Source organism: Lissotriton helveticus, chromosome 5_1 (genome assembly GCF_964261635.1).
Source record: "Lissotriton helveticus chromosome 5_1, aLisHel1.1, whole genome shotgun sequence".
Classification (NCBI taxonomy): domain Eukaryota; kingdom Metazoa; phylum Chordata; class Amphibia; order Caudata; family Salamandridae; genus Lissotriton; species Lissotriton helveticus.
The window spans coordinates 1875498933-1876075648 of record NC_136065.1 but is presented as its reverse complement, the minus strand read 5'-3'; the positions used below and the strand labels follow the sequence as shown (position 1 = coordinate 1876075648).

Here is a 576716-nt window from a genome sequence, read left to right as displayed (position 1 = left end):
GTCCCTCTGCTATGACGAGTAGCTTGCAGCGTTACAAGCATGTGCTTACACAACTCGAGGTACTTGCAAATACATACAGTTCAACCGTTTATTCGATGTCTGTGACATTCCGGTGCTTCCCCACCCCACCCCTGCCCGTACTCTGCTGACAATGCCATTCCACCCCTCTCCCCCCACCCGCACTCCACTCTGTGCATTGTTGTTTTTTTAACATTCCGCCCCCCCTCTCCTCCCGCTCGCACTACGCTGTCCCTGCATTGTGGTTTTTGGGTGAGTGTCCTTTAAGTGTTTGTGTTTTTTTTTTTACATTTATTTATTTAAACCGTGTTCTACAGCAGCGCAAATGCAGTGCAGCTTGGCTGAAAATAAAAACAGCTTTCAGCCAAGCTGCACTGCATCCGCGCTGCTATACAGCATGGCTGAAATAACATTGACAAAGGCAAAAGATCTTGCACAGGCAGGATCTTTCGGCTTCGCCAATGCTTGTTCTGCTCGTGTTTGACTGACGAGGACCATATGCTGCTAAAAGCCCTGCATGGTCCTTTGATCTGAATTGAATAACAACGTTGCCATGCGCACCGGGTCAGTGAAGGGCATTGGCTGGCAGTATACGAGTGGATACTCCTTTTATCATCATTCACTCTTTCATTTGAAATGTATTCTTTGCCCTCCACTGAACTTGATATGCTGTATTCAAGTTGGTTATTTAAATGGGAATTACCCATCGGTGTTCTAAGGTAGAACGTGCACGTCAGCTGCCATAACACCTAATGTGCCGCCACTCCAGCTGTGACTCATAGAACACGTCACTGTCAAGACGGCAATAGACAACAGAGGCGGCAATTCAAATGAGACCGTTACCTAATATCCTCGCCTGTTCTGTTTCTTTTCCAACCAAAACCCAATCAGGTTGCAAATGGCACTTTGACCTTTTAAATGCGACCTCTCGGAGCTCGTGCCTTCATCAGTTTACATTTGCATTATTATGTAAAGCAGTCATTGTGCCGCAGAAGTGTGCCGCTTCTGCTGTCGGCTAATGCCTACACATCGGCTATCGACCCTGCCATGCAGTGCGCTTCAATTTTAAATGAGCTGAAATGGCATTCATTTTCGAAAGTGATGAGAAGGATTTATTTATCAAGAATTCTTGAGCAGAAATTCACATTTTTTTTACTTTGTTTGCTGTAGGTCATGAGATCCAATTCAAACAAGTCTTTGTGAACCACCTTCACTTTTTTATTATTATATTATTACTTTTATATTAGTGACCCGCACATATTATAAAAATCTCAAGGTACATGCGTCTTTAAAATGTTGTAAATGACACTGACACTCATTGACACAGACTCGCTGACTCAGACTCTACCGCCCTCACTCTACCGCCCTCACTCTACCGCCCTTACTCTACAACTCTACTGCCCTCACTCTACCACTCTACCGCCCTCACTCTACCACTCTACCGCCCTCGCTCTACCGCCCTCACTCTACCGCCCTCACTCTACCGCCCTCACTCTACCGCCCTTACTCTACAACACTACTGCCCTCACTCTACCACTCTCCGCCCTCACTCTACCACTCTACCGCCCTCACTCTACCGCCCTCACTCTACCGCCCTCACTCGACCGCCCTCACTCGACCGCCCTCACTCGACCACCCTCACTCGACCACCCTCACTCGACCACCCTCACTCGACCACCCTCACTCGACCACTCTCTCGCCCTCAGTCTACCGCCCTCACTCTATCGCCCTCACTCTATCGCCCTCACTCTATCGCCCTCACTCTATCGCCCTCAGTCTATCGCCCTCCCTCACTCTATCGCCCTCCCTATCGCCCTCCCTCTATCTATCGCACTCACTCTATCGCCGTCATTCTATCTGTCAATCGCTCTCTCTATCTGTCCATCGCCCTCACTTTATCTATCGCCCTCGCACTATCTATCTTTTGCCCTCACACTATCTATCTTTTGCCCTCACACTATCTATCTTTTGCCCTCACACTATCTATCTTTTGCCCTCACACGATCTATCTTTCACCCTCACACTATCTATCTTTGCCCTCACACTATCTATCACCCTCACTCTATCGCACTACCACAGCATCACTCAAGGGCACCAAAGCATCACTCAGGGGCACCACAACATCACTATGCGCTACCACAGCATCACTGAACGCCACAGCATTACTCGGTGCCACCACAGCATCAATCTGTGCAACCATTCAACAACAACTGGTTCAAATATGTTCTCTCAATGTTTCAAGCTTTATTACAAATGTCACAAAAAGATGTTAAATATTTCACTTCTTTTCTTGGATTTTCGTCACAATAAAATACACTGAACATAATCTTCACAAAAGTTATTTACAAAAATAAGCTATTGCCATTATAAATTACAATAACTTTTATTTAAGTATTAATTATTTTAAAAAATGTAAAAGCCATTGTTATTTGTAATATCAATACATCTAAATCACGTAAATACAAAACAGGTTGCATTACAAATGTTATAGGTGCCACATTTGCAAAAGTTAAAAGTATTGGCATTGTAAATGTCAAAGCTATTAATTTCGCTATTTTCAAAACCAACACACGAGACCAATAGCTCAAACTTTCCTAATGCGAGACCTATTGCATTGCAAATGCTTGTTAATTGTTGGGATTAAGTTTAGGTTCTGGGGAAATCTGAGGTTTACAGTAGCAGATGTATGTTTATGTTTTTCGGGTACTGGGTTTGTTTTCAGACCCTGAAGTTGTGTTTGAGTGCGGACATGAGCCTGCTTTGAGTCATGGGTCAAGAGTAACCACTGGTGGCAGTTTTGGGAGATATTTATGGACTCTGGTGTTATTTTTAGAAACCTAGCTTATTTTAATGATCGGTGTTTATTTTGTGGCCCTGATGTTATTTTTAATCACTAAGGATATTTTTAGGATCTGAAAATATGTTAAGGTCTGGGATAATTCTTGGAGTCCCGATATTACTTTTGTAAAACAAGGTTACTTTTATGTTCTGAGATTCTTTTGAGAGTTCTGCTTATTTTTAGATTCTCATGTTACTCCTGGGTGTTGAGGTGATTTTGAGGAACTGGGTCATTTTTGGGTTGTCGAGGTAATGTTAAGCTGGGTCTATTTTTGGCTCATACAACGTTCGATGCCCTGCAGATTGGATACTCTGATCTTATATTTGGCATTTGAGTTATTCTTAGGTTCTGGGGTTCGTGTTGGGTGCTAAGGTTATTTTTCTGCTTTGAGGATAGTTTTGAGTGTGCAGAGTATTTACAGACTGAGTTTGTTTGATCAGGAAATCTTTCTGTGCTGAGGAAGTTTTGAATCTTTTTTTTTGAGTGACATGGTTATTTTTAGAATTTTGGGCTACTTTGGGTTGCTGAAGTTATTTTCAAACTTAAAGGGCATTTTGAGTGCTGGGGTTATTTTTAGTTATGAAGGATATTTTGAGAGTTCTAGTTATTTTGGGGTTTTAGGTTCTCTGGTCATTTTTGAGTGATAACATTATTTTTAGTCCCAAAGTACATTTTTGAATGCTTGGATTATTTTGAGTGTTGGGGTTATTTTTAGCGCCGAAGGGCATTTGAGTGCTTGGCTATTTTTTGAGTGCTGAGGTTATTTGTTAGTCATGAAGGATATTTTGAGGGTTTTAGTTATTTTGAAGTTTTAAGCTCTAAGGTGATTTTGAGGGCTGGGGTTATTTTTAGTCCTAAAGAACATTTTTGGATGCCTGGATTATTTTGAGTGCGTTTATTTTTAGCTTGAAATTACATTTTGAGTACTGAGATTAGTTTATAGTTTTTGGCTCTCGGATTCTTTTCGAGTGCTGGGGTTATCTTTAGTTCCAAATGATATTTTTGTAGATTTATATTATTTTGGAGTACAAGGCTCTAAGGTTAATTTTAGGGCTCGCGCCCTGCGTTGCACGGCGCAGCTCTTTCTGCCTGACATTCTGTCAAGTGACAACCCCGTCCTCCCCCCTCACCCCACTTCTACCAAGCCTGGCTATGTTCAGCTATTGAATGAAGGGTGCCGGGGTGGTCCGGGAGCCTCCTCCACGTATTATAAGCAAACACCTCTCATTTTCGCTGGCATGACTGTACAGGTCCCTCTTCAATGTGGTGAGCGGCTAATGCTGGCTGATGTAACCGCTTATCCAAGAGGGAGGGGGTCTGTTCACCCAGCGCATATTTTGAATGCCTCTCACAGTTGTCATATTTCATATTTTTCCCTTAATCCTTGCAGAGCAAAATCTTCTCTTCCCTTTCCAGACTTGCATTATGTGCCTATTTAAAAACATTACCTTTGCAGCAATATATTAAACGATGCGAGACCTATAGCATTGTAAATGCTTGTTTGTTTTAGTTGAGGTGGCCCTATCCAGTAGTATTGTAGAGGCAACACTAGGAGTTTAATCCCCATAAAAGCAGAACGAAAGCGATGAGAGAAAATAACTTTTTCTCTCTAGATGCTGTGGTGATTCCTTTTATTCATTAGTTTACACCTAGCACCCAACGTGTTCCACCCTTGCGGACTTCTTCAGGGCGAGAATGCGGTCAACAAAACACAAGGATATTAGCCAAGGTAAGTAGATGATGCCTTTAATGAATTACTAATTCAAGATCTGAATAAGAATGCTCAGTATCAACCGTAAGGAATGTTGTTAAAAACGACATGTACACGGTTCACACTAATTAAAGTTGAGAACCAGAGCGCATTCTGTGTCGTGCTAGACCCCAGGCCTTTAAAGCGGCCAACGAGGAAACTCCTATCGCGTCCGTTTTCGAAGTACTTTCCTTTATTCTTATTCAGGTCTTTAATTTTTTTAATATCGGTCCTATATAATACTTTATCCCTCTTGTAGTCCAGTTTATATAGCAATAAAACTGGATGTAAGAAAGGTTGGATGGGAATTTAATGAAATTGAGTGTTCAGACATTCTTTGATAAATTCAGAGTCACGAGAAACCATAGATTTAAATTCTGAGTTTATCTACATTCATCAAACTGATTTGACACGTAAAAGGATAGCTAAAATGTATCCTGGTTCCGCTGATCATCGTCCATTGTGTTTTGCTCATATGGTATGAAATTGTGGCACCATTCCATAATTTTGGAATGTTGTAGTGACACTCCTGATGGAATTAATGGGTTGGAAGATAGAGCATGATTACCTAATCTGCATGCTTGCTCACATGCACATAGCTAGATCCACTAGATACACATAAAAAAGGTGATTGGCGTGGCAAGACAAATACAGACATGGAATCCACAGACTTGCCCAAGGTGTTTATGCTTGGCTGACCAAAATGAAACAGTGAATGAGATCAGAAATAGCAGACGTTGCGAGGCAGTTACGGCTACAAGTAAGAGGATTGATTCTAATGGAATGGGACTCTATATTATTAGCAATAGAAGCTAAAACAGACTGGCATCATCAGTGTCTAATGGATTTATATTTAAGGTGCTTGCACCCACAGCAGGTTCATGTAAGGGGCTTTAATTGGCGTTCCTGGTGCCAATATGCCATAGGATGAAGATAATGCACTGTTTAACATACAGGTAATGTAAAGGGAACAAACTGGAATGTTCTGTGATTAATGTACTGGTTATTATTGATCGATGTAGCTCGAGTTACTACGGCCTGATTTGTAATTATGCATGCATTGGTTTTCTTATCTTATAACCCTGGTGATACAGTGACTTTTTAAGTCAGCAGAGATTGCCCTTTTATGTATGATGGAAGTCTCACTTTTGGGAGAAAATTATGAAAAGTTAAAATCTTCAAGAGATATTAAAAAAAATGGCCGACCATTTTTTAACCGTAAACAAAGGATGAACTATTACAAAAATATCCTATGCACATGCAAAGAAGTGAGTGGTGTAGTAGCAGTGTGCAACTGCTGGGCCCCAGCCCAAAAAACAATTTGTAGCTTTTAAACAAAAGCCACTGTGAGGTAGGAAGGTGTAGGAGAGGAGTGAATGTGAGAGAGAGCGAGTGAACCGGGGAAGATCAGGATTTGTTTAAAAATATTTATTTCTCGGAGATCTCTCATGAAGCGACAAAAGAAAAATTGATGACTAGCGTTTCTATTAAAAAAAGTTGTGTAGAACTGTTTTGACAGAGGAGAGTGATGCCTTCCTATTGTGATGAATTTGAAAGAAAATCTAACTTCAAAACTGGAAGAATGCAATGCTTCCTTTCAGAAACGATGTAAAGCATTAATGCTGCAAGGGTAGGACAAACACAAGAATAGGGAGGATTGCAGAACAATGACATACATTCACCACAGTAGAAAGATCTGGGACTAAATCCATCACTAAAGAACGATGATGGATTCAACCCAGATCTGTGACTGGGGTTGAGTGCTTGAAAAGTTTAAGCGCTCCATCCATCATCTCTATGTGTTTGATTTGTTTGTTCTAAGTTGGCAGGGTATGCCCAGACGTGGGTCCCTTGCTCACTATGCCACTGGAGTCAAGCTAGCCTGGCTGATGAGGGCTGTTAACCCGAAACTGGTCCCAGGATGCTTGTTTCCGGTCCAGGAAAGACATGGCTTGGCAGTTCGAGCTGGACTGTTCCCATGAGGCACAAGATCAAAACTGATTTACAAATAGCTGTGTCTGAACTGGGGTGGTGAAGCGAGCTAAAGAACAGTGATGGATTCAACCCAGATTTGTGACTGGGGGTTAGTACTTGAAAAGTTTCAGCACTCCATCCATCATCTACTTGATTGCCCTGTTCAGAATAAAACCTAATTTTTTTTTATATGAGCTCTGATTCTGCGTAGTTCTTCACCCATGCCAATTACTACAACTTTCTTTGGCGAGGAGCGGGAGCAAGAGCTACCAGGATGATCCCATGCCGGCTGATTGGCATCTACGTTGTCTAACTGCAAGTTTAATTTTATTATAGTGCTGCTGTGGGATTCCTTGAAACTTTGTTTAGTCAGCGGAGCCAGCACAGAAGCGTGTTGCTTGTTCCAGAGAAAGCCCTGCACTTGCTAACAGTACATTAGCTTTCACGCACCTTCTTCGTGCACTCTAGTGACGTCCGTGTGTGAGCACCCAGTTTAGGGAAAAAAAGGCTTGGCATTTTCAATCAAAGCACCAGTATTTTGTGCACTGAAACACGTGTTCCAATAAAGTCAGCGCGTTGCCATCCATTTTAAGTGTGTCATGTCGTTGTTGGCACTAGATCATACAGACACAGCTCTCGCACACAGAGACATCAGCGAGTGTAGATTGGCAGCCATCTTGCATGTACTGTTTTTGAAAAATGAAACCGTATGCAGTAAAAAGGGTAATGCGTCCTTTCGCATATTCAATTAAGGATTTTTCAAGCGCCACTGTGCCCATCAGTCTCCTTTATGATACGTAAGAAATGTCACACACCATGTAATTGTCTCAAAGATAGGCATATATACACACTGTTTAGCTTGCATGGGCATACACAGTGATACTTTATTACAACTTCAGGAAATTGAGGTGTATCATCTGGTTCCATTTAACAGGGATACACACACTAGTTTGATTGCAGTTTTCATCACGAAAAAGTGATACACACTCTTGAAGCATCAAGGGTATTTTGTTTATAATTGTGTACTATTCAGCAGTGAAAAACGCACTAGTGTTATGGTTTACGGTTGAAAAAGTTATGAAAACACAGTGATGCGCACACTTCGTTATACGTGATTTGCTGTGGATCATTGTGAAAAGGAACTAGCGTGTTTATATTGTCACTGTTATTGCATGCAGCCATATTGATTGTCCAGAGCTGTTATTATATTTCAAACAAATTTATCTTCTACTTTCATGGTGTTTTGGTTTAGCCATGCAGTCTGTTAACCCACCTCTTCCATTTTTAGTGTCTGGGTGAGTCACCTGTATGTTGGAGGAACTGGTTTGATGCATTTGAAACAGATCTTGGAGCAATCTGTGCATCACGTTTCCGTCCAGAGAGAAAGAAATGCCTTCTTTTACACTCTTTAGGGTTTGAGGGCTACACAATACTAAACCATCTTCTGAAAATTGAAGTTACAGAAGAGGAACCAGTAGATGAGCACACTGAAACCATCAAAAAGCTTGAAAGGCGGTTTGATGTACAACCAAGCATTGTTGTGGTGTTACACAAATTCCTGATGAGGAAACAGCTGAGAGGAGAAGGGGTGGATATGTATGTATGTATCATCACTCAGGAGACTAGTAGCGGATTGCAATTTCGAGAACATTACAAATCAGCTGGTACCTGATCAAATCATTTGCTAACAAAGTCATTCAGCAAAAACATGTATCGCTAGCGATCTGTCCCTCGAAGAAATTTTGCAGATCGCAAAGAGTATTGAGACATCACAAATTTCTGTAAAATATCTTGAGGAGAAAAAACTGACATGGGAAATGTGCATCTGAAAAGCAGAAACATCGCAAAAGATTATGCAGTGAGTAAAGACTCTGGTTCTGTTTGGATTGCAGGGGCCTTAGTTCAGTCTACATGACTAATGAACACCCTATTCTTAGAGTTGATGAGCTCGTTGACCAGTTAAGGGCAGCCAAGTTCTCTCTATACATTTAACTTGACATCAGGGGACAGTCAGATTATTGTCACCGAGAGGTCAGTGTCTTTCACCACAGAAGGGTACTTCCAATTCAGAGTGATGCCATTTGAGTTAAAGAATGTCCCTACCACCTTCCAGAGGTTAGTGAATTGGGTCCTAGCTTGGCTGACAAAACTTCAGTGCAGCGTACCTAGATGCCATTGCTACTTTCATCCAAAGCTGGGATGACCACCTGTACCATCTTCATGAAGTGCTTTAGGCCGCGCGACAGGCAGGCCTGACTATCATCAAGGTGAGTATGTGCCAGACGGGGCAGAGATCAGATGTGTATCTGGGCCTTCAAGTTGGTGAAGACCATGTACAACCTCTCCAGCTAAAGATGCAGACCATCCTAGCTTGTGAGCCTCCCAAGACCCAGACCCAGGTGAGATCCTTCTTAGGCCTCAATGGATACTATCAGATATTTGCATAGGTGTATGGCACCATTGTTGTCCCTTTGACTGAACTGACTTCCATGAAGCAGCCAAAGAAGGTGATCTGGAGAGAGATGTGCAAAAATGTCTTTGACACCCTGAAGGAAGTCATGTGTTCCACACAGGTACTTTAGATACTGGACTTCAGTAAATTGCAGGTAGATGCATCAGAGCATGGTATTGGGGCTGTTCTGTTACCGCTAAAAAACGAGTGCTTGGACTAACCTGTAGCCTTCATCAGCATGTGGATGTTACCCACGGAACAAAGTTGGAGTAGAATTGAGATGGAAACACTTGCAGTGCTCTGGGCACTGAAGAAACTGAGAGCATACCTTCTTTGGGACTCGTTACTAGTTCAAACAGACCACAGACCCCTCGGATGGCTAATGTAAATGTGGAATTAGAATCCTAATCTGTTGAGGGGGTGCAGACTTTATGGTGGAATATCGTCCTAGGACTTACCATGCATATGCTGATGGTATTTCCAGTTTTTTTCTGGCTTAGCGATGAGAACTCCCATGGGGTTAGTAGCTCCTTCCCCTGTAGCTGGGGACCCATGTTGGAAATAACCATCTTTTGTGTGGTATACTCCCAGATTAGTTCCCTTTACTGTAGCACTCTATGCACTATACCCCTGCTAACCAGTGTTAAACCGCCTGTGCTCCGTCTTTCAACATGATAAAATTGGCATACCCCTTAGTTGACATTTATTTACCTATAAATTCCTAGTATATGTAACAGAATGTACCGTGGGCCTCTAGTTAAATGTCACCAATGGGCTGCAGCACCCATTGTGCCACCTACCACAGCGACAAGGTAAACATGACTGCGGGCCTGCCATGTGTAGCACAACTTTGCAGGTTTAAACTTCAAATGTGACGTCAAAATAACCCCTTTTTGACAGGCTTCAACTCCCCTTGTAAAGGCACCCCAAAGTGAGCTTTACTGCCTATTGCACGGTGCCTGGTATTTAAAAGTAGGGCATGTAAAAGTATAATGTTCAACATGTCCTTATAGTGGAAACCCCATACAAGCTATTTTCACAGTTGCAGGATTGGCAGCTAGGAAACAGCTACAGTTTTTGGATGTATTGAAATATTTATTACAAGCCCAATTCACAAGTGAGGTCAAATTTGTAATAACTATTTTAGAAAGATGACTTTTAGAAAGTTACCTTTGCCCTGCATGAAATCCCTGAAAGCTAGAGCTTCATGTTGCTGCTTTTCTCCCATTCAGTAATTAGCACTTGATTAAGTATGATTGAGGTGTGAGCATGCTTCCTGCTCCCAGTAGCCAACAATAAGCTTAACGGAAGTGGTAAAAATGGCCTTACAGAATATGTAGGGTGTGGCTGTAAAGATTGATTTTGACATCCTGAAATCCTGCTTGTTAGATTTGCAGGGATTTTTCATACGACACCGGGTGCTTTTCAAGGAGCCTTTCCGTGTCACAGGCAAATGTTAGATGACACTTGGGCACGGCCCTTATTTTGCCCCCAAGCCAGATTGGCCCCAATCACAGTGGGCATCTTTTTGACTTCACGGTACCAAAACTGACAGGTCTGCTGGTTTACACATTGCATCTGGGGCGCACGTCAAAGGAGGAAAATAAGATGTTAGCACAATTCGTTTTGCTGGTTGCAGAATGTTAGACCTGTCAGCCCTTTGGGTGGCCCCTCCTATTATTTATTTATTTTGTCCCCTTTTGGCCGCCTAACTCTTGTTTGTTTTTGTGTCCACTATACTTTTTGGTGTTGTCCTTAGGGCTTTGGGTGCCTCATCAACTCCATATATCCTGAGGCACAGGTGCTCCTTTAAAATGGAGAATAGGGAAACCCAAAATGGAGGCTTCTAACTGTCAACATTTTACCTCAGGTTCCTGAGCCATAGGACTACAATGGGGAAGTTCTAGATTCTTCCAGTTAGTTCTAGCAACCAGAGCTCAGTCTATAAAAGGTCAGAACCAGGGCGGCCATTTTAGAATGACCAGGGAGCTTGAGTTGAACTTGGTGAGGAGTGAGGCGATAGCGTGGGGAGGAAGGCGCACTGAGTGAGAGTAGACCATCACTTGGGCCGGCTGCCCCTCTTTAATGACGTGACCCCCTACCTTTTGACCTAACCCTGCCGTCGCTGGATTACCACTAGCTCCCTAAACCTTGATAGTGTCCCTAATAAATCGTCCCTGAGCCACCTCTAGAGAAGTTGTAGACAGCTGGACTGGGGAACACGAAAGCGGGAGCAACTGATCCTGTGAAGACACCAATAACAGTGGTGTTATCTGTTAATTCCCAAACTCTGCTTGTAGCATACTATCCAGCAGTGCGGCAAGTCCCTAAGAAATCTACTCGGAGCCCAGATCCCTGAGAGAAACCTGCCACGGGAAGAAGAACTCACCGTAAGGGCTCTGGAGTGCCGTGAGAGAGGCGCCCACTGTCGCTAACCGTGACCCTGTCCTTCGCGGGAGAGTCCCTGTCGAGTCCATGTCAAGCCCCTTCAGCTGCAGGAACTTTGATTACAAGATCGCTATGACGACGGAAGAGGTGGGGAGAGGCTAAAGGAGGCCGGCTGTGGGCGGAGTCCTTCGTGCGTGTGGAGACGGCGAGGAGAGACCTCCGGAAGAGCTGACTGACGCCCTGAAGACCGGCGAAGCGAAAGCGGCAAGGTTTAACTACGGTCAGTAAGGCGTGCAGCTCCGCTGGTAGCGGAGACTTCTCCGGTCAACGGATCGGACACAAGCTGTAAGCGGACCAATAGAACTACCAGGAAAAAGTAAGCTGGGACCTCTTGTCTGGCGGGAGGAGAAGAACGATATTGGGGCCTTAAGCGGGGGCAGCGATATTGGCCATGAAGTAGCACCCCGGCTTTGGGACATCTCCCATATGATACACTACGCCATGGACATTAACCCATAAGAACGTGACTCACTAATTTCAGTACCTTCCCTGCTTGGGCAAAGTCGTCTGAGGGAGAGAGGTTTCTGAATGGAGGGTTAATTTACCGCTAATGAAAGCCAGGGGAACAGGGCTATTCCTGGAATAAGAAAGCATTGATTGTGGGGTTGTTTCTTTTATGCAGATCTATCAGAGCCTGAGAGTGTCACTAAGAAACCTGTTAATCCACTGGGGTTTTAGAGCAAGCTTTATGGCTTTTTGAAATGATTTAATATCCTGCCTGTCTCTATTCAGATATCCAGCTGTTTGAACCAAGTTACAAGTGGGCCTTTAGTGGAACTGTTGCTGAAAACCTCTATCTTCCTGCTTGTATTATCATTGAGACCTCAAGGGTAACGTACAGCCTTGCCTCACTGTAAGGAAGTTTTATACCTGCTGTTTACCCTATCTAAAACTGTGGAATATACACTGCCAGCTTAGGGTGCAGGAGTGATTATTGAGCTCCTTTCATTTGGGGGAGAAAGGTATTTTCTAAACTGGTGTAGTGTTATTTTTAGTGGATGGGCGCTGAGTTACTATGCGAAGTGTGATGCAAGCCTAACACAATGTGCCTTGGAGAATAGTCCTTCCTACTCTGTGCCAGGCTACCCTATGTGGACTGGTAATCCAGGTCCAACATATTGGTGTTCAGCGGTGGGATCAGAGCTTGTGCTTGCGTCCACTCAGCAGTAGCCTAGTGTGCACCACGTACCTACACGTGGAGTTTTCTCCTGGCAGACTCCCTAAATAGAAGTTTTGTTTTTCCAAATTCTTTTTTGGTGGTGGGTGGAGGTAGCCCTTAATTAACGCCCCTTTCTTGAATTCTTCAAAGTGACTGTCTGAGACCCCGTTGGCAAAATGGAATTTGAATTGGAGGAGTTGGAGACCTACACTGCTGCCCAACTCGGGGAATTTTGCCAGAGAAAGGGGGTGTTCTTCAAGCGTGGTGCGATAAAGGGGGAACTCCAAACCAGCTTGAGAGCATGGGTGGCAGCCCATCCAGATGGGAAGGAGGAGGAGGAAGAGGGGGATCGGGACACTGTCATTGGAGTGGATGTACTGTACCAAACCGAAGGGGGGAACCTACTAACAGGTCCTAGGACACTTTCGAGGGAGGGCAGTAGTGTCTCTGTAAGGAGCTTGACCGAAGCCGAATTAGCTGACCGGAGAGAGGAAAGGCAGTTGAAGTGGGAGCTAGCTAGGTTGGAGAAGGAGGAAAAGAGGATGGCTCATGAATTAAGTTTAAAGGAGTTAGACCTCAAGGCCCTGCAAATGGGGACTCCTAGTACTCCTGTTGGTGGCAGCATACCCAAAGAAATCATCAGGGAACCCAGACCCTATTTTCCAAAAGACGTAGTCGCCAGTTACAGTGTAGGGGAAGATATTGCGAAATGGTTGGTTGCCTATGAGGTCTCGCTAAGAGCCCATGGGATATCAGAGAGTCACTGGGGGGGTGGCCTGTACAAATATATGCCTCCAGTAGGGAGGGATGCACTTCTAGCCCTAGAGCAGGAGGAACAGACTAACTACCCCACCATGAAAGTGGCGCTGATCAGGAAGTTTGGGCTGACTCCTGAGAAATACAGACAGAAATTCAGGAACAGCCACAAACTGGCTACACAGAACTGGGTGGATTTCCTAGACTATGCCAAGAAGGCCCTAGAGGGTTGGGTGCAAGGCAGCGAGGTGGGGGACTACGAGGGGTTGTATGATCTAATCTTAAAGGAGCACCTACTCGAGAAATGTTTTCCAGAGCTGCGACAACACCTGGTGGACAGCAAGCTGACCAGTCCCAGGAAGCTTGCTGAGGAGGCGGACATCTGGGCTAGTACCAGGGTGTCCTCAAAGGGGACGGGAGGGGATTCCCAAAGGACTGGCCAGGGCGCTCCCCAGAAGCAAGAGGGGGGAGACAAAAAGAGGGAGTTCTCAAAAGGCCCCCAAAACAGTTTCCAAGGAAAGGGATCAGGTTTCACTCCTAGGGCCAACCCACAGAAAAACCCTCATCCGGACCATAGTCAGCAGCCAAGGGTTGTCCGCTGTTATGAATGTGGTGGGATTGGGCACTATAAAGGAAATGCCAAATGCCCAAAGAGACCACCCCCTCCCACTGGAGGAAAAACCCCGGGAGTAGCTAGTGTAGTGCTCGGGAGGAGTTGCCCTTAGATAAGGGAGGGGAGTGGGCGGGAGTCACCTTAGTGTCCCTGGGAGACGGTTCCCAAGATCCAGGTGCCCCCAAATACTACTAAGTATGGGCAATGGGTCACCATCAATGGCCAAAGAGGGGAAGCTCTGAGGGATACAGGTGCCAGTATGACTATGGTAAGGAGTAAATGTAAATGTAAGTGTCTTGTAAAGCGCACTGCTGCCCTGAGGCTTCGTGGCACTGTAGACCGCTGGGGAACCCATCCTGGCTATCCCTGTGAAATGGTCCCTACTGGGTATCTCCAAGGTGAAACCAGGCATCCCCAGCGAATGTGGGGGGCCGTTGTAGAGATGAGGCAAGCTAATGCCCAGAGTTGCCGAGTGTGATCCCTGGTTAGAGTAGGCACCGAGGCGAGAATTATCGAGTCTGCTGACCCTGGTCCACGACCCTGCCGCGTCGGGAATTGAACCCTGGTCCCGGGCTGTTCTCTGCTTCCGGGTCTGCCGCCTCTAACCAGTGAACCACACCACTCCACTCCAAGGAGTCATCTGGTGTCCCCAGAGCAGGTGATCCCAAATGTACTCCACCCCGCCGCGATGGCTGACGGCCTACTAGGTCACTACCTTGTGGCTGAGGTTCCCTTTGAGTGGGAAGGGGTCGCAGGTTCTCTTCGAGTTGCTGTAAGCCCTGCCGTGCCGGTCGATTGTCTGCTGGGGAATGATATGGAGCACAATGCTTGGAAGGAGATGGAATACCGGACTCATTCGGAGATGCTGGGTACACCTGATTGGGCTTGTGCAAGCACACGGTCCACGACTACCCGGAGAGGGAGTTCACCCGGGCTGGAGCCTGGAACAAAGGCACAGCCAGCTGCCAAGAAGGGAAAGATCCGGGGACAGGAGACTCCTGCCTTGGCATCCACGCCCCGTGAGATGGATGGTCCACCTGTGGTGGTGGACCCGGAGTCCACGGAGGGGGATGTTGTCTCCCTGGAGAACCTACCTATCCCTGCCGAATGGCACGTGGAGGGGGGGCCTACCAGGGAAGAGTTTTGTCAGGGCCAGAAGGAGTGCCCTACCCTTGAGGGTCTAAGGCGACAGGCCGAAGCCCAGGCAGCAGGTAACATTGCAGGGAACTACCACATTTACTGGGAGGATGGTCTACTCTACAGTGAACCCAAGGCACCAGTGCATGGTTCGTCACGGGCCTTGGTCGTTCCTCAACGCTACCGAGCCTTTCTCTTAGAATTGGCTCATGAGATACCCTTGGCAGGACACCTGGGTCTGGACAAGACCTTTGCCCGGCTCGTCCCCCATTTTTACTGGCCTCAAATGAGGGTGGCGTCCGACACTTATTGTAGGACGTGTGTGTCTTGCCAAGCCAGTGGGAAAACAGGGGTTAAGCTAAAAGCTCCCCTGGAACTACTACCTGTCGTTAGCACCCCCTTTGAAAGGGTAGGCATCGACATTGTTGGGCCATTGGATCCATCCACTTCAGCTGGTCACAGGTTTATCCTGGTTCTGGTGGATCACGCCACTCGGTACCCAGAGGCAATTCCTTTGAGGACCGTTACTGCACCTGCAGTGGCTAGGGCCCTGATGGGGATTTTTACCCGAGTGGGTTTCCCCAAGGAAGTTGTGTCCGACAGGGGGACCAACTTCATGTCAGCCTACATGCGGGCTATGTGGAAGGAGTGTGGGGTTACCTACCGGTTCTCCACTCCTTACCACCCCAGACCAATGGTCTGGTGGAAAGGTTCAATAAAACCTTGAAGGGCATGATCAGAAGTCTGCCTGAGAGCCAGCGGAGGAAATGGGACTTCCTCCTACCCTGTCTGTTGTTCTCATACAGGGAAGTGCCACAGAAGGGAGTGGGCTTCAGTCCCTTCGAACTTCTGTATGGGCACCCTGTTCGCGGACCTCTCAGCCTGGTGAAAGACAGATGGGAAAAGACTCCCGGGAAAAGACTCCCAGGAAGCTTCCCCAGGATTTGGTGAGCTACATGCTGGCCTTCCGAAGCCAAATGGCTAAGTTGTGGAAGCAAGCTTCTGACAACTTGGAAGCCAGCCAGGCAGTTATGAAGGAGTGGTATGACCACAATGCTCACCCTGTGGAGTAGGAGCCTGGCCAGAAAGTGTGGGTGATGGAGCCTGGAGAGCTTAGTGCCCTCCAGGATCGCTGGACAGGTTCCTTTGAGGTAATTGAGAAGAAGGGCAAGGCCACTTACTTAGTGGACCTTAAGACCCCCAGGCAGCCCCATCGGGTGCTTCATGCCAACCGCCTCAAACCCCACCATGAGAGGCCCGAGGTCATCTTGATGATGGTGACTGATGGAGCAGAGGAGGAAGAAAGTGAGCCTCTCCCTGATCTATTTTCGTCTCAAGAAAAGGATGTGTCTGTGGAGGGAGTGATTCTCTCGCCATCCCTAACTCCTGAACAGCGGAGGGACTGCCGCCAAGTCCTGGAGCAGTATTCCTCGCTGTTCTCCCTTATTCCGGGAAGGACCCACCTGTGCACCCATGACGTGGACACAGGAGACAGCCCACCTGTGAAGTCTAAGACCTACCGGCTGTCAGATAAGGTGAAGGCCAGTATACATAGTGAAGTCACTAAGATGCTGGAGCTAGGAGTGATTGAACCTTCAAGTAGCCCCTGGGCCAGTCCGGTGGTTCTGGTACCAAAAGCTGCCCCACCGGGCACCACTCCAGAACTCTTGTTCTGTGTGGATTACCGGGGACTGAATTACGCGACTAAGACAGATGCTCATCCCATCCCTAGGGCGGATGAGCTCATTGACCGGCTGGGAGCTGCTCAATATCTGAGTACTTTTGACCTCACATCAGGGTACTGGCAGATCTCCCTTACAGATGGAGCAAAGCAAAGGTCAGCCTTCACCACGCCTGAAGGCCACTACCAGTTCTGTGTGATGCCCTTTGGGCTCAAGAATGCTAGTGCCACTTTTCAGTGGCTGGTGAACAAGGTCCTCTCCGGGATGGAGGCCTTCTCTGCTGCTTATCTAGACGACATTGCCGTCTTCAGCAGCAGCTGGGAGGACCACTTGTGTCACTTACAGGCTGTTCTCCAAGCCCTGAAACAGGCTGACTTGACAATCAAGGCCAGCAAATGCCAGATTGGGCAGGGGTGAGTAGTGTACCTAGGCCACTTGGTGGGCAGGGGAACGGTGCAGCCCCTCCAGGCTAAGATTGAGGCTATCATGGCCTGGCAGCCTCCCAAGACCCAAACCGAGGTCCGAGCATTCTTGGGCCTCACAGGATGTTACCGTCGCTTTGTGAAGGGGTATGGCACAATTGTGGCACCCCTAACTGAACTCACATCCAAGAAGCAACCTCGACGTGTAGTCTGGACTGAGGCGTGTCAACGAGCCTTTGACACCTTGAAGCAAGCAATGTGTGCAGCGCCGGTCCTAAGGGCCCCTGATTTTTCCAAGGAATTAATTGTCCAGACGGATGCATCAGAGCATGGCATTGGGGCAGTGTTATCGCAGCTCAATGAGGAGGGTCTGGACCAACCTGTTGTCTTTTTGTCCAGGAGACTGCTTCCCCGGGAACAGAGGTGGAGTGCGATAGAGCGGGAGGCCTTTGCGGTGGTATGGGCTCAAAAGAAGCTGCGGCCATACCTGTTTGGCTCGCACTTCCCGGTACAGACCGACCACCGGCCCCTTCGTTGGCTGATGCAAATGAAGGGAGAGAATCCCAAGTTGTTGAGATGGTCCATCTCCCTACAGGGAATGGACTTCCGGGTGGAACATCGGCCTGGAGTGGACCATGCCAATGCAGACGGTCTCTCTAGGTATTTCCGCCTTAGTGATGAGAACTCCCAAGGGGTTGGGTAGCTCTCCCCACTTTCAGCCTGGGGGGGACGCGTGTTAGACCTGTCAGCCCTTTGGGTGGCCCCTCCTATTATTTATTTATTTTGTCCCCTTTTGGCCTCCTAACCCTTGTTTGTTTTTGTGTCCACTATACTTTTTGGTGTTGTCCTTAGGGCTTTGGGTGCCTCATCAACTCCATATATCTTGAGGCACAGGTGCTCCTTTAAAATGGAGAATAGGGAAATCCAAAATGGAGGCTTCTAACTGTCAACATTTTACCTCAGGTTCCTGAGCCATGGGACTACAATGGGGAAGTTCTAGAACCTTCCAGTTAGTTCTAGCAACCAAAGCCCAGTCTATAAAAGGTCAGAACCAGGGCGGCCATTTTAGAATGACCAGGGAGCTTGAGTTGAACTTGGTGAGGAGTGAGGCGATAGCGTGGGAAAGAAGGCGCACTGAGTGAGGGTAGACCATCCCTTGGGCCGGCTGCCCCTCTTTAATGACGTGACCCCCTACCTTTTGACCTAACCCTGCCATCGCTGAATTACCACTAGCTCGCTAAACCTTGCTAGTGTCCCTGATAAATCGTCACTGAGCCACCTCTAGAGAAGTTGTAGACAGCTGGACTGGGGAGCACGAAAGCGGGAGCAACTGATCCTGTGAAGACACCAATAACAGTGGCGTTATCTGTTAATTCCCAAACTCCGCTTGTAGCATACTATCCAGCAGTGCGGCAAGTCCCTAAGACATCTACTCGGAGCCCAGATCCCTGAGAAAACCCTGCCACGGGAAGAAGAACTCACCGTAAGGGCTCTGGAGTGCCGTGAGAGAGGCGCCCACTGTCGCTAACCGTGACCCTGTCCTTCGCGGGATAGTTCCTTTCAAGCCCCTTCAGCTGCAGGAACTTTGCTGACAAGATCGCTATGAAGATGGAAGAGGCGGGGAGAGGCTAAAGGAGGCCACCTGTGGGCGGAGTCCTTCGTGCGTGTGGAGACGGTGAGGAGAGACCTCCGGAAGAGCTGACTGACGCCCTGAAGACCGGCGAAGCGAAAGCGGCAAGGTTTAACTCGGGTCAGTAAGGCGTGCAGCTCCGCTGGTAGCGGAGACTTCTCCGGTCCCCGGATCGGACACAAGCTGTAAGCGGACCAATAGAACTACCAGAAAAAAGTAAGCTGGGGCCTCTAGTCTGGCGGGAGGAGAAGAACGATATTGGGGCCTTAAGCGGGGGCAGCGATATAGGCCATGAAGTAGCACCCCGGCTTTGGGACACCTCCCATATGATAAACTACGCCATGGACATTAACCCATAAGAACGTGACTCACTGATTTCAGTAGCTTCCCTGCTTGGGCAAAGTCGTCTGAGGGAGAGAGGTTTCTGAATGGAGGGTTAATTTACCGCTAATGAAAGCCAGTGGAACAGGGCTATTCCTCGAATAAGAAAGCATTGATTGTGGGGTTGTTTCTTTTATGCAGATCTATCAGAGCCTGAGAGTGTCACTAAGAAACCTGTTAATCCACTGGGGTTTTAGAGCAAGCTTTATGGCTTTTTGAAATGATTTAATATCCTGCCTGTCTCTATTCAGATATCCAGCTGTTTGAACCAAGTTACAAGTGGGCCTTTAGTGGAACTGTTGCTGAAAACCTGTATCTTCCTGCTTGTATTATCATTGAGACCTCAAGGGTAACGTACAGCCTTGCCTCACTGTAAGGAAGTTTTATACCTGCTGTTTACCTTATCTAAAACTGTGGAATATACACTGTCTGCTTAGGGTGCAGGGGTTATTATTGAGCTCCTTTCATGTGGGGGAGAAAGTTATTATTAATGCCATGTGAAATTTTGCATAAACCAATAATCGAATGTGGAGAAATGTAATGTACTGAATTTAAACACTGCTAAAAGACAAAGACATACTAAAGATTTCTTTTATAAAGCAAACCGTATTTTTCTAAACTGGTGTAGTGTTATTTTTAGTGGATGGGCGCTGAGTTACTATGCGAAGTGTGATGCAAGCTTAACAGAGAGGGAGAGGGGTTGGCCTAACGGCTACGGCGCTCGACCTCGGACCTGGGGATCTGGGTTCGAGTCTCGGTAACAACGCCAAAAACCCCCCTGTGATTCTGGGCAAATCACTTAATCTCCCCGTGCCTAAAAACAAAAAAAAATGTAACGTAACTGGTGCTATGTAAAGCGCTCTGATAACTGATTCGGTTCGGTTCTAGTTCGCGCTATATAAAACTGCAAAAAAAAAAACAAAAACAAAAAAAAACACAATGTGCCTTGGAGAATAGTCCTTCCTACTCTGTGCCAGGCTACCCTATGTGGACTGGTAATCCAGGTCCAACACAGAACATTTTGCTTTGTTTTACGGGATGTATGTCTCTGAGGTTGTTGTGGGTACAGGACCTGTCTCAAACTGGTTTTTAGTGTTAGATAGTGGAGAACACGATGATTATAGTACATTCCCTACACACACCCACCCAGCTCTCAGAACCCTAGTCGAGTGTGGCTGACCAACTTGAAAAGGCCCAAAGTGGGAAGGGAAGGGTTAGCCCCGGGAACCTTTACCTCATTACGGCATCCCAAAGGGTCATACCTACCCACTAGCTCGTGCCAGGCAAAAATGTGGTATCTTCATGCATCCACTTCAGAACACTCTTGGACCTGATAAAGAACAAGAGGACTGAGCCTGCTGTCTGTAACCTGACAAGAGCGGTGGAAGCACTGGACCTGCTCTCTCTCTCTCTTGTACCAGGACAAAGAAGTGCACTTCAAGTGTCATAAAGCTGGCATCCTGTTCAAGCTACAGGGTTACAACAAGCTACAAGAGACCTTCCTGCAGCTGATCAGTGTCAAATGAGCCTCAAGTGGACTCTGCTTGACACCCAGTGAGTCTCTAAGTGCTTCACCTGACGTCCTGGAGTGGGAAGGGGGAAGCTTTAGAAGTATACTCATGCGGTGGGTTAGGACTTAAAGGAATAAAGTCAGAAGGTAAAATTGTTGACCAGGATGAACCTTGTTGGTGTAGCTGACAAGCGCTCCATTGTGGTCAGTCAAGTTGTGCATACCGGTTCTACCGCAACCATTGACTATCATTGGCAATTTGTGCTGCTTGGTACTGTGTCTACTTTAAAGTGAACAAGCATTGGCATAGCCACTGGGTCTCGCTTTTTGGACCTTATAAGTGTTTAGCCGTGCAACAGTTGATGTTGTTGCACCTAGGATATTGTGCTGCATAACTAAATACTTGTAAGGTTCCAAAAGCGAGACCTATTGGCTATGCCAATGCTTGTTTTTGTATATCAGAGGTTGGGGAGTAAAAGGGCAACTGGAGTATGTAAAAGATTGGGGCAGCATTAAGTTGGCATCAGACTATTCATATGGTGTAGGCTTGCCCGGTAATTACTGAGTTCTGGAAGGAGGTTTTAAAATGTATATCAGAAGTCACTACCTCCATCCTACCTCAGGACCCACTGCGCTGCTTCTCAACACAAGGGTGGTAATCAAGCGGATGAGGCAAAGAGCTGGATTTCAGAACTTGGCTATGGTACTGGCCAAATGCTGTATAGTCATGTCATGGAAGGCAGCTGCAGTTTCACCCATTCACATGCGCCATAAAGAAGCGGTCAGATGGGCATCGACTGAGATGGTGGTATGAGCAGACACCAGGGTCAGGGATGGGAGGTGTCACCCAATGGAGCAAAGCAGCAGATGTCTGAAGGCAAAAGATGAAGCGCTGCCTCCGGCAACTACTGAACAGATGGCAAAAACATCCAAGCAGGCGCTCTCTATAATGCACTCCTCTTGAAACAACTGTGAGTAATACATCCAAATGTTTCACTGCAGTGTAGGCATAAGACGTTGCCCAATAATTCAAATCAGCTCTGAGAAGTAAATCTATGCAAAAGAAACCGCCACAAAGCAACTTCATACAGTGTATTGCTAATATAAACCAGATATGCGGAATATACAATGATCTTAGACATATAAATGACAAACATCAGATGATGGCTTTTAAGCCATCGCATTGGTTCAGAATCCTAAGAGAAGGGAAGTGAAAAAGGTTTACGCTCAGAAAACAAAAAACATTGATTATTTTCACTCAACATTTAGTACTATTTTAGAGTAGCTGGAAGATTTAAGAAAGTATGTTAGGGTTGAAGGTTCCAGTGGCCTACCTTATACACATTTTTTGTATTTTCTGGTTATGTAGAGCAGGCCGGCAAATAATCCAACGAGACGACATGAGGCTAAAATAAGTAACATGTAGATCACCAGGGGACAAACTGCCACTGGAGGCCAGCTGCACGCAGGACATTATCCAAGAAGCAATGACTGTGGTGCACTCCACCCAGAGGCAAGAGCGCCCACATCTCACATTCTAAGATTGCTACAAAACAGTCCTATACAGGAAGTAGCAGGCAATGTTAAGAATACAAAGAGCATGCACAGCAACAGCCATTCAAACTTTTTTTTAGTATTATAATAGTATGTGACATAACACAAAATGTCAATTGTCTTCTACCTCAAAATACTGCATGCTGGGGAATTATTTTATTTATTAAGTTTCTTTTGGTATTAAAGCTACTACTATGCTAATCCATAGATTACATTTTAGGGGTTGGTATTGCATATTTAGACATCAATGTATACTCACAGCTAATTAAACAAGCATGTATGCCTAAATAGTTGGGATGGTGTCTTTCTCCAAACATACGCGCTACAATACTTCAAAGCTGGGCAATGTGCATGCCAATCCATTTGATGATGGAACTGATAAAAGCATTCAGCTGCACACGTAACATAACACTGCACCAAACGTAACTCCTCAAGCAGAAAACAGATGTTTGTTCGTTACAACATCCTGTGTGTGAAAGTACGCAAACACAACAGTGCTAGCAGGCCGTACTAACGGCAATAGAGAGTGATAAGAATATCTATCTCTTGGCCTATCATATAAATGTTTCTTTTTTTTTTTTTTAAAGATTTTTATTTGTCAGAACCAGTAAAGACAGGAGTCAAAATACAATAATACCGCACAGTAAACAAACACATTGAAATATGATACATTCTCACATTTTTGGAGAGGTAAAGAAAGGGAGAGAAAAAAAAAAGAAAAGACAGCTCCCCATGACAGCAGAGATTGCTCGTAAGAGAAGGCAGATTTAAGTATGTGTTTCTAAAGTACACTGGATTGGTAGAGGGTGGCACATGGTCAATTCAATTAAGGTTTGAAAGCTGCAATTCAGAGGCAAAAGCTATTTCACATGATTATGTACTGCTCTGCTTGGGAAGGTCTTTAAGCAAGCACGTCTCTGCGTTGGGGAACATTGGCTCTCACACATTTTGACACGGTGGCAATTCAGCTGTAGGAGGAAATAACTATTGCAGAGTACCCTTACAGAGTCGGAAAACTCAGCATGAAGCTGTTGGATAGATCGCATGTCCTTACGCCACCAATGAACCCCAGGACTGCTTCCATTGTAATACAGCAATGCTTAAATAACATTTGGTCTAAAGGTGGTGCAATGATAAATGATATGCTAATGATAGACTACAATCATAGGACAGTCTTTGAATCAGATGAAAAGTAAACAGGAGTACACTGTTACTAATTTAGTCCTTCTACTGTTTCAAATACTGGGGCTGTAAGTGATGCTATGAATACTGTCACCTACACAATGCAGGATAAGGACAGAGTTTGGTGGTGCTCTCTCATCTCCAGGTCAATGTCTCACCATGCCTCCATAGTGCTTGGCATTTGGAACCTTCTACCATACATGCTTCACTGTTCCATGTGCAATGGAAAACGAACAGTTTCTCAAATAATCCAATGCTTGCTCAGAGCCTTTTTGAAGTGAAAATCCCCTTTGTGCTGTCGACATGACTCTGCACATTTTTAAGTTTTGAAAATGGATGCGGATGACCTTGTGCTTTTCAGTCTCACTCGAGTTGGGCTGCAACGACTGTTAAATAAACTACATAGTTATACTGTTATGAACAACCTAGAGGTTAATTGAAAGAAAACTCAAGTAGTCATATTCTGCAGAAAACACTACGTAGGTGGTGGTTGGACGTCTAACAACTCTGGACTTGTAGTAGGAAAATCCTACAAATACCTTGGGGTTAATTTCGACTCCAGGGGCACCCTTGCCAAACATCGCAGCGACATCTCAATGAAAGCCATGGCTCTCCAAGTGAATCTTTCAAAACTTTCAAAAAAAAGTTGACGGGCCCGAGCCTAACTCCAATGTTGGAAGTCATGAAAGTCAAAATTGGCCCCACGTTGTCATATGGTATTGAAATTTCTCAGGGTTAACTGAGTGCAACATTAAATCAACAAGTGACTAGGATCTATAAAAGAGTTTTTCACATGCCAAAATCAGCTTCTGCTGCACAGATACGATTTGAATTGGGCCTTTTAAATTTCAACATGGTGAGCGCAGGTGCTTATTTAAATCTGTGCCATAACTTAAGGCAGGCCCAAGCTGGGTCCCTTGAGTCACTGTTGTGGTCAGACATTAGCCTTAATAACCCAGGTGGGTCTTATAGTCAGTTGTTCTATGTATGCGTACAGCAACTATCAGCAAGCGATCTCTGGAATCTTAACCCTAGTAACACTGTTTTTAAAATATGTATCAAGAAGCACATCCGTATGTGGTCGCATAATACCAACAAAGCTCTTTTCGCCAAACGTAAGCACGCATGGGCAGTAATCAACTCTTACCAGCTGGCTTCTCTACTATTATATGTATCCTGCACATATCCCCTGTACTTAAAATTGTGGTTTATGGCACTTAGATTGGGGGAATGGCATTTTTTGAAACATTTACCTCTATGGCGTCGTACGTCAGATGAGCTACATTGTAGGGGCTGTGGGGACTTGGTGGACTCCCTGGAGCATGTTGTATACTTCTGCCCTGCATTGTTGTCCCGGCGCAGATTAAAACTGAGGCCTGAGTGGAATAGATTGGGACTCCGGTCCTGCAGGCAGGCAATTATTGCAGCATTCAACCCAGAGAACACTGCTTTAAACATATGCCTCACAATCTTTATTCACAGTGCATACCGCACATTCAACCAGCAAACTGCAGGTCCGGTAACAATCTTGAGGAAGTGCATAGGTGACTGAAATAATAGCACACCCATGAAGCTCTATCTTAGTATAACCCGTGTTTACTTCCCCTGCAACACTTTGGAACGCGATCCCGATGACTTGAAACTGAATATCGACAGCTGTCAGCTGTTTATTGAACCGTTCTCATTTTGTGGGTCTCTCTGCAACTCAGTGTGTTACTTGCAGTTTTTAGCAGCAACATTCATTTTCTTATTTAACATTATTAATTATTTTTAATGATATTCTGCTGCTATTTGGTTTTAAAATACTAGGGGCAGATGTATCAACATCGAGATTTGCGAATCTCAAGTAGCGATTTTTTAGAAATCGCTATTTGAGATTTGCAAATTGGTATGTATGTAGAAAATCACATTTTTTTTGCGATTTCTTAAAATTCCTTAATTGCGATTAGCAAATTGCGAATCGCAATTAAGGAATAATTTCCCATTCAGCCAGGAGGCCCATAGGAATGAATGAGAAGTTATTCTCAATTTGCGATTCGCAATTTGAGAATCGTAAATTGAGAATAATTTCAAGGGTGCAAGGGTGTCATAAGGACACCCTGATGCACCCCTGAAATTCACATGTGTGGGCATATGGCGCACATACATGCCCTAAGGGCATGTATGTACGCCACATGGCACCTTCACAAATGCAAAAAAGTGCTTTTGTGAAAGAAATCGCAAATTACCGCCAACTTCAAGTTGGTGGTAATTTGCGATTTCTTAATGAGAAATCGCACAACTTGGGTGCTTCATATATTGCATTTAAGGAATCACAAAATTTGCGATTCCTTAAATGCAATCGCAAAATAAGGAATCGCAAACTTGTGATTCCTTATTCTGCACTCAAATTTGCTACATACATACCATTTAGCGAAAATGAGTTCGCAAACGCCGAAATTCTTTGAATTTCAGTGTTTGCGAACCCATTTGAGCTTCATACGTATGGCCCGTAGCCTTATTACATTTTGGTCATTTTAATTTTTTTGTTTTGTATATGTATGGTATGCATGTCTTGCTTTTATGATTATATTTTTAATCAAATAAAGGATCAAAACATTGAAGTGTTCAAAATGGGGTTTCATGTCAATGGAATGTATAGTGTGCAGGCTGAACCTCTGCTTGTCTCATGGTGGGTTAACTTGTTGAGGGACTAGTATTATAGGCAGGGCTCACTGGTGTGAAATACTGGCCTTTATTCACCAGCTTACTATTGGTAACCTTTTATCTCATCCGTCAACCCACCTTACAATTTTCGCATTCAACATCTATTTATCTTATATCTGTTGTTATTACATGTGCCCCCACACTACATCTTACATAATATCTTCCTTCTGTAGTAGAGGTAAGGATAAGGTAGGGATCAAGAGGTTTGTAGAAGAGATGAATATGTGTGACATGTTTATCCATAGAACATTATCTCACAGGAGCATCATTTGTACCGGGTTAGTCACAACTCCTCCATGGAGCCAATATTTTCCTCCTAAAAAGCATCAACATCAAATCACATTAACATCCACTTAAAAGTTAAAAAAAGTCAGTCACTAACGTGTTTTTAAAGTATAGAACGCTGTTATATGTTGCATTCTAGTCATAATAAACCAATGTTTTTGTTTGAAATCTGTTGGAACATGGCTGCTACAATACAAATCCAATGTTATATAATATAAAAATGCTTCTTTGATAATCAATCAATCAATCATAGTATTTGTATAGCGCGCTACTCACCCGGAGGGGTCTCAAGGCGCTGGGGGGGGGGGGGGTCTGCTACTGCTCGAAGAGCCAGGTCTTGAGTTGCTTCCTGAAGGAAAGGTGGTCCTCGGTCAGTCGGAGGTGGGTGGGGAGGGAGTTCCAAGTCTTGGCTGGCAGGTAGGAGAAGGATCTTCCACCGGTGGTGGCTCTGCGGATGCATGGGACGGCGGCGAGGGCGAGGCTGGTGGAGCGTAGCTGGCGGGTGGGAGTGTAGAAGGTCAGGCGGTTGTTGAGGTACCTGGGGCCCAGGTCGTGGAGAGCCTTGTGCGCGTGGGTGAGGAGTCTGAACGTGATCCTCTTGCTGACGGGAAGCCAGTGCAGGTCTCTCAGGTGTACGGAGATGTGGCTGTGTCGGGGGATGTCCAGGATGAGTCGTGCGGAGGCATTCTGGATTCGTTGGAGCCTTTTCTGAAGTTTGGCTGTGGTTCCGGCGTAGAGGGTGTTCCCGTAGTCCAGACGGCTGGTGACGAGTGCCTGGGTGACCGTCTTCCTGGTTTCGGTAGGGATCCAACGCAAGATCTTTCGAAGCATGCGCAGGGTGTTGAAACATGACGACGAGACGGCGTTGACTTGTCTGGTCATCGAGAGGGAGGAGTCCAAGATGAAGCCCAGGTTGCGTGCGTGGTCCGTTGGCTTGGGAGCGGTGCCCAGGGCAGGGGGCCACCAGGCGGAGGGTGATGATCCCAGGATGAGGAGTTCAGTTTCAGGCGGCTGATCTTCATCCATTCGGCGACGTCTTTCATCCCTTCATGTAGGTTGGTTCTGGCGGTGCCTGGGTCGTTAGTGAGGGAGAGGATCAGCTGGGTGTCGTCGGCGTAGGTGATGATGTTGAGGTTGTGTTGGCGTGCGATGGCTGCGAGGGGGCTCATGTAGACATTGAAGAGGGTGGGGCTGAGTGATGATCCTTGTGGTACGCTGCAGATGACTTCGGTGGCCTTGGATCTGAACGGGGGCAGGCGGACCCTCTGGGTTCTTCCGGTGAGGAACGAGATGATCCATTCCAGTGCCTTCTCTTGGATTCCGATGTTGTCGAGACGCTGCACCAGGGTGCGGTGGCAGACCGTGTCGAAGGCTGCGGAGAGGTCCAGGAGGATGAGGGCCGCTGTTTCCCCGTTGTCGAGCAGGGATCTGATGTCATCTGTGGCTGCGATGAGGGCGGTCTCGGTGCTGTGGTTGGCACGGAAGCCAGACTGCGAGTGGCCGAGGGATCCGTTCGTCTCGAGGAAGGCGGCCAGTTGACTGTTGACGGTCTTCTCGATGACTTTGGCCGGGGAGGAGCGAGATGGGGCGGTAGTTCTTCAGGTCGGTGGGGTCCGCCGTTGGTTTCTTCAGGAGGGCGCTGAGTTCCGCGTGTTTCCAGCTCTCCGGGAAGGTAGCGGTGTTGAAGGAGGTGTTGATGATGTCCCGGAGTTGGGGTGCGATGATGGAGTCAGCTTTGTTAAAGACGTGGTGGGGGCAGGGGTCGGTTGGCGATCCGGAGTGGATGGTGTTCATCACGCGGGTGGTGTCCTCGGTGCTGACCGGAGTCCAGGTGCGGAGGGTGGTGGTGGGGGGCGTTGGTTCGGTGGTTGGGTGCGTAGTCTGTGCGTTGAAGCTGTTGTGAATGTCGGTGATCTTGCTGTGGAAGAACGAGGCGAGGGAGTCGCAGAGGTCTTGCGAGGGGGGGATGTCGTTGTTTCCGGCGTTGGGGTTGGAGAGCTCTTTGACGATGTTGAAGAGTTCCTTGCTGTTGTGGGCGTTGTTGTCCAGTCGGTCCTTGAATGCTGTCTTCTTGGTGGTGCGGATCAGCTGGTGGTGTTTGCGGGTGGCGTGCTTGAGGGCAGTCATGTTGTCTGTGGTCTGGTTGTTGCTCCAGGCATTCTCGAGGGTGCGGCAGTTCTTCTTGCAGTTCTTGAGTTCCTCGGTGAACCAGAAGGCTTTCTTGCTGCCGGGTCTGCTGGGGGGGGGTCTTCAGTGGAGCGAGGTAGTCTGCGCAGATGGTGATCCACTGTGTGAGGTTGCGGGCTGCTTCGTTGGGATCCGTTGTGCTGGCGGGGGGTTCTGGCTGAGGCAGGTGGTGAGCTGGGCGTTGGTGATCTTGTTCCAGTTCCTGCGCGGAGCTTGTTGCGGGTGGTGGTGGGTAGTGGTTCTTCTGAAGCTGAAGTGAATGCCGCTGTGGTCAGTCCAGTGGAGTCCGGTGGAGTGGCTGAAAGAGATGTGCTTGCTGGAGGAGAAGACGGGATCAAGCGTGTGGCCGGCGTAGTGGGTGGGGGTGTTCACCAGTTGCTTGAGTCCGAGGTTGTTGAGGTTGTCCAGCAGGGTCGTGGTGTTGGTGTCGTTGTTGTTCTCCAAGTGGAAGTTGAAGTCCCCTAGGAGGATGTAGTCAGCGGAGGGGAGGGGGTGCGGGCTGATGAAGTCTGCGATGTCTTCGCTGAATCGTGTGCGTGGTCCCGGGAGTCTGTAGATGAGGGTTCCTCTGAGGGTCGTCTTGGGGTTGGTGTGTATCTGGAAGTGGAGGTGTTCAGCGGCGGTGATGGTGTCGTCGGAGTTGGTCATGATGCGGATGGTGTTCTTGTGTACGATGGCGATGCCTCCTCCGATCTGGTTGACGCGGTCCCTCCTGATGATATTGTATCCGCCCGGGATGGCGATGGCGATGTCGGGGGCCGAGGAGGCGTTCATCCAGGTTTCCGTGAGGAAGGCGACGTCTGGTGATGTTGTGTCGAGGAGGTTCCAGAGTTCCACGGCGTGTCTGTGGACGGAGCGGGTGTTGAGCAGGATGCACTTGAGGTGGGTCTTGCTGGGGCTCGGCTTGGCGGGTGCGGTGCAGGTTCGGAGGCAGGTGAAGCAGCAGGCTTTGCAGGTGAAGGGTCCGTGGGTGCGTTTCGGGGTGGCTCGGTAGCAGGCAGGGTTCCGGCCGGTATTGAGTGCGTTGAGAGTGGCGGCGTCGTAGGCCCTTCGTGTGGTTTGCATCTGCGAGGGCCAGGGGTCCTGGCGCTGGGCGCGGTCCAGGCGTGGACGGGCGCAGACGGGCTTGCCTTTGGCGCGCCTTCGGTGCACAAACGGCGTGCCCGCTGCGCGTACGCGTGGGCGTCATAAGTAAGAGCCGGGAGGGAGGAGCAGCTGGGTGGCGGGAGCGGGGCGGCGAATGGGCAGGAGGGGGGCGGGCAGCGGGGGGTAAGAGGTCAGAGGGCGGATCAGCGGCGGCTGGGTCGTCCTGTGGAAAAACAGCGGCAAAAACGTGGCAGAAGCAGCGGAAATACGAGGCAGGAGCAGTGGTGTGTGGGGGCGACCTCGCCTGGTTACATGAGAACACTTACTAAGTAAACTATGAAAAGAGGCAGCCCTCTCCCCTGTGAACAAGATACTGTGGGCTGGACACAGCAAATAAAGCTTGTATCAGTAGTAGCAAGGCCACAGATGCGCAGTAAGGCCCAATTTAGTCCGTCTCTTCCTAATTTCAGTTTGTTGCATTCGATAAACGTTACTTTTCAACAAACAGTATGTACAACTGGTAATTGTTGGCCTTTTCATTTCTGATCAGCATATTTCCGCAGCCGTATTCAGAAACCCATTTAGAAAAAATATTCTTGTATTCTTCAAAGTGATTTGCGTGAAATCTGCCGCTTTTCTGTGCGAAAAGTTAAAGAACAGAAAAAGCCTGATATGGTGCCTCATTCTGAATCCATTCCGAAGTGAGACTTTTGTATTCAACATTTCAAGTAAATGCATAATGCACAAACAATACAATGGCGCTTGCAACAGCCCACCAAGACAGACACTATTCTAGGGTTAAATATTAACATACAAGCAGTAGCCCGAGGAACCGCGCACACCCCCGGACTACTGTAAAGTGCTCAGTACTTCTCTGCTTGGCCAGAGTATCTGACTGAGGTGAAGAAATGTCTCAATTGAAACAAAAAACCACACTACTGCAACTTTGGCGTCTAAAGGCTTCTGGGAACAGCCATCTGAGTGTTTCCAACGGTGATAAAAAGAGAGTAACAAAAACCCTCTACACTTCGCCTACACTGACAAGGGGGACAACAAACCAATGAAAAACGTTGTCTTGCGTCAGCCCTAGTGATGCCACTGGTAAGCACCCAGGACCCCCTGACCAATCACAACACTGCAATGCAGCATTGTGATTGGTCTGAGCGTCTTGGTCCGACGCTCAGCCAGGGAATGGGGGCCTGGGCAAGTTCTCCACGCAGGTTGTAATGCAGCCTGCATGGAGAACAGGGAAAGTGTGCATGACTGTTTTGGGAGGCCCGAGAGGGTCTGCCAGACTGTCATGTGCACTTAGGAGTTGGCAAACCACTCCTCTCCTCCCTGCTCCGGGAGCAGAGCAGCAACGCCCGCCTGGCCACCAAGCAGCACAGAAACATAAAATGATAATAGCTCAAAGTTATCATCATTTTATGTTTCCTTTCCTTTGCACTGCTTAAAAGCAGTGGGACGACGCTCCTCCACCATAGTGGAGGAGCCGCGCCTGATGAAATCTGATGAATGATTCTGTTATCCTTGAATCTTACAATCTAAGCGCGCATCAAAGAATGGTAAGCGAAAGTGACTTCATATTAGTTTATTCCTCAGTACAAGAATTGTTAGTAGCTTCTTTCACCCCTTACGACAAGTAGAGTAATACATTGTTAATTCGTGATTTTATCACAATATCCAATCATCCATTACAGTTTAAAGGCTGTGTCATAAAGGGACACAAGATAGTATTCACAATAAGGAAAATCTCTTGTGAAATCTAACTGGAAATTATATATGTATTATATATGTATTCCATTGTTTACTTAAGGAACAATCTATGTTATTTCATCTAAAAGACTGTTTAAATCCACTTGAAACATCACTCATCTGTGAACAGGCTATTTTGTATGACTAATGTAATACAATGAATTCAAATGATCTTTGCAAATTGAACGTTTGATGAAAACATGAATTGCAATAATGAAATTTGGCTCACACATAGTAAGAATAACAAAAGATTGCTGTTCACTTATGAAAAGCTGCACTTACAAAGTGATAGAGAGATGACTGAATTTCACCACTACAAGGAGTGGTTACCACACTCCATTGGCCAAATACTAACAAGTTACTGTGTGCAAACTTTGACAAATTTGCCAAGTCAAGTATATTTCTTGTTAAATCAGAACTTAGTATAAGTGTCAGTAATTACTTAGCAAGCTCTTAGTGATTAGGTATTTACAGAATTTCAACTCTGCAAGACTGTGGCAGCTGTATTACGCTCCAATACAAAGCTATAAATGATACTAAACTTGCTTTATTAGAATGCTTGCCGCCACAGCAAATCATGCATCAGAAGTAGCACTCAATGCAAACAAATGAATAGTTATTACAAACAACATATCCACCTTCTTTTATTAAACGCTTAGAGACAATACTTTGTTTCACACACAATAAAAATAGTTCTGTAGTAGGGGATCTCTGTGTATAGTCATAATCTAGTGAATAGTCCCGCCCATGTGCGTGGACCCCGGAGCAATCAAAAATAATCTCTTACAGTGTCGAAAAATGCAGAAATGCACAGACACTTAAGAGAGAATTTAAAGACAGATAATGCAGCCTAAAAAGGCTACACTGTCCAGTACTTCAACTAGAAATTCCACCATAAAATCCACAAAAACAGCGAAGCCTGTACAGATTTCCCTTGCTTCAACAGCAAAATCCCTCAAGAATGATAGAGAGAAGGACCTGGACAGACAACCCCTATAGGCTGCCATTATGTGGCTCATAACAGGATACTGTGCCTTTAAGAGAACTTTCCAGAACTTCACAGTATCCCAGAATGCACTGCAGGTCCCAATTACTTTCAGTTCTTTTTTCCGGCTCCTGCAAGCAGGACCCTGGAGCATTGAGCTCTCCCTTTTTAGGGTTGTTTAGTGTTTTTTCATTGAAATTTCGTTTTTGAGTACTTTTAAAGTACTTTGTGACTTTTCTTCTTGGTGTTTGCACTCTTTTTTTGTCGAATATGCCTTCCTTATTCAACAAATGCCCTGAGTGCTCCAGGAAGATGGCTAAGTCAGACCCTCATGAGGTGTGTATCCTCTGTCTGCCTTCTTCCCATGTTCCAGAGAAGTGTGAGATCTGTAAAGGCTTCTCTGGTAGGACCCTGAAAGACAGGAGGAAGATCAGACTTCAGGGCCTCGAGGAAAGGAGGCTGAAGGCTCAAGGTGGGTCTGCTGGGGCTTCATCTGCCCATGCTGAGGCCTCTGGGGGCTCCCCAGGGGCAGGAAGTCCAGCAAACGTCCTATTTCTCCGTCTGGATCGGTGGCTCCGACCATGACGTCGAGAGGAAGGTCCACGGCCAGTTCCCAGTCTCCCCAGGGCTCTGGGTCGAGAAAACGTCGCCCGTCGACGTCGAGGAGCTTACACTGGCCGCCGTCGAACCCAGTGACTGTTTCTTCGTCGTCGCCGTCGAGTGGACAGCGTCGACGGGCCAGGCGTCGGCGCTCGCCGTCGAGGCGACACCGCCGTTCGCCATCAAGGACGAGGACATCGTCGTCGTCGAGGGGATCCTCGTCGTCGAGGCCGCCGTCGAAGCGGAAGAGATCGCCGTCGAGGCAGAAGGGGTCTCCGGTGAAGAAGAAGTCGGCGGCGATCGAGGTCGACGTCGAGACAGTCGAAGAGGTCGCCGTCGAGGCGGTCGACGCCGAGGCACAAGCGATCGTCGTCGAGGTTTCGAGGATCGTCTATCTGGTCAGGATCGACGTCGAGGCATAGAAGCCGGTCGACGCCGAGGCATGTAAAACGGTCGACGCTGAAGGGACGCTCGACGTCTGGACACCGTTCTTCGAGGTCACGGGGGCGTGAGGGCAGACCGAAGACTGTGGGGGGCTCCCCTCAGTCAGGAAAGGATGGTGGGTCACCGGGATTGGTGTACTCGGAGGTGTATACCCCGAAGAAGTCTGTTACACCTCCTCCTCCTTTGCCCAGAGGTCCTCTTCCGAGGGCTCCGACTCCTCCGCTGTTGCCTCCTCTACCTCCCCTTCCATCGGGACCACGGGCCCCTGCGCCTGTCGCTCCTCCTCCTCCGGTTCCACCGAGATCGGTGTCATTACCCAAGTTTCCGACGCCTCCTAAGAAGACTCCTAAGTCTAAGGACCCTCCTAAGCCTAGGGCGTCAGTCCCGGGGAAGCCGGCTGAACGTCCCAGACCCAGGAGGTCGAGGTCTCGTTCACGGAAGAGAGACGAATCTAGGAGTAGACACAGGTCCTCCACTAGATCCAGGCATCGCCATAGGAGGCACAGGTCCAGGTCCCGTTCCACCTCTAGGACCCGTTCATATTCACCTACGTTGTCGGACTCACCGGAGACGCGGGTGTCTCCGATCGATGACATTGGCACGTTCCAGGAGGTTCTCCTGAGGGGGGCTGCGAAGCTGGGGATCACGGTGACGGCTCCTACACCTACGACGTCCGTGATCTTTGAGACCTTACACAAGAGGCATCTATCTCGCCCTCTACTACCTTTGGTGCCAGGGCTGGTTAAGCCTGCGGAACAGCTCTTCCTTACGCCAGCGGTGGTGAAAGCCGCTCCCTCCAGGCTTCTAAAGAAGTACAGGGCTCCCGACTCGGACCCGGCCTTCCTCCGGATGGATCCAGTGCCAGATTCGGTGATTGTGACGGCGGCTAGGAAACTACACGCTACCTCCCCATCCTCCACGGTGCCTCCGGATAAGGAGAGCCGCTGGATTGATTCGGCTGGAAGGAAGGCGTGTGGGACGTCTTCCACGACAATGAAGGCCTCCAGTGACTCGGCGCTGCTGGGGCGGTACGACCGTGCACTGTGGGATTCCATGGAACAGTTTGCGGAACTTGTCCCGCGTGACAGGAAAGAGGACTTCATGGAGATTGTTCAGGAAGGGATGCTGGTCTCGAACCAGGCCATCAGCGCTGCGGCGGACATTTCCCTGTTGGCTGCACATGGATACTGCCACGGTATCTATCAGCGACACCATGCTTGGCTCCGGCTTACGTCGCTCAAGCCTGAGGCGCAGCAGCGAGTGGCTAATCTGCCGTTTTCCGGAGAGACTTTGTTCGGGAAACGTGCAGATGATGAAATGGCCAGGATGAAGGCCGAGGCTGAAACCCTGACGGCTGTGGGCTTGGAGAAGCCCAAGGACAAGAAACCCTACCGCCAATTCCAACGACGGTTCGGGTCGCAGGGTAGAGGAAGAGGACAGTCTTCTGGGCAGCAGCAGCAGCACCAGCAGCAACAGCAGCAGTACAGGAGACCCTTCCAAAAACGTCAGAGGGGTAGAGGTGGACAGCAGTCCTCTACCGCGAACAAGGGCCCGGCCGGGTCTCGACCCTGAGCGGTTACTTCCCCTTCATCCGTTACCCGCTCCGGTGGGGGGAAGCGTTCAATTTTTTCTGGCAGAGTGGAGAAAAATTACTCAGGACAAGTGGGTGCTGAATATTGTTTGCAATGGATACAGTCTTCGGTTCACCAGCCCGCCGCCATCGATTCCTCCGGTCAGCTCGCAGTATCAGCTGCGCGAGCTCCAGGCGGAGGCCGATATCCTGTTAAGGAAAAGGGCGATAGAAGACGTGCCTCTGTCTCAAAGAGGAAGAGGTCTGTACTCCCCGTTCTTTCTCGTCCGCAAGAAGGACAAGAACGAGTTCAGGCCCATTCTGGACTTGCGGCAGGCAAACAAGTGGATTCGCAGAGAAAAATTTTGCATGCTGTCGTTGCATCAGATTTATCCTCAGCTGCAACAGGGGGACTGGCTTTGCGCCATAGACCTACAGGATGCATACTTCCATGTGTCCATTGCACACAAACACAGGAAGTTCCTGCGATTTCAAGTCCGCGCCAATCACTATCAATACACGGTACTTCCGTTCGGGCTGAAATCTGCGCCCAGGACGTTTTCGAAGTGCATGGCAGTGGTAGCGGCACACCTGAGGAAGAACAAGGTGTTTGTCTACCCGTACCTGGACGATTGGTTGATCAAGGCCTCCTCCTTCTCGGAAGCTCAAGCACATTTCCAGAAGACGTGCGTTCTCTTGAACAAGCTGGGGTTGCACATCAACATGTCCAAGTCTGTCCCGACTCCGGTCCAGTGCATCCAGTACTTGGGAGCCTCCATCAATACGCTGTCGGCAAGCGTGTCTCCTTCGGAGGAACGACGATTATCACTCCTTCGAAAGGCTCAGGCTCTCATGTCCGCTCCATCTACGACAGTGAGGACGGTGTCTTCTCTACTGGGATCGATGGCCTCCTGTATCTTCCTGACGCCACATGCGCGGCTGCACATGAGACCGCTGCAGGAGTGCTTGGAAGATCAGTGGGACCAGAGGAGAGGATCTTGGAACGACAAGATACGACTGTCTCTACACGCTCTTCAGTCTCTGAAGTGGTGGTGTTCAGCGGAGAATCTCCTGAGAGGGGTTCCCTTCCACAAGGACATTCCCACTCAGGTTATCGTGACGGATGCTTCTCTCCAGGGATGGGGAGCGCATTCCGGAGACCTGCAGATTCAAGGGACGTGGTCCCCGACGGAGTCCACGTACCACATCAATTTCCTGGAACTCAGAGCTGTTCACTTGGCACTGAAGGCCTTTCATCCGTCCTTTCAGACCAACTCTCTGCTTGTACAGACGGACAATACGACCACGATGTATTACCTCAACAAGCAGGGGGGCTCGAGATCACGCACCTTGTCACAGGAGGCGCAGGCGATCTGGCACTGGCTTCTGGCTCGAGGACTGACGATAACGGCCACCCATCTGCCAGGTGTGCAGAATGTTCAGGCAGACGCACTGAGCAGACTGCTTCAGGAAAACCACGAATGGGTCATAAACGATGGAGTACTAGGAGAAGTCTTCGCAAGGTGGGGAACTCCAGACGTAGATCTGTTCGCCACTGCCGAAAACAGCAAATGCCGAGACTTCGCCTCCAGGTACTACCAGCCGGCGACGCTGGGGAACGCGTTATGGATCAACTGGTCGAACAGCTTTCTGTACGCTTTTCCACCCATTCCCCTGATTCCGATGGTTCTCATCAAGCTGTCCCAGTCCAGGGCGAGGATGATTCTGATTGCCCCGGAATGGCCCAGACAGTGGTGGTTCACGGACCTGCTTCACCGGTCTCTCCTTCCTCACATGAAGCTGCCGTGCAGGCCGGACCTTCTCACGAAGTTCGGGGGGCGGATGTTGCACCCCAACCTCTCGTCTTTGAGTTTGGCGGCATGGCTCCTGAAATAGTGCAATATGGCCATTTGAATCTCCCAGAGGATTGTATGGACATACTGAAGGAGTCTAAGCGACCTTCCACTAGGACTTCGTATGCTTATAAGTGGAAGAGGTTTTGCATCTGGTACAAGTCTAAGAACTATGACCCTACGACATGCAAGGAGGATGTCATCCTTCCATATTTGCTACATCTGGCGCAGTCTGGCCTTAATGTTCATTCCATTAAGGTTCATCTGGCTGCTTTGACTGCCTACAGGAAATGCCCTTCACAGACTTCCTTCTTCCAGATCCCTGTGATCAAAGATTTTCTGGAAGGCTTGAAGAAAGTGTTCCCTCCTGTCAGGCTTCCTTCGCCTTCGTGGGACTTGAATGTGGTGCTGTCCAGATTGATGAAGGAGCCTTTTGAACCCATTCATAAGGCTTCGTTGCAGCACCTGTCCTGGAAGGCGGCGTTCCTTGTGGCCATTACATCGGCCCGCAGGGTGAGTGAAATTCAGGCGTTGTGTTGCCAAGAACCTTATACTGTATTTCATGCTGCTAAGGTTGTTATGCGTACTCACCCTAAGTTTCTTCCCAAGGTTATTTCTGATTTTCATATCAACCAGACTATAACTTTACCTACGTTCTTTCAGAATCCTTCATCTCCAGCGGAAAGGTCTTTTCATTCCCTGGATGTGAGGAGGGTGCTGAAGTTTTATCTTGATAAGACCAAAGATATTCGTAGGTCAGACCAATTGTTCATCAATTATGGATCAGTCAGGACAGGTCTTGCTACCTCTAAACAGTCCATCTCGAGGTGGATTGTGTCCTGCATACAATTGTGTTACTACAAAGCTAATAAGACCTTAGGGGGCAAACCTAAGGCTCTTTCCACCAGGGGCAAAGCTGCCACGACAGCTATGCTTCGTAATGGCAGAGATCTGCAAGGCGGCCACTTGGAAGTCGGTCCATACCTTTGCTAAGCATTACTGCCTGGACACTGTTGCCAGGGCAGACGCTCAGGTTGGGCAGGCTTCGCTGCGGAATCTGTTCGCACAATAGTGGCGTAATTTTTATTCTCCACCGCCGTTTGGTGTGGGGATGGGCTTGCCATTCTATTCACTAGATTATGACTATACACAGAGATCCCCTACTACAGAAGGAGTAGTTTCTGTCCTGTAAATCCAGTTCTGTAGTAGGGGTATCTCTGTTATAGTCATAAGCGCCCGCCCTCCTCCCCGGTGGAGAGAGATGTTTACGTACGGAATGCTACAGGTCTGGCGTGTTACGCCTTCAAAAAGAACTGAAAGTAATTGGGACCTGCAGTGCATTCTGGGATACTGTGAAGTTCTGGAAAGTTCTCTTAAAGGCACAGTATCCTGTTATGAGCCACATAATGGCAGCCTATGGGGCTTGTCTGTCCAGGTCCTTCTCTCTATCATTCTTGAGGGATTTTGCTGTTGAAGCAAGGGAAATCTGTACAGGCTTTGCTGTTTTTGTGGATTTTATGGTGGAATTTCTAGTTGAAGTACTGGACAGTGTAGCCTTTTTAGGCTGCATTATCTGTCTTTAAATTCTCTCTTAAGTGTCTGTGCATTTCTGCATTTTTCGACACTGTAAGAGATTATTTTTGATTGCTCCGGGGTCCACGCACATGGGCGGGACTATTCACTAGATTATGACTATAACAGAGATACCCCTACTACAGAACTGGAGTTACAGGACAGAAACTACTCCTTACATATGTTAAAGTGCCAGGTAAAGGATTATTACAAATATTTAGACATACATTAAGTTGAATTTCGCATGCAGTACGCTAGATATTTTCAAAATTGTTTTTTTCAGGATTGGCTCCTATTGTAAAAGTGGGTGGGATAGCACTAATAATAATGTTGATGTTGGAGAAGTGAATTAAACTCAGACCGAAGATTTGCCCAGTGTGAACAGTTTATTGAAGAAATGGGTTGATGTTCACCCAACAACAATGAGAGCACTCAAAACTTGTAAGTAATTGAGCATATCTGACCTTAGAGTTGTTATCTTCTGGAACATATGAAGGATGTGAGGGCCCTTTCTTGGGCCACTGAAAAATTATACCACGAACAAACAATGGTCTGAAGAACTGAGTGTCAGTTTAAATTCAAATAGCTTTAATTTTTAGCTCCAGGAGCCTCTCCATTTCACTACATTACATATGCATTAAAATATTTGATTAATTTATAGGTTTATGAATGATTTGACTTTCTAAAGTAATGCCTTGCATACAAGATGGGGGCAAATGATTGTCTACCTTGCCGATTGTCACAAAAGATGGGCATACGTGGTGTAGGTTGCCCGAAGGAGTAGGGTGCATGCTAAAGTTTGAATTTGACTAAAGAAAAAATGCACTTAAAAAACGCAAAGTGATGTTATAGTTAGATGATAAAATTAGATAAAAACTAACATTTAAAAACCATAAAAGACATGAAAATCACCAGGAAGTTACATATTACATAACTCATGACCTATTAAATGACACCATTGATGATATCACTGATTGTAGGACGTGGGTTGCTTGTTGAGGCGAGTGAAACCCTACCCAACACAATTCCCGTCAGAGTGAAACACAAGCAAACCCCAATTTAACCTGTGCCTAACCTTCTGGTAGCGTGGCACAAAAGCAGTCAGGCTGAATTTAGAGGCAATATGTAAAGGATTTATGCATCATACAAATAGCAATCAAGTAAAAACACAATACAAGAAGAATCCCACACCGAAATAGAAAAATAAAAATCTAAAAATTGAGACCAAAACTACAAATTATCCAATCATTAGAACTGAAGATATAAAACTTTAAAGATTTAGATAAAGGTATTGCCAAAAGGCACCTAGTGCCAGCTGTGGATATCTGGTTGAGCTGGATCGGGACACAGACGCAAGTACAGGTCAGCCGCGATTGAATGCAGGCCAAGAGGAGGACCTAGATAAGCCTGCTGTGGATTTTATCTTATATCCTTGGTGAGCAATCTGCGCAGCTTTGCTTTGCAAAGCTCCACGTGATCTGGTGTCAGTTCCGGTGAAGCTGCATGGTGAGGATTTGCGGGGCTTTGCGTTGATTTCCATGAAGCTGGCAGCCGTGTGCAACGCTATGTGGGGCTTTGTGTCGCTTGGCATTGATTCCGATGAGGCTGGCAATTGTGCGACGAGACTTTGTGGGGCTTTGCGTGGCTCAGTGTCAGTTGCTATGAAGCTTGCAACTCTGTGGCGAGGATTTCCGGGGCTTCGTGGCGGACTTGATGGAACCTTAAGTTAGGCCAGGAAGAGCTCTCTGTGATGCTGGCCTAGGGCCTAGGAAGGCACCACCTGGGAATCAGGAACCAGGGACTGCTGGTGACATTTGAAAGCAGTGAGGCGTAAAAGTTGGGCATGACTTTTAAGCCGCAAGCAAAGCGAGCAAGCGAAGCTAACAAAAGTGGGTACAGGTTGGATCCTCCTCCCAAGAGAAAATTGGAAAAAGATAGGCAAATGGTGAATTTTAAAGCAAAGGTATTATGTTATTAAGTGGCTGAAGATTTGCTTTCAATGTAGGAATTGCTCCCTGCCAAGTAATAAAACCTTACTACTGAACAAAAGCCACAGTTTACATTATCAATATCGATTCAATGGCAAAACATACTGCTGGCACGGAAAAGCTATTAATTTAACAGTATGACGTAGGGCTCACACCCACTTTAAACACTTATGTGACCATAGGCGCTTCAGTGAGGGGATTGAGGGACGGCAACTGGTGTGCATCACACGCACATTGTTGCTGACATTATCTAAGACCTGCGAGACAGTTGGCACTGCTTGACAAACACAGTGAGTGACCAGGCGAAGCCTTTTGCAAGTATTTGAGGCACTTCCCTCACCTGGCCTGTAATGTGATGTCGCGCGGGGGGGGATTAAATATATTATAAAACGTACATCACCGCCGGTCCGGGTCCGCACCGCCTCTGCTCCTCAACCCCTTGGCGCCTTCACGTCGTCGAATGGCACTGGCAGCCCCTTGCAGCCAATCCTGGCGCTGCAGGGGCACAGGTTACTCTACGCCCACAGCACGCCCATTAGGAGACTGAAGGGCTCCTAATGGGCATGCGCAAAAAAGCACGAACACAAGTGCGCATGCGTGGGCACGGGTAAAAAATTCACCCTCCGTCCCCACTCATGCGCACTCGTGTTGCTGCCTGCCTGGTGACAATCATGTCAATCAACATGACGCCTCCCGACGTCATGCTGACTGCATGCATTGTCAGTTCTCCCTCGGTGTCTCCTGCGGGCGGCTGCGGGCGGCGGCTGCGGGCGGGGGGGCTAAGGCCCCTATGGACGCACCGCGCCTGTCAGGAACTGACTTCAGCAGGGGCCAGTAGGGCTGCGCAGTGTTGCTTTGTGAGGCTCTGCATTGTCATGTTCCCGTAACCCGATCTAACTCAATGGAGGAAATTCGGAACCCCGTAACAATTTCACCTCATTGAATTTTTCAAACCTTAAAGATCACGATTTGTGCCCGAAATGCATCGGAGCACCGTTTCGAAAAGATTATATTGTTAAAAACAATGGATAGGGAGGAGCTACGCAAGCAACCAAGATGGCCGCATAAGCTCCCGGCTCCATCGACCTCCGTCGCTGGCGGACTTATCCTGAACTTCATCCTGACCTCCCGCCAGACTCCCGTGTGTCTGAATCGTTGCTGAGCCCAGGGGGACAATCCCGGAGTTTTTATCGCCTTTATTGACGAAGTTACACCGTCTTTTATTTCTGGGCCTCCTCCAGTGTGTAAGCCGGGGCCTCGAGTACTGACCCAGCCGGGTTTCAGTTGAACAACATCAGCCGCGGGTGCCCGGCAGAGTCTGGTCTCATCGGAGTGGAACATATTCTCTATCCTGGTGGTGGTCTTTGGTCCCTGCGAATACTGGACAAACGGCGATGAGACGTGGTTGCCGCGGTGGGTGGGGGGCCAGGTCCCGGGACCCTGCTGCAGCCCTCGGGGTCCGTGGATGGGGCCCCCGCTCTCGGCAGTGGTGTAAAGGTTGCCAAGCCTGTGAGTCGCCAATCGCCTCCGTCCACTCCGCGCCTGTTGGTTCCCCCGGAGTAGCCGGCCTCCGGGGTTGAAGATCTGATTTGTTATCGTTCACGCGGAGATGGATCGGACGGTGTGTGGACCGACCCTGGGGACCGTAATGGCCGCCATCGGGGCTCTTCGCCTGCAAATGGAGGCTGCTCTCCACAATTTGATTGAGCGCCTTGAGACTGTTTGTTTGAGACCGGACTCCAGCCTTGTGTCAGACCTGCAACATACAATTACCCCAGCGAAGCTTGATTTACCTCAAGAGGAGAACCCCAAATATGTTCTGGAACTGGTGCCAATTGTACCCGCACGATTACAGCGGTACGTTACTGGAGCCCCTGAACACCTAGCAAGATCGGCGAAGTCATCGCCCGCACAGGACTCACTTCTTCCTTCTCTTCTGGAGACCTCCACTAATATGTTTTGGATTGACTTTCGTGTATCCGATAGACTTCGAGACTTAACCTTTTGGACTCTTTCAGGCTATATTGATCTCCTTTTTCAACAACGCTTTGACTCTTTTGCTACTATATTGGTTCTACTGGATGGGGTTTGTGCAATGGATCGTAAGGGCCAGGGCTGAATTTGACTTGAATTCGGTACAGTGACTTTCTTTTGGCTCTGCTGGGTTGTATCTGTGGGAGTGCGGGCCCGATGGAATTCTTATTGTCTGGGTTTGGTGTGACTGCTACGATTGACAAGGGATTTGCTGCCTCTGTGGTATCGGGGGTTGGGCGGGACGGTCTTTTCTCTGTCGGTGGCTCCCCTATTGGTCTGCTTATTCGTCTGTTATAACTTGCTTAATACCACGGTAGGGGATGTCCGCTTTTGGCGGGGGGAGGGGAGTCCGGGAGTCCATATTGTCTTGTAATACATCTCCTCCTCCATCTTTTCCCTTCCTTGAGGTGTAGTGTAGGGGGCGACAGGCACGCTGCTAGTGGGGTTAGGTCGTAGCCATTTGCAGGTGTGTAGGGTGGGGGGTTGAGGTTTTTTTTTTTTCCTTTATTTTGTTCTATGACCTTTCTATTCCCTTTTCCCTTCTTCACAAGAGATGTGGCATTTTCTCCTGATCTTTTTGTTCCTCATATCCGGGTGTCGCGTGTCCAATCTGCGTATCCTGTATTCCTGGTGGGCGGGTTCTGATAAGGTTTGCTTATGGTTATCTGTATCGTATTGTTTTGCCTCAGCCCTCAGCTGGTATTGATATTTTTCAGATGCTTATAATTGTAATGTATTTCCTCAATTCCTTCGCCCGTTCACCTCTATAATATGTCCCACCAAATGACACCCGTTATGTACATTTTTACTCTTGTGTTATAATCAATAAAAATATATATATAAAAAAAAAACAATGGATAATGAAATTAAATAAACACGAAAGTTAACATTTGATGAACACCAAATAAATACACTAAAAAATTTCAGTGGAGTCTGTCTTTCGACGAACCCCAGTGGAGTGCCCACAGCAGGGATGTGTACAGAATTCATGAACGCACTCATCCTAAGGCTCTGCATTGTCTGGCATTGGTTGCAGTGAAGCTGTGCAGCAAGGCTTTGAGATGCTTGGCATCGATTCCAATGAGGCTGGCAGCAAGACTTTGTGTGACTTTGTGTCACTTGTCATTGGTGCCATTGAAGCTAACCGATGTGTGGCGAAGCTTTGCGGGGCTTTGTGCCACTTCACATCGAATTTGATGGAACAAGCCAGGTGGAGTTCTCTGTGATGCCAGCTAAGAGCCAATGACCAGGGAAGGCACCACTTGGGGATCAGGAAATCACTTCAGCAGTGGTGAGCAGGGCTCAGGTAGATCCAGTTGCAGGACCAGTGCAGCAGGTCAGCTGGACAGTTGCAGGGAGGCCTCTAGAGCTTGTTATGTCCCTGTAGATCTAACAGGAGGTCAGTCAGCTGAACCTTGGAGTCTCTTCAACCTGGGATGAAGGGTGCAGGTCTAGACTTCCTTCTCAGCAAGCAGGACAGGTCTTAAGCAGCAGGGCAGAAGGGTGTCCCTCTTATGTAGTTTTAACAGGTCCAGGAGTATACGGACGAGTTGGATCTGAAGATCCACTACTTTTACCTGGTGCCCATTTTAAAGTAGGAGAAGCTTCTAGAGTCCTCCCCCTACAGAGGTATCTGGAATTTCCTTCCTCCTGCCCTGGCCCTAGCTTGTCTGGCGACACAAAAGAGTCTTTTGAAACCCTTTGCAAGTGTACTGAGGTATGGTAGAGGACAGATACCACCCCCACATCTTGATAGAGATGGCCCATCCTGACACACCTATTCTCTCTTTGTCTTACTGTCTGGAAGCAACAGACAAAGAGCAACTGCCAACTACAACTAGTCATGTGGCATAGCATACAGGCACCAAATGTTTGGGACAAGAAAATGGCAACTTTTTAAACATGGCTTTTTCAGAATTGTGACTTAAAATCCATCTTTACCATTAAAGAGGGTTTTAAATTACAATTCTTTAGTTACCAAACTTGATATTTCTACCTACCCCCAATTGAAAGTTATCACTTTCTGTGAGACGACTCGGACCCCCCTACCCAGAGAACGCCCTCACACACCTGTATCACCCTCCTTTCCGCCGGGATTGCATCCCCGCGAACGCTTCCCCATGTCAGCAACGGGAGAAGGCGCCACAACCGTGACCAACGGAATCCCGCCCTACTCTCTCTTGCAGGAGCCAACCAGAGACCTGCGACCAGAGGAAGTACAACCCTCTGACCCCGGAAGTCCCACCCCCATGGCAGCGTCGGAACAGGGAAAAGCCTAGACCTAGAAGCAGAACGCCGTTGGAGTCTCGTGGCAGGACACTCGAACTGGAGCCGTGGAGGGAGAAGAGGCGACCGAAGAAGACGTGTGGACGGAGGATTGGTAGAGACCTGAGGGGGTGGCTGAAGAGCGGCCGTGACTCACCGAAGAGTCACGGCAGACCGTGTGAGTACCCGTAATCCCCCTCAGAACTCACTAGGTGCTCGCGTTAGATCCTGTGTAAATATCTCCCTTCTAGGCACGAACGTAGTTCTAAGCGCACTGTAGAACAATTGTATAGCACCCTCACTGTGTGGACATCCCCCCCCCTCACGCCCGTATCTGACACACTCTCGTTCTCTCCCTCCCTCTCGATACCTCCCTTCCTCACGGTCATTCCTTTCTCTCCCTCACGACCCGGGTGACAGTGGTGGTGTTATCCCGGGAATTCCCGGCGGGACTAACAGGTCTCTTGTTCTCTTATTTGCCCTCCGAGGTTTCTCCCCGACGCCGGACCCACCAGAAGACCCTGCAGAAAGGAACTGGACCCAAGCCCGACGCAGAACCCGAACCCTCTTGAAAGACTTTGTTCTTCCGTCCCCCCCCTCTTGTTTCTTTGCCTTGTCTCCAATAAACACCGGCATAGCCCACTACATCCGGCCTCCTTGCCTGCTTTTCCGGCCTGCGGTACGCCCACCATCACATCTGGTGTCAGAAGTGGGATCCGCTGGAAGCATGGAGGCCGTGGTGAGAAAAATGGCGGAATCGCAGGAACAGTTCGGTAAACTGATGGAGCAATTTTTGAAAACCGCGGAAGATGACAGGGGACAGCTTCACGATGTCCTTAAAGGCCAGGGGGTCGTCCATGAACAAGCGATGGGTAAACTGACCGATGCCCTGGGACAACCAAGGCCCATGACCTCACTCCCTTCCGTAGTCCTACAGAAGTATGTCCCGGGAGAAGACGCGGACTACTTCTTCACCAACTTCGAGAGGTTGGCCCAGGCCGCCAACTGGTCGGTGGACCGATGGGGCCAATACCTCGGACCTCTTCTCACCGGCGACCTACAGGCCGCCTACCAACAGGCCAATGTGCAGGGAAACACACCGTATGCGGACATAAAAAAATGCATACTAGAACGTCTTGGCATAGACGACGACACCTATAGGGTAAAATTGAGACAAGCAAGAGAGAGACCCCAAGAGAACCCAAGGGCCCTCTCTTTCCGTATTAAGGATCTCGCAAACAGATGGCTCAAACCCGAGGCTGCCACGAAAGAAGACATCCTCGAGAAAATATATCTCGAACAGTTCTTGAATTCCCTATACCCGGCAACCCAACGATGGGTAAGGCAACATTCCCACCTCACACTGGAAACGGCTATAGAAATCGCCTGTGCCTTTAGTAGAGCCCAAGAGCACCAACGGGGCAAGGAGGAAACTACACAGACCCCACAACGCAACGGCTCCTCGTCCTCCACGATCCCCGTTGGCCCGAAGAGCAGAACCTCCTCCTGTTTTGCCTGCACCGGTCCTGTTCCGGCCCCCCAACCCCGGACCCCAGTGTTATTCCTGTGGGGGTTTCGGACACATCGCCCGCGTATGTCCCCAGAAGGAAGAGCCGATGGAGATCAGCCTCGTGAGGAACTATGTGTGCGCCACTCCAGGGGCCTCGCCTCCCCCTTTCACTGCCCTGTGTCTATTAATGGACAACGGGTCTTGGCCCTTGCTGATACCGGGTGCCGTCAGAGCGTGCTCCGACCTCAGGACTTAGAACGCCCGCTTGGTACACCTACGGGTATCGTAGCCATACACTGTGTCCATGGAGACACCAAACGATACCCCACTACCCAGGTGCGGGTTCAACATCAGAAGGATCCGGGAACCAGCCTCACCGTGGGTCTTGTGCCGGCTCTTCCGGAGCAAGCCATATTGGGGAGCGACTACCCCGGGCTACCTTCGCTCCTCCAGGACACCACTGACTCCCTGACACAGTGGTGGAAAGAAGCCCCTTATTCAAAGGGTGAGGCATTCCCGGACACCGAACTGAAACCACCCAAGAGCCAGAAGAGAAGAGAAAAAAACACTATACGACTGCCTACCCCGCTCTCCCGGAAGACCACCCCTGGCAGACAGATCGGGAATTCAGGGCGGCCCAACAAGAGGATCCCCTCCTACAGGAAGCTTGGGGCAGGGCCCTAGAGAACGAGGATCCCTTACAAGTAGGTCCCTACTTCTTCAAAAAGAACGGGTTACTATACCGAAAAGGGGGGGCACAACAAAACCCACAGCTAATAGTCCCCGCTCCTTTCCAGGATAAAGTCCTCTTCTTGGCCCACAGTCACCTATTAGGGGACCATTTCGGCGATGAGAAGACTAGTCAGACGGTTCTCGAGAAGTTCTAATTGCCAGGAGTGTACCAGAGAATTAAAACCTACTGCCGCGAATGCACGGTCTGTCAAAAGAATAGCCGTTATCGACCCCCTAGGGTACCCTTGCAACCCCTTCCCATCATTGACGTCCCGTTTAGTAGAATAGGGATGGACATCATAGGACCTCTCTTGCCCTCACGGAGTGGGTGCCGCTATGCGCTGGTCATAGTCGATTATGCCACTCGCTTCCCCGAAGCCATCCCTTTACGCCAACCCACAGCCCAAAACATCGCCAAAGCCCTTATTTCTAATTTTTCCAGGGTGGGGTTTCCCCGGGAAATCCTGACCGATCAGGGCACGCCTTTTGTTTCTGCTCTCATGAAGAACGTTTGTTCCCAATTGGGGATCAAACAAATCAGAACCTCCGCCTATCATCCTCAAACCGACGGTTTGGTAGAGCGGTATAATGCCACAATCAAGCAAACACTAAAAAAACTTTTGGGCTTAGAAGTCAAGCGTTGGGAAGACATGCTATCACTGGCCCTTTTCGCCATTCGGTGTAAGACACAGAGTAGCCTGGGTTATTCCCCATACGAATTATTGTATGGTCCCCCCCCGTACCTTGCTTGACATGGCTCAGGAAGCCTGGGAAGCGGAACCAGATCGCACCCGTCCTCTCCCCGAATACCTAAAAAACCTGAAGACCCACCTGTCGGTGATCAGGGAAATAGTCAGGCAGAACCTAGAGAGCGCCCAAACCTCCCAGAAGAGGCAGTATGACAAGGGCACCAAAAACCGGATATATGACGTTACAACGCGGACTTTTACCACGCAGACCATTACCACGCATTTTTTACAACGCAGGACCCTTTACCACGCATACCATTACAACGCTGGTATTTACAACGCAGGTACTATTACAACGCATACCATTACAACGTAAGTATAGGTAAGTAAATAATATGGTAAAATAATTATTAATAATATGTTTTTAAATTAATAAATTATTTTAATATTTAATATTTTAATTATTTATGTTAATATTTAATTATTAATTTTTAAATATATATGTTAAAAATACCCCTGTACCCCAAAACCCAAACCCAGCCCTAAAACCTAAAAATACCCCTGAACCCCAAAACCCAAACCCAGCCCTGAACCCTAAAAATACCCCTGTACCCCAAAAACTGAAAACTGACCCTGAACCCTAAAAATACCCCTGCACCCCAAAAACTGAAAACTGACCCTGAACCCTAAAAATACCCCTGTACCCCAAAAACTGAAAACTGACCCTGAACCCTAAAAATACCCCTGTACCCCAAAAACTGAAAACTGACCCTGAACCCTAAAAATACCCCTGTACCCCAAAAACTGAAAACTGACCCTGAACCCTAAAAATACCCCTTTACCCAAAAACTGAAAACTGACCCTGAACCCTAAAAATACCCCTGTACCCAAAAACAGAAAACTTACCCTGAACCCTAAAAATACCCCTTTACCCAAAAACTGAAAACTGACCCTGAACCCTAAAAATACCCCTTTACCCAAAAACTGAAAACTGACCCTGAACCCTAAAAATACCCCTTTACCCAAAAACTGAAAACTGACCCTGAACCCTAAAAATACCCATTTACCCAAAACCCAAACCTAAAATATTTTAAATAAAATTATATACTTACCAATACTTACGTTGTAATGGTATGCGTTGTAAAAGTACCTGCGTTGTAAATACCAGCGTTGTAATGGTATGCGTGGTAAAGGGTCCTGCGTTGTAAAAGTTGCGTGGTAATGGTAGGTCGTGGTAAAAGTTGCGTGGTAAAGGTTGTATACCCCAAAAACCGTGTCTTCGCTATAGGCGAATTTGGTCCTCCTCATGATGCCCTCCTCAGACCAGAAGCTCCTAGGTCAATGGCAAGGCCCCTACACTATCCGACAGCAGGGGACACCGGTTACCTACCTCCCAGAAGAGGCAGTATGACAAGGGCACCAAAAACCGGATATATGACGTTACAACGCGGACTTTTACCACGCAGACCATTACCACGCATTTTTTACAACGCAGGACCCTTTACCACGCATACCATTACAACGCTGGTATTTACAACGCAGGTACTATTACAACGCATACCATTACAACGTAAGTATAGGTAAGTAAATAATATGGTAAAATAATTATTAATAATATGTTTTTAAATTAATACATTATTTTAATATTTAATATTTTAATTATTTATGTTAATATTTAATTATTAATTTTTAAATATATATGTTAAAAATACCCCTGTACCCCAAAACCCAAACCCAGCCCTAAAACCTAAAAATACCCCTGAACCCCAAAACCCAAACCCAGCCCTGAACCCTAAAAATACCCCTGTACCCCAAAAACTGAAAACTGACCCTGAACCCTAAAAATACCCCTGCACCCCAAAAACTGAAAACTGACCCTGAACCCTAAAAATACCCCTGTACCCCAAAAACTGAAAACTGACCCTGAACCCTAAAAATACCCCTGTACCCCAAAAACTGAAAACTGACCCTGAACCCTAAAAATACCCCTGTACCCCAAAAACTGAAAACTGACCCTGAACCCTAAAAATACCACTGTACCCAAAAACTGAAAACTGACCCTGAACCCTAAAAATACCCCTGTACCCCAAAAACTGAAAACTGACCCTGAACCCTAAAAATACCCCTTTACCCAAAAACTGAAAACTGACCCTGAACCCTAAAAATACCCCTGTACCCAAAAACAGAAAACTTACCCTGAACCCTAAAAATACCCCTTTACCCAAAAACTGAAAACTGACCCTGAACCCTAAAAATACCCCTTTACCCAAAAACTGAAAACTGACCCTGAACCCTAAAAATACCCCTTTACCCAAAAACTGAAAACTGACCCTGAACCCTAAAAATACCCATTTACCCAAAACCCAAACCTAAAATATTTTAAATAAAATTATATACTTACCAATACTTACGTTGTAATGGTATGCGTTGTAAAAGTACCTGCGTTGTAAATACCAGCGTTGTAATGGTATGCGTGGTAAAGGGTCCTGCGTTGTAAAAGTTGCGTGGTAATGGTAGGTCGTGGTAAAAGTTGCGTGGTAAAGGTTGTATACCCCAAAAACCGTGTCTTCGCTATAGGCGAATTTGGTCCTCCTCATGATGCCCTCCTCAGACCAGAAGCTCCTAGGTCAATGGCAAGGCCCCTACACTATCCGACAGCAGGGGACACCGGTTACCTACGAGGTGGAGTTGGACCCCACCCGGGGTACGTCCCAGATTTATCATGTGAACCTCCTAAAGAAATGGGAAGGACCCCGTCCGGTGTTATCCGGGACTGGCCTCCCACCTCCTTTCCCTTTTGACCCCTGTCTTGATCCCGATTTGAACACAGCACAAGCCTTTGAACTCTGGGAAGCCCTAGTACCTGTAAAAGGGGTCTTCTCCTCCACTCCGGGCAGAACTTCCATCACTGAGCACGTGATACAAACCGAACCAGGGAAAGTTGTCTGTTTACATCCCTATAGGGTCCCTGAGGCTCGTAGGATTGTCATAAGACAGGAAATAGAGGAGATGCAAAGAATGGGGATCATAGAGCCCTCAGTCAGCGATTGGAACTCCCCTATCGTCCTTGTCCCGAAACCTGACGGGTCTGTCAGGTTCTGCATTGACTTCCGAGAAGTCAATAAGGTATCCCGCTTTGACACCTATCCCTTGCCCCGGGTCGATGAGACGATCGAGAGGATTGGAAAAGCAAAATACATATCCACCCTTGATCTCTGTAAAGGGTATTGGCAGATACCCCTCAGAGAAGAGGACAAAAAGAAAACCGCCTTTTCCACTCCTGAGGGGTTGTACCAATTTATAGTCATGCCCTTTGGGCTTCATGGTGCCCCGGCTACCTTTCAGCGTGCCATGAACCACGTCCTACAGCCCCACTCCCAATACGCTGGAGCCTATTTAGACAACATTGTCATCTTCAGTGATAGCTGGGCGCAACACTTGGTCCATCTATACAACGTTGTCTCTACCCTTGGCTCCTTTGGTTTTGCTATCAACCCCGCCAAAACCACCCTAGCGGCAAAAACAGTTCAATACCTGGGCTATCTCCTAGGGGATGGCCTAATAAGACCCCAAGAAAGTAAGACAGTGGCCATCCGATCCCTGCCCTTCCCACAAACCAAGAAAGACCTTCGAGCCTTTCTAGGGCTTCTGGGATACTATCGGCGGTTCGTACCCAATTTTTCACAGAGAGCAGCACCCCTCACCGATATACTGAAGAAAACAGTCAAAGCTGAGGAGATTCTGAAAAACCCTACACCCATATTATGGCAAGCTTTCACAGACCTAAAACATGCCCTGACCTCCAGTCCGGTCCTGGTGAGCCCTGATTACTCGCTTCCCTTCATTTTGCAGACTGATGCTTCCGACCAAGGGTTAGGGGCAGTGTTATCACAGACAGATGTTCTAGGGCATGAGAAACCCGTTCTCTATTTGAGCCACAAACTATTCCCCAGAGAAAAGAACTATGCTGTGGTGGAAAAAGAAGCCCTGGCCATAAAGTGGGCTGTTGAAAGCCTACGGTACTACCTGGAAGGCAGAGACTTTGTCCTCTATACCGATCACGCTCCCTTGGAGTGGGTGGCACGGAACAAAGGGCAGAACGACCGTGTCCTCCGCTGGTTCCTGTCCCTGCAGCCCTTCCACTTCAAGACATTGCACCGAAAAGGGTCGGACCAAGGCAATGCTGATTATCTTTCCCGCTACCCCCTTACTCCGACCCCTCCAACACGTACAAGAAAGACAGCTAGGGGAAGGGGATGTGAGATGACGACTCGGACCCCCCTACCCAGAGAACGCCCTCACACACCTGTATCACCCTCCTTTCCGCCGGGATTGCATCCCCGCGAACGCTTCCCCATGTCAGCAACGGGAGAAGGCGCCACAACCGTGACCAACGGAATCCCGCCCTCCTCTATCTTGCAGGAGCCAACCAGAGACCTGCGACCAGAGGAAGTACAACCCTCTGACCCCGGAAGTCCCACCCCCGTGGCAGCGTCGGAACAGGGAAAAGCCGAGACCTGGAAGCAGAACGCCGTTGGAGTATCGTGGCAGGACACTCGAACTGGAGCCGTGGAGGGAGAAGAGGCGACCGAAGAAGACGTGTGGACGGAGGATTGGTGGAGACCTGAGGAGGTGGCTGAAGAGCGGCCGTGACTCACCGGAGAGTCACGCCGGACCGCGTGAGTACCCGTAATCCCCCTCAGAGCTCGCTAGGTGCTCGTGTTAGATCCTGTGTAAATATCTCCCTTCTAGGCACGAACGTAGTTATAAGCGCACTGTAGAACAATTGTATAGCACCCTCACTGTGTGGACATCCCCCCCCTCACGCCCGTATCTGACACACTCTCGTTCTCTCCCTCCCTCTCGATACCTCCCCTCCTCATGGTCATTCCTTTCTCTCCCTCACGACCCGGGTGACAGTGGTGGTGTTATCCCGGGAATTCCCGGCGGGACTAACAGGTCTCTTGTTCTCTTATTTGCCCTCCGAGGTTTCTCCCCGACGCCAGACCCGCCAGAAGACCCTGCAGAAAGGAACTGGACCCAAGCCTGACGCAGAACCCGGACCCTCTTGAAAGACTTTGTTCTTCCGTCCCCCCCCTCTTGTTTCTTTGCCTTGTCTCTAATAAACACCGGCATAGCCCACTACATCCGGCCTCCTTGCCTGCTTTTCCGGCCTGCGGTACGCCCACCATCACACTTACTAAATATAATAAGAGAGAGTTAGACCTTCCAATAGTGAAATACGAGTTTGAGAGTTTTTCACCACCAGGGCATGTAAATGTTAAAAGTACATGGCCAACTTTTTAAATACACATGCACCATGCCCTATGAGCTGTTTAGGGCCTATTCTATGGGTGATTTAAAAAATAAATTGAATTTGCCAGGTTGAAATGTCAGTTTAAAACTGCACACGCAGACTGCAATGGCAGACCAAATACCTGTTTAAAAAGCTCTACTTAAATGGGTAGCACATTCAGTGCTGCAGGCCCACTATTAGCAGTTTATTTACAGGCCCTGGGTACATGTGGTACCACTTTACAAGGGACTTACAAGTAAATTTTAGGTGTTGATTCAGTGGAAGCCAATGTTACCATGACTTGGTGAGCACTTTAGCATTTGTTAGCAGTGGTAAAGTGTGCAGAGTTCTAAGGCCAGCAAAATGAAGTCAGGAAAAACAGGAGGATTGAAGGCAAAAAGGTTGGGGGAATACCACACCAAGGATGCTAGGTTCAACACTGCTGTGCCTCATATGAGGAGCTCTAACCAGGTGCACCCCCAACCTCAAACTGGGAGGTTTATGACAAAATGTTATGTAAAAATGATAAAACCATCTCACAATAAAAATAGATTATTTTCATTGATTATTGTTTGTGCGACATAGAGCTCCCGCCATGTTCTGTGGCTGAGCTCTCGCTTCCTGAGGCGATGCAAGCACCCAACTCACAGCAGACTCATGGACAGAAGCACGGACGCCTGCGAACGCTGGGGAGAAATTATGGTTTGATGGTTTGTGGCAACCGCTGAAGTTGAAGGTGTTGCCAGGAGCCGGGAGTAATTGCTCCTCGGGACGAGTGTTGCTGGGGATACGCTCTGGCACAAGATCAACGGGTTCACTGGGTGCGTCTTAGCCCCTGCTAGGGGGCCGTATTGACTGTCTCCTTTTTCTCCTTTGTGGCTCCTATGCTCTGTGCGCTCTGACATTGTTAATAACAAGCAATATTTGCCAAAGAGGGCCGCAAATAACGTAAATAATGGGAGGTGCAGCGGAACCTCCTCACAGTCAAGACCAAGAGGGGGGGGAGAAGGGAAAAATAAAATAAAATAACTGAGACAGATACGAGGATTAGGCTCTACAGGGGGACTGGAGAGCGCTACAAGTCTATTCCAACTGGTTCAAATATAGCCAACAGAGAGAAGCAGAGGAGCAATGGGGCAGAAAACTCAGAAATAGAGGGGCTAGACAGCTCAGAGGGTGAGCTTTAGGCTCCCCTTTGAGAGGAGGAAGTGAGGTTGGTTGTGGAAACCGTCCTACTGTGGATGCGGCTTGCGGCCGACTCGTGCTTACTCCCGTGGTCCACTTTACTAAATTGCTACTATAAGCAGCAACGTGCACTCAATGTAGCGCATATCAAGAGATTCTTTAGTAGCAAATAAGCACACTGCAAGGAAGAAGAAATCTAATTCTAAACAAAACATCGAAGGAATTGGATCTCACTCCTGCAAACATTCAACCCCTTCTTCATCTCCAGATAGAGCTGGTCACAGAACATTGCGGACCAGCAGAACAAAAATTGATCATGTAAAGGACATAAACAAGGACAGCTCACCTCCTCTGGATGTGACACTCAAATTAGGAGCTGATCCCAGTAGTGTGTGTAAAGGGCAGTCGAATCTCGGCCTTCAGGTCAAACTACCGGGTATGTCTCAGGAGACAGGAAAAACAACATACCCAAGACTTCTCTATGAGAGGGCCGAGGGGGGTGCCTAAAACCAATCTCCTAGTGTCAGCCACCACACAATCGACAGCTCATTGGAGACGGCTCCTATGTCATGACAATAGAATCAGAGTTACCTCACAACAATATAACGGCGGTCGCGTTAGAATCAACTACTCAGAGGGAAAAGCGATAGAGATACCTGCCCATTTTTTTACCATTCGCTACTATCGAAACCACGTTAAATCATATAGTACTTGAGCTAAGCGAAATCAAGATTTCTCAAGAATTGGCACACCAGAAAACCAATGAACCGTTTGGGCCAGCTCAATAAAAACTTTCATCTGCTTTCAACTCGTCTGACACAGGCTGAATGGAAGGTATCATCGTTAAAAATAAAACATAACCACCATGGAAGCAATCTGATCACATTCCAAACAGAACTTGAAGATCTTCAGTTAAAATTGGACGATATTGAAAACCTGCTCGACGTACTAATTTAAGGTTCATCGGCGTACCCGAACACCAGTAAGTATGCAAATTGCTGTTTCAATTCATAAATGAACTGATACGGAAAGAGCAAAAGATATAGGGGATTTGACCATCAACAGGGCACATTGAGTACCAGCAACTCGTTCAGAAAATTCCAAATTTCCAAGAACAATTTTGGGGACTGCAGAATTAAACAGCAAATTTCGCCACAAGCATTCCAAAAACAATTGTTCACCTCTCCAGAGAATTTTACTTTTAGAATCTACTCAGACATATCTATTTTAGCAGCACAAAGACGCAAATAATTTTTGGAATGATTGATGAATTCATACGCTATAATGCCCCACCTGGGATAATTCAGCAATCTAAGCTAAAAGTTCGGTGTAAAGGGAGATTCTATATATTTCAGTCTGTATTTGAGGCCAAAGTCCTTCTTCTCTCAATTAAGGAGGGAGGAGTCGTTAAATAGCATCTAGACTAACAAGAGATGTAGGATAAATCTAGAATGCTGAAGATAAGGAATTAAAATGTCATTCCATGTATGCTCATTCATTTTAGTTTGGCTTAGCGATGATAGCCTGCCTTCTACCTTTTTTTCTTGTCATTGCTGCCATCTCCTCCCAGGGGGAAAAAGCTCTTAGTACCATGTCAAAGTACAATTGTACGGGTAAGGGGGGGAAACTGGGGGTATGGGTCAGGGGCACAGGGGGGCAAGGTTCCATGGCGGGCACAGGCCCGACTCGAAGGGAGAGCGAAGAGAGGGGAGCCCTTCTGGGTGGGGGGAGAGAAAAAATAATAATCACAGAACTAGTTAAGGACATTTTCAGAACTTTAGGATTGGATACAATGGAAACCAACGATGAAGATAGAATAAGACACAATAGTTGATAAAAGTTGAAAAATAATAACTGGCTGGAATGGCTGAGCAACAGGTGCTACATATTGTCTCATGCAATTAAATGGGGGTAATAACTCAACTATACTAAGAGCCATACTTCAATGGTTAATGGCAAATCAACCTCATGTGATTTTACTTCAAGAGATGCACTTTAAAAAGAATATACCTCTGTCCAAATTGCCCAAGTTTATAAAGCTGGTCTTCTTGGCCTCAGCTGATGCTGCTGTTAGGGGGGTCGCAATCTTAACCACCTGTTATTAACAAGGGAAAGCCATTCAGGTCATGAGTGATCCCCTAGCTAGATAGGTGATGGGAAATCCGAAATTGGGGATTAAGTTTTCCATTTAATTAGTTATTCTGGCCCTATACATGATGAGTCTGTAGCTCTGGGAAAAATGGCTGATCTATTAATCCCATCACAAGGAGCTATAAACATAGGAGGGGATTTTAATTGTATTAAAAATTTTGGATTCGATTCCGCTCGAAGGAATAAATCCTAAAATACACCATTAACTGGCAGGTACCTGAACGGCATGATTCGAGACTTTGCATTAGTAGTTCCATAAAGGGCCAAGCACCCCGTTAGCAAGGAATTCACTTGCTTTTCACATCAGTGTGAAAAAGGGAAGTTATGGATTATACCCAATCCCTTTTCTGACAATTTGGTTCCAGCAATAGAGATTAATACAAATGTCGATGTGAGGGAGGGGCCCAGGTGGACGTTGGATAAACCGTTATTAACTGATGAATTCGGGATAAAAAAAATGCAGATGTTACTTGCTGAGTTTGCCCTTAGAAATGTGGGGTAAGCTATACACCATACAGTATGGGATTCCAGTAAGGCTTTTATCAGAGGAGAGGCAATTTCAAGCAAAGCAAGACCCATTAAAGAGAAAAAAGAGCTAGTAGGCATTTACAGCAAGAACTCGACTAGGAAAGCTGAATTAATTTTACATTCTATTTGGAAATAATGGTATCTAACTTAAAGAAGACCTAACAAAATGTTAGACATTTTTATGAACACCAGGAAATAATAAATCAAAATGCGTGCTTTCAAAAATGGTACGAGAAAAGCGAGCATGCAGGCAAACTGTTGACATGGTCTGTAAAAATAAATCTCAACAATACCATGATCAAGTCTTTCTTTGATGACGAGAGAGCCTAAGATAGCCATCAGACAAACAAGATTAATAAGGTCTTTCTAACGCACTATAAAAAACTATATTCGGCTCCGGCACCCACATCGCTAGAAGAAATCGATACATTTCTTAATACAATCACGTTATTAAATCTAATTTTTTCTCTAAAAGCCCAGCTCTTTGCACCAATTGATGAGATAGAGATTCATACGGCCGTAAAAAATACACCCAGTGGCAAAGCGTGTGCCATCGATTGATTACCCATCGAATTATATATGTTTTTTGCCACAGCTAACCAATGTCTTTATTTAATGCAATTTTGGAAGGTTGCCATATTTCCCAAAAATTTGCCGAAGCAGTCGTAGTTAGTTTAAAAAAAAAGGAGAAGACACCTGATATACCCTGATCCTACCGCCCCATCAGTCTATTACATAATTACTGCAAACACTTTACTAAAATTTTGGCAACAAAAATTACTTTAGTCATTCAAAGTTTGGTTCAATAGGATCAATGTTGCTTTTTAGCAGAGAGATTTCTCACTAATAATATTTTTTTTTAACTCAGGTGATTGAAGAGAGATTTCTCACTAATAACACAAATTTTTAAACTCAGGCGATTGACTTTTTCTCGGACAATAACACCATAGCGGCAATCATTATGATTGACGCAGAAAAAGCCTTTGATTTGGTGAACTGGAAAATTCTCTTTTCTATACTAAGGAAATGTGATTTTCCCTTAGATCTAGTGGATATGCTAAAGAAACTATACAACAAAGCTGAGGCGAAAATAGTAATCAATTCACAAATTGCTGGTGTAGTCGAGATCCAGAGAGGTAGCTTGCATGGTTGCCCGATGTCCTCGGTTTTATTTTCTTTGTACATTGAGCCATTAGTGAATCTGATACGGCAACACCCCTTAATTAAACCACCTGTAACAGGGGCACCCAAATTGAAGCTATTTGCAGATGATTTAATTCTCTACATAGAAGCCGACATGGCAAATATTAAGCAAACATTTTATACAATGGAAACATTCTCCAATATGGGCAATATAAAATCAATGATAGCAAATCGGAGATATTATTCTTCAAATTGCCATGATCAGGTTCTATACCAGGCCCAGGTGAAAAAGGGCAATCCTGTTCGGTACTTAGGCATGTATGTATTGGTACTCTTTTATAGCGCATGTCTGTCACCCAACGGGTATCCTGGCGCTTTGACTGGGTCATCTGGGTCTCACATGACTATACCCAGCAACTTTGCACTCAATTACACCACAACTCTTAATAAAGTCAGCAAGATTTTAAATAGCTGGCATAATCTACCTCTGACTATAATTGGAAGAGTTGCACTGATAAAAATGATGGTACTTCCATTATTTATCTTCATCTTTTTAAATATTCATATTAAGATTCCACATAACTATTCTTTTGCAATAATACGGAAATTTATCTGGGCAGGGAAGAAACCACGGACTAAACTAACAACACTGACTGCAGCTGAGCTCGGAAGCAGGTGGTTTAGGTCTTCCTCACATCCAAAAATATTTCCAAGCCGCCTCCTTGGATTGGTGTTGACGCGCAGCTTCAACACACGACTACAGACGAAATTTTTATCTTCAACAAATGCTATTGGAAATAAATACAGATTAGAAATTGTTCATTAAAATCCCCTGGTTACCTGAACGCTACAGATACAAGACTCCCGCACTGTTCTTGATAGAGTTAATCAACTGAAGAAAGAATATCAATTAATGCCCTCACATCCAGAAACTAAATGAAGGCACTACAGGGATTTGGGAGTTTCTATGGATTTGCCGACAATAAAAAGTTGTGCAAGGCTAAGAATTTATCAAATAAAAGATCTAGTAATACAAGGAGTGATGAAGTCTTGGAATCAAATTAAAGAACATAGAACAGAAGAAGTCTTGGTCCTGGCATTCTCCTATCTCCAGATCTCGAGTCTAGTGAAAAATCAACGGCTCCCCAATGGTCCACTTTCTGAAGCCATAACTCATGCATTTTATGTTAAGCAAATGTCGGGAATTGGGTACTGGTACCATATCTTGCAGCAACAAAACTATGATCAAATCATGCTGAGAGCTCTTCTATAAATACAGGAGACCACAGGGTGTCATATAGAGGCAGCTCAATGGAAGGATTATTATAGATGATCCAATACGGTTACTCGTGATCTAATTTTAAACAAATGGCATTGATACCAAGTGGCAATTATATTACACGCCCGATAAATTGCAGACAATGTTCACAGAAATGTCATCAGGTTGTATTAGATGTAATCATGTAAGAAGGGACTGGCTTTTTATTTGCGTCTCCTGCCCCATTGGCAGATTATTTAACTAGGATCTTTCAGTCTGTCAGTAGGCAACTTAATTATAGTCTAGATCCCCATCCTATGGCTATCTTATTCGGGATCTCTAATCCAACTTTACCTGTGCGTCAAAAACAATTTGTTTTTAATGCTTCTTTAATAGCCAGGTCCCTTATTTTACAAAATTGGAAATCACTAGATCCACCAATTTCCGCACAATGGGTAGCCAAAATGAGAAGTACGAAAGAAAGAGAAGAACTCTATTACCTTAGGTTAGGGCCTATTCAGAAATTTGTACAAATCTGGGGAAAAAACAGACTTAGATCATTAGCAGTAGCTACAAGAACTTTAATGTATTACATATGTCATCACAATCTGTCTATTTTATGTATTTGTATTCAGATATCTTTTCTAAAACATTTAAGAACTATATTGCACATTACTATTTATTGTACTGGAATTATGAATTTTCGAGTTATTGCTTTTTTCTATGGGTCTGTGATAGATTGAATAAATAAAGTTAAAGAAATAGATTATTTTTGAACGCTTGTGCTTCACTTTAGTAAATTAGATTATACACCACACTGACATCTGTCAACAGTAATACTTTTTAAATACAAGCTTGTCCCCAAATTCAGTGCCCCCACTACACAGCCATAAGATGTCACTCTTTCATGCTCACTGTATATATGGCCAATATTGTTGTTTTATGTGGATCACCATTAAACTCTATTAAACCATACTCAAGTTAAGTTTTTATGAAGCACACACCCTGAACTAAATGCCTTCAAAGTGGCATCAGATTTGATACTCAATCAAAATAAGCAACAGTGAAGTAAAATGACTGTGTAGCATCACACAGTTTGAACAAATGGCGAAGTTCAGACTTGAACCCAGGTTTTCTGGCTGTACATTATGCAATTTGGCCATTGGATGAATTTGGCCATATTTATTTTCACTGCCATGGCATAAATACAAGTATCACATGTTAATTCAATCTATATAGATATGAAAAAAGAAAGAGTGTTTTCTTTAAAAGAGAAGAACAAACAAACGTATTACATCATCTGTAGACCACTTGACATCGGAAATAAGAGCCAAAGAACTGAGCTTCTGGGAAACCAACGATCCAACCACTTGGCAGCCCTAAATTGCCTCAAACACGAACTTAACTACATAGTCAGCAAACGTGCACACCTTTGGGTCCAGACCCAAAAAGGTGACAAGCTATTCTACTTAAACAAAGCGGGAAAAAGCATTGGCTGCCTACTTTATGTTTAAACGCAACTCCTCCATTGCCCAAACACTCAAGAACAGGCACAATGAACTGCAAACTTCAACTGATTCTTATGGTATTCCAAAGTTTTTAGACTAAATTATGCACACTTACAGTTAAGCCACCCCTGGACACCTGTTCAAAATTCTTGGAATCCCTGGCAATTAAGCAAATCTCCAACTCTTCTCCCATATCATTGACAGAGCCTCCAAATTGCTTTCTCCCCCACAGCAACTAATGCCCTGGAAGTGGAGAAGGCTTTCGACAAAGTCTCATGGCCATTCCTCGAAGCCGTTCTCTCGAGACATGCCCTAAGGGATGACTTTATTTGGATGACCATGGCTTTATACTCCACTCGCTCAGCCAGAATCAGGAATAATGGAGCTCTGACCCAACTTTTTATGCTAAAACAAAGTACCTGATAAGGCTGTCCCCTGTCACCACTCCTGTTCCTACCTGCAATTGAGCCTTCACTCCTACTGTTAAATGAATCACTGTACATCCCAGGCATTTCCTTCAAGAACATACTATATAAAACAGCTGTATACGTGAAGACATTTTGATCTTTACAAAATCACTTGACATTGCAATTACTGCGATCCTATACAGTATTGATCAGTTCTCCCACTTCTCTGGTTATTACCTGAACAGGGCCAAAATGGAGTTCCTTCCTTTGAATGTCCACTGCCGCTCTTCAATTGTTGGCTCCTCCAACTTCCAATACAATTCTGCCATCAAATACCTTGGGTTATGGTTTTGAAGGAATCTCGCTGAATCTGTCTCCATTAATGAAAATGAAACCCTAGATGAAATCAAGGACTTGCTCTCAACATGGTGACCAAAGCATATATCCTGGTGAGGTAGACTCCACACCATCAAGATGATGGTCTCACCTCTGATCAACATTTTGTACAGCATGTTTCCTGCCCGACTCTCCCCTGACTCCTTTCTCAAGAATGATAGGGCTGTTTCAAAATTCCTATGGGAGAACAAAAGACCTAGAATTAGTCTTACAAAGTTGAGAACACCCACGAATGTTAGCGGTTGCAACTTCACTAAATGGTCTGCGTATCAAACTGCTACCCTTGCGGCCTAAGGTTCACGATTGTGTGACACTGACATGTTAATAAAAGCGGTATGGCTTAACGTGAAATCCTCCATCTGCCACCCCTTCTCTATCATGTCCACATTAATGATGACGAACTATCCTTATTGCCCATCCTGCACAATTTTCAAAGACATCATAGCTGCATTCTTTCCTTAGACAGGATCCTGACAACCAATATCTGTAGGTCAACTCTTACATCTCAATTGTATAATAAGAAATTATCAAACTACAGAAACCTCAGATATTCTCCAGAGTAGAGAACAGGAGGCAATGGGGTGAGCTGGCCTCCAATCACATATCCCAAGCACTATAAAAGTTACCCAACTAAATGTCCATTTATTCCTCTATGAGGGATCGTCCACTTCAAGTCTATCTTTGGACACACAAAAATTGATTGGTGACAGGATGTCCACACACACCACCAGGTGTCATGCTTCATTATAGGACTCCCCTCACTCCTAAAAAACCAAGTTTGATGAAGAGCAGGCCTACACTTTATAGTAAACTAGGCACTTCTAACTATTGAATCTGTGATATGAATCCATGAAAACCAATGTGATGCATCAAAATGACCTTTCAATTTGAGAGAGATATCACTTTGTATTAAAAACCAGTGTGGAGACTAGTAGAATCAATACCCCGCCCCCACATAGATGGTCAACTTGTTTCTGCCTCACATACCATGTGTTTGTCTGTCTCTTTCAGCCTATTGTTGCCTATTCTGACCAATGCCACGGATTCTTGTGAGCCAAGAGGCAGAAACATGTTGACGGATTAGGGATGAGGGTATTGGTTCCCCTAGTCTCCATACTGGTTTTTAATGCCAAGTGGTATCTCTCTCAAATCAAAAGGTAGTTTTGATGTATCAAATTGTTTTTTATATATTCGCATCACGTGTTAAATAGTTAGAAGTGCCTCCTTTACTTTAAAGTGCAGACCCGCTCTTCATCAAAGAGGGTTTACGAAGAGCGAGGGGGGTCCTGTGATAAAGCATGACACTTGGTCATGTGTGAGGACATCCCGTCACACTTTTTTGTGTGTCCATAGATATGCTTGAGGTGGATGATCATTCATAAAGGAATAAATGAAAATGTACTCTGGTGGCTTTTCTAGTGTTTAACATTCCCAACTCCTCAACAATATGTAAGATTTGGGCATCCAAGGGTATTTCAGCAATATCGGATCTCTACACTAACACAGAACCGCTTGCATTTGCCTCCCTACAGCACAGGCATGACCTCTCCAAAATGGACTTCTACTGCTTTCTTCAAATTAAGGCCAAGATATTCAAGCTTGGACCAATCCATAAATCTTCCGTAATACAGAAACTCTCTCTGATACCTAGAATGGTCATGCTGTGTCTAAATTCTCCAAAATACTTACTGCTGCTAAAACCCTGCATCGCCCACCTTTAGCACTGAAAGGGCGTTCTACTTCTTCGCTATAGAGACCATTCTTTTCCAAGTAATTGCACATGGATGAAAATAGGATCACACTACCTTTGACATAAATTGATACCTTCCCTGACCCAGACCAAATTCTTTGCTACACACTTCAAGTAGTTGTCCTCGGCAGAACTATTCCGCCTCAAGCTCAAAGACACAAACACATGCTGGGCATGTGACTCGTCACCCAGCAAACAAAGAACATATGTTCTTACACATCTATTGGTGAGCTATTTCCCTCCAACTACAAAACATATTAAAAACACCCATCCCTCTATTGTTACTGCTTATTCTACTAGGACCACCTTTTGCAGATTCCCCAGTCGATCTCTCTGACAAAGAGCTTTCCCTCTTTGACCTTCTACTTACTATCAAATTAGTATTGATTATTTGAAAATCTAGAGACAATATGTCATACCACACCTGGTGGGCCTGTGTCACCTTCCTAAGCCCCATTGGGCACAGGGGAGCAGTACATACACAAACACGCTCCTTTGTGTGAAAAAGACTGCTTTATTGAGACAGGTGCACATCACAAAATAACCTAGGCCTTTGCCTTACAAAACTAAACATCACTATAAATGTATTAACCTACTTTCAATTACCCCCCACCTCTAACATTCTCACCCATTAACATAATTTCCTTGCAACTGTTTCATTCCTACTCTGTATTTAAATGTTGACCTTTAAACCCCTGTAACCTTTAACCTACTTCTATTAACATCTAACAATCTAAGTATCCTACCTCTTAACATAAAATTATAACCTGTTTCTCTTGCTCATCCTTCTAGCATACGTCTCCCCAGTTCCCTGGCCGAAGGTACATAACCCCAAAACAGCTTTTCCATGAAGGCAATTCCCACCAGTTTCCCTGTTATCTGAGATAACCCCATCTCTATCAATGCCAGGATAAATTGCACAACATCTTCTTCCCTTGCCCAAACTTCCAACCTCCGCTTAGGCCATCGGCTAGAAACTCCTGCTAAGTCTGCATGTACAATTACCTAGTGGAGTTTGCCGGAGACCCTACTACCAACTGCGGCTTCCTTTCTTGTCTATGGTCCACATGTCCTCTGGTACAGGTGTCTTGGCCTCGTCCACCTCCGTGACCATCCCATGGAACCTCTCCCACTGTGAATGAGACAAAGCATCCGTGATGTCATTGCCCACCCCTGGCACATGCCTGGCCTTAGATGTTATATAATTTTTCAAGGGGGCGTGGCCACGATCCGGATGGGAGCAGACGTGTGAGCAAAGTGCTCCGCGCCGACCCGTATATTATCCTGATCAGGGGCAGTGTACGAAGCCCCCAAAGCCCCCAAAGCCCTGGGACGACGGAGTAGAGGGCTAGGAGGACCCCGCAACCAGGACAGTGAGACTGGAGGAGGAGCGGACAGGGGTTCTGCCGAGCAACGATCGAGCTGTGTAGCAGACCCAAGATGGCGATCGGGGCTCTGCGACCTAACTGGCAGTGAGGGCAGCTCGACCCGTGAGGGCTCTCAGGGTCAACCGGCGGAGAAGTGCAACCCCCACAAAAGTTCGAGACGGGCGTCGCTGCGGGAGTTGGGGGCTACCGAACCTTCAAGCGCCTGGTGCATTGACAACTCCAGAGGCAGTGCAGCTGCAAAGATCACGCGGCGGCGGAGAGCCACATCTGTGAGCGTGATTGGAGGACAGTGCAGCTGCTACAGTAACCAGGACACCTGCGGGAGGCTTGTGGAGATGGGCTGTGCCGGGGTGCGACCTGGAGCGGGTGTGCGTGGCAGCAGGCGGCCCCCTTCCTCCCTTTTTTCTACCCGAGGCCGGAATTAGCAGTGCAACGGAGACACAGGAGAGCGCAGAGGCGAACAGCCTGGGGCTGTTGGAGGTGGTGCGCAGAACTGGAGGCACCATGAGTACCCTGACTGGTTAGCTGCACTGCGGTGGCCCCGAAGAGGGAGGGGACAGCGGGCACTGGAAGGCCTGCTCGGAGCTGAGAGTAAATTCTTGCAGAGGTGATCGCGGCTGGAGCTGCTTGTGAGGGGGCCTGCCCACAGCATAACGTAGTGGACAAGAGTCTGCAGGATACAGGGTGCAGCTGCTTTGAAAGCGGGTGGCAGAGCCTGCAGAGACTGCACGGGTTTAGGAGCACTGGGGCTGCAGGCACACTTAAAGATGGTGGAGGACAACGGTTGGAGAGCACAGAAGCTGCGCGGTACCCCTGGAAGAGGGTAAACTGAATGGCACCAGCACTACAGCAGGAACGATGGGATGAGGAGACTGCCTGCAAAGAAGGCTAATTGAGGGGTGTAGGAGCAACTGTGGATAGTACAGCTATAGCGGGGCCGCCGGTGGCTGAAGGAACCTGGTGAACGCGAGGAGCCGGATGGGCCTCTTAAAGAGTTTCCCCCTCCTACTTGAGGATCAGGCAGCCGGCGCTAGTGAGCGTGGAGAGTTGCAGAAAGGAGGACACTAGACCAGTTGGCTAGGCCTGGCAGGGTGAAGAGCGAACAAGCGGCTGGGCGGAGACTTGTGTGGAGCCACTGATGGGTGACGCCGGAAAGAGATAGACAGGGCAGGAAAACAGGAGAAGACACAGGCTGGCGTAGGTAGCAGGTGGAGCATTCAGGCAAAGTACACTGATAATTGACTGCACCCAGGCTCAGCAAGAGCAGGCATTGGGATGGAAATGAGGCCTGCTCTTTTCGACCCGTGAGGCGGGAGGACCGTGGTCATCGACGCCGGAGGGGATGCAGCAGCTGACGTAGGCTGGCCTGGAGTGGGTCCAACTGTAGGAAGCGAGACTTTGCTTCCTGGCTGGAGAGAGGTCCGACTGGAAGGCTGAGACTGTGGAATGGCGGGGCCTGGCTGAACTGGGAGGAATACCACACCTGAGGTGTGGCGACACAGTGGGAACACGCGGAGAGGCTGACACTCATAGATGACCACCACGAGGCTTTGTGGAATTTGAACCCCAAGGGACCATGGGGAAACCCAGAGGGAAGCAGGCAGGAGCACCTGTGGAGCAGGAAGAAGACACGGCCACTGGGGAGGCGCAAGGGAGCCAAGAGGGGATGCTCCAGCAACAGGTCGATCAAATACTACAAACCATAACGGACATTAGGGAGGCCCTGCAGCTGGACATTGTGCATGTGACGCAGGGCCTAGGACTGCTCCAAGCGGGCCACGCCAAATTGGCTGAAAGGGTAAAACAAACGGAGACTGCCATAGAAGTCTTGGAACCGGCGCAAAAGTCGATGGCGGCACAGATGACTGATTTTCAAAATAGTTTGCAGACCCTGGAGTGGCGAACAGAGGATGCCGAAGGGAGGAATCGAAGAAACAAAATTCGGGTGGTGGGACTACCTGAAGGAGTGGAAGGACCCAGCATGGTGGACTATCTGGAGGAGTGGCTCAAACGGACAGTTGCGCCGGAAGGACTGTCGTCTTTCTTCACTCTAGAGAGGGCCCATAGACTTCCAGCAAGGCCATTGGCCCCTGGGAGACTGCCCAGGCAGGTGGTGGCCAGGCTGCTTCCTTACAAGGATAGGGATCTTCTGCTGAACAAGGCAAGGACAGCGGGCCTATACACAGTGGACAACAGTAAGGTGACATTGTTCCTGGATTACACGCTTGAGGTCCAGCGCCGCAGGATATTGTTTGTGGCAGTCAAGAGGGCACTTCGGGAAGAGGGTATTCAATACTCTCTGATGTTTCCGGCGCGCTTGAAGATTACTGTGGATGGCAAGATGTCCTTTCATGACAGCCCAGAAGAGGCCTGGGACTGGCTGGAGATGTATAAAGCGGGTATTGGTGAAGCAGGGAGTGGCGTGAGAGCAGGAGCAGAGGGACCTCGACCGCGCAGGCTGAGGTGCAATCGGCGATGTCAACCAGCGGCCCAGAAGCCAACAGAGACATAGACGGAGAAGGAGTGAGTGGCTGCCTTGCAGGCCATCACGGCTATCTCTCAGGTGGAGGGGGTGCATCTCCGGCGAGGACGGAATCAGAAGGGGGGTCTTTGGAAGAGGACAATCAACAGTCGGATGCCGGAAGTTTGAAACTGCCTCATGTGACAGCCGGGACAGCGGATGAGATTGTGGATGGGTGATGTAGACGCTGGCTGGACATGGGAAGAGCACTAAACGAGGGAAGGGGGACTAGTTGGGGGACGGATGGTGAACTCGGATGGCTGGGACTTGATTAATGAAGTCCGGGGAATTTGCAGGGGCTGTGGAAAGCATTCAGAAGAGATCTCGCGAAGATGAGGTCCTGGAGAGGGCTGGTTTAACATTACGGGGGTTGAGCGCAGGTTGGAGGCCTACTAGGTGTCCTACTCTCTGAGGCTAAGGGCTTACCTCCCTTCTTGAGGGAGTAGTTGAGTAGTAGTTTGGATGGGTTCTAATGTTGTAGTGCCTGTTCTGGGGGGAGGGAGTTGGGGATGGATCGAAGGGGGTTGGGGTGAGTTAGGGACACCGGTGTGCTCTTAGATGGGGGGTGTGCAAAGGGGAGGGATTGCCTGATAAATGGGGACGATACACGATTTGAAGTTTATTACCTGGAATGTAAGGGGGCTTTCCACAATGCAGAGGCGCCACAAGGTGCATGCATACCTAGTGCGAAGGGGGGTACAGGTGGTGCTCCTCCAAGAAACACATATTAATTGGTCTGAGGGAGCAGCATTGAAGAAGAGGTGGAGGGGGCAGCTATTTTACACAACTTACTCAGCCTTTGCCAGGGGCGCCTTGATATGGGTTAGAGCTGGTGTCCCTTTTCAGCCGACGCAGCAATTGATTGACACAGAGGGAAGATTTGTAGCGGTGATGAGGTGGCTAAATGGAGTGGAGATGGCCCTGTGCAGTGTGTATGCTCCTAATGTTGACCAGCCCTCCTTTTTTGAGAGTTTATCGGGGAGCTTGGCTCCGTACCTAACTGGTGCGACAATAATGGGGGGAGATTTCAACTCAATAACAGATGTGAAAAGAGACAGATTTCACCCTCCGCTCTCTGGTGCCCCAGTACACAGGGTCTCCAAGGCGAAAAGAGCATGGCAAACTAATTGGGGGCTGGTTGACACGTGGCGCGCCCAGCATATGGAGGAGAGGGATTATTCATATTATTCTGGCATCCACGACTTGCATGTGCTATTAGACGCAATATTATTTACCCCTGATGTCCACTCCAAGGTGACAGGAAGCGAGTACTTAGTGAGAACGATATCAGACCACAACCCGCTACTAGTGCGGATACGATGGAGCAGGGAGAGGACAATCATACCGACCTGGTGGCTCCGGCTGGAGGCGCTGGACGATCCGGCCTTTAGCGAGGAGCTGGGGGTGGGCATAGACCAATACTTTGAGAAGAATGAGGGGACAGCGACGTTAGTGGCAATTGAGTGGGATGCGTTTAAGGTCGTGGTCAGGGGTATCTGTATTAGCAAGGCTGTGGGAGTAAGGAAAACGTTATTGGTGGACCTGGAGAAAGCGGAAAGCTGACTGCGGGAGGTAGAGAGGTACCTATCTGGGAGGCCCGGGGTGCAGCACGAGGTACCGGAGGCTAGAGAGGCAGTAGCAGCACAGGTGGAGAGACTGCGCTCCTTTGATTATAAGAATTATAGAATGAGGATGCACGCAGAGGGGGACAAATCGAGTGCCCTGTTGGCGTGGTTGGCTAACCCGATACCTAGGGGAGTGCCGATATTGGGCCTGATGGCTCCCACAGGGGAGATGGTGAACACGCAAACAGGGATTAACAGCTTGTTTCTAGAATATTACACTGAGCTTCACAGTCACCAATTGACTACAGATGCCAATGGCATAGGGAAATATCTCGAGTAGGTGGCCTTGCCAAGCTTGAGCAAGGAGCAGGGAGACTTGCTGGGCAATGAGATTATGGTAGGAGAGATCAGGAGCGCGATCAAGCACATGGCCCGTAACAAGATGCCTGGGGTGGATGGCCTTCCCATAGAATTCTATTCCAAATATGGGGACTGTCTAGCTCCACGTTAACAGGTGGTTTGTCAAGAGGCGCATGAAGCAGGGAGACTGCCTGAGACAACTAGGGAGGCTATTATTATCCCCCTCCTGAAACCTGGAAGGGAAGCTACAGATATGAAGGCATATCGCCCACTCTCAATGTTGACAACCGACTACAAAATCCTGAGCAGGATCCTGGCATCCCGCCTACTCCCATACATGGCGCAGTTAGTGCATCGGGATCAATCGGGTTTTATACCTAAGCGAAACACGGCTATTAATGTGAGACGATTACTGCAAATTTTGGAGGGTTGCCAGGATCCGGCATCGACTGCCTTGATTCTTTCAGTGGACATAGAGAAGGCGTTTGATAGTTTGGAATGGCCGTATCTCTTCCAGGTAACGCGCAAGCTGGGATTAGGGGATGCGTTTGTGAGAGGGACCCAAATACTATATATGTCAGCGACGGCCCGGGTAAGAACGGGGGGAACCGTGTCACCACCCAGCTCTGTGGGACGAGGGACGTGTCAGGGCTGTTCACTGTCTCCGCTCCTGTTTGCACTGGCGATCGAACCACTGGCGATGCGAGCTAGGTCAGGGAGGCACTATACTGGGTTGGAGTTGCGCGGAGAACTGCACTACATATCACTATGTGCAGATGATCTGCTGATGTTTTTGGCCGCCCCTGGAGAGGTATTCACGGGAGCGACTGAGCTATTGCGAATGTTTGGTGAAGTTTCGGGGTTGTGTGGGAACTGGGAGAAGACTTGCTTGTTCCCTGTGTGTCAAGCCATGGAAACTCCTGCGAGACTGGAGGGAATAAGATGGGAGCCCTACTGCCTGCCATATCTGGGGACTAACATCTACCATGAGCAGGGGGATTTATAGGAGGGCAATGTGCACAGAGCAGTGTGAGGGGTCAAAGGGAACATGGCATTTTGGAGCACTTTGTCACTCTCGGTGGAAGGCAGAGTACCGCTACTGAAAATGGTAGCACTGCCTAGGCTATTATATTATTTTAGGACACTGACGATTTGGATCCCAGGCTCGGTATTTAAGATGCTTAGTTCCATGATAGGGGGATTTCTATGGGGGTCTGGCAGGCGGCGGGTGGCACTGACCACGATGATGAGGCCTAGAGCAGTGGGAGGATGGGCGGTTCCTGGACTTCGAAGTGTATTATTTAGCAGCCCAGCTACAGTGGCTCACGCAGGCAGTGGCTAGGGAGTTTAGGGGACCGGATGGACCGGTGGCCTCTGCAGCATGTTCTGTCATTTGTTGTCCTTGGTCAGCGGTTGCGAGTCGGATCATTGACGAATGAGGAGAAAACACTAAGAGCATGTTGGAATAGATAGAAGCGTAGGGGTGGCATCACTCGCCCGTACGCACCTGAGATTCCCCTGGGCATGTGTACGGCCTTCCCGCATGGAGGAGACTGGTCCATGCTGGCAGCGTGGGAAGATCCGGGGTTGCATATGGTCGGGGATCTGTATGGGGAGGGGGCCCTCTTGCCTTTTCAGGCACTACAAGCAAGGTATGGTTTACCTAGGGGTGATTTTTTGCTGCATGCCGCTTTGTTATCTGCGATTCAGAAACATTGGGGGGAAGGGCTATTGGAACCTCAGACATCCTCGACATGTCAATATGTCGTAATGGCAGCGGGGACGGTAAAGGCAGTAACATGCCTGTGTAGGCGAATGGTGGAAGAGGGATTGCAGCCATTGAGTCAGTTGCGAGAAAGATGGGAGGTGGACCTGGGTAAGGATATTCCTGAAATGACCTGGACCAAAATAGTGGAAAGGCATGCGGAACTCCAGATTTCAACTCATCCATTTCTACATTCTACACAGGGCGTATTTAAATCCAGAGCAGATAACTAAATATTACCAAGTGGACGAGGCATGTTGTCCCAGGTGTCAGACAAATGCAGCAGACTTCCAACACATGATGTGGAGCTGCCCGCAGCTTGGAACGTACTGGGAGGAGGTGGTTGGGGTCCTGTGTGGAGTGATGGATAGGCAGATAGAGCCCGACATGGGAGTATGCATGCTGCACTGGTTCCCGCACACAGCGCGAACTAAGATCACGAGCAAGTTCATTGATCTGGGGCTACTATTAGCTAAACGAGAACTAACAAGGCAGTGGAAATCCAAGAAGGGGCCTAGCGTGGCGCGATGGAGGGTGGAGTTCGCGAACTGGGCGGCTAATGAGAGTATGGTTAGGTTCCAACAGGCCAGGAGAGCGAACAACGAAAAAGCGATGGAAACCGCACAGGCATGGGAAGCTTCGGTGACTCTGCTGAAGCTCCCAGAGCCGGACTCAGATACTGACTCCATGGAGGCTCCTCAGGAAAATGTCGGGGAGCACAGAACATAGATAGGCTTGAGCTGACTAAGGGGAAAAAGGAGCAGGTGTGGAGACAGTGTCACTAGGAGAACAGCCCGAATAGAAACGGAGACCTGCTCTCCCTAGCACAATGATGGTGACTGATTATCCTTGCTTAAATTACTTGGAGCACACCGGTGGAAGGGGTTAGTGTGAAGGGGGAAAGGGGAGGGATAAGAGTATGTGAGGGGCACCAAGTTTGGGAACGACTATGTTGTGGGGAGGTATTGAATGCATATATTGATGCTGATATTGATAGGAGGAGAGGAGGATTGGAAGTTTGCTGTAGTATTGCTTAGGATGAGAGTACTAACTTATTAGCGATTATTCATGCAATGTAACAAGTAATGTGCCCCCTTTGAAAATGTGCCTTATAAGTGGGGGTTTGCGTGTGTTGAAAATCAATAAAATACTTTACGGAAAAAAAAAAAATTCTCATGCAGCCCATCACGAATACAGCAGCTTAAGCACCCTTTAAGTCCCTTGCTGACTGTTTGTTCACCACATGTACCACCGCCATGTTGTCTACTCTAAAAAGAACCCATCTATGTGCCAATTCCTGCCCCCATAGTGTAACTGCTACTACTAGAGGGAAAAATTCTAGGAAGGCAGAGCTCCTGCCCCCATGTTTCCAGTTCCTCTGCCAGTCTTCTGCATACCACCGTCCCTCCAGTGCAACCCGAAACTGATGCTGCCTGCGTCATCAGAATATATTTGCAGGACGGCCTGAGACAGGCAGTAGTCCCACGCCCGGATTGACTCCAGGGACCACCTCAGCCCTCTGTGGCAGATGAAGGGCTGAACGTCCTGCCAAGGAGATAAAAGGATTTAGAGACGCTGTTCCCCAAGAGACAGCCCCAGGCCTGTTAGGGGAAGGGATCCGCGTTCCAGGGGGCTCTGCACCAATCCGTGCAGTGAGCCCACCTCAGCAGGCCAATGTGCAGGCCTTAGTTCCTGGCCTCCTCACTTATGTCTGCTACCACGTGGCCGGTGATGCCAATGGTAGCTGCAGCGGCAGCAATTCCAGACCCCTGGGGGGGGGGGGAACAGCAGTAGCCGGGCAGCAAGTTTGGAAGCCTCTCCCTGTGCCGGTCCCAGATCCCAGGTGCCCCCCAGGCCAGCCAGTGTGCCTCCGTTAATTCCAGAGGTGCAGTGCAGCAGGTCCAGTCAATGCCCAGACCGCATCCCGCCTCCCGACTGGACCCTGGCCCTGGCAGAGTATGAGCAAGCGGAGCAGTGACCGCATCTCTCTGTCTCAGGGTGGAGCAGGTGGGGGGTCTCCCTTCAAGGCCTCTGCAGTCTGCACCAACTTGTGCAGCAGAACCGCCCCAATGGCATAGAGCTGTGGTTCCCAAACTGTGCGCCGCGGCGCCCTGGTGCGCCGTTATCAGGACCCAGGGGCGCCGCGCACGATCTGGGAAAGGAAGTGTGAAAATGTGTCACTTTCGCCTCCGTGATGAATAGGTTGCTCTGCTCCTAGTCTCTGCCTTTCTGAAGCAGAGCATCACGGCGGGGGGGGGGGAGGGGGGAGGGGGGGTTTGGGGTGCACAAGCAGCGCACACAGGACTCGGCTACAGACATAGCTGTGAGGCCCGCCTGCTAATGAAGGAAGATCCAGGCACTTCTTACTCAAAGGCAAAAGATGATGCCCATAATCCCGCATTTTGGCGCCTGGCAGTACTAACCATTACAAAGGCAATCAAATCTTTCAACTGCTGATGAGCTGTGAAAGAGATGCTGGTCAGTGGCAGAAAGGAAGGTGTTGCAGCACAGGAGGGGGGTCATGCTCCTTGTGGAGTCATGAGCACCTTCGGTTATTTAGATGCAAATAGCATTGAAAGAGTAAATTAAACACATTTTTTAATTTTTTTCCCCTCAATTTTTATATAGAGCAAACCCAACCCAAAAATATTGAAGTGCTTTACGGGAGCACCAATGACATTTCATAAGGACATGTTCCTTTTTTAGATACGGAGAGATTAAGTGATTTGCCCAGGATCACAGGATGTTGAGCCAAAACCAGAATCAAACCTGATTCCTCAGTTCCAAAGTGGGTAGCTCTGACCTCAAGTTCCATCTTCTCCCCTCCTCTACCCATGCTCAGGACCTGTCCAGGGAGTACACTCTTAAAATCTATGTCATACATCTGTGGTTCCCAAAGTGTGCACCGCGGTACCCTGGTGCGCCATGAAGGGAAGCCAGGGGCGTCGCGCCGCTGTGCAGGATGTGGGTCTGAAAAAAATATATAATTATCTTAAAATTTAGTGAAACTGCGAGCTGCCAGTTTTGGAGCTGGGGAACCGGGTTCGACCCTCGACGTCAGCTCACAATCCTGTGTCATTCTGGGCAAATCACTTAATCTCCCAGCGCCTACAAAAACAGAATACATGAATGTATCCTTGTGTAATGTGACTGGTGCTCTTCGGGTCGGGTGCAGGGTCAGGGGTCTGGTGGAGAGCGTTGGGTGGGTGGGTGCGGGGTCAGGGGCCTGGTGGAGAACGTTGGGTGGGTGGGTGCAGGGTCCTGGTGGAGAGCGTTGGGTGGGTGGGTGCAGGGTTAGGAGCCTGGTGGAGAGCGTAGGGTGGGTGCAGGGTCAGGGGTCGGGTGGAGAGCGCTGGGTGGGTGGGTGCGGGGTCAGGGGCCTGGTGGAGAGCGTTGGGTGGGTGGGTGCAGGGTGGAGGGCCTGGTGGAGAGCGTTAGGTGGGTGCAGGTTCAGGGGCCTGGTGGAGAGCATTGGGTGCGTGCAGGGAGAGAGGCCTGTTGGAGAGCGTTGGGTGGGCGCCTTATGCCCCGATGCAGCCGCACTCTGCCAGCTTCTGTCTTTGCCTCACTCATCGTTGAGGGGTCGTCACTCGTGACTGCTGCATGTTGGAGAGTGTGAGGGGAGAAGGGTACAAGGCAGAGGGGAGAAAGGGTGCAAGGCAGAGGGGAGAAAGGGTGCAAGGCAGAGGGGAGAAAGGGTGCAAGGCGAGGGGAGAAGGGTGCAAGGCAGAGGGGAGAAGGGTGCAAGGCAGAGGGGAGAAGGGTGCAAAGGCAGGAGGAGAAGGGTGCAAGGCATAGGGGAGAAGGGTGCAAGGCAGAGGAGAGAAGGGTGCAAGGTAGAAAAGGGTGCAAGGCTGAGGTGAAGCAGGGTACAAGGGGAAGGGGGAGAAGGGTGCAAGGTGGAGGGGGAGAAGGGTGTAAGGCAGAGGGGGAAAGGGTGCAAGGGGGATGGTGATGAAGATAAAAATGTGCCCCCCTCCCGGAAAACATTTCTGCGGATACCCATGATCAGAGCCCACCTCACGTAAACTTCTTGTAACACCACAGAGCTCCTTGAGCCTTTCTCTAGCCTGGTTACTTTTAGTGGGAGTGCTTTATACTACTCTATATATGCATTGAGATGTACTTTATAAGATCTTTGTGATTGCAAATAAAGTTTTATGACAGTGATGGCTACTCTCTGAATCCTTCATCACGTCTAGGCTTGATTCTTCATGTAGACCAGTGGTTCCCAAAGGGTGCGCCGCGGCACCCCGGTGTGCGGGTAAAAAAAATGTGGGGAGCCACGGCCAACTGCCAATTAGGTCAAGGGAGCCACGGGTCAAAAAAGTTTGGGAACCACTGGCATAGAGGGTGAGCCGCCTACCTCGTCCACAACCCACTTTAGTTGCACTATACCTTGTCACGGCCCCAGCATCTAGAAGCCAGGGGTTCGGGCTGATTATCATTTTCAGGCCTCAGCCCAGGTAGAATACCAGAGAAAGCGCCGGGAGCGCCCCCTACACACTAACTCATCAGGTGGCAGGCACGCCTCAGGAGGGCACTGCACTGATCTGTGCAGCGAAGCTGCCTCCCACTTCAAGGTGAGTAGATCGCAGCCTCTGGGCCACACCATGACTCAGTCACTTGAGAGGCGGCTAATCCCATTAAAGGACTCAGTGTCACAGGCCTCGGTGTCACTCGCTATGGCCTTAGCAGCTATGTGCAAGCGGGTCTGAGGTCGCGTCCACGGAGCACGGCAAAAACACCAGTCTGGTAGAAGGCACGCCCCAGGGGCACTGCACCGATTCATGCAGGGAGGCAGCCCCTACACCAGGACAACTAGATTGCGACCTTCGTGTCGCACCCCGGCTCCGTCTCCTGCAAGGCAGCGGATCCCATTTGCAGCCCCAGTGCATCTGATGCCGCTGGAGAGCAGCAGAAACAGGAGAGCTGCAGGCCCCCTGACTGCCCCCCACAAGCGTGCAGGGCAGGCAAGACCGTGGCTCAGATGCCCCTTTGTCAGGATGGCATGCAGACCGTGTCGGTCCACCGGTGAGGCACCCGTCCTGGTCAGTCAAGGCCCCCGACCAGACCAGCGCCCTGAGTCCGCCGCTGCACCCAGCCAGAAATGGGTGTCAGGCAGCAGCAGCCGATGTTAATGCTGTCCAGATAGCTCCATCTGGTCGGAGCTCCGTTAGTGAGCAACCACCATGTTGGCCGCCTTGGCCACACCCTCACTTCCTCAGTTATAAAATAATTGACTGAAGCTCCCTCTCGCCAAGACAAGTGTTGTATGAAGTGAAATTGACCCTTCTTCTTCTTAGGTACCACCCCGATGGGGGAGATGATAAGATATGGCATTGCCATGATGATGTTTTACAGAAATGTATTTCTATTAATGCTTATTCTGACGAAATGCTAACCAGTTTCAGTGTGATTACTGTTCACTGTTACTACAATTCTTTTCTGCTGTTGACTCTTATTATAAATAAAGAGCATCCCAAAAGATTAGCAGAGGATGCACTTCAGCTGACACCAAGGGTTCCTGCATGCTGAGACTTTGCCACGCAGCGCTCGGACATCTCGTAAGGGGTGTCCTCTTTGTGACCAAGACGGGTCATACATTCTCTCCCACCAGGTAATTGGGTTGGATCGTAGGGTTTGTAGAGTAGGAGTGTCTCTGATTACTGCCTTGTATATGTGCCTGCATTTGTACACTGTTTTAGCACCATTATAGAACTGTTTCTACTATTTACTGTTTTGGTGCTTGTAATCACTTTCATCTGGTTGTGTCTACTGATCCCAGTATATGTATTCTATACAAGAATAACGTTGGCTCAATAAATATATTGAAAACGTCCGACTGTGTATTCTGTATATTTCTCTGAGCACAAGTAAGCATGGGTGACTGAGCGAAAGGTGCTGATCTGTCTTGACGATCCCTGAGGGGTCAGGGTTGTCATTTTCAGTAGGCACCAGAAACCATCCGCTCCCTCGTAAGGTTAGGGGGGCTTATGTTGGCACTGTGAGCTATCTGGCCTCTAGGCCAACATAACCTGCGTGGGTGCCCGTAATCAGTCTAGGCACCTCACCCAAAGTTTATGTTGTCTAACAAAGGTGCAGGTCCTATGAATTAGTGGGAACTAGACAACATTACTGCTATGGGCCTCACCAATTGCCGCTTGCAGGACCCTCCCAGCCACAAATTGCGGAGCATGACACAGCATGGCGCTCCGCCCCCGCCCTCCTCTCTTCACATCAGAAGCCGCTCCCCTGGCTCTCAAAACGTCCCCTGCTATGTACCTGTTCGTCTTGCTTGGCCGCCCACGGCCGTGGCGGTGAGCACACCCACACAGCGGCAGCCACACTGCTCGCCAATTGATGCACCTGATGCACTGACACCTGTAATGTCGTGACAAGTGACGACACCGTCACGTCGCGACGCACGGGTCATGTGACCCTTAAATAATAAAAGTACGGGGTGTGCTCACGTCGGCCAGTTGGCGACGGAGACGACACCCGAGAGTCAACCACCACATATGCCTCCTGTGGTTATTTGATAGTAGGACCCCAGCCCCTCAAAACCTAATAGAGCCCTACGAGTGTTGGCGCTGCCCAGTGTGCCCGACACAACATTTGGCGACGAGGGTGGGCGTGCCCTCGTGACCCGGTGAGGAGGCCGCGAGCGTATCCTGGTGCTCGCGGCACTCGTGCCCCGTTGGCTGGTTCCGTCTTGGCCTGGTGCCCGTCGCCGTGCAGGGATCGATCTGGACCTGGAGAGGCCCGGCGTGGCCGCGAGGTGAGGCTACCGCAGCGAGGTGCCCCGAGGTGCGGTCTGACACGTGTGCGGTCCCCGCGGCTGTACGCGGCTGAGTAGCTGTGCCCCGTGTGGTGCTTCGGCGGCAGGCGCGGCCCGCCCGCTCCCAATAGACACGTGCCCGCTCTGCTAGGCCGGAAGACGCCCGGTGTGCGGGCCTGCCATGTGAGGGGGGAAGAGGAGGTGCCTGGGAGGAGACCAAAAGTAGGCCGTGTGTCAGGCCCTGCCCCCAGCAAGCCCCAAGGTGGCGATGAGGAGCTCTGTGAGAGGCAGCAATCAGGCTTAGATCAAGGCCCAAAGTGCAGAGCCTGGACAAGAGCCCAGGGCGTCACCAGTCTGGTGGAGGTCTCCTGCCCTAAACAAAATATACAACAAAAGAAAAAGGGGAATACAAAAGGATTCACATTGCAGGCATTTGCAATACTGGCGTGCAGGACCAGAATCCACCCAGTCAATTTGAGGACCAGCCCTTACTCCTCAGACGCCGATTAGGAGCCGCAATCAAAGTAGAACACCCGTCCCAGCCAGGGGCTCAGGTTTGGAAGGACCCCACACAGCGATAGCGTTCAGTGAGGACATAGTTGCCCGTGCGTGCATCAAAACCATGTCGCAAATACCTCCGATAGAGCCCTTCATAGTGGAAGGATCGCCATCCTCCCTTGCGCCCAAATGGAAAGACTGGGTGGAGCGCCTACAAATTTTCTTTGAAGCCACCAAGGTGCACATAGATCAAAAAAGAGCAATGCCGTTACACCTCGGAGGGAAGGACATACACAAGATTGCCAAAACAATCGTGGAAGCAACGCCGAAGAACCATCATACCCTAATAAATGCGCTCAATGGTCATTTCAAGCCGATGGCCAACCAGGACTATTACAGATTTATATTTCGACAGGCGCGACAACTTCCAGAGGAATCTTTGGACACGTACCATGCACGACTAAAAAATCTGGCCTCAACTTACGGGTTTCAGGACGAGATGGAAGAGATAAGGGGCCAGGTGATCCAGGGGTGTGCCTCCGCCAAACTTCGGGAACGTATCCTCGAGGAGTCGGGAAAACCCCAAGCTGAAATCTTGACCCTGGGGCGCACCAAGGAGCTTTCCAAAGCTCGTGCAGCCCACATGGAGGCGGCCCTCCAAGTCCCTGTGAAGGCGGAACCGGTTAACGCTTTAACCACTAAACCCGTGACGAAGTGGAACGAGAAAGGACCCCGCAATGCTGAGGCGGCGACGGCCACAATGTGTGGATACTGTGGTGGACCGCCACACCAGCCAGCGGACTGTCCTGCAAAAGGGAAAAGATGCTCGGGATGTGGACAATTTAATCACTTCGAGAAAGTGTGCAGGGCTAAGAAATACAGCAAGCCACAACAGAGGGTCAATGCGATGCCCGAGGGTGACAAAACATCAAGTGACATGGACGATGATGAAGAGGAAGAGTGCGTAGTGCACAAGGTGCACATGATTGGCACTGCTACCCGCAAAGTGCGACGCCTGCCCCAATGCAACATCCGGGTGGGGGATCAAGAGGCCATGGCGGTAGTAGACACCGGAGCCACCATCAACATTATGGCTGCCGCCCTCCATAGAACTTTGCGACCTGCACCCCCGCTGCTGCCATCAGCAATCATAGTGTTTGCGTATGGTCAGGACACCCCTCTGAAGATTCTGGGGCGCTTCAAAACATCAGTGACTCACGGAGAACGGATCGTCCACACCAACATATATGTCACCGAAGACGGCCAAGGCATGCTCCTAGGGTGTCGTGCTGCCAAAGACCTGGGGGTAATAAAATTTACCTTCAGCGGGCATCAGGCGTCCATACATTTACTGGAGGAAGTCTCTGAAGTATTCGAGGGCATTGGAAGGTTCAAGGGAAAAGAAGTCCACCTGCATGTGGACCCCACGGTTCAACCCATTGCTCTGCGGCATCGAAGAATAGCGTTCCACTTAAGGCCACAGGTCGAGCAGGAACTGAAGAAACTGGAGGCCGCTGGGATCATCGAGAAGGTCACCGGTCCCACGCCTTGGGTAACCCCCATTGTAGTCACCCGGAAGCCTAAGCAGCCTGGCGTGGTACATCTGTGTCGACATGCGCCTACCCAATGCCGCAATCAAACGCGAGCGCCATATTACCCCAACAATTGACGACCTCATCGGAGAGATGCCGGGAGCCTGCTGGTTCTCCAAACTCGACTTACGATCTGGATACCACCAACTGGTCCTTGATGTGGCATCACGAAACATAACCACATTTTCAACTCCTGTGGGTCTACGACGTTACACTCGGCTGAGTTTCGGGGTATCCAGCGCTGTGGAGGTGTTCCAGAATGTCATACAAGAGTTAATTATGGACATCCCTGGGGTCATTAATGTAAGCGACAACATCATGGTCCACGCCAAATCGCTGCCTGAACACAACGCCCGTCTCATGCAAGTACTGCGAAGGCTGCGAGATGCTGGTCTCACGTTGCATAGAGAGAAATGCGAGTTCTTAAAGAAGAAGCTCCAGTTTTTCGGCTACACCTTCTCCGCGGAGGGAGTTAACCCGGATCCCGAAAAGGTGCGGGACATCAAAAATGCTGTCGCCCCTGCCAGTGTGAAGGAAGTTCGTAGCTTCCTAGGTATGATCAACTACTGCGGTAGGTTCATCAGAGACCTTACCACCCTCACACTGCCGTTACGAGAGCTGACCAAGGACTTTGTCCCATGTAAGTGGGGTCCGACTCAAGAGAAGGCATTCAAGGACATACAAAAACGCCCTTTCAGAAGTGACCACATTGACTTTCTTCGACCCGAAGAGAATTACCCAAATTGCCGTTGATGCAGGCCCAATGGGACTGTCGCGACTCAACCTAGGTTACCACTAACCTGATCAGCCGGATACAGTGAGAGCGATGAACGATGCTAATTCTCCTCTACCCCGAATATGGAACCGCCTGCGAGTATTAGTAAACTCAACAGACCGCACCACAACCCGGGGAAGGGGAAAAAAGGGACAAACGAAACAATAAAGTTGCAGCAGCTTGAATGATCAGCGGAGAGCTGGTGGGGAGTTGTGTGGACCTCACTCCTACATAGCCCGTGAATCCTGCAGAAGAGAGACAACACGTCATACATGCATTGCACACCCTATAGTAGATATCAATATATATGTGTGTATGATTTTACACTTACATATTAAGCTGCCACAAGTATTCCTAGAAAAAAGGCACAAAATGCAAAAATAAAGTAAAGAAAGGAAAATAGCACTGCAAGATCACTTAAGTCAGTGATAATTATGTTCAGCAACAAGAGAATGTTGGTTTAGTCATAGAAACACAATTCTTGGAACTTATCTGAAACTTTGGCCTTCTGGTTATTGTAGTCCTTGGCTGTAAACCCAAAAGCAATCCGAGCCTCTCAACAGCTCTGTAATCCAAGGATACCCAAAACACCTCTGTATTCCTTAAAAAAGGTTGTTCCACATAAGCCTCTGGTTTCTTGAAAACACACTGTGCGTGTTGATGGAAGTGTATATATACCTTGCGCTTTCATGAGCAGCACCACAGAAGTTTTCCTACTGCTTTCGAGTATAGGATGGTCCAGTAGCGCTTACGCTAAAAAAAAGAAACAAAATCGCTTTGGCAGAGGAAGCGCATCCATGCGCTTCCTAATTCAATATCAGCTAAACAAAAATAAAGCCTTCAGCGCGACTCGGTGCTGATGAAACGAAGCACGAGTATGCCAGAAATAGCAACACCGCTCTCCGTGTGACTTTTACATGTTCTCAAGGGAAAGAGGCACTCCTTGGGGTATCCAATGCGCTCTCGGACAAAAGGTTACTGGGATGCAAAGTATTCTTTCCGAATGCAGCAAACCCGCTGAAGGGCATTTCAGCGGCTGGGAAGCATCCTTGGAAGTATTGGGCTCTGGGGGAATCATGAACTCTGATGTCAGGTGACAAGCACCTGATGTCTGACAAGGCGGGGTTTAAAAAGGAAAGGAAGAAAGGACAGGAGAATATGGAAACGCCTACTCCTTAGGACTTCTGGGAGAAGTAGTGCAAGACAAACATTTCCCATTCATACTGTCTATAGCCTGCTGCGTGTAACTTGAAATGTGACAGAACCCCCTCTCCATGACCGACGTCCCGGCGGTCCACCAGGCTTACCAGGACAACGGGTATGGAAACACCGTAGCAGGCCCAGGCAACTCAGGTTGCCACGAGGCTCCCATGAATGTTCCACGGACCATACCCTTTCCATTCGATGAGGTAATGCACCCTCCCCCGAATGTATTTGGAATCCAGTATGTTTTGTACTTCGTATTCCTCCTCCCCACAATGTCCACAGGACCAGGCTTCACAGACACCCTTGTCCCCGGGGGACATGGCTTAAGTAGCGACACATGAAAGACAGGATGGATATGCCATGTAGAAGGGAGAATAAGTTTCATGGCTACGGGGTTTATTATACTATGCATGGAATAGGGCCCTACAAACTTGGGTTGGAGCCTAGTGTTCCCCTTGAACTTCAGATATCATGTACTGAGCCATACCTTGTCTCCTACTTGATAGGATGGTTCAGATGTTCTCTTCTTATCTGTGTGGGGCTTATCTCGGGCTCTGGCTGTTTCTAGATGTGTTCTAGCCTCATGTAACACTACCTTTAGATGTGCATGATGCTCTTGAATTGTAGGGTGTGTTGAAGTGACTGGTTGCTCAAAGGGCATCATATTAGGATGGTATCAGTGGAGACGGAAGAAAGGAGAACATCATAATGAGGAATGATCAGCATTATTGTATGCAAACTCGGCAGTCCATAAGAGATTTCTCCACTCGTCATCGTGTTGTAGGGAGAAGCATCTGAGATATTGCTCCAAGGTCTGGTTCAGCCTCTCTGTTTTGCCATCTGTCTGCGGGTGGTAACTTGTTGACAATCTGGCATCGATTTGCATGACAGTACATAGAGCCTTCCAAAACTTAGATGTAAATTGAGATCCCCTGTCTGTAATTAGGACTGAAGGGAGACCGTGCAATCGTACAATTTGCTGCAGAAAGGTGTTTGCTAATTCTCCAGAAGTAGGTAATTTGGTTAAGGCAATGAAATGTCCCATCTTTGTTAAATGATCTATAACTACAAGAATAGTATTACACCCCAGACTAGGGGGCATTTCCACTATGAAGTCCATAGAGACCGTATGCCATGGGGCCGGAGGTACAGGTATCGTTCTTAATAATCCACTAGGTAGCTGATGTCGTGCCTTGGCTTGCTCAGAGACCGAACACTCCATGACATACTGTTCGGTGTCTTTTCTCAAGTTTTCCCACCAAAAAATATCTGGAGAGCTTCTGCAGGGTTTTGTGTATTCCTAGATGCCCGCCCAAGGGAGCATCATGGGTCCATCTCAAGACCTGTAGTTGTAAGGATCCATGTGGGACATATAACTTCTTGTCATGAAACAAGAGGTTGTTTACTTTGGATCGATGGAGTGGTTCCTTGTCTACCCACACTTGCTCATCCAGAGTAGAATATTGCCTTTTAGCCTCATCTAGGAATGTTTCTGACGCCGTCACAGCCATGATATTAGGTTGAAAGGAAGCCTTCTGAAGTATGATGGGGGTTCTTCTGGTGTTTCCCTGTTGGTTTCTGGAGTTGGCACCGGTCTGGATAGGGCATCAGCCTTACCGTTCTGCGGTCCTGGTCGATATTTGATGATGAAATCAAAGTCTGCAAAGAACAATGACCAGCGAAGCTGACGAGGTGTCAGGGCTCTTGCGCTCTTTAGAAACAGCAAGTTCCGATGGTCCGTGAATATCTCCACCGTATGTCGGGCCCCCATTAAATGGTGCCTCCATTCCTCGAATGCTCTTTTTATTGCCAACAACTCCTTGTCAGTGATGCTATAGTTTGTCTCACAAGTAGACAATTTCTTAGAGAAGAAAGCAATGGGATGGAGCTGTCCTGTCTCTGGATGTCTCTGTGAAAGTATACCTCCTATAGCGTAGTAGGAAGCATCCGTTTCCAAAACGAAGGGTTGACTGGGATCAGGTTGTCGCAAGATCAGGGCACAAGTGAAGCACGTTTTCAGCGTTTGGAAGGCCTGTTCTGCGGCCTCGGTCCATTTGAATGGGGTTTCTTTGCGAAGAAGGTGTGTCATGGGTTGAATAATTTTAGAGAACTCCTTGATGAACTGGCTGTAAAAGTTGGAAAAGCCAAGGAAACTTTGTAAAATCTTCACACTAGAGGGCGATTTGCATCGCACCATGGCATCCGTTTTCTTTTTGTCCATACAGAGACCACCAGGTCCGATGATTTATTCCAGGAACTCCACCTCTGTAGCATGAAAAAGAAATTTTTCCAACTTTGCGTAAAGAGCATGCTGCTGTAGACGTTCTCGTACTGCTGCCACATGCTGTACATGCTCCAACATAACTGAGTATATCAAAATATCGTCAATGTAGACAATACAGGAGACGTCCAGCAATCCCCTCAATACTTCGTCCATGAAGTATTGGAATGCTTGGGGGCGTTACACAGGCCAAAGGGCATAACCTGGTATTCGTACAACCCAAATTTGGTGCGAAACGCCATCTTCCATTCATCCCCCTGCCGCACTCGCACCAGATGGTATGCTCCCAGAAGGTCCGGTTTGGTGAAGATGGTGGCTCCCTTTAATTGATCCAGCAACACAGGGATCAAGGGTAAAGGATATCGATTCTTTTTAGTCACTCTGTTGATTGCCCTATAATCGATGCACGCCCGTAGACATCCTTCACGCTTCAGTATAAAAAAAGCGGAGAAGATGCTTGAGACGTAGAAGGGCGAATAAAACCAGAGGTCAATAATTCTTTGAGATATGTTTGCAAATAAATGGTTTTGGCCTCCGTGAGAGCGTATATCCGACTACAGGGTATGCAGGCACCAGGCTCCAAGTCTATCACACAATCATATTCCCGATGGGGAGGCAGTTTGCTAGCTTCCTGTTCGTTAAACACATCCATGTACTCTGTGTATTCTTTAGGTAATGAGGAGATAAGGCATACGCTCTGAGTACTGCAGCCAGATGCTAATAAAGCAACAGGGTTGTCCTTTTGTGAGTTCTGTTAATGTCTTTCTCGTGTACAATGTTCTGCACAGAATGAGGAATTCAGATTGATAGTGCGGGCTGCCCACCGTACTTGGGGAACATGAAGCGTAAGCCATGGCATGCCAAGGATGAGTTTGAAATTCAGGGCGTCAATGAGTTCGAATTGTATAGTCTCGAAATGTGTTAATCCAACTTGCATGGGTATTCGGTGTGTGTGGTAACACACTGGCCCTGATGTCAAGGCAGTGCCATCTACTGCCTTGACTGGTTCTGGCCTTAATTTCCTGATACAAGGAATGCCTAACTCATGGGCGTAACTCTGATCTATGAAATTTCCTGTAGCCCCAGAATCCAAGAGAGCGTGCACTAGTATGGGTTCTGCTCCCGCTATCTCTAAGGTGACGCACACCTTCATATGGGCTACTGAGGTTTGCACCTTATTGGTCAAAGAAGGAAAGACCTCTTCATCTCTTTGTCTCAAACAAGGGGTCTCGATCTTGTCTGAGCACATTAGTTTTCCGCCATCTCTTCTCGGTATTCTACCACAGGCACCTTTTTTATTCCTTGGTTGTCTTTATACATTGTCTTTGATTTCGATTTGCAGTATTTGATATACTGTCCAGGCTTCTCACAATACATACACAGCCGTTGATTACGTCGTCAGTTCCTTTCTTCTGCGCTAAGCGGACCCCGTATACCACTAACTTGGATGGGTTCTGTACCATCGGATGACTGAGGACGCTCTTCTGTTGCAGCTCTTGGTCTAGCTAACAGGAACCGGGTGTCAAGACGTTGTTGATCACCCTTTCTCTCCTGAAGGCGATGATCTAACTGCACGGTCAGGTCGATAAGTTCGCCATAGGTAGCTGGCATGTGTACTACTTGGGCTAACACGTCTTTTAGTTCCCCTCTTAACCCTTGATAAAACAGAGAAGTTCTTTTGTCAGTGGGCCACTCAGTTTCTATGACTAGCCTATTGAATGTGGTGATGTATGTTAAGAGGTCCTGTGAACCTTGCTTGAGTGTTATGAGTTCACTGTCTAAGGAAAGTTGATGTGCCTTCCTGTCAAACAGCTTGCGCATTTCCTCACAGAAATCAGAGAAGTTAAGCAATATGGGGTCATTCCTTTCTATTAACGGGAAAGACCAGCTAGCCGCATTCCCTCCCAGATAAGACATGACAAAAGCAGTTTTGGACTGATCATCCGGAAAAACAGCAGGTTTGCACATACAGTGCAGCTTACACTGCTCCATAAATATACCGAATTTCTTGGGATCCCCAAAAAACCTCTCGGGGTGCCAGTGGCAGCTGGAGGGGTTGTATTACTTGGATGGTGGAAGAAACAGATCCCCCTGCTTGAGCTTGTGCCGAGTCCTTGGATACAGGAGGTGGAAGGGTCCAATTTCTTATGTATGAGGCCCCCCATGTACCTGTAGGGCTACCACGAGACAGGCCTGCTACTTCTCTCCTGATAGTGCCCATCTCGTTCCGTAATTCTGAGCTTTCTCCTCGAAAGGCATCTACCTCCATTCGTAAAGCTGTCAGGGTTTCCAACACTGAAGTAAGAACAGTGTAAGTGTCCATCGCTCAGACTGTAGTAATCCGTGGGCTTGTCACTCTGTCGCGACTCAACCTGGGTTACCACTAACCTGATCAGCCGGATACAGTGGGAGCGATGAACGATGCTAATTCTCCTCCACCCCGAATATGGAACCGCCTGCGAGTATTAGTAAACTCAACAGACTGCACCAAAACCTGGGGAACGGGAAAAAAGGGACAAACGAAACAATAAAGTTGCAGCAGCTTGAATGATCAGCGGAGAGCTGGTGGGGAGTTGTGTGGACCTCACTCCTACATAGCTCGTGAATCCTGCAGAAGAGAGACAACACGTCATACATGCATTGCACACCCTCTAGTAGATATCAATATATATGTGTGTATGATTTTACACTTCCAACTTCTCACACATTAAGCTGCCACAAGTATTCCTAGAAAAAAGTCACAAAATGCAAAAATAAAGTAAAGAAAGGAAAATAGCACTGCAAGTTCACTTAAGTCAGTGATAATTATGTTCAGCAACAAGAGAATGTTGGTTTAGCCATAGAAACACAATTCTTAGACCTTATCTGAAACCAGATGGCCTTCTGGTTATTGTGGTCCTGGACTGTATGAACCCAAAAGCAATCCGAGCCTCTCAACAGCTCTGTAATCCCAGGATAACCAAAACACCTCTGTATTCCTTAAAAAAGGTTGCTCCACATATGCCTCTGGTTTCTTGAAAATACACCGTGCGTGTTGATGGAAGTATATATATATATCGCGCTTTCATGCGCGGCACCACAGAAGTTTTCCTACTGCTTCCGAGTATAGGATGGTCCAGTAGCGCTTCCGCTAAAAAAAAAGAAACAAAATTGCTTTGGTAGAGGAAGCGCACCCATGCGCTTCCTAATTCAATGTCAGCTAAACAAAAATAAAGCATTCAGCGCGACTCGGCGCTGATGAGACGAGGCACACGTATGCCGGAAATAGCAACACCGCTCTCCGTGTGACTTTAAGATGTTCTCAAGGGAAAGAGGCACTCCTTGGGGTAGCGCGGCAATTCGCTCTCAGACAAAAGTTTACTGGGATGCAAAGTATTCTTTCCGAATGCAGCAAACCCGCTGAAGGAGATTTTGGCAGCTGGGAAGCATCCTTGGAAGTATTGGGCTCTGGGGGAATCATGAACTCCGATGTCAGGTGACAAGCACCTGATGTATGACAAGGCGGGGTTTAAGAAGGAAAGGAGGAAAGGACAGGAGAATATGGAAACGCCTACTCCTCAGGACTTCTGGGAGATGTAGTGCAAGACAAACATTCCCCATTTATACTGTCTATAGCCTGCTGCATGTAACGTGAAATGTGACAGGGACTAGGAGCTGTACTCTTGCAGAGACGATGTCAGGAGGAAGACTGGGCCCCTGTGGCATTTACAAGCAGATCCCTCATAGAGACTGAGCAGCGGTATTCTCAAATAGAGAAAGAGACCATTGCCATCCATTGGGGGTGTCGCCACTTCCACTTATACGTCTATGGAAAACTGTTTGTGGTCACGACAGATCACCAAGCTTCTGGTGGCCTGATTTGCAGGGACATCCACAAAACCTCCGCCAAGAATCGAAAAGTGGATGCTACAACTTCAAGACTACAATTGTCGAGTGGAGTACCAACCAGGATCCCGCAAACCAGTAGATTACTGATCACGACATCCCCGAGCAGCCACTGACAAAGAGATGGAGGACGCCGCTGACACTGAAGAATACGTCAAATGCATCACAGCCCGGTCTTGTCCAATTCCCCTGTCCATGCAGGATCTATCCAAAGCCACTGCCAGAGATGAGTGCCTCCAAAGGGCCAAGCGAATCTTGCAACATGGAAACTGGCACAAGGCCAAAGAAGAATGGAACATTTTGACAATTCCTGCTCAAAGGATCATGGAAAGTCTATACCATGTGAAGGATGAACTCACTGAAGACCCTACCGGTTGTTTGTTAAGAGGGCATTGTCTGGTCATCCCTACGGCGCTAACAGATCGATGTGTACAACTGGCCCAACAAAACAAAATCACGACTCCGCACCAAGGTGTGGTTTCCCCTCATGGACGAACTGGTGGAGAGTGCGGTTCGATCGTGTCCTGCATGTCAAGTCACTGGAGATCTGCCTCAGACTGCCCCTGTTATAACAGAACCTAGACCGCAATCACCGTGGTCTTGTGTGAGCATGGACTTTGGCAGCCTACCCTATGGCCGACACACATTGGTGGCAATTGATGACTATTCCAAATATCTGGAGGTGGAAATTGTGACGTCTCCCAACGCTTCTGAAGTAATACCTAAAATAAAGAAAATCATGGCCACCCATGGCTTGATACAAGAGTTACGCACAGACAATGGGCCTCCATTTCAAGGACAAGAGCTAGCTGCCTACCTCACAGCTCTGGGTATACGACACCACCGAATCACGCCCCGTTGGCCTCAAGCCAACGGTGAGGCGGAACGGTTTATGAAGACCCTCAACAAAGTCATTCGAATTGCCCATGACAAGAGCCAATCTATCGAGCTGGCCATCTTCACATTCCTTCGGAGCTACCGGCAAACACCTCACACCACCACTGGGGTGGCCCCTGCTCACTTGCTGATGGGTCGCGTAGTCACCGATTCCATACCCCATCATCCCCGATGGCAGCCGGAGGACCCTGATGACCCTCGGATTGATGCTCGACGGAGAAAGGCTCATGCACACGTAAGCCACCGACGGAATGCGCAGGAGAGCCGGATTAAAGAAGGGGACTTAGTCTTGTTGCGAAATCGCTGTCATGCTGGTAAATTCCAACTCCCCTATGAGAAATCGCCCTGGACTGTGGTGAATATTAAAGGAACCAGAATCATTGCTGCTAGAAGACGGGAGACTGTAACCCGCAACGTGTCTCACTTCAAAATGTTTCACCTGGAACTGCTGACATCCTCTGCCGCCACATCAGGAACTGAGGATGGTGGCCGTGAGTCCATGGAACCTGCTCCTGCAGAAGAGGCCTATGGTAATGGTGACCTGGAGGACTCCTGGGTTGGTGACACTGGGGGTGCGGAGGTGCCGGCTCTTCAGATCTGCCGGATGATCGCCGGTGCGACGTAGCTTCGGACCACCACATATGCCCCCGTGGTTATTTGATAGTAGGCCCCAGCCCCTCAAAACCTCATAGAGCCCTACGAGTGTCGGCGCTGCCCAGTGCGCCCGACACAACAACACCCACGCGCCTGGAATGAGCAGGTCCATGCATCCTGCCTCCGCAGGCAGGTGCATGGCATCCTGCACTCGTCCGTCCATTGCTATACTGGAAAAAAAACTTCTCTAAATTAAATCGCAACCGTGTCACCTTCCCAAAAAGATGACACAGTGCGCAAAATGGTTAGCTTTATGATTGGGCTTCAAGCCCAAACGACTATAACCCAAAAGGAGTCCAAATGCAGCCTGGGCTGCACCAGTGGCCCATACACACTGTGGGGGCACACCTCCCTGCAGTCGATTGCCCATCAAAGCCCCACTGTAATGTCCTGTACGCTCTAGCTCTGAGGCACGCCCTCTACTCTCCAATTAAACGTATTGCAACAGTGCTGAAAAGTGCAGGTTTTCTCCCTTTCAAATTAAAGAAGTTCATGCACTCAGTACCGGAGAGCACCTGTCCACTTAAAGCATTGGTGATTCCAAGTTATTACCGAGTGCTTGGTGTCCACTGCACCTCCATACAATGGAGACAAATCCTGACAGATATTAGGGAAAAGATTTTCACCCAAATTGGTCATCACCATATCGGGGAGCAATCAGGAAGATTTTTTTTATTTTCTTCATGGGCATTTACCATAATTCTATTCATTACTCAAATACTTGAGGAGGTTAAAATTAGTAGATTGCTGTCAGGAAATTCTGACACACAAGTCTAAAAGACACAAGTTGAGCTTTCTGAGACAATCACGTGGCCAGTAACAAAGTCCGTGGAATTAATATTTTTTCTGTTTACAATTTAAAACGTGGTTCATTGTACTTCTGTCGAGTCTTAGGAGATCGAACTGAACAACTCTTAAAACCTTCGGTCCCCCAAAACTCTGAAAAGACTGAATTCACGGGACAAAAACAACATCACCGTAGTAACGCTAGAGGGCAGAGGGAGGAGACACTTTCTATCTCCACTCCATAAACGGGTTTCAGATTTATAATCGAAACAGAAAGTAAACGAGTTCAGCCGAGAGAGAGGCACAACAGGAAGTGCAAAGACCAACAGTGAGCCCATCAGAGAAGGCTGGCGGGCGGCGCACGGAAGGCACAAATCTAAGATTTCACAGTACGTAGCTGGGGGCAGAAGGGGTGGTTTCTTAGTTCACGTGGGAACTATTAACTCTGAAAAGAATATTAAGTGATGTCACACCTCTAGATACTTTAAACTTTGTTCTTGATTTAATTCCCCTCGCCTATTGTTCTTGTTAAGTGTCAGGAAAATAGCGCACACTGCGACACTTGTATTGAGGCGCTGTGTGTAATACGGGAATGGTTAGGGGTACATGGATATGTTGTTTTAGGGCAGCGTCTTGAGATTTTGTTTCGAATTGTATACTTTTTTCAAACAAGGCTTAGCATAGGTTTGCTCAGCGAAGTTTTTCCGATAGGTAAAAAACCAAACATGGGAAACGGAAACAAAATTGAGTGATAGTCGGGGGGTCATGAAATTTTCTTTTACGGCTCGATCATTTCACTCTTTTCAGTTTTGAATTGATGACGAGAAAGACACCATTATAAATATATGACGTACAGTTATTATGGATTTATTATGGATACTGTATATGTACTTTTATGAAATTTTGTTTCGAATAAAGTATTTTCTAAGGAAATATATGTCTGCAAACAAGATTTATCAACTATTTACTGCTTGCTGGCTTGGGAGAACTGACGTGCATTTATAATGTGTGTGTGGCTGTCACATTTATCGTCGATAAAACCTACGCCCACTCATGACTTTAAGGCCGTTAAATTAAGGGAGTACAATGACCTTTGTCCTAATGCGGGGAGTATATGTGGTCTTTCCATGTGTAGGTGTCATCTTGTTTTTTTCATTCTTGCTTTTCACAAGTCTTTATCCTAACCTTCACGTTCTCTGCTGTCTTACATCTGTTCCTTATATGGTTAGCTTTCATCTAGATTTCATCTAGATTGTGGGTCAGAACCCCACGGTGCTAACTTACCTTCTAAAGTTGGCCTTTGGGTTAGGATCCAGCATGGTCAAATATCTTGAATTGTGCTAATAATTCTTTAAAAAAAAAATAACTTCTCAAGCTTATAATGTCTTATGGTTCTTATGCTTTGAATAGGATGGGTACTGAATTCATGTAAGAGTTATCTGACGACCCCTGCAGTTTTCAGGTATTGCCAGCTGCTCCATGAACTGATGTTGCCAATCTAATATGGACAGTCCACAGGTGTTGCCCAGACTGTCCTCTGCTTTATGTACCACTGTTCCATGGCACGCTGGCCCCTAGGCTTTGCGTCACTGCCCAATGCAGCAAAGATTCCAGTATTACCTCGTTTTATGTCACTGATTTGATTTTCTTTAGAAGAACTAAAGGCTAAGGCTGAGACCAAAACCACTGGTTGTCAGGTTATACTTTCATTTGTGCAATTTTGAAGTTAATTACTGACTGACTGACTGATGATATTTCTAAAGCGCACTACTGCCGAGGCGTCTTGTCGCTGAGAGAAGTAGCTGAACCAGGTGCTAAACAGTGAATCATTGAGTGAAAAGCCATGTTTTGATTTCCTTCCTGAAAATCCTTCGGTTAGAGATCAGTCTAATGTGTAGCGGCATTGAATTCCACAGTTTTGAAGCAAAGTTGGAGAAAGCCTTGCCTCCCCAACGTATTCTTTGTAACTTGGAGATATTGACCAGACCCTGAGAGGCAGACCTCAGGGGTCGGGTTGGCTGGTACCGGGAGAATAGGGATTGAAGATCGTATGCCCCTTCTCCAGACAGTGCCTTGTGAACCAAGCATAATGCTTTGAAGTCCACCCGCTGTCGTACTGGCAACCAATGTAGTTGCCTGGTTGCGTGAGAAGTAGGAGGTGTTTAGGCAATTTGAGAAGTACTCTCGCTGCTGCATTTTGAACTGCTAATGCATTTAACCAATAAGCTGACTTATCAGCCTTGTATGCAGGACCGGGTGTGATATTTGTGTCTTGAAGAGCAATTTTTCACACAATAATAGCAGTTTGGCATTGGCACAAGATTGAGAGTGTTCTGTAGCGAACCGAGCAGAATCCAGCGTCCAGCCAAATTGTACAGAACTGTGAAGGATTACTGACGGACTGGTCATGAGCAGCCAAAGTGACTTTAGTTAGCCTTGTGCAGCCGAACCCTACCACAGGGATGGTTTGACAACATACGCCAGTGCCTGAAGTAGGACATACTTGTGGTAAAAAAAAACCCACAAATGAATACATTTTAGAAGAGTCAAAATCATGTGGTGTAATCTATATAGTTCCTAATCTGTGAGCCTGTGCGTTAGGCAGGGATGCTTGTTTACATGTCCCTGACCATGTGGACGTTTTTCTCAAACCCATTGCAGAGAGCACCACAGCCTACTTGAGGGATACGATGGAAACCATTAAGTTGGTGGATAATCTACCTTTTGGCCCCAATTAGCAAATTCTGGTGACCATTTACATAACATTGTTGTACACTAGCATCCCCCAGAGGGCTGCCCTTGAAATCATCAGGACAGCCCTGGACGGCCGACCTAGACCGTTCCAAGTCTACTGAATTCATAGTCGATCTACTAGAGATCGCCATGACCAAGAACTTTTTCTTTTTTCAGGGGGATTACTATCGACAGACAAACTGGGTGACTACAAGGGCAAGTTTTGCACCAGATCTGGCCATCATCGATATGTATAACTATGAGCACACTCACGTTCTGAGCGACTTGAATCCATATAAATATCATATAGAAATTTGGAGATGCTATATAGACGATGTGGTGATGCTTTGGAGAGGTAATGAGTAACAACTTACTGAGTTCCATCTTTGGCTCAAAGGCAGATCTAATGACCTCCAATTTTTACTTAAATTCAACAACAAAGAGATGCATTTCCTGGATATCTTGATCAGGGCAGATGAGGGCAGGCTCCACACCACATTGTATAGAAAATCTAGTGAACGAAATATCCTCTTGTGTGACTCCAGCCACCATACCCGGAATCTTCGAGACAATTTACCCTTTGGCCAGTTCCTTAGGCTACGAAGGAACTGCACCAAGAAGCATGACTTTTTTGAAGAGTCTACTGACCTGATGATCCTCCTGACTGAGAGGGGCTACCAGGTGAGCCTACTTAAAAAAGCCCGCAAACGGGCATGGTTTTGTCGCAGGGAGTTCATCTTAGAGCCCAAACAAAAGGTGACCCCTGAGCAGTAACAAATGATTAGTGTCACAACATATTGCACCAGAAGCAATGAAGTCAGAAAGATCATCAACCGTCATTGGCATCTTGTGGGTGATGAGGTAGGAATCAACGAACCTCCGATGCATGCGTCCAGGAAAGGCAAAAGCTTAAGGGACCATGTGGTAAAATCTTTACTTCCCACACAAACCAGGGACAATCATCTGTCATTTTGGAATATACCAACGGTTAAGAATTACCGCCGGTTAAGGGGCATTTTAAGTGTGGCCAGTGCAAGGCATGCACTATGACCAATGAGATTAAACATTTCCCACACAATGACTACACCCATACATTGCATGATCACATCAATTGAAACACTATAAGGGTAATATATGCAATATCATGTCCCTGTGACTTCCTATACACTGGGCAGACTACACAAAAAGTGAAGGTCTGCATACTGCAGCATTGCAGCAGAATACGATGCAAGGTTCAGGGTGCACTCCTTGTTGAACACTTCACCACGTTCGGACCCCCAACAGAGAGTCTGAAGTGGTGGGTTTTTGAGAAAGTAAAAACGAATCCATGGGTTGGCAACTTCACCAACACCCTTAGTGTTAGAGAATGCAAATGGATACATACCTTTGATACTGTCCTAAGAGGACTGAATGAGTATGAGGAAATTGCCAGGCAGGTAGCTACTTTAAATAATTGCTGAGGTTTTGCCTATTGCACCCTATCCGGCATATTCCATTAACCAGTGTGTATTTCCAATCTAACTTTACCATGTTTGTACCCCTTTTCCTGTGTATAGTTTTTCTAACCTCTCATTCACTGTATCATACACTGTATTTGGGTTATGGCTACAATAGCTGTCCCATTCTTGTCTTATATGTAAATGCGATAATCGTGTCATACCCTGTGTACAGTTTTTAACATCACTTTCATGTGTCATACACTGTATTTGTTGTTGGCTACTACTGCTGTGTCATTTCTGTTATGTATGAAAATGATATAATTTCACCTTGTTATTATATGTTTAATGTATATAGCAACACGCTTACGTTGCATTTGTGATCATGTATCTATATGTCTTGTGCCGCTGGTTCAATTATTTGAACTGGCAATATGTTATGTTATGCTAGTTTATATTTATAGAGCGGCAAATCACCAAGAGGTCTCTAAGCGCTTGCAGCATAGACCAAGAACGCGGGAATCCCTTATTCCTGCTGGACCCAGCACAAATTAGGGTGAACTTATCCAAATGCCTCTGTGAACAAAATGGTCTTGAGTTTCCTCCTGAACGGTAGTAAGGTGGCTTCCCTGCACATACCATCCGGTAGCTTGTTCCAAAGCTGGGGAATCACAACTGAGAAAGCCCGGTCCCCCCCCCCCCCCCCCCCCCTCTCCAAAGTAGCTCTATTAAAGCGCGGGCAGGCCAACAAGCTAGACTCAGATGACCGGAGACTCCGTCCTGGCAAATAAGGCTTCAAACGGTCTTTGATGTAAATGGGCGCCACTCAATACTGTGCTTTATGTGCGATGCACAGGCCCTTGAACCTGACCCTCTGCTTGATAGGGAGCCAGTGTAGCTGTTGTAGCAGGGGGGTGGCATGTGCTCTTCTTGGCAGGTAGAAAATCAACCTTGCTGCATCATTTAGAAACACCTGAAGTTTCCCCAGAAGTTTGTCAGGAAGCCCTGTGTATACTGAGTTACTGTAATCCAAACGTGACAAGATTAGAGCCATAACGACTGGTGGAGAATGACAACAGGGTCTCAAGCTTCCGGAGTTGCCGCATCAGGCCCGCACAGCTCCCCACTACAGCAGACACCTGATTGTTTAGAGTTAAATTGGTGTCCAGCTTGATACCTAAGCTCTTTACGGCTGGCACCAGTGTTGGGGTGGTGCCAAGCTCTTTGTGGCCAGAAGAGGCTGGACCAGAAAGAAGCACCTGTTGTAAGAGCAAGCAACTCTGTCTTATCAGGGTTTACCTTAAGTGAACTAGAAGTCATCCAGTTCATAGTGAACCGGAGGATATTCTGAACATTGAACTGTGCCTGAGGGGAATTATCAACTCATACAATTAACTGGGCGTCACCAGCATATTTAAACACCTGTGAATCTAATTTTGCCAGTGCTTCTACCAACGGCTGAAGATAGATATTGGAGAGCAGGGGGGACAACGCAGAGCCCTGTGGAACCCCCCCCATAGCAGTACAACATGCCTGGACGTACATTCTCCTAATTCGACCTTTTGAGACCTATCCTCCAGGAAGGAGGTAATCCCTTGGAGGACCGCCTCGGTGACTCACAGCCGCCGGACACGGGCCAAGAGCCGCGCGTGGTTCACTGTGTCAAACGCGGCTGAGAGATCTAATAGGATCAATGCTGAGGGATTCTTCTTATGAGCTGCGAGCCTCAATTCATCCAGCACTGAGAGCATCACCAACTCAGTACTGTTGTGGGCCCTAAATCTGGCTTGCCGTGCATGTAACAGCTGATGTTCTTCCAAGAAGGATGAAAGAACTCTAAGCACATGTTGCTCGAGAACTTTAGCCAGAAAAGGAAGTCAGGAAATAGGTCGGAAGTTCTTCAGATTATTGATGTCCGCCCCTGCTTTCTTCAGCAGTGGAATTGTCATGGCTTATTTAAATTTGTGTGGTACCTTCCCTGTTGCCAAAGACAGATTTAATAAGGACAACACCTCTGGCCCTAATGCTGGAATGACCATTTTAAACACCCTAGGAGGGCAGGGATCTTCTGGTGACCCAGATTTTACTTTGGCCACAGTATGGGCTAGACCATTTGAGTCCAGTGCAGGAAAGACTGTGGGGGTCCACCCTGAAAGTCAGGTGGGTCTGCCACTGATAGAGGACAGGGAATTATGCGAGTATTGCCTATATCTGTAATGAGGTCTTTGACCTTAGCTAGAAAGAAGTCCTGTACCTTTTCACAGTCAACCTGATTAGCGACCGTCCTGTGTTCTTTCATGTGACTCAATTCCCTGAGTACGTTAAAGGTCTCTTTCTGAATGTCTGCGGCCTCCCAAATCTTCAATTCATAGTACGCAGATTTAGTTTCAATGATTGATGCTTTGTAGAGGGCTAGTTTTTCTTTATACGTGTCCTGGGCTTTTAGATTTATTTATATTTATATATTCAAAGTTTTATATAGCGCGAACAAGATCCTTACAGATATCAGAGCGCTTCACAAAGACAGGGTAGGGGCAGTAGGAATGAACAGAGATAATGGAAGCAGTATAATAGTCACTGACATGGTAGGATAATAATAACATATATAATACATATCAATATACAAACAGGTAAACAAGTAATATAAGACGGCACCAGTCATTGATCCCACTACAGAGGTGTTCAGGTACACCTTGGGTGTGTGGATGGCTTATACCAGTGTCTTAGTGTAGAGAGAACACTGAGTGGGGGCATCGGGAGAGTGAATCATTAAACCAAAGTGTATCGTATATTGGTCGGTATTAAGAGAGTAGCGTAATAGTGACCCCCATCAAGTAGAAGTATAGTGCCAAAGGACAAGGTGAACAGTGATACAGAGCAATGCAGAGTCTCTGATCCAGCACCTATAAGGTTCAGGAGATCTTGGCCAGAAGGATGGTTTTCACCTCTTTCTTGAAGAGTGCAGTGGAGGAGATAAGCCTGGTTTCAGGAGGGAGCGCATTCCAGATCCTGGGTGCCATTCCTGAGAAGGAGCGCTTGTATGTTTTCTCTTTCCGGAATCTACGAGGTTTCAGGAGTAGATTTTTTGTACTTCTATTGGATCTCGAACCTCCTGATATAGACAACTTTTGAGCGAGGTAGTTGGGTGCATTGTGGTGCACGGCCGCGTGTGTCATAACTGCAATTTTTAGCTGTATTCTGGCTTCAAAAGGCAGCCATTTTAGAGACTTTAAGTCTGGGGATATATGCGAGTGTTTTCTTGAGCCAGTAATGAGTCTCGCGGCAGCGTTCAGGGAGGCTCTTAAGGGTGCTGTTGTGGATAGCGGGAGTCCGCTGAGGGCCACAATTCCGTAGTCTATTCGAGGGATGACTAAAGCTTGTACAGCAGTTTGGAAGTCTTCGGCAGGGAGGAAAGGTTTAATTTTCCTCAGTGTGTTGATTTGGAAATTAGCTCCTTTTGTGGCTTTGCTAACGTGCTGCTGCATGTTGAGCTTGGCGTCGAGTGTGATGCCTAGGGATTTCGCCGAATCCACGATGGTAGGTTGGACATTGAGTGCTGTTCGGTTATTGAGCCAGGTTTGGGTGGTGGAAATTTTCGCCGGGGGTGAGATGAGTAGGAACTCAGTTTTCAGAGCATTTAGTTTGAGGTGATTATCGGCCAGCCAAGATTGAGTGTTAATAAGTGTGGAATTCAGATGTTTGATATCTTCCGGGGATTGTAGCTTTAGGTAAAGTTGTGTGTCGTCGGCGTACATATGGAATTGGACATTGGAAGCTTGGAGCAAGGTGGCGAGCGGTTCCATGACGAGGTTGAACAGTGTGGGGGAGAGGGAGGATCCTTGTGGGACACCTAGATCTGCAGGCACAGGTGTAGATAGCACATTGTCGATCTTGAACTTCTGAGACCGGTTGTGAAGGAAGGACGAAAACCATTTGAGAACAGTTCCCGATAGACCCATTCTAGTGCTTAGCAGCTCCAGCAAGTTATCATGTTTGACCGTGTCAAATGCTGAAGAGAGGTCAAGAAGGATGAGGATTGCGATCAAGAATTTGGAAGGCGTCATCAATTATGTGTGTCATAGCTGTTTCCGTGCTATGTTTCGCTCGGAAGCCTGATTGATGAGGGTTGAGGAGGTCAAATTGATCAATGTGGTTTGTTAGTTGAAGTTGGACACATTTCTCCAGCAGTTTGGCCAGGGTGGGGATGTTGGTGATGGGTCGGTAATTGTTTAGGTCAGACGGATCAGCTGTAGGTTTCTTGAGTATAGGCGTGACTTGCCCCACCTTGAGGGAGTCTGGAATTAGGCCTTGTTGTAGGGAGCTGTTGATGATTTTGGTCCAGAGAGGGAGGAGCAAGGGGATGAAGTCTTTTACAGCATTAGCAGGTAGAGGGTCTGTGAGGTGATTAGAGGGTTTCAAGGTGCAGAGCAGTTTGTGTATTGCTTCTTCCGAGTAGGTATCGAAGTACAGCCAGGATGCCTTGTTTTTAGGTTGATTGTTAGACATTCTGGTGTGGATGGGGAATCGGCTTACATCCATGATGAGGTCATTTCTTATGTTGTCAGACTTTAGCTTAAAGAAAGCAGAGAAGGCTTCACAGTGTGGGGTGTCGCTTGTTGTGCTGTTTGATTGTAAGGGTTGTGTCTTTGTTTGGGACTTGATTAGTTCGAACAGCTTTCTTGGCCTGTTTTTTGCTTGGTCCAATTGGCGGCTAAAGAAGTCCGACTTTGTGCGCTTTATTTTCCTGAAGTAGGCATTTCTCTTGTTCTTAAGCCTTTTGAGGTGCAGTGCTGAAGGGTCCGATCTCCAGGTGCGCTCTGCCATTCGCATAGTACGCCTGTCGTTATTGAGTCTATCGTCATACCAGGGGTTAGAAATTTTGGTGGAGACTCTCTTCAGTTGCAGTGGGGCGACTTCATTGACTATTGTATTCATAGAGTCAAGGTAGTGGTCGGTCAGTGATTGAACATCCGAGGCACCTGAAGGGGGAAGGAGGAGATTGCCGATGTGGGGAGGCAGGGTAGAGGGGTTAAGATTCTTCATGTCCCTTTTCCATGTTTTGGATTTGATTGGTTGAGCCGGGTTAGGTTTAACTTTTTCATTGATAAAGAAGGTGATAATGTGGTGATCTGACCAGTCGCAGGGTTGGATCGCCTCCAGTTGTGTAGAGTTCTCTTTGGCAATGATGAGATCGAGTATCGAGCCTTTGTCGTGTGTTGGTCTATCGCATATTTGGGTGAGGTCAAGCGCATTAAGGAAAGTTTTGAGACTATTCACCACTGTGTCTTTCTGATCGTTCCAGTGGAGATTGAAGTCACCCAGGTAGACTTGGGTGGTCTGCCGACCGGCATTGGAAGTGATCATGTCCATGAGTTGTTGGGTGAATATGAGATTGTCACCAGGCGGGTGATAGATGAGATGTAAAGCACAAACTTGTTTGCCCTCGCTGGTGATGTCGAGGCAGAGGAGTTCACAGGAGGAAAGGGAGGGGGAGTTGACTTTAGTAACGGAGAGGTTGCTCCTAAAAATGCATGCAATTCCCCCGCCCGTCTTGCCAGGGGACCTGTCCAGCCTAATGATGTGATAATTGGGGGGGACTAGTATGTCCATAATCGGGGTAGAGGCTTCAGTAAGCCACGTTTCCGTTAGAATGGCTTGGTCCAGATCCATAGCTGAGACGAGATCAGCGATGTTGGAGGAGTGTCTCTGGGCCGATCTGCAATTGAGTAGGATGCATTTGAGTTTGGGAGAGAGAAGGGTGGTCGAGCTTTCTAGAGTGAGTGGAACTTTTCTGAGGTTGTTAGGGACGGAACCTCTGTTGTTGAGTGTTGGGAGCCTCAGAGGGTTTGTAAGAATTGTGGGTATGGGGATGTGTGTGTTGGATATGTGTTTTACCGGACCTGGACCATAAGAGCGTAGGAGAGAGCATAGGTCGCGGTCCGACAGTGGGTTGAGGACACGACGGGGCGGTGGGAGTTATTGCGAACGGGGATAGTCGGCCAGCGCGGGTGTCGTTGGAGGCGAGGGTATGTAGGGAGGGTGCGTCGTTTGTAGGGTAGAGGGATGGTGGGAGGTAGACTGGGCTGTGAGGAGAGAAGGTCTTTGATTGCGTGGACATCTTTTTTGATTTGTAGAATATCCTCTTTGACTTGTTGGAGGGTGGATAAAGTCAGGTCAGGAGGTGGATTGGGGATGGGGTTGGTGGTGAGAGCCATTGGTGACTGGTTGAGTAGTGAGCTGGAAAGCGGGCAGGGTATCGAGGGGGGGGATATACTAGCGTTGTTGGAAGGTTCTGCGGTGCTAATGAGTGGGATGGCATTCAAAGTGTGGGCGTGTTTGTGGGCGAGGGGTGTGGGTGAAGTAGGCGGTGAAGGCGGTGGGTGGGAGGCATAGGTAGTGCCGTCAGTGGGAGACGGTGCTGGTGAGTAGAAGAGTGAGTGAAGGCTGAAGACAGTGGGGGAGACAGGAGGGTAGTGAGGGCTGAGAATAGGAGGTGGGAGAGAGGGGGATGCTAAGGTAGGGGAGGCGGTATGTTCTGTATGTTTTGTTGGGAGGGTGAGAGTGTTGTGGGTGGGAGTGGGGAGGGAGCTGGGGAGGGAGAGGTGTCCGCCGTGGGGGAGATGGGAGGGGGGGTGGATAAACTCCGAATGGTGGTGTGATCAGGTGGTGGCGTGTTGTGGGTGAGAGTTGTTATGTCAGGTGTGAGAGTGTCGTGGGTGAGAGTGGGGAGGGAGCTGGGGAGGGAGGGGGGTCTGCCGTGGGGGGGATTGGAGGGGGGGGTGGATAAACTCCGAGCGGTGGTGTGTTCAGATGGTGTCGTGTTGTGGGTGGGGGTTGTTATGTCAGGGGGGAGAGGGATGGGGGGGTATGAGTGGGGGTAAAAGGGGTCATGTTAGAGGGGCGGCTAGTATAAGAGGTGGAGACATTTGTGACTGTCCTTGGGGAGTGTGGGGCGTTAACAGCAGGTGGGCCATTTACTGGGGTGCTGGGGGTAGAGGTGTTGTAGGTGGGGGCTGCGACGTCAGGGGTGATAGTGCTGGTGGAGTTCTGGGTGGGGGTCCGCAGCTTGGAGAGGTGCTCTTTGAACTTGGGGAACAGGTTGTCTAGTAGTTCCAGGTTCTTGTCCGTGGATTGAATTAGGACAATCCCGTTATTGTAGATAGTAATGGTAGTCCTGCCAGGGAAGAGGTGGGAAGGTGTGATAGAGAGAGTTAGGCCATGAGTTGTTTTCCTGGTGGCGGAGACGGTGAGTAGGGTTAGGAACGCTTTTCTCCATTGGGCTCTGCGTGAGGTGTGGAAGATGATATCAGTATTCAGGGCTCCATTGCCCGGTGAGAAGTAGGTGTCGGCAAAGGGTGTTTCAGGGTGCGACCTCAAGAAGTTATGTTTAAAACGTTTAGTGGCTTTTTTGGTGAGGGTGGAAGGGTAGTTCATTCTAAAACTGTGCTTGCCGTTGAGCTCCATTTAAGAAAGGCTGTGATGTTGGGTGTAGGAGATAGGACGACAATAAAAACTGTCAGCCGTTGGTTACAGGGCAAAGGAGTGACACTAATGAGTGACCAAAAGTATAAGAGGTAGAAGTCAGTGCATCCAGGAACAAACAGTGCGATGGTGCAGCTTACATAATGTATCCTATATGCGAGGTAGCAGTCAGCTTACACCATGTACAAAATATGAGAGGTAGAACAGGTTAGGTGGAATCAAATTTACACATCAGAATGTAAGAGGTAGCAGCGGTGTAGTCTAGGTGTAGAAAGTGGCTGGGTGCAGCTTACATGAATAAACGAAGTGAATGCGGTAGAAATAATCAGTGCAACATCGTGAAGTAGCTGACATCGAAGAACCAAATAAATGAGGTAGCCAACAGTGAATGATAGGGATAAAGGTGAGATAGGTGCAGGTGCAGCATGAGGTAGCGATTGGTGCAGAACCGGTGAGGGAAAAGTGAAATGGGTGCAGTTTACGCAGAGTGTATAGAATACTAGTAGAGGTATAAAACTGCAATATAGGGAGGTCACTTAATCACACGAAGATACATATACAATACAAATACAAATACTAGTATAATACTAACAGAGTATGGGTGCAGACAGAGGCTGCTTGAGTCATAAGTGACACTAGTGAGCATCCAAAAGAAATATGAGGTAGCGATCGGTGCATTACCTGTGAAGAAAAAGTGACATAGGTGCAGGGTACAAAAATTCTACAAAGTACAGGTAGGAGTATAATACTGCGATAAGAGGCAGATACTTAATCACACATGTATGAGATAATAGTCGGAAGATAAAGTGACATGGGTACAGGGTAAAAAAATTCTACAAAGTACAGGTAGGAGTACAGTACTGCGATAAGAGGCAGATACTTAATCACACATATATGAGGTAGTAATCGGTGAATTACAGGTGAAGATAAAGTGACGTGGGTACAGGGTACAGCAGTGCACAGAATACAAATAGAAGTACAACAAATGTGTATAATAAAGTAGAAAAACAAAAATAGAAAAATAAAAATAAAAATACAGTACTGCAATAAAAGGCAGATACTTAATTACAGTGTTTAGATACAGAGCTATGTAGGTGTGCGGTAGTTGATAAAAAGAAAAGTCAGTTCTTAGGGTCTGGGCAAGAAGTGAGAGTGACTAGTCCATGATGGCCGCCGAAGAAAGAGAAATATCAGTCTAAAATGGCTGCCAAATAGTGGAGATATAGCCGATAGTCCTCTGTCAGTTGTTGTTGCTTTAAGACCAAGGAAGGGCTATTTCAGTTTCTATTTGAGCAAGCCCAGCTCTGGCTTGCTGGGAGGGAGTCTTATCTCTATTTTGGTGGTCTTGTGTGGGGGAGTTAAACTGAGGAGCCTCGTGAGTAACGGTGGTACAGGCGGTACAGGTTGGGGGAATTTATTGCTACAGTTTTATGGCCCCCGACATTTTGTACAAAGGAGGCTTTTTCTAGAAAGTGTGAATAGTCGATTGGGGTAGATAAATACCTTTTTGTAGATTCTGTTGAGCAAACACGTTGGTGTTGTCAGCAAAGTGATGAATATATCAAGGTCTAGCCAAAAGGGTACAGCTGCAGTGTTTAAAGACTGCTGGTCCTTTGATGTGCGTGCGTGGCTACGTTTAAGTACTGTTGTAAAGTCTTCGTGCCTGTATGTGATTTCTGCTCAGTAGTTGTGCTGATGTTAGCAGTAACGTTTTGCAGGCTTCTAGAAGTCTAGCCGGAGTGATCAAGTGCGATTTTCTATTCAATTCTTGCCAGTGAAGCATCCACCTTTGCGCGCCGTCGGGGTCGGAGGCTTCTCTCGGCAGCAGGCAGCAGCTCCAAGTGATTTGTCAGGGGCTGCGACTTCTGATATTTCTCGCGGCAGCAGGCAGCAGAGGGCTCCTCTTCAGTGCAGCAATGCCGACTGTGGCAGCGGGGCGGCCGTGAGCCACGCTGAGGCCAAACAACCTTGCTGGTGCCTGTGCGCCGGCCATTGTTGCTTGCAGTGCAGCCTCTCCCGTCTCCATATGCGAAGTCGATCGCTTCCTGCGCAGCCCGCTCGAGCCAGCCACCGAGATGGTAGAAGGAGACCCTCGGGGGAGAGCTCCGGTCATGCCCCGCGGAGCCGACCCCCTCGATGCCTGCAGGGGTGGGGGCGTGGTGGTAACACTCTCCTCGGGGCTGCCAGGTCCACGGTGCGCCCTCAGGTCCGGTGCAGTCACGGGCGCTCTCCCCAGCTCCAGCGATGACGGGCGGAGCCACTGAACGCTAGCATCCCTCCTGTGAGCAGCACAGCACTCACTGCGATCTTCAGACATGGCAAGCGGTGCGGGACCCCAGCGAAGCCATCACCGCCTCCTCAGCTCCGGCGGAGATGGGCCGGGTCACAGCTTGCCAGTAGCCCTCCTGTGGGCAGCACAGCACTCACGGCGATCTCCAGACGTAGCCAGCGGTGGAATCCTCACCGGTCCGGTGCAGTCACGGGAGCCGAACGACGCCTCCAAGGGATCCCGGTATCCAACTACTCCGATGCCCAGCGCCGAGCAGCAGCCTCAAGCTCGCTCCACCGTCCAGGGCTCCGCTGCTGTTTCCGGTGAGTGTTTTGCAATCCAGTTACTTGAGGTAAAACCTGTTACTTGCTGTAAATCCAGTTACTTGTTTTTATGCAGCGAAGATGGGTACTGTCCGGGATAATTCCATAAAGGGATCCCAGGCACTAGGAGCTCCGGACTGGAGCTCTTACCAGGCGGCCATCTTGGTTAGCATATAGATCGTATGATTTCCGCCAGTGGCTTTCACATTGACAGAGAGCCTGGTTTTCCCCTCTTATTTCTTGCGTGTACCACGGGGCACACTTCATACTGTTCGTTATCCTTTCCCTTCAGGCAGGAGCCACCATGTCAATGGCTGTCCTCAGCCAGTATGATAATTTCTCGTTAAGTCCGGTTTGCCGGACTGTGGCCCCAAATGTAATGTCTCATTTAATGCTTCCCTCAGCCTGGCGTCCTCTATCTAGCGCCAACTCCGTTCCAACCCCCACACTGGAGGTAAGTGTTTAGAGCGGGTACCCACAGGGATCTCAAAGCTGATCAGATAATGATCTGACCAGCTACAGGGTCTGCATTCTGTTTGTAACCTAACTGATCACGTAGTCCAGATGGGGTCTAAAGTATGACCTTTCTCGTGGGTGGGGGACTCCACAGTTTGTTGTAGCCCCAGCATGGTCATAGCTTCTCCAAACTTACTAGACACACAATCTCTAGGTGTCCGATCCCAATGGTAGTTGAAGTCTCCTAATACCAAGATCTGTTGATATCTTGAACACAAATCACTAACCACTTAGTTGAACAGATCATTAAACAGCGGGGTTGAATGAGGACGGCGATATACCACTACTGCTATCAGGCAGGATGATTTGAGCCCGAACTTAATCCCTAGTACCTCCGCCCCATCTAGGCTCACCGACTATTTTCTCGGTGGTAAGTGTCCTGCGCTAAATACTGCAACTCCGCCCCCTCTTTTATTCCCCTGCCGATTGTACGTCAGGGCGTCATAGTCTGGGGGAAGGGAGGCCACTATATCAGGACCTGATGTATCCTCTAACAGTGTCTCTGTTAATGCGAGGATATCGAGCTCCTTCGCCTGGAGCAGCGTGTAAGTTTCTAAGTTATGCTTTTGAAGGGACCGAGTGTTTAGCAAAGCATCCCTTAAGCCGAAGGGCACATCTAACCCCCTCGTCCATAGTCCTCTGAGCCAGCGCACCGCTCATCAGTGGGTCCCCATTGTCCACTACAGATTGCCTGAATGGAGCCTCTTTACTAGAGAATCTGAAAAGGACTGGGTGTGGAGTGCGCCTTTTAATTGACTAAGTTCTTCCATGGAGTTAACCAATTTTTGACCAGGGTTCCTCGCCCCTGGCCCCGGTAGGGCACGGATGGGCTCAGATGGGCTTGACTTAGGCACGCGCGTCTGTCGCAGCAACGGTCTTATGACCGGGAGTAGGGCAACAGCTGCAGCACTAACCTGCCCCTAGCTGGAAATGGAGCAAACAGCAGCAGCTGCGGGGGACCAGAAAGCAGGCTCTATGGGAGGCGAGCGTGGGAGCAAGGGACCAAGCCAGTAAGTGAAGTCTCTCTAGTTTTAATCAAATACAATGTTAAAGAAGCAATTTAAAAACGGAGATAATAATAATACCCCAAACGTGCAAAGTGGCACGTCACCCGTGAGCAAGAACATTTTGGGCATGTATTTAGTCCTTGTCCCGTTTCCCTATCCTTCGGCAATATGCTGAAATATTTACCAGGTTTTCGGTTTATTCAGCTCTATCTGTTATTTATATTTCGGAGTCTTTTTTCCAATACACTTCCCCGGTCTCTTCTAATCTTGGGCTCGGACCGAGCGTGTGCCGTCAGCTACACATGGCGCTTTGATTACGACGTGCACGCGAGACGTGCACTTTTCTGGCATCCTTTAATTACAGACTCTTCATGCGTCGGCCAGTTTCCTCCCAGACACTGACGGGTGAGGAGTCCCTCGTCTCCAACGTAATCACACTTGTAAGGTATTTTTCCCTGAGGCCCACAGTGGTGCCTCTTTTTATCGTCCTGCACCTAATTCCAGTATTGCAGGATTAATACATTCAATATCTTGTTTCCAAGGTGATTAGTTCCCCTATTGTAGCAACACTGACAGCCTCTGCATCTATTGCACTTCAAGCCAGCACCACGGTTGCGGCTAAAATTGGATTTGTATTGGGTTTTGGATAAGCCTTCAAGCATCTCAGCGGATTAGATGTTTTGCTAAGCATTCCATACCACATTGTCATGGGGGTAAGGGCTCTTGAATGTTTTTACACTTCCAATAATTGATCTTACTATAATTGGTATTCTGACATGAACCTCCATTTGTTTACAGCCCACCCATTCCCGGGAGCTGTGACCGGGTCTGCCAATGATAGGCTCCTGAAATTGGTTAGTAGTTAAGGCACCCAAAGGATATCCTTTTTGATTTGCTTTACAATACATTATTTAATGTTATGCTTATCCTTCTAGGTTGCTTCCCACATTTCCCTTGTCCTGAGGAAGACCTGCAAGCAGACGTTTATAACTACCCCCTACTCAATAAGTCTGGTTGAAACGTCGACACATATCCACAAATCTAGTCCGGTACCATATTCTACTACTACCCTGTCCAACAAACAGATGATGACTCTCTCTAAATCTAAAGGATTGTATAAAAATTATGACATTAGGATGTATTGTGGACAGGCCATAATACACTGGTGTATGTTCTACTTTTAACCATTGTGGACTTTAAAATTGTTGCAGTCATTCCCATTCAAATTATCTTCACTCTGAAGTCTTTTCTTTTCCCATCTGCTGTGCACACGAGCTCTATTTCTTTACACCCCCTTTCTCTCCCGGCAACCTTCTAATTGGTATATATTCTGTAATGTTCTTTTCTTTGTGGTTCATATAAAAATCCAAAGTTTCCTTTGAAAAAAGTGGGTGCCTCTCCCTTTCTCGTGGTGCATATTTGAAAATTTGACTTAGACATGTAGTAATTATCATGCGCTGATTCTTTCAAGTAACGAATTGTACTTGAATTGTGAACGTCTCTGACTTGATGCACGTTAAGTGAGTCTATGACCATTTGTGATGTCGATCGGGAGCTGGTCTCAGGTCTTGGGCGCGATGTAGGTGAAGGCTCTTCTTCCCGTTCTGGTTCTGTGGATGCACGGGGTTTCGGCGAGGTCGGCGGATCGGAGGTTTCTCTTGGGTACGTGGAAGGAGATTCTCTCATCAAGGTATTGGGTTCCAGTGTTTTGGAGGCATTTGTAGGCGTGGGTGAGTGCCTTGAAGGTTACCCTCTTCTCGACGGGAGCCAGTGGAGGTCTCGCAGGTGATGGGTGACGTGTTCATGTCGAGGGATGCTGAGGACGAGTCTGGCTGTGGTGTTCTGAATGGCCTGGAGTTTGCTGAGCAGAGACTTGTTGATTTCGGCGTAGAGGGTGTTTCCGTAGTCCAGTCTGCTGGTCATGAGTGCATGGGTGACGATCTTTCTTGATTCGGGGGGATCCATTTGAAGGTCTTGCGAGGGTGTTGAAGCAGGTGTAGGCTACGGTGTTGATCTGTCAGGTCATGGAGAGGGAGGAGTCGAGTACGATGCCAAGGTTCCGGGTGTGATCCGTGTGGGTCAGGGGGCTTCCAAGGGAGGTGGACCACCAGGTGTGTTCCCAGGCGATAGTTAAAATATTTCATTAGGTTTTGGCTACAGACAGCTACAGCTCACCTATTATTTCCAATACCTATTATGTTTCTAGAGTGGGGTTTGGGCCATCCCCTTTTTTCATGGTTCTCTGGCTTTGTTGCTTATCGCATATCACTGGTGGCTGCCCTTGTTTTGAAAGAGAGAGCATGGTAAATTCACCTTGTAAGCAGTTAATGCTGGATGATTAGAGGGCGAAAATAAGGGTATGGCTCTCCTTAGAAGGGCAGACCGATCAGCATGAGGAGAAGTTAATTTCTAACAGGCTATCAGAAACAATATGGTAAGCTTTGCAGTCAAGCCAAGGTTGTGCATTCATCCAGCCCTGATATGACACTGTGATAAACGATGAGAGGAACTTGGCCATGTACCGAAAGAGTCAGGACATCTATGAGGGCCTATAGAAAACAATAGGTCTCGCATTAGGAAAGTTTGAGCTATCAGTATTGTAAATGACAAATTTTTTATTTATGTGTTGGTTTTTGAAAATAGCGAAACGAATAGCTTTGTCATTTATAATGCCAATAGTTTTAACTTTCGCAAATGTGACATCTTTAGCATTTGTAATGCAATAGGTGTGGTATTTACATGACTTAGATGTATTGATATTACAAAGAACAATGGCTTACATTTGTAATAAAGCGTGAAACATTGAGATAACATATTTGAACCAGTTGTTGCATACCAGACTTCAACATCAGCCAATCGCGTTGATAAAGAGGTTTTAATGCGCACGATTCCAACGATTGCAAGTTGTGTACGATCAAATTTTGAGCAATATGTTCCTGTGACGTGCAGCAAGTTTTCCCTGTTGCATAACACGATAATGGATGCCTATATAATGCGATATGTAATATTGCTCCGAGCGCAGACGGAACCTATGAACCGCCCCCGCCAGCGAATCCAGCTCAGAGGAGAGGCGGCCCGCTGTGACCGCGGCGGCTGGGACACGCTAGTAGCCAGAAGGAGGCGTGCTCGCGACATGTTCCAGGCAGCGACGGAGGCCTGGCGTGCACCGCCTCCCTGTGCCGTGTCGCGCGCCGTGGGTCTCGTCCCCTTTTCCTCTTCCCAGTGTGTGCACCGCGGGGGCCTGTTCCCTACGCTGGGGGCCTGCAAGCGCCGCTCCCTGCGATGTTGGCGGAGGCTGGCGTAAGTACCGATTGTATGGCAGATCTCCCGATGCATGGGGCGGGGGTGTGTGTCTGTGTGTGCGTGCGGGGGGGGTTAGGGGGCGGCGGCGTGTGTATGCGTGCCTGTCTGTATGTGTGTGTGTGTGTGTGTGTGGTGGGGGGCGGCAGCGTGTGTACGTGTGCCTGTGTGTGTGCAGGGGCGTGGGGGCTGGCTGTGTGCGCACAGGAATGTGAGGCACGAGATGGGCATGGCGCCGTGCGCGCCCACGAGGTGAAATCTGCGCTCGTGCCCCTCTCGTGTCTACATTCCCAGAAACGGGCAGCAATAGGTCTCGAGCAGACTCTGCTCGACCTAAAAAGGTAGGAGTGCAGAATGATGTAAATAAACATTGACTGCAGTGTTTTGTTGAAGCTAAAATCCTTTTTGATACTGACATATCGCATCGATCTTGATGTCAATCTGTTCGTGGTGCAGCAAGTCTCCAGTGTGTACAGAGCTGTATCTGGCTAATGAAGTAGATGGGATAGATCCTTCTATACATTGACAGCATTTACTATGTGCCCATCATTCAGGCCCTGAAATGAGCTCACCTGGGCTAAGGAAACCCCAGTTATGTGGGACCTTTGGAAAAATCCTGAAAAGTCTTCATCTCATTCAAAAGGCTGCGCCTCCTCTCATCACATCACATCACATCATTCTTTCTCCCCAAATATTTTACACCATATCCACTCATTGCCAAATTCTCCTCGCATGTAAAGATCTATAGGACCAAACGTACTCAATATACCAAAAACCTGTACCAAAACCTTTGGAGGCATAGCCTTCTCTGTAGTAGTCGCCAGAGAATGAAATAATCTTCTCGTAGACATTCAGTTGGCCCCTTTCACAAGTTATTGAAAACATATCTTTTTAATCTGTAATCTTGTTCTTTGATGATGTCTCTTATTTCCACGAAGCTTTGGCGTACGTGCACGCCACAAATAATCAGTACAATACAATATAACGTATATTGTCTAAGCATGCCTCGAGCCCTCATTCTAGTGTTCTAAATGTATTGGAAGGTCACCAGAGACTTGAAATAAAAGAAGATGCTGCACACTTTGCAAGCTTCATCAGTTGCTGGAACTTTGTGTCCCTTCTCTTCTTTATAGTTCACCAAGTTAACCCAATCTCCATATGCACCGCACATGGACCAGCAGCGTAGTCCTATGGTGCAAAGTCTTGTGAATGTCGTCTAGTGTTACGTACCTCAAAGAAAGATCACACACTTGGAATAGGAATGGAAGGAGAACGTCATCACGAAGGATTCACATGAATGCAGTTCCCTCCAAGCATTGGATTCCAAAGCAGTCCAACCGCCACACTCTGTAGTGCACCCTGCCTTACAGTGAAGCTGGAAGACACATTTCCAGAAACTGTAAGAGATGATGCTGTAAATTGACTATACAATGCAAAGCTGCTGCGGCCATGCATTCTTGTTGCTTTATCAATCCTTTAAGTGGAAATGATGCAGAGTCTGGTGTCAGAGCATATTTTTGCCTCCAGTAACCCCTGTAAGAAATAGCACTGTGACAGCCTGGTTGTTTCTGTAACCCTTTGTTGTGTGGCACATGCTACAATGTAGAGACATATAGTGGAAGTCCATGTTACCCAAAAGATGTGAAGCATGGAAAAGGTTTTTCTTTTCTTTCTCATGTGCCTGAAACTCAACTCGGAGAAAACAGAAGTCCTCAACCTTGGCTTCACCCGCCTCTGCATGGGACGACACCTGGTGGCTCCCCGTCCTTGGAAGCCCACCCACTCCAACGGACCATGCACGTAACCTCTGTATGATACTGGACTCATCACTCACCATGCATCGCCAGTTAAACACCGTCTCCTCTGCCTGCTTCAACACCCTCCGCATATTATGCAAGACATTGAAGTGGATCCTCCCCAACTCTAGGAAACGGTCACTCATGCACTTGTCACCAGCAGACTGGACTATGGCAATGCCCTCTATGCCGGAATCAACAAAAAACTACTCCGCAAACTCCATCCCATCCATAACGCTGCAGCCATACTAATCCTCAATATCCCATAATACAAACACATCACCCAACATCTCCATGACCTCCACTGGCTCCCTGTCAGAAGAAAAATAACTTTCAAGCTTCTCACGCACGCCTACAAGGCCCTCCACAACACCGTACGCCAATACCTCAACGACTGCATCTCCTTCCATGCCCCCAAGAGAAACCTCTGCTCAGCCGACGACCCCTCCCTAGCCACCATCCCACGCTTCTACAGGACCAGAGCAGGTGGAAGATCCTTCTCCTACCTCACAGGCAAGACCTGGAACGTTCTCCCCCTTCATCTCTAGCAAAGCCAGACACTGCATCAATTCAGGAAGCCCCTCAAGACCTGGCTATTCGAATGAGCCCAACGGAGCTGCTCACACCCACCCCTCAGCGCCTTGAGACTCTTAACGGGTGAGTAGTGCTCTCTACAAAACCCTGAGTGATTGATTGTTTGATTGAAGGCGGAATTATCATGTTGCTCTGAAACTCACATATGGAGATGCATGCCTGTCTTCCCTCCTAAGAATAGTGACATGTATTACTGTGGGAACAATTGAGGGTTTTTGAAAGTGTACAAAACTTTTCTTCCCCTAGTTCTCTCAATCCAATTATTCTGCAAACCTCTGTTTGTCATTACTGACTTGAACACAGCTGTGACAATAAGCCATTGTATGGTGCATTGTTTACCTTTCTTCCTGAAGCATCTCTTAGAGTTGCCCCTATCGTAAGGGACCCACCTCAATCTACAACTCTAATGCTCCCAACATGTCCACCCTTGATGAACCAGGGTTGAACCTCAGCTCGTCTCCTGCCCTTCAAGTCTCCTAGGTAAACAACCAGCCACTTACCTCAGGTCTATGAAGATTTAAGCCTGTTTACATTATTGCAATACAGTTCATCTAGCAGCTGGAGATGCCTGCGGGTTAATGTAACCCAGCGTCTTCTTTTAGAAGGGCCCTTTATTGTTTACTTTGAATGAAATTGCTCGTCATCCTTATTATGTTTTTACAGCACATTGAATGTGAAACTTTTTTAGTGTGCAGTTCACTGTATTATACAGTGTGGATAATGCTAATGCAAAGCAAGTCATCCCAATCCCCCACTGTCTCCTCCTTCTCTCTCCAGGGCTTGGAGGGGGTGTTTAATATGAGCTGGTGGTTTCTAGTGCTCGGCACCGGCACTTAATTGTCAACACCAGCACTTGTGACAGTCATGGTGGCAATGTTTCTCTCATTTAGAGATGAGCTCAACAACAGTTGTTTATTAATTCTAATGATTTTAATGACTAATACATCCCACACATGCCATTCTTTGGCAGCACTAGCCGGGGCAATAGGTGGGGCAAGCTAAAGTGGCCTCCTGACGAGGGCCCCGGCACCTATTTTATTTAAATTAATTTTTACAAATTAAGCACTGGGGTGTTCAGAACCTGGGAGGAGATATGTCCTAGTGGCTAGAGCTGCTGAGGTTGAAACCCTGGCCTCTGTTTATCATTTTTCAGCTTTGGGCAAATCACTTCATCTCCCAATTGCCCAGAAAACATATGTACCATAATCGGGTTCTCTTGTAAAGCTCTCTAATGTCCTTTGGCTAAGTTTGTGCTATATAAAACTTTTTTTTTAAATCTGTAGAGAAAGGTTGCTTTTCTATGATGGCGGGTAGCGACCTGATCCTGCAGTGCTTGCTGCTAGTAAGATAAATCTGCTCTGCACCTTTCTATAATTGGCACAACCTGCTCTAACCTGATTGCAATTTTAACTTTTAGGATCCAGTCGCTTTCATTGCAAGTGGTCTGCTTTCAAACTGCCATGGAATGGTAAGCCAGTGTTAGAGCCGTTCACCAGCACTTCAGAGAAAAACTGTCTCAGACCACATACCATCATCCAGGTCTGTAAAGAACATCTGAGTCTTACGTTTGACTGCTCCCTGTTGCTTACAACTTCAGAATTTGTGAAGGAGCTTAACATCAGTCAATCAGTTCTCATCTGTTTCAACTTCAGGTATAAGGTGAGAGTACTCAAGGAACTCACAAAGGGGATAACCGAGGTTTCCCCTTGGCTTTAGTTTAACCTTTGGTGGCACATATTCCAGTCCTCCCCCTGTAGTGGTACTACAGTTATGAATAGTTGTACTGTAATCAGATTAATGAACATTACCGGTAAGTAATTGGCCCGTCCCTTGTATGTGTATTCTGCGGACAATGTCTACACGAACACTGATGGTGCCTTCCTGCTTCTAGGAGATAAAACTGATACTTTCAAGTCTGCCTTGCTCATCCCTGCAAAATCATCAGACAACAGAAATATTTTCAAAGAACAAATATAATCTGTAAAAATGTATACCTCATTGTTTGCAAGAAAAGCAATATGTTCATCATGCGCCTATAGGCCAAATCACTGCTTGAGAATTGCACCAAAAAATAAAAACTGCATTTTAGTATATTCCTCCAGAGGATGGTAACTTTTAGCCACATTTTCCCCCTTGTCTGAAACGTGTCAGCAATCCATGACTTAAGGCCTCATTGGGTGGCAGTTCCTTCCTACTGACTTGTCAGTAAAGAATCTATTGGTCGTTTTTCATGTATGGTTCAGCACTGTGCCATGATAACACCAAACCAATAGAACTGTAACAGCAAAGTTAGGAATAGAGTATTGTTGGTGGAAAGCAGAGCGGAGGAGAGGACATGGAGGAAATCTGTACTGACGGAGAGGATTACACTGGCATGGAAGGTGCAAGATTTAAATGAAGCAGAGAGGATTTGGATAGCAGTTGAGGCCAGCATGACTCCTGTGTTTGGGGGGGGGGGGGTCACACGGGGAGGGGGTGGCACAGAGAGGGGGGTTAATTTAATTTAAAAAAAAAATCATTTAAACTTACCTTTGCCTCTGGTACCACCTCGCGTCTCCTTTCTCCTCTCCACACAGGAAGTAGGTAGTCTCTCTCCCCTCCCCATAGACAATCACAGCGCTGCAATGACAGTGTTGTGATTGTCTGGGACGCTGACCCCACAGGCGTCTATGGGGAGGCCATCTTTATGTAGGCTGCATGCAGACTACATAGAGAAAATGCAGAGTGTGCATGACTGGTTTGATCGGCCCAGGGGCCAACCAAACAGTCAGCACCCAGAACAGTGGGCAGGCCACTCCTCCACTGCCTGGAGCAGGACCGCCCACTCGCCCGCCCCCAACCAAGCCCTGCCTTCTGCTTTCTCACAGTGCGAGAAGCAGACACTTAAAATGGTATTTATAATACCATTTTATGTTTTTGCTTCTCGCACTACAAGAAAGCAGTGGGGCGACGCTCCACTGCCCACGTGGAGGAGCCGCCCTTGTTGGATAGTGGTGAGACCTATAAGGGTCTGAAGAAGGAACGGGACTGAATGCAGTGGTTTACAGGGGCCGGTAGCATACATCAGAATTGAGGCAGATGTTCACTGTGGTAGTTTGTTAGTCCCGAGGTAAATGAAGCCACACCAGCAAAATAAAAAAAGGCTTTTTCCAGTCAGGAATTTCTCAGTTGGTTTTGCTCACGAACAAGCAGGCAAATATACAGATGGCTTGACAATTCATTTGCTATAGCTTGACGACAGCGATGCACAAAAGGCAGGCATTTCTTCTTGTAGGTGTATAGCCTTGCATATTTTATTTAATTGTCCAGCTAACCTACCGTCTTGTGTATTGTTTCAGGTTATAAGTCTAACATGGAGGATATGAGTGAGGTAAGCATTTATGATCAGCTATCTTGCTTTGTACTGCAAAAAACAAGTCTTCCTCTGATGAAAATTGAGATATTTTGATCCCCAAGGATGCTACTGGCAAAATTGGAAGTGGACTAAGGCAGCTAGAGGCGGAACCCAGGCAACAGTGTGTGTTTGTCTTTGTGTGCGCGTACACGTGTGTTGTCTATGCTTGTGTGCATTTTCTGTCAGCTTGTGTGTGTTGTCATTCCACCCACTTGTTGCTTGACAGAGGAGCCATAGAGTGACAGACTGCTTACACTTATAATGAACACACGACACAAAGAATGTCTTCTGGAATACTTTGCACAGCAGCAATCTAACTCCTAGGTAAGTGTGTGTAGCCTTCATTTTCCATGATGCATAATGGGGACACTGTTGTTACATTCTAATCAGTACCAGAGCGCTGAACATTCTGTTTTTAATGATTTACACAAACAATGAAAAATTTCCTAGCTAACGTAACGGAAAGTTTCAATTCTATTAAGGACACGGAGGCGAGGATTAGGCTTATTCTCTCTTCACTTTAATGTATTAATTTTACTCCAGCAGCCATTTTAACTTTGAAACATTAACAGAAAAAACGATATCTCCCATGAACATCTGGGAATTACATCATCACAGTCCAGCCAATAGCATTATAGTCCTAACAATAATATGCCGTGTGGACCATCTACATCCCTCTTTCTTCCTGTGACCGCAACCATCGCCATGTTCACTGCTCCTGTTTATTGGTTTCATCCCCTGCAACCAAGGGATACCCATTACTTGCCAAGGTAATAAAAGTTTTTTAAATCATAGAGCAAAGAATTAAATGTAGGACTACAACAGAACAACATAGGTTAACATTTTAATAATAAATTCATGACATTAACATATCCCAACCAGAGGGCACGGGTGAATTTTGTCTCAAGAATTCCTAGGGAGGGCTAATCCTTGCCTCTGCGTCCTTAATAGAATTGAAATTTTCCGTTAGGTTAGCTAGGACATTTTTCATTCTATGGCAGGACCCGGATGCGAGGATTAGGCTACTTCAAAGCTTATCCACGACCACGCTTGCCAGAGAGGGAAATGGTTTGAAATAAAAAGTCTTGAAGGTTGAGTCATTTGACTAGTCTTCTGCATTAAGGATATCCTCAAGGCGAGCTCCTAGACAAAATGCTTTTGAAAGCATGTCCCCCCTGAACGTGGGGGTTCCGAAGTGGGATGTATCAATCCCTGATTCTTGCATGATCCACCTGACCCATCTGCCAATCGTAGGAGATGAAACCGCTTCGTGGGGTTTGGTCAATGCGATTAGCAGTTGCTTCTCCCCATGAGGACGAAGGTCCTCAGTCATAACCTCATAAGATTTAATAACATGAACCACACGTAACTTAGAATTAGTTTCTAAGAAACAGATCTAGAATTAGTTTTCATTCCGCGTGAAATGTGAAATAAAACCCCCTTTGAGGTGAATACCCTACCTTTTATATCCAATGCATGGACATCCGAAACTATGCGGCATGAGAATAGACATAAAAGCATCGCCAATATCGCAGACAGTTGTTTCCTGGTCAGATACTTATTCTGAGGCCAAGATTGAAACAAGGATAAAACTTTGTTAACATCCCAAAGGGATTTATACTTCGTTTCAGGAGGAACTGAAAGTCTAATAACCCCTCAACAGTTTTCTGACCAACTGGTGTTCCCCGACTGGGTGGCCATCCACCTGCAAATGTCCTGCTGGAATCGCCGATCTATAAGTATTGATTGATAACCGAAACCTTGGGAAGCCAGACTTGCGAGGAAGTTTACAATATGGGCAATGTCTGCCCCAAGGGATCAATTTGGTGATTGTATTGTCTACTCGTAGTATCCGCCCAGGCTCTGGTGAGTAAAGAAGAAGCCTCTGACGAAAGACGAAAGGCCTGGGACTTGCCAATGTCGCCTGTAACCCTCCAGGCCATGAGACAAAGAGACCCGGCTAGGACCAGCGGGTGAGGATTGTCTTGAGGATCGCGAAGGAGATCTGGAACTTGGGATAGAGGGATTGGAAAATCCCAGGAAAGTTTCAACATAACTGGAAACCAAACTTGACATCTCCAGATTGGTGTTATCACCACTACCTCCGCCTTCTGTCTGCGCACCTGCGCTGTCAACTTGGTTATCATAGCGAAGCGGGAAAGGCATACGGCTGTTCTGTGCACCAATCCTGTAGGAAGGCATCCAAAGCTGTTGCCTGTGGATCCGGTCTCCAACTGCAGTAGTGTGTGGGTTGGAAGTCCAGTCGAGACGCAAATAGCTCTGTGGAGAAAGGACCCCACTTGTCTTGAATATGCCGAAAGAACTGTGGATTCAGTATCCCCAGGCTGACATCTCTCCAATGGGAGAGTGCCAATAAGCCACCTGAATGGAGCTCCCCGGGAGGTGTTCTGCCGACAAAGAGATTTGGTTGGCCAGGCAATATTCGCAAAGGGTTCGGGCCAGATCCTATAATGTCTGCGATTTCGTCCCTCCTAGGTGATTGACATAGCGGATCGCTGCCATGTTGTCCATCTTTAGGAGGACAGAACATTTCACCATCTGTTTGGTCCAACAGTGGATCGCGAAGGATCCTGCCATCAACTCCAAACAGTTGATTTGTACACGACGTTCGACAGAGGACCATCTTCCGCCTGTGGAAAACTCCCCACACCGTGCGCCCTATCCGGAACCGCTGCCGTCTGACTCGATTATGAGATCGGGTTGAGATCCGAAGATCGCTATGCCATTCCAGGCTTCCATGTGGTTCAGCCACCAACCCATCTCCTCTTTGGATTCGGGTGCGAGAGGAACCATCTGTGAATAGGATAGACCCTTCCGAAGATTTTCGATTTTTAGTCATTGTAGGTTCCTGTAATGGATAGGACCCGGAAAGATCGCCTGGATAGAGGATGATGGAAGTCCCACTATCCTTGCCAATTGACGAAGTGAGATGTGGGACTTTGCCATGGTCCTTCATAATTTGGGTTGAATTTTGGAGAGTTTCCTCGTTGGAAGGCTGAGAGTTGCTTCTGTTGCGTTCACTACGAAGCCCAGGAACTCCATTGATTGGGATGGAATTAGAGCAGATTTGCTCTCGTTGATCACAAAGCCTAAGGACTCCAAAACGTCTATTGCCGTTTGTAAATGTCTGGACAGTCGAATCAGGCATTGATCCATTAGCAGGATATCGTCGAGATAGACAATCATCCCCTGAGCCCGAAGATGTTCGACATCCGGTTTCATCAACTTGGTGAAGCACCAAGGAGCTGAGGAGAAGCCAAACAGAAGAGCGGTGAATTCGAAAATTTGGGACTCCCAGTAAAACTGTAGGAATCGCCTGTGTGGGGGAAAGATGGGTACTGCCAAATAGGCATCCTTCCGATCTAGGCGCACCATCCAATCGGAAATCTGGAGTAGGTCCCTTAGGAGGTGTATGCCCTCCATCTTGAAATGCCAGTAAAGTAACCAAGAGTTGAACTCTTTGAGATTGGTGACCGTTCTCTGTCCACAGTCCCTCTTTTCCACTAGGAAAATGTTGCTGACAAAACTGGGGGGGTGGAGCACTGAACAAGTTATTGCTCCCTTCTGTAAAAGGTCGCCCACTTTTTGAGTCACCAGCGCTTTCTGCTTGGGAGGGAAAAACAATGGGGTGGGAGGATGGGTTTGGGACGGAGTCCCATAAATTTCGATGTGGAAACCTCTCGCTGTCTGTATTACCCATGCATCCCAGGATAGATTTCTCCAATTCGATTGAAAAAGGGCCAACCACCCCCGATTGAAATCTCCAGAGAATACTGCACTCTCACCTTGTGTATTATTGAAGTTGCCTCTCTGGCCGCCTCTTCCTCCACGACGACAGTGATAAGATTTTATCTGGTAGAAGTTTCTGAACTTCCCAGGATCCTGCCATTGTCCACGTCTGGAGTCTCCACCTTTGGAGGCTGTTTGGAACGGGCGGGCAGACGAACCCCCCTACCTCGTCCGGCAAACGCAAAAACACAGGGAGTAAAAATTCTCTTGATTGAGGATAGTGCCTTGTTTAAGGAATTAAAAGTGTTGACAAATGTCCCCAATTCCTTGATAAAGGGGTCCCGAACAAGTTCCCCTTGGCTATCAGCCCCACCTCCGATGTGGAGACTTCTCCTAGTTTGGGGTCAATTTTGATAAGGAGCGACATGCGTCTCTCTGTGGAAATTGCGCAATTTGCATTTCTCCGAAATATAATTGCCTGTTGGGCCCAATTCCAGAGCATTTCCGGGTATATGAGGGCGCCAGAGTCTTTGGCGTCTTCCGCCATATCCATTATTTTGGCTAGGGGCCCGGTGACATCCAGGAGTTTATCTTGGCATGAGCGCCAAGAACGATCGATCCCTTTTTTAGGGTCGCGTACAAACTTCACGAGAAAGGTGGCCATTTTGGGATCTATCTCTGTTGTCGTGGCCACCTTTCTGTCCAGTGGAGGACAAAGACACTCTGCCTTAAGACAGCCTCTCACCTCTTTATCCATAGGTTTCAAAGCGGGCTGGCCATGTAGGCCAGCCGATCTAGGGTGTTGGAGGTAATCAGGAGTCAGTAAATCCTTGTGGAAGGGATGATCGGTGTCCGTCAGGAGGTTAGACACTCCCAGAGAACTAGGCACCGGGCGCCACGGTCAAGAACCATCCCCCTCCCCGTCAGAATTGTTGGGAGAGTCATCTCCATCCCCTAAGTCTGTCCGTGGTGGAGAAGGTAGGCTTGCGTTCGAGGGACCTGGTGTCTGAATGTCTATAATGGGTTGGGCATCTAGAAACGCCTTTTTAAGGCGTGAAAAGGCGTCCAAATCAACCCCTGAGACGTCTGCGCGCTAACGCATTTCCAAACTCGGATGGGTGGCGCATGGTGGATTAACCGCTGGTGTAGGAGGTGGGGGGGCCAGTGGCCCGTGAGGATCTTCCCTCGGTGTGAGGGGTTGCTGACACTGCGCTTGCAGTGCCGCCAATCTCTTCTCCAGTGGGGCCACCACCTGCGTCACCGCCAGTAGGATGGATTTGTCCATGACCTCACAAAACTGGTCATCAATAGGAAGGTAAGTTACTTCTTCCTCCTCTGCATAGCCCCCAACCTCCTCATACTTCATGAGGGTAGTCTAATGTAAGGTAAGTTCCTAGTGAAAATAGAGGGATTTATAGTGAAAGGGACAATGATGCACGGAATATGCTTAAACAATAGGGACTACCCCCTTAAAATATTGTGTAGTGAAGTGCCTGGGATGTCCCTGTCACGTGGACCAAATTTCAGTCGTACCCCGCCTTGTTCTGTAGACGCGCGCGCAATGACAGTTACCGCCTGAACACTGTCTCAGCTTCAAAGCTGATGTGTTCCGGCCGCCGTGGGGGGAGAGCGAGAGGCGCGCAGCACATAATAACAGCGCGGGCCCCCTGCCGGTCGGAAGACCGCACCCCACGCGAGCCTCTTGAAAGCGACCGCTTAGGAGACAGGCTTCTGTGGTGCTTATAATTACCACAAGCAAGACAACAGTAATGGGAGCGGTCGCAGAGCGCGATGCCCCACAGCATTCACAGTACAAATAGAAAAGGACAATTCAAAATTTGCGAACATACGTGACAAGAATTTTCAATTCTATTAAGGACTAGGAGGCGAGGATTATGCTTTCTCATTTCTTTAATGAAATGCTCAGCAGCCAATAAAAAAAGAAATAACCAAAACTACATTTCTCATTAACACTAGGGAATGACCATAGAGTCTATAGTATAAAAGGTCCCAACATTAGTCCTTCTTCCTCTTTCTTTGTGGAGGAAACAGTTCAAGTCCAAAATGCAACACCATGTAGATCAACAATAACAACTCCAAACACGCCGCAGAAATCCAAAGGATCCGGAAGCAGGCAGTAGAAGAACACTGGGTCCGTGAACCAGGAGAAAGATGAAACTCTGGAGGAAGTCGGCCAACTTTACTTCGGATCTGAACCTGAAAAAGACACATAGCCGTAACATCCAAGTAATGTAAGAGAGTCAAATGTAATCCAGGGGGGAAAGAACAAGGAATAGGAGATTTGCAATAGCATCAAAATAGAGTACAGTACATAACAATGCAAATTAAGTACAATGGGTGGGATAATCCTCGCCTCCTAGTCCTTAATAGAATTGAAAATTCTTGTCACGTATGTTCGCAAATTTTGAATTCTATGTCAGGACAGGAGGCTACGATTATGCTTTTTCAAAGCTGATCCACCACCACAGAAGCAATACTATCAATAGGTTTGTAGTAAAACGTTTTGAAAACTGAATCAGAAGACCAATCTGCGGCCTTCATAATGTCAAAAAGCGTGACACCCATGGAAAAGGCTTTAGAAGCCATTGCTCCACGTGCAGAATGTGCACCAAACACAGACACATCAATGCCCGCCTCGGACATAAGCCAACGCACCCAGCGCGCCAGAGTAGCTGGAGTGACCGGGCGAAATGGTTTCTGTAAGGCAATTAACAATTGACCCTGCATGTCTGAACGTAAAGAAGCAGTACTCACCTCATAATCCTTAAGACACTGCACAACACAAAGGTTGGGATGTGCGGGAAAAGAAGGATACGTAATGGAAGTAGTATTAGACTTAGTCCATCTAGAAATACGAAAAGAAACACCCTCAGGTGTGAAACTGCGACCCGCAAGATCTAATGTGCGGACATCCGACACACGTTTACAGGAAACAAGGTACAACAACATGGTCAACTTAGCAGACAATTGTTTCCGGGATAACAACAGATTGGAAGGCCAGGCCTCCAAGAACCGCAGGACAATGGAAACATCCCATAAAGAGACATACTTAGGAGTGGGAGGCTTCGAGAGACGAATACCTTTAAGCAATTTGGAAATGAAGGGGTGCTCACCAGCAGGCTTGCCATCAATCTGGATGTGGCCAGCAGAAATAGCGGAACGAAAATTATTGACTGTCCTATAAGCCAGACCTGAAGAGGCCAGGGACGCCAAGAAGTTAATGATCAAACAGATATCCGCTGAAACTGGATCAACTTCCCGTTGAGCACACCAATCACACCACCGCTTCCAGGCACCTTTATATCGTTTGTGATTATTGGGAGACCATGCCTCACTAATGAATTTGGAAGCGTCGCTAGAAATGCCCGGGATCGTCCAGCGATCCGCCATGCCAGCAGCCGAAGAGAGCCCGACAGAATTAGGGGATGCGGATCTTCGAGAGCATCCAGTAAAAGATTCCACTTCTGGGGAAGAAGAAGAGGTGGCTCGCAACACATTTCCAGGACAACCGGGAACCACGCTTGAGCCCTCCAGAGCGGAGCAATCGGAATCAGATCCGCTCGAAACCGTTTGGTGTAAGCCAGAACTCTGGGGAGCATCATGAATGGGGGAAACGCATAGCACAGAGTCGATGGCCACTTCTGCAGAAATGAAAAAACAAAGCAATGGCCGGGCAGTATTGAATTCACGTCACAATACACAGACCTAGTGTAATAAATCGCTAGGTAGGACAACCTTTTGTGTTGATTGACTTCTTATTTTTTATATAAAATATTTTGTGCAAGAAATTCTTTAGCATCAAAAGATACAACATAACATTCAAACACGATACACAAACCAGATTCAGTGAACTAAGAAACAATTATCAAAACAATGTGAAAACAATGAAATTGTCATACATAAATAACATGGACAACTATGGAAAGGCCTCAAATTAATCACTTTACAGAGGCTCCAATCCTGGATATAGAATAAACAAGGGGACTGTTGCGTTTGAAAAAAACCTCCTTGTAACAACCATCACAAGATACACAGTAAATACCACATCAGGTGCTTAGGCTAGGAACAATATGGGAACAGTTGAACAATTCCAAAATATGTATTAGTTGAATCCTAGCGTGCCCTAGCAATTTGGTATCTTGGAGGTAAGAACGTCGACGCGTTTCGAACCCAATACCATTCAGCGGGTTCTCCTCAGGACAAGGACTGGGGGGTTGTTGTCACTTATTTGTGAGATGGAAGGGTCACTCCCTTGATGGAGGGCGGGGTTGCCGCTGAACAAGGACGCGGTGCCGGCCGTAATCAATTGTTGGGTGTAAGGATCTAAAATCTTGTTTGACGCTGTCGGCTGTTTAAATTAAGCGCGTGGGAGGCGGCGGCCGCCGCACGGGCTGGCGTGTTCTCAGCAGAGAACGCGAGCTGCAACGGTCCGGCACGCAGTGACTTCTGAGACACAGATTGTTCTGCAGAAAAGCATCCGTGGCCAGGGCTAGCGGATCCGGTCTTCAACTGTTAAACTGTGGGAGTTGCATGTTGAGGCGAGAGGCAAACAGATCTATGTGACACTGGCCCCAACGCCGAAGAATGGAGCGGAACACTCGAGGGTGAAGCCTCCAGTCGCTGAAATCCCGAAGATGTCTGGAGTGCCAATCCGCAATTTGATTGTTGCGACCCGGAAGATACTCCGCAATAACAGTGATCCTCTGCTGCAGACAAAAATGCCAAAAATCCTTGGCTATCTCCGCCAACACCTTGGACCGAGTCCCGCCCAGCTTGTTGACATAGCGGACTGCGGACACGTTGTCCATCCGGAGAAGAATGCAGCAACTGGTTTGAAGGGGAGAGAAACACTTGATCGCAAAAGAACCCGCCAGGAGTTCCAGACAGTTTATGTGGAGAGACAACTCCTGAGGGGACCAACGACCCTCCGTCGAGACCGGCCCGCAACGGGCTCCCCAACCCCATCGACTGGCATCGGATTCTATCACTAGTTCCGGCGATGCACCGAATAGGGCTCAACCATTCCAGGCCTCCATGTGGTCTAGCCACCATTGCATCTCCCACCTCACTTCCTCCGTAAGGGGAATCTGGTCCGAATATCTGAGGCCTTTCCGGAGATGTTGGATTTTCAGTCGTTGCATTGCTCTGTAATGCAGAGGGCCTGGAAAGATCGCCTGAATGGAGGACGCCAACAGACCTACTACACGTGCCAACGATCTCAATGACACAGTCTGTCTGGAAATAACAGATGTCAATTCCCTCTTGATGTAACGAATCTTCTGGCCGGGCAAGAGAAGTTGGCAAGCAACCGAGTCTACCTGGAAACCCAGAAAATCTATAGATTGAGTCGGAGTCAAGACTGATTTCGGAATGTTGAGCAGAAAACCGAGAGATTGCAAAAGCCCGATGGACCACTCCAGATGTTGCAGAAGTCTGAGCGGACAATCCGCCATAAGGAGAATATCGTCCAGATAAATAATCAGCCTGACCCCCCGAGATCGCAGATGTTCCACAACCGGTCTCAGCAGTTTCGTGAAGCACCATGGTGCCATCGAAAGGCCGAACGGCAGAACCTGATACTCGTACCAAACTCCCTGCCACTGAAACTGGAGAAACCGACGATGGGGTCTGTAGATTGGTATCGATAGATACGCGTCCTTGAGATCCAGGCGGACCATCCAGTCCCCTTCGCGCAGGAGATCCCGCAAGAGATGGATGCCCTCCATCTTGAAGTGCCGGTAGACTACCCCTCCGTTGAAGTCTTTCAGGTTGAGAACCAGGCGAGACCCGCCTCCTTTCTTCTTGACCAGAAAGACTGAGCTGGCAAACCCTGCCAGATGACGGCTGGTTTGAATAATCGCCCCTTTCCGGAGAAGAGCGTTTATTTCCTCGGAGAGGCAAACTTGATCTTGAAGGGAAAAACTTAAACAAGGGGGAGGGTGGGTCTGATGCATAGGGTGATAGAACTCTATCTTGAACCCCTGTACGGTTTCTAGCACCCATGCATCGCTGGAGATCATGCGCCAGTTTTCGAGAAAACACTGTAATCGACCCCCTCAACATCACATCGCATGCATGAATCAGGCTCACCTGCAGAGTTGGAGTCCTGGTAGTGTCCTTGCTGTCCTCCGGAACGACCTTTGCCATATTGTCCCTTCCCCTTGCGGGAGGGATAGAAATTGGCCCTGGTGGAGTATCCTGTATCGTATGCTCCTCCTCGATGAGAGGTGGTACCACGTTGGGACTGGTGAGCGGAACCACGGCCGAACGAGCGTCCCCGTTGTCGTCCAGCCTCGGCAAAAACCGGACGCATAGCCCGGCGCAAGGATGCCTGCGCCTTGTCGATGCCACTGAAGGTGGAGATAAACTTTGTAAGCTCCTTTAAGAAAGGCTGTCCAAATAAGAGACCTTGTGCTTCAGGACCAGACTCAGAAGTCGCTAACTCGGATAATTTCGGGTCCAATTTCAAAAGAATCGACCTGCGCCGTTCAGCAGACACAGCACAATTGGCGTTCCCCAATTGGCAGATCGCCCTTTGTGCCCACTCAATCAATTCGTCCGGGTCCACAAGGGCTGAGGCCTCCTTCGCCTGGAATCCCAGGTCCAGAATCTTGGTTAGAGGCCCAAGCATGTCCAGCATCTTGTCTTGACAAGACCGCCAAGACCGGTCAAGGCCCTTTTTTGGGTCCTTAGCATATTTCTTCAAGTAGGTGACCATCATGGGGTCGACCTCCGGCTTCTCAGCCAAATGATCAGCGAGGTCAGGCCTCGGGCATTCTGAACGGAGTCTAGCATGAACAGAAGCCTCAAAGGGTTGTCGAATGTGAGCCTGAATATAGGCGGCAACAGCAGGCGAAGGTAACCAGGAAGATGAATTCGGATGTAAGATATCCGCGGGCTCAAAATTGAGCACAGGAGGACGTTCAGGAGCGTCCACAAAATGCTCTTTGCAGACACGCTTTTTAGGCGGGGGCGAAGTATGGTCTGAAGAAGTGGAGGAATGAGCATTGTCAGAATCGGTATCCTGAGGTGCAGAAGCTCTGGAAGGCGCAGCCGCCAAGGTCTTAGCCAGTCTCTGGAAATCAGATTTATGGGAATTAACAGGTGACTTCGTGGATTTCTTAGACGCAGGCAGCCATCCTTGCTGCTGCGCATACATATTTAAATGGCGCTTGAGAGGATTAATTGCACGCACCAGTGCTTTATTAACAGACTGTTGGACTCCTTTGTCCAATTCCTCTACTAAATTATGCTCCAAAGAGCTTCATCCTTATCCCCATAATAGTAATCCTCATCTGCGTCATAGTATTCTGCCATTATACACGAGGGTATAAAGTAGGGCCCACAAGATGACTACAGGAATATAGAGTGTCAAAAAACACAATGCAAGGGGGAGTGTAAGAACCCCACAGCAGGCTTACAAAAGAGCAGGCACAAACCGGGCTCTAAATGAAAATAAAGCGTGGAGGGAGCAAAGCCTGCACAGTAAAATACACTCTAGACAGCGCCTATGCAACAAAGTATCAACCGAAGCCTACACAGGACTCCAGTGTCACACGGGGTTAAATTGGAACAGGCCGTGGGCATGGGCGTTGAAAAACGACCTCGTCTCTCAACCGGCGTCTGTGAGGAAATATCACTGGAGCCGGAAACAAAGCAGCACGCATGCGCGACTGCCGCCTGACACAATACCCGGCTCGAGAGCGCTCGCGCTCTCTATGCGAGTCGGAAACCCCTGCTCCCGCACCACAAGGTCCGCAGGCAACAAGCAGGCGCCCGGACAATTAAACGGAGGTGAACACACGCTCCGAGACAAATACGCCGAACGGGCGAACGAAAGCGCACAATGAAAAGTCGGAGTCGGGAGAGCCCCAATGAAAAGCGAACGCAGCGCGTTACGAGAAATGCCAAAATACAAGCAATAAACACCAAGCACAGCAAAAGTAAGCAAAAACAGATAAAGCACTTAACTGGCTGCGGAGCAGCAAAGAAAGAGGAAGAAGGACTAATGTTGGGACCTTTTTATACTATAGACTCTATGGTCATTCCCTAGTGTTCATGGGAAATGTAGTTTTTGTAAAAAATGTTTTATTGGCTGCTGAGCATTTCATTAAAGAAATGAGAAAGCATAATCGGAGCCTCCTGTCTTGACCTAGAATTTGAAAGAGGAAACACAGAGCACTTATCTGGTAGCTGCTCTCCACAGCATATTACTGGATAGACTATAATGCTATTGGCTGGACTGTGATGATGTCATTCCCAGATGTTCATGGGAGATCTCGTTTTTTTTGTTACTGTTTCAAGGTTAAAATGGCTGCTGGAGTAAAATTAATACATTAAAGTGAAGAGAGAATAATCCTCGCCTCCGGGTCCTACCATAGAATTAGTTGTTATCCTTTGGCTTTTCTCTTAATTCCTTCTGATGGCACATAAATGTAAATGTAAATGTATTTCGATTTATATAGCGCACTAATCACCCAGGGGTCTCAAGGCGCTTGCTTAGGGAACCCGTCCTGGTATTCCCCTGTGAGATACCCCGGCAGGGTATTCACAAGGTGAAAGCCAGGCATCCCGCCGCGAGGGGCCGTAGTGGAGATTAAGCAAGCTATTGCCCGGAGTCGCAGAGTGTGACCCCGTGAGTCGAGTAGGCACCGGAGCGAGAATTGTCGAGTCCGTGGAATTTTTGAGCCCGAGACCCGCCGAGGCGGGGAATCGAACCCTGGTCCACGGCTGATCTCAGCTTCCGGGTCTGCCGCCTCTAACCACTGAGCCACGCTTCTCCACTCGCACATACTCTTAGTGCCAGCGAAAACAAATTTTACTTAGGACATAAGATCCACCGAAACAAATGATTTTGTTTAATTAAAAAATCACAAGCAAAGTATCCAGTATTCAGATGTTAGAAGCCCTGTAAAGCTTAAAAGGAAGCCCTTAATATAAAAGTAAAAAAATATACCAAATATGGCCTTAGGCACCTTGAGACAATTTAGTTAGTCATGTGTGCTATATAAACAAACATGACATATAAGAAAAAAATTGAAGTAAGTAGACATTGGTTGCTGAAGGATTTTGCAGTTAAAATATCACAGTACGTTACTGTATAGAAAAATAATATAAGTCTAAATACACAGACCAAATCATCTAAGTACGGGTCTCTTTTGACAAGCTGTTGAAGGGGTCAAGCCTTCAAGTCACTTCCATTGTTAATTCTCCAGATCAGCGCATTGAGACTGAAAATTCAACTAGAGACCTTCATTGAAAGTCTGAAAGATTTGCAGCAGGCAGTGATGTATGGGGCGTGGGGTTAATTAAGGTGGTTTGTTGGTCTGGTGAGGTTGTGGTCAGATGGTTCAACCATGGGTGGGTCAGTAGGCTTTAGGCGGGCAGAAAGCTGCCACATGGCTTAAACTAGCGTAGTGTGGGCTTGTGAATTTGTTGTGAATGCTGTGTCCTTCTGGCCAGGCAGAGCTTACTGGACCCATCCTGCCAAAGAGCTGTATGTAAGTGACACTCTTCTTATGATCTGCCATGGCCCTCACTTCTTGTGCCACATCCAGAAAACTGTAGGCCACAGCTGACACTGCAAAGGCCTAAGGCCTTTCTGAACAGTTAGTCGTCCACACCCAACACTTCTTAGACCAGGTATGCTTAGAGAATCTACTAGTAAAATGGCATCAATTCCCTAATGTGTTACCTTGTTGATGCACTTCAAAAACTAGTACCATGTGCTTCTGACTCATCAGACTCTAGCAAGAAGGGAATTTGAACTCTTGTAAAGTTATTGGATGAGAGTGATGACTAGAAAAGCAACTAAAGAGAAGCCTATCAAAATCTAAGGAAATGATTTGGCAGTTGCTCCACTAACTACATGTTCGAGGCATGTGGGCTGCTGACATTCATATCTTAGCATAGATCGCCGCCTAGTGTTGGGGCCGGATACACCAGCCTTCCAAAATCAAACGAAAGAAGTTAGTAGTCAATCCACCAACCAAATTCCTTGTACCATTCCTTGTACTATTGTGCTTCCACATGAAAAGTGACCAAGTCAAAAAGTGGCCTGTCCAAGGAACATAATTGGGTTAGGACTAGCCTCTGTTCAATAAAAGCTAAAAATGGCCGGCTCTCACCACCAGATGCTTGTGGTTTAGCAATAGCAGGAATAGTATGGGGCCGTCAGCAGATGGTTCTTTCTAGTTCTTTATTCGCTGCACCTAGGTTAACCATTCAACCTATGTTGTGCAGTCTCCTCACTTATATTTCAATCCACATTCAAATTTGACTCGGGAGGCTACACCCCTCTCAAACTGTGTTGCCATCATTCCAAGTATTTCTATCAGCACAGGAAGGGCACTTGTCAAATAGCCCAAACGGACTCTCGTGTGTCCAAGAAAGTGATAACTACGCTCCACCCCTTCAGATAAATGACAGAAAAAGATAGTAGACATCTCAAGATGTTTCTGATATTGTGCCAGCCACCAGCCATCCTGCCCGTCCGTGGACATCTCCCCTCCTCATGGCTATTCTACAGTACACAAGTCAGGAGCTTCACTCACTCAACAAACATGGCAAGGTAGTCAACTTCCTCCCACTGACCAGTGGTGTCACCCCCTTCATAAAACCTCCCCTCAGCAGAAAACCCTCGTTAGCCAGTGGTGTTACCAAACCCACTCAAATTAACTCGATAGCATCTAGCCACAAACATTTGACAGGACTATACTGCAACGCCTGTTCCTCCTAAAGCATGCCTTAGAAATCTGGTCCCTACTGGACTCAGAGAAACCCGATTTCATGTTCATCTCAGAGACATGGCTACACGGAACCTTGCAACCCGATATCGCCATAGCCATCCCACAGGAGTATCAACTGACCAGATTGGACAGAAAGGACAAAAGGGGGAGGGATTGCCATCACGTTTAGGGCTAACATTAAATTCCATACCATAGAGACCTTATAGGCTAAATGGTGCGAGATTTGTATTTTCACAATAGAAAGCACCAGCTACAAATCCTGGCGAAATGCTCTTATCTACCGACCTCCTCGGCAATAAAGCCCATTTCTCCAGCAACCTAACAGAGGCTATAGCCCCTCATGTCCTGGCCGCAGACAACTTCCTCCTACTAGGGGACTTTAACTATCATGCAGAGCTTCTATTTGACCCTCACTCAAGTGATCTTATCTCCAGTCTAAATACTTTAGGACTCAAACAACTGGTGGTGGGCCCCATTCGGCTGGACAGACCTACTTTTCAACAATTCTCCCCTATTAGAAACTGACCAACCATTCCCTGTCCTGTGGTCGGAACATTATGTGATAAGGTTCCGCTTGCAGGGTACATCAACCGTACCTCTCTCCACGAATAAAACCAAATTAAGTAGACCCTGGAACAAGATCAATATAGAGTCCTTTGCTGCAAATTTCACCCCCATCTCCCCGTCTGAACTGGCCAATCCTAATAAAGCCGCCAGAGGTCTTGATCACTCTATTTGCACCACTTTAGATTTCATCGCTCCGAGAAACAAACCAAATGCCCCAATAAACTCTCTCCCTGGTTCTCCCCTAAACTTAAAATTGATAAACTCGCTGTCAGGAAGGCAGGACGTAAATGGAGGCATACTAAAGATAGTAACGACAAATAGCTCTACAAAACAACGCATCGGCTCTATATGAACCATATAGCCTCAGCCCAAAAAGAATATTTAGGAAACAGAATCACCCAAGCAGCTAATTCGCAGAGCGAACTATACAAAATTGTGAAGGACCATTGCGAACTGCGAACCACTGCACATCGCGTCCCAGTAGTGGGTGTACTCCCTCCCCCACCTTCTTTGTAAAAAAGATCAATGACATCCATAAGCTCTTCCCTCAACCGACCAACACAATACTGATAGTGAGCCACACGGGCTCCCTACTTCAACACCTAGTCCCCCTCACTGATTTCCGCGCAGTCTCCGAAGAGGAAGTACTGTCCACACTTAACCAGACTAAATCAGGAACACCGACCGACCCCGCCTCCGCCCAAGTCCTAACCAAAATCAGCCATGTCCTCCTCTCCAAACAGTCCACATTATTTAACCACTCACTGTCGCAATCCACGGAACCCAATCTCTGGAAAGAGGCCATCATCAGACCCATCCTGAAAAAAACAACAGCGGACCCCAAACAGCTAGCAAACTACCAACCAATCCTCTACCCATATTCGGCTAAATCCTGGAGTCTCTGGTAAATGATCAACTTACTTAGCACCTGGTAAACAAACTGCTGGATACGTCCCAGTCAGGATTCCAGGCATTTCACAGCACCAAAGCGGCCCTACTAGAGATTGTCGATAACATCAGACTCTCCCTGGATGCAAGACAATCGGCCATACTTGTCCTACTTGACTTGTCGGCGGCCTTCAACACCATCTTGCATGGCATCCTTCTGGACCGCCTATGCGAATCTGGTGTCGAGGGCACCGCACTGAACTGGCTCAAGAGCTATCTGACGGACCGCTCCTCCAAGGTCCAAATAGGAGACTTTTCCTCTAAAAGCCAGCCAATCGACAAGGTTGTCCCACAAGGTTCCATCTTGAGCCCAACGCTTTTTAACCTGTACGTGTCCCCACTAGCCAAGCTTATCAAAGCTTTTGGTTTCCAAACAGTGTCATACCCTGATGACATGCAGCTTTTAATCACCTTGGAACCGAACGTACCCGATACCAAAAAACATTTCAAACACTGCATGACAGCCATAAACGACTGAATGACTAACAAACATCTGCTTCTCAATGCCAGCAAAACAGAGATTTTGCTCTTTACGGTCGCATCTAAACTATGGACCAACGACTGGTGGCCCTCCCCCCTGGGACCCTGCCCTCTGCCCAAGACAGCTGTTCACAATCTCGCTGTAATATTAGATTCCAAACTTTCCATGTCAGACCACATTAACAACCTGGTCCGCACCAGCTACGGTCTCATGCGCAGTCGTAGGAAAATATTTAAGTGGATTCCACTTTCCTCCCGCGTGCCCCAGGTACAGGGACTAATTATTAGTCGCCTGGACTATGGAAACTCACTTCTTGCCTCCGTTAACGAAGAGCATCTTTCTAAACTCCAGGTCATGCAGAACACGGCGGCCAGACTGGTCTTAAACCTGCCATTGCGATCACCCTCAGTCTAAGGACCATACACTGGCTCCCAGTCAAAAAGAAGATACTTTTCAAACTCTGCTGTCTGGTACATAAGACCCTCAATAACAAAGAACCCCAATACCTAGCCAAATAACTAACATTACACCGACCTGTAAGAACCCTTAGGTCCACGAGCAAACGCCTCCTATCAGTGCCCAAGGTCCGCACTATCAGAAATGGTGGCAGATCCTTTTCCAAAATAGCTTCCGAAACCTGGAACAAACTGCCTCTACCCCTCCGTTTGTATTCCTCAAAACCTGGCTATTCTAGCACAGTTGCTCCAGTTGTGTCGTTTTGTTGGCTTTACGCGTCTGAGTATTAGTTAGCGCTATGAGACCTACGGGTGATATATGCGCTTAATAAATACCAAATACATACATACAGTTATCTGCTTCAGAAAGATTTTGTGAAAGGAAAAAAGATAGCTACGGCTGTAGGATCAAGGCCACAACCCAGATAATGAGATAATGCGGCTTTAGTCAATATTTACTTCTTTGTCAACCAAATACACTTAACAATATATTTTCCGTTGCCAACTTCACAGTTCATTCCTAGTCCCTTCTGTTCTGTTGTAAGGGAGGGGTGCAAGAAAACATAATGTGTGGAACAATTATTTATTAATAAGGTGTGTCCCTTTTGTCTAGTAGGCTTTCTTTGTGAATAATTACATTCTTTCTCCCAGTCTTTTCCACATGTAGAAATCAAATGTAGGCACATTTGGTCTGGTAGGGAAATGGCAATCATCTTCTTCCTAAAACTTTTAATAACCAGCAGCCTCTAAAGGCAGTCCCTTTTATGGCGCTGCAAAGAGAAAAGCAGGAGGCATCAAGGCATAACCCCAGTTCTCAGCATGACCCCTAACTTAGTATTTTAGGGTCCTCCCCTCTTTCAAACCCTTTACATGGCTTACCTGTAGCAGAAAACAGGAGCTTACAAGGCTTAACTCCCGTTCCCAGTATGACCAATGTGAGTGAGAGAGAGAGGGAGAGGGAGACCGAGGTGAGAGAAGCCTAGATAGGTGTTCAGAAATTCCAAACCACGCCTCCTTCTCCATGTTAGGGCTGTGATAGGTGGATGGCACCTTTCTTGAGTTCTGGTTGCTGGATGTGTCCCTGCCCCTTGTATAAAAGGAAAGACTCCACCCTCCATTCCTATATGGGCGAGTGGAATGCGAGTGCTCCCTTTATCGTGCCCAGGTGGAAAGAGAACTAGGGACCAGCGTGTTGAAAGGCCTTGTAGGGTGTTTTCCGTTTCAGGTATGTCCCCCCCCCTCTCCCCAAAACTATATTTGGTAAAGAGGGATTTGGAGGAGTGAATGAAACCTATTAGCTTTTTAAACAGAAATAACAAATATGGCCTCCGAATGGCATGTTCTCTTTAGTCAACGAAAGCAGGAGTGAAAATTATATCTATGATAATATGTATGAGGGCGTGCACATCAGCAAATATATTAAATTGTTGATATATTCCAATAAGGTACCCATTGTTGAAAGCTTGGATTACCGAAAAATGACCATCTCCATCATGCAGTTTTCATTAAGATGGCTAAATACAGATTAACCCTGCCCATATAGACGTCACAGGTTTGAATTCAAGTTTTCATCTAGAGAGCTGGACTGTGGTTGTAGTTTGTCTTTGGGGTCGAATCAAGACTGGGTGATGCCAAGCGCTATTGAACAGATAATGCAGTGCTCCAGGAAGCGTGGTTGTTGGCATCTATTAGGTCATGTTATTGTTCATGTTTTGGCCCAGTCCAAGAAAGAATCTTTTGTAGTTATTGTGGATCTCAGGCTTCACTAGCAGTGAGGGATTTTGTAAAAATGTGAACGATTTGATGCTGATGAGGCAGTGTCTGTTCTGGATTACTGCTTTTTACTTCACACTGTGACTAGCAGATAGCAAGTCTTGGATGTAAAGCTACAAACACTGGTGTAGGGATACTCTCAGACATTAGCAGGGAGAGACACACATGGACATTGGGATAGAGAAAAACTAACTGACACCCTTTACCAGAGAGACACTAACATATAGTCTTGTGCATTTGGGAACTGACACAGATATTAGGACAAGGACACATTTACACATGCACACACACTTGGACAAGGAGCATTGCCACATGCTTTGGGGGCAGTGATGATCTAACTGGGAAACATGAACATTAAGCGTAGACCGAGCACAAAAATCCTGGCTTGTGGTTGTTACATAATTTGCAATATTCCTCTTTAGGTGCATTCTCCACAGGAGTCAGTCATTTGTACAGAAGGTAGTTAGAACACAAACCCACATTAGCCGAGACAGCTGACCCACAGAACACACTCATATTTGGTATTGTGGATGTTCACAATACACAATATCCCTCTAATAACTACTGACTAGCTTCTAACTAGCAAGAAATATCCCTAGGTGTACCATTACTTCACAGGTATTGTGTGTGCATTTTTGCAATGGGCAGATACCTCATTCAGTGTGTGCGCAGTTCACTTCTCACCCTGCAATGATTTGAGTACTAATTGCATATCATTCCCATGGTTCTAACTCACCCAACTCTCTTAAGATATTCTTGATCAATATTTAGCCCTATTGGAAGCAAACCTTTTTAAATATAAGTTAAATGCAGCAATGTTTTTTCCTCTGGATTTATGTTTCCAGCTATATGGTGGTAAAATGCCCCTATTCATTTATTTTATAGTTTGTAGAGTGTCACTGTCTCACAACAAGTGTAAATGTAAGCTCTTGCACTTTGCCACTCCTTGTGTTATTGCCAATTGTAAGCTGATTGTGTTTGTGTACATTTGTGTCCCTCTTGCCTCGGTAGAAGCCTGGACCCTTGTTGAGCCTCAGCTATAACAGTTTGTGAATCTGGTTTGCATCCATATGAGTGGAACCAAACCTGCTTTTCTGAAGACATCTGAAAATTATGTCTTGTAATTATGTATTACTTTTTACAAGTAATTGGCATATCTTGAAGAAAATGGCTATTGTTGATAAAAGTTAACTCTTTTTAGGAATTTGTTCACCTTAATGGAGCCAGCGGAGGATTGACGGCAGACTCTCTCAAGAAGGAAATTGAGAAATTAAAGGTATGGAGCTGGAACCATAATTTCAGAATTGGGAGCTCAAATTGCTGTACCACAGATTACTGTCAGAGAACTTGGGCTACCCTTAAGCTGCTTGCAACATCTGAATTTCTTTGCAGTGGGGATAGCTGGGTGGGAGGAAAGTTTAACTGGTATATTTACTCCTTTTGTATTCATGGGTTAGAAGTGATTTGAATCTTCATGCTTGAAGCTGACTCTTTATATATATCTCAAAATGGGATATATCATGTAAAGAGTCCAGGGGTTCCCTTATAAGTGGACAGGGGCATGCTCTAGCAATCCTAAGGTGCTCTTCTAGGGGGTAGTGTGGTAGAGCAGCCTTAGACTTATAGAGGAGTACAAGACATCTGAAAATACACACAGTGGTCAATAATTGAGACACACGACTCAATAAGGAGATCCACACCAATTCATTAAAAAAATGTATCTTTATATATGTTTAGGCGCCAGAAGCAATTTGATCAGGTTAGTAATTTTTTTTTCACAACATATTTTATTGTTGTCATCCAATACAGCACTGAAGTGTGAAAGAGCACCCTGTACATACAGCAATAATAAGCAGTAAACGGAGAATCATTATGAGGAATAGTAGCAAATTAATTCCGAACCGAATATATCACAAAAAAGATAACCACAAAAAAAGAGGAGCAGGAGAAAAGAAAAAAAACGAAGAAAAGGAAAGCGGGAGAGGAAAAGAAAAATGGTTAAAAGAACATTTGTGCCACATTGTCTGCTTTTTAGGAAACAGAATAGCTTCAAATAGAGAAAAGATGGTCCTGTCATCTACATCCAAGAAGAGTGTACATTCTACATAGATGCCAAACAGTGAGTATCATAGTAATGGTTCTTCAGCATCGGACGGGGGTGGGGGAGGAGGCTCGGGATACAGGCCTCTATAGTCGGCCCACCGTTTCCAGATTTTGTAATGTTTACGGGGCAGACCCTCGCCTCAAAGACTGGGAGTTCCAAGCTCATGGAACAATCTAGACTTTTCTTCCATACTCCAAGCGACGGTGGGGATTTTCTTTCCAGACCCGGGCAATATCCTGTAAGACCCAAGAATAAGAGGTGTCGCTTGTATCTATTCCCACCTATATCTTCTGTAATATGTAGTAGAGCAAGTCTCGGTGAGAGGGTGATGGACTACCCCAAGACCCCTGATGTGCATTTGAACACCCCCTTCCAAAACTTAGATAATACAGAACATGACCACACAGAAATGTGCCCTCTTGGGATTTGCAGCGCAGACAGTGTGGGCATGCGATGAGTCCGGATATGACCACTATGCCTGGTGTAATAGGCTCTATGCAGGTATTTGAACTGAATGAGGCGCAGGCGAGCGGAAATAGCTGTGCTGCATGGGGACTCCAGAGCCTCCACCCAGTCATCCTCCTCCAGGGGACCAGATCGGTTTGCCATGTCGCTCTAGTTTTAGACATCATGGTGGGGGTGTTATTAATAAGTGTACGGTAGATCTTAATATTCTTGTGATCTCCCAGGTCACCCATAAAAACCTTTGCTTCGATGGGGTTAAATTCGGGGATTTCCGTCAAGTGGGACGAATATGGGGTAAAGGCAAGCCTGAGTTGGAGATAGTGATAAATTTGTATGCAGGGCATGTGGTGTTCTGTTTGTAGATCAGAGAAGGACTTAAGGGTGCATCCACGTACTACTGCCCCCACTGTATCGATCCCAATGGCATCCCAGCCCTGGAATCCGGACAGGTGCGCTAGCTGTAATAATTGACCATTATTCCACGATGGTGTCTCCCTGGTAAGCTTACTCCACCAGCCCATCTGGCGGAGCGCCGTCTTACAGATCCGGAAAATCGTGGATGTGGCAGGTGGTAATTCACAAAGTAATATTGCTGAATAGAGGACCATGGAGGGCATTATCTCCCAACAGCCTCTGTTCAACCGCGTAAGCCGGGTCCTGATGGTCGCCATACCACCAATCATTGAGAACGAGCAAATGGGAGGCCATATAGTATGCTTGAATATCTGGGGTGGCCACTCTGCCAGTGTAGATGGACTGAAAGGAGGTCCTCCGAGCTACCTGTGCTGCACCGACCCCCCTCTCCCCCCAGAGAAAGCAGGCTAGAATCTCATTCAATTGGTGGAACCATGTAGGTTTTATTGGATAGGGGAGATTTTGTAGCTGGTATAGGAGATGGGGGAGGGATATCATTTTAAAAATGGTGGACCTACCAAACAAGGTCAGCGGCAGGTGTGACCATACTCGTGTCTGATCTCCCACTTGGGCCCATAGGTGGGCGAGGTTCTTATTTCACGCCAATGGTCGGTGATGAAGAGAGATAGACTCCCAGATATTTAAAACGATCAGGGCCACCACCACCTCCCGTGACCATTCACCCAGTCGCTCCCCACCCTGCAGCAGCCATAGAAAGGACTTGCCCCGGTTCATATAGAGGCCAGAGCGTTCACCAAAAACTGCATAATGCAGAGAAGGTGCGGACCGGTCTGATCCATATCCCTGAGAAAGAAAAGGACATCATCCCAATATAGCGCAATGCAATCGGAGATACCTGGAGCCCACTCAAAGCCACGCATCTGTGCATCTATCCGTATCCAAGCTGACAGCGGTTCCATAGCTAGGGCAAAGAGATAAGGAGAGAGCAGGCATCCCTGACACGTTCCCCGCCTAACAGAGAAGCTACCAGAAACCAAGTCTGTCACACGGACTGAGGCAGTTATATCTGTGTAGAGCAAGCGAATATACCAAAGCAGCCGGGGGCCGATGTTGAAGCGATTTAGTAGGGCAAAGAGAAATGTCCAGCTAAAGGAATCGAATGCCTTTTTCTGCCAACAGGATTGCGGCTGGAGTACCAAGCTTGTCAACCGTGGTGATGGCATTATGGGCACGCCTAATGTTGTGTCGCGTGGCACAGTGTGGCATAAATCCTGCCTGGACGGGATGGATCGGCTCCGTAATGTATGGGACTAAACGATAGGCAATCACTTAAGCCAGTAGCTTAGCCTCCATGTTGAGTAAAGAAATCGGGCGATAGAACGAGAAGTGCTCCAGTGGACGACCCGGCCTCAAGAACACAACAATCTCAACAAGTCGAGCGAGAGGAGTTTGCATTCCCAGGAAGCCTCTAGGGCCGCTAGATAAGGTTGTAACAGTTCGGTGTCATATTTTTGGAAGAACTCACATGGGTAGCAGGTAGGAGTTAATTCGTTTACAGGGGAGCGTTTAGCGCGGGGAGGAATGTTGTTAATACATTTCTGCACCATGGCCACCGGCAACACCTCACGGGGACGTAGAGGTCTGCGAAGTAGAAAGCAAAACTGTCGCAATGGAAGACTGATCTATAAGTGCCGTCCCATCCGGGCCACGTATACTCGGAAGCATCTGGGGGCGCAACGTCTGCTGACATAGGCGATGCAAAAGTGCACTCGATTTGTCAGCCCATTGCTAAATCCAACTATGAGTGCCAAGCCAATAAAGGTGAGCTTTGTTGATGAGCTCGCTGGTGTATGTCTGCTGCATCGTCTGCAAGCGCCTACGCGCAGCCTGTCCTTCTGCATCTCTACTAACACACTCCAAATCAAGTAATCGTGCTTCGATGCTAAGTAGTTTGTCTCGTTGCAGCCGCCGCTCGGGCAGTACAGAAGGCAATGTCTACGCCCCGAAGGGTAAGTGTCATAGCCTCCCATAGAGTGACCGGCGGCTCATCCGTGCCGGTGTTAAGTGTTAAATAATCCGTTAAAGACGTAAGCATATGTGTCCTATATTTCTCATCTCGTAATTACCATGGCGACCAATGCCACCGGAAGCTGGAGTGCCTGGGGTCGAGGGATAGAAAATTTGATACAGGGGAATGATCTGGGAAGAATTGTAGCTTCAAGCAGTCTGTGTGTGTCTCAGAGAGGAAGGCATCATCTAGGCGTGAAAAGGAATTATGAGCATTGGAGAAATAGGTGTATTCATGTAGATTGGGGTGTATAGTCCTCCATATGTCCACCCACCCCAGGTCGCGAACCAGGGGCCATAGTTTGGAATCCAAAGGCACCGTGGTACGAGGCGTGGCACACCATCTATCTTATAGTGAGGACATAACATCAATCCAGTCTCCTCCAACTATTGTCATCGCCGACGGGAGATCGGTCCAGAGTACTGTCAATTTTTCAATCAAGGACCACGAGAGGGGGGAGGAGCATATACACTACCTAGGACAATGGGCTCTCCATAGTGTCCCATATATTACAATAAATCTGCCCTGTGGATCTGACCATGTGCAGCTATGGACGATGGGGACGCTACGGTGTATGAGGATTGCTACTCCCCGAGAGCCTCTAGTAAAGCCTTTAGTAAAACCAGCATGGCAGGTGTATGCAAACCCAAAACTCCCCAGACAGGGTGCCTTAGTGCATGCCAGATGCGTCTTCTGCAGACAGAGAACCCCCGCCTTATGTCGCTTAGCCTGGCGCAGGACAGCGCCAGACCTCCTTCAACCCCCACACAAAACCCTTTAACCCATAATTTAGGTCCGTTAGTCAGTTTGAAAGCAGTTGACCGGTCTAGAAATTCAAGCTGAAGCTCCCCCTTGTTCATCTTTGCATATTTCACAATCAGAAAGGATATATTGAGGCACTGTTATTTTGCCTCCAAGCTTTCTTGGAAGCCCAAATGAAACAGTAATATCACTCCTGCCCCAGGAGCCTATTCTTGTAATTGTGTCAGGAATATTCTCCCATGGAGTTTGAGGGGGGACTCTAGCAGAGATAACAGATCCTTAAACACACACACAGCAAAGGTGTTTGCCCAAGACATGGAGATCTATACCGTGGACCCACAAACACGCGAACGGGACAGTAGGTCCTTTCTGCTTACATGCATCAACACTGTCCATACCTGCTTGTTTCCTTGATGGGGCCATAATGAACAAACATGCATGCTCAATTCCAGGCTTGTTGCCTTGGTCCTTATGTTACACTCCGTACACTTTGATGTATTTTAAGTTGCGTGTTCTGCAGTTGTATGAGATGCCAATTGTAACCTTTCAATGGAACGAGATTTCATGAGGCTTTTGTAGGCTGCTCTGCGGTGCTCAAGGTTCTGCACTTAATACAGGTCCATGGATTTGCGCAGTGTACTGTATAGAGGAGATGTCTAGTGGGTAGTGTAGTGAACTGTGCAATGAGATGTCCAGGTATTAGTGCATTGTACTGTGAAATGCCAGGCCCTGGGCTCTGAGCAACATACAATGTGAGCGATAATTCCAGGCTGGATATGGTTTGGTGAAGCGATGGGAGGTAGTACAAGAAACTGCACGATTAGATGCACATTGTGTTAGGATACTGTACTGTGAATTCAGATGCCAAGAAGTTGGTGTCGTGTAATGTGAGCTCATGACCGCAGGGGTTAGTGCACTGTACAGTGGGCTGAAAGGCTGCCCTAGGATTGGTGTGGTTGTCTGTAGGCTCAGGGCTAGCACAGTGTGCTGTGCATTCTGATTCACAAGTATATAGTGTGCTAATATGGTCAGAAGATAGTGCAGTGCATTTTGGGGTTAGATTTGTATGGGTAAGTTAGTGCAGTGTACTGTGGCTCTGATGCCCAGGTATCTGTAAAGTGCACAGTGGGCTGCCATTCCCCGGGCTTTGTGCAGTATTCAGTGGGATTGAGGTCCCACGGGTGTTGTACTGTGTCATGAGATGCCATGGTTTCAGATGCTTAGGTGCTAGTGCAATGTACTGCAGGCTCATGTGCTCCAGGATTAGTGCAGTGTACTGTGTGATGGGATGTTGTGGGGTTTAAGTGGTGTACTATGGCTTCAGATCCTAATGGCAAGTGCAGTATGTGATGGGATGCCATTGGGTTAGTGTGGTGTACTGTTAGTGCTGTGCTCTGTGGGCTCATATGCTCCAGGGTTAGAGCAGTGCATTGTGACATCAAATTCTCAATGGTTAGTGCAGTGTACTGTGGGAACATATTCTCAGTGGTTAGTGCAGTGTACTGTGGGATCAGATGTTTAGGGATTAGAGGGCTGCACTGTTCAGATGTTCTGGGGTTTTGCAGTGTACTGTGGGGTCAGTTGATCAGTGGTGAGTGCAGTGTGGGATCAAATGCTCTGGGGTTAGTGCTGTGCACTGTAGGATCAGCCCTTGTGGGCTTATTGCAATGCTCTGTGGGATCAGACGTTCTATGGTTAGTTCAGTGTACTGTGTGATCAGATGCGCTGGGGCTAGAGCACTGGACTGTGGAATCAGAGGTTCTGCGGTTAGTGCAGTGTCCTGTGGGATCATATACTCAATGGTCAGTGCAGTGTACTATGGGATCAGATGCTCAGTGGTTAGTGCAGTTGTCCTATAGGTATGCTTTACCTTCACACTGTGTTAAGTTAGCATGAGCTTGTTAGAAGTTTAAACGCCATTTTACCTTTCTGCTGCTTCTGCACACGGCACATATTGTTATTAGAGCTTTGAGCCTAGTAGAATATTTTGCTTCACACGAGAATAATATGTTTTGCTATTGTATCAGCTTTGCTTGGTAAGCTATGTCTGAACAGTGAGTGCCGAGCCCTTCAAGGTTATTTCAACACAGTGGTTATTGTGAGGTCTGATCTGCGCACGTTCTAGACATAACACATATGCAGCTGCGGCCAACTCTGGCTTTAGGCGCGTTTAATATTGCACTGCGCAGAGCATGCACACACACTTGATGAATATTCGCATGCAGAGAGCTAGTGGAAGATGATGTGATTCCTTTCCACTAGGATCAGAGGTATGGGGCCGCCCTTCTAAAACCCAAAGAGACCTTCTTTATATATAATATAATATACTAGCAAGGGAGGGTAAGAATTAGGTGTCATTTAGCCTTCTTCCCTTTAGCATTTTAACATGCTTTCTCCCTTTGTATTTTATGGACTAGTAACTCTGCTGATAACTTTGTTTCTTATAATATGTTTGCTTGTGTTAGCTAAGATACTGCGCTTGAGAACACTGCATATTTCAAACTTGCGCGTGTCTTCATTTATTCCTCGTTCTGGATTGATATGTTGGTATAACGAAAGAGTGTTCATGTGTTCCAGGTTACCTGAGGTGTTCTAAGTTCATGTTCTGGGTTGTCTAAACATTGGGAGTTTGTAAGAACCAATGAGACACTGATTGCTAGTCTGGTAGGAGATTTTGGGTACTAAGGTGAGTTTTGGCACACCCTAATTCACTGAGGTTCCAAGTCTCTATGCACAGTTCTGTGTGAGAGCAGGATCCCTGCGACACGGTTTGCTGTGGGACCAGATGCTTAATGGTTATTGCAGTGTACTGTGGGATCAGATGGTTAGTGAACTGTACTTTGGGATTAGATGTTCTGGGGTTAGTGCAGTGTACTGTGGGATCAGATTCTCAGTGGTTAGTACAGCGTACTGTGGGATTATATGCTCCGTGCTTAGTGCAGTGTAATGTGGGATCAGATGCTCTGGAGTTAATGCTTTGCGGGATCAGACCCTCTGGGGTTACCTCAATGCAGTATGGGTTCAGATGCTCCTGGGTTACTGTAGTGTAGTGTACAGTGGGCTCAGGTGCTTAGTAGGTAGTGCAGTGCACTGTGAGATCTGATGCTTGGGGGTAGAGCAGTGCACTGTGGGATCAGATGTTCTGGGGTTAGTGCAATGTACTGTGGGGTCAGATGCTCAGTGGTAAGTGCCGTGTGGAATCAAATGCTCTGAGGTTAGTGCTGTGCACTGTAGGATCAGACCTTGTGGGCTTACTGCAATGCACTATGGGATCAGACGTTCTGTGGTTAGTGCAGTGTACTGTGAGGTCATATGCTCGATGGTTAGTGCAGTGCACTGTGGGATCTGATGTGCTTGGGTTAGAGCACTGCACTGTGGGATCAGATGCTCAGTGGTTAGTGCAGTGTATTGTGGGATCAGATGCTCGATTGTTAGTGCGGTGTACTGTGGGATCATATGCTCAGTGGTTAGTGTAGTGTATTGTGGGATCAGATGTTCTGGGGTTAGTGCTGTGTACTGTGGGGTCAGATGCTTAGTGGTTAGTGCAGCGTGCTGTGGGATCAGATGCTCAGTGGTTAGTGCAGTGTACTGTGGGATCAGATGCTCTGGGGTTAGTGCAGTGTACTGTGGGATCATATGCTCAATAGTTAGTGCAGTGTACTGTGGGATCATATACTCAATGGTTAGTGCAGTGTACTGTTGGACCATATGCTCAATAGTTAGTGCAGTGTACTGTGGGATCATATGCTCAATGGTTAGTGCAGTGTACTGGTGGATCATATCCTCAATAGTTAGTGCAGTGTACTGTGGGATCATATGCTCAATGGTTAGTGCAGTGTACTGTTGGATCATATGCTCAATAGTTAGTGCAGTGTACTGTGGGATCATATGCTCAATGGTTAGTGCAGTGTACTGTTGGATCATATGCTCAATAGTTAGTGCAGTGTACTGTGGGATCATATGCTCAATAGTTAGTGCAGTGTACTGTGGGATCATATGCTCAATGGTTAGTGCAGTGTACTGTTGGATCATTTGCTCAATAGTTAGTGCAGTGTACTGTGGGATCATATGCTCAATGGTTAGTGCAGTGTACTGTTGGATCATATGCTCAATAGTTAGTGCAGTGTACTGTGGGATCATATACTCAATAGTTAGTGCAGTGTACTGTGGGATCATATGCTCAATGGTTAGTGCAGTGTACTGTTGGATCATATGCTCAATAGTTAGTGCAGTGTACTGTGGGATCATATGCTCAATGGTTAGTGCAGTGTACTGTTGGATTATATGCTCAATAGTTAGTGCAGTGTACTGTGGGATCATGTGCTCAATGGTTAGTGCAGTGTACTGTTGGATCATTTGCTCAATAGTTAGTGCAGTGTACTGTGGGATCATATGCTCAATGGTTAGTGCAGTGTACTGTGGGATCATATGCTCAATGGTTAGTGCAGTGTACTGTGGGATCATTTGTTCAATGGTTAGTGCAGTGTACTGTGGGATCATATGCTCAATAGTTAGTGCAGTGTACCGTGGGATCATGTGCTCAATGGTTAGTGCAGTGTACTGTGGGATCATATGCTCAGTGGTTAGTGCAGTCTACTGTGGGATCATTTGTTCAATGGTTAGTGCAGTGTACTGTGGGATCATATGCTCAATAGTTAGTGCAGTGTACCGTGGGATCATTTGCTCAATGGTTAGTGCAGTGTACTGTGGGATCATATGCTCAGTGGTTAGTGCAGTGTACTGTGGGATCATTTGCTCAATGGTTAGTGCAATGTACTGTGGGATCAGATGCTCTGGGGTTAGTGCAGTGTACTGTGGGATCATATGCTCAATAGTTAGTGCAGTGTACTGTGGGATCATATGCTCTGGGGTTAGTGCAGTGTACTGTTGGATCATATGCTCAATGGTTAGTGCAGTGTGCTGTGGGATCATATTCTCAGGGGTTAGTGCAGTGTACTGTGGGATCTGATGTGCTTGGGTTAGAGCACTGCACTGTGGGATCAGATGCTCAGTGGTTAGTGCAGTGTATTGTGGGATCAGATGCTCGATTGTTAGTGCGGTGTACTGTGGGATCATATGCTCAGTGGTTAGTGTAGTGTATTGTGGGATCAGATGTTCTGGGGTTTGTGCTGTGTACTGTGGGGTCAGATGCTTAGTGGTTAGTGCAGCGTGCTGTGGGATCAGATGCTCAGTGGTTAGTGCAGTGTACTGTGGGATCAGATGCTCTGGGGTTAGTGCAGTGTACTGTGGGATCATATGCTCAATAGTTAGTGCAGTGTACTGTGGGATCATATACTCAATGGTTAGTGCAGTGTACTGTTGGACCATATGCTCAATAGTTAGTGCAGTGTACTGTGGGATCATATGCTCAATGGTTAGTGCAGTGTACTGGTGGATCATATCCTCAATAGTTAGTGCAGTGTACTGTGGGATCATATGCTCAATGGTTAGTGCAGTGTACTGTTGGATCATATGCTCAATAGTTAGTGCAGTGTACTGTGGGATCATATGCTCAATGGTTAGTGCAGTGTACTGTTGGATCATATGCTCAATAGTTAGTGCAGTGTACTGTGGGATCATATGCTCAATGGTTAGTGCAGTGTACTGTTGGATCATTTGCTCAATAGTTAGTGCAGTGTACTGTGGGATCATATGCTCAATGGTTAGTGCAGTGTACTGTTGGATCATATGCTCAATAGTTAGTGCAGTGTACTGTGGGATCATATACTCAATAGTTAGTGCAGTGTACTGTGGGATCATATGCTCAATGGTTAGTGCAGTGTACTGTTGGATCATATGCTCAATAGTTAGTGCAGTGTACTGTGGGATCATATGCTCAATGGTTAGTGCAGTGTACTGTTGGATTATATGCTCAATAGTTAGTGCAGTGTACTGTGGGATCATGTGCTCAATGGTTAGTGCAGTGTACTGTTGGATCATTTGCTCAATAGTTAGTGCAGTGTACTGTGGGATCATATGCTCAATGGTTAGTGCAGTGTACTGTGGGATCATATGCTCAATGGTTAGTGCAGTGTACTGTGGGATCATTTGTTCAATGGTTAGTGCAGTGTACTGTGGGATCATATGCTCAATAGTTAGTGCAGTGTACCGTGGGATCATGTGCTCAATGGTTAGTGCAGTGTACTGTGGGATCATATGCTCAGTGGTTAGTGCAGTCTACTGTGGGATCATTTGTTCAATGGTTAGTGCAGTGTACTGTGGGATCATATGCTCAATAGTTAGTGCAGTGTACCGTGGGATCATTTGCTCAATGGTTAGTGCAGTGTACTGTGGGATCATATGCTCAGTGGTTAGTGCAGTGTACTGTGGGATCATTTGCTCAATGGTTAGTGCAGCGTGCTGTGGGATCAGATGCTCTGGGGTTAGTGCAGTGTACTGTAGGATCATATGCTCTGGGGTTAGTGCAGTGTACTGTGGGATCATATGCTCAATAGTTAGTGCAGTGTACTGTGGGATCATATGCTCTGGGGTTAGTGCAGTGTACTGTTGGATCATATGCTCAATGGTTAGTGCAGTGTGCTGTGGGATCATATTCTCAGGGGTTAGTGCAGTGTACTGTGGGATCAGATGCTCTGGAGTTAGTGCACTGCGGGATCAGACCCTCTGGGGTTACTCCAGTGCATTATTGGATCAGATCCTCTGGGGTTATTGGAGTGCAGTGTACAGTGGGCTCAGTTGCTTAGTAGTAAGTGCAGTGCGCTGTGAGAGCCGATGCTCAGGTGGAATGCAGTGCACGCGTGGGTTAATTTTTCCAGGGTATGGCTCAATGAACGGTGTGGGCACAAACCTAAACTATTCCAGTGTGCTGACATCGTACCCTGACACTAGATTGCTAAATTTGATTAAGATTTTGGATAACATACTCCAATAACCCTTTCTCGCCCCTAGGCTGCGCACGCACAGTTTGAAAAAGATAGAAATGAGTTGGAAAAGGCAAGATCTGAAGCAGAGAAATTGGAAGAACAGATAAAGGCTCGGTCCGCACCATTGGTGAAAAGGCTTGAAGATGGGGCTCGAGCAGAGGCGGATCTGGAATCTTCTTGGAAGGTTCGTCCTTGGAATGCATAGGCATGGGTCTGGGGTTTGCTTCTTGGGGTCTGAGCTGGGATGGTACTTGGTGCTGAAAAATAAACACTGCAGAAGGACAGTAGGTGACATTGTGACTCGAATACCAACTCAACTGCCAGGCACTCAGGACACACTTCCTGATGGCACTTTGGCCTTTATTACAAGGTCCCCCACCAATCAGGTTACCCCCATTTAGCCGAAGGTCTATGAACATAGGGAAATCTCATTATATTCTGCAAATGGTGGGGCACCCCTGCAGAATATGCTTCTTTTGTGCCTTCCAAATGTAAGCCAGTGTGTAAGAAAGCATAGGTTTTGTAAAATTCCTTCTGAATCACATGCTAGAATGGCTGCCCACAAATGCAGAGATGTACAAATGACCTCTGTACCTAAGTCCATATTTTATGTCCATTTCCGTAATATATAGTTTTCCTTGATACCCATTTTTCACTCTGTTTTTCACCATGAATTGGTCTATATTCGGTACATCATGAAAAACCATTGTAAGATGCAGCTTAGTTTTTGGCTTTGGGTACCTTGGGTTCTTTGTTGACCTATAAACTCTATACATCCCCATAACCAGAAGGGTCTTGCAGACGTAATGGTACATTACTTTTGTAAATCAGCCATTGTAACAAAAAGTTACAGATGAAAATGTTGTCTTAAATGGCTGTTTTTACCTACTGATTTTCAATATTCCAGCTTTGTACGGCTCACTGAACAACTCTACTCCAGTATAGAAGTTGTCCTTATAAAGGTCATAACCTTTACGATGGAGTTGCTGGAAAAAGCTCCCATACAATCTTTGGAGTGTCTCCTAGCGCTGGAAGGCAACCTACAGGTTTAGAGCAAGTTCCTTCCCTGTATACCCTCTCAAGCTGTATGCATAGCCAAAAGAGCTCTCTCTCACACAGCATGTATAGTTTGATGCCATATTAAACTTCTTTTGCTCAGTACGTACTGCCTGAACAGCAAACACGCTTTGTACAGTATCAAGGACTCCTCAATAGTTGTATTCATTCCAGGAGTATAAACTCTGGAAATTGGAAGACAAATGTTCTAACCCAGCCGAATTTTGAACACCCTGTCACGGACTGGATATTCACCACTGCAGCCCAACAGAAGTGAAGCTACCACTTCAGGAGCGGGTGTGTGAGCCACACCTGCCTCCCCATTAGAACTGAAACTCTATCCAGCATGTAAAAGCAGATCTGTGATCTGTGATCTGTGATTGGACTAACGGCTAAGGCGCTCGACCTCGGACCTGGGGAACTTGGTTCGAGTCTCGGTAACGACGCCAAAAACCCCCTGTGATTCTGGGCAAATCACTTAATCTCCCCGTGCCTAAAAAATGAAAGTGTGTCCTCATGTAACGTAACTGGTGCTATGTAAAGCGCTCTGATAACTGATTCGGTTCGGTTCAAGTTCGCGCTATATGAAAAACTCTTAAAAAAAAATAAAAAATTAGAGAGTAGCATATTCAGAAGAGCCTGCTACATGAAACTAAGACATTTTGCACAGGGGTGAGAAACGTTGAAATGACTTATGCATCTGAGGTTTAGGGTCACTTGAAGTAATCAGCACCTCTACTTAATTAATATCTCTGTCCATAGAATACCAGGAGTAGTAGCTATTAGAAATCTCCTAGAGTGGGAAATGAATACCGGAAGATCTATTTTTGCCTTTTGGTGCTATACAAATTTGAAATTATTTAAGAAAAGTCGATTAAAATTAATTAAAAGCGTGTGATGAATGAAAAGCTACAATCCTTTTTAAAAATATGAGCTCTGAAAGCAGAACATTATTTGAGGCAGAGACTTTCATCGTTTGGTATAGACCACCTCACATGAGAACAGGATCACTAGACGTTATGCTGAGACCTCATGGGTGAGGTTGAACCCTTGGAAAAAGGCAGAGACCCTATTGACTTAAGGCGCATAAGGCATTGAGGCACTGACCCTGACTAAGCCATGGACCCACCTGAGTCTAACAGACAACCCTTGGGAGGAGACAGACATGCCTTGTAGGGTGGCAGTGATCTCCTCAAGTGAGGAATAGACCAAATGGAGTGAGATGGAGATAAATAGGAGTAGCATTGAGTACATGTGGGACAAGGCATCGGCGTTACAGCGTGAGAATGTCAATCAATAAATTGAGGCAGAGGTTCTTTACGAGCAGTCTCATATAACTTTTTCTTTCTGTTGATATTTATCATATTTAACCTTTTTGTACTTTCGCAGAACAACTTGTTTAAGGCACAAGAGGAGCATGACATGTTGCTTGAGAAGCGCCACAATCTGCAAAGGCAACTGAAAGAAGAGGAGAGAAGGAAGGCGATACTTGAGGAAGAAGTGGAGGTAAATAGAGGAAGAGATTGCAAGGGAGTTGTGCCTATGATGTTCAGAAAACTGCAGATGGGTAGTCATGCCACAATGATTTTTTTATTACTGTGAATGTACTATTACTGTTAATGTGAAAGCAGAACACGCTCTCGCCACAATGTGATGTTTGGCACTACATAATGCCAGGATTTTCAAACATGCTTTTACATGGAGAGAATTACAACTGGGTCGTAATTCATACTACAAGATCTCAATCCAATGCATATGTCAATCTGGAAGAATTAGGGAACAAGGAATGTTAAATGTGAGATAAATTAAGATAGATATTGCTCATTTCATTAGTGTCAGAAAAGGGCTTCTGCATTATGCTTACCTCACTACCAAAGATTGTTCTTGACATCACCAATCCTGTTAGAAACATCGGCTATTGTATGCTCTTTTATATGCTATTGCATGCTCTTGCCCCTGATTAAATATTTTCCTTGTTAGCTAAAATTGTATTATATATGCTAAAAAAAGGTATAATAACAATGTCATTAACGGCGCCTGAACCAAAACTCACTGGTCTAAAAATAAAAAGGAAAAGGCTTATCATAATCTCACAATAGGCCAAGGCAACCAATACAGTAGTTAACACTCATCCAATGTGTTTACAGAAGTGGATGCATGGTGCATGTGTGCACCAGATTTGCTGTATAATCTTGACAGCAGAAGCTTGATAATGAAGTACTACATGTTTATTGGTGCGAAGTACAGAACAACGAGTGTTTAATATTTCCATAATTGTCACTATGACAGTGTTCTGTTTTAGTAGTTTTCTTATTTTTACCTGGGCTCAACCTCTGAAAGGAATCCATGAATAGACCATATCCACTTAGAATTTGTTTATATTGAATATCTTGTTTTTAAATTTGTGTAATTTATCATTCTTGTACATTTACTTTATATTTTTACACAAGATGTGTTCACTTAAAGGTACCTAGTCACTTGAAGTACTGCTAAGACAGATGCTAAAAATTGAGTTAATATATGAGGTATATTTTGGAACCTCTTCAGACCTGCGAGTAGTCAGTGGTGCACAGGTCGAAAGATAATGCATTCCAAAGTTGGTGGCCTGAAATTGTAAAGGCCTAACTGAATTGCATAACTCTGAGCAGGATGTGAACTCCCAATCTAGGGCTCTGCCCACGATGTATGGCCAGAAATGCTGGACTACAGATAACACAATAACACACATTAGGTTTCAATGCACTCTCAATTCTTCAGCATCAAAATCTCCGTTCTTCAGCATAAATAATCACTGCCATTTACTGGCACTTCAACCCGCAACCAGACCTGACAGACCTCGCCAAACACCTATCGATCTTCTCCAAAAAAAACAATGCTTTCTTCATGGCCCATCATCACCCCAGAAGAAACTGCTGCCAAATGAAGTGCATTCACTCAGGTACTCCATCAAACTACTGCCCCCACAACACCCACTCTGGAGGACTTCAACCCATCAGCGCCAGGTGCACACCTATTCTGAGTGCCATCACCTCTTGTGCAGCAATCCCATATGCATGCACTCATGCAACTGTCCTCTCTTTGTTGAAGAAACCATCCGTGGACCCTTCAACACTCTGCAACTACAGACCGATTTCTTCTGTGACCTATCCACAGATACCTCTCCCAATACCTCAATGACCACCGACTCCTCAACACCACTCAGTCTGGTTTCAGAACCAACCACAGCATGGAAACTGCCCTCATTTCTGCCATGGATGGCATTGACATGCTTCTAAGCAGCGGAGGCATGGTGGCCTTCATCCTTCTGGACATGCACTATGATGGATTAGCCTAGCACCAGAACCTTCATCTGCAGAGTTCCACAAGGATCTTCCGTGAACTCGAACATCTTCAATTCATATATGATCCCTCTAGCCAGAATCATCTGCTCTTACTACATCAAAGTCTGCTCCTATGCTCGTATGCATTCCCTCCCTAACTGACAAGACACCCAGTACCCAGATCAATTTCAGTGCCTACATGATGGAAATTGCCCACTGGATGAAGACCAACTGTCTGAAGTTGAAAACCAACAACACCAAATTGTAACCTTCGGGAAGAGCACTTCACCATAGGACTAGGTCAGACACACACCACCATCACCCATGCCAAGAACCTTGGGCTCGTTATTGACAGCAAACTCAACATGACTGCCTGTTAACATCACCTATGCCACATGCTTCCACACCCTGGAATGCTGAGGAAGGTTTTGAACTGCCTCCCAATCAGCACCCAGAACACCATCACACACGCTCTTGTCACAAGCAAGTTGGATTACGGGAACACCCTTTTTGCTGGAATCAACACAAAACTCACCAGAAGGCTGCAGAACATTCAGAGTTTGGCGACCAGAATCACTAGCAGCCATCAATATATAGCAATATATAGCAATATGATGCAGGCACCTACCATCTTGGTGAACATTGAAGAGGCAGGAAAGGTGGAAACTTTCATGACAAACTGGGGTGTGGACTTTTGTAAAATGATCTACCTTTCCAAAGGACGAGATGTCTCAAAAGTGTACGGGTCCAGTAAAAACGTTCACTTGCCCCATGTAATGCCATGTAGTGAGATCACAAATTATAGCAGTGTTCTTCTTAAACCACAGCAGTGATTTAAGCTTCTCTGATGACAGCCTGTAATAATGACAGCATGGCATCATTATTCTACCTTTCTAAGTATACTAAACTCAGAAAATATCAGTACTCTATGTGCGTCAAATCTCTCCTTTGAGTATTCACATGCTCTGCATATGCAGAGGCTCTGTTTATGAATGAGATCAGTTTATGCCAGAGTTCTGGTCCCGGTAGGTCTCTAAATATAGCAGCACTTTAATTTTACCAGAATTCTGATTATAGCAGAGCTCGGGATAGATCAGTTTTCTAACTGTACCACTGCTCTTTTTCTTACTTTAGTTTTTTCTTACTTTAGTTTTTGAAGATGTGTTTTGTGAATTGCTCTGGCAAATTTAAAGTATTCACTTGGTTTCACAAAATGTTACTGTAAATATACTTGAAGTCCAGTGCATGAAGTGCCAACTGAGGATCAACAAGACCACTCACAGTCTGACATTCTGTACACGGTGTAATGACTTATGCAGCTAACACTCAACTGCTTTTCTCCTGGAGTAAGGGATCTTAGATAATGACACCGAGATTGAGAGCTGTCTCACCGCAGTTTTCTACTGGCTAGCCAAAGCTCAACTTAAATACAATGGAGAGAAGACGGAAATTCTCTTGTTTGGGACTTTTCCAACTGACTTTGTTTCAACCATGTGGACAGATGATGTCTCCCTGCCTGGAGCTCCAAAGGAATCAGTCATAAATTTGGGGATAACCTTTGACGATAAACTTACTGTTCGAGGCATATGAGCTGCAGATTGTACACTTAGCAATAGATCGCCACCTCGTGTTGGGCTCGGATGATTGCAGGTTGTTGTCTTCTTGGAAGAAGTCTTTATAGTCACGACATAGGTGACTCCTCCCTTGGACAATACTGCGCATGGTCATCGACTCCATCCTCAGATTGTTTTTTTCCGCCACTGGGTTCGGATGAAAGTTTTCCGCTCCGGCTAGAAAAGACTCTTTTTGGCATTTTCGAAGCGTGAAACTTTAGACAAACAACTTTCGACATCGAAGACACTTTTCGACATCACCAGCTACATCCCGGTGCGTCGACGCGGGCCGTTGGGCCTATCGGCTCCGTACGGCCTACACCTCATGGACAGAACTCCATTCAAGAGATGCCCGATATGTTGAGCAAAATTCCCTCCTAGCGACCATCACGAGGTTTGCAACCTCTGTCTCTCGCCAGAACACGACGAGTCGACCTGCACAGCCTGTGCCTTCTTCCGATCGAAAAAGACCATTCGGGATCGGAGGGCCCATCGACACGAGATGAGATCAGCGCCAGCACCGGAGGCCATCTTTGAGGAGGAGATCGTCGAAGAAGACTTCTTCGAGGACGAGAACCTACTCGTAGATATCTCCGAAGACGAGGCTCCACTCGTCGCCGAGGAAGACTCACCTGATCGCCAGATCATATCGGGAGCAGAGGACTCGGACGATTCGATTCCATCTCGACAGTCTGCGAGTACCTCTGCCCCTGCACAACAGACACTGCCCAAACCAAAGGCAACGGTCAGCACTCCGCCCATGGGGCCCAGTCGAGACAGAAATTTACCCTCCAACGCCCCGCCTTCCGGCTCTGCTCCGAGGAAAAAGACTACGCCTTCCGGTGCCTCGGCACCGAAAAAACCACATGTGCCAATTCCACCTCCTCCATTGGCACCGAAACATCCTTCGACACCGAAGGACTCTTCGGCACCGAAGCTAACACACCCTTCGGCGCCCAAAGACTCTTCGGTACCCAAACCTAAACAGGCATCGGTGCCGAAACCAAAAACAGTAACGGACCCGAAAGCTTCGACTCCGAAACCACCCGGCTCCAAAAACAAAGACGGGAAGATAGACTCCGGCGCACCAGGCCCAACAAAACCTGTCTCTACGCCGAAATCTTCTATAAAGGTACCAAAGACCACAAGGCCTGATAAAGACAAGCCTAAACCACTATCGGCACCGAAGAAATCGTGCCGAAGAGGATTATACAAGAGGAAGAACTATTTAGACCAGATCCAAAGCAGAAAAAGGTCTATATCAATCCAAAAACTGGACATGTGGAAGCAATTCCACACAAAAAGAGACCAGCAGACACACCACTTCCAACTGTGGTTCCTGCCAAAAAGGATTGTGCAACATCTCCAATGCACCCTTCCTCTCCTTCACCTTCTTCCTCTCCTATCACTCCATATATTGAGCCTATAACTTCTCCTGCTCAATCTCCTGCATCATCACAACACACTGACGAAGAGTATGACTTAGGTGGGGGGGATGATGTACCAGAGCCACATACATACCCTTTAGATGAGGATGTCAACCCAGAATATACCAAAGACGATGATGCATATAATTTCCAACCAAATAATGCACCAGACATCCCTGATCCTCAGTACTACCCAACAAAATCTTCCCCTCCAGAGGATAGTATTGGGTTCAATCATCTACTAAACAGAGCTGCACTTTACCACGGAGTTCCAATGCACTCTGATGCCATTGAGGAGGATTTCTTATTAGACACTTTTGAGCAGTCACAAATATCTACTCAAATACTACCTATGATCAAAGGGGTCATTAAACATGCTCCAGAGATTTTTAAAGATCCAGTAAGGTGTAGGGTACTAAATCCCAGAATAGAGAAAAAGTATAGACCAGCAACAGCAGATCCTATCTACATTAAGGGACATCTACCATTGGACTCTTTAGTAGTGTCAAATGCACGTAAAAGAGCCAATTCCCAGACTTCTGGTGACACACCCCCGCCTGACAAAGAATCAAAAATTATTGATGCGTCAGGGAAACGGATTGCTGCACAAGCAACAAACATATGGCGCATAGCAAACACACAAGCCTTACTCTCACGCTACAATAGGGCTCACTACGACCAACTAGAAAAGTTAATGGAACATCTACCAGATCAATACAAAGATCAGTCAGCAGAGCTCTTACAGGAAGGTAAACTAATATCTAATGCCTCAATTAAATGCGCACTAGATGTAGCTGACACAGCATCCAGGGCAGTTAACACCAGTGTTATCCTCAGACATCATGCATGGTTACGCATTTCCGGTTTCAAACCAGAGGTACAAACTACCATCCTCAACCAGCCCTTCAATCAGAACCAGTTGTTCGGGCCAGAGGTAGATAATACACTAGAAAAAATGAAAAAGGACACAGACACTGCTAACTCTATGGGTGCATTACAATCTACCCAGACTAGAAGTTCTTTTCGTCGCTCCTCTTATAGAGGAGGCTCCAAGCAGACCGGCGCAGATAACACGTCATCTTTTAAAACACATACACAAACCCCCTCTAATAAGGGTTACTTTAGAGGAGGGTACAGAGGCAACAACAATAAGGGAAGAGGTAGAGGTAACAACAACAACCGCTCCTCTTCCACTCCCAAACAGTGACTTCCCTCTGCCTCCCCTACAGCATTCCACCCCTGTAGGGGGCAGATTATCACAGTTCCTACCTGTCTGGAATTCCATCACAACAGACAGGTGGGTAAGACAAATTATCCAACATGGCTACTGCCTAGAACTCACAGCAACCCCCCCAAACATACCACCCATGCAGCGTCCAATGTCCACAGAACACATAACCCTGCTTCAACAGGAAGTTCTAGCACTTCTACAAAAAGATGCTATTCAAGAGGTCCCCTTACAGGCACAAGGAACAGGAGTCTACTCCCTGTATTTCCTAATACCCAAAAAGGACGGGACATTAAGACCGATCCTTGACCTCAGGCCCCTAAACCACTACATTCAATCAGATCATTTTCACATGATCACTTTACAACAAGTACTCCCATTACTACAACAGGGAGACTTTCTGACAACACTAGACCTAAAGGACGCCTATTTTCATATTCCTATACATCCTGCGCTCAGGAAGTATCTAAGATTTGTCATACAAGGACAACACTATCAGTTCAAAGTCCTTCCATTCGGAGTCACAACAGCACCACGAGTGTTTACAAAGTGCTTAGCAGTAGTAGCAGCACATCTCAGAAGACAACAGATACATGTCTTCCCTTACCTCGACGACTGGCTCATAAAAGCAAGATCGTTCAACCAGTGTGTACAACACACAAAACAAACGATTCAAACATTACACGACTTAGGGTTTACAATAAACTACACCAAGTCGCACCTAGAGCCTTCGCACGTTCACCAATATCTAGGAGCTACCATAGACACATCAGCAGCTCTAGCCTATCCCAGTCAAGCCAGGATTCAAAGCATTCAGAGCTCAGTCTCCCTTTTTCAATGCCAGCACTCTCTTCAAGCCAGAGTGTTCATGAAACTAATAGGCATGATGGCGTCTTGCATCTTCATAGTTCCTCACGCAAGACTGCAAATGCGCCCACTACAAGAATGTCTAGCACAACAGTGGAATCAGGCTCAAGGTCTGCTCACAGACCTGGTGTTGGTAGACAGCTGTACATATCGCTCTCTGCAATGGTGGAACACCAAAAACTTGGCAAAGGGACGGCCGTTCCTAGAACCTGTTCCACAAATAGTGCTGACAACAGATGCATCCCTCACAGGATGGGGAGCCCATCTCCTGCACTATACCTCTCAAGGCCAATGGAACAGCCAACAAAAACTGCTCCACATCAATCATTTAGAGCTGCTAGTTCAAGTTCAAGTTCAGGCATTTATAAAGCGCACTACTCACCTAGAGGGTCTCAAGGCGCTAGAGGGAGTGGCTCCATGGCTGTTTAACGAATAGCCATGTTTTCAGTTCTTTTCTGAAGGAGATGTGATTCTGAGTAAGGCGGAGGTGGGTGGGGAGTGAGTTCCAGGTCTTGGCAGCCAGGAAGGAGAAGGATCTGCCACCCATGGTGGTTTTTCGGATGCGCGGGACTGCGGCGAGGGCTTGATTGGATGATCTTAGTTGGCGGGTGGGATAGTAGAAGGACAGTCGGGTGTTGAGGCATTCGGGTCCTAGATTATAAAGGGCCTTGTGTGCGTGGGTAAGAAGGCGGAAAGTAATTCTTTTGTTGACGGGAAGCCAGTGGAGGTTTTTTAAGTGACCGGTGATGTGCTCTTGGCGTGGGATGTCTAATATGAGTCTCGCTGATGCGTTTTGGATGCGCTGGAGCTTTTTCTGCAATTTTGTTGTAATTCCGGCGTAGAGTGTGTTGCCATAGTCCAGTCGACTCGTGACCAGTGCATGGGTGACAGTCTTTCTTGTTTCGAGGGGGATCCAGCGGAAGATCTTTTTGAGAATGCGAAGGACGTTGAAGCAGGAGGACGATACGGCGTTGACTTGTCTGGACATTGAGAGAGAGGAGTCTAGAATGAAGCCAAGGTTACGTGCATGGTCTGTGGGTGTGGGCGCTGATCCCAAAGCGGAAGGCCACCAGGAGTCGTCCCAAGCTGAGGGGGAGGATCCTAGGATGAGCACCTCCGTTTTGTCTGAGTTGAGTTTTAAGCGGCTCTGTTTCATCCATTCGGCTACTTCTTTCATACCTTCGTGAAGGTTGTTTTTGGCGGTGTTGGGGTCTTTGGTGAGGGAAAGGATTAGCTGGGTGTCGTCGGCGTAGGAGATGATGTTGAGGTTGTGTTGACGTGCGATGGAGGCGAGGGGACTCATGTAGACGTTGAAGAGGGTGGGACTGAGTGAGGAGCCTTGAGGTACGCCGCAGATGACTTTGGTGGGTTCTGAGTAGAAAGGGGGGAGTCGGACTCTCTGGGTTCTCCCGGCTAGGAACGAGATGATCCAGTCCAAGGCTTTTCCTTGTATGCCGATGTTGTTGAGGCGTTGTATGAGGGTGTTGTGACAGACAGAGGTCGAGGAGAATGAGGGCCACTGTTTCACCGTTGTCCAGGAGTGCTCGGATGTCGTCGGTCGCCGCAATGAGGGCGGTTTCGGTGCTGTGTTTGGCTCGAAAGCCGTTCTGTGAGGGATCCAGGGAGTTGTTGGATTCAAGGAAGGCTGCGAGTTGGCTATTGACGGCTTTCTCGATGACTTTGGCCGGGAAAGGGAGGAGGGAAATGGGTCGGTAGTTTTTCAGTTCTGAGGGGTCTGCTGTTGGTTTTTTCAGAAGGTCGCTGAGTTCGGCGTGTTTCCATATTTCTGGAAAGGTGGCGGAGTTGAAGGAGCAGTTGATGACATCGCGGAGTTGGGGAGCGATGATGGAGTCAGCTTTGTTGAAGATGTAGTGGGGACAGGGGTCAGAAGGTGAGCCAGAGTGGATTGAGTTCATGAGGCGGATGGTGTCTTCAATGGTGATTGGGTTCCAGGAGTTGAGGTAGTTAGTTGGAGGGGTGGGATCTGAAGGGGGTGGGGTGAGTTGGTCATTGGGAGCTGCTAGCGATTTACCTAGCACTCAAAACTTTTCAAGTACAAGTACGAAACAAAGCTGTTCTAATCCGGACGGACAATATGACCGCTATGTATTACATACAAAAACAGGGGGGGACAAACTCTCTGCAACTGTCCCAGCTTGCACAGAACATTTGGAGATGGGCCATCCCTCAAAACATACACCTGACTGTAGAACACCTTCCAGGAATTCACAATCAGATAGCAGATCTGTTGAGTCGTCAATCACAACAGATTCACGAATGGGAGTTGCACCCACAGGTTCTACAACCATTCTTCCAAATGTGGGGGCACCCACAGATAGATCTGTTTTCCACCCACGAAAACGCAAAATGCCCAACCTTCGCCGCCAGGTTTCCACACCCGCGGTCGGAGGGGAATGCAATATGGATGAATTGGTCAGGCAGATTTGCGTACGCTTTTCCGCCTCTCCCACTCATTTCACTAGTAGTACGCAAGCTCAGACAACAGTCTCTCAAACTAATACTAGTGGCCCCCACATGGGCACGCCAGCCGTGGTTCACCACACTACTAGATCTTTCACTGGTTCCACATCACAAATTACGGCTCACACCATCCCTGTTAACACAGAACCATGGAGAAATAAGGCACCCAGAACCAAGCCAACTGAATTTGGCGATCTGGCTCCTGAGGTCTTAGAGTTTGGCTACTTAAAATTACCACCAGAATGTATGAATATCATTAAAGAAGCTAGAAGACCCACCACTAGAGCATGTTATGCTGCTAAGTGGAAAAGATTTGCAATATACTGTAACAACAATCACATTGATCCATTGGATGTTTCCATCCAAAATATTATTTGTTACCTTCTACACCTACAAAGGTCCAACTTGGCTTATTCTTCCATACGACTGCATCTAGCAGCAATTGCAGCCTATTTACAAAATAGACAGCACCTATCTCTCTTTAGAGTACCTGCGATAAAAGCATTTATGGAAGGATTAAAACGAATAATCCCACCTAGGTTACCACCTGCACCAGTATGGGACCTAAACGTGGTCCTTGCAAGACTTATGGGTCCCCCTTTTGAGCCTTTACACAAGTGTGAATTGCAATTCCTAACATGGAAGACTGCCTTCCTTGTTGCCATCACCTCTCTCAGAAGAGTTAGTGAAATACAAGCATTCACAATAGAAGAACCATTTCTTCAGATACACCCTAACAAAGTGGTTCTTAGACCTAATCCAAAATTCCTGCCAAAAGTGATTACTCCTTTTCCCCTTAACCAATCAGTAGAGTTACCAGTGCTTTTTCAAAAACCAGACTCTGTTGCGGAAAGGGCTTTACACACCCTATATGTTAGAAGAGCTCTTTTATACTACACAGACAGGACTAAATCCTTCAGAAAGACAAAACAACTATTTGCATCTTTCTCTTCCCCACACAAAGGCAATCCCATATCTAAAGGAGGAATTGCCAGATGGATTGTAAAGTGTATTCAAATATGCTATCAAAAAGCTAAACATACACTAACAGTTCCTCCTAGAGCGCACTCCACTCGCAAACTAGGAGCCTCTATGGCTTTCTTAGGAAACATACCACTAGAGGACATATGTAAGGCAGCAACATGGTCTACCATACACACCTTCACTAAACACTATTGTGTTGACGTGCAAGCCAAGCAGCAAGCTGCAGTAGGCCAAGCTGTCCTTAAAACACTATTTCAGTATGCTGCAACGGATACAAGCGACCACCGCTAGGGGAGACACTGCTGCACAATCGTTGCTAAGTGTACAATCTGCAGCTCATATGCCTCGAACGGAATATGCTACTTACCAGTATGCATCTGTTCTTGGCATGTAGAGCTGCAGAGTTGTACACGCCCTCCCGCCTCCCCGGGACATGTATCCGTTCCAGTACTCATCTTACTTAGATGCACACGCATGGACATCCTTTCTCTTTACTTCTACTAACTCCATCATTTCCCATCATGGCGAAAAACAATCTGAGGATGGAGTCGATGACCATGCGCAGTATTGTCCAAGGGAGGAGTCACCTATCTCGTGACTACAAAGACTTCTTCCAAGAAGACAACAACCTGCAATCATCCGAGCCCAACACCAGGTGGCGATCTATTGCTAAGTGTACAACTCTGCAGCTCTACATGCCAAGAACAGATGCATACTGGTAAGTAGCATATTCCTTCTGTCCGCAGGTCAAAAAGCTTGTGGGTATATGCTTTTGAACCTTGAGGGCACTAAAGAAATTTCTGTCTCTACTCTCCTTCTCAGCCAGGAAAACAGTTATACAGGCTCTGATTACGTCCAGATTGGACTACGGCAACGCCCTTTATTTTGGCATGCCAGAAAATCACATTACATTACACAGCTGATCCAGAATGCGGCAGCGTGCCTTCTGCTGAATATACCAAGAAGACAACACATTAGTGGTCATTTCAGGGGACTTCACTGCTGGCCGTAAGGGAGACAATTACATTTAAGGCTCTGACTCTGGAACATGGCGATCTGTATCAAACAGGCCCTGATTACCTCAGAGCCAGATTTAGCTTGTGCAACCAAGCCAGACTTTTGTGCTCCACCAATCAGCAACGAGCAGTGGTCCCAAAGTACTTGCACCAAAGGTCTAGGGACCAATCATTAGCTTCGCTGGCCACTGCTGCATGGAACCAGCTATTGATGGAGCTCCGCTTGCCTGTTAACGCACTGCTGTTCAGGAAGAAACATAAATGTTGGCTCTTTGTGCAATGCTAATCTCCACTCGCCCGGCCTCACTATGACTACACCAGGACACTCTTGGGAGTAGCTGTGTACATTATAAATTACCTATCATATTATATATAATTCTTCAGCAGATCCCTTTATCTCAAAGAGCCTAATTTCTTTGTGGTTGCTATAGTTATGAGCATAAACTTGGCACTATATCAATGACTGGACATTTACAACTAGATAAACAAGATCAGAGTCAAAATATGATAGGTCTGATGCTTACATCGGTTTAGTTGTGTAAATTTGGCACCCCTGCGCAGCATTTGGTTATGCACTCATTAAAGGATTTACAAAGCATTAAGATTTTTGTGCTAGCGTATCTACTTAAAGGAGCAGAAACCTGGTGGGAAGTGTAGAGTCAGGGCTGGAATGCCCAGTGATCTGAAATATGCATAAAGTTACATGTATATGAGTATTCACCACTTACTCCCCAACCCCTTCTGACAGGAGCAAAACCTTTTGCAGGGTAGAAAGGGACTCCACCACCTCTTGAAACAAGCATTGAAAATGCAATAGGTCTCACAATGGTTTGATTTAGAGCTATTGGCATTGTAAATATTAATGTATGTGTGGGGGGAGTGAAAGCCAAGGACAACAAAGCATAAAACGTAAACACGCGTATAAAGACTAGTTTTTGTTCCCAAAAGAAGAAGCTTACCTTATAAATGGTGATGTCCTTGTGAAAAGGAGTTTTCTTTATAAACAGGCACTGCTGAGAGGATGGCATACATTACTACACTTCTAGGTACCCAAGGACTGTGCTTATTTCATGGCTGCTACTGGGTTCTTCTCTCTTCTAGATGATCATACCCCGAGGCAAGAACCTCACCCATTAAACATTTTTTTTAAACGGTTGCTAAGTGAGATGAATGCTCGCTGCTTTGACATTCACAATCTACCGGTCATGAGTTTGAATGCCGACAAGGCCGTCTCACCTTTCGGAGGTGGGAACAGTGCGTCATTGCTTCTAGCTCTGTATTGCGTGTGCTGCATTATGCATCACAGGACGCCTGCCCGGGCCTGATCTCCATATAGAACTGCTATTTAAACTGTCCAATCTTTGGGTGTTTTTCACAGCATGTGCGCGCGTGCAGCACATACCTGAAAAGAAGTAAGGAGGCTAAGGAACCCCCCTGGCGCATGGCACTTCTGACAGTAAGTACACCGTGGACTTCAGCAGCGGATGCACGGCACCATCTCCCAGTTATAAAGATCCCGGTGGGTAACGGGTTACTCGGCTGTTAAAAAAAAAAGTACAGCAGCAGTATCCCCCCTCTGGTAAATGTGAAACTACAGTCGCGCCTTTTTGCAGCGTATGACTGACCATAACAAGCAGTATGCATATGTTAAAAAACTTAGTTCTTCATGCGACCCTCTGAAGGTTGAGCAGATAACTGATCCACTGACTGCATGATTGGTTGTGTATTGTTGTCACTCCTAGAAAAACAAAGTGAAACAAAAACGTAACAGTTAGGCAGGAGGCGGCCGCTGCTGTCCTCTGGGCAGTGGGAAAACGCAATGCTTCATCTTTAATTGGCAAGGCGAGTGCGTAGCCAACGGGAAGTCGCGAACAGCTTTTACAAACCCACACCATCGCCCTGTTTACTGGGGGAATTCCACGCTTTATGACCACCCGAAAAATCAGTTATCTGAAAGCAACAATATTCGTGGCGGGCCACTAGTCCCACAGTGCAGTGGCTGACGCTATTCTGATCTAGCAACGTCTTAAAACAAGCTGTCGAATTGAACGAGGAAGCATCGGTTCACACGCCCCTTCCCTGCTACTACCGCTGCCTGGACCATAACAAGGCAGAAAAGACGGGGATTAGTGATTTGCCCAGAATCAAAGAACGGTGAGCTGACTTCGAGACTGCTGACGCCGTGCAGGGTCCCCTGGAGCTTCCCAGATGATCTGGAGCCCACGGGGGGAAGGAACGAGGGAGGGAGGGAGGGAAAGTGAAAGTGCGCTATGTGCTGAAATGCCACAAGTCCTACGCGTGCACATCGGCTGTCCGGGCAAGTGCACGTCTCCTGTCCCCCTTTGGACGCAAAACCCACAACAATAGATCTCGCCAAGGTGAGTAGGGCATGCGCTGCATCGCTAGGCGGGACCTAAAAAGGTGAGGTGTAGGAAAAGAAACAAGCTTCTTAATGAGGGATATTGTTGCCCTGAAGAAAAAAAGTAAAAGTGATTTTGCACTTTGCAAGTTTTCAGAGCAGCAAATATGTTTGTAAATTGCGATTCTCCTATTACCGTGACTAGAGAATCTGGATTTTATTGAAGACACGGAGGCTGACATGCATATTCTTTTAATGCAGTCTCCAAGCAGCCGCCAACATCACAATATTAAAGGTTCCAGAATAGAATATTGAAAATGCATAAATGGCATCTACCTCTTTTAAATGTGGAGAAGAGAATAAGTAAGTCCATGAATTTATAATAAACTTCTAAATGTCCAAACTTCTAGACTTAGAACTTCAAAAGGATCCTCAGGTACACAACACGAACAGAGAGGGAAATGTGAAGATGGATCTGAGATGCCTCGTAGTTAAGAAGGGTTACCTGAAAAGAGAGACGAAGTAAATACTTCCTGGACGAAATACATAGTATGAAGACATCACAAATTATACTAGCACTGTATATCACAAGTTATACTAGCACTGTAAATAAATAGGCAAATAAATACTATACTGTAAGAGTAGCCATCCCCCATAATGTCAGCCTCCGTGTCTTTAATGAAATCCAGATTCTCTAGTCATGGTATTAGGAGAATCGCAATTTCATTACAAGAACAGAGGCTACATTATGCATGTTGGTAGCTTTGTAAGACTACATCAGACATATGCTCGATAGGTTAGCAGTAGTGTCGTGCAAAAGTGCTAGCATTCGACCCATCAGCCGCTTTGAGAATGTCATCCAACTTACCTCCAGACCAGAGAGATTTACTGGCCATAGCACCTCTAAGAGAATGAGCTTGAAATGTTCTTAAGTCAATACCTGCTAAGTTCATGACGGTTTTAACCCATCAAGCAATGAAGGTTGAAGTTATAGCTTTGTGGGGTCTAACAAAGGATATGAGCAATTGGCTCACGCCCGGGGTACAAAGGTCAGACATTCTGTGATCGTACTCTCTCATATAACCAACTACACAAAGTTTAGGGCAGAAATCAAAACGTGGATAGAATATTGAATCAGACATAATTTTTGTTCTTCTATAAATCTCGAATTTAACACCAAACATATTATAGGATCTATTTGTAACCTCTAGAGCTTTGACATCGGAGGCTCTTCGACAGGAAATTAGGCATAGCAGAGTTGCAAGCCTGATGGAAAGGTGAGTATTATCCGGCTAGGTAGTGAAAAGGTCTAGAATTAACTTAACGCCCCAGAGGGTCTCGTATTTGGGCTTAGGAGGCCTTCTTAGACAAATGATTTTCATTGCTCTGCAAACAATGGCATTTTTACCTACCAGTTTACCGTTGACAAGGACGTGGCCAGCAGAGATAGCTGATCTATACCAATTGATAGATCTGTAGCTGAGACCCTTATCAAATTGTTCAACAAGAAAATTTACTATGTCAGCGATAGGTGCCTCCAAGGAATCCAGGTTCCTTGCCAGGCACCAATGAACCCAGCTTCTCCAAATGTTGTTGTATCTGTAATGAGTCCCTGGTGCCTAAGACTCTCTGAGGAGAGTTGCAGCTGTTGACGAAAGCCCTGAGATTTTGTTGGATCTCCTGACACTCTCCAAGCAAGAAGGTTCAGACTCCTTTTCTGAATTAGGGGGTGACTGCCTCCATCTACGTCTGTTAGGAGATATTCTTTGGTACGGATTAAGAAGGGGGGGGTTGCATGCTAGTTCCAGAGTGGTGGGGAACCAAGCTTGCGATGGTCAGAAGGGAGTTATTAGGACAAGGGAGCACTGGTCCTGTCTCACTTTTTGTAAAACCCTTTGAATCATGGCAAAGGGAGGAAAGGCTTAGGCTTTTACTCCTTTCCAAGACTGGAGAAAGGCATTTACTGCCAGAGCACCCGGGTCGGGCATCCAGCTGAAATAATTTTCCAATTGAAACATTATTCTGCTCGCGAATAGGTCTATTTCCAGGGGACCCCAAATTCTGTTCAGGGTCCTGAACACGGAAACATCGAGTTTCCAATCGCTGTGATCTAACAGGCACCTGGAGTTCCAATTGACAGAGATGTTCGTTTTCCCGGGAAGGTATTCTGCTTTGAGAGCAATTTTGTGCCCCAGACAGAACTTTCAAAGTCTCTTGGCTAAATTGGAGAGGTCCGCAGATTTGGTACCTCCCAGGTGATTGATATAGGCTACCGCGGACATGTTGTCCATCTTCAAGATAACTGACCTGCCCTGGAGAGAGTGTTTGAAGCTCATCAAGGCGTAAAGACCAGCTGTTAGTTCCAAATAATTTATGTGGTGAGAGGATTCCTCATGCGACTAGATCCCACTAGTGTTCTGATCGAGAAAGCAAGCTCCCCAACCATGGAGGCTCGCAAAGACAAATTCTGGTATGGAGCCAAAGATTGCTTTGCCATTCCATGCTTCTAGGTTGTCTAGCCACCAGGTTAGTTTTGATAGGGCTTCCTGATCCAGGGTAATCCGGTCTTCATACCAGAGACCAGATCTTAGGGCTCTCACTTTTATCCTTTGGAGGGCCCAATAGTTTGGAGGGCCGGGAAAGATCGCTTGAATGGAGGAGGAGAGGAGACTGAGTAGTCTGGCTAATTCCCTCAGGGGAAGGTCTTGTTGTTTCAAGATGTGTCTTATTTCTTTCCTGATTTTACCTATCTTCTTGGAAGGGAGTAGAAGAAGGCATTTGGAGGTATCTACGGTGAAACTGAGAAACTCCAGAGATCTGGAGGGAGTCATGACAGATTTTTCTTTCTTTATAATGAATCCTAGACTTTTAAGAGATACATCACGGTCTTCAAATCTAGCAGTATTTGTGAGGGGTCTTGTGACATTATTAGACGGATGCCTCTTTCTCTCAGGAATGAGGTAATTGGTTTCATAACCTTGGTGAAACACCAGAGAGCGGAAGATAGTCCGAACGGAAGTGCTTGGAATTGGTACATGTTGTTTTTCCACATGAACTGCAGAAAGGGTTGGTGGATTTGGGTCATAGGGATGGTAAAATAAGCGTCTTTCAGATCCAGTTTGACTGACCAATCTCCTTCTAGGAGAAGATCTCTCAGAAAGTGGATGCCTTCCATCTTGAAGTGCCTGTACACCAAATATTTGTTTAATTCCCTTAAGTTTATGACATGTCTCCAACCCTTCTCCTTTTTCTGTACGAGAAAGAGTGTACTTATAAATCTTAAGGCTTCTAGATGGACCTCTATGATAGCTCCTTTTTGGAGCATCGGGGAGATTTCCTCCTCTATTATTTTTGGCTGGTCTGGGGAGAGAGGAATGTCTTGTGGGAAAAAGGTTTGTGTAGGTGTTTCTGTAAAGTCTATCATGAAACCCTTCACAGTGTTTAGAACCCATGGGTCTTGTGTGATTAGGCTCCAATTCTGGTAAACAAGTTTGAGTCTGCCTCCCACTTTTAGTGGGAAAGAAGGGCGAGGGGGAGGGAAGAGTACTCACTTGGAAGGTTGGTGGTGTTTGACGATCCGCGGGATCTAAAACCTCTGGAGCGAAAGCCTCTCCCTCTTTGGGGGTAGAATAGAGGCGTGTTGTACTGTTGATAGCCTCCTCCGAAACCACGTGATCTTGAAAAGGGCCTCTTGTTGAAGCGGCCGGAAGAGAGGACCCTTCTTCCGGCCCTGCCTAAAAGGTTGGAGTTAAAGACCTTGCTCATGTTTTGTTGGGCCTTATCCATGGCTGTAAACGTTGAGACATATTTCCCCAAAGATTTAATGAGGTCTTCTCCAAAAAGTAAACCCTTGGGGTTTGATGAAGTTTCCTTATCCGACATGTCAGAGAGTTTCGGGTTGATTTTTGTGAAAACAACTCTTCGTCGTTCAGCATTCAGGCTTGCGTTGGCGTTTCCAAGTAGAATTAATGCTCTCTGACTGTAGCTCCTTATTAGTTCCGTATTGAGAGGGGTGCCATTAATGTGGCTTTCCTTGGCTGAGTCTAGGAACCTTGCTAAGGGGCCCAGGACGTCGTGGAAGCAGTCCTGGCACCCTTTAAGGGATCTTTCCATCTCTTTTCTTGGATCCCGTCTGAGTTTGAAAAGAAACTTGATCAGTTCTGGGTCCAAATTAGGGGTATGGCATGTTTTGTCCTCGATTAAAGGTCTAGAGCACTCGGCTCTAAGACTGTTTCTAGTGTCTCGCTCAAGGAGGTTTCGTAACCATTTTTTTATGAATTTGGCCACGTGGTCTTGGGGCCACAACTCAAAGCTTCTGGGATGTTTAAGGTTTATGGCTGAGAGCATTTCATCTCCCAAGGGGTCCATGATATTATCCTTAGATGATGATGGGAGTTCTTCTGAGTTATAGAATTCTGGCCGTCCTTTTTCAGGTCAAGAATATATTCATCAGGCATATCAGACAAATTATCGTCGTAAGAATCATTGTCTCCCATATTATGATGAGCACTCTGATATTTTGTGCGCCAAGGATACCCAGATATGTTGTGCTGCTAGGGACACCCAGGGAGTTTGAGGTGCGATGACCTCTATTAGAAATTTAGGTGCTAGGACCTCCCAGATTGAAGAGGTGCTGGGACCTCCCATGGTGCTCTTGAGGGTTGGATCTAAGTTTTTACTTTTCTTTTGTCTTTTGCCCCTCGTACTGGTGGTATCATTAAAGAGGATCTCTGTGACCTCGTCGTCTTCCGTGGGGGGGAAATGACGTTTTTGAGGACATGATCTGGTTCAGGGTCTCAATCATGAATGAAATGAAAATAGATTTATAAAGCGCATGGCGTCCCAGCGCTGAAAGAACCAAGAGCAAACTGAGGGAGGCCCAGATTAATTAGGAGTCCTTGGGGAAAAGAAATGTTTTAAGAAGCTTCCGAAATTTCATGTCGTAGGGTTCATTACGAATCCTGACAGGGAGAGCATCCCATAGCATAGCCGCATTTACAGAGAATCGACGACCCCCAGAACGCGCCCTCTTCACTCTGGGCACCTTGGCAAGATCTCCGAAGTCGGAGCGTAGGGCCCGCATGGCCTTATATGGGTAGATCAGACTCCCAAGAATAGGGGGTCCCTTATCCTGTAGTGCCTTGTGGGTAATGCAAAGAGATTTACATTTTATCTTCTCACGTATAGGCAGCCAGTGAAGGGATCTAAGTGCGGGTCTGGCTGAAGATATTGCTGAGGTACATATAGAAGTGGTCGGAGTCTAATATTTTCAGAGTAACAAATATCTCAAAAATCACAATTCTTTAGGAGGTAACTTAGCTTGTATATGATCCATGAATGTCACTTAAAATAAAGGTAGTTCATATATCCAGTGCATATTTTTATTTTAGCACATCTTAAACGGAATACTCAGTATTAATTGATCAAATTCAAAACATTAGAATTGAAAACATCGCAATTACTTCATTGGCAACAGAATTCAATTGAAAAAAGCACATTGAAATAAAGTAAATACATTCAAATGTAACAACGCGCTCACGGTGCACAGAAAGGGAAGTATTTAGAAGGGATGGGTGTGTTGGGGTAGAAGTGGGGACCGGGTAAAGGTGGTGTGACTATGTTATAATCACAGTGAGAGTCAAAATGCAGCCTTTACAGTCTATGTATAGATCGATAGGTTCCAAAAGGCTCTTAAGCACAAGATCTGTAATCATCCATTATTTATTCCTATGCTTAGAGAAGTACAGTATGTTGGTTGTCAACGTTTCGACCCCTGAAGAGAAGGGTTGTTCATAACCTCAGGCTGGGGTCTTCATCAGGACACGTAGAAAAGCTGGAGCGCTTTGTGTAGGGCCCGTTGTGGGCCTTGAGGTTGGGACCTTCCAGGGTTCCTATGTTGTATAATGTGGCTGGGAAATCAACGCTTTCCGACTAGGTATAGTTGAAGTCTGTGGCCAGCTGGAGGTGCCGGTCCGTGGAGAGATCCGTTATTTTCTATTCTTCCGCATTACATGCATGTATCACCTTCCTCCTGTTTTCAATTCTAATGTTTTGAATTTGAATTTGATCAATTAATACTGAGTATTCCGTTTAAGATGTGCTAAAATAAAAATATGCACTGGATATATGAACTACCTTTATTTTAAGTGACATTCATGGATCATATACAAGCTAAGTTACCTCCTAAAGAATTGTGATTTTTGAGATATTTGTTACTCTGAAAATATTAGACTCCGACCACTTCTATATGTACCTGATTGACTGACCCAGGTCAGAGAGTTCTTAGGGTCCACCCCGTTGTAACTCACTACTGAAGATATTGCTGAACAGCCAGTAAGCAACCTTGCTGCTGAGTTTTGGACACGTTGGAGGGTATTAAGGGTTGCTTTGGGTGCCGCCAAGAATAAAGCATTACTATATTCCAGCCTAGATAATATTAGCCCCTGAAATAGCAATTTCCTGGACTGGAATGGCAAGAGGGGGAGAATTTTACGGGCAGAGCGAAGAAGGCCATAACATATGCCTGCTGTTTTTTTCGCTTGGGTCTTAAAGGACAGGTCTCGCTCAAACCAGACCCCCAAGCTTTTAACTTTGTCTTTAGGAGTAGGAAGATCACCCAGACAGGCAGGCCAGATGGAGCTGGGTAGAGATGATAACTGGTGACCCAGAAGCATAATCTCTGACTTGGCTCAATTCAGTTTGAGCAGAGATCTGGTCATCCAGGAGTGTATTCCCGAGAGACAGGCAAACAGATTTTCCGAGGACGTCTCCTCTTGGGATAGCGAGACGACTAGCTGGGTGTCGTCTGCGTAGGTGACTACTTTAATCCCAAAGGGAGTAATCACATCCTCCAGAGGGGCCATATATACGTTGAACAGAGTAGGGCTCAATGAAGAGCCCTGAGGGACACCACACTGGAGGGGGATTTGTTTGGACAGTGTAGTGCCTTCCTAAAAAGATGAGAGCTATTGTAAAGCTGTGCCTGATATTCCCAGCCTGGTGAGGCGCTGAATCAAAATTCCATGGTCTACCGTGTCAAAAGCTGCACTTAGATCCAGGAGGATCACGAGCGCAGATCCCCCTGAATCCAAGATGCACCTTGCCTCTTCCGCCACCGCTATCAAGGCAGAATCAGTGCCCTGACCAGGGCGAAAGCCCGTTTGGGAATTACGCAGCAGTTTATTACTTTCCAGAAAAGAGGAGAACTGCTGGTTTACCATTTTTTCCGCTATCTTGCTGAGACCAGGTAACAGCGATATAGGGCGGAAATTGGCCAACTCAGCTGGGTCCAGCGCAGGTTTTTTTAGTAGGGCCTTCACTATAGCCTGCTTCCAGCTAGGGGGGACAATACCCTGGGTGAGAGAGGCATTTAATAGATCAGATGCTAGGGGGGGCAATGGTGGCTGAAACTAGCTTCAAAATATGTATAGGCACGGGATCAGATGGGGAGCCACTCTTCATGGCAATCAGACCTTTGCAAAAATCTTCCCTTGATATTAAGGTGAATGAATCCAGATAGGGACCAGAGATAGGGGGGGTATACGTAGTAAATGTCCTCTCCACTGTTCTTCTCTGGATAGACTGTACTATGATATCTGTGACATCATAGAATGCCTGAGTGTCCCTCTGGCTAACAGTGCCTCTCTCTAACTTACTGTGGCAGTTGGTCATCTTAGGCTGAGCTGCTAACAGCTGGCTCCTGGTGGGGTTTTACTTCTGATCTTGACCTGTCTACCTGACTTGGAAGGAACTTGCAGTAAAGGATCTTAACTTACAAAGTGGACTTTGCATCATTCATTTACCACAGTTTGGCGACGTTTTTAAGAGGATGAACCTACGTGTGAACCAAAGAAGCAATTACAAGGAAAGGAACCAAAGACATTGAGAACTCAAACTTAAGCGAAAAAGTAACGCCCAGCTGACCCCACCAGTGTCCTGTTCCACCTGGACAGCCTGCACCCTGGGCGTGAGTTTTATTTTCATGACGTTGAGACTCTACAGCAGTCTCTACCTACTCTGCCTGTCTCTGCCCTGTGTGGAGAAACGAGTGTTTACTCAACAGTTTTTCTCTGTATATTCGACTCTACACCTTGGAGGAGGGCATCAGGTCTGGCGTAACTCCTGCTCGAGTTTGTGTGTGTTTGGAAGCCTGCGTGGCAGTCTCGGACATTGATTAGCAGTTATTCAATGATTGTGTGCCTTGGCTGCGCAGTTCGAGTGAGCGCATTCAGGATCCACTTCTATTCTTGCTCAGCACATTCAAACGGGCGCTCATTGTAAAGTGACTCGGCTCAACACTGGACAATATTTTTGGCGGTGAGTGGGGTGCACTTTTATTGGTTTTCTAGTCCATTCACGATGCAATTTGGGTTATGGCAGTTGAACCGCCGCATTTCGTAAATGTCACGAGCCTCTTTGCACACAGACACGCGCAGTCTTACCTTCGTGTTTTGCCTCCTATGACGTCCATGTCTTTGTCGGACTGCCTACTGTAACATACGTTTTTCGTGCACGCCTTTGACTAACCATCCGGCGCAGCGTCAAGAGGCGTGCCGCAATCTTGTGCTTGTCTTCGGCACATCGTCTTGGAGGATTACTTACAGTAGCCGTCTGCCAGCCACGTTTTATTTTTGTTTTGTGACCAACTTTCCTATAGTTGACACGCACAGTACACACTTTCAACATTTCGTTTGCTGAGTTCAATAGATGCACACGCTTGGTGGGAGCATCGAGATCTTCAACAGTGATTTACGGGAAAGAGTATTGCTTCATCAGCACAAAGAATATAAATATGGAATTGATGATCCTGTTCAGTTCGTTGAAACTTTTGGTTTGTGCTTACTCATTTACCATGCTGCTTTTCGTTATACTCCTGACTTAGTCCATGAGGTGTTCACTGCAGTTGTAGATCCCTGTAGAGGCGAGTACAATCTTCTTGAGGCCGTCATAGCTGCGTGCACTGCAGAATGGTCTGAAGAGGACGTTGCATTCCATAGACTGTCTGACATTTCGAGAGCTGTGTACAGAGAACCCGGGTGAGAGATCGCTCACCGGAGCTCATGTTATTTATTAATTTTTCTAATGTTAACATGTCTCTGCAGGGGTGTGTTTACTGTTTAACAGGTCTACTCTTTTTAAGGGTGGTTGTGTGCTTTGTGCGTAGTCCTTGACTACCTGATCTAGGGCCTTTTTGTATACCCTATGTAGGGCATATTGGGTAGCTGCATGTCTGTAGTTATTTCCCTATTTTTGCTTCTTGGGGGATGTTATGTCTGTATTCTGCTTATGGGAGGTTGTGTGTCTGTTTGCTGGTAGTCCATGCCCCATGTTTATTACCAGGATTACTGCCCTGCTGTGTACCCTTTTGAGGTTGAGTACTTACGGGTAGTCCATGCCCCATTGTTTGTCCCAGGGCTGTTGTCTTTATCCTGTGGTGTACCCTTTTCAGGGGAAGTTGGGTGTTTGTGGGTAGTCCATGCCCCATCATTTGTCCCAGGGTTATTGTTCCTATCCTGCGCTGTACCCTTTTCAGGGGAAGTTGAGTGTTTGCGGGCAGTCCATGCCCATTTTTATTCCCAGGCTTAGTGTCCTGCGGTGTACCCTTTTTAGGGGATGTTGAGTGTTTGTGGGTAGTCCATGCCCCATCTTTTGTCCCAGGGTTATTGTTCCTACCCTGCGTGTACCCTTTTCTGGGGAGGTTGAGTGTTTGCGAGTAGTTCATTTTTCACACTCTGTGCTGTCCCTTGCTTTTGGTGGAGATTGTCTGTGCACTATGTTCTGGTCGAAGTCTACCTAGGTGAAGCTACTGGCCAGGGCTTCATTTTGGGTAAGATTTTGAACTGTGAATTTTTCTTACGTTTTGTGTCAGCATATCTGTATCAGGGGTGGTTTGTTCTTTTTCTTCTTTGGTGAGTCTTTGTGAATCTTACCCCTATTGTGTCTCTCCCAGTCCACACTCATTTTAATTCTAGGGTGTTTACCCTGCGGTGTACCCATGTGTGGGGAGGTAATGAGTGTCACCAGTTAACTTGGCTGTTTGTCATGTTTTTTTCGAAACCATGCTGTTTTGTTAAGGGAGGGGGATGAGGCATATTGTGACGTAATGTTGTTTCTTTGTTCTTTTCTCTGCTTATAATACCTCATTCTATTGTCATCTCAGGTTGTACATTTTTACTTTTAGTTCATCTCAATTGTGTTCCTCCCTGCTGATGTTGCATTTAAGGTATTTTGCCGATTGTTTCCTTATTCTGTTCTTACTCCATAAGGGAAGAGGATGTGTAGTAAATGTCCTCTCCACTGTTCTTCTCTGGATAGACTGTACTATGATATCTGTGACATCATAGAATGCCTAAGTGTCCCTCTGGCTCACAGTGCCTCTCTCTAACTTACTGTGGCAGTTGGTCATCTTAGGCTGAGCTGCTAACAGCTGGCTCCTGGTGGGGTTTTACTTATGATCTTGACCTGTCTACCTGACTTGGAAGGAACTTGCAATAAAGGATCTTAACTTACAAAGTGGACTTTGCATCATTCATTTACCACAGTATACTCATCAGAAAAGGGAAGTAGCTCACTATGAGGAAGACTTTTGAGTATATTTTGGATTTTAGTATCGAACAAATCTGCTAAATGGTTGCATCTTGCTTCTGAGACCCCCTGCATACTTGGAGGCGAGGGTACCTTAAGGAGCTCCTTCACTATCTGAAAAGTTTCCCTTGACGAATTGGAGGATGATTTAATTTTTTATTCAAAAAAGGCCGCCTGGGCCTTTTTCAGGGATGTTTTGTAGAGCCTGATAGCAGATCGGTAGGCAGATTTTTTGTTGGAGGCCCAGTCTTTGCGCCATATGCGTTCAGGTTTTTTGCAGGGTTTTCTGAGATCTCTAAGTTCTATCGTGTACCATGGTGACTTAAAAAGGCTAATCTCCTTTTTTTTTATTAGTTCTGGGTAGTACCACATCTAGGGAGCTATTTAACCAGCTTTGGAAATTTTGGTCCGCCACTAATGGATCTAGATCTGGCGGATGGGCAGTTTGTTCCAGTGTCAGGATCCAGTTCTCCAAGGATAGCTTGGACCAAGCTATCATGCAGGTCTTTATCTCCTTTGTAGGAACTTTTTAAGGTTTTCACTGTCTACATTAGCTGTAAGGGCAGTAGCGTCATCTGACTCTGAGTCAGACATGGCGCAGGTCAGAGAGTCAAAAGGTAGAAAACTCTAAGAAATGTAATAATGAATTAAGCTCTAAGTAATTTGATAATAAATTACAGTAGTTGTAAGCTAAAAAGTATGGGTGCAGGGGAACTGCAGTGAATATCTGCTTATTAATATTAGAGATCCGTTTGGAAATCCGCTCATGTAGTATCAGGAATCGATTTCCACCCCTTCTCTTTTTCAATTTTTTTTTTAGTGTAGAACTGAAATGCAACTTGCGTTCAGGATGGCAGCAGCCAATTGCGATTCTGAGGTCGAGTAACCGATGCTCGCATGGAATCGATCAGCTGCTGTGCTATCCTGTTGTCAGGGGGATGGCCTCGAGCGTGAGCGAGTGAGCGATCAGCTGGAGGACGGCACAATGGGTGTGTAGGGAAAGGGCCCTTGGCAACGGGAGGACGTGACGTCTCTGCTGCCAAAGATCCCTTATTTTTTTTGGGACGTGATGCAGGCCTAAGAACGAGTCAGCGGCCTGCATCGGGTGAAGAGCGGGAGGCGTAGAAGCGAGGGGGTTGCTGCCAATAACGTCGAGCTGCTGCAGAGCCTATTTAAAGACGCTAGAAGGTAAATAAAAGATAAGTGACAAAAGCGCTATCAGTGATAAGCCCTAAAATGTTAAAGCCTCGATATAAAAACGCTAAGCTGAAACAATAGAAGAGGTAGAGGGTGAGGAAATACCTACCTCTGAGGTAAAGGGGGGCTAAAATAGGTACGGAGAGAGAAATGAAACACTCACGCGATGCTGGGTGGATAAAAAGGGGGGGGGATTTCCCTAAATTGGAAATCAGGATGGAGGCAGGGAGGGAGGGGTGAGATTAACCCATACATAAAATAGCAAGAAGAGGTAACATTTAAATAATTATAGGTAAAAGAGTTTGAGTCAACTTATCTGCTCAGAGCCGAATTTAAAAGAGGTAGATTGTTGATGGTTCATGCCCCTAATGCATTTTCAATGTTCTATTCTGGAACCTTTAATATTGTGATGTATGCAGCTGCTTGTAGACTGCATTAAAAGAATATGCATAGTGGAGCCTCCGTTCTTGTAATAAAATCTGCTTGTGATTCAATGGATTTCAGAAATGTTTGCAAGGAGTACTCCTGGAAACCTGCAACTTTTAAAAGTTTCAGGCCTACTTCTGGATACTCTTGTGAATTCCTGCCAACCATAAATCAACACCCATGCCAGGTAATAGACTGGTGGGTGCACAGTTGTGACTTTCTTTAAGAACGGGGCCACTCATTTATTCATTTTTTACTTGTTGCCGTATTGGTTTTGCTCTTCTCCATTATTATTATTTTTATAAATATTCAAATGTATCGAACATGCCTTATAAGGGATTTTCTAAATAGTGCACTGCACCATTTTGTCGAGTTGCAAATCTGTTTGGTAGCTCTTTATATTAAGTAACAAATTGCACAACGTTTAGCAAATCTGTCCGCAACCATCATTCATTTGCATAGGCAAATTTTATTTAAAATGAATCACCAATCTTGCTTCCCCATTCTTCTACATGTATATGTATTTCATTAAGGAGCATTGTGAAGCTTTATAAACAGCTACAGATGGTGGTCTTTTGCATGTTTGTATATTGGAACCATTGTCAGTAAAGTAAGCTTTTTAAACAAAGATTTATTTATTTCCGGTTTAAAAACAAAGATGCATCAATCATGTGAATACATCTTTACTTGCATTACATCCAGTGAATACTACAATATGAGTTATGTATTCGCAGGTGAAGCTACAATACTCATTCAGGAGGGCTAAGTGGCCGGGTAAGCATTAGGGTAACAGACCTTCGAACAGTGATGGCAATGGGGAGGCAATACCTGGATAAATAGTCCATAGGGCGAGTGGATATGAGGCTGACATGGTAGCAATGATCAGCTGCATTAGTTGATGAGCGTTGGCAGAGGCATCAAAGTCCAAAGTTAAGAGGTAAGTCGAAGGGGCGTCCAAATGTCTTTAGGCCTAGAAGTTGATGGTTGCAATGAGGCATCCAGTTCATTGGTGGTATCACAGTGTGTCTTGTCCTTCAGTCAGTCATCCGTGGTGGATCTTGCTGCTGCCCAACAGGAGGGCTGTGCACCACTTAGCTAGCAGCAGTGCTATGGGGGTGAATCGTCTGAGGCTTGGGCTCATTGGCTTAACATATCCTAGAAGTGCCATGAGCGGATTGGGATCAAGAGTGTTCTATCATAGTAGAAGCCCCCAAAATGCATGGATAATAGTAAAATCCCAAGTCGAATCTACTAAGTCAGCATTGTCTGTCACACATTTGGGACATTGATGTGAGCGTGAGGGATCAAACTGCGCTAAAGCCTTAAGAGTGGTATATGGCCGAAGTAGAATTATAGTGGTGTAGTTTGTGTCGACTCTTAGTGGAAGCCAATTTTGTTTGTGTGGGGCAAAATTGACAGTTTTTGTCTGGTATGGGGTACCACAAGTAGCTTTCCCGTGCCGTTCGGGTTGCTCGTGCTGGCTTTAGTGTTAAGCAAGAGTTGTAAAGGTGGGAAACTAGTCTGGTACTCTCAGTGGTCGATAGCCCTAAACTTAGGAGAGGAAATTCTGTCGGTTCCTCAGGGTATGGGGCAGTTTTTCACATAGGGTGCTGTAGAGGTGAAGGCAGCTTGAGTAACAACAGTGGTCCTTAAGAAGACTTATAGGAACATTGGGATAAGACATAGCCTGCAATGAGTCCTATATTCATTAGTGTCCAGCCGGACAGAAATATAATCAATTGAGTGTATACAAAGTATTCAAAAACAACAAACAATACAGTGGGATACAATCCTGCATCCGGTACACAAGAAAATAACCAACAAAAACAGATAAACATAAAGTTTTTCAGGCAACAAGAGGTAGGAAGCTTCTGGTCAATAATACATAAACAAGCTATCCCAGATAGTTAGCACACTGATAGAACACATTGGTTGACTGTGTGAAACTATACAAGTGGTCGACGGCGTTACGATCCCTTTGAACATGTGATCGTGCACATGAATCGTGGTAGTGGGGCCAGGCCCATCTGGTTCAGCTATACTCGCCATTGCTCTTTATCCTGTACTTTTGTTTAGGCATGGATACTGTGTGCTTTTGCAGTAGACTGTGTGTACAAATTATGAAACCACGCCCTCTTTCCCCCAACTTTCGATCCAAACAGATAAACATTCCCGCCCCCCACCCACAGCAGACCACCCCCAACAAGGCCTTGCAGAATACACCACCACCCACCCTCCCCCTGTTCCATTCTCCAAACTCTATGATCTCCTGAGAGTCATACAGGTGCATTGCACGCGGGGGCAGAGGTTGCCGCACCACCAGCAAATAGTGCGGAAGCGTGCTACACTAGAGACCCTCCACCAACCTCCCGTTGTCCCCCATTTCCCCCTCCCTACAAATCACCCGGTAATAAAGCAAACATCTGGGCAGTCCACTAGATTAGTCCTCGCCGCTTACAGTAGCTCATGCACCGTAACGCCCCATGAAGCTAACAGGAGAAAGTCAGTCACTCCTGCTTATCCAGCTGGCTGCTCCTCTCCTCACCATCCGTCGGCCTGTTCGCATCTCTACGATGTTCCCTCGACCATCCTTTTAAGGCTTGCTGCAGGGCTCTTGGGTCAGTGAAGAGGTGGGATTGCCCCTGTCGGTTGACACGTAGTTTTGCAGGGTACAGCATTGCGTAGTCCAGCCCTAGGTCCCTAAGCTGCCTTTTGAACGGGGCAAAGTGCTTGCGGGCTTCCTGCACTCTGGCGGTGAAATCTGGGTAGAGCGAGATCTCTGGGCCCTCGTATTGCAGCGACTTCTTGTCCCTAGCCAGTCGCAGGGCCGCGTCTCTGTCCCTGTAATTGAGTAACGTTGCAATGATGGAACGCGGAGGGACTCCAGGGCGCGGGCCCAGCGAGCGATGGGCGCGCTCCACCACAAACATCGGGGAGAATGTCTCCTCTCCGAGAAGGGCGATCAGGAGTCTTTCGACAAACCTCTCCATGTTGCCCGTCTGGGTCGTTTCTGGAAGGCCCGTGATTCGTAGGTTGCAGCGACGGGAGCGAGCCTCCAAATCTTCTGTCTTGTCTTGCAGGGCCTGCATAAGTTTTTCAATCGTTTTATGATCAGTGTCCAACTCCGTTTGCGCCTCCTCAACCTTGGTGAGCCGTCTCTCGGACATGTCGAGCCTTTCAGCGTGCTTGTCAATCGCTCCACCATTCTGTCCATTCTGTAAGTGAGGGCGTCTAACTTCGAGCTTAGGGACGTCATACTGTTCTGGAGACATTTTTCCATTGCCATGAGCATGCTTTTGATGTCCGTCCCCCCTGCGGCATCGTCTCCGTCCTGCGTGTTGCCCCTGTCTGCGCCCTTAGCGTCCTGTGACTTTGAGCGCCTTTGTTCGAAAGTGAGCTTGCTCTGCGTCTTGTCGCCTCTACCCATCTTGCTGAACCGTGCCAGGCGCTACAGGTACCTCACCCCACTGACTGCAAGTGCCTCCTGCAGACCCTGGGCTGCCTGTGCCCACATTTACTCTATGATTATTCAGGTGGATTAGCAGTGAGATCCTCGTCGTAGCTGATCTGCTGCAGAGACTCAGGGCTCCCACTCCGCGTCGCCGTCCCTCCTGGCTGCACACTCTGGTCCTACTGCAACCTCACTGGTTGCCCCGAAAACTCACGACTCCGCTGACTGGGAATTTCAGGTGAGGTGCGTTATCTGGGCTCTGTCAGGTCCTCCACCGCAGCAAGGGAGGGGGGACACAGGCTTTTATCCAGGTGCTAATTGACTGCTTTCTGCTGTCTCGAATTAGCCGGCAAGGCCTGTGGGAAATCCCCCACGTGGGCGCTCAAGCAAGGGCTATGACTGCCCTGCCACTGGGCCACTCCGAGAGTCTCCGCCGAGGCCCTGCGTCCGTAGGCCTTAGGCCCTTCTCGCCACTGTGTGACAGTTATCTGGGGCTCCTCGCATCCCCCCCCGGCCTCAATGTTCGCGGCTTCTCCTCCGCGGAGGCCGCCGTCAATCTTCGCGGCTCTGCGCCTCCTGTGCGCGTTGCCGGGCGGCGCCGCACTGTAACTCCGGGGCCCCGGGCGTCAGCTGCAATCCCCGAGGCGGCACTCCGCAACGAATATATGATGTTACCACGAATACAAGTTCCACGCATGGCAATACCACGCGAATTTTAGTTCGCAAGTGGCTTTACCACGCTGGAATTTGCAACGAAGGATTATACCACGCATTTTAACCTTCGTTTAAACACAAATAATAAAGAATATTTTCTTACCTGACACCATCCCGTCTTTCACGAGCAGCCCGTACTTCCATCCACCATCGAAACAAGCGTCAAAACACGTCTGCCAAAATTAAAAAAGGACTACTATTTTGACGTAACGGCACGTCTTTGGGGGAGGCACTTTCCTTTTACCTCGGTGGTACTGAAGTGCGTTTTTTTTAAATTTAATTAACCCGCTCCTTTGTTTATTTTTGGGGGGGAGACCCCCCCAGGCCCCCCCAGCCCCTCCCCCAGCCGACCCCCGCCAACCCCCCAATCCCACGCTGAACGACTGGAAGGAATTCCACGCCTCCCCCTAGCCAGAACGTATATGCGTGGTAAAGACTGTCGTTGAAGGCATACGCGTGGAAAAGACGTTTGCGAGGTAAGTGCCTCGTAGTAAACGTCACGCGTAGAAAAACCTTCGTTGAAAATGATGTTTCCCTCCGCAACCGGGGTCGCGATGGGAGCACTTCTCCCTCGCCCTAGCTCCGCAGCATTAGGTGGGGAGGGGGGTGGAAGACGCAGGGTCGCTCACCTCGTCTGTCGGGGCAGGGCGATGGGCTGCACGCTACTCTCCAGGCCGCGATTGCGGTCACCAGGTCCACTCCCGGTCCTCCCGTGCACGGAGACTGCACGCACTGTGATGCAGCGTGGGCGCACTCCAGGGCGCGGCTTCATGACCTACCACGCCGCCGCTTTGTCGCGGCTGTTAGCAGCGGATTCCCGGTGTCAAAGCGCAAACACTTGGTCTCCGCTGCAGGGTCTAGCCGTCCTCAGTCTTGGGGACATGTCAAGCACGATAAAGTCAGGTGCTGATGCAGGATTTTGAAGGATGATGCCGACAACGAGACATAGCTCTGAGCTCAAAGCGGCCATCTTGGTCGCCGGCAAGCTCCGCCCCCCCTGCTTCAATTCATAGGTATTATTTTGTGGATGATGAGGGGATGCGTGAGAGGGGTTCTTGTTTGAACGGTAAAATGTAATCCCCTTACTAAATCACAGCCCTCTATGCATATGGCGTTCTTGCAAGGGATCCAGGGCAATAAAAAGCAATGGGGAAAGAGGTCACCCATTACGAGTGCCTCTGGATACAGAGAAGGCATCTGTGAGTTGATCATTCACTCTTGGTCGGGCCATAGGTCCAGCATATAAAAGCATAGTGAGGTAAGATAGGTTTCAGGTGAGAGTTCTGAGCATAGTGCTGTGCAAGATGTCATGATAAAAGACCGATTGTAAGAGGCTACCATTTTCTGCTGCCATGTATACAATATCCAAAAGGAACACTGCGGTATTTTCTGTAACATTTTCACATTTGTATCTTTTATGCATATGATTATATACAGGCTTATTTCCTCCCGCCTTTCTCTTCCTAGTATTCCTTGCTCCTACTTGGTATTTCTTTAACCTCCTTATTTGGTACAGTCTCTTAGACTAGGGGTCTAAATTAGAACAGTCAGAGGACAGTTGGTAGTTCTTCTGACTTGACAAGGTGTTGGTGATGATTTGTTAGAAATAAACTTTATTGAGAACATTCACATGGCTGATCGTCTTTAAGGGATTGTATTAAAGGCACCTTGTATTCACCCTTAGACAATATCTAGGGCCAGATGTAGGTGGCCAAATACCAAGTGGTAATGCAGAAATTTGCAGAATTTCTGTGTTACCGACCGGTATTTGGCTGAGTGCAGTGTAGGTGAGTTTAAACCTACTTGCAAAATAAGGATTCGCAAAATAGCGATGCCTTATTTTTCTCTTGCATTTAAGGAATCGGAAATACCGATTCTTTAAATGAAATTTAAGTAGCACTGAAAAAAGTGCACTTCAGCCTTAAGGAATCACTAATTACCACCAACTTCAAGTTGGTGGTAAGTAGCGATTTCCTTTAAAAAAATGCACTTTTTTGCTTTTTTAAATGTGCCATGTGTCACACATCCATGCCCTTAGGGCACATTTCAGGGGTGCAACAGGGTGTCCTTTAGACACACTGGCACCCTTGAAATAGCTCCTGCTATTTGCGATTATGTAATACCGAATCGGTAATAGTGGATATCTTCCCATTCATTCCTATGGGCCTCCTAGCCCATAGGAATGAATGGCCAGGTATTTCTTAATAACGAATCTCGATTACCAATTTGTTATTAAGGAATATTTAGGAATCGCTAATATTTTAGCGATTCCTACCTTCATTCAATTTAGCGAGTCCTTAATAGCGATTCGGTTAAACTCGCTATTAAGGACTCGCTAAATTGAAGTTACCTACATCTGGCCCTCAGTCTTTTAACTTAATCATTAGGTAATGGCGTGTTTATCGGGTCTATATCATGCCTGTCTCTACCATTACATAAATAAGTCATACATTCAACAGATATTAACTACACATGTCCCATGCTGTAACTAGCCAATTACATCAAACATTGAGTAATGCTATGTTTATCAGTTCTATATCAGGTCTATTTTTACCATTATGTAAAGAAGTCATACACATGCCCGAAATTAACAACATATGTTTCACTTTCATTACAGTCTATCAAATTAAATATATGGATCTTCTTCAGTGGCCGTGCAGATCCAACACATGCAGATCTAGCCATTTACTCTAACTATTGTGTAATGCTGTGTCTATCATATCTAGGCCTACGATTATGTAAAGAAGTCATACACAGGACAGACATTAACCACCCATGTCCCACACAGTATCGAGCTATTTACACCAACCATTGGGTAATGCTGTGCCTCATCCTAGTTGGCTGTCTTACTCTCCTCGCTTCACCTCCGCCTGTTTAGCGCCTTTACACCCTTGGGTATAAGTGTGCTTTATACATTTTATCCTATCATGTCTATTTCAAATCTGTCTTTAGCATTACGTAAAAAAGTCATACACACAACAGAAATTAACTGCACGTCCCACTGCAATTGCAGTCTAACAAATTAAACATATGGACTTCTTCAGGTGACGTTCAGATTTTTGAGTTCCAACAATTCTACATCTACCTCTACCAGTTCTACTTCGTGGCCTTGACCCTTTGCTCGCTGGTACGATTGCGGGTGCAAATAGACTATCTTCTTGGGTAATGCAAACATGGATTGGAATAAGTGACAGACTGGTTAGGGTGAGCTGGGCTATATTTTTCTCCTCTTCCTCGTCAGCAACTCCTAAGGTTCATCTAGTGAGTGATGTAGTAGCTGTATCCATGCCATCTCCTTCTATTACTGCCTGATAGGGTGGGGAATTTAAATTTAAATATTTACATTATCTGCCTTGCTGTGAAACAAATTCCCTTTCTTGTTTGACTCAACTTCACTAGTTCCTTGCAGCAGGGTATTAGAACATTAATAATCCTGATTGCATTAGAAGACCATTTTAATAAAAACACCTACTTTCAAAGACCTCTTCAATCAAATATCTTTCCAGACAGAAGATAAGCCTTAGTGTTCCAGACCAACCACCCTCGGGCTCTTCATGCTGCACAGTTCTAGATACCTCTGGTTGTTTCACCTTGCTCATTGTTATTGTCTTTCCCTATAATCTGTCTGGGTCATTACTTGAGATCTTCGGAGAATATATGTAGCCTTGTTTACTTGTGGTACAATATCACCTCCAAAAGCTTTCCAAGAGCATCCATTAAATCCTAGAAAAAGAACAATGCTTCATAGAAATGTCAACATTGTTCAATCAGTACAGGTTCCTTCCACTGAGGACCCAGCTAGGACATTCTCCTAACTCTACTCCCCCAAGCTCCTCTTCAAGCTTGTGGGAAAAGATCGTCAAATATTGTCTTAGCTATGATTTTGCAGAGGCTGCTGTCCGTCAAAAGATGAGTAATGCAAAAACAACAATTGATGGACGGAATGTTGCACAATGGCAAAACATTAACCCCCAGTCACAGATCTGGGTTTAATCCATCGTTATTTTGCTCACCAAGCCACCCCAGTTCAGTCATGGCCATATGCAAATCAGTCTTGAGCCTGTGCCTCATGGGAAAGGTCCAGACAGAACTGCCAAGCCATGTCTTCCCTGGACCGGAATCAAGCATCCTAGGACCGGTTTCTGGCTATCAGCCGTCATCAGCCAGGATAGCTTGATTCCAGTGGCATGGAGAGCACGGGACTCACGTCTGAGCATACCCGTCCCACTCGGGTTGACAAATGCAAAAACAATAATTGATGGACGGAATGTTGCACAATGGCAAAACATTCACCCCCAGTCACAGATCTGGGTTTAATCCATCGTTATTTTGCTCACCAAGCCACCCCGGTTCAGACATGGCCATATGCAAATCAGTGGGAACAGTCCAGGGAACATGAAGTCATGGGAACAGTCCAGACCGAACTGCCAAGCCATGACTTCAATGGACCGGAATCAAGCATCCTAGGACCGGTTTCTGGCTATCAGCCGTCATCAGACAGAATGCAAAGAATGTGTATCTACAGCACACATGCCTCGAACGGATTATGTTACTTACCTTGAAAGCATCTGTTCTTGGCATGTAGAGTTGTTAATTCTCACCCTCCCACCTCCCCGAACCCTGTTGTTGTTGCAGTTCTCATTATCTACATTACATACGCATGGACATCTCTATACTTCACTTACTTACTTCATTCTCACCCTCTTGCGGGAAAACAATCTAACAGTGGGGTCGATATCCATGCGCAATACCGCCCGAAAGGAGTAGTCACTTTACCCTGGTACTATGAAAGATTTCTTTGAAGAAAAACAACTTGCAAACATCCGGACTCAACACTAGATGGCAGGAGAATGCAAAGCATGTGAATCTACAGCTCTACATGCCAAGAACAGATGCTTACGAGGTAAGCAATCCTTTTGGAATTCGCTACACCATGGAATGTATAACAATATTGTGACGTCTGATATTTCCCAAGTATTTACTTGTATGCAGGGAACAAACCATTTTCCCATGGACAAAAACCCTTCCATTGCACCCCACGAAATTTGGAGGTGTTCCATTCCACTTCCCACCCTGGAAGGAGAGTTACTCAAGTCCTTATCTGGGGTAAATCTGCGACTATTTTCAATGTGGGAAAGGGCCAAGGAGAAGTTTTTGAATGTCAATGAACTAATATCTTTGTGGTGTTAACAAACTCTCAGGAACACCACATCACTTTATGCCCATTCCCCACCCTGTGTGTGTCGTTTAATACAGCATATTTGTAGGCAATGTGGACTCTTTAACTTCAGATCTCTGTGTGCTCAGATTCACAGCAAGACATTTTTTTAAAAAGTTGGTGCTGCTTTTACAAACAAATATTGACATACTGGGAGGACATTGTGGAGAAGTGAGCATTGCTCATCTGAACTACTGTATGCTCCCCCAAGATTTCCCAGAAGAGTTTCCAGAGGGGAAGCTGTCACACTGGGATATGTTAATGCCCCAGCTTTGGGGTTGGTAGAGGTTTGCGAACAGCAGTTACAGTCACAAACTAGTGATGCCTCCCATTGAGATGCAAAAATAGAAGGGGGTGCCGTTTCACTCTTCCTCCTATGTTAAATTTGAAACGAGTTTAAAAAAAAACCTTTTACAATATGACACACTTATCTAACTTGGAAAATGGCTTTTGCCCATTGTTTAGTTTGGAGATTTGATAAAGCAAACTGTCATCTGAGGGTCTTCTGCACGAACGTTGATTGCCTAGGCCAAACAGGAGCATGGGCTAGGAGAAGAACCAGGTTATTAGAGATTTCCTGAAGGCAAGATGATTATAAATCATTTGGAGCTCTCTGGTGTAGTTATCCCAAAACTATGGAGTTCTTAAATTGAAATCTTCTCCTCCACTTCGGGCTTTACAGAACCGTGAAATGCAGATATTGAGAGTTATAACACTGTCCTGTTAAGGCAATATCTCTTCAAGTGTTTGGATCGAAAAGAGACACTTTATTATGTAAATGGTGCACTATGCATAAGAGTTTAAAAGAGACCTGTTGCTGAAGAGAAGTCAGTGTAGGAATGCTGTAGCTCGACTGAAGCAGGTCACTCCTAGCACAAGGCAGGCTATCTGATTCTGAACATATTGTAGGCAATTGATTGGAGACTTTCATATTCAGATAGAGGCTGTTACAACAATCTAATACAGACTTATTTTTGGGAAGGAGTCTGCTTTATTTTATTTATTTATTTTATAGCACTTATAAGGCTCGCAGCTACCCACAAAGGGTTTCCCGGCGCCGGACTAGCAAAGCACATGACACAACTAAAGAGAAAGCAATCGGCAGGCAATTATTTGTTGAACAACCAGGTTTTTACGCTTTTCCTGAAACTTGTATAGTTTTCTTCCTTGCGTATATGGATGGGCAATGTGTTCCAGAGAGTTGGACCCAGATATGAGAAGGATCTCCCGCCCATTCTAGCCCGTTTGTACCTCGGTACCGTGAAATTCGCTGCTGTACATGAACGGAGGCTGCGATTGGGGAGGCAAGGCTTGGTAAGGTCTTGTAGATACTTGGGGGCAGTACCAGCTTTGATTTTAAACAAATAATTCAGGGTTTTAAAGCGAATCCGGTTTTCAACCCTGAGCCAATGCAGGTCCCTAAGATGTTTGGTGATCCTGGCGTATCTAGGGATTCTGCAGAGCAGTCTGGCAGCAGCGTTTTGCACGAGTTGCAAGCGTCTTATTACTGCTTTGTTTGAGCCCAGGTACAAGATGTTACCGTAGTCAAGGCGAGATGTAACTAAGGCATTGACTACGGTCTTCTGGGTGGTAGTTGGTAACATCCAGACAATTTTGCGTAGCCATCTAAGAATGGTGAAGCATATGCCTGCCACTTTATTGGCTTGCTGTGTCATAGATAAACTGTCATCTATGATGACCCCAAGGTTTCTGACCTGGGAAGCTGGTGGCGGGAGCTTACCTAACGACGTCGGCCAATGGGGATCACTCCAAAGATCTTTACTATTCCCTAGGAGGAGGATCTCGGTTTTCTCCCCATTTAGTTTAAGTTGGTTAGCCGACATCCAACTAAATATTTCATGAAGGCCTATTTTTAGTGCAGATGGAGCAGACGGGTCCGATTTCTGTTGATAAAAGTGAAAGAATATTTATTTTTATTTGATATTTATGTGTATTTATAAAGCGCAAGCGTTCGCTCCCAAGGGAGCATCATGGCGCTAAGCAAGTTGCAGAGGATAACTGAAAAGTGGGAAGTGGTGCAAAATTGAAGCTGAATGCTAGATGGCAGCCAATACAAAGGTGTCTGGTTGTTGGTAGACCCATGTCTTTAGGAGTTTTCTGAAACTGTTCTCATTTTCAATAAGTCTGAGATTAGCTGGAAGGTTGTTCCAGGCCTTGGCTGCCAGGACAGTAAAAGATTTCCCACCTTTTGTCTTGTATTTGAATCTAGGGATCGTGACAAGATTTGTCCCAGAGGATCTCAAACAACGCGGGGGATTGTAACGCGTAAAGCGATTTGCAAAGTAGTGGGGCCCTGTGTTTTGCATAGATTTAAAAACTGTGAGGAGCAGTTTGAAGAAGATTCTTTTGTGCAAAGGTAACCAGTGTAGAGATTTTAATGCTGCTGAAGCTGATGACCTTCTGGGGAGTTGTAAAACCAATCTGGCAGCTGCATGTTGTATGCTCTGCAGCTTTCTGAGGGTGGATTTTTTCACTCCAGCCATTAATCCATTGCAGTAATCAAGTCGGGAGAGAATTAAGGCTACCGCAACTGATTTTCTGGCTGCAATGGGGAGGAACTCGAAGAATTTCTTCAGGGATTTAATGAGTCCAAAACAGCGACCGGCAGTAATCCTAACGTGGTCATCGAAAGAAAGGGATGAGTCGAATTGCACGCCTAGGTTCCGAGCTGATAATTCTGCACTGGGAGGGGCCTCCGATCCTAAGGGCCACCAGTCTTTCGGACAAAAAGACAGATTTTTACCTAGTGGAATGATTTCTGTCTTGGCACTATTACATCTTAAATGGTTTATATTTAGCCATTTGAATACATCAGAATAGGCAAAGTGTCCTGTGAAAGATCAGGAAGAGATCACCCATGCTACTTGGCAGTCCATTTGCAGTGTGGCATAACTTTGTTTGCCCAAACATTTCACTACTTTGTTAGGCTGGGGGCATGAACTTAAATTTGGCGGCCAGAATAAAGACGGTGAAAAGGAATTTTATGATTGCAAAATATCTTTGTACATCATGCCGAAATAGAGGTGATTATAAATGATCCAGGTGTGCAGAAAAGCCTTAAAAAAACTAGAAGGGATAGGAATATCTGGAGTACTAGTGTCAAAATAATGAAGAGGTTTAGAGATTTGTTGCAATCACAATCTTACAATTAAAACTGAAAAATATACAAGGTTTTGTAATTACCTTCTGGGTGTCCTATTTTATTGACTATATATAATAATAGAAAGAGGCAGTGACCAAGAAATATTTGGACTAGATATTGGCGGTAGGCTACTCCTCAACAACAGTGACCAATATCCTGTTCGCCGAAATATAAATCCCATATGATATAATGGAATTTATAGTTCAGTGGATTGGATATTCATCACTCTTGTGACGGAGTAACCCGTCTGCCGAGATCTAAAGCAGGCCCATTGTCTTTTAAGATCAAAAGTGTTTCCTCATTGACATGATATGAGTGTGCAGCAGGAACCGTCTTCAAGCTTTAGTATTCATGGTGATGTGGCAAGGCTTAATGCTACAAGACCCCCAATCCGAGTGAGCTGGACATACAAGGATTCGGCCCCGATATTCACAGTTTTACAGAAATATCACACACCTGCGTTTTCTTTTGTGTGAAAATGTTACTGGGTAATAACTAGTGGTTCGAGGCATGTGGGCTGCTAAATTCATATCTTAGCATTAGATCGCCGCCTAGTGTTGGGTCCGGATGATCGCACATTGTTGTCCTGGAAGAGTCTTCGAAGTATCCTGAGATAGGTGGCTCCTCCCCTGGACTACAGTGCGCATGGGCATCGGCTCCATCCCCAGATTGTTTTTTTCCGCCATTGGGTTCGGATGTGGTCTCGACGTCTCTCTGTCGAAACCGAGTAAACTATCTTTTAGCGGCCAAAAGGCCTCGTTTTTTGCGTCGGTATTGTCTGCGCACGGTCTCGAGTCTTCCGTCTCTTGGAGCCGGAATAAGCGGAGTCTTGTTTCGCTATTCGAACTTTGAGGCCTTCTCATCGCGACTCGACTGCAAAACTTTTCAGACATGGAGCGGAGCCCGTTTAAATACTGCCCGCTTTGTGGGTCCAAGTACCCACACATCGATCTACACCCCGTTTGTAACAAATGCCTTTCGCCTGAACACGACGACGGCAAGTGCAAGGCCTGTGCACAGTTCCGGTCTAAGAAGACTCTCAAGCTTCGGCGCGCGGTGCGCATGGAAGCTAGACAGGCGGCCCCGGATCCGGAAAACATCTTCGGCGACCAAGATGAAGAGGACCAGGGTCATCATCTTCAGATCTCCCCACCCGAGACGGAGGTCGAGGCGGATCCGGTAGACGACGACGGTGTCGTGGGTCAAGGCCTTGAATACGTCGACGAGGTAGGAGACGACGAAGAGATTTATGGGGCCGCGGCGGATAGCTCAGGGGACGAGCTCTGCCCCGAAGGTTTCGAGGATACCGACCGGGTCACGGGATCGCCTGTAGGCCTTACCCACGACCCCATGCCGCAAGCCACAGCCCCGCCTTCTGGCCCGGCCACGGACTTACTTGCTGAGCAGACTGTATCGAAACCGAAACCGAAAGCATCGGGATCGACTCCATCTAAAATGGCCGACCCGAAAACGAAACCGAAACTTAAGGACTCGAGCGTCCCTAAGATGGCTGCCGTGCCAGCGAAAACGACTGTCCCCGCTACTCCATCGACTCCGTCGACCTCCGGTCCGCAGAAGTCGAAGAAGTCCGTCGATTCCGCTGCTGCTCATTCGAAATCGACGTCTGAGGAGGGGTCCTCTAAAAAAGATGGTCGGCACGGATCAGCATCGGCGCCGCCGTCCAAGCCCGCTAAGGCCGGCTCCACGGAGTCTACGCAAACGAAGACTGGCACGTCTGCGCACCGGTCCCAGGACTCGGGGTCGGTGTCAGCGGGTTCCGCGTCGAAAGCCCACAAGGCCCACAAAGACGTCGGATCCGAAGGAAAGGTCAAAACATCCTCGTCGGCTCCAAAACCAACTGAGAGTGAGGTTCGGCCCCGATATTCACAGTTTTACAGAAATATCACACACCTGCGTTTTCTTTTGTGTGAAAATGTTACTGGGTAATAACTAGTGAAATATGCATAGGGAAATCTGGTTGGAAAGAAAGAAAGACAAAAGAGCAAGGTGGGGTAACAGATAGTTTGGGTGAAAAGACCTCTGATTAGGTCAAAAACAATGCAAACATCTTGAAAAGAAACTGAGGCAAGACTACAGTTAAGAGGACAAAATTGCTTACGAACTAGCACTGAAGAACTATTTCTTGGAGGTTCATTTATCCCAAAAAGTTTTCTTTGAGAACAAGATTGCCAAATGTGGTAATAAATCCAAACAGGTCTTCAAAATTGTGAAAACCTTTTTGAGTCCCAAGGTCATCTCTAAAGATTATCAACGCAATCTGGAAAGAGAGGGGACTAGGAGCTATTTAGAAAAACTAAAGGTCCTGTACCAATGCTCCCAAAGACATCGTCAGTAACACTAAATGGTATCAGTTCCTAAAAAAGAGAGTAAAGAGAGCACTCTGCAACCCGCTATGGTTGGGAGTGAGAGTGATAATAGTCTTCAGAGAGAGATTGAGTGTATGTGAGTGGGGAGAATCCTCCTGTTCGTTCTTCTGCCCTCACACACCCTTGCGAGTGTAAAGCATCATCATCGGGCTATGCTCCTTGTGGGGGTGGCGTTGCAGTCCCTCATGGGCCCCACAAGAGGGCTCTGTGGCGGGAGTTCTTTTAAGAGGTGCCGCACTTGTGCATGTGGGTGTGTGGGCCAATTGAGTGGGTGAAAGGTGTAGGTAAAATTGCCTATCGGTACTCCAACGACTTTTAATGAGGAGTCCTTTAGGTAAGTTTAAAAATGGGTGGAGTTGGAGACTCTCCTTCTACAAATATAGGGAGGGATAAGTATGTTCCTGCTACTCTCAACCCGTGGAAAAGTGTGTCATGTTTAAAAGTGAAGGGTGGTCGACATGTTTCGCACAACATGTGGGTCCCTAATGGATCCCTGTGCGCTTCATCAGGACCGTGAGTAGGAATAGTGAATGTAGGAATCAGGGAAAGGCACCCTATAAACTCATCATACCCATTGTCAGGTCATAGAAACGTCTCAGCGTATAAGGCACGTATTATTTGTGTACTTAAAAACCCAGACCTAGCGGAGAGAAAAAATGAACAAAATGTAAGCGAAATAAATATTTACAGCAATTCTCCGTATGTTGTCGATAAAATAACATCTCTCGTTCAAAATGTCAGTGTACTGGTAAAATACCATAAAAGTGAAGCAAGCTGATAATGCACGATATCTCACTTTCATCAGAAACAGTATTTATGAGTATCACAGGCATTTTTACACTTTTTTCATACTTTTTTATGGCCGCTGTAGATGATGTTCCCACAGGCAGTGGTGTCACCTTAAGATCTAATAAGCGAGGTGACAATTTAGTTAATGTAAGCATCACAGGAATGGAAACTGAAAATCATCTCTGACCAAATGACCATTAGTTGTTCAATAATGCTAGTCTTTTTTGTTCCTAATGAAAGTGGTCTCATGCTCGTCAAACCATTCCCAACTGTTAGATTTATATATGCCTACTCCTCATCTCAAGTATTTGCTGTTCATGATAACATGAGAGAGACACAATTGTTACACGTGCTAGAGAAAGTGCTGTGAACACATTAAGGCAACTATAGTGGAAACGCTTTCTTTTGTAAAGTAGTGGTAATACACATGAAAACAGTCTACGTGCACTGCGGTGGTAGTGAAATACTGGAGTGCACGTGATGGACAGGGTATCACCAAACAGACCACTAAAGCCACAAGTCAATCGTTAACAAACTCTTCGTAATTTCTAAGCCAAGTTAAGGCCATACCCTCCTCAAGGTGAAGTTGGGCCGCATCGACATGCAATCTGGCTGAGAGTTGAAAGCTGTGGTCGGACAAAATGGAATGCAGCAGTGCCGACATGTTGGCCTCAATCGAAAATGAAGGGTGGTAAAATTACCTTTTTGTCAACTTGCAACTTTCGCAATTCTTGGAGGGGAACAATCTCTTACACCCTAGCTGGTCGGGCTTTGAGCCCTACTTCAGCACTAAACCAGCTCTGCTAGAAGTTGTAGAATATTTAAAGGGCGCCCTAGATATAGGAGGCAAGGCCATCTTGATCATGATGGATTTATCGGCGGCCTTTGATACTGTACCCCATGGAAGACTTGTTGATCCCCTCCATGCAATCGGGATTAAGGATATATCCCTGAATTGGCTCACCTCTTTTTTTGGGAGAGAGAAGCCAAGAGGTTTGGATGCCTTCTATTTTTTCCAAAGTGCCTGCACAGGCGGTTGGTCCTCAGGGCTTGCCACTAAGCCCTACCTTGTTCAATGTTTACCTTATACCATTAGGGGTATTAGCCTAGTCTTTTGGAGCTAAGGTAATCTCCTATGCAGATGACACCCAGCTTCTCTTTTCCTGTGGGAAGGGAGAAGAGTTTGCTGGGGAGGCTACTAAAAACTGCCTCCCTAATTAGTTTCAGTGGCTTGCCATCAATCAGTTAAAATGTGACCCAGATAAGGCGGAGATTATGGCCTCTGGCTCATCTTCACCAGACCTATGGAAATCCTTATGGCCGAAGGACGCTCCCCTCCCGGGCCCTCAGCACGGCTCAGTGAAGAACTTCGGCATTAAATTCGATAGTGCCCTCTCCTTTCAACCACAGATCCAGGTTCTGACAGTTTCATGCTTCGGGCGTCTACGGATGCTGAAAACATTCTTGTCTCTTTTGTCAGAATGTTCTAAGAGAATGGTAATCCAAGTATTAATAACTTCTAAATTGGATTACAGGAATACTCTCTACCTAGGTCTCCCAGAGTACCTTCTAGGCAGACTTCCTGTGGTACAGAACTCGACAGCCCATATTATTCTTAATCTTCCCTTGAGAACACACATGTTCTCTCATCTGAATGCCCTCCATTGGCTTCCCATAAAAAAAGATTCTTTTTGAATCCATGGTCCTGGTACACAAAACTTTGCACGGCTCAGGTGCCGGCTGTCTGAGGGAGTGGATTAATGGCCGCATCCCTTCCAGAACATTACGTTCCTCTTCTGAACAATTGGCTAGAGTTTCTAGAATCTGCCTGCTCAGAACAGGCGGTAGGTCCTTCTCTTATCTTGGTTCTGGTTACACGGAACAAACTCCCTTTGAAGCTACGCACTACTTTCGATCTCTCTACTTTAAAGAAACAATTAAAGACATGGATCGTCATAAGCCAATCACTGCTGGTGCTATTATGTCTGTTCAGCGCTGGGACACTCTTTGAGTAGCCGTGCGCTGTATACATTTCAATAACACAACATAATACTGCAGGATAAAACCAGGCCACTCAAAATGAGTGCCATTGGGTTTATTGTTCTAGCTTCTGTTTATGATCACTTTGAAATGATTTTAAAAGAAATGGATATGGTTTTTTTTAAAATTAATTTACCATTGACACTCTATTTTGCATATTCAAATAGTTGTGAGCTATACCTCTACTGGGAAATGCACTGAATTATTTGACAACTTTTTTTTAAGAGAATAACCTTTTATGGTGCTGGTGCTCATTCCTTCTCCAAGCTACTTCAGATCAGGTCACATTATAAACATCAGAAATCAACAGTGAATGTACTTGACCAGATAGACTTGATGTATAGCAACTACATATTGTGTTTGGAGGTGGAGATATTTACTACTGACAGAATGCCAATGGTCATGCCACGGAGAGAGCGTTAGAGGGACTGCACTCGGACTCTCGCGCTTCACTATTCCTTTTACACTGTGGAATCACGGAAACACTGACCTCGCCAGGACCCTTAACACTTATAATTTTCTGATTGCCAACTATAACCACTGAAGATATAGCTCGATATCCTTGGACTATTTTCCCATAGTCTATGATTACTATGATTAAACAGATATAATTTTGACTCCTACGAATTGATCACTAATTATTATCTTCATAATTGGCACAGCAGAAATGTATCCTGTGTGGCTTACTGACCTCCATTTAACTGTGTCCATTCCCGGATTTTGCTCTACTTATAACAGCCCTGATGAAGTCTCTAAACCGACGAAACACGTGTTGGCTACATGAACTGTGAACAAGATCTACAAATAAAAGATCTCTGCTGACGCCAAAGATTTGGATGACTGCATTATTTATGTGAAACATACTTTCTTCCTTATGTTAATGTTTAACCAGAATTAACTACTGCACGGAAACTAACCAGTTTTTCTATGTATAGTGTGTGCCCAAGGTTCGTTTAATCATGTCGTCTGGCAAGCGCATTTGGCGCTCAGTGACATCAGTGAGGGGAAATATTGTGTTATGACATATATGTATTTCCACACCCCAGTACCTACACCTCCTGTCTCCCAACCAAATTCGAAATACACCCTAGATGACAATGTAGTCTGCTTGTGCTATTATTTGTCAATAACTGTACTTCTTTAGAGAGGTCCTGACCCTGGATGTCAGCAGTATTCCTTAAAAAGGTCAGGAAAAAGAAAATGCATGCCGAGATGGGTGGGATGCAGCTGCATGTTTGCGGAAGTCATGGTTGTGCATATCTACAGTGTTGCTCGGTGCTAAAGAATGGGGTCTGTTCTACAGTGAGGACCAAAAGTAAGAAAAGGTTGGATTCTGGAAGAGCATGAGGAAGGTGACTGAGGTAGTGGATGAGGGTCTTCATCTTTTTCCTGAGTGGAAGGAATGAGAGGGCCAAACTGAGTTAGAGTATGATGTTGTTCCACAAAGTTGATAATTTCGAGTTCCATCCTTTAGGCTCGCAGCTGTGTTTGACGTGATGTGAGTGAGAGTTTTTTGGCAAAGTGAACTATTTTTTGTTGATATGGATGACCTCGATTTGTTGTACACCAAGGGGCGCAGCTAGTAAAGTTCCTTGACACAGCAGGTAAATGGATCAGTTTGCTTGTGATGCTGAATTTTGAAAGGCCAATCATCCTGGCACTACACCATTATTCTGTGAAAGGATGAAAACTGTGAAGCTGAAGGTGTGGACTGGAATGTTAGGATTGACCCTACGAAGAGACTGATATGGTACTACGCAGTCTGGTATACTTGCTTTTTAACGGATAGTCAAGGATTGAGGTATAAATTCAAGGGAACGACAGGAGCCTCTGAGCTACATGAACCGAAGCCATTCTTCGATCTGGGGTAGATGTGGCCCTCTGTGAATGTGAATTAACCCAATCGTCTGTCTGACATCAATCAGCCAGCTGCTAACAAATACACCAAGATGTATATTTACTTATCATCAGTATATTGATGCACACGAGGTCTTCTTGGGACAGTAGGATTCCTAATGACTTCTTAGAAGGAAAGAAAAATTAGACATGCCTCATATTGTGTTGAGAACTGATTTGTACATGTTTGCCAGGCTGCAAACACGGAGCACACCAGCCCAGGGCAGTACAGCAGGTAAGGGGGCTGTATGTGTAGGTGAAAGGGGCTGGGAAGCTGCATGTGTAAATGTAAATGTAAAAAAATGGATACTTGTATAGCGCACTACTCACCCGCAAGGGTCTCAAGGCGCTTGTACGAATACCGCTGTGGAGCCCATCCTGGCTTTCCCTGTGAGGTGTCCACTCCTGGGCACCCCCAAGGTGGAGGCCAGGCATCCTTAGTGTTGTGGGGGCCGTTGTGGAGATTAAGCAAGCTATTGCCCAGAGTGGGACTCCATGATTGGAATAGGCACCGAGGTGAGAATTATCAGGTCCGTGGAATTTTTTGAGCTCAAGACCCGCCGAGGCGGGAAATTGAACCCTGGTCCCGGGCTAGACCTCTGCATCAGGGTCTGCCGCTCTAACCATTGAGCCACACTTCTCCACTAATGTGATCACTTCCCAGAATTTCAATAGCTCATAAGTTGCCTTTGGTGTGGCATCTCTTATGCCATTTGTCAAACTAAAGTATTTCTCACTCTTAATGAATGCTATTTATAAATCCGATTACAATACAATAGCTCACACTGCAAACTGGAATGCCACATTAAGTTGCTAAGATGAAGTAATTGATAAAGAAACTGAGTTAGCCAATTACATTGCATTGCCCAACATGACACCATTTGAGTGGGGAAATTAGAATTCACAGTAGGTCTTCTTATACTGAGTCTGTAAGTTAGCTGCCAGCATTACATACCTCCTTCTCCCCACTTTTGTTAATTTCCTTTACCATATGAAGTGCAAACGATGAACACAATTTCCAGTATGTTTATGGTAAAGTGATAGTAGCCAGGTTTGTAGACCGTACGTTTCTGGGCACACAAATCTGCGAGGCACTGCCTCTCTTCTAACCATGTTTATGTTTGTAAATGTTTTCATTTTAACTCAAATCCTCGACCAGCTGTACTATGCTTTAGCAAACGTGCCATTGTAAATGACCATGTCGTACAACTTTCACACACACACAAGTTTTTTTTGCACGGATTATTGATGCCTTCACAACCTGTATATTGTCTTTTAACAAACCTGTCCTTCTTTTGGAACAAGGACACATAATCTGTAGACACAGAGTTGTGCACATTTGATGCAGATTCATCGAGCGGGCAAAACGTTATTAGCAATATAGAAAATGTTTTTGGGATGGGCTAACCAACTCAAGCCGAAATACAGATACATATATATATATATATATCACTTTCTGAAGAAAATAAATGGTAAGGATGTTTTCCAAGAGGAACCTTTTACTCCCTCTGGCTCCCAAAATTTGCGTCCAACACTGACAACACGATCCCCAACAAGCTCTGCCTTGTCGCAAAGTGTCACGCATTGTTACAATTATAATATAAATATGAGATGTGCATGAATGTTGATATCTGTAAATATGAATATGGGTGTGGGACAATATAAACATGAGTGTGCATGAATGTGGGGGAGATGCAGTCCTTCTCGGGAGGATGGGAGACAAAACGGGGATGAGGAAGAAGGGATGGGCATGCCTGAACTCTCCATGAGCCAAGGTAATGATACTATTATTAATACTCCTAATCACCAAGAAGATGAGGACTCATCTAATGCAGTATGACTCCGTAGACGACATATACCCTCTCTATACACTAACCAGGGCGTGACGATGATGATTTTACTGTTTGGTTTTTCTGTTTAATTGTAGATTTATAAAAATAACAAATTGTATTGCGTTTCTTCAGGACCTAAAAATGAGGAGTTAGGAAAGGTGCACGTCAGTGAAGGGAAGGGAAAGTAGGTTACGCAGTGGTAACCCTGTAAGGCTCGTGGTGTACCCTGGTGAGAAGTCCTAGGGTAAACTAATGATCACTATAAGTTGATCCGTCCATGTGGTGCCTAAAGGGGGCAGAAAGAGGAAAAAGGAGGAAAACACTCAGATATGGTTGTCTCGTAGGCCATGATCTTGATGATCAGTGCCTCGGAGATGCGCTTTGCTGTGCTGATGATAAGGATGAGCCCATCGCGGGTGCATTTCCACGCGATCTGGCTGCATTCTTTCCTGAAAACTGGGTGGTCAAGAAATATGCGGGGTGCTGTCCGAATCACCAGGCCGTTAGGTGCCGCATTCGCTCTGAGGTACTGCGTAACCTACTTCCCCTTCCCTTCACTGACGTGCACCTTTCTTAACCCCTCATTTTTAGGTCCTGAAGAAACGCGACTGATCAATAGGACATGTAAGCGTGAAACATGTCGACCTTGTGACTAGTTACACTGGCACATTGAGCCCCATGTAACTCACTAATATTTTGGTTTTTTAGTCTACCAAGGACACCACAAGAATAAACTACCATCCAGTGGATGGCCTTAGGTAGTTTTAACTTTTCCTGCCTGCACTTATTCACTACTCTTCACGGGATCCTTTCCCATACCTGCCCCGCCCCCACACCCGCACACACCATACGGCTGTTTCTGTTTTAAAAGATTTCCGCTAAAGAGACCCTTCAGGGGCTCGTCAGACATTGCAGCGCCGGTCTGACGAGGAGCACTAAAAGCCCGATGATGAAGCATGACATCCTTCGGGGTGTGTGAGGGCGAGTAAGAGGCAAGACTTGGTCTTCCCCTTCGGGATTGCTTTCCTTGAAATTGGGGATATACATCTGCCTCTTTTCCTCTTCTCTCACCTCTGCCTTTCTCTCACCTCTTTTCTCCCCCTCTATGGTGGGTGACATTCATGCGCCCATTATCATGGAACAGTGTCCTCTTTGATTTAACTGTGGATGAATATGAACATTGGTGTGCATCCACATGCTCATTACAATTGTGATTGGTAGTAAGGGATAGAAAGTAGAATCGTGAAGGTCCAGAGGTTCTCTGATGCTTCCTGAAAAGATCCATGCAAATGGTGGCGTGTGTTGTGTTTATAGAAATCTACCACATAAACCCATATTGGAATGCGCTGCTAAGAGAGGGATGTATGTCAAAGTTAAGTAAATGCACCTGTTCCCTTTTATGAAATTTCCTCATGGCATTTTAATAAAAATTGTATTCCAGAAAACAGTATGCCTAGAGTCAGTCATGTAAGATTTACGTAACTTTTGTATGTTGTATTTTTCTCCTAAACCTATTCGATAGCGGCCATACACAAGATGAAGAGGGTGAAAAACTGTGTGGTTGTAAAAAATGCTACAGAAATGTTTGGAATTCCTTGTATTACGGTTTTGGGGAGGTTTTCTTATTATTGAGTTAGATTTAGTAAGTGATCAGAAAGTCACAAGCAGGCTGAAGGTAGAATGATGCGTTGAATGAAGTAACCGAAAGATCAATCGCAGTTGTTATTACATACACACCTGGTATTGCGCCACAACTGTACCCCTAGCGTGCTCAGTAATTGTTTCAAACCTTTCATTTTTATCACAAAATTATATCTTTCAGATCTCAAGTGCGAGGCCAGAGAGACAAGTGTTTTTTAAAGGTGCCCTCAGCGAAGGGAAGTCAAAAGAATGCTGCACTGAGATAAGACCTAAAATTCTGTATCCAATGTCTGGAGGGACGGCTTTAATCACCTTTGAAAAGGCAGAGGGTAAGAATGATGCGTGCCCTAGAACATGCTAAGGCCCTGGTCCAAAAGAAACTCACTCTTGGGCACTGAACTAAAGAACTGTTCAAATAGACCCTCTGTTGTATCCGGTTATGTTTGGAAGGACACGGGCGCCTTCAGACTGGTACAGTGCAGCGTATAGCATCTTTAGTCTGTACTCAGGGTCACAATTCAGCATCCCTCAAAACAGGATCCTAAGTTGAATAATTTACTTGATATGTCATTCTAAGGCAGCCTGCACGCCAAAATGAAACCCATATAAAATGCTACAGGAAAGCTCAGGGATTTAGGGCCAAATGTATGACCATTGGAAATTACGACTCCCAAATTGCGAGTCGCAATTTCCAATATACAACAGTGTCTGAGACACTGATTGCGATTCCCAATGGGGTCGAAAAGTACATGCGTCATGAATATTAATGAGGCTGTAGCAATTTACGACCCCATTGGGAATGGCGAGCCTTCCCAGGGATGGTGGCCTGCTGGGGTCAGTAGACCTCCATGTCTGGGACTGCTTTTAAATAATGTTTTCTTTTTTAAATGCAACCCGTTTTCCTTAAAGGAAAACGGGATGCATTTAAAAAAAAACAAAAAACTTTTCATTTTTTAAGTGCTGCAAGTGTTTTGCGACCTCAATTCCGGTCGTAAAACATTCTTACTTAGCTGTTGGAGTCGCTATTAGGGAGGGAACGCCCCTTCCTAATAGCGAGTCACTAAACACTATTTTGCAAGTCGCAAATTATTTGCGACTCGCAAAATAGGTTTAGTACATGGCCCACAGAATTTTTGCATGCGCAAATGGATCTAAATCCCAATTGCACATGCAAAAATCCGTCGTAATCTGGCCCTTAATACTTAGCTTGAGAGCCTTGGAAACATCTCGCTGATCATGGTATTGAATCCTGGCTGTCAAGTAAATTAGTATTGTTAAGTTATGTAATAGTAATATCTGGTATTTACTCACCTGCAGGATGGTAAAGTACTCATTTTCTGTAATAATTGAGCTGTACCATGGCTTAGTTTGTGTTTTGGGCTGGAAAATTACATTTTAGTGACCAATATATTTGTGTGGGAATTAATAAAAGTGTACAGGTTTGAAAGGGAAACTTTAAGGCGGAATGGTAGTGTTTCACTGGGCGAGCACAAGTGACTTTATCCAATAATATTTTTTACTACCTCTCTTCAGTTGCACAGAATGTGATTCAGCAGAAGGAGCACAAAATCCAGATTGAAGAATGCTTCATGCGAGTCCAAGCCTGTGCCGTTGAGCTGCCAATGCCGTCTTCTGTCGAGGTACCTCTCCCTGCCTTCAGTTGGTCTGTTCATAATATAATTTGCACTTAACAAGTATATTTTATGTTTACATAGAAGGCCTTATGTACCAGGCGAAGGTTTTTTTTCCCCCCTAATCTAGAAACTAGGGCAGTTGAGCCAGAATTCTGGCACTAAACACATTTGCAGTAATTGCCTTGCGAGTAAATTGGAAGAAATCGTAAAGATTCTTTAACACATGAATGAAATTGAACCAGGATTTCGAGACAACATTTATTTTCCCTTCCTAATCTTTACTAAAGGAAAGTTCTCTGCATACACTGCCAAGATTTAAATGTTGATACTATTATTCTAGAGTCTGTTGCCGCTTATCCATCCATCAACAGCACAAGCGAAGACTTGGAAGTTCTCCGCGGTGGTGTCTACATCTCTTCCTAACCACACTACCATCTGGTTGTCAGAAGCATGCTTCTAAAGCCTGTAGTCAGGGCTCAGCCATGTGTGTTATCATAGCTGCATAAATATTACCTTATATTACTAGAAGATCTGGTTAGATACTTTAGATAGCAGTAACTTCTCCATGCAAGTGACATGCAAGTGTTTATTGAGTTTGATTACTTTAGCAATAAAGTTATTAGTCGCCTGCATAAGGAATCAGAAGATATTCGTCCGTGCATGGAGGCTAATTGCATTTTGGTAATTGAATGCAGAAAAGGCTGAGATTCTGTTGCTTTGAAAAGACCCTTCCTCTTGGACCTCCGGTGAACATCGATGGTCAATTGCCATGAGTTTGTGGCTGGGTTAAAGAGCCTTTGTTATATTTGGACCAGTACTAACTTGCAGTGGTCAACAATGTCTATTTTGTTCCCAGTTGTAAAGACGGTGAAAATGTTTAGCTTTTGTTCTTTTATGGCTATGTTGTGGGAACACACATACTATCTCTTTTTGGGTTTCGCCTGCCGAAGGCTGCGCTCTGCGCAGCTTTTCGGCGCAGGTGAAATCCTTTGTTGACAATAAGGACTTCGGGAACGTCCCCCGGCTCTCATTGGCTAGCTCCATAAATGGAGGCTAGCCATTGGGTGCCGGATCTGTCCGTCAAGGCCGGACCAGATTCGGGGGCGTTCCCGAGATTTTTTCCCTGGGCGGAGTTACGTTTTTTCCCGTTCCCTCCCCTTTCACTGACGCTCGTTACCTAGTGTTTGTTTACCTGTGATTCAACATGCCGCCACCAACCCATTCCTTTGACTAGAGCCATCCCAGGCCTGCCCCTTCCTCACTGTCTCAGCCTGTGTTTACCTCTCCCTTCCTCCCTGCCCGGGGGCCCTCCTCAGTCCTGTCTTTGCACACCTCTGTCACACGCTCTGTTTCCCGTCCTCGGCCAATCCTTGATTCCACTGCCCTGCCAATTCTGTCTCTCTGACAAACCCTGTCCTCCTCCAGTGATCCTCCGTGGCCTTTCCACCTGTCCAAGGTCGCTCTCTTACACCATCCGAGTCTGTCTGTCCACGTCAAATCCAAGTTTGTCTGTTCACGTCTCTGCCCAGCAATTTCCACCCTCCCTTTGAAACGGTGTGTCAGACCCTTCCCCCTATGCTATTTACATATCTGGGGTGCAAAACCAGTACCATTTTTCCTAGATTCCTGTCAGCCCATGCTCGCCCCCTCCCCCTCTCCACTGTCTTGCTCGGACCCTTGACCCCTCCATCTGAGGTGATCTGTCTACCCCACCAGACTCGCTCCTGCCCATGGATTCCCTCTGCCAGGTTTGCCCCGGACTGCCCACCGCCAAACTACCTCCTCTCAAACCCCCCCCCCCCCCCCCCCCCCTCTTTGTCTCCTGCCCTCCAGCGGTCGTTGTCATTTCAGTTATATTTGGTTGAGAAGCGGCATATTTTGCATGATATTACCCTCAGACTGATGGCTGCCAGTCGGAGAGTGTGTGTGTTGGGGGAGGAATTATGTTCTACGGGAGATAGGGGAGTGGAGGTGCAGATGTCAAAACAAATGGCTAGCATGTTGAGAGCAGAAAGGGGCAAACGGCCTACGGCTGCTGCCTCTTCCTGGCACCTCCCGATTTATTACCCCACCCTCTATCTATCATCAGGGGAGCTCGGCCGCAGGAAGGATGCACTGGAGTCAGAAAAAAACAGAAGGCGCATCGAAGCCCCGAGTCGAGAAGTCGCAGGCTCTTCCACATCCGAGGGAACCAGTGCATCCTGTGAGAGTTGAGTCCCCTCCACTCAGCCCCTCCTCGGTCACTGCCCTTAAAGTACCTCAGCGGAACCTGTAGCACCCCCATTAAACCCCTCCCTTCATCTTCCTCACACCTCCGGCCGTCTCAAGGCAACGACTCCCCTGCCCCCCTCGCCCAATAAACAGCTCATTTTCTTTCCGCCAACGATCAAGCAAATTTAGGGCCGGCCCTGCATCACGCAGTAGTCTACAGCGAACTCCGCGGGTGTCCGTGGGTTTAATAAGTAGCATTTCAAATATAAATGCTGCCAAAAAGTGAGGGTGTGCTGCGCATAAAATACGTGTGCCTCTGCATTCTAGTCCAGTCCTTTGCCAATTACAAGCGTCAACCAAACGTACTTTTACACAATCGCCCGCCCGCTAATTAAGGCTGAACACTGGGCTGACTAAGGGACGGGTGTGGCGAGGATGCCAGGCAACCAATGAGCTCACAGGTTCCGTCAGATGCTTTGGAGAGGGGAAACTGACTGCTGTGTACTAAGCACTGGGTCCAGGCCGAGTAGCAATTTAAAACGAAAAGTGTAAACAGGTCCTTATGGGGGCCCTATAATAAGGTGTACCAGATTTTCAGAAGCAAAATCCGAGACAGGCCAGACATACAAGTAGGACTAAAGTCTTTAGTCTAACTTATATATGTGGCCGTATCCCGTTTTTTTGTTTTTTTTGCGCATCCTTGTGTAAGTGTGTGAGCATACACACAACAGCGTGTATATAAATGTGTGTATGTGTAAACACACACAATTACTACCCTATGTTTACATATTGCAATAGCAGACCCTCTACCCTCCTCCACCCCGCTCTCTTTTGCGAACAGGCAGTAACCTCCTCCTTTGATGCCTGGCAGAAACATGGATTATTATTTCAGACTTCAGAGGCGCCCCAAAAGAAAGCATACTTTAAATGTAGGTTTACAGGGTGACATGACCTTTATACCGGGACAAGTATTTAAAATCAACAGAAGTGCTGCGACACTGGGACAGACCTTTGAAAACCGGGACTGCCTGAGGAAATCCGGTACGTCTGGTCACCCTACCTATAATCATGTTCTTAACTTTACAGACTAAACACTAGTTAATTCCTGAACAATTAATACAAACACGTTCAGGTAATACAAGTCCGTTGTTTAGTTTCCTAAGAATGTTAGTTATGACTTTGATGTTATGTTTCTGTAGTGTTTATGTGATGCATCATTACTCTTGTATGGTGAATACTTTGAAATGAGTCATATCCAGGCGTTTATAAGGGGTAGCGATCGAGAGCTCTAGAGTGGAGGCCGAAAGCAGTGCAAGTTTCTCACAGTGCCTGTCAGTGGGTCAAAAATGTGTTAAGAACAAAGGCTCTTCCAATCCTTGGCCTCTCTGCTGAGCGCACAGGGAAATGGTCATATGTGCCTGTTGGAACTTAACAGACATGCCAACCCTCCCGATTCAGGCGTGAGACTACCGATTTGAAGGCTAGTCTCCCGCCTCCCGATTCCTAAAAGCAAAAACCCGATTCCTCGGGGGTTTCAGCTGACAGGGCTTGGTATTGTGTAAAGTGCTAATTCTTCCAGCAAAGAGTGGCGATGCAGGGGCTCTCGAAGGTGTGAAAAATCAACAAAGCGTCATTAACAAAGGAATCGTCTTTTAATGACTTGCGAAGTAGGGGGGGGGGGACTGTTTCAGCCCGGGCTGCCACAGGGGGGTGGGGGGTGGGGGGTGCATGCACTGCCAACAACCTGCCAGGCCAGTGCCCAACACTTGTATCACCCTCTCTGCCTGCCAATATGCTCCATTCTTCTGAAAGGTAAGAAAAAAAAACGGGCATTTGCGTTTCAATTGTCCGATCCTATAGAAGCACACCAGCCAATACATGCCAGTAACCCGAGTCAAAGCCCCATTCTCCCGATTTTTTATTTTTTTTAAACCTCCCACTTTGCTTTCCTGAAATGTTGGCATGTATGGAACTACATTCTTTGCAAATGTGTGTGAAGGAAGTATACAGTGGCCAACATATTGACAAAGGGAAAGTAAAGGAAAATGCGTTACTTGCAGGTGAGATAAGTAATAAGTTCCTTCTTTAATATGTGAAAACTTGTTGTTGCTCGGCAGCAACCGTGTTTTCAAACGTAAGCAAGTATGTGTGTCTAAGAAGTCAACGTGAGATGGGGCTTTCAGTAGGATGCGTCCACGGGAGGCACAAAGTCCTTCTTTCGTTTCCATGGTCAGAAGAAACAGCATCAGTCAGCACTGAAACTGGTGACGCCTTTGTACTGCATCGCTCTTCCAATCCGTTTACGTCATCAGCAGGTGCGTCGGCCGGAGCCAGGACTCCCGATGACTGTTTCCGCAATGGAATCGAACAGGGACGAAGCAGAGCGCTGTATTGCCATAGCGTTAACTGCCATCCAGAACGGGCATCAAGACAAGGCGCTGCGTTTCCTAGAGAAGGCTGAGCGGTTGTTTCCAAGAAGGCTCGCAGTGAGTGAGAACGGGGGTCCAGAGGGTCTGTGCTGGCCTAGCCTTTGCACCATCTCCTCGTACAGCTGTTACAAGTACAGCACTTGCCTCCCTGCCTGGAGAATAATAATTATTATTATTATTATTACCCCTCCTTCTCCATATCACCCCTCCTTCTCACCCTGCTTCTGTGTCTGCATCCACCATCTCTGTACTGTTCACCTTCCTGCCTACACCACCTCCCCTCCGGCTTCACTCCCTGTACAAGGCCAGCTTCCTCTAGCACCCTCCTGGTGGTCTAGTCCACCTCCGTGCCTATTTCACTCTGCTCGCACTGCCACCCACACTCCTGTGCCACCACCCTCTTTCCAGTCTGTGCCATTTATATTTTCTCTTTACCACCCTCCTGGCAGTACCTCCACCTCTAGTGCTTGTGCCAGCCTTCATACCTACTATAAACCCCTGTCTCTTACTTGTGCCACCCTTCATTCGCACTATATGCCCGCCTGTTACTTGTGCCACAATTCTTGGCCATATGACCCTGCTCTACTGTGTCTGTTACACCCTGCAACCTGTCAATCCACCCAGCCGTCATTCCTTTGTGACCTTGCACCCATCCCTTCTACCAATTTTCATCCCTCAACCGCACTATTCGCTACACCACTGCCACCCTCTGCCATGACCCCCTTTAGCCCCTCCTCCCTTTTAAAGATGTTCATTGTTTGTATTTGTTTGCACCCTCACGTTGTCACAACTGCGCCCACCTGTCAGTTCACCCTCTGCAGGGAGACCCAGCTCTGTTAAAGTGCAGCACTGATGAAGATAATTAATCTTAATTTCGAATGACGGAGTTCTGTGACGTCGCCTTCATGAAAACATATCTAGCTAGAAGTTGGAGTGAGGAAATCCCAGTTTCTCTTTAGAATATATGCATATTTTGTGAGCCCCTGGCTACTTTAGGTGGAGTTTTACTTTTACATGCAGTTTTGCAGTGCCCCCAGCCACTGAAAAGTGTCGGCCTTTTGGGTTAGGGAAGTTGCAGAGTGATTCATATAGCCTGCTCGTGTGTTCTTGAATGAATCGTTGTCTCAAGCCTTGCTCTCATCCGTTTTATTTTTAATTCATGTGTGTTGTGCAAAGGTTCTGTAAAATTGCTACATAAACTGTTCGTCTTCAAATCTTGACTAAGGAAAAAAAATTGCCAATTACTGGATGTTGCAACAGTGAATGTGTGCAAGCTCTGTTGGTACTTGCATTAGTCACAGAAAGTTATTTTTGTCTCCTGAACTAAGTGAGCAAGTCATCCAGATGCCTTTGGGTATGAAATGGGCAATGATGAGTTTTTTTTTTCCAAAATGATTTAACATGTTCAGAAGGCAGGAAGGTCAGAAAGATGACTTTGCTCCTTTTGAGTGCGCTGTAGAAAAGTTTTGGCCTTTTTATTAGTTTTTGGGTCGCTCGCTTAATTTATAAATCCCTGGTAACACTTTCTTTAGTAGGGAATGGTGGTCACTGAAATGAGGATAAGTGTAAGGCATAAACGTCTATTATGCATGTTTATGGTGTGACGACATAAAGCTCTTGGTCTACAGCTGGGTTAAACCACAAGGCAGGCAGCCGAGTGGTTTGTATGTATTATAAGTTTATTTGAGGACAGTTTAAACAGCTTTATTTTTTTTTAACAGGGAAATGTTTATTGAAAATGTAAGCAAAAAAGTGTGGCATTTGATTTCTTTTGTGCGTGTAGTGTGGGGCTCTGTGTGTGTAGTGTGGGGCTCTGTGTGTGTAGTGTGGGGCTCTGTGTGTGTAGTGTGGGGCTCTGTGTCTGTAGTGTGGGGCTCTGTGTAGTGTGGGGCTCTGTGTAGTGTGGGGCTCTGTGTGTGTAGTGTGGGGCTCTGTGTGTGTAGTGTGGGGCTTTGTGTGTGTGTAGTGTGGGGCTCTGTGTGTGTGTGGGGGCTCTGTGTGTGTGTGTGTGTGGGGGGGGCTCTGTGTGTGTGTGGGGGCTCTGTGTGTGTGTGGGGGGCTCTGTGTGTGTGTGTGTGGCTCTGTGTGTGTGTGGCTCTGTGTGTGTGTGGCTCTGTGTGTGTGTGTGTGTGGGGCTCTGTGTGTGTGTGGGGCTGTGTGTGTGTGTGTGGGGGGGCTGTGTGTGTGTGTGTGTGGGGGGGCTGTGTGTGTGTGTGTGTGGGGGGGCTGTGTGTGTGTGTGGGGGGGCTCGGTGTGTGTGTGTGGGGGGCTCGTGTGTGTGTGGCTCGGTGTGTGTGTGTGTGGGTCTGTGTGTGTGGGGGGGGCTCTGTGTGTGTGGGGGGGCTCTGTGTGTGTGGGGGGGCTCTGTGTGTGTGGGGGGGCTCTGTGTGTGTGGGGGGGCTCTGTGTGGGGGGGCTCTGTTGTGGGGCTCTGTGTGTGTGGGGGGGGCTCTGTGTGTGTGGGGGGCTCGGTGTGTGTGTGTGTGTGTGTGGGGCTCTGTGTGGGTGGCTCTGTGTGTGTGTGTGGGGCTCTGTGTGGGTGGGGGGCTCTGTTGTGTGGGGCTCTGTGTGTGTGTGTGGGGCTCTGTGTGTGTGGGGGGGGCTCTGTGTGTGTGTGTGGGGGGCTCTGTGTGTGTGTGGGGGGGGGGCTCTGTGTGTGGGGCTCTGTGTGTGTGTGTGGGGGGGGGGGGCTGTGTGTGTGTGGGGGGGCCAAGGGAGACAATGACCCTGTCCACCTGACAATCTCACAGGTCCACAAAAAGTTGCTTTTGCTTGCTGACCTGCCCCCCTCGTTTCTTGTGTTTGCTGTCCTGCCCCCCGTTGCTTGTGCTCGCTGTCCTGCCCCCCTTGCTGTCCTCCCCCCTCATTGCTTGTGCTTGCTCCCCTGCCCCCCGTTGCTTGTGCTCGCTGTCCTGCCCCCCTTGCTGTCCAGCCGTTGCTTGTGCTTGCTCCCCTGCCCCCTGTTGCTCGTGCTTGCGGTCCTCCCCCCTCAGTGCTTGTCCCCCTGTCCCTTGTTGCTTGTGCTCGCTGTCCTGCCCCCCTTGCTGTCCTGCCATTGCTCGTGCTTGCTCCCCTGCCCCCCCCTTGCTCGTGCTTGCTGTCCTGCCCCCTCGTTGCTTGTGCTTGCTCTCCTGCCCTGCTATTGGCATTGTAAATGACAATGCCATTTATTTATGTTTAATTAAAAAAAAACCATAAATAAAAATGTCATGAGCAATGTCAATAGCTCTAACTTTTGTAAAGGCGAAACCATTGCATTGTAAATGCTTGTTGATTATGGCTATGCTCTTAATTTTGGCTCTCTTGCATTACTCTTAAAAAGCAGCATGGTGTCCAAGATTTGCAGCCTACCCCGCAATGAAACTCTGTAATTTCACCCATGTTAATGATGCTTGCAAAACTGTGCTTTGGCTCCTCGCCAAACACATTCTGTTCAAGGTTCTTTGCATTATATCTATTCAAGGATTTTCTCATGCCACTTACCAGTTAAAGTCACATTGGCAGCTCCCTGCTGTTACTTCAAGTTCCTTTTTTCATCTCGTCAGAACTCAGTAGGGTTGTTGGGCACTTACAGCGGCTGGACCAAAACTATTGAACTCACTCCTTTTACATGTGTGTTCCATCTCTGATCACCTAACCTTTTCGCAATGCAATAAAAATATCTCTCTCCTGGTGATTGACTTTATCTTAGAGTCTGTTGGATGAGTTAGACTACAGATGTAAAAGTATTTGAGAAATAATCCCAAATCAATCAATTAATCAATCATTCATTGGGGAGAAGGCGACAATGGAGGGTCCTTTGTGACCCCATACAGTAACCATTGCAAATAAGAAATGACAGAAGTGTTTGACAGCTGTTGGGAACCTTTGTACTAAAGTGATGTGTACAAGGCAAGTGCAGTATGCAACATGTCCAATGATTGATGTTTGATGAGAAACTGCAGAAAGTCAAAAGCAACTGAATGGCCCAATCAGGACCATATGTCAAAATAGCTCCTGATTTTCTACTGGAGAGAACGCTTCAGTGCCATCTTCAAATATTTCGTAACATGTAGTATGAACATATACATTTTATAGCTTGTGAAAAACACTTTTACATTGGAACAAAATGGAAGGAGCTCGATTTATGTCTTGCTTTTTTATGCCTTATGTCATTTAACTGCATTGTTTCATTGAAAATGGATGCAGAACATCCACCTACGCATGGGACCCATGACTATTGCTGTTGGACGTGGTGTCTAGAGCGGTTTGGTGCGAGGTTGGATACAAAGTCAACTGGGTACAAGGCCTTGACACAGGCATGCAGTTGTTATTGTGTGTGGCCAGAAATGGTCCTGCATTGTCTTCCCCCGATATCCTTATACCCATCCTGTTGGATGCCTCGTCTAGTCTATGGGGAGCTCCACACTTAACCATGCATCCAGTCTCGCTGCACACATTCTTCAGCCAGACGTGCTGGAGGTTGAACAAGGGGACTGGCACGTGTCCTGGCTTCGCTCACAAACACAACCTTGAGGTTTTTACTTTTATTTCAGATTTACTTCAGTAACATTTATAAATTTACTCAAACTTCCAAATTTGTGTATGCGAGGTCCCTGTTTACAAAACAGGTTTTATAAGCTTAAACAGTAATTTACCTGTCCCTTCCTTAATGCACCCTCACCTCAAGTTGATTGCACAAACTCAAACATATATCAGTCATCAACCCAAAATGGCGTGTGAATAGAACACACTCTATGTTTCTCATGTTCAAGCTTGATCGTCATGATTGTTTCAAAGGTGTCACGTTGGTTACGTGTGTAACATTTGAGTGTTCCATACATCCGTCTGGCAGGACAGAGTTCCAAGATTGAAGTGATACACTGTTCTGCTATACAGACATATGTAACTCCTGCATCGTCTTCTAAGAAGTTGCTGCAAACATACCACCATATCTCTATAAAGAAAAACAACAAGACCTACCTAATATTTATGTATAATTAGGTGTCAATTATGATTTCCATTTGGTCCATCAATTGTTTTCTCTATTATTCACTCTGCATCACAAGAGTCTGTAGTTTTCTGTAGGGATAATTGTTCCCCTAGTCCCAATACCTGAAAAGAGAGTTACAAAAGTTGTAACCCACGCCATAGGCAAACTGCAGAGCTAGCACGGGTCCTACCAGTAGCACCTATCCCATAATCCTGGCTCCGAGTTCCCATATTCCAAATACAACAGATAAATGAGCAATCTCCCATATCCAATTCCCAAATGACACTCCAATGTGTACCAAATTAAATCAGTCAAATCTTGTTGGCCAGTAGGGAGCCCAGGAAAAATGTCACCGTGTCATCTGGTAACTTTGTTAGTGTACCGATAATCAAATGTTTCCGTCTGCTAAAGAGTTCCGGAAAGTCGCGCTTAGTCATATGGGTGCACAGCTCATATGCAGATAGTCAAAACTTTCCTGTCTCAAAGTGGGCAAACATCCATCCCCCACAGGGAAGACATCTCAATTACCCACAGCGCTATGGCACTCTTCCAACAGTTCTTTCCGTTAGTAAATGACTGTATAGGGTAAGTCCCATCAGCCTGTATGTAAAACAAAGCACCAAGAGAGACATGATGCCATCTTACCTGAATCAGTATTGCAAGACAAAAACGCTGCGTTCAGTCCTTCAAACACAGCCAATGAGGAAGCCCATGTTTATATAGCAACAGTTCAATGGTGGAAAAACCAATCTACGTCAAATCTCCCCGAAATCGCACCAATTTCATAATATTAATAACTATAGGTTTGTAAGTGGCAGCCATGTTGGGCCGATGCAAGTTGTGGTTAATCCTTACCCACCTCAATTGTAATCCTATATTATTAAAAGCACAATATGCCATCTATGAGTAACTGACAGACTTCTTGTCAACATGTGCCTATTGTCTGATGATGAATATCGATATATAAGGGTCAGTAATGCAAGATCACCATGCATATATGTACTACCTAAGGTTCACAACGGGGGTGTTTTCCCCTCTGGTAGGTCTTTCATTTCGAGGGAGGGATCACCCACTGAGAGATTGTCTGAAATTGTGGACATCACACTTCAACAGTTTGTCATCAACCTACCATCATATAGACGAGATGGCAAAGACATATTGACCAAATTTAATAACTTCACTTAGTCTGAAGAGTTACAATTTATAACTTTTAACGTAACAAGTCTCTATACATGCATACATAAGAACATTGGATTGTTGGCAGTGAAATCCTTTCATGACCGGGATCGGGCCGACCACTTTGAAAGAAATCGAATGATATTAGAGATGATTGTTATCATATTATCAAGGAATTCTCTTATCAATGATGGATGCTGGTATCACCAACGCCAGGGAACAGCCATGGGTTCCCGATTTGCTCCTTCTTATGCCGGGCTCTTTATGGGCTGGTATGAGAGGGAGCATGCCGGGGTAAGGGTGTCTCCCCCGGACAGATTATATTGCCTTTTGGGGGAGGTACATTGATGATATAATATGCCTCTGGACGGGCTCGTGTGAGGCACTCCAACAGTATTTTCAATATCTAAATGACAATCCATATAATCCATATAATGGATTTGCGCTTCTATGTGAAGGAGAGCACTATTCACAGTACAATGTTCCGGCAAAAAGATAGCATTAAATAGCATCCTTCATGCTACCAGTGCACATGCGGCTTCAGTTGTTAAAAATATCCCATAGGGAGAAATGATTCGTGTTAAACGAAATTGCAGTGAGGATTTGCCTTTTAAGGCAAATATCTCTCAGACCAAAGCACAATTTCTAAATAGGGGTTATGAGCCGAAATATTTGGCCCAGGCTGAGAGGAAAGTTTTGGAAGTGACAAGAGATGCCACCTTAAAGACAAGGCAGAATACGAAACAAAACAGGAAACAACAGGGACCCAATAAACTCCTATTTATGTTATGTTAGTAAGCACTTATAAACCACGCGTACACCCTTGGGGTTCATGGCGCTGAATACTGAAGACTGTTGCAGCCGAGTTACTAGGCATAGGCTTGCTCAAATAGCCATGTTTTCAGAGCCTTTCTAAAGCTGAGGAGGTTATTACAGCTACTGAGTGCCAGAGGGAGAGAGTTCCAGAATCTGGGGGCCAAGTGGGAGAAGCGGCAGCCTCCCAGACATTTCCGTCTGAAGGACGGAGTGGTGAGCAGGAAGTGGTGGGCTGAGCGGAGACTACGCCGCGGGGTATATTTGGTGATTATGCTACTGATGAATCTAGGGCTTTTGCTGTGCAGAGCCTTGAAGGCTAAGCAGCCAGTCTTGAAGGATACTCGATGGGCTGTCGGGAGCCAGTGAAGATGTGCTAGGGAAGGTCTGGCTGACAACCACTTAGGTTGTTTATGGATCAGTCTGGCTGCCTGATTCTGGACCATTTGAAGCCTTTTTTGCAGACCGACATAGATAGAATTTGATAAATCGAGCCGTGAGAGTATTAGTGCAAGCACCACCTGAATCAAAGCTGAATGGGTCAGCAGGTGTGCGATTTTCCTGATTTTCCATAGTTGGTGGACACAGGAGGAGATCACAGCGCCGACCTGCCCACGAAGCGAGAGGTCAGCGTTGATGGTGACCCCTAGGCTTTTCACGGAGGGAGAGGGAATGGGAGGAGGCCCGAGTTCTGGCGGCCAGAAATGCGTGCCCCAGCTATTCTTGCTGTTCCTTGGCAGGACCAGCTCCGTCTTGCCTGGGTTAAGTTTCAGATGGTTAACGTCCGTCCAACGCTGGATGTGAAGCATGGTGGATTGAAACTCACTTATGGCGTTGGGGGAGCTAAGAGGGAATATGATCTGAAGATCGTCAGCATAGTTGAAGACAGTCACTACATATACGCTCCACAGTGAAAAGATTTTACAGGGCCCAAAGCAAACATTGGCATCTCCTTACAAAAGTACCCGGGTTATGCAATGAGGTGGACAAAAACCCTAGAATTGTCTGTAGGAGAGGTCGTAGATTGAGGAATTCATTGTGTCCAAGTTATGTCACCTCTGCACAAAACAATAACTCATGGTTACCATCAAAACCATTAGATTTCTTCACCTGCAATGGCTGTTGCGTGTGTCGTTTTGGTAAAAATAAACGGAAGGAATTTGGATTTAACACAAGCCAAACATATCGCATAAGACATTTCATCAGTTGCAACACAAGGTTTGTAGTTTACATAGTAGGGTGTGGTTGTAATAGGATTTATGTGGGCAGTACAGTCCAGTCCTTGAAGACACACATTCAGGAACATTGTGAGCCTTGCGAAATGGGGACACAAGATACCCTAGGACTGAGCACTACAAACTTGCCCATCCAAATGATCCAAGTTTTTGGTTCTTTGGGATTGATTATATAATAGAGAATCCACAGGGTGGGAATAGAGAGTTGCTATTAAGACAGATTGAAGCTAAATGGATCTGCTGCCTTAGAACCACCCAATTAGGACACAACACGGACAATGAGTTTCATATCTTTCTGGGGTAGTATATCTATAGCCACCATGGGATATGTATGTAGGTTTCAAGTACCTCACCAATATGCACGGTATGGAGGCACCGTAGGGACTTGATGCTGGTTGTTCCTCCATAGTATTGCCAAAATGATCAACATACATCATGGGAAAAGTATGATTTGTGTAAATTTGATCATTCAACAATATAGGGCAATTATTGGTCCTTCCCGCCATTTGGAAGGATGTTGCAACATGATCCCAAGACCTATATCGCTGTTTCCATTTTAAAATTATTGAGAATGGAGAATGTATAGGACTGTTTTTATTATTGCTACAGAGGATCTGGTCCAAGTGATGGTTCTTGTATGGGGTTCTTAAGAGTATTAATATGAAACACCCTTGTTCGAGGCATATGAGCTGCAGATTACACACTGTTGCATAGATCGCCATCTAGTGTTGGGCCTGGATGTTTGCACTTGTTTTTGTCCGGAAAGTCTTTGGAAGTCACTAGATCGGTGACTCCTCCTTTGGATCACATTGCGCATGGGCATCGGCTCCATCTGTAGATTGTTTTTTTCCCGCCATCGGGCTCGGATGTGTTTCCTGCGCTTCGGTTTGGAATCGATTTTACCTTCGGCACGCAATACTTCACCCGTTTCGACTGTATTGTCTCGAACACGTTCCTCTATCGATGCGACTCTCAACAACTTCGAAGTGTTCAATTCCGCTCGTCGACGAAGGCCTTCAGGCCTACCTGGGCCTTATATTCTGGCTCATGGAAAGGACGCCATTCAAGAAGTGTCCTCAATGTGCTTCGAAGTTTCCCCACACCGATCTCCATGAGGTGTGCAACCTTTGCCTCTAACCGGAGCACGAGGCCAGGGACTGTTCAGCTTGCGCCTTCTTCCGCTCCAAAAAGACAATTCGGGATCGACGAGCTCGAAGGATCATGGCTCGCTCGTCATCTTCGATCCCCGATGACATCTTCCGAGAGGGCGTCGACGTGCCACAACAGGAGCGGGTCGAAGAAGGCATTGTCAGCGACTCTGAAGCCGAGGACTCAGACGTGGAGGACATCACTCCGGCACAGCGGGTCGTAAGTACACACGTTGTCCCCGACCCTTCCTCGACACCCTCAAAAAAAGCTTCGGTCACACTTTCACCTTTGGGCCCAGGTGCACACCGAGAGACTGCTTCCCATGCCTCACCTTCGGGCCCGGTAAAGAAGCCTACTAAGCCTTCAGGCGACTCGGGCTCGAGTCAGCCTACCCCCAGTACTGACATCCCGGCACCGAAAAAGATGCCATCCTCATCCACGCTGACCGCTGCTTCAACATCCAAGCACTCAGCGCCGAAGACTGGCACTGGCTCCTCGACACCGAGAACACACTCTGAGCCGACCAAAAAACTGCCACCGAAGGGCCTGACTCCCATGCCTCGGAGCAGAAAAAGGCCTCAAACAGAGAAAACACCACGTTCGAGGCATATGAGCTGCAGATTGTACATTTATCAATAGATCGCCACCTGGTGTTGGGCTAGGATGATTGCAGGTTGTTGTTGTCGTCTTCTTGGAAGAAGTCTTTGTAGTCACGAGACAGGTGACTCCTCCCTTGGACAATACTGCGCATGGTCATCGACTCCATCCTCAGATTGTTTTTTTCCGCCACTGGGTTCGGATGAAAGTTTTCCTCTCCGGCTAGAAAAGACTCTTTTCGGCATTTTCGAAGCGTGAAACTTTAAACAAACAACTTTCGACATCGAAGACACTTTTCGACATCACCAGCTACATCCCGGTGCGTCGACGTGGGCCGTTGGGCCTATCAGCGCCGCACGGCCTACGCCTCATGGACAGAACTCCATTCAAGAGATGCCCGATATGTCGAGCAAAATTCCCTCATAGCGACCATCACGAGGTTTGCAACCTCTGTCTCTCGCCAGAACCCGACGAGTCGACCTGCACAGCCTGTGCCTCCTTCCGATCGAAAAAGACCATTCGGGATCGGAGGGCCCGTCGACACGAGATGAGGAGATCAGCGCCAGCACCGGAGGCCGTCTTTGAGGAGGAGATCGTCGAAGAAGACGTCTCCGAGGATGAGAACCCACTCGAAGATATCTCCGAGGACGAGGCTCCACTCTTCGCCGAGGAATCAATCAATCAATCAATCAAGGCATTTGTATAGCGCGCTACTCACCCGGAGGGTCTCAAGGCGCTTGGGGAGGGTGGGTCCGCTACTGCTCGAACAGCCAGGTCTTGAGTTGCTTCCTGAAGACTCTCCTGATCTCCAGATCATATCGGGAGCAGAGGACTCGGACTATTCGATTCCATCTCGACAACCCGTGAGTACCTCTGCCCCTTCACAACAGACACTGCCCAAACCAAAGGCAACGGTCAGCACTCCGCCCATGGGGCCCAGTCGAGACCGAAATTTACCTCCAACGCCCCGCCTTCCGGCTCGGCTCCGAGGAAAAAGACTACGCCTTCCGGTGCCTCGGCACCGAAAAAAACACATGTGCCAATTCCACCTCCTCCATTGGCACCGAAACATCCTTCGACACCGAAGGACTCTTCGGCACCGAAGCTAACACACCCTTAGGCGCCCAAAGACTCTTCGGCACCCAAACCTAAACAGGCATCGAAACCAAAAACAGTAACGGAACCGAAAGCTTCGACTCCGAAACCATCCGGCTCCAAAAACAAAGACGAGAAAATAGACTCCGGCGCAACAGGCCCACCAAAACCTGTCTCCACGCCGAAATCTTCGATAACGGTACCAAAGACCACAAGGCCTGATACACACAAGCCTAAACCACCTTCGGCACCGAAGAAATTGCCACAGGACTCAATAACTCCTCCTAAAGCAAACAACACTAAAGAACCACTATCGACACCGAAGAAATCGGCGCCGAAGAGGATTATACAAGAGGAAGAACTATTTAGACCAGATCCAAAGCAGAAAAAGGTCTATATCAATCCAAAAACTGGACATGTGGAAGCAATTCCACACAAAAAGAGACCAGCAGACACACCACTTCCAACTGTGGTTCCTGACAAAAAGGATTGTGCAACATCTCCAATGCACCCTTCCTCTCCTTCACCTTCTTCCTCTCCTATCACTCCATATATTGAGCCTATAACTTCTCCTGCTCAATCTCCTCCATCATCACACCACACTGACGAAGAGTATGACTTAGGTGGGGGGATGATGTACCAGAGACACATACATATCCCTTAGATGAGGATGAAGATTTCAACCCAGAATATACCAAGGAAGATGATGCATATAATTTCCAACCAAATAATGCACTAGACATCCCTGATCCTCAGTACTACCCAACAAAACCTTCCCCTCCAGAGGATAGTATTGGGTTCAATCATCTACTAAACAGAGCTGCACTTTACCACGGAGTTCCAATGCACTCTGATGCCATTGAGGAAGATTTCTTATTAGACACTTTTGAGCAGTCACAACGATCTACTCAAATACTACCTATGATCAAAGGGGTCATTAAACATGCTCCAGAGATTTTTAAAGATCCAGTAAGGTGTAGGGTACTAAATCCAAGAATAGAGAAAAAGTATAGACCAGCACCAGCAGATCCTATCTACATTAAGGACATCTACCATTGGACTCTTTAGTAGTGTCAAATGCACGTAAAAGAGCCAATTCCCAGACTTCTGGTGACACCCCCCCCCCGCCTGACAAAGAATCAAAAATCATTGATGCGTCAGGGAAACGGATTGCTGCACAAGCAACAAACATATGGCGCATAGCAAACACACAAGCCTTACTCTCACGCTACAATAGGGCTCACTACGACCAACTAGAAAAGTTGATGGAACATCTACCAGATCAATACAAAGATCAGGCAGCAGAGCTCTTACAGGAAGGCAAACTAATATCTAATGCCTCCATTAAATGCGCACTAGATGTAGCTGACACAGCATTTAGGGCAGTTAACACCAGTGTTATCCTCAGACGTCATGCATGGTTACGCATTTCCGGTTTCAAACCAGAGGTACAAACTACCATCCTCAACCAGCCCTTCAATCAGAACCAGTTGTTCGGGCCAGAGGTAGATAATACACTAGAAAAAATGAAAAAGGACACAGACACTGCTAAGTCTATGGGTGCATTACAATCTACCCAGACTAGAGGTTCTTTTCGTCGCTCCTCTTATAGAGGAGGCTCCAAGCAGAGCAGCGCAGATAACACGCCATCTTTTAAAACACATACACAAACCCCCTCTAATAAGGGTTACTTTAGAGGAGGGTACAGAGGCAACAACAATAAGGGAAGAGGTAGAGGTAACAACAACAACCACTCCTCTTCCACTCCCAAACAGTGACTTCCCTGTGCCTCCCCTACAACATTACACCCCTGTAGGGGGCAGATTATCACAGTTCCTACCTGTCTGGAATCCATCACAACAGACAAGTGGATAAGACAAATTATCCAACATGGCTACTGCCTAGAACTCACAGCAACCCCCCCAAACATACCACCCAGGCAGCGTCCAATGTCCACATAACACATAACACTGCTTCAACAGGAAGTTCTAGCACTTCTACAAAAAGATGCTATTCAAGAGGTCCCCTTACAGGAACACGGAACAGGAGTCTACTCCCTGTATTTCCTAATACCCAAAAAGGACGGGACATTAAGACCGATCCTCGACCTCGGGCTCCTAAACCACTACATTCAATCAGATCATTTTCACATGATCACTTTACAACAAGTACTCCCATTACTACAACAGGGAGACTTTCTGACAACACTAGACCTAAAGGACGCCTATTTTCATATTCCTATACATCCTGCGCACAGGAAGTATCTAAGATTTGTCATACAAGGACAACACTATCAGTTCAAAGTCCTTCCATTCGGAGTCACAACAGCACGACGAGTGTTTACAAAGTGCTTAGCAGTAGTAGCAGCACATCTCAGAAGACAACAGATACATGTATTCCCTTACCTCGACGACTGGCTCATAAAAGCAAGATTGTTCAACCAGTGTGTACAACACACAAAACAAACGATTGAAACATTACATGACTTAGGGTTTACAATAAACTACACCAAGTCGCACCTAGAGCCTTCGCACGTTCACAAATATCTAGGAGCTACCATAGACACATCATCAGCTCTAGCCTTTCCCAGTCAAGCAAGGATTCAAAGCATTCAGAGCTTGGTCTCCCTTTTTCAATGCCAACTCTCTCTTCAAGCCAGAGTCTTCATGAAACTAATAGGCATTATGGCGTCTTGCATCTTCATAGTTCCTCACGCAAGACTGCAAATGCGCCCACTACAAGAATGTCTAGCACAACAGTGGAATCAGGCTCAAGGTCAGCTTACAGACCTGGTGTTGGTAGACAGACGTACATATCGCTCTCTGCAATGGTGGAATACCAAAAGCTTGACAAAGGGATGGCCGTTCCTAGAACCTGTTCCACAAATAGTGCTGACCACAGATGCATCCCTCACAGGATGGGGAGCCCATCTCCTGCACTATACCACTCAAGGCCAATGGAACAGCCAATAAAAACTGCTCCACGTCAATCATTTAGAGCTGCTAGCGATTTACCTAGCACTCAAGACTTTTCAAGTACAAGTACAAAACAAAGCTGTTCTAATCCGGACGGACAATATGACAGCTATGTATTACATACAAAAACAGGGGGACACACACTCTCTGCAACTGTCCCAGCTTGCACAGAACATTTGGAGATGGGCCATCCCTCAAAACATACACCTGACTGTAGAACACCTTCCAGGAATTCACAATCAGATAGCAGATCTGTTGAGTCGTCAATCACAACAGATTCACGAATGGGAGTTGCACCCACAGGTTCTACAACCATTCTTCCAAATGTGGGGGCACCCACAGATAGATCTGTTTGCCACCCACGAAAACGCAAAATGCCCAACCTTCGCCGCCAGTTTTCCACACCCGCGGTCGGAGGGGACTGCAATATGGATGAATTGGTCAGGCAGATTTGCGTACGCTTTTCCGCCTCTCCCACTCATTCCACTAGTAGTACGCAAGCTCAGACAACAGTCTCTCAAACTAATACTAGTGGCCCCCACATGGGCACGCCAGCCGTGGTTCACCACACTACTAGATCTCTCACTGGTTCCACATCAGAAATTACGGCTCACGCCATCCCTGTTAACACAGAACCATGGAGAAATAAGGCACCCAGAACCAAGCCAACTGAATTTGGAGATCTGGCTCCTGAGGTCTTAGAGTTTGGCTACTTAAATTTACCACCAGAATGTATGAATACAATTAAAGAAGCTAGAAGACCCACCACTAGAGGATGTTATGCTGCTAAGTGGAAAAGATTTGCAATATACTGTAACAACAATCACATTAATCCATTGGATGTTTCCATCCAAAATATTATTTGTTACCTTCTACACCTACAAAGGTCCAACTTGGCTTATTCTTCCATACGACTGCATCTAGCAGCAATTGCAGCCTATTTACAAAATAGACAGCACCTATCTCTCTTTAGAGTACCTGCGATAAAAGCATATATGGAAGGATTAAAACGAATAATCCCACCTAGGTTACCACCTGCACCAGTATGGAACCTGAACATTGTCCTTACAAGACTCATGGGACCCCCTTTTGAGCCTTTACACAAGTGTGAATTGCAATTCCTAACATGGAAGACTGCCTTCCTTGTTGCCATCACCTCTCTCAGAAGAGTTAGTGAAATACAAGCATTCACAATAGAAGAACCATTTTTTCAGATACACCCTAACAAAGTGGTTCTTAGACCTAATCCAAAATTCCTGCCAAAAGTGATTACTCCTTTTCACCTTAACCAATCAGTAGAGTTACCAGTGTTTTTCCAAAAACCTGACTCTGTTGCGGAAAGGGCTTTACACACCCTAGATGTTAGAAGAGCTCTTTTATACTACACAGACAGGACTAAATCCTTCAGAAAGACAAAACAACTATTCGTATCTTTCTCTTCCCCACACAAAGGCAATCCCATATCTAAAGGAGGAATTGCCAGATGGATTGTAAAGTGTATTCAAATATGCTATCAAAAAGCTAAACGTACACTAACAGTTCCTCCTAGGGCGCACTCCACTCGCAAACTAGGAGCCTCTATGGCTTTCTTAGGAAACATACCACTAGAGGACATATGTAAGGCAGCAACATGGTCTACCATACACACCTTCACTAAACACTATTGTGTTGACGTGCAAGCCAAGCAGCAATCTGCAGTAGGCCAAGCTGTCCTTAAAACACTATTTCAGTATGCTGCAACGGATACAAGCGACCACCGCTAGGGGAGACACTGCTGCACAATCGTTGCTAAATGTACAATCTGCAGCTCATATGCCTCGAACGGAATATGCTACTTACCAGTATGCATCTGTTCTTGGCATGTAGAGCTGCAGAGTTGTACATGCCCTCCCGGGACTTGTATCCGTTCCAGTACTCATCTTACTTAGATGCACACGCATGGACATCCTTTCTCTTTACTTCTACTAACTCCATCATTTCCCAACATGGCGAAAAACAATCTGAGGATGGAGTCGATGACCATGCGCAGTATTGTCCAAGGGAGGAGTCACCTATTTCGTGACTACAAAGACTTCTTCCAAGAAGACAACAACAACCTGCAATCATCCGAGCCCAACACCAGGTGGCTATCTATTGCTAAATGTACAACTCTGCAGCTCTTCATGCCAAGAACAGATGCATACTGGTAAGTAGCATATTCCGTACCACCGGCCAAAGACACTGCAAAAGGTCACGGTTCGAAGCCAAAAGAACCTAGAATAGCTACCGAGTCGGTGCCGAAAAAGCCTCTGGAACCAAAGACCTTGCCACCGAAGATTCTACCTTATACAGAGGTTCTATTTCTACCAGATCCTACCCAAAAAACTCTTGTCAAGGATCCTAAAACTAATTGGCTCTTAGCTCCAAAAAACGACAACTAGATGCGCCTGCACCGGCTCCTGCTACCTCTCCATTAAGGACACTATGGGCTTTAACCAACTCGTCCACAGAGCTGCCCAATACCATGGGGTTGACCTACACACAGACCCCGTGGAGGAAGATTTTCTCATGAACACTTTAGACACCACACAAAGGTCCACCTCAATTCTACGCATGCTTAAGGGGGTCATTAAGCATGCACCAGAGGTATTTAAAGATCCAGTCAGGGCTCGAGTCCTCAACCCCCGGATTGAGAAAAAGTATAAGGCTGCCCCTACAGACCCAGTCTACATTAAAGGCCCCTCACCACTAGACTCCCTTGTAGTCTCCAATGTGCGGAAAAGGGACAAACATCAGGTGAGGCCCCCCCACCAGATAAGGAGTCTAAACTCCTGGACGCCTCTGGCAAATGAATGGCGTCACAGGCAGCAAACATATGGCACATCGCCAATACTCAAGCACTGTTAGCAAGGAACAACAGGGCACATTGTGATGACCTGGAATCCATAATGCAGCATCTCCCAGACAAATATAAAAATAGGGCCAATGTACCTGTACAAGAAGGTAAAACTATCACCAATACCTTTTTCCGTTGCGCCTTAGATGCGGCAGATACTGCTTCAAGGGCAATTAAGACCAGTGTCCTTTTGCGTAGGTATTCCTGGCTACGCATTTCAGGTTTTAAACATGAACTCCAGAGTTCCATCCTCAATCCATCATTCGATGAGCAACACCTATTTGGCCCTAATGTTGACGTATCCCTTGAGAAAATGAAAAAGGATACTGACACAGCTAAATCTCTGGGAGCCTTGGAGTTACAAGCTCACAGACACTCCTTTTGTCACTCATCCTACAGAAGCACCACCAGAGGCTACTCCTCAGATAGCCCTTCCAGCTCCTACAAAACCCCTACCCAATCCACCTTTACTAGAGGCTACCAAAGAGGTGGTTACAGGGGTAACCATAACAAAGACAGGCAAAACTAACAACTCCTGCTCTGCCTCCACCCCTACCCAATGACTTCCCTCCACTTCCCCCACACCATTCCACTCCAGTTGGGGGAAGACTGCAACAATTCCTTCCTGTCTGGACGAACATCACATCAGACAGGTGGGTGCGACAAATAATTCAATCGGGTTACTGTCTCGAACTAACATCTACCAGTCCCAACATACCACCCAAACAGCGTCCAATGTCACAAAAACATTTGTTACTTCTAAAGCACGAGGTAATATCCCTCTTACAAAAAAGTGCAATAGAACCAGTTCCCCTGCCCCAACAAAACAAGGGAGTTTACTCCCTGTACATCAGAGGTCTTCAAACTTTTGTCGGCTGAGCCCCCCCATCTAAAACTTTTTACACGCCGAGCCCCCTCAACATCACCACCACCTGACAAAAATGTTCTGGAAGCTTGTACTCTGCATCATTGATGGCCCTTCCCTCCTGCAGCGCTCAGGTCGCATAGGGCAAATAATATTAAATACATTAAGAGTGTTTAGTAAACTGAAGTCTGCTTGCTGGTAGATGTCTGGAGGACCCATAGGACATCTTGAGTTCCCTACAGAGGGCTGCCTTTAGGGAATGCACTGACAGTGCTGCACCACCTTTTGTAGCATCCTGATGGCTTCTTTGCCTTTTTTAGCCAAGTCCATTTTATGGCACAGGTGGAGAGGCAAAGAGATTCACCCCCCTGCAAATGAGGAACTGTGGACTTGAGATAGCGCTGGTGTTACATGTTCACCAGTATTACAGATGGGGTTGCACAAGCGTCTTCTGTAAAATATGAGTATTCTCATTGCAGAGATTCCACCCGAGTGAGGAGACCACCCCACGACTGCAGGGCCTCTGCCACGAGGGTGGGGGCCCTTTGTGAATCAGTCCCATTGTGTATATGTGTTGGGCAGAGATCTCTAAGCTGCGTCATGATTTGAAGTCAGACTTTGTTGAGACATTTATGACTTGATCCATTCTCCACAAGAAATGTTACATTATGGGAAATGGTGAAGATCTGCACATTTTATGTAACACAAAATTAATTAATTTTACAAGAATACACTTAGATATAAGAAGTTTCACACAGTCCCTCCCAGGGCGCAGAGTATTTGATTCACAGATAACAAATTAATTGTAGACACAGAATCGACCCTACGTGTATTCAGACCTCATAAAGATGCCAAATAAATGGCGGACAGGACCTTGGAGTCAGCATGAGCAACATTTCACTTTGTGACATGTTAAAAGATCCATAAATATACATTACACAACTTTCTTAAATTCCATTGCAATCAACATTCAGAAGAAAGGTAAACCTCAGGCAGTCAGACATTCAATTACAAGACTGGTCTCTGCTGAAGCTTGAATGAACCCCATTTCTTCTTGGCTGTAGTTTGATTATTTTCAAAACTATTGCTCAAACAATCATCTAAGAGCTTCTTTAGATCCTCTCTCATGTAAAATCCATTATTAAGTTGTGCTCTAGACTCTATTTGAGCTACTTTTTGAGCTTCTTGCTCTCCTTTCTGCACTTTCGTCTTCTGGGTTCAAGCCTTATGAGGAAACCCCCCAACTTACCAACCTTTAAATAAATTAGTAGAACCCAAGACATTTATTAAACTATATTTACCACACATTCGCTCTCACGGGGACATTATTCCACATCGTCGTGGAGGGGCGGGTGGTACCCCACACCCAGGGGTTACACAAAACAGCAGCAGGACGCCTTTCTGTTAATAAGCGTACAGCCATGGACTGTAGGTCACTGGAGAGGTCGCTTCCTATGGATAAAAGGAGGAGCACTTTCGTGTTCCTGAACCTGACAGAGTCTGCCTCTGCGCAGGGGCACCTATCTGGTGTCTGCTTCAAAGACCATCAGGCGACCTCTACTACAGACAAGACCCTGCAGAATGGCACATCTGTAAGTCAGAGCACTGGGCCCTTCTCTTTGCAGCCCATACATACAGTCCTATGAGATAGGAAAGGGCACGCAGCATAAAGCACACTCGGCACCCTGACTTTTACTTGTGCACTGTTTTGGGTATAAAATGGGTCAGATCGCTGGCACCGTACCCCACGCTGCTGCCACTGCAGCATCACCCATATCCCATTTCATTATTGAAGTTTGCAGACATTAGCTTGCTTTCCTGAATTCCTGGGCAACTTTCTTGTGCGGGTCTTACTCTTCACCGATTTGATATAAGGCCCGCATGAGGACATCATAGCTTACCATAACTTTTCCAATACATTTTATTTTGGGTGACTTTCACGCAGATGCAGTGCATTTCATAGAAATGTAGCTACCTAAACCTCCCCAGCAGCCGCAATATTAACATAGAAATAAACTACTTAAAAATACAGAAACAGTTATTGCATGCATGAGATGGTCTGATTGTAAAGTATTTTTAAATGTGACCATGTAATAGAAGGTCCTGTGAGCTTGTGGCTTGTTTTGATGGAATTACAGTGATATATCAGAGTTTGCAGTCGACATCACTGGGAGCTGCCATTAAATAAAAACATAATCCCTCGTATAATCTCCGTGCGAGAGGTCACCGCTCCTTCGTGCTACAGAAATGTTCTGCATTTTGGGAAACTTCTTGTCTCATTAATACATCCACCAGGACCCTTTATTTATCTAGGTGAGTAAATTAGAGCATCCCTAGTGCTGTCGTTTATTTCCCTCCCCCTTGATTTTCCTTTGGCTCTAGAGCAGAGGCCAGCTGCACCCGAGTACTTCACAGGTCGTTAAAAGACCATTCATGTGTGAACGAGGCTTTATCTTTTTTCCCCTCTTAGCGCCTCTGCATCTCCACTCTGACTATAGCTCAGACACACAACCGGCGCCTGGAGGCATCAATGGAAGATGAAGTGGTGGGGGAGTGCGCCCCCCCCGAGGGGATGCTGCACCCCCCCAGGGGGGCGCGCCCCACAGTTTGAAGACCTATGCTGTACATCCTTATCCCAAAGAAGGATGGCTCTCTAAGATCTGTTCTAGACCACCTCAGACCCCTAAACCTATACATACAATCAGACCACTTCCACATGGTCACACTCCAGCAGGTCCTTCCTCTTCTTTCACAAAATGACTTCCTTGCTAGCCTAGATCTCAAGGACGCCTATTTCCACATTCCCATTCACAACGCTCACAGGAAGTATCTCAGATTTGTAGTGGACGGTCAGCACTATCAATTCAAAGTACTCCCATTCGGAGTCACAACAGCACCACAAGTGTTTACCAAGTGCCTAGCGGTTGTGGCAGCACACTTAAGAAGACAGCACATTCACCTCTTCCCTCATCTGGACGACTGGCTCATAAAAGCCAGCTCATACAACCAATGTGTACAACACACTCATGCCACTATCCAATTACTCCACGACTTGGGGTTCACAGTAAACCTCACCAAGTCCCATCTGCAAGCGTCCCACATACAACAATACCTCGGTGCCACAATAAACACCTCAAAAGCGCTAGCTTATCCCTCTCCTGTCAGAATAGCAAACATGCAAGCACTTCTCACAAAATTTCAACCAGAACACACTCTTCCAGCTCGAGTGTTCATGCAACTCATAGGGATGATGGCCTCTTGCATATTCTTAGTGCCTCATGCAAAACTCCAGATGCGTCCCTTTCAAGAGTGCTTAGCACGCCAATGGAACCAGGCTCAATTTCAGTTAACAATTCTTGTGTTGGTGGACGGTCGTACTCGCTGCTCTCTGCAGTGGTGGAACACCAAAAACCTTTCCAAACGGTGACCGTTCCTAGAGCCAGTTCCTCAAATAGTCATGACAGCGGACGCATCGCTATCCGGCAGGGGAGCTCACCTACTGTAACACACCATGCAGGGCAGGTGGACACCACAACAAAAGTTACTCCACATCAACCATCTGGAGCTACTAGCCATATTCCTAGCCTTTTAAGCATTCCAAAAGCAAATATCAGTCAAGACTATCTTAGTCCGCACAAACAACATGACAGCCATGTACTACATACAAAAACAAGGCGGCACACACTCTCTGCAGATCTCTCAGCTAGCACAGAATGTATGGAGGTGGGCTATACCTCAGAACATTTTCCTCTTAGCTCAACATGTTCCAGGGGTACAAAACACTATAGCTGATCTGTTGAGCCATCAGACACAACAGATCCATGAGTGGGAACTTCATCCACAAGTTCTTCAACCGTTCTTTCAGATGTGGGGACAACTTCAGATAGACCGCTTCGCCTCCCACGGAAATGCCAAATGCCCAAGCTTCGCCGCTAGATATCCACACCCACTGTCCAAAGGCAATGCGACATGGATGAACGGATCAGGCAGATTTGCGTACACTTTTCCACCTCTCCCACTCATTCCACTAGTGGTGCGCAAACTACAGCAACATTCCCTAACCCTCATTCTAGTTGCTCCAACTTGGGCCAGACAACCATGGTACAACACATTGCTGGAACTTTCGGTAGTACTGCACCAAAAGCTATACCTATCTCCATGCCTCTTAACCCAGAACCATGGAGAGATCAGACACCCGGACCCAGCTCAGCTCAATCTTGCGATCTGGCTCCTGAGGTCCTAGAATTCGGTTACCTTAACCTTCCCCCTGACTGTATGAACGTCATTAGAGAAGCTAGACATCCCACCACTAGGGCATGCTATGCAGCCAAGTGGAAACGTTTAGTAATATATTGTCATAACAGCAACATCAATCCCCTAGATGTGTCTATTCAACACATCCTAGGCTACTTACTACACCTCCAAAGATGTAACTTAGCCTACACGTCTACTAGACTACATCTTGCTGCCATGGCAGCATATCTACAAAATAGACAGCATCTATAACTTTTCAGAGTACCGGCCATAAAAGCCTTTATGGAAGGCCTCAAAAGAATAATTTCTCCCAGAGCACCACCTCCACCTGTGTGGAATTTAAACATTGTTCTCACACGGCTAATGAGACCTCCCTTTGAACCCTTTGAGCTACAATTCTTAACGTGGAAAGTTGCTTTCCTAGAAGCTATTACTTCTTTACGAAGAGTTAGTGAACTACAAGCACTAACCATTCAGGAACCTATTCTGCAAATGCATCATAATAAGGTTGTTCTCCGAACTAATCCTATATTCCTTCCTTAAGTCATTTCTCCTTTCCACTTCAATTAATCTGTGGAACTGACCGTATTTTTCTCGCAGCCAAAAACAGTCGCAGAAAGAGCTCTTCATACCTTAGATGTCAAAAGAGCATTGCTTTACTACATCGAGAGAACACAACCCTTGCGTAAGACCAAACCGCTTTTCGTGTCTTTCTCACCACCACACAAAGGCAACCCAATATCAAATCAAAACAAATCAAAAAGTCCTTTATTCGGAATTCATGTTTGAAAACCATAAAAGTACATTTACACAACATTAATTGTGCCATAAAGACTTAAAATATTTCTATGTACATGTTAAAATTAGTGCAATGTAGTCATCTTATAAGGTACAGACAGTCAATTAACATTGGAAAATCTGCGTCTGATAGATAAAAATAGACAAAATCTGCGTCTGATAGATAAAAAATAGACAAAAAAGTAGACACACTCGGAATATGAATTTCATAGTTAACTCCAAGTTTGGCCTGTGTCTGATTACAAACTTCAAATATCTAGCAACTTCTTTCGCAATGTATTCTTCCTCTAAGAATTGAAGAAGAAGGAATGCCGGACGGCATCTTCGAAAACCCATCATTTTTAAAACAGGAATTAACCAGCGCTTTGGTGGCACGGAGTAAAATTTACAAAACAAAACAGTGTGCATTGTAGTTTGGTCAGAGAGTTCATCACAGGGGCAGACTGGTAAATACTGAGTCCAATCGTTAATTCGTGGGAAGGTGACAAAACGATGGAAAATGTTCAGCCTCAATTTTGTTAGTAATAATCTCTCATAGCTAGTTAAATTAAAAGTCAGGTATGGTTGGATGGTCAAAGTAGTTTGCACTGTTAGCATATGTTGCACAGTTATTTTGGTAACCTCCTTGCTCAACCGCAGCTGCTCGAGATGTGTCATACAAGTTGTTTTGAATGCTTTTCTAGATAGTTCTGCGATTGCTCTGGGGTTGTGAAAATATTCTACCATTCCTAAGTCGAATAGGAAGTTTTTAATGTATGCAATCTGCCATATCTTGTAGGCATTTTCTAACAAGAGACAATCCTGAATGAGATCTTGGCACAAAATAGTTTTTGTAGATGTCCATATGCGGTGCCATAACAATAGAGGTTGGATTTTGACTGTGTCTGTTAAATATGACAGACCCAGTTCTATATGGCATGAGTAAGTTGCAGTGCCCTGCGGTATGGCAAGGAGGTACCTTAAAAACCAATTTTCCACTGTTTGAATGGAGTCCACCTTACCGTAACCCCACACCCCGGCCCCGTAAATTGCTGTACTTATACATTTGGACTGATAGATATGAATAAGTTCAGTCGAGGGCCGTTTCCCTAGTCTTCGCGAAAAACTGACTAATGCAGCTGTTGCCCTCTTGAACAACAGTTTTCTGGTCTGAATTGCTTGTTTCCAGGTGTTCTTATTATCTATTACAATACCTAAATATGGGTATGTCTTCGTGTTTTCCAGCTTTGTGTTGTCTATGAAAATAGCCTTTGTTTTTTTAATTTTGGAGCCTGATGTCATAACAGGTTTTTTTAATGTTGATTTTCAAATCTAGATTAGCCATAAAGGTGTGATATCTTAAAAGAGCACGCTGCAATTCCAGGGGCGTACGAGCTAAAATCACGGCGGCGGCGGCGTAGAGCGGGGCAGGTATAGGATGCTTTTTTATTAATGGTAGGTCCTGGCACCCTTTCACCATCTCCTGTTCGAGAGCGTTGGTATAAAGTGTGCAGAGAAAGGGAGCCAGGACACAGCCCTTCCTTACTCCCCGCTCCACGCAGAATGGCGCCGTTAATTGCCCCCCAAGACCATACCTCACTCGTGCCTTTGCATCAGAATATAATTCACGTAGAAATTTTACTAAAGGCGATTCTACCCCCATGGCCAGTAAGATAGATCATAATTTACTGTGGCTAACGCAGTCAAAAGCTGCTGATAGGTCGACGTATGCCATATGCAGGGCCCCACACATCGCATGTACATATTTGTCTATCAAAAGAGTCCGATTAAGGCCTTGCTCTGTGGTACCGAGACCCTCACGGAACCCAAATTGAAGGTCCGATAGGATCTTGTTTTCGTCGGCCCAGAGCTGAAGGCGCTCAAGAATGATTTGTCCAGCCACCTTACCCAGAGAATCCAGAAGCGATATAGGGCGGTAACAGGAGGGCGACTGGCGGTCCCCCTTTTAAAAGATTGGGACCAAGATACTTTCAGACCATGAGTCCACCAACCCTACCGCACATGACGCTTCCAGGACTCAGGTTAGAATAGGGGTCCACAGTTCCGGATTGTATTTAAAGAAATCAACTGGGACCCCATCGGGGCCTGGGGCCTTCCCACTCTTGCTGGCTAAGAGGGCTCAACTTCCGCAAGTGTTATGTCGAGGTCAATAGGAAAAGAAGTTGTCTTGGTTATCTCATTTGTTCTATCCTTCTCATCTATTGCCTGAACATCCTTAAGTGGGAGACCAAATATCTGAGCAAAATGGTCGACCCATGTGTTTTCGTCAATAGCCACATCTATTATTGGTTTATCGTTGTTATCCGTTAAAAAGGGGGATTTAATTGTTTCCCAAAAGGCGATATTGTCTTTGGTGAGGCAGCTTTTATGGAGTTGGGCCCATAGATCATTTTTGAGATCCTTTTTCCTAAATTCTATTGCCTTTTTGTACTCTCTTCTGAGATTAGCTATTTCTATTTTGCCCTATTATTTGCGTGGAGGGCTCTTTTCAGTTTAGAGTGGGCTTTGGTGCATGTGTTATCAAACCAACCTTTAGGGTTAGAAGATCTATTTGTTACATTAGCACAGAGGACTTCTTTTAGTGTTTTCGTTATTTCAATAAAGTTAGATAGGACCTCCACATCTCCAGTAGAGAGATCAAGACATTTTTCTATTGATGCTTTCGAATTTATTACCACTTTCCTGGTGATCTCTACTGGGTCTACTTTGGCCCACTTTAACGTGAAACCGTTTAATCTGTCAAGTGATAACGCTGCCTGCCCGAGATTCCTCCGGGAGTTACCTCTGTCTACTTTGTGTGGTAGAAATAAGGTGACACTGTTAGGATAGTGATCGCTTATTGCAATGTCGTGCGTGGAAAAATTACAGATTTGAGAAGAGAAATCACTAGAAATAAGAATAAAATCAATCGTACTGAGTATACCTCTGCCATTAAAAGTACTAGTGAGGGGAATTGGATGGTTGATCACTTCATTGGTCGAACCTAATTCCAGTCCAAATAGTATCTCATTTAGACAGTTCCCCATGATAGTATGTGGGAAGTGGGTCAATGGAAAATTATTTTCATCACAAAGCCCGCAGATTCGGTTGGAGTTATACCCACATAAGGATTGCACATAAGGATGGTTAAAGTCACCCCCCCCATATAATTATCAGGTCTTTGGTTACATTGTTTCTTAGGTCTTGGAGGCATAGATACATTTCTTTTAGTACTTTAACAGTTTCGTCCTGTTTTAAATTGTTGTAAAAATTAACCAGCACGTAGGAGTTGCTTTTTTCCACCTTTAACATTATGATCTGGTAATTTGCCTCTTTTTTGCTTGTACGATTTTCTCAAATTTAACAACATTAGAAATAAAAATCTACAAACCTCCCCTTGCTCTCCCTGATGGTGAAGGAAGAGCTTGGGAGGAATAGGTTTTGTAGCCCTCTATGTGTATTGGACATGTAGCCCATGTCTCCTGTAGGCAAAGGATGTTAAATTTATGTATAAAGTTAGTCCAAATTTCATTTATGAGTTTAGAGCGCAAACCTGCGATGTTCCAAAAAAGTAGACTAAGTACGGGTTTTTCTAAGTGTACTGGTTCATGAATGATTTGGGGAGTAGACCCGCTATGTGAATCGGAAAGGTTTCAGATTGTTGGATCCTCATTAGCTTTTTGATCAGATGTAATAGATAATTCCTGTACCTCCGAACAATCAGGAGTCTGCTTAAACAGTCAATCCAAATCTTCCAGACCTGACAGCTGGTTATATCTATTTGAAGTTGGTATTTCATAATGTATGTCCTGGCTCATTGGGTTATCAGAGTTAGGTGCATTTTGTATAGGGTTCGAAGGTGAATAAAAGAACCCTAATGGGAGTATGTTGATCTTGGCCCTTTCTAGGTAGTTGTTTCCCATTTCCCACAAGATTTTCTTAACCAATCCAGGTGATCTAAAAGTGAGTACAATGCAATCTCCCCGGAAAGTTTTCCCGCGGTTTTCCACCCACTGGATCCTTCTGGCCATCTTGAACTCCCTAAAAAGATGGTCAGTTAGGCCAGTTTTCTGACCTAGCCAGTATAACGACTTATTTCTCAAAGTTTCCCACCCCTCCAGTTCTAATGGAGGGTTTTTGGGAACGTTTGCCAGCACGATAATGTAAGGAGTGGCAGCAGGTGGTAAGTCGAGATGTTGACCGGGTCCTAAATTTGTCCAAAGTTGGCTGTCGAGATTATTGGATGAGTGTGGGTGGGTCCGTTAAAATTTCGAGGAAAGGTCAGCTCCCAAATTATCTGGGATCATCTTGTTGGGCCTGTGTGCCTCACCCAAGGTTAAAATTGGGGCGGGATTTAAGTTCGAAATGTTTGGCGTCAACATGACTGTTGGCTGTGTTATTTTCTCCCCGTTATTCAATTTTTTCCCCACGATTAACCCTTCATGCTTGCTATCGAGTGGCTGGGACACCTGTCCTAATTGTCTGGAGTTGGTGGATATAATTTGTTCTATATGGGTCAGTCTGGATTCCATTTGATCCAGTCTGACTCGTAAATACATGTCTAACCTTTCCACCAATAATAGAGTATGGTTCTTAATATCGTTGTTGGGTGCGTCCGAATTTCTGCCATTGCCAGTTTTAACTTTTATGGAAGTTTTTTGTGGGCCCACTTTCCTTTTGCCTTGTTGTGTGCGTTTCGATGGTAAATTGGCCGTATCTGCTTCGGGGTCTAATTGACTGTGTTTTGCGGTCTTAGTTGTACTGTTCTCAGAAACTGTGTTCTTGGCGGGGATCGGAGGTTTATGTTTCTTTTGGGGCGGTTGTGAAAAGGAATCTGAGTCGCTTAAAGTGACTATTCGAGGCATATGGGCTGCAGATGGTACATTTATGAATAGATCGCCATCTGGTGTTGGGCTCGGATGATTGCACTTTGTTTTTCTCCTGGAGAAGTCTTTGTCGTCATAGATGACTCCTCCTCTCGGTGTTAGTGCGCATGGGCATCGGCTCCATCCTTAGATTGTTTTTTTCCGCCATCGGGTTCGGATGAGGATCGAAGCGCTCCGGACCGACTTCAACAAAGAAGGTTATAACCGGCGCGTATTCCTTTCCAAATCGACGGTATCGTTATCGAACGCGACTTTACTCCATACCGACGCGGTTCGAAGGACGACGACTACGAGAAACTCGACGTAGTCCAGCCCGGGGTCCATGGAAAGGACTCCATTCAAAAAATGTCCAACGTGTGGTGCTAAGTTCCCACACAAGGACCTACACGAGGTGTGCAACCTCTGCTTGTCCCCTGAACACGAATCCAGGGACTGTGAGGCCTGTGCAGCGTTCTCTTCAAAGTCGACGATTAGAAACCGTCGAGCCCGAAGACACGAGATTTCGAGAATGCAGTCACAAGCAATCCCGGAGCTGTTCGAGGACCAGCACCCAGAAGAGGAGGAAGAAGAGGCCGACGAGGCGGGGTCTGAAGCGGACGAGTCTGACGTCGAGGAAATCGACATCCAACAAACCGTGAGTGACGACGTCCCTTTACCAAAAAACAGACCCCCCACGGTATCGACCCCGCCTTCGAGCCCGGTCAGACAACCGAAAAAAGTTTCCAACGCCCCGCCTTCGAGCCCGGCAACGAAACAGAAACCGAAACACTCGGTCTCCCATCATAGTGGTTCCGGCTCCGATAAACGGACCACATCGACACCGAAGCTCCAAGTCAAGGAAAGCTCGAAGTCGAAGCAGTCCATGTCGACACCAAAGCACGCTTCGGCGTCGAAAACACCCTCGACACCGGGGACATCTTCGATACCGAAGAAATCGGATCCGAATAAAATCTCGGCACCGAAAATACAAATGGACATTCAAAAGAAAAAACACCTTTCGGACCCGAAAACTGCGGTACCGACACAGGAACACGGGACTGATCCTAAACAAAAGACTCTGTTTATTGACCCAAAGACTGGCAAGGTAGTCACAGAACTACCTAAAAAGAGGAAGAATGAACATTCGGACGACAAGACTCATCCGAAGAAGAGAACAATGGGGACGAATACAACTCCTCCCTCTTCTCCCAAACCTAGACACACACCATCTTCTCCTCTTCCTCACAATAGGCCAAATATTCCTCCCACACGACCATCTACACCTACAACAGATGTAGAGAGTGACACAGGGGAGGGGGAACATCCTGGGGATGATGAAGACACAATCCCAGAGGAGGCAGACCCATGGGAAGAGTATAATGTAGGGTCAGATAATGATACCGACCCTGAATTGTATCCCTCAAAACCTTCACCTCCTGATGACAATACTGGGTTTGCACAACTCATTAATAGAGCAGCAACATATCATAAGGTAGAACTACATGCAGAACCTCAAATACAGGACTTCTTATTAGAAACACTACCTACTGCACAAAGAACATCAGGAACACTACCAATGCTTAAGGGCCTTCTCAGTCATACAGCAGAGATATTCAAAGACCCAGTGAGGGCTAGGGTATTGAACCCAAGAATCGATAAAAAATATAGGGCAGCTCCAAAAGACCCAATATACATTAAAGGGCAAATTCCTCTAGACTCACTAGTGGTCACAAACGCTCGTAAGAGAGCAAACTCTTTATCTACAGGAGAAGCTCCACCTCCTGACAAAGAGTCTAAACTAATAGATGCCTCTGGCAAGAGAGTAGCATCTCAAGCGGCAAACAGTTGGCGCATAGCTAATACGCAAGCACTACTTGCAAGGTATGACAGAGCGCATTATGATGAGTTAGAAAAACTCATCACACATCTCCCTAAAGAATATCAGAAGAGGGCAGATCAACTCATACAAGAAGGGAAGTTAATTACTAACACTTCAATAAAGTGCGCCCTAGACGCGGCAGAAACTGCAGCAAGGTCTACAAACACAAGCATCATGTTAAGGAGACATGCATGGCTCAGAGTATCAGGGTTCAAACAAGAGGTACAAACATCGTTACTGAACCAACCTTTTGATGGGAAAACACTTTTCGGCACAGGGACAGATGAGGCCCTAGAAAAGATGAAGAAGGATACCGAAACGGCTAAATCAATGGGAGCATTGCAACAGCCGACACAAAGAGGTTCCTTTCGTAGATCCACCTATAGAGGAGGATCCAAAAATACAGGTACAAGCCAGCAGCAAACCTCTTTTACACCTACATCACCCAGAGGTAATTCTAGAGGTGGATACAGGGGTAACAACAACAAGGGTAGAGGTCGCGGAAACAACAACAACCGCAACTCTCCAACCCCAAAACAGTGACTTCATACAGCTCCCCCCAGACCATATAACACCGGTCGGGGGACGCCTATCACAGTTCCTACCTGTCTGGGAGAACATCACATCAGACAGGTGGGTAAGACAAATTATCCAACATGGTTATTGCCTAGAACTCACAGCTACCCCACCAAACATCCCCCCCAAACAGCGTCCAATGAAACAAGATCACCTGGCACTGTTAAAACAAGAAGTACTATCACTGCTAGAAAAGCATGCCATAGAGAAGGTTCCACAGCACCAACAAGGAACAGGAGTATACTCCCTATACTTCCTAATTCCCAAAAAGGACGGGTCTCTAAGGCCAATACTGGACCTAAGACCTCTCAACGCATACATAAATTCGGAACATTTCCACATGGTCACGCTCCAACAAGTACTTCCTTTACTGAAGAAAGGGGACTTTCTTTCTACACTGGATCTAAAAGACGCTTACTTTCATATCCCAATTCACAAAGCCCACAGGAAATACCTCAGGTTTGTGGTAGAAGGACAACATTATCAGTTCAAAGTCCTTCCGTTTGGTGTCACAACGGCACCAAGAGTGTTCACAAAATGCCTGGCAGTGGTAGCAGCTCACCTAAGAAGACAACAAATTCATGTCTTCCCATACTTGGACGACTGGCTAATAAAGGCCAGGTCACAAGAGGAATGTCTTCAAAACACACAAAAGACAATTCAGCTACTACACCAGCTAGGGTTCACGGTGCACTACACAAAGTCACACCTACAACCAAACAAGGTTCAACAATATCTGGGGGCTACTATAGACACAGAAAAAGCCAAAGTGTACCCCAACCCAGTCAGGATCCAAACAATGCTTACAATCATTCAAAGATTTCAGCCACAACACTCACTAACAGCAAGAGTGTTCATGCAGCTATTAGGCATGATGTCATCCTGCATACTGCTAATACCATATGCCAAACTACAAATGCGTCCGCTACAAGAATGCTTAGCGACACAGTGGAATCAGGCTCAAGGGCAGATTACAGATCTGGTGTTGGTAGACGACCGCACACACCGCTCTCTGAAGTGGTGGAACATAACAAACATTACCAAGGGGCGGTCGTTCCTAGAACCAATTCCACAGGTGACAATAACAGCAGACGCATCGCTCACCGGATGGGGAGCACATATGGACAAATACACAGTACAAGGAAGGTGGAGTGTGCAGGAAAGAACACTGCACATCAATCATCTAGAACTACTAGCAGTGTTTCTAGCATTGAAAGCCTTCCAGATACATGTTACCAACAAAGCAGTCCTGATCAGAACAGACAACATGACAGCAATGTATTATATTCAAAAACAGGGGGGGACGCACTCTCTCCAACTATCCAGACTAGCACAGGAAATTTGGAGATGGGCCATTCCTCAAAACATCTATCTGTTAGCCGAACACCTACCAGGAGTCCAAAACCAGATAGCAGACATCCTAAGCAGACAGTCGGAACAAATACACGAATGGGAACTGCACCACCTAATACTGCAGCCATTCTTCCAAAGATGGGGACAACCAGAGATAGACCTCTTTGCCACTCATCAGAACGCAAAATGCCAAAGCTTCGCGTCCAGGTATCCACATCACCTGTCGCAGGGCAATGCGTTATGGATAAATTGGTCCAACAAATTGGCATACGCTTTTCCCCCTCTCCCACTAATTCCATTAGTGGTCAGGAAGCTGCAACAACATTCAATGACCATGATACTAGTAGCACCCACGTGGGCAAGACAGCCGTGGTTCACCACGCTCCTGCAACTCTCACAAGTGCCACATCAAAAGTTACGAATTCTACCCATGCATCTTACACAGAACCATGGAGAAATAATGCACCCAGATCCAACTCAATTGAACTTAGCGATCTGGCTCCTGAAATCCTAGAATTTGGGTACTTAGATCTACCCCCAAATTGCATGGAGATAATTAAACAAGCGAGACGTCCAACCACCAGAGCATGTTATGCAGCTAAGTGGAAGAGGTTTGCTATACACTGTACTAATAACAATATCAACCCTCTGGACGTATCAACAAAGGAGATTATTTGCTACTTATTACACTTACAGCAATGTAATCTAGCGTACACATCTATCAGAGTACATCTAGCAGCTATAGCAGCGTACCTACAAAACAGGCAACACATATCACTGTTCAGAGTACCAGCGATAAAGGCATTCATGGAAGGCCTTAAAAGAGTCCTTCCACCAAGATTACCACCTTCCCCAGTCTGGAACCTCAACGTAGTACTCACCAGACTAATGGGGCCACCCTTCGAACCTATGCATAGGTGCGAAATACAATTCCTTACATGGAAGGTGGCTTTCCTTATAGCCATTACCTCACTCAGGAGAGTAAGTGAATTACAGGCATTGACAATACAAGAACCATTCCTACAGTTACACCAGAATAAAGTGGTTCTTAGAACAAACCCAAAGTTCTTGCCTAAAGTAATTTCAGCATTCCACATCAATCAGCCAGTGGAATTACGAGTCTTCTTTCCAAAGCCACAGACGGTGGCAGAAAGGGCTCTACATACACTAGATGTCAAAAGAGCCATTTTGTACTACATAGAAAGAACACAAAACTTCAGGAAAACTAAACAACTATTTGTAGCTTTTTCCCCAACACATAAGGGCAATCCTATCTCTAAAGCAGGCATCGCTAGATGGATTGTAAGATGTATACAAATATGTTACATTAAAGCAAAGAGAACATTAACTGTTCCTCCTAGAGCTCATTCTACACGAAAACTAGGAGCATCTATGGCATTCTTAGGGAACATTCCCCTAGATGACATATGTAGAGCAGCAACTTGGTCTACACCACATACATTCACAAAACACTACTGTGTTGATGTACAGGCTGCACAACAAGCCAGAGTGGGCCAAGCTGTATTAAAAACTTTATTTCAAACAGTTGCGACAGACACTGGTGACCACCGCTAGGGAGGTAACTGCTTTACAATCTATTCATAAATGTACCATCTGCAGCCCATATGCCTCGAACGGAATATGCTACTTACCAGTATGCATCTGTTCTTGGCATAGAGGGCTGCAGAGTGGTACATGCCCTCCCAGCCTCCCCGGAAACCTGTGTCTGTCCCAACATTATCTTATTTAGATACACTTACATGGGCATATCTTTATGTACTATACTACACTACTCCATCTAACCCTACTATGGCAAAACAATCTAAGGATGGAGCCGATGCCCATGCGCACTAACACCGAGAGGTGGAGTCATCTATGACGACAAAGACTTCTCCAGGAGAAAAACAAAGTGCAATCATCCGAGCCCAACACCAGATGGCGATCTATTCATAAATGTACCACTCTGCAGCCCTCTATGCCAAGAACAGATGCATACTGGTAAGTAGCATATTCCTTATCTGGGATGTACTGGACACAGCCATTAGAGGAGTTTTTTTTGGATAGGGATTGTCTTGAGTTCTCTGGAGCTTCTGAGTGATTGGACTCCGGGTTTGATCTTGATGTACTAGCTTCAAAGGATTCCTCCACTGAACTTATCTGCTTATCTAGCGCCCCCACCGCAGCTGCTAGATAACTTAAGAGAGTTTGCTTGGAGTCTGTAGTGGTTTTCCGCCTTGTAAAGGGCTTTGTACTAGGAAGCTTCCTTTTCCCCATATTTGCCCCAAATCGCTACTATCTCTTACTACTTGTAGTATGTGAAAATACAAATTGTCATACTTTCAACCCGCCCCCTGAATTAGAAAAACAACTGTTAAACGTGATTCGCGAGTAATTGACAAATATAGATGTTAACGTACAGATGGGTGTCAGAAAAGCGATTTTAGGCTTACTTATTGTTTGTCCTTGCTGGAAGTTTAGGATCAAGAGAAAGGGCCCAGCCCGGCCTCAGTCGGTCACAGACGGGCAAGGACGGGCCAGCCCTTGGCCCGGGCGAGCCCACGCGCGTCACGCGCTGCGGGAGCCCCAATGCGCTAAAATGCGCCGCCTGGCTCTACCCCCGTGACGCGTGAACGTGCACCACACGGGGGGAGCTGGGAGTTGTAGTCTGGGGCGAGAGCAGCGGGTCCGATGACGGGAGCAGGAGCGGGTGCAGCAGATCCGATGGTTGGAGCAGGTAGGGGAGGTCAAATGCCAATAGTTTATTCAAGAGTTATCCCGCCCGCAACCCAATATCAAAATCTGGGATAGCTAGGTGGATTGTCAAATGCATACAAATTTGTTACAACAAAGCCAAACGTACGTTAGCTGTTCCTCCTAAAGCCCACTCTACAAGAAAGAAAGGGGCTTCAATGGCATTTTTAGGGAACATTCCCTTAGATGATATCTGCAAAGCAGCTACATGGTCTACACCGCACACTTTCACAAAACACTATTGTGTAGATGGGCAAACTTAACAACAAGCTACTGTGGGCCAGGCTGTACTCAAAACACTCTTTCAAACTACTGCAACAGATAGGGGTGGTCGCCGCTAGGGATGGGTACTGCTATATAATCTATGCAACAGTGTGTAATCTGCAGCTCATATGCCTCGAACGGAAAATGCTACTTACCAGTATGCATCTGTTCTTGGCATGTAGAGCTGCAGAGTTACACACGCCCACCCGCCTCCCCGGCTACCTCTATCTGTTCCAGTATTATCTTAATTAGATATAGCTTACATGTGCATCCTTCCTTCTCTTACAAAGCTGCATCATTTCCCTGCTGGCGAAAAACAAAGGATGGAGCCGATGCCCATGCGCAATGTGATCCAAAGGAGTAGTCCCCTATCTCATGACTTTCTGGACAAAAACAAGTGCAAACATCCGGGCCCAACACTAGATGGTGATCTATGCAACAGAGTGTAAGTCTGCAGCTCTACATGCCACAAACAGATGCATACTGGTAAGTAGCATGTTCCTTATCTTCCTGCAATATATATCTAATTGTGCAAGTTGACCAAATGGACTGTTACTGTTCTGAGCACAACCGGTGATGATTGTTTTTTAGTACCCTAGAATAGGGTTAGGAAGTTGTTACATCTTACTATTGTTGCCGTTTTATATAGATGGAAATTGCAACCTGCACTGCTCAAAAATGGCCGCAACGTTATGTATACATAGTGATTTGTTTGATGCGAGTGGTGTAGTGTCGGGGAATGGTAATGGAGATCTGATTTTCCGCCGGTGGACAAATGTTATAAACAAATATTTCTCAATGGTGAGGGAGAATGTTGTTACCTTAGACTGTACAAGGAAGCTGCTTGAGTTTGCTATTGCCGTTGTCCTATTTGGGATATTTGCTGGGTTCACGATTAACTAGTATAAAGGACGCGACGATATAGGGCTAATACTAATATTATACCCCTATATATGTCACATAGAAATATGTTGACAAGAAGGCTGTCAGTTACTCTTAGATGGCATATTGAGATTTGAATAATATAGGATTACAATTGAGTTGGATAAGGGTTACCGCAACTTACATTGGCCCAACATGGCTGCCACTTACGTACATATAGTCATTGGTATTATGAGATTGGTGCAGTGTCAGAGAGATTTGACGTAGATTGTTTTTTCCGCCTATGAACTGCTGCTATATAAACATGCAAAACAAACAAGATGACGGATGGAATGTTGCACAATGGCAAAACATTCACCCCCAGTCACAGATCTGGGTTTAATCCATCGTTATTTTGCTCACCAAGCCACCCCAGTTCAGACATGGCCATATGCAAATCAGTCTTGGCCCTGTGCCTCATGGGAACAGTCCAGCCCGAACTACCAAGCCATGTCTTTCCTGAACCGGAATCAAGTATCCTAGGACCGGTTTCTGGCTATCAGCCGTCTTAAGCCAGGATAGCTGGACTCCAGTGGCATAGTGAGCAAGGGACCCACGTCTGGGCATACCCTTCCCACTTAGGGTGAACAGCAAAACAAACAAGATGTTATGTTATGTTATGTTATATTTATTTTTGTATAGCGCGCGGCGACTCAAAAAGAGTATCCCGGCGCTTTAGCAGCGAGACCTAAGACGAAATAACACAACACAGCAGAAAAACAAAAAGGGACCTAAATATAAAGAAAAAGAACAGAGCCTATGAAGTAAACAACCAGGTCTTTAGACCCTTCCTAAAAGCAAGTAGACTAGTGGCGCCCCGAAGTGTCAGCGGCAGAGAGTTCCACAGCTGTGGTGCCAGCAGTCCAAAGGAACGACCTCCAATGCGAGCTCTTTTCACACGTGGCACCACCGCCAGAAACTGTGACTCCGATCTGAGAGCACGGGCCGGATGATAAAAGGCCAGTCTCCTTTGGACGTACTTGGCACCCCCAGCATGGAGGGCTTTATAAGCCAGAGTCAGCGCTTTGAAAATTACCCGCTTGCGGATAGGCAGCCAATGTAAGGCCTGCAGGAGACCCGCGACACTGGCGCGCCTGTTTAAGCCATAAATGGCTCTCGCCGCGGCGTTCTGTGCGACCTGGAGCCGTTGCAGCAGATACTCTGGCAGGTCCAGGTAGAGGACGTTGGCATAATCCAACCTGGACCCGATCAAAGCCTGCACGGTCAGTTTCCGATGTTCTTCCGATAGAAGGGGAAGAAACTTCCTCAACACCTTGAGGAGGCCGAAACAAGTACCCGTCACCCCCAGAATCTGGGCTCTCATCGTCAGGCCCTTGTCCATCTTGACCCCCAAGTTCTTAGCCACCAACGATGGACTGGATGGAGGAAACATGTTGGTAGGCCACCAAGTTTGCCAGTCAGGATCCGACGCACACCCGAAGAAGAGAACTTCAGACTTCTCAGAATTGCACTTGAGGCCACTCAGATGAAACCATCTAAAAACAGCCTCAAGGCAATCTCGGATGTTCTCTCCATTAAAATCTCCTCCACTCTTACAAGAGAAGAGGAGCTGAGTGTCGTCAGCATAGGACACGATCCGGGCCCCGAAAGACTCCGCCAATGCCGCCAGAGGGGTCATAAAGATGTTAAAAAGGGTCGGGCTCAAAATAGAGCCCTGCGGGACCCCGACACCCAATGGCGGCATCACAGCAGAGTCCGGGGAGGCCCAGACCGTTTGTCGGCGGTCCGCTAGAAATGATGAAAACCAGCTGAGCACCGTCCCCCTAAGGCCAGTCTCATAGAGTCTAGAGAGGAGGCCCTCATGGGGGACGGTGTCAAAGGCCGCCGACAAGTCCAACATGACCAGCATGGCCTTGCCCCCAGAGTCCAGTACCCCTTTAATGTCTTCCGACACCTCCAGGAGCGCTGTCTCTGTGCTGTGGTTTGGACGAAACCCCGATTGAGTGGCATGCAGAATCTCGTGCAGTTCCAAAAAGTTGGAGAGCACCGTTTGTATGTGCTTCTCCAAGATTTTCATAAGGGCTGGCAAAAGAGAGATCGGTCTGTAATTGACCAATGCCTCAGGATCGAGACCCTGATGGATGGAATGTTGCACAATGGCAAAACATTCACCCCCAGATCTGGGTTTAATCCATCGTTATTTTGCTCACCAAGCCACCCCAGTTCAGACAGGGCCATATGCAAATCTGTCTTGGCCCTGTGCCTCATGGGAACAGTCCAACCCGAACTACCAAACCATGTCTTTCCTGGACCGGAATCAAGCATCCTAGGACCGGTTTCTGGCTATCAGCCGTCTTCAGCCAGGATAGCTTGACTCCAGTGGCATAGTGAGCAAGGGACCCACGTCTGGGCATACCCTTCCCACTTAGGGTGAACAGCAAAACAAACAAGATGATGGATGGAATGTTGCACAATGGCAAAACATTCACCCCCAGTCGCAGATCTGGGTTTAATCCATCGTTATTTTGCTCACCAGCAAATCAGTCTTGGCCCTGTACCTCATGGGAACAGTCCAGCCCGAACTACCAAGCCATGTCTTTCCTGGACCGGAATCAAGCATCCTATGACCGGTTTCTGGCTATCAGCCGTCTTCAGCCAGGATAGCTTGACTCCAGTGGCATAGTGAGCAAGGGACCCACGTCTGGCCATACCCTTCCCACTTAGGGTGAAGAGCAAAACAAACAAGATGATGGATGGAATGTTGCACAATGGCAAAACATTCACCCCCAGTCACAGATCTGGGTTTAATCATCCATTGTTATTTTGCTCACTAAGCCACACCAGTTCAGACATGGCCATATACAAATCAGTCTTGGCCCTGTGCCCCATGGGAACAGTCCAGCCCGAACTTCCAAGCCATGTCTTCCCTGGACCGGAATCAAGCATCCTACCCCGAGTGGGACGGGTATGCTCAGACGTGAGTCCCGTGCTCTCCACACCACTGGAGTCAAGCTATCCTGGCTGAAGACGGCTGATAGCCAGAAACCGGTCTTAGGATGCTTGATTCCGGTCCAAGCAAGACATGGCTTGGTAGTTCGGGCTGGACTGTTCCCATGAGGCACAGGGTCAAGGCTGATTTGCATATGGCCATGTCTGAATTGGGGTGGTGTGGTGACCAAAGAAACAATGGATTTAGGCCCAGAGCTCTGTACTGGGGTGAATGTATGACATTGTTCTGCATGCCGTCCATCAACTGTTGTTTTTGCATTTGTCACCCCGAGTGGGACAGGTATGCTCAGACGTGAGTCCCGTGCTCTCCACAACACTGGAGTCAAGCTATCCTGGCTGAAGACGGCTGATAGCCAGAAACCGGTCTTAGGATGCTTGATTCCTGTCCAAGCAAGACATGGCTTGGTAGTTGGGCTGGACTGTTCCCATGAGGCACAGGGTCAAGGCTGATTTGCATATGGCCATGTCTGAATTGGGGTGGTGTGGTGAGCAAAAAAACGATGGATTTAGGCCCAGATCTCTGTACTGGGGTGAATGTATGACATTGTTCTGCATTCTGTCCATCAACTGTCGTTTTTGCATTTGCTATATAAACATGGGCTTCCTCACTGGCTGTGTTTGAAGGACTGAAGGCGGCGTTTTTGTCTTTCAATACTGATTCAGGAAAGACGGCATCACTTTACCATGGGTGCTTTGTTTTATATACGGACTGATGGGCCTTACCCTATACAGTCGTTTATTAATGGAAACAACTGTTGCAAGAGTGTCATAGCTCTGTTAGTAATTGAGATGTCTGCCCTGTGGGGGATTAATGTTTGCCCACTTTGAGATGGGAAAGTTATGACTATCAGCACATTAGCTGTGTAACCATATGACTAAGCACGACTTTCCGGAGCTCTTTAGCAGAAGGAAAATGTGATTACAGGTGCAGTAACAGTGTTTCCAGGTGACACTGTGCCATTTTTCCTGGGCTCTTTAACATACAGGCCAACAGGATTTGACTGATTTTACCCGGTGCCATTGGAGTATGTGTCATTTGGGAATTGGATATGAGAGATTTGCAGGGCCCATTCATCTGTTGTAATTGGAATATGGGAACTCGGAACCAAGATTATCGGAGAGGTGCTCCTGGTGGGACTCTGGCTAGCTCTGCAGTTTGCTTATGGCTTGGGTTACAACTTTTGTAACTCTCTTTTAAGGTATTAGGACTAGGGGAACAATTATCACTGCAGCAAACTATAGACACTTGTGATTCAGTGAATAATAGAGAAAACAATTGATGGACCAAATGGAAATCATAATTGACACCTAATGATACATAAATATTTGGTAGGTCTTGTTGTTGTTTTTCTTTATAGAGATATGGTGGTATGTCTGTAGCAACCTCTTAGAAGATGATGCAGGTGTTACATATGTCTGTATAGCAGAACAATGTATCACATCAATCTTGGAACTCTGTCCTTCTGGACAGATATATGGAACACTCAAATGTTACACACATAACCAACGTGACACCTTTGAAACACTCATGACAAGCAAGCTTGAATATGAGAAAAATAGGATGGGTTCTATTCACACGCCTTTGGCTTGATGTCTGATATACGTCTGAGTTTGCACAATCAACTGATTTCTGTCCAGCGTGAATATTTAGTTTACATGTTTAATAATATGTTTAGTGACATGTCATCTTTAGAGGAAAGAAAATACATTTTTCAAACAATTTTGAATCTGTATAATAAATACTGGAATATTTGAGTTTCCTTGCTTTTAATATTTGCGATAGTCCTTCGATGTAGACCCTCTAATTTTCTATGACCAACAAGCAAGTGTTAGTTATTTATCTTGGTGTTTTGAGAAGTCCTGTATTGTGTTAATGTATTATGTTTTTATTTACTGTCAAGTTCAAGTCTTAATGGTTTTATACATGTTCTTTGTGTGTGTGTGTGTGTGTGCTTTTGTATTTATGTTTGACCTTATTTTGAGTTTATGTTAATGTTATGTTAATGTTAGGGGGTGTTTTATATAGCGCTCAGCTACTCCTAGGAGTGTCCCGGCGCTTTTAACCCAAAACGGACAGGGAGCAGAAAAGAGGAGGAGGGGACCCTACTGAACAAACAGCCAAGATTTCAAATCCTTCCTAAAGGCTAACAGATTAGTGTTCCTGCGGAGAGTGACCGGCAGAGTGTTCCACAGCTGGGGCGCCAAGCGCCTAAAAGACCGGCCACCAACCCGCACTCTTCTTATAACCGGAACCGTGGCAAGAGCCAACGACTCTGACCTCAGTGATCTGGAAGGCTGATAAAAAGCCAGCCGCCTCTGGATGTATTTGGCACCGGTAGCATGAAGCGCTTTGAAGGCCAGAGTGAGTGCCTTGAAAACGATACGCTTTCGGATGGGCAACCAGTGAAGAGTCTGCAAGAGCTCCGACACTCTGGTGCGCCGATGGAGGCCAAAGATGGCACGCGCAGCCGAGTTCTGAACTATTTGCAGGCGTTGAAGAAGGTACTCTGGCAAACCAAAGTACAGGATGTTGGCATAATCAAGGCGCGACCCAATAAGCGCCTGCACCGTGATTTTCCTGTGTGCCAGCGTAAGCAGCGGAAGGAATTTACGTAGCATCTTAAGAAGACCAAAACATCTCCCTGTTAGGCCAAGAATCTGGGGCTTCATAGACAAGTCAATATCGATCTTAACTCCAAGGTTCTTGGCCATGGAGGAGGCAGCCAACGGTGGAAACATATTCACAGGCCACCAAGAATGCCAGATGGGTTCAGACCGGCAGCCAAAAAAGAGCACCTCGGATTTATCCGAGTTCAACTTGAGGCTGTTTTGCTGGAACCACTTAAACAGAGCCCCAAGGCAGCCTCTAATGCTCTCCCCATCGAAATAGGACCCCTTCCCACAGGTGAAAAGGAGCGGAGTGTCGTCGGCATACGACACGATCTGGGCACCAAACGACTCCGCCAGCGCCGCCAGAGGGGTCATAAAGATGTTAAAAAGAATCGGGCTCAAAATAGACCCCTGAGGGACTCCCACCTCAAGTGGCGGCACCGCGGCGGAGAAGGGGGGGGGGACCCAGACCGTTTGACACCGGCCCGCCAGGAAGGATCTGAAGCAGCTGAACACCGTCCCCCGCAGACCGATCTCATTAAGTCTGGTGAGGAGACCCTCATGGGGGAAGGTGTCAAAGGCTGGCGATAGGTCGAGCATTACCAGCATAGCCTTGCCTCCTGCATCCAATACCACCTTGATTGCTTCGGTCACTTCCAACAGAGCGGTCTCAGTGCTCAAGTTAGTGCGGAAGCCAGATTGAGTACTATGTAAAAGGTTGTTATTCTCAAGGAAGTTGGAGAGGGAGGTATGTACGTGTTTCTCCACAACTTTGGCAAAGGCTGGCAAAAGGGAGATAGGCCTATAATTGGCATGAACCTCCGGATCCAAATTGGGCTTTTTCAGCAGTGGTAAGACCAAGGCTTGCTTCCAGGCTGGAGGAACCACTCCAGTGCTGAGAGAAAGATTCAGCACGGGGTTGATAAAAGGATTTATTACTTCCGCCATTCTCGCCAAGAATTTGGCCGGGCAGGGATCCAGAGGGCAACCTTATTTTAATTTGGATATGATATCCAGAGATGTTACAGCGGAAAGTAATGGGAATTCAGAAATAGTGGGCACCACACCCGCTAAAGAGCCAGACAGGGTGCTAGTGCCGGGTGCTGCCACTACCCCAGATGACCAAAAAGGAGTCTTGAATTGTCTTGATTTTACTAGTGAAAAAGTTGGCTAATGATGTCACCCAAGATTCCGAGTGCGTGCACGACGGTGTACTCGTTTTAGGGGAGGTAAATTACCTCACTATGGAAAATATCTCCTTACTGGTGTTTGCGGCAGCCTCGATTCTCCTAGAGAAATAAGCTTTCTTCTCTAACAGAATGTCATGATGGTAGGATTTAATGGAAGCCCTATACGCCAGCTTCGCCGTGTTGTCGTAATAACGGCGCCAGGATCTTTTCGCGGCCTTACGTTGCCGCCGCGACGAAGCCAAGGCTTCAGTAAACCAGGGAGCAGAGGCTCGGCTGGCAGGTTTGCAGGAGGAAGTCACAGGGGCAAGTTCATCTAATCTTTCCGTAAACCACTTATGTATGTATCTTTTACATCCCTGATGAAGTTCAAGACCGCTTGAACGAAACGCGTTTGCTGGATGCTTTTATTCATTGGATTGTATGACTTTGAATATTGGATTTGAATAAAGCAGAAATTTGTCTAATGGACCTAGAGACCCATTCATTAATTTGTTTACGGGTGCACCATTCCATTCTTTGTTCTGTCAAGATTTTGTCTGCCTTTGCAGTAATACCATACGACGGCTGGTATTGGAAGAGGAGTGCACCGTGCCATACTATTTTGAACTACATGTGAGGTGCAGTGGAGAGGTCTGCAGTTTCTTTTTTCTTTTTTTTTTGACAGTTATGGTTAGTTGTATTAATTGATGAATGCCTAAGTCAAAGGATGGGTGAATGGATGTTTGTATGGGTGCATGCCATACCAGATCCCCATGCCAGATTGTTGGTTTTGGGTGATTTTAATCTATGGCCAGATGGACCAACGGATTCAGCCTTTGTATACCTTACTCAGGCCTGTCGCAGTATTAATCTGGAGCAATTGGTCCTCTCTAAGACTCATCAGAGGGGGCATGCTCTGGATTTGATTTTTGCTGACTCTAGTCAGGTAAGGGTTAATAACATCCTCCCGCAATGCTGGACGGACCACGCTTTAGTCCTTTTCTCCGTAGCTCTCCCGTTGGACTACCCTAAGATCGGTAGTACGGGAACGGTTAAAATCGGGAGACAATGGTCTAGGCTTTTGAGAGGTGCAAATCTTCCAAATTTTACTCTCTGAAGCCCTTCAGCTGGCAGACAATGTGGATGATAGGTATAATGCCATCATCCAACAAATTACGACTTCCTTGGATAGGTTGGCGCCGCTAAGAACAACGCGGGATAGAACAAGAACTGCCATGCCATGGTTTTCGAGGGAGCTGTTCCAACTTAAACACCAGTGTAAGAGAGCAGAGCGGAGATGGAGGAGACATTATCTGGAGTCAGATAAGGTTCTCTATAAACAGGAGTTGGCAGCTTATAAGTCACAGATCAAGTGTGCAAAAGCGAGGTTTTTCGAGGAGACCTTATTGTCAGCTTCTAACAAGGCACAGGCGTTGTTTAAAATGGTCAATGAGATGTCACGACCAGCCTGTGCTACTACAGCTATTCCAGCCTCCCAGTTATTATGCGACTCACTGGCTACGGCCTTTGAAGATAAGATCGCGACCATCTTGAGTAATTTGGGCCCCATGACAACAGAGTCCGACCACTCACTCACATCTGAGATGGAGACTGGGAAAGCCAGGCTGGATAGCTTTCCTCTTCCGTCCTTTGCAGAGTTTGGTGCTTTAGCGGATAGTGTCTCATCAGGTTCTCCACTCGATGTACTCCCGCACAAACTTTGGAAGGTTTTCAGGGAAGAGCTGTACCCTCCTCTCCACACAGTTTGCTGCCAATCTCTTGACTCCGCGCAGGTCCCAGACAGCTGGAAGCTAGCGGTCGTTTCCCCACTGCTGAAAAAAGAATCACTGGACCCCTCTTGCCCCGCTAACTACAGACCCATTTCATTACTTCCCTTTCCAATTAAGATCCTGGAAAAACTGGTCACGAAACATCTGTCCTGTTTTTTGGAAGCTAATGGTTGTCTGGATGCGGCGCAGTTTGGTTTCAGACCAGCACATGGGACTGAAACAGCCTTGGTGACTGTCTTGAGTGACCTTCGTTCGCGTGCAGACTATGGACGAGCAGCCTTTTTAGTGCTGCTCGACATGTCAGCAGCGTTCGATACGGTCAGCCATGCCATCTTGACCAGGAGGCTGGAGGAGGCTGGTGTGTCGGGCCTGGCTCGGGACTGGTTGGTATCATACTTGACCAACAGACATCAGGTGGTTGCCTTGCCCCCCTTTAAATCCGCCATCAAAAGGGTTGGGCAGGGAGTTCCCCAGGGCTCGGCCATCAGCCCCATTCTTTTCAATCTTTACCTCCACTCCCTGGTCAAGCTAATTAAATCTTTTGGCATCTCAGTCACCAATTACGCTGATGACACCCAGCTCATCTTCTCCTTTGAGGGGGAGGATGCGGTGTCTCGGGAGACCTTTCACCATTGCATGGTCACCACGGCTACTTGGCTGAGCAACAACTCGCTGCAATTTAACAGCTCCAAGACGGAGGTGCTGCACTGCTCAGTGGACCGGGCCCCTCGACCTTTACCTCAGGACTTTTGGCCCCCCTCCTTTCATGGCACGCCAGTTGCAGCCACATCAGTTCGGAAGGGTGTAACAATGGAACCGAACCTTCAACTAGATGGTTTCATTGATAAAACGGTATCCACCTGTATGGGTTTGCTGCGTACCTTGTGGAAGATCCTCCCTTTGCTTCCTGCCCATGCGAGACCAGAAGTAGTGCGCAGTGTCATCTTGAGTAGACTTGATTACTGCAACGCACTGCTTCTGGGGGCACCTTCTACAGCAATAGGCAAGCTACAACGAGTGCAGAACTTCGCGGCCAAGTTAGCACTTTCCCGTCGTCGTTCTGACTCGTCTTCCATGGCACTCAGAGACTTGCACTGGCTTCCCATCCCTAAGCGGATTGAGTTCAAAGCTTTATGCCTGGTTTTCCAGGCTTTGCATGGATTGGGACCTCTACCTCTACAGGAGTTGTTCTCCTGGTATACACCCACCAGAGCCCTTCGATCGGCCTCTGCTTATTTGGCTGTTGTTCCCAAAGTACGGAGAAAGCGAATGGGTGGCCGCTCCTTTGGCTTCACGGCATCCAAACTGTGGAATGACTTGCCACTGTCGCTCAGGGGCTCAGAAAATTTCCTGTCTTTTAAAAAAGAATTAAAAACACACCTGTTCCCTAGGTTAGTATAGATTCTCCTTTTGCTGATAAAGCTTTGACTGTGTTTGGGGATCTGCTTGATCACAGCGCCAGGATGCCCGTCGGGTGACAGTAGCGCTTTATAAGTGGGTTATACATACATGCATAGTTGAGGGGTGTGTGAATGGATGGTTTGTTGGAATAGCCCAGGGATTGTTGAAATGGTGAACGATTGAATGATAGTTGATAGAATGAATGAATGAATGACCGCATAGAAATGTGAAATGGCTATTGCATCTTTTGCCAACATTTCCTCTACCTCTTTAATAGCTGAGATGTTTTCTACTTTGAATGAACCTTTCTTCTTGGTCTCCCGCATGAAGGTGTCTTGACTAGTTGTATGCAATATTGATTTTGTATTATGTTTAGGATCCATTTGTTTGAAGTGATCTTTCTCCACTCCTGCAGGAAGTTTTTTATTCTGCCTCCTACTGGTGTTAGGTGTAGGTTTGACTGTTGGTAACTCACTTATTTGTGGATGGTGCCCTTTCCCTTTGTGGCTATCCTCCTCTGCGTGTTGACCGCAAAAGGACTGTCTTTCTTGTTGGAATTGCCAATTCTGCTGTTGTTGAGTCACTTGACTGGCCCCTTGGTATGATTGCTGGTACTTCTGGTGGAATGTCCCAGACTGGAAGTTGCCCTTACCTGCAGGTCTTCTCCAAGGTACTGGCCCCTGCGCATACTCCTTCTAAACTGTAGAGCTCCTTTTGATTTGGCTGTTTCGTTCTCTTTTTCATCTGATTAAGTATCTCGTCAATAGCACTTCCCATCAGCTGTTCACCATTAAATGGCGCATTCAGGATATACTCTTGAACTTCACGTTTAAACCCTGATATTCAGAGCCGGTCATGATGGCGATGAGTTACTGTAATCAACAGATGTCGCTTGATGTCTCTGCGTCGTCTAGTGCTGACTTCAGTCATATATTGACGATGTTCTTGTGTAAAGCACGACCCCTCTACACCAAGAGTCCTAGTACTGTAATCAGTTTAAAAAGTAGAACTACTCTTGTAGAGCTAACATCCAGTTTTTCAACGCACTGTAATCAGTTTAAAAAGTAGAACTACTCTTGTAGAGCTAACATCCAGTTTTTCAACGCACTTATACAAGAGCATTCACAGCATACCTCTCCACCAGTCTTGAAAGGGAAAACAAAGCAAATAAGTTTAAATTAAAATTTTTATTATATATATATATATATATATATATATATATATATATATATATATATATATATATATATATATATATATATATTTTTTTAAAAGAGTCCATACATATGTATACACAATCACATTAAAAACAATGCCCTCAATACTTTCACAGAAGAGGAAACATGCTTGTGGTTTCACCTCTTCTAGTTGAACCCCATATCTGTCTGCTGTCTTTTTTATCACCTGATTGTCATCTGGTGGTGATGGTTGATCGGTAACTGTCTACCGCCTCTTCTGGTGAGCCAGTGTCTAAGTCCTGCCATTGTATTTCAGTGTATTCAGAAGCCTCTGGATCCTGATATAGTCCTGCCATTTGTTCTTCCTCATCTTCATAGAGGTTTTCTTCCTCCAGTTCTTCCTGCGGCTCAGGAGTCAGAGGTGGCTTGATATCCATGTAGCTCTTCTCCCCCTGATCATTTGATGTCGAGGATTTTCTTGGAATTTGATACTCCTTCAGACATTTGTTGAAGTATTTACGTTTCTGGAGCAGGACCGCCATTTGCGGCTTGGAGGCACTTTTCTTCTTTTCGATCTCGGTGGCCCGTTGTTCATCGTAGAGATTTTATTTGTCTTCCTCTTTGTTATTGAAGAGTGTTTCATAGATGAATCGGTTGGCAAACATTGATGGTCTGTATGCGACCATTTCAGTGTGGACGCCAATGTGTCCTTCCCTCGTGCTTCCTTCAACGACTTCCCTTCTCAGGTGTCTTGCCCGCTGTGTTCTCCCTTTCAAAGTTACCGAGCGGTTCCTTGTCTCTGGTCGTGACTGTGTTCTTCGAGTGCGTCAAAGCCGAGGCTTCCTTTGAGGTTTTCTAGTAAGATTTTGGTGACTTCAGTAAGATGTTCGAGGATGATGGTACACTTAACTGTTCTAGTTGTCTTCTTGAACCCCTTGGTCTTGACGATAACGATATGTATGTTGACCTCCATTTCCCCTTCTGGGGCTTCGGCGACATTCTCCAGAATATTCAGTTGTGCCACAATTATGCAAGAAAAACATTATATTAAACAACAGGGGCACATTCAACTAAAAAGAAAGGAGCAATCATTGCCTTCTGGCAAATTCACCATTAAAAGACACTTGTATAGCAGCAACGTGGTCATCAGTGCACATGTTCACAAAACAATATTGTGTGTATATACAGATGAACAAAGACAAAAGGGCTCACAACATTTGTTTACTTATCAATGCTCATCTTCAACCCAACCAACACAGAAGTAACAAACTGCTACACAGTCGATGCACAGCATGTGAATCCAAAAAAGATTCACACTGCAAAACATATAGTTTCTTACCTGTCGGTGAAGTTTTGCAGGTTGAAGAATTTTCTGGATTTACGAGCTAACCCACCCACCTCCACCAAGAAGATGAGCGGAGGTACGATGACGTCACATGGGGAAACCAAATGTAGGTGCATTAATGCCCACCAACAGCAAAAAGAGAAGGACAAAGGATTTTATGGAAATTGCATACACAACCACTAGATAGCAGAATAATGCGCAGTTTGTGAATCCAGAAAATCTTTCACACTGCACAACTACACAGACAAGTAAGAAATTACAATATTAGCAGTTCAGTGTAAGGATGAATAGATAACTACTTGAATTGCAGAGTCATGGGAGTTCTTCTATGGAGGGTCAGGCTCATTTGCTTCCTTGCATGGTTCATCATTGCTTTGGTTAAAAGTGGGGGGTATTTTAATTTTTGGGACACTTCCTTGTAAAATAATGCAGTAGTGTGTAACCCACAGGGCATGCTAGAGGATGAGCCGGAATTCAAGCCTACTATTTTCAACTTTCCAGCAGCAAGATCGAACTGTTCCTGAATCCTCAGGGCCAAAGGCCACGCAAAAGAATCATCTTTTGCTCCTCCCGATGGGTTTACTAAACAGTTCTCATCTTAAGCAGAGTGAAAATTCCGGGCTTTTCTTTTGGAGTCAGTCCTATCATTGAACACCAAAATTGATGCAGTAATCTGTGTTGAAACTTAGCTTTAGCCCCTTCGACGCTGGCGGGATTCCCCCGCTGTGCTGGGGGTCGGGGGGGCGCGTACAGCACCCCCATGCTCATGACGAGGTCAGCGCGTCATGAGCCACGGCGCTCCGGTGCTCATGACTAGCTGAGCTCGTCATGACTGCGCCCGTTCCAATGGAACGTTCAGCACAGAAGGGGAATCAGCCCAGCGTGCGAGCGTTCCAAGTAACGGGCGGGGTCATGACGAGCTCAGCTCGTCATGAGCACCGGAGCGCCGTAGCTCATAACGAGCTGACCTCGTCATGAGCGCTGAAGAGGTTAAGACTATCTTGCTTGTTTGTAGTGTTTAGTATCTCTAAACTAAATCATCATGGAGTCTCAGCCCTTGCATTGTCTTTGGGTAATACAGAGCACTGTAGATGTGCTCCCAGTTGTAGTAGTATGGAAGAAATATAGATTTGTCTACAGATTTAAAGGAAACAGAAGTAGTATACTTTTTAGGCTATTATCAGAAAACGTCACGGTCAATTGAGCAGTGATGGATTCAATTAATCATATGGGAAGTGCCCTGCAGTTGCTTGTGATTGTTTAGTGAACCATTAATTAAGACCTGGTTACGAACTACATATAATATGGCATGCTCCCGGGAGGAAGATATCAACCTGTGTTCCTAATAGAGAACTATTCAGATAGTGATAGGAGCAGAAAAATTGTTGATATCTATAACTTGAAGCAGTTAAACTTTATAAAAAGTGAACTGCAATTCTCAAATGGAATGGAGCAACACACAGTAAGCCATTACTTTTTGCCCCACATCCTTTTTTTACCAATGCAAACTACACAGACCATGTGCTGTCCTGGGTGAGATCGGCTACTTTCCATTGTCTCATGCTTTTGGAAACTTTATTTTGCGTGTTATCGCTTTCCATAAGAACTTTATTGAAGCAGATTGTTGACTTGTTTTCTAACTTTTCTGCATAAGTATTAATATTAATGTTACTAGTGCAATGCTTTATACTTTGTGATGAACCAATTTTTGTTCCTGCTTTCTGCCGTCTATGTAGATCGATATGCATGTGTGCAACTTCAGAGTCATGGTGTCCAGCATCCCAGAGAACATACCTGAAGACCGTATTATTGACAAATTGGAGATTTTCTTTGGCAAGAAGAAAAATGGAGGTGGTGAGGTGGAAAAGTGCGAGTTTCTACCAGATTCCAGACATGTGGTCGTTACCTTTGCTGAAGAAGGAGGTAGATTCTCATCTATTTTCTGATTCAGTTGCTGCCAGAGACATCACTCTTTTGTCTGATATTGTGTAAATGAAAGGGATTTTCGCTAAATCTAACTAAAACGGACACTACCAGGCACTTCTCTTCAGGTGTTGTGTTTTGGCGGTCCCTTTACAAGGAGTACAAATTTACCAAATTTGTTGGATAGAAAACTGTGCCTACAACCCTTAAACGTTGGGTGGCCGGTTCACAAAGAAGCTAGAAATTGCAATAGGCATACACTTACAATGTGTGTAGATTTCCCACACTTATAACTCTTTAAAGAAGCCCAAATCATACTCCACTGACTCTTAACTTTGTCATAGCTTTCCATGGCATACATCTTTATTCCACCTCTCATCTGTGTAGATCTGCTGATGGTAAGGTTAGGGGGAATCTGAAAAGAATTTTGAGTGTTATTTTCTATATGAAGTCTCCCTTTCCTACAACTCCACACTTTCAACATCCGTTATCTTTGGCCTTTCCAGGCATAGGTGTAGAAGGACTTGTTAGTGTGGGAAAGGCACTATATATGTACGAGAACGCTCATAAAGTTATGGCTATGCGAGCATTCACATCATGTTACGTAATGTTACCAGCATCTATTAAGCGTATTTCTACCATTTGTACAATCCTTTAGCGATTAAGTAGTGGAAAAAATATATGTCTGATCTTGATAAGGTTCCTTTTACTATACTATGTGTATGAATAGCGTGCTAAAGGGCTTGTATGTTTATTTTATTACACTACAGAACACAGTTTTTCTTTGCTTGGCCTGAGGAAACTGTTCTGTTGAAAACGATCATTAGCTTATTACATGGCTTCAGTGCCATGTTGGGCACATGTGGGCATGGTATTTGTTCTGATAAGTAGGTTATTGCGAGGATAAGAAAGAGCTGCTGTAGAGTCAATGATTAGCAGGCAATGTTTTTCACTAACCACTTCCTTAGAACATTGCCTTCACTCTTAGTCAGCATTGTGTTCGACGGTACAACTTTCACAGTCTTAATTGGCACCTCAGCATAGAATAGTTTGCAGATCCTGACATTGTAAATCAGGATTCTGCATACAAACTATAGAGTTCCTCTATATTCTGTGTGTTTGCCCTATTGCATTGTATTATTTGTATGGTACTTCATACCCCTGTTGTATCCCCAGTTTGTTTCCTGGGTAGTGCGTTAAGAGGCTACGCCAGTAGGTGTGCATGGTTAGTAGAGGGTCACCTTTCAATATTGCCTATGTGGGATTGTGTGAAAGGGGTTTTTGAATTGTGTTTCAGGAGTGTTAATTGGAACTGATGTTCTGCTGCCCACAGTGCAGACCAATAAACAAGAATGATATGAGGTTCATCCTAATTACTGCATGTATGCCGTAAGGGATAGTCATTCAATAATGAACTAGCTGTTTATCAAGTCAGCAGTCTGAGGGTGTGTATGTGCAATTGAATCCAAAGGAAACTGTGCAATATTAAGTGGTGCATCTGTGTCTCCCTGGGGATGATATTCTTGGTTGGCATTCAAAAGATATCTCTGCATTTCAGTCTTGACGTTGGGTTATGACCAACAGCAGAAAATAATTTCAGTCTTCCCTAAATTGATTTGTTCCTTAAAAATAAACTGCCACTAATTGATCATATAGTATCCTGAAGACAACATCCACATTTATCTTGTAGACAAGAACACCCTCTCTCTGTACACCCGTGGCCAAGACACTATCAGCCTGGAGGCAAAAAAGTATAGAAAGAAAAAGCAAGGCAGTAGCCCTGTGAGAAAATGGGATTCTGTTGCAGTACCTCCCCCCACACACATTTTACCTGGTATCTGGTGCAACTTAAACTGAAAGTGTGCTGGGTCCCTGTTAATCAGGTCCCCAGCACCAGTGTTCTTTCCCACATACTGTTCCACAGTTTGTCCTTCAGATCCCTGTAAGTCCCTAGTAAATGGTACCTTGCTACCTAGGGAATTGAGACTGAAGAGGGTCCCCTATGGACCCCTCACCCAGGCCATGCAGACTACCGCTGTAGAATGCATGACTCGATGCAGCCAAAGCGACCGAGGTCGACATGGTCTGAGTGCCATGCCAACTAGCACTGCCTAATAAATATGTAAATTGCAAAAAACACAGTTGATGGACAGAATGTAGGACAATGTCATACATTCACCCCAGTACAATAAATATGTAAGTCACCCCTCTAGCAGGGCTTACAGCACTAAGGCAGGTGGCACTATACCACAAGTGTGGGCATATCTTAATGAGCAGATATGCTGCTACAATACTTATGTCTATTCTTAGATATTGTAAGTGCCAGGGCAGCCATAGAGCTGAAAATTCAACAAATCAATCAATCAATCAATCAACCAATCAATCCGGGTTGGTAAAGCACAGCTACTCACCCGCGACGGTGTCAAGGCGCTAGGGGGAAGGGGGTGGGGTAGCAGTTTCGTCGAGTGGAGGGTTCATCCGAAGAGCCAGGTCTTGAGGTCCTTCCTGAACTGGAGCAGTGACTTGCCGGAGGTGTAGGGGGAGGTTGTTTCAGGCTTTGGCTGCGTGGTAGGAGAAAGACTTTCCTCCTGACATCTCAAGTTCCCCAGCACCACGATGGCTTCCCTGAACCCAGGAGTATTTGGTACCAAACAACTCCTCTTAATAAACCCACATTGATGCCAGTGTTGGATTTCTTAAACCATGTACGCAGAGGGCACTTCAGAGGTGCCCCCTGAAAACCAACCAATCCAGGTGTTGTCTCTGACTGGCTTTAGACAGCCCGCCACCACCAGACATGTTTTTGGAACCCAGGGTGGAGATCCTACGTTGTCTGGGACAAAAAACAAAGCACATCCTGGGCAGAGGTGTCACACCTCCTCTCCCAGGATGGGTCCAGCGCTGGAGAGGGAAGCTTCAAAGGTCTGCCACCTTTGTAATGTGACCCCTAGTCTCTGCTGCTAGCAGCAGATGGCAGCCCCCGGTTTAAACCTCCATGTTGGGTGGGAAAAACAGCAGGAAAAGTTAGGAAGAATAGGAAATGTGCCCACCTCTGCTAACTCCACCCCTAAGGTGTAGGAGGTGAGTAGAAGCACATCTTTCAGTCCCGCCATCTTGAAGATGGGGGGGGTCCTCCAATCAGGGCTAGGACTATGCCCCATCCCACAGAAGGGTGGTATTGTTGAGAGTGTAGACACCCCAGGTAAGGTGCCCATTGCCCCTACCTGTCACTCTCTTAAAACATCGTAATATCTAGTATTTAGGTGGCTCCACCAGACCCTGAAACTATTTCCTGCCGACCTAAGAAGAAGGACGAAGAAGACACCATGCAGCGAAGCCTGAAGACGCCTACTGACTTGGCTCCATCCCTAGCGGCCTGCCTCCTGCTCAAAGATTCTGCAAAAGAAGACGACGCCTGTCCTGCAGCCAGTGACCTCCAGAACCTGAGGAAGATTGATTGACCTTTGATAAAGACCAGAACGCCAGAGGAATGCGGACCTATCCCCAAGAAATCTACTCAAAGGAATCCTGACTACTCTGCGCCCGATGCCTTCCAGAACAGATTCCCCAGCGATCCTGACCTGAAGTCCAGTGTTGCTTGACGCTTCCTGGACCCCATGACGATGCCTGCAATCTGAATCCATAGGATACCCCCTACCGTGACGGGCTCTGGTAAGAAAAACCTGATGTCAAATGACTCCCCTGCACCCGAAGCCCCAGGGCCTTAGGGAGTTCATCAACGGTGTCCCTATGACTCTCAACATCTCCACTTACCTCTGCTGTCGCTGATGACCATTGTGAAGCCTCCAGTTGATGCCTGCAGCCTGTTTGTCCAACAAGTTTCTCCGTTGAAGAGCACTGGGCGCCCAATGCGGTCTTTGCACCCTGCACCCGGGACCCTCTGTGCCGCTGGTGGTGTATGTTTGGTGCTGCCTTATGGCCCCCCGTACTTGCTCTAACCCCCGAAGCTTGTCACCTGCAACCAATTTACTTAAATGCAAGCAGCGTGGCTTCAAGTGCCCTCAGTATTCATTAAAACGCATTGGACCTATCTTCAAATTTGACCTCTGCACCCGGCCGCTCCTGTGCTACTGGTGGTGCAGAGTTTGTTCGTATCCGAACCTTGCTTTCTGCTGACCTTCAATCCCGAAGACTGGAACTGTAAGTTGGGTACCTATCTGTGAAACTGCATTGTTGTTTTTCTCCATAGGTTTCACATTTAACTGTTTCAACATTGCACTGTCGACTTTTGAAAGACTAAAGTATTTTTCTGAAAAACTGACTCACCTTTTTATAAAATTGGTATGGATCTCCTTTTTGAGTCTTGTGTCCCTTATTGGTCCTTTTGTGCACAATAAATGTCTTGCACTCTTCTGTGTTAGCCCTAACGCGGCTCGACCACATTACCACCAATAGAGCACATTGGGTTTGCATTGAGCACTGTACACTTATGGGGCAATCTCTGCACGATATAACCACTTAGTGGTGTACCATATACAGAGCCAGGTTCCTTCAAGCCATTTTCCTTCAATCCTCAGGAACAGCCTGCTTCTATAAAGAAATCTACATGACAGTGCAGTAATAGTACAATTCAGCTCTCAGCACCCAGCTACTTTGCATTGCTGTCATTGACGCTTTTGACCCTGTGCAGTGCTCTGCTGGCTATTTCACTATAGAAATACCACAAACATAGATACATACAGTTTGAGTTGTTGATGGAGGTCTGTGCTTGCTAATCCAATGCAGTGAAAGGAATAATAATGTTCGAGGCATATGAGCTGCAGATCCAACATTTTGCAATAGATCGCCACCTGGTGTTGGGCTCGGATGATTGCAGGTTGTTGTCTTCTTGGAAGAAGTCTTTTGTAGTCACGAGATAGGTGACTCCTCCCTTGGACAATACTGCGCATGGTCATCGACTCCATCCTCAGATTGTTTTTTTCCGCCACTGGGTTCGGATGAAAGTTTTCCGCTCCGGCTAGAAAAAGACTTTTTCTGCTTTTTTCGAAGCGAGAAACTTCAAACAAACTTCTTTCGACATTGAATAGACTTTTGACATCACCAGCTACATTCCGGTGCGTCGACGCGGGCCGTTGGGCCAACGACGCCGTGTGGCCTACGCCTCATGGAAAGAACTCCATTCAAAAGATGCCCGGTATGTCGAGCGAAATTCCCTCATAGCGACCATCACGAGGTTTGTAACCTCTGTCTCTCGCCAGAACACGACGAGTCGACCTGCACAGCCTGTGCCTCCTTCCGATCGAAAAAGACCATTCGGGATCGGAGGGCCCATCGACACGAAATGAGGAGATCAGCACCAGCACCGGAGGCCATCTTTGAAGAGGAGATCGTCGAAGAAGACGTCTCCGAGGACGAATATCCAATCGAAGATATCTCTGAGGACGAGGCTTCACTCGGCGCTGAGGAGGACTCGCCTGATCTCCAGATAATATCGGGAGAAGAGGATTCGGACGATTCGATCCCATCTCGACAACCCCTGCACGACAGACAGTACCCAAACAGAAGGCAACGGTCAGCACTCCGCCCATGGGGCCCAGTCGAGACCGACGTTTACCCTCTAATGCCCCGCCTTCGGGCCCGGCTCCGAGGAAAGAGAATACGCCTTCCGGTGCCTCGGCCTCGAAGAAACACCATGTGCCAGTTACACCTCCTCCATTGGCACCAAAAAATCCTTCGACACCGAAGGACTCGTCGACAACGAAGATAAAACACCCTTCGACGCCCAAAGACACTCCGGCACCCGTACCATCGGTGCCGAAGCCAAAACCTGTACCAAACCCGAAAGCTTCGACTCCGAAACCTTCCGGTTCAAAAAACAAAGAGAGGGAGCCAGTTTCCGGCGCCACAGGAACAGCGAAACCTGTCTCCACGTCGAAACCTCTAGTATCGGTACCGAAGACTCCAGAAAAGGCTAAACAACCTTCGGCATCGAAAACATTGCCAAAAGACTCAACTACTCCTCATAAGGCAAAAAGCACTAAACAACCTCTATCGGCTCCGAAAAAATCGACGCCGAAGAAGAATATAGAAGAGGAAGAACTGTTTAGACCAGATCCTAGACAGAAAAAGGTCTATATTAATCCAAAAACTGGACATGTGGAAGCAATCCCTCATAAGAAAAGACCAGCAGACACACCACTTACACCTGTGGTTCCTGCCAAAAAGGACTGTGCAACTTCTCCAATGCACCCTTCCTCTCCTTCACCTTCTTCCTCTCCTATTACTCCACATGTGGAACCTATAACTTCTCCTATTCACTTTCCTGCATCATCACACCACACTGATGAGCAGTATGATTTGGGTGGGGGGGATTATGTTCCAGAGACACATACATACCCTTTAGATGAGGATGCTAACACAGAATACCCTAAGGATGATGATGCATATAATTATGCACCAAATAACGCACCAGACATCCCTTATCCTCCATACTACCCAACAAAACCTTCACCTACAGAGGACAGTATTGGTTTTAATCATTTATTGAACAGAGCTGCACTTTACCATGGGGTTCCTATACACTCTGATGCCATTGAGGAGGACTTCTTGTTAGACACTTTCGAACAGTCACAAAGATCTACACAAATATTACCAATGATCAAAGGAGTCATTAAACATGCTCCAGAGATTTTTAAAGATCCAGTAAGGTGTAGGGTGTTAAATCCTAGAATAGAGAAAAAGTATAGGCCAGCACCAGCTGATCCAGTATACATTTTTTTTATTTTTTTTATTTTATTTTTGTTGGCGAGGATAATAAAGAGGCACAAATTATACAATTAACAAGTCAGGTGACACATACGGACCAGGTAGGCCAGGTCCAAAAAGGAGGTACACAGCCAGGTGTGGCCCACAGCTGGCCCACAGCTGGTCATCTGCCATTAGACTCCTTAGTGGTGTCAAATGCACGCAAGAGGGCTAATTCTCAGACTTCTGGAGACACACCCCCGCCTGACAAAGAGTCCAAAATTATTGATGCCTCAGGCCCCTCAACCACTACATACAATCAGATCATTTTCACATGATCACTTTACAACTGGTACTCCCATTACTACAACAGGGAGATTTTCTGTCCACACTAGACCTAAAGGACGCTTACTTTCACATTCCAATACATCCTGCGCACAGGAAGTATTTAAGGTTTGTCATACAAGGACAACACTATCAGTTCAAAGTCCTTCCATTCGGGGTTACAACAGCACCACCAGTGTTTACAAAGTGCTTAGCAGTAGTGGCAGCACATCTCAGAAGACAACAAATACATGTCTTCCCCTACTTAGACGACTGGCTCATAAAAGCAAGATCGTACAACCAGTGTGCACAACACACAAAACAAACAATTCAAACACTGCACAACTTAGGGTTTACGATAAACTACACCAAGTCGCACCTAGAGCCTTCGCACGTTCATCAATATCTAGGAGCTACTATAAACACATCGGTAGCTCTAGCATATCCCAGTCAAGCCAGGATTCAAAGTATTCAGAACTTAGTCTCCCTTTTTCAATGCCAGCACTCTCTCCAAGCCAGAGTGTTCATGAAACTGATAGGCATGATGGCGTCTTGCATCTTCATAGTTCCCCACGCAAAACTGTAAATGCGCCCACTTCAAGAATGTCTAGCACAACAGTCGAATCAGGCTCAAGGTCAGCTCACAGACCTGGTGTTGGTAGACAGCCGTACATATCGCTCTCTGCAGTGGTGGAACACCAAAAATTTGACAAAGGGACGGCCGTTCCTAGATCCAGTTCCACAGATAGTGCTCACGACAGATGCATCCCTCACAGGATGGGGAGCCCATCTCCTGCATTATACCACACAAGGTCAATGGAACAATCAACAGAAACAGTTCCACATCAACCATTTGGAGTTGCTAGCAATTTTCCTAGCACTCAAAACCTTTCAAGTACAAATACAAAACAAAGCTGTACTAGTCCAGACAGACAATATGACAGCCATGTATTATATACAAAAACAGGGGGGGGACACTCTCTGCAACTGTCCCAACTTGCACAGAACATTTGGAGTTGGGCCATCCCTCAAAACATACATCTGACAGTAGAACACCTTTCAGGGATCCACAACCAGATAGCAGATCTGTTAAGTCGCCAATCACAACAGATTCACGAATGGGAGTTGCACCCACAAGTACTTCAACCATTCTTCCAAATGTGGGGGCATCCACAAATAGACCTGTTTGCCACCCACGAGAACTCAAAATGCCCAACCTTCGCCGCCAGGTTTCAACACCCACGGTCGGAGGGGAATGCAATATGGATGAACTGGTCAGGCAGATTTGCGTACGCTTTTCCGCCTCTCCCACTCATTCCACTAGTAGTACGCAAGCTCAGACAACAGTCCCTCAAACTAATACTAGTGGCCCCCACATGGGCACGTCAGCCGTGGTTCACCACGCTACTAGATCTCTCATTGGTTCCACATCAGAAATTACGGCTCACGCCATCCCTGTTAACACAGAACCATGGAGAAATAAGACCCCCAGAACCAAGCCAATTGAATTTGGCGATCTGGCTCCTGAAGTCCTAGAGTTTGGTTACTTAAACTTACCAACAAACTGTATGAATATAATTAAAGAAGCTAGAAGACCCACTACCAGAGCATGCTATGCTGCTAAGTGGAAACGATTTGCAATATATTGTAACAACAATCACATTGAGAGAGAAGAGAGAATCCCACACCGGGAGAAGGCGCTGCAGTGGACCATCTCCTTCCTCGCCGGAAGGACACAGAGAGTCCGCCTCCCCCCGTTCAGATCAGATGCCACCGAAGTCATCTGCGGCGTTCCTCAAGGCTCCTCGCTCAGCCCAACCCTCTTCAACGTCTACATGAGTCCCCTCGCAGCCATCGCACGACAGCACAACCTCAACATCATCTCCTACGCCGACGACACCCAGCTGATCCTCTCCCTCACCAACGACCCCGCCACCGCCAGAGCCAACCTACACGAAGGGATGAAGGAGGTAGCCGAATGGATGAAGAACAGCCGCCTGAAACTGAACTCGGACAAGACGGAAGTCCTCATCCTGGGATCCTCACCCTCCGCCTGGGACGACTCCTGGTGGCCCCCCGCCCTGGGCAGCGCACCCAAACCAACAGACCACGCACGCAACCTGGGCTTCATCCTGGACTCATCCCTCTCCATGACCAGACAAGTCAACGCCGTCTCCTCGTCGTGCTTCAACATCCTACGCATGCTACGCAAGATCTTCCGGTGGATCCCCACCGAGACCAGGAAGACAGTCACCCAGGCTCTCGTCACCAGCCGACTGGACTACGGCAACTCCCTCTACGCCGGAATCACCGCCAAACTCCAGAAAAGACTCCAGCGGATCCAGAACACCTCAGCAATACTCATCCTGGACATCCCCCGTCGCAACCACATCTCCGGACACCTGCGAGACCTGCACTGGCTCCCGGTCAACAAGAGAATCACCTTCCGTCTCCTCACCCACGCACACAAAGCCCTGCACAACCAAGGACCAGGATACCTCAACAGCCGCCTCAATTTCTACGCTCCCAAACGCCAGCTTCGATCGACCGGCCACGCCCTCGCCGCCGTCCCCCGCATCCGAAGAGTCACCACAGGGGGAAGGTCTTTCTCCTACCTCGCCGCCAAGACCTGGAACTCCCTCCCGACCCACCTCCGCCTGACCCAGGACCACCTCGCCTTCAGGAAGCAGCTCAAGACCTGGCTGTTCGAGCAGTAGCGGACCCCCCCTCCCCAAGCGCCTTGAGACCCTCCGGGTGAGTAGCGCGCTATACAAATGCTTTGATTGATTGATTGATTGATTGATCCTTTGGATGTTTCCATCCAAAATATTATTTGCTACCTTCTACATTTACAAAGGTCCAATTTGGCTTACTCTTCCATACGCCTACATCTGGTAGCTATTGCAGCGTATTTACAAAATAGACAGCATCTATCTCTATTTATAGTACCTGCAATAAAAGCATTTATGGAAGGATTAAAAAGAATAATCCCACCCAGGTTACCACCTGCTCCAGTATGGAACCTAAATGTAGTCCTTGCAAGACTCATGGGACCACCTTTTGAGCCGTTACATAAATGTGAACTGCAATTCCTAACATGGAAAACTGCTTTCCTTGTTGCCATTACCTCTCTCAGAAGAGTAGGTGAAATCCAAGCATTCACCATAGAAGAACCATTTTTTCAAATACATCCTAACAAAGTGGTTCCTAGACCCAATCCAAAATTCCTGCCAAAAGTGATTACTCCTTTTCACCTAAACCAGTCAGTAGAGTTACCAGTGTTTTTTCAAAAACCAGACTCTGTTGCAGAAAGAGCTTTACACACCGTAGATGTTAGAAGAGCTCTACTATATTACACAGACAGGACTAAATCCTTCAGAAAGACAAAACAACTATTTGTATCTTTCTCTCCCCCACACAAAGGCAATCCCATCTCTAAAGGAGGTATTGCTAGATGGATTGTAAAGTGTATTCAAATATGCTATCACAAGGCTAAACGTACACTAACAGTTCCTCCTAGAGCACACTCCACTCGCAAACTAGGAGCCTCTATGGCTTTCTTAGGAAACATACCATCAGAGGATATATGCAAGGCAGCCACATGGTCTACAATACACACCTTCACTAAACACTATTGTGTTGATGTGCAAGCCAAGCAGCAAGCTGCAGTAGGCCAAGCTGTTCTTAAAACATTATTTCAGTATGCTGCAACTGATACAAGCGACCACCGCTAAGGGAGACACTGCTTCACAATGGTTGCAAAATGTAGGATCTGCAGCTCATATGCCTCGAACGGAAAATGCTACTTACCAGTATGCATCTGTTCTTGGCATGTAGAGCTGCAGAATCCTACATGCCCTCCCGCCTCCCCGGGACTTGTATCCGTTCCAGTACTCATCTTACTTAGATGTACACGCATGGACATCCTTTCTCTTTTACTTCTACTAACTCCATCATTTCCCATCATGGCGAAAAACAATCTGAGGATGGAGTCGATGACCATGAGCAGTATTGTCCAAGGGAGGAGTCACCTATCTCGTGACTACAAAAGACTTCTTCCAAGAAGACAACAACCTGCAATCATCCGAGCCCAACACCAGGTGGCGATCTATTGCAAAATGTAGGATTCTGCAGCTCTACATGCCAAGAACAGATGCATACTGGTTAGTAGCATTTTCCTTTTCAAAATTCATGTTCTTTTGTGCTTGGTTGGCAGAATGGGCCTTTTTTAATTATTTGTTAAAGCCCATACGTGTTTCCATCTGCTGCCGGGACATCGAGGAGGAGAGACCACGGCTAGGAGGAGGGCAGCCCGACGGAGCAGATGGAACTTATCATGGCTCCTGATAAATAATAAATGAGGACTACTGCTTTCATTGCTGGTGTTCGAATAGATTGGAACATATTTTGAGTGAAGCTTGTATTAAGAGTGATTTAAAGTGACAAGCTCTGACAAATACAGTGCGGATTACATTGGAAATCTGCCTTGAGGAAGCCCACAAAGGGCGAAACGCGCGTCGGCTGTGAAGCATTTTGTGTGAAAAGAAATAAAAGTCAAATTTGTCTACACAACGCGACTCCTTTGGATTAAGAAGAATTGTCTGTACAAGGATACAAACTCAAGAAAAGTGCTGAATGCACAAGGATAAAATTGACTTGTAGTGATGTGCGCTGGTGTTTTTGTCTTCTGTTGATTTGACACTCTGCAACACTGTGGGTGGGTAGATTGTCTATCGTTAATGCTTGAGGTGGATAAGCATTATACACCAAAGTTGCACTCAATAATTGGACTTCATATTTGGATGAATGATTTTTTCTACAAAAGAAGGAGACATGTTTTGATGTGCAGATCTGATATAGCAAATCCACCTCCTTCTGTGATGTTTATAAAATATGTTCAGGTAAGGAAACACACATCAGTCATCAAATATATCCTTTGAGTCATCATATGGAGCGTTCCAGTTAGGAAATACCATAGTGTGCAGTAATGACACAAACTGTTTTGGAGGAGAGAGACACACAACAATGAGCTACTGTATCCATTTGAAAGAAACACATTAGTGATAGATTCCTTACCTTAGAATAACCCTGAGGCATCAGATTGGATCCAGAAAGCTTTCGTCAGCAGTACCCCTGCGCGTCGGTAGACGTCGTCGTACGGCTCCGCGTATGTCACTGGCATCGTAGTCGCCAAGATGACGTCGCTGGAGCTACTCAGACACGCGCGCTGACGTCAGTTCTTTCTTTTTCCTCGCCAGCAAGCGCAGATCCTGAGAGAGCAGAGTACCCCCAGTCAATTTTTGAATTGTCTTTTTGGGACTTTTGTCTCTTTTTTTTTTTTGAGTCTATGACTCCTGGTGTGTAGGGATGCCCGGTTTTAAGTCCTGAGCGGCTTGTCCCCGCATGATGTCTCTACTGTCTGGGGCACGGCCACGACTCCGAGTCATGCCCCGAATGCCGGGCCCTGGCTCTGAAAACTTTGCGGGAGCGGAACTCCGAAAGTCCGCGCCGTTCAAGGTCCCGGTCCCGTGGAAGGTCGAGGGACTGGTCGCAGAGCAGCCATTACCATCGTTCTACGAAGTCTTCGCACTCAGAGTCAGGTAAGGCGAAGCACAAGAAGTCGAAGAAGCGACATCGCTCTAAGCCTTCCCCTAGCCTGTCGCATGACACGGCTGAGGGTCGTCGCTCTTCATCTTCCCCTAGCCTTTCGTGCAACACGGTTGAGGGTGCGGGTGGCGCCGCCTCAACAGCTCCGGCAGAGCCTATGCAGTTGCCGATGGCCTACCCGCCCTATCCGGGTCCATCTGCGACTCCAGCCCAGCTGCAGGAGTTCTTGTCAGACATGGCACGCGACTTTGGCCTGTCGGGCCCCGTCGGCACGCCTTTGGGCCCCGCGGGTCCGACTGAGGGTCCTCGCTCTTCGACGTAGTCGGCTCCGGTCCGACATCGTCGATGACGCTGGTCTCGACTCCGAGAGACCCCCATGGATCCGTGCTTGGATCCCATCTGATGTCGGTTGGCCTAGTACGATCTTCACCGACGGCGCCGCCCTCCACCCCGACGTGGGGACGGTGTCGGACCGGTGTCGATCGACGTCGATCGACGCCGATCCCGACACCGATGGGGGATTTCTATCCCTTTCTCCATCCACCTCCTTCTTTTCCGCCTGCCCGGCTGGTTGTGGCAGACTGGGAGGGTCTGAGGACCCTCTCGCAGACCAGTGCGAGTTTGACTCGGACTGGGAAGATTAAATGGAGGATGCAGGTGACCTGAAATTTACTCCAGAACCTGGAACACTATCTCCTCCTACCGTGGCTATGGAGGAGGGTGGTACATATTCTGTGGTGTTGTATAGGGCGGCCGAGGATCTCCACCTCGAGCTCCCTATGGTGTACCACCCTCCTGACAGAATTGCTTCGGCCGGCATCTTCCTCTGCGGAGCCGCTGCTGCCCTTAAATGACATACTTTCTGACGTTCTTTTGGGCACCTGGTCCAGGCCCAACACAGGGGCTCCTGTGGATAAGAACGTGGCCCATTGCCCGTCCCTGGGTGACTCCATTTTCTTCTCCCAACACCATACCCCTGAGAGCTTGGTTGTCCAAGCCCCTGCGTCCCCTAGTGCATTCCCTTCCGCACCTCTGGACAGGGAATCCAAGAAACTGGAACAATTTTAAATTTTTTACTTTCCGCCAGTTCAGGCCTGCAGTCTGTGAACACCACAGTGCGTTGGAGCGTTTTAAGGAGTTGCGGGCTATGGCCAAGTCCTTAGGCATTTCGGCCATGCGCACTCCTTCTGCTTTTCACTCTTTTCGTGGCCAAGGAGGGGGCGCCCAAACACGTTTGTTTCAGAGCCGCAGGCCTGCGCAGCATCAGACTCCGTGCAGCTGCGGATGTGGTTCCCGCCTGGGTGGGTCACAGGGCCAGCGGGCGGGTCAGTCCACCACCTCCCCTGCAGCGACTGCCTCCAAACCTTCCTAGTCTGGTGTTTCAAGCACACCACATGCCAGTGGGTGGCAGGATTCGCCATCACCTTCCCAACTGGCGCACCATCACTTCAGACAGGTGGGTTCTGCAGATAGTCCGACTGGGCTACTCCCTCCTCTTCAAGACTACCCCTCCAGCCATGCCACCTCAGTACCACCGCATGTTGGGGGATCAATTGGCACTTCTCCAGAAGGATGTTGCGGCCCTCTTGGCCAAGGGGGCCGTCAAGCGCGTTCCGACGCCAGAGGTAGGTCGAGGTTGCTACTCCCACTACTTCCTGGTTCCGAAAAAGGACAAGGGCCTGCGTCCTATTTTAGACCTTCGGAACGTCAATCGCTTCCTCCGGAAGGAGAAGTTCAGGATGCTCACACTTGCTCAGGTCTTGTCTGCCCTAGACCCACAAGACTGGATGGTAGCGTTGGACTTGCAGGACGCTTATTTTCATATCCCTGTCCTGCCGGCCCACTGGCGTTATCTGCGGTTCACGGTAGGCCAGGAGCACTTTCAGTTCAGCGTGCTCCCGTTTGTCCTTACCAGCGCCCCTCTGGTGTTCACGAAAGTGATGGCGGTGGTCGCAGCTCATCTGTGCAGATCAGGGGTTTCAGTCTTCTCCTATCTTGACGACTTGCTGTTGAAGGCGGGATCGCCCCATGCAGTCTTCTCCCACCTCCAGACTATGGCCGATCTGCATTTGCTGGGGTTCTCCATCAACGTGCCGAAGTCGCACCTAATTACCTCTCAGAAGCTCCTCTACATCGGAGCGGTTCTGGACACGGCGCAGTGTTGGGTTTATCCTCCAGAACAGCCAGTCCAGGACATTCAGGCTATGATTTCCAATATTTTGGCGCTAGTCCTGGGTTTCGGTCAGGATGACCTTGAGGCTGCTGGGCCTCATGGCCTCCTGCATCCTGCTGACCAATCATGCCGGATGGCATATGCGGGCTCTTCAGTGGGACCTGAAGTTCCAGTGGGCGCAGCATCAAGGGGACCTGTCTGAGTACGTCCAGATCTCGGAGGGCACTGCACAACAGTTGCAGTGGTGGCTCACAAACCAGCATTGGGTCAGCGGAAGATCCCTCTCCCTTCCCCGACCGGAGCACACAGTGGTGACAGATGCGTCCCTCGTGGGATGGGGCGGCCACATGAGAGAGGCGGAGATCAGAGGCCTCTGGTCTACTGCGGAGTTCAGGTTCCATATCAACTTTCTGGAGCTCCGGGCTATCCTACTTGCACTGAAAGCATTCCTTCCCTCTGTCAAAGGGAGAGTTGTGCAGGTGTTCACAGACCACACCACCCCCATGTGGTATTGCAACAAACAAGGCGGGGTGGGGTCGTGGACCCTATGTTAGGAGGCTCTGCGCCTCTGGACATGGCTGGAACATCAAAGCATTTCCTTGACGGTTCCTTGGCAGGTTCTGTGAATACCAGGGCGGACAAACTCAGCCGCAGGTGCATGGTGGATCACAAATGGCGTCTTCACTCGGAGGTGGCGCAAGATCTCTTTTAACAGTGGGGAGATACTTGGTTAGATCTATTCGCCACCGAAGAGAACGTGCAATGTCATCCCTTCTGCGCGTTGAAATTTCCAAGGCGGCACTCGCTCTGCGATGCTTTTCGTCATGAGTGGCGCTGCAGTCTATTGTACGCTTTTCCGCCTATACCATTTCTACCCAGAGTGCTGAAGAAGATCAGGCGCGACCGGGCCCAATTCATTCTTGTGGCTCCGGACAGGGCTCGAAGAGTTTGGTATCCCGAGCTACTCCGTATGAGCATGGATCCGCCGATCTGACTGCCTCTTCGGGAGGATCTCCTGTCGCAGCAGCAGGGACGGTCCTTCACCCAAACCTGTCCAGCCTCCACCTACATGCGTGGAGATTGAGCGGCGACAGTTGATTCCTTTTGACTTGCCTCCTGAAGTCTGTGATCTCATTCTGGCAGCCAGGCGTCCCTCCACTAAATCGGTATACACCTGCAGGTGGAACAAATTTGTGGCATGGTGCACAGCAAAGGCTGTGGATCCCCTTTCTGCCCCTCTTTCTTAAGTCCTTTTGTTCCTTCTTTCTCTGGCCCAGCAGGGCTCTGCTCTGGGCACTATTAAGGGCAATCTTTCTGCAATTTCGCCCTTTCTCAGGCTCTCTGATCATCCCTCTCTTTTCAAGTCCCCTGTTGTAAATAGATGTTCGAGGCATGTGGGCTGCTGAATTTATATCTATGCATAGATCACCGCCTAGTGTTGGGTCCGGATGATTGCACATTGTTGTCCTGGAAGAGTCTTCGAAGTATCACGAGATAGGTGGCTCCTCCGCTGGACTACAGTGTGCATGGGCATCCCCTCCATGCTCAGATTGTTTTTTCCCGCCATTGAGTTCGGATGTACTTCTTGACTCATGTTCGGAAATTATACTAGTTGCTTTTTTCGAGGCCAAAAGGCCTTAGGGGCGTCGGTATTGTCTTTCGTTCGGTGCATTGTACCTTCCAGTTCTTTGAACTCGACGTCGGAAGACTTTTGCCTTTCGACGCCACAGGCCCATCGACGATCGACGATGGAACGGAGTCCGTTCAAGCGCTGCCCCGTCTGCAACTCGAAATATCCCCACATCGACGTACACCCGGTGTGCAACAAATGTCTCCCACCGGACCACGACGAGGCCAGCTGCATGGCCTGTTCGAAATTCAGATCAAAGAAAACTCTCCGTCTTCGACGCGCTGCACGACAGTCGGCGAGAGAATCGGCACCAGACCCAGAAAACATCTTCGGTGGTGACGCGAAGAGACTGTTCAAGAAGAGGATCCGGAGCACTCGGATCCCGCTTCGGAGCCCGACTCTACCAACAACGAGGACGAGGGAGAACTCTACGTCCATGATGAAGACATCGTCGAGGTAGGGGACGACGTACAACCTACCGGAGCCGTCGACGACGACTCAGGTGAAGAGCTAAGCCCCACCGCAGTTGCGGAAACCCATAAAGACTCTTCCACGGCTCAGGTCGAGGCATCGCCGGAAGGCCTTAGCCAAGATCTTCAACACCGTTCTCTAGTCCCGCTTCCAGGCCCGACTAAGAACATTTCCAAAGAGCCATCAGTCGATAGGCCCCACTCGGTGGAGATATCGAAAGCGAAGCCGAAGGACACAAAATCGAAACCGACACTGGTTAAATCAGCCATCGGCTCAAAGACTTCGGACTCTTCCAAGTCAAAGCGTGCACTCGACCCCTCGGGGTCGAAAGGGGGCGTCGAGCCGAAGATCGGTTCGACTACGCCTGTGTCTACTGTGAAGCGCGTCACGATCCCGTCGACGTCGACTTCCGGCTCCAAAGATGGCGGCTCTTCCAAAGGACTCGAGGCCCAGCGGTCCATCGATCCGAAGTTAAAGGAGCCGATGTTGGTCAAGGCCTTCGACCCGAAGCCAAAAGTCGGATCGAAACACCCTACCGCGTCGCTGCACAAAGGCGTTCCTGCGAAGCAACAACGGCTCGAATCGACGCACAGCCTCAAACGCGCTGAACCCTCGAAGTCGGTCGCGTCGAAGAAACCGCCTCCATCGAAATCAGTGGGCCCGGCGCCGATAAAGTTCAGACTACCCCCGACGGCGCGGCCTAAAACTGTTCTACAGACTCAGACTGACGACTCTGCCAAGTCGACGTCGGGTGCCGCGACCACTCAGCCTCGGTCGGAAGACGTTGTATTCCAGCCACCGTCCCACGACAACCAGTCGAAACTCTACATCGACTCCGAATCAGGTCGACTCACTGTTTACCAGCGTAAAATCAGGCCTGAGGCGCCTATGGAACATTATAGAATACCTCTGAAGAAAAAGAGGGACTCTTCTACCTCTCCTGTTCTTTTTGAGCCCATTCCATCATATGATCAGGGATATACCTACTCTCCCACAAATGTCAATGAGGATATGGAGGGAGGAGACAATGAGGACCAGTTCAATTATACCATGGATGCTGATCCAGATGAGTCCCAGCCCTGGGCTGATTCTGTGGACCCTGACCCACACGCCACTCCTGATACTCCTTCATTTGCTATCAAGACTTCGCCTACTGAAGATACTGCTGCTTTCAACGCACTACTTGAGAGGGCGGCACTTAACCATGACGTGGATATGCACGCTGACCCCGTGGAGGAAGACTTTCTTTTTGATACTTTCTCCACATCAGAAAGGTCTTTGAAAACTCTGCCTATGCTCAAAGGTGTGCTCAAACATGCCAGTGACATTTTTAAAGAGCCCACTAAAGCAAGGGTGGTGAACCCAAGAATTGAAAAAAAGTACCGGCCTGCGCCCGTGGACCCTACCTACATCAAGGGCCAACTCCCGCTGGACTCCTTAGTGGTGGCTAATGCTCGCAAAAGGGCGAACTCTCAGACAACGGGTGATGCTCCTCCTCCGGACAAAGAATCAAAGATCTTAGAAGCCTCTGGGAAACGTGTGGCAGCTCAAGCTGCTAATATTTGGAGGATCTCCAATACCCAAGCCCTGTTAGCAAGATATGACAGGGCACACTATGACACGTTAGAGCAGCTCATGCAACACCTGCCTGATACTTATAAGGAGGGAGCAGAAATGCTTATACAGGAGGGGAAGTTGATCTCCAATGCGTCCATTAAGTGCGCGTTAGACGCAGCCGACACGGCAGCAAGAGCCATAAACACTAGCGTTATGCTCTGGAGGCATGCCTGGCTCCGTATCTCTGGCTTTAAGGCTGAAATTAAAACTACACTACTCAATCAGCCAGTGAACCCTGACTTCCTGTTCGGTCCAGAGGTAGACACCACTCTTGAGAAGATTAAAAAGGACACTGAAACTGCGAAATCCATGGGAGCTCTGCAGTCTCAGCAGTTCAGGGGCGGTTCCTTTCGTCGCTCCGGTAACAGGGGAGCTTCTAGAGGACAAGCATCACAACAAGCAATGTACACCAAAAGTGGCACACACACCACCTATAACAAGAACAATAGGGGTGGATACCGTGGAAACAGCACCAAGGGCAGAGGACGTGGAAATAATAATGCCAGATCCTCCGCCGCTAACAAGCAGTGATGCCTTGTCACTGCCCCCCGACCATGTAACACCCGTCGGGGGGAGACTCCAACAGTTCCTGCCAGTCTGGGAAAGCATTACCACGGACAGGTGGGTGAGACAACTTATACAACACGGTTACTGTCTAGAACTAACCTCCACTCCACCCAACATACCCCCAAGGCACCGTCCTATGTCCGCCGAGCACATGCACTTATTGCAGCAAGAAGTCATGTCCATGCTGCAAAAAGGGGCCATAGAACTCGTGCCTTTGGAACAACAGGGAAAAGGGGTGTATTCACTGTACTTCTTAGTCCCATAAAAGGACGGGTCTCTCAGGCCCATTCTAGACCTAAGACCTCTAAACCTATACATCCTGTCAGAACACTTTCACATGCTAACGTTACAGCAGGTTCTCCCGTTGCTCAGTCAAGGAGATTTCCTAGCAACCCTAGATCTGAAGGATGCCTACTTCCACATTCCCATTCACCCCAGTCACAGGGAATATCTCAGGTTCACCATCAACAACCAGCATTACCAGTTCAAGGTCTTGCCTTTCGGGGTCACTACAGCCCCCAGAGTGTTCACAAAGTGCTTGGCGACAGTGGCCGCGCATCTTCGCAGACAGCACATCCATGTATATCCGTATCTAGACGACTGGCTGGTACAAGCAAAGTCATCCCAGCAGTGTGCCGACCACATGTCACGCACAATCCACCTCCTGCACAGTCTAGGATTTTCGCTCAATTACCAAAAGTCCCATCTTCAACCCGCACATGTACAACAGTACCTAAGCGCGGAAATAAACACGGTCGCTGCCACGGCGCGGCCAAACTCAGCAAGGGTCAACAGCATGCACGTGTTGATTCGAAAATTCAAGCCACAACACTCACTCCCAGCGCAGATGTTCATGCAACTAATAGGCATGATGGCCTCTTGCATCTTTATAGTCCCGCAAGCGAGGCTACACATGCGTCCGCTTCAGGAATGCTTGGCACGCCAGTGGAACCAGGCTCAAGGACAGCTAAAAGACCTAGTGTTGGTGACCGGTCGTGCATACAACTCTCTGCATTGGTGGAACACACAAAACCTTTGCAGGGGACGACCGTTCCAAGAGCCTGAACCACAGGTAGTGCTGACGACGGACGCATCTCTCCAGGGCTGCGGAGCGCATGTCCTCCATTATACAGTGCAGGGACTATGGTCACCGCAACAGCAGAAGATACACATCAACCTACTGGAACTGATGGCAATCTTCATGGCGATGAAGGCATTCAAGTTGCATCTCTGCAACAAAGTCGTGCTGATCCGGACGGACATCATGACTGCGATGTATTACATCCAGAAGCAGGGGGGGACACACTCTCCACAATTGTCACACCTAGCACAGTGCATGTGGAAGTGGGCCATTCAGAGAAACATGTTTCTCATGGCGGAACACCTCCCCGGCAGGGACAACCAGATGGCGGACCTGCTCAGCAGACACAGCCATCAGATGCACGAGTGGGAGATACATCCCTCAGTGCTCCAACCATTTTTCCAGCAGTGGGGTCATCCAGAGATCGACCTATTTGCCACTCACGAAAACGCAAAATGCCGCACCTTCGCCGCCAGGTTCCCACACCCGCAGTCTCAGGGCAATGCGATATGGATGAACTGGTCGAACAAATTTGCGTACGCCTTTCCTCCAGCACCACTCATACCGCTGGTGGCGCGCAAACTGAGGCAACACTCCATGACGCTCATCCTGGTTGCTCCAACGTGGGCACGGCAGGCGTGGTACACCACGTTCCTAGAACTTTCCGTGGTTCCACACCAACGCCTACGACTCACTCCCAGTCTCCTCACGCAGAGCCATGGAGACATTCAGCACCCAGATCCGCAGCAGTTGAGCCTTGCAATATGGCTCCTGAGGTCATAGAGTTTGGCTACCTAAACCTGCCTCCTGACTGCATGGACATCATAAAGGAGGCTAGGCGACCTACCACCAGGGCCTGCTACGCGGCAAAATGGAAGCGTTTTGTTATCTATTGCTCCAATAATAACATAAATCCTCTTGATGCTTCCACACAAAACATCATAAGTTACTTGCTGCACCTATACAAGTGTAATCTAGTGTATAGTTCCATCAGGATACATTTAGCTGCAATGGTGGCTTATCTTCAAAATAGACAGCACCTATCCCTTTTCAGAGTGCCAACCATTAAAGCTTTTATGGAGGGACTGAAAAGGGTCATTCCTCCAAGACACCCGCCTTCGCCTGTCTGGAACCTCAACATAGTCCTCACCAGGCTCATGGGCCCACCATTTGAACCTCTTCACTCTTGTGAGATACAATTTCTCACATGGAAGGTGGCTTTTCTGGTGGCAATTACGTCGCTACGACGAGTTAGTGAGCTGCAAGCCCTTACTATTCAGGAGCCTTTCATCCAAATTCATGCTAATAGGGTTGTGCTGCGCACCAACCCTAAATTTATGCCCAAGGTAGTCTCACAGTTCCACAATAACCAAACTATTGAACTACCTGTATTCTTCCCAAATCCTGATTCAGTAGCTGACAGAGCACTACACACACTAGATGTTAAACGAGCTCTCCTGTATTACATCGACAAGACAAAAAATTTCAGGAAAACTAAACAACTGTTCGTTGCCTTCTCTCCGCAACACAAGGGCAACCCGATCTCTAAATCAGGTATAGCCAGATGGATTGTTAAGTGCATCCAAATCTGTTATCTAAAGGCTAAACGCACGTTAACAATTCCCCCAAGAGCACATTCCACGCGCAAGTTGTGGGCATCCATGGCTTTCCTAGGTAACATTCCTCTAGAGGACATATGTAGAGCAGCCACATGGACCACCATACACACATTCACCAAACACTACTGCATGGATGTGCACTCAAAACAGCAAGCTGCTGTAGGTCAGGCTGTTCTCAGAACTCTCTTTCAGACTGCTGCAACTGGCACGGGCAACCGCCGCTAAGGAGGGTACTACTATTTATTCTATGCATAGATATAAATTCAGCAGCCCACATGCCTCGAACGGAATATGCTACTTACCAGTATGCATCTGTTCTTGGCATGTAGGCTGCTGACATTTATATCGCCCGCCCTCCTCCCCGGTGCCTGTCGCAGCTGTAGCACTCACAATTATTTCACTTATTCTCATGCATGGTCATGACTTACTATATCACACTCCATCTCTGCCACAATGGCGAAAAACAATCTGAGCATGGAGGGGATGCCCATGCGCACTGTAGTCCAGGGGAGGAGCCACCTATCTCGTGATACTTCGAAGACTCTTCCAGGACAACAATGTGCAATCATCCGGACCCAACACTAGGCGGCGATCTATGCATAGATATATATGTCAGCAGCCCTACATGCCAAGAACAGATGCATACTGGTAAGTAGCATATTCCTTCTCAAAGGCATTACTCACCTTTTCCCTCCTATTCCGTTTTCAATGCCACAGTGGGACTTGAATCTGGTTCTTACCTATTTGATGTGCGCTCCCTCTGACCCGCTTCACAACTGTCCTCTTCGTTTATTAACTGTGAAAACTGCTTTCCTGGTTGCCATCACCGCTAGGCGCGCGAGTGAGCTCCAGGCTCTGTCCTGTAAGCCTCCTTTTCTGTCGGTCCATCGGGACAAGGTTGTGCTTCGCACTCGTCCTTCCTTCTTGCTAAAGGTTGTCACTGCTTTCCACATTAGGCATACTATCACCTTGCCCACTTTCTTTCTGCCTCCGCACCCTTCCAGAGAGGCCCTACCGTCTGGACCTAAAATGTGCGCTCACCTTTTATCTGAATCGCACACAACAGTTCCGGGTGGATGACCAGCTGTTTGTTGGCTACGTGGCCACCAAGAAAGTCAGGGTTGTACTCAAGAGGACTATCTCCCGCTAGGTCGTCTTGTGTATCAAGGCCTGTTATTCTCTGGCTAAAAAGTAACCTCCAGAAAACACAGTTGATGGACAGAATGTAGAACAATGTCATATATTCACCCCAGTACAAGGATCTGGGCCTAAATCCATCGTTTTTTGCACTCCACACCCCCCTGGGTATATGCAAATCAGCTCTGACCCTATGCCTCGTGGGAACAGTCCAGTCCGAACTACCAAGCCATGTCTTTCCCAGACCGGAATCAAGCATCCAAAGACCGGTTTCTGGCTATCAGACTTCATTCAGCCTGGATAGCTTGACTCCAGTGGTGTGGAGAGCCTGGGACTCACGTCTGAGCATACCCAGCCCACTCGGGGTGAAAATTGCAAAAAACACAGTTGATGGACAGAATGTAGAACAATGTCATACATTCACCCCAGTACAAGGATCTGGGCCTAAATCCATCGTTTTTTTGCACTCCACACCACCCTGGGTTAGACACTGGCTATATGCAGTAAGAGGGGGCAGTGGCAGTGCTCTCTTACACTGCTTGACGCTAGCCGAATTGCTCCAACACTACAAACTGTGTTTTTACAAACTGTGCTTTTAAATCTGTTACTCAAGAACTTTAGCGATTTTAGTGTTTTAAAATTGGGGCTATATATGACACGGGATGTGTTGATTTCAGAGTGTTGATTTTGAGGCACACTTAATTTCATGTTGATGCGTCAGAGTTTTAAGCTGTCTGTTATTTAGAAACTGAAATTGCTCACTGACACGCACTCACCGATAGGCTGTGGGACAGGAAATACTCGCCGCCTACACTTCCGCCGAGGTGGTTAGCGGTCCAGTTGAGGGTGGGAGGGCCTATTTAGCCCTCTCGTCACCTCGAGCGCGCAGCGGTCGCGCGCAGTGAAGCGCCGGAGAGGCGCCAGAGAGAAGCCCGTCTGTGCCCGTCCATGACAGGACGGGGCCAGGGGCCAGGATGGTGATCCCTGCACCAGTAAGTGATAACATCATGCACAAGATATCATACACTGCTGCCGAACTACGCCATGTACAAATACCCATTTGTGGAGACTGTGTGTGCAACCAAGTTCAATTTCTAGAAGGCCCCTTCTCATGTAAAAATTGCCGCTTTCAGAGTATGAATGTACCGCTCCGGCTGGAGCAATTAGTTACGCCCGCTTCCCCTGCCCCTATCAACACCGGTTCCCGTAATAAATGCCTTCTATGTAACATTAGATCACTGCCTAAACATCACATGCAGATATGGGATCTTATCTCGGAGGCTGAACCTGACCTATGTTTCTTTACTGAAACTTGGTTAAAACCCCACACTGCACCTACTATTACCTTGAGAATACCGGTGGGATACAAAATTATCTGTCAGGACAGACCCATAAAAAAGGGAGGTGGCCTTGCCATCGTGCATAAAGACAACATCATGGTCTCCACTCTCGAGCAATATTGCTCAGTAGAGATGGAGATGTTGGTTTTTAAAATCAGTACCTCGCCTAAATGTTTTATGAACGGTGCTTTGGTCTATCGGCCTCCTGGACCTATGAACACTTTTTCCAACACTTTGATGGAATTATTGGCCCCCCATGTTAATGTCGAGAAAGACTTTTTATTATTGGGGGATTTTAATATACACGCAGAGCTAAAGGAGGAAAAAGAGACTCAGGACTTCCTAAATGATCTCTTTTCATTGGGATTTTTGCTACGTAATAAAGGACCCACTAATAGGGCCGGACATACTCTGGACCTCATCTTGTCCAGGCTCCTTGGAGTTGAGTGTTCTGCCCCTATTGCAAATCTATGGACGGACCATTTTACTATAGCATTTTATATCCCTGAGATAGGACCAACTCCCAAGAGATCTATTCAGATCCCCATGAAACGGAGACAATGGCACAAGATAACCAATGAGCCTTTTAGGGATGCCTTCTCTATCCAATATTATGCCACAACCAATAACATTGATGCGGCGCTAGAGAGATATGAAAAGGCAGTAACCATTGCCATTGAGCACATAGTTCCTATGAAAACCTTTAAGACCCGCCCGACGAAAAATCAGGAGGTGTGGTTTTCAGAGGACCTGAGATCTATGAAGCGTAGAACAAGAAAATTAGAGAAAACCTGGCGTAGATCTCATTTGGAGTCAGATAAATTGGAGTATCAGAGGGCATTAAAATCATATCACAAAGCTATTCGAACAGCTCGTAAACAGCATATTACCTCACAGTTAGAGGCGGTAGGAAATGCGCCGAGGATGCTTTACCAAATATTGAACTCCTTCTTGAAGCCGGCAGCGTGTGAGAGTGTTGACACTTCATCTCAACAACTTTGCAATGATATTTCTTGTTTCTTTACGAACAAGATTGAAACCATCAATGAGAAGATTCATGCCTCCATTGCTTCCATTGGACATGTTACTCTTCCCACTGTCGTCCCAGCGAGTAAAAAGACCATCGCTTCCACTCTGTCGAACTTTTCTAACATCACCTTGGCTGAAGTGGAGGGACTCATTACAACTATAAAGAGTGGGAGTCCTATGGACCAGCTTCCACCGAGAGTGATGGTTTCAGTGAGGAGCATATTAGCACCAGAAATACAAAGTTTGGTCAACCTCTCCTTGGACACAGGCTGTGTCCCACTGGAGTGGAAGAGAGCCCAAGTGCGACCCATTCGCAAGAACACCGCCACTGCATGGGCTGACATGACCAATCTGAGACCCATTTCCCTTTTACCATTCATGGGAAAACTCATAGAAAAGCACGTCAATAAGCACTTGTCCAATCACCTGGAACATACTGGTGCCCTAGATCCATCTCAGTCGGGCTTTAGACCAAAATACAGCACGGAAACAGCGTTGCTGTCGATTACCGATGATCTACGCATGCTCCAGGACAAAGGAACATCAGCTGTCCTGGTGCTGCTAGATCTATCGGCAGCTTTTGATACCATCTCACATGAGATTTTGGTCGAGCGTCTGACTGGGAGTGGACTAGGGGGCATGGCATTGGCTTGGCTAAAGAGCTTTCTTTCGGATCGGACCCAATGTGTCACCATGGGCGATTTCCGATCCGAGGAGACCAGGATTACTAAGGGGGTGCCACAGGGCTCCTGTTTGAGCCCTACATTATTCAACATCTATGTGGCCCCCCTGGCTAATATCCTGAGAGCCTTTGGTTTTTGCCCAGTGTCATATGCTGACGATACCCAGCTGCTCTTTCCCTTTGACCATCTTACTCCAGAGGTATTACATTCTTTCTCTGAGGGGATGAGAGCAGTTTCCCAGTGGATGTCTTTGAATATGTTGCAGTGCAATGTTTCAAAGACAGAGGTTATGCTTTTCGGTGAGGCTAAGATCAGCTGGGCTCCTGACTGGTGGCCCTTAGATCTAGGCCCAGTCCCCGAGCCTAAGCAAATAGTCAAGAACCTAGGGGTACGTCTGGAACAAGAACTCAGCTTGAAGCAGCATGTTACCAACATTGTTGGATCTTGCTTTCGGACCATTGGATTGCTGCGCAGAGTTTTTCCATTGCTTCCAGACACCATCAGAAAGACCCTGGTCCAGGCCTTGGTTATCAGCCGTCTTGACTATTGTAATGGTCTCTTGCTGTCAGCTAATGAGGAGGACCTGGATAGGTTACAGGTTGTGCAGAATACCGCAGCCAGGTTGGTTCTAAATGCCCCTCCGAGAACACCTTCAAAACCTCTACTTGCCAGGCTTCATTGGCTTTCCATCCGTCAGAGAGTTGTTTTTAAGATCTGTTGTACGGTCCACAAAGGACTTCATGGTTTGGGTCCCTCCTTTCTGGCAGACAAGTTTGTGCCGTATGTTCCTTCTCGTGCTCTACGGTCCAGTGACCAAATGCTTCTCACGATTCCTAGGATCAAGCGGGCAAGGCAAGGGGGTAAGGCTCTGTCTGTGAGGGGACCGAGGATATGGAATGGTCTCCCTCTCCAGCTTAGGCAGCTTGAAAACCATCTGGCCTTCAGGAAAAAGCTGAAGACGTTCTTGTTTCAGGTCTAACCACACAGTCTAAGAATTAGTTTGGAGCCAGGGAATTCGATCTCCTGCAGGTTCAGCAGTCAGATAGCGCAGAGATACTCCCTTGGGAGTTAATTCTAGCGCTCTACAAACCCGCAAAAATAAATAAATAAATAAATAAATGCAGATCAGCTCTGGCCCTGTGCCTCATGGGAACATTCCAGTCCGAACTACCAAGCCATGTCTTTCCCAGACCGGAATCAAGCATCCAAGGACCGGTTTCTGGCTATCAGCCTTCATTCAGCCTGGATAGCTTGACTCCAGTGGTGTGGAGAGCCTGGTACTCACGTCTGAGCATACCCAGCCCACTCGGGGTGAAAATTGCAAAATACACAGTTAATGGACAGAATGTAGAACAATGTCATACATTCACCCCAGTACAAGGATCTGGGCCTAAATCCATCGTTTTTTGCACTCCACACCACCCTGGGTTAGACACTGGCTATATGCAAATCAGCTCTGACCCTGTGCCTCATGGGAACAGTCCAGTCCGAACTACCAAGCCATGTCTTTCCCAGACCGGAATCAAGCACCCAAGGACCGGTTTCTGGCTATCAGCCTTCATTCAGCCTGGATAGCTTGACTCCAGTGGTGTGGAGAGCCTGGCACTCACGTCTGAGCATACCCAGCCCACTCGGGGTGAAAATTGCAAAAAACACAGTTAATGGACAGAATGTAGAACAATGTCATACATTCACCCCAGTACAAGGATCTGGGCCTAAATCCATCGTTTTTTTGCACTCCACACCACCCTGGGTTAGACACTGGCTATATGCAAATCAGCTCTGACCCTGTGCCTCATGGGAACAGTCCAGTCCGAACTACCAAGCCATGTCTTTCCCAGACCGGAATCAGGCATCCAAGGACCGGTTTCTGGCTATCAACCTTCATTCAGCCTGGATAGCTTGATTCCAGTGGTGTGGAGAGCCTGGGACTCACGTCTGAGCATACCCAGTCCACTCGGGGTGAAAATTGCAAAAAACACAGTTGATGGACAGAATGTAGAACAATGTCATACATTCACCCCAGTACAAGGATCTGGGCCTAAATCCATCGTTTTTTTGCACTCCACACCACCCTGGGTTAGACACTGGCTATATGCACTCGTCCTTCCTTCTTGCTAAAGGTTGTCACTGCCTTCCACATTAGGCATACTATCACCTTGCCCACTTTCTTTCTGCCTCCGCACCCTTCCAGAGAGGCCCTACCGTCTGGACCTAAAATGTGCCCTCACCTTTTATCTGAATCGCACACAACAGTTCCGGGTGGATGACCAGCTGTTTGTTGGCTACGTGGCCACCAAGAAAGTATGGGTTGTACTCAAGAGGACTATCTCCCGCTAGGTCGTCTTGTGTATCAAGGCATGTTATTCTCTGGCTAAAAAGTAACCTCCGACGGGGTTGCACACCCATTCTACCAGGGCGACAGTAGCTGCTACTGCATTGGGAGGTGGTATCCCCCTGCAAGACATCTGTCAGGCAGCCACGTGGGCCTCGCTGCACACTTTTACAGGAATATCAGACCAATCAGGGCACTGCTTCTGCAGCATTGTGACTGGCTGGGAGTGCCAGGAAGCCTGAGTGCTTCCGGTGCTGTAGCAGACCTGAAGAGGACAGAGGAAAGGTGGTGGCGCAGCAGCAAAGAAAAAGGTGAGTTTTTTAAAAATTATTTTTTAATCCATTTCCACCCCCCATACCACCCACGTTCCGAGGCAGCCGCCACTGCACACTACTCTCTGCCATTGGTCCATTTCTATGCCCTGAGCTGTGAAACAGGCAACAGAGTATCCGGGGAGCTAAGAGACAAGCCCATAACTCAACACACAAAAGTTGCATAGCTTTTGTTAATACATTTAAGTAATATATCCTTTTATGACTGCAAAATCTCATGTGTTCCGGGATACTGGTACGGTCTTATCATTCTGTATGTATGTATGGCTTGCTGAGGTGGGTGGATGAATCTAGGATTTCCACTGTAGTGGTCAAGACCCAATGTTAAAGATGGCACATGCCTCACGAATGGCTGCACCAAAGAGCTATTAGAAAGAGGATCATTTGAGCTGTGGGTGGAGGTCTGTGCTTGTTAATCCAATGCAGTGAAAGGAATAATAATTTCCAAAATTCATGTTCTTTTGTGCTAGGTTGCAAGGATGTGCCTTTTTTAATTATTTGTTCCAATAGTGAAATCACACTAAAAAACAGCTGACACGTGTTTCGCCTGATGGGCAACTGGCCGAGGGCTTTCTCAAGACAAGGATTGACAATAGGCCACAATAATGAATGGTACAGTGGTTGAATCAAATTGCCAAAAAATTACATCCATAGGGATGTGGGTAACCTGCACAATAGCTAACCGTAAAGAACAGTAAAGACCAAAGAGATACCAATTAGGGGCCTACTACGATGTCCGCCCGCCACGTAACGGAATGCGGGACCGTCCGCAAGGGGTGCGGCGGTCCAGCACCTGACATTAGGATACAACCGCCACCGCGGCGGTGGCAAACCCTATTCCCAGCATTGTAGCAGGCGGTGCTCACAGCACCACCCGCCACAATGCTGGGAATGCACGTCGTGCATTTGCATGCACAACGTGACAGGCACCGCTGCTTTGTCAGAGACTGGAGCACATATCTGACAAAATTACATACTATCAGATCCAACTTGGTTCAACTCTGCTGCTAGTCACAATGACCAACAAGGGAACTGGCTTTGAGCAGAATTCTGGTTTCGAGATGGAGCTGTTGGATGCAAAAGCTCCATGTGTGTGGAGGGAAGGTATTGCAAGAGTCGTTGCTCACGATTTAGGCCGCTTATAGGGTGATCGCCTGAATTCCCTACTGTTAAGGATTTCATGAATATACTGAAGGCAGATTCCTTGAGATCCTGTTCATCCTAACAACTTGCCACGAAAAGGCTAAATGTCAAATAAGTGATAATATTTATATCTGATAGAGACTACAAGCCGCAGATTCCTTCACGTAGAATTACTCCCAGTCGTGAGACTGGATCCGGAAACTTTTTTGCCACAGCATCCCTGCGCGCCGGGGGCGGGACGATATCACGCGACTCCGCCCAGGCGTCGTCCGCACACGCGACATCAGCGAGGTCACATAAGACCCGTCCCGGCGAGCCTACGTCCGTTTTTTCCTTTTCCGCGTGCATCGCGGATCCGGTCCTTGCTACAGGCCTGTTTCGGGCACTTTTTTCTCCATTTCTTTTGTGTGTTCACAGTGTGCGAATACCTTCGGGCTTCATAACTTGTACGTTTTGTGGGCGTCTTATGTCGGCGACGGAGCCGCACTTCATTTGTATGTGGTGTTTGGGGAGGATCACGGCACCACTGACTGTGAGGCCTGTCAACAGTTAAAGCCGAAGTCGCGGCGCATGAAACTTCTCTCGGCATGTCTCTCCAGGTCGAGATTCTCCCCTCGGTCTGCTTCGGCGGACGGCTGTTGCAGGTTGTCCTCGGGGGCTGGTTTCTGGCCTGCTGGGGACGTGGACTCTCCGTGTGTGATGCGGCCCCGCGTGTCGTCCTATCCACCGTTTCCGGTGTTGGGGCGTCGAGAGTCCAAATGGAGACATACGCGGCGGCTTTGCAGGCCTCGCTGGCGTCTCCCCCTCCTGGGGCGTCGGCAGACACCTCGCCTTGCGCAGGGCCCTCCGCGGTGCCGCCAGTGGCTCCGGCCCCGGCGCCGACTGGTTCGGATCCAGGCTTGGAGGATGTGGTGCTGTTGGGGTGCGGCTTCTCTGGGGCACCTCCTTCAGGCCACGGCATCTCTGCCTTGCCGCAAACTCCTGCGGGAGTCCCTGTTGTGTCACGGGAGGTCGCCGGGGCTCTGGTCGCATCCCCGAGCCCCTCTCGGTCCTTTGACAAGTTGGTCCTGTCTAAGGTCGAGGTGACGCCGCTACGGTGCCAACAGCAGCTGGACCGTGCGGAGCCACAGGGGTCGGTGAACCCTCCTTGTCGTGCTCTGGGTCGAGGCCAGGAGAGGACCCCTCGTCCCTCTCCGGGCCCCTCTCGTCCCTTCCCACATGCGGCTGCCTTGATGGAGGGCGAGTCGGAGGTTGGAACTTCCCTGGCACCGCCACGTGGGTTGCCAAGCGATCTCCGCCTCATTCTGGGCCGCAGCTGGCGGAGGGCTTCGTGTCACTCCCCCGGCCTGTCTCGTTCCCTCGCGCAGGTGGATACCTCGGTGGGGGTCGGGTCGGTTCGACTCCAGCTCCGCTCCGGTCTCCGATGCGGGGTGACTTGGAGGAACCTTGTCCGGCGACACCGGATGGTGCCGACAACCTGCCTCAGGCAACGGACTCTACGGCTCCGCGCAGGGGTCGTACCGCGGATTCGTCTTCGGACGCTCCTTCTTTTCCAGAGGCAGGCTGTATATTGGTGTCGTCCTCCCCGGAGACTGGTTGCCGCGTGATGCCTTTTTCACCGGCGTCGAAGGGCGGCTCCCCGCCCTTCCTGAGGCAGAGGTGTTTGTCAGAAAAGCAGCAGGTCCCTCATTCTTCAGCTCTTTCTGACTCCCAGGTCTGGCCCTTGGCCGTCCCGCTTGGCCTTGGGGTGGGCCGCCTTAGGGGTCGATTAGGATGGCGGACGGACAAAGTCCGTCCGCCATCCTGTCTGGGGCAGGGACCGTCCGCCACAAGGGCAGAGGTACTGTGCCCCGAATTAGTTGTCAGGTGCATCCCGCATTTTTAACATTGTGGTCGACGGTGCTGAAATCACCGACCGCCGCAATGTCTAAAATGCATGTTGTGCGTTTCACAGCACAACATGACAGGCACAGCGCGGTGCCTGCCATGTTGTACTGTGAAACGCAGGGGTTAGCATAGGTACCCCCCATGTGCACCCCCCTTCACCCTGGGGCCCCGCAACGGGCCCCCAAAGCAAAGCCTGTATGCCTTTCCGTGGCGGCATTGCCGCCATGGAAAGGCATCTGCATCCGGCCATCGTAATATGGCTGGCGGTGTCTGGAAGACACCGCCAGCCATATGAACCCATGCGACCGGGGCGGAAAAGTGGCGGACGGTGTTTCTGTCCGCCGCGGTCCCCCTTCCATTGTAATATGGCGGGGGGGGGGAAATTGGTGGCGGACGGGCACAGATGGCGGACGGATCGCCACCGCCTGCATGGCGGTGGCGATCCGTCCGCCATCCTAATCGGCCCCTTTATTTGCAGCAGTCGCCCACGGAGGAGCTGCTTTCCCCACCGCGGGGCCCTACGAGGCGGGTGCGGCCTTCGCTCATGCGCTGTCCACGGCTGTGGGCATCCTGCGTATGGGTGACCCGGTGGCTCACTTTCAGGCGGACCATCTATTGGAGGTCCTCCACCAGGGCTCTGGTGGGAGGGAAATCTTACTTCCTATTTGAAGGTTCCCTCCTCTCTTCCTTGACGGGGTCTTGGAGGTGTCCTGCCTCAGGGGACCCAGTGCTTCAACATCTTCTGCGCCGCGTGACCCGGCGTGCCTTTCCCTCCAATCCTTTTTTGCGGACTGATTTTCCCTCCCTGCCGCTGCTGTTGACTCTGCCATTCTGAGAGGCCGGCTGGCTGGACTCTTGGGGGCGCAACATGTTCGCCTCGACCAGCGCTGCCCTGCGGGCCCTGAACACCTTGTGTGTGCTGGCTCGGGCATCCTCCTGTTTGTGGGACTCAGCTGAGTCTCTGGGATCCGCAGTGTCCCAGGAGGGTGGTCAGGTGTGTAGGAGAGTAGGGTCTGTTTCCGATGGTTACCCACACTTTTTGCTGTGTTTCACTGGTTTTTTGAATTTAGTGTGGCTGTTGCCCTGCTAACCAGGACCACAGCCTAGCTGTACTCTCTCTAAATTGATACCATATACTTTAGGTACATCCCAGATTGGTTACTGAGTTACCTTGTGAGCCCCTAGTATATGGTACCTTAGGTACCAAGGGCATAGGTACCCCAGAGACCTACCAGGGGCTGAAGCATGTATTATGCCACCCCTGGTAAGCCTGCCAAAATGGCACCACAGTTCTGCACTTGCAGCCTGGGTAAAGTGATGTAAACACCCCTTACTGAGTTATAGTATACCTATAACTACCTTTACATATAGACCCATATTAACCTATAAGTCACTCCTATGGCAGGCCTTGACAATCCTGAAGGCAGAGTGCTTGGTTTTGTGTGAGAGAGTGTCCTAGCATGAGCTGAGCCCCTCTGCAGCTTTCGGAAATCCTTCCTGTTCTATGATATAGCCATACCATATACCCATATATTCTTAAGTGCATTATAATCCTCGCAGTTAATGCTAACTTTATTTTGGCTTTATAAAAACATGTCGTGTTTGGTGTCAAACACTTTGGAATACTACCCCCCCTCCCCCCTTCCAGTTCTGGCAGCGGGGGTAGCATTCCACCCTTCTAGAGGGAGAAGACATGTACACACTGGTATACCCGGTTAAAGTTTAAAAGAGCCTCATCATCACAAAATGGATGCTGCTGCCACAGATTCGAGTGTGACCTCCTTCTGCTGGACGAAACTCCGGCAGGGTAGACCTGGACAATAGGTTTCCTGTACAGGGAGGTGCCAGCACTTCCCCAGACAGTCTTTAGTGTATTGGGGCAGGGTGGGTTGCAATCAAGGACTGCTTTTCAGACACTGCCTGGGGCACACAAGGTGCTCCATGCATTTCCCAGTTCAAACCGGTTGATGGGGCACTCAGGCCCATCCCTGGCGCGGAACTGGACAAAGGGGAAGGGGTGTAACCACCCCCTCCCCAGGTCCTCCCGTAGGTGGGACCTTAGAGTTATTCCATCCCCTAAACTTAGTATAAGTATAGGAACCCAGTCCCTAGGACTTTAGATTACCCTGGACGAAACTCTGAAGACGAAATCCTGGACCTTCGACATTCCATATCGACGGGAAGACGGAAGAAATCTCCCTTGGGGTCAGTGAAATCAGGGTCTCCCCGCGATCCTTTACCTGCCAAAATCCTGAAGACGTTAGATCCTAACTTATATCAGGTATTTACAAAATTGTTAAATGCCTCTTTAAAGGAATCTCATGTACCCCAGGCATAGAAACATGCAATGGCGGTGCCCCTTCTAAAAAAGGCTGGTGCGGATGTTTCTAATCCATCTAATTTCAGGCCCATATCCCTGTTGCCCATCTTTTCGAAAATCCTGGAAAGGCACGTCAACACTCAACTGAACCATCTAGTGGAGAGTTCTGGTTTTTTACACTCATCCCAGTCCGGCTTCCGAGCTCACTACTCCACAGAGACAGCACTTCTCGGAGTTACGGAGAGTCTACGACACGGTATCGATCAAGGTGAAACATCGGCACTCATCCTGCTGGATTTGAGTGCCGCGTTCGATACCGTGTCCCATTCCATCCTTTTGAGATCTCTCCGCTCCCTGGGAGTGGCAGGCCCGGCTTTAGCCTGGATTGCCTCCTTTCTTAGTGGGCGTACTTTCCAGGTTTTCTCGGCCAAAGCTACATCTACAATCTGCTCATTGTTTTTTTTTGGGGTTCCCCAGGGGTCTATACTCAGCCCCTTATTGTTCAATATCTACGTAAGACCCCTGGCCACCATTGTGGAGGAAGCGGGGCTGACGCTATTCTCCTACGCCGATGACACCCAAATTGTCTTCTCTCTGTCAGGCAGAGATGAGAACAGCCCCTCTGCTCTAAAGCTCGGCCTGGTACGCGTGGCCGAGTGGATGCAGAAGAACTGTCTGAAATTAAACGGGGAGAAGACAGAGGTGGTAATATTGGGCAAGAATAAAAATCTATGGGGCCCCTAACATTGGCCTAGTGATATGGGACCACTTCCACAACCAGCCACAGTGGTTCGCAACCTTGGTTTCCTTGTTGACGACAAGTTATCTATGAGGCAGCAGGCTACAAAGGTTGCAGCGATCTGCTTTTCCATCTTAAGATGCTCCAGAAAATTTTATGGATGCTGCCCCTATCCACTCAGAAAACTGTTGTCCAGGCGTTGGTTGTCTCCCGCCTGGACTACGGTAATGTTCTCTATTTGGGAGCTGATGCTGCAACCATTAAGATTCTTCAGGTAGTCCACAATGCGGCTGCCCGCCTGCTTCGGAAGGTTCCTAGGAGAACTTCAGCATCTTCTGCTCTGCGTGACTTACACTGGCTTAAAATCTCAAGCCGGATTAAATTTAAAGCCTTATGTTATCTGTTCAAGATTAGGCACGGCACAGCCCCTAAATACCTACAGAACTTAGTTCAACCATACAGGACTCATCGAACCCTTAGATCTTCTGGGAATGGAGACTTTGTTATCCCAAGATTCAAACTTGCCAAAATGGGCGGGCGGTCTTTCGCTCATCTAGGGCCCAAGCTCTGGAAAGCTTTACCAGTTGCTCTAAAATTGGAGAATAACTTGCTGCGGTTCCGGAAGGGACTTAAGACCTTGCTTTTTGAGTGCCTGTTGTCCTGGTCTGCTCGATATTACCTGATACTTCTTTCTTCTTGAGTCTATCCCTAGCGCCGGGAAACCCACTGCGGGTAGCTGTTGCGCGTTACAAGTTAAATAAATAATAATAATAATAATAATGAGTGACCCCCTGTTCAAACAGGCACCTAAGAGCATCTTGCCGGTCTGCATTTTCGAGGCTCCCGCCGGATCCCGAAGAATCTGCGACACAAGACACAGACTTCCAGACATCTCCGAGGCTGACACGAGTCCCCAACAGAGCTGAGACCTGTAGCTGACACGAGAGACGTGGGACCGGATCTCCTGGACATCCTGCAAGTTTGCGCTGCACCTACTCCCCAAAGTTTCCTGAAGTTGTGCATTGGGCTATTTGTTGCTCTTGCCCCAAGCACCTTTTGCACCGTAGCTGAGAGGCCAGCACTCCATGAGTGTCCCGTGAAACCCCTTTCTTCACCGCAGCTCAAGGCTCCTTCGCGATCTCTAGTCCGTTGGCTAGTGGGTCCCCACAAAGGACAGTCCTTTGTTTCTTGGGCTTTCCTGGTTGCTCCAGACGTGCCCGGACGCCCTCCAAATGGTGAGTCCCTCAGACCTTGCTGGCCTGCACCAAAGCCAATCTTGTCTTCTTGCGTGGGTTGCTGTTGCCAAGGCTTGTTGGGTCCAATCCGGATTCTGATGCTGCAGCACTTTACATCCTTCGTGGGACAGCTCGAATCCAGCTCTTGGTCGTCGCCGACGCCTCCTAGTCCTCGTGGCTGAAGAGTCAAGCTTCACCTACTTCACTTGAAAGCACTCGACATCGGCTGGCATCTTCCTGTCGCCATCCTGGTCACTGGCTAGTGACCCAGACTCTGTCTCCTCTGCTTTCAAGTTCTTCAGATCTCCAAACCACCCTTGGAACCACATGGACACTTTTCCTCGGGTCGCCTGTAGCACTTCTTTGCAGCTCTCCATTGGAATCGACAACGAAACCCGGCACCAAAAGAAACCTATGCACTTGGCTTCCCTGGGTGAGGTAACACGAGTACTCTGGTGCTCCCGTGGGTCTTGACTCTCAAAGTGTCTAAGTCTGAAAGGGTTCCATCGTAGTTCACTCCCAAGTGTCCTTAATCTTTAAAATTGTAACTTGCTTTTCCTCCATAGAAGTCAATGGTGATTTGCGGCTGTGTTTAGACATGCACGCGTCCCCCGTGGGTCTCCGTTTCCCTACCTTGGGTGGGTCTTGGTTGCCCCAGCGGTTCTACAGGCCCTAGGCCTCACTTCTATCCTTCATGTGGTTCTTATACCACTATTTTAGTATATGGTTTGTGAGGCCCCTAGGGCAAAACGTATACTGTGCTATTTACTGTGTGCTATTTAAAGTCCTTGTATTGTACTTTTGCCTCTAGCCTCATAAAGAGACTAGAGGGGTTGTGTTTAGAATAAATACATATATATTTGATATATACCTTGTGTGGTGTACTTTCATTTGATTATTCAAGAGATTATACACTGGTAAAACAAGCTGCTTTACATTCCTTCAACACTTAGCCTGAATGCTGCTCTCCACAGCTACCACTAGGATAGCTTTCTATAAAGGTTGTCTAAACCTACCATCAATAAGGGTCGTTTTGACTGGTGCAAGGTGCCCACTAGAATAGAGGACATCATATACCAGGCCAATTTCTCACAAGGTGGACATATGGCATCATGCGTTGGATGGCCGGGAGCTTGCGGCGTTTATTCTCCGCTCCGCTCTGGACATCTCAGAGGTGCTGGGCCGGGCCATGGCTTCCTCGGACGCTCTCCGTCGCCATGCTTGGCTTCGGGATAGACTATTCCCTGAGAATATTCGGGAGCGACTCATCGACCTTCCGTTTGATGGCAGCCTGTTGTTCCATGCCCCGGCCGACTCCGCCATCCAGAGGCTCTTGGCAGGGCTCTGTCCTCCTCCTCCTCCGTCCCCTCCTAAGTGACTCTTGAGTCTGGTTGATTTTGGGCCGTCTTAGGCCGGTTGTTCTGGCTGTGGAGTGTGTTTTCTGGCCATTTGCGTCCTTCCTTGGGACTTTGACCTTGTTGGCTGCTGGACGGCCCTTTTGTTGATTGCGTGTGGGTTGGAATTGTTGCGCAGACTTGGCCCTGAGATTAGGCCTTCTGCTTGCTTGGGCTGCTTGTCAAGCCTTTCGCGGGGGTGTTTTTTTCCCCATGGCTCTTTTGTTTTTCCTCTGCTGTGGAAGTTCTTCCAAAGAGGGTTCCCATATTTTGGGACTTATCGTACCCTAGGTGGGGTGGTGGTAGCCGTCATATGGCTTGCGCTCAGCTGGAGGGTTCTGGTCGCCTTCGGGTGCCTGTTCTCCATGGCGTTTGTGTAGGTTGCTTTTGCACCTTGAGGTCTTGTGCACGGCCACTCGTAGTTGTGTGCCTGGGCATCTCCTCCTCTCCCTGCTCATGCCCTGAGGTCTGGGATGATCCTATGTTCTCCCTTGCCAGACACCGCCTACTCTGCCTTCCTGGGGCCTCAGGCTGTTCTTCTTGCTTCTGGCGGCTTTTGACTGCCAGCGCAGTTCTGGCTGACAGGTTGTCTCCACCTGGAGTGGGTTGGCCTTCTTTTCCCTTGCTTCCTTGGGTCTTCTAGGCTTCTTCTTTTTCTTCCTCCCTTCCTGTCTTGCCATTGGGCGGAAACAGTGTTGTCTTGTGGGGCAATGGGGTGCTTCGGCCTCTCTGACCTTTCCTTTGGTTCCTCTTCGGCCTTCCTCTCCCTCCCTCACCCTTTTGGGGTCGGTGGGGGTCTGCTTGGGGGGTTCCCCTTGCCTGGCATGTTCGAGGTTTTACCTGGTCCACAGATCTGGTTCCCTGTGGGGCCCTCTGTTCTATATTGGCTGGTGGGGTCCTTTCGCAGACCCTCCTTCCCAGGGGTTATTGCTAGAGTATCTATTCTACGTGAAGGAATCCGAGGCTAGTAGTCTCTATCAGATGTACGAGTTACTTACCTTCGATAACGATGTGTCTGGTAGAGACGATTCTAGCCAAAGATTCCTTCACGGCCCGCCCTTCCTCCCCTATTCTGCGAGGACCCTTAGGTTGGTCTTCGGCACTCGCCTCCCGGTGGGGGGCTGTATCTCCTTTTCTTGACGGGTGGCTCCTTCTGGGGGCGGTTCATTCCTCCTTTGGTTCTTTGGAGGATGGGGTCCCGGTGTTTCGGTGCCCTGCTGCTCTGGCTACTCCAGGTTTGGGGGGATTGCTTTCTATTCCTGTCCTCCCTTCCCTCCCTTCCTTCCATTGCTATCCTCTGATTAAGGGTCATCTGGCCATATCTTACCCTTGTCCCTTGTGGGTGGTGTCCTTTAAGTTGGGGTGGCTTGGAGGTTTGTTGAAACTGTTCCCCTTCCTTGCTCCGGATGGGGGTGGTTGGTTTACTACATGCACCATGACCTTACGCATGTTCCTTGCCTCCGGGGCACAGAGGTGGGAGGCTGTCTATGTGCTGGCAGGGTGGTTGCGCAGGGCTCTGCTCATTTCTTCTTCGTTCCCTGCTTTGGGTTCTGCGGTGTGACACTACTGTGGGTGGTGTTGTTAGTCACCGTTACTTTCCAAATGTTCTGCTTTTCGCACACTCTTCCCATGCTTCCACAGTTTTTAGGTCTCGCTCAACCAATGCGTAAGCATTGTTCGGCGAGATTATAGTAAGAGGCTTTCAAAAGTCTGCCCAAAGTGCGGATTAGGTGCAGTTCATGTGAGCCAGGCTCGTGCACATCACCAGCCACATCGCACACCATACACCATTTGTCTAAGCCTCGGCATCAGACTTCCAAGGAAGCCGCTCCCCCCCATCAGACTTCAAAGGAATGCGCTCCCCCGCCACAGCAATGCCGAGAGCTTGTTGAGGCTGCAGCCTAGCCCCACTCCTTTCTGCTCTCTCACACTTGTTTTTTTGTTTTTATGGAACGGATTCCTAAATCTACTGGGTATGAACAGCCTCGCTCTCTGCTATTTGGCCTCCCAGATCAACACTATCACTTATGAACTGAAGCCGTGCCCCTGAACTGAAAGCGTGCTATGTGAATTGAGACCCCATCAGACTTCAAAGGAATGCGCTCCCCCGCCACAGCAATGCCGAGAGCTTGTTAACCTAATTCCTACAATCTCCCATCCTCTTGTTTTTTTATCAGTGCCCTCTGCACGTCGTGTTACTGGGGTCATTTATTGCATGGTTTAAGGCTAAAACCACTCTTCCACGGCCTCGAAAAAAACTTTGCACTTCACCATGGGTGAGAACCCGCCGCAGTGTATTTTCGTGTATTACGCATTCTTAACTGAATGAAGAGCATGGTCTTGTGGCTTGCTTCTAACTGGCTGTGTTCACTTGCTGGAAAACAGAATCTTCTTTACAGTGTTAGAAGGTGACCGGGCAGGAAACTGTTTGTTCTTGCCCATTCCTTCTTCATTTGCTGAACACTTTTGTATTCAGTACTTAGCAAGCTACGTGTCAGAAATATGTGAAACCTTTCCTCCCACATATTTGAATTTAGGTATTTTAAGAGGCTGATTAGATTCAGCATTTACCAGACAAATGCATTTACGGCCATAACACAGAAAATAATTGGGAGACATTAAATCAGGCTGTGTGGTGGGTCACTGAGCTTCTTGAAAATCAGAACATTCAAATTTAAAACATAGCAAAGCTTAATAAAAAGTAAGAGTAGCTGCAAACTCATAGTTTAACGTGCCTGCAATGTGAGAGTTTAAGAGTCTTGCACTCCTAGAGTGGTTTAGACATGTGTTTAAAGGAATAACTGCAGAATGATTAATTAGTAAAAGTCCCTCTTCATACAAGTGAGGTGCCCTGCCTGAGAGCTATTTTCGTCACGATATCGCACGTGCTGCACTAATGCGTTACAGGATCTGCCTTGACAGCGCTGAATGCACAATTGGTTTGGTAAATGATGTGGCAGTAACTGTACAGTGATTAAGGCCACTGCGTTTGGGTTTCTGTCATTCGTTGCATGATTGTCGGTGTCTTCTACTATAGGCCTTCCGCCATGAAGACAATATGCTCTGTTGGAGTCTTCATACTATACGGGGAAGGTGTCTCGCCCTCACTCTACTGCCCTCACTCTACCACTCTACCGCCCTCACTCTACCGCCCTCACTCTACCGCCCTCACTCTACCACTCTACCACCCTCACTCTACCGCCTTCACTCTACCGCCCTCAATCTACAGCCCTCACTCTACCACTCTACCGCCCTCAAGCCCTCACTCTACCGCCCTCAAGACCTCACTCTACCGCCCTCTCTCTACCGCTCTACCGCCCTCACTCTACCACTCTACCGCCTTCACTCTACCGCCCTCACTCTACCACTCTACCTCCCTCACTCTACCGCCCTCACTCTACCACTCTACCGCCCTCACTCTACCACCCTACCGCCCTCACTCTACCACCCTCACTCTACCGCCCTCACTCTACCACTCTACTGCCCTCACTCTACCGCCCTCACTCTACCGCCCTCACTCTACCGCCCTCACTTTACCGCCCTTACTCTACCACTCTACCGCCCTCTCTCTACCACTCTACTGCCCTCACTCTACTGCTCTACCGCCCTCACTTTACCGCCCTCACTCTACCACTCTACCGCCCTCACTCTACCGCCCTCACTCTACCACTCTACCACCCTCACTTTACCGCCCTCCCTCTACCACCCTCACTCTACCGCCCTCACTCTACCACTCTACCGCCATCACTCTACTGCCCTCTCTCCCGCCCTCACTCTACCACCCTCACTTTACTGCCCTCACTCTACCGCCCTCACTCTACTGCCCTCATTCTACCACCCTCACGCCCTTACTCTACCCCTCTACCGCCCTCACTCTACCACTCTACCGCCCTCACTCTACCACCCTCACTCTACCACTCTACCACCCTCACTCTACCGCTCTACCGCCCTCAAGCCCTCACTCTACCACTCTACCGCCCTCAAGCCCTCACTCTACCGCCCTCACTCTACCACTCTACTGCCCTCACTTTACCGCCCTCCCTCTACCACCCTACCGCCCTCACTCTACCGCCCTCACTCTACCACCCTCACTCTACCGCCCTCACTCTACCACTCTACAGCCCTCACTCTACCGCCCTCACTCTACTACTCTACCGCCCTCACTCTACCGCCCTCACGCCCTCACTCCACCGCCCTCACTCTACCACTCTACCGCCCTCAAGCCCTCACTCTACCGCCCTCACTCTACCACTCTCATGCCCTCACTCTACCGCCCTCTCTCTACCACTCTACCGCCCTCTCGCCCTCACTCTACCGCCCTCTCGCCTTCACTCTACCGCCCTCACGCCCTCACTCTACCACCCTCATGCCCTCACTCTACCGCCCTCACTCTACCACCCTCACGCCCTCACTCTACCGCACTCACTCTACCACTCTACCGCCCTCACTCTACCGCCCCCACTCTACCACTCTACCGCTCTCACTCTACCACTCTACCGCTCTCACTCTACCGCTCTCACTCTACCGCTCTCACTCTACCGCCCTCATTCTACCGCCCTCACTCTACCACTCTCACGCCCTCACTCTACCGGCCTCACTCTACCACCCTCACTCTACCGCCCTCACTCTACCACTCTACCGCCCTTACTTTACCACTCTACCTCCCTCACTCTACCGCCCTCACTCTACCACTCTACCGCCCTCACTCTACCACTCTACTACCCTCACTCTACCACCCTCACTCTACCACTCTACCGCCCTCACTCTACAGCCCTCACTCTACCGCCCTCACTCTACCACTCTACCGCCCTCAAGCCCTCACCCTACCGCCCTCACTCTACCACTCTACCGCCCTCACTCTACCGCCCTCACGACCTCACTCTACCGCCCTCTCTCTACCGCTCTACCGCCCTCACTCTACCACCCTACCGCCCTCACTCTACCACCCTCACTCTACCGCCCTCACTCTACCACCCTCACTCTACCACTCTACCGCCCTCAAGCCCTCACTCTACCGCCCTCACTCTACCACTCTACTTCCCTCACTTTACCGCCCTCCCTCTACCACCCTACCGCCCTCACTCTACCGCCCTCACTCTACCACTCTACCACCCTCACTCTACCGCCCTCACTCTACCACTCTACCGCCCTCACGCCCTCACTCTACCGCCCTCACGCCCTCACTCTACCGCCCTCACTCTACCACTCTACCGCCCTCAAGCCCTCACTCTACCGCCCTCACTCCACCACTCTACAGCCCTCACTCTACCGCCTTCATGACCTCTCTACTGCCCTCTCTCTACCACTCTACCGCCTTCACTCTACCGCCCTCACTCTACCACTCTACCTCCCTCACTCTACCCCTCTACCGCCCTCACTCTACCACTCTACCGCCCTCACTCTACCACTCTACCGCCCTCACTCTACCACTCTACCGCCCTCACTCTACCGCCCTCACTTTACCGCCCTCTCTCTACCACTCTACCGCCCTCACTCTACCGCTCTACCGCCCTCAAGCCCTCACTCTACCGCCCTCACTCTACCACTCTACCGCCCTCAAGCCCTCACTCTACCACTCTACCGCCCTCACTTTACCGCCCTCTCTCTACCACCCTACCGCCCACACTCTACCGCCCTCACTCTACCACTCTACCGCCCTCCCTCTACCACCCTCACTCTACCACTCTACCGTCCTCACTCTACCGCCCTCACTCTACCACTCTACCGCCCTCACTCTACCGCCCTCACTCTACCGCCCTCACTCTACTGCCCTCATTCTACCACTCTACCGCCCTCACTCTACCACTCTACCGCCCTCACTCTACCGCCCTCACTCTACCACTCTACCACCCCCAAGCCCTCACTCTACCACTCTACCGCTCTCACTCTACCGCCCTCACGCCCTCACTCTACCGCCCTCACTCTACCGCCCTCACTCTACCGCCCTCACTCTACCACCCTCACTCTACCGCCCTCACTCTACCACTCTACCGCCCTTACTTTACCACTCTACCTCCCTCACTCTACCGCCCTCACTCTACCACTCTACCGCCCTCACTCTACCACCCTCACTCTACCACTCTACGGCCCTCACTCTACCACTCTACCGCCCTCACTCTACCACTCTACCGCCCTCTCTACCACTCTACCGCCCTCACTCTACCGCCCTCACTATACCACTCTACCATCCTCTCGCCCTCACTCTACCGCCCTCACTCTACCACTCTACCGCCCTCACTCTACCGCCCTCACTCTACCGCCCTCACTCTACCGCCCTCACTCTACCACCCTCACTCTACCACTCTCATGCCCTCACTCTACCGCCCTCTCTCTACCACTCTACCGCCCTCACTCTACCGCCCTCTCGCCCTCACTCTACCACCCTCTCGCCTTCACTCTACTGCCCTCACGCCCTCACTCTACCGCCCTCACTCTACCACCCTCACTCTACCACTCTACCGCCCTCTCTACCACTCTACCGCCCTCACTCTACCGCCCTCACGCCCTCACTCTACCGCCCTCACTATACCACTCTACCATCCTCTCGCCCTCACTCTACCACCATCCTCTCGCCCTCACTCTACTGCCCTCACTCTACCGCCCTCACTCTACCACCCTCACTCTACCACCCTCACTCTACCACCCTCATGCCCTCACTCTACCGCCCTCTCTCTACCACTCTACCACCCTCACTCTACCGCCCTCTTGCCCTCACTCTACCACCCTCTCGCCCTCACTCTACCACCCTCTCGCTTTCACTCTACCGCCCTCACTCTACCACCCTCTCGCCCTCACTCTACCACCCTCTCGCCTTCACTCTACCGCCCTCACGCCCTCACTCTACCGCCCTCACTCTACCACCCTCACTCTACCACCCTCACTCTACCACCCTCACTCTACCACCCTCACTCTACCACTCTGCCGCCCTCACTCTACCACTCTACCGCCCTCACTCTACCACTCTACCGCCCTCACTCTACCACTCTACCGCCCTCTCTACCACTCTACCGCCCTCACTCTACCGCCCTCACTCTACCGCCCTCACTATACCACTCTACCATCCTCTCGCCCTCACTCTACCGCCCTCACTCTACCACTCTACTGCCCTCACTCTACCGCCCTCACTCTACCACCCTCACTCTACCACCCTCATGCCCTCACTCTACCGCCCTCTCTCTACCACTCTACCGCCCTCACTCTACCGCCCTCTTGCCCTCACTCTACCACCCTCTCGCCCTCACTCTACCACCCTCTCGCTTTCACTCTACCGCCCTCACTCTACCGCCCTCATGCCCTCACTCTACCGCCCTCTCTCTACCACTCTACCGCCCTCACTCTACCGCCCTCTCGCCCTCACTCTACCACCCTCTCGCCCTCACTCTACCACCCTCTCGCCCTCACTCTACCACCCTCACGCCCTCACTCTACCGCCCTCACTCTACCGCCCTCACTCTACCACTCTACGGCCCTCACTCTACCACTCTACCGCCCTTACTCTACCACTCTACCGCCCTCTCTACCACTATACCGTCCTCACTCTACCGCCCTCACGCCCTCACTCTACCGCCCTCACTATACCACTCTACCATCCTCTCGCCCTCACTCTACCGCCCTCACTCTACCGCCCTCACTCTACTGCCCTCACTCTACCGCCCTCACTCTACCGCCCTCACGCCCTCACTCTACCGCCCTCACTATACCACTCTACCATCCTCTCGCCCTCACTCTACCACTCTACCGTCCTCACTCTACCACCCTCATGCCCTCACTCTACCGCCCTCTCTCTACCACTCTACCGCCCTCACTCTACCGCCCTCTCGCCCTCACTCTACCACCCTCTCGCCCTCACTCTACCACCCTCTCGCCTTCACTCTACCGCCCTCACTCTACCGCCCTCATGCCCTCACTCTACCACACTCACTCTACCATTCTACCGCCCTCACTCTACCGCTCTCACGCCCTCACTCTACCGGCCTCACTCTACCACTCTACCGCCCTCACTCTACCACTCTACCGCCCTCACTCTACCACTCTACCGCCCTCACTCTACCACTCTACCGCCCTCACTCTACCACTCTACCGCCCTCACTCTACCACTCTACTGCCCTCACTCTACCGCCCTCACTCTACCACTCTACCGCCCTCACTCTACCACTCTACCGCCCTCACTCTACCACTCTACCGCCCTCACTCTACCACTCTACCGCCCTCACTCTACCACTCTCACTCTACCACTCTCACTCTACCACTCTCACTCTACCACTCTACTGCCCTCACTCTACCACTCTACTGCCCTCACGACCTCACTCTACTGCCCTCACTCTACCACTCTCACTCTACCACTCTCACTCTACCACTCTACTGCCCTCACTCTACCACTCTACTGCCCTCACGACCTCACTCTACTGTCCTCACTCTACCGCCCTCACTCACTCTACCACCCTCACTCACTCTACCGCCCTCACTCACTCTACCGCCCTCACTCACTCTACCGCCCTCACTCACTCTACCGCCCTCACTCACTCTACCGCCCTCACTCACTCTACCGCCCTCACTCACTCTACCGCCCTCACTCACTCTACCGCCCTCACTCACTCTACCGCCCTCACTCACTCTATCGCCCTCACTCACTCTATCGCCCTCACTCACTCTATCGCCCTCACTCACTCTATCGCCCTCATTCACTCTATCGCCCTCATTCACTCTATCGCACTCACTCACTCTTTCGCCCTCACTTTATCTATCACCCTCACTCACTCTCTCTCTCGTCCTCCCTTACTCTATCTCTCGCCCTCCCTTACTCTATCTATCGCCCTCCCTCACTCTATCTATCGCCCTCCCTCACTCTATCTATCGCCCTCCCTCACTCTATCTATCGCCCTCCCTCACTCTATCTATCGCCCTCCCTCACTCTATCTATCGCCCTCCCACCCTCTATCGCCCTCCCACCCTCTATCGCCCTCCCACCCTCTATCGCCCTCCCTCCCTCTATCGCCCTCCCTCCCTCTATCGCCCTCCCTCCCTCTATCGCCCTTCCTCCCTCTATCTATCGCCCTCCCTCTATCTATCTATCGCCCTCCCTCTATCTATTGCCCTCCCGCTATCTATCGCCCTCCCTCTATCGCCCTACCTCTTATCTATCTATCGCCCTTCCTCTATCTATCGCCCTCCCTCTATCTATCGCCTATCACTCTTTCGCCCTCCCACCCTCTATCGTCCTCCCACTCTCTATCGCCCTCCCTCCTTCTATCGCCCTCCCTCTATCTATCGCCCTCCCTCTATCTTATCGCCCTCCCTCTATCTATCGCCCTCCCTCTATCGCCCTCCCTCTTATCTATCTATCGCCCTCCCTCTTATCTATCTATCGCCCTCCCTCTATCTATCGCCCTCCCTCTATCTATCGCCCTCCCTCTATCTATCTATCGCATCACCACAGCATCACTCTGCACCACCACAGCATCACTCTGCACCACCACAGCATCACTCGGGGGCACAACAACATCACTATGCGCTACCACAGTATCACTGAACGCCACAGCATCACTCGTCGCCACCACAACATCACTCGTCGCCACCACAACATCACTCGTCGCCACCACAACATCACTCGTCGCCACCACAACATCACTCGTCGCCACCACAACATCACTCGTCGCCACCACAACATCACTCGTCGCCACCACAACATCACTCAGCGCCACCACCGCATCAATCTGTGCAACCATTCAACAACAACTGGTTCAAATATGTTCTCTCAATGTTTCAAGCTTCATTACAAATGTCTCAAAAAGGTGTTAATATTTCACTTCTGTTCTTGGATTTTCGTCACAATAAAATACACTGAACATAATCTTCACAAAAGTTATTTACAAAAGTTTAAGCTATTGCCATTATAAATTACTATTACTTTTATTTAAGTATTAATTATTCAAAAAAATTAAAAGCCATTGTTATTTGTAATATCAATATTTCTAAGTCACGTAAAAACAACACATATTGCATTACAAATGCTATAGGTGTCACATTTGCGAAAGTTAAAACTATTGGAATTGTAAATGACAAAGCTATTAATTTAGCTATTTTCAAAACCAACACATAAATACAAAATTTGTCATTTACAATACCAATAGCTCAAACTTTCCTAATGCGAGACCTATTGCATTGCAAAAGCTTGTTTATCTGGTGGTTCCGCGTCATGGTGCGGAAAAGTTCTCCTAAGAAAACTGACATAGGCGCACCGGGGCAGGTCTTATGTGACCTCGCTGACGTCACGTGCGCGGACGGCGCCTGGGCGGAGTCGCGTGATGTCGTCCCGGCCCTGGCATGCAGGGATGCTGTGGCAAAAAAGTTTCCAGATCCAGTCTCATGCCTGGGAGTAATTCTACGTGAAGGAATCTGCGGCTAGAATCGTCTCTACCAGATACATTGTTACCGAAGGTAAGTAACTCGTACATGTTGTCTTAAGGTGACAATGTCACTGATCACACATTGGAACACCAAGTCATAATAAAATACTTGTATTACCTATGTGAACTGGGATGGGCTTTTCATTAGTTTAGGTGGTGGCTTTTGGCACAAGGAAGACCCAGTAAAGAAGATTATCTTCCCTAAGGTTGGCACGTAACCCCTAACCCTCTGACTCAGAGACACAAGCCAACACTACACCACACACTGGAGGACTTCACCAGAGACATCAGTGCTGGGGTCTTGTCAGGCGCTGCCTCTCCTTGCATATCGTCATGCGCTGTGCCCTAGTTGACACCACGCAAGAGGTGCCCACACTCGAAAGTTTAAAGGTACACAATATCCAATCAAGGTTGTGAGGACCACTTGTAAATTTGACCGACACTGGGGCAGCTATAACAGTAATGTAGAGACAACCTAAAGCTTACCACTTTGATTATTATGTAACTCCTGCCTTGGAGGGAAGTGAAAAAGAGATTGCACCTTGGTGGCTCTGATTGTATTTTAGCACTGCTAACGTAAGCACCTTGGAGTGACCACAAGTAAGGGCCTGATGTAGATCTTGGCAGAGGGGAATACTCCATCACAAACGTGATGGATTTCTTGTCCGCCGTATTACGATTCCATTCTATCCTATGGAAATTGTAATGCATCGGACGGAATATGCCAAGATCTTAATAAGGCCCTGAGATTTTTATTCTTCACTTTCATTTCTGTAGAATTCTGCTCTGTGAAAATGCATTTTGTTTTCAAGTGAAAGCATTTGCCGGACAATGTATTATAATTGCTATTACTGGCTTAGCTGAATTCGGACTCTCTACCCCATACCACCTCTCTGAGAAAACCGTAAGCGGCTGCATCGCGCTTCACTGAAGATCAAGTGGTAAAGGAATGAATTCTATGTGCAGTTTTGGGTTCAACAGTATGGCAAGCAGGGGCGGTGGGTGACATTTCATAGTGGTGGGGGGGCAAAGTGATTTGCATACAGCACCGTAGCGAGGGAGCTTGAACCCCAAAAGTGGGGCTTGGGGGGGAAAAAAAGAAGAAAAATCGTGCATTTTCAAGCAAATTTGAGAAAGCAGGAAGGTTAATAAAGCAATTGTGAAAGTGCAGTTATTACATTAATAGATGGCATAACATAGGTAGCTGCTTATTCAGTATAACCACAGAGCTTCATACATTTCGTCCTATTACGCTCAGGTGCTGAATTCAGACTATAAGACTTTCATGAAAATCTCAGCTCTAAGAGTAAAAGAAGTTGCACAGCAGTTGGGAAACAGCCTTCACAAAGCATTAGGAAAATGAGAGGCAATTACTTGAAAGCAAACTGAAAGCAATGCATCAAGTAGTAACTTAAAGCAATGCATCCAGCAAAACAGTGCATGCAGTCAACCATACAAAAGTAAAGTAAAGCAAGTGTGAACCTGTGAACCTTCACTTTGAAAGCAGGGTGCTAGTCAACAGGCCAGTCACATACATTTAAACTGAAGAAGAGTACACTTCAGCATGCAGGCACCAACATAAAAGCACCAAGCAAGTCAAACAGTTTAATGAAAGAAAAATGAAAGCAATACATCCATCAAACTAGACAGTGACTCAAAAGTAAACTGAAGCAAGTGCACACTGAAAGGAATGCGCAGTCATAAGTCAGACATTCACATAAAAGCAACTTACCAAGACACCCAATCAATTACATGGGAAAAACGTGAGCCAATGCACCCAGAAAACCAGACCAGCACACCAAAGCATCCCACCCCTGATTGGATGGCAGCTGTGCTCTTAGGGTCACCCCTCAGTTTTTTGGCAGGGTTGAGCACCCCACAGTTTTATGCCCTCTGCGTCTGAAGGGGAGACAGGCAAAAGGGGTCATAATGGGACATCTGGCACAGCCACTTTGTAATCGAGGTCACCCACCCAGCTCAAGACTGAGTAACAGGCTGATCTTAAATCTTTAAACAACCACAAGGGTCTCCAGCTAGTTGGTTCTTGAGCCAAAAGAGTCCTCAGCTCACTGGGAGTCTTTACAACGCGCCTGAGATGACATGACCATGTCCCTTAATCCGGAGCAACTGTGGGGACTGGTCTGGGTCTGGATCTGACTTGGTACGAGCAGGATACAAAAAGTAACGGGTAGGTGGTAACCCACTTCAAGTGAAGGAGCTGTAAGGAACCTAAGCGCACTGGTGTGGATACCACTAACAGGGCAGCTCTGGCTTTCTCAGGGTGGGTGTCAGCTGTGTGATGAAACCAACATGTGAAGCATTTACCTCAAACAAACTAAAACCAATGCACTCATCAAGACAAGGAGTTACATGAAATCAAATAGAAAACCACCATCAAGCCAGGTAGTCACCTAAAGGCAAATTGAAGTGACTGCACATTATGGGAAGTGCACTTCACCAGCCAGCCTATTACACTAAAGGAAAATAAAAGCAATGCTCCCAGTAAACAAGACAACATAAATTGAAAATGTTTCCCCGCAGGACCAACAGTCACAAAAAGTAAAGAAACAGAACGAAGTCAGAGGCACTCCAGGAATGAAGATTTGTGAAAGCAGATGCGATTGTTGAGGTATGGCGGGTCAGTTTTATGTAGTGCCTTGAAAGTGTGAATGAGTAGTTTAAGTTGTGCTAGTTTGTAAATGGGAAGCCAGTGGAGCTCTTTCAGGTGTGGTGTGATGTGAGTTCCGCATGGGAGAATGAGTAATTTTAGCCAACATTTTGAGAACCATTTAAAAAAAGAAATAATGAATAGTAAATTAGTAGTATTCTGCAATCATTTTTGTTCGTATTGATTGATTTGCCAAGCTCTCTGATGTCTGTGAGTTTGCGCGCAATTTCTGATACTTCAAAACAAATAAATAAGGAACAAGCAATTACAACTGGAATGCAATTAAGCTTGCTACTTGTCTGCTAATTGAACATAGGCACATAAAAGCCAGAAGAAACACAACTTGGTATCAATGTATATTTGTAAGAGGGAGAATAGGAGCCTGTACCTGACAATGCGAATGCACCTGAAACACTGGGTGTTAGCTGGTGGCACAATGGTTTTATGGTTGGACACGGTTAATGGTACAATAATTGATTGATGGGTGCAAGGTACAGGGGCAGTGTCTGCCTGGTAAACAAGTTTATTATTACCAGTGTGGTAGGTGGGGTGTCTGTACTTTTGTAATATTAAATTGTATATATTACGTGGGATTTTGCAATCCCTTTAAGAAAACTGGTCTCCAATTTCTTTATAAAAGGCTACTTGTGACACACCCATTTGCCTGTTACAAAGAAATGATGTAGACACTCTTATTACAGTTGAGTTGTGATGTCACAACGCCTGCTGGCAGAGCCAGCAGCCAAGGGGAAAGGCAGGTCAGGTCACATTGCTAGAACCAACAGCAAACAGAAAACACACAAAATCATCACATCAAATCACAAATAACAAGTGTCCACAGTAGGAGCAGCTTGCATGGACAAACAGGAAATGCCCACAATCCGACCCCCTAGAACGAAAGAGCAAATCCACCCATACCAATCACCAGAGTACAAATAGCAATGAGACTCATTACTAATACCTTAGCACAAATACCAGATGGACAAAAACAACCACATGTGCACAGATAACAAATACACACACTTCTACCATAATTTGAAAATGTCTACATTTCTAGCCCCCAGACAATGCCTCAAAGAAATTGTATCCAAAGTTGGTCCAAAAGTTTAGCTAAACATTTTTTCAAGCTGCAAAATTGTTGTGCACACTTTATCTTGAAAGCAAGCAATCTCAAATCTTGTTTTCACGTTTCTCCATGTATTTGCTTATAATCAGGGACCATTCTGAGAAGATTATATGTAGGCCAATAAATAAGAAAGGAGCCCCCTGGAAGAGCGGATGAAGGGCAGACAAGCAGGGGAAATAACAGCTAAATTCAAAGAATAAGAACAACCTGCCCCTTATAATTTATAATAAGGCTCAAAAAGAGTCCTCAATTCACATAAAACAGCGATAAGCTCACAATAACCAGAAACAGAAACAACTGAAAATCATAGTGGGCAGATTGTTCTTGTTCTTTAAATTTAGCTGTTAAGATTATATGTAGAACGAAATACACAGTTCCAGAATGCAAGCACAGGTTCAAAGGTCATTTTTCCCTGACAGCAGATGGCAATTGATCAATGCACTGAGCTAATAATGCAGTGGACCTTTCCAACGGTCATGCAAACCCGGGCAGGGTGCAAGTATCAGTCATCGTACCTTACCCATTCTTAGCAAATATATCCAATCCAATACATTGGAAATAGTTATCAGCTTGGAACAATAGTTATTGGAAATAGTTATCAGCTTGGAATAATATCCACTGAGATTGAAAAAGTAATGATACAGGCAAACAGATTTAATTTATCTGCAAATTTCTTGCATCAAACACCTCTACTAGTTAACATTGGGATATCTCAGAATACAAGGGGCAATCAACTTGATGCATTGAAAAAATATATAACCTACTAAGCCACTTAGCTAATCAATGTTCAAAGGTGCTGAAAAGAGAATAGCCAATAATACCTCATAGCAATACATTTGATATCAAAATGATGCCTGTCTGTCAAAATGGAAGCTCAGCCTCGTTCTGGCACAGATGAATTGTTCGCACAATAATATTGTATTGCATTTATTGCTTAGTGCAAAAAGAGACAGGAGAGGCCAGCTTCTAGGCACCAACCAAACAGCCACTTTGGTAGTACAAAAATAGAAATCAAGCAAAAAAAGAACTCTACCTCCTTTAGATAATAAGTACTATCCAATCCAGAGGTAGAAAACCGGGTTCCCATAGAAATCCGGATTCAGCTCAAGCTTGAAAGGACATTTTCATTTAGCATTTTGAACATATGTAACAATTCATTCTATTCTAATTGGTAATGGAATATAAGTGCTGAGGAACAAAAGCCAGCAATTCGCTAATAGACCTGCATGCATATTTTCAAGGCACACATTGAAGCTATGTTGCAGCAGAATGCGTTGTTCAAACGATGGCCCCCATGAAAGCAAAGACCGCCGTAAGTCCCCAAACCCACTAGTAACGAAGTGTGTTTTCTAACAATCAAGGGCCTGTGCGTGGAGTGATATAAATATAACTCACGAAAAGGTGACTGCTCAGTGTTTTCCATTCCATTTTTGGCGGGAAGGGAGCTACTCTGCCCTCGCCTCTGAAGCCGGGAGGCGGAGAAGCGTCTAGCATTTAATAAGCCTCTATTAAATAACAGGAATATTTATCAAGATTAATCACACAGATCAGCTTCCATAAAACGCAAAGCCTAAAAAAACAACAGTAACCTTTTCTGAAGGGACGGCCTTCTGTTAGCGGAATTCTCTTCGTGCGACTAGAAATTCTGTCTGGAGAAATAAGACGAAGTGCACCAGGTAATGATGTTCAAAACTCAACCTCAGATCTCCGTGAAACCAAGTTATATTAAAAAAATATGAAAACAGCAGTAGGTGCTCCGGCAGCGGTATTGCAAATCATAATTACCGTCAGCTTTAGACACCGTTGTCTTACATGCATGCCTCCATTTTATCTTGTTAAAATAAACCTCAAAGCAGATTTCCAATTTTCAAATTAAAGTTGTGAGTTGCCTCTCTGCTCTTCCCCAGGAGCTCCGTGCCAGCCTGTCTTTTCTCTTACCAGCCTCTTCTCACTTTCAGACTGTCCTCTCCACCTCCCAGTCTCGAATGCCGGGCCACCCCCACGCGCGGCATCCAATGGGATGCTGCGCCGGTGGACCAGCCAATCCTGGCGCTGCATGCAGCGCCAGGATTGGCTAGGGGGGCACATTTGCTGCTCGCCCTGTCGCCCTTAGGAAACCCGGGCTGTGGCAGGCGAACAGCACGGTGATTGAAGCACCCCTGGGTCCCACTGGGGAACTTACAGTGCGCATGCTTGAGAAAGTTGCCAACTTTCTCAAGCATGCGCACTGTAAGTTCCCCAGCGGGACTGTGCACTACGGTCTGCTGCAGCCTGAGTGTGTGGACTGTCACTCAAGCTGCAGCAGGCCACCCCCCCTGCGCAATTCAGCGCAATGTATTTTATTTTTAGAGTCTAGAGATACGGCCGGCGGCCGCGATGCGGGTCCGTGGTGGCTGGTGGGGCTACGCCCCTACGCCCCAATGGTCGCACCGCTGCTGATGGCAAGTCACAGAATTTCAAATCAAAAAGTAAAAGGCTTTTTGTTACTGTGAGCTCAGGATCCATTGATTGCCCTAAGACTCTTCAAAAAGTTCCTAGACTATCAGTTTAAGTATAGCTGGCCAGCCAGCAACGTCTGTAGATGGACCTCATCATTTAAAGTTTGCCTTCACTTTTCTTTTGTGTTAGCCTTTTTTGTTTTGACAGCACAGCTCCCGCCTCCATGACTAGAGTGATTTGTCATTTAAAAAGTTTGACAGCAATTGCACCATGACATCAATGCAAAACAGCGTTGTTATTTGGAAAATAACAAATGTAATGCAAATGCAAAAATTGGCATTGATTTAATAGGATCTAATTCCAAATCTGGTTTACATTTTGCTTTTATAAAATTGGCAGTGATTTAATATGATCTATTCCAAATATGGTTTATTTTTTGCTTTTATAAATATTTGATTATCCTTCATTCATCACTAGTATTTGAATCTCCATTTCTGAGGTTATTGCAAAGTACTTTAAATATTTCAGGTTTTGGCATACACTGTTTTACCAGCGTAACAACATCCATCTTCAGCTTAGCATTTACATTTGTAATGCAGTTTTTGCTTACTTAAATGCCTTGGTAGAAGTGGTACATGTGCATTCAGCTAGATAAAAGCATTAGGATTTTTGAAAAGAGGTGCATCCCAATGTTGTGCAATTTGCAATACTGTCAACTGCATGTTGGCACTATGTTTCTGAAACTAGTATTTTAAGAAATACATTTTAGATAAAAGATATAGATGAGTGATTGAAGATATAGTACTATATGTTTTATAATAATGTGGGGAAAAATAGAAAAAACATTTTCTTTAATAAGACCATAATCTAATAATTTTATATTCTTTGTCTCTTTTTATCTCTGTCTTCCTCTCTGTCTGCCTTTTCTTTATCACAGTGGCAAAAAGCCTGACATGCAAAGAAGTGTGCTCTTTCGCAGTGGAAAATAAAACCTATCAGTTGAAAGTGACACCATATGTAAATGGTGAAATTAAAGATCTGCAGGTGGGTTGGCTGATCTGCGTCACTTTCTTATAGCGACAATGTATGCATTTTACTATGGACAGTACAATTACATGCATACTCTGTTCCTATTTGTTTACCTTTTATATGGTTATGTTCTATAGATTAAGGACATCAAAAGAGAGGGAAGGAAGAGGTGGTGCTAGGTGGCACCGGGGTGGGCACGTCCTCCTCTTGTAAAGGTAGTAATACCCTTCTGTCCAGATTTGGCTCATGGGGCACTGAACCCCTCCCTGCCAAGCATACGATCACAGTATACTAGTATTAGCAAGGGCAGTGTATTAATATAAAATATATGTCAATACACATTGATAAAGACAAGTACACCATATTGTACATACACGCACTGTGGAACAACATTAGTGAGTGACAGGGGGATCTGACCCCGGTCCTGACGAAGGGGCATGGTGCCCCGAAACATGTTGACCCGCACAGGAAAGTGAGCCCACTAACCAGCTTGACCTTTCCGAAATCACCTTTTTTTAACAATACCAGCCAGTGCTTATTAAATAATTTTTTCTTTCACTAGGCCAGGTATTTTTTAACATCACTTTACTCCATCACCCCTGACCCTACTGACACTCACTCCCACTCACTCACATAGCACCCACATCTAAAAGGTGCTCCAGCGTAGTCGCTTGTTGCAGCACTGCCCCGTCCGGCAGCCGAGCGGGAAGACCCCGATGATGAAGCATGACACCAAGGGCCCTTTTGGTGTGTGAGGGGCATTTTAACACATTTTGTGTATTCCAACAACAACAGGATACACACTAACCTTTTTGGAGGTGGACCTTTCTTGATTACCAGTATGTTCTATAGATCGCACACTTTTTTCTGTACTGTTAAGAAGGTATTTCTTTGGAGAGACCTATTAACCTGTGATATAGACCACATTTACTCTAACTCAGTCAGGCCTGTCAGTGCCAAGGCATGTAGACTGACCGTGATCGATTTGGGGGTTAGTTGGAGAAGCTTTATTTCTGGTGCTCGTGTTTGATGGTACTCAAGGGTGGGAGGCTGAAGCTAGGAGGTCTGCCTCCTCTAACCAGTGGAGAAGTGTGGCTCACTGGTTAGAGGAGGCAGACCTGGAAGCAGAGGTCAGCCCGGGACCAGGGTTCAATTCCCGGCTCGGCGGGGTCTTGAGTCCTAAAATGTCCACGGACTCGACAATTCTCGCTCCGGTGCCTACTCGATTCACGGGTTCACACTCTGCGACTCTGGGCAATAGCTTGCTTAATCTCTACAACGGCCCCTCGCGGCGGGATGCCTGGCTTTCACCTTGCGGATACCCTGCCGTGGTTATCTCACAGGGGAATACCAGGACGGGTTCCCTAAGCAAGCGCTTAGAAACCGCTCGGTGATTTGCGCTATATAAATTCCTGTACATTTACATTTACATTTACATTTAGGAGACTAATATTTCTTGGGGGGCATATTTGGCCCCAGGAGCCTGTAAAGCAATTTAAACATTAACACAGAGATGTGGAACTGGCAGGAGTGGGCGATGGAGGGTGAAGAATTGGAGACCTTGCACGTGTCTCTTTTGTGCTTACCTCCTCCTTTGCCCTTAGCTACCTCTAATGTTCCCGGTAGAGTAAGGATTATTACCAGCCCCCAAACTGAAGCCTGCTGCAGTACAGGTTCCAAGGAAGTGAAGTGCAGTAGATCACTCCCAGATTTGCTGCATGTGGAAAGGTGTTCTCCAAAGGGAAAATGTTTTTCCTATCGAGAAGAAAGGGGTTTTGCAAAAGATGCTGTGTTTCCCCTGTGTTAAGATCTCTGCCATAGGGAACTCCACACAAGCGAAATACGAGTCATCACAAAATATTCACATCAACACTCTCAGACGTTCTCCGGAAACCTGCACTTCACACAGATATCCTGGCACATGTCTGGGAGTCTCAGTAAATAGTAAAAAAACTGAAAAGTACAACTCGGGTAGAGCCCTTTTTTCCGTGCTTTTCAGTTCATTTCGTAGATAGGGCTTAACATGCTTTAGAATATAATATTTGAAAAATATTATAGCGAGAATATCAATTTACCACAGTAGCCTGAAGGCTGATATCTATGGAGAAGTATAGATTTAGTATTCGTAACTCCATAGCCACGATGCCCTGACATGTTGAGGTACATAGATGTGTGTTAAGAATAGTAACGCTATACCTACCTACACATACTTTGTTGCACAGTATTCTTGCCAGGGTATGTTTGTAGGAAGATACTAGTACCGAAGATTAGGGGTTGGGGCCAACTGCATTCTGTTCTTCAGGAGGCAGTGCAAGGTCTCAGCATCCGGGTACGAACACTTCCTAAATATCTGCTTAATTTCTAAGACACCCTTGCATTAGTAAAGTGGTATTTGCTTTGTTGTCAGCTGAGTCATGACATATACTGTATGCTGATAACAGTACAATTATGTAACTGCCCTGTTGAGATAAATGTGTACTAACCGATCTTTGCAACTTTGTTACTGCATCATCAGGTGACAGGCTCGTCACAAGATGATACAGTAAAAAAGCTGCAATTAAGGAGGCCTACTATAATGTCTATCTGAAAGCATTGCCTTGGTTTGTATATGTACCTGATGTCTCTTTCTGCCATGGCCCATTTAATTAAAAAACGAAACATGGGGTGTTGAAACTGTTTCTCTACCATATTCACTCTCCTCACCAGTGGATTCTTGATCCCATTAGTGATTTCTAAGCATCTTTCTCATTTTGTGACATTAATGGTCTTCCCACATGCGTTCCACTGCTTCCTCATTTCTTTATAATATTATGTTTCCTGCATGTGTGGCCGTAGATAAACATGCTGTGCACACTCCTGCCATCTAGTGTTATGTTAAAAATCTTATAAAGCGCTCATATTCCCAAAAAGAGCGTCTTGCTGGTAGCGGAGTAAACGGAAGCTGGAGAGAAGACAAAAATAATGTTCAACAGGAAGAGAAGAGCGATGTTTTTAACACATTCCTGAAGGCCAACAGATTTGGCAGGATTTTAATGTGTATTGGAAGAGTATTCTATGCCTTAGAATGATGCACCGAGCAAAAAGCTACGGCCTCTCCAATCTGCATAATGGAATCTGGGAATTACTAGCAAATCGGCCATAGCCGCGTGCATGAACCGACTGGGAGAGTAACCAATGAAACTCCTAATCAGGAAGTCCGGGCCTATCCTGGGCAGTGCCTTAAACACGGTGCCCAATGCCTTAAATGTAATCCGCTGTCTGACTGCGAGCCAATGGAGTTTAGACGTATGTTTGGAAACAGATGGCGATGGTGTCTTGGAATTTTTCACAGCACCTGAGCAGCAGCATTCTGAACCGATTGGAATTTATTAAGCTGCTGATGGCCATTAAGATAAAGCCCATTACAATAATTAATCAAGGATCATAGAGGTAACAACTGTGTTCGAGGCATATGAGCTGCAGATCCTAAATTTTGCAATAGATCGCCACCTGGTGTTGGGCTCGGATGATTGCAGGTTGTTGTCTTCTTGGACAATACTGCGCATGGTCATCGACTCCATCCTCAGATTGTTTTTTTCCGCCACTGGGTTCGGATGAAAGTTTTCCGCTCCGGCTAGAAAAATACTTTTTCTGCTTTTTTCGAAGCGAGAAACTTCAAACAAACTTCTTTCGACATCGAATAGACTTTGAACATCACCAGCTACATTCCCGTGCGTCGACGCGGGCCGTTGGGCCCATCGGCGCCGTGCGGCCTATGCCTCATGGAAAGAACTCCATTCAAAAGATGCCCAGTATGTCGAGAAAAATTCCCTAATAGCGACCATCACGTGGTTTGTAACCTCTGTCTCTGGCCAGAATACGACGAGTCGACCTGCACAGCCTGTGCCTCCTTCCGATCAAAAAAGACCATTCGGGATCGGAGGGCCCGTCGACACGAAATGAGGAGATCAGCACCAGCACCGGAGGCCATCTTTGAAGAGGAGATCGTCGAAGAAGATATCTCCGAGGACGAGCCTCCACTCGGCGCAGAGGAGGACTCGCCTGATCTCCAGATAATATCGGGAGCAGAGGATTCGGACGATTCGATCCCATCTCGACAACCCGTGAGTACATCTGCCCCTGCACGACAGACAGTACCCAAACAGAAGGCAACGGTCAGCACTCCGCCCATGGGGCCCAGTCGAGACCGACGTTTACCCTCTAACGCCCACCTTCGGGCCCGGCTCCGAGGAAAGAGAATACGCCTTCCGGTGCCTCGGCACCGAAGAAACACCATGTGCCAGTTACACCTCCCCCATTTGCACCAAAACATCCTTCGACACCGAAGGACTCGTCGGCACCGAAGATAAAACACCCTTCGACGCCCAAAGACCAGGACACTCCGGCACCCGTACCATCGGTGCCGAAGCCAAAACCTGTACCAAACCCGAAAGATTCGACTCCGAAACCTTCCGGTTCAAAAAACAAAGAGAGGGAGCCAGTTTCCGGCGCCACAGGAAGAGCAAAACCTGTCTCCATGCCGAAACCTCTAGTATCGGTACCGAAGACCCCAGAAAAGGCTAAACAACCTTCGGCACCGAAAACATTGCCAAAAGACTCAACTACTCCTCATAAGGCAAAAAGCACTAAACAACCTCTATCGGCTCTGAAAAAATTGACGCCGAAGAAGATTATAGAAGAGGAAGAACTGTTTAGACCAGATCCTAGACAGAAAAAGGTCCATATTAATCCAAAAACTGGACATGTGGAAGCAATCCCTCATAAGAAAAGACCAGCAGACACACCACTTACACCTGTGGTTCCTGCCAAAAAGGACTGTGCAACTTCTCCAATGCACCCTTCCTCTCCTTCACCTTCTTCCTCTCCTATTACTCCACATGTGGAACCTATAACTTCTCCTATTCACTCTCCTGCATCATCACACCACACTGATGAGGATTATGATTTGGGTGGGGGGGATTATATTCCAGAGACACATACATACCCTTTAGATGAGGATGGTAACACAGAATACCCTAAGGATGATGATGCATATAATTTTGCACCAAATAATGCACCAGACATCCCTGATCCTCAGTACTACCCAACAAAACCTTCCCCTACAGAGGACAGTATTGCTTTTAATCATTTATTGAACAGAGCTGCCCTTTACCATGGGGTTCCTATGCACTCTGATGCCATTGAGGAGGACTTCTTGTTAGACACTTTCGAACAGTCACAAAGGTCTACCCAAATATTACCAATGATCAAAGGAGTCATTAAACATGCTCCAGAGATTTTTAAAGATCCAGTAAGGTGATGGGTGTTAAATCCTAGAATAGAGAAAACGTATAGGCCAGCGCCAGCTGATCCAGTATACATTAAGGGTCATCTGCCATTAGACTCCTTAGTGGTGTCAAATGCACGCAAAAGGGCTAATTCTCAGACTTCTGGGGACACACCACCGCCTGACAAAGAGTCCAAAATTATTGATGCGTCAGGGAAACAAATTGCTGCTCAAGCAACAAATATATGCCGCATAGCAAACACACAGGCTTTACTATCACGCTACAACAGGGCTCATTACGATCAACTAGAAAAGTTAATGGAACACCTACCAGATCAACACAAGGATCTGGAAGCAGAACTTTTACAAGAAGGCAAATTAATTTCAAATGCCTCAATTAAATGTGCACTAGATGTAGCTGACACAGCATCCAGAGCAGTGAACACTAGTGTTATTCTCAGGCGTCACGCATGGTTACGCATTTCGGGTTTTAAACCAGAGGTACAAACTACCATCCTAAACCAGCCCTTTAATCAGAACTAATTGTTCGGGCCGGAGGAAGATAATACGTTAGAAAAGATGAAGAAGGACACAGACACCGCTTAGTCTATGGGGACATTACAATCCACCCAAACTAGAGGTTCTTTTCGCCGCTCCTCTTATAGAGGAGGCTCCAAGCAAACCGGCGCAGACACAACATCATCTTTTAAAACACACACGCAAACCTCCTCTAATAGAGGATATTTTAGAGGAGGATACAGAGGCAATAACAACAAGGGAAGAGGTAGAGGTAGCAACAACAACCGCTCCTCTTCCACTCCTAAACAGTGACTTCCCTCTGCCTCCCCTACAGCATTCCACTCCTGTGGGGGGCAGACTTTCACAGTTCCTACCTGTCTGGAACTCCATCACAACAGACAGGTGGGTAAGACAAATTATCCAACATGGCTACTGCCTAGAACTCACAGCAACCCCCCCCAAACATACCACCCAGGCAGCGTCCAATGTCTGCAGAACACATAACTCTGCTTCAACAGGAAGTTCTAGCACTTCTACAAAAAATGCTATTCAAGTAGTTCCATTAGAAGAACAAGGAACAGGAATCTACTCCCTGTATTTCCTAATTCCAAAGAAGGACGGGACCTTAAGACCAATTCTCGACCTCAGGCCCCTCAACCACTACATACAATCAGATCATTTTCACATAATCACTTTACAACAGGTACTCCCATTACTACAACAGGGAGATTTTCTGTCCACACTAGACCTAAAGGACGCTTACTTTCACATTCCAATACATCCTGCGCACAGGAAGTATTTAAGGTTTGTCATACAAGGACAACACTATCTGTTCAAAGTCCTTCCATTCGGGGTTACAACCGCACTACGAGTGTTTACAAAGTGCTTAGCAGTAGTGGCAGCACATCTCAGAAGACTACAAATACATGTGTTCGAGGCATGGGGCTGCTGAATTCATATCTATAGCATAGATCGCCGCCTAGTGTTGGGTCCGGATGATTGCACATTGTTGTCCTGGAAGAGTCTTCGAAGTATCACGAGATAGGTGGCTCCTCCCCTGGACTACAGTGCGCATGGGCATCGACTCCATCCCCAGATTGTTTTTTTCCGCCATTGGGTTCGGATGCATATTTGATCACTCAAGATCAGAATCGATAGAAACTTTCCTTTAGACCCAAAGGCCTTTCCTATAGCGTCGGTATTGTCTTGCGTTCGGTGCCCAGCTCTGTTCCGGCCCAGTTCCCGAGTCGGACATCCAGAGGCGTCGAGTGGCTCTTCGGTGCTCGAGGCCCAGTCAACGCAACCAGACTTATTCGACGATACATCATGGAACGGAGCCCGTTCAAAAGGTGCCCCGTGTGCAACTCGAAGTATCCCCACATCGACGTCCACCCGGTGTGCAACAAGTGCCTGTCGCCGGATCACGACGAAGCCAACTGTATGGCTTGTTCCCGTTTTCGCTCCAAGAAGACGATTCGACTTCGGCGCGTGGCGCGCCAGGAGGCCCAGCAGTCGGCCCCTGACCCGGTGAACATTTTCGAGGGGGAAGAAGCAGACGAGCAGGAAGATCGAGAGCTGATTTCAACTCCAGCGGCGGAAATCGACTCCAACTACGACGCAGACGTCGAAAGGCTCGACACAGAAGACGTCTTTGACGAGGTAGGAGACGACAATGAGGCCTATGGGGCCACGGAAGATAGCTCAGGTGAAGAGCTATGCCCCGTTCGAACAATCACTTCGGCTCAGGTCGAGGGATCGCCACATGGCCTTACCCAAGATCTTACACCTGGATCCACGGTCTCGCCTCCGGGCCCGGCTACGGACACTTCTACGGAGCCACCATTGGTCAAATCGAAACCGAAAGTGAAAGCTTCGGTCTCGACAAAACCGAAAGTGATAGAGACGCCGTCGAAGCAGAAGACGCCTGTCGCTTTGGTCGCCTCCTCGTCTTCAGACATGTCGGGGCAGCCGAAGCCGAAGAAGGTGGTCGATCCAGTGAAGTCGCTCAAGGGCGTCGAGCCGAAGTCGCTCAAGGGCGTCGAGCCGAAGGCTGGGACACCGAAACCAATTGTCAAGGCCGCCGACCCGAAACCGTCGGCGCCAAAGGCCGTCGACACAGACAAGGGAATCGGAGCTCCAAAAGCTGTCGATCCAGCACGTCGGCCAGAAAAGGCCAAAAGTACTGTTACTCTCGAGTCAACACATGCTGGTGGACCGAGAACACCTGTCGGGTCGACGAAACCGTCCGCATCCTTCACAAAGCAGGTGTCGGACTCATTGCAACGCATCAGAAACAAGGCTTCCGCGGTCGATCCGAAGGATACTTCCACCCAGAAGCCCGCTGCCAAACCGCCAAAGTCGACGGCGCCGATCCAGTTCACGCTGCCGCCGAAAGTGGCGCCGAAGGCGTTCGCGCCCAGGACGGTCGTCGAGACGTCGACGAAAGTGCCCTCGGGGCCGAAGCCAACCCCTGCAGTTGTGAGCACTAAACGTCGACAACCCCTGCTGGAGGAGCAGTCGGAACAATTTATCGACGCCGACACCGGTAAACTTTCCTTCTACAAGCGAAAGATTACGCCGGCACAGCCTATGGAGTCCTACACAATTCCTTTAAAGAGGAAAAAGGCTTCTAAGGATTCACCAGTTCTGGTTGAACCACTTACTCCACGGCCTCAGGACATTGCTCCAACCTCACCCACTTACTCAGATGTGGAGGCTGGAGAAGGGGACGATGAGGAGTACAACTTCCCTGCCGACACTGATCCTGGGGATCACCATGACTCATGGGCAGATGCTGGGGACCCAGGGGATCCGCAAACTGCCCCGGACACTCAACTATATACTGTCAAAACCTCTCCTACTGAGGATTCTGCAGCATTTAATGCTCTAATTTAGAGGGCAGCTAAAAATCACGACGTCCAGCTGCATGCTGACCCTATTGAAGTGGACTTTCTGTTTGATACCTTTTCCACCTCTGAAAAGACTGTCAAGACTCTGCCAATGCTGAAGGGTGTTTTAAAACATGCTGCAGACATTTTTAAAGAACCCACACGTGCCAGGGTTGTAAACCCCAGGATTGAAAAGAAGTATAAGCCGGCTCCTGGCGACCCTACCTACATCAAGGGCCAGTTGCCGTTGGACTCTCTGGTTGTTTATAATGCCCGGAAGAGGGCAAATTCACAGACTACTGGTGATGCTCCTCCCCCTGACAAGGAATCTAAAGTGCTAGAAGCATCAGGGAAGAGGGTGGCGGCTCAAGCGGCCAATATCTGGTGCATTTCAAACACTCAGGCACTTTTGGCCAGATATGACAGGGCACACTATGATACACTTGAGACCCTGTTACAACACTTGCCAGATGAGTATAAAGAGGCAGCGGAGATGCTCATTCAAGAAGGGAAACTCATCTCAAACGCTTCTATTAAATGTGCACTGGACGCAGCGGACACCGCGACCAGGGCCATTAACACAAGTGTGATGTTGCGGCGTCAGGCCTGGCTCAGAATCTCCGGGTTCAAACCAGAGATACAAACCACCATCCTCAATCAGCCTGTAAACCCTGATCACTTATTTGGCCCTGAGGTGGATACCACCCTGGAAAAAATAAAGAAAGACACAGAGACTGCAAAGTCCATGGGGGCTCTCCAGTCCCAGCAGTTCAGGGGTAGTACTTTTCGTCGCTCAAGCAATAGAGGTGTTTCCAGAGGCCAGATGTCCCAGCAAACACAGTACACTAAAGGTGGGGCGCAGACCTCTTACAACAAGCAGAGTAGAGGAGCCTATCGTGGCAACAGCGCCAAGGGCAGAGGTCGTGGAAACAACAACTCCAGATCCTCCGCCACCAACAAACAGTGACGCCTTGTCACTGCCCCCCGACCATACAACACCTGTCGGGGGGAGACTCCAGCAGTTCCTGCCAGTCTGGAAATCCATCACCACAGACAGGTGGGTCAAAAAACGTATCCAGTACGGTTATTGTCTGGAGTTAACGTCCACTCCACCCAACATCCCACCAAGGCACCGTCCTATGTCACCAAAGCATTTGCACTTATTGCAGCAAGAGGTGCTCGTCATGCTGCAAAAAGGGGCAATCGAGCTCGTGCCGGTGGAAGACAGAGGCACAGGAGTGTACTCCCTGTACTTCTTAATCCCAAAAAAGGACGGGTCCCTCAGACCCATCCTGGACCTCAGGCCCCTAAACCAGTACATTCTCTCAGAACACTTTCACATGCTAACGCTGCAGCAGGTTCTTCCGTTGCTCAATCAAGGGGATTTCCTCGCAACGTTAGATCTCAAAGACGCATATTTTCCACTACATCCATCACACAGAAAATACCTCGGATTCACCATTCAGAATCAGCACTACCGATTCAAGGTCCTCCCTTTCGGAGTGACCACAGCGCCCAGGGTGTTCACAAAATGCCTGGCGACGGTGGCTGCGCACCTCAGGAGACAACACGTTCACGTTTACCCCTACCTGGACGACTGGCTTGTCCAAGCAAAGTCGGCCAAGCAGTGCGCTGCCAACATGTCCCACACCATTCACCTTCTTCACAATCTGGGATTCTCACTGAATTATCCAAAGTCGCACCTTCAGCCAGCCCATGTGCGGCAGTATCTGGGCGCGACAATAGATACTCTGGCAGCCACAGCTCAGCTAAATTCTGTGAGGATCAACAGCATTCAGTCGCTGATACAGAAATTCAGGCCGCAACACTCGCTTCCAGCACGAGTGTTCATGCAGTTGATAGGCATGATGGCCTCCTGCATCTTCATAGTCCCGCACGCGAGACTACATATGTGTCCGCTTCAAGAGTGCTTGGCACATCAGTGGAATCGGGCTCAAGGACAGTTGAACGACCTAGTGTTGGTGACCGGTCGGGCATACAACGCTCTGCATTGGTGGAATCCACACAACCTTTGCAAGGGCCGACCGTTCCAGGATCCTGTTCCACAGATCATCCTAACGACGGACGCTTCTCTCCAGGGTTGGGGAGCTCATGTACTCCACTACACAGTGCAGGGACTATGGACAACGCAGCAAAAGAAGATGCACATCAACCTCCTAGAGCTGATGGCAATCTTCATGGCAATGAAAGCATTCAAGGTACATCTGTGCAACAAAGTCGTGTTGATCCGGACGGACAACATGACAGCCATGTACTACATTCAGAAGCAGGGAGGTACGCACTCTCCACAGTTGTCTCATCTGGCTCAGAGCATGTGGAAGTGGGCCATTCAGAGGAACATCTTCCTCATGGCGGAACACCTCCCGGGCAAGGACAATCAGATGGCGGATCTGCTCAGCAGGTAGAGCCACCAAATGCACGAGTGGGAGATACATCCATCAGTACTCCACCCGTACTTCCAGCAGTGGGGTCATCCAGAGATAGACCTGTTCGCCACAAGGGAAAATGCAAAATGCCGAAGCTTTGCCGCCAGGTTCCCGCACCCACAGTCGCTGGGCAATGCAATATGGATGAACGGGTCCGAAAAATTTGCGTACGCTTTTCCCCAGCACCTCTAATACCGCTGGTGGCGCGAAAGCTAAAGCAGCACTCGATGACACTCATCCTGGTTGCTCCAACGTGGGCACGCCAGCCATGGTACACCACGTTTCTAGAACTCTCCGTGGTACCGCATCAAAGGCTGCACCTCACTCCCAGACTTTTGACGCAGAGCCATGGCGACATTCAGCATCCAGATCCGCAACAGCTCAACCTGGCGATCTGGCTCCTGAGGTCTTAGAATTTGGCTACCTTAACTTGCCTCCCGACTGCATGGATATCATACGGGAGGCAAGAAAGCCCACCACCAGAGCATGCTATGCAGCAAAATGGAAGCGGTTTGTTATTTACTGTGCAGACAACAACATCAACCCGCTAGACGCATCTACTCACGACATCATTTGTTATTTGTTACATCTTTACAAATGTAATCTAGCATATGCTTCCATTCGGATACACTTATCCGCCATAGCGGCTTATCTCCAAAACAGGCAGCATCTCTCCGTTTTCAGAGTGCCTGCCATTAAAGCCTTTCTAGAAGGACTGAAACGGGTCATTCCTCCCAGAACCCCGCCAGCTCCTGTATGGAACCTTAATGTGGTCCTCACCAGAATGATGGGTCCACCCTTTGAGCCTCTACATTCATGCGAGATTCAGTTCTTAACATGGAAAGTGGCTTTCCTGATAGCCATTACGTCACTGCGACGTGTTAGTGAGCTCCAGGCGCTCACCGTACAAGAGCCATTCATAGAGGTTCACTCCAACAGGGTGGTGCTGCGCACTAACCCTAAATTTCTTCCTAAGGTGGTTTCACAGTTCCATGTCAATCAGACTATTGAACTGCCTGTGTTCTTTCAAAATCCAGAGACAGTGGCTGAAAGAATGCTCCACACTCTTGACGTTAAACGAGCTTTGATGTACTACATTGATAGGACCAAAGATTTTAGGAAGACGAAACAACTCTTTGTTGCCTTTTCAGCCCAGCACAAACGCAACCCCATTTCCAAAGCAGGTATGGCCAGGTGGATCGTTAAGTGTATTCAGATTTGCTATCACAAGGCTAAGCGCACTTTAACGATCCCCCTAGAGCCCACTCCACCCGCAAGTTGGGGGCCTCCATGGCTTTCCTTGGTAATATCCCTTTGGAGGACATTTGTAGAGCAGCCACATGGTCTACCCCACACACATTTACTAAACACTACTGTGTAGATGTGCACTCCAAGCAGCAAGCGGCTGTAGGGCAGGCTGTTCTAAAAACACTTTTTCAAACGTCTGCAGCTGGCACAGGCGGCCACCAATAATGGACGGACTGCTATATATTCTATGCTATAGATATGAATTCAGCAGCCCACATGCCTCGAACTGAATATGCTACTTACCAGTATGCATCTGTTCTTGGCATGTAGGGCTGCTGACATTCATATCGCCCGCCCTCCTCCCCGGCGCCTGTAGCGGCTGCAGAATTTTACACTTACTCTTAGCATGGCCATCGCTCACACTGTTACACTCCATCTTCGCCACAATGGCTAAAAAACAATCTGGGGATGGAGTCGATGCCCATGCGCACTGTAGTCCAGGGAAGAAGCCACCTATCTTGTGATACTTCGAAGACTCTTCCAGGACAACAATGTGCAATCATCCGGACCCAACACTAGGCGGCGATCTATGCTATAGATATGAATGTCAGCAGCCCTACATGCCAAGAACAGATGCATACTGGTAAGTAGCATATTCACTTCCCCTACTTAGACGACTGGCTCATAAAAGCAAGATCGTACAACCAGTGTGCACAACACACAAAACAAACAATTCAAACACTGCACAACTTAGGGTTTACAATAAACTACACCAAGTCGCACCTAGAGCCTTCGCACGTTCATCAATATCTAGGAGCTACTATAAACACATCGGTAGCTCTAGCATATCCCAGTCAAGCCAGGATTCAAAGTATTCAGAACTTAGTCTCCCTTTTTCAATGCCAGCACTCTCTCCAAGCAAGAGTGTTCATGAAACTGATAGGCATGATGGCGTCTTGCATCTTCATAGTTCCCCACGCAAGACTGCAAATGCGCCCACTACAAGAATGTCTAGCACAACAGTGGAATCAGGCTCAAGGTCAGCTCACAGACCTGGTGTTGGTAGACAGCCGTACATATCGCTCTCTGCAGTGGTGGAACACCAAAAATTTGACAAAGGAACGGCCGTTCCTAGATCCAGTTCCACAGATAGTGCTCACGACAGATGCATCCCTCACAGGATGGGGAGCCCATCTCCTGCATTATACCACACAAGGTCAATGGAACAATCAACATAAACAGTTCCACATCAACCATTTGGAGTTGCTAGCAATTTTCCTAGCACATAAAACTTTTCAAGTACAAATACAAAACAAAGCTGTACTAGTCCGGACGGACAATAAGTTCAAGTTCAAGTTCAAAGATTTGTATAGCGCACTACTCACCCAGAGGGTCTCAAGGCGCTTGAGGGGGGGGTATTTTACTCCAAGTTTTTAGTTGCTTTCTGAAGGAGAGGTGGTTCTGTGTAAGGCGGAGGTGGGTGGGGAGAAGGATCTTCCCCCCCCACGGTGGATCTATGGATGTGTGGAATTGCGGCGAGGGCTTGGTTGGACGATCGTAGTTGGCGGGTGGGGGTGTAAAAGGACAGGCGCGTGTTGAGGCATTCGGGTCCTAGGTCGTAGAGGGCTTTGTGTGCGTGGGTGAGGAGACGGAACGTTATTCTCTTGTTGACGGGGAGCCAGTGGAGGTCTTTCAGGTGACCTGAAATGTGAGCTTGGCGGGGGAGGTCTAGTATGAGTCTGGCTGAGGCGTTTTGGATAGGATAGCCATGTATTATATACAAAAACAGGGGGGACACACTCTCTGCAACTGTCTCAACTTGCACAGAACATTTGGAGATGGGCCATCCCTCAAAACATACATCTGACAGTAGAACACCTTCCAGGGATCCACAACCAGATAGCAGATCTGTTACGTCGCCAATCACAACAGATTCACGAATGGGAGTTGCACCCACAAGTACTTCAACCATTCTTCCAAATGTGGGGGCATCCACAAATAGACGTGTTTGCCACCCACGAGAACTCAAAATGCCCAACCTTCGCCGCCAGGTTTCCACACCCATGGTCGGAGGGGAATGCAATATGGATGAACTGGTCAGGCAGATTTGCGTACGCTTTTCCGCCTCTCCCACTCATTCCACTAGTAGTACGCAAGCTCAGACAACAGTCCCTCAAACTAATACTAGTGGCCCCCACATGGGCACGTCAGCCGTGGTTCACCACGCTACTAGATCTCTCATTGGTTCCACATCAGAAATTACGGCTCACGCCATCCCTGTTAACACAGAACCATGGAGAAATAAGACACCCAGAACCAAGCCAACTGAATTTGGCGATCTGGCTCCTGAAGTCCTAGAATTTGGTTACTTAAACTTACCAACAGACTGTATGAAGATAATTAAAGAAGCTAGAAGACCCACTACCAGAGCATGCTATGCTGCTAAGTGGAAACGATTTGCAATATATTGTAACAACAATCACATTGATCCTTTGGATGTTTCCATCCAAAATATTATTTGCTACCTTCTACATTTACAAAGGTCCAATTTGGCTTACTCTTCTATTTGCCTGCATCTGGCATCTATTGCAGCGTATTTACAGAATAGACAGCATATATCTCTATTTAGAGTACCTGCAATAAAAGCATTTATGGAAGGATCAAAAAGAATAATCCCACCCAGGTTACTACCTGCTCCAGTATGGAACCTAAATGTAGTCCTTACAAGACTCATGGGACCCCCTTTTGAGCCGTTACATAAATGTGAACTGCAATTCCTAACATGGAAAACTGCTTTCCTCGTTGCCATTACCTCTCTCAGAAGAGTTGGTGAAATCCAAGCATTCACAATAGAAGAACCATTTTTTCAAATACATCCTAACAAAGTGGTTCTTAGACCCAATCCAAAATTCCTGCCAAAAGTGATTACTCCTTTTCACCTAAACCAGTCAGTAGAGTTACCAGTGTTTTTTCAAAAACCAGACTCTGTTGCAGAAAGAGCTTTACACACCTTAGATGTTAGAAGAGCTCTACTATATTACACAGACAGGACTAAATCCTTCAGAAAGACAAAACAACTATTTGTATCTTTCTCTCCCCCACACAAAGGCAATCCCATCTCTAAAGGAGGTATTTCTAGATGGATTGTAAAGTGTATTCAAATATGCTATCACAAGGCTAAACGTACACTAACAGTTCCTCCTAGAGCACACTCCACTCGCAAACTAGGAGCCTCTATGGCTTTCTTAGGAAACATACCATTAGAGGACATATGCAAGGCAGCCACATGGTCTACAATACACACCTTCACTAAACACTATTGTGTTGATGTGCAAGCCAAGCAGCAAGCTGCAGTAGGCCAAGCTGTTCTTAAAACACTATTTCAGTATGGTGCAACGGATACAAGCGACCACCGCTAAGGGAGATACTGCTGCACAATCGTTGCAAAATGTAGGATCTGCAGCTCATATGCCGGAAAATGCTACTTACCAGTATGCATCTGTTCTTGGCATGTAGAGCTGCAGAATCCTACATGCCCTCCCGCCTCCCCGGGACTTGTATCCGTTCCAGTACTCATCTTACTTAGATGCACACGCATGGACATCCTTTCTCTTTTACTTCTACTAACTCCATCATTTCCCATCATGGCGAAAAACAATCTGAGGATGGAGTCGATGACCATGCGCAGTATTGTCCAAGGGAGGAGTCACCTATCTCGTGACTACAAAAGACTTCTTCCAAGAAGACAACAACCTGCAATCATCCGAGCCCAACAGTAGGTGGCGATCTATTGCAAAATGTAGGATTCTGCAGCTCTACATCCCAAGAACAGATGCATACTGGTAAGTAGCATTTTCCTTTTGTTTTTGCAAAGGGACCCGGTGTAAACGGAAGAATTTTCTTAATCATTTTTAATACAAACAAAGCAGGTGAAGATACAGTCTCGGCTTGGTCCATGTATGAGAGTTTGTTGTTTATAAGGACTCCATGGTTCTCCCAAGTGTTGGGCCAGGATATGCCAAATTTATTTTTCTTCGAAGAAGTATTTTGAGTCACGAGGTATGTGACTCCTCCTTTTGCTGGTAATGCACATTGTCATCAGCTCCATTGTTAGATTGTTTTTTTGGGGGGGGGGGGTTTCACCATTGGGGGCCTACTCCTGTGTCAGACGCTTTGTTCCACCATGCCTCTTCGGTGATGGTACTGACACCATTCCGATATTGCCCTCGCTGCCACGTGAAATATCCTCGTAGCGACCTCCATCAGGTTTGCAGTTAGTGCCTATCGCCAGCGCACAACAAAATCTATTGTGACGCCTCCGGCCCATTCCATCTCAAGAAGACTCTTTGCGACTGTTGAGCTCATTGACTCGAGATGTCACTCAGGAGCTTCAATGACACGTCAGACCTCTTGAGACCCAAGGACATTGAGGGGAAACCTCATCCACAACAGTCGCATGCAGAACTAAGAAAGAACTAAGAAAGCTCCACTAAGAAAGCTCCTGCTCTAAGCTGGAGATCAAAGATCTTCCGCCAGCACAGCAGTTCTCAATGCGAGGGGTCCTGTAATGAGAAGGAAATCCACCGGAAACGCCAGTAGCTTCAAGATTGGTAGTTTATTCCATAAAGTACTCCACCCAGTGCGCGATGCATCCGATCAGTAGAAAGCCCAACGGTGACTACTCAACGTTAAAAGCTCTCCACCAAACAGACACGCCACGCGTGGAACATGCCATCTAAACCAAAACACAAAGCGCATGCAATGCGCGAGTAATGAGAACATAGAATACATAGCGCGTGGAGCACCGCGTGATGAGTTGCACACAACACGCGGTTGCTCCACTAAACATTTACCACTACATCAGCTTCCCCCTTTAAACAGCAAGAAAACAACATTGAACAATAATAAAAAAAAATAACATTCCTCAAAATTTGACAAAATCATCAAATTTCTTAGGTACTCTAATGCTCCTGCCACGAGAAGAAAACAAAGCAACATTTTGCACATTAGAATGAACATTTGAACAAGAATGAGACCCAGAATCTGGAGTAGTCACGGTATGACTATTAGAATCATCCAGCCAATGACTCCAATCTAAATCCTCATTAGTTTCACTGCGTCTTTTCTGCATAATTTCTACCTGACGATGGGAAACTTTAACCAATTGACGTTTGTTCCACCAACCCTTCCTATAAATGAATGCAGCCCCTTTACTGACTTTAAGAACTTGAGCTGGTTCATGGTACTTAGATTGTCCCGAAATGAAAAAGGACACCAAAAATCCTACCGGAATATTCTCGAAAAGAGATCAACCGGAATTAAGGCAGCAGGTACGTCCACCTCTCGAAATCGATAAAATGTAGAAAATGATAAAAATCTCTTGCGTGGGTGTGGGTGGAGTTTCCCGATCGTCGCCAAATGTAATGAGAAGGAAATCCACAGGAAACGCCAGTAGCTTCAAGATTGGGAGTTTATTCCATAAAGTACTCCACCCAGTGCGTGATGCATCCGATCAGTAGAAAGCCCAACGGTGACTACTTAACGTTAAAAGCTCTCCACCAAACAGACATGCCGCGCGTGGAACATGCCATTTAAACCAAAACACAAAGCGCATGCAATGCACGAGTAATGAGATCATAGAATACATAGCTCGCGGAGCACCGCGTGATGAGTTGCACACAACACGCGGTTGCTCCACTAAACACTTACCACTACAGGTCCTCACGGACAAAGCTACTGTGGAGCACCAGAGTTAGCTCTTCGAATCACCTCTGACTTCGGGCCATTTAGAGCTCTGCGGAGGGCAAAGACTGTACATAGTAGAAGTTTAACCACCTAATGGAAGGAGCGGATTCTCTGTGAAGGGTTTTGCACAGGGTGAAGGCTGTGTGTAGTAGCCCATGTGGGTGTCTGGAAGTAGTGGTCTCTCTGTGAACATATGTGCACAATACAAAGGATGTGCATAGTAGGATCTTGGCCACCTAATGGAGTATATGTGTCTAGAGGCAGTGGACTACGGTCTAATTATTTTATATAAGTACTAATGTTTATTACATATTTCAAAGGCTGCACTACTTTGTAAACTACTTTAAACAGCAGTATGGTGGATAATGTTATCAGTGATGTCATCAATGCTGCAACCGAACATGTCATCAGTGATGTAATATGTGAAGTCATAAGCACTTCCGGTCGATTTGCAATTTAACTATAACTGTTGAATGTTAGTGTTATTTTTTTATTTTAAAATGTTCACTGTCATGTTCACCTAAAGATAACCTCAACTTCACCTATGTTTTTTCAGTGAATATCTTTTTTTTTTTTTTTAAGTAAAATATTACTAACGTACCTAACTGTATGTAGCAGGCATTTTATGAAAGGAGGCTTGAGTATGTGGAGGGAATGAGCTCTCCATGAAGAGCTGCACAGAGAGAGCAGCAGAAGTGGCTCATCCACCTAACTGGTCTTGTGTGTCTGGAGTGAGGTGGGTCTCCATGAAGAGCAGCACAGAGAGCAAAAGCTGTGTGTGGTAGGGACTTGCCCCCCTATGGGGGGCTTGGGTGTCTGAGGGAGTGGGCTATATGCACAGGCTGCACACCGAGTGTAGACTGTGCATTATAGGGGTTTCCTACCTACTGGGACTCGGATCTCTGGAGGGAGTGGGCTTTAAGCACAGTCTGAGAACTGAGTGCAAACTGAGGGTCGTAAAGACTTTCCCATCTAATAGCATTTGTGTGTCTGGAAGGAGTGAGCTCTACACACAGACTGAGCACTGATTGCTGACTGTGTGTAATATGGGTTTGCTCACCTAATGGGGATTAGGCAATAGGGAGTGGATTCTATGCAGTCTATGCAATCAATCCTGACTGTGTGTTGTAGGGGCTTGTCACCCTACTAGCACTCGCATGTCTGAAGGGAGTGGGATCTATGCACAGTCTGCATACTCTGAACAGACTGTACGTAGTAGGGGCGTGCATACCTAATGGGGCTTAGGTCACTGGAGGGAGTGAGCTCTATGCACAGTCTGCACATTCAGAGTTGGTTTTCATAGGAGGGGTTTTTCCATCTAATAGTGTTTGTGTATCTAGAGATAGTGAGCTCTACGCACAGTCTAGGCAATAAGGGCTTAGTAGTAGCCCACTCACTTAATGATGCTAGGTTTCTAGAGGGCGTGGGCTCTACACACACACTTCACAATGAGAGCAGACTGTGCATATTAAGGGCTTGCCCACGTAATGGGGCTTCATGGTGTATTGGTAGTCCACTCTCTGTAAAGGGCATTTCTCTTCATAAGGCAGCTGCTAAGCGGTTTCTTGGTTCCCTCACACCAGCCATTCAGATTTCTTTTTTTTTGCTGTTGTTTTTTCCAATGGACGTTCGCAGCAACAGACACGTATAACATTTTTATCTTAATTTCGTTACAATGGCTAAATAGAGTTACACCAAATCACAAAAAGCACGCATTCTGGGTTGAGGTCTATCTTACTGCCAACTGTGGTGTCATTCATTTCAGCTGTTTTGCCTGTAGAGTCGTCTAAAGTTTCTGTGGTCAACTGCTTGGGGAAAATGCATTATGGCCCTCCCCCCCTTTTTCTCAGCCCCACTTTTGCTTATCACTCAAAAACTTTCCATGAAGGAGCTGAGGTTGACTACCTTTATCCTGTGGGACCTGCCTTGGTCCAGCGGATCGAGTCAATCAGTTGGCTTCATTTGATGTACATTTTGAAGCTTAATTTCTCTCAAAGGGCTGAATAGAAATACACCAGTCACAGTAAGTGATCATTCTGTGAAAAGATCTAGTTTTATGCCAAATGTGGTGTAATTCTATTCAGCGCTTTAAGAGAAATTAAGCGACAGCATTTTCTAAAGTTCCTATGGGAACTTGCATTGCAAAATAGTGTTCGAGGCATGTGGGCTGCTGAATTCATATCTGTGCATAGATCGCCGCCTAGTGTTGGGTCCGGATGATTGCACTTTGTTGTCTTGGAAGAGTCTTCGAAGTATCACGAGATAGGTGACTCCTCCCCTGGACTACAGTGCGCATGGGCATCTTCTCCATCCTCAGATTGTTTTTTTCCGCCATTGGGTTCGGAGGCAAACTTCTATACTCCAGCTCTGAATCGAAAACAAAACTTTTCTAAAGGTCAAAAGGCCTTTGACTTCGTCAGTTTTGTTCTCGTTCGGTACCTCTCTGCTCGATCTAAACTTCCATCTCCAATCAGTCGTCGACGCGGGCCGTTGGGCCTTTTCGACGCCACGTGAGCCGACCGTCGATGGAAAAAAGCCCGTTTAAAAGGTGCCCACAATGCCACTCCAAGTTCCCTCATACTGATAAACACTCAGTATGCAACAAGTGCCTTTCCCCAGACCATAGGGAAGAAACCTGCCCAGCCTGCGCCCAGTTTCGATCCCAAAAAACTATATGAAACCGACGGGCTGCGAGGCAAGAAATGCAGCGATAGGCACCGGAACCGGACAACATCTTCGATGATGACCAGGATCTACAGGACGCCCCAGACCTAGAAATCGTCACCGTCGAGGACTACTCTGACTCCGACGACGAAATCCCGCCGGGGCAAATCGTGAGTACACTAACCCCGACACCAATTAACCCGTTACCAAAGGCTCCGGTCGAGGCATCGCCAAAAGGCCTTAGCCAAGATCATAAAAACCTTTCGCCAGCCCCGCCTTCCGGCTCGGCTCCGAAATCAAAACCGAAACCTTCAGAAAGCCCAGGGCCCAGTACCATCGTCCCGAAGAAGGTTCCAGAGCCAAAGAAGGTCATCGACCCCAAGGGCGTTGATCCAAAAAAGGCCGCACAGCCAAAGAGCGTCGAGCCAAAGAAGACTGTCGACCCCACAAAGGCCGTTCAGCCAAGAACCGTCGACCCCAAAAAATTGGTCGACCCGAACAAAGGCACACAGCCAAAGGGCGCCGAACCGAAGAAGGTCGCTGACCCGAACAAGCCTGCTGTTCCGAAAACCGTCGACCCGGCAACTGGTGCGGTACCGAAACCAGTATCAGAGCCGGAAAAGCCTATTGATCCAAGGATAACGGCTCCAAAGACACCAGTCGATCCAAAAAAGAACATCGACTCAGTGAAAGACACTCATCCTAAAAAGCATACGGAGCACAAAAAACGTGTCGACCCGAAAGTTCCGGTCGCCCCGAAACCACTCGTCGACCCTAAATCGGGGCTCGAGCCGAACAAGTCCAACAAAACTCCGAAAGTCGTCGAAAAACCAAGTGTTACCGACCCGAAAAAGTCTAACACTAGACCCAGGACTGTAGAGGAAGAACTATTCCACCCAGATCTGTCAGACGACCAAGCTAAAATATACATTAATCCAGACACTGGTAAAGTTACCATCCTGCAAAGGAAAAAGAGACCTTTGGACTTTGAACCTAACTCACCTATTCCACTGAAGAAAAAGGACTTTGGGACTTCTCCCTCAAGACCCTTCAGCCCTTTTCAACCTATCATGCCTACCACACCTTTTGCTCCTACCTCACCTTCTCACCACGGGGACAATGAGGGGGACGCAGGGTATGAGCCACAGCCTCAATATGATTTCCCTCAAGATCCTGACCAAGAGGAACCTTGGGAAGAACCAACAGACCCTTATGACACCCATCCCATCCCTGATGTACCCACTTATCCTTCTAAGCTGTCACCTACAGATGACACAGTAGTCTTCAACCAACTCATAGACAGGGCAGCACAATTCCACAATGTGGACATGCATAGTGACCCTGTGGAAGAAGACTTCCTGTTTGACACATTCACTACTGCAGAAAAAGGTGTCAAAACGCTTCCAATGTTGGAGAGAGTTCTAAAACACGCACCTGACATATTTAAGGATACAGCCAGGGCACGGGTAATCAATCCCAGAATTGAAAAAAAGTATAGGCCAGCTCCCTCAGACCCTACCTACATCAAGGGCCAGTTGCCACTAGACTCACTGGTGGTTGCTAACGCACGAAAAAGAGCCAACTCTCAGACAACAGGGGGAGCACCTCCCCCTGACAAAGAGTCAAATATTCTAGAGGCATCAGGCAAAAGGGTAGCTGCACAAGCCTACAACTCATGGAGGATTGCTAATACACAAGCTCTACTGGCTCGTTATGACAGAGCGCACTATGATCAGCTCGAAAGCCTTATGCAACACCTACCCGAGCCTTTTAAAGCACAAGCCAATGATCTCATCCAAGAGGGAAAATTCATATCAAACGCCTCCATCAAATGTGCGCTTGACGCTGCAGACACCGCAGCTAGGTCAATTAATACTAGCGTCCTGCTACGCAGACATGCATGGCTGCGTATTTCCGGTTTTAAGAATGAGGTGCAGTCCACCATTCTTAACCAACCTGTCAATCAAGATTTTCTATTTGGCCCTACTGTCGACACCATTCTGGACAAAATGAAAAAGGACACAGAAACCGCAAAATCTATGGGTGCATTGCAGTTTCTGCAACATGGGGCTCCTTTCGACGCTCCTCATACGGAGCAAATACACGAGGGAATGCTTTGCAAACATCAGCCTCATACAAAAGTAACACACAGGGTTCCTTCAACAAGAACACAACCAGGGGAGGTTACAGAGGTTACAGAGGTAACAGTAATAAGGGAAGAGGGCGTGGAGGCAATAACACCAGGGCCTCCACCACCACAAAACAGTGACTTCATTACGCTGCCTCCAGACCACTTAACACCGGTGGGAGGCAGACTACAGCAGTTCCTACCTGTTTGGCACGCAATTAACACGGACAGGTGGGTGAAAGAAATTATCCAGGCTGGTTATTGCCTAGAACTGACTTCTACACCACCAAACATACCACCCAGACATCGTCCTATGTTCACAGAACACATCACCCTGCTACAACAAGAGGTGAAATGCATGCTGGAAAAGGGGGCCATAGAGCAAGTCCCTTTCCACCAACAAGGGACAGGAGTATATTCCCTATACTTCCTTATTCCAAAGAAGGACGGTTCCCTCAGACCAATATTGGACCTCAGACCCCTAAATCAATATATACTATCGGAGCACTTCCACATGATCACACTACAACAAGTGCTCCCGTTGCTACAGCAAGGAGACTTCCTAGCAACACTGGACCTCAAAGATGCGTACTTTCACATACCCATCCGTCCAGCCCACAGAAAATACCTCAGGTTCACAATAGAAGGTCAACACTACCAATTCAAGGTTTTGCCCTTCGGGGTTACCTCGGCTCCAAGAGTGTTTACAAAATGCTTAGCGACAGTGGCGGCACATCTCAGGAGGCAACACGTCCATGTGTACCCTTACCTGGACGATTGGCTAATACAAGCAAAATCGTACCAAGAGTGTGCAGCACACACGTCCCAAACAATCCAGTTGCTACACAGCCTAGGCTTTTCAATCAACTACACAAAATCGCATTTGCAATCTTCCCACGTACAGCAATACCTGGGAGCCACTATAAATACCTCAGTGGCGAAAGCATATCCAAACTCAGCAAGGATAGCCAGAATGCAGATACTCATTCGCAAATTCCTGCCACAACACTCCCTGCCAGCTCAAGTCTTCATGCAGCTCATAGGCATGATGGCCTCCTGCATATTCAGTTCGAGGCATGTGGGCTGCTAAATTCATATCTTAGCATTAGATCGCCGCCTAGTGTTGGGTCCGGATGATCGCACATTGTTGTCCTGGAAGAGTCTTCGAAGTATCCTGAGATAGGTGGCTCCTCCCCTGGACTACAGTGCGCATGGGCATCGGCTCCATCCCCAGATTGTTTTTTTCCGCCATTGGGTTCGGATGCGGTCTCGACGTCTCTCTGTCGGAACCGAGAAAAACTAACTTTTTACGGCCAAAAGGCCTTGTATTCTTTGCGTCGGTATTGTTTGCGCACGGTCTTGAGTTCTTCCGTCTCTTTGAGTCGGAATCAACGGAGTGCTTGCACTCTTCGGACATCGAGGCCTTCTCATCGCGACACGACGCAACTTTCCAGCATGGAGCGGAGTCCGTTTAAGTACTGTCCGCTCTGTGGGTCCAAATACCCACATATCGACGTGCACCCGGTCTGTAACAAATGCCTTTCACCAGACCATAACGAAGACAACTGCAGGGCCTGCGCAAAATTCAGGTCGAAGAAGACACTCAAGCTTCGGCGCGCGGTGCGCCTTGAGGCCAGACAAGCGGCCCCGGCTCCAGAAAACATCTTCGGCGACCGAGAAGAGGAGGACCAGAGCCATCATCTTCAAATCTCCCCGCCCGAGACGGAGGTCGAGGCAGATCCGGAAGAGGACGACGGAGTCGTAGATCAAGGCCTTGAATACGTCGACGAGGTAGGGGACGTCGAAGAGATTTATGGGGCCGCGGAAGATAGCTCATGGGACGAGCTATGCCCCGAAGGTTACGAAGATCAAGATCGGGTCACGGGATCGCCTGTCGGCCTTACCCAAGACCCCGTACCGCAAGCCACGGCCCCGCCTTCAGGCCCGGCCACGGACATACTTGCTGCGCAGCCCGTATCGAAACTGAAACTGAAACCTACGGTATCGACTACACCTAAAATGGCCGACCCGAACACGAAACCGAAACTTATCGATTCGAACGACCCTAAGATGGCGGCCGTACCACCAAAAACGACTACACCCGCTGCTTCATCGACTCCGTCGACCTCCGGTCCACAAAAGTCGAAGAAATCTGCCGATTCCACAGGGTCGAAATCGGCGCCAGAGGAGGGATCCTCTAAGAAGGGTGGTCGGCACGGGTCAACCGCTGCGACGCCGTCAAAGCCCGCCAAAGCCAGCGACACGGCTCCGGTTCCGACTGGGACTCCGTTAGTCGGACGCGTGGTGGCGACGGAGCCGACAAAATCACACGGATCGAAGGCTGGCACATCTGCGCATCGGTCCAAGGACTCTGGGTCGGCGGCTGCGGCATCATCGTCCAAAACTCAGAAGGGCCAACAGGAAGTCGGATCCGAGGGCAAGGCCAAGACCTCATCGTCGGCGCCAAAGGCCGCTGTAAGTGACGCGTCCCTCGTCGCCGCTTCACTACAGAGAATCAGGGAGAAGGCCTCTGCTACGCCGGCTCCGATGCCATCGCCACAGAAGCCGATGGACATTCCGGTGAAGCCTGCGGGGAAACTTCTCTTCCTTCTGCCGCCAAAAGAGACGCCGAAGGCCTTTTCAACAAAATCGACGCCAAAGAAGTCGGATTCTTCGACGGCAGGGGCACTTTCAAGTCGGGTACTCGACTCTGATGAGGATTCAGAGCGTTTTATCGACGCAGACACGGGCAAATTGACCCTTTACAAGAGGAGGATCACTTCACAGCCAGTGGACTCCTATGTCATCCCCCTAAAGAAAAAAAGGCTTCCTCAAGACGCTTCAGGCCTCATGGAACCTATCCAGCCTCCTCCAAGAAGGAGCCCAACTCCTTCCCCAGAACACTCTGAGGGTGAGGGATATGTTGAAGATGACCAATACACTTTCCCCATCAATGAACCAGATGCACAGCCGGATTCATATGATGACATTGGTGACCAAGGCACCCAAGATGTGGGGCAAGACCCACAGCCTTTCACTGCACGTGCATCCCCAACAGAAGATTCTGCAGGTTTTCATGCACTCATTGAGAGGGCAGCTGCTAATCATAATGTGGACATGCATGCTGACCCAGTAGAAGAAGACTTTCTATTTGACACTTTTTCAGTCTCTGAACGGACAGTAAAGACACTGCCTATGCTCAAAGGGGTCCTCAAACATGCTGTGGACATCTTTAAGGAACCTACCAGGGCAAGAGTGGTCAATCCACGTATCGAAAAGAAGTACAGACCAGCACCTGCAGACCCTGCATACATTCGGGGACAGTTGCCGCTTGACTCCCTGGTGGTCGCAAATGCCCGCAAAAGGGCCAACTCCCAAACAACGGGTGAAGCTCCTGCCCCGGATAAGGAGTCCAAGGTGCTAGAGGCAGGAGGCAAAAGGGTAGCTGCACAGGCTGCCAATTTTTGGCGTATTGCAAATACACAGGCACTCTTGGCACGTTATGATAGGGCGCATTACGACACCCTAGAGCGGGTTTTAGAACACCTGCCTTCGCAGTTTCAAGAGGGCACCAAACTGCTTATAGAAGAGGGAAAACTGATCTCCAACGCAGCCATAAAGTGTGCACTTGATGCCGCAGACACAGCAGCTAGGGCCATTAACACTAGCGTCATGCTGAGACGACAGGCGTGGCTCCGCATATCGGGGTTTAAACCTGACATTCAGACAACCATTCTTAATCAGCCAGTCAATCCTGATAGACTGTTTGGTCCAGATGTGGACACCACCCTAGAAAAAATTAAAAAAGACACAGAAACTGCTAAGTCTATGGGGGCCCTACAATCACAACAGTTTCGTGGCAACAATTTTCGTCGCTCAGGTGCACGTGGAGTCACCAGAGGACAGATGGGTCAACAATCACAATTCTCTAGAGGTGGAGCACAATCCTCGTACCCCAAACAGAACAAGAGGGGTTACCGAGGAAACAGCACCAGAGGACGTGGCAGAGGGAACAACAACTCCCGCTCCTCTGCCCCAAGCAAACAGTGACTCTCTGTCACTGCCCCCCGACCACTTAACACCTGTCGGGGGGAGACTACAGCAGTTCCTGCCCGTCTGGAGAAACATCACCACAGACAGGTGGGTGCGACAACTTGTCCAGTACGGTTATTGTCTAGAGTTAAAATCCACTCCACCCAACATCCCACCAAGGCAACGGCCTATGTCCGCAGAGCACTTGCACTTATTGCAGCAGGAAGTAGTGGTGATGCTGCAAAAAGGCGCAATCGAGCTCGTGCCAGTACAGGAGGAAGGCACAGGGGTATATTCCCTGTACTTCCTTATTCCGAAGAAGGACGGATCTCTCCGACCCATTCTAGATCTACGTCCCCTCAACCTCTATATACTGTCAGAACATTTCCATATGCTCACACTGCAACAGATTCTTCCCTTGTTGAACCAAGGGGACTTCTTATCAACCTTAGACCTCAAGGATGCTTATTTCCACATACCACTACACCCGTCCCACAGAAAATACCTCAGGTTCACTATCCAAGGCAAGCATTATCAGTTCAAGGTCCTACCCTTCGGAGTGACCACAGCCCCAAGAGTGTTTACCAAGTGTCTGGCGACAGTAGCAGCGCACCTCAGGAGGCAGAACATCCATGTCTACCCCTACCTGGACGACTGGCTCGTTCAAGCCAAGTCGGAACAACAGTGCGCCGCGGACATGTCGACTACCATTCACCTCCTTCACGATCTAGGTTTCTCGTTGAACTACCCAAAGTCGCATCTTCAGCCGGCACATGTCCGGCAGTTTCTAGGTGCGACGATCAATACCCTGACGGCCATGGCTCAACCAAACCAAGTCAGGATAGACAGCATGCAGTCTCTGATCCAGAGGTTCAGACCACAACACTCACTTCCAGCGAGAGTGTTCATGCAGTTGATAGGCATGATGGCCTCCTGCATCTTCATAGTCCCCCACGCACGGTTGCATATGCGCCCGCTCCAGGAGTGCTTAGCAAATCAGTGGACACAGGCCCAAGGACAATTAACAGACCTAGTGTTGGTTACCAGTCGGGCATACGACTCTCTGCATTGGTGGACTCCACACAACCTTTGCAAGGGCCGACTGTTCCAGGAGCCAGTGCCACAGATTACCCTGACAACGGACGCATCTCTCCAGGGATGGGGAGCTCATCTGCTCACTTACACAGTGCAGGGACTATGGACGACGCAGCAACAAAAGATGCACATCAACTATCTGGAACTGATGGCAATCTTCATGGCGCTCAAGTCCTTCATTGTACATCTGTGCAACAAGGTAGTGTTAGTCCGGACGGACAACATGACCGCGATGTACTACATTCAAAAACAGGGGGGCACCCACTCGCCACAGCTGTCTCATCTGGCTCAGGGCATGTGGCGGTGGGCCATTCAGAGGAACATCTTCCTCATGGCAGAACACCTCCCGGGCAAGGACAATCAGATGGCGGATCTGCTCAGCAGATACAGCCATCAAATGCACGAGTGGGAGTTACACCCATCTGTACTCCGCCCGTACTTCCAGCAGTGGGGTCATCCAGAGATAGACCTGTTTGCGACAAAAGTAAACGCAAAATGCCAACACTTTGCCGCCAGGTTCCCTCACCCACAGTCGCAGGGGAATGCGATATGGATGAACTGGTCAGGCAAATTTGCGTACGCTTTTTCGCCAGCCCCTCTGATACCGCTGGTGGCAAGAAAGCTGAGGCAGCACTCGATGACTCTCATCCTGGTTGCTCCAACGTGGGCGCGCCAAGCATGGTACACCACGTTCCTCGAACTCTCAGTGGTGCCGCATCAAAGACTGCGCCTCACGCCCAGACTTTTGACGCAGAACCATGGAGACATTCAGCATCCAGATCCGCAACAGCTCAACCTGGCGATCTGGCTCCTGAAGTCCTAGAGTTTGGATACCTCCACCTACCTCCAGAATGCATGGACATCATCAAGGAGGCAAGAAAACCGACTACCAGAGCATGCTATGCTGCAAAATGGAAGCGTTTTGTCATTTACTGTACAGCCAATGACATCAACCCGCTAGATGCATCTATCCCTAACATCATTTGCTATCTGCTACATCTTTACAAGTGCAATCTAGCGTTCACTTCTATTCGGATACATTTATCCGCCATCGCAGCTTATCTTCAGAATAGGCAGCATCTCTCTGTCTTCAGGGTGCCTGCCATTAAAGCTTTCCTTGAAGGTCTGAAACGAGTCATTCCCCCAAGAACACCGCCAGCTCCGGTGTGGAACCTCAATGTGGTCCTCACCAGACTGATGGGACCACCCTTTGAGCCACTGCACTCATGTGAACTACAGTTCCTAACGTGGAAAGTAGCTTTCGTCATTGCTATTACGTCACTGAGGCGTGTTAGTGAGCTACAAGCGCTCACAATCCAAGAGCCATTCATTCAGATTCATCCAAATAGGGTAGTGCTACGTACTAACCCCAAATTCCTTCCGAAGGTGGTGTCACAGTTTCATCTCAACCAAACTATTGACTTACCGGCGTTCTTCCAAAACCCACAAACGGTAGCGGAAAGAATGCTCCATACGTTAGACGTACGGAGGGCGTTGATGTACTACATAGACAGAACACAACACTTTAGGAAAACAAAACAACTTTTTGTTGCCTTCTCACCACAGCACAAAGGCAACCCTATTTCCAAAGCAGGAATAGCCAGGTGGATTGTTAAGTGCATCCAAATCTGTTATCAAAAGGCCAAGCGCACTTTAACGATACCCCCAAGGGCGCACTCCACACGCAAATTGGGGGCATCCATGGCTTTCCTGGGGAACATTCCTTTAGAAGACATTTGCAGAGCAGCCACGTGGGTTACCCCACATACCTTTACAAAACACTACTGTGTTGATGTGCATTCCAAGCAGCAAGCTGCTGTAGGACAGGCTGTTCTCAAAACACTTTTTCAGGTTTCTGCAGCTGGCACGGGCAACCGCCGCTAATGGAGGGACTGCTATGTATTCTATGCTAAGATATGAATTTAGCAGCCCACATGCCTCGAACTGAATATGCTACTTACCAGTATGCATCTGTTCTTGGCATGTAGCGCTGCTAACATTCATATCGCCCACCCTCCTCCCCGGTGCCTGTCGCAGCTGCAGATATACTATTGTATTCAATCATTAGCATGGACATCCTTTACACTTTTCACTCCATCTTCTGCCACACTGGCGAAAAACAATCTGGGGATGGAGCCGATGCCCATGCGCACTGTAGTCCAGGGGAGGAGCCACCTATCTCAGGATACTTCGAAGACTCTTCCAGGACAACAATGTGCGATCATCCGGACCCAACACTAGGCGGCGATCTAATGCTAAGATATGAATGTTAGCAGCCCTACATGCCAAGAACAGATGCATACTGGTAAGTAGCATATTCATTGTCCCCCATGCCAGACTCCAAATGTGCCCATTACAAGAATGCCTAGCACGGCAATGGAACCCGGCTCGTGGACAACTAAAAGACCTAGTGTTGGTAGACAGTCGCACTCACAACTCTCTTTAGTGGTGGAACCCACAAAACCTTTCCAAGGGGCGACTGTTCCAAGAGCCGGTTCCACAAATAGTACTAACAGCGGACGCATCACTGACAGGCTGGGGAGCCCATCTCCTTCAATACACAGTACAAGCACGTCTCATCCTGGACATCCCCCGTCGCAGCCACATCTCCGGACACCTGAGAGACCTGCACTGGCTCCCGGTCAACAAGAGAATCACCTTCCGACTCCTCACCCACGCACACAAAGCCCTACACAACCAAGGACCAGGATACCTCAACAGCCGCCTCAACTTCTACGCTCCCAAACGCCAGCTTCGATCGACCGGCCACGCCCTTGCCGCCGTTCTCCGCATCCGAAGAGCCACCACAGGGGGACGGTCCTTCTCCTACCTCGCCGCCAAGACATGGAACTCCCTCCCGACCCACCTCCGCCTGACCCAGGACCACCTCGCCTTCAGGAAGCAACTCAAGACCTGGCTGTTCGAGCAGTAGCGGACCCCCCTCCTCCAGCGCCTTGAGACCCTCCGGGTGAGTAGTGCGCTATATAAATGCTTTGATTGATTGATTGATTGATTGGACAAACAAACAGAAAAAGCTGCATTTCAACCAACTAGAGTTGCTAGCAATATTCCTAGCCCTGAAAGCATTTCAGAAAATACTTGTACAACAAGACGGTGTTGATCCGGACGGGCAACATGACCGCAATGTACTATATCCAGAAACAGGGAGGAACGCACTCTCCACAGCTGTCCCACCTGGCACAGAGCATATGGAAGTGAGCGATTGCAATAAACATTTTTCTCCTCCATTTTTCTCCTTCCAGGGAAGGGCAATCAGATTGCCGACCTGCTCAGCAGGCACAACCAACAAATACACGAATGGGAGATTCACCCCCAAGTTCTCCAGCCATTCTTCGAAGAGTGGGGTCACCCAGAGGTAGACCTGTTTGCCACAAAAGTAAACTCCAAATGCTGGTACTTTGCCGCCAGGTTCCCAAATCCGTTGTCACTGGGCAATGTGATATGGATGAACTGGTCAGGCAAATTTGCGTACGCTTTTCCCCCAGCACCGCTGATCACTCACACTAATCCTAGTTGCTCCCACATGGGCGAGACAACCATGGTACACAACGTTCCTAGAACTTTCAGTAGTTCCTCATCAAAGACTGTGCCTTGCTCCCCATCTTCTAACTCAGAACCATGGAGAAATAAGACACCCAGATCCCAATCAGATTAACCTAGCGATCTGGCTCCTGAGGTCTTAGAGTTCGGATACCTTAACTTGCCCCCAGACTGCATGAACATCATTAGGGAGGCAAGACGACCAACCACACGAGCGTGCTATGCAGCTAAATGGAAGAGATTTGTTATTTACTGCAGCAAAAACCAAATCAACCCTTTAGACGCTTCCATACAAAACATTATATGTTACCTGCTGCACTTACAAAGAAGTAACTTAGCATACTCTTCTATATGACTACACCTTGCTGCTATAGCAGCATACCTTCAAAACAGCCAACACCTTTCACTGTTTAAAGTACCAGCAATCAAAGCCTTCATGGAGGGTTTAAAAAGGGTGATCCCTCCAGGACACCCCCCCTTCCCCAGTCTGGAATCTAAATATAGTGCTTACCAGACTCATGGGACATCCTTTCGAACCTTTACACTCATGCGAACTACAATTCTTAACGTGGAAGGTTGCATTCTTGGTTGCCATTACCTCACTCAGAAGAGTGAGCGAATTACAAGCACTAACAATTCAAGAACCTTTCATGCAGGTACATGCTAACAGGGTGGTTCTTAGAACCAACCCTAAATTCATGCCTAAAGTTGTATCCAATTTCCATATCAATCAAGCAATTGAACTGCCAGTATTCGTTCAAAATCCACAGTCAGTAGCTGAGAGAGCCCTACACACACTAGATGTAAGAAGAGCTCTACTTTATTATGTGGACAGAACTAAATTTAGAAAGACAAAACAACTATTTGTTGCTTTTGCACCACAACACAAAGGAAATCCTATTTCAAAGTCAGGAATAGCCAGATGGATAGTTAAATGCATTCAAATATGTTATCTAAAAGCTAAACGCACTTTAACCGTCCCCCCTAGAGCACACTCTACACGGAAAATGGGGGCATCCATGGCTTTCCTTGGGAATATTCCTCTTGAAGACATCTGTAAGGCAGCCACATGGTCCACCATACACACTTTCACTAAACACTACTGTGTAGACGTGCAAGCAAAACAGCAAGCTGCTGTAGGCCAGGCTGTCCTCAAAACTCTTTTCCAAACTGCTGCAGCTGGCACAGGTGACCACCGCTAGAGGAGATACTGCTATTCAGTCCATGCAAAGATATGAATTCAGCAGCCCACATGCCTCGAACGGAATATGCTACTTACCAGTATGCATCTGTTCTTGGCATGTAGGGCTGCTGACATTCATATCACCCGCCCTCCTCCCCGGTGCCTGTCGCAGCTGCAGCATTATCTATGGCATGGCCATCTCTTACTTTCCTATCTTCATCTCTGCCACAATGGCGAAAAACAATCAGAGGATGGAGAAGATGCCCATGCGCACTGTAGTCCAGGGGAGGAGTCACCTATCTCGTGATACTTCGAAGACGCTTCCAAGACAACAAAGTGCAATCATCCGGACCCAACACTAGGCGGCGGTCTATGCACAGATATGAATGTCAGCAGCCCTACATGCCAAGAACAGATGCATACTGGTAAGTAGCATATTCCTTTTGTGCCCCCTCCCTTTTTTTTTTTTACTGCCCCCCTCCCCCCCACTTGATGGATCACCCAGAAATTGACATACTTGACATGTTACTGCATGTCAGATACAATTAAAACACACCAAAGGTCATGCCCTCTGCCTTGTCTTCTCCTTATCACCACAAATCAAATGCAAACCACCCATAGCTCTGTACTGGACCAATCACATTGCCATCCCTGTCTCCATGCTCGGCGTCCTACCAGCAAGCTAGGGTCAACACAAAAGAGAAGACCAAACCTTCAGATTCTGCAAAGACTTCTCCATAGATAACCTAGTGTATGAACTCATCTCTCGCTCTATCAACTCCATGTACAGTGCCAACACCCTTCTAAACAACTTCAACATTTTTGGGATAAACTATGTGAACATCCACACCCCAGTTTAAACATGCAAGTGCAAGCCAAAACCGTAATCTCCCTAATTCTCTAAGGAACTTGCTTATAATAAATGTTCTACCTGCAGACAGGAACAACATTAAAGAAAAACAGAACTCTCGATGGCCTCCTGATACTGAAGTCTCTCTGTGCAACATGAAGAAAGCTCTTCACATCAACCAAACCAGTTACCATACCAACACCATCAATGAAGCCACCAACAGAGGACAAGCAATCACTGCATTAACCCTCTACCAGCCTTCCACCTATTACCCACTCCACAGAAATGTACAAACCCATAAACCTCTTTTTCAATGAAAAAATACAAAGCCTTCAACAGCACATTGAGAACATCAAGCCTGCTTCATCTCTTAAACATGCTGTTTCCCTTAGAATCTCACAATAGTCAGCCTCCAAAGCCCTATCTCCTGCAGATCTTACCAACATATTCAACTCCCTCAAAGCCACTTATGAAAATGATGTTTTCCCTTCGTCCTTTATCAAAGCTCTATCTCTGGGGATGCTATCCCACTCATACTCTTATTTTCAGTGCCTCACTCTGATCCCTTGCCAACTACCGGCCAATCACTCACCAGTCATCAGTAAGATTGTTGAAAAAGCAATCTACATTCAGCCCCAAGATAACATTAATGCTAACCATCTTCTTCTCGACTACCAGCATGGCTACAGATCGGGCAGCCACATGGAGACCACTGAACTACACATTGTATACAATGCCCTCCTGACCACAGATGAAGATGACCCCTGCCTCCAGATATTGCTGGTGGAAGGCTGACTCCACATAAATTTGTTGGAACTGTGGATCTCCCACCTGTAGTTGAAGCCCTTCCTGCCATCCATTACGGGGAGGCTGGAGCAGGTTCTCACAGAAAACAGCAATGCCATGTGATACTGCAACAAGCAGCGTGGAATGGGGTCGGGTCCTCTGACAAGATGTCATTTGCCTCTGACATTGGCTGGACCGTCAGGTTATATCCCTAGTCTTGAACGAAGTTATACTCCTGGTCGTATACCACCTGGTGGAATCTGTGAATGCCAGATGAAAAAACTCAGGTGTCCACATGTGGCAGATCACGAATGGCGACTACATCTCGAGGTGGTGCAAGGGATTTTTCAACAATGTGTTAAATCTCTTTGCCACCGCTGAGAACATGAATTGGCAAAACTTTTGCACTCAGGAATTCCCAAGAAGGCTCTGTTCGAGGCATATGAGCTTCAGATTGCACACTGTGCATAGATCGCCACCTAGTGTTGGGCCTGGATGTTTTCAGTTTGTTGTTGTCCTGAAAAGTTCTTTGGAAGTCACGAGATAGGTGACTCCTCCTTTGGACCACATTGCGCATGGGCATCGGCTCCAACCCCAGATTGTTTTTTTCCGCCATCGGGCTTGGATGTTTCCTGCGCTCCGGTTAGGAACCGGATTTCCTTCGGCGCGCAATCCTCACCCAGTTCGACGGTATTGTTCCGATCGCGCTCCACATCGACGCGATTCTTCACCACTTCGAAGTCTTCGGTTCCGGTCGTCGACGAAGGCCTTCGGGCCTACCTAGGCCTTACTTCTGGCTCATGGAAAGGACGCCATTCAAGAAGTGTCCTCGATGTGGGTCGAAGTTTCCCCACACCGACCTACATGAGGTGTGCAACCTTTGCCTCTCACTCGAGCACGAGGCTAAAGACTGTTCCGCTTGTGCCTCCTTCCACTCCAAGAAGACGATCCGGGACCGGCGAGCTCGAAGAACAATGGCTCGCTCGTCAGCTTCGATCCCCGACAACATCTTCAAAGAGGGCGTCGACGTGCCAGAACACCAACACGCCGAAGAGAGTACCAGCTCCTCAGACGCTGAAGATTCCGACGTCGAGGAAGTCACTCCAGCTCAACGGGTCGTAAGTAAGATCGTCGACCCCAACCCTTCCTCGACACCCTCTAAAAAGGCTTTGGGCACACCCTCACCTTCGGGCCCGGGTGCACACCGAGAGCCTGCTTCCAACGCCCCGCCTTCGGGCGTGGCAAAGAAGCCCATTAAGCCTTCAGGCAGCTCGGGCTCGAGTCAGCGTATCCACGGTGCTGATCCTACACCGACACCGAAGAAAAAGCCATCTTTGTCAACCACGCATACCGTTGCTCCGACACCTAAGCACACGGCGCCGAAGACTCATCGATGCCGAAACCGCATTCGGAGCAAACTAAAAAAACACCTAAAGCTCCAAATTCACACGCTTTGGAACTGAAAAAACACCCGGAACTGAAGAAACAGGTTCCGGTAAAGGACACTTCAAAAGGGCATACTTCTAAACCGAAATCAGCTACCGACTCGGTGCCAAAAAAACATACGGAGCTGAAAACCTCGACACCGAAGGATCTGCCCTGTTCAGAGGAACTTTTCACACCTGATCCTAACCAAAAAACTCTTGTCAAGGATCCTAAGACTGATCAATTGACTCTCAGTTCCTTGAAGAGACCGTTTGATACGCCAGCACCTCCTCCTCCTCCAAAGAAGAGAGACATTGCAACCTCTCCATTAAGGGAGAGGAGTTGGCCTAACGGCTAGGGCGCTCGACCTCGGACCTGGTGGAACTGGGTTCGAGTCTCAGTAACGACGCCAAAACCTCCTGTGATTCTGGGCAAATCACTTAATCTCCCCGTGCCTAAAATGAAAGTAACTGGAAAATGTAACGTAACTGGAAAAATATGTAAAGCGCTCTGATACCGGATTCGGTTCGGGTCTAGTTCGCGCTATATAAAACTCTGCAAAAAAAAAAAAGGGTGCCTTCTCCTCCACCTCCCCATACTGTTCCCCCTCCACCACCTCACCATTCACCTACACCATCCCCTAATCCACAAGATGATGTAGACACAGACTCTGATGACACAGATGGAGGTGCACTTGACCCAGCAGGGACCAACAGTCCCCCTCGGTCACCTAATCCATGGGATGATTACAACACTCCTGATGCGCCTTATGTCCCACAAGACGACATATACCCTTCTAGACCATCCCCACCAGAGGACACTAGGTTTTAACCTACTAGTCCAAAGAGCTGCCCAATATCATGGGGTGGACTTGCACACAGATGCGGTGGAGGAAGATTTCCTACTAGACACTTTTGATAACACACAAAGGTATACTGCCATTTTACCAATGCTTAAGGGTGTAATCAAACATGCGACAGAGGTTTTTAAGGACCCCGTCAGGGCTAGGGTCCTCAATCCTCGAATTGAGAAACAATATAATGCTGCCCCTACAGATCCAGTCTATATTAAAGGTCTAGCACCATTAGACTCTTTAGTAGTGTCTAATGCACGTAAACGTGCTAATTCTCGGACATCAGGTGAGGCCTCACCACCAGACAAGGAATCCAAGCTACTTGATGCCTCAGGCAAAAGAACAGAGTCTCAAGCAGCTAATATCTGGCGCATCGACAACACCCGAGCATTGCTGGCCAGATATGACAGAGCTCATTATGATGAACTAGAATCCATAATGTAGCATCTACCTGACAAATACAAATATAGGGCCAATGAACTTATACAGGAAGGTAAAAATATTACCAACAGTTCCATTCGCTGTGCCCTAGATGCGGCAGATACCGCCTCAAGAGCAATTAATACCAGCACCCTCCTACGTAGTCATGCTTGGCTACGTATCTCATGTTTTAAACCTGAGGTACAAAACTCCATCCTTAATCAGCCATTTGTTGAGACACATTTATTTGGCCCAAATGTTGACGTGTCTTTAGGAAAGATGAAAAAAGACACTGATACAGCAAAATCTATAGGAGCCTTGCAACAGCAAGCTCCAAGGCGTTCTTTTCGTCGCTCATCATACAGAGGCAACACTAGAGGCTACTCCTCCGAAAGTCCGTCCACCTCTTACAAAACCCCTAGCCAATCCACACTCACTAAGGGCTACCAAAGAGGGGGTTACAGAGGTAACAACAACAAAGGCAGAGGCCAAACCAACAACTCCCGCTCTGCCTCTACCCCTACCCAATGACTTTCCTCCCCTTCCCCCCCAACATTCCACTCCTGTGGGGGGAAGACTGCAACAATTCCTTCCTGCCTGGACCAACATTACATCAGACAGGTGGGTGCGACAAATTATTCAATCAGGTTACTGTCTAGAACTAACATCTACCCCCCCCAAACATACCACCCAAACAGCGTCCAATGTCACAAGAACATCTAGCACTGTTTTTTTTTTTTTTTAAACATTTTTATTGGTTTTGTGAACACATCATACATTCCCGGGCCACACGCCCGTCCGTTCTCAGCGCCGTCAATCATAAAACTGCTTCACATACCCCAACAACAGGCCCTAAGCACGTTAACCCACCTCCCCCTCTACTCCCACCCCCCCCTTGTCAGTGTGCCTCCGTGCTCTTGTCAGGAGTATCCTATCTACCCTACGAGCAGCAAGCATCATTCCCCATCAAATCACAATCAGACCGAGGTCCAGGTACTATCCAGTACTGCAGTCGATCTCCACTTCGTCTCTGGAGTCAAGGGAACCGTGCATTCCATCCCCTCCCATCACCCAAGCTCATCACCTAACTCCCCCCCTCCACCGCATCCACCTCCATCTCCCTCTGCCCTGCACCCCCTTCCGGGGTCGCCGGCTCGTCATCTTCCCCACCATCCCCAGCTTCCACAAGGGATTGTAAGTCCGTCACAAGTGCATTCCACGCTCTAGCAGTATCTAGTGCCTTATCGTTGGCCATACGCCTGGCTAATTGCAGTCTCAGGACACCTTCGCACGCGGCCCACTGCTGGAAGCACCTCCGCCACCTCAGGTAGTTAGGTCCCCCTCTATACTTCCAGTGTAGCGTAAGTTCCCGCTTGGCCATTATGAACCCCAAGTCATAAAACTTACTGGTGATTTTAGTGGCAGGAGTATGGGGAAACCAAAGTAGCAGGCATGCTCCCGCGTCCGCTGCAACCTGACGACCCGTAACCGCATTCAGGCATGCGAAAACATCAATCCAATAAGTGCCAAGCCCGCGCACGACCAGAACATATGTTTAAAGTCAGCGTCCTCCGCGGCACAGCGCGGGCATAATGATTGTGCACCTCCAAAGATCCGCTGGATCCTGGCAGGGGTCCAGTACGCCCTGTGAAGGGTGTAATACTGGACCAATTGGAACCGAGCATTACGGGTGCCCTTCCAGGCTCTTCGCACAAGCTGAGACCATGTCGCTTCCGGTATCTGCTTACCAAGATCGCCCTCCCAGCGCTCCCGTAGCACGTCAAGCGGTGGGGGATCAACCAATGCCAGCCTCCGGTACAAGCATGTGATGGCCTTATAGGTGCCAGCTGCCATCACAACATACTGGCAGCCTAGCGACGTGGGCGGTTCCGCCAGCCCCATCTTCCAGCGTCTCTGGATCCCAGTAACCAAAGCCGCATGCAGCAGGAAGTCCCCCCATGGCAAATCAAATGCCTCTCGCAAGGCACCGAACGGCATCAAGATACCGTCTCGGTACAAATCTCCTATCATGTGAAGACCGGAGTCCTCCCAGCCGGCAAGCGCCGACCAATCCCCACCATGCGGGAGGGCGGTACACATGCCCAGGGGAATCTCCGGGGCATACGGGGCGCGACACCCCACCCGCCTGTGGCCACGCAGCCAACAGCGACGAAGGGTTCGTTCTTCAAGAGTCAGCTGCTCCAACCGAAGCTCCTGTTGGAGTACAATAAAGGACAGGACATGGCGCGGCACAATCCGACCCTGCGGTCCCTCCGGTCCCCTAAATTCCCTCGCCACCGCCTGCGTGAGCCACTGGAGTTGAGCAGCCAAATAATACCATTCGAAGTCCGGCACGGCTAGGCCACCTTCCTCTCGGGACCTAAGCAAAGTATTCAAGGCTATGCGTCGCCTGCCTGAGCCCCAGATGAAACCTATCACCGCAGACCGTAGTGTCCGGAAAAAGGAGGGCGGTATCCACACCGGCAGCGTGCGGAAAAAATATAACAGGCGCGGCAGTACCACCATTTTCAACAACGCAATTCGCCCGGCCACAGATAATGGGAGGACGTGCCAAAACCTCATGCTACCTCTAATGCCCCTCATGGCTCTGCCCACATTCCCCTCATAAAGGAGTGCGTGGGTGCGATAAATATGGACCCCGAGGTACTGCAGACAATCCGGTTCCCAGCGCAGTCCATCCAACGCCTCAGGTTGGGCGCAGCGAGACGTCAAGGGGAAGAAACAGGTCTTAGACCAGTTAACCCGGAGGCCTGACAGAGTCCCGAAGTCCTGAAGCAAGGCCCGCGCCCCCGTCACCGATTCATTCACATCAGCCAGATATAACAGGAGGTCGTCGGCATATAATGATATATAATGTAAGCCGCCGCGTGATGGTACCCCCTGAAAGTACCGGCCCTGCCGGGCCCGCGCCGCCAGTGGTTCAATCGCCAAAGCGAAGAGGAGCGGGGATAATGAGCAACCCTGTCTGGTGCCCCGACTTACCGAGCACGCCGCAGAGACAGAGCGGCCCGTACGGATCCTAGCAGTAGCCGACTCATAAAGCAGCCTCGTCCAACGGACGAAGCCATCCCCCAGTCCGAACCGAAGGAGCACACTGAACAAGTAAGGCCATTCCACACTATCGAATGCCTTTTCGATGTCCACCGATAACACGGCCGCCCCCGCGGGGCCCTCCCCATCAATATCCATGACCCTTAGCAGGCGCCGTATGCATGTCGAGGTGTTCCTAGTGGGGATAAAGCCCGACTGGTCCGGGTGTACCAGGGAGCACATATGGGTAGTCAGCCGTGTCGCCAAGATCCTGCTCAATACCTTGTAGTCCACCGTGAGCATTGACAGCGGGCGATATGCCGTCTTAGCGGTGGGGAGGCCGCCCCTTTTCAACAGCGGGACTACGATCGCCGACGCCGGCAATCTACCCTGCTCCCAGGCCTCCCCATAGAGCTGGTGTAAGCGGGGCGTCAGGAGATCTACATATGCAGCATAGAACTCAACCGGGAGACCGTCCCCTCCCGAATGTTTTCCTCCTGGCCATATGCTTGATCGCCGCCCTGATTTCCCCCTGCGTGATAGGCGTCCCCAGCGCAGCGCCCAGCTCTGGGTCCAGTCGCGGCAACTGAGCCTCTTCAAGAAAGGCATCCAGTGTCGCAGGGCACGTCGCCATCCTGCTCCGATAAAGATCCTCATAGTAATCTCGGAACTGAGTGTTGATCTCTCGCTGCGAATGGACCAAGTCTCCAGTCGGAGTAGCCAGCGAGAGGATCGGCGTACCCCTAGTATCAGGAGTGGCCAGCCATGCCAACAGCGAGCCGACCCGATCCCATTCCGCATGTGCTCGGACCATGTATTCCCGGTAGTCATGGCAGCGGAGCCTCTCCACCTGGGTGGCCACCCGCTCCCGAGCCGCTAACAATTCCTCCCTATTGCCGCCCGCCCCGTGGCCATCCTTCTCCGCCTGCCGCAAAGCGGCCTCTTCTCGTGAGATCTCAGCCAGCAGCGTCCGGCGAACCCCCAACGAGGACGAGAGGCACGCGCCTCGCACCACCACCTTAAAGGCGTCCCACTCAATCGCCCGGGTGGACGCTGTACCCGAGTTTTCAAGAAAATAGCGCTCGATACAGTCCTGCACTTCAGCGCGGAAGACCGGGTCCTCCAGCGCCAGCGGGTTCAACCGCCATGTGGGAACCGGTTGCCTCTGTCTAGTCCAAAGGACCGTGAGCAGGCAAGGGTTGTGGTCCGATAAGGTCCGCGCCAGGTACTCGCAATCGCGCGTGAGCTCCTGAGCCCCACCCGAGCAGAGGAAAGTGTCAAGACGCACATGTAAATCATGCGGCGCCGAATAGAACTAATAGTCTCTACTCGTAGGATGGCACGTCCGCCACGCGTCCTGGAGCCCCCACCGATCCTGCCAGTCCCTCCGCGCCTTAGCTACTCTGCACACCGCCGACTGAGCGAGCGGTGGATGGGAACGGTCCATCTCAACATCTGCCACAGAATTAGTCCCCTCCCATGTACACCGTACCCACGAGCATATCCGACAACCGGCTTGACAACAAGGAGAAGAACGCAGTCTGATCAAAGTTAGGGGCGTAAACACAGCAAAACGCCACATCCCGGCCATCCAGCCTCCCCAACACTGCCACAAACCTCCCTTCCGGGTCCACCCTAGCGGTCAAAGGCTGAAAAGGGACACCCGCCCGGACCCAAAGTAGCGCCCCTCTAGCATGCGCAGAATAAGTAGTATAGAAGAGTTGCCCTCTCCATCGCCGCTGCAGCGCCTGCCCTTCAGCCAGCGTTAAGTGCGTCTCCTGTAAAAAAGCCACCTGGACCCCCCGCCGGACTAAATATGCATGCACTTTGTATCTCTTCCTCATGGAGTTGAGCCCCCGCACATTCCAGGTAATGCATTTCAAGTCTAATTTAGCCGCCATCAATGGGCACAGAGCAAAGTCCAATCCCCCACAGTCTCATCGGCACACTGACAATACCCCAAATCTTCGAAACCCTGAAACAACCCCAACCAACTACCACCCCACCCACCCCCAGAACAGGCATCAAACAGTTGTCACCCATCCAAACCCAACCCCCGAGTACGAGGGAAACTCTGGAAGATACCAGAGACTCACAAGATATGTGAGGTCGAGGGGAGACTCCGCACCAGCCTGCCGGACAATCAAGACCCTTTGCACCAGTAAAGGTCGGTCCCGACTAAGAGATGTCCTCCCCCATCCCCCTCCCAGCAGCACCACCCCCCCGTAATAAGGCCAGGGACTCAGCACCTCTCCCAGAAAGCAAAGAACAGTTACAACCCCATCCACCCAGAAAGCAGGGCCCCATCCGCCCCTCGTTTGTCCACCCCACAGGGCCAGCACTCCCCCTTACTGTCCATCACTCAGCGTCCCGTAGTCACTCATCCAGGAGGTTATCAGCTGTCTGCGGGGTGATCCGAGGCAACTCCCCAGTTTCCTTGTCCGACACCTCGTCCGAGCCACCCGGTTCCGCCTCATCCGAACCCAACCTGGAGCCTGAATCCACCACCTGGGTCTCAGGCACCGCTCCGGAGATGTCCGACACCGCCTGTAAGGCGGCCTTCCTTTCCTGGTCTGTCTGCGAAGCCGTCGGGGATCTCCTGCCCTGTTCTCTCCTTCGATTGCGTCTGTTCCTGCGCGGTTTCGGCCGATCCTCGGCATTCCCCGTCCAGGCACCCGCGCCGTCCTTGCCCGCTCGAAACCGCTCCAACCACTGCCAAGCGTCATCCGGGGAAGCACAGAACGTGGCCACTCCGTCCACCAGTATCCTCAGGCGGGCCGGGAACATCAAAGAGTACTGCACCCCCTCATCGCGGAGAGCCCTCTTGACGGCGACGAAGGAGAAACGGCTGCGTTGGACCTCCTGGGAGTAGTCAGGAAATATTGACACCGACGCGTTGTCTACCTTGTATGGACCAGCCAGTCTGGCCTGCCGCAGTATTATGTCCCGGTCCCTGAAGTGGAGTAGCCGAGCTATCACCGGTCGAGGAGGTCGTCCCGGGGCAAGGGGGCGAGCCGGGACCCTATGGGCTCTCTCCAAGGTGTAGAAGTGCGTCAGACCTTCGGGGACCACCGCATCCCGCAGCCAAGTCTCCAAATACGTGACCATATCATCCCCTTCAATTTTTTCGGGGAGGCCCACCACGCGGATATTGTTGCGTCTGTTGCGCCCTTCCGCGTCAGTTGCTCTCCTCTCCAGTTGCAGCACCCTGCGGGTTAAGTCCTCGAGCGTGGCATCCGACGCTTTCTGGGCCGGTTCCAATACCTCTATAACCAACTCTGCAGCCTTGACGCGGTCAGCAAGCTTGCCATGGTCCGCCTTCAGAAGGCCAAGGCTCGTGGATACCTGGGCGATATCTTGGCGCAACGCCTCTCTCGTGTCCCCGATGGCCTGAAGAATTTGATCCATTTGCTGATGTTGCAGCCCAGTCGCCCGGTCATCCGTACGTTGCAGGTCCTGGGCGTCAAGGGAATCTCCGCTCTGGTCCGGCGGCGCCGCGCCCGTCCCCTTCCGTGGCTTCCCCATGGAGGCCAGCCGGCGACCACCCTGGCACCAAGCACTGCAAGATCGCCCCAGCTCATGCTCCGAAGAAGGCCAAGGACGCTATCACGCTCACTCGCCTGATGCAAGGGCAAGGTCCAACTCGAAGAGGGAAGGAGAAGTGGGGGAGGGGCACAGCCGGCAGGCACAGCCGAACCACAGCACCGACACCCTCAGTGGGGGCTCCCGCAGCCCCAGGGTCCCGCGGCCAACAGCCGAATCACCAATAGTCCCACACCGCTCCGGGCCCCTCAAGTGCCTGCAGGTCCCAAAGCCCGTGTCCAATAAATCAACCGAGTGAGCCCAGGTCCCTGCTCAGGATCAGACGGCCGCCTCGTGGAGCGTGCAGCGCCCCCAGTGCCCCACAGTCAGCAATCAGCGGGGTGGTGCCAGGTTCAGCGGAGCCAGGGTCTGCCGTGGGCCAGGAGGTGACTCCCCAACCAAAAGCTGGGCCCCACCAGCGTTGTTGCCACCAGTTCAGCCGCTACGCCGCCTCAATCCCACAGAGCCGCAGCCGAGGCGGTATCCCCTGCTCCAGGCTGGCCCCACAGCTCCGATGGCACCGCAGGGTCAAAGCGCCCGCCGTCCGCAGCCCCGCTCGCCTCAGGCGGACGCCTCCGCTCCCAGCGCCCGTTCCGAGCTGCTGCGCGGTTCCAGTGCCCCGACACTCCTTCTCTCAGTGCCCGTCCCGTCACCGCTTGTCTGTCAGGTTCCCAGGGTGCGCCCCTCCGTTTCCGGGGCCAAGGTACCCACCAGCAGCGATCCTCAGGCTCCCGCTGCGGCCCGATCTCCGGCCACCCCTCTGAAATTGAGGCCGGGGATCAGCCGCAGGACGTAGCCCAGTCAAAATGGCCGGCGGCCGCCCCCGCAGCTCCTCCTGCAAGGCGAAGGTCTCGGCAGCCACGGGACCCAGCGTACTCCTGTTCAGCGCAAGAGTGTCCCGCTGCAATCGGGAAGCAATCCCGGGTGGTGGTGCCGCCAGGGGGGGTCTGCCTGCAGGATAAACGCCGAGACCGGCCCGGAGCTCAGGGCTCAGGCGTCCGTGCTCGGCAGCATCGTAGCCACGCCCCCATCTAGCACTGTTAAAGCAAGAAGTAGAATCCCTGCTACAAAAAAGTGCAATAGAACCAGTTCCTCTGCACCAACAAAACAAAGAGGTTTACTCTCTATACTTTCTGATTCCAAAAAAGGATGGCTCTCTAAGGCCTATTCTAGACCTCAGACCGCTAAAGATATACATACAGTCAGACCATTTTCACATGGTCACACTATAACAAGTCCTTCCGCTTCTGTGGCAAAACAACTTTCTTGCTACTTTAGATCTTAAGGACGCATACTTCCACATTCCCATTCACAAGGCTCACAGGAAGTATCTCAGATTTGTAGTAGACGGACAGCACTATCAATTCAAAGTACTCCCATTCGGAGTCACAACAGCACCAAGCGTATTCACCAAGTGCTTAGCAGTAGTGGCAGCACATTTACGAAGACAAAACATCCATGTCTTCCCGTACCTCGACGACTAGCTCATAAAAGCCAGCTCATACAACCAATGCGTGGAACACACTCATGCCACAATACAACTGCTTCACGACTTGGGATTCACAATAAACCATGCCAAGTCCCATCTACACCCATCAAAAGTACAACAGTACCTCGGTGCCACAATAAACACCTCAAAAGCGCTTGCCTATCCCACTCCAGCACGGATAGCCAGCATACAAACTCTTCTAACAAGGTTTCAGCTACAACACTCCCTTCCAGCAAGAGTGTTCATGCAACTCATAGGGATGATGGCCTCTTGCATTTTCATAGTGCCCCATGCAAGACTTCAAATGCGTTCGCTACAAGAATGCTTATCACGTCAGTGGAACCCGGCTCAAGGTCAACACCTAGTGTTGGTAGACGGTCAGACTCATCGCTCTCTGCAGTGGTGGAACACCAAAAACCTTTCCACGGGATGACCGTTCCTAGAGCCAGTTACTCAGATAATCTTAACTGCGGACGCATCGCTCTCCAGCTGGGGAGCCCACCTACTGCAACACACCATGCAAGCCAGCTGGACACCACAACAAAAGTTACTCCACATCAATCATCTGGAGTTACTAGCAATATTCCTAGCACTAAAAGCTTTCCAAAAGCAAGTATCAAACAAAGCTGTGTTAGTGCGCACAGACAACATGACAGCCATGTATTACATACAGAAGCAGGGGGCACACACTCCCTGCAGCTATCTCAACCAGCACAGGACATATGGCGGTGGGCTATACCTCAAAACATATTCCTTCTAGCCCAGCATGTTCCTGGAGTACAAAATACCATAGCGGATCTGTTAAGTTGTCAAACACAACAGACCTACGAGTGGGAACTTCATATGCAAGCTCTTCAGCCATTCTTTCAGATGTGGGGACAACCTCAGATAGACCTATTTGCCACCCACGAAAACGCCAAATGCCCAAGCTTCGCCGCCAGATATCCACACCCACTGTCCAAAGGCAATGCGATATGGATGAACTGATCAAACAGATTTGCGTACGCTTTTCCACCTCTACCACTCATGCCACTAGTAGTACGCAAACTACAGCAGCATTCTCTGACCCTCATCCTAGTTGCTCCAACATGGGCCAGACAGCTGTGATACACCACACTACTACAACTGTCGGTAGTACCGCACCAAAAAGTACACCTGTCTCCACACCTCTTTACACAGAACTGTGTGGAGATCAGACACCCGGACCCAGCTCAGCTCAACCTTGCGATCTGGCTCCTGAAATCCTAGAATTCGGATATTTGAACCTTCCTCCAGACTGCATGAATGCCATAAAAGAAGCTAGACATCCAACCACTAGGGCATGTTTTGCAGCCAAGTGGAAACGATTTGTAATATATTGTCACAACAACAATATTAATCCTCTAGATGTGTCTATTCAACACATCATAGGATACTTACTGCACCTCCAAAGATGCAACTTAGCCTATACGTCTATTAGACTACATCTTGCTGCAATAGCCGCATATCTGCAAAATAGACAACATCTATCTCTATTCAGAGTGCCTGCCATTAAAGCCTTTATGGAAGGCCTCAAAATAATAATTCCTCCCAGAGTACCACCTTCACCTGAGTGGAATTTAAACGTTGTTCTCACATGGTTAATGGGACCTACCTTCGAACCCTTACACAAATGTGAACTACATTTTAACATGGAAAGTTGCGTTCCTAGTAGCTATTACCTTTCTGCAGAGAGTTAGTGAACTACAAGCACTAACCATTCAAGAACCCTTCTTGCAAATGCATCACAATAAGGTAGTTCTGCGTACTAATCCAAAATTCTTACTCAAAGTCATTTCTCCCTTCCATCTCAATCAATCTGTGGAACTGTCCGTTTTCGTCTCACAACCACAGACAGTACCAGAAAGAGCTCTTCACACTTTAGATGTCAAAAGAGCATTGCTATACTACATAGAGGGGACACAACCCTTTTGTAAGACAAAACAACTTTTTGTGTCTTTCTCACCACCACACAAAGGTAATCCCATTTCAAAATCTGGGATAGCTAGATGGATTGTCAAATGCATACAGATTTGTTACCACAAGGCTAAACGTATGTTATCTGTTCCTCCTAAAGCCCACTCTACAAGAAAAATAGGAGCTTCAATGGCATTTTTAGGGAACATTCCCCTAGATGACATCTGCAGAGCAGCTACATGGTCTACACCGCACACATTCACAAAACACTATTGTGTAGATGTGCAAACTAATCAACAAGCTAATGTGGGCCAGGCTGTTCCCAAAACATTATTCCAAACTACTGCAACAGATAGGGGTGGTCACTGCTAGGGATGGGTACTGCTATACAATCTATGCAAAGTGTGCAATCTGTAGCTCATATGCCTCGAACGGAAAATGCTACTTACCAGTATGCATCTGTTCTAGGCATGTAGAACTGCCGAGTTGCACACGCCCACCAGCCTCCCCGGCTACCCTTGTCTGTTCCAGTATTATCTTAATTAGATGCAAATTACATGGGCATCCTTCCTTTTCTTGCAAAGCTCCATAATTTCCCTTATGGCAAAAAACAATCTGGGGATGGAGCTTGGTGGCGATCTATGCACAGTGTGCAACTCTGCAGCTCTACATGCCAAGAACAGATGCATACTGGTAAGTAGCATTTTCCTTCTAGAAGATGTATTTAGGGTTAAGTGGAGCAGAGACTTGTGTATGTATTTCTGCTGTTTCCTCTCCTGTCTCGAACTCTATGAAAAATCTGTGGTTAGAAGTATCCTTCAGAAGAGCAAGTTATCTTCATTAACACTTTCTGGTGGATACTCTATCCAACCTCAGATGCCTCACTGTCCTCCCACCTCCCCATTTTGTGGAATGGTCTCTTTTCCCATCTAAAAATAACCCAATCCCAAAATCTGCATACTGATGCCTCTGGTGAAGCTTTGGACTCTGAGTTTGAAGGCATGGACAAAAAGAAATTGACGTCCGTGTGCAGGGTGATGCACGTATCATCTCGGCTCCGTCACTTTCTGGACAGAGGAAAGTTAATGCAGAGTCACATGAAATGCTTCTGGATCCAGTCTGGTGCGTTGGGTTTATTCTAAAGGTGAGGAATCTGCAGTACCAGAAGGAGCATTAACAAAGGTAAATAACTTTGTTCATCTCTTAGCTGATCGAGACTTCTTGCTGCAGATTCCTTACCTTTGAATTATCCCCAGGCGTCGGACTGGATCTAGAATATTTTTGTAAGCAGTACCTCTGCGCGCTGGTAGGTGCCGTCGCGGCTTCACATGGCGTCATCCACGCTGGAAGTCACACGGCGGTGCCTATATAGGCGCCACCCCAGCGCGCTGATGTCAATGCCTGTCTTCTCTTGATGTCGTTGACAGACCTGTATCTTGTGTTCATTTAGTGCCTCAAGTGCGACCCTGATCTAAAGGCCTGCTCCAATTGCCGTGCTAGAAACCAGAGGGAGCTCGATGTGTGATGCCACAGCAATCTCATTCCCTGTCGAGAGGAAGGTCCCGGGAGCGATCGCGGAATCTGAAATCTTCATCACACTCGAAGTTGTTGGGCCACTCGGGTCAGTCCCATCGTATGAAGAAGAGCAAGAAGTTGAAGAGGTTTTCGACTTCACCAGATTCGTTGGCCGATAAGACGAGGGAGTGTCGTCATTCGAGGCCTGGCTTCTCGGTTGAGCCGGCACCTGAGTCGGCTCCGCGTTTCCTCAAGTTTCCGGGGATGGTGCGACTCCCGCTCATCTTCACAAGTTTTATGAGGCCATGAGCATCATATTTGAGCGGCCTGCTCCAGTCGGCATGCCGTTGGGCCCCGCAGGTTTGGGTGTGGCTCCTACTGGATCACGCCGTAGACTCTGGCGCCAGTTGGGACCCTTGGATCCCTGCCGGCAGCGCCATCCCCATTTTCATCCCTAACTGCGATACGGAGTCGGATGGGCGTCGCTCAACTCTGGCACCGACCGGAGCCATTCCTTCTAGGCAGAAGCCTGAGCCCTATTCTCATGGGCTAGAACTCGGGAGGATGTGGATGGGTTACTGTACCCTGAATAATGCCAGACCTTTGACCCAAATGAATACTGGTCTTAGGATTTGTCGAAAGCCATCAGACTGGACACTTCTCCAGATACTGGTATGCTTTCCCGCTACCATGGCTATGTAGGAGGGAGCGTTCTTCGCAATGGTGGAGAGGAGGGCGGCCAAGGTCCTGGACCTTAGCCTTCTCTCAGTTGCAGTCAAAACCTCCTGCATTTGCTGGGGTTCACTATCAACATACCAAAGTCACACCTGACTCCCTCTCATTTGCTCCCCTTCATCGGAGTTGTTCTGGACAAGGTGCAGTTTCAGGTCTATCTTCTTGTATGGCGGGTGCAGGATATTCGGGCTATGATACTGATGTTTCAGCCTTAATCCTGGATTTCTGCGAGACTGACTCCAAGACTGCTGAGTCTCATGCTGGGTTTCATGGCCTCCTGCATCCTGCTTGTGACACATGGCCGCTGGCATATGCAGGCGCGCTGTGGGACCTGAAGTTCCAGTGGGTGCAGCATCGGGGAAATCTCTCCGACATGGTCCAGATCTCAGAGGGAATGGCACAAGATCTGCAGTGGTAATTAATGAACCACGATTGGGTCAGCGGCAGAACCCCTCTCCCTTCCCCAACCAGATCTGACCGTAGTGACAGATGTGTCACTCCTGGGATGTGGCCGCCATCTTCGAGAGGTGGAGAGCAGAGGCCTCTAATCTGTCAGAATCAGGACTCCACATCAACCTTTTGGAGCTCCGGACGATCTGGCTGGCATTAAAAGCCTTTCTGCCCTCCGTCAAGGGAAGGCTAATGCAGGTGTTCACAGATAACACCACCTTCAAGTGGAACTGCGACAAACAGGTTGGGGTGGAATCGTGGACCCTCTGTCAAGAGGCCCTGCGTCTCTGGACATGCCTGGAAACGCCAGAGCACTTCCCTGGTTGTTCAAAACTTGTGGCGCTCTCTGAACGCCAGAGGTGGTGCAAGGTCTCTTTCAGCAGTAGGAGGAGCCTTGGACAGATCTGTTCGCCACCGCCGAAAACCGCATTGCTAGCAGTTTTACACGCTAGAGTTGCCACGCCGGCTCTCGCTCTGAGACACTTTTCGACTCAAGTGGAGCTCAGGCCTTGTGTACGCCTTTCTACCCATACCACCCCTGCCCAGAGTTCTCAAGAAGATCAGGAACGACGGGGCCCAAGTCCTCTTTGTGGCTCCAGACCAGGATCAGAGAGTTTGGTATCCCGGGTTGTTGAGCATGTCCATCAGTCCTCTATGGCAGGATCTTCTGTCGCAGCAGCAGGAGTGGTTCTCCACCCAAACCTGTCAACACTCCGCCTTGCGTGGTGATTGAGCGGTGACAATTGACACCTAAAGTATGTGATGTCATCTTGGTAGCCAGGTGTCCCTCCACGAAAATGGTGTAAGCCTGCTGTTTTGCAAGTTTGTGGCATGGTATTTAGTAAACCAGGTTGCTCCCCTTTCTCAGGTTTCTCGCTTTATTCTTTCCCTTTCTCAGCATAGCTCTGCTCTGGTTACCTTAAAGGGTTATCTTTCTGCTTTTTTAGCTGATCTGTGGTTGCCTGACCAGCCATCCGTCTTCAAATCCCCTATTGTGCATAGTTTCTTCAAAGGTTTACAACATATATTTCCTCCTTCTCCCTTTACAATGCCTCAGTGGGACCTTAATCTCGTCCTGATGTGCGCTCCCTTAGAACCCTTGCACAACTGTTCTCCCAGGCTCCTTACCATCAAGACTGCCTTGCTGGCAACAATGACATCTGCCCAGAGGGTCAGTGAGCTCCAGGCTTTGTCATCCAAGCCTCCATACCTAACCATCTTCCCAGAAAAGCTGGACATGCTGGTTCCACAAACTAGAGCTTCCTTTCTGCTGAAAGTAGTCACTCCCTTTAATGTAGATCAGTCCATCACTCTGTCTACTGTTATGCTCTGCCACAGCCCTCTATGGAAGGAGTGTGACTTCTCTGTCTGGACCCAAAAAGAGTGTTGTCGTTTTACCTTGACAGCACGAAAGAGTTTCAGGTGGATGACTAACTCTTCGTGGAGTATATCAAAGCGAAGAAGGGAAAGGCTGTGTAGAAGTGGACCATCTCCCAATGGGTCATGCTCTGCCTTAAAATCTGCTACATATTGGCCAAGAAGTAATCCCATGAAGGTTTGCATGCTCATTCTACTGGCGCCAAGGTTGCAACCACTGCATTAGCATGCAGTGTCCCAGTCCTGGACACCTGAGAGTCAGCAACCTGGGCATCCTCGGACCCATTCGCAAAAAATGACTGCCTGGACAGTCAGGTCCCTTGGCATGAGCACTTTGCACGTTCGGTCCTACAGGACTTTCTTGGTATTATGTTTTTTCTCAGACCCACCTGTTGGGCTTAGGTATCTATTCTAAGGTAAGAAATCTACAGCTAGAAGTCTCTATCAGATGGACAAGTTACTTACCTTCGGTAACACATTATCTGATAGAGACTCTGCAGATTCCTTTCCGACCCACCCATCTTCCTTGTTCTGAGAACGTATTCTAGGAACAGGGCTTTCCCCTTACAGGGCCTTAGTTTTCCATGCCAATCGTAAGTGTTATTCAAGGCTCCACATTCCGTTAGCATGCTGGGGTGGCACCTACTTTTTGCCATTTTTCCAGAACATTAGGACCATTAACTGTTATGTACATAATTTTAGAATCGCATCAACTTTCTGTAAATGTTTCAATACATTGCGTCATATATTTTGACAGTTTCATCTGTGCTGCAGTGCGTGGTCCAATCTATAAACAGGTTGCACATCATCGTACTTTATTTCTTAACCTTTCCCTCCACCACGTGGGGTGGCACCTTTATAGGCACCAGGCATGTCACTTACAACGCCACATAGAGCCAATCAACGCACCTTACCTTTGTGCAGGGGTACTGCTCATGAAAATCTTTCCGGATCCTGTCTAACGCCTGGGGATAATTCTAAGATAAGTAATCGGCGGCTAGATAGAGTCTCTACCAGATAAGGTATTACAGAAGGTAAGTAACTTGTCCATTAATTCCTAAAATAACAGGACCTGAAAAGGAAGCGGACAAAATGGTAAAGAAATGCCAGAGAAGAGAGGTTCCCAGTCTAGTTAGTGGGGACACACTACTCTGTTGTCTAGGTTTACAGTAACTTGGCCAATTCAAAGAAAAATTGAATTGGAGGCTAGATAGGGACAATACACAAAACAGTAAGCAACAAAAGGGGGCCCGAGGACACTGCCAGGGTATGGGACAGGGGATGGTAGGAGAGAAAAGAGGACAAAGGGGAAATACCTGCATTGGCTGTAAAAAAAAAAGAAAAACAGATCTATAAGCCTGGGAAAGATTGGGAAAATAAAGGAGAGCTTAAGGGGGTGAGGTAATCCTAGAGTTGGGTTGGTTTTACAGACAAACACTGGGAGCAGCAGAGGGCAGGCTGGAGCAGCAGTGGGCAGGCGAGATAAAAACAACCCTTTGAGCATTTTTCACCAAACATGGTTGTCACCTAGTTCATTTTGTCAACTTGGTGAATGCCATTCTTGGAGAAAATAAATGGGAATTAAAACAAAGGTCCTCAGAACTGATTTCAACAAGTTTTGGTTGTGTTCTCCAAAATTGCATACATCTGGGTTGGGTATTTACTCCTGCTCTATGTTGAAACTACAAAAGATATTTAAAAAGCGCACCGCCCTGCTGTAGCTGCAGCTTACATTTGCCCACTGAGAACCTTTCCATCTATTGAAGAAAGGTTTGTCTTTATTGCTATATTTTAACGTCTTGACTGCTTTCTTCCTTCCTGATAGTTCCGCGATTCCATTTGTCAAAAGACAGTGCTATTGAGCGGGATCCCTGACATCATGGATGAGGAGGCCTTGCAGGATGTGCTGGAGATCCACTTCCAGAAGAGGAGCAATGGAGGCGGTGAGGTGGAGCTCGTGCATTACGTCCCCCTCGGCAAGGGCGCAATGGCAGTCTTTGAAGAGGATGTGGAGTAGGACTGGCTCCACAGGAAGAACGACAGCCAAACCCTCTTTCTAGAAAAGATAACCCTATGTCTTTGATGAACAAGCCTACAACTGCTCATCAACACATGAGCATAGATCCCTTGATTATTAAATATGTGTTGAAATAAAGGAATGTGCTTTATGAGTCTAATAATATGTTGAAATGAAGGAAGACACTAGTACTTATTTTTCCTCTTGAGATTGCAATTGCGTGAATTTGGCTGCTAGGGACATAAAAGCAATGTATACAAAATGAATATGTTTATTTCGGGTGAGGCCATGTGTCATACCTTTTGGGTTTTGACCAAGCAACAAATGTGCATGAGTTACGCACCACTTGGCCTCTCACCAGAAAATATAATATAATGCAAATGTAAAATGTAGGCTCTTGCACTGGAATACATTTCAGTTTAGCTCCTCACCATCTTTACTCCAAAAGGTGTTGAGACTTTCGGTATAGTCTACTTTTTTCTTTATTGCTTACATTTATTGATATGGTAAATATGTACATATGGATTTATGCCAATGGAAGTGGAATGATATTCCAGAACAGAATAGGATGTATTCGGATATAAGGAATGCACCCAGTTAAGTGTGTGGATAGCTGTTTATGTTGCTTGCTACTGAAGGATTTTTTTAAGACTGGCCGATCTGCTTCAGGGCCCTACCTCCTTCCTTACATTGTACCAGGAGAGCCTATTTAGGTATTCGTTCCAACTTTGGCATAAATGTGGTGTTATCATTTTGCATGCACAATTTGTGATACTGGGGTGGGGTAATTAGTGGGAGCACCTTTTCTGGACTTCAGAGTGGGGGATAAAACCTTAATTGCATGTGTTTCCTCCATTTAGGAGTGCACAGATGCAATATGTGCAATATTTACCATCAATATTTTCGCTGTCTTTTTCTTTTAACCTGTCGATAATCTTTTATCCACAAAACCGTGAGTACTCAGTTTGTGTCCCAGTTGTAATCCCAGTATGAGATTTGGACTTGTGATTCTAATGAGGGCCTCATGGGAATGTCCAACTTGTAATATGGGCCTTATGGTTTCTACAAATACCTTGAATCTGTCTCGGCTGTACATGAGAAAAAATAGTTCATACATGGGCGCAGAGCTACACAAACAGCTAAGGATTGTGCTGTGGGGCTTGTAGTTGTTTTGATTCACTGAAACCAAAAGTGGAACTGGTTATAGACCGGATTGTTCGCTTTTAGAGTGGACAACGCCTGGGGACAAAGTTGATAAATTGAAGACTCCTCAATTGTAGGACAAGATCACAGTCCAAGTGGGGCAGTGGTACCAAGTTAAGAGCAAAGTCTGTAGATACATTTCAGATGCCTTATGGCCATAACCAAATAAAGAATTGTGTTTTTCTTTTACGAAAGGTAGAGAAGGAGCCATTTTCTTGCCTAGGAATGGTGATGGGGCCTTACTAAATAATGGAGTCCGGTTGTGAGGCAAGGTGCATGTGTTGCTGTTTTGATGCGAAGGACTGTGAAAGTCATAAGTAAAATGCTAAAGCCAGTGGTTGAGGGCAGAGTCCAATTTCTTCACCAATCTCTAGGACAAGTGGATTAGATTTGAGCAGCACAGGCTGATTTATGATTCATGCTGCATCCAGTGCTAGAAGATTTGGGACATTTTGCTCTGTGACCGTATTCGTGATTGTGATACTGGAGTTTGGTTACTTTTTGTTGACCTGCTCTCAGTGAGTTTGATCATTCGGACCATTGGGCTCCTGGGTTACGTCATCAGTTTTTCTTTAGCCAGATGGTTGTGGTTGTGTCATGAAGAGATGTAACAGTTGTTTTCTCAATTAGTCGAAACGTCAACAGCTTCCTCATAGTAAGACTGGCTGTAGGATATGTTTTGGACTAAACCATATTGAGTTTTTGTGGATCTATTTTATGTTAATAACAATCTAGCTAGATTGTGTAGCACCTTGTATATTTAATCACTTTTTTTAAATCAAGTACAGCAGTGTCTGCCCTCCACAATTAAACCTTCTTATGTTAATCCAATATAAATATTGTGGCATTTGCTAAGCCATGGTCCATACTTTATTTCATGAGCACTACGTTTAGCGTTCTTCCCTGTGGCGTTTCCTTGGGGACAATTGTTTCCTATGCCCTGTCTAAGTTCTTCCATTACATTGTCAGCTTATGTCTACTAAGTCATTTAAAGCATAACTTTCAAATAATTTGAGTGCCCGCGGTGTGCATCTGATATTCACCATGAGTCAACACAATCAAGAGGAAAATTATAATCCGTCAGACTATTTGGTTTGATTTAGTCTATTGCAGATATTGCACTTGAGTCATGGGCTTGTCAATTTTGGTTTAAACATTCGCTTTATTAGTTTATGATGGGTGAGACTAAGAAGTGAATACTTTATTAAAGCACTGAAAATAACAAATGGTTATTATGAGGAGAGGGGAAAATGGGGCAGCCTTTGCATTGGCTGTCCTGCGGGAAGAATGGGCATGCACATTGATGGTGGCATTAATGGGAAACAAAAGAAGGTACTTAATCAAGGCCATTGGATGCTGCTGTTTTTTACCTGAATAGTGTGGGGGAGAAAGCAAATGCTGTAGTCGCCGATTTGTTGTGATTGGTAGCAGAGGGAGCATTTGTGGAAACACTCTTAGGTGAAACTGACGAGCAAGGATGGTGTTTGTGAAAGTGATTTGGAAGTGATTTGCAAGTGATATTCAAAGTTCTGTTGACAATAATCAGGGTGGACAAAGATTCACACCCCCATGTATTGCCCAGTCAAAAGAGAATCTTGTTTCATACTCTTGTACCTATTTGAAAGTCTGTTCTTGCCTTCCCCACCTGCACTAAGTGCATGTAATAAAAGAGTTTGAATGGTATGGTTGCGTCCGTCTTCATACCTCGTAATTAGAAACTGGTGTTGTATAGTTCCTTACGGTGTTTGTGAAGAGGCACTACTCTCATACCTTATGTGAAACATATCATTGAACACTAATAAAACGCTGTTTAAGTGCCTAGTGATCCCACCAGTAGCAGTATGTGGTTTTCATTTTCAGAACATAACAGATGGTCCAGGAAGACTGTACGATTTTCGGACCTTGTACCCATTGTACAATTGCTATACTCACTGTGTGTGAGTCCTCACAGTAGTATCACTTAAAAACTGAATGTACTTGTTCTATGGCTTTCCATATGTTTTTTGCAACTTGATAGAAATAAAATTGTTAAAAAAAAATTCTGACTTTGTTAATTCACCTGCTCTTGGCAAATGTCAAAGCCACGCCTGTCTTAATAACTGGGTAAACGTAAAGGAGTCTCATAAATCTTGTGCATTCAGACCCTTGTGTTTCACTCTTGTGATATGCGATCTTCCTTTCACTTACCATAGGCAGAGGCATTTCACCCTCAGAAGTGGCCTTCATCTAGTCTGTGGTGGCACTCTGCCAGGGATGGGGTAAACAGAAGCGTTTCAGCTAGTGTGCGATGTATCTCTCCTAAGCTCCTCTAGTGTTCACTTTTATGTGGGCATCACCTATAATCCAGTGCTGGAGAACAGAAAGCATCTTACATGACTGCGGGTCAGTGTCAGGAGCGGGGTCACTCCCTGTACCTTAAATTCGCCAGCTGAGGTTGGTAACCCTAGCAATGCAGACCTCTGCACTGATGCCGAACCAGGATTTATCTGGAACAGATTCTTTTGACTCCTCTCCTTCTTCTGGGCCTCGCTCATGGTGAAGATGAGCTGGGGCTCGAATGGCGCCTGGTTGGCTGCCCACAGTGGCTCAGAGCTGGGCAAGTGCCCGACTTACCATGATATCCATGAGGGTCAAGTCAATCCTCAAGAAGTGCGCCTACTGCTACCATGGTCATGCTCCAGACAGATTTTTGCTCTATCCTACTCTAAGTTGGAATGACACAGCCAAAGACCAGCAGGGCTACCTGTGGGCCGCACATCAGTGAGCTCTTCCGGCCCATGAGAGCGACTAGATGGACGAAGAACTGACTGGTGTTTCAAAAGACCCTGTCTCTAGATCCTAAATCACAGATCCATCCAGTTATATTTATGTTTAACAGGCGCCCATTCATACCCTTGACATATTCAAGCCCAGCAATCCACTAAAAACAAATTGCTCCTATCATATATATTTGGCTCCAGCATGATTAGTCTTTAATATTTCTGTGACCAGCAACCCTTTGGCAAACATTTCTCTTTCATCGCCATTTGAATTTGAGCAACCTTGGGGATCTCCTTTTTCAATTACACATCGAATCTTGCTCTGTGAATGGTCCCTATCTAACAATATGCTGGGTCACACGGCAACCTTATGTATTTACTGCTGTGTAGCTACAGAGTACTGTACAATAATGGGGGCATTGGGAGAACAATATTATCCAATGGAGAGAATTGGGACAATATTTGCGAGTTCTACATTGAATTGAGCAATGACCTAATTTCCCTGCCTAGCAGTGGTCAATATACGTCAATCAGAATCATAACACCACATCACTGGCTCCCTCAGGCATCTACAAGATGATAACTTGTAAACCCACTAAATCTATGAGTACTCGGAGTGGACACACCTCTGCATCAGGATCCACAGGCTTATTACAAATTTGCAAGACAAACAAATGATCACATTTGTTGAAAGGGAAAGAAAGGATGCTCGAGTATGACTGATATATGCTTTTGTTTCTTATGGTGCAACCCTGGTTTCCATCTGGTGAATAACCAACCACAGATTTTCTCAACAGTGTCCAGTTAGTATGACAATACAGTTCAAATCTGGTTACCTCTGCTATAAAACCTCAGTCAGATTAAGACTGATTTCTAACCTTCCAATATTGACCAAAAGCTTGGGCAAAACTATTGTCCAGCAGCTGCAGACATCCCTGTATATTCTTATAACTTTCCCATATTATCTGTTGTCCAAGTTCTGACCTTGTACTGGCACTGAAACCTCCTCCCCTTTCTGGGGATTTGTGATGATAACCTCCATTCTGTTGATGAGGGTGCAGCATCCCTACGTTGGAGCCTTCTTCGCAGTGGACCATCACATGTTAGAAGAACATCTGATCACCACTGAGAGGGATGCAGGCAGCTTGGTTAATGGGTCCACTCCTTAGTGGATGGTGGCTCACAACAGTAGAAACTATGGACCTTCTGATCCAAGACCAGTACACAACTGTGGCATTCTGCAGGGGTCATTGCTGTGCTCACTCACACACAGCAGTTGGAGCTGCTATTAACTCCCGATTAAACTACTTACACGCACTATAATTGGGGCTCTCTCACTTTTTACCATGCCTGCTCCTAAGAGCACAACATGAGGCTGTGATAGAGGGTAGGTTTCAACCTGCCACCTTTGTGTCTATTTTCCTTAGGAGAACCGAGACACTGGGCTCAGGTAGTCTTCATCATGTGGGCGAGCCAAGACTGGTGCAGTCAGGGGTGGGTAAATCGAAAGGAGAAGGACGGCGGCAGCGACCGAGCACTGTTGGAGACAAGACAACGGAGAGAATACTTGCTCCCTTTGGCAGGGCAGCGACCCAGGATAGAAGGATAAGGAACTGACCAGGGAAATACCACTGAGAAGTTAGAAACCCTTGGAATGGGGAAACCCTGGCATACACTTACCAGAGCTTTCCAGGATGGGACACTGAATCACAAAGAAAAGGAAAGTAACTTTATAAACGAGGGCAGGTTTGGGAGGTTCAGCACTAAGAGACCACCTTTAGGTATCAAAGATAAACCATGAAGGTGCTACCCCAAAGTGTGGCATCTTCCTCAGGCGCTTCCAATCCTATCCCTATGTAGAGAAGGGTCTGCGAGTAGAGGCCATGGAGGTTGTGACTCATGTTAATTTTTTCTGATTAGCTGCAAGTTTATTTCATATTCTGATTTAAAATTGTTGTTTTATGTAAAGCACTCTTAACACCTTTGGGTTGAGGTACGCTATGTAATACCTTCAGGTCGAGTTTCAGCTATATAAAACTGCCCAAAAAAAGCATACATGCCAACATTCGGGGATACCGCGGAGGCAGATATGGAGAACAAAACTAACATTGTGGAATTTAATGTTCCTACTCTCACTTGCTAAAAACTCTAAATATTGATTTTTTTCTTTGAAAGGTGTTCTATTAATTGACCTTTGGTTGCTAAGAGAATTCATGGCAGTTCTGAAAAACAAAAACGCAGCATCAGGTAAAGACCTGAATATACGGTATGTGGTCCGTGAACTTCTGGTTTGACTGGTCCTGTCAGGAATGAACTAAGGGCCAAATTTATCTACGTTTAGTGTCACCTTGCTCCACGCAAGGCGCAGCAAAACCTAGATTCAGATTTACCAAGCCATGCAAGGTCACCCTGAGTGGTTTGGCAAATTTGGAGTAAAGCAAGGCAGTGTGAGCAATTAATGGGCGGAGTGTGGGAGTTTACACGTATCCATCTATGTATTCTGAGGCATTCCTAGATTTAACAACACAGGTAGTCCTGGGAATAAATCAGAATTGTAATCCCTACCCAGACGTGCCAACGTTTGAAGCCTTTTCACTGTGTGAGGAGGGGGTGGAGCTTTGACAGGGTGGGGCTTAGTGCCAAGCGCGGCCCAAGACAATTTTAAATTTACTGCCTCCAAGTCCCCCCTCCACCCCATTTTCCACCCTGCCAAAACCAAATACAAAGTTGTTGAGGCTGCCACCAATATCCTGGAGAGTTTCACACCTCATAATGTGCATTGGTTTTGCAGAACCTCAAAACAACTAGCTGGAAACCTGTTCACTGCAGGGGTTTCCAGCTAATTGTGTGCCCAACGTGTGATATCAGCTCCTCACAGGGTGACCGTGTGAAGAAAGCCAATATCTTGTGACACACTGTGGTGCCGTGTGAGTTGGCAGATTCCCACCAGAGGCTTAATTTGGAGAAATATCTTTATTTTTCCTTGTTGATCCTCTTTTTAAGTGTGCTGCATTCTGCAACACACTTAGAAAGAGGAAAAAGCCTCCGAGGGTTGTTTTTTGCGGAGGAAGGTGCCCCCCTTCCAGCAAAAAAACAATCCTGCCTACAATGCAGGCACCCTCCACAGCTCAAGGGTGTCTGCCTTGGCGCAAGGCAGCACATTGTATACATGCCAACGATTCCTGCAGGAGACTACCGATTCAAGGCTACTCTCACGCCTCCGATTTCTGCATGCAGAAACCCAATTCGGAGTTATGTAAAACTGACAAAATAAAAGTTGTTGCCTGTCACACACGCTCATATCTCCCCCTCCAATAATTATCTCTGACATCAAAGGTTAACACTTTGCCTTCATTCTTGGAAGGGAAAATTAGAGCATGTGACAGGCCACTACATTTTTTTAGTTTTTTTGTTAGTTTTATATAGCACATACTAAAACTGAGTTTAGAACTCTGTTTTTGTTTATTAAACTACCAAAAATTAAACGATGATTGTCTGTCACCATACATACCAGTAGGCTCGATTCAGGCAGATTACCTCTGCTTCGGTGGCGGCTACTCGGGATCCGAAGCAGTGCGGCGGGCTGAGGAAGTAAGTGGGCGGGGAGGAGGGGGGGTGATAACACACAAATAAGCATACACAAACAAATATAAAACTTTACTTACCTGCTGCTGCGGATGCTGCATTTCTCCCCTGCCGCTCCTGGTCTGGTCCCCACTGGTCACACAGTGTAGGCTTCCAGATGCTAATTCCTGATGCTGCTCATGCTGAGAATAGTATTCCCACCATGAGAGCAGCACTGGGATTAGTCTGAGTGCTCTGGTTCGGTACTCATACAGGGACTTGGAGCCTGTGGCTTTTCTCCACCCGGCTGTACAACACAGCCGGGTGTAAAAATGCTAAGTGCCCATGACGGTTCGGCATAGCCAAGACAGCTGGCCAAACAGTAATGCACACTTAGTGCCCATCACCCCTCATCCCCACTGTTGCACATAGAATGCATGGCCCGCCCTATGACGTGACTTACCCACAGGCAGTTGCAGCTTGCATGACTCGTGGGTGGGGGGGCGGGTGGCAGGTTCACACGGGGGTGTTAAAAAAAAAATTATATTGAACTTACCTTACCGGGTCCTGTGCCGCCTCCTTTCCTGGCCGGGTCCCGACTATCCTGTTTCCTGGAAAAGGAAGTATCAAGCATGCATCCTCCCTCCCCTCCCTAAGCCAATAACAACGCTGCAATGGGAGCGTTGTGATTGGTGCGGACAGCGCCCAGCCAGGCGCCATTTTCTCTATGTAATGACAGCATTCATAGAGCCACCCAATAATCCCCCTGGGACTGGGTATATTCAATAATAGAAACACATTGCCCCTAGAGGAAACATTCATAAACGATTGCTTCACAGAAATTATGGGTAATCAAAACACCATATGGATGGAATTTAAACACAGCATGTAAACATGTTTAAAATCTGAATAATCAACAAATATGCAATACGGTGCTGGGCGTCGAGAGCTCTCGGACTCGTTAGTCGGGCGTCCTCGGACCAAGCGTGGCTGGTTCCTTGTACAAGCGATCATTTGGCTTGATTTTGACATTCTGCGAGGTCTGATCTATCAGACACATTCGCTGTTTGAACACTGATAGTAGGATTGGTTTCCTTTGAAATGACTATTGAATGTGTATGTGCAACTGGTTCGTCCTGAAGATGGTCCCAAGGATCTGTCAGACCAACGGGGGACCGAAACGTCGACGCCCAGCACCGTTTTGCATATTTGTTGATTATTCAGATTTTAAACATGTTTACATGCTGTGTTTAAATTCCATCTATATGGTGTTTTGATTACCCATAATTTATGTGAAAAGTGTTATGAACACTACTGTTAATTGATGTATGACTCTCAGTAGTACTTTTGTTGCCAGGTACTAATTTATGAAATTCCAAGTGGAATAAATATATACCCTATTTTGATACATCCAGGTATATTTGCGTATATTCCCTGTGATCCTATTGACTAAATGTTCATGTATATGACATTACTATAAATTAGCAATCGTTTATGAATGTTTCCTCTAGGGACAATGTGTTTCTATTATTTTCTCTATGTAGTCTGCATACCTACATAGAGAAAATGTAGAGTGCGCATGACTGGTTTGGTCGGCCCCAGAGGGCCGACCAAACAGTGAGGGCCCACAACGGTGGGTGAGCCACTCCTCCCTGACTCGCCCACCTCCAACCAGTCACATCCTCCTGCCCCCAAGTAGGCATATTCTGCATTCTGCTTTCTCGCAGTGCAAGAAGCAGAAACATAAAATGGTATTTAAAATACAATTTTATGTTTCTGCTTCTCGCACTTTGAGAAAGCAGTGAGGCGACGCTCCTCCGCCCTAATGGAGGAACCGCCCCTGCCTACAGGTAAGAAGAAAAAGAAAACGATAATAAAATTAGTTTAATAGCACTTTATATTTCATATGTTTAACTTTGCTGCCATCTAGTGGGAGGACACTCCGCCAAAATGGAGAAGCGCCCCTGCCTTAGCTTTGGTATAAGTCAGTGGGTGATAAGATAATACATTCTATTTTATGGCATTGTTTGCCAGCGCAAAGAGAGAACAGGAATGCGTCAAGTAATGGTAATTATGGCGCATTCCTGCCCTCTCCCTTTCACGTATCGCAGCGGCTTGAGTGAAACCTTCATATATCGGCCCCGTGGCCTGTTTTTTCCCCCTCCACTTTCTCTATCTGCCTTTTCGCCGCAAAAACCACTTCCCTTCTGACCGAGCTTTCGCCCTGCTGCACAGCGCCACCTTGAGGCCTGTTAACCAACAAGCAAACATGAAAAAAAATACTAAAGTTTCACTTTCATTTCTGCTTCTTCCTGCAACTGAATAGAGAGAGAGCAGAGCAGAGGAGCCGGCGATGCGGAAGGCAGGCTCCCGTCAATGCGAACTACTGCCTGAGGTCAGGGGCAGGCCCTTTTCTCTTTTATTTTCTCCTCGTGGACGGGGTCTCGCTGTTTAAGGAGGTGAGCTTAAAATAATATTCGCATAGAGGCGGGAGGGCACCGTGGGCTTAATGTGTGAGATCGTATCACGTATTTCATTCCCTGTGGCGTGGGCGACAAGACATTGCTGATGTGTGGCCCCGTTTGTTGACACCCTCGCCCTGCCTTGTCTTTAGACTTCAGCAAAGCTGACTATAATGGGTTGAAGAGAACCACAAATCCCTGAATGCCCTGCAATAATACGAGCTTCCCACGCGTGGACCTGAGGAAATTAAGCCCTCTGCGTCGCACTTTGCACTGAAAGGCAGCAGGGACCCCATATTCCAGCCACGGGCCTTCTTTTGATAGCTGGACGTTGTAGTCCTGGTTTAGCCCAAGTGATCAGTTTTGGACGGTCGAACTCCGAGCTGCTTGTAGAAGGAACACCCGAAAGGGATACCGGTGGCTTTGTACAGTAGATTCTAGTGAAAGTTACTTATTTTGACATATGTCCGTGCAAGTCACTCCATTAGAAGCTCTCTTGGCTAAAATGCTAGAGCTTCCCTGTTGACACGCCCACCCTAGGGAGTTTTGGAAAAGTTGCATTTAGGTGGCATTTCCTTAGTGCAAGTAAGACCTCTCACACATCGAACAACAAGCTGGACACCCCAAAATATATTTTGCTACCGATTAGCGTCATGTAGGGCAGGAAACGCGAATTGCATGCCTTCTGCTAGCTGTCTCCACTGCTTGCGGTTTCCGGAGCCCTCCCTGCCTTCTCACTCAGCTGCTGGTGCAAATAGATCCTGCTTCCACTGCACCGACTCGCTCACTGTCGGGATCATCGTGCAATTCCCCGCCTTGCTGCTGTGTTGTGGAGTTTAGACGGCAGAGTTCTGGGCAGTCTTCTTGCAGTCCTGTGAGCTGTCAGTATAGTACATTAAATGGCTTATATCTAGTGTAGAGGAAACTCTTGGCTGGCGCCTGAGGAGTTTGACTGATGTTTGAAGTTTTGGAATGTAGATAAATCTAGGTCATGTTGTATAAAGGCCTTAATAGAGCGAGCATTCACCAACATGTTTTGCTGTACAGAGATATCAAGCAGAAAAGACAGGTAGAATTTTAACCACGTTAAGGACAGAAACATGTCTTCAGCGCACAGCAGGAAGGTGAAAGAGAGATCCAGAGGGTGGAAGCAAAACCAGTAAATCTATGGCATCCTAGACGAGCCCTCTGATGTCTGGGCACCATGAGCAGAAAGACAGAGGAGGATCTAGTGCTAGGAATCTGGACTGAAATGTGACTTAATAAAACGCAGAGCCTGCCCAGGTAGTCCTCAATGAACAGTGCAGAGGCCTAGAAGACTCGATATTCAATGCGAAGAGAATGCCAGAAGTGGTCTTTTGTAGCATAAATAATTGAGATCCATAAGTAAGAGAACTGTACGATTGTGAACCAGTTTGTGGTGGTGTAAAATAATTTGTGGGAGACCCAGGCATGGCACCGGCAGCTGGTAGATTGGCACGCGGTGAAAACTTTGGCGAATACGGCTGCCCAGCCAATAGATCCTCTAAGGCCCCAAAGACAGCAGGATAAGGCTTCCTCCTCCCGCTAAGACCTCTGGCAGCCTTGAAGTCGGTGGTCTGCTCGGTGTCTGGTAAAATCTAACATACAGAGGGGTTAACATAGGGGCAAAGCATGGACACAGGTCGTCGTTACTTGCCTCTACTTCAAACGAATAGTGTCTGATCCATCCTCATCGCCAATTTTCCAAAGAAAATGTTAGCATGCACTGAAACCATAATTATTGCTGCTACTATTAAAGCTTCTTCTTTGGATGGTGAAAGGGGAGTTGGAAACCACAGAAGACGTCTGCAGTGCGAGAGAGAGACAGGTGAAAATTAAGACGTATGTAAGAAAATAAGAGCGGTTACAAGCAAGGGCACAGCTCTGCTAGCTGATGGTAGATTCTAGTAAATACGTTTTGAAAAGGACGAGGCCCCTCCACGAAGGATGAGAATGCCTAGCTGCAGGGAAAATTACAAGGGAAAAGGGTTGCCATAGGCTGGGCGATGGACTAGAGTTAAATAATGACAAAGAAACCAACAGACAAAATATGTACAAAGAACAAGGACATGCAAAGATTGGATATTCAATTATTTCATTTGTAAAAAAGATTATCATAAATATTTTATATAGGCATTTTTCTGTATATATTTAAAATACATTTCTAGACATGAATTGATAATCATGAGTTGACTGTACATAACCATACTAACTAAATAATGCAATTATTGTTGTGCTTATTCTCTGTGTAGTACAATCTTTACACTGAGTTGATTTGGCATAGTTTACAACAGAAATGATGTGGAAATAAGAAAACACTCAAGAACATTTGCATTAACTCGCGGTCAATTATACACACGTGTGGTTAGTATGGTTATGTACATTCAACTCGTGATTATCAATTCATGTCTAGAAATTTATTTTAAATATATACAGAAAAATGCCTATATAAAATATTTATGATAATCTTTTTTACAAATTAAATTATTGAATATCCAATCTTTGCATGTCACTGTTCTTTGTACATATTGTGTCTGTTGGCTGTTGGTTTCTTTGTCATTATTTAGCTCTAGTCCATCGCCCAGCCTATGGCAACCCTTTTCCCTTGTAGTTTCTAGTAATTAATAGAACATCGTCCCTTAAACAGCATCTTAGTTTTCTTAGAGTGGGCACCTAGTCACCCATCCAGTTTCAGATTTGCATCGACCAGTTCTGATACGTATTACCGATGACAAATGAACACCCAGTGGAATAGTTGAATCTGGGTAGTTCAAAATAATTATCAAAGAGGTGTTGTTGTAGAGCAGAGCCCTGAGCACACCACATTCAGTGTTCAAAGGAGTAGTTAACCTACAGCTTTTCGGATATAAGATCTAAATTCAAATGCTGGTGTAAATTTAAGATGTATTCTCAGTTCCACTCTCTCCTTGTGTATTTGTTAGTAAGGTTCTCTGTTTCTTTGACCTCTTGTGGCTCATTTAGCATTTCACATTGATATAGTAAACAACCTTAAGTGTCATATCGTCCCTTTCTGCATTAATTGAAACGTCAGAGATGTTAAAGTGGTAATTACTCTATCTAGATCCCACGAGAGAGGTGATGTTTTGCTTGGAGGAATGATTACCCTAAATCATTCTAAATACTTTTGTCACAAACAATTTAAATGATGAAGGATTGTCTTACCTCTTCATGTACGCCATTAATGCTGTAAAATATGCATAGCTGAACAAAAGGATAACTTGGTGTCTGCTAAATGTAACAAATATTATAGGATAGTATCTTCATTGATCATCGGGAGTGACACATTTTCCTGTGTCCGCCAACTCATAAATATTCCCACTTGGTGAAATACCATTTTCTGATGGATCTACTGACCTCACTTTGATATCCAAATTCTAAGATCTCTGTAGCAGTACTGCCAAATTTGTTTGTTGGGTTTGTGTAGGTGACTCTACTCTGGTTTATTATTAGTATAATGTACTATTTTAGCATCTCCAAAAGTGGTTTGATGTGCATAATCCTCAAATGGGAGAGCAGTGTGTGCCTGGGCTTGTTGTCGTTTGATCTCTAATTACAATAGCATCGAGGGAAAAGTGTAAGCACATAGCCTGTGCCAAAGCACCCCCAGAGAGCACTGTAATACAATCGGTACTTGTGGGTGCATTGGTTCTCGAGCTGTGTATTTTTGTTTATATTTTCTATAGTTCTAAAAAATCAATGGTAGGAAAACCCTATTATTTTAATTCCCATTTGTCAATGACATTGTTTCGTGTGCTGACAGCCAATGTTGCATCATTGTCCTGCCCAGGCACGAGTCTGACAGAATTTGCAACTCTTTCCTGGCTGCCCAGTAATTTACGTCTCGTAATATCCTCTGTTAGACCTGGCATCATTGGCGTGAGTCTCCCTTCCATTTTGACGGATTGCCTCCTCTGTTTCAATATGTTTTTGCTGGATTTATGCTTAGGGCACTGTGCCACTGCTAATCAGTGCCACAGTGCAAGTGCTCCCTATGTTAAATTAATGTACTAATTGGTTATTCCATGATTGGGTTATTTGAATTACCTGTCAGCCCCTCGTACAGTGCATCATGTGTGCCTAGGGCTTGTAAATCAAATGCTGCTGGTGAGCTTGCAGCACTGGTTGTGCCACCCACAGAAGCAGCTTGTAAAGTGTGTCTCAGGCCTGCCATTGCAAGGCCTGTGTGCAGTCTAGCACTGCTTGTGGACTTGGCCAAGCGCACCTACTTGCCAGTCCCTAAACCTTACCTTTGCTTCATATTAGACACCTCTATGGTAGGCCCAAGGGCAGGGTGCATTGTAAGTATAAGGCAGGACATGCTCCGATGTGTGTAGCATGTTCTAATAGTGATTACAACCATTTTCGTTTTTCACTATTGAAGGCTACCTGTTCTCATAGGCCAGAATGGGCAGTAAGAATATTACATTCATATTATCCTAACTGACTCAGGGAACATGGTAGAAATTCGAATTTAGTATGGCTGAACTCAGAATAATTCAGGGCCAGATGTAGGAGGCCATTTACCGACCGGTAACGGCCGATTTCGGCCGTTACCGACCGGTAAATGGGTATTTGGGATGTAGGGGCATCATTTTACAGATTCGGTAAATTTACCGAATCGGTAAATTTACCGATTCTGTAAAATACCGAATCGGTATTTTTACCGATTCGGTAACGGCCAGATGTAGGTGGGACTCTTCAGAGTCCCTAAAGCCTTACAGATTCGGTATTTTACCACCCAATCCAATTGAGTGGTAAAATACCGAATCCAGGTGTGCATGCACATGTGTGCATGCACACCTAGCCATGTGACAGACAGACATGCCCTTAGGGCATGTCTGTGTGCCATATGGCACACATGCCCGTCTTTGAGGTGCTAGAGGGTGTCAAAGTGACACCCCCTGCACCCTTGCTGAAATCGGTATTTACCGAATCGGTAAATACCGATTCGGTATTGCCCATTGATTCCTATGGGCTTCAAGGCCCATAGGAATCAATGGGCATTACCGAATCGGTATTTACAGAATCGGTAAATACCGAATCTTAACGATCGGTATTTACCGATTCTGAAACACCTACATACCCCCCCCTCTATTATACCACTTCTTAAATACTGAATCGGTAAAATTCGGTATTTAAGAAGTGGTAAAATAGAATTACCTACATCTGGCCCAAAATACCTCTTTCAGTAAAGTTTATTTTAATATCCTGTGTTTGCAAATACCACTTTTAGAAAGTAGGTATTTGCTTGCCTAACCATTTCAGCCTGCCTCTGCTGGGTTGGGTATTCCTTGTCTGGGTTTGTGAGTGACACTTCTGGACAAGAAACCTTTCTGCCAAGGAAAAGAAGCAAGGAAGCTGCAGGAGTTGTACAGCCCCTCTGCCAGTGTGCTGTTTGCTGGGTTGGCCTGCAGTGGTTGCTTCATTTCCAAGGGAAAGGAGAAGGAACTTTGTAAGGACTTTCATCTGCAGAATATTCTCCAAGGGCGTGAACTGTGTTTGCCTCCTGCTGAAGTCTCAGGGACAAAAGACTTCACCTCCTGAATTTCCTTGCTGGGAATTCTGACTCCAGTCACTTGCGTGCTGCTGGGAGCTGGAAGCACGACGCATCGAGAAGAAGCGCGTCGCCGCCGCAGCTGAAATCATCGCAACGCCAGAGAAGCGTGTCTTCGTCGCATCTCCCTGGAAGCGTGTGTCCATCGAAGCTGCCTGCTGTCGCATCACCGGAGAAGCATGACGCCATTGAGAGAGTTGCCATCGCATCACCGGAGAAGCACGTCGCAGGGCCTGTCGCGGCTCCAAAGTACAGAGTCATCGCAAGGCTGCCAGGGCGTCATCGCATCGCCGCATCAGGGGCGCCATCTTCTTGCATCGCAACCGGATCATCGCAGCGCATCAAGGCGCCATCTTGCGCACCCCAACGGGCCTGCAAGCCGAGAATATACGCATCACCTCCGCACCGGTAAGGCTCACGACGAGTCACCTACTCTGCGCAAGCATTGAGGAAGGACGCAACCGTTCCCCCGGGTCACGGAACTGACGCATCTCCCCTTTTGCGAGCCTTTTGTTCACTTTGCGTTACGCATCCAGGTACTTTGTTGAGAACTTTGTCGCATTTACTAACAACTTGAACTAAGAGACTTTTATAATCTTTTAAGTAATCTTAAGTGTAGTATTGTAGATTTTTGTCGTTTGTGGTCTTGTGTTTAAGTCTATATAAAGAATACTTATATTTATAAAACCTGTGTTGTCTCCATCTGTAGTGTTATCAGTGTATTACTGTGTATATTCACAAATGCTTAACACACTGCCTCTGAGATAAGCCTGTCTGCTCGTGCCAAGCTACCAGGGGGGTGAGCAGGGGTTATTAAGGAGTGTAATCCCCCTATCCTGACTTATAAGTAAGGGTCCCTATTTGGACAAAGGTGAATACCATTGCCAACTAGAGACCCCCAGATCTAACATCCTCCTTAAAATCTGATTGGCTAATTGATTATGTGGGTTGCTGAACACACTTTTACTCTCATGTCCTGGTGCAAGTTCAGACCAACTGCAGAACTAACGGGGCTAATCTATAGACAAAGGGATATCAAAAAAGGGAGTGAAGAGGTGGTGCGACAAGGCACCGCGGTGGGCTAATCCTCCTCTTGTGAAAGCATAAATAATCAACAGAGACCACCTGAAACAAATATTCAGTATATATTCCGATGGTGTTGGAATACACTCAGTGTGTTAAAATACCCCTCACACACCAAAAGGGCCCTTGGTGTCATGCTTCATCATCGGGGTCTTCCCGCCCCCGCTGCGGGACGGGGCAGTGCTGCGACAAGCGGCTACGCCGGAGCACCTTTTTGTGAGTACTATGTGAGTGATGATGGAGTGAGTGTCAGTGGGGTCAGGAGTGATAACAGTGAAGTTAAAAGATACCTGGCCTGGTGTTTAGAAAAAATTATTTAATAGGCACTGGCTGGTATCGTTAAAAGGGGTGAGGCGGAGGGCAAGAGCGGGTTACTAGTCTTGCTCTCCTGTGTGGGTCAACATGTTTCGGGGCGACATGCCCCTTCGTCAGGACCGGTTATATAGATCCCCCTGTCACTCACTAATGCGCTCCCACAGATAGAGAGTAGTTGTGTTGGATCAATGTGTATGAATTAATTTAATAGATACACGTGTAAAAAGCTCGGTCAGTAATACTGATGATATAAGCTTTTTGAATGAGGAGACAGTGCCCCATGAGCCAAGCTGGGCGAAGGGTACAAAGGGTCCAGTCCCCATGAGCCAAGCTGGGCGAAGGGTACAAAGGGTCCAGTCAACCCCCACACCTCAGTGCTTCCTCCTTCGTCAGTGGCTTCCGTGGTCACGAGGAGGAGGAAGCACTGAGGTGTGGGGGTTGACTGGACCCTTTGTACCCTTCGCCCAGCTTGGCTCATGGGGCACTGTCTCCTCATTCAAAAAGCTTATATCATCAGTATTACTGACCGAGCTTTTTACACGTGTATCTATTAAATTAATTCATACACATTGATCCAACACAACTACTCTCTATCTGTGGGAGCGCATTAGTGAGTGACAGGGGGATCTATATACCCGGTCCTGACGAAGGGGCATGTCGCCCCGAAACATGTTGACCCACACAGGAGAGCAAGACTAGTAACCCGCTCTTGCCCTCCGCCTCACCCCTTTTAACGATACCAGCCAGTGCCTATTAAATAATTTTTTCTAAACACCAGGCCAGGTATCTTTTAACTTCACTGTTATCACTCCTGACCCCACTGACACTCACTCCATCATCACTCACATAGTACTCACAAAAAGGTGCTCCGGCGTAGCCGCTTGTCGCAGCACTGCCCCGTCCCGCAGCGGGGGCGGGAAGACCCCGATGATGAAGCATGACACCAAGGGCCCTTTTGGTGTGTGAGGGGTATTTTAACACACTGAGTGTATTCCAACACCATCGGAATATATACTGAATATTTGTTTCAGGTGGTCTCTGTTGATTATTTATGCTAATCTATAGACAGACAGGTTGTGAGAGACCTATGAAACTGCAGAAGATTGGGGTTGGAACACATGATAAGAGGAAGATTTTTCAAATAATAATTACTTAAATCGAAAATTTACTAACTTCCTTAGGTCTGCGATGAAACCCAGACCTCATGAGCATAGGCGTGGAAGAGGAACAAGGATACTCAATGAAACGTAAGGTATATTATGAAATTTATAGAGCACATAGCTGCCCCAAAAACTGGCTTCCCAGCGTTAGTCCGGAAACAAAACAAACTGCAGCAGACAGCTTGAGAGAAAATGCCAGAGTCGATCTGAATTTGTGGAAAGCCAGGTCTCAAAAGTTTTCCTGAAGTGCAAAGGATACTGGACGTTCCTGATAGCAAAAGTAAATGCATTCCAAAGAGCTGGGGTCTTCAAACGAAAAGAGTGGCTTCCCGCTCTTTGTTGACATGGGGATCAATAGCCAGATTGAGATCCGCCTAACATAGGGGACGAGGGGGGGGGGCATAGCAGATCAGACAGAATGGGCCCCCCTGAGAATGTAAGATTAAATGGACGATGCACAAGGTCTTAAAGTGCACACGCTTATCCACAGGGAGCCAGTTCAGTTTGCGAAGGAGTCTGGATGCAGGGAAACATTTCGGAAGAGAGAAAAACAGCCTAGCCATCGTGTTTTGAGCCAGCTGGAGTCTTCTGATCACTGGCCTAATTGACTCACAGTTCTACTCATGCCTGCTACCAATTTGGTCTGCGCGTCAATGGTTAAGGTGCTGAGGTTAAAGTGCCGTCCACCCAGATGCCTAGATTTTTGACAGTTGTCTTGGGTCAGGGGCAGAGGTGGGACGCTCAAGGGAGGAAAGCCACCAATAGATGCCCAAGGAGTGGGTATCTTTTCCTAGTAGGTTATTTTCTGTTTTGCTTATATTTAGTTCAATTCAGGTAGAATGTTACTATGCAGATAAAAGGGACCCATGTGAAAGACAACCCTGTGCAGTGCAGAGGGTGTAGAAAATAATCCTTTTGCAGCTTAGTCCATTGAGCCTTGACCGAAGAGTGACAGGGTGATTCCAGAAGGAGATGAGCTGCTCTCTCTTTCAATGATTTGAAGGCATTAGTTCAATATCATGATGGTCTTTATTTAACGTTCAGTAGAGTTAACAGTTTTCCAGTATGTAATCAGTGGCTGCATGTATCACCAGCCATTTACATTCTAAGTGCAGAATGGGTAGATTATTCCTGGACTTGAGGAGTAGAAAGCATATGGATGCCACATTCCTGGCGTGGGGGTGGTAGGGTTGGCAAAAGATAAATGAAATTGTTGGAGTTGGGGAAGGGCCCAAGCTGAAAGGTAATGAAACATCTGACGAATCCATTCCAGAGCCTTTTAATACCGACACCCCTGTTTTGTCATAGTTCTGTTTAGCAGTATTACCTGACATTTAGGAGGCTTCTATAGTTGTGCAGTCTGGGGAGTTGTTTATATTATTAAGCATAACTTCACTAAGGCTAATGATAATAATTTAAGTTATATACACATAAAGGTGAAACGGAGGAAAGGATAAGGTTGGAGCAAGGGTGCCACTTAGGACAGACACCTGAAGAACGCAGCAGTAGAGAGTGGGGTATGTCGAACAGTAGGGAGAATGAGCAACGGTATAGGATCTATCAGGATGATTTTACCATTGGAGCACCAACGTCCTGACTCCCACCCAATGGAGCCCGGTGATACGCCTATGATGGTCAGTGTTGTCAAACATATTTGACTAATCTAAAATAATCAGTGCAATGTCACCACCACCATCCAAAGCCATCTGGATGTCATCAAGGGCTTTTACAAAGACAGTATAACTGTTATGGGCTAAACAGAAACCAGACTCAGCAGGATCGAAGGTAGACCTAACCTCCAGAGGCGTAGAAGGCTGTGTTTGCATTTTAACCAAAATCTTAGCGTAGGTAGTTCACAGTGGTAAGGCAGTTAGTATCTTGAGATCCATTGTATTCTTCTTTAGCGAGGAAACCACATTGGGTTGATTACGACTGGTATTACATCGAAAGAGAGCAAGGGTCAAGTAGTAACAGATAGGGAGGTTTATAGTAGACCCAGTCTTCCTAACCTGGCACTAGATTCCACCCCATTTGCTCTGATAAACTGTAGTTGTCTATACTGTGGCCTTGTCTGGGAAGTCTGCACTTTTAATATTTAAGGAATGTTCTGAAGAATTCATCTTTCTTTAGGTTCAATACCTTACGACCAGATTGTATTTAGAACATTTTCCATATGTAACCAGGTGGTGTCACATTACTTTATTCGCAGGTCCATCCATTCAGGATGTGTCAACACTGTCCTATATATGGCATATATGCCCTACACCAGCATCATTTTCCATTTTTCCGCTCCTTATTTACATAGGTTCAGAGTTTTTCGGTACTTACTGAATTCCTCAATGTTTTAAATTATACTTCTACTGCAGATTAGGTCAATGTCACCTTGTAATGTATTTTGGTCAAAGCCCAAAATCTAACGAACATGTCCCTAAAAAATGTCCTCCACATATTCATGTGGTGTCTGCTGCAATATTTCAGGTTGCGATTCCTGTACCTCCCAAGAATCCGAAAGACATCACAGAGTGGAAAGTGACATTGTTTATGGCTTGGGCCTGTAAGGACAAACCTTACCCTTCCCCATATAAGTCCCCTGACAGGGAGCAATCCTCCAGAGATTAATCTCAGAAAAACATAAGGAAGGACATTGGATAGAGAAGTCCTCTTTTTCTTGGGGAAGCGGTCCCACTCATGGAACCGTCCAAGAGCCTCTTTGCTTTTGTAGTCCTTAAAATTGTTAAACTGGACTTTCCAGTTCCATGTGCTGATCTGCCTCAAGTTAAGGCTTCCTAAATGTGAGCTTGGCTATTCTCGTCTCTCTGATGCTACTCATCTTTCTGCCCTCACAATCCATTCTTGCCTCCGCTTCCAAGAAAACCACTGCCTTCAAGAGAGACTGGTCGAACAGTCTTCAATGTCACGTCTGATGTTAGTCTCCTGTGCCACTTTGGGAGAAGCTTTTAGTGCTTCCTGAACCCTCTTGCTGGAACCCTGAGGTTTGCACATATGGAAGAACATTTCAGCTTGAATTCATAGGCACTTGATAAGCCCAATCTGGGTCTTAGGTGTACAGAGGTGGAGGGTTCAGAGGCTGATGTTGTCCTCCCTCATTATCCTACTGAGGCTGAATTCTACCTAGACCTCCAAAATCATCAAAATGATAGTACCTGTTTTACATCCCCTGACAGTGATATTCCTTATTCTTCAGGACCTCCTCTGGTGAAGTTTGCACGTTAATGGCTGTTATGCGTAAGGCAGTGGAGGCGCTTGAATTGCCCATCTCTGGAACTCCGACACCTTTATGGAAATCCTGCAAACGTGTTTGACGGCTTTGGAGCTTCTTCTATCTTTTCACAAAGCTCTGTTAGAACTAGTGCAGGTTGCCTTGGAGAAGTCCCTCATGGACACCAGGCAAATTGCTCAGTACCATCTTCTCCTAACTTCCTGTCGACACATCTTTCTCCTGAGATTTTGACTGTCCAAAATCTTAACAACAAAGAAACCCTTATGCCTTCCCACTGGATTGCGATTCCAAAGCACTATACCCCATTGGGTTCAGAATTTTCTGCTCTGTGAGTTTGATTGTGTGCACTGGAAATGGTAGGCGCTTCTTAGGATGGTATGTTCACATCCTGTTGGAAAAGTGAAGTTGGCTGTAATCAGGCTCCCAGTACACATTAAAAGCCAGTTTTCTGAGTGACTAAAAGATGACCTAGACACTTCAAAACAGGTTCTGAACTGTGACCTTTATTTGTCTAAGGAGAACGCCTAGGCTGTGGCTACAGATATTTCCCTCTACAAGCATGCCTGTATATGCTACACTGTTTTTTAGGTCTCGCTTACGCAGCGCGCGTGCGCTGATTAGGAGGAGACCTTTAGGAGTCGATTCGCTTTTTCTGCCAAAAATTTGCACACTTTGCTTAGCTTTGAATGGCTACGCGTGCACGTTTGGCGATTCCCTTGCGGGAGTGAGCTTTGGCGACATCTGAATGTAATTAACTTTCAAACAGATGGTGCCCCTGCTCGCTCCTGCAAGGAAAACGCTGTGTGTGCTGTCGGCCGCACACTCCCCCTCCCCCCACTCCTCCCACTTGTTAACCTGCGGGCTACGCTGAGATACTTTTTTTTTCTATTTGTTCTGTTTGCGTGCACAAGTTTGTATTTGTGTGCTTGAAATTAACTCTTGTTTCCCTCACTTTCAACAGATGTTACAGTATTGTATGTAGGGAAATGTGGGTCAGCACGAATGGTATCTTTTTCTCGAAAAGATCATTTCTGTTACCAGAACAGGGCGTGCCAAAGAAGATTTTAAGTGACTTAAAAGATTTCCCTACAAGCTGTGTACCCTGCATCAATATTGCATTTAAGAAACACGATCACGACAAATGCAGCTAATTGTTTAAAATAATTGCTCTGGCAATAAATTATTAATCTCTACTACAGCTTGCCTAATTGCAAAAAATACATTTTTAATACAGTATATATTTGTCTGGAAGCCGCGTGCACAGATTGATTTAACAGCTGTTTTGCTTTCAGCATACCCCCTGTGTGTTCCCCTATTACCGCATTGCTGTCCCAGTCAATCCCTCTGACTCCTTGAATCAGGAAAGGTCTTTAAAGGTCCCTGATCGTTTAGTGGAAACGAGGCGCAACATGTTGACTGCTTTCGGCGATTAAAGGCAATAAAACGTATTCTTCACGGAATTAAAAACAGGATATGGCCAGTAAAAAAAAAATACGAATGACAAAAATGAGATCAGGCAACTGAATGTGACACTGAAAATTGTGAGTTCTGATTTTCGCTAAAAATCTTTCTCCCTAAAATAGAAGGGTCTCTCTGCAGACAGGTGTGCAAATGTGCTTGTATAATGAACAATTTGTCCGTGCAGATGAGGCCGCACACACATTTAACCTGTTCATGTTGGGGGATTTATGAATTACATTCTGATGCATGCCTGAGGGAAAGCGTCTGACATAGTGGACTGTGCATGTACCAGTGGAATTTTTCACCTTCATTTGTGGATTGTAATGGCGCTACTGCAGTTTAGCCAGTGACAATTCCGCCGACGTTTGGATCTACTAATTGGTGCAAAATATCATCTTTACCTTGATCTCCCAGTTGCTTATGCACTTTTTAGGGTCTAGAAACGATCACGTGTAATTGAACTGGCAATTGTGCAAGATATGATTATGCAATCGGGTGCATACCGTCATAGAAGCAGCAGGGGTTTGTTGATGTAGCTAAGTATATAGGTTGACAGTATACTCAGAATATGTGTGGTTGGCTCAAGGCAAACTGCACCATTGCAAAAGATTTACTAACAGAACTGTATTCGGAATCTCAGCAGTGGTGCTCATGATGGTATGGGCATACCAATACAGTATTGGCACAACTATCTGAATACATTGTCTGTCTCAAATAGCAAGGACAGGAGAGCATGCAACGACCAGTCTCATTTGGGTACCTCAGTGATGTCAGAATGTGCAGTAATTATATCACCAGACATTTGAAAACTGCATCCATCTGGAGTGATGCGCCAACAGCTTCTTGCTAATACCCATAGTGCCATGCACACAAATGTAGCCAAAATCGTAGCAGCTAAAATTCAGCAGAAAGAAGCAGTAGAATTTCAGCATGCGTTAACACTGCCATATTGAGCCCACCATAATGCTAACAAGCATTGGCATAGCAAATAGGTCTCGCTTTTGGGACCTTATAAGTAGTTATTTAGCACAATATCCTTGGTGCAACAACCTCAACTGTTGCATGGCTAAACACTTATAAGGTCCCAAAGGCGAGACCTATTGGCTATGCCAATACTTTTTTTTTTTTTTAGACATCCACAGTGCCCTGATAGATATGCATTTTCACGGAAATGTGCGGTTAGCCGCTAGGTGAACTCCTCTGTGCCGTGCTCACTAGGTTTGGCCTCCCCAGCCAAGGAGGGCCAGAAGAATAATTGGTGCTTTGTGGCTTCTCCAGGGGCAACTGTCCCGCCAGCGTGTCAGCCGTCACTGCCCGTTCAGACCCCCCCAACAATTCTTCTGCTCATTGTGCAGGAGAGCTGGATCCAAGGGACAGTAGCAAAAGCAATAGATCCATGACCCCTTTCTGTTGGTTCGACCACTTCAAAACCGCTCCGATTTCCCTCCCTGCACTACCAGCCTCTGGTTCCTCAGGGAGAGGTGGTTTCTTTCATTTCCTTGCCTTTTCACAGTCCATCACGATGGATAGCTGCGTGATCCAGTTAGTTTGTAAAGGCTGCACCTTCTCCTTCCTGCCCTGGCCCTTGGACCATTTGTCTTCCAGTGGGATCTCAATCTTGGAGTTGGAAGGTCTTGTCTTGCTCCAAAAAAGTGTCATGGAGGAGAGGGGCAGAGGGTCATGGAGAATTGTGCCTGATTCTACTCCCTAGCAGGAGGGGGCCTTCTGCATCTGAGACTTCTGAATCTTTGTTCTTCAGGAGAAGTTCAAAATGCTGTGCCTAATACAAGTCTACCCGGGCCCGAATGGATGGTGTCTCTGGACCTCCAGGACACCTATTGTCATGTGTTGATATTTCCTGCTCACAGGCATTACCTCTGCTCACAGTGAGGCTCAGCACTACAAATTTGTGGTACTCCCATCTGGTCTCATGATTACACCTCAAGAAAGTACTAGCTATCGTGGTCGCTGCTTTAGTCAGGGGTCAGGCGTTCATTTATTTCTGTTCTTATATTATAGGTTGGGGAAGATTGGATCCCTTGTACTGGTCTTGGGCCATCTGTAGTCCACCCTGATCCTATTTCAACACATGTGCATCTCCATCAATTTTCAGTAGTTCCACCTCATTTCGACTTGTAGGTGGTTGTCGTTTTTTGGCACTGTTCTGGCCCTGTCCTGATTGAAAGCCTCCACCTCAGAGTACCTTGGACAGTATAGATGTCAAGTTGGCTCATAAGTACACATCAGTGGGATCTAGTTAGCTAAGCAAACACAAGTAGATAATTAACGGAGTGCTGAAACTTTTCAGACACTCACCCTCAATCACAGATCTGGGTTTAATCCATCATCGTTCTTTAGCTCACTTCGCCACCCCAGTTCAGACTGCGCCATATGTAAATCAGTCTTGAACTATGTCCTTATGGGAACAGTCAATCCCGAACTGCAAAGCCAGGTCTTCCCTAGACCGGAAACAAGCATCCGAGGACCCGTTTCGGGGTTTCACGCTCATCAGCCAGGCTAGCTTGAATTCAGTGGCAAAGTGAGCAAGGGACTCACGTCGGGTCTAGTGATCTCACATCAGTGATGTCTGACAGACCGATTGTTGCCACTGAGATGGTCGAAGGGAAGACTTTATGCTTCTTGGGCTTTGGCTTAATGCACTTTACCGATGACAGATTCTCTGGCAGGCACTCTGATTCTGAAGGCAGATGGCTCGATGTATCTGTCCTGGGAGGAGGATTAATGAGGTCAAAATTTAATTTGTTTTTTGAAAATTAAACTTTGGGATATAATGGCGGCTTTGCGTTAGCAAAAGTATATTGCAGCTGTTGCACACCTTCACCTGTTTAGCAATGTTCTTTTATAGACGTATGCAATAGGCATTAATAGTCTAAAACTAAAAAGGTGTTGTGCACCTGTTTGGGGGAAAAGTAAAACACGACCCATAACTGAAATCCCCTGTATGTATACATACATTTTTTTTTGGGGGGGGGAGGGGAGAGGAAGGGGAGTGAGTTAGAAGTTGGTGCGAAAACTATATCTGAATCAAGACCAGAACAAAAACATATTTGAGGAGGAGTGTATGGAATTTAAAACTCTTTCCTAAATACGTCCTTTTCCCTTTTAGGCAACATAGCTTTTGCAGGGAGAAAGAAATGCTGTTCCACTGTGTTTGAACAATGGCTGTCTCCACAGTTAGCGCAGGTCTCTATGGTGATTTCGGCCCAGGCTTGTTTATCGTACATTCTTGGCAGTTAGGGACAGGTTCACCTGGCACGTGATTGTAACGGCCAACCGTTGTGCCCCAGCGCTTCCTACGTTTTTATTGTTCTGGGGACTTTCTGTTTATAAACATGTTTTTTTCCCTTACGATGTTTCTTTGAACGTGTTTCCCTGTTGGCCAACACTCGGTGCAAATATTCGCAGGTGCATCTTCCTACGAGCCGGGCCGACTCCTGCAGCCTGCCTTCCAAACCCTCTTCCCTTAGCCCCTGCTGTGAATTTATAAATAATTACGAATTGTTGCATGTTGAGCCGTGGATTTCTGTTTGGAGCCTGCCAGTTGCGTCTCTCGTCATAATGTAGGCGTCTCGCCTAGGTATTGGAAACTGCACGTGCAGCAAAGGTAGGGTCTTGTGTGGTGCCTTGTTTCTCACATGTTTTTATTCTCTGTTGTGCATTGTCTTCAGTTCAATACACAGTTTCACTTTCTTTGCAATTTGTACCAGCGTATAGGATATTTTCGGACCGTGGCATTTTGCGTCTCAGGCTGTGCAGATTAGAGGACTCTGTTCAAGTTGAATACAGATCTCCGCAGTAGGGACATTATCCCACGACTCTACCTGAAAGACGTCATCTGCTGCTCATGCGTATTAACAGGCATGCTAGCTCCGTCGATTCCGGCATCCTCTGCATGCCTGTTTGTATCCATCAGTTCTCAGCGTGCGGAGCTGCATGGAGGTGAGGAGTAATGCAGGAGAGGGATGGTGCTGCATCCAACTGCACATATTTGTCGACCTTGGAAGGGGAAATGTTAGAGTAGGTCCTGGAAGGATTCAAACCTGTGATCTGCGGTAAACACGCAGATCTCAGTGATATAAGGCAAGGAGCTGTTCTGCTCGGATTTGAATTGTGACCCAAGGATTGCACATGGGTCTGTGCAGCAGCCCCCCCCTCCTCCTTTACACTTGCCCTACCGAGGGACCGATTCACAAACTGCATTATGTAGTGCATTTAGTATTACTACACATCTTACAAAATGCAGTTCACAAACCTATGTGTAGAGACCTCTGCAGGGTCGGATTGGGATCACAATTTGGCCCGGGCACTGACGAAAAAAGTGGCCCACATTTGCGGGGCAAGGCCCACATTTGCGGGGCGTGGCCCACATTCACGGGCGGAGCCCACATTCACGGGCGTGGCCCACATTCGCGGCCATACCCTTTCATGAAACACACAAGGAATGTAAGTGGGAGGATATTGTTCTTGGGAAGGATACAGGGCCAAGGTGACAATGTCCCACAAGCTGAGCACCTGAAAATCAGACAGGCCCCTTTGTATTACCAAATTATTCCCAGCCCTCCAGCGCAGGAGCACCTGAAAACAGCGAGGCCCCTTTCTATTACAAAATTATTCCCAGCCCTCCAGCGCAGGAGCACCTGAAAACAGCGAGGCCCCAGCTATTTGTAAATTACTCAGCCATCCCCAGCCCTTCACTGCCTCAGGGAAATGGTGTGGCAGGAGAGTGGTTAAAGCAAAAACACAGCTTCATCCATGGGGCTGGGGGGCCTAAGGTGAAGATGGTGCAGTTCCCCACATCACCTGGCCCCCATAGTGAGACCCATTCTTCCTCCCCACTATGCCCTGAATGAGAAGGGCTGTGGGTGAGGTGTTAAAGCAAACACTGTTTCTGGGCTGCTGTGGGCCCCAGGGGGCCGAAATGAAAATGGCTCATAGGCCTGAGCAACACCTGGCCCCCAGGGAGGCCGATTCGGGCACACAATCACCCCTCGCCAGCCCACCATCAGTGATTGCTTGGCAGGGCAGGGGGTCAAGGAGAGGCCACAGCTGATCATCACTGAACTGGCCCCTGATCCCCGGGGTTGGTCTCCCCTTACTCAGAGGGGAGCTTACAAATACAGCTTTAGGCTAACTAGATGCTCTCCCCCATCGGTTTGGTCTCCCCCTACGGGACTTATGGGAATGGGGAGATCATCCCGATGGGGAGATTAGAACGACGGAACACCGGGTGAAGCTGTTTTCCTCTCCCTGTCAGTGCTCTCTGTGGACTGGTAAAGGGGGAAAAACCAGCCCACAGAGTGCACTGAGACACCGGCCCTTCGGCCCATGCCCGAGTGCCCGCAGTGCCAATCCGCCCCAGGACCTCTGCCTCCACTGGTATACTCTCTGTGCAGCGTTCTACGCAGATGGCTGCGCACGTCGGTGTATGTGTTGGTTGCAAATGTGGGGGCAACCAGGGGGGAGAGTGGCTAGAGATGTAAAACACTTACTCTAAAATGGTTGTGGCTCAGCGAGGGACATGCGCATAGAAACAGTCACCCACAAAAGGGTGCATTGCAAAGTTATTACAGCCAAAAAGGTAGTAAAACAGTACTAAAGGTACTCCAGCTCAGCCTTAGGGTACGTCTAGCTCCTTATGTGGCCACTCACGGATGCTGCAGCTTGCCTTACTCCAGTACAAACCATGGAGGCATGGGCATTAACTAACACCCCATTGGAATTAATATTGAATAATGAAATTATGCAGACTTTTCAATTAAATATCTAAGCAATTAGTTTGAATGTTAAAAAGTTAGATTACATTAAAAATCATGTAATAACTTTAAAAATGAATAAGTTGCTTATTTTAAATGTTAATTGATCTTTTAAAATTAAATAAAGAACCTTTTTTAAATTAATGCAAAACACATAACTAATTGAAATGAATACATCTTACATTTTAAAATGCTAGTGAGGGTGTTATTAACTAATTTTGTTTAAAATATTTATAAATTAATATATTTTCTATATTTCACTATTTAATAAACATTTAATTTGATGTTAGTATGCTGTAAAAAGTTATATTATTAGGTTTAGACTAATATGTTTACATTCATTTATATTTATTATTTGCATTAAAAGATTATACTATTTTTTAATAACTGAGCAACTTCATTATTTTTGCATTTACTTTACCATAGGGGGATCTCAGCCTATCTTATCAAAAGTTAGTAGTCATTTTGCACTTGTTAATTCTGTCATAAATGTCTCCACCCCCTGAATTGAGGGCATGGAGACATTCATGTCTGCATTTAAAGACCGTGAATCGCAAAAGAGAAGTAGGCTTATACTTCAGTGCAAGAGTATGTGAACAAGTGAGTACATCTGCACAAATACATTTACCTTTGTGAATAGGGCCAGAGATTGCAACCTGCAGTGTAAAGCAACTCTTGCAATAGAAATGTTAACATTTCATACACACATACATATGTGTCTGCAGCGAGCAAGCAAATCCCTCGAGTCATCTTACTAACATTGCATCGTACTACGTGCTGGCCTCGAACAAATCTCTGAATTAGGGCATAGGTCTCTCAACATTTTCTTTTTTTCTTTTTAAAACTCTTTTTATTAACACTACGCTCATTGTACTATACATTTAAGAATTGGTGAAGCACGTAGAGGTCAGCCACGAAAATATGGAACAAGACATCATTACAGACAAGTATCTTAAAAATAAGCTGAACATCTTGTTCGAGGCATATGGGCTGCAGATGGTACATTTATGAATAGATCGCCATCTGGTGTTGGGCTCGGATGATTGCACTTTGTTTTTCTTCTGGAGAAGTCTTTGTCGTCATAGGTGACTCCTCCTCTCGGTGTTAGTGCGCATGGGCATCGGCTCCATCCTTAGATTGTTTTTTTCCGCCATCGGGTTCGGATGAGGATCGAAGCGCTCCGGACCGACTTCAACAAAGAAGGTTATAACCGGCGCGTATTCCTTTCCAAATCAACGGTATCGTTATCGAACGCGACTTCACTCCATACCGACGCGATTCGAAGGACGACGACTACGAGAAACTCGACGTAGTCCAGCCCGGGGTCCATGGAAAGGACTCCATTCAAAAAATGTCCAACGTGTGGTGCTAAGTTCCCACACAAGGACCTACACGAAGTGTGCAACCTCTGCTTGTCCCCTGAACACGAATCCAGGGACTGTGAGGCCTGTGCAGCGTTCTCGTCAAAGTCGACGATTAGAAACCGTCGAGCCCGAAGACACGAGGTATCGAGAATGCAGTCACAAGCAATCCCGGAGCTGTTCGAGGACCAGCAACCAGAAGAGGAGGAAGAAGAGGCCGACGAGGCGGGGTCAGAAGCGGACGAGTCCGACGTCGAGGAGATCGACGTCCAACAAACCGTGAGTGACGACGTCCCTTTACCGAAAAGCAGACCCCGCACGGTGTCGACCCCGCCCTCGAGCCCGGTCAGACAACCGAAAAAAGTTTCCAACGCCCCGCCTTCGAGCCCGGCAACGAAACAGAAACCGAAACACTCGGTCCCCCATCATAGTGGTTCCGGTTCCGATAAACCAACCACATCGACACCGAAGCACCAGGTCAAGGAAAGCTCGAAGTCGAAGCAGTCCATGTCGACACCGAAGCACGCTTCGGCGCCGAAAACACCCTCGACACCGGGGACATCTTCGATACCGAAGAAATCGGATCCGAACAAAACTTCGGCACCGAAAACACAAATGGACATTTCAAAGACAAGACACCTTTCGGAACCGAAAACTGCGGTACCGATACAGGAACACGGAACGGATCCTAAACAAAAGACTTTGTTTATTGACCCAAAGACTGGCAAGGTAGTCACAGAGCTACCTAAAAAGAGGAAACATGAACATTTGGACGACAAGGCTCATCCAAAGAAGAGAACAATGGGGACGAATACAACTCCTCCCCTTTCTCCCAAACCTCACACACCATCTTCGCCTATTCCTCACAATAGGCCAGATATTCCTCCCACACGTCCATCTACACCTACAACAGATGGAGAAAGTGACACAGGGGAGGGGGGACACCCTGGGGATGATGAGGACACAATCCCAGAGGAGGCAGACCCATGGGAGGAGTATAATGTGGGATCAGGTAATGATACCGACCTTGAGTCATATCCCTCAAAACCTTCACCTCCTGATGACAATACTGGGTTTGCACAACTCATTACTAGAGCAGCAACATTTCATAAGGTAGACCTACATACAGAACCTCTAGTACAGGACTTCTTATTAGAGACACTACCTACTGCACAAAGAACATCAGGAACACTACCAATGCTAAAAGGCCTTCTCAGTCATACATCAGAGATATTCAAAGACCCAGTGAGGGCTAGGGTATTGAACCCAAGAATTGATAAAAAATATAGGGCAGCTCCAAAAGACCCAATATACATTAAGGGACAAATTCCTCTAGACTCACTAGTGGTCACAAACGCTCGCAAGAGAGCAAACTCTTTATCTACGGGAGAAGCGCCACCTCCTGACAAAGAGTCTAAACTAATAGATGCCTCTGGCAAGAGAGTAGCATCTCAAGCGGCAAACAGTTGGCGCATAGCTAATACGCAAGCACTACTTGCAAGGTATGACAGAGCGCATTATGATGAATTAGAAACACTCATCAAACATCTCCCTAAAGAACATCAAAAGAGAGCTGATCAACTTATACAAGAAGGGAAGTTAATTACTAACACTTCAATAAAATGCGCCCTAGACGCGGCAGAAACTGCGGCAAGGTCGACAAACACAAGCATCATGCTAAGGAGACATGCATGGCTCAGAGTGTCAGGATTCAAACAAGAGGTACAAACCTCGTTACTTAATCAACCTTTTGATGGGAAAACACTTTTTGGCACAGGGACAGATGAGGCCCTAGAAAAAATGAAAAAGGATACAGAAACGGCTAAATCAATGGGAGCATTGCAGCAGCCGACACAAAGAGGTTCCTTTCGTAGATCCACCTATAGAGGAGGATCCAAAAGTACAGGTACAAACCAACAGCAAACCTCTTTTACACCTACATCACCCAGAGGTAATTCTAGAGGTGGATACAGGGGTAACAACAACAAGGGTAGAGGTCGCGGAAACAACAACAACCGCAACTCTCCAACCCCAAAACAGTGACTTCATAGAGCTTCCCCCAGACCATATAACACCGGTAGGGGGACGCCTATCACAGTTCCTACCTGTCTGGGAAAACATCACATCAGACAAGTGGGTAAGACAAATTATCCAACATGGTTATTGCCTAGAACTCACAGCTACCCCACCAAACATCCCCCCCAAACAGCGTCCAATGAAACAAGATCACCTGACACTGTTAAAACAGGAAGTAATATCACTGCTAGAAAAGCATGCCATAGAGAAGGTTCCACAGCACCAACAGGGAACAGGAGTATACTCCCTATACTTCCTAATCCCCAAAAAGGACGGGTCTCTAAGGCCAATACTGGACCTAAGACCTCTCAACGCATACATAAATTCGGAACATTTCCACATGGTCACGCTCCAACAAGTACTTCCTTTACTGAAGAAAGGGGACTTTCTTTCTACACTGGATCTAAAAGACGCTTACTTTCATATCCCTATTCACAAAGCCCACAGGAAATACCTCAGGTTTGTGGTAGAAGGACAACATTATCAGTTCAAAGTCCTCCCATTTGGTGTCACGACGGCACCAAGGGTGTTCACAAAATGCCTGGCAGTGGTGGCAGCTCACCTAAGAAGACAACAAATTCATGTCTTCCCATACTTGGACGACTGGCTAATAAAAGCCAGGTCGCAAGAGGAGTGTCTGCAACACACACAAAAGACAATTCAGCTACTACACCAGCTAGGGTTCACGGTGAACTACACAAAGTCACACCTACAACCAAACAAAGTTCAACAATATCTGGGGGCTACCATAGACACAGAAAAAGCCAAAGTGTACCCCAACCCAATAAGAGTCCAAGCAATGCTTACAATCATTCAGAGATTTCAGCCACAACACTCACTAACAGCAAGAGTGTTCATGCAGCTACTAGGTATGATGTCATCCTGCATACTGCTAATACCATATGCAAAACTACAAATGCGTCCGCTACAAGAATGCTTAGCGACACAGTGGAATCAGGCTCAAGGACAGATTACGGATCTGGTGTTGGAAGACGACCGCACACACCGCTCTCTGAAGTGGTGGAACAGAACAAACATTACCAAGGGGCGGTCGTTCCTAGAGCCAATTCCACAGGTGACAATAACAGCAGACGCATCGCTCACCGGATGGGGAGCACATATGGACAAATACACAGTACAAGGAAGGTGGAGTGTGCAGGAAAAAACACTGCACATCAACTATCTAGAACTACTGGCAGTGTTTCTAGCATTGAAAGCCTTTCAGATACATGTTATCCACAAAGCAGTCCTGATCAGAACAGACAACATGACAGCAATGTATTATATTCAAAAACAGGGGGGGACGCACTCTCTCCAATTATCCAGACTAGCACAGGAGATTTGGAGATGGGCCATTCCTCAAAACATCTATCTGTTAGCAGAACACCTACCAGGAGTTCAAAACCAGATAGCAGACATCTTAAGCAGACAGTCGGAACAAATACACGAATGGGAACTGCACCAACAAATACTGCAGCCATTCTTCCAAAGATGGGGACAACCAGAGATAGACCTATTTGCCACTCATCAGAACGCAAAATGCCAAAGCTTCGCGTCCAGGTACCCACATCACCTGTCGCAGGGCAATGCGTTATGGATAAATTGGTCCAACAAATTTGCATACGCTTTTCCCCCTCTCCCACTAATCCCATTAGTGGTCAGGAAACTGCAACAACATTCAATGACCATGATACTAGTAGCACCCACGTGGGCAAGACAGCCGTGGTTCACCACGCTCCTGCAACTCTGACAAGTGCCACATCAAAAGCGACGAATTCTACCCATGCACCTTACACAGAACCATGGAGAGATAATGCACCCAGATCCAACTCAATTGAACTTAGCGATCTGGCTCCTGAAATCCTAGAATTTGGGTACTTAGATCTCCCCCCAAATTGCATGGAAATAATCAAACAAGCGAGACGTCCAACCACCAGAGCATGCTATGCAGCTAAGTGGAAGAGGTTTGCTATACACTGCACTAATAACAATATCAACCCTCTAGACGTATCAACAAGGGAGATTATTTGCTACTTGTTACACTTACAGCAATGTAATCTAGCGTACACATCTATCAGAGTACATCTAGCAGCTATAGCAGCATACCTACAAAATAGGCAGCGCATATCACTGTTCAGAGTACCAGCGATAAAAGCATTCATGGAAGGGCTTAAAAGAGTCATTCCACCAAGATTACCACCTTCCCCAGTCTGGAACCTCAACGTAGTACTCACCAGACTAATGGGGCCACCCTTCGAACCTATGCATAGGTGCGAAATACAATTCCTTACATGGAAGGTGGCATTCCTTATAGCCATTACCTCACTCAGAAGAGTAAGCGAGTTACAGGCATTAACAATACAAGAACCATTCCTACAGATACACCAGAATAAAGTGGTTCTTAGAACAAACCCAAAGTTCTTGCCTAAAGTAATTTCAGCATTCCACATCAATCAGCCAGTGGAATTACCAGTCTTCTTTCCAAAGCCACAGACGGTGGCAGAAAGGGCTCTACATACACTAGATGTTAAAAGAGCCATTTCATACTACATAGAAAGAACACAAGACTTCAGGAAAACTAAACAACTATTTGTAGCATTTTCCCCAACACATAAGGGCAATCCTATCTCTAAAGCAGGCATCGCAAGATGGATTGTAAGATGTATACAAATATGTTACATTAAATCAAAGAGAACATTAACTGTTCCTCCTAGAGCTCATTCCACAAGAAAACTAGGAGCATCTATGGCATTCTTAGGGAACATTCCCCTAGATGACATATGTAGAGCAGCAACTTGGTCTACACCACATACATTCACAAAGCACTACTGTGTTGATGTACAGGCTGCACAACAAGCCAGAGTGGGCCAAGCTGTATTAAAAACTCTATTTCAGACAGTTGCGACAGACACTGGTGACCACCGCTAGGGAGGTAACTGCTGTACAATCTATTCATAAATGTACCATCTGCAGCCCATATGCCTCGAACGGAATATGCTACTTACCAGTATGCATCTGTTCTTGGCATAGAGGGCTGCAGAGTGGTACATGCCCTCCCTGCCTCCCCGGAAACCTGTGTCTGTCCCAACATTATCTTATTTAGATACATTTACATGGGCATATCTTTATGTACTACACTACACTACTCCATCTAACCCTACTATGGCAAAACAATCTAAGGATGGAGCCGATGCCCATGCGCACTAACACCGAGAGGAGGAGTCACCTATGACGACAAAGACTTCTCCAGAAGAAAAACAAAGTGCAATCATCCGAGCCCAACACCAGATGGCGATCTATTCATAAATGTACCACTCTGCAGCCCTCTATGCCAAGAACAGATGCATACTGGTAAGTAGCATATTCCTTTCCGTTGTACCCACCCTTCTCCTTTCTAAGTTTGAGAGTCTGCTTGTGGTGCTGGTTATCTCCCTAATTGAACACTTTGTGGAGTGAGGACCTTGTAGGTGTGATGTGGGTGTAGTCGGGTACCAGTGGTTCTCTGCACCCCTAGAACTCTTTCAAGGGTTGGCAATTTTTCGCCATTTCTTTGGCAGCCCCAGCTCAATATACTTGAGCAGGGGCTGCCAAAGAAATGGCTATGTTTCATTTTGCCACCATTGCCGCCAGGTTTTGGCATGTCTAAGACCAGTTTCCTCTTCTGAGATATGTAGAAGGAACCACCTGGGTTCAAGTGGGACCTCACTTCCCCCAACTTTGGCCTAGATCCTCTCTATCGTTTGCCAGTAGTCTTGTATAATTGGGCAATCCTACAATATATGGTAGAACATCCCCTCTTGGTCGCAGCCCCTCTGGCACTGTCTCTCTCCGTCCGACCCATGTGATATAGTGGCTTTTTAGAGTAGTATGTCTGATGTAGGATTTTCAGTTGGTCCAATCTGGATCTTATTGTTACCTCCCTTGGGCTCTGTATCGCGAATATATGTCGATACGAAGCAAAGCAAAACAACGCATGCTTGTACAACAATGTTTTTAGTTCGCAAGAACCATTCCAACGCAATTTATTAGTACGCATACCATTAGTTTGCAAGTGTATTGAAATGCATTTAACACCTTCCATGCTCATGACGAGCTGAGCTCGTCATGAGGCACGGTGCTCCGGTGCTCGTCATGAGCTGTGGAACGCTCACACGTGGGGATAAGTCCCCTGCTGTGCTGAGCGTTCCATGGGAACGGGTGCAGCTGTGACGAGCTCAGCTCGTCATGAGCACCGGAGCCCCGTGCCTCATGACGAGCTGAGCTCGTCATGAGCATGGGGGCGCTGTGCGCGCCCCCCAGCACAGCGGGGGAATTACCCCCCGCAGCGAAGGGGTTAAAAGGACATTACAACGGATCCAAATACCCCGCATACTTTTACAACGTATTTTTTTAATTAAACCCCCCCAACATTACGCTAAATCCTAAATCCAAATACACTACCCTACACAACACAAACTCCACAACACTACCCTAAACCCTCTAACCCTACCCCCAGCACGACCCTCCACCTTCCCCCAGTCCGGTCCCTACACTCTAGCACTACCATGCACGACCCCGACACTACCCTAAACCCTAAAACACTACCCTACACTACACAAACACCACAACACTACCCTAAAACACTACCCCCAGCACGACCCTCCAGTCCGGTCCCTACACTCAAACACTACCCTACACTACCCTAAACCACTACCCTACACAAACACCACAACACTACCTTAAACCCTAAAACACTACCCCGCACGACCCCCAGTTTGGCCCCTGCACTGTTAAACTACCCTGCATGACCACCTCGACACTACCCTTAACCTAAATACACTACCCTACACTACACAAACACCAAAACACTACCCTAAACCCAAAAACACAGCCCCCAGCACGACCCCCCCCCTTCCCCCAGTCTGGTCCATACACTCTAACACTACCATGCACGACCACCAACACTACCTTAAACCCTAAAACACTATCCTACACTACACAAACACCACAACACTACCCTAAAACTCTGTCCCCGCACAACCCTCCCCTATCCCCAGTCTGATCCCTACACTCAAACACTACCCTGCACGACCCCGACACTACACTAAACCCTAAAACACTACTCTACACTACACAAACATTACAGCACTACTTCCACACTACCTTAAACCCTAAAAAAGTAACACCCACCCCAGGCCCAATCCCCCTTACCTCTCTCTCCTCGTGGTCCCTGTCTTCTGGATCCAGCGTTGTCTGAGGGGTGGTGCACGTCGTTGTGAGGAAACGGAACAGCCTCCGTTTCTTCACAACGATGTGGATAGCCAGTACATCGCATGCGTTGTAAAAGCGCATGCGATGTAATGGTATGCGTAGTAATGGCTGCGCGTTGTTAATGACTTGCGTAGTAACAGCCTCAGTGTAATGGCTGTTTACCCTGTATCGCTTCCAGCCAGTCGTCATCATCAAGGGTTCCTAGGTCACCCTCCCCTGTCGTCATCAGCGGTCTGAGCGACCTTTCAACATTTCTTACTGACATTTGCAAAGGTTGATCTGCAAGTTGCACCCAGACATTTCTTGCAGGTAACACTCCTAGCTCTGCAGTTACTCCCCTAGCTGGCCTACATTTATTGGAGCCTTCAACGTGTAGCTTACAGACAGATTACTTGTTGGGATACAGCCTGCATGTTGAACCATTTTTGCAAGTGTTGTGCTCACTAAGTTATTAGTTCATACCTTCAGTAGTGGGAAAGCTGTGCATGGTGCAGGTCAATACATGAGTGCACAGTGAGGGCCCAGTAAATCCCTCCTCTTCTCCTCATTCTCACTGTGCATGGTTTAGTAAAGAAATGCAGGTGCTTTGTAGAACTTTTTATGTCTCAGTGATGGGAGCCCCACTGATGTCTGAATACTGGGATATTCATGCCAGGAAGTCATAAAAAAAGGCATTGCAAGAAGGCCTATTATATAAGGTACATGAAATATCAACTGCACTGATCTATCAAAAGCATGTGCCGATAATTCATTTTATTAAGGCATGGATATGCTTTATCTGTCCCAAAATAGAAATTCAATAATGTAGGCATTCGTCAGTTTGTGGCGTCAGATTTTTTAATTCAGTTGGTTTTCACAAATTTTATCATTTCCAATTTTAGGCCTTAGGATTTCTGGCGCTAAATTCAGAGGCACCCCACAGAAAACTACGTTTATTCCAGTTACTTCTCATGATTTCATATTATCACCAAAAATATGTTCCAAAAAAACCCTATTGTTTCCATCAGTTACATAATTTATTGATAGTATTAATCCTCAGTTAGTCTAGATGGAACAAAATTCACAATGTAAGCATCAGCCAACATGTGTTTTCATAAGCCTCTCTCTAAAGGCTGAGATATTTGTCTCACATTTCTGGAGCAAAGCCCCGTTAAGGTCGTTAGTTCCAAGAACGTTCTGTTTTAACTTGGGAATTGGGCCTGTGATTCAGCACTTACAAAATGCACATCAGCTTCTAGTTCAGGAAAGTTAAAAGAAACATTCTCGGAAACAACAATTTATTAACATATTGTCACTAGAAGTTGTACCTCTGTGGTGTAATGCTGTTGGTACATGCTCTCAAAAAAGGGTTCTGGCCTGGTCGCTTGTAGCATGCTTTGATTTTTTTTCACTATGCCACTGGAAGGCCTTTGAGGTCCGTGATTGCCCGGTCAGCTGTTGCCTTAACCTTTTCCCCTTCTCTAATAACTGTACAATAAAAGTTCTCTACATGTCATTAGGCGTGCACCTAAAAATGCATCTAAGAATTACTGGTTTCATTCTCAGACTGATAAAGGAGGGACTCTTTAAGTGGCATCATTGCCTCAGGTGCCTTGTAATCTATGAATTGCTTAGTGTTAACACAAACCACAGCAAAAGGGGGCATGTAGCAGTTCTTTTTATGGAAACTTTGAATTGGCAGATAAGCAAATCTAGTCTGGACAATAATTGTGAGGTCTTGATTGCATGTTGTAATTTAACAGTTTCTTGTTCCTTGCACTCTGTATTACTTTATTGAATGCCTAAACAAGGGCGGAACAAAATTCAGCGACTGACTAATTAACGTTTTGAGATTTATTTAAAGTATGATAAACAGGTGAAATGTGGTGGTTTTAGGGTACACATTGCAGTTCAATAGAACCCCTTAGCTTTTCTTAGGAGTGATGGTCTCCAGCCATTTCGCATAAATTGAATGATTGCTTTGCCTACTTGCAATAAGGGTCATGTTATAGAAAATATATTAACAGATGACTCTCATCCCACTGTAACAGACATTAGGTTTTTGTTTGGAGTCAGTGTCTCTGCTGGGAGGATATTGTTTTAAGTTACCTCTGTGGACCTCTCTGACAATTCAGTTGTTAGGAGAATTATTTCGCCATGTTAAGATGAGCCTTTTTGCCTTCTACATTCCCTTTGAATTATGAATGGTTTTATTTCACATGGATGGCGTCTGTATCCAGGTTGCTCCTTTTCTATTCACTCACCCAATCCTGAAGAAGATGCCCTATGGAGGCATTCTGTGGCTCTTTCCTTTGTGTCGGGTTGAAACGTCGATGTTCTGTAATTAAGCCTGGATTGAATAGAGGATTTCACATGGTGGCAAGTGTTATTTGACAACTGAGCCAGCTTTTGGAAGAAATAGAGCTTACATGTGTACTCCTATGTTGGACAGGCTTCCATTAAAAAAAAATATATATATATCTTTATTTGCTTTTATAGGATAGACAATTTACAAACGACATTGAGATAAAAGCGAAATAAGAAGGGGGAGAGAGGGGTAGGAGATGAGTCGTTGCATGTATACTTACGATGCATGTGACAGGCACGCAAAGCCAAGTTGGACAGGCTTCCATATGAAGAAAATGGTATATGTAATGTTCCAGCCCGCCTTCTTCCTCTTTTCTCTCAATTTGAACAATAACCTCCTCTGAGCATCCATTGTATCACAAACATCTTTTATGGAGCTAAGAGTTAATAATTTGATTAACATTTGTAAGATAATTGTGTTTACTAAAAATTCAACTAAAAACATCACTATGGAACTCAGAAAGGCTGGGCATGCTGACAAACAGACCAGGGTTTGATAAGTGGGACCTTATCGGTATCTCTAAAGTGGGGGACCTCTGGTCCAACCGAAGGTTAATTCCATTCACTCAATTGAAAAATGAGTATGAACTGGCAGAAACGGAAACTTTCCGTTACCTACAAGTACGCCATGCCTTGATGGCAGCTATCCCCTGGGATGGGGCCATTCCAGAGGCATCACCACTAGAGGAGAGACTATTGGACGACTATATGAGTCGAGGGGCGCTCTCCCTCACTTATAAAAAAGCTACTCACTAAAGCCCCAGACACACTCCTGCCTCTACGCCACTGCTCGGAGGCAGAACTAGACCTCACTGAAGAAGACTGGCCTGAGGCCCTAGCCTCTCCTATGGAGGTTGCGATCAAAGCACAGTTTCGCTTAGTGCAGCTGAAAATACTCCATGGATCATACCTTTCTCGCAATGCCACGGTTAAGATGGGCAGACTGTCTGACTTAGTTTGTCGTAAAAAATGTGAACAGGAGGGTTCCTTCTTACATATCCTTTGTCAGTGCCAAGTAATTCAGATTTTTTGGGGTAATCTCATAAGTTGTATTATTACTGTGTGTGGTACTGATTTTACGCTTTCAGCCAAGTGGTGTCTTCCAAATGTCTAGGATGCCACAGTCTTGAATCGTATGGAACAGACCTGGGTAACCCAGGCCCCAATTATTGCCAAACAGTATATAGCTCGTCTTTGGGGCCTGAAGCAGCACCACGACTTAATGACTGGATAAAGGATTTAGACTAGTGCATGATGGCAGAAAGAGTTATATAGACAAGCAGGGGCTGCCCTAACAAATGGGAGAAGATATTGGGGAAATGAAATACCTATAGGGGAAACCCATGTGCCGGCCCCACTGTATTGTCTTCCAGAAGTGATACCATTGAATGTACCGCACTAGAAGTACGTTAACCTACATTGGAATAGTCTACAATTGGGTTGTTATGAGAGACGGACTATGCTAAACCGTAAATCTGATTCCTATATGTAACTATGATGGTGTTCATATTTCTTACTGTATCATTAAGTGCCTAAAAAAAAAGATGTTAAAAAAAAATCTCTTGGAATATGATTTACATGTGTGTGTCTAAATTCTTTAGATGTATCTGAGGTCTGCATATAATGTTTGGAGGAGTTGATTTACTCAGCCCTCCTTAATTCAAATAAATCCTTTCATTTCTAATTGGACCACTGTTGTCTGTATCACAAATTACCCAGGTCCATCGGGTTAATTTTGGTCACCTCATTGTTTTGTAATACAGGAAAACCTATCAACAGGAAATTAGGTGTTCTAAAATAGCATTTCTTGAAAATAAAATTAGTCTAACTTCACATCAATCAGCAGAGCTATTTCAGGCACTACAATTCTTAAAGTCACCTATTTGAGGTTGCCTATCCAAAAAATGTATTTGAATTTTATGAGCATTTGTCAGCTTTCTTTAGTACCAAAATCAGGAGGATTAACATGACACATGATAATGAATATCAGAAGGCCAACAGATGGTTATGGTCAGAACAGTATACCAGATGATTATTTCCTACTGAATGCCACTGAGGCAAAATGGGCGAAAGTGTAGTGACAATTAAAAAAACCTCTAATGGCTAGGAAGTTGCAAATTGAGCCAATTGAAAAGTCCAACCTGCTGCTATTCATTCACCTTAGTGGTTTGGGGATTTGACCTACACCAGCCTAGTTGTCTTTCGTCCCCTGTATTATAGGAACGATTTTCCCACATTATTTAATGAATTGGTGTGTTCACTACTGATTAATTTTAATAGATTGCTTATTTGTGATTTTAACTATTGGCTGGATAAACTTGAAACTACCCCTAAATGTCAACAATCTATGGAACTCATGAACTCCACTAAACAGACACGATATGTAAAAAAGAAAAAATCTTTGAATTAATAACCAAATGTCTTGTTTGAGAAAATTCTAAAAATAAAATAAAAGATTCACTCAGACACAACCAGGTCACGGTACCATAGTGTATTATTCATATGGTGCTCAGGATTGAGTACTAAAAAATCGAGACAGTACTGGCATTTTTTTGTTTAATTAAAAAGCACTAGCAGCAGGAAGCAGCAGGCTTTCATGCATGTCTGAAGCACTGCATCTGGGATGTTTCTGCGATAAACAAGAAATACAAGATAAGCAGTAGTTCTTCACTTATATATTCACACACTCAAAGTGTGTTAGGTAACTGATCTACACTGCATTACCATCGGCTCACTAGACTCAGACAGTAAGAATCAGAAACATCCTATTTCTTATTTCACTGAAATCTATTTTTAGAGCTCCACCAAAGCCATGCCTTTTAAAAAGTGGTTAAAATCCATTGCTGTCCGAATTCTTCTTTCGCCCATTTAGCAGTCGATAATTCACGATAGCAGTGCATTTCAGTCTGGCGCACTCACAACAGTATAAATCTCATAATTAGACAAATGAGATCAGAGATCAATCCCGTGATGTCTACAGACACAAAATAAATACAAGTCCGGCCTCCACATGACAGCTCAACAAAGCGGCACTAAAACTTTCAGGCACTCCTTGAATCCTATCCGGAAACACTGTCCCTCTATACAGCTCTTGTAGGTCTGCATGGACTACATCAGGACAATCGTTGCACGGCAGAAAGGGGCTTCAAAGATGGGAGGGGGGCGCTGGTATCCTTGGATTGCTTGCCCAGGACGGTGGGAGGGGGTTAAGTGCTCGGGTCATCGTGGAGCTGCACAATGGTGCTTCAACGCTGGCTTCGGCCGGAGGCAGGGTGGGGGAGGGGTGGGGGGGCTCGCATGGGAGCGTGACACATGTTTCCTAAAGAGTGACCGAGTGAGGTGGGCACCAATTTGGGGCGGAGGGGGGGGGATGTGGGGGAGGCAGGGAGCTACGGCGGGTAGCGGGAGGAGATTGCCGGTCTGATGGACGGGGACGGATGGGTTTGTGGTCGTGGGGGGGGCACGGGGCATCTTTGGCGGCCTAAAAGAAATGCTGCAGGAAAAGCGAGGCTTGGGATGGCTGGTATCGCAAATAGAATAGGAAGTCCGCATATGGTGCGCCGAGCCAATGAAAGTTTTCGCTCCACTAGGGTTAACGCCATGGTTTTTCTAAATACGCTATTTGTGGCTCCATATTTCAAAATGACTTTCGTTATGCAGGGCCAGCAGTTTAAATTGGCTTAGGACAAAACACACGTACACGATGCATTGATGGAAGGTTGCCGGTCTGGTGATGGGGACTGGTGGTGGTCTTGGGGGGTACAGGGCATCATTGGCAGCCTAAAAGAACTGTTGCGGGGAAAGCGAGGCTCGGAAGATGGCTGGGGATGTGAGGTGCTGTCGGAGGCTGTCGGGGGAGAGCATTTTGTTTCCAAAGTACGGGAAAGGCAGGCGATGGTCGCGTGTTAGCACCACTTGGCATGGAGGTGCCAACTGAGTCCTGGGTTAGGGGCATGGGGATGCTCGGGGTGCGGAGTGGGAGCCCGTGCGTGTGCGGCAGCTAGGCAGGACGTGGGCCGCACTCCAGCACACTATGCGGTGGTCAGGTCTTTCGATTGTCACTTTTGTAATGCACAGTTTTCTACCTCTTGTATTTGTTGGCTCACGATTGTCATTTTGTAATGCACCCTTGCTGCCTCTTGTAGTTTGTTGGCTCACGATTGTAATTTTGCTTCTTTAATGTAACGTTTGTTTTGGACTTTGCTCACTTGATTGGTCTCATGTATCAGCCCTGTCCCTATTGTGAAGCGCTCTGACACCTTCGGGTAAAGTTTGCGCTATATAACATGGCATAAATAAATAAATAGATAAATAAATGGCACTGCGTGAGGAGAGCAAGGGGGAGGTAGAGAAAACGGCGCCAAGGGGAGGGTGAAGACAGGAGGGGGTCACCAACACGAGCAGCAAGAAAGCCGCTGCCTCCTCGCTCTGCCTGGGGATGTCAGCTCGCCTAGGTCCCGCTCCACTCACTAGTCGGCGCTTTGTCTCCGTCGCAGTTGAAAATGGCGACCCCCTCCCGACCAAAAGCAGTTACTGTCTTTCCCGAAGTGTGTTAACAGGAGCGGACAAATGGGGCTTTAGCTGTAGTTTAGTTGCAAGATAGGAGCGGAGGCGGAGGGCTACCACTAAATATCATTGGGAGAGAGATGAATAACAATTAGAAGGAGGCTCGTGAGAAGGAGGCTCGTGGAAGCAAGCAGATGGATGCAACGGGCGACGCGGTCAGGCCGAAATGGCTGCCTGCAAAGCTCCGAAATTTTCGGATTCGGGGGCGTGTTTTGCTGTCCTGAGTGACGGACAACGTCACTGTCTAAAGAACAGCAAAACTTACGCCCCCAAATCCGAAAAAGACGGAGCTTCTTTGGAGGGACGGCTCTCTCCTCCAATGGCTGGCCTCCGTTTAGGAAGCCAGCCAATGGAGGAGAGACAGGGCAGGGAGGCGGGTTCTACAGCCCTACTACACAACACAAGATCTCCGGACCGGAAGCTGCTTCGCAGCTTATAGGACCCTCGACCTAAAAAGGCCTTCGGCTCCTTGGGTCTCAAAAAATCGAAAAGTGGCCAAATTGGACCTGAGGCACTTAGAGCTCAAATAGCGAAGCAATTATGATGGACTTCAAAACTTTAAGAATACCGTACTAAACTAAAAGAAGTTGATCATTCAAGTTAAACCTGAAACTGCCTAATATTCCATAGGATTTGTGAAGCCCGCAACTCATGATCTCTCGACCCTAGTCCATCAACCTACGGTGGTCTTCAAGTGGCTGCAATGATTTGAATGGGTTTTTCGTTGAAAAGATTAGATTAAAGATCCCATTGCTGGCAGTCTAAAGATCAAGTGTATGGAATCTGAGGAGAAGATATGTGTTAATATCGAGTTAGCTACCTTTTCTCCTCTAAATGAAAACATCCTACAGCATTTAATGATTAAAATAAAGTATGGCTCCCCTTACGGCCCATGTCCGCCCAGAGTCAGGTAGGATTTATCTCTGGGTATAATAGAGCCACTTAATGCATTATTAACCACATGGCCGCGGCGGTAATTCCGCCGCGTCGCTGGGGGGTAGGGGGGTCCGCGCGGCGCCACCATTCTCGTGACGTAACCACTCCGTCACGAGCCACGGTCGCGCTGTGCTTGTGACGGAGTGGTTCCGTCATGAGCACGGAATAGGTTAAATGCTTAGTTAAAGATGGGAGTAGTTCCTGATAACTTTAAAAAAGCCATAGTGCTACCTCTGCTAAAAAAAGAAAACTGGTGATGACCCAGAGGTACTGAAGTACTTTCGCCCCTTTTCTCTGTTGCCTTATTGTGCAAAAATTATTGAATCTGATGTTGCTCAGGATTTTAGAACTTATATATATATACAACTCTAAGTTCCTAGACCTTCAGCAAGCAGGCTTCCTGCCTAAAGATAACACCGAAATGGTCATATTGTCGACTTCAGGAAAGATTTGGACGTGGGGCAAACATTGCTCAAAGTCCTGCTTGATCTGTCTGTGGCCTTTGACAGGGTAGATCATGGTATTTTTCTCTGTCATGCAAAGGCATCTCCGAGCTGGCACATAAATGGCTGAGATCATTTTTCAATGATAGAACCCAAGTAGTACAATTATCCTCATTTAGAGCAACACAAGTTAAAATTCATTGTGGGATTCCTTAAGGGTCAGCTCTTTCACCTAACCTATTTAACATTTATTAACCCATGATAAAGAAACATACCCTTAAAGGGTGTCACATTTTTAATTTTGTGGATGACTCACAGATTTTGCTATTTCTTGAGGACCAGATGCCATCTCGGGCACTATTTTAAGACATGATCTGCTTTATCTTTGGCTAGATGAGAAAACTGAAATTGTGGTTTTCAGTGGCACCTCTGGTTCCTGGAACAACTATTATTGGCCCAGTGAAATAGGACCGCATCCCACACCGAAGTCTTCAGCAAAAAGTCTGGGAATAATAGTTGATCAGCAGCTGTCACCGAGACCGCAAATTAATAATGTGGTCTCAAAGTGTGTTGTTATTCTATGGACTATTAAGAAACTCCACCTGTATCTATCAGTTGAAGCCATGAAGACCATTATGGCAGTGACCATTGGTAGCAGACTTAGACTATGCAGATTATATATATCTCTGCAATTTAGCAAGATTACAACTACTTTAAAATGCAGTGGCCAGACTGGTGTTCAAGCCTCCTTGTACAACACACACTTTACCCTTTACGGCTTCACTGGCTACCAGTGAAACAGTGCATTCCATTTAAAGTTTGCTTCCTGGTTTTTAAAGCTGTGCACGGCATGGCCCCTAAATTTTTGACTAGGTGAATAACAAGTTATGCTCCAACAAGGGCACTTCGCTCATCTGTAGCTAACCTATTAGTGGTACTCATGTTGTCAATCATGGGTCAGATGACACAAGTTCTCAGCACTTGCCCCTCCTATCTTGAACTCTCTTCCATTCCGCCTTCACTGTCTCACAGAATTGAAAACTTGTAGGCATACCTTGAAAACTTGGCTTTTCAAGAAAGCTTTTATTTGCATCTTTAAGGATGTTTTTTATTTTTATTTTAACAAAATGTTGTCTCCCTATGAGAGCTTGTAGCGCCATGATTCATATAGGTGAGCGAGCCCTCTATAATTGCAACTAACAAACAACGGACACTTACAGCTAACAAACAACTGATACGATATGGGAAAACTTTTCCATACCTGACAGCAATTCTTTTAATACATTGTTTTTTATCAATAAAGCTAGGATCTTATGATGATCCGTGCCCCCTATAGTTTTGCATGCATATAGTCCAGCTTTTCTGAGAAGCATCAAACAGTTGATATCTCTTTAGAATCAGGTAAAGTTCCACTATCATGGAAAACAGGAGTGATAAATCCTTTGCTAAAAAAGCCCAACCTGAATAGTAGTGATCCTGCTAACTATAGGCCTATTACGTTGCTGCCAATTTTAGGCAACCTCTCAAATAAAGTGGTGGCAATTCAGTTAACCAAGTATTTGTAAGAAAACAATCCGCTAAGTCCATGGCAACTGGGCTTTAGAGCTGGTAGAAGTATGGAATAGGTTCTAGCTTTAATGAGAGAAGCAATTGGAACCATTACGGACATGCTCAAGGGAATGCAGTTTTAGACTATACATTTGTTTCAGCTCAATACTTTAGTGCAGGTGCCCCCAATGAGTAGCTTGTGAGCTACTAGTAGCTCTCCCGCTACCTGTGAGTAGCTCTCCTATGTGCACCCCAACCTACTATAGAAGCCTTTGCTTAGTTGAATTGGTATATCTATATCAAATTAAAAAGAATATATTCAAGATGAAAATGTGTATAATTGCAGAACTCATAAGCTGATGTTTGGAGAAAAATGGTTGAATTTTAAAAGTCTATTATAGTCTTATAGCCGTTGCCGATGGCTATACCGGCTTTTAAAGGCCCTGAATCTGAGTTATAGGCCTGAGCCGCCGGGTAGAATATTCAAAAATAAAAAGGGAGAACACAAAGACAAACATTGGAGTGTTGGAGCTCCGGGTTTATACCAGCCATTATAGGCCCAGAGCGACTCCATTGTCTTCAGTGGAGCTCTCAAAATGCTAATGTTCTAAATCAAGCTTTTATTTAAATTGGAGAGATTTCTTACTCCTGTTTTACAGTGGTGCCCGAAGGATTGTAGCTATAACTTTTATGTACTACCCGTGTAATATTTCAATTCAATTTGTCAAAGCCATTTTTACTTTACTGCTGGAACCCTGCCTAACGCACTGATCTAATCACTGCTGACAATCTTGGATAGGATGGTCACTGTTACATCACTAATATTAGTAGCTCTGGGTGATTTTCATTGAAGAAAAGTAGCTCTTATTACATATAAGGTTGGAGAGTCCTGCTTTAGTTTCTTCACCATGTTTGTTTGGAATTATACCAAGCATCGAGCATGACCAACTCTGCTAAAAAGTTCAGGCATTCTAGCCATCATTTTATTGTTTTTCTAAGCAGTTCACTTCTTTCCAGTTCCACTTACCTTCGGAATTCTCCAGAACCTTTTAGTTACCGGTTTGTCCCATGTCCAACTCCTTACACTCTCTACTCCTCTCTGTATCCTAGTAGGGCACTCTGTGACGAGGATGTGTAACCGATTCTACCAAGCTCCTTCCATTTGTAGCATATTCTCTGAGACCTTCATGGGCTATTAACAGGCCACATGTTGTTATTCTTCAAACGAGTTTGGTCCTCAGCATCTCTTTATCTGTAGCTGTTATTTATTTTACATTTCCGGGACTGCACAGTCATGTGGAAACGTGAGAAAGCTGGTTTGAGATGTCTTAGGGCAGTCTTGTTTCTAGCTCCCAATTTGATCAAAATAGGGTCTGCTTACTCCTGGTATCTTGAGGACCCGAGACTGCAGGTCCCCAACTAAAATCTCATGCTAGTGACGGTAATGAGGCATCCAAGGGAGAACTGTGGACTACAAAATCGGAGCACACCCATGCAAAACAGTAACATGCAATACATTCATATCCAGATAGTGTTTTTTACTTTACAAACGAGTACTTTCTATAGGGTTTTAAAATGTACACAACCTCATTTAAAGAGGGGTGTATAAGTTCTAACCAGGAATAAGACCATGCAAGATCTTCTACCTCTTTGGTTTTTCTGAGGAGTTAGCCAACAGCAAACTCCAACATATGTTAATCAGTGAGATTTCATGAAACAAAACATTTGCCTTCAGGGCTAGCGATATAGGATTCACTTTGAAGCAATAGAGGCACACTGGCTTTTACATGAGCTTTTCATAATCAATAAAGGTTTACACTACAGCCTTCGATATGATATTTTCAGAATTGATAAAGGGTATCATGGGAGTGTCTATTTTTAATTCTGGGAAAGTTTGGCTTCCCAGAAGGGTTCATACATTTAAAAATAAACGTATACAAGGACTCACAGGCGCAAATATTACTTAACTCTATGAGCGTGGGCACTTGTCGAATAAATAGGGGTACTAGACAAGGCTGTCCTCTATCCCATTCGCTTTATATATAGAACCTCTGGCAATAGTAATTAGGCTAAAAATGGCACGTACTGCCCCTCTACAAAGGATGACCAATGTAAAACTATATGAAGATGATATTGTCCTTTTTTTAAACCCCAAAGAGTATGCTCAGGAGGAAATACTAGGGATTTTCTCTGAATTCCAGGCAGTACGGGGATATAAAATAAATAAGGCCAAGACTGAAATTTTGCTTTGCAATTGCTCTGTTGATACGCTATTGCCAAATTTTAGGTCAGTGTATAATTCTCGTCCGGAGAGATATCTAGGGATTTATGTGAAGGAGAGAATAGAGGGTTTATTCTAATTGAATTATACCCCGTTGATACAAAAAGTTAAACGTCTTTTAACGCAATGGAACCAACTCCCACTATTAATACTAGGACGTGTGGCACTCATACGCATGTCTATTTTGCCTCTATTCAACTTTTGCAGCTGCTCCGTGCGCATTACAATCGTTTTTTTTTAAAGAGATAGACAGTTTGCTCTCATCTTTTTTATGGGCAAACAAAACACCTAGACTGGCACTCAGTACTTTAAATTACTCTATTGAGGAGGGAGGTCTGTCCCTCCCAAATATAAGAGAGTATTATCATGCACATTTTGCACACAACAGTCAAAGATTTTTTAATGGAGTATAACATTTCAGATCCAACGAGAATAGTTAAGTATCCTAAGAAGGTACGGTATAAGGCTCTCCAATGGATTTTTTAACAAAAAACCCAACTGTTAGCATTCTATAGCATCCCCAGAATAAATGGATCAACGAGGCTGTCTCATCTCTACACAGGGGAAAAGATATTATCAGAAACTGGCATTTTAAGAAAGTGGGAGGAGAATGGTATACGCAAGTTAGAGATTTTGTTAATTCCTACTGCGGGAAAAAAATGGCCCGAGATAGAAATTGGGCTCCTTCATTCAGAAGATGCGCCCAAATGGTCATTTATTAACATAAGTCACTTTATAAAAAATATTGATGCTAAAAGTATAACAACAAGTTCAGGCATAAGTGAAGCTTTGGCAGCCCCGGTAAAGCGGTCAGTTAGCGCATGGGTGAACATTTTTAATGACAATAAATATCTCCCCACCTACGAAAAATACGAGACAGATGGAGGAAAAAAGAAGACCTGCTGCTTCCAAGAATAACTTGAATAGAATTAACAAACTAAATGAGACAGTAATAAGAGGTGCTAATTTTAAACATATGCAATTTTACACAAAATGGTTAATCTATAGGACACCATTCTTTTTGCACAATGTTTATCCACAAATTGAGGATAGGTGCTTTCGCTGTGCTCAAGAGGGAGTAGGCACTTGGTCACATATTGTTTGGGACTGCCCCAAAATCGGGAATCTCTGGGAAGAAATTGAAAAGTATCTTAGAATTACTATAGATCACTCTATTACTATTGATAAATATATTGCAGTCCTGGGATGCTCCCCAAACATGATGGTTAACAAAATGCAAGAAAAATGCTTATTTATATCTGCCTTAGTAGCAAGATCTTTATTTCTTCAAAATTGGCGTAGCAATAAGATACCTTTCTTTCAAGAATGGAGAGCAAAACTTATTAAAGTTAAAGAATTTGAGAGAAGATATGTATTAAGATCAGGATCATCCAGAAAGTTTGAGAAACGTTGGAGCTCCATAGGAAATTAGTCCGGGTTTTTAGTGCAATAACTGTTGGTAGACTGTCCAATATAAACCTAATAGTTATATTCTGTAAAGACCTCACTATGTAATTTTAAGCTACAATATGTGGCTAATTCTATGACGCATTGAACACATATGCACTATATTTCGTCTGTTTTTTGTGTTTCTTGTAATAGTTCAATTTATCAATTTTTATGGACTTTCTATGCCTCGGAGAATCATGACAGCTGGATGTCTTTAAATTGACATATGTACTTATGATCAAACGTTGTAAATTGTTAGATATTTCGAGCACCTATGCACTTTACACTTTGCACCTTGCAATATGCATTTTACGCTGTATTTTCATACTGTATCTTGAGCTGAACTCTCAATTAAAATAACTTTAAAAAAAGAATTGATAAACAAAGGAATACTGTCTTTGAAATAACCAACATAGGCATGTACTTTCGCTGACTAACACAAGGTTTCTCACTAGAGAAACAAGGTAGTACCTTGGCTAGACCCAAAATAAAGCCTCTCACTCGAGGTACAGGCAATAGCTTAACGAATCGTAATATTGTTATCGGAAGGTGTGCCCCTCAAGAGACAGGATAAGTAACAGTTTAGCTATACTGGAGATCTCTTCCTGCTGCATGTGGTGGCTCTTTGGTTATACACTTGCCCAGCAACCAGGTGCTTGGTGCTTCCTGGCACCACTAGTGTGAGAAAGCTGGTTCAGGTGAGTCCTGGACTGCCGGAGCTAAGCGACCCCAATTGATACTGCTGGCACCTAATTACACTTGAAATAACTGGGTCTCCTGAAACAGATTTTTCACAGAACTTCTCCTGGGTAGGCCTACTGTGTGTAGCTCACCATTCCTGGAGAAGTGTGGCTCAATGGTTAGAGCGGCAGAACCTGATGCAGAGGTCTGGCCCGGGACCAGGGTTCAATTCCCGCATCGGCAGCTCTTGGACACAATTTCCCCGGACCTGATAATTCTCGCCTCGGTGCCTAGTCTAATCATGGGTCCCACTCTGTGACTCTGGGCAATAGCTTGCTTAATCTCCACAACGGCCCCAGCAGCGCTTGGATGCCTGGCTTCACCTTGGGGGTGCCCAGGAGTGGACATTTCACAGGAAAGCCAGGAAGGGTTCCACAGCGGTAGGAATACAGCGCTACGAGACCTCAGGGTAGAAGGCGCTATATAAATACAAACACATTTAGATTTACATTTACATTTTTCACATGAAGCAAGAGTTGTAGAGAACTCTTTAACTACAAATTGGAATTAATTAATTGGGGCTGCCACACTTCTCCCTGCCTTGGTCTACTTGTTTCCCTCCCCAAATCTTGCTAAGAATCTGGTGAGTGTAGATGCCCCTTTGTGCTGGTCTCCACAAAACCTTCACTGTCTCCCCATGAACAGGGGTGACAGATGTGGGTCTCTTTTCCTCCACCTCCTTCTAGTACTGAGCACTTTCAATTGTTCTGCTGGTTCGAGATGTATTGGCAGCCTCTTAATGGCCTCACCATGACAACCATGGGGTGCAGTGCAAAGGGGGCCGTTTGAGGAAGTGGAGGACTTGATGGTCCCATCAGAGCACTAGTATAATAGAGCATTTTTAAAGTGAATTTTCCTTGATGGAAGACAATGGAGCTGCTCAACACAAGACCGCGGAGGGACTGATTCAGGGAAGACCCTGACAGACTAGATACGTTTAGGAGGTTTAGACCATGTAGGCGTGGTCACACTCTCCTGAACATCCACTCTGACGGTGCAGTTTTATTGCTGTTCCATTGGAAATTGTAAGCATCCCCGTTTGAGGCCCCCTGTGCTCTTAGCCGGACTGCACACTCCGATTTCCTATCACTCACTGACTTTAGTCTCTGCCACCCACACTTTATAGACAAGTGCAATGCCATCAACCTGTTCTTCGATGAACAATACGGACGACCCTACTGCACCATGACAACAGCAAGCCTACTTTTCTTCTTGGCCTTTTTCCTCTCCCCAGCACTCACATTGCATTAGGCAGTTGACCGCATAATTTGGCTGCTGTGTTGTGTTTATCTCTCCCCCTAGCCTAATCACCACCAGCTCCGTCACCTATCTCCATAAACTATCTCCACAGGAGGTGACAACACTGCAAACAAAAGGAAAATAAGGTGGTGGGGCAGCAACACCTACATTCATATGGAAAGAAATTGGATGTCACTGGTTACGACAAAAGGTTATCAGTTAGGACCTACGAAATAAATAGATGCCAAGGCATCAGGTCTGTCAGAGAGGAATACGTTTCGATTAATGCCACTATGGGCTGCTTTATGACCATGATTGCCAGGTGAAAAGCACTTTATTGAACAGAAGGTGTGTCCTGGCTACCTAAGACAGAGCAGGAGAGGGTAGCACAAATATAATTATTTGCGTGGAGAAAGCAGGGCAATGTTGCACTGATACAAATATAACTTAATGTGTCTACGCTGAAGGGACATTTTTCTAAAGAGAAAAAATAAAAAATTTCCTAAGTGGTGTTTGGGGGTGGAGAAGCCCACAACACCCTTTGGGAGGGTATGGTTTACCTGGTTTAGCAAATAGTAGTTACTATTATTATTATCGCCCTCCGGATTATTAGCAAATTTGTTTGAAGATGGTGCTGTGAAATGTGGCATGTTCGTACTTTAGTTTATGACCAGTTGTTTTACCCACTCTGTAATGTGGAATTACTTGTGTTTACAGCTCCATATGTTGTGGTACTCTTTTATTTTTAAATTGCTGATAACTCGTGAAAGTTGATCTCAATTTTGTCCTTTATTTTTATCATGAAAGACAAAACACAGAAGAGATGTCTTGAGGAATATGTACCCGCATCTTGTTTTAGTACCTGTTGTTGCCAGTTCACTGAATCCATTGGCGCGGCTGTCATTCACCCATTTCGGTGGGTTTTTGAGTAAAACGAATGAGACACGTATGTGTAATCAGGCGCAATGGAAAACAGCCAGTGTCATTGCCCTGTTGGTTCCTCTGCTTCCCTTCAGGGGAATATAACTCCGCAGCTGATTGGCTGGAATCCCTTTACTTGTTCCTAATGTTCAGAACACAGAGTACAAGACTGAGCATTGCACTTTAAATGTAAATTTCCTCAGTCAATGTTTGTCGCTAAATTAATTTAATCACATATGAATTAGAGGTATATATGCGAAGGTTTTTATAACACTGCTTATCATGCAGTTCATTTTGGCATAATTGGTGGCGTAGAGGGAAAAATGGTAGATTGCTTAGAAGAAGTAAAGCAAATTAAAATGTGCAAAACAAGTGGTGTGTTTGTAGGTTACATCTATTCCCAGTGTATCTTTATTATTATGTTCTGTCTTTGCATATGGGACAGCCTGCTTTTTTATAACAGACAGTGCATGAGCAGATTTACAAGCCATGGACCCAATTTACAAAGCCCTTATTATGTTGCAAGTTCAATTTACATGTGCAAAAAATTTGAATTTTTAATTCACCAAGTGTAGATTTGCACTTCTAAAGAGATCTACTCATGCATAATATTGCACCAAGTGGCCATTCTAAGGGGGATACCCTGGAACGTTGGGGAACACCCACAAACTCAAGAGTATGTGGGCATTCACCGTTGTCCACCCACCCCATTAATTTCCTTGAAAAAGTTGTGGATTTCATCCTATAAAGGCACCATGTACAATTACGCATGTAGAATTGTCTTCACATTAACGTAACTGGGAATTCTCAAATGTTTTCCAGGAGTGGTCTCTCTGACTCTATTTCACCCCCACACCCTCTTTTCTGCTTTTAGTGTAGAGGACTGGAACCTGCAGTCCTGTTCTTTAAACACCTTCTCCATTACTCACCGATTGTTTCCTATCTTCTTTACTTTAGGAGACTTTAGGGTTCAACTTCTGTTACATTCCCTTTCAAGGAAGTGTGCTCTTGTGAGCTATTCTAGATGGGAAGGGTTTCAAGAAATTAACGGATTGTGATTGTCTTTCTCAGATGCTGCACCTGCATGGTCATGTTCTGATGCTTGAAGTTACTTTATCAATTGTGTTAGTGGCACTCCCACGTGGGCATTAATATAGGTTTCCCTTTGGAAACTATCTTGAACCATTGCAAAAGTGTGCCTCGAACGAGAGGTAACCTTGTTCAGCCCTGGATGGCATTCTTGGGTTAGATGTATTTGGTGAAATATCCTTAGTGAGGCTGTTAGACCTGCGATCCTAGGTGTGGATTTCCCCTTAATTTTTTGTCTTCAACCATCTTTTTGCTAACTTCGTTTTTGCTGGTCTTAGGACTCTAAGGACTTTACCACTGCTAAAGTGCTTTCTCCTTAAAGCATGGTAGAATTGGCTAATGCCCCGTTGGCATGTTTAATTTACTTGTAATTCCCTAGTAAATGGCCTGTAAACTAAATGCTACTAGTGGGCATGCAGCACTGCCTATGCCACCCACTGAAATAGCACTTTAAGCATTTCTCAGGTCTGCCATTGCAGTCTTTGTGTGCAGTTTTAAACTGCCATTTCGACCTGGCGAAATACATTTTTCCCAGGCCCAACAAGTCACCCCTCCAGTAGGCCTTGGGCAGCCCAGAGGGCAGGGTGTAATGTATTTTAAAAGTAGGACATGAACTTTTTGAGTTTTACATGTCCTGGTAGTAAACAACTCTTAAATTAGTTTTTCACTACTGCATAGCGTACCTCACCCATAGGATAACATTGGAGTTACTTTATTGCATTTAATAAGCTGTCATTTTCAAATGGAAACAGATAATCTTTGGAATTGTGGTGAAAAAAAACTTAACTTATTGTGTAGTCTGATTTTAAATAATAATTTCGAAAATGCAACTTTTAGAAAGCTGACATTTTTCTACTTTAGCCATTTGGTGCCTGCAGCCTGTCTATGGGTCACATGACTAGGTACAGTTGAGCTTTGTATACTCCTCCTAGACAGCCACATACAATAGGGAACTTAGGTGTGCCTGGATGGGCAATGACTAGAAGGATGGTAATGGGGAGCTGGGGCCACCTCCATTTACACCTTAATAGGCTGTGCCTTGCTTCCACACAAAGGGGGGGCACACCCCCTGTAGTTAGTCTGGGGCCAGTGCCAGGAAGGCAGGCTACCTCTGCACTTCAAATCCACGGCCTAGAAGCTTCTCCTGCCTTCCAAAAGAAGGGCACCACGGTATAAAAAGAGGACCTCAACACCAACTCTTCAGTACACTTCTGGACCTGTGGATACAGTGCCAGGAAGAAAGACTGCTGTGCTGCTGAGAAGACTGTTACTCTGCTGGATTGCTGCTTTGATCTGCTGTGCTGATCTGCTGCCTTCTTGCCTGGGTGAGAAGGACTGGATCTGCATCTCTTGAACCCAGAACCCAAGAGTGCCTCCAAGGGATACTTGACTGGCTTCCTGGTTTGAATTCTCAGGGACACAATAGGCTTCCGACTACTCTGCAGCGGTACCTGAACTCTGCCATCTGTGAGACTACCCGGCCAAGTGTTGCCACCCCAGTTCTGGACCCTTGGAAGTGGGCTTCAGGTGCTCTGCCAGCCTCTAAGGATCCAGCGGAACCGACGCATCTCCTCTGCTACGTAGTGCAAACCTGAGCACAACCGCTGTATTGCTGCTGCTGCGTGGATTGGCCTATCACAACAATTGCATTGCAGCCTGATTGGAACTGCCACTACACGCCACATCCTTGGCGTAGGCCCTCGCATCCCTCTTCAGCAGCCTTGATGCTGAGCTGCTTTTCCTAATGCTGTGCCGAGTGTTTGTTTAGTATCATGCTCCTCGGGAGTCATTCAGTCTTTTAACAACTGGAGCCGAAGAAACAAGTCTACTTTGTCCCTTTCAGCCTTTCAAACTTGAACCAGAACATCTATTGAGAACTACTTTACTTTTTTCCCCTTTTTCTGCACACCTTTATTTAACCTTCTGTATGCTTCATATTTTGGTGTTGTGATTTAATTTCATTTACACAAAAAATGCAGGTTTTTCTTCTCTTATTTTTGCATGTTATCCATAGATCAGGAAATTGTCTGTCGCTGTACAACGTTCAACACTCCTCCAGTGATTACACCAATGGGTTTCACTTTCCTGTATTTATGATAGTCAATATCCTGCCTTGATGTGCAGAAGTAATAAGTATATTGGTTGAATGCTGTTTTTATATGATATTAGAACTATCACACTGTAAGTGTAATAGTTTGTGTATTACAGTATATTGAAAATCATGTCTTGTATCTGTGAGGCGCATCTTGTCTCAAATATTGAATGACCTCGTGCAGACTAGCAACATATCTAGACCTGGGTTATTTTTTAGGAGATGTTATCTACATTTCATATTTCATATTTTCGAATATAATGTCAACAACAAAAAATACTGAATAATGTAAATGGTACATTTTTTATCAAAATGTGTATATGAAATGTTATAAACTCTATTTCGATTCTCGTAAAACATCTGGGGCCAGATGTAGAAAAATATAATTTACCGATTCTAAAATACCGAATTTTACCAATTCGGTATTTTACAATCGGTAAATGGTATGTAGCAAATGTTTTGGTAAATTTTACCGAATCGGTAAATACCGATTCGGTATTTACCGATTCGGTATTCCCCATTCATTCCTATGGGCCTGAAGGCCCATAGGAACCAATATTTAAGACCTGTCTGAAATACATTTTGAGTGACTTCTCCATGTGTTTTCTTTTTTAGGTATAGATTTCAAAAGTAAAAAATAACACATCTCACTGTTTTTGTTAATTCTTTTGTAGGTATGGAAACTGAACATTAAAATATAGGCCAGGCCTGTATAATACTGGTCAGGTGTACATGCCCGTCATACCCAACACAGAGGCAGTTTTGGAAGTTTTATTGAAAATCTGTTTGCCCTTTAATGATGGCCCCCGAGGCAGCAGCTAAGTCTTCTCTTCCCTGCTCTGTCTCCTAGCAGAGGTGGACATGGTCATGGTCACAGCTGTGCAAACACAAATCCGTGGGCATTTGGAAATATGTAACTCACACTGATGTCTACTTTACCACACTATCTGAGAAAGTGAAATGAACAAAAAAGTGCAGTCAACTGCAAAAAAAAATTCAGAATCTGTTACATGGTCAGCTGCCTGTGTGGAGAAGCGTGGCTCAGTGGTTAGAGGCGGCAGACCCGGAAGCTGAGATCGGCCATGGACCAGGGTTCGATTCCCCGCCTCGGCGGGTCTCGGGCTCAAAATTCCACGGATTCGACAATTCTCGCTCCGGTGCCTACTCGACTCACGGGGTCACACTCTGCGACTCTGGGCAATAGCTTGCTTAATCTCCACTACGGCCCCTCGCGGCGGGATGCCTGGCTTTCACCGGGGTATCTCACAGGGGAATACCAGGACGGGTTCCCTAAGCAAGCGCTTAGATACCGTGTCGGTGATTTCCGCTATATAAATACATTTACATTTACATTTACAAATACTTCTGGCCGCTTCTGCAGGAGAAGCCCTATTGCGCTGGGAAATAAGCAATTAACTTTTGCCAGAGTCTGTGGGAACTCGCGGGCAGCCATCTTGAGCAAGCTATAAAAACTCAGTCCAAATGACCCATCAGCAGTGCTTCCCATCAAGTTTACTTGAGTGCTCAAGGAGTTACCTGGGTTCTGCATTATGTACATCAATTCAAAACAATGCCAAGGTGAAGCAGAGCACTGAATTATGGGCTGTGCTTTTTAAGACTTCCTGAGAAATTCTCTGAAGCTGCAGTCTGAGTGGGAAAGTATCACTTTCTTTCATATGTGAAGTCAATACTTAAAGTAATCCTTCTGTGGCTATGTATCTTTTAACTATGACTGAAAAAAGACCAAGGAATAATAATTGCTAACATGATCTATATATGACTTGTAATATTATTCCTTTCTCCTTATAAGACACTAGCAGACCGTCCCGACGTTGTCCGGGTATGAATTGCTGCCGGCCAGTAATATATTGTTTTGTAGGATTTTGTTTTGATAGCATTTCTTATCTGTGACAGGCCTGTGAAACGCTCCGATTCACAGAGCACTGCTGATGCACTTAAGAGTGCGTGTTCAGTAGTGTGTGAACTCCCTACTTTATTTTTCCTTGCAATATTATATTGCGCGAACTCGACAACATGGCATGAGCACAATTTACATTACAGAAGAACACATTCATTTGTGGTAGGCACGGGGAGACAAAGCGATTTGCCTGGAATCACAGGATGTTGAGCTGATGCCGAGATTCGAACGTAGCTCCCCAGCTCTAAAGTTCGCAATTCTAGAACTTGTGGCGGGAGGGTGTATGTCGGTGCTGGCCATCAATGAGAGAGACCTGTGCATTTTTCAAATCGGTGGTGAAAAAATATGAGTATGTTGCTGGAGATGTGGGCCGCCGTGCCACCAATGTACTTACCGGGGGAGGGTAAACCCCCATTCTGCAACTTTCTTTCCGCATACCATCACTCCGCATACTTTCATTACAAAAGTACCATTTGATTTGATTTGATTCAGATTTATAAAGCGCGTAGCTACCCAGGGGCATCCCTGCGCTGATACTCGGCTTGCTTGATCCAGAGAAGGTTTATGGGAAAAGCCAGGTTTTCAGTAGCCTGCGGAATACCAGTAGGTTGGTTTCCCTACGGATGGGGAGCGGAAGGGCATTCCATAGCTTAGGGGCATTATATGAGAAGAGGCGTCCCCCTGAGCGTGCTTTTCTTATTCTGGGGACTGTGGCCAAGGAGAGTGAGTCTGATCTCAGCTGTCTATTGGATTTATGGGGTTTGATGAGAGGTCTCAGAATAGGGGGGCCTCTGCCATGAAGTATTTTGTGTGAGAGACAGAGGGCTTTGAAGGTAATCCTTTCTTGAATTGGGAGCCAGTGTAATGATTTGAGGGCAGGTTTAGCAGAGCATCTGGGCTTTGTCCCAGTGAGGAGCCTTGCGGCGGCATTCCGGGCGCATTGTGTAGTCTGTTGATGACTGATGTTGGGGCACCCAGGTACAGGGCGTTACCGTAGTCCAGTCTTGAGATAATAAGGCCCTGCATTAGCAGTTTTCTGGACTGGAAGGGAATTAGGGGGAGGATTTTCCGTGCGGTCCGTATCAGACCGAAGCATGTACCGGCGGTTTTTCTTGCTTGGACTTTAAAGTTGAGGTCTTGGTCCATCTAGATGCCAAGGCTCTTAATTTCCCTTTTGGGGGTGGGGGAGACCCCATACAGGGTGGCAATGAGAGAGAGGGGGGAAGTTTGCGTGGGTCGCCAAGTAGAAGGATCTCCGACTTCTCTCCGTTCAGTTTAAGGCGAGAGTTGCACATCCATTTTGAAATGTTCTGGAGGCAAGTGGCTAGGTTATCCAGACATTTGGTCGACTGGTTTATGGAGCCAACCAGTTGGGTGTCGTCAGCGTACAAGACTACCTTTATGCCAAAAGGTGTCACAATATCTTCTAGGGGGGACATGTATACGTTAAAAAGTGTGGGGCTCAAGGAGGAGCCTTGAGGGACCCCACACTGAAGGGGGAGAACTCTGGATTTGACAGAGCCATCGGCCACCTCAAAGGTTCTGTATTCTAAAAAGGACTTAAGCCAGGTCAGGGCAGTTAATTTTGGAAGAGAAAAACTGGGCTAACTGATTACATCTGAAGCCTGACGGATCCACACTGGGCTGTGGTTCCGGGGCTTTTGTCAGCAGGCGGACAATGCGGTATGTTTCTTTGGAGGAATTTGCTGCGGCTAGTATTTTTTCTTCGTAGAAGGCCGCTTGAGTGTTTTTTATGCAGGTTTTATAGTCCTTCATAGCTGACCTATATTCACCTTTACTCTTTGTAGCCCAGTCCTTTCTCCAGAGACGTTCGAGCTTTTTGCATTTCTTTCTCAATTTGCGCAGCTCGAGTGTGAACCAGGGTGATTTAAAAGTTCCCTTCTTGCTAGGGAGTGGCTTATTGGGGAGGACTGCGTCGAGGGATTGTTCGATCCAGGCTCGGAGTTGGAGATCCGCCAGGGATGGATCTGAGTCGATATCAGGAACAGTGGTTGCCAGTTCAACTTACCATGCCGCCGTATCTAATTTTGACCAGGGGCGAGATGGCGCCTGGGGGGAGGTCTGTCAGGGGCTTCGATGGAGATTTGAAGCTTGAAGGGGATTTAGGTGGTGGTCTGACCAGGGCATGGGGAGGGGGTCGCCTACTACTAATTCGCAGATGTTTGTAAAGATGGGGTCCAACAAATGGCTGTCAGAGTGAGTAGGCTGATTAATTTTTAGATGAAGGTTGAGGGAGGCTAAGTCTTCCTTGAGATCATCCGCTATTTTGTTTGACAGATCATCCAAGTGGATGTTTAGGTCTCCTAGGACAGTAAAGTTGGGGGATAGACAGGCGAGGGAAGAGATAGTTTCCACTAGGGAATTACAGATTTGACCCTGCTACCCTGGCGGACGATAGACAAGGATTCCCGAGAGTGTTTTTAAGGGGGATAGTTGGATAGAGAAGCAAACGTTTTCAGAGTCCTGAATCGGACTGTCCTTAAAATGGCAGGACAGATTGTTTTTTAAAATAATCACGACTCCACCCCCTATCCCGGATAGTCTATCGTGGTGTTTTATTAGGTACCCAGGTGGTAGTGTTTGAACTATGTCTGGGTCCGATGTTGTGTTGAGCCAGGTTTCCGTGAGGAAAAGTACCTCGAGTTCTGACTCCAACCAGAGCAGATTGATCTCTGCGCTGTGTTTAGGGAGGGACCTACAGTTAAGTAGGGCCATCTTGATCCAGTGCTTTTTGGGAGGGGTGTGTGGAGTCAGACTGTATGGACATTGAAGGCAGCTGGTTTGACGTTCTACTGGGGAGATCGTATGGAGGCATGGAGCAGGAGAGATGTTCCTAAGCGGAAGGAGGGTTTTGCGGGAGTACATGATTAGAAGCGGTGTGGATGTTGCAGAGATCCTGGGCCCAGGGCCCGGTCGGGCGAGAACGGGCGCAGACGGGCTTGCCTTAGGCGCGCCTTCGGCGAGCTGTCGGCGCGCCCGCTGCGCTCATCCGCTGCGCTTCCTAGTGGGTGTGGCCATTTGTACTGGGGATTGGCGGGAGGGGCGAGCACTAGTCTTCCGACCCACTCCTCGACCAAGATGGCGACCACTCACCTGACCGAAGCCCAAACTCGGCTACGGCGGTGAGAGAGAAGCACAGGGCACGTAGGAACCAGTGCGGCTTAAATCGCGGCAACAGGTAAAGTGCAAGTGCAATTTTACAATGATAAAAACAGATTTTAAAAATGACAATTTTAAAAAATTGAGGAGAGCTTCCCCGGCTTCCGCCTCAGGGATTCAGTGCAAGCGATGACATGACTCCGCAATGCCATTATAACGCATGGCATTACATTTTATATACTTTTACCAGGCATACATTTACAACGAAATTCGTTGTAAATGAATGAATGGTAAAAGCATGTTTTTTTAAATGTTTGGATAAGGTAAGTATGGGCATAGGGGTATATTTTTTGGGGTACTGTGGTATATGTTTTGGGGTGTTTGGGTATTTTAAGGGTTCAGATATAGTTTTGGATTATGGGGTACAGGGGTAGTTTTAGGGTTTAGGGATAGATATGGGTTTTGGGGTACAGGGGTATTTTTAGGGTTCAGGGCTAGGTTTGGGTTTTGGGGTATAGGGGTATTTTTAGGGTTCAGGGATAGGTTTGGGGGGTACAGGGGCATTTTAAGGGTTCAGGGCTAGGTTTGGGTTTTGGGGTACAGGGGTATTTTTAGGGTTCAGGGCTAGGTTTGGGTTTTGGGGTACAGGGGAATTTTAGTGTTCAGGGGTAGGTTTGGGTTTTGGGGTACAGGGTTATTTTTATGGTTCAGGGCTAGGTTTGGGTTTTGGGGTACAGGTTTGGGTTTTGGGGTATTTTTATGGTTATGGGGTAGGTTTGGGTTTTGGGGTACAGGGGTATTTTAGGGGTTCAGGGCTAGGTTTGGGTGTTGGGGTACAGGGGTATTTTAGGGTTCAGGGGTAGGTTTGGGTTTTGGGGTACAGGGGTATTTTTAGGGTTCAGGGGTAGGTTTGGGTTTTGAGGTACAGGGGTATTTATAGGGTTCAGGGCTAGGTTTGGGTTTGGGGTACAGGGTATATTTATAGGGTTAAGATGGGTTAGTGTTTAAGGGTGTTGGGGTATTTTAAGGAGTATGGGTGGGTTATGATTATGGGGTGAGGGGTATTTAAAGGGAGCAGGGTGGACACCCGGAGCTGGAATGTACAGAACCTGGGAAGAAAAAACAATGAGATATTGGGCACAACGCTCGCTTTTTTCCCCGTAATCCCGCGCCCCGCACACACCCACGCCCCCAGCACACGATATGAGACATGGCATGAAGGGCGGAACATACCACACGCCCCCAGCGTTTGTCACGCCCCCAGCACACGCCCACAGCACAACGCAGACAGGCCCACAAGGGACTACTTTGCTGGCACGGTTCTTTTACCTTTTAAATGTATATGGTGGGCTACTGCATAGCCTATGTCCTTCTGCTGCAACTGCCCTTTCCAACGCTGTATTGGGTGTTGTGATTGGTGCTGTGGTTCCTGAGATTACCCGCCTCAAAGGTTTCGTCTCTCTGTATTATATTAGTATAGATTATCAGAAGATATAATATAAGTAAGAGGCCATACACGGGTACAAAGTGTCATATAAAAAGCACAAACTTGCTTTTTTAACGGTTTTCGTTATTTACCACCAACTTGTAGTTGGTGGTAAATAACAAATCCTTAAATGTGAAAAGCACTCGCTTGAGTGCTTCCTACATTAAGGATTCGGTAATTTACCGAATCGGTATTTTAAGAATTCGGTAATATACCGGTTCCTTAAGTTACCGATTTGGTAAAATACCGAATCCTACAATCATGCCACCTACATTCCAAATGCCAAATACCGGCCGGTAACGGCCGAAATTGGGTAATTTCGGCCGTAACCGACCGGTATTGGGTGACCTACATCTGGCCCCTGGACTCCTAAAGATATTTATGCTTGTGCTTATTCTTTTCATTTAGAATGCCAAGACGGTCGCTCAACAATGTTGCACTCCAGTGCAAACCAAGTTGTGTCCTTTGTGTAGAGCAGATGTGTACAGTTAGCTCAGTGAGTTATGGTAGTTTGTGAAGTTAAGAAAGTCCTGCACATTTTAAGCATTTACCATCTCTATCGTTTAGAACATTAGCTAGGGCTTTATTCTCTTAAATTATTACTTGCTTTTTAGGATGTGTAGGCCTTTTGGGTTTTTTATGTCTTAGAAGTGGTTTTATTTTTTCAATTCCCATCGTTGTTCAGTGGCTGCAGAGATTTCTACTAGATGTTCCCTCAGTGTTTCAGTAGGTTTCATTGAGGGGTTCCTCAGTGGGTTGTAGTGAGGGCAAACCACCTGGTCTACTTCAGTGTCTGTTGCGTTCTTGTTCCAACCGCCAGAACACACTTGCGAAGATGCTCATGTCTGTGGCGCTCTTCTAGCTGACTACGGTCTATCAGCTACAGGTGTGTGTTTGTTGTTGCAGTCCGCTTTGATCTTTATGGAACATGATATTCCTGGGACTGCTTTCTAAGAAGGTTGTCACTCCCATATTGTTTTGAGTCCTGTTTCTAAGAGGCAAAGACTTAGTGAACAAATGCTTTAATGAATGATTAGGATTACTGGGGTGCTTGTAAAGATCCTTCTAATGGTAGATCCCACTAGTGTATCTGGCCGCCTGCGGATTGTTGTGCTGTTCACTTATGCTTTTGAGTGTTTCTGTTTGTGGACTGCAGGATCCAAGATATTTAATCTTTTTTACCAAGGCGCTCAGGTGTAGTTTGAACTGTAAGATGTACGGCTCATCACTTTATAAAGTTGATCCTGCATGCATAGCTTAACATACTACCTCATTGGTGAGTTTCTTTTGACTTTCTTCTGCTTTTCTCCTTTGCTGCTGCCAAAAAATAGGAGTAAGGGATTTTCTTGTGGTTGCTGGTCTTTCCCTTACTGTCAGAAATCCAACATGACAGACCCACCGGAGGGTGTTTGAGCGATCGGCCTGGCCAGAACGCAGGCTCAGAGTAACCGGTTATATCGTGGACAGGTTTCACGAGAGTTGAATTTTCCTTTCTACTTCCATACTTGTGCCTTGGCGAGAGTTATGTGCTCGTACCAGTGATTTCCATGATGTTTTGAAGTGCAGGTAGGTCACGCAGGACCCTTGAAGTAAAACAAATCATTCTGTTTTAGCCTTATTTTCCCATGGCATTAAAATTGGTAGCGGATCACCTTTGCTCTACCTGCTGCATCGAGATGAAGGGTGTAATGCCATTCCACAGGCATCAAGCGAACCTGTAATTGTAACTACTTTAAGGACACCTTCACAGAGGCACACAACATGTCCTTCTCTTCATCCCAAACCTTTGCAGGCCCAGATTGTTGGCTCTCAGTGCAAAGGGCGCCAAGCCAGACGAATGAGACCCGAGCACAGAACACTCAGGGTAAGTTCAAGTTTTCAGCAGGTAAAGGGTCATGGGTCAAGGAAGCCAGCAAACGAATCTAAGCATGTTAGTTATTTTTGACCATCACCTTTGGGTTTTTAATTTACGTGATTGGGCATTCATCGCTCCAATTTCCTTAAGTGTAAGTTTACCTTCATATTTGCACCTTTCAGATTTTTACAAGTTTCCAGCAATACATTTTAAGAGCCCCAGCGACAGCATCCTGAGGAGTGTACGTTCTAGCTCCGTTGAGCGTAGACGCTATTAGGTATTAAACACATCGTGCCTACATTTGTAACTGACTTGTGAAGTGTAAAACGTACTTCTAATCTTTAGGTCATCTGTTTGTAAATCATTATTATATATTGCAAGGCTCCTTAGGGTTTTTCCCTACACTAGTAACCTTTCTTGCTTTCTCTCCTGCCATCTTGCAAGAGAGCAAGGTCCTTTACTTGATAAGAGCATTCAGATTATTGTATCCAGGTTTTCGTTACTTGTTTGGGAAGAAATGCTTAATCGCTGTTCAAAAAGGAGACTTCGGTGGTGTATTAGCAGCAGTGATGGGGAGTTGACAGTAAAGTGTTGGAGATGGAAGGTGGTTCAAGATTTTTGAGGTGAAGGAAATTGGAGGGTAGAACAAATGGGACAGAAGTAACCCAAGTTACGCTTCACAAGTTTCTTTTATTTTATTTTTTGCATTTTTTATATGGCACAAACTCGTCCTAAAGGTATCGGAGCACTTTACATAAGCACCAGTTACATTACACAAGGACACATTCATTTATTTAGGCATGGGAGATTGAGTGATTTGCGCAGAATCACAGCATGTTGAACTGGCGCAGAGAGTCAAATCTGGTTCCCCAGCTACAAAGTCGGGACCTCTGGCAGTTGCATGGTCTTGAACTGTTTTCTGAAATGTAGGACGAAAGACATATATCTAATTTTCTCTTGATGCATAGCAGGGAAAACTCTGGAGTTTCCTCTTTTTGTTGAATCTCCTGGTCTTATGTGTAGACTGATCCTGTAGCTTTTTTCGCACCGTCATGTATTCTTGACTCTGAAGGCCAGATGTTGGCACCCCCTAATGGACTGCCAGGCAGGTGATGTATCTTGTCTTGAAGAGCATACATGCAGGCAGTAGAAGGTACTGAAGGTCTTTGAGGATATGTGTTTGAAGAGTTGCTTTCTTTAATGTACACACACAGCATAGTTTAGACAAGTTTTTACTGTTTTGTTATGTAAAGGATAAATTACCCACGCCATACATTATAAGGATATTGCAAGTCACTGAGGAGTTCCATAAGCATTTAGAGGAACGAGGCCAAGGCTGAGTCCTTTTATAAGGTTAGAGAACTCTGAGATGACTTACAATATCTTAAACAGGGATGCCGGGGTACTTTATCCCATATAATACAGGGTCACACCTTCATCTTTCCCACAAACCACTTAATATTGCTTGGTGTGTAGCTCTTTCATATGAAAGAGCAAGCATGTTTGCAAACATGAAGAATACAAATAAAACCTCTAGTGCAAAGCTAAACATATCAAAAAGCTGAACTAGCTAGAGTTATATGGCACCCTCAAATACATAAATGAATAATAATACAAGAGGTACATTTACTGTTTTATAAAGCGCTCTGACTGGGATGCCGTGTATAGACTTTTTATCTTTGATGTGACCATTTAGTGTTGTAAAGCAATCTGATACTTTCTGGTCTAGCTAGCACTATATAAAACTCTCAAATAAATATTTGTTGCAAACAGATATTAGAAACTGTTCAATACAAGTCCCTTTAAAAAACAGCTGCAGAGGCTCAAAATGTGTAGAAACATGCAGAAAGATTCTAGCTTTTCTAAATAGTGCAAAAACAAACCTGTTCTCTCTGCTTGACTTGTCATTGTAGACTATTAAGATAGAGCAGAAGAAAGAAAAGCAACACTTTGTTTTCAGTTGCTTTATACAGGGGCTTCAATTATGCTCTGAGACCAGCCTTTCACCTCGGCTGCTGGCTCTGGCAGCAGGCATTGTGACATCAGAACGCAATTGTAATATCTTTTAAAAGTCTAGTTCTGACATCTTTTCTTTATAATCACCGACGGGGTGCGTCACAAGTTGGCGATTTTTACCGATTATAAAGAAATGAGAGACATGCATTTGTACAAGAATTACTGAATCTCGTGTATTGTAACAACCATTTTATCATCTTATTATGTACAGTGTTACCATAGGTAGCATACTATCAGTCCTGTGTAGTAATTGTGAATAGTTCTTGATTACCTGTTGTTGAGTCACTGTGTTTAGCACTAGAGGTTGTTATTTCCGCATAGATTTTTTTTTACAATGTTGTATTGCACAGACTCGGACCCCAAGTGCCTTAGAGTGGACATGACATGCAACAGTTATATATTGTCCACAAATATAAAGAATACAACTGGTAATAAGCAGTTGAAATTAAGATATCTGTTCAAGTAAGGCACGCTCCAAGAGGATTCGATTAAAACAAGGAGTGTGTGAATTTTGCACAATTTCCGTTTGCATATTTATGTGAAGTTTCAAAACAATTTCGTGAAATGATGCAAAATGCAAATCGGGCATTTAGCACTATATTTGCTGCATTTTGGATGCAAGGAGCCATTTTGCGCTAAAAAAAGTAGTGCACAAAATACAAGTGATGTAAACAACAACCTTTCGTGTTATGTTCGCATTGTTCCCATGCTTTTGCAATAAGATTTGTTCCTGAATGGACTGGAAATTGCATGACGTGGTAATATTTTGGGTAATTCATGTAACGAGCAAAATGCCGGAAATAACACTTATGCTGGTTGACAAACATTTTCTACTGCCCTACTTAGAACCAGACAATCAATCTGGCGTAATAAGTCTGTTAGAGAGCATGCCGAGAGGCTCCTCTGTTGTGGTAGTGGAATAAGCACGGGCACAATAAAAGCGTTGATTTTATAAGGGCATGTAGGTGAAGCACATTGCAAGAATCAGTCAGTGACATATCCTGATTGTCCACTGGGTGGCAATGCTGCACCCGTTTTGCTGTCCTCTCCCTGAGGATGTTGCATTAGCTTTTGAAAATATTGAAAGTGCATCAGCTCTTACATTTGTGGTTTGAGAATTTCTCTTTGGCAATCAGAATATATAGCGCCCAGCATTTGTCCACGCATACTATTTTTTTGTAGGCTGTCTGATGTAGTTTATCGTGCTTCACAGGGGGGCTGCGGTGGCCGAAGGAAAGAATCATATTAAGTAAAGTACTCACTAGTATATGACTTTTATAAATCGGTGAGGCATAATCTGCCATTTGGCTCGCTGAAAACCTATATTTATTTTACGTTGCAAAAATTCTATCAAACATAAGAATTTGACCTTTGCCTCTCCCTTGGTTTGAACATCAATTCTACGTGGCCTAACAGCCCGAGCTGCCATCTTTGTAGTTGGGGAACCTGGTTCGAGTCCTGGCGTCGGCGCAACATCCTGTGACTCATTCTGGGCAAGCCCCTTAAATTCCCTGGACCAAAGATCTATACATGCAGCAGGGATGTATATCAACAATTGAGGGGAGTGGCTATGGGGGCATGCTTCTCCCCCAGCCACGCATGTCTTCATGTGGGCTGGTGGGCGGAGCATGTCCTTATGGAGCAACATAGAACGATGTGGGGCGCTCAAGTGTTAAACAGTCCGGAGTTTATTCCAGCTCTTACCTGGTTGGCAACAAAAACGGGGTTTTTCAAGTGCAGCTCATGCCGAGCTTGCAAGTTCAGAGTCAATACCACTGAATACATGATAGCATTCAGCACAAACCCTGTTAAGATCAAAGGCCACTATACTTGCAGAGCAGATATTGAAGTATATGTATTGGAATGTCCGTGTGACTAAAATACGTGGGAGCACTAAACTCCAGGTATTCAACAGGATTTTGCAACATTTGAGAGCTGAGGTGAACTCCGATCCTAATTACTCAGTGGCCCAGCATTTTAAACTAGTGCATCACAATAAACTCAGCGAACTGAAATACTTTGTGATAGGGGCAGTTCCTATATCCAGATGAGGGAGTAATAGAGAAAAACTGTTCCGACAGCTGGTATTGCAGTTCATTTTGGAATTAGAAACCAAGATGCCAAATGGTTTAAACACCAGTGAGGATTTGCACAACTTCCTTTAAGCCTGCATTTGTGATCCTAGGCTGTATGCTTCTGACCATCTAGTATCAGCTCATCCTGATATTCTCACCCAGAATTGCAACAGCTATATCCTTTTCAGTACCTATCTAGAGGTTTGCCTAGGGATGTGTTTTAATGTTCGTTACACATGAAGTGGTTTTTTAGGTCTCGCCTGTCGATGCGCATGCGCATCGAGCAAGGCGAGAGTATTGCGAGTTATCCACTCTTTATCTGCACTGCAAGGAATCGTGGCGATTCCTTGCAGTGCCCGTGACTTTTAAGGTCAATGCGCATGCGCATTAAGCTTATGCGCATGCGCATTGACCTTAAAAGTCACGGGCGCGTGCATGTCCGTCTTCCCGCCGTCTCGCATTTCCCCTGTCGCACTTCTCCTCCCCCCTCCCCTCTCTTCCCTCCAGCTTGTTTTTTGTTTATTTGACCCGCTCCGCCCCCTCCCCTTCCCGCCGTGTCGCATTTCTCCTCCCCCCTCCCCTCTCTTCCCTCCGGCTTTTTTTTTGTTTATTTTACCCGCCGTGTCGCCGTGTCTCCGATCCTTTCGCTCTCCTCCCCCCTCCCCTCTCTTCCCTCCGGCTTCTTTTTTGTTTATTTTTTCTCCTTAAAACGGGCACCAGGAATAATTTAATTAATCTGTCATATGGATGGGTTTGATTTTTGTTACAGAAGCAGGGGTTTGCCAAAAATTAGCCAGTTATTTACTTTCACCTAGCATCATAAAATTCACGCGTTTTTCAAACAGTCAACGTTTTCCTCCCACACTTACCTGTATGGTGGAATATTTTCTCGCAGCTGGCTGTGTTGTTTTGTCATCTTTTTTTTTTTTCAATTAAACCGTATACACGTCATGCTTCCTATATTTTTTTTTTGCCACTTTGAAAATGAGGTCATTCCGATGCGCTTGAGCGACATGAGTGACAAATTAGTGTACTCGCGCACAAAAAAACGCATGTTTGCGACACCCCAAAAAAATCTCCTGCAACATTTTTAAAATGCAGGAAAGTGTTTTTGCGTTGAGAAAAATAGCTTGGGCAATATTAATAGTTTCGGTAAAGTACACGTTTTCCGGCGAACGCTTAAACGCACAGAACTTTTTATCTTTTTACCTATTTAAGACTTTTTGCCAAAACGCCACAAGCTTCCCAAAATAACGCACCCCTAGCCCGTGGCATCAGTCAAGGCGGAGAGTGAAATAGCAACTTGTGTTTTGGAAGAGGTGTAAACTGGCTTGTTTACAGTGTGCTGTGTATGTAACATGTTTGGACAACGCACTGTAGAAAACAACAATTGGCAATCCAAATTCTATATCACAATACATGTTACATATATCCAGACATAACGGCCAATCTACACAGGTCTTTAAATAGCCAAATCACAGACCACCAGACTTGCATCAGCGCTAACAAAGCACGTTGGTCTATAGAGGCCAGGACCTTTCATTCAAACAGAAATGCAGCTGCAACACTTGAAATATGCGAAATGACTCACGAGTCCCTTCAAAATACGGGTTTCATCATCATAAGTAGAACCCCTCGAATCACTACTCGGATTTACCATGGGCAGAGCCACTAGGATTATGCGGCAATGCAGGACTGAATCCAGCAGCGTGGTTATATACCTAATGTGCAAGAAGGTAAAATGTTGTGACATTTTGCAGCACATTCTCTGGCAGTATTATTTTGATCTAAGTTAGAACATGTTTTCTTTTTTTAGTTACCAATAATATGTTACGTTATGTGGCAAGTGTGGTCAATCCAAACCTACCATCTCACACGGTGCCCCAGTGTGTCACATGATTTCTGCTCCCTTCGCACAGTCACTGGGTGAGAAACAGAGAATATTCAGTTGCAGAGAAAACCCTCACTCACCCTCACCCACCCTCACCCTCACCCACCCTCACCCTCACTCACTCTCACTCACCCTCACCCACCCTCACTCACCCTCACTCACCCTCACTCACTCTCACTCACCCTCACCCTCACTCACCCTCACTCACCCTCACCCACCCTCACCCACCCTCACCCTCACTCACCCTCACTCACCCTCACCCTCACCCACCCTCACCCTCACCCTCACCCACCCTCACCCTCACTCACTCTCACCCTCACCCTCACTCACCCTCACTCACCCTCACTCACCCTCACTCTCACTCACCCTCACTCTCACTCACCCTCACTCTCACTCACCCTCACTCACTCACCCACCCTCACTCACCCTCACCCTCACTCACCCTCACCCTCACTCACCCTCAACCCCTCACCCTCAACCCCTCACCCTCCCTCACCCTCACCCACCCTCACCCACCCTCACCCTCCCTCACCCTCCCTCACTCACCCTCACTCACCCTCACTCACTCTCACTCACCCTCACTCACCCTCACCCTCCCTCACCCTCCCTCACCCTCCCTCACTCACCCTCACTCACCCTCACTCACCCTCACTCACCCTCACTCACCCTCACCCACCCTCACCCTCACTCACCCTCACTCACCCTCACTCTCACTCACCCTCACTCACCCTCACCCACCCTCACCCTCACCCACCCTCACCCTCACTCACCCTCACTCACCCTCACTCTCACTCACTCTCACTCTCACTCACCCTCACTCTCACTCACCCTCACTCTCTCTCACTCTCACTCACCCTCACTCTCACTCACCCTCACTCACTCACCCACCCTCACTCACCCTCACTCTCACTCACCCTCACTCTCACTCACCCTCACTCTCACTCACTCTCACTCACCCTCACTCACCCTCACTCACCCTCACTCACCCTCACTCACCCTCACCCACCCTCACCCACCCTCACCCTCACTCACCCTCACTCTCACTCACCCACCCTCACCCTCACCCACCCTCACCCACCCTCACCCTCACTCACCCTCACCCACCCTCACTCTCACTCACCCTCACTCTCACTCACCCTCACTCACTCACCCACCCTCACTCACCCTCACCCTCACTCACCTTCACCCTCAACCCCTCACCCTCAACCCCTCACCCTCCCTCACCCTCACCCACCCCCACCCTCCCTCACCCTCACTCACTCTCACTCACCCTCACTCACCCTCACCCTCCCTCACTCACCCTCACTCACCCTCACTCACCCTCACTCACCCTCACTCACCCTCACTCACCCTCACTCTCCCTCACTCACCCTCACTCACCCTCACTCACCCTCACTCTCACTCACTCACTCTCACTCACCCTCACTCTCACTCACCCTCACTCTCTCACCCTCACCCTCACTCTCCCTCACTCACCCTCACTCACCCTCACTCACCCTCACTCTCACTCACTCTCACTCACCCTCACTCTCACTCACCCTCACTCTCACTCACCCTCACTCTCACCCTCACTCTCACTCACCCTCACCCTCACTCACCCTCACTCACCCTCAACGCCTCACCCTCACCCGCACTCACCCTCATTCTCACTCACCTTCACTCACCCTTAATACCTCACCAACACTCACCCTCAATGCCTCGCCCTCCCTCACCCTCAGCCTCACTCACTCTTACTCACCCTCACCCACCATCACGCTCATCCTCACTCACCCTCACTTACCCTCACTAACCCTCAGTCACACTCAGTCACCCTCAGTCACCCTCACTCAACCCCTCACCCTCACTCACACTCACTCAACCTCTCACTCAACACCTCACTCTCACTCACCCTCAACACCTCACTCACCCTCAATTTCACTCACCCTCAATTTCACTCACCCTCAATTTCACTCACCCTCACTCATCCTCAACACTTCCCCCACCCTCACTAGCCCTCAACACCTCACACACACACCCTCAACACTTCTCCTTCAACTCCTCACTCACCCTCACTCTCACTCAACACCTCAGCCTCAGCCTCACCCTCAACACCTCACTCACCCACAACACCTCATTCTCACTCACCCACACTCACCCTCATCCTCACTCACCCTCACTCACCCTCACCCTCACTCACCCTCACTCACCCTCACTCACCCTCACTCACCCTCACACAGTGCAATAGTTCTCAGACCATTTCAGTTAGAGCTTTTAGAAATGTTTATGGCTTTTTTTATTTGTAATACTTTCGCATTGGCTACAGGAAACAAAAATGCTAAACATTTACAAAAAAACCCATAAACAATTCTAAAAGCACTAACTCTAATGGTGCGAGACCTATTGCATTTCCAATGCTTGTCTATAATTGTACTTTTTATATTTGCTGGATCGTGCAATAGATAGTATGTTTTTGCATCGTTTACAGCATCAGCACTTTAAGTCATATGGTATTAGAAAGTTGTTTACCTAGATATATGTTGATTAGGGTGCCCTGTCACTTTATAACCATACATGAGGCTTCATGGTTAGTTTTTGGACGTTTTTTATGGACTAAAATCTCTTAACACAAACATTTTACAGCACTATAGCACTTTGTTTTATAGTACTTTAGGGCCCATTGCAATCAATAAAGCACTATCACTTTAAAGCAATTTATATAGATTAAACATCGACTAATCAGACTGACCTGTGGAGTTTTTACATTCCATCAATATTCATGTGTTATAATGGTTAGATATCTGTTGTTATATTCGTAGGGTCTAAGTATTAATGATCAGTGTCTGCATGTGCTCATAAAAACAGCAGACTGGTAAAAAATTATCAGGAAGGATGTCGATATATATTTGCATTATTGGGATACTATGGATGTGTTGAATTGGGTATTTTTTAATTTTTTTTATTTCAACAGTTTTTATTAGCAAATTTTTCATATATACATACAGTACAGTGGTAGCGTTGCCTCGCGGGCTCCGTAGGGGTTACAACGGGCTTGGCGGGCAATACGAGCATAAAAGATGTTTTAGATCACAACAGAATCATACTATTCGAGAATATTTATATATTGAAGTAATAATAGATATGTTAAACTGAAAGTATTGTCTTTTTAATTAACGATAGCACCGCAATTTATTAATTGTTAGCATGTAATCGATAGTCTGTTGTTTATTGCGGTGTGCATTGCATTGCCCAATCATGCACTGGTGTTTTGTAGTCACTATATAAAGGGAACGAATGAGGCAGCGCGTCATGTGAGATTGTCCCCTGCATTGTACCCTACACACGTATACTGCACACACAGCACTCTCACAGCCCCGCACATGTATTATTCTCTCTCCGCATCACAGTGCACCCATACATCCTTTATTCAACGGGAGACTGTAGGTGAACCTACGAGACCTACACTAACCTATGTGTAATCACAGCTACTTCCTGAGGACATCGCTCCCCCCTCCCATGGGGCAAGTCAACCCTCTTTAAGGGTCCATGGACCCATCTAGTGGAAAAAATGATACTGATCATACCCACGGAGTGGCACTGCCAAATCGTTTGGTAAGATTGGAGCCCCTTTTGTATTTGGTCCTGACGAATGCCATGTACCCATAAGGACAAATTGGCAGAAACATGTTGACCACCTCTTAAAAAACCTCACAGCGGTGATGGGATAATAGTGTCCTTATTCACCGCATGACTTGTTTTAAATCCACACAGTCTCCCGTTGAATAAAGGATGTATGGGTGCACTGTGATGGCTTTTAAATCACTTCTCAGCTCCCTTCCCGCTTGTGTTCCCCAGTAGGACATGACCTTATTGTTGAGTTTGGTGGATTTGGTGCTCAGGGCTTTGTAGAGGTGTGCTACTTGGTGCCCTAGTCTGTTGAGGTTTGTGGCGTATTGTAGGATTGACGGTGTCTGTCTATTCAAGTCTGCCTTCCCTATTGCTACCTTGATCTTTAAGAAGTTGTACAGTTCTATGCTGTCCATTTCGTGTTTTTCTTTGAACGTGTCAAAAGTGGTGTATGTGACCTGCTTTTGAAGTTGGCTTACTGTGGATATGCCGTGTCTGTACCATGAGTGCATGTCCAGTGTTTTGTCTCTGTACTTGATTCTGGGGTTGTGCCATATGGACTCCAGCTGGGTTTTCTTTATACTTGTACCTAGTAGTCTGTCTATACTTAGGAGGGCTTTCCTGGCGTTTCTTAAAATGGGGTTGTGTTTGATTGCAGGGTGCCGGGTTGCTGTCAAGAGTGCGACGGGTTCCATACCGCCCAGTAGTCCTCTTTCTAGCGTGAGCCAGGCCGGGGTATAGTCTTGTTTGGGGGTGAGCCAGTATAGTCCCTGTTTTGCTATGCACGCTGTCTGAAATGTTTTGAAATTTGTTATGTTGAGACCCCCTAGGTATTTTGTTAATCTTAGTTTCTGTAAGCTAATTCTGGGTTTCTTCCCCTTCCATAGAAAAGTGTTGAGCAATGTATCCAATTTTTTGTGGAAGTCCTCCGTGTTAACCAGCGGCAGCATGTTGAGCATGTAGTTCACTATTGGTGTAAGCATCATCTTGACCGTCTCCACCCTTCCCCACCATGTGGTGAATTTGGGTGACCATCCTTCTACTCTTTCCTTGATCTTACGTAGTATGGCTTGTTCGTTCTGGTCTAGTGTGGACCTGAGGTCCCTCTCAAAAAGGAGGCCTAGGTATTTGATGTTTTTTTTCTGCCATGTCAGCCCCGATGTACCTAGTACCGTCTTTGTGGTGTGGACGTTTAGGGGTTTGCACTCTGATTTTTCCCTATTTAGCTTGTATCCTGAGACCTGTGCATATTGTTCTATGGTGTCCATCAGGGCTTTGATTGATTTCTCAGGATTTTCAGTGATGATTAGCACATCGTCCGCATAGGCCGCCAGTTTGAAAGTTTCCCCCTCCACTGGTATCCCTGCTATGTCTGTGTTGGTTCTTATCATGTTTAGCAGTGGTTCTATCGCTAGGAGGAACAGGGCTGGAGATAGTGGACACCCTTGTCGCGTTCCTCGTTCTAGGCGGAGTGGGTCAGATGTCCCTCCGTTGACTACTACTCGCGCTTTAGGTTCGTTGTAAAGGGCCAGGACCATCTTCTTGTAGTTGGGGCCTAGCCCAAATTTTTGCATGCACTGATCTAGGAACGGCCAGGACACTCTATCAAATGCCTTCTCTGCATCCAGGGCTATCATCACTGCCGCATTGCCGCTTTTGGAGGAGTGGTTTATTATGTGGCATAGCAGCCTTGTGTTTTCGTGGGGCATGCGGTTTTTAAGATAGCCTACTTGCGAGCAGTGTATGAGCTTGGGTAGGTGTGCGTTGAGCCTGGTTGCAAGGATTTTAGCGTAGATTTTACAATCTACATTTATAAGGGAGATTGGTCTACAGTTTTTGGCCTGCTGTGTATCTTTGCCTTCTTTTGGTATAAATATTATGTTGGCCTCTGCCATTGATGGTGTCATGCGCCCATTCTGGACACAGTTCGCGAAGACCTCTGTCATTGTGGGCTTGAGTATGTGGAGATACTGTTTGTAGAACCCAGCTGTGAAGCCGTCTGGCCCTGGCGCTTTGTTGTCTTTGAGACTGGCTGTGGCTCTCCCTACCTCGTCCCCTGTGATTTGTAAATCGAGCACCTCCCGTTCGGTGTCTGTTAGAGTTGGTGTAGATATTCGTTCTAGGAGTTCCTTGCCTCCGTCGTCTCTTAGGTGGTGTCTTTTTTATAGAGTTGTTCATAGAAGTCCTTGAACACCCTAAGTATCTCCTTGTTTGCGGTCTGGGATTTGTTATTTTCGTCCTTGACGGCTGCTATTGAGTGTTGTCTCTGCTTGCACTTGAGGTAGGATGCGCGATTTTTCCCTGCCCTGTTTGCTGTGCATAGGTTGATGGCTTTATACTTGTTTACCCAGGTTCCCGCTCTCTCACTAAGGATTCTGTTAAGCTCGTATTTCCGTTTGGTTAAGGTTGTGAGGGTGTTCTTATCTTCCCGGTTCGCTATGTGCCCTGTCTCTAAGTGTTTGATTTCTCTTTCTAGGTCTACAATCTTTTTGTTCCTCTCTCTATTCAGCCTGCCCTTGATGGCGAGTATTGTCCCCCTTATTGTGGCTTTTAGGGCATCCCAGAGTGAGTTCCTGTCTGTTTCCGGAGTGTCATTAATTGCGAGGTATTCTTTTATTGCTGTCTCAATTTCTGCCTTTGCAGTCGTGTTCCTAAGCAGGGAGTCATCGAACCTCCATCTGCGTGTTGGCTTCTCGTTGTGTTTCCCAGATAGCACTAGGCTAATGTGCGAGTGGTCTGAAATGGTACGTAGCCCTATCTCCGTGTGATCGATGAGGTGGGTGTGTGTGTCTGATATTAGGATGTAGTCTATCCTGCTGTAGGAGTTGTGGGGGTTTGAGTAAAACGTGTATTCCCTGCCATCCGGGTTTTGGAGCCGCCACGGGTCCTTGAGATCTAGTTTGATGCAAAGGTTCCCTAGGATATTCCCCTTTTGTGATGTTTGGCTCAGTCTGTGTGGGTGCCTATCGATGGCTGGGTCTAGGACCTGGTTCATGTCCCCTGCTACCACTAGAAGCTCTCCCTGTGGTATTGTGTTTAGTTGTTCTCCCACTCTGTCCCAGAAGGGCCTGTCATCAGTGTTAGGGCTGTAGATGTTGGCCACGTGTACTGCTTCTTCTCCTCTCGTCAGACTGGTCACCAGCATTCTGCCCTCCGTGTCCGCCTGTGAGCTACCCAGTACTAACTTTGATTTCTTGCTTACTATTGTTACAACCCCGTTCTTTTTGTTCTGTGCGGGTGATCCTATTACTTCGCTTATCCAGCTGGCTTTGAGTCGCCCTATGTCCTCTGCTTCTAGCCTTGTTTCTTGTAGTACATATATGTCGCTTTTTAGTTTCGCCAGGTAATCTAAGACTTTCCTTCTCTTCACCGGGTGATTTAGACCCTTTACGTTCAGGGACACTATCTTGATATCATTGGTGAGTTGGGATTGGTTGTTGTATGTCATTTGCTATGTTGTGCATCTGGCATTGTGCCTGGCCTTGTTCTGTGTGCCTCCTTGTTCTGGGCCCTCTCCTTTCCTTTGTTTGTGTGTAGTTGTCTGTTCTCTCTCCTGCGCTGACCTCTCCTGATGTAACGTGTAGATGATAGATAGGTAGAAAGATAGAAAGAAAGAAATAGTTACCTCATGTATGTGCTCCCCGCGCCCTCCTCCCCCTCTCGTGCCCCCCTCCCTTCCCTCCCCCCCTACCCCCCTTACTTGCTGAGTGGGTGTGCGACGACAAAGTCCCTTTGCTCCGCATGTTCCCTGAGCTTATGTTGACGGTTCTTCACTTCTTCATGGTGCCCTCCTAATTTGGTCCATGATCACTAGTGTCTTTTGTTCTGGTTGCAGTTCATTTTCCAGCGGTCTTTGCTGTCTGCAAGGTAGATCGCTGTGGTCTGTCCACCTTCCTCTCTATTGGTTAGGTTGATTTTTGTTTTTTATCCTGAAGGTTAGTGTGTAAAAAATATTTCTAACGATGTCATTGCTGTAGCCTTTGACTTGTAGTAACCAAATAGGGGGGAGGGGGCGGGAGGAGGTGCAGGGGACATTAAAACAACTTAGCCTGTTGGTGTCTCTACCGGATCTGTAGACGTTTCTGTACTAGTGCCTACTAGTGGAACCACTCATTTTTTGCCCCTCACTATAGTCGAGAGGCTATTTACAAGGGTCTGAGGAGTAAGAGAAGAGGACCAAATGCATGAGGTATGCACATCTGAAAGTGACACAAACACTGCAATCTAACCACAGTCAGCAGTGCATTCTATAGCATTCAACAACTGTGCCCCAACAGCGTTTTGTTACGAAAAGACAGGCTATCTGAGTAATAAAGTAATGACCACAACCACTCCAGCTCTGGAAAACACAGGCAATGGCTGGATAAATATAAAAGTGTGTGTTCGACTTGAGCTTCCTGCAGGTTGAGTGAATATTCGAGTGAACGCATATAGTTTTGCAGAATTTTGCAGAATGCCAAATTCTTTCATTAAAACCCCTGGGTCTAAGCTCCTCCATAAACATGGGAGGCTCCAGTTTTCTCATCAGTCTGGAATTACGTGTAATCTGCTGTCACGCATGGATGGCACCTTCTTCCTCTCCGCCCTTGACAATTCTTGAAACCCAGGTCTGCAATAATGGTATTGGGTCCATTCGCTGTATTTTTCTGCCCTCTTGTAAGGCTCCTGCTCAGGCTGTGTAAGTAGGATTAGGAAAATTGTTTCACTGCACTTCACTTCCTTACTTGTAACTTTTTTTTAAATGTACATGGAACACCGTTCTCAACACGTTGTTTGAGGGCTGAACAGATCAGTACACTTTCCCGCTCTTTTTACATCCCTTACACGTGAACATGCAGGCTCACTTTAGGTGACCTCATAATTGTGGCAGAGACATCCGCAGACCTTTCTCAAATTAAAGAAAGGTCCTAGCTTGTTTATGCTCACCTGTTCAGCATTGCATGTCCTTGGTTCCTTCTTGGCCAATCCTTTGATGCTTCCATGGTGCATCCATTCTGAATAGATAGTTGTTGTTTGTTTGTACTTTGTACAAAGAATACACATGCACACTTTCATGCCACCCTTGCTTGTGTAATATGGATGTGTACATTTTTACGATTCCCGCTCAGTAATCCCACTGTAATTGGGAAACGATTTGTGAATCTTCCATATTGAGTTTAACAGAGCCGGTGTCAATTGATGGTTCCAGGGGAGATCAGAAAGCTTTTCATGACCTTGGTTTGTAACATACGATGGGTGTTGGTGGTCATTGTTACTGTAGGTGGTCATTGTTACTGTAGGGGGTGTGCAGACCTAGATAATGAAGATCCTGAGAGACAGGGCAGGCATTTATGATCTGTGCATACAGCCAGGCAGGCGCTGTTGTATTCCAGGCTCACTTCTACTGGGCCAGGATAAATCTAGTCCTTAAAAAGGCGCGTGGACTCTGTGAGGTTAAGGCTAGTCGGCCGCCTTCTACCACGCACATGTGGATCCCTCAGATTTGAAACCCTCGGTGGAGGGGCCCCTCATTCTGAGTTCTGGAAGCTAAGCTGGGGAGTGCTGGCCTGAAATACATCTACGTTTGGAGTACAGATGAGCGCCTCATTCGTCCAACACTGTTGAGCATACCTCGGGATGCTGTACTGCGCCTTTCATTTTGTATTTCGTGGCTATTGGCGTGGCGCATTTGTCTACAGCTCTGGACTGACCCTTTTTTCCACATTTTCCTCCTCACCCCCTCTTTATCTTGCCCAGTGACAGTGAAGACATCAGTCTTTACCCTCTTCCTTATGCCCAGCCTGCAGAACCCCAAGACCCTTCCCCCACTCTTGTCCACCCATTGATATTTCCTTAACATTGCCCCTCTTTGTTTCCCTTCACTTCTCCACCCCTCCCATCCTGCTCTTGCCTTTATTCTACATCTCCCCACTAGATCACACTTGTACCAGTTTCACCTGTTCAACTTGAAAAATGTCTTGTTTTTCCATCAACTAACGCCTCTAAAGTGCACTTTCACCCCTTTTTAGGGCTCGGACTCCATCCCCTGAAAGGGGAGGAGTTAGAGAACTAATGTTAAAGGAGAAAAAAAAAGAAGAAGAGGGCCTTGGAGAGAGAAATTCCAGACATTCCTTAGCGTTTTATGTCATGTGGCCAGTGATTCGTCTTCCTTGTGTTTTCTTTTTAATAGGCTTGAAGTGATAGGGTAAATGTAGTTTTGTTCCGCCATTTTGAGGCATATTTCGTGCGTCCTCGCGCAAAGAAGTACATTAATTATAATTAGGAGCTGTCAGGGTGCCTCCGTTAGTGAATCCAGATGGCCGGGCGCGTTCACAAATCTGCAGCGCTCATTGCGCGCAGCTTCCTTTTCTGTGATGCTGGCGGCAGCTACAGGCAGCTACAGGTGGGGGGCCGTTCACTGCTCACCGAGTTGCACCGCTTGGCTTGCTTGGCGGCAGAACGGCCGCGGCGGACAGTTAGCGGTGGTTGTGGCGGGGACGAGTGATGATACGATCTCCGCTTACCGCTTGCTGCACTCCGCTCTCTCCTTTGCCGGCGGGCTGTGGTGGGCTGTGGCGGCGGCGGCGGTGACGGTTCTGGTCACCGGCCCCCGGCTACGGCTCCAGTTCTTGTTATTAACTCGCCAGTGTTATTTTGGCATCGAGTCTCAAAGCTTACTAGAAGGAATGCCGTGACTGGAGGAGCGCTCACATAATGTTACATAACAATTCAAGCATCATAAAAGTGATCATGTGCTCGGTGTATACGGAAAGGCCTCCTCGGGTGCGCAGTTTATCAAGGCAGCTGTTTGACTCCCTGACTTTGGCGCGAGCCAGCGTACTGCTTGGCCCTGGGGTTAGATAAAGGGGGAGGGGGATTAGTAATAAAGACTAGCTTCTGAAAATTCTTGACAACTCTTTGCTTGTTTAAAGATTCCAGAGGTTGTGACACATGCATAACTATCTTACCGCATACCATTTCGTCTTGATTAATCCTGCACTTTTTCTTGGTGCAAGTGTTGTGTGCCTGGTGGACCGGTAATGTTCCTGAACATGTTCGACTCACTAGCACTGTTCTCTGCCGGGTCGCTTCTGTGAGATCGTGCACTCACCCAGGCATCTCGTTTGGGGAGCGGGAGCATCAATACCACACGTTGGTTCTGGCGGTGAATGGGTCGTGCAGGAGGGCACCGAGGCAGTGGCTTTCGGAAAGGAAACAATACTCCACTGTGCACGGAGTAAGTACAAGGACATCCTGAGCCTGCGAATCTATTCCACCATCCACCCACTGGAATGAGGCGGATGTGGCGGGCCAACGGTGCGGCAATCAGAGCAGCCATTTAAACGCAGTATTGTGCGTTAACGTAAACTTAAAGTGTCAGATAACACTCCCCCTGCCCCCCTTCGTCAGGCCCTACATACTGCAGTAAAAAATAAAAAATAGTTTGGAGTGTTAAATGTAAGTGCAAGCACAAAGTGTCCTGGTGTTTTAAAACGAGTGCCGGTTCGCCACACCGGCGCAAATAAAGCACTGCTTCCTCCCCCGAAAGAGGCCCTCGGGTGCCATGAACCGCGAGGCTTTTGTTATGAACGCTTTCTGTAGCAGGTGTGCTGCTTTCCGTCTGCCTTGTGCGTGCGCAGACGAACAAGACTATCCGCATTGTGATGGATGGAGGCTTGACATCTGAGATGTCTCCTCGGTGCCAGGACCCGTCTGAGGGATGCGAGGACTACATCCGCACTGTGAGACCGACATCTCCTGGCTGGGACGCCCAGGGGATGTAAGGACATTGTCAAACTGGTCAGTGCTGTCTGTGAGGTGGCAGGCCTCGACGAAGGGAAGGCAATGCCAGGGCCCGGCACTCAGCAGAGAGTGCTGGTCAGACTAACATAAAGTGGCCGTGGTTTGCACGGTGAAGCAGGTATTGTCAACCACGGCGGAAACTGCCTGCAGGTCACAAGAGGGGATGGATTTCCCTAGTGGGAAAGGAGGTCTCTTGCCATTACAAACGCTCGAAAAACCTTGCCAACCGAAGGAAACTGACGATGCTTGGACGTTGTCAGAGGGACTGAAAGTGCCTGGTTTATAAGTGCTGTGTCAACAGAGGGGAACTCTGGCCATTGCACAAGCTGTAAAGGTGTTTTCAGACTGATGGGAGGTGTTTGTGGATGACACCGCTTATAGAGATACTATCGGGCCGAGAATGGCACTGTCTGTTATTCACTGCAAGTACATCTCGGCCCCGGGAGTCAAAGCAGGGTTCTACTGCAGTGAGGTAAAAATGCTCACTTCTGGAGACGGCGCCTTCCTCCTTCAGACCACGTTTCTTTCTTTCTTTAAAATACCAGAATTAGAAACACCTGCTCACAATATTAGACCAGGCCAGCCTGGAACCGATTTCCGACAAAAAATTGTGGATGGATAACTGCGAATAAAGGTGATTTTTTTTTTTCATCCACAGAATCCAGTGACAGTGTAGACCATGCCAGCTTCGATCCTGTCCATTTCATGCCGCTCAGACTCCTTTGGCGAAAAACATCCCAGTATCCACAGCTATCCAAATATAATTCTGAACCTCAGACTGACAGGAATTGAATATTCATTACGAGAGACGCAGACAGGTCTTCGGCTGAGAAGGGGGATTCTTTTTTAGTTACTTGCAATTTGGAGACACTATCAGCAGGGCCACTCGAATTATGTGGCGGGGAGCACCAAATTATACTGCAGGGTTAACTAAATTATGTGGCAAGAAAAGGTTAACTATGCGACATAATGCAGCACATTTTTGGTAGCATACCATCATGATTTTGTAATTTTTACACCTGGTAATGCATTCTGGGGATAGATTTTCACCTCATTAGTACCAGTTTAACAACCAAATATAGAACTAAGCAGCTGAAAGATGACCAGTTAACCTTTTTGTAAAGTGCTTTCCACTGTGGACAAATGTCACTTTATTTTAGAACACTTTTTATTCAATTTGGCATAGGTTTCATCATGAAAGAGAAACAAAGCAATAACTGTACATCTATGGTGATTTTCTCCCCAATCAAAGGTTGTATAACAAAACCACGCATGCCTAAACCACGCAGTCTTTACAGCAACCGCGTCTTTACCACGCATGCCTTTACCAATCATGCCTTTGCAACACATTTTCTTGTAAATGGCATATGTAGTAAAGACCCGTCCCCAGTCGCCCCAGCCCGGAGCCCTAAAGTTCGGCCCAACTTACCAAGCTGTGTCCCGGTCCTTCTCCCTGCTGCGATCATTCCGGTTCCTCTCCCCGCCCATCTGCTCAGACAGCTAGAACACCAACTACCTAAGGCACGCATTCACGTGTTTAAGGCATATGCATAGTTAAGGCACGCGTTAGCAGTGTGTCAGTGTGCAGGGTCAGCAGTGTGTGAGTATGCAGGGTGAGCAGAGTGTGAGTATGCAGGGTGAGCAGTGTGTGAGTATGCAGGGTGATCAGTATGCGAGTATACAGGGTGATCAGTATGTGGGTGTCCAGGGCCAGCAGTGTGTGAGTGTGCAGGGCGAGCAGAGTGTGAGTGTGCAGGGTGAGCAGAGTGCGAGTATGCAGGGTGAGCAGAGTGTGAGTATGCAGGGCCAGCAGTGTGTGAGTGTGCAGGGCGAGCAGAGTGTGAGTATGCAGGGTGAGCAGAGTGCGAGTATGCAGGGTGAGCAGAGTGTGAGTTTGCAGGGTGAGCAGAGTGTGAGTATGCAGGGTGAGCAGTATGTAAGTATGCAGGGTGATCAGTATGTGGGTGTCCAGGGCCAGGAGTGTGTGAGCATGCAGGGTGAGCAGTACGTTGGTGTCCAGGGCTGGCAGTGTGTCAGTGTGCAGGGTCAGCAGTGTGTGAGTATGCAGGGTGAGCAGTGTTTGAGTATGCAGGGTGATCAGTATACGAGTATACAGGGTGATCAGTATACGGGTGTCCAGGGCCAGCAGTGTGTCAGTGTGCAGGGTCAGCATTGTGTGAGTATGCAGGGTGAGCAGAGTGCGAGTATGCAGGGTGAGCAGAGTGCGAGTATGCAGGGTGAGCAGAGTGCGAGTATGCAGGGTGAGCAGAGTGCGAGTATGCAGGGTGAGCAGAGTGCGAGTATGCAGGGTGAGCAGAGTGCGAGTATGCAGGGTGAGCAGAGTGCGAGTATGCAGGGTGAGCAGAGTGCGAGTATGCAGGGTGAGCAGAGTGCGAGTATGCAGGGTGAGCAGAGTGCGAGTATGCAGGGTGAGCAGAGTGCGAGTATGCAGGGTGAGCAGAGTGCGAGTATGCAGGGTGAGCAGAGTGCGAGTATGCAGGGTGAGCAGAGCGCGAGTATGCAGGGTGAGCAGAGCGTGAGTATGCAGGGTGAGCAGAGTGTGAGTATGCAGGGTGAGCAGAGTGTGAGTATGCAGGGTGAGCAGAGTGTGAGTATGCAGGGTGATCAGTATGTAAGTATGCAGGGTGATCAGTATGTGGGTGTCCAGGGCCAGGAGTGTGTGAGCATGCAGGGTGAGCAGTACGTTGGTGTCCAGGGCCGGCAGTGTGTCAGTGTGCAGGGTCAGCAGTGTGTGAGTATGCAGGGTGAGCAGTGTTTGAGTATGCAGGGTGATCAGTATACGAGTATACAGGGTGATCAGTATACGGGTGTCCAGGGCCAGCAGTGTGTCAGTGTGCAGGGTCAGCAGTGTGTGAGTATGCAGGGTGAGCAGAGTGCGAGTATGCAGGGTGAGCAGAGTGCGAGTATGCAGGGTGAGCAGAGTGCGAGTATGCAGGGTGAGCAGAGTGCGAGTATGCAGGGTGAGCAGAGTGCGAGTATGCAGGGTGAGCAGAGTGCGAGTATGCAGGGTGAGCAGAGTGCGAGTATGCAGGGTGAGCAGAGTGCGAGTATGCAGGGTGAGCAGAGCGCGAGTATGCAGGGTGAGCAGAGCGCGAGTATGCAGGGTGAGCAGAGCGTGAGTATGCAGGGTGAGCAGAGTGTGAGTATGCAGGGTGAGCAGAGTGTGAGTATGCAGGGTGAGCAGAGTGTGAGTATGCAGGGTGATCAGTATGTAAGTATGCAGGGTGATCAGTATGTGGGTGTCCAGGGCCAGGAGTGTGTGAGCATGCAGGGTGAGCAGTACGTTGGTGTCCAGGGCCGGCAGTGTGTCAGTGTGCAGGGTCAGCAGTGTGTGAGTATGCAGGGTGAGCAGTGTTTGAGTATGCAGGGTGATCAGTATACGAGTATACAGGGTGATCAGTATACGGGTGTCCAGGGCCAGCAGTGTGTCAGTGTGCAGGGTCAGCAGTGTGTGAGTATGCAGGGTGAGCAGAGTGCGAGTATGCAGGGTGAGCAGAGTGCGAGTATGCAGGGTGAGCAGAGTGCGAGTATGCAGGGTGAGCAGAGTGCGAGTATGCAGGGTGAGCAGAGTGCGAGTATGCAGGGTGAGCAGAGTGCGAGTATGCAGGGTGAGCAGAGTGCGAGTATGCAGGGTGAGCAGAGTGCGAGTATGCAGGGTGAGCAGAGTGCGAGTATGCAGGGTGAGCAGAGTGCGAGTATGCAGGGTGAGCAGAGTGTGAGTATGCAGGGTGAGCAGAGTGTGAGTATGCAGGGTGAGCAGAGTGTGGTATGCAGGGTGAGCAGAGTGTGAGTATGCAGGGTGATCAGTATGTAAGTATGCAGGGTGATCAGTATGTAGGTGTCCAGGGCCAGGAGTGTGTGTGTGTGCAGGGTCAGCAGTGTGTGAGCATGCAGGGTGAGCAGTACGTTGGTGTCCAGGGCCAGCAGTGTGTCAGTGTGCAGGGTCAGCAGTGTGTGAGTATGCAGGGTGAGCAGTACGTTGGTGTCCAGCGCCAGCAGTGTGTGAGTGTGCAGGGTGAGCAGTGTGTGACTTTGCAGGGTGAGCAGTGTGTGAGCGTGCAGGGTGAGCAGTATGCAGGGTTAACAGTGTGTGAGTGTGTAGGGTGAGCAGTGTGTGAGTGTGTAGGGTGAGCAGTGTGTGCGTGTGTAGGTTAAGCAGTGTGTGACTGTGCAGGGTGAGCAGTGTTTGAGTATGCAGGGTAATCACTATGTGAGTATTCACACACACCACCAGCCGTCACTGCAAGCTTTCACCAGGCGCACACACACACCATTAACCATCAGTGCACACTTTCACCAGGCATACACACACCACCAGCCGTCAGTGCACGCTTTCACCAGGCACACAGAGTAGTGAGTGCAGAGTAGTGAGTAGAGTAGTGAGTAGTGAGTAGTGAGTGCAGAGTAGTGAGTAGTGAGTGCAGAGTAGTGAGTAGTGAGTGCAGAGTAGTGAGTAGTGAGTGCAGAGTAGTGAGTAGTGAGTGCAGAGTAGTGAGTAGAGTAGTGAGTAGAGTAGATTAGTGAGTAGTGAGTGCAGAGTAGTGAGTAGTGAGTAGAGTAGTGAGTAGAGTAGTGAGTAGTGAGTGCAGAGTAGTGAGTAGTGAGTGCAGAGTAGTGAGTAGTGAGTGCAGAGTAGTGAGTAGTGAGTGCAGAGTAGTGAGTAGTGAGTAGAGTAGTGAGTAGTGAGTAGAGTAGTGAGTAGAGTAGTGAGGTGAGTAGAGTAGTGAGGTGACTAAAGTAGTGAGTGCAGAGTAGTGAGTAGAGAAGTGAGTAGTGAGTTGAGTAGTGAGTTGAGTAGTGAGTAGAGTAGTGAGTAGAGTAGTGAGTAGTGAGTGCAGAGTAGTGAGTAGTGAGTAGAGTAGTGAGTAGTGAGTGCTGAGTAGTGAGTAGAGAAGTGAGTAGTGAGTTGAGTAGTGAGTAGAGTAGTGAGTAGAAAGTAGTGAGTTGAGTAGTGAGTAGAGTAGTGAGTAGAGTAGAGTAGAGTAGTGAGTAGAGTAGTGAGTAGAAAGTAGTGAGTTGAGTAGTGAGTAGAGTAGTGAGTAGAGTAGAGTAGAGTAGTGAGTAGAGTAGTGAGTAGAGTAGAGTAGTGAGTAGTGAGTGCAGAGTATAGTAGTGAGTAGAGTAGTGAGTGCAGAGTAGTGAGTAGTGAGTGCAGAGTAGTGAGTAGAGTAGTGAGTAGAGTAGAGTAGTGAGTAGTGAGTAGAGTAGTGAGTAGAGTAGTGAGTAGTGAGTGCAGAGTAGTGAGTAGAGTAGTGAGTAGTGAGTAGAGTAGTGAGTAGAGTAGAGTAGTGAGTAGAGTAGAGTAGTGAGTAGAGTAGAGTAGTGAGTAGGACATCACAGGCAGCAGCTGTGCAAGCTTCTTACACTCACAAGGAGACCACAGGCAGCAGAGGTGCAAGCTTCTCACACTCACAAGAAGGACATCACAGGCAGTAACGGTGCAATATTCGCACACTCACAAGGAGATCACTGGCAGTACACACCACATGAACACACTCCATAACACATAGCAACAATACATTGGCATTTACAATGCCATTAGCTCAAACTCAAATAAATCCGAGCCCGATTGCATTTCTAATGCTTGTTCTCTTTTAAATCGGTTTTATTGGCATTTCTTAAATGACAGAAACAAGGGGCAACATACTCCCAACATCTCAAAGGGAGGCAAGGGAGTAGGGAGGGGGAGAGACAAAAGGGAGGAAGGGGGGCGCACAGTTTCAGAGCATTACGTTGCAAAACGACATGTTGAGGTAGTTACATTACGACATACCTTTGAAAACAAAGTATGATTGTATGCATTTCCCAAGAGGCCTTAATATCACAATGTCACACTTCGTAGGCGACGAACGGAGAGGCACTGTCACCCTTATATTGATTGTCGTGGCAATGGGCAACTCGTTCACATCACCACTTTCTGTGTAGTGTGTGACCTCACTGGTTCATCCCGAACCCCTTGGCGCTTCCGACAACGCATCCATTTCTTTACAGGCATGGTGGTAGGTTGTAGTGCTTCCCCCTAGCCAACTACTATTGCATTTCTGTTCAAGAGACCAAGCCCTTTTATTCCTTTCTCCTCCAACTACAGACCCTACACCTCACAGATAGTTCTTGCGCCCTTTAACCTTTCTTCTTTTTGTTCTCCACTGAAAACTCTTCTATTTCGGCTGGACCCCTCCCACGGGTGCCTCCCCACCTTTACATGCCTGCCTCGATTTTAAATTGCTGTTCTGTGCACGCTTTTAAATACATATCTGCCTGAAATTTCCTCCCCATGTTGGAAGCATTTATGCATTTAGATGTACGTTATCTGAAGCAATCTTCCCAAGTATCCCCTTTAAATAGCATAAAATAGCAGAATAAATGTGTGAAAAGCGTGGTTGGTTAAAAGATGGCATTAACTAAACTGTTATTATGCTTCTGTCATGTCTTAGAGCTCCAAAGTGGCCAATTAGAACTTCCCAGTTCCCATGTTTGTTGAAGTTCTGCTCTTTTTTTGCTTTGCAGCTTTTTCCTGTATAATTTAACAGAGTCTTTGTAATTCCTTCCTGCCCTTTCTATTGTCCCCACTGAATATCGGAATTCGCGGTAATAATTCATTGTAAAAAAAAATTGGCACAGTTAGTCTCTGAACAAAAGGGAGGCACGAGACAAAAAGCAGCTATCAACTTCTGACCTTTGTATGATTGATATTTTGATTGTGAAGAATTTGATACACCTCCTGGAAGGGCCAGGCCCTAGCTTACAAAAGTGAACAACACTGAAAAAGATCACTATTGACTTTACAACCACTGAAGTAGTAAATCATTTAATTTATACCTTTGTAGTTTATTGGTAAACTTCGCGCATTGGAAGGATGAAACTTCTAGCTGGTGTCTTGGGGCTACATCTCGAATTTTTTGGACTGTTTGAAGGAAATGATCTCACCCTGACTTCTCAACTCTCTCTCCCTTATTTTGTCACTGCTCCCCACCCCGTCTCTATCTTTTCCCCGATGTTTTCCCCTCATGCATTTTGTTACGTCTGACTATCCTGTGTCTCGCTGTTCCCCATGTATATTGTGTAGGTGAACACGCGTAAGTCAAGACTTCTTCCATGGTACGTGCAGAGCGACTAGCCACCCCATGTGTATTGTGTAGGTGAACACGCTTAAGTCCAGACTTCTTCCATGGTGTGCTTGGAGCGAATTGCCACCCCATGTGTATTGCTTAGGGGAAAACGTGTCAGTCCAGACTTCTTCCATGGTACGCGCAAAGCGAATCACCACCCTATGTGTATTGAGTAAGTGAACACGCGTAAGTCCAGATTTCCTTGGTGATCCCAGATTGAATAGCTGCCCCATGTGTATTGTGTAGGTGAACACACGTAAGTCCAGACTTCTTCCATTGTACGCGGAGAGTGGACTACCACCCCATGTGTTCTTGTGTAGGTGAGCACGCGTAGGTCCAGACTTCTTCCATGGTACGTGCAGAACTTGCATTTATTTACACCTGGCTATCTATCCCGTGTCGCCTCCACTTATATATTGTGTAGGTGAACATGCACAAGTCTAGACGTCGTCCAGGGTACTAGAATAGCCACCCCATGTGTATTTGGTGGGTGAACACGGGTAAGTCCAGACTTCTTCCAATGTATGCGGAGAACGAATAGTCACCCCATGTGTATTGTGTAGGTGAACACGCGTAAGTCCAGACTTCTTCCATGGTATGTACAGAGACACAGAGCTCGGCAATAAGGTGAAGGCTTGTAGCAGAGCTCTTGCTCACCTCGGAGGAGAGCCAAGGCAGGAGATTGAACTTGCCAGTAGCTTTTCTGTAGCGGCTTAACATCGTTAGTGTACTATTTTTCAGTGCAAGATGGCATTTTGTGTATTTTTTTTGTTAGAGCTTATATCTAAAATTAAGTAGAAACTTCATTGATTCAATCAAATATGGCCTCCAAACAAGGACCTTATTTTCCTGTTGTTGAAGGTACTTAGTGGTTTGTCAATACAAAAATATAATCAAATCGTAACTTTTCACTCGTACATTAGAGCGGCAGCATGGAGTTCTGGAATCCATTTCAAGGCATTTTCCGAGAATGCCAAATTTGTCAGCAAGATGCACATGTTTAAAGACTCTTTAATGGCATAGCCAGGCAACATATATATATATTTTTTTAATTTAAGTCTTTATAGAGGCCGTTTTTTATGTTTGCAAAAGAGAAATGGACCTGAATTAAAGCTCTAGTTTTGGAGGTCTGGCGGACATCATTCGTAAGTTTTTAATGGACATGACTGGACTAGGCATTGTTAGTACAGGTTTATAAAGAGACTAACCCTCATATTAGATGTAATGTAAGAAATGGGATATTTCATTTGCCGGGTAGGGAAGCCGGTAGCTAGGCTGGTAGTTGACTAGCAACTTTGGCTCTGCTGAGGGTTTCTTATAGACGGGGAATCAGTACAGTGGCGTATTTCCATGTGTCGGTGTAGGTGGCTGATTGAGTCGTTCTAGAGGGCTGTGCTTATAGGGCCTGTTCTTTGATGAAGATGCAGTGAAGGCAGGGGTTCGATGGTGCTCCAGCGTGTATGGACCGCATGGTCGTTCCGGTTTCTTGAGTGGTGATGATGAGCCAGGTGATCGGGGTGTTTGGGTGTTGGTTATGATGGTCAGGAGGACTGTGAGGTTGTGATAAAGATCAATTTACAATGGTCAGGCGATTTCAGTAGTTGCTTCCTAAGTTAAATTTGCCCGGCGTGAAAACGCCTCTAATACCATACGAAGTTATTCAATAAAGAGGCAGGCGCTGGAGACTGGAAGACAGGAAACAAGTTTTATTCCGTCGGAGTAGAACACGTCAGATCGGACAACAAGGTATCGTCTCGAGGTGCTCTCTCAACCTCTCTGAGACCTGGTCTTTTATACACTGGTTTAAGACATGTGAACGTCCTTTATTACAACAGGGACATTGTAGAGCATGAGAATGACTTCAGAACGATATCCCCGACACCCCCCGGTTCCAGCCCATCCCAACACATGACAACAGTAGAGACCCTTTCCCCTCATATGATTGGGAGGGGGCTATCACGCAGCTGAGTGTTCTGCCGATCTCTTTGGAATGTGTGCGCCTGATCGAATCTCCGGGGGCGGGGATGTCATGATCAATAGTGGCCTCTTTCAGGAGAGGCGAGGGCGTACGGTAATGGGCAATAAACTGTATCTTCGGGCTAAAGGATGACCAGCAGTCAGTGCTGACGTTCAGGCTCAGAGGAAGGGGACATCAAAGGAGGGGTATTCATGGACGGAAAGGACTGGGGTGGACCATCGAGCGTGGTGGAAGGGTTTATCCACAGAGGGGTATTCATGGACGGGAAGGAGGTGTTGGTCAGGCGCGGGGTGTGATTCCCTGAGACAGAGTCATGGGGGGTTTCATGGCTGGTGCATGTGAGCGCGGGGGCAGCCAGGGTGCGCGGGGAAGGCTTGTATGGTCAGGGAAATGTGCTGACGGGCGATCGTGAACAGGGAGACCATGGTACCTAAAATGGCTGTCGTGTATTCTCATACGTGAGTCTGCAAGATGGCGTAGATAATGTTCAGTACACGAACTAAATTTCCACAGTCCTCCCTTTAACATGTCTCGCCAGCTTGTCAGTTCGGATCCATCCGCATGAGACCACGCACTTCTATTTCGTATAGGGGACTCATGTGCTCAGGTTTAAAGTTCAAAGTCTTCGGGCACATACAGTTGGAAACGAGTGCACATAAAGATGGTAAACATTGAATACCTAAACAACACCCACATAGTATCATGATTGGTATCAATAAAAACGTTAACACTCTCCATCCCCAGTTCTTTAAAGTGTCCCAGAACCAGCCTCCAAGCGACCATCCTTCCTGTTCCTGGTGAACCTCCGAGGACAGTCTGTGGAGGTGTTCGATTGCTTTGTAAACTGAAGGTGAGTTATCTGGCACGTAGGTGCAACAGCTGGAGCCGATGATGCGGCATGCACCTCCACGGTCGGCCAGAACCACATCTAGAACAAGACGGTTTTGAAGAGCCACCAGGCGGACTGCCTGAGCTCAGCCGTGTTGTTGGCGAGGACGCCAGCGGTGATGTTAATGGTTGTTTCTAATGCCTGAGTCAGGTGTCGGATAGCGCGGCTATTTGCCATTGGTCCCCACAGAGGAACAAGTCCCTTTGCTGCATCTAGGAACTGTGCTCCGGTGGAGTCGGCTTGTTCAACATCTCCAGCGCGCTTTTGCCGGTGGTGGTTGGCTGGAGCCACATACGTGGGAGGAAGAATGAAGGCGATGTAGCAAGTACCCTTCCAGCCTTTTGGGAGCCACGTGTAGGCTTTGGTGCCACAAACGAAGTACATATTCGGGGAAGCAACAAAGGAGGGGGGTCAGCTGAGGCCAATGTTTTGGTGATGCGATAAGAACTGTGACCCACCAGCTGCGTTCCTTGTCCTTCGAGGCATACGAGTCCTGTGACATTGATGACAGACAGGGCCGCAGTCAGGGTGGCAGCCGTTTGTTTCCGCAGGTGGGAGAAGGTGGATCTGGCTGGATTGTGGAGCACCTGCATTTCGACCCTTTCTTTGGCAGGAATGTTCGTAAGGAAGGTTGAACCTGAAATTGCAGGACAAAAGGGTTTTCCTGTTTTGTTCGGCCAGAACCCATAGTAGAAGTGTGACACTATCTGACCAGAAGTGGCGTTGTCCTTGTGGCTTTCCTGCATGAGGATCAACCAGGCGAGGCAGGAGCCGTGAACTGAGAAAGGAGAAGGGATGAAGGGGATGGAGTGTCCGGTAGCATGTGGGAGCAACCCACAGATCCAGCAGTTCGTGGCATTTGCAGCAAGGTTGTGCTGGTGCAACAGTTGTACAAAGGAATTGTTCCAGAATTCCCTACGCCTTTCTCGAAGCTGAGGTGAAAGGGTGATCAGGTGGTGCTCTTTCACGGTTATTGGCTGGACAGTTGTTGGCAACATCTGGTGAGCGGGCGTGCTTTCCTCCAGGATCCAGAAGGAAGTCATGAGGAGGAGGCAGAACAGGGAGATAATGAAGAAAGCAATTGTCTTTGATTTGTGCAAATTGTCAGTTTTTGGATTCCTATAGTGGGTATTTCCTGTTGCTTTCGACGTCTTCTTATCTGGCGCTTCCATCATCTTCTTATCTGGCGCTTCCATCATCTTCATCTTCAAGGTGCTCGGTAGTGGGCAGAACCACAGACTTAGTTTAGCTTCTCTCCAGGTAACCCTTGGTTGCTTTGGGTCACCGTTCTGAGATTTTTAACTTAGTCAGTGGCCTACTTAGCCGAAGCTCCCTCCTTTCGACGCAGGAAATACCCTTCTCGAGATGGCACAGTGGGATCAGAGTGTTTTGCAAGTTCAAGTGCCTCGGTATCAGGATAGCAGTTCAGTGACGGTCGGTCTTTGTTCAGGAGCTCTTCCTGGGTGCTGACGTTGTCTGTCGTGGCCAGGGTCGAGGAAATATTCTTGCAGTGGTGCGCATGCAGCCAATTCTTTTTCCCCTCCACTCGAAGAGCCGTCCGAGTGGTGATCAGTACTTGCCAGGGGCCCGTCCACCGGGGTTCCAGACTCTTCGCTCGTTGAAAGTTCCGGATCAAGATATAGTCACCCGGTTGGATATCGTGACCGGGACCCCTGGAAGTATCGGGGATGGCCTGCTGCACCTGTTGATGAATGACAGACAATGTCTTAGTTAACTTGTACAAATAATCTGACAGCAGGACGTCGGGGACGTCATGAATGGAGGTTGGTTTGGGGGCAGTCCAGAGGTTCATAGGCCGTCCAAACACAACCTCGTAGGGGGTCAAGTGATGCTTAGTGGGGGTGGAGCGCATCGATAGCAATGCCAGTGGAAGGGCATCTGGCCACTTAAGTCCTGTGGTGGCCACTATTTTTGACAGTTTCAGTTTCAGTGTAGCGTTGTGTCGTTCAACCAGGCCAGCGGATTGGGGGTGGAAGACCGCATGGAACCTTTGTTTGACCCCCAACCCCTTCAGGATGAGTTGGATAACTTCAGCTATGAAGTGGGGGCCATTGTCGCTCCATAAAATTCGACAAAGGCCGTAGCGGGGAAAAAACTCCTTCAGTAGTACTTTGGCAGTAGTCATGGCAGTGTTATCACGGGTCGGATAGGCTTCCACCCATTTGCTGAAGGCACATACAATGACTAATACGTACTTCAAGCCTTGGCACCTCTCTAATTGGATGTAATCCATCTGGAGGACCTCAAAGGGGTGGTCGGGGATCCCAAACCCTCCCTGGGGTACTACAGTTCCTTTCCCGGGGTTGTGTTGTAAGCAGATAAGGCACTGTTGGACTAGGCGTTTGGCTGAGTCGGGGATCTTGCCGTTGTGCCAGACTTTGGAAATGAGTTCAATCATGGGGGCAGAACCTATGTGTGCAGGGGAATGTGCCATTGTCAGTATGGGGATCAAGTATGCATCAGGCAGTAACCATTTGTTTGTGTCCTTTGTCCGCCAGCAGCCTTCGTCATCCCTTAGACCCACCCGTGCCCACTCAGTCAGTTCGTGTGGTGTGTTGGCCGATTGGATATCCCTGATCGTTTCCCTAGCGTTGGTCCATTTTTCTGCTTGTGACCTGGTCACATACATGCGTGTCGTGGCCCTATTCTCAGCTGTGGTTCGGGCAGTGATGTCGGCTAGTGCGTTTCCCTGTCCAACTAAATCTGTCACCTTCTTGTGTGCCTGACATTTGATCACTGCTAATCGTGTGGGGAGAAGGACTGCTTCAATCAGGGCGGAGACTAAATCTCCGTGAAGGATGGGTGTACCATGGGACGTCAGGAATCCCCTTTCCCTCCAAAGGATCCCAAAATGATGAACTACCCCGAAGGCGTACTGGCTGTCCGTGTAAATGTTTGCCGTGGTTCCTGCTGCTATGATACATGCTCGTGTGAGGGCAATTAGTTCTGCTGCCTGTGCGGATCGTTGTGTGATGCAAGCTGTTTCAACTACTGTTCGAGCAGTCATTACCGCATAGGCAGCAGAAGTGGTGCCGTCTGGGAGTTTGATGCAAGAGCCATCTACCCATAGTTCTCCGTCAGGGTCTGTGAAAGCAATGTCTCGGAGGTCAACTCTACTCCTAGTCTGTTCGTCCGTGAGGGTCACACAGTCGTGTATAGGGGGCACATCGGGGTCATTTTCAGGCAAGGGTAACAGTGTAGCAGGATTCAATGTCGTGCATCTCTTCAGGGTGATGTGGGCCGCAAGCAAAGTCAATTCGTATCCTGTCAGTCGTGCACTAGTCAGGTGTTGAGTCTTTGTCTGGTTCAAAAGCGTGTCAACTGCATGGGGTACTAATACTGTGAGGGAGTTCGAAAGTACAATTCCCTCACTCTGTCAGATAGAGACAGCAGCAGCGGCTACTGCTCGAAGGCAGGCTGGTAGAGCTCTGGCGACTGGATCAAGAGTGGCAGAAAAGTAGGCACAAGGGCGCTGTTTGGCACCGATGGGCTGAGTCAGAACAGACAATGCGCATCCCTCCCTTTCGTGAGTGTAGAGGGAGAAGGGCTTGGAGTAATCTGGTGTTCCTAGAACGGGTGCCGAGCAAAGGGCATCTCGCAACTCCTTAAAGGATGCTTGGAATTCGGGGGTCCACGGGAGTGGGAACGGAACATCTTTGGCCAACAGGGAAAGTAGGGGTTTTATAATGAGACTGAAATTTGGAAGCCATTGTCGGCAGAAAGAAGTAAGGCCTACTAATGAGCGGACTTGCTTCTGTGTTTTTGGAATAGGGGTGTCTAGGATGGTTTGGATTCGGTCGGGTGTAAGTTTTCTCCCTTCTTTGGACAGGAGATGACCTAGGTATGTTACTTGGGACTGACAGAACTGCAGTTTCTTTTTGGAGACTTTGTGGCCATTCTCCGCGAGAAAGTGCAAGAGTTGGATAGTGGCTGTGATTGCAAGTGGAGTGGTGTCGGCCGCCAAAAGGATATCATCGACATATTGGATCAACACCACTCCATCTGGTAGCTGGACGGCGTCCAGCTGCCTTTTTAGGGCCTGGCTGTAAATGCTGGGACTTTCAGTGTAGCCCTGGGGAGCTCTACAAAATCGGTATGAACGGTTTTTTAAAGTGAAACCGAAGAGATAACGGCTGTCTGGATGGATGGGGATAGAGAAAAATGCATTTTTAAGATCTATGACGGTGAAGGTGGTGGCAGTGGACGGGACGAGAGTCAGAATGGTGGCGATGTCTGAGACTACGGGGTACTGTGGCACCACCACTTTGTTGACTTCTCGCAGGTCGATGATGAAGCGGTACGCTTTCTCATCCCCCTCACCTTGCTTCTTAACAATGGGTAGGATAGGACTATTGCAGACATTACTAACCACTTCCTCTACCACTCCTGCATTTACCAAGGACTGAATAATCGCTACCAACGCCTTCTCGCCTTCGGGCGATATCCGGTACTGTGGGAGTTTCGGGAGTATTGCATCTGGTCGAACAGTTATGTGTACAGGATCGATCATCATTCGTCCCACATCCGAGTCGTTTCTGGCCCATAGGTGCAGGGGTAGCGAATCGAGCAAGGATAGGTCAACTTCTGTTAAAGTGCACATATGTCGTGCGGGGTAGGGTCCGGTCAAATTCGGGTTGTCGTACAGGATGACTCGGACTCCTTCCGGGGAACACCTAATAGTAGCTCGGAAGTGTTTCAGTAAATCAATACCCATAATAGCGTCAGGGGAGTTGGAGGAGAGCAGAAACGTCGTGTCAGTGGGATTGTTTCCTAGGTCAAAGGAGATAGGTACAGACAGGGGATTAGTGGAGGGCGTCCCATCGAAACCTATCGAGGTAATGTGTGAGCCAGACAAGGGTGCCCTTGGAATCAGTCGTTTTGATAACACACTACGTGTCGCTCCAGTGTCTACCAAAAATGGAGACTTTGTACCCAGGACCTTAGCAGTGACATAAGGACCTTGCTGGTCAACACAGAGCTCGACTGGATCCCTCCCTTGCCCCTGGCAGTCCTATGCAGAGTCGTGATCATTGTAGCCATCGGACTGTTGGCACTGATTCTGTCGGGGGCGGTCAAATGTGTTTGGTCTACCAGATCGGTCATTGGTGGTGTCGTGGGTCTGTCCTCGTCCCTGCCCTCCAGTTTTGGGGCCATTTGCCATGTCCCTTGTCTCTTTATTTTTAATCAGTTCCCGAAGGGCTAGGCATTGAGACTTCCAATGTCCAAATTCTTTACAAAATGCACATTGGTTCTCATCAAGGTCGGTTCGTGGAGCGCCAGGGGTGGGGTTGCGGTCTCTAGGGGTCGAATTCCTAGGGGCATTTGACTGGTAGTTTCCCCTATACCGTTCCCTCCCTGTGGTCACTCCCTGTAGTTGTGCAATCATTACTCGTTCCTTTAGGTCCTTTTTCTTTTTCTCAGTTGCCCTTTCGTTCTCGTTCTTTTGGTGTTCGTAATACTGAGCCATCTGAAGGATAGCTGCAGGTTTAGAGGCTCCCCAACTACTTTCGCTAGTCTGTAACTTTTGGGAGACCTCTTGCGATAGCCCCTTTATGTAGTTCTGCACGAATAGGTGTTGTCCGGTTGCGGTGGTCATGTCTTGGCCACTGTAGTCGGAGAACACTGTTTCAAATCGTGAGAAGTATTCTGATACGTCCTCTTGAGGTTTCTGGCGGCAGGCTGTGACTATCGACCAGTCTACCTTCTTTTCTGGGATCAACGTTTTTAGCTTCTGCACTATTTTGTCGGGGAGTTCCAATATGTCTTTTACAGGTTTCTTTCCGGGCTCTCGCTGCCTATCTAGTTCATCGAGTTTTGTCCAGGTGTGTCCGAACAGATCTGTGTGGTCGGCTCTCCGGATTTGCTTCCACACATCAGCCGGCAGACACAACCCGAAAAACAAATCCATGTCCGCTAGAGTCATTATGATTGAGCCCAAGGCTGTGCCTAATTCAGTATAAAATGCTGTAGGGTTCTTTCTTAAATCGGGCAGGGTTTGTCTAAAAGTTAAAATATCTTGCCGATCCCATGGTAGGTAAACCCAGTTGTACACAACCCTCCCTTTGGCATCTACATGGTTGATATCATCGTTCGTTCCCTGACCTCTTGGGGGAACCCAATAGGGGGCGGCTTCTCTTATAGGCATCATGGTGTTGGCTGCTTCTAATGAGGGCCCAATCGTCTCAGGGACTGTGATCTTGACTTCTGGTTTCTGTTCCGCGAGGTGGCGGAAGACCTCAAGCGTTTGCATGAAGAGGTCCGTCACATCGCTTTCAGCCCCATCTCCGACATCGACCCTTCTATATAGAGCCGTCACTTTAGCAGGACCCTTAGTCTGGTACCTATCCTCATACGCGTTCAGGGTGTGGTAGCTGAACCGTAAAATAAAATGCCGTCTGTGACTACCGGCATGCGAGTTGTGCATATTCATCGTATATTCTTCGCTCTCTTTCCGTTCTACCAGGGTTTTTGCTATTTGGTCGATTCCATCCCGCTCATCTTTGCTCAACCTGTTTGGTCTAGCTGTTAGATGCCTGTTGGTCTCATGCTCATCTGCTGTTGTTACCAACGCGGCTGGTGCGAAGGCCGTAAGAGCCGGGGCACTAGCGCTATGGTCACCCATGCCTGCACTTTGAACTGGTGAGTGTTGTGCTAGAGGTTGGCAGGGAGCATATGGAGGAGGCATGTAGATAATTGGAGGACCGAGCAGTAACTCGTCATTTGCCCGCTGTTTGGAGGGAATCTCCGGGTAGAGCGCAGAGGTGGTCCTGACAGGGCATTGACCTGTCAGTCCTGGTTCTTGCGTTTGTTTAACTTCCTCTCTTCTTCTTATTTCTTCATCTAGTTCTTTTGCAGCCAGATGGGCTGCTTTGCGTAATTCTTTCACTGTTTTTGCTTCTTCCTTTTTTTTGCGATGGTCTGCTTCTTTGCCAATACTAACAAGCATAGTGGGCGTTACCTTATTTATTTTTACAGCTGCTTCTAGTGTTTTTATTTTATTTTCATCAAAAGAACCTATCAGTGGCCAGTGGTTTTTAGGATCCCTTTTTGTATATTTATGCCATAACTTACTATAAGCTATAGCGACTAGTCCTTGTTTAGTAAACATGTCCTTATTAGGGGTGCCCTCCAGTGGAGCTGGATGGTTCATCTCTAATAAGCGGTCCGGGTTGACCCAACTATGAGCCAATGGGGAGAAGATAGGCATGACGGATTACAATGGGGGGCAAAAGCCTGCACTACTTATCTTTTCACTATTTGCAAAGACTGGACAGAATATTCTATTCTACGCTATTTGCAAACAGGGAATACCTCCAGAAAGAACCAATTCCCAAAACAGTCAATGTTTGGGCAAACAATCAATCAATGAAGGAGTGGAATAGGTACGACGTGTTAAAGTTTTGCGTTACCTACCCTTCACTATCGGCAAAGGGAGAGAGAATATTCCTATTCTTCCCCGTTTGTAGACAGAGAAGATCCTTAAGAGAACCAACTTCGAACAATTCAATGCTCGATTCAATCAATCAATCAATGGGGAGAAAAAAAGTATAGGCACGACGTGTTAAAGTTTTGCGTTGCCTACCCTTCACTATCTGCAAAGACTAAACAGAGTATGGCGATTCTGTGTTTGTTTGCAAATAGAGAATTTCTCAGAAACGGTCAATAAGTAATACTAGTATTTTCAAACAATCAATCAATCAATTTTGCAATTTGTCGTGTGTCACGACCTTACCCGGACCGCATGGACAGTTTCTCGTCTTCCGCTTCCAGCGCCCGATCGTCCTCTATTCTCTGTTGCTATCGCGGCACTCCTGGTGGTTCCCAGTCAGGACCGTAGATCACTCGGGAGAGGTCTGCTCGGAATCAGTGAAGTTCAGATGATCGGCTGTCAGACGAGGGTCTATCGGACAGGAGCTCTTCCGATCGTTGCAGTCGTTCACTCTGTCGTTGGGACCTCTCCCACTGGATCCATGTGTCGCTGATGGGCCCCGCGTTTGGGACGCCAATTGATAAAGATCAATTTACAATGGTCAGGCGATTTCAGTAGTTGCTTCCTAAGTTAAATTTGCCCGGCGTGAAAACGCCTCTAATACTATACGAAGTTATTCAATAAAGAGGCAGGCGCTGGAGACTGGAAGACAGGAAACAAGTTTTATTCCGTCGGAGTAGAACACGTCAGATCGGACAACAAGGTATCGTCTCGAGGTGCTCTCTCAACCTCTCTGAGACCTGGTCTTTTATACACTGGTTTAAGACATGTGAACGTCCTTTATTACAACAGGGACATTGTAGAGCATGAGAATGACATCAGAACGATATCCCCGACACCCCCCGGTTCCAGCCCATCCCAACACATGACAACAGTAGAGACCCTTCCCCTCATATGATTGGGAGGGGGCTATCACGCAGCTGAGTGTTCTGCCGATCTCTTTGGAATGTGTGCGCCTGATCGAATCTCCGGGGGCGGGGATGTCATGATCAATAGTGGCCTCTTTCAGGAGAGGCGAGGGCGTACGGTAATGGGCAATAAACTGTATCTTCGGGCTAAAGGATGACCAGCAGTCAGTGCTGACGTTCAGGCTCAGAGGAAGGGGACATCAAAGGAGGGGTATTCATGGACGGAAAGGACTGGGGTGGACAATCGAGCGTGGTGGAAGGGTTTATCCACAGAGGGGTATTCATGGACGGGAAGGAGGTGTTGGTCAGGCGCGGGGTGTGATTCCCTGAGACAGAGTCATGGGGGGTTTCATGGCTTGTGCATGTGAGCGCGGGGGCAGCCAGGGTGCGCGGGGAAGGCTTGCATGGTCAGGGAAATGTGCTGACGGGCGATCGTGAACAGGGAGACCATGGTACCTAAAATGGCTGTCGTGTATTCTCATACGTGAGTCTGCAAGATGGCGTAGATAATGTTCAGTACACGAACTAAATTTCCACAGTTGGAAGGGCCTGGTTGGGGCTCAAAGTGGTCGTAGATGCTGGTGATGTTGCTGAAGAATAGGACTGCTGGGTAGAAAGGTCCAGAGAGGAGAGGGTACACTGGTGGAACTTGCTGCCAGAGATGTGAATAATTTCACTATAGCGAAGATATCCTTGGTGCTGTTGATGCTGCTTTCGATGTGGTTAGCGAACTTGGATCGTCTGGTGGGTCTGATTTGTTGATGCTAGCGTTTGAGGGCATTTGTAGGTACTCTCATAGGTGTCATCCTGACTTTGTCTCTTTCTGCTTTAACATTACTTGCAATGGTGTTTAATGAGCCTGAGCTCCTCTGTGTACCGATGTGACGATGAGCTAGAGGTTGCATTGGAGATCGATTCAGGGAGGTTGGTATTCTTTTGAGGCCATCTGTGTAGGCGTTCAGAACACCAGGATGTTTCTGAGAACTTGTTCCAGTCGCTTCGTGAAGATTTGGGAATGACTGTTGTTTTTGTGGTGGTGTGGGATGGGTATGCTGAAGGTGACGAGGGTGTGGTTGGATCAACTGTTCGGTGTTGGCTTGCCTATAGTGATGACACTGAAGCTGATGATAATGGGGTCTAGTAGGTTCTAGCAGGAAGGATGGGGCTCCTGGCAATCTTACATCCGTATCCACGCCAAATCTTCAAGCACAGGGGTATGACATTCCTTAAAATTTTCTGCTCCTATTTGGCTAATGTCTGCATGCTTTTAAATGTTGCTGTTTGGTGTGATTCTTCACTGTCTACTGTAATATCATTCTATTCTTCTAGCTATAAATCTCTCATTGGATCAGCTCTCATTTTTCAAGGTATCTGCTGCTTCACAAGGGTTGGTTTTAGCAACCGGTTCACAAGATTTATATAGTTTGCGTTTATCACACTTCCATAATTAAGAAAGCAGTGGTATCAAACCTCTGTTTTCACAACCTCTTAAAATCACGCAATGTAGTTAGTGTAGTCCAATATTTTTGCAGAACTACATTTTTTCTACATTAATATGCTACAAAAAACAGCCATGATGTAAGAAGTCATCAATTTATAGTAAAAAAAAAAAATATTGCCCATTTTAGAACTAAAACCTCCAATTCACATTTTCTTATTTTTTTAAATGCACTCCGGGTAGTGCTTCAGAATTTATGCATGCATTGTAACACAACGACTTCTTTATGAACCGAGCCCCATTGCTGTTATTTTTCTCAATATAGTGCACATGCCACAGTTTACCATTGTGCCCTTATATACCTCCTTTCGCTGGAACCTCCGGTGATAACCACACATTTGCTTCAGAACGAGCCATTACGTTTAAAAAATTTTAAAGCATAAATGTAAAAATACTATTTCAGACATTCGGCAAGGAGCAGGTCGGGCCGTACTTAGTTCAACACCGTCACCCAACTAGGTTCCTTCCACAAGGGCATGGAGATACTTTTCCTGGGCAACCGCAGGACAAAAAGGTGATTTTCTCCTATGGTAGTCCTACAGCTTCTGCATCCCTATTTGGAGGCCAGGCTGCTTGCTTTACATCTGCAGTTAGGCCGGCAGATACCTTTTTTGTTTTCTTCTTTTTTTTGTATTGGTTGTTCACAGGTGTTGAAGGTACTTCCGGGTCATATTCAAGTCAGTGACGGGTGTGGTTACTCAGACCCATTAATGCTCCCCAAATCTGCCAAAGACTTGGGTGGGGAACAGCCACTTTGTTTGCAGAGATTTGCCACAGTCATTCCTCTACCTGTCTACTTCCTTTTTCATTATTTCATCCTCAAAGATGTAACATATCTAATGGACATCCAATTCTGTGCTTTGCAGTCTCCAAAGGGCAACTTTCACCCCCACCCCATTTGAAGTACAGGAGTAGCTTAATCCCAGCCGCTCTTGATATCTTCCTTTCACCAGTCCCATTCCTAATGTTCATTGCAACTCTCTCACAATCATGCTGGTGCCACCCAGAGACTTATTCCGCCACCTCTCAAGTACAAGGATGTTTATTTCATGTATGTAAGAAATGGTGGTGGCGGAAATAACACCAAATGCAAATGGTTTTAAACTATCTAAAACAGGCAATATTAAGAAATTGTATAAACGTATAAACATGATATCCACGTTGCAGCATGCCTCCTATAAGTACATCAGTATCTAACTGACTCTCTGAAACCTCCAATATCTCCGACTGCAGACCCTAACCACCTTTAAATCTGGTCTAAAAGACAGTCACTCCTGCCACATAACTATAACTGTCGACCCTATAAAACATTGGGTGGAGCGCAGACAACCAGCAGCATCAGCTGAGTGGAAAGCAGGACATGGAAGAAGAAAAAAACAAGGTTCCAAACTTTCTTTTGCTGTGTTCCTAGGATACGGAACATGATCCCACATTGGATTCCCAAGGCTCCATCCCTTCTCCATTTACACATTGTGTTGAAAACTGACTTCTTCAAGCAACCCCTCACCCTGTTATAACCACCTGGATTCTAGACCACCCCTGAATAATTCCTTCTCCTATTCTATACCTCTTACTCTTCTCCTCGCTTGAACCTCGGTTTCAGCTGCACTACAACGCTGTTTTGTTCTCCACTCTAAACTCTATGCTTGATAATGTATTACTACTGCCTCCCCTTGTGCTCTTCATTGCACTGTGTACTGTAAAACACCCATTTTGTTTAGTATGTTGTTGCTTTGTAGCTGGGGTTATATTGCATGTCTCATCTATACCCAAATGTATGCATCTCATATAGTTGTGTTCAAAATGTTTGCACTCCATTTATAGGGCGCAGGATGAATCTATTAAACTAGTTCAGATTTGATGGGGTGGAGAGCATAGAGAAGAAAGTCTGACAAAGTCAGAGGTCGTATTAGACTGAGGGTGCCAGGATGTTATAGTTTGTACCCAATTCAGGGAATATGGAATGCCTGTTGTTGGCATGACATGGCGAGGTTCCACTGCTCAGCATTCTGTGCTAGATCATCTGATGCGGGGGAACCGAGCAGACCTGTTTCCTGTACGAGTGGAGCACGAATAAACCTCTACATATACTCCTGGCTTCACTTGTGTCTTTGCGAAGCACCATGCTACAAATTGGTGACAAGCTTGCAAGGGGTGTTTTTTTAAAATGTATTTATGTCCTGTGTGAAATTATGTGGAGCAGCTTGTGGACTTATTGTTTCGGAGAAGCTGACTGACTAATTGAGCGGTGCCGTGGACCAAGTAGCGGGACCCGTGACCAAGACAAACGTGGTCTGGAAAGTACGTGCGCTGTTATTTACTCTGTGTTCCGAAGACTGAATGCAGTATAATTCAGAACGTTAATAATCACTTACCCGGATATATCTCTCTTGAATTCTGATATTAAAATACTAGCTAGTATTCTTGCATCACGTCTTTGTAAAGTTTTACCTTCCTTGATTCATAATTCACAAGTAGCTTTTTGTAACCGAGGGTGTCAGTCGCCCCATCACTTATCGATCCACGGACATACCAACCCTGACTCACGCCTCTTGTCTCCACAGTCCCCAAAGCAGCAGCAGGAGTGGTGGCGGCCCAATACGCCATGGCCAGAATCATAGGACGAAGAGGAGTGTGGTTCCTTTAACTGGACGGCCGCAGGAGAGTGGGCGGAGCCTGTCACAGCGTCAAATGCTGAGGTGAATACGGAGCAGGTGTGCTTGTTCACCGGAGGACGCGAGAACGAAGGAGACGAGACGAGTGGTGTCTGGCGAGAGAAAGACGGAGACGTGGAAGAAGCGGAGAGAGCTGAGGAGCGAACCGAAAGAGCATCGACGAAAAGCCGGACCGGAGGAGAGGAGCCCTTGACGCTACGAGAGCCAGGAGGCCAACGACTTCACGAATCGCCCAGCCGCACGCTAGGAGGAGGCGTGTGGCTCCGCAAGGTACGTGGCCGCATAGCGGGTTGGGTGAGAGGCAAGGGAGGGTCTGTGACTTGACCGCTGCCCTGGGTCAAACCGCCGGTGTAACCGTTCCCCCACTACCCTGCTCTTCACGTACACTCGCAGATGTTTGGTCACGATTGGTGTGTCCCTCACTCCCTTTCCTTACTCTGTTTGTTCTGGACGGGCGTTCTGATACTTGTCCTCTCCTCTTTTTCTCCCCGCCTCGAGCGTGCTGGGGGCGCCACGGAGTCACAGGAGGTGAAACATCGAAGAAGCCCTACCCGACCTCCCAAGGCAGAAGACGCTTCAAGGAGAAGGCGACGCACAGACCGAAGCCGGTCCCCAAGAAGAGTATCCTCTCGCCCTACCTGCACTGACTTTTTGTTCTCTAAAATAAAGCAACCCTTAACCAGGACCCGTCTCTTGCCCCTTCCTACCGCTACCGTTACAGTTTTGTTCCCGGTCGTTCATCTCTGAATCATTTATGTACTTTATCACATGCTTTATGGTCAGCTAAACATCTTGCAGATGATGCATTACTTCTTTCCCTTGATGCTGAAAAAGCATTTGATCGCATTGAATGGGAATACCTTTTTACAATTATGCAAAGGTTCGGCTTAGGCGATCAATTTATAGATAAAGTACGTCTTCTCTATGATAGCCCATTAGCTCAAGTTAACTGCGGTGGTTTCTTATCTACCCCATTTCCAATTCGACGAGGTACTCGTCAAGGTTGTCCACTTTCCCCTCTTCTTTTTAGGGCTCGGGCCTAAGCCTCCACGAAGAGGAGGCGGAGCTTGCGAGCTCTTATGTGTTCAAAACAAAAATGCAGTCCGGCTGGCACATTCCTTAGATTTTTATGGCATCTGCCTAGTGATTCGTCTTCGCTGTTCTGTTTTTTTAGTAGCGTTGACCTGATAGGCTATAAGTAATTTACGCGTGGCCGATGTGGCATATTGTGTGCGCGAACGAGCACGGCCGAGTGATTAATCTTAATTAGGAGCTGTCAGAGTGCCCGTGTAATGCAATCCAGATGGTGCCGCGTTTAACATTTAAGTTCCCGTGTATGTTCGTTTCCCAGAGCCGCTCGTGACAGACACTGGACTGCGCGCGCCCTCTCACCAGCGGAGCGGGGTTTGCAGTCGAGCACGCCGCAATTCACATTTCAGAACGACGAGGGCTGGCGGCTCTGCCTGCAAGCTCCGTTTCCTCCATTGAGCTTTTAGCTGTTTGCCTAAAATACTTATTTTCACATGAAGGAGGGAGCATTTCTCGTCGCCGTAACACTACATTAGCATAAAAAAGCACAAGGGTTCCTTCAACAGCAGAACACACTAAGCAATCCAGCACATAGAAGAGAACGGATGTAAACATACAATTCAGGTCAGATTTATTCGCATGGAGTGATGTTTTCAGTATGACATACATGCAGTGCATAGAAGACCCTAAGATGCTGCAAAGACTAATCAATCGGGTGCCGTAGACCAGTGTTACATTTTCTCAAAGTCACATTTTAAAATCGATTTTCTAAGTTACATTGCAAGCCTGAATAGCAATATAAACGCCTTCAAGAGAGCACATAGATCATAAGCCATGCCCCGCGCTTTAAATCACACTTGATGGCACCAAGTGCCTCAACTACTTGGTCATCTGTCAATTGGAGATTCCATGGACAACTTTATGATCATATGCAGTATTACAGAAACCAATCTTACAGCAAAGATAATCGCTCTAATATTTTGTTTTGAATGCAACAGTGGAAACCAGGTACAAAAGGATTCGATGTGTGAGACGAGAATAGTAGGACCTTGCAGGAAACTGTCACATGTAAGCTGCCAATGGGGAAAAGTTTGCGCATTTCAAACTCCCACAGTACTGGTTTGAAAACAAAACAAAAACAACAACAAAAAAAAGAGCCAGAAGGGAAAAAAATTATAGATTTCTGACCAAAGGTGAAACAAGAGCAAGATATCAATAATGTCATTATGCTGGGGTTGGCCGTTGTCGAGGAAGTCATTGAGGAACAATGTGAGGGAATGGCACGAATGCCCAAGGAAAGCTACAAAAATATCGCCTGAGATGCTGAAAAAGAAATAGTATTGTGCAAGTCATTTGGAGCGACACATGTCCAACACAAATTCCAAAGGGTTAGTCACTGCAACCAATAACTGTCAAAAGGTACACTGAGTATGTAAAAACTCTGATCAGTAACCTGCACAGCCCCATCCTTGGGCTTTGCTTAAACCAATGAAGATGAGCCACACTTTAAGTAAACTCTCTCTCCATGTTCACACTCGAATGTTCAGAACTCCCTGGTGTTACTTCTTCCAAGTATGCTTCAGTTATAACTCTCTTTCGGCAACAGCAAAAGCCACAGTAATCAATTCACCATATGGGGAACTCTTCCCAGCCTTACCACATGAGGAACCTCTGAATATCTCTGCAAACAAAACCAAAGCGATTGATGTGCAGGCAAATAACCTCTAGCGATGACAGAGCATATCTACAGGCTAGCGATGACAGTGCATATCTACAGGCTAGTGATGATAATGCATATCTACAGGCTAGCGACGACAGCGCATATCTACAGGATAGCAATGACAGCGCATATCTACAGGCTAGCGATGACAGAGCATATCTACAGGCTAGCGATGACAGTGCATATCTACAGGCTAGTGAAGCCAATGCATATCTACAGGCTTGCGATGACAGTGCATATCTACAGGCTAGCGATGACAGAGCATATCTACAGGCTAGCGATGACAGTGCATATCTACAGGCTAGCGATGATAATGCATATCTACAGGCTAGCGACGACAGCGCATATCTACAGGATAGCAATGACAGCGCATATCTACAGGCTAGCGATGACAGAGCATATCTACCGGCTAGCGATGACAGTGCATATATACAGGCTAGTGAAGCCAATGCATATCTACAGGCTTGCGATGACAGTGCATATCTACAGGCTAGCGATGACAGTGCATATCTACAGGCTAGCGATGACGGTGCATATCTACAGGCTAGTGAAGCCAATGCATATCTACAGGCTAGCGATGACATCGATGACAGTGCATATATACAGGCTTGTGAAGCCAATGCATATCTACAGGCTAGCGATGACAGTGCATATCTACAGGCTAGCGATGACAGAGCATATCTACAGGCTAGCGATGACAGTGCATATCTACAGGCTAGCGATGACAGTGCATATCTACAGGCTAGCGATGATAATGCATATCTACAGGCTAGCGATGACAGCGCATATCTACAGGATAGCAATGACAGCGCATATCTACAGGCTAGTGAAGCCAATGCATATCTACAGGCTAGCGATGACAGTGCATATCTACAGGCTAGTGAAGCCAATGCATATCTACAGGCTAGCGATGACAGTGCATATCTACAGGCTAGCGATGACGGAGCATATCTACAGGCTAGCGATGACAGTGCATATCTACAGGCTAGCGATGATAATGCATATCTACAGGCTAGCGACGACAGCGCATATCTACAAGATAGCAATGACAGCGCATATCTGCAGGCTAGTGATGACAGTGCATATCTACAGGCTAGCGATGACGGTGCATATCTACAGGCTAGTGAAGCCAATGCATATCTACAGGCTAGCGATGACAGTGCATATCTACAGGCTAGCGATGACAGTGCATATCTACAGGCTTGCGATGACAGTGCATATCTACAGGCTAGCGATGATAATGCATATCTACAGGCTAGCGATGACAGCGCATATCTACAGGATAGCAATGACAGCGCATATCTACAGGCTAGTGAAGCCAATGCATATCTACAGGCTAGCGATAACAGTGCATATCTACAGGCTAGTGAAGCCAATGCATATCTACAGGCTAGCGATGACAGTGCATATCTACAGGCTAGCGATGACAGAGCATATCTACAGGCTAGCGATGACAGTGCATATCTACAGGCTAGCGATGATAATGCATATCTACAGGCTAGCGACGACAGCGCATATCTACAGGATAGCAATGACAGCGCATATCTGCAGGCTAGCGATGACGGTGCATATCTACAGGCTAGTGAAGCCAATGCATATCTACAGGCTAGCGATGACAGTGCATATCTACAGGCTAGCGATGACAGTGCATACACTCACAAGGAGACCACAGCCAGCTGAGGTGCAATCTTCTCCCACTCACAAGAACGACATCACAGGCAGCAGCAGTGCAAGCTTCTTACACTCACAAGGAGACCACAGGCAGCAGAGGTGCAAGTTTCTCACACTCACAAGAAGGACATCAAAGGCAAGTGGTGCAATATTCGCACACTCACAAGGAGATCACTGGCAGTTCACACCACATGAACACACTCCATAACACATAGCAACAATACATTGGCATTTACAATGCCATTAGCTCAAACTCAAATAAATCCGAGCCCGATTGCATTTCTAATGCTTGTTCTCCTAGCAATGGAACCTCAGGCTGCAGCAATATGACAATCTGCTGAAGTAGTAGGCGTCCCTCTTCCAATTGGCCATTCTAAAATGTATTTATATGCAGATGACATTCTTCTTACCCTTACTGATCTTCCCTGTTCTCTTCCCGCTCTCCTCCAAATTATCAACAATTTCTCTTCTTTCTCAGGTTACAAGGTAAACTGGGTTAAAAGTGAAGCAATGCCCATGTCCATTGGTACTACAAAAGCAGCAATCTCTGGTTTTCCTTTTCATTGGTAATCATCTCGGCATAGGTACTTAGGAATATTAATTAATAGAGGTTTGGATAGTATAGTCACGGATAATTTGACTTCTTTAATCGCGCAAATGCAAAGAGACTTTGATAAATGGAAAGCTCTGGGATTATCTCTTTGGGGACGGGTTCAAGCGGTTAAGATGGTTACTCTACCACGGTTTCTTTATATCCTAGGTATACTCCCTCTCCACATTCCCCTAATTACTCTTCGATCCATTGACTCCAAAATAAAACTTTTTATTTGGGGTACGGTTAAACCACGCCTTGCTTTGGCCAAATTAAAGGCTCATCAATTACATGGGGGTTTAGGTCTTCCCTCCATCGAGCATTATTCACTTGCCCTTCATATCTCACAACTCACTTCTTTTCTGCCTAAATGTAAAGATATACCTCAATGGGTTCCACTTGAACGTCACCTTTTGGCTCCTGGTTCAGGTTTGTCCCTTCTATATGGCAAGGGTACCAGTTCTTCCGATCCTAAAAACCCTATCTTATCTGCAATACATAAATCTTGGCAGAGAAGTCATCTTAAATCTAATTCGCGAGTTCACGTTAAAGCTCCTTTATGGTTTAATTCAGCTATTCGTATTGGTGGTCGTACTTTGTCCGGGCCTTTATGGCAAGAAGCTGGCATCGATTCTATAGATCAACTTTTTCATGATGGAACTTTTAAACCCTTTTCCCAATTTAGCGAGGAATTCCATTTACCACCTACACAATCCTATAAATATACCCAGCTTCAACAAGCTGTCACGAAGCACTTAGGCCCTCCACCAGACTTACTTTCAGTATCTCCTATTTTGTCTTATTTGCAGTTATGGGGAAATCTTAAAGGTGTGACTTCTGGTCTTTATAAGACATTTTTGCATCCTCTATTTTCACAGCCTCTCTCACAAGCTCTTCAGTTGAAATGGCAATCCTGTTTATCAGTTGTATATTCAATACTCAATGGGATCAAATTTTAGAAGGGCTGCATAAGGGGGTTCGGGAAGCTCATCTCAAATTCTGTATTTTCAAAATTATCCATGAATGGCATTGGTCTCCTGTTAAATTACAGCAAGCTAAGTTGTTATCACATACTTCCTGTTGGAGATGTTTTGCTTCCGGATGTGATATTACACATATCATTTGTGAATGTCCCCGTACTAGATCCTTTTGGCTTTTTGTACGGAAGACATTGGCTTTCATGATGTCATTACCTTTACCTTTTACACCTGCCAACATTATTTTACACGATTTTCGCGGTTTCCCGAAACTTTCCAAACCGCAAGTTCGTCTTCTTCATACTGCTTTGGCTACGGCCAAAATTTGTATACAGCGTCACTGGAAATCCCCCTTGACTCCTTCTCAGGAAGAGTGGTTGGTGGCAATGATACAAACAGCTTTACATGAACGCACAATTTATAATTTACAAGATCAGGCTCCCATTTTTCTCCAAATTTGGTCCCCTTTCCTGGAAACCACTGTAGACGATGACTCTGCTTCTACTCCTTCTTCGTCTACACATACTGTTTATACTTAATTCTATTCTTTCTATGATCCCTTTCCTGTTACTTTACTATTGATGCCTTTTCCCCTTCCTTTGTACCAATTCTCCTACTATCTGTTCTTGTTACTCTGGTGTTCTTTTCATTTCTTTTCTTTCTTTCTTTTTCTTTTCCTCTCCTCCCTTTCCATTTCTTCCTTTTCTTTTCTTTATCTTTCCTTCTATGATATGATTTACCTATTATTCTTCCTATTATTATGACATATAGGATTATGGAATATATGTTATTCTTGTTTCCTCATATTTATTATATCCTATGTAAGTTTTCTTCTCACTTGTATTTTCTTTCATTTACCATTATATTATTCTGCTTTATTACTACATTTGTATCCGTATTTTCATCTGAAAATGTTAATAAAAAATTTCAACACAAAAAAAATAATCACTTACCTCTGGCTCACTCTTTGTACGGCAAGCGGGAATCTTGGCATCTTCTTCAGTATTCTTTGCGCGCATCTCCTCAGCAGCAGCTGAGTGCGTGTGCTGCACTATGCACACGTGACCCCAGGTGCAACAACAGAACGTGACTTTGAGTGGAGGCCATTTTGGGTTTATTTGGCCACTTTATTGTACGGAAGTCGCGTCGGGGACACAGGCCATTTAACACTGTCGGCAAGTTTAAGGGAACTGTTTAAGAAGGGGAACAGTTTAGGCAAGTTCAAGGCTACGGTGAGCAACTGCACAATAATGCTACAGGAGACAGGTGAGGGTTATATAACACCCTGTTGTCAAGTGCTGTTGCTTTTAGCCTGGTTACCACTAGTACTGTTGTGTATTTTGGTAAGCACGCTCCCTTACTGGTTGGTAGTGAGAACGCAGGCGAATTCTCTTGCACTCTTTAGGGCCAGTTAGATTGAAATCTAACAACCGCATGCCAGAAGCAGTGGTTAGTGGTGAGCTTAATGTTTTTACGGCAGCATGGAAAGATCTTGATCACTACTTCACATCTAAGGTGTGTATGAGCATCATTCGCTATAAATGTTTTCAGCATAAACAAAACAGAGGTGAATTGGCTGATAATTATGTTGCGGAACTAAAGAAGTTCGCCATTGACTGTAAGTTTGGCAATCTACATTACAAATGAATAAGGAGCCAGTTGTTCATGCACTCTAGCAACTCGACTATCCAAGAGAGTTTGTCTATAAATGGTGAATCTGTACTTAAAGACGTGTTGGCAATTGTTCATAAAGCAGACATTTCAGGGAGGTGTTCTACGGGACTTAAACAATCTGAACCCGACAAGAACCTAGATGGAATATACAAGGTGCAAGGCAAAATTTATTTATTTATTGGAAAAGTTTTATATAGCGCTGGCTAGACCCGGAGGTATCAGAGCGCTTTACATGAGGTAGGACATTGTTTCAGAACATTGTTACACAGTTACATCAGTTTCAGTAGTGAGTTAACATACCATCAATACACTCAAAGGGTCGATGAATAAGACACCTGGGAAAGGAGCAGAGGAGTAGGATCCCAAAGAAATGAGTGGGAGGTCAGGCGTGCAACACCCATTGGGCACACGGGGCTTCAGCCCCCCCCCCCCCAACACCCCCCCCCCCTGTCGTGTGTGCCAGCCCGGTCGGAGACAGCTTCGCGGGCTGGCGAACATTTAATTGCAGCCGCACCCAAGTACTTAACAGGTCTTTAAAAGACCATTTACTTGTAAATGAGTCTTTTGTTGTGTGTTCACCCCTTCTTACAGGCTGTAAGAAGGGGTGAACACACAACAAAAGCCTCTCTGTCTATGTTTGGAAGAATTAGCCCCCCCAAAATATTTTTCAGGCCCCCCCGAAATTTGGCTCTAGTTGCCCGCCTGTGGGAGGTGATAGATGCTATTGTTGTGGTAGTAGAGATTATTTCGCATATAGCAAATGCTGCCCAGCAACACAGCAATTATGGCATTCTTGGCCACTTTGCAAAGGTATGCAGAAGGAAAAAGAAAACAGCCAAGTGCATAGTGGAAAGTACGAATCTTAGTGGCGGTGAAGAGGAGGAATATATTTGAAACCAGACAGTATCAAGAATTTGCAGGGCAAATTTGTGCTTAATGTGAGTGAGGGCGGTTCTAAGAACAAACCAATGTGTGACATGTTAATAGGTGGTGGTGTTATTAAAAATATATGCATACTCAGGATCGCCATTCACTATCGTGAGTGAGGAAGTTTGGAAAAACAAATTTTACAAAACAGTTGTATCACATTTTTCACCACATGTGCTGATTGGGAAGGACTGTGGAGTGATGTTTTTCCACTATGATATTCTGGTGTTTCGTGTGGATTGGGAAAAGCATGATGAGAGATTGCAGAGAGTTTTGAGTGTATTGGAGAGTGTAGGATCAACAGCGGAGCTGAGTAAGTACAAGTTTGTCGAAAGGACTGTGACTTATTTGGGTCATGTAATCAGTGAGGATGGAGTCACACCTAAACCTTAGTTGTTGAGTGCTTCCACTGAAGTTTCTGCTCCAGTCAATAAAAGGAGGTAAGATCCTTTCTGGGGATAGCGGAGTACTGTGCCAAGTTCATTCCCAGTTTCGCTGGGAAAATGTATAATATTCATCAGCTGCTAAACAAGAATGTAAAGTTTGAGCGGAGTCCATTGTGTGAAAAGGAATTTGGTAGAGTCAAGAATGATTTGGAGAAAGTGCCTGCTTTAGGTAGCTTTGATCCTAGTCTGGAGCCGTGCTATCACAAAAGGATTCCAGAGGAAAGGATAATTTTGTTTGCATCCAGATCTTTATCACCATTGAAGGAAAAGTACCCTATTATGGAAAAGGAGGCATTGGATGTGCAGGTGCCATAGACTACTTTCACGCTTTTGTTTGGGGCAAGCCTGTAACCATCTGATGTGACCACAAACCATTGATTAAACTGCCAACTGCTGAAGGGAGTGTGTCTGCCTCTGCCAAAATTGCTAGGTTATCGATGCGAATGAAGAACTTTGTACAATATGGTATATGTCCATGGCAGAGAGAACGTAGTGTCGGATTGCCTTTCAAGGATGCCTACCCCATTGGAGGAGTGTGCGGATGACCCGTGGAATGATTACTACTATGATCCCCAAAATAACCCTGTCTAGACTCTCTCCTACTCTACCCCTCATCTGACACCTCTTTTACTATCCCGATCCCCCAAAAGAAACCTTTCTAAACTCTTCCCTCTGACTCTTCCCCTCCAAACCCTTTTTACTCATCCAAAACCCTCCTCCAATTGCTATGACCTAAAAATAATTTTTTACAAAAATCCTTCACTCTTCTATCCTTCCACTATCCTTTTCAATCAAAATAACAGACTAACATGTTCACTTCTCAAATTCCATATTGCACTATACTAATTCACCACTAATCCTTTATGGGTTCCAGAGTAGCGTGCTACTCGCCAATAAAGCATTTTAACTCCCCATTAGTCTTACAAGCGCTACATAAATGCAAATCTTTTTCCCTTTTCTACCCCTCCTCAACCCTTCTGAATCCAAATAACTGACTAACCTATCCACCACTCAAATTAATTTCATCTTTCACCATACTAATTCAACACTAATCCTTATGGGTTCCAGAGTAGCGTGCTATTCGCCAAAAAGGCGCTTCAAAACCCCATCAGGGGTAGCAAGCACTATATAAATACAAACCTCTTCCCTCTTATACCCTGCCACCTACCCTTCTCTATCCAAATAACTGAATAACACATCCACCACTCAAATTACTTCATATTTCACTTTACCCATTTTCAACACTAATCCTTTATGGATTCCGGAGTAGGGTGCTACTTGCAAGAAAAGCGCTTCAACACCCATCAGGGGTAACAGGTGCTATGTGAATGCAAACCTTTCTTCCCCTTCTATCCCTCAGCTATCCTTCTCACTCCAAATAACTTACTAATATCCACCACTCAAATTACTTTCATATTTCACCATACTAATTCACCACTAATCCTTTATAGGTTACTGGAGTAGCGTCCTTAAACACCCCATCAGGGGCAAGTAATCAAGCGCTATATAAATACAAACCTTTTTTAAGAGGTTGGACAGGTCCTCAATGAGGTTGGTCATGTTGGGAATGGGGAGGTCCTCCAGGTAGTAGTCGATTTCGCCAACGCAGATGAATGCACAGGTGTTGTGGATCGGGGGCAATGAAGTCTATGACGGTGCTGCAGAAGTTGGCACGTGGTCCAGGGGTGGGCCGTAGACGAGGGTGCCGCTTAGGGTGTCATTGGCAATGATGAGCTTTAAGTCAAGTGTTTCAGGTTGCTAATGGTGCTATCATAGTCACATTTCGGTAGAAATACTACCTATTGTGTAACATTTGTTAGGGAAGCCACATTATTGTGCCTAATTGGTCAATCCTATATTTTACCTGCATACATATTAACTAATGGAATTATAAAGAAAATCAATGAGGAGGAAAAAAAGGGTCTCATATGTACTTATACATGATAGTTTTAACTAAAAACAAAATTGGCGCTAAAAATTAATTTGAACTGAATAGCAAGTCTAAAAGCATTGGAAGGGGCATAACATAGTCTGCTCAAAAATCTCCACAGACAAATTGCTCCAATATAGTTACTAGAGCTTCAGAGCCTTGTACCCTGCCGTGTGGAGACCCGATCACAGAACAAAATGATTGTAATCAAAATGTTATGTAACCTAAATGTGGACTCCAGTTCTGAGCTCCTTGTTGGCACACAAAACAATCTATAGGGACTGTTACCATTGGACAGAGCAAGCTAACTCCAAGCGATGCTTTTAATATGTCGCATATGAACAGGGATTTAGCTTTGGGTTCCATTTTTACTGGCGTATTGGCATTGGATGTAGCCATTGCTGAAAAGAGGTGATATATTTGACAGGGTTGCCTTAAAAGAACATCAGATATAAATTAGGTTCCAATAGTAGTCCCTTTTCTGGCATTCATAATTTGTTTTGGGATCAAATTCAAACAGGAATATGATAACGCCGACTGTCCACATTTTGTTACTCTAATTCATAGAGTAACAGTGCTAAGGGGCAAACAGGTGCCTGCTGGGCAAATGTTCAGTCCTTTGATGATTTTTACCTCCATCTCTTCTCCGTCTTTGTCTTTAAATATCCATGAAACTAGTGTGGCGCGGTAAACCTACTTCCAGCTGCTTTGTTTTGTAAGATGGTATCGTTTTATTATGGTAGCCTTTCTGCATTAATATCATGCACAACTCGTTTTCTCTTTATATGCATGTGGTAAATCATAACTTTTCTTGTGCTTTGGCAGTTTTCTAGAGGAGACCTCCAGCATGGAGCGAAAAACGGTACGAGTGGATGGAATTCCTACAAACATTCCTATTGAGAAGTTGAAAGATAAACTTACGATCCACTTTCTGCGCTCTCGAAATGGAAGTGCAGAGATTGAAGACATTGACATACAACCTGGACCTCCCGCCTGTGCTCTTATTACATTTGAGGATGCCAAAGGTAAATCATTTATGAGGCTGTCCACTTAATCAACTCTGTGTGCTGCATTCTGGCAAGACCAAAATAAAACCTTTTAAGAGACTTATCTCAAGTCCCATTGTGCAGAAGTGCAGTTCTTTTATTGGTGAAGAAAGAAACAAGGTCTGTTGAATGTAAAGGAAGAGAGTTTTTTTTAAACTTTTTATTTGAAATCACAGCTCATCGGACAAATTATTAAGGACATGTATACAACATTGCTCTGCAGAATAGAAAACAAAAATATATAATCAGGATGGCGCTTTTACATCAGGTATACATTTCGTAGGAAAGTCTGTAGGCTCAGCACAACATATAGAAAAGGAAGAAATTCCCCACATCCTTACTCAACCTCGTCCATGATCCTCTGAAGGCACACCAAGCTCCCCACATATTTTCCCATGGGACATCCCCAACTTTGGTACACCACTTGTTCTGCCCTTTGACACCAGTCGAGATCTATTTACCAATCTTCAATACTGGGGAGGACGTTCGTACCCCACGTGCGGGCTATATTACGCCCCTGCCGCCAATGCCAACCAGATCGGGAGAGAGTTATTTGTGATATCAACCTGTACACAGCAGAGCAATGCACCCTCTTTCTCCAGAGTAATAAAGTAAGCCAAACAAGGAGGGCTCATTTGCACAGCGATGACAGTTCATTTTGAAACTTTTTACCTTGCATTATCACAGAGATCATTTGATGGTCTACTGTGTAGAAACAAAAAGTAGCCACCGGCAACACCCCATCAGGACATTCATGAGCCCCCTCGCAGCCATCGCATTCCAACACAACCTCAACATCATCTCCTACGCCGACGACACCCAGCTGATCCTCTCCCTCACCAACGACCCGGCCACCGCCAGAACCAGCCTACACGAAGGCATGAAAGACGTCGCCGAGTGGATGAAGAACAGCCGCCTGAAACTGAACTCAGACAAGACGGGAAGTCCTCATCCTGGGATCATCGCCCTCCGCCTGGGACGACTCCTCGTGCCCACCAGCCCTGGGCACCACTCCCAAGCCAACGGACCACACACGTAACCTGGGCTTCATCCTGGACTCCGCCCTCTCGATGACCAGACAAGTCAACGCCGTCTCATCATCGTGCTTCAACACCCTGCGCATGCTCCGAAAGATCTTCCGATGGATCCTCACCGAAACCAGGAAGACGGTCACCCAGGCACTCGTCACCAGCCGACTGGACTACGGAAACACCCTCTACGCCGGTACCACAGCCAAACTTCAGAAAATACTCCAACGCATCCAGAACGCCTCCGCACGACTCGTCCTGGACGTCCCCCGACACAGCCACATCTCCGGCCACCTGAGAGACCTGCACTGGCTCCCCGTCAGCAAGAGGATCACCTTCAGACTCCTGACCCACGCACACAAGGCTCTCCACGACTTTGGCCCCAAATACCTCAACAACCGCCTGACCTTCTACACACCCACCCGCCAGCTACGGTCGTCCAGCCTCGCCCTCGCCGCCGTCCCACGCATCCGCAGAGCCACCACCGGAGGAAGATCCTTCTCCTACCTGGCAGCCAAGACCTGGAACTCCCTCCCCATCCACCTTCGGCTAACCCAGGACCACCTCTCTTTCAGGAAGCAACTCAAGACCTGGCTTTTCGAGCAGTAACGGACCCCTCTCCCCCAGCGCCTTGAGACCCTTCCGGGTGAGTAGCGCGCTATACAAATGTCTTGATTGATTGATTGATTGATTTTATGTTTTCAAAAGGTCAGACCCACTTTTAGCAAGAACTCACGGTGTTCCATATGGAGCCAGGACGGAAGAGTGGTTTTGAAAGTCAAAAAGGTCCACCTGGCATTTCAGGAAGACACATAACTTAAATAAGAAAATAAGCACTGCTCCCTATACAACATCAAGTAAGGATAGTCTGCTCTTCTCTCATCAGTAACAAAAATATCCTGAGTGGGGTTTTTGCCAACAATGTTACATGACTGAACTCATATGAACTGTGAAAAAAGCATCACGCAAAAAACATGTGCAGCAAATGAGCAATCCCATTCAGCAGGAGAGATATAAGGATGTGGTGTAGCCATTGGTGAATTTTAGAGCACACTGTCACAAAACTATTACTAAAGCATGGTGTGGAAGTACACTGACATTTACAGACCGCACATTTTCCATTGAAATAACCACTACATTTGTATAGATTTGCAAATGTACTGATAAAACTATGTCTCACACAAATGATAATGTATCTAAATTAGGTTTAGCAAATAATTATCATTTGCAGATGACTAAGTATAGTTTATTGATTTGTTTAAATCATATTAAAAATCTTTATTTCACCACACTTCAGAATTACAAAAAAGTGCTTTCATTTGTGCTTTTTTAATTTCTGATATATTTTGAAATATTTTTAGTCTATTTTATTGTGTTAGAAAAAAATGATATCGTACAGCCTTTCCTTTCGCACACCTTGTACTCTAGCAAGATTGTCACATAGTTCACTTTACAAAATCCTCTCATTTTGTAATCAGAGAATAAAAAGTAAATCCCAATCTCCATGTTAAACTATTAAACAGCGGTTTGTCAAAAGACATAGCCTGACATTTGACCTCTGTCTTTGAACACACAGCAAATGTGACAAGATGGACACAACATTTAAATACATCTTTATTGCTCATTCACATCTAAACTCCAGCAGGGCAATTTCTGGGGGTGCTGCTGCAGTTCCTGCACCCTTACTTCCCGCGCCTATGCTCCAGGGTGCCCTAAAGAATCCAGCAGTATTTCCGTCAACTCTCTGACATTTATTTCAGCACTGTGCTCTTCACCCTCACTCTCAGTAAATGCCTTCACAGGATCTTCATAATCAAACACAACCATTTCACTACAGTAGCCACATTTCAAGTTGACAGTGTGGTGAATTGAAGACTTGACTCCTAGAACGTCCAGCTCCTTTTAAAACTTTCTTTTGACCACTTTGGGTTGCAGTTCAGGTAAGATCAGAATGCCGCCTCTCCACTTTGAACCTCCTTCCAGCGAATTGCATCAAGTTCAACCTGCTCTCCTAGATCAGCCGTGTGCAGTATAACCATCACTAATCCATGTAGACCTCATATTGGCATCCTGTGACTGTGAGGCACCAAAGGATGTCATAGCACTCTGTTCAGGTTCAACTCCTGCATCCCCTCTTCAATTTCAACGCTCATTACAGATGTGGGCATCTCTGGGTGAATCCCAGTGACTCTCAAATAGACATTTTCTGTGCATTGTTGAGGACTTAAGCCCTAGCGTCTGGCTTTATTGCAGGTTGCTGACATCCAGAGCTCCTGTGCGCTCAAACCCAGCCACTTTCTCAGTACGTCTCTCCACTTTAGGCGGTAAAGTCCACACTGCCACCGAAATATTGCCTGCTTTATTGGTTACATCATTATAGTGTCCTCATGCCTGAATGATCTTACCTGCCCAACTAGCAGTCCATCTTGAGTTGATCCTCCATGACCCACCAAGAAGAAGTGACTCTTAGTGTAACAAACTCCCTCCCAAGGCCTGTTGTTTTTTCTTTTCTCAGCCACGATCCACTCAGAGATGGTCCCTTCAGGGTGCAGGACCGCAGTCAGTGCCTCTGGACTACATTTCGAAGGCTTTGTAAGGCATGGAGATTTCTGATCCACAAGAGTGTGCAAGCAAGGGCTTAAGGGACAGCCTACTTCAATCTACTCGTTCGGAGGCCTTTGCTTACTGTGCAAGATGTGTGATGGTCATGAAATGTTGGCCGTCACAAGGTAAAGAAGAGCATGGAAGTTCAGATGGCAGGCATGATGAGCTTTTGAACTTTTTAAAAACAGACCAAATACAAATTCCTTTTTATTATGCTATATGTACTTGAAGCAAGGATTAAAGAGACAGGGATATGCTCTCCTGGCCAATAAAAAAGAGCAGTTTAAAAGTGCCTGTAGAATTTAGATGAATGACTAAGGAATGTACCCGAAAGAACAGTCTGCCCTTAGTTAAAAGCCATTCGGGACATAGCAGGGGACTCTGATAGACACGAAACCCATGTCTGGTTTCCAAAAACCTGTCGCTTCCTTCAAGGTTTCCACTTTTCCATAGACAAGAGACACTTTGTAATTTCTATAAGTAAACATCTGTAGAAAATAGCTTTATTCCTAAACTTGAAGCACATGTATTTTTCCTCCTGAAAGATGCTGCAGGACAACATTATTATTATTATTATTATTATTAATAATATTATTATGAATATTATTACTATATCCCATATTTAGGGCTTGGAATATACCAGGGTCTATAATGCATCAAACTAACCCGTGCAAGACCCTGAGGTTCAGACATGGTAAACTCATCATAGGATTTTCAAGTGGTACTTTGTTTATTTACAATACTTTAAAACATATTTAAAATAGAAGATGCAATTCCCAATGATCATTGATATAATATTGAGTTCGAATATATATATATATATATATATATATATATATATATATATATATATATATATATATACATATACACACAGATATATATATACAGATTTAGGAGGCTGTCCTCTCAATGCAAATGTTGATAGACGGTATTTAATTTAATATGAGGAACAGATGTGTCCGTCAGTCTATCAAGCTATATAGACGTTTGTAAGGAACACATAAAATGTGGCCTCTTTGCACAGTTTATGTGCTTCAAGGGCTTGGAACTTAAGTAATATATTTGCTTCATATGGCTTGAAACAGTCTCGATTTTAGTTGTTTGCAAAAGGACAGTTTGTTGAGATTTGTTCTTAACCGTGAGTACTGACTGCATTCTTAATCCTAATATAACAAAAGTCAATTTATTAAAACTTTATTGGCTGAGATACCTGTGTTCAGTGATGTAAACTGATCTATTAAATATTTAAAATCGTGTATCATGTTTCTTCAACTTTAGCTGCTCAGCGAGTATTGAGTGTGAAAGATCACATCTGTTCTGTGAACGGAAATACGTATCGTTTGAAGGTAACATCTCATACTCCTGTCCTCAACCCTGATGAGGTAAGACATCATTAAAAAAGACTACCTTATTTCTCAATTCCCAAGTGATTCGTTTTTATGTCAACACATTTCCAAACTATCTTAACTCAATATTAGAAAGAACAGGTAGTTTTAGGGAAGCTTAAGTATTGTTCTTCTGCCCATCACTTGAAGTTGATCTATGTATATTTTCTCCTCTGTTGGAGTAACACTGCTAAATTACTTTTCGTAAGGGCTCGCTTTCTCAAAGGATTTGGAAAGGTGTCGTTTTAGTGCCTGCATGATTCATATTTATTACAATGTTTCTCCTCCAGAAGTATAAGGAACTTGTAAGCAAATGTCTAGTTCTTTTTCTCTTTAAGAAGCATACCAGGATACAGCAATCACTTTAGAAGATTTCATATAGCAAGATGTAATCAGGAAAACAATTTAGCTTCAGCAAATGCAGTATACACAGGCTTCCAGTGCCCCTTCACAAGAAGCATTCTCTATGCGTATCCACCGGATGCGAACTCTTTCATTTGGTTTTGTTTTCTCCCATGCTGCAGAATCTGGTATGGCTAGACATATGGAGCAGAGATCAAAGCAAGTGTGGATCAACCACCACACAGCACAACACAAAGTGCGAAGAGCATAACATGAGCCTGGGCTCACTGCATGGACTAGACCAGACACCACAGAACACTCTGCAAACTTCCTATCAGGCTTGGTTCCCACTATTCCTGCTCATACACAGTGTAGCTATGATATCCTTCCATAATCCCTAAGCAGACTTGAAGATAATCAACATAGAACACATTAAGCTTACTTTCAATCTTATAAACCAATCATTATTGGAGAGTTATAAATATAATAAAAATAAAGAATCACAATCAGAACAAAAAAACACAAAAAATGTCAAATCTGTTCTGTTACATTGACTTGTATTCTCAACAATCTTGAAGTATCGTACAAAACTTGAAACATATTGTGATATACACCATTATACTTGTTTCAAAAGCATCATTGTACGCAGACATTATTATATTTGATTCAAAAGCCTCATTGTGTACATAAAAGACATTTCAACTTCTATTCATATTATTTTTATATAAGTGATGTGCCAATTGCTTGAAATGGACACTACCTGGACTTTGCTGCGGATTCTGTTGCTGGCGGATTCAGCGCTCAACTCTACTCCTCGCGGAACCCACTTCGCGGGTCCCGCAGCGCCCGACAGTCTTTCCTGGTCCTGAGCTGGGGATTGTTCCTGTGGGTCTGTGTGTGCGTGCGCAGGGCTGCGAGCGTGGGACCCGGACTCCATATCCCAGGAGTCCTGGTAACCCGAGCCGCTTGCCACCTGGCTGCTCTCCCTGCTAGCCACGCCCCCCATTAGCCTGAAAAGACCCAGCTGGCAAACGGAGGTTGGGACACTACCTGAACTTTGCTGCGGATTCTGTTGCTGGCGGATTCAGCGCTCAACTCTACTCCTCGCGGAACCCGCTTCGCGGGTCCCGCAGCGCCTGATAGTCTTTCCTGGTCCTGAGCTGGGGATTGTTCCTGTGGGTCTGTGTGTGCGTGCGCAGGGCTGCGAGCGTGGGACCCGGACTCCATATCCCAGGAGTCCTGGTAACCCGAGCCGCTTGCCACCTGGCCGCTCTCCCTGCTAGCCACGCCCTCTCATCAGCCTAGCTGCCTGCCCATAATTACAAGCATCACTCCCCGCAGTGCGGGAGCGCCCGGGAGAAGCCCAGGACAAGGGCGGGACCTCTGAGGCCCTCAGAGACCGAGTGAGGCCGGGCAGGGCTTACTCCCCTTCATTATTTCTGTGGACCTTATTCGACACCTACTCCCTTGGCAATGGCGCAAAGCCCAGATAAAGGTACAAGGGAAAAAACAGGGATAATTAACGCTGTTGGGACACTTGATAACTATTTTGCTCGAGCTCCTACTGACCCAGGTAGGGAGAAGCAACTGGCTGTGCGACGAGCAGAACGTCGTCGCTCTATAGAAAGTCTAAAGAATAGGATTTCCATAGACACACCATCTCATGTTCTACTGTCCATTTCAGGCCTTAATGGTATTAATGATGATCCATTATCTTTGGAAAGCTTTCCCTTCTTGTTACGTGAATCCACCCCGACACCCATAGGCCCCATAACTCAGCCATTTGTTGACACCGTCCCTTCCAGTCCTATTTTAATAGATACACATCAGACTCCCCGGACTCCTGTACGAACCAAATTAGTTATAAACAAATCCAAACATTTAATGCCCTCCAAGATACACGGTCCTCCACCTGCTAAAAGAAGACGGAAAGGGGGCATTCCACAAAAGCCCAAGATCAGACACTCTGACTTCGGCAAATCTTCAAGGCCTAACATTACATCTATGCCTGCCGCAATGGCCGTATTAACTAATTCACCAACTTTGACATCCCCCTCACCGAGGGAATCACCTCACCAGCTAGCGAATGAAACGTTACAACCTGATATCCCAGCAGACCTGGCGCCAAGGGGTACCCCTCCTGTGGTCTCTCTGGATAATATGGAACACCTAATAAGGTCTTTCATCTTACCTATTATAGAGAGGCTGAGGAGGGTTGAGAGCAGACTCGAGGACATCGAATCTGTACTCAGCAAGCATGTAGGATTGTCTAATGGATTGGTAACTGCCACTACCCCGCTTCCACCTCAGGCTATATCATCCATTCCCATGCCCCCTAAACCACCGGTCAAGTCCATCGACCCAACACATTCTAAACAACTGAGGGTGCCAGAGGTTAAGGAGCATATAAAGCCAACTCCTAGTTTGGTGAGTGCATCCAACAGGCGATTAGGAACTGCAACCATGGGAAATATACGGGAGACCACATGGGGTCCTACTAGAAATTTGAGGTCACCGTTCCGCAAATCTCCTCCTGTAGAATTACCTCCGGAAGCTCTTCCTTATGTGGTTGTGCTGACAGGGGTCCCTAGATTATCCGATAACAAGAGGGAAGGGTTCCACCAATTGAAAAATAAAATTATGCACTGGCTCAGCCAATTCAGACCGATTGCACCAAACATCAATGGGGAAATTGTGCATGTAAGGCGCTTGCCTTGGCTGGGCAATAGGACCAAGGATAACGATGGGGATGTGGTCGTTATACATTTTAGAGACCCGAGCGCGGTCAATTACATATTAAATTGGCCCTTAGGCAGTGGCTCGAATTCTATTGTCCCACGCCCACTGACTTATTTCTACCCGAGATCCTTAGTGCTTCCACACCCTTACTCTGGTCGCTTGGTTCCCAACCATACTATCCCCCTACTATCTTGTAACCCAGGATATCCGCTACAGGTCCCCCAGCCTCTATCTGTTCCAGACCCCTTTGGGTGGAACATGATACCTCTTAGGCCCAACAGGAACATGAATAGTAGAATGGACCACCTGAGACCCTTCACACCACTGGAGACAGTAAACAGGTTTGGTGTGTTTTCAGGATTAGATAACTGTGATTGAAGTTTACAGATCCAACAGAATTCGGGTATCCATCTAAAAACCACTGGCAAGGGAGAAATTGGTGTGCAACCCCAATCCACTGGATACCCTATCGCCTTGCCGGATTCCACTGAGCCTTCTATACCAACTTCTCCTGTTACTCCCTTTGGAGCCCGTACAACCCGACTCTCCATTCGTTCTTGAAATCTGGCGGGACTACAGGGCAAATTAGACTCCCCTGAGTGGGGGTCTTTTATTAATGAGCAGGATATATGCCTCTTCCAAGAGACATGGGCACGGCAACTTTTGCAGTCCCAGCCAAATGGGAGGGTAAAGGTAGGCCCTCAGGAGGGCTTGGTATATGGGTGGCTTCCCATTTGGGATGCAAGGCTGGGGTCCTCCACACTAACTCTCTGGATATTCAGTGCGTGTTGCTGGAATGGCCAAACCGCAGTCAACTCGCACTTATAAACGTATATTCCAGACCGACGGGTATAACTAAGCCCTCACCCACCTGGGATGACCTTTCTTTATTTCTTCCCAGAATCCCCTTTGGTGCTGGGATTGTGCTGGGCGGAGACTTTAATTGCCAGTTTGAGCCACTTACCCTGGCTATGGAGGGTGCACTTATGGAGGAGGATGACCAGTGGAGAATTGTACAATTGGTTGGACCCCCACCAAAGCCATGGTCTCCCCTAGCAACTCAAATTACGGCACTTACTCTCAGTAATTCTCTGAGAGCTTGTAATGGCCGATTTAAGAGTGACATCCCCGCCAAACCTACTTTCAATAAATCTGGGCAAGGGTCTCACTTGGACTATATTTTGGTCCAGACAACGAACTGGAATAGGGTTTCTGATATTGTGGTAGTTGAGAGATCTGATAGCGATCACAACGCGCTAATTCTTTTAATGATGGCGCCAAGTGGGATTATGGGCGACCCACTGATACAGGCACCCCCAAACCCCAAATTACTGCTCACAAATGATAGGCGCAGAGTGAGGTGGGCAAAGCTTTTGGACAATCCTGCTCATATTTCTGAGCTCTATGCACAGCTAATCCCTATATTTGAACGGGTCGGGACTCTTATTAGTTTTTCCCCGCCAGAAACTATCAGCCTGATTCATCAAGCTGATTTGCGCTCGCAAAGGGCCAGATTCTGAGAATCTGGCCCTTTGCGAGTGCGATTTTTGCATTTGGGATTCATCATCCCAAATGCAAAAATCGCTATTACCGAAATCGCATATTTGCGAGGAATTGGATTTAAGGAATCTCTAATAGAGATTCCTTAAATGCAATTCATCAACCAATTAAAAATTGCGAAATTGCAATATTTGGTCGCAATTTACCACCAAGTCTGACTTGGTGGTAAATTGCGAAAATAGTGTAAAAAGCACTTAAGTGCATTTTTTTCTTTTGCATGTTACACACACACTTGTCCTTTGGACATGTGTGTGCGCAACACCTGTTCAAATGTGCATTTAAGGGGTGCTAAAGGGTGTCCTTTGGACACCCCTGGCACCCTTCAAATCGCTATCTTATTTGCGAGTAGCAAATTGCTAATCGCAAATAAGGAATACTCCCCATTCATTCCTATGGGCCTTTTGGCCCATAGGAATGAATGGGGAGTTTTTCCTTATTTGCGATTAGCAATTTGCTACTCGCAAATAAGGAATGTGTAGGAATCGCTATTTATTTAGCAATTCCTACATGAATACCGTTTTGCGAGTCCTTAATAGCGATTCGCTATTAGGGGCTCGCAAAACGGCCCCTTGATGAATCAGGCTGTATATCTCTTAAGTTGGGTACCCTCCATATGGAAATGGTGGACACCCTTATGGAGCTGTTAAATCCACTTGTCCTGAAGGGAACTCGCAGGGTCCATAGACCCTCTTGGTACAATTCAGCTTGCAGGAAGGCAAAGGCCAACCTACTTGCTGCGCTGAGACTACCGAGGGACACAGCCTTAATTAAGTTAAGAAGGGAGGAACTAAAGCAAATAATCCATAATGCTAAGGTGGAATGGGATCATACCAACTGGGATAACATGATGGCTCCTCTACAGACCAGAGATGCCCGTAAATTTTGGCAGATAGTGAGAACAGGGTCTGCCGAGCCAACTCAGGCTGTGGAGGCTAATATAGCGGCCTCTGTGTGGGAGGATCATTTCCGCTGCCTCTATGAAGAGGTTAGCCTTAGCTCCCTTAACCACCGTGCTGATCTGATGCCCGATCACCATTTACCTTCCGGTGGGCCCGCGACGCATTATGGAATTATTGAGGGTGCTGAGGTGTTACAATTCACCCTAAAGGAAGTTTATAATGTAATATCCAAACTGCCCCCGGGCAAGGCCCCTGGACTGGATAAAATCCCGGGTGACTTATACAAGCACCAACCCAGGGTCTGGGCTCCGTATCTTTTGGAGGTCTTTAACGCAATACTCGGGGGAATGGAAGTTCCTGGTACTTGGCTGGGAGCAGAGATTGTACCTATTTTCAAGAAGGGCTCCCCTCTGCTCCCAGCCAACTACAGGCCAATCAGCCTCATTGATGTAGCACAAAAAACTTTTGCGAAGCTGATTTTTTATTTAAAAAAAAATCTTTTTATTGAATTCAAATAACAAAAAGCATAGAAATAAAACAAAAGCAAGGCGATACAATACAAATGTGTCACTTCGGTGCCGGGGGTGGGGGGTACATATGCAAATCAAACATCAGAATTATACGATGATAATGGGGGCGAGACCAGAAGCAAATAAAACATCTAAATTCCTGCGGAGGAAACATCAGGTTGGGAGGAAGACAGGTCAGTAATCAGTTCCGGACGGGGGGGAGTGCATATGTCACCACCGTACGTGTTCCATTGAGACCAAATTTTTCCCCACTTGCGGGGCGTGCCACGGGAAACTTAAACAGTCTTTTCTCTAAACATACACCAGTCCATGTTTTGTTGCCACACCAGAACTGTCGGTGGCCTCTGCGCGCCCCATAATTGGGCAATGTCTCTCTTGGCAATCATGTTACCCAAGGTCACCCACCGAAGCTGCGCCTGGTCATAATCATTCGGCTCCCAGACATTCAACAGACACCTCCGCGCCTCAGGCAGTGATTGCACACCCGTGACTTCACTCATGACTTCATGCACTCGGGACCAATAGCGTAGCACTGCAGGACATTCCCAAATAATATGTAGAAACGTGCCCACCATACCACAGCCACGCCTGCACAATCCATCCGTCGAAAATCCCATGCGTACCAGACGAGGACCTGTCACGTATACCCTATGAAGAATTTTGAGCTGGACAAACCGGAGGCGCGCCGGGATAGCCACCTCCTTCGGGGAAGAGATCGCAGCCTGCCAGTCCTCGTCATCGAGTTCTAAACCATCACTAGTCCACAACTCTCGAAGGTTATCCAGCAGGCCAGTCCTGGTATTAATCAACTTTTTATATATGAGCGAGATCGTGCTATCAGGGATGTGCCCATCCAGTATCCGATCTTCAAGCGGGGACGCCTCCGGAATATCCGAGCCCAAGGGAAAAACGGACAGGACCGCATGTCGGACTTGCGCATACCGAAAGGATTCCCTATCATTCAGGTCGTACTCAACTTTCAGCTCCTTGAATGTCTTGACTCTACCCTTGATCCACACATCATCAACCCTGCTGATACCGATCACGTCCCACCTATCAAAACCCTTTGACTTCCAGAGGGAGCCAAGTTTTTCCGATGCATAAAGCGGAGTAGCACGGGTCGGCTTGTCAGCCCATCCCGTGGCTGCTGTAGCACGATGCCACACCTGCACTGCTGACTTAGTGGGGCCCGTAAGAGATCTGCCGGCAGATTTCGCGTATAGAGCCCTGTTGAAATCTCCGCCGGGTAGCTGCCATTTATCCATCTCAAAAGCCGGGTTCGGCAAGTGAGCGTAAGTGCTATGGTTAATAGCCGATTCATAAAGGGGGTGGTGATGGACAGAGTGCCTGAATTAAGCAGAACACTCCTACCCAGTCAAAAGATCAGGGCTTGATCCATCACCGTTTTTTAGCTCACTGCACCATCCCAGCTCAGAACCTGGCTACATGCAAATTAGTCTGACCCTGGCCCAGTGCATCATGGGAACAGGGCAGACCAAACTACCAAGCCAATTCTTTACTGGAAAGGAAACAAGCTTCCGGGGACCGGTTTCTGGCATTACAGCCATCTTCGGCCCGGCTTGCTTGAATCCTGATGGTGCAGTGAGCAAGGGACTCACATCTGAGTATACCCTTCCACACTTGTAGTGGCCAAAACGATTTATAAAGGGGGTGGTGATGGACAGAGTGCCTGAATTAAGCAGAACACTCCTACCCAGTCAAAAGATCAGGGCTTGATCCATCACCGTTTTTAGCTCACTGCACCATCCCAGCTCAGAACCTGGCTACATGCAAATTAGTCTGACCCTGGCCCAGTGCATCATGGGAACAGGGCAGACCAAACTACCAAGCCAATTCTTTACTGGAAAGGAAACAAGCTTCCGGGGACCGGTTTCTGGCATTACAGCCGTCTTAGGCCCGGCTTGCTTGAATCCTGATGGTGCAGTGAGCAAGGGACTCACATCTGAGTATACCCTTCCACACTTGTAGTGGCCAAAACGATTCATAAAGGGGGTGGTGATGGACAGAGTGCCTGAATTAAGCAGAACACTCCTACCCAGTCAAAAAATCAGGGCTTGATCCATCACCGTTTTTTAGCTCACTGCACCATCCCAGCTCAGAACCTGGCTACGTGCAAATTAGTCTGACCCTGGCCCAGTGCATCATGGGAACAGGGCAGACCAAACTACCAAGCCAATTCTTTACTGGAAAGAAAACAAGCTTCCGGGGACCGGTTTCTGGCATTACAGCCGTATTCGGCCCGGCTTGCTTGAATCCTGATGGTGCAGTGAGCAAGTGCTCTGTCCATCACCACCCCCTTTTCTGAATCGTTTTGGCCACTATAGGAGTGGAAGGGTATGCTCAGACATGAGTCCCTTGCTCACTGCACCATCAGGATTCAAGCAAGCCGTGCCGAAGACGGCTGTAATGCCAGAAACCGGTCCCCGGAAGCTTGTTTCCTTTCCAGTAAAGAATTGGCTTGGTAGTTTGGTCTGCCCTGTTCCCATGATGCACTGGGCCAGGGTCAGACTAATTTGCATATAGCCAGGTTCTGAGCTGGGATGGTGCAGTGAGCTAAAAAACGGTGATGGATCAAGCCCTGATCTTTTGACTGGGTAGGAGTGTTCTGCTTAATTCAGATGCTCTGTCCATCACCACCCCCTTTTCTGAATCGTTTTGGCCACTATAGGAGTGGAAGGGTATGCTCAGGCATGAGTCCCTTGCTCACTGCACCATCAGGATTCAAGCAAGCCGGGCCGAAGACGGCTGTAATGCCAGAAACCGGTCCCCGGAAGCTTGTTTCCTTTCCAGTAAAGAATTGGCTTGGTAGTTTGGTCTGCCCTGTTCCCATGATGCACTGGGCCAGGGTCAGACTAATTTGCATATAGCCAGGTTCTGAGCTGGGATGGTGCAGTGAGCTAAAAAACGGTGATGGATCAAGCCCTGATCTTTTGACTGGGTAGGAGTGTTCTGCTTAATTCAGATGCTCTGTCCATCACCACCCCCTTTTCTGAATCGTTTTGGCCACTATAGGAGTGGAAGGGTATGCTCAGACATGAGTCCCTTGCTCACTGCACCATCAGGATTCAAGTAAGCCGGGCCGAAGACGGCTGTAATGCCAGAAACCGGTCCCCGGAAGCTTGTTTCCTTTCCAGTAAAGAATTGGCTTGGTAGTTTGGTCTGCCCTGTTCCCATGATGCACTGGGCCAGGGTCAGACTAATTTGCATATAGCCAGGTTCTGAGCTGGGATGGTGCAGTGAGCTAAAAAACGGTGATGGATCAAGCCCTGATCTTTTGACTTGGTAGGAGTGTTCTGCTTAATTTAGATGCTCTGTCCATCACCACCCCCTTTTCTGAATGGTTAATAGCCCCCAGCTGAGAGGCCCAATAGTAGCGACGGATGTCTGGGAGCGCGATGCCCCCATCATACCAAGGGAGCGTCAGCTTCGAAAGGGCAATACGAGAACGGCCCCCCCATATCAGTTGTCGCTGTAGACTTTCAATCTCCCGAAAGTAACCGGCTGGCACAATGTCAAGTGTGTTCTGAAGCGCATAAAGAAATCGGGGGAGCGACATCATCTTAAACAGCGCCGCCCGTCCCAGAGGAGAGAGAGGGAGTCTACCCCACGCAATCACATCAGCACGGAGGCGCTGGAGAGGGGGCAGAAAATTGCGTTCATAACGAAGCACGGGGTCCAAGGTGATAAAGATTCCCAGGTACTTGAATCCGTCCATCACCACTGAGATAGGACAGCCACGAGGCAGGAGAGGAGCCTCGCCGGAGAGGACATAGATGCAAGACTTCGACCAGTTAATGACAAGACCGGAGTTTTTACGGAAAGAAGTCAAAACGTCGAAAAGGACGATCAACGACTTCCGAGGCGACGTAAGGTACAAGAGTATATCGTCTGCGTACAGGGATACACGATCTTCAAACTCCGGGGTCCATCTAATGCCCTTCAAAGATGGCTCCCACCGCAGCCAGGCCGCCAGTGGCTCCAAAGCAAGGGCAAACAAGAGTGGGGACAGAGGGCAGCCCTGGCGCGTACCCCTACCGAGAGCAAAGGAGGTCGAGACACGCCCGTTCACCACCACTTGGGCTAAAGGGTCAGTGTAGAGCAATTTCACCCAGTTAATACAAGTGGGTCCGAAACCGAATTTAAAGAGAACCGCCCAAAGATACGGCCATTCCAGCGTATCAAACGCCATGGTGGCGTCCAAAGACGCCAAGATGGCCAGTTCACGCAAGGTCTCCGCTCGCGCAAGGACTCCATGCAGGCGCCGTAGGTTAAGTGCCGTGTTACGGTGTGGTATAAATCCGGACTGGTCCGGGTGAACCAGATCACCTATGACAGAGACCAAACGGTTGGCGAGCACTTTGGCCAGGATCTTCGGTTCAGCATTAATCAGAGATATGGGCCTGAAGGAATCACAGCGGTCGCGTGGCTTACCTTCCTTATGAATAACCACTACGGAAGCCAATCTTTGGTCAGGAGGAAGGGAACCCGTCTCCAGTGATTCTAAAAACATCGACCGCAGGTGTGGTGCCATCACGTCCGGACGGAGCTTGTAAAGCTCAATGGGGAGCCCATTAGGGCCCGAAGCCTTTCCCGAGCGAACCGAGCGGATGGCAATCGCGATTTCATCAACCGTAGGCGGAGCCTCCAGAAGATCTCTTTCTGTGTCGGACAAGCATGGCAGCGAGATATCGCGTAGAAGCAAGTGGGAGTCATGTTCAGGTCTATCTGACACAGGGGAGTACACCACCCGAAAATAATCAGCGAAACATTCAACAATAGCAGCAGGGTCAGTGCTACTCACTTCATTCACATCAGTAATAACAGGGACAACCCGACTCGCACATTCCCTCCTATCTAACCAAGCAAGCCATTTCCCAGCCTTATCTCCCATATCATACAAACGTCCCTGCTGTTCTCGACCCATCTCTTTCGCAGCGTCAGTCACCAGCGCTCTATAGTCAAGTTGTTTCAGACCCAAAAGGTGCAGCCTCTCCGGGGAGACCTCGGACTCCAACTCCCCCTCAAGAACGGAGATTTCATTTTCAAGACGTACAACCTCCTCCCGCCTACATCTCTTAACATTGCCAGTCAAGGAGAGGGCCTGGCCCCGAATAACAGTTTTGTATGCTTCCCACAATGAAATAGAAGAGGACACAGAACCCACATTTTCGGCAAAGTATTGGTCAATCGATTTAATTAGTTCCGTTCTAACCTTGGGATCACGGAGATACCATGGGTTTATCGGGGCCACTCTACCCTCCGACCCCAAGTGTGCGTCCACAACCAACCATAGCGGGGAATGATCCGAAATACCCCTAGCAAGATGTTTCACCTCTCTTATGAGAGTTGCCTGGGAGGAGGGCTTCAACACGTAATCCAGTCTCGAAAGACTGCCGTGGGCCCCAGAGTGGAAGGTATATTGCAATTGCCCAGGGTGAAGCAGGCGCCAACATTCGGCAAGCCCCAGAGCCTCCAGGAAGTCCCCCAACCAGGATTGAGATTTCGCGATGGCACGGGGAGGGTAACGATCAAACATCCCAGACACTACAGAGTTGAAATCCCCACCCACTACAAGCAGACCATCGGGGACTCCCAAGATCACTCTTCCCAGGTCGGCATAGGTAGTAGTCTGGAGGCCTGGCGGTACGTAAACGGAGAGTAGGGTGACAACCCTCCCCTCGCCCCACAATGGCGGCATATCGTCCCCTATCATCCAGGATAATATCGTCAACGGCAAGAGGGAGGGAGTTCCGAATCAGGATGCCCACCCCCCTGGAGCCAGAAGTGAAACCTGAGTGCGCAATAAGACGATAGCCACGCATATTCATTGCATGGCACGTATTACCAAGCAAGTGCGTCTCCTGAAGCAAAACCACATCAGGGGACAAACGTCGCAGCAGCTGCAAAACTACACCCGCTTAATCCTGTCTCCCAACCCATTAACGTTCCAACAAAGTAATCTTAATCCCCTACCCCCCATCCCAGAAGCCACCCCCATCCCCCCCCCACACCAGACTCGACACTGTAAAACAGGAGATCATCGATACTATGCCTTGAAAAAAACAAAGAAACATGAACCGCAACCCCTCAACCCCCCAAAACATCATACCCCCCACCCCTGCGTAAGACTCAAAAGCCACCCCAACTGTCGCCCTAACATACAACTATTCTACGAAAAGAACCCCAGAGGAGGAAGACTCACCCAACCCCCACCCACACTCCAATCAGACAACACGTTAGCAAGCAATAGTGGCATAGCAGCAAACCACAGCCGAAAGTCATTACGTTGGCCCGGGAGCCGATTTCGCCCCCTATTCCTGCTCCACCGGGCCGCCCTCTGCTCCACCGGAGTGTCCAGAATGATCAGATTGATCCCGTCCCGGGGGCAGCGTGTCCAGCCAGTCACTAGCTACACCGGGATGATCACAGAAAAATGTTCGGTCATTGTAAACCACACGCAGTCGGACCGGGAAAAGCATAGCATATTTCACGTCTCTGGTCCTCAGTCTCTTTTTCACCCCCTGGAATCCAAGGCGCTGCTTCTGAACCTGCTGGGTGAAGTCCGGGTAGAAACTGACTGCGGTATTCTCATACGCCGTAGGACCAGATATCCGGGAAGCTTGCAGGATCGCATCCCTGTCCCGAAAGTTAAAGATCCGAGCAATGATGGGACGCGGAGCAGCTCCCAGCTTAGGCTGGCCACCCGGGATCCTGTGTGCACGTTCTACTGCAAAAAAATTGCTGAGGCCCTTGGGCGCTAGATGATTCAGGACTAAGTCTTCCACCAGCAGGTCAACCGATCCCGGTTCCAACGTCTCCGGGACACCAACCAGACGGACGTTGTTTCATCGAGCACGGCCCTCAAAATCGTCCAAGCGTCGAGAGAGGTAGTCACAGGCGGACCGCAGGTCCCCGACCTCTGCCTGTAAATCGGAGACGTCGGTAACAAGACTAGATGTCTTTAGATCGAGGAATTTGACCTTCTCATTAGTCTTCGCAAGATCAGCCCTGATCAGGGTAACGTCGATTGCGACTGTGTCCAACTTGTGGGTCAGGGCTTCATACTGTTGGCCCAGTGTGGCCTTCACCCCGGCAATGGCGCCCATGACGTCCCTCAACGACAGATCTTCACCCATCGGGGATTCTTCTCTAAAATTGACCGGGGGTTTAGTCGATCTGCCCGGAGAGCCCTTAGCGAGGGTATATCTGTCCATAACGTTAGTCTGCACAGGACCCCCTCGACTTGCCGGTCTGGTCTTGCGTTTTTCTCCCTCAGGCTTGGTGGCCATTTTAGGTCGTGCGCCCCGGAGGGTAGTCTGAGACCTAGTAAGTATGGCTACCCTCGATGCGCCCGCAGCAATTCGGAGAATAAGATAAGGAACAACCACCAGGCAAGGAGTAGTGAAAGTCCGGCTCACCAGTCGATGATGCGTGGGTAGACAGAAAGCAATAAACCAGGGCGACCAAGGCAAGTCAAAGAGGTCGAAGCACGAGAATCGAAACTGAAAGTAAAAGACCGGGCAAGGGAGACCCGCATGAGCCGTTGTTATTCAATTACTGTCCGGCCAGCAGAGAAACCAAACCCGGGGCAGTACCATGGAGCAGGCCGGAAATGTTCAAAAGTCCACAACTTCGGCTCCCGGGGTTCAAATCGAAGTCTGAAAACGGATAGACGATCAGCGGGGCCGTGCCAATAAGAACCCGTCCTCTAAGTCAGGATAGGGTACAGGATAATCGGTGGAGGTGGCGAAGGTCCGGGAGCTCTAAGCTCACGCGACCATCATGGGTGCACGCTAAGCTCCTCCTCGACGCGAAGCTGATTCTTGACCGCCTGCAAGAATGGATGACGGATAACTCCGTTCTAAGTACATACCAGGCTGGGTTCAGGGCCAAGGTTTCGACGATGGACCAAATTTTTCGTTTGGCCCTCTTGTTTTGGAAGACAGTGCGGGTGGAGGGGGGTTCGTTGTATACTGTTTTTGTTGATCTCCGCGCAGCCTTTGATCTGGTTCCGCGGAGTAAACTGTGGGCAGTACTCGCTGATCTTGGTGTCCCTCCTGCTCCTTTAAACATCATTGTCCGACTTCACACCCAAAATTATGCCCAGGTCAGGTGCGGGAGGCTGGGTACCCTCTCACAGAGATTTCCCGTTGGCAGAGGGGTAAGGCAGGGATGTGTTCTTGCACCGACCCTGTTTTGCCTCTTTGTAAACGGGGTAATAGATTATTTAAACAATGTTCCCAATACAGACGCACCAAGGCTGGGTGGCAGACGGGTGCCCGCAATTATGTTTGCGGACGACACCCTACTGCTATCGAAATCCCCTATGGGGATCCAGCGCATCCTTGCAGGCTTTGAGGCATTTTGCCAAGAATACGGTCTTGAAATAAATGCCTCAAAGACCAAGTACATGATTTCTAATCCTCCCAAAAAAACACGCCCTAACCCCTCTATAGGTTCGAATAGGCTTGAAAGACTCTTCACGTTTGAGTACCTGGGTGTGACTTTGAATGACAAACTGGAATGGGGTGAACATCAAACCAAGTCACAGCTCAGACTGGCTCAAATTGCAGGGGGAATAATTAGGCTAGCAAATGCCAACAAATCATCTATTAGACCGCTAGCCCCCCCCTTGGAGATTTATAGACTCCAGGCCAGAGGCGCGATTCTTTATGGCAGTGAACTCTGGGGACATACTTGCAAGAAAGAGTTGGTCAAGGTCGAAAACAAGTTCCTCAGACAACTTCTAAAGGTACCGGTTAGCACCCCGCTTCTCCCTCTTAGACTGGATCTGGGCTTAAAACCATTGGATGAAGTAGTGGGTGTGAAGCCCTTAACCTTTTGGAGAAGATTGTGGACTACCCCTGAGCTAGCCGATTATAGGCAGGAATTGAAGGAAATCCTTGCTCTACCTACCAAAGAAAATATTCCGTGGTTTAAATATCTGAAATCAGAGTTTACCCGGTTGGCTCTCCCCAGCTTATGGAGGGACCCTGAAATGGCTTGCCAGGGTTTGTCTCGTAAAGATCTGGTAGCAACCTTTCATGCTTCTAATCTTGAATCCCACATACAGGGCATACGCCCAGACTCCCTGGTTAACAACTTTGTTGGGGTGAAAGATCATTACAGGTTTGAACCAGTTCTTGACGACATTTTTCCGAATTTGGCCAGAAAGTTATACTTACAATAGCGGTATGGCACTCTTCCGCTCAGAGCATTTACAAGCAAATGGAATTCCCATACCGAGAAAAACTGTCCAGGCTGTAATTGCAGGCTTGAAGACGAACTGCATCTAGTCTTCTTTTGTTCCGCATATCGTACGGCTAGGAGGTATTGGATAATCCCATTATGTAAGAATCTAGGCTTTGTTAAATGCTCTGAGGCCTTCGGAATCCTTAAGACCGATCTCTCAAAAGCAACTGTTTTTGTAGTGGCTAAATTCTTGTAAGCAGTATGGCATAAGAGAAGGCTTTTAACTTCCAGGTTACCCCATCCTTGACCAGATCATGTATTAGTGATTGCGCAATTCTGTTGCACTGGATTTTTTTTAAACCAGAATTTAATTTTTTTTATAAAACTGCCCAGTTTTTACCCAATATATTGCCAAATTATTACTTAGTATTGATCCATTAAGTGTTGTAGTTTTCATGTTTTTATTCATTGGGATATTCTTCTGTTTTTTGTATGTTATCCCGCTCTGCAGTAATACTTATGTTCAAATTTGGTTTGTTTTAACTTCTATGTTTATCTTTTATGGCAATTGCCGAAATAAAGATTACTGAAATGAAATGATATACCTTGCAAAAACAGTGCTGCAAATGCCATTGTACTGCCAATGCCAAAACGTGTTTCTCAGTTTTTCTTCCCCTTCTTCAGGGCAAGTTGCAATCTAATTTCACTCTTTTAGAACAAGAACACCATCTTCATATTGCGTCTCAACTGATATACAAAAAACCCGCTATCTTGATAAACACTGCCTATCACAAATCTTCATGTAATTTCTATGTCAGTGCTAAAGGCCAATTCCTTTCTCCAATTTTAAATGCGTCACTCATGTTTCATTGGTCTTTTACTTTTTGGTGGTGGAAGGCGGAGGCTGCATTTGAGTTACGGTTTTGGCATCTTCACAAATGTGATTGGCGCAGCCGGATAGTAAACATAACGTCTTTAACATTATATATTAGTGTATGTAGGTCCTTTACTTGCTTAGCAAATTTTGTTTCATAGTTTTTAGAATAAAATTTCAAAAGCTACCCATATGGTATGAATACAAAAAATAATTAAAGTCCCAGGGGAAGTAAAAAAGCAAAATTAATGAAGAAACTATTATTGTTTTCAACAGGTGCTATGTACACTTCGTTAAGTAGAATTCTTGTTGCTAGCAAATAGGATAAACAATTAATTGCAAACAGGCTGAAAGTGACAATTTTGTCTAATATTGACTTTCTGGTAAAATATGTTTATTTTACTAAAATATTTCCTGCTTTGCTTTCTCAGGTATTTGTGAAAATGTCCGTGGTCGTAGATTCCAAAAGATTCTCAGGAGACCTCAAGAAATGTTTGAGACGTTTACAGAAACATCACAAAGATGTTGAGTTTCGTTTTGTTGGGAAAGAGGAGTTTTGCTGCATCGAAGGGGCGTACACAAAATTACTAGCAATCAGCAATGATATTTTGAAATCTTTGGACCACAGCTATACAAACGAAAAAGAAACTCAGCCATCAACAACACAAGGCAGTGGCCAGAGTGAAACAAACACAATGAAGGATTTTAGAGGCTTAAAGCCAGAAGTCAATGCAACGCTTCAATCCAAGCCCACTGACCAGAGTCTAAAATATGGCTCAGAGTCTGAAGGCCACAGTCGTAGCTTCGAGAATAAAAGTCAGAAGTTGGCCGACATTGATGACATAAATGCTTTGGAAAGTCTTTCGGTCAAAGAAAATACTGTCAATCATTTAGATGACTTCTCGCTGGTGATGGATTCTGACATCTACAAGTACATAAATACATTTAAAAAGACAGAGTATCAGAGAATATTACATCGCTATAAGATTGAAGCAGTGGATGTCAGTAATGATGATATCACCACGGTCTACCTTCAGGCTGGCTCACAAATGAGAGGTGGTATCGAGACCTTGACTGAAGCACACTTTGAGCTTTTGCAACTCTACATGGGGCTTGAAATTACCCTACGGAAGGAGCAAGCAAGTAAAACGGATATAAAATGTGACAAAAAAGCTCTAGAAACATTGCCCACAGACTTGCAAAAAATGTGCCCTTTGCTGCTGTGCCACGAAGATGAACATAACTTTTATTTCATAGGTAACGTAGTTGATGTTTCGCAGGCCAAGCAATACATTCAAGAACTAGAGATCACCACCACGTTAAAATATCCTTTCACAGCACCAGATCCATTGTTGAGTACTTCAGCTGTGGGCCGCCAAAGAATCAATTCTGGTGGACTGTTGGAGGCTAAACAATATATGCCAAGGCAAAGTAGTTGCACAAAGCTTGAGTCCAAGAGTGAACAGAAATTAGCTGCAAATTTTAGCATTCCAAAAAGCTCTTCCCTAGAGAAGGGATACCAGTTGGACAGAGACATCAAGGTGATGGAGCAGAAATATCTCTTTGGCGACAAACAACCATCATCTTTATGTAGCTTATCCACCAGTACAGAAATGAAGGCTGCCACTAGGCAAGCAGTGAGTGATCTGAAATGTTCAAAAGATGGAGACAGAAGTACCGGCTTCCCCTATTCCAAGAGGTTTGATAGCTTGCCTCTAGTCGGTAGAGATAAAGATATTCTTCAGAGCACTAAAAAGTCAGAACATGCTGGTCCCATGAAAGTGTACTCCCACACTAGTCTATCAAGTTCTCTAGCAGGTTTGAGTCTATTGGATTCCACAAAGACTGCTTCATTTATAGACCATAAGCCGTCTCAACATGGAAGCACACTTAGGAGATCAAATAGTTTCTCTGCTCCAAAAACAAACGAAACCGATATATCTGACACACATCCTAAAACCATGAGGGCTGAATTAAAGGACTTTGATACAGAAAAGAGTTACCAGGTTGTAGATGCTGAAATCTCTGTGGACAATTGGATTTGGGCTTATGTAAAAGATGTGTACCACTCATACATCATAGAAATCTGCAGTGGGGGTGAGGTCCAGATCAGTGAGAAAAAGGCAAAAGACATTACAGTGCTGAAACTCACCTCTGTAGATAAAGCAAAGCTGGATGTCGCCAAGCAGAACCTGGAGTCTCTCTACCACAGAAAGAGCACTAATGTCATGTATCGCTTTTTCAATTATCACCAGCTCGGTGTGGAAGGCCCAGGCGATGAAACGTTGGCTGAGTGGTGCCATGTCTTTCAGAGCTGCTCTGATAAAGTTAGGGTATCCAAGGACAACAGTAAATTACATCTGACATACCCCAAGGACATTCATCAGAAGATAAGCGAGAAGTACAACATTTGTTTTGAGAAACAATTGAGGCTGCAAAGCCTGCCTTCCATGCTTAAGGTGACTGACGACTATATGACAAAAGAGCGTTTTGGTCACATCGAGAACGCCTTAGAGAGAGATATCTTACCAAGTTCTAATTATAATAATAATAAGTATGATTTGCAACATAATTCAGATTTCCATACAGGCAAGTCAGAACGTTTCTCAGATGTTGCAAATGTTGAACAGTCCAAAGAACTGGAAACAATGGAAGGGCCGAACTCTAATGAACAGTGGAGCCAAGACATTGCCAGAAATAATGATCATTTGCAGGCATTGGATGTAGAACAGAACATGAGCTACCAAATTAAATCGCAGGTGCACACAGAAAGTGTACCTGAGAATGTGGCTGATGTGCCTAGTATTTACCCTCAACTGGCAGAATTCTCTCATCAAAACCTTTTAGAACAGGAAATGGCCGCTCATGCTCATGCATTAGTAGATGGTCAGATGACTAATAAACAGGCTGCAGATGCAGAGAATTTGAAGGGACCTCTTCCTGATAAATGTCATCTATCGACAAAAAGTACTGAGGGTGGTGCTAACGATGACCCTGAATCCCATCCTTTGCCCTTCTCTGTTGTTCCACAGTCATTGCCAGTAGGTTTATATGGCACCCAACAGAATTCTACTCCCTTAAAGACAGGGAATGAACAGCCAACAGTTGGTTCCATATTAATACCTGAGGGTCAGACGCAGGAGCACAATCTTGGAACTGTGTCCAATGGGTCCGCCACTAAGGCTCATTCGAGACGTTTGAATGTTGACCACCAAACTGATCAAAGCACAGCTACAAAATGCGACCAGTGCAAAAAAGAAAACACAAGTCTGCACAAAGGCCCCTGTGGTCACAATTTGTGCAGGAATTGTTACTCATCATCCGAGACCTGCCGTGTATGCCTCGGTCTTTCCTCCACCAGCTCGGAGAGTGTGATCAAAGGGACAATGTCATGCACAACTATGGCCATGAGTTTATCTGGTTACAACCATGACCCGTCTTTCAAAATCATATACGATATCTCAGATGGCATGCAAGGGGTGAGTAATGCTCTAGATCTCTGGCACTGTTTGTGCTTTCATTTATGTCAAAGAACTTGGGTTGTGAATTATATGCGGGTCTGGGAAGCACCTTAGGTGAACAGTCTTTTATTTTTTGAAGCTGTGTATTTGTGGATTTACCGATTTCTTATGCGGAACCCAAAGCATAATTTTAACTCCAGTGTTTTTAAATGTGAGTTACTTACGCTATATTCGTTTGTTCATCAAATGTATCTTGTTTCTTGAATTTTATCTATGTAATTATGTCACACACTAAAAGAGAATTTGTTATAAACGTGTTGACAGGTTTCCAACAAAAAATGCATATGGGGTTAATGTATGTATGCATATGGCATTGGTTTAGGGCAAAACTAGCCAGAAGGCAGCGAGTGGCTGTATTGGGTCAAAGAGAAGCATAAAGTCAGCAAGTCATAGGAGAGGTAGTTGAGTTATTTACGGTTCCTTAATTGTGATGTGTTCTTTAAAGACGCCTATCTTCAACTCTTTACTAAATTAGAGCAGCGATGTGGCAGTCCTGATGGATTCAGGGATGTTGTTCCAGATCCTGGATGCATAGATGGAAAAGGCCTCTTGTCTTGTTTTTTTTCTTTTATACACTTCTTACTCTGCAGTCCAATGGCGTCCTGGCTGTGGGTGTGCCGAGAACCACCAGAGGTCGTGAGCTTCTCTGCATGTTAATAAGAGGTGCTGGCTACATAAATGATTCAGTTGGTTTTGATGAAAAAGCGGGCTAGTAAGGGGAACTAGTGGGGTTCCATCAGGGTGGGGGTGATGTGATCATATTTCTTCAGGCCCTGGATGAGGCATGCTGCTGCCTGTAGGATGCTCCTACTACATCAAGTTGGACCAAACGATAAAGTATTTGGAGAAAGTGAGCTGTGCCTATACTACTACAGCAGGTTTAGGAAGCAAAACTCTTCTGCCTTTGTGGAATGCAGAGTCTTGGCCGTCCCAAAAGCACCAACACATTCTTTCAACCACCGGGCACCTTTGTAAATCTTACGACATTGTAGAAGAGCCATGTAATCCAAGTAGTCTGTGCAATCTACAGATCACCAAGCGCTTATCTCCAAGAATGACTGGAGCATGGAGGCAAGCAGAATCCAGTGGCAACTGTTATTACATTTCCAAACGTCATGCCATTCTCCACGTTGATCAGATTTACATCTGTGTAGTAGTGATTGTCTTTTGGTGGGTAGGTTCGATCCCAGCACCCGCGCTTTCTAGAGGGGGAAATCACAGAGCAGGTCCTTCGTGAGATTATAAGGTCCCTGACATTCTTTTAGTAGTGGTAAATATTTGTTATCTACTGAGCGAAAATACATACTTCCACTAGGGCAGGAAGGCAGGCTTCAATGTGGGCATCTCTACAACAGTAGCAAACTAAACCTGCCCCTCCTTACAGTGAGTAGTAATTGTGCTGCTAGAGAAGTTGGTTCTTATCCAACTTGTTTGGGGGCAAAACCACACTGCTTGTGCGAACTCACCAAGAGTTCTGCACACATCTCTTGACTCCTCGCCAACATCCTAGTCCAACTCCTGTCAGTTCATTGGCCATCCTTCATAGCACAGAAAGGGACTGAAATATTTTAGATCACAAATTAATAATAAACACGTTTGTGACTCACAAGCACCTGCACTACCCCAGCAGCACCCAGGACATCCTCAAATTTCAGTGCCTTGCCTCTGCTGAGAGTGCCACATCTTTGTGTACAGCTCTTGGGAAGCTTTCAGCACGAGGAGGGTACTTTTTTTCCTTTCAATTTCTCAATTTTAATTAGTCCTAAGATTACCATCTTTATTGCGTACATTACTTAACTTCTTTGTGTGTTGCATACTTTGCATAGTGCTGTTCCTGAATGTCACAATATTTGAAAAGTATCCCTCACGAGTTTATTCAAAGTTTATTTGTTAACTACTCAATTAATTAAAATCATTACAGTAAAATATATACAACCATTCACCTCTCTTCCCCCTGTGTAAAAGTGTAAAATTCCCTGCCTTAAGCATGCCCTTAAGGCGATGTGAATTACACTTGCAGACGTAAAAAGCAGCAAATGCAATTAGTTGTATGACATAAATACGCAAGGCAAAAATTTACCAAAAGCATGCAGACTCACAAAACAGAGACTGCAGTATTGCCAGCTCTACAGAGGTGCTGTTGGCTTAGTGGAATAACGCTTCCACTGTGGGGCCTGTGTTAAACTTCATGGTCACAGGTTCAAATCATGGTCACAGGTTCAAATTCCGATGAGTCCACTCAGCCTTTCATCCTTCTGAGGTCGATAAAATGACCAACATAGAGTTGGGTAACAGCAAAATTCTGTTAATCAGCGTCAAGATACCCTTGGGTAAACGTGCGCTTTAAAAATACACGTTACGTTGTGTTATGTTCCTAGCGCTAGCTGGAATCCCTATTGGTCAGAGATAGTTGCAGTCATCCTGTCCTTTCACTATGTTTGCTGAGCTGGCCTCTAAAACACAGTCCCAACTCCCAGGCCTTGTTTTTGTAGTGGCACAGGCCTGGACTAATGGCCCCTCACCTCTGTTGTTACTTCTGAGGACTGATACCCTGGTCCAGTGGGTGTGGGGTTGGAGAGTTGGTAGTACAGTAATACTATCAGGTTCTAGAGCTTGTTTACCTGCCTCCTACGAAGCTGGTCAGTGGTTGCCTCAGTATCGAACAGAGCGACGCAAAGAGGGGCTGTAGAGAGTGAATAGACATAGAAAATGAGAGATGAGCGAGAGGAGCAACTGATAGAAAATAGCAGTAGAGGTAGAGAAGTGAGGTAGTGAGAAAAGAGTATGGTAGTGGGAGAGGCGAAGTAGATAGAAAGAGAGAGGAGGTGTGAGGAAGTGAATGAATGGTCAGTTAAATTGAGACAGATGGTGAGAGACCGGTGAGATAGGGTACAGAAGAAGTAGTGAGAGGGATAGTAGGTAGAGGTATGAGGTGGAGAGTAGTTAGTATAAAATGGGATGAATTAGAGAATGTGGTGGACGAGAGGTAGAGAGAGGGTACGTAAACAGATATGAGGTTGAGAGAGAGGTGAAATACATGGTGGAGAAAGAAGGGTAGATGAGGTGGAAACAGAAGTAAAGTGCAAAGGGAGTAGTGAGGTAGAGAAAGTTGAGATCGATTGAATAGGGACGTAGAGATGTGGACACAGAGTGGTAGAGAAAGGTGGGCTTGTGTGAGAGAAGTAGAAAGGGAAAGGTGTATTTTTGAGAGGGGGTTTTGATAAGCAAGGTGAGGCAGAGTGACTAGGGGGAGGTACATAGAGATACAGAGCTAGGTTGGGAAAGAGGTAAATGGAAAAGGGTGCAGGAGAAGTTGAGAGGTGAAGTAAGGAGGGAGAGACAAAAAAAGAGGTGAGATAGTAAAATAGAGGTAGAGAGAGGGGTATATAGAGAACTGAAGGTGTGGCGCCGCGGCCAGGGCGACTGACGCTGGAATCTGGGAATCAGGGTTCGATCCCCGGCTCCGGCGGCAGGTTAGCCCAGCACCATGCGACTCTGGGCAATAGCTTGCTTAATCTTCCCGACGGCCCCCAGCGCCTAGAGACCCTAACGGGTGATTGTGCGCTATACAAATGTGGATTATTATTATTATTATAAGAACAGATAAGGGCACTGATTTAGTGATTGATGAGTTACAGAGAGGGTTATGTTAAACAGAGAAGTATGGCACAATAAACAAAAGGATACAGTAAAAGGGGGTGGTGATGAACAGAGTATTCCGAATTAATGCAGAACACTCCTACCCAGTCAACAGATCAGGGCTTGATCCATCACCGTTTTTTAGCTCACTGCACCATCCCAGTTCAGAACCTGGCTATATGCAAATTAGTCTGTCCCTGGCCCAGTGCATCATGGGAACAGGGCAGACCAAACTACCAAGCCAATTCTTTCACTGGAAAGGAAACAAGCTTCCGGGGACCAGTTTCTGGCATTACAGCCGTCTTCGGCCCGGCTTGCTTGAATCCTGATGGTGCAGTGAGCAAGGGACTCGCATCCGAGTATACCCTACCACGCTTATGGTGGCCAAAACGATACAGTAAAAGGGGGTGGTGATGAACAGAGTATTCCGAATTAATGCAGAACACTCCTACCCAGTCAACAGATCAGGGCTTGATCCATCACCGTTTTTTAGCTCACTGCACCATCCCAGTTCAGAACCTGGCTATATGCAAATTAGTCTGTCCCTGGCCCAGTGCATCATGGGAACAGGGCAGACCAAACTACCAAAAATAAAAAAAATAAAAAATAAAAAGTCCCAGTGTAAGAATTGGCTTTTGTAGTTTGGTTTGCCCTGTTCCCATCATGCACTGGGACAGGAACAGACTAATTTGCATACAGCCAGGTTCTGAAACTGGGATGGTGCAATGAGCTAAAAAACGGTGTTGGATCTAGCCCTGATCTTTTGACTGGGTGAGAGTATTCTGCTTAATTCAGAGACTCTGTCCCTCACCACCCCTTGTTGTAAATACAATAAACAAAAGGGCAGTGATTCAGTGATTGGTGTGGTAGAGATAGATTGATCAAAGATGGAGAAAGAGGGAGAAAGGTGAGCTAGAAAGGTGAGCTATTACGACAAGTAAGAGGTAGAGAAAGAGACATGGTAACCAGAGGTAGTTGAGAGAACGTTAGAGGGAGGTAGGTAGTGAAGCAGATAGTTTAAGAGTGGTGAACAAGGTATAGAGGGAGACATGACTGTGTCCGAGGGAGGTGAGAGAAAGAGAGGTAAATTGAAATGTAACTGGTGATAAGCTAGAAACAGTCAGCCCGGTGGAGTGGTAGGTACAAAGAGCGGGAGCGTTTGAGCTAGAGAGGATATATATATATAGAGAAATTTTTGACCAAAAGCTGCTGGCCACATTTAAATATGGTGGGGAATGATGTCCAAAAATCACTATCATATACATGCTGCTTTCCTGGAGGGTCCGGTTGCCATCTCTCTCTTCTCTCCTATGCGCTGATTCAGGTGGAGAGGGAAGAACTTCCTCCCTTGTACAACCCGAAACCAACCAATCCTGGAGCTGCAGCACAGTTCCTGGATTGGTTGGAGCAGGCTAACCCAGCGCTCATTTTGATCCAGGGGGCCTGCGCTGCAATCCCTCTACTGTTTCTCAGCACTCGGATTGCAGGCTCTGACGTGCGCAGGTCAGATTGGCCGGATGTAGGCTGCCGGCCAATCTGACAAGAGCCCTGCAAGGGGGCTGAAGTAAAAGTGCAATTGCACTAATCAGCTCTGCCCCCTGCCCTCGAGCTGTAACAGCGCAGCCTGCGACACATAATAAAATGGTATTTATTACCATTTTATTCATGTGTGACTGCTGCGCTCGCAGCAGGCGGGGCAACGCTCCTCCGCTATAACTGAGGAGCCACCCCTGCTTTTGACTATCCTAGTTTCTTAATCAGCGGGCTCCTTGGAAGGTGAATATCCTTGCCATTGTTGCCCATGCCTAAAACGTCTCCGGAGAAAATATTTCTCAATATCGTATTCAAAATTAAGTGACTTGGTTAATGCTTGTTTTCTTTGCTGAGCAGATGGCTCCCTCCAGTTCCCTTCCCAGTATGATGTGTGTTTGTGTGGGGGGTGAATGTGAGAGAGAGAAATGGAGGTGATGGCTTGTGAATCTAGCAAGAGACAGTCTGCCAAGTGCCACCCATCTTGCGTTAGGCGAACGCAGACTCTTCCCTGCATCTCCTCAAGGTCCCAAATCAGCTTTGCAAAGTGATGATGTCTTTTCACGGAAGGGCTTATGACCAAGTGCTTGAATAGCTAGCTCCCAGAATACATGACCAACATTCTAATTTGATCTCAAGCTGCATATTGGACTCCCTGTATAGTGACTGGTGGGTAAAGGTTGCTTTCCCATGCAGACTTCATTCTGCCTGGACCTGCGAGAGGCTCTCACCAGATCCAGTCTGGGGTTTGAATAAATGACATCATGTGAACAAAATGACATACTGGTGACTTTCTGGACCTTAGCTTAGGCCAGCCTTGACCTCGCTAACACAAACATATTTATTTTACTTCTTTTTCTTTTTTAAACCATCTTTATTGAGAAAGCGGGGGAATGGAAGAGGGTGGGGGTTTTGGGGGGAAATTAATTCTTCATAGCCAGCTGTGCAATGCGTCTTGCTAATTTGGAGCAGTGTCGCTGTCTGATGTGACCTAATAGGCAGACTGTAGGTCGTCTAATGCAGCTTCAATAGGGCGTTTTCGTAATCCACAGGCCTCCTCATGGTGCAGCGCCGTGGCCTCGGCCCGGCCCTATTTAATAGTCACCACTTGCCAGTTTATTGCGCTTGGGAGCGCGCTTGCCTTCCAGGCTATTGCGATCATATGTTGTGCCATTCACAACGCTCGATCAATAAAGCGGGTAGAGACACCACCAGTTTTTCCAAGTGTATATAGGCCTAGTACACTGCTGGCTACATTGTTCAGATCAGTACGAACTATTACTCTGGCGAGGGCATCAGTGACCTCCCTCCAATTGGCTCAGGCGTCGGGGCAATCCCAGACCATGTGCAGCATATCTGCCTCTGTAGCGTGGCAGCAAGGACAGATAGGGTGGTTTCACAGGGTAATATATGTGTAGTTTGGCTGGGGTAACGTATGCTCTGTGGAGAATATTGTTATGTACATATTGAAAATGGGTGTTGCGGGAGATCTTTCATGGATATGCCAATATTTTGTCCCATTCTTTTTGGGGCAGTTCACGACCAATATCCCGCTCCCAACCCGATGAAGCATTGTCATCGGATCCTGAATTTTATATGAAAGGGCCCCAGTAAGCCAAGTGTCCAGCCGACAGCCAACGCCCATTGTATATGGTGTATTTGTGAACAGGTGTGGATCAGGCTCTGTGTACACTATTCCTCACAGTCGTTCCAGCTCGCCCATTCAGCGTCTATACCGAAGGAACTGGCCTACAGGGAACTCTGTCAATTGATCAGAGGGCTGAGGGCCCCGCCTTCAAACCAGTTTCCAGGATACTCACCCAGCTGCCTCCCAGAGTTGCGCTCTACTATGACCCGGAAGGCCCGTATGGAACTCAAAAGGATCTCCCAGAAGTATTGCGGCACGTCCGACATTACCCACAGTGCCCTCATGCGCCACTCTCGGAAGACCACTGGTGGACGATGGTAACACTGCATTAGGGAAAAAGAGTTTTGGGGCAAGTTTGAGCGCCTCCTCTTCAGGACTCAGGCCTATCTCTGCCAGGTGGCACCAGCATGTGGGTCACATAAGCTGTGACGCCAGATAGTAGTACTCAGATCGCCCAACCCCCCACACTCTGTCCGGAGCTGCAATTTGGCTAATGCCACTCTGCGTCTCCCCTTATTCCATTCGAGGCAACCAAGCATCACACTCAGCGACCTGAATGTGATTCGGGCAATGCTCACCAGCAGGTTAGCGAAGCAGTACAGGAGTCTTGAAAGGATAACCATTTTGGACAGCCACATTTGGCCTTGCACTGCGAGGGGGAGCGAGTACCAAAAGATAATTTGGGGCTGGATAGAAGGAGACCGCCTTTGTGTGGTTTCCGTCGATCAAGTCCTGGGGCAAATTGTGCATGTTAATGCTCAAATATTGAAAAGTACAAGGTCACGGACGGATAGCTTGAGCGTCTACCACGGTATACTGCGAGGGACAGTCTGGGTGCAGCTGGAATAGGCACATCTTGGCCCAGTTGACTCCCATCCTTGGGGCAGATCTGAAGGCGTTCAGTGTTTGTGTGATGTCACCTATGCCCTCGCTGATATCCTTTAGATAGACTAGGATGTCATCAGCATACAAGGGGAGATTGTGTACCTTGCCTCAAAGAGAATGCCCCATTTGCGGCTGGCCTGCGGGGACCGCTGCGCCTATGGCCCCATTGCTAGGGCGAAGAGCAGGGGGGGGGAGTGGGCACCACTGATGCGTGCCCCTACTAACAGGGAAGGGGGCCGATATTCTGCTGCCTAACTTCATCCTCGCTGTGGGGTTTGTGTATAGTAGTTTTATCATGCTCTGCAATCTGCCCCATATGCCCACTGCGTTCAGTTCTATAAGCATGTAGTTCCAATCTAAAGTGTCAGATGCCTTTTCGAGGTCTAAAACCAGGCAGGTTGCGTGGGGTCAGCGCTGTGGGGCCTCCTCCAATATTCTATGCAACCTTCAGAAGTTGGGGTTTGTAGATCTCCCCGGTATGAACCCGTTTTGGTCCGGATGGACCAGGGTTGGCATGTGTTGTAGTACGCGTCACTATAGCCTTGCTTAGGATCTTATCTCTGCCTAGCATGGACGATGGTGTGTATGAGGCTACCTCAAGTGAGTCCTTTCCTGGCTTTCGGGGGCGAGACCAGGAGTGCATATTTATTTTGTTTTACATTGCGCAAACAAGTCAAAGTGTATAGGGCAGCTTTACAATTAACACTCGTCATCAATTAGGGAAACTTCAACAACTGACGATCAAAATTATTGAGTAATTTAAGAGAAACCAATCTTAATTATGTAAGTATCTCTTAATAAGTATGTGTTTTAGGTTTGTTTTGAAGTTTTCGAATGTAGGATCATTGCTTATCCTATTCATGTGGAACAGTAATTTCAGTTAACATCTCCAGCATCTGCAGAAAGGCATCCATTTCGGAACCCTGCAGTTTGGAGAGGTTTGTGATTAATTCTCTTTCTGCTCACACAGCTGCCTTTGACCTCTTCCCCGGTTAGTCTGCAGCTTCTTTAAAAGCAGCAGGATGACTCTTAAAAATCCGTAGGCTGTAGTGTAGCTGAGAATGCTGTAGGCTACGTCCTGAGTCAGTAGGATTGGTCAAGTATACCCTTGAGTGGGAATTGATGCAAGCTGCTGCTGCTCCAGTCTTTTGCACCTTCCAATGCCTAGAGCATCTGCTACGCATGCAGATGCAATTCACACATGCTGACTAACATGCATGTATTTTACTCCACACGTCAGGCCTGGCAACTCCTGTGGTGCTAGTGTGTGCCACAAGATGCCGGTTCTGTTCACACGGTCTTCCGTTGAGGAGGTAATATCACATTGAGCCAGGGTTAGCTGGAAACTGCTGCAGGGAGGATTTCTAGCTTGTACTTGAAGCTTTGTGCTGCTCATGGCCAACATGGGCTTTGCAACCAACTTGGTATGCGGAGGGTAGCGCCAGAAGTCTAGTGCCGATATCTGCAACCCTAACCTGCAAAAGGAAGATGGCTACTAAGCACACAATGAATCAAATAATTCACACAACACACAGTTTGCTGGAATACAGTTTGCCCTACGCAAACAATAAATCATACATGAACCCCAAGTCAAGAGATCTGGGTTAAATCCATCGTTCTTTTGCGCACCATGCCACCCCAGTTTAGACACAGCCATATGCAAATCAGTCTTGACCCTGTGCCTCATTGGTACAGTCCAGACTAAACTGCCAAGCCAGGTCCTCCTTGGACTGGAACCACGCATCCTGGGAATGGTTTCTGGGTATTACCCTTCATCAGCCAGGCTAGTTTGAATCCAGTGGCACAGTGAGCAAGGGACCCAAGACTGGGCATACCCATCCCACTTAGGGTGAAAAGTGCTATGCAAACTAAGGATGGACGGAATGCTGAATAAATCATACATTCACCCCCAGTCGAGAGATCTGGGTTATGGGTTATGTTGCAGGTTTATTTCATAAATGAAATATGCCAATGTGGTGGGTTAACTTATGGGCGATCCAAGGAGAGGAAACGATGAGTAGCCTAATCTGCCTCCTGACTGTTCAGATAAACCGCACCGTGGGCCTACCCATTCGGTGCTACAATTTTATTTGGGGATTTTTTCCCTTAAATACCGTGGACCACCATTCCAGCTGCTCACGTCTTTTTAAGGGCAGGAGCCTTTCTAGTGTTTTTGGGGAGGGCAGGATTTTTTGACACAGGGTGTGCCGGACTGTAAGCCCTTCCCCTGTCATTCTCTCCGCCCCCTCTAAAACCCCTACCAGGGCTGAAAGGACAGGGGTGTATTCATTTCCCTCCTTGCAAACCAAGGTGAATCCAAGGGCACGCCTCCTTCTCTCGCAGGTAAAAATATTTTCAAGAGTTGTAGGACTCCAGCTTTTCAAGAGTAATAATGCCAGGCTCACGAAAATCCACTTTCACCAAATATTCGAGGACTGGAGTTGGAACAATAAATGTTCCAGTATTCGGGTATTTTGGCGTACTATTAGGACTGTCCTCCGATTTTGATGGGAAACATAGAAACACCACTGCTTCTTGGATCCTCAGAGAGACAGGAGTATCAATGGGAAGCCACTGTTGTTGCAGTCAAAGTCTGGGCCCTTTCCAGGTGACTTACCATAGCCGTGCAGCCTTTGGGCCAAACCGGCTGTAGGGTTGAAAGCTGTACACTATGTGAGATCTAATTCGAGATATTTCAAGACGGTATACGTTTCTGCTGCCAGGGAATTTTAACACTCGATTTCTCAATTTGTGCGGAAAAAAATAACCAATATGAAAGTTTCCCTTACACTGGACGTGTATTCTGTTGGCCCTCACTGATTCTTATCTAATGTGTTTCAAATTATTTTAATTTACTCATCCAGGAAGTTAATCTTTTTTAATGTAAATGAAAATATCTGAAAAGAGTAGGGTGTTTTGTTGTTCTGTTACATTTCCTTTTTTACACGCCTGTATCCACGTTACAACCATAAACTGTTAACTCCCTTTCAGCCCACTTTGTCCTTCAGATCCTCGAATCAAGCTTTGTTCATCGAACCAAGGTTCCGTCTAACCCATATGAAAGGCAATTCCTTTGCCTACTTAGGCCCTAAATTGCTGAATTCTCTACCAGATGCTCTCAGAAACAGCAAGTCATTTTTCACCTTCCTCAAAAATCTGAAGACATGGCTATTCTAAGTCACTGTCCTGGGACATTTCATCTGTGCTTTCCTCACGCCCTGGAAAGGGGGCAGCTGTGTGCGTTACAAGTTGCTAATAATAATAACGTGGACGCTGAGGTATATTAGAACAGTAAGCTCCTTCTGGGCCTCTGACATTCCTCAGAATACCACTTGCCTACAATATGACGTCTTGAGATGCATTTGCCATAGCATAACTATCTCTGAGATATGACATTATTACCTTTAGCATGATACTCATAGAGTATTCATTTAACATATTTCTTAATCGGATTCCTCACAAGTAAGCAGACTTTTTCTGTTTGCTTCTGTCTTGAATCCACCACTCTTGTTGCCTGGCTGAAGACAGTTCTTACTCTGACAGCTCGATAACATAACATATGCATTTGTAAAGCGCATATTCACCCAAGGGTATCTTGGCACTGAATAACAGATGTTTATTGTTACCTAACTCAATGGTACTCATTTTAATGCATCGACCACCAAAGGTGGTAAGTGTCCAGAAGAGGGAGTGGGTTGGCTGTTCTGTTGGTTTTCATGCTTGTGTGGAACAAGTCTTGATTGAAATAGATTGACAGTTGCATAACTAGAATATGCCTTCACGAAAATCGCACAAGATAAATAGTGACACTTTGGAATGTGTTGGCAGGTGCTATAAATAAAACCTATTATGAATTTCCGAGACTTACCAGACAAATTGTGGTGCATACTGCACCAAAAGCTGCATGGTATGCTAAACACTTAAACTTTTCCCATGTTAAATTCTGGCACGTTTACCTGCCGAAATTTAGATAGTTAACTCGCCCAGTAATTACTGGAGGCGGTAAATACCAGCCAACTTGTAATTCAACCCCTGTGCAAACAAGGATTTACTCAAGGGTCAGAAATCACTGTCCTAGAGTACATTTTTAAGTATTATGATTGAGATTTGAGTTGGTAGTGCTCTGTGAAAAGATGTTTTCTGCTACTTTTTAAAATGCAGGAGAGCACGAACATTTCGATTGCAGTCAAATATTTTGCAGATCTAGGGTGCATAGGTGTAATTTAAGGCCTGAAGTCTGGTCTGTTATTTCCTTCATTTCATCATCTCCAATCCCTTGACTCCTTCTGTAGCATTGTCCACCTCAAAAAGCTAGTTTCTCAGTCAAGTATGCAGGTGTTGTTTCGTAGGACATTGTAGCTGGTAAAGCTAGTCTTACAGATGTGTGTACTTGGGTGCAAAGCTATTTGGGTTTTGGAGTGAGGTGGTCAAATTTCTTCATTTCTTGATCAGACGTGCAGGATGCTTTTAGAGTGTCAGTAAGGAGTCGTAGAGGTCATTTAGTAGTGTGTTCCCTCTTTATACGTAGGAGAAGACTAACAACAACTGTGGATCTGATGTTGCTTTTGGTTTGCAACAGTTTTACTATTCAAGAAGGATAAATTGTACTTTGTTTTTTTAGCTGGGAGTTCTTTGAAGAAGAGGTCTCCATTGAGAGTGAATCCATGTCACTTCTTATTTGCCGTCTGCACGGGGTCAAGCCATCAAAGTTTATGTTACATATCCAGGATTGGATCATTATTTGCGTAGAGCATTTAGCGAACAGGAGAAATTCTGTTGTGATTAGGTTGAGATTTAGGTAGGTGCAGAACATCCAGTTCTGAATTGTCTTGACACAGTCCCTGATTGTCGTCTACTGAAGACATTTTAAGGTAGAGTTGTGTTTCAAGAGTGTATTTATGGATCTTGATATCTTTGTGATGTGTAAGATGCCAGTGATTTGGAAGAAGAGATTAAAAAGATGATGGACAGGCGATGGGGCGTTTTTGGGATCTTGAGGTTCTCAAATGGATGAGCTGGTGGTGGCTGGTGTCGTAAGAGATGGGCCATTGCAAGGCCATGTCAGTAAAACCCATATGTTTTATTAAGGTTTTTTTTAAAAAAAAATTATTTTTCAAAGACCTTTATTGTACAGTCTTGCAATGACAAAGCATTCAGCCTACAACCCCGAGGGCTGGCCGCGTTATTCATAATTACCTTTCAACACTTTCAGTTTAACACAGCCCTTTAGCCGACATCCCTGGGGTCAGGCGGCGCGGTAGAACAAGAGTGTACATAGATCCATCAATTCGTGTTTCGGATACTCTCTAGGTCTGTTATTTTTGTTTTTAATGTTTTGTTTTGAAACTTGTTACAAACGTACACGTTGGCAATCAATGCGACAACAATCCTAGAAAGATGTTAGTGATACAACGACATAAAATCAGAGTGTACAGAAACAACATCTGATGTGAGGGCCCATTACACCCTCTATCGTGGTTAACAGGCAACATTTTCAGGTCCAATCCCCCTCTCCCTCTTCGTCTGAGCTGGCATCATCCTCCACTGGCAATGGATCACACAAGTCTCCCCTATATACATTCCAGCAGGTCCAGACCTTGTTCCATTTACGCGGGCAAGCCCTATTTACATATACCGCCCGTTCTGTAAACATTAACACGTCCAGGTTCCTGCTCCATTGTGCTAACGTGGGCAGTTCTGGAGCTCCCCATTTTTGCGCGATGTCTCGTTTTGCCACCATGATGGCCAATGTCGCCCATACCTGTCCGTGTCTGGACAAATCATTTGGATCCCAAATATTTAAAAGACATTTACGTGGTTCCGAAGTCAGTGACACCCCCAGTGCTTGTGATATTGTGCGCATCACCTGACGCCAATAGGCGGCTATGAGGGGACAGTCCCAGAGGATATGTAGTAGTGTGCCTTCCTCCCCACAGCCCCGAAGACAATAGGGATGTGGAGCTCTTTGTAACTTATGTAGTGCGGTTCTCGTATAGTATATACGATGCAGGATTTTCAACTGTACTAACCTGAACTTAGCCGAGATGCCCACCTCCCTTGGGGACGCCAGTGCCTCATTTCATTCCGTCTCATCCATGTCTCCCAATTCATCCACCCACTTTTCGCGCAGTTTTAGGGTAGGGTCTGATTGGTTGTTCATCAGTTTTTTGTAAGTAAGGGAAGTGGCACTATGCTGCATGTAATCTGTGAGCAGTCTATCCTCTAGCGGGGAAGATTCCGGGACTTCAGTGTTCGGTGGTATTGCCTGTAATAATGCGTGCCTTATCTGCACGTACCTATAGGTTTCGTTCGGTCCCAATTCATACTGTTGCTGAAGAAGGGAGAACGGGACCACTGCTCCCCTGTCCCATAAGTCTCCCACCGTAGATATTCCTATGTTGTCCCATCTTGTAAACCCTTTACTCCGTCTCAACTGTCCCAGTGCCTTAGTGTCCCAGAGAGGGGTGAGCTTGGTAATCAGACCCTTCCAGCCTAGTCTCGCCTGTGCCGCATGCCACAGCATGGCTGTATGTTTCGTGGGGCCTATCAACTTTACCACCTGACCTTTGTTATAGAGCACTGAAAGCATACTGTCTGTGCCTAGTTGGGTCCTATCTGCCCTGTATGCCGGGTCATCTCGAGGCGCATGAATCCATTGGTTGACGATCTTGAGCTGGGCGGCCCAGTAGTACAGTTGCAGGTTCGGTAATGCAATCCCTCCCTCATACCAACTCCTGTTTAGTTTGATATGGGCAATACGTGCCGGTTTGTTACTCCATAACAGGTTGGACACCAATGCTGTCACCTGTCGGAAGTATCTTGGCGGGACAGGGTAGGGCGAGTTCTCCAGGGCATAGAGGAATCGTGGAAGAGCCATCATTTTATAAAGTGCAGCCCGTCCGAGGAGCGTCAATGGCAACGAAGCCCAATGTTTCACGTCAGTTCAGAGCCGGACCAGGGGTGGAGCCAGATTTTTGTCAAAGAATTCTGCTTGATTATTGGTGATATGGATACCAAGATACTTAAAGGATGACGTGGCTCTGTCAAGTACACCAACATGTCGTCAGCATACAATGACACACGATCCTCCCACCCCTCTTTCCAGCTAATGCCCTTCAATAACGGTGTAGTTCTGATCAGTGTCGCTAGTGGTTCTAGGACCAGTGCAAACAACAAGGGGGAGAGGGGACAGCCCTGTCGGGTCCCCCTCGCCAGGTGGATCGTTCGCGAAATGTGACCGTTGGCCGTAATGTGTGCGACCGGGTTGGCGTAGAGAAGACGCACCCAGGCTATGAACTTGGGGCCGAAACCCATACGCGACAGTACCGCAAAGAGGTGCCCCCATTCTGCCATGTCGAACGCCATTCTGGCATCTAGTGATAGGATCACGGCTGGTTCCGTTAAGGACGGTGCTCGTGCTATCACCCCATGTACCCGCCTGAGATTGAAAGCTGTACTCCTGTTCGGCATGAAGCCAGACTGATCCGGGTGCACCAGTAATGGGAGATGGGCCGTCAGTCTCGTGGCCAACAGTTTTGCAAGGATTTTGGCCTCAGCGTTGAGGAGGGAGATCGGTTGATATGAGGTGCACGCTGTCGGCGACTTGCCAGGTTTCGGAATCGCCACTATGGTGGCTGTTTGTTGATCCAGAGGGAGTACCGCTTTCTCCTGACTCTCCGTGTACATAGCTAGCAAAGGCGGGCTGAGTGTTTCTGACATAAGTTTGTACCATTCTTTGGGGATTCCATTGGGGCCCACTGCTTTCCCTGACTGTATTGCCTGGATTGCTAGTTGTATTTCCTCAATGGTGAGGTCAGCCTCTAAATCTTGGACCGCTTCTTGTGGGAGTGTCTGGGTCAGTATGCGGTTCAGAGAGTCCAGGGCCGCTCCTTCCGTGACGTTCCGTTCGGGGGTGTATACCTTTTCAAAGTGGTCTGCTAGGATATTGACGATATCCTCAGGGTGTGTCTGCACTTTTCCCTCACTAGTATATAACTGTTGAATGCCCCTAACGCTCCCTCCTTTTTTATCTAACCAGGCTAGCATTTTCCCTGCTTTATCTCCCACATCGTTTATTTTGTGGGTCGTCGCAGAGACGTTGTCAAGCACCTGGAGTCTGAGATGTTCCCTATACCTCTGCTGGCATAGTTGCAAAGTGCGAGCCGTGTCTACTGTGGGATCTGCCATATGTGACACATTTGCTGTGTGCACGGACCGTTCCAGCTCCGTAAGTTCCTGTCTTTGCGCCTTTTTGTGCCCCGTAATGGAGGCTATCGCCTGTCCGCGAAGGACCGTCTTATATGCTTCCCAAAGGATCGAGGGGGAGGGCACCGAATCTTTGTTCTCCTCGAAATAAAGCCTAGTCGCTTTCTTGAGATCCTTCCTAATGCTAGGGATTTTCAAAAAGTTAGGGTATATGGGGTATATCCTCTTATAAGTCTTTTCTGGGCTGAACAATGTCATTACTATCGGAGAATGGTCTGATATCCCCCTAGGCTGAATTTCAATGGTGTCTACAGCTTGCATTCCGTCTCCCAACCCCAAGAAATAGTCTATACGTGATAAAGCTATTGTGTACGGTCGAATGATAAGTGTATTGCCTCGTGGTTGTGTGCCAGTGTCTCCATATATCTACCACGCCCATGGCCTCCAAGAACCCCTGGAAACTGGTGGGCCCGGGCGTGTGTGCCCGCGCCGGGCATTTATCCAGCATTGGGTCAATCACTGAGTTAAAATCTCCCCCCACAATGGTATCTCCCACCGGGAGTTCTAGTAGAAATTCTCCCAGTGCCGGAAGGGCTACTGTTTGAAGCGCCGGCGGCACATAGACCGATACTATGTTCAAAAGCCGACCCTCCCACTGCCCATGTACCGCTGCAAAGCGGCCCTGATCATCTATTTTGTTTTGCAGGAAAATGTAAGGGGAGGTCTTTTTCAACAGAACACCCGTCCCCCTGGAACCAGAGGTAAATTCCGAGTGTGCTACCATCTTGTAACCTCTTCGGTCCAGTGCCTGGCATGCCCTCCCCGTGAGGTGCGTTTCCTGCAACAAGACCAAATGTGGGCCTTGGCGCTTGATTGTTTGCATCACCAGTCCCCTCTTAATTTTGTCTCCCGGACCCCGTACGTTCCAGATCAGCATCTTTAGGGGTGGGACTGCCGTCCGCTGCATCAATCCGCTATGTGCGGCTGCTTGCGAGTGTTGTGACATAGTGAAGCGATCCAAGTGGGGCCCCATGTGTCACCCCATCAGTGCTGTGATGCCATTACCCCGTGGAGTGGTGTGTGTGTTTCTCTCATCGTGTCGTGTCTGAACGTGTAACATTTGCACTGTTACAAGCGATCTTGCCCACACGTGTAAAAATAGAACATCAACAAATAACTTCCCCTTCCCTACCCCCCTCCCTGCCTCCCTGCTCCACGGGCATAAAACCGCCCGCCTCCCCAACTTAGCAGAGTGCTCTACCCTTCCCCAACCCAATGTACTTGCTTGCGGGGGTAAGGAGTCTCATGTCAGCGGCAGCTTCGTCCACCCTCTGCAGCTTCTCCCCTTCTGGAGTCCAAGGGCAGCCCGCCCATTATAGGGGAGAACTGTCGTTATAGCTGCTAGTATATGAGACTCCGGAGTCTGGCTGCTGTCCGCCGTCCTCGGATCCCGCCTCAGACGTTTGTTCCAGATTCCCTGCCGCCGACGCCTGTGTCTCCATGGGTGTACCGGCTCGGCGGTGCCGTTGGTGCGGCGAGGTGCTCCTACCTGTCGCCAGCCCTCCAGCCAGTCCCGTGCTGTCTCAGGCGTGTCGAAGAACCACGTCCTCCCGTCGGCAACAACTCGCAGTTTCGCCGGGAACAGCATGGAGTAAGGCAGTTCCTTCGCTTTTAAGGCTTGACCTCTGAGAAGGTTTTCCGACGCCGGGCCACCTCCGCCGTGTAGTCCGGGAAGAAGGCAAGCGTTGAGTTTTGGATCTTGATGGGCGGTGAAACTCTCGCTGCTTGGAGTATTGCGTCTCTATCTCTGTAGTTGAACATTCGGGCCAAGACCGGACGGGGCGCGGCACCCGGCTTCGGTACTCCGCCGGGTACTCTGTGCGCTCTTTCTACCGAGAAAAATTGTGACAGTCCTTTAGGTTGCAATTTAGTCTTAATTAGATCTTCAACATAGAGGTCCATTGCTCTTTTGCCTTCTGATTCTGGCACCCCTAAAATTCGTACGTTGTTCCGCCTCGAGCGCCCCTCCTGATCATCCAGCTTGTCTCCCAGTTATTTGGTCATGGCTTCCATGCGTTCCACGGCAATCTGCAGCTCCGAGGTGTCTTCCCCTCAGGGATTTCGTTACCACTTCCACCTGAGCCACCCGTTCCGACATTTTGTGAAGATCTGCCCGCAGCAGATTTACGTCTGTAGAGATCGACCCCACCGTCGTTTGCACATTGGACAGCGTTTTCATGATATCTTCCAGCGTTACCTTTTTGGCTCCGTCATTATCCTGGCCTTTTCCCGCGGGGGCACGACCTTCCGTCTGCGGTGAGCTGTTCTTGTCAAAGGCGTATTTGTCCAGTTTGGCTTGCGTCGATGTATTCCTTGGCCCTCTGCCTGCCATGTCGTCCGTTCTCACCGCGTCACCGGGAGTGGGTAACTTTGCGTCAGTGGCAACACTGTCTTTTGCACTCCGTGTGCGGACCCTTGTTGATCAGCGCTCTTCAGATTCGGCCTTTAATGGGGCAATGGAACCCCAGCACATTCGGCAGTTTGGTGCCACAGGGGTGCACCGATGTCCTCACCTTCAGGGGCCGCTGTCACAGAGTTTTCGCATGGGGGGGCCGCTGCCGGGTGATGTATGGCTACTGCGGTCGTGTCGGTAGGTTTGTTGCGCAGCAGCTTGTGTCACGGTCTTCAGCTCGTCGTGATTCTTTCCGGGGGTCATCGCGCCGATTATCCCTCTGATAGTCTTTCTGCAGTCGCACACGGAGCACCTCTGTACCTGTGCGTATCAGTGTTTCGCTATACCCTGCCGGGGTGTGGCTGGCTCGGACCCCCCAAACTGCGTAATCCAGTCGCGACCACACAAGAGTCCTGGTTCCCCTGAGTTTCCTGTGGAGTATCGAGTCGTGGCTGTGCAATGTCCGCGGATCATCCGGTGTGAAGCAGGGGGGGGAGCCACTTATGTTGGGGCAGTGAGTTCAATATGGTCCGCCACCTATTCGCCGCCCAAGAACAGTCTCTGAGCGTTTCCCCGCTGCTGGGCCCTGCCGCAGGATCACTATTGCGGGACCGGGTGATACGTTTCGTTGAACGGTAGTGCTCAGGTCCCGGGGGGATGATCTGGCAGGTGTCGCTACCCCCAGGGTCGCTGCAGCGGTATACGTGACTCACCACCTCTGGTGGCTTGCATGTGATCCTCCGACGTTCGTGTTGCGACGTGCTTGACTTCCCCACACTTCCAAGGTGTAGAGCATATTCTGGCCGCTGTCCTCGTCGTTCCTCCGCCCCCGCTCCGGTGTATAGTTAATTGAGGCCGGCGCAGTGGCAATGGCGACAGGCCACGTTCCGTTACCGTGTGGCTGCTTCGTCTGTGATATACAGTGCCTTTTCAGGGTCGCGGCGGTCTTCTCAGAATTAGAGCGTGCAAAGTCCTCACTCCTCCGTATTGCCAGTGTCCATTCACACGAGCACCACCGCGGGGAGAGCTCCAGACCCCTGCCGGTCGGCGCCGTCAGGGATCGTTCCGGTGCCTCACTGCGCTGCCGCTGTAGTGCCAGCGATATCTTGCCACAGGTCGGTTCAGGAATACTCCGGGGACATTGGGTTCCCTCTCCACACCTCTGGGGCTAGGCCAACTTCCGCTGTTTTGTGGCCGTCTACCCTTCACTTCCGCTCGGGCATGGGATTACGTGAGGCCGGTGTTGCTTGACTGACGACAGGCCTCATTACCGTATTGCGTGTCCGTTCCGGTTTCCGGCGCCGGATTTGCACCGGGGTCAGGTCGGACGGTGCAGACTGCCCTCCGACCCCGGGATTCACCACCAGGGGTGAACTTGAGCCGGATTAATGATCGGATGGTTAGAAAATGCCGTGTCGCTTGTAGAGCTCCTTCACTACGCAGCCACCATGCTTGGCTGCTAGCCACGCCCCTTTATTAGGGTTTTAATCAGTGATTGGTGGTTGTCCTTGCTGAAGGTAGTAAGAAAGGTCGAGCAGGATTAGGAGAATGCAATCAACTGCTTGCAGATAGGTTTCTCTTTGAGGCACAGCGGTCTGAAGCTGGATCGGTTGACCTGTAGGAGGTTATGCTTGATGACGGATCCTGTAGTTGTGTGGAGACTGCTTTCTTAATGATTTTTACAATGAACCTTAAATAATAGAGGTCAGTAGACTATCAGGAGAAGGATCTGGCCCCTTTTGAGGTCAAGGGTTCCTTGGATGAGACAGGTATGATGATGTTGAGGAAGGCTTGAGAGCATCTCTGTGAAGAAATTTCATAACGAATCATAGATGACTGTAGAATGTTGTCTTCCTGGAAGGTTATTCAAAATGGTTGTTATTTGGTGTGCAAGAGCAGGGATTTTAAGTTAGGTGGAGGACTGTTTTGTGTTATCAATGTTGTTTATCTATAGCTGTGTGCATATACTATACAAAAGCCAAACCTATTTACTTTATCAGGGTTTTTATTTCTTTCACAAATCTGATACTGCTTCCATCCTTACCCATATGTGTTCTCTTGACACGCTTCAATCAGCCTTCATCCAGAACATCTCTCTGCTAAGATTGTTTTTTATCGAACATGTGTATCGTAGATTCCCCCACACTCACACTACAGCAAAATATGTACGGTGCAGTGCTTCAATTTCCTCTTTTCTTCTTGAAAATATTACTTATTGTCAAAATGTTTACACAACTGGAACGTTTATTGGCTATTTGGAGGCCAGGCCTTCTATAGTACCACTGTGTCTATCGGCAGACATCATTTTTGGGCTTGGGACAGTGTCAAACATCTTCCTGTACTCCCCTGGGTGGCCATTCAAAATGGCGTACACTGCCAGAGCCTCAACACAGTTTTCTTTCACCCACAGAAGGAGAGATAGTGTGAGTTCCCTGTCAATGCAATTCAAGCTAGCCTGGCTGGTAATACCCAGAAACACTTATCAGAATGCTTGTTTTCGGTCCAGGGTGGACCTGGCTTGGCAGTTCGGTCTGGACTGTTCCCATGAGGCACAGGGTCAAGACTGATTTGCATATGGCTGGGTCTAAACTGGTGTGGCATTGTGAGCAAAAGAACAATGGATTAAACCCAGATCTCTTGACATTGGTTTGAAGGTATGATTTATTCAGCATTCCGTCTATCATTTGTTTGCGTAGCACTTTTCACCCAAAGTGGGATGGGTATGCCCAAACGTGGGTACCTTGCTCACTGTGCCACTGGATTCAAGCTAGCCTGGCTAATGAAGGGTAATACCCAGAAACCAGTCCCAGAATGCTTGTTTCCGGTCCAGGGAGGACCTGGCTTGGCAGTTCGGTCTGTACTGTTCCCATGAGGCACAGGGTCAAGACTGATTTGCATATGGCTGGGTCTAAACTGGGGTGGCATTGTGAGCAAAAGAACGATGGATTTAACCCAGATCTCTTGATTGGGAGTGAATGTATGATTTATTCAGCATTCCGTCCAACATTTTTTTGCGTAGCACTTTTCACCCTAAGTTGATGGGTATGCCCAGATGTAGGTCCCTTGCTCTCACTGTGCCACTGGACTAGCCTGGCTGATAAAGGGTAATCCCCAGAAACCGGTGCCAGAATGCTTGTTTCCGGTCCAGGGAGGACCTGGCTTGGCAGTTCGGTCTGGACTGTTCCCATGAGGCACAGGGTCAAGACTGATTTGCATATGGCTGGGTCTAAACTGGGGTGGCATTGTGAGCAAAATAACAATGGATTTAACCAAGATCTCTTGACTGGGTTTGAAGGTATGATTTATTTAGCATTCCGTCCATCATTTGTTTGTGTAATGCAAAAGTGACCTACATTTTTCAGTGGCATCAATGTGGCAACTTAGAAGAGCGTCAAACTCATCTTGTCTAGAGGCGAGTCACCTCTCATTGGGAGCTATATCCAAATGATCCTTTCTCAGTTGTTTCATTTGTATCGTTTATGAAAACCGCACTTTGTAAAATGCCATGATGGCCCTTCGGCTTCATGGTAGCTTAAGAATTACATTAGATGCTGCCAGGGGCGGATTGGCAAGGCGGGCATTCAGGCATCGGCCGAAGGGCCGGTGTCTCAGTGCCCTCTGTGGGCCGGTTTTTTTCTCCCCTTTCCCAGTCCACAGAGAGTGGACTAGGAAAGGGGAGAAAATAAAACCGGCCCACAGAGGGCAGAGAAATGAAAGCAGCATTTATCAGCTGTGGCCTCTCCTTCCCCCCCCCCTGCCCTGCCAAGCAATCACGCTGAGGCTGGGCTGGGGAGGGGTGATTGCTGGGGGCCAGGTGTTGCTCAGGCCTTTGAGCCATTTTCACCTCGGCCCCCCTGGGGCCCACCTAGCCCAGAAACAGTGTTACTCTTAACACCTCGCCCACAGCCCTTCACATTCAGGGCATAGTGGGCGAGGAAGAATGGGTCTCCCTGTGTGGGCCAGGTGATGTTTGGAACTCAGGCACCATCTTCACCTCGGCCTCCCCCTAGCTACTTGGCTACCTTGGATGACCCAGCAGCTGTGTTTTGTGCTCCCCTGCCAGGACATTGCCCTGAGGCACGGAGGGCTGATTAATTTACTAATTGCAGGGGCCTTACCTCTGTTCATGTGCTCCTAAGCTGAAGGGCTGGGGCTGCTAAATAGGTTAGTAATAGCAGGGGCTTTGCTGCTATTCAGGTGCTCCTGCGCTGGAGGGCTCGAATAATTTTGTGACAGAAAGGAGCCTTAATGTTTTTTTTAGTTGCTCAGCATGTAGGCCATTGTCATCTTGGCCCTGTGTCCTACGCAAGAACAGTATTCTCCCACTTTCATTCCTTGTCTGTGCAAATGGTGTTTCATGAAAGGGCACGCCCCTTGAATGTGGGCCACGCCCCTTAAATATGGGCCACGCCTCATGAATATGGGCCACGCCCCTTAAATATGGGCCACGCCTCATGAATGTGGGCCACTTTTTTCGTCAGTGCCTGGGCCAAATTGTGATCCCAATCCGACCCTGGATGCTGCTATATCCTCGTTGTTTAAGGTGCTGGATAGCTTTCAGGCAACTTTGCTTCAGAATAATGTTTACCAATAACCCGCAATATTCTCTTCAAAAACGTGAGGTGCAACATTATCCAGCCACCAGCAGTTGTCTTGCTGCTGGTGGTTACCACATTGATCCGCAAATTGCCCCAGTAGTCCTTAAATTAGCTCTAATGTTTGCACAGCATTCTTCCTTATCACCTCCATACAATGCACTCCGAAGTCAGGAAATTGGTACATACTAATCAATCACAAAAAAACATGAAATGCTGAAAGTGATGTAAATTCTGTGAAAACTCTCTGGCTACTCCCTGGTTTACCAAGAGCAGTGGAGTGCTGATGTATTCAATAATACAAGTTTAATTAGGGCCTCACCATCTGTAGCAATGTGCCAAAGTTTGACAGGGCTCTCTAAAATGTAATCTCTCAAAAGTAGTTTAGAACAAGCAGCTCTAATAAACCATACCGGGATGCAGACATTCTCTGACAAAGCATTTCAGAGAAGAACTGAGCTGAGAGCATGGATGGGTCATCAGAATGGCCTGCTGACGCGCGTCCTCGCGCTCCCCGGTGCGCCTGTCGGTGCAGGGCTCCCTCTCGCGGGAGTAATAGATTGCAACACTGCTCTTCCATACTGTGCACTTCGTCACATCCTGTGTGTGTTGTTATCAGTATTAAACTTTCTGCTGTACCACAAGCTCGGGGGACGCTGGGTACATTCATCGCAGTTGTGAAATCGAGGTCACGCGGAGATCTCGTGCATCACCACAGAAACGAACAGCACTCTGCATTCTTGTACAGTGAGGTCTGAAAAATAATTGAAACAAAGTGTGGGAGACAGGGAAACGGTGAATTGACATTGGCAGCGCGTAATATGTTGATTGCTTGCTTGAGCCTCCTCGCTGAGTCACACACCTATGGGATTCATTGCATCCTCACGTGCTCGCTCCACCGCCAGCCTGCCGCCTTAACCCCTTTGTACACCTAGAAGCTGTGATAGTCCTCTCTGTACAGTCGAGCTTTCCATCTCTGCACCGTGTTCCCCTGCTCCCAGGAATCCTCAGACCAGGCTGCTTCTGCTAACCTTGCTTCTCACTCTTACGCTTGAAGCATCCCAGCCTTCTCACTTCTTCGCCTCAGTCCAGTCTCCAGGACAAAACCGCATTCCTCACTAACTCAGAATTGTCATACTGACTCAGATCCACAACCATTAGCAAAACTGATATGGCTGTGACACGCATTCACTTTGACAGTTCTTCATTTTCTCGCTCAAATGGCCTCTATGCTTGAATGCACATACGTGGGGGCCATTTTGTAAAGATGTTTATTTTGTTTGATGAAAAATCATTCAGAAATGGTAGTCACGTATGCATACAAGGCAGATACCTTGGAATGTTTTTTATTTTAAGAAAAATCATTCAGTGATAGCCACATGCATGCTTGTGCGTGCGCTGTGGCCATCTTTGAATTATAATGAAGAGAACAGGGCCTGGATCAGGAGTGGGGAGATGGAAGAGCCTCGCAGACGTAGAGAAAATACTCCATCATTGACTTTAGGTAAGGTTATGTCATCAGCAGTGGAAGGATAGAATTCAGCCCATCAAACAGTGTAAAACCGAAAAGTTACTGGGAAGAAAGCCAATGAATTAGGAACAAGGGCACGAGATAGACAAGAAGGCTTTTAATAATGAGAAAGAGGCAGACATTAAGCCCTCGCTAACTCTGTATTGAATACCATTGCTTTGTTTGCCATCAAGCAGTGGAAGCTGTATGTAGGGGACTGACTGTTTGCTCTGTTTGGTCTCAAGTATATAGAAGTGAATGAGTCACATGAAAACTTGATTGGTATTTCTCTTCTGTGCTAGGGCATACGGCCACATGCATCAACCTATTTAGGAAGTGCAAACGGTGCGAATCGGTAAATTCGGCCGTTTGCGATTCCTAAATAAGTTTTTGGGATGCATCATACATTTTTGTGAAAATCGCTATTTTTAACGATTTCCAAAAATGCGATTGCTTTTAAGGAATCGCAAATTTGCAATTCCTTAAAAGCAATGCATGATTGTTTTTCAAATTGCGAATTAGCAATTAGGGGGTGCAAATTACCACGAGGTTGAACCTCGTGGTAATTTGCGAAAAGTTATGGAAATGCTCAAAAATGCATTTTTTAAACTTTCATGTTACAGACACACATGTCCTTAGGACATGTGTGTGAAACATGCACTTTAAAATACATTTCAGGGGTGCAGGGGGGGTCCTTTGGACCCCCCTCTGCACCCTTGCAATGCATCAACAAATTGCGAATTGCAAAAAAAATAATGCAAAACGGCATTGATACCTTTGGGCCTCAAGGCCCATAGGAATCAATGTAATGCCATTCCTTAATTGCGATTCGCAATTAAGGAATCGCAAATTCCGAAAATTAAGAAATCCTAAAAAAATTTAGGATTTGTTGATGCATAGGATTTTGCAATTCCTAAATTGCGATTCCTTAATTTTCGCAATTTAGGAAATGCAAAATCCTACAATGATGCATGTGGCAGTTTGTCTTTGTGGCTTACTTCTGTAAATAATGTTCTTCAATATAGAGTCATGTTCCTGCATACAGAACTAGGAGCATATTCTAGATAGCTTTTGCATGGCCTGCCACTTGTTTTTTTGACTTGTCACTGTTATTGCTTTCTATGGGCTGGGCACCATTGCCTTGCCTGACGAACCTCCATTTGATAGAATATTCCATTAGAAGTATATCAGAGGTCCCTATCTGCAACCACACCCTGGATTTTCCCGCTCTTTCTGCTTGCACGTTAATCCTGATAGTAACATGGAGAATTAACAAGGGTCATGACCATGATTCTGCATGGTGTGACCAACTAGCCCTGTATATGCTACACGTCCTAGGCTGTCCTAGATTCTGTCTGATCCTTTGACAGACTCATGCTGGAAGACTAGTAATTCTTGTTGTGCCATGCTGACGGACACCTACCTCTGTCATGACATCACCGCTGGCTATTGTTACACGTGTGAATATGTTGATGTTTCTTGTTGACAATGTGTTGACGTTCCTGCTTGTGCACAAGATTCGGAGTGGCTCTGATTTTGGTCCAGCAACTTCCTGACCATGGGCCTTACATGGGTCTGTTGCTGTTGGTGTGGTACTGTGACATTCTGTAGCCTGGCACTGTACTTTTAGCAGGCAAACATACAACAAAAATAAAATGCAGTTGGTTTAGTATGACGCAGTCTGCTTTGTGCAATGCTGAGTAATGGTTTCTCTTAGGAGACGTATTCCCTTAAGTACTAAGGGGAAAGCAGGCAATCTAATTACCACATTCACCAGTGATTTTGCAGGTGAGGTGCTACCAACCTCTCCTTGACAAGTCTTCATTGCTTTTCCGCTCTCTTGTTGGTCTGCATAGAGCAAATCTCCTAATTTTCCATTGAGGACTCTTGTATCTGGATATCTGAGCCTGCCCCACCTGCGTCGTAGAGTCCAGAAATGATCATCAAGACATTTCAAAGTCTTTTTTGTAGAAATGCAGATTATGATTTTCTCTCTTGGACGGAGCTATAATCACCAGTTCAGATTTCTAGGATCCCTGTTTAGCCACAAAGATTACTGCAATCATCCATTTCTCTTTTTATCTACATGCTTCTTACCGGTGATGTCTACGTCTTTTCAGCAGTGTCTTTTCTATTCTAGCAGTTCTACTGTAATTGTATCCAGAACCAATTGAGATATAAGTCCAGAGCAGACACTACCATAAAGTGTGTTACCCTAAATTGGCGTCTGGTGTATTCATCACTTTGCATTACCTGTTAGTTATCATTCAGAAATTCTTTACATAAACTAATAACATCCTCTTAAGAATATAAAGTGAGATGAGGTTCCAGGATGTCCAAATTATGACAGCCTACTTGACCCAAGTATCTTCTTCAAATCTGCCACCTTGCATGATATTCCTCCAGAGCATCTTTTAGGATGCAGTATAACCTCACCATATTCCCATATGCATTTGTTTATTGCTTATTTATTTATTAATGGGCATGTTCGAGGCATATGAGCTGCAGATCGTATACTGTGCATTAGATCGCCACCTGGTGTTGGGCTCGGATGATTGCAGGTTGTTGTCTTCTTGGAAGAAGTCTTTGTAGTCACGAGATAGGTGACTCCTCCCTTGGACAATACTGCGCATGGTCATCGACTCCATCCTCAGATTGTTTTTTTCCGCCACTGGGTTCGGATGAAAGTTTTCCGCTCTGGCTAGAAAAGACTTTCCAGCAACTTCGAAGCGCAAACAACTTTATAAAAACATCATCGACATTGAATAAACTACTTTCGACATCAAATACATTCCGGTGCGTCGACGCGGGCCGTTGGGCCTATCGGCGCCGTACGCCTAAGCCTCATGGACAGAACTCCATTCAAGAGATGCCCGGTATGGTGAGCAAAGTTCCCTCATAGCGACCATCACGAGGTCTGCAACCTCTGTCTATCGCCAGAACACGACGAGTCGACCTGCTCAGCTTGTGCATCCTTCCGATCGAAGAAGACCATTCGGGATCGGAGGGCGCGTCGACACGAGATGTGGAGATCAGCACCAGCACCGGAGGCAATCTTTGAGGAGGAGATCGTCGAAGAAGACGTCTCCGAGGACGAGGATCCACTCGAAGACATCTCCGAGGACGAGGCTCCACTCGTCGCCGAGGAAGACTCGCCTGATCTCCAGATCATATCGGGGGCAGAGGACTCAGACGACTCGGTTCCATCTCGACAACCCGTGAGTACCCCTGCCCCTGCATCACAGACACTGCCCAAACCAAAGGCAACGGTCAGCACTCCGCCCATGGGGCCCAGTCGGGACCGAAATACCCCCTCCGCCGACCCGCCTTCGGGCTCGGCTCCGAGGAAAACAACTACGCCTTCCGGTGCCTCGGCACCGACAAAACCACATGTGCCAATTCCACCTCTTCCATTTGCACCGAAGCACACACATCCTTCGGCACCGAAGGATTCCTCGACACCGAAGCCAAAACGCCCTTCGGTGCCCAAAGAAAAAGAGCCTTCGGCACCCAAACCAAAAGAGGCATCGGTGCCGAAGCCGAAAAATGCACCGGATCCGAAAAGAGCTCCGACTCCAAAGCCTTCCGGTTCCAAAAATAAAGATGGGAAGCCAGAGTCAGACGCCGCAAGGCCAACGAGACCTGTCTCCACTCCAAAATCTCCAACCTCGGTACCAAAGACTCCTACTAAGACAAAACCACCTTCGGAACCAAAAACTTTGCCACAGGACTCGATAACGCCTCCTACAGCAAAACACACAAAACAACCCCTATCGGCACCGAAAAAAATCTACGCCAAAGAAGGTTGTAGAGGAGGAAGAACTGTTTAGACCAGATCCTAAACAAAAGAAAGTCTATATCAATCCAAAGACTGGACTTGTAGAGGCTATTCCTTATAAGAAGAGACCATCAGACCCACCACTTCTACCTGTGATTCCTGCCAAAAAGAAGGACTGTGCAACTTCTCCAATGCACCCTTCCTCTCCTTTACCTTCTTTCTCTCCTATCCCTCCTTACATTGAACCTACAGTTTCTCCTGTTCAATCTCCTGCCTCATCACACCACACTGACGAGGAGTATGATCTAGGTGGGGGGAATGACATACCAGAGCCACAAGAATACCCTTTAGATGAAGATGTCAATCCTGAATATCCTAAAGAGGATGACATGTATGGCTTCCCACCACACAATGTGCCCGACATTCCTGATCCTCAGGCCTACCCAACAAAACCTTCCCCTCCAGAGGATAGTATTGGGTTTAATCATTTATTAAATAGAGCAGCCCTTTAGCACGGGGTTTCAATGCACTCTGATGCCATTGATGAGGATTTTTTACTGGATACATTTGAGCAGTCACAAAGGTCTACGCAAATACTACCTATGATCAAAGGAGTCATTAAACATGCTCCAGAAATATTTAAAGACCAGATACGCTGTAGGGTACTAAATCCAAGTATAGAAAATAAATACAGACCAGCACCATCTGATCCAGTCTATATTAAGGGGCATCTGCCACTAGACTCTTTAGTAGTGTCTAATGCAAGAAAAATAGCTAATTCCCAAACATCAGGTGACACGCCCCGCCTGACAAAGAATCTAAAGTTATTGACAGGGAAACGGATTGCTGCGCAACCAACAAACATATTGTTGTAAGAGAAACAGGAGTGTGACCCATAAACCAATCGGGATTGGGGTTCAAAGATATAAAGGCAAAACAATATCCCAATGGGTAGAATTCAAAAGACAAATTGTGTTGCATGCACAGGGCATTATACAGAACAGAGAAAAGGAGACACTAATTCAGGTGATTTTGAAGTCAAAATTAATTTTTTTTGTATTTGTAGTATTCAAAAAAAGGGGGAAGGGGAAAAAATTACATGTGGGAGCAATTCTGTACAGCACAAGGTTCGACAATTCATATGACAACCGACAAGACTTGGTGCTCAGTATATACAAGTGATATGTGGCAACGCAAGTGTAAGTGAACAGCGAGAAGCGGCGCAAAGTGAGCAGGGTGAAATATTTACAGTGAGTGGCTCGATATGTGACAAAGTATTAGTGACTTTTTTTCACAATTCACAGTTTCAATTTGAGCCACAACGAAAAATGCGCCTATAATTGCGCTGTCGAGTCGACGGCGTTTCGGTCCTTAGTCAATGTGGACCATCTTCAGGGCAAGGTTGTCTCGTTTTCCGTGCTGTTGGGTTGCGAAATCTCGAACCGGTCTGGTGGATCCGGCGAGGTGCGTCTGACCGCCAGGGGACTGAATAGTCCGGAGGGCCGGAGGGGGCGTCCGGTTCGGAACGCGGCAAGGAATTGAAATCCGGCGGAGAGGGACCTGGAAAAACCAGGCACAGCTATCGAAGTTAATCGTATAATACTTTGTCACACCTCGAGCCACTCACTGTAAATATTTCACCCTGCTCACTTTGCGCCGCTTCTCGCTGTTCACTTACACTTGCGTTGCCACATATCACTTGTATATACTGAGCACCAAGTCTTGTCGGTTGTCATATGAATTGTCGAACCTTGTGCTGTACAGAATTGCTCCCACATGTAATTTTTTCCCCTTCCCCCTTTTTTTGAATACTACAAATACCCCAAAAATAATTTTGACTTCAAAATCACCTGAATTAGTGTCTCCTTTTCTCTGTTCTGTGTAATGCCCTGTGCACGCAACAAAATTTGTCTTTTGAATTCTACCCATTGTTTTGCCTTTATACCAACAAACATATGGCGCATAGCAAACACACAAGCCCTGCTCTCACGCTTTGACAGGGCTCACTACGACCAATTAGAAAAATTGATGCAGCACCTTCCATATCAGTACAAAGATCAGGCAACAGAGCTCATACAGGAAGGCAAGTCAATATCAAATGCCTCAATTAAATGTGCACTAGATGTAGCTGACACAGCATCCAGAGCAGTCAATACTAGTGTTATACTCGGACGACATGCGTGGTTACGCATTTCAGGGTTTAAAACAGAGGTACAAACCACCATCTTGAACCAGCCCTTCAATCAAAACCAATTGTGCGGGCTGGAAGTAGACAACACACTAGAAAACATGAAAAAAGACACAAACACAGCTAAGTCTATGGGTGCATTACAATCCACACAGACTAGAAGTTCTTTACGCCACTCCTTTTATAGAGGAGGCTCTAAGTAAACCGGCGCAGATACAACGTCATCTTTTAAAACAAATACACAAACCTCCTCTAACAAGAGCTACTTCAGAGGAGGATACAGAGGAAATAATAACAAGGGAAGAGGTAGAGGTAATAACAACAACCACTCCTCTTCCACTCCCAAACAGTGACTTCCCTCTGCCTCCCCCACAGCATTCCACCGCAGTGGGGGGCAGATTATCACAGTTCCTACCTGTCTGGAATTCCATCACAACAGACAAGTGGGTAAGACAAATTATCCAATATGGCTACTGCCTAGAACTCATAGGAACCCCCCCAAACATACCACCCAGGCAGCGTCCAATGTCCGCAGACCATATTACTCTACTTCAACAAGAAGTTCTAGCACTTCTACAAAAGGATGCTATTCAAGTTCAAGTGCAGTAATTTGTATAGCGCACTACTCACCCAGAGGGTCTCAAGGCGCTTGATGGAGGATGGGTGCATTACTTATCGAATAGCCAGGTTTTTAGCTGCTTTCTGAAGGAGAGGTGGTTCTGTGTAAGGCGGAGGTGAGTGGGGAGAGAGTTCCAGGTTTTGGCTGCTAGGTAGGAGAAGGATCTTCCTCCCATGGTGGATCTGTGGATGCGCGGAATTGCGGCGAGGGCTTGATTGGATGATCGTAGTTGTCGGGTGGGTGTGTAGAAGGACAGACGTGTGTTGAGGCTTTCGGGTCCTAGGTCGTAGAGGGCCTTGTGTGCGTGGGTGAGGAGACGGAACGTTATTCTCTTGCTGACGGGGAGCCAGTGGAGTTCCTTCAGGTGACCGGAAATGTGAGCTTGACGGGGGAGGTCCAGTATGAGTCTGGCTGAGGCGTTTTGGATGCGTTCGAGTTTTTTCTGTAGTTTGTCTGTGGTTCCGGCGTAAAGGGTATTTCCATAATCCAGTCGGCTGGTGACCAGTGCGTGGGTGACTGTCTTTCTTGTTTCGGTGGGGATCCAACGGAGGATTTTCTTGAGCATGCGTAGGATGTTTAAGCATGAAGATGAGACAGCATTGACTTGTCTGGTCATCGAGAGGGAGGAGTCTAGGATGAAGCCCAGGTTACGTGCGTGATCTGTAGGTATGGGTGCTGTACCCAGGGCCGTTGGCCACCATGATTCGTCCCAGGCAGAGGGGGATGATCCTAAGATGAGGACTTCCGTTTTGTCCGAGTTTAGTTTTAAACGGCTGTTCTTCATCCATTCGGCTACTTCTTTCATTCCTTCGTTTAGATTGGTTTTGGCGGTGTTTGGGTCTTTGGTGAGGGAGAGGATCAGCTGGGTGTCGTCTGCGTAGGAGATGATGTTGAGGTTGTGTTGTCGCGCGATGGATGCGAGGGGACTCATGTAAACGTTGAAGAGGGTGGGACTGAGTGATAATCCTTGTGGTACGCCGCAAATGACTTCGGTGGGCTCTGATTTGAAAGGGGGGAGGCGGAGTCTCTGGGTTCTTCCGGCGAGGAACGAGATGATCCAGTCCAAAGCTTTTCCTTGTATTCCGACGTTGCTGAGGCGTTGTATGAGGGTGCTGTGACAGACTGTGTCGAAGGCGGCGGAGAGGTCAAGTAGGATGAGGGCAACTGTTTCTCCGTTGTCCAGTAGCGTTCGGATGTCGTCTGTAGCTGCGATGAGGGCGGTTTCGGAGCTGTGTTTGGCTCGGAAGCCGGACTGTGAGGGGTCGAGGGAATTGTTGGATTCGAGGAAGGTGGCGAGCTGACTATTGACGGCTTTCTCAATGACTTTGGCAGGGAATGGGAGGAGTGAGATGGGGCGGTAGTTCTTGAGTTCAGAGGGGTCTGCTGTGGGTTTGTTCAGAAGGGCGCTGAGTTCGGCATGTTTCCAGCTTTCCGGGAAGGTAGCGGAGTTGAAGGAACAGTTGATGACCTCGCGGAGATGGGGTGCGATGATGGAGTCTGCTTTGTTGAAGATGTGGTGGGGACATGGGTCGGTTGGAGAACCTGAGTGGATGGAATTCATAAGGCGGATGGTGTCTTCAGTAGTGATTGGGTTCCAGGCGCAAAGGTTGTGAGAGTGCTGTTTTGGTTCGGAGGTGGGTGGAGTGGACCGTTCTTCGGACTGGTTTTCAAAGCTGTTATGTATGTCGGCGATTTTGTTGTGGAAGAAAGAGGATAAAGAGTCGCAGAGGTCTTGGGAGGGAGTGATGTCGTTGGTGCCGGCGGTGGGGTTGGTAAATTCTTTGACGATGTTGAATAGTTCCTTGCTGTTGTGGGCGTTGTTGTCGAGTCGATCCTGGAATGCTGATTTCTTGGTGGATCGGATCAATTGGTGGTGTTTGCGGGTGGCGTCCTTGAAGGTTGTCAGGTTGTCAAGTAGTTCCTTTAGAGGAACAGGGAACAGGAGTTTACTCCTTGTACTTCCTAATTCCCAAGAAGGATGGGACACTAAGACCAATTCTCAGGCCCCTAACCATTACATACAATCAGATCAATTTCACATGATCACTCTGCAGCAAGTACTCCCACTACTACAAGGCGATTTTCTTTCAACACTAGACCTAAAGGACGCCTACTTTCACATTCCTATACATCCTGCTTACAGGAAGTATCTAAGGTTTGTCATACAAGGACAGCACTATCAATTCAAAGTCCTTCCATTCGGGGTTACAACAGCACCACGAGTGTTCACAAAGTGCTTAGCAGTAGTAGCGGCACATCTCAGAAGACAACAGATACATGTCTTCCCTTATCTAGACGACTGGCTCATAAAAGCAAAATTATACAGCCAATGTGTCCATCACACAAAGCAAACAATTCAGACATTGCACGACTTAGGGTTTACCATAAACTACACCAAGTCGCACCTAGAGCCTTCGCACGTTCATCAGTATCTAGGAGCTACCATAGACACATCTACAGCTCTAGCGTATCCCGGTCCAGCCAGGATACAGATCATTCAAACCTTAGTCTCCATTTTTCAACACCAGCAGACTCTCCAAGCCAAAGTGTTCATGAGACTAATAGGCATGATGGCGTCTTGCATCTTCATAGGTCCACATGCATGACTGCAAATGCGCCCATTACAAGAATGTCTAGCACAACAGTGGAATCAGCCTCAAGGTCAGCTCTCAGACCTGGTGTTGGTAGACAGCCGTACATATCGCTCTCTGCAATGGTGGAACACCAAAAATTTGACAAAGGGACGGCCGTTCCTAGAGCCTGTTCCACAGATAGCGCTCACGACAGAAGCATCCCTCACAGGATGGGGAGCCCATCTCTTACACTATACCACACAAGGCCAATGGAACAACCAACAAAAACTGTTCCATATCAACCATCTAGAGCTGCTAGCAATTTTCCTAGCACTCAAAACTTTTCAAGTGCAAGTACAAAACAAAGCTGTCCTAATCCGGACGGACAATATGACAGCCATGTACTATATACAAAAACAAGGGGGGACACACTCTCTGCAACTGTCCCAGCTCGCACAGAACATTTGGAGATGGGCCATTCCTCAAAACATACACCTGACAGTAGAGCACCTTCCAGGAATTCACAATCAGATAGCAGATCTGTTGAGTCGACAGTCACAACAGATTCACGAATGGGAGATACATCCACAAGTTCTTCAGCCATTCTTTCAAATGTGGGGGCATCCACAGATAGATCTGTTTGCCACCCACGAGAATACAAAATGCCCAACCTTCGCCGCCAGGTTCCCACACCCATGGTCGGAGGGGAATGCAATATAGATGAATTGGTCAGGCAGATTTGCGTACACTTTTCTGCCTCTCCCACTCTTTCCACTAGTAGTGCGCAAACTCAGACAACAGTCTCTCAAACTGATACTAGTAGCTCCCACATGGGCACGCCAGCCGTGGTTCACCACACTGCTGGATCTTTCACTAGTTCCACATCAAAAATTAAAGCTCACACCCTTCCTGTTAACACAGAACCATGGAGAAATAAGACACCGAGAACCAAGCCAACTGAATTTGGCGATCTGGCTCCTGAAGTCTTAGAGTTTGGTTACTTAAACCTACCACCAGACTGTATGAACATAATTAAAGAAGCTAGAAAACCCACTACCAGAGCGTGTTATGCCGCTAAGTGGAAAAGATTTGCAATATATTGCAACAATAATCACATTGATCCACTGCATGTTTCCATCCAAAATATCATTTGCTACCTTCTACACCTACAAAGGTCCAATTTAGCTTACTCTTCCATACACCTGCATCTGGCAGCAAAGCCTATTTATAGAATAGACAACATCTTACTCTATTCAGAGTACCTGCTATCAAAGCTTTTATGGAAGGATTAAAACATATAATACCACCTGCTCCAGTATGGAACCTAAACGTGGTCCTTACAAGACTCATGGGACCCCCTTTCGAGCCTTTACATAAGTGTGAATTACAGTTCCTAACATGGAAAACTGCTTTCCTTGTTGCTGTCACCTCTCTCAGAAGAGTTAGCGAAATACAAGCATTTACAATACAAGAACCCTTTTTTCAGATACATACTAACAAAGTGGTACTTAGGCCTAATCCAAAATTCCTGCCAAAAGTTATTACTCCTTTTCACCTTAACCAATCAGTAGAGCTACCTGTGTTTTTTCAAAACCCGGACTCTGTTGCAGAAAGGGCTTTACACACCTTAGATGTTAGAAGAGCCCTGTTATACTACACAGAAAGGACTAAAACTTTCCGAAAGACAAAAAAATTATATGTATCTTTCTCTCCTCCACACAAAGGCAACCCCATCTCTAAGGGGGGAATTGTCAGGTGGATTGTAAAGTGTATACAAATATGCTATCAAAAAGCTAAACGTACACTACCAGTTCCTCTTAGAGCACACTCTACTCGCAAACTAGGAGCCTCTATGGCTTTCTTAGGAAATATACCACTAGAGGACATATGCAAGGCAGCGACATGGTCTACAATACACACCTTCACTAAACACTATTGTGTTGATGTGCAAGCCAAGCAGCAAGCTGCAGTAGGCCAAGCTGTCCTTGGAACACTGTTTCAGAATACTGCAACGGATACAGGCGGCCACCGCTAGGGGAGACACTGCTGCACAATCGATGCAAAGTATACGATCTGCAGCTCATATGCCTCGAACAGAATATGCTACTTACCAGTGTGCATCTGTTCTTGGCATGTAGAGCTGCAGAGTTGTATACGCCCTCCCGCCTCCCCGGGGCTTGTATCCGTTCCAGTTATCATCTTAATTAGATGCACACACATGGACATCCCTTCTTTATCTTTACTTCTACTAACTCCATCATTTCCCATCATGGCGAAAAACAATCTGAGGATGGAGTCGATGACCATGCGCAGTATTGTCCACGGGAGGAGTCACCTATCTTGTGACTACAAAAACTTCTTTCAAGAAGACAACAACCTGCAATCATCCGAGCCCAACACCAGGTGGCGATCTAATGCACAGTATACGACTCTGCAGCTCTACATGCCAAGAACAGATGCATACTGGTAAGTAGCATATTCCTTTTGTATCACACACACAAGACCCTGGGGTAACAGAGTGCCTTACATAATTTCTATTATTGAGTGGTCTATCCTTGCTGCACCCTATGTCAGTGTCAGCCAGTGTCAACCACTGAGAATTAGAGCCTCTGATTTAGAGTTTGGCAAATGGGTTACCTGTCACAATGGGATGGATATCCTGTGCACCTTACTACAAGTGCATTATCTCCTATGGAATTTGTAATAAGGTGTCTGCTTTATCCACGCTTTATTTTCACCCCGCCCCCCAATTGGACTGTATATCTCAAAGCTTTTCAAGGTTTTTCTCACTCTCCCTTCCTTTTATCTGATCCTCATGGTTCCCCCATTGCTGCTTGTCAGTGCTTTCTTCCTCTGTTGTGCCTTTTCCCCCATACCGCTGCTAGGCTGCTCATGGCTGTGCCGGTTAGTCCTTCAGCCAGTCTTATTTCTTAGTTTATATCTCTTTACTTTTTTGCACGTTCGGCGCCATTCCTGCTTCCCAACACTAGCTTCCTGCCGCCCGCTTCCCAAGCAACCCTCCCCAGGACCTACTTTAATGTAGGCTGCAGCGCAGCCGGGCCACCGGCGTGCCAAAGGCAAGCCCATCTAGAACCTTCCGCGCCCAGTGCAAGGAACCATGGCCGTCCGGGCCCCCACAGGTACACCGATGCAGTTCTCTGAGCCCTGGACTCCGGACGCTGCAACAACTGTTGCCTCGCATCGCTTCGTTCTACAGCAGGAGCATTCACCTGCCATCGCGGTCTCTTTACCTGCAACGTTGGACCTACTAGCCCTCACAGAAACCTGCACCACACCACCGACTGAGACCACCTCTGAACCACTCCAATGCCTTCTGATCCTCCTCCCTGGCATTACCACTGCCACACTCAACGGTTACAAGAGGACACACTGGGACCGAGCCAACATCTACAAAGAAACAATCTACTGCACCACCACCAAAGACCACCCCACACAGAGCATGGAATACCTTAATTTCCAACTCCACAAATGACAAAACAACCATCAAAAACACCCTCGCCTACAGACCCCCAAGACAAGGCACTGGCCTCTGCAACGCCATCATTGACTTCATCGCCCCATTTGCAATTGAGTCGAAGCACTACATCTTCCTTGGAGACCTCAACTTCCACCTGGACGACCCCACAGACACTCACTCCGCCAACCTCCTGGACAACATCGGCCCCTTACAGCTGGTTACACTCCCAGCACACAAAGCAGAATGCGCACTGGACTGTATCTTTAAGTCCAGCAATAGAGTCCAATACAGCCCTGCCACAGAACTTACCTGGACCAACCACTTCATCATCCACTTAACCATTGCAGGATCACCCCATACCACCACCAACACTTCCTTCTGCAGCTGGAGCGAAGTGTCACAGACCCAATGGATGGATGCCCTCAGCACCACCCATCCCAACACCACAACCGACCTGGAACAAGCAGTGCAGAACTTTAACACCTGGATCACCAATGCCGCCGACCGAGTCACCCCCATCAAATCCGCCAAAACAAGCCAGCTGGTACACACCAGAACTCAGTACAATGAAATGCAGCTGCAAACAACTCGGGAGAAGATGGTGCACCAGCAGAGATGCTAGAGACCGACCCACCTTCAAGTCAGCCCTTAACGAATATCACCAAAGACTCAAAGACGCAAAAAAACGATGCCTTCACAAACCGCATCAAGACAAGCGCCAACCACACCAAGAAACTCTTCGCCATCGTCAAAGAGTTCTCCTGCCCTGCAGCCACGAGAACACAATTCCCCCTTCACAGGAACTTTGCAATGTCCTAGTGAACCACTTCCACAAAAAGATATCCACCATCTACGGGACCTCCTCAGCCTCCTTACTCCAATTGAAGCCTCCCCCGACCAACATCTCACCGCATGGGAACAGCTCGCCACACCGAACACCACAGCCGTCATGAACTCCATCCACTCAGGAGCACCCACTGCCCCCTGCCCACACCGCCTCTTCAACCTAGGAAGCAACGAGATTAGCCACCAACTCACCACCATCCTTAATGCATCCATCGCAACACCCATCTTTCCGGATGCATGGAAACACATAGAGGTCAGACCCCTCCTCAGTAACCCTCTGCCAACCCATGCGAACTCCAGAACTACCACCCCACTTTCCCCGCCAAAGTCCAAGATAAGGCCATCAAGAGCGCTGCAATAATAATAATAACCAGCAGCTCACCGAACACCTGGAGAGAAACAACCTGCTAGACTCCACCCAATCCGGTTTCTGTGCAAACCACAGCCCCAAGGCCACAGTGATCGCTGCCATGGATGACATCCGCACCCTACTCGAGCTGATCCTCCTCGACCTCTCCGCGGACTTCGACACTGTATTCCACCACACACTCATCAAGAGACTGCACCTGATCAGGATCAAGGGATACACACTCAGATGGATTGCATAGTTCCTCAAAGGACGAATGCAGATAATCCGCCTACCTCCCTTTACCTCGGAACCCACAACCACCGTTTGCGGTATTCCTCAAGGTTCATCCCTCTGCCCCACCCTTTTAAACACCTACATGACGCCTCTAGCTGCCATCGTCCAAGCTCACGATCTCCATATCATATCCTACGTCGACAATACCCAGCTCATTCTCTTGCTCTCAGCAGACCCTACCACCACTAAGACCAACTTCCACAACTGCATGAAGAACGTCACAGACTGGATGAAGGACAACTGTTTGAAGCTCAACACTGACATGATGAAAGTGCTGATCTTTGGTAACCACGCCTCCCTCTGGAACAACACCTGGTGGCCTGCTCCCACACCAAAGACCACACCTGCATCCTCTGCATCATCCTGGACAGCAAACTCGCCATTAAACATGAGATCAATGCAGTCTCCTACGCCTGCTTCTACACTCTCCGCATGCTCCAAAGAATCTTCAAAAGGCTCCCTATCAGCACTAAGAAAACAGTCATGCAAGCCTTACTCACCAGCTGACTACAGCAAAACACTGTATGCAGGAGCCACCACAAACTCATGAGAAGGCTCCAGATGATACAGAACTCAGCGGCCAGACTGGTCCTCAATCTGCTCAAATAGGCCCACTTCACCTGAGGAACCTCCACTGGCTCCTTGTCCAGAAATGATGCTAATTTGAGTTACTGCCACACGTATACATAGCCTTCCGCGACCAAGTACCAGCATACATAAACCACCGCCTGAACTTCTACCAACCATCCAGAAACTTTTGCTCCACCGTCCCTCACTCTCACACAGACTCAGCGCATCCGCCGTAGCCACAGCGGATCTCCCACCTCACTGCCAAGTCCTGGAACAAACTCTTCCTCCACCTTAGAACATTACCCTCACTGACAGACTTCAGGAAGAGACTCAAACCTGGCTTTTCAACTAAACCCAGCACCTAGCTACCCTCACAGATAAAGCTGTGCTTTACAAGTATTGATTGATTGATTTATGATTGATCTTTTTACATTGTGTAGTAATTTGTCATCTCTAACACTGAAACTTCTTGCTATAGAAGATGGGCCTAGTGTTGCCACTCCGTTAATCATCACCTACTTTTTTGTTTTCCGTTTATAACATAAGTTCAAACATAACATTAAGTTAAAAAAATATTTGTTCCATAAAATTCTTGTCATCCTAAAATCAGATATACATATCCAATATTATGCAAGCTTACAGGATAAATGAGGAACCTAACGTTCAGTGCAACTTTAATAAAACTTTAAACCCCATACCATAACCAATAATGGAGCATGCTAATTGTTGTAAAAAGAGTAGTGCATTTTGGTACTGGATAATGTTAGTTGCATCTATGCAAAGGACAAGAAAAAGCCCCCCCTGTAAGGTGTAAAGTGTGCAAAAAAGCTTTGTTATTTTCGGTTATCACAGGGGCAGATAGGGAGTTGATCCAACCATGTACCCTAAGACGGAAAACAACCAAAAAGAATGTAATGTGCTAAAGCAGAAACATGTGAGAGAAAATCTATACTGGGAATTTGGAGTAAGGATAAGCTAGCATTCAGTCTCTCTAGAAATACACAATAGCAAATGTAAAAACAAATGTGCAGCAACCGTCTGCAGAGATTAATAATTCTGGGACCTCAATTCTCTTTTGTAAAGAAAAAAAGAAATTTTGTGTTGTCTGTTTAGACACAATTTCCAATGACTCAGAGGCTTTATAATACTCCGGGACACCCATCTCTGTACAAGTACCTTTTAAGTACATGAACTAATGATTTTCGGTAATATGATCAAGTGCTAGAGAATCCTTTAGTAGCAATCTTGAGAATCCTGCATATGGTGATTGCCAGATTTTGTGCCATAGAGACGAGTGGGTCAAACCTATTTGGTCTTCTAGGTATTTCAATCTGTTTCGCCGTGACAGATTATGTTTGCTGTACTCTTGGGAACACAGTATAGTGTGTATAAGAATCTATTCTCAACCCTCTAAAGCAATAAAAGATTTATAAAGCCCCATACTCTAGCCCTGTATAAGGCAGCCAGCATGCATTTAGAGTAATATCTTTGAATAAGTTTCCTCACAGGTTAATGAGACAATTAAGATGCAAACTGCTTCAATCGCTCTCTGTAGCTGCATACATCTTTGTTTGATAAAAAATCCCCATCATTAAAAGTAGTACCTAAATAGTTGAAATGCTTGAACCTATCAATCATAGCGTTCCCTATCCTGTGCTTTTTAAATTAGTTTTTTTGCAGCCCACTAACCATAGTAAATAATTTAGGCATGTTAAAGTTTAAATCTAATTCACTCATTAACAGGGCAAAGGAATGCTACAAAATCTGTTGTCAGTTAGATGTTCCCGAGATGGGAACAGTGTTGTCTGCATACAAAAAACTAGGATTGCCCGCCTCGCTACTTGTGGCATATCCTTTCCTTTACAAACTAAGAAGTTCTCCAAAACATTTTTATAAATTTTAATTATAAAGGGAGCCCGGATACACCTCTGACAAACACCTAAGAATGACCTGTTCGAGGCATATGAGCTGCAGATTACACACTGTGCATAGATCGCCACCTAGTGTTGGGCCCGGATGTTTGCAGTTTGTTTTTGTCCTGAAAAGTTCTTTGGAAGTCACGAGATAGGTGACTCCTCCTTTGGACCACATTGCGCATGGGCATCGGCTCCATCCTCAGATTGTTTTTTTCCGCCATTGGGCTCGGATGTGTTTCCTGCGCTCCGATTTAGAACCGAATTTCCTTCAGCGCGCAATCCTCACCCAGTTTGATGGTATTTCTTCGATCGCACTCCCCATCGGCGCAATTCTTCACCACTTCGAAGTCTTCGATTCAGGTCGTCGACGAAGGCCTTCGGGCCTACCTGGGCCTTACTCTCTGGCTTATGGAAAGGACGCCCTTCATGAAGTGTCCTCAATGTGGGTCGAAGTTTCCCCACACAGATCTACATGAGGTGTGCAACCTTTGCCTCTCACCGGAGCACGAGGTCAAAGACGGTTCCTCTTGTGCCTCTTTCCGCTCCAAGAAGACAATTCGGGACCGAAGAGCTCGAAGAACTATGGCTCGCTCGCCAGCTTTGATCCCCGACGACATCTTTGAAGAGGGCGTCGACGTGCCAGAACACCAGCGGGCCGAAGAAAGTGCCAGCTCCTCTGATGCCGAAGACTCCGACGTCGAGGACATCACTCCAGCTCAACGGGTCGTTAGTAAGAACGTCCACCCCAACCCTTCCTCGACACCCTCAAAAAAGGCTACGGTCACACCCTCACCTTCGGGTCTGGGTGCACACCGAGAGACTGCTTCCCACGCCCTGCCTTCGGGCCCGGCAAAGAAGCCTACTAAGCCTTCAGGCGGCTCGGGCTCGAGTCAGCCTATTCCCGGTGCCGATCCCATACCTACACCGAAGAAGAAGCCATCTTCCTTAGCCACTCCGACCACTGCTCCGACACCCAAGCACTCGGCGCCGAAGACTGGCACCGGCTCATCGATGCCAAAACCGCACTCGGAGCCGAGTAAATACCCGCCTAAAGGTCCCAACTCACACGCTTCAGAGCTGAAAAAACACCCGGAACAAAAAAAAAGGTCCGGTAAAAGACATTTCGAAAGGTCATAGCTCCAAGCCAAAAGACCCTACACCAGCTACCGAGTCGGTGCCGAAGAAAACCTCCGGAACAAAAAAACGTCGTCGAAGGATCTGCCCTACACAGAAGAGCTTTTTACACCAGATCCGACTCAAAAGACTCTTGTAAAGGATCCTAAGACTGGCCAACTAGCTCTTAGCTCCAAGAAGAGACCACTAGAGGCGCCTGCAACTCCTCCTCTTCCAAAAAAGAATAGCGACTTGCAACCTCTCCATTAAGGGTCTCTTCTCCACCACCTCCCCGTACTATTCCTCCTCCTACACCACATCATTCGCCTACACCATCCACTAATCCAGATGATGATGTAAATACAGACTCTGATGACACAGGTGGGGGTGCACATGACCCAGTAGGGACCAATAGTCCCCCCTCGGTCACCTAATCCATGGAATGATTATAACACCCCTGATGTGCCTTACTTCCCTCAAGACGATGTATATCCTTCCAGGCCTTCCCCACCAGAGGACACTATAGGTTTTAACCTACTAGTCCAGAGAGCTGCCCAGTACCATGGGGTTGACTTGCATACCGATGCTGTGGAGGAAGATTTCTTATTGGACACTTTTGATACTACACAAAGGTCCACTGCCATTTTGCCAATGCTTAAAGGGGTCATTAAGCATGCAACAGAGGTATTTAAAAATCCTGTCAGGGCTCGGGTCCTCAACCCTCGCATTGAGAAAAAATACAAAGCTGCCTCTACAGATCCATTTTACATTAGAGGTCCAGCACCACTAGATTATTTAGTAGTATCTAATGCACGTAAACGTGCTAATTCACAAACATCAGGTGAGACCTCACCACCAGATAAGGAATCCAAACTCCTTGACGCCTCTGGTAGGTGCACAGCGTCACAGGCAGCTAACATATACTAACAATACTCAAGCGCTATTGGCAAGATATGACAGGGCACATTATGATGAACTAGAATCCATAATGCAGCATCTACCGGATAAATATAAAAACCGGGCCAATGAACTCATACAGGAAGGTAAAAATATCACCAATACTTCCATTCGTTGTGCCCTAGATGCCGCAGATACTGCCTCAAGGGCAATTAATACTAGTGTTCTTCTGCGTAGGCATGCCTGGCTACATATTTCAGGTTTCAAACCTAAAGTGCAAAATTTCATCCTCAATCAGCCATTTGATGAGCAACACCTATTTGGCCCTAATGTCGATGTATCTTTAGAGAAAAAAAAAAAAAAAAACGACACAGCCAAATCTATGGGAGCCTTGCAATTGCAAGCTCACAGACGTTCTTTTCGTCGCTTATCATATAGAGGCAACACAAGAGGCTACGCCTCCGATAGCCCCTCCACTTCTTATAAAACCCCTAGTCAATCCACATTCACTAAGGGCTACCAAAGAGGGGGTTATAGGGGTAACAACAACAAGGGCAGAGGCAAAACCAACAACTCCCGCTCTGCCTCCACCCCTACCCAATGACTTTCCTCCGCTTCCCCCCCACCATCCCACTCCTGTGGGGGGAAGACTACAACAATTCCATCCTGCCTGGGCCAACATCACATCAGACAGGTGGGTGTGACAAATTATTCAATCAGGTTACTGTCTAGAACTAACATCTACCCCCCAAACATACCACCCAAACAGCATCCAATGTCACAAGAGCATCTATCACTGCTAAAGCAAGAAGTAATATCCTTGCTAGAAAAAAGTGCAATAGAACCAGTTCCTCTGCACCAACAAAACAAGGGAGTTTACTCACTATACTTTCTTATCCCAAAGAAGGACGGCTCTCTAAGGCCTATTCTAGATCTCAGACTGCTAAACATATACATACAGTCAGACCATTTTCACATGGTCACACTTCAACAAGTCCTTCCTCTCCTGTTACAAAACAACTTCCTTGCTACTCTAGATCTCAAGGACGCATACCTCCACATTCCCATTCACAAAGCTCACAGGAAGTATCTCAGATTTGTAATAGACGGGCAGCACTATCAATTCAAAGTACTCCCATTCGGAGTCACAACAGCACCAAGGGTATTCACCAAGTGCCTAGCAGTAGTGGCGGCACATTTACCAAGACAACACATCCGTGTCTTCCCGTACCTCGACGACTCGCTCATAAAAGCCAGCTCATACAATCAGTGTGTGGAACACACCCATGCCACCATCCAACTGCTCCACAACTTGGGTTTCACAATAAACCACACCAAGTCTCATCTGCAACCATCCAAAGTACAACAGTACCTCGGTGCCACAATAAACACCTCAACAGCGCTAGCTTATCCAACTCCAGTAAGGATAGCCAGCATGCAAGCTCTTCTCATAAAGTTTCAGCTACAACACTCACTTCCAGCAAGAGTGTTCATGCAACTCATAGGGATGATGGCCTCTTGCATTTTTATAGTGCCCCATGCAAGACTTCAAATGCGTCCTCTTCAAGAGTGCTTATCACGTCAATGGAACCAGGCTCAAGGTCAATTAACAGACCTAGTATTGGTAGACGGTCGGACTCATCGCTCTCTGCAGCTCTACATGCCAAGAACAGATGCATACTGGTAAGTAGCATTTTCCTTATTAGGGCAGTGCATTTCCCATCTTAACTATAGCGGACTTTAACAAAAGTGTCTCAATGTGAGCGACGAGGGACTGCTCAACCCCCATGGTCCTCGCCATGGCCCACAGCGTCAACCGATAAATGGTATTGAAACCACAAGAGTTATTAAAGCCATGTGTATGGGACCTCCACTGGCCTTCACATAGTTTCCTACTACAAGGGATAAGTTCAGACTCTGCTCAACTGTCCCTGTACCTTGGCAAAAGCCAAATTGGATATCTGAAAATGTGTTATTTTCATCGACCCAAGACTCCAACTTAGATATTAAAAATCATCCCAATATTTTGGTGGTTGTGTCAAGTAAAGCGATGGGGTGATAACATTAATGTTGATTGTCATCTCCATTTTGAAATATAGACAGGATCACTGCTACTTTCCAAGATTCAAGAAGAGAGACCTTAATGGCTGCTCATAATTCATTTGTGACTAATGGTGCCCAGATGTTAATATTGGCTTTAAAAAAATCTATTGCCACACCATCAGGGCCTTGAGCTCTACATGAGGTACTCTTGTTAAAAGCAGTAACCACTTCATCAGTGCCAAATGATTGACTGAAGACATATGCTGCCATAGGGTCAGGAACACATCCCCTCTTCTCATCTCCTACATTACCAGTATCAAAAACCTTGCTGAAGTGTTCCACCCATCTGTCTACACTAATGTGCGTAACTAGTTTAGGCAGCTCATAGAGAAACAATGTCTGATCACGATTTTCCAGAAACTGTCTCTCGCGGAACCAGCTGTTTCTGAATCCTCCCAAGCTTTCTGTCTGATCTCCTCTTGACGAGTTTCTAAAATTTGTTTGTAAGCATGCCGGGCTTGTTTCAACTCTTCTTTACACCTGAGACTTGCTCTTAGTGCCTGCTTTTACAGTATGTGGGCTGCTGTGCAGGCCTCATTAAGCTATTTACAGTAATAGGAGGGAGCAGCCTTCTTTGTCACTGAAAGCTTGCTCGAGATATTCTCACACAGGGGACTAAAACCTTTCAAAATGGAGCAACACTTGGGTTCAGACGGATATTGAAGGCGGGATCACAATTATTTACAAGATCAAACAAAAAAGTATTGGTAATAATGTGGTCCCATTTAACATGTAGCCCTTTACTGTTATTAAAGTTTAACAACCTTAATTCTGCTGACCTTGGTCCTTACATCCATTTTTAGAATTAAAGTTAACAGATTGTGATCAATAATACAATTAGCAGAAATGATTTTCTTTTAATAGAGGGACTACATCATGGGAAAAAGGGATAACATCTATTGTACTACATACAGCCTTTCCATTGAATGTGGGTAGTTGAAAGTTTAAATGGTAATCCCACGTCCCAGATATTGACCAGATAATTTTTTTTAAAGGATGCTGTTCAAAACATTCCCGTAAACGGAATGAATAAAACTTCAAGTGTCACCCTGATGACAAGAGAACCATCAGAGGCACCCTTGCACACCAGTTTCTGTAAACTATTGCAGACTTCATTGCACCCCTAGCCTTAGGTTGCAAAGACTATATCTTCCTAGGCGAACAAAATGTCCACATCGACGACCCCAATGACGGCAACGCACATCTCCTCAACAGTATGAGCTACTTCAAATTGACCCAGATCTTCCACAACCCTTAATACACCGCAGGACACAACCTGGACCCCATGTTCATCTCCAGCAACTGTGTCAAATACAGCCATGTCAGAGAACTCATATGGACAGATCACTTCATCGTCCACTTCAGCATCTCCAACTTCTGCCCGCCACCCCAAGATGACCAACGCCCCCCAATGGAGGTGGAACAAAATCTCAGAGACCAGCTGGACTGATGCCCTCAACACCTGCTACCGCCACCTACTTGAACAGGGAGTGAAGAACTTCAGCGCCTGGATAACCAATTGCGCCGACCACATCAAGAGCAACATTCAGAGAAAATCCTCCAAAAAGGCCAGCTGGTACACCCAATAACTCAGAATAGCTAAACGAGACAGCAAACAGATAGAGGGGAGATGGCGCGCCAGCAAGGACACTTCCGACAGGGCAGCTTTCAAGACCTCCCTTAACATCTACCACCCCCTGCTGAGGGCAACAAAGAAGACAGCTCTAGTCGCACACATCGAAACCAACCCCAGCAACGGAATTTTTCAACCCGGCTACCAGCGAAAACATCGTACCCTCGTAGGAGCTTGGTGACAACCTCGCCTTCTTCCACAACAAGACCGCAACCATATACAGAAACTTCGTACCCCGACCCACACCTATGGACTTCCTCGAGATACGCCACCACCGCAACCGACACGAACCACAGATTGACCACCTGGAACCTCCTCTCCACCAAGGACACAACCTCCACTATGAAATCTATCCATTCGCGAGCTCCCACAGACCCATGCCCGCACCACATCTTCAATCTCTGAACCCAAAGTATTGGCCAGGAGGAAATCACCCTGCACAAAGCCTTTGTTACCACTGCAACATTTCCCAACTCCTGGAAAGAAGCCGAAGTCAGACCACTATTCAAAAACACTCTGCTACCCCAATGAACTCAAAAACTATATCCCTGCTCTCACTCTCAGCAAAGGTTTCAGGAAAGATAATCAAGAGGCAACTCATGCAACCCCTGGAGCAGAACCAGCATCTCAACACCTCCCAATCTGGCTTGCACAGCAATCACAGCACCGTAACCTCCCTGATCGCAGACACAGGTAACATTCGATACCTCCTTGAACGAGGAGAAACAGCAGCTCTGACCCTCCTTGACCTCTCTGCAACCTTTGACACAGTATCCCACTACATGCTGATCGAAAAACTCCACCACATCGGCATCCAAGGGGACCTGCTCAGATGGATCACCTCCGTCCTTCCCAGAAGAACCCAGGGGATCCACCTCCCACCTTTCACCTCTGAACCAAAGGAGATCACCTGTGGTGTCTCCCAGGGCTCATCCCTCAGCCCCATGCTCTTTAACGGATACGTAACCCTGCTGGGCAACATTGTCAGATCCCACGGTCTCAACATAATTTCCTGCATCCTTTCAACCAACCACCACCAGTACCAACTTCCACAGATGCATGACAAGTGCCGCCGACTTAATGTAGAACAACTGACTGAAACTGAACACGGGCAATATGAAAGTACTGATCTTCGGCAACAGCAACAACACATTGAATGACTCCTGGTGGCCATCAGACCTAGTACCCGCACCCACTTCCTCCATCTACGGCAAAAACCCTGGAATCATCGACATCAAGCTCATCATGAAATCACAGATCAATGCCGTCCCCTTCACCTGCTACCTCACTTTGCGCATTCTCTGTATCATCTTCAAGTGTCTACCCCTGCACTTAGGGCACAAGCCCTAAAAAAGGAAGTGGGGGGACTAACCTAGTAAATCAGTAAGCAAGTGGCATCACAGAGCATGACAACAACGCCGTGTGACATCGCGGCGTGTGACGCGCGTGACATCGGATGTGGCATTACAAGAAGTGACATCAGATCTTAAGCCCTCACATACATGTTGAGCAGCTGTATCGTGAGTACATTTGAGCACATTTCGAGTACACTTGCAAACTCTCCTGATTTAGGCAGAAGATTCACACTTTTGTACGCTATACATAAAACAATGTTGCCTTTTGTCAGCATAAAGCTCCCTCTAGCCATAGTGCTTTAAAAGAAAAAAATAGTGATATTTAAATTATTACAACGCCTCCTCAGGGGTAGTAAGCTCTATATTAATGCATTTTATTTTGTGCAAATACTGGGAAAGATTAACACATATGACGTTCTTACAGTGCATGCATATCTCATAAACAGGGACTGATCAAAGTGAAAAGCTGCCTCTCTGAAGTACTAACAAGGTGTGAGCCTTTGTTTCCCCTCTGCTGAATTTGCGTCTAGGTGTGAGGCTCCTGACTGCTGCCAGTCAGGAGACTCGAACAAAAGGAGGCCTGATGACCCCTCAGACTCAGCCTTTGTTAAGGGCCCAGCAGGAGTCTGAAATAAGAGAGCCCCGTCCCCGCCTGCACGTTGTTGCCCATCGAAAGCAGATAACAACGTGCAGGCGCTGCTGAAAGTGTCCCGGTGTTTGGAAATTACACCAGGACGAATTCAGCATCTTGATCAGTGGGGCCCAACTTCTTGGCAGGGTGGACGGCGTCTACCCTGTGAAGAAAGTGGGTGGACGCAGTCCACCCGCGTGTACTCCCAACTTAAGGCCTGCCTACACACGAGGTGCACTGTTACACAGGCCCTCATCACCATACCCCACTTCACACAATGCCACTCTACTGTAATCCACTCTACTCTATGCCACTTCCCTCTGACACTTCATTCTATGCCACTCCAAGCCAGCTTGTTCCACTCCCCACTACTCTACGTCACCATACTCTACACCATGCCACTCCACTCTACACCACTCTAGTCTACCCCACTCAACTCAACTGTTCTCTATGCCAATCCACTCCACGCCACCACACCCTACACCACTCTATTCTACTTTCACTCCCTCTAATCTATGTCAGTCCACTCCACTTTTTTTCTATTCAACGCCACTCCACACCTCTCTACTCTACGCCACTCCACTGTACAACATGGTTAAAAGACATTGGCAAAGCCAATAGCTCTCACATACACAAAACCTATTGGCTCTGCCAATGCTCATCTTTTTACTGATTGCTTGCTTGGTATTATTGTACTATACTGAAGTTGCATGATTATGGTGCTTCACACCATTGATGAGGCAGCATTTGCATTTACTCTATGAGAGGGCTTGGATGAATGAGTTAGTGACTGTTTCGCACCCTCCACAGAGTGACCTGTTCCTGTCCATGGAGGATACCTCTTCTTCCACTGCTAAAATGGATTTCTGGTTCCCAAGCAGATATAATTTGATCAGTTCCACTCTTCTTCCACTAACATGAACAGTCTGGCATTTACCAGCAAGTCTTGACTAAGGGTGTCTGCATAGAAAATCATCCCAACTATTTGCTTCGTGAGAGAGTCATATTATTTATTCTTGAGACAGCTTGCTGATTCCGGCTTTGCGGTGGACAGCCTTCTAGACCTACTTAGCAACTATTGCTATCTAAAAGCGCAGGACTCAATCAATCAGGGACTTATAAAGCATGACTCCTCACCCGTGGGTGTCTCAAGGTGCTAGGGGGTGGGGCGGAGGGACTGGGTCTGATGTTCAGTCGAAGAGCCAGGTCTTGAGGTCCTTGCTGAATTGCAGCAGCGATGGTGCTTGCCTGAGGTGCAGAGGCAGGGAGTTCCAGGTCTTCGCTGCGAGGTAGGAGAAGGATCATCTTCCAGCCGTATTCTTGCGGCCTTGCGGACTGGGGGAGGTTTACCTACTGTCAGTGAGGTTGTCAAGCACGAGCTGATTGGTCTAATCTGAAAGTTTCTTCCTATAAGGCTTTTGTTGGGATTTGAGTATGACCTCAGTTGGACTAAAACACAATCCCTTGAAACCCGTCATGCCCTGTGACAGGACACGTATGTCTTGGAAGACTTCTAGTGTAGTTCTTATACCTTTAGTGCACAGAAATCCTACTCGATATTAGGGATAATATTTCTAAATAATGAAGGGGTGGGGCAACTCATTCAGGGATGACTGGTCCAGCAGTATTTCTATGCCACCTCCCTAACCACTATTTCTAACCCCAGCATTTTAGGCACACATAAATAAAATACATAGATTTTCTTCATACACATTACCATTACTAAATGAAATATCATTGTAAGCTGCAGGGTTGTTGTTGACTCTGGGGTATCACATATATTTGGACATCTATCAAACTTGAAATATGCCTGCAACTGGAAAGGCCTGATAAATATAATAGTCTATTACTTTTGTACATCAGACATCAGGGTAAAAAATTACAGATGAAAATGTCACTTATTTTTATTTTTTTGCAATTATTATCATTGTTTTTATTTCAACAGTTAAGTTTCTTTGGGGAAACTATGAGTGAGCTACATGAATGATTCCTTGATGAATTTGGAATTGTCTTTTTATGAAATGTGTTCTGGGTTTACAAGTAGGTTTTACACCGGTTTCCGCCACAAACTGCAAGTGAGTATAAACCACAAAAGTTAGTATCACTTACAAAAATGCCTTTTACCAGTCTGTTTGTTCCAGAAAGCTGGGAAGAGAATGAACATAGCACAGCAAACCATTTGTTGATGTGATTTTTGGAAATAAAATATGCTTTCTTGTATAACGTTTCATACCCATTTTCCTCCCAGAAATAAACAAAATATGCTATATTTTGGCTTAGTTCCCTCCAAGGGAATCCCTACACTGTAGAACTTTAGAATCCCCAGCAAAAAACAAAAATAATTTGGCCTGCATACCTTTTGTGGAAAAGAGTTATGAAGGCTTAAGCAGCAGGTGCTCCAAACATCAAAAAAGGACTCAGCACTGGGGCAGGAAAAGCCTCAGCTGATAACGGGTAAAGAAACAGCTTTTAGTGTAGTGCTACCAGTATGTGGCAGCGTACCATTAGGTTGATAATGGGATAGTTTATAAACTATTAGTATTAGAATTACTTTTGGTCCTCCTTGGGCTACATAAGTATTTCTCAACATAATTCAGCCATTTGGTCTGACTGATTAATGTACAGCCTATGCATAGGCAGGGGTAGACTTTATCACCCGTTTTAGGTCTCGCCTGGTGTTAGCAGCGAGCATGCGTTGCACTCGCCCTGGCGAGGGCCTTTTGGAATCGATGTGATTTCAGTGTGCACGAGGAGGGACAGAAGATGTGCACGCGGGGACTGGATGTTTTACTCGCGGCGTGACAGTCTGGGGACTTTCTTTCCCCGCTGCCAGTCAAGCATCCAGTCCCTGCATGCACATCGATGAAGCTGTTATAAACATCGCGCATTGTGAGCGCAGGCCGCCTGGGTCGCGCTGGTTTGTCTTGTTTTTTAAGGCAGGGGATGGTGGGTGGAGGGAGGCGACAACTTGTTTGTATTTGCAGCGCGCCATGCGCGCTTTCACTTAAAAGAATAGCTGCCATCTCTCACAGCACTCGCCTCAAAGTGAAAGCGTGCATGGCAAGCTGCAAATACAAACAAGCTGCTCCCAATGCCGGTGTTCAACAGACTGGGAGCAACTAAAAAAAAGCATTTGCAATGCAATAGCTCTTGCATTTACGCGAGTTTAAGCCATTGGCATTGTAAATGACAATGCCTTTTATTTATGTTTTAAAAACAGAGCAAAAATAAAAGGCATTGCCATTTACAATGTCAATAGCTCAAACTTGTGTAAATGCAAGACCTATTGCATTGCAAATGCTTGTTTCATTTGAGTAGACTAAAATTCATTGGCTTATTTCCATTCATTACTAGCAGTGGTGATGTCATCTCAGTTGTATTTGAGATAGACTTCTTCCTATATAAATATGTCTTCATTTAATAAGTGATAAATTCTTCATCAATTCACAACCATGAAATGTAAAGCTGAAAAGTAAGTATACAAATGTTGTATTTCAAGTAATAATGAGAAGAATCTGTTTGTACCCGAATAAGGGAAGAGCCTGATAAAATGTTATTTTTAAGAGCAAGTAGGGACTGGTCTCTTAAGAATAAGTACTTACACACATCAAATACTATCAAAAGGATTATATTCCCCATTGTTATTAAGATTGTCGATAAATATTCTCCCTACACAATGTATTCTGTTCATTTTGAGCATTTACTTCTAATGCATGAATAGTACAGTATTGATGTTTATGTATAAAACGTATAACAGTCTGGATAAACTTTGACTTTCTAAACTCTCACTGCGGTTATAGGATTAATTACATGAACACCAACTACATCCAAAAAGATTGAATGTTTTTGAGCTTTGACTTTTCTTGCCCAAATTAATTTTAACAGCCAAAAGATCCAAACCCTGGAAAGCCATACAAAGGTGGAAGATTTGAAGCATTCCTGCCGGACAATAAAGAGGGTCAGAGGATATTGCTTTTGCTGAAAAAAGCCTTTGATCAAGGACACACATTCAAAATCCACTCAAGGAATTCCGAAGATAGAGTGACGTGGAACAGTATTTCTCACAAAACGGCCATCAATGGTGGAAGGAACAAGTATGTCAAAATTAAAAATGTTCTTGACATAGATTTGCGACTGATACAATTCTTGTATTACAGATATCTAGAATTACTCTATCCTAAATGAAATCCCCCCATAAATGCTGTACTAAACAACACAATGGAATAGCGATCCTACAATGAAGAGTGTGTTTGTGGAGAAGCGTGGCTCCATGGTTAGAGCCGCAGACCCTGATGCAGAGGTCTGGCCCGGGACCAGGGTTCAATTCCCGCCTCGGTGGATCTTGGACTCAATTTCGCCGGACCTGATAATTCTCGCCTCTGTGCCTAGTCTAATCATGGGTCCCACTCTGTGACTCTGGGCAATAGCTTGCTTAATCTCCACAACGGCCCAAGCAGCGCTTGGATGCCTGGCTTCACCTTGGGGGTGCCCAGGAGTGGACATTTCACAGGAAAGCCAGGATGGGTTCCCCAGCGGTATGAATACAGCGCTACGAGACCTCTGGGTAGAAGTGCGCTATATAAATACAAACACATTTACATTTAGTAATATGGTGATTGTGTTCAGTCTGCTTAAAGCTTAATTATGTATTTATTTATTTATGATGGTCAGAGTAGGCACTCATATCAAGTACTTCAGTTTCCATTTTTTCGGCCTTGTTAAAGATGGAAAAAATCGTATTGCTTTGCATATTTTTGACATCTTGGCTTATTGTTTACTTTTCCAGTCTCCAAAATAGTCAAAAAGCGATAGACTGAAACACTGCTCTTATCAAGGTATTTGTCCTTTAACAATATGTTTAGGGTCTAGAAAATTTGTTTTGTAGACCACTATGAACCTCAAATTTGCCAGTTGTTTCTACCAGTACTGTAGCTACAAGTATTTGTTTATTTTTTAGTATGTATTTTTATGGTGAGAACTCGGTGTGGATGCAGATGCAATTTACCACTTAACTACCATTAATCCGCTCAGTCCTCTCCAACTCTTATTCCCGGCCTCGACTAAGTCTAAATCCTAAATAATTTTTACAAGTGAGAACTGCCATATTAATGCCCAATATCAATTTCTTATCCCAACTCAGGGTCTTAAAAAACTGTTGTCAGAACAGAAACTGTCCTTACTCAACTTCGCATTGATGGCCATGCAAAGGACTGTTGGATCTTTTTCAACTTCTCTTTAATCTCCAATGTGCAGGGCATGCTTTCCACTTTCTTGGCTTTCTAGACAGCCTCGAAACACTTTGAGCTCAGAAAAAATAGTGATCAACTCCATTCTGATTTTCCTCTCAGATTACTTTTATTCACCTTTCCTACCTTTTCAAATGAATGGCTGACTGTGTGATCAATACCAGATAATTTGTGCATATTTTACAAACTTAGTAGCCTTGATTTGATCTGTACTTTGTTGGGGCATCTCTGCAAACGCTGAATAAGTTTATATTGGGTAAACTGATGCTCAATTCTCGATATCCTTCATACCAAAAAGTTTTAAAGTTATTTATTTATTGAGTATTTTTAAATAGGACATACAAGGCCTGAGAGGCTATGAGACTTTTACAAAGTGAAGATAACCGATCCAGAACACAATTAAAGCATAAAATAAAATGTATGTAAAATAGAATCAGATCAAGCACAACAAAAAAAGAGAGTAAACAAAAACGATGAGAAAAATATGCAGGTAGGATGGTATATAAGGACCAAAAGTTAGATCCTAGCAATACTAATAATCCTCAAGTATACATAATTGGAGCAAAATGGTAATCGTGGAAACAACATTTCTTGTTCTGAATCAAAAGTGTGGTACAGTGATGTCCCAAAAATTACAAAAGAGGGCAGAGTTCAGAGATTAGATGTAGGGAAGGATGATGTATTAACCCAGAAGGAATTTTTAAATTTTTGTTCAAAAGTGGACAGAGAGGTAATGGTGTGGATTAAAGGCAGGAAAGCATTTCAAACTCTGTCTGGCCACTCCTGCTCCATATGCGCTCCCAATGTCTTTTTTGTAGAAGACTAGAGTTTCAAGCCTGGAGATTGCGTGAGCTTCGTAGAATCTGATGGCTCCCTGAAACCTTCAGTTTGCTTATAAGATAGTGAGAGATAGTGAGAGTAATCTGAGTGTAGAACTTTGTGCACTAGGCATGCAAGTTTGTAGGTTAACCTGCTACTAATTGGGAGTTTATTACGCCTGGGTGGAGTCCCGGAGTCCTGCTACGTGAAACGTCGCGAAGTACCAGAAAATCTGCTGTGCTCTGCGGAGTTCTGCAAGCAGCAGAGTGCAGTAAATTGTTCAGCTTGCTCTGATTTTTTGCACCAGGGGTTTGTCCCACACTTTAAAATCAGCTCAAACTGCACCACTCGCAGAACAAGAGGGCATGCTTTTTTCTGCCACTTGAGTAGATGCTCTACTCAATCAGCAGGTTTCTCAACGCGAGCGGGAGTGCGCTGGAAAATCTCAAGGGTTTGTGGTCTTGCAAATGATTTTTCTCATTTGCGCTCGCCAAGTTAACATTGGTAAGCCGTGTGAGAGGATAACTGTGCTCCACGCTAGAGTTTGTCAGAACTCTGTGCTCCATGCAGAGTGGGCAAAACTCTGCAAACTCTTCCGGCAGAGCAGAATTCGTTGCCCACCCCTAGAGCTTATATCATGAGCACTGTACTGAGGTGATGTGATTAAAAGGACAAGATCAAACGAGCAGCAGCATGGAAGGAAGCCTTAAATGTAGCAAGATGAGTTTTGGGAATGCCCAAGCATGTAGCATTTCTATAGGAAATGTACCATACCAAAAGGTAAAATATATTTGTGTTACTCTTTCTTAAACTGTCATAAACATGATTACTATGGCAGCATTATTTAAAGATAACAGTAATCTGCAAAACTTTGCTTTGTATAACCATGATATATTTCATGAACAATGGTACATCTACTTTTAATAGGATCCTCTTGATTATGTATTGGAAAGTTGATCATGAACATCTATTCAATAGCAGTGCTGTATAATTTGATCCTAGTTTGTGTTGTTGTTCTGCATTTCGCCCATTTATACTTCCATAGTTCCACGTTGTTCAAAACCTTCATTCAGTGCTGATTTGGAAATATACACTATCTATTGTATTTTCGTACGCAAAAAACATGGTTTTGATATTCCCATTACATACACTGGAAGCTTGCTGTAATTAATACATTTTAAATATGATCCTTAAGAGAATTTCTGTTTCAGCAAACTGTGCCCATGACATCAAGTTTCAAATACAGCAAGAAAGACGGAATCATATTGGAATGTAGATGAAAATCTTTTATGATCTGGCCCACTTGCAAAGATTGCTTTAATCTTCTTTCCCTGTTACAAACATAACACAATTCTTGTATTATGATAGAACTAAGTACTAGGAATAATTCAAATTTACCTTTAGGAACACTACTTGGGACTGTAATATCCACATGGACTTGAAAGGTTTTACCCATCACCCTGATCGTTGTTACTTCCACTGTTGCTGCTACCGTATTACTTTGCTTTTTCAGCTACGTGTAGCTGTTATTGTGTATTTCTTACCTATTTTCCTCCTTTTAATACAACACTTCTCACAATCCTTTTCAAACTCCAGAAGCCCCTGCTTTTCAAATTGTATCTACCCCACTATGTCCCGGTCCTTCCTGTGGCAATCAGTATTGGTCTCCAGATTACACTTTCTTTACACCCAGGTCATCTTTACTCTCAGTCTTTTCTTTCACTTGAACCTTTTTTTGTGTGATGGAATCCTGAATTCCTCCCTTCAATACTGCCACACCTGCAACTCTAACTACTCCTTCTTCTTACTACCCTCTCCCATATCTGGTAGTTTGTGGGTTTTTTTCATCCCTCTTATTGTCTTTCTTGTTCTCCTCCCTCAGTTAATCTTTTTTCCGTTCATTCTCTAAATTATTTTAGCATCCCACTGGCCAACTACATTCTTTTAATTTCCAATTTCTTGATTTGTGGCATCACTCTTCTTATTCCTCTGGCTCTTAGTAGTGATCTTATTCTTCTCCTATGATTCATTCTTCTTCATCTCTTATAATACCAGTCTTCGACCATCATCTTAGTTCTTTCTTTTGTTTTTCCCCATGCCTTATATTGCCTCCACCGAAATATAAATCCCATAGAATATAATTAGGAATTGTATTTCGGCGGACGGGATATCTGTCACCGTTGGAACGGAGTACCCCGTCTGCCAAGATCTAAATCAAGCCCTTAGTATTTGCCAAATCACAGGATACGTCCGTTGCTCTGTTAATTTGTCTACCCAAGCCCTCACTATATCCTCTTCCCTGCCTAAACCTGACACCAGGACCAGCTATGACTTAGATAATGTTATCCTGTCACTCTCATATTCTCCTTGGTTGCAATGTCTTCCACTCTCCTCATGCTAATATTCCAACCAGAAAATATACGCAACATTGCTTAGAACTTCTCTCTGTTCTCAACAAGCAGCCATAAATAGTGGGGCAAAGTGGCATTGGGAAAACCCTGAGCACCATGTCATCATACCTGGCACTTATCTCTGTGCTGTGCCTATGATGCTGCGCTCTTCTTTATGCCCAAGAATCATCAAATGTACTCAACTCTCTCAGTGCCTTATTTCTATCTATCATTTCTCTAAGTGACATGACTCGCAGACCCTGACCAAGAAGTGATGTGACCAGCAGACCTTGACCCAGAAGTGACATCACCCTTTGACACAGATCTGGAAGTCCATCCCCTGAATAAAGATATCCCATAAATAAATGCTAGTGTCTACTCCTTTATTAACCTGGGATTCCCCAGATTATTCTGCACAGGATTCAGGATATTTTCTATTGTCAACTACCAATGGTCAAAATCTTATAGAGGAAGACGGTATGATTCCAGAAACTTGTTATAAGCAAATAGTGATGCAAAACCTACAGGTTCTCTCTCAGGGTGAAGCCACTGTGCCATTTTTAATAGTCAATATGCCTCCATCAGATCTCCATTTGCCTTGTAAAAATGCTTTATTAGAGAACATTAAAGAGATGATAACACCTGGCAGGAAACTAAAAACTAGGTATGCTACTAAAACGAAGACAGTTGATTTACCTATATAAAAGTAAAATAAATGGTTGAAATGGTGCATATTTAATGGTACTTGCCATAACCTCTGGTTCCAGCTGTTGTCACACATCCTAATGAAGAACACTAAAAGATGCATATTGAAGTATACATGGAGTGCAGAATGAAAGAGTATACATATATATATATATCCGTTTTTCTTCCTCCGAAAAAACCGGGACACACAAACTGCGGTGCAGTGCAGGGTCAGAGGGTTACCTGCCAATTATAAATCGTTCCACCAGACCAGAAGTTCGTGTTTCATATGCTTCAATTTATTTCCAGCATGACAAAACGAAATATGGAACTAGCCCAACGCGTTTCACCGAACACTCGGCTTGATCACATATATATATATATATATATATATGTATATATATATATATATATATATATGTGTGTATAATACAGCTAATCTAAGGGCATCACCCACCGGAGGGGAATAATTGATGAACTTTAAACGTACAACAAGTACCAGCATGCTTAAAAAATTGTAGCCTATCGAGGCGCCCACCAGGGGGCAAAAACTTTAAATGTGAGCAATTGCTTGTTTGGTTCGTTTTTCAGTTCGTGGATGCCGTGGTCTAGCCGTTGAGAAAAGTCAAATGTTGACTGAAACGCGTCAGGAATTGCCACTGCTGGTTATTAAATGGATGTTTCACCATGAGGAGTGCGACTCATTTCTTTCCTCGGAGAGAGTTTCTGGTCATATACATATATATATATATATATATATATACACATATATATATATATATATATATATATATATATATATATATATATACACATATATATATATATATATATATATATATATATAAACATTATATATATATATATATGTCATCTTTACTAGGAAGTAATCACAACCATAAAAGATACATTAAAACATAAAATAAAATGCAAGTAGTAAAACACATCATCAATGCAGCTAGAATTCATCCTAAGTAATGTGCAAAGACGCAAAATCCAATCAACCATCAACGCATCTAGAATTTCTAGAACTAAAAGCTGGTCCTAAGACATTTGTGACTGCAAAGAGCAAATGCTCACTAGGCAGAAGCTGCAGATACATTAAGGCAACACGGGCTTGTCTAAAACTGTAATCTCAGCCACAGGGACCTCTTATCTCATCATGTATAACACATCATGTATAACAAAGCCAGCCGGCTTGACTAAAAAGTGGTGGAGCTTATTAAATCTAAAACGACTTAATAAAAATCTATCCAAAGCATGTCTTAAAATGGATATATAATTATCCATTCCCTGTACTGATTTTAAAAGAACGGGCCCTCTCACTGCTGGTTTGGTAAGCTCAATATTTTCAAGGGAGGCCTTGGTATATTTAAAGAATAGCTCTTTCTCTGTACTCAGGTCCCAAGGCTTCACTGAGTCATGTTTAAAGAAAATATTTACCCTGCCAATAGCAGTGAAGGGCTCTTTAACATAGCGTAGCCAAGGGATTTTTAATGCATAGGTCTAATGATAAACAATCTGAAACGATCTAACGGTTGAGAGCTGACTCATTGTTAGACCAGATCTTCAACCAGCATGTCAAAGGTTTTACTGCCACCATGTCTGCTATACAGTTTATTCTTAATTCTTCACGTACGGAAAACAAGTGTGTATCCTGGGGAGCCTTCAGAATTTGTTTCAAAAACGTATTTTCTGCGATCTGAATTTTATTAGTCGCAATATAACCCCAGACCTCACTTCCGTACAGAACCTTGGAAATGCAGAAGGACTGATAGAGCTTCAAGATCACAACCGGGGACCAGGTACCTAGTCTATGGGCATAGCTAGCAATGGCTCCCATAGATGTGTTCCTATCTCCTACATTCCCCTTCAGCAACTGTTTCCAGTTCAATTTTGAATCAAATAAAATTCCCAAGTAAGGGAAGGCTGAGACCTAAGCTAAAATATGGGCACCTGCCTTGAATGTCTTAGAACGGGTCCCCAGAGGGCCAACTTCCAAAATTTACGACTTAGTGAAGATGACCGACAAGTCCAACCCGTTCATAAAGGCGACAAATCCATCAATCAGGGCCTGTAGGCCCATCGCTGTGCATGCCATCAGCACTGCGTCATCGGCATAGAAAAGAACTGGAATTGCTTTCCTGCCCCCTCTAAGGCAGTCCGTCTGTAAGGATGTCAGGGCTACCTCTAAGCCATTTATATAAAAAGTGAATAAAAAAGGGGCTAAAATACACCTATGGCGTACCCCCCTCGTGCAATTAAAATGATCATTAAGTCCCACCCACTGTGAGTGTCTAACTGCGGCTGTGGTGTGTTTCTTAGTAAGTTTACAATGGTGGTCTCAACCCCCAGGGAATAGGGTCCATCATTTTTTACAATTCACCCAGTCGAATGCAAAAGTGAGGTCCATAAAACCCAGAAAAAGTGCACCAGATTGAGCCACCGTACATTTAGAAACTAGAAGATAGTGGTTTAAATATTGCTCTGTGGTTGATTTCGCCAATCGGAAACCATACTGCACATCAGAGATAATAATATGCGTATGAGGCCAATCTGAAAGCCTATTTAATAAGGCCCGACCCAGTACTTTGACTGTGGAGAATTGGTGAGAGAAATGGGGTGATAACAATGGGGGTTATACTTGTCCCACTTCTTGAAGATCTGTACGATCGTGGCAATAGACCACAAAGGTGGCAACCTGTTCCTTGTTGCTGCATTTAACACCCTTGTCAAAACCGGGGCCAATACATCAGTGTTGTCCTAAAATAGGTCAGGCGGTAACCCATCAGATCCTGGGGCCTTACTCTGGCCAATCCCTCAATGCCCAACAGCAGTTCTAGGAGAAAATGACATGAGTAGATCCCTCACTTTTTCAAAAATTATAAACCCCTTCGAAATGGGTAATCCTTTATTCCGGGGTATAATGCTGGATGAACAGTTCAGCCTTAAAACTGAACGGAGCAAAGACTGACATCCTCCTCCTTGGTCAGAAAGGACTTACCCTCCCTCAGAACATCTGGCCACCCTGTCTGGGCCCCCCCCCCAGACCCAAAACAGGAAGTAAAAAGCCTGGGCGTGTGGCTCGAATCCGATCTTTCGTTCACCACGCAAGCGAAAAAAGTAGCCGGGACTTGTTTCGGGCTCTTGAAATCAATGAGAAAGATCCTGCCCCTTCTGCCTCCCACCTCGCAAAAACTGCTAATTCAAGGCCTGATACTTTCTAGGCTTGATTATAGTAACTCTATTTACTTGGGCGCCCCCGAGGCAACTATGAACAAGTTACAGAGAATCCAGAACGTCGCTGCCCGGATTCTCACCAATACTCCTGCCAGAGCGTCGGCCAAACCAGCACTGAAGCTCCTTCACTGGCTCCCAGTAAGGGAGCAAGTGAAATTCAAGGCCCTCTGCCTGGCCCACAAACTGCTGCAAAATCAAGGCCCCCCTATCCTAAGAAAATTGATTAGACCGTACAAAGCCTCAAGATCCCTCAGATCGGACAAGGAGTCTCTCATCATCATTCCCAGATTTAAGAAGGCACGCTCGGGTGGAAGACGCTTCGCGGTCCACACCGCACGCCTCTGGAATGCACTCCCCCGCGACCTGAGAATTGAACCAAACTATTTACGATTCAGGAAGTGGCTGAAAACCCATCTTTTCCCATAAAAAAATAATAATAATAATAATAATTTCCAACTTGCCCTTCCCGAATTCTGTCTTTCCTCACCCCTCCCCCCCCCTTTTTTTCTTGGCCCCCTGACCCGCAGAAGTAGGGATCTTAGCGCTGGGATACCTCCGGGTGACTACGCGCTTTATACATTTTTTTAATAATAATAATATCAATACATAAAGCGGGTTTCAGTGGTTCAGAAAAGCAAGGTCTATTCATAACTTGTCAGAATAGAGAACTATCCTGCTGCTCACTCGCTTGGGTTAACTAATCCCATTTCTCTCTTTGTAGCATTCGCCTCCGTTCCTTAACCACATCGACGCTGATGACGAGCTCAGCTCGTCATGAGGTACACCTCTCGTAGACGAGCTGAGCTCGTCATGAACCGCGGGTTTTTAAAAACTTCAGCGCACAGCGGGAAAATGCGCCGCAGCAATGCGGTTAAGGGCCCCCTTATAGTTGCTACGGCAATTGATCGCCCATACTCTATCCCTGGGGATCTGTTTCAAAGCCCTCTCCAAAAGGCGATGGCCCCAAGAGCACTTAACATCGAACCATTTCGGATGATCAGGGATACGCTTGGCTGCGGGAACTGATAACAGACTAGTGGCTGACTGCTTGATGGCCATAAATTACTTAATAATCTCGTCATCAGATGCTGATGGCTCTAAACAGGTTTGAACCTCCTGTTTTTGAGTTTTAAAAGAAAATAATTAAAAACCTTAGGGTCTACCTGTGACCAGCGTAGGCGTCTCCCCTGATCGGTTAAGGATAGCCTGCAGATGTGCTGAAATGCGCCTGCTGATTACCCTCCCCGCAAGCACTAGCGTCAGGGGTTTGTGATCACTATGGACTAAGTAAGATCTTGAAACAGAGTGGAGACCCCCCCAGTGAGGCAGAAATAACTATATAATCGATGATCGTGGAATGACCCCTGCATTTGTAGGTTGGAGGAAAAACGGTTTTAAATGGGTCAGGCCCCCATATATGGTAAATCCTAAATTGAAAGAGTATAGAAGGCTGTTCATTCCGAACCCCTCTGGGGAGTGCTCCGTATGCAGTCCCACTCTAATCGTACATGTTTGTAAGCTGTGCTGATGTTGAAGTGAGTCGAGCAGAGGTGGCAATTAAAATCCCCGGCTACGATTAGGTTATCTTGACAGAGGCCCTCTCCCCACAATGAGTCTAGGGCCTCTCTCGGTTCTAGTAGACTTGAAAGCGCACTCCTTCCTTTTTTGGCATTATAAAAATAAACAAAATTCAGGAAAAGCGATCTTCCCACCACTAATTTGAGGCCCTGGAGCACTTTAGCGTCCCACTTCAATTGCTTCACGGACCCACCATAATCAAGACCTCCTCTCGCTCTACCTGCTCTGGAACCCACCGCTGGAAGGAAAAAAGTCTTGAAATCCTCGAGAAAGAATTTATTGCCGACTTCCCATGTTTCCTGGAGGCAAATAATATTAAAGGATCTAATGAATGAGATATACGCTGTGTCTGCAAAATGTGCAGATACCCCAGCCATGTTCCTTGAGACAAGATTTAAGTCTCTTCCGCTGCCCTGACTATGGGTTGAGAGAGGGGTTATAAGACCTTCCTGCTGGGTTATGCAACTTTGATGGGAAACCCGCTAGTAAGGTGATCTGTGTTTAGGTAAGAAAGAACCTCATTGTCTGCCGAAACCTGTAAGGGGGTCCCTGAGGGGAGGGGGTCATTAATAGGACATCTGGTTTTATCATCTATGAGTCACTCAAGCCTGCTAAGGTCTACCAAGGGTCCATAGTGGTTAGACAATGCATACAATCCACCCTGGGTAAAATCTGCCCCCACTACGGGCAAAAAGATGCTCCCTAAATATGATGCTATGAGGGGGTCTATAAGAAAAGCCCAGTGGTAATAATGTAATATTGGATTGGGGAAGATAGGACTGGGATGAATGTCCAGGATGCTGCGTGCCAGTTCAAGGTATCTAAGAGTAATGATCACGCAATCACCCTCTAGACTCTTCCTCAAGAGCGTTATCCAGGAAATCCTCAAAGCCATCAAGATGTGCCTATGATCTGTCACGTTGTATCTAGTATATCTGCCTAGCCAGTGGTAGGCCCGTGGTTTCATGATTCGGGGAGTTGAGACCTGGAACCTATCCTAAAATCAAGGTATAGGGACAGCGATCTGGGGGGAGATTAATGGACTGTAAGAGAGGAGGATTGGCAGACATTTGTGGTTCCCTCTCTGCTATGGGAGTGCATGACATAGGGCGCAGCTAGCTGCTTAGAAGTGGCCTCAGCTACTGTGTGCCCAGGTAGGATATTCAGGCTAGCAGGGTCGGCTGTCATAGCAGTATGAGTATGAGTATGAAACCGACCTCTGCTAGAGTGCTCTGGAAGGGGCTGTTTAGTGCTTGTGACTTGGGCATGAAGGGTTGAGGTTAAAGGACTTTTATTGGTGGTAGCCAGGACGCTCTCGACTTTGTCCAGGATTAATCTCGAGTCTGACATAAGTTACGTAATTTTATCCCAAAGTGGGATCATTAACTCAGTCAATGTCAATGTCTTTATGATTTTTTGTGTTCGAAGATCCCCAAACTCCTCTATGTCCTTCAACGTGCATCTTGTATGATCAGTACTTCACATTTTTTAGTCTTATGTTTCCGCTTTGAGGCTGGAGGCATACCCAAGTCCTTTCCCGCAGGTGAATCTAGGGTAGCCAGACTATTATCAGGGCCAGAGGGAGAGATAGTGGAACTGGGGCCATCTGGGACCATCAGCACATCCCCTTTATCGGGTGCCTGCATGGTCCCGGGTAGGCCAGCCAAGTGTAGGGCTTACATAGACAATGTTTTTGTTTTTTTTGTAAATTTTTATTAGAACAAACAAACATACAAAAGAAAAAGAACATAACTCACAAGGCAAAAGTACAGTGTTACATAATCATGAGTCCATGCGGGCAAAGCTCCAGAGCTAGATAAATGCATTGCAATCAGTTAGCGTGGGGTACCAGGGGCGGACAAGGAAACAAGCAAAAGTATTGGCGATAAATGAAAACTGGATGCCCATTAGGGGGACGCAGAAACATCAGGGTTTACATCCTGTGGGGGAGTACATATATTTCCACGATAAGCGTTCCATTGGGACCAGATCCTACCCCATTTCTTGGGCCGGCCACGGGAAAGGTACACAGTCTTCTCCCGGAACTTGCACCAGCCCATGTTCTCCTTCCACCTGGATACGGTGGGCGGTCTGTGAGAACCCCAAAGCTGAGCAATGTCGCTTTTTGCGACCATATTTCCGAGGGTCGCCCATACGATCTGTGCGGTTACATAGACAATGATAAAGATGAATCTCCAGGTCTTGCTGGATCAACAGATAGCCTTCTCGCCACCTGATCAATTTCTTTTGAGATGGCCCCCCCTTCCTTAGCTAGGAACGAGTCTATAGTTGATTTCTTTGATCCAGTAGGTGGCGTGGGGACCACAGCTTTCCTTTTCCTCATTTTTGCAGGAATGCTAGTGACCTGGGGAGAGTACAGAAGAAGTACACAGGCAGACCGGTGGGACCACAGGAAGCTTCGGACCACAGAGCTATGCTGAAATGATTAACCGCATCGCTGCGGTGGCTTTTCCCGCTGTGTGTGGCAATTTTTAAATTACCGCGTTACATGACGAGCTCAGCTCGTCATCCGCGTACGGCAGGTTACGCGCATGACGAGCTGAGCTGAGCTGAGCGTGGAAGGGGTTAAACTAATTGAGTAGTTACTCACTTCGGGATCTTCTGGTGGGTCCTGTTGCCGGCTTAGGCCCTTGTGTGAGTCTAGCCCCTCAGATTTAAAGATGAAATAGTTTTCCAGGAGGACCAGGAGAGTAGGCCCAGTCCGGCCTCCTTTGTCCTCTGACGGGCACAGACGGGCTTTGCTCTTGGCCCGGACATGTCCCGTGCAGCGGGATCCCCAGGCCGTTTAGTAAGAGCCTCCGGGCACAAAAGAGCTGCTGCAAGTATCACTGGGGCGTGTAGTCCTGCCCCCACCTCCTCTTACAATGAGCGTCCGTATACAAGAGTATACATTATTTCTACTTACTTACAGATAGACCCTTAATATCATGTGTGTCCATCTCCATCTTCTGTGGGTGTTAGGGCACTCTAACCCTGGTTGATGACCCTTATGGAATCCCGTTGATTTGCTTTGCAGGATCATTTGTTTGGTACTACATCTTCAAGTACGTTTTTTCTTGAATGCATTCACTTTAATTTTGAATTAGTATTCCTATTAAAAACAGTCCCAATTATTTTCTGAAGAATACTCCTCATATGCTCATATACCCATGCTGGCCTTAAGTAACCTTGTCCATTGCAAGATATGCCTACAGCTACATTCAAAACAATTATACCACCTGCTGGTCTGTCACTGGTAGGCAAACCCTTGTGATATGGGACAGTAGGTAAGGTAAGAATTTTCCTTTTTATTTTCAAAAAGGATTTGCTATTTTAAAAAAAAGAAGAAAAAAAGCTTTGTGGTGCACAGCTCCGTCATGTAACCAGAGCCTGGCACCAAACAGTGAAGAGTACTGACAAAATGATGACCATCTTGGCGGTCATTTATACATTTTGGCTTGAACTCTTCGGTTCCGGTCGTCGACGCAGGCCTTTGGGCCCATCTGCGCCATCAGGCCCTTTGGCTCATGGAAAAGACTCCTTTTCGAAAGTGTCCTCAATGTGGATCCAAGTTTCCACACGACGATCTTCATGAGGTGTGTAACCTTTGCCTTTCACCTGAGCACGAGGCCAAAGACTGTCCAGCTTGTGCCTCTTTCCACTCCAAGAAAACCATACAAGATCGTCGAGCTCGAAGAAGCATGACTCAATCATCAACATCGATACCGGACGATATCTTCCAAGAAGGCATCAATGTACCGGAGCAGTAGCACATTGAAGAAGGCACCTTTTGCGCCTCTGAAGCCGAAGAATCTGGTGTCGAAGACATCACTCCAGGGCAGCGAGTCGTAAGTACCGACGACCCCTCCCCCATCCATCCATACAGAGGCTTCGGTAACACCTTCACCTTCGGGCCTAGGTGCACACCGGGATCAAACTTCCCATGTCCCGCCTTCGGGACCGGCAAAGAAGTCAACATATAAGCCTTTAGGCCACTCGGGATCGAGCCAGCCTACCGTCTGTGCCAAAACCCCATCCTCGGCACCGACAACAAAAGACAAAACAAAACAAAAACCATTGCCTTCCTGGGCACTGAAGCCTGGTCCCACATCGGCGCACTCGGCAATGAAATCCTCAGACACTGAACCTTCGGATCTGAAAAAATCATCGGAACCAAGGAAACAACCAGTTCCGAAAACAACTACCAATGAACCTTTGGATCCGAAAAAATCATCTGAACCGAAGAAACAACTGGTTCGTAAGACCACTGGCACACACACTTCGGATCCGAAAAATCATCAGAACCAAACAAACAACCGGTTCTAAAGACCCCAAGCAAACCTTCGGAACCCAAGAAAACTCCTGATTCCAAAACAAAGGAGCATAAAATAACACCAAAAACTGTGCCACACAAACACTCAGACCCCAAAAAATCGGCACCGAAACATCAAACTCCAGAAGAGGAGCTTTTTTGACCTGATCCAACCCAAAAAACTCTGGAAATACACCCAAAAACAGGTCATCTTAGAATTAATCCTTCCAACAGAAGGAAAATGGACAAACCTACACCACCTCCAATTCCTTTAAAGAAAAGAAACATTGCTACTTCTCCTTTAAGGATTCCTTCTCCACCTCCTCCTCCACAATACATCTCTCCTATCCCATCTCCAGTACCCTTACAATCTCCTCCACCTCCAGATGATGAGGGCACCTCTGGGGACGACGGGATGATGAACCTCTAGGGGAACCCTAGTCATCCTTATATCCCAAATGATCCATGGGAAAATGATGGTACACCAGATGTTCCTAATATACCACAAGAGGAGGTCTATCCATCTAGACCATCCCCTCCAGAGTACACTATAGGATTCACTCAGCTTATACACGGGGCTGCAGAATACCACGGGGTAAATTTACGCATAGAAGAAGAAGACTTCCTCATGGACACTTTTGCACCATCTCAAAGGTCCACTTCCATTTTCCCAATGTTAAAAGGGGTAATCAAACACACTCCTGAAGTCTTTAAATACCCTGTAAGGGCTAGAGTCATTAACCCCAGGGTAGAAAAGAAATACAAGTCTGCTCCAACTGACCCTGTTCACATTAAAGGACAGCTTCCCTTAGATTCCTTGGTGGTCTCCAACGCCAGGGCTAACTCTCAGACCTCAGGCGATGCTCCGCCGCCTGATAAAGAGTCAAAACTCTTGGATGCATCTGGTAAAAGAACAGCATCACAAGCATCCAACATATGGAGAATTTCCAACACACAGGCCTTACTGGCTAGGTACCATAGGGTTCACTATGACGAACTAGAGACCTTACTACAACACCTTCCAGATCAATATAAAACAAGGGCCAATGATCTCATCCAGGAGGGTAAACTAATAACCAATACCTTTATTCGATGTGGTCTAGATGCGGCAGACACAGCCTCCTGAGCTATTAATACAAGTGTTCTCTTACGCAGGCATGCCTGGCTACGGATTTTAGGGTTCAAACCCGAGGTTCCGACTAACATATTAAACCAACCCTTTGACCAGGAACATCTATTTGGACCGACTGTAGATTCATCTTTAGAGAAGATGAAAAAAGATACAGATACTGCCAAATCAATGGGAGCTTTGCAATCGGAAGCTCCCAGTAGTTCCTTTCGTTGCTCCTCTTATAGGGTCACCTCTAGAGGCTTTAACACAGATAATGCATCTACCTCCTATAAGAGTCCCACACAGACCTACTCTACCAAAGGCTATTACAGAGGAGGCTACAGGGGCAATAATAGCAAAGGTAGAGGCAAAACTACCAATACTCGCACTGCCTCCACCTCCAAATAATAACTTCCCGCCGCTCCCCCGTACCATTCTACTCCGGTCGGGGGAAGATTGATACAGTTCCTACCTGTCTACAACACCATTACCAAGGACAGGTGGGTGAGACAAATCATCCAATCCGGTTATTGCCTGGAACTCACTTCAACTCCCCCAAACATACCACCCAAACAGCGTCCAATGTCAACAGAGCATTTAACTCTTCTAAAACAAGAGGTGCTTTCCCTCCTACAAAAACATGCAATAGAACCAGTTCCCCTGCACCATCAAAACACAGGGGTTTACTCCCTGTATTTTCTGATTCCAAACGAGGATGGAACCCGGAGACCCATCTTGGACCTCAGACCATTAAACCTATACATACAATCAGACCATTTTCATATGGTCACTCTTCAACAAGTCCTTCCTCTACTCAAACAAGGCGATTTCCTTGCCACTTTAGATCTCAAGGATGCCTACTTTCCCATTCCCATTCACCCTGCTCACAGGAAATATCTTTGATTTGTAGTGGACGGTCAGCATTACCAGTTCAAGGTTCTTCCATTCGAAGTCACCACAGCACCCAGAGTATTCACAAAATGTCTAGCAGTGGTAGCAGCCCACTTAAGAAGACAACAAATTCACATCTTCCCATACTTGGATGACTGGCTCATAAAAGCCAAGTTGCATACCCAGTGTGTAAATCACACACACCACACAACCCAACTACTTCACAACTTAGGGTTTACAATAAACTTCCCAAAGTCTCCCCTCCAGCATCCCGCATCCAACAATATCTAGGTGCCACAATAGACACCTCAAAAGGCCTTGCATATCCCAATCCAGCCAGGATAGCAAGTATGCAAGTCCTTATAACAAAATTCCAACTGCAACACTCCCTTCCAGTTTAGACGCACATGCTCACCTTCTGTTAGAATCGGCTTCTTTACCATTTGCCATTAGCCCATAACCATACACTCTTCTCCATACAGATCAGTCATTCTTTGGTAATGAGGTGTAGTTCTGACTTGATGATAAAAATGCTCGAAAAGAACTAGTCTATTTAGAGTTTGGCGGACAGGGTACCATGCCACAAATTTGGTGGAGTATACCTTATCTGCCAACCATAAGTTTTGCGGGCTCGATTTTTAAATTGGGTGAATCTGCATTTTTCTGGAAGCAGAGCCACAAATGGACAGAGGGCCCCAAGGACATTGAGCCACTAGTCTAAATGCCCTAGACCGTGCTCCCTATTTAGGGCCAACATTCCATTGTATTTTTTTTTCTCTGAAAACCTTCAAGAAAATCCTGGCGGACCTAAAGAGGAAGGCAAAAAATTAGCTCCACATACTGGGAGATATCGCCAAGTATGGCAGGTACATTTATTGTTTACTTTTCAAAAACAAACTCCAACTTGGAACACTAGTTTGTGAAAAGCAAAAGCTGTGCTGAGCGGCCATGTAAACAGGGAGCACGCTTAGCAAAGAGGCTATAGAGATCTATAAATATTGCGGTTGGTCTTCTGTTAGGGCATAAGATGAATACCCTCTACAACCCTGGAGGACCAAAAGAACAGCTTCCAAATTCTCCATGAAGGAATGAATATAAGCTTTATAAAGCGCAAACTTAGCCCAGGGACGTTAAGGCGCTGCGGAAAGAGGTCGGCGCACATATGTACAAGGCTTACAGAGTTGAAGGAGTGAAAAGCCAGGTCTTCAAGGCTCCATATTTCCCTTAATAAGAAGAAACAAGAAGTGTTTACCGTGTATTCAACTGATTTGTCTTGTTAATTCTTTCAGTGTGTTGGTTTGCAAATAATCCACTAGGTAAGACCAGGAGTGTCAGATGCATGCTACATTTTCAGAATAATCACATAGGATAAATTGCATACATTTCATGTAAAATGCCCTTAAATAATGGAAAATCTGGTAGGGATTCAACCCTCCTGGACTTATGTTGGCCACTCCTGCTCTATACAGATGATGATGGCATATACCACCAGCTTAATACGCCTCTGTAGTCGCTGATGATGATAGGTTCTTCCTCGATGACGTTGATAAAGCATTTAGCTTTCCTCATGTGTGGTGAAAACAAAAGATGTTTGATATTAAATTGCCTGCGACAACATATCGTTTGATGAAAAAGGCGGATGTTTTTCATTTTATTTTTGTCTATTAGATAGGAGTTTCTGATGTATTTTTATCATGTTATAATTTTGTTTTTCTTTGCTTAGGAGTGGATACCCGGATTCTAATTACCTGAAGACTGTCCATAAACAACTGAAGGCTTTGGGTATCGAGTGAAAGAGCAGCATACTGGAAAAATACAAGTTTCAGTCAATGTTGTCGCCAGCATATGGTGTAAATAGCTTGTAGTGGCTATTAGACCTTAACCTATTTAAACTACTGCTACCGGCTCTTTTTCATTTTTCAAACCACTCTACAAGCATAGAAGTGAAAAAAGAAAACACTGCATAAGAAATCATCAAATTGATTAAAGGACCAACAAATGTGCAAAAGGACTCTAGAATCTAGATTGAAACTACTCACATTGTTAGTTTAAATGTTTATTTTTAACTACGTTGTTCGATTAGACACATTACATGATGATAATTTATATTTTTAATAATCAAGCAATATGTTTGATCTGCAAAATCTAATGTTTTTATGAGATGGAGGATCAAGAATCAAGAAGAGTAGATCTAAATCATTGTATTGTTTTTTCTTTTAGTAAAGTTGATTTCTCCATTGGAATTGTTTGTGAAATAATTATCACACATGAGACATTTTATGAATTGTAATATCTTTTTTCCTTACTTTGGAACTAAATACGAAAGTGGCTAAACAATTGATTTGATGTGCACAGTGTTCTTAATTGTGTCAAGTACCTAAAGCATTATTTAAAGAAGCTCTGAACTCTCCTTAATGGTGGTGAAGAAGGGCAATGGGTGCAGAGGCCTTTGTTAATTGTAACACTTTGTTAGTGAGTGGCAGTGGTATTAGCTGTGTATTTAAGGGGCAAATCTACAGACACCCTTGTGTAGTATGCAAACATTTTAACAGGTCATCCAGTTCCAAGCAGAAATATCATATCTGTTCATAGCATGTGTTGCTGTAGATACACATGCTCTGCATACTACTGTCATCTAGTGCTGGGCTCGGACATTTGCAGCTTGTTTCTCTTCAAAGAATTCTCTTGATTCGCGAGGTATATGCTGACTCCTCATCATGCCTGCATTGTTCATGGGTACCATCTCCATTTTAGAATTCTTTGTTTTACTCCATCAGGTTCAGACATGACCTCCAGATTCGAGGGACCCATTGATACTTTTCTACCTTTCCCTGTCTTTTTTCAACACCTATTAGACAGAAAACGACATACTATTGCTGACTCACTACAGAAACCTTCACAACACAGAGAATTGACAGACTTTCCACTGCTGGTCTGCGTGCCCGGCTAGTGGCCTCAAGTCCCAAAACCTTTACTTGACGCTTTCTTATCCCAAACCATACAGCT

General features: G+C 46.8%; 2 protein-coding genes across 7 annotated transcripts; both read left to right on the top strand.

Moving 5' to 3' along the window:
* The first annotated feature begins 90615 nt into the window (after positions 1–90615).
* IFI35 (interferon induced protein 35) lies at positions 90616–365516 on the top strand. 4 transcript variants are annotated; one of them, XM_078645324.1, is made up of 11 exons: positions 90624–90733; positions 113218–113339; positions 115139–115170; positions 135139–135213; positions 146621–146779; positions 149041–149157; positions 198466–198613; positions 199818–199924; positions 254149–254335; positions 309280–309386; positions 362441–365516. In XM_078645324.1, exons 3-11 carry the CDS (start codon positions 115153–115155, stop codon positions 362630–362632), a joined length of 1110 nt encoding a protein of 369 aa, XP_078501450.1. In that variant the 5' UTR covers positions 90624–90733; positions 113218–113339; positions 115139–115152; the 3' UTR covers positions 362633–365516. The 4 variants fall into 4 exon arrangements, with proteins under 4 accessions (XP_078501451.1, XP_078501450.1, XP_078501449.1 ...); XM_078645323.1 differs by having other exon boundaries at positions 113218–113459; XM_078645322.1 differs by having other exon boundaries at positions 90628–90733; positions 113218–113268.
* A 6928-nt stretch (positions 365517–372444) lies between these two features.
* On the top strand, positions 372445–576051 carry LOC144755921 (uncharacterized). 3 transcript variants are annotated; one of them, XM_078645319.1, is made up of 7 exons: positions 372492–372617; positions 467821–468192; positions 479714–479913; positions 484848–484951; positions 501543–504590; positions 557325–557533; positions 575434–576051. In XM_078645319.1, exons 3-7 carry the CDS (start codon positions 479736–479738, stop codon positions 575501–575503), a joined length of 3609 nt encoding a protein of 1202 aa, XP_078501445.1. In that variant the 5' UTR covers positions 372492–372617; positions 467821–468192; positions 479714–479735; the 3' UTR covers positions 575504–576051. The 3 variants fall into 3 exon arrangements, with proteins under 3 accessions (XP_078501444.1, XP_078501445.1, XP_078501446.1); XM_078645318.1 differs by lacking the exon at positions 467821–468192 and having other exon boundaries at positions 372445–372617; XM_078645320.1 differs by lacking the exons at positions 372492–372617; positions 467821–468192 and adding an exon at positions 389081–389101.
* Positions 576052–576716: the final 665 nt, after the last annotated feature.

Bases quoted from the DNA above. Each gene is read 5' to 3' on its own strand.
- IFI35 (XM_078645325.1), top strand. The intron at 146,780-149,040 runs GTTCGTCCTTGG...GTACTTTCGCAG, and splicing joins ATCTGGAATCTTCTTGGAAG to AACAACTTGTTTAAGGCACA. The intron at 199,925-254,148 runs GTACCTCTCCCT...CCGTCTATGTAG, and splicing joins CAATGCCGTCTTCTGTCGAG to ATCGATATGCATGTGTGCAA.
- LOC144755921 (XM_078645318.1), top strand. From the start codon at position 479,736: ATGGAGCGAAAAACGGTACGAGTGGATGGAATTCCTACAAACATTCCT. The intron at 484,952-501,542 runs GTAAGACATCAT...TTGCTTTCTCAG, and splicing joins CTGTCCTCAACCCTGATGAG to GTATTTGTGAAAATGTCCGT. The intron at 504,591-557,324 runs GTGAGTAATGCT...TAATTTTAACAG, and splicing joins TCTCAGATGGCATGCAAGGG to CCAAAAGATCCAAACCCTGG.